Source organism: Prionailurus bengalensis, chromosome X (genome assembly GCF_016509475.1).
Source record: "Prionailurus bengalensis isolate Pbe53 chromosome X, Fcat_Pben_1.1_paternal_pri, whole genome shotgun sequence".
In the NCBI taxonomy this organism is placed as follows: Eukaryota; Metazoa; Chordata; class Mammalia; order Carnivora; family Felidae; genus Prionailurus; species Prionailurus bengalensis.
In genome coordinates this window covers 47,181,032-47,716,122 of record NC_057361.1, presented here as the reverse complement: position 1 = coordinate 47,716,122, position 535,091 = coordinate 47,181,032, and the positions used below count along the sequence as shown (strand labels likewise).

At 38.6% G+C, this 535,091-nt stretch overlaps 3 protein-coding genes, 1 long non-coding RNA gene, 1 other non-coding gene and 2 pseudogenes across 9 annotated transcripts; 4 read left to right on the top strand and 3 right to left on the bottom strand.

Annotated features, from left to right (window-relative positions):
• Positions 1-783: 783 nt before the first annotated feature.
• Positions 784-1,416, bottom strand: LOC122477063 (annotated as a pseudogene).
• A 113,478-nt stretch (positions 1,417-114,894) lies between these two features.
• Positions 114,895-278,785, top strand: WNK3 (WNK lysine deficient protein kinase 3). The gene is made up of 22 exons (XM_043569773.1): positions 114,895-115,552; positions 134,971-135,143; positions 135,932-136,152; positions 137,077-137,234; positions 140,654-140,742; positions 144,646-144,865; positions 151,989-152,283; positions 153,114-153,307; positions 153,404-153,553; positions 207,119-207,183; positions 222,556-222,703; positions 236,532-236,648; positions 237,888-238,043; positions 238,125-238,176; positions 239,414-239,545; positions 239,903-240,846; positions 246,360-246,450; positions 246,989-247,119; positions 247,657-248,279; positions 251,880-252,091; positions 268,881-269,083; positions 273,226-278,785. The coding sequence occupies exons 1-22, from the start codon at positions 115,016-115,018 to the stop codon at positions 273,553-273,555; spliced, it is 5,241 nt and encodes a 1,746-aa protein (XP_043425708.1). The 5' UTR covers positions 114,895-115,015; the 3' UTR covers positions 273,556-278,785.
• Positions 278,786-282,563: 3,778 nt separating this feature from the next.
• Positions 282,564-286,574, bottom strand: LOC122476888. The gene is made up of 2 exons (XR_006295623.1): positions 286,411-286,574; positions 282,564-282,782 (listed from the first exon to the last, which is right to left on the bottom strand). It is a non-coding gene; the product is annotated as an uncharacterized LOC122476888 (long non-coding RNA).
• A 98-nt stretch (positions 286,575-286,672) lies between these two features.
• FAM120C (family with sequence similarity 120C) lies at positions 286,673-400,639 on the top strand. Of its 2 annotated transcripts, XM_043569771.1 has the most exons (16): positions 286,673-287,450; positions 317,195-317,441; positions 318,772-318,854; positions 326,749-326,877; positions 337,696-337,798; positions 338,365-338,441; positions 338,873-339,153; positions 340,085-340,358; positions 341,007-341,178; positions 357,366-357,615; positions 388,080-388,194; positions 390,020-390,229; positions 391,386-391,587; positions 393,720-393,858; positions 394,064-394,121; positions 395,784-400,639. In XM_043569771.1, the coding sequence occupies exons 1-16, from the start codon at positions 286,770-286,772 to the stop codon at positions 396,036-396,038; spliced, it is 3,276 nt and encodes a 1,091-aa protein (XP_043425706.1). In that variant the 5' UTR covers positions 286,673-286,769; the 3' UTR covers positions 396,039-400,639. The 2 variants fall into 2 exon arrangements, with proteins under 2 accessions (XP_043425706.1, XP_043425707.1); XM_043569772.1 differs by lacking the exons at positions 317,195-317,441; positions 318,772-318,854; positions 326,749-326,877; ... (10 more) ...; positions 394,064-394,121; positions 395,784-400,639 and adding an exon at positions 295,706-296,004 and having other exon boundaries at positions 286,705-287,450.
• On the top strand, positions 374,350-379,127 carry LOC122476887 (annotated as a pseudogene).
• Positions 400,640-432,539: 31,900 nt separating the features above from the next.
• Positions 432,540-432,648, bottom strand: LOC122478089. Its single transcript, XR_006295853.1, has one exon. It is a non-coding gene; the product is annotated as a U6 spliceosomal RNA (small nuclear RNA).
• A 2,550-nt stretch (positions 432,649-435,198) lies between these two features.
• PHF8 (PHD finger protein 8) lies at positions 435,199-528,370 on the top strand. Of its 4 annotated transcripts, none has more exons than XM_043569768.1 (22): positions 435,199-435,310; positions 436,363-436,552; positions 456,843-456,928; positions 457,304-457,412; positions 463,112-463,272; positions 464,129-464,270; positions 465,686-465,872; positions 468,377-468,539; positions 476,363-476,450; positions 476,818-476,924; positions 478,045-478,136; positions 480,598-480,687; positions 482,525-482,827; positions 483,583-483,686; positions 488,221-488,399; positions 488,688-488,773; positions 489,473-489,606; positions 490,208-490,521; positions 513,727-513,822; positions 519,990-520,099; positions 524,479-524,815; positions 525,745-528,370. In XM_043569768.1, the coding sequence occupies exons 2-22, from the start codon at positions 436,455-436,457 to the stop codon at positions 525,831-525,833; spliced, it is 3,075 nt and encodes a 1,024-aa protein (XP_043425703.1). In that variant the 5' UTR covers positions 435,199-435,310; positions 436,363-436,454; the 3' UTR covers positions 525,834-528,370. The 4 variants fall into 4 exon arrangements, with proteins under 4 accessions (XP_043425703.1, XP_043425705.1, XP_043425701.1 ...); XM_043569766.1 differs by having other exon boundaries at positions 435,266-435,432; XM_043569770.1 differs by lacking the exon at positions 482,525-482,827.
• The last annotated feature ends 6,721 nt before the right edge of the window (positions 528,371-535,091 follow it).

Genomic DNA, 535,091 nt, shown 5'->3' with positions numbered 1-535,091 from the left:
TGAGCTCAAGCCCCACTTCAAGTGAACGCGAGCCCCACTTCAAGATTCTCTCTCCCTCTCTCTCCTTCTCTCTCTACCCCTCGTGGAATTTTCTCTCTCTCTCTGCCCCTTGTTCACTCACGCACGCTCTCTCTCTCTCTTTCTCTCTCTCAAAAATAATAAAATAGGGGAGCCTGGGTGGCTCAGTCAGTTGATCATCCAACTTCAGCTCAGGTCATGATCTCACGGTTTGTGAGTTCCAGCCCCACATTGGGTTCTGTGCTGACAGCTCAGACCCTGGAGCCTGCTTTGGATTCTGTGTCTCCCGATCTCTCTGTCCCTCCCCCGCTCTCTGCTCTCCCAAAAATAAATAAATATTTTTAAAAATAATAATAATAAAATAAAATAATAAAATAAAATATTTTTTTAAGTTTAGATTATCAGTTTGTTATAAAAGGATATAATTCAGGAACAGCCAGATGGAAGAGTTGCATAGTGCAAGGTGTGTGGGAAGGAGCAAGGAGCTTCTATGCTCTCTGTGAATCTCCATGTGATCATCAACCCAGAAGCTCTCCAACAGGATTTTTAATGGAGGCTTCATTACATAAGCATGATTGATTAGATCATTGGAAATTGGTGATTTTTTGTTGTTTAGTTTTTATTTCATAATCATAAACTTAACTCTGCAATCCAGCTAGACTTGGAGGGGAGCAAGGCGAATATGGAACCCATAGAGCACAAAGGTTATAGGATATTTCGAGCAGATGGGCGTGAAAGTGTGCTCTCCTGAGCTATAAAAGGAATGTTTTGGTAGTTAAGATAAAACACAGGTCAAATTTATTAGATTTGTCCACAGTCAGCAATGGTGATCTTCTTGCTGGTCTTGCCATTCCTGGACCCCAAGTGCTCCATGGCTCTAGAATATTCATGCCCTCTTTCACCTTGCCAAAGACCACATGCTTGCCATCCAGCCAGTCAGTCTTGGCCATGCAGATGAAAACTAGGAACCGTTCATGTTGGGTCCAACATTTGCCATGGACAAGGTGCCAGGACCTGTATGATTCAGGATGAAATTCTCATCATCAAATTTCTCCCCATAGATAGACTTGCCACCAGTGTCATTATGGTGTGTGAAGTTGCTACCCTGGCACATAAATCCTGGAATAATCCTGTAAAAGCAGGAAGCTTTATAACCAAATATTTTCTCCCCAGTGCTCAGAGCATGAAAGTGTTCTGCTGTCTTTGGAAATTTGTCTACAAACAGCTCCCATCTGTTAAAACAGCTTTATGTCACGTCTTGGTTTCCAGGTCCCTTACCCTGAAGGAGACAGGGCCCAAGGGCACACCATCCATGACAATGTCAAAGAACATGGTGGGGTTGACAATGGATGGGTGGTGTAGGTATCTCTGGGGAAGCAGCAGCGTCTGCAATACCATTGGTGATTGAACACAACCTCCAGCCCCTCTCCCCTCCCAGGAGGTCAAGGGGTGGATTGAAAGTCAGAACCTTCCAATCGCAGGTTTGGCTCTACAGACAACCAGCCCCCATCCTTTGTTACCTAGGGGCTTTTCAAAAGTCACCTCACTAACATAGCAAAAGATACCTTTTACCATTCTAATCACTTAGGAAATTACAAAGATTTTAGGAGTTCTGTGCCAGGAACAGGGTCAAGGACCAAATATATATTTCTTATAAAAAATGACAATATCACAGTAGGTCTTCTAGAAATCCCCACATTTGGAACCCCAGTCTGGAGTCCAACAAACCAAGACCTCTAAATGAACCCTGAGATTTAGCCTTGAGACTGAAGTCCAAAATTGAGTATAATAAGTGACAGATCACTTTTTCTGTGCCTGGAGCCCATCTGACAATCTGGTGAAGTCAATATATCCTTTCCCAGATTAATGTTTTTAAGTGCATAAAATAAAATCTAGGATTATAAAGGAAACCAATTATATTAAAATATAGTTATCAAAACATTAAAAAAACGAATTGTAATATACATATTTCTTTATTAATACATTAAATACTATCCTCTACTAGCAGGTTAGCAGATTGAATGACTACTGTGATTTCAAATTAATGATGATTGTAAACAATATTTTAAGAGATCTGCCATGAAAAATATCTGTCTATTGGTGACAAAGTTGCAGGTACTGCTAATACCACTGTGCTTGGGTGCCTACATTTATTATTTTTTTAATTTAAATTCAAATAGTTAACATCCAGTGTAGTATTGGTTTCAGAAGTAGAACCCAGTGATTCATAGCTTACATATAACACTCAGTGCTCATCCTAACAAGTGTCCTCCTTAATCCCAACATCCCCCCAGCAACCCTCCATTTGTTCTCTGTATTTAAGATTCTCTTATGGTTTGCCTCTCTCTCTGTTTTTCTTATTTTTCCTTCCTTTCCCCTATGTCATCTGTTGTGTTTCTTAAATTCCACATATGAGTGAAATCATGATATTTGTCTTTCTCTGACTTATTTCGCTTAGCATAACACACTCTAGTTCCATCCACACTGCTGCAAATGGCAAGATTTCATTCCTTTTGATCGCTGAGTAATATTCCATTGTGTATGTATGTGTATATATATATGTATATATATTGCATTTTCTTTGTCCATTCATCAGTTGATGGACATTTGGGCTCTTTCCCAATAATTTGACTATTTTCAATAGTGCTGCTGTAAACATTGGGGTGAATGTGCCCTTTTGAATCGGCATTTTTGCATCTTTTGGATAAATACCTAGTAGTGCAATTCCAGAGTCATAGGATAGTTCTAGTTTTAATTTTTTGAGGAAACTCCATACTGTTTTCCAGAGTGGCTGCACCAGTATGCATTCCACCAACAGTGCAAAAGGGTTCCCCTTTCTCTGCATTCTTGACAACATCTGTTTCCTGAGCTGTTAATTTTAGCCATTCTGACAGACTCATGAAAAGATGCTCAACATCACTCGTCATCAGAGAAATACAAATCAAATCAAAACCACAATACCTTACATTTATTATTGAAATAAATGCCTAATTTCATTGGAAGTTACTGAAAATAAGATGTATTTTTTCACATCTAAATACACACTCAATGGCCAAAATGAACAAATCAGGAGACTATAGATGCTGGAGAGGATGTGGAGAAACGGGAACCCTCTTGCACTGTTGGGAATGCAAATTGGTGCAGCCGCTCTGGAAAACAGTGTGGAGGTTCCTCAGAAAATTAAAAATAGACCTACCCTATGACCCAGCAATAGCACTGCTAGGAATTTACCCAAGGGATACAGGAGTACTGATGCATAGGAGCACTTGTATCCCAATGTTTATAGCAGCACTCTCAACAATAGCCAAATTATGGAAAGAGCCGAAATGTCCATCAACTGATGAATGGATAAAGAAATTGTGGTTTATATACACAATGGAATACTACGTGGCAATGAGAAAGAATGAAATATGGCCCTTTGTAGCAACATGGATGGAACTGGAGAGTGTTATGCTAAGTGAAATAAGCCATACAGAGAAAGACAGATACCATATGGTTTCACCCTTATGTGGATCCTGAGAAACTTAACAGAAACCCATGGGGGAGGGGAAGGAAAAAAAAAAGAGGTTAGAGTGGAAGAGAGCCAAAGCATAAGAGACTCTTAAAAACTGAGAACAAACTGAGGGTTGATGGGGGGTGGGAGGGAGGAGAGGGTGGGTGATGGGTATTGAGGAGGGCACCTTTTGGGATGAGCACTGAGGGTTGTATGGAAACCAATTTGACAATAAACTTCATATATTGAAAAAAATTGCCCAATTAAAAAATAAATAAATAAATACACACTCAAATTCTATGCATGACACTTGGCCTACTCCTAGTCTAGACCCTATTCTAGAGCGAACATTTCAGACTAGTTTAAGCTTTCAGATGAAGAGGACCAGATTGACATGTTGAAGACTGAACTCCCAAAACCTAAGCCTAAACTCAATCCCCAACATGAGACCTCAAACTGAACTCCAAGATTAAAACACAGATTGATCCACCAAACTGAACATCTAGTGTCTAAATGCAGCAGGTACTTCCAGATGGAAATTTTCAGACTAGAATCCAGCCTGGAATTCCAAGAGAGAGCCCACTGGGCAGAGATTCCCAGGTGAGGTCATCACATTGAAATCCTCTAGGCTTGACTCCTCAGGTTAAAATATCTCAGACTAAATTCCCAAAATGTCATCCTTCCAGAGCAAGCCAGGCCCAGCTACCCAGACTGAACCTTGAGCCAGGCAATTACTTGGTGAGAGGCTCGGTCATACATTAGACCAAAAATCAGGGTTTCATATTGAATCCTGAAGTGTTTCAAGAGTGAACTGTCAATGCTGAAACCCTCAAAAGTCATGTCCCCATAGTGAACCTCTAGGCAGAGTCATGGGACCAAGACTCCAAATTTAACTCCTTAAAGGAGGATAGGGACAATATCTTGGAAGTAGTCCAAAGCTGAGTTCTTTGAAGGATCCCTCACATGCTGAGGCCACAAATACATCTCCTCAACTGTAAGTACAAACTGAGCCCATATTCTGAAACAGGTTCCTTCAGAATGAAAACCTGAATGTCTGAGCTCCCAATTAACATGCCCAAAATGAGCCCTAGAGGGAATCCCCAGAGAGAACCACCAGTATGCATCTTATAGGCTTTTTAGACTTCCAGGAGGATAACCAAGCAAGTGCCCCAGCTGCTGTGTTCTAAAGTCTATTACTATGTTTCTGCAAAGACCATGCTTCCCACAAGCTACTCCCAGCCTGAGTATGGCAGAGATACTTTGATGACTTTGGTTCAGGAATCCTAGACAGCCTTGCCAAACCTTCCTTGCATTGCACAGCAGTCTAGAACACTTCTGCTCAACCTTCCCTCCTTCTATCCTTATTTGGATCAGACTACATTGTGTTCTGATGGCTCTGTCAACCTTCCATGGTACCTACCCCATTTTCTCTCATGGGTGTCTCCCCTGATAAAATCTTGCTCACTTAATTCCATCTTGGTGTCTGCCTCTCAGGACTAACACAGGCTCCTGGGCATGAGACTATGTGGTCCAGACTGAGCTGCCAACACCTGAGATCCTCAACTTCCATTTTCAGAATGAGCCTACAGATTGAGATCAGGAGCCATGGTGTTCGCAGATGAGCTAACAAGGTCTCAGCCTCAAACTAATACACTGAGAAGAAACGCTAGTAAAAATAAGATAAAGGGGGCCAGTCAGATGCCCAAGGCTGGATATTCCCCTTGCATACTTTTGCTTCTGTAATCTTGTTTGCCTCCTGTGTCCACCAACTGCCCTGATAGCACCACTGATAAGGGCCTCCTCCCCTTTTCTTTTGTCTCTCAACCCCCTACCATCCCAGCCATAAAAGGAGGGTGATGCCAAGGTTTGGGGCTCAGCCTTTGGAGGTGACTACACTGGGTTAGCACCAGTGCACAATAAACAGTCTTTTCTGATTCACCAAGTGCATGTGGCTTGTCTCTTCTTGGACGCCGAGTATTTGCTATAACACCCAAGTCTGAATCCTCAGACTTGTATGGAAGAGGCAGCAATCCAGGTGGACTCCAGAGGCTACCAGATTGAACTTCCACTCTCAAAACCGTAGGTTTATGTTTGCAGAATTAGCTTCTAAGACTGAGCCCCTAGCCTAAGTGCCACAGAATGAACTCCTAGATTATCCATTTAATTGACTCCACTGAGGAAGTTCCCACACTGAGCCCTCAGACTAAGCTCCCAATGTCTGAGCTCCTAAGACATATGCCAAAAATGAATCTCCAGACAGGGATCCAGAGTCAGGGTATCCCTGACAATTCAGACTGAGGACCCCACACTGAATCCCAAAAGTGATTAGTAAAGGGTAATCCCCCAAATTGAGCTAGTTCCCTTAGACTGAGCCTCCAAAAGCCAGGCTTACAAACCCAAGACCCAGAATGAAGCACCAGACTAGCAATTCAGAGATTCAGACAGACGCTGCACTGAGCCCATAGGTAGAATACCAGGAATCAGGCTCCCAGACTGAACACTCACATTGAAATACTAGAATGATCCTCTAGTCTGAGCACCCCAGACTGAACCTTCTATAAATGGAAGACCAAGAATGGGCACCTGTAGACTGACTCTACCAGGCTGGTCACAGACTCAGAAATTGAACTGAATCCCTTAGAATAAGCCTCTATACCAAGGTCCCCAACTTCCATCATGAAACTGATTCCCCAGAATCTCTCAGACCCTAAATTCTTACCCCCAGAATGAATACTCAAAATGGTATTCACAGACTCAGGGGCTCAGACTGAGAATCTCAGGTTGAGACACTTGTGCAGCAAGGCTTCTAGCTTCACATTCCAATTTACATTTTCTTTTTTCTACTTTGGAATGGAACCCATATTTTTAGCTGGGTGGACATAAATCCAGATAAAAGACTGCATTTCCCAGTATCCCTTGCAACTGATGGCCATGTGATATAAGCTTTGGCTAATAAGATTTAAATAAAAGAGAGGGGAAGTTCCTTGGGACTGTTTTTACATGAGAGAAATAAAGGCTTCTATCTTGCTTAAACCATGATTATTTGTTGGTTTTCTGTTATATGCAATCACATCTGATGTCAGTTGAGCCTTCTTGGTTAGGCTAAACTCTGATCTACAATGACTCAGAACTCTAAGCCCAAATCCTGATGCATATCCAACAGTGAGTGATCCAAACAGAGCTCCTGACTGACCAGTACAGTGAGACTGATCCCCAGTACTAACCTAGAAGTGCCTTAGCCCTTAGACAGGCAACCATAAGGTAGGTGGTCCAGTTTCTAGACCAAACCCCCAAAATGATGTCTCCAGAACGAATATCCTGCCTGAGCTCCCTGAAGAATTTTCCCAGATTGTGTACAAGAGATAGTTTGCAGAACAAAGTTTCAGATCCCCATACTGGGGCCACACTCTGAGTCCCCCGCCAAATGAAACTCCTTACCAACCTCAGAATGAAACACTGGATTGAATATAGCCTGTTACATCCAGAGTGAGCCCCTTCACTGAGCCTCGTAGACCGAATTCCCTAATTGGAGCCTCCAAACTGAGTTCACCAGAGTAGAATTCCCAGATAAATCTCCCTGAAGCTGATCTGCCAAACTGAGATCCCAAGATTGAGACCCTCGGGCTAAGACTCCAGAATCACTTACTTCCAATGATGGCCCTAGGTGGTCCACTCAAGTTGTTCAGGTTGAACCCAAATATAGGCCTTCAGAGTGAGTGCCTAGGGTAAGCTGCATTTGATTCCACAGACTGAAATAGATCAAGCTCCTGTACTAAACCTGAGATAACCAGTGACAACGTTGAAACTTATCTGAGTCTTGTGTTCCTGGAAAGTAGCCATGGTTAAAAAATCCCCCACACTTTTGTGCTCTGAGAAATGGCTAATTACCAAGGTCTTCCCTGCTCCCATATATTCTGTGATAAGACTCATCTCCAGTGGGTGCCTGGGTGGTTCAGTCGCTAAGCATCTGGCTTCAGCTCAGGTCTTGATCTCACAGTTGGTGAGTTAAAGCCCCACATCAGGCGAGCACAAGCACCGCTTCAGGTGAGCCCTGCTTCTCTCTCTCTCTCTCTCTCTCTCTCTCTCTGCCCCTCACTCACTTGTGCCCTCTTTCTCTCAAAACAAACAAACCTCAGCTCCCCCTTTCCTCAATGACTCAAAGGCCTGTCCCTATTCTTCCTCATTACCTCATAAGACTCCTAAACTATCCACCCTTGTCCACTTGCCTCCATATCCATAATCTCAGTCTCCCTTCCTCTCCTTTAAGACATTTTCCATTAGTGTACAGTCTTTCTATTGCAATAACTTAATTGTGCAGTATATTTTGTCTTTCATGCTAATCTCAGTCCTCACATTGAAGTACATTGCACTTAAGTCCTCAGGGAAACTGCCTCATTCATCCATTCATTCATTCACCAAATATTCATTGAGTGCTGAATATGTGCCATGCACTGCACTAAGCCCCGAGCTAACAAGACAAAGGAGCTCTGCTCTCACAGAGCTTACATTTGAGTAGGATAACAGGGGAAGGAGAAACAGTTTTTAATACAGTGGTCAGGAAAAACACTTCTGAGGATGTAACTTTTTGTTTTGAGAGAGGGAGAGGGTGCAAGTGAGTGAGGGGGGGGGGGGTAGAAAGAGATAATTGGGGCTCACCCAAAGCAGGGCTCAAGCTCACCTGATTCAGGGCTCAAGCTCACTGGATGTAAGACTCCAACTCTTAAACCATGAGGTTACGACCTGAGCCAAAGTCAGATGCTTAACAACTGAGCCACCCAGGCATCCTGAGGATGTAACATTTAAATTATAAGGAGGAGATAGAAGGCCAGAAGAAGACAGTGCCAAAAAAAGAGGGAAGGATAATGGAACTTAGTATGAGAGGAAAAGAGGTACAGGAGGTAAAGTGTGTGATACTAGCAAGGGCCTTGTTAATCCATGGCAAGAAGTTTAACTTTTATTTGAAACACAATGGAAAATTTTCCACGCAGGAGGATGAAATGATATGATTTACTTTTTTTGGAAGACTACTCTGGCTACTGTGTGGAGAATGAATTATAGAGGCAGAAGTAGAAGCAGAGAGACCACAAGGAAGCTATTACAATAGTTCAGACAAGAGACAATGGTGGTTTGGTGTAGGTTAGTGATAGTGGAGACAGATGTGGACAAATTCAAGGCAAGTTTTAGAGATAAAACCAATAGTACTCCATAAGTACTATTGAGCATGGAGGAGGTGAGGGAAAGGCATGATTCACAGTTTTCTAATTTATTTATTTCTTTTTTAAGTAGGCTTTGTGTCCAGCATGGGGCCCAATACGGGGCTTGAACTCATGACCCTGAGGTCAAGTCCTGAGCTGAGATTAAGAGTGGGACATTCAACCAACTGAGCAACCTAGGCACACCTCCATTTTCTAATTTAGTAACTGGTAGTTGTACTGAGATAAGGGAAGGTGGTGGGTGGAACAGACTTGGGGGAAATATCAAGATTTATGTTTTAGACATGTTAATTCGAGGTGTCTAGTAGATATTCAAGTGGAGATAGCAAGGAGGCAATGGGTCTACAATCCTAGAATGTCAACATTTAGAAGCCAGCAAAGAAGGATGAGAAGAAATAAACATGTTTCAAGAAGGAAGAACTGGTTGACCATGTCAGATGCTACTGAGAGGACAATTAAGATGAGCAAAGACAAGTACTCGTCTGTTGGATTTGATAACATGAAGACTTTGGTGGCTTTGACCAGAGCAGGTTTCATGGAGTGCTACCAAACTAGACTGGAGTTAGTTGAAAAGTGAATGGAACATGAAGTGGGGACAGCAATGTGTAACCCATGTCTTGAGAAGTTTTGCTGCCGAAGAGAGAAATAGGCAGTAGCAGGAGGCACTCATGGAATTGAAGGGGGACTCTTAAAGATGGTAGACAGCAGAGCATATGCATGTGCTGATGGGAATGGCCTCAAAGAGGAGAAACCGGTGATACAGGAGAGATGGGAGTAACTGAAGAAGTAAAGACCTTGAGTAGGTGAGAGAAGTGTAAAGCAGATGTGGAGGGATTGGTCTTTTATAAGAAGAGGAATAGTTCCTCCGAGTGACAAGTCTGAAGAAAAAGACGTTGGGTACAGAGAGGATTATAGATCTAGTGGTGAGATAAGGGAATTTCCATTTGAATGCATTTAAATTTATTCTTCAGAGAGAGAGAGAGAGAGAGAGAGAGCGGGTGCATACACAAACATAGGTGGAGCAGAAAGAGAGAGAGAATCCCAAGCAGGTTCTGCACAGAGTGAAACCCGATGGAGGGCTTGAACTCAAACTGTGAGATCATGACCTGGGTTGATATCAAGAGTTGGACTATCCAGGCACCCCGAGTGCAGCTATGTTCTTTAAAAAAAAAACAAACAAACAAACAGGGGCGCCTGGGTGGCTCAGTCGGTTGAGCGTCCGACTTTGGCTCTGGTCATGATCTCACGGTTCGTGAGTTTGAGCCCCGCGTTGGGCTCTGTGCTGACAGCATAGAGCCTGGAGCCTGCTTTGAATTCTGTGTCTCCCTCTCTCTCTGCTCCTCCTCTGCTCACGCTCTGTCTCTCTCTCTCCTTCAAAAATAAATTAAAAAAATTTTAGGGGCGCCTGGGTGGCGCAGTCGGTTGAGCGTCCGACTTCAGCCAGGTCACGATCTCGCGGTCCGTGAGTTCGAGCCCCGCGTCAGGCTCTGGGCTCATGGCTCGGAGCCTGGAGCCTGTTTCTGATTCTGTGTCTCCCTCTCTCTCTGCCCTTCCCCCGTTCATGCTCTGTCTCTCTCTGTCCCAAAAATAAATAAAAACGTTAAAAAAAAAATTTAAAAAAACCAAACATTTTTTAACGTTTATTTACTTTTGAGAGAAGAGAGAGAGAGAGAGAGAGAGACAGCACAAGCAGGGGAGGGGCAGAGAGAGAGGGAGACACAGAAACCAAAGCAGGCTCCAGGCTCTGAGCTGTCAGCACAGAGCCCCACGCGGGGTTCCAACTTACGGACGGCAGGATCATGACCTGAGTCGAAGTCGGACTCTTAAACGACTGAGCCACCCAGGCGCCCCTGCTCCTTCTTTTTTTTTTTTTAACATTTATTTATTTTTGAGAGAGAGAGACAGAGTGTGAGTGAGGGAGGGGCAGAGAGAGAGGGAGACATCGAATCCGAAGCAGGCTCCAGGCTCTGAGCTGTCAGCACAGAACCTGATGAAGGGCTTGAACTCATGAACTGTGAGATCATGACCTGAGCCAAGCCGGACGCTTCACCAATTGAGCCACCCAGAGGCGCCTCAAATAGTTACATTTTAAAATAAAACGCAAAATGGGATAATTTCCTGAGGTTTTAATTGTGAGGACTCTGGACCATTTCCCCAAATCCAGACTCAGGCACAGGACCTTGCACTTAACCGACTGAGCCACCCAGGCTCCCCGTAGCTATCTTCTTAATGGAGGGTGATGTGAAGCTAACAGCTGAAGGTGAGGAGACTGGGACGTGGGAGGTTTGGGAGGAGCTGAGAAGGTATGAAATAGTAATCTCTGAGAATGGAGAAGTGAGCATAGCAAGATTGCTATGCTATCAATGCCCATTTGAGGTCTGAAATCAATGACTTAGACTGAAATCAAGTGACTTGTGTGTTTTTTGGTTTTCTCTAATAACATTCAGCTGCTCAGATACAGATGTAGAGTAGGTGGGGCATTGTGATTAACCTGGGTTGTGTTTGGCCAGGTCAGTATAAATATGGGAGGGAGGGGCTGTATGAGTTTTCTATGCTACAGAACAAATCACCACAAAGTCAAAGGCTTAAAACAAAATGCATTTATTATCTCACAATTTCTATGTATCAGAAATCTGGGAACAAATTAGCTGGGTCTTCTCCTTTAGGGTTTCATCAGGCTGCAATACAGATGTCAACTAGATATGCAGTCTCATCAGAGGCTTGACTAGGGAAAATATCTGCTTCCAGGCCACCTCAGGCTATTGGAAGAATTTATCTTCTTGAAGCTATAAGACTGAGGTTCTCATTTTCTTGCTAGCTTTCAGGCAGGGATAGTTCTCAGCTGCTAGAAGCCAAGTTCCTTGCCACATGATCCTCCTTATAGGCCCTTTCACAACAAGGCAGCTTACTTCTTCAAAGCTAATAAGAGTATCTCTTATTCTAATCTGGTCAGATGCAGTCTTATGGGAGTGACATCCCATCACTTTTGTCGTATTCTATTGGCTAGAAGCAAGTCACAGATTCTGCTTACACTCAAAGAGAGGAAACTACACAGGGCATGAAAACCAGGTAGTGGGAATTACTGGGAGTTGCTTTAGGGTCTGTTGGCCATAAGGGCTAAAAGAGTAAGGCTGTTTGCAAGGGAGTGATAATAATGATGGACAATTAACTCTAAACTGAGTGTATAAGTTTTCTATTGCTACATAACAAATTACCACAAACTTTGCAACTTAAAACAACACAATTATTATGTCACAGTTTCCATGTGTGAGAAGTCTAGGCATAGCTTATCTGGGTTCTCTCTGTTCAGGGTCTCACAGGCTGCAATCAAGATGTTGGCCAGGTCTCATATGAAGCTACATATTATTTCATATTCTCTTCCAATCATACGTAGTTGTTGGCAGAACTCAGTTCTTTGTGGTTATAGAAGCAAGGTCCTCAGATCCTAGGGTCTTCCCCAAGTTCCCTGCCATATTGCCTTCTCCATAGGCAGTTCACAACATAGCAGCTTGCCTCTTCAAGGCCAGGAGCTAGCAAGATGAACCTAGATAGATAGATAGATAGAGATATCTCTCATCACCTTTGCCATAATCTATTGGTTAGAAGTAAGTCATGAGTTCTGCTCATACTCCAGGGAAGGAGATTATAAAAGGCATAATACCAGGAGCTAGAGATCATGAGGAAGAATGCTTATGTGGGATAGGTATGAAATTAAATCAGCTAGAGGACCAAGAAATTATGATTAGAGGGTGGTATGTTTGAACTTGAAATTTGGGGAGAAGTTTCCATTTTTGTTGAGGATAGGGGCTAGGCTATGACCATGAAAGTGGGAGGCCAAGGTGGCTGGAGAAGAATGTTGGAAATGAGGAGGTCAGAGAAGTGATTGGTCAGTATGGTGGATGGGTCATCTATATCTAGTACCGAGTCATCCAGGAGAGCCTCATAAACTGAGACCCCCAAAATGAAGCCCTCAAACTGAGATCCTATGACAGAGCCCCATAGATCTATCCTCCCTAAATCAAGCCCCTAGATTCAACCAACAAGCTCACATAGGCCTGAGTAAATTCCTAGGGAGAGGATATGCCCCTAACTTGTCCTTTTCCGTATAAAATCTTTTCCGTATATATCTTCCGTATATAATCTCTCCTGAGTACCTACTGCAAGGTTTAATTTTGTTTCCCTCAGCCTCTCTCAAGCTAACAGCCTCTTATCCTATGTTGTCTCATCCTTCCCAGCTACCCCTGCCCATCCTCTCCACAACCCACCTCAGGGAGATGTAGCAGGTAAGGCTGCTGCTAGCCCATACAGTGCCATTCTCTGAATGTAGTGAAAAACACATTCCCCTGGCTGGACAAATTAGGAAAATGAGCCCCTTCAACTGGATAGGCATGGATTCACAAAGGGGTAGCTGCCTTGTTGAATGGATCACAAGTTAGATTTGAGCCCAGCCCCCACTTATCCTCTAGATTGGGTACTCGTATAAGTGCATAAACTACACAATCATATACAGCATCCAAGGCAGCATGTGTAGGGGAAATGACCCTATGAGGCAGCCTTTTCTTCCACCTCCTGGCTAGACAGCCTAAAGCCAGCCACCTCCCTTCTCTGAGCCTCAGTTTCCTCGTTAGACAAATAAGACATAATTATACTTATATTAAGGGCTGTTGTGATGATTAAAAGGACTACTCTATGCAAAGCATTAGATGGGGAGCCCTGAAAGGGGAGTGGAATCTGAGCCTTGCCCTAGGGAGCACACAGACTGAAAGCGTATGTGACCCTCTGTAGGCAGGGACCACCTCTGGTCATCTAGTGTCTCTCACAATCTACTCTCACACTCATTCTTGTACCATATTTCCTTTTCTGTGAATGGTCTGTTCATATCCCTTGCTTATTGTTGTATTGGGATGACAGAGCTTTGTATCCGGCAATGCAAAGATGGAAAAAATGATTGGCGTTCATTCATTTCTTCCAGGAGTGGTACCTAGGAGAACCTGTTAATAATTTCTGCTATTATCAAGTTCCCTTGCTAGCTGAAGGGCTTCTGTTTGTCTAGCCTTCTTTTCAATCCTCTAAATTTCTCTTACTTTCTGCTACTTTCAGCCAAAGAATCCTCATCAAAACCCACATTTATAAGTGGGGAGATGAAGTTGAGCTGGCCTTCTGCCAACCTTACAAGAATGATTTTGAGGGGAGACCCTCAAAGAGCATTCTGAATACTAATGAACGAATTCCTACAGATTCAAGTTTTGCTCTTTATGGGTCAACTCTAATAAATTACTATGTTATATGGAATAATAAGCCTACTGTAAACCAAAATTTGAGTAAACATAATACTTAATACCATTGACTGTCAGAAAATTCCTGGAGCCTTCGAAACAAAGTCATTTGGGCAAAATATCAGGCAAGCTGGAACCATGGATTGTGAGAACAGTGCAGAGAAGCAAAACTCACCCATATTTTTGCTTCCTCCACTATGGAATCTGCTCTGTACCAAATATGGCCCCAGATGGAAAGCACATAAGAGTGTCTTATTACCTTGCCATGGAGAAACCAGAGCTAAACAGTTCCTAGAATTCCCAGCTGCTGGGCCTCATCCACAATAATGCCTATGTCCTTAGGTATTCATTCCATCTCGGGGAACCAGGGCTTCATTTGAATGTTTTATTTAAAGATTAACCCTAATGGAGAAGTGAAGTCTGTCTTTATTTTTATTTATTTTTTTAAGGAGGAACTTACTGAATTGTCCTTATCAGCTGGTAGCACTCTCTTGGGTACACACTGAAAAACTTGTACTTTATCTTGTAGTTGTGTATCTGAATTGTGAGAACAGTGAGTTGGGACATCAAGCTCAGATCTCTCCTAACCATATCTCCCTCCTGTCACATACCCTTCCTTTAATAAGCACTACATTTTGTAATGCCAAATCTTTGGAACATGGCCTTCCAGCAACGTAATGAACCAGAATACTTATTAATGGAGACTTTGACATCAATGCAAAGAATCTTAATGATGTGCACCAAAGCAGCAAAACTAGATGAACAGTCAAGTATCTATGCACATAGTTTCCCAAGTTTTTTTCCAGTTGTTGCTGGACAAAGAAACTTCCTACCACCTTGAAGATGCCTAAGAGTCTTTGTAGTCTTACAAAAGGGCTCACAAAATAGAATGTCTTCGATGACATCAGCAGCACATAAAGGCTGAAAACTAGGTGCTGGCTATTAGGTAGAGACAATGGTACTTTGACCCAGTCGCTTGTTGAAAGGAAATTGCTCTCACTCTCTCTCCCTACTTCCCTCCTTCCCACTCTCCTTCTCCCTCTCCTTCTTTCCTCTGGAAAGAAGAGCTCTATACTGATAGTCTTTTAAGGTTTGCTGCATCTGGATGAAGGTACTCCAGCTGTTTGTCCGCTCTGTTTAGAGTGATCTCAGAGTGATATGTTGGCATAATCTGGGAGTTTTTTAGAAATGCAGGATTTCAGACCCCACTGACTCAGAATTTGCACTGTAACAAGATTCCTAAGTAATTTACATGCATATTAGAGTTGAGAGAAGCCATCCCCATTCAAGATCCAGCTGGTCTAGTTTGGGTCATCTGCCCATCTCTTGACCAGAGGAGGTCATATACTATGGTTGACATTCCTGCCAGACTATATCCAGTGGGGGAAGTAATAATTTAAGTTTCCCAAATCAATGTGCTATTACCAGAAGAATGGGTAACAAATACTGGGAAGCCAAGAACCAAATAAATATCCACTTCACCCTTGGTCTTCTTTGGGAGGGGGAGGTTTGGAAGGTATTTTCCCCCAGGAAAGGTTAACAAAGCTTTGTGTGTTCATTAGATCTTGTTTCTTCTTGGAGGCAATGGAGTTATTTTTCCCAAGAAAGAGAATTTCAGGGGTTTGAAAAGGAAAGCCTCACAACTCCCGGGATAAATCCCTAGGAAATGGAAAGAAGAGTCTGATGGGTAAATACCTGTTTCAGTCTGAACCCAGTGCCTCTGAGGCAGTGAGGTCTCTGAGAAGAGTTAAGTGTATGCCTGGAAACACTAATCACTTAAGAGTTGCAATTTGTGGAATATTTGAAGGACTATGCTCACCTGTGCTGGAAGGTGGAATCAGCAAAGCTTTGCTCTGGAGTAGACCAGCAGTGCCAGATGGAAACAGACTGGTGTTCAGTAGTGATACATTGTGGCAATGAGGCACAATACATGCATGGCAGTGGAGGTTTTTCTCTCCTGAGGCATAGACATCAGGCCAACATCTTTTGTGCACTATGGTCTAGTCCTTTGTTGACTTACCCTCCTGGATTAAAATAGAGGAAGAAAAGAGCCAAAGAGGGTGGTATTAAACTTTTTGCTAATCTGGCCCATGAAGGCTCAAGCCTGTTTTCATTTATTTTGGAGAAATACAAAAGATATGACTCTCCTTATACCTCAAGAGTTGTAAAGCTGGTGGGTGGGGGGATGGGCTAAATGGGTGATGGCCATTAAGGAGGGAACTTGTTGGGATGAGCACTGGGTGTTATATGTAACTGATGAATCACTGGGTCCTACTCCTGAAACCAATACTACACTGTATATTAACCAACTTGAATTTAAATAAATAAATTTAACATTAAAAAAGAGTTGTAAAGCTATTCATACAGTCCACATATGTTTTTATGAATTATTAGTTCAGTGTCTCTCTTCTCAGTTAGAAAACACTGAGAAGGGCAGAGATTTTGCCTGTCTTATTTATCCCCGCATCCCCAGAACCTAGCATATGGTAGGTGCTCAACAACATTTGTTGAATGAATTAATGTGATGGGCTTTCAGTGTTGTGGGGCTTCAAGACAAGGCATTGATATTGGTCAAATACGAAAGTCATCTAAATGCCTTCTGCCTAGATGTACTCAAAAAGTATACCCTGATATGGTCTAGTTCTCATAAAATGGCTGAAATCCTAGACACTTGGAAATTCCAGCATCTCATCTGATATCTCTGAAGATTCTTGGAAGAATCTCATTTATCCTGGCCAGATTTCCTACTTATTCTGGGCCCTTCTGATACTTTGCACACCCTGCTAAGTGCCATAGTCACTCCTGTTGCTACATACACCAGGAGCAATGCTTTTCTCTAGGGCTTCCCATAGCTGCCACCAACAGTTCTTGGCACTGTTTTCACCTTGTGCCTGCTTCTCTTCATGGTCCCTCCCCCATTCAATCCTTTCTTCTTAGGGCTCTTAACCTCCTCTAAGGTCACTGCCACTACTCTTTTCTCCCCCATACCAGATTAAGTGACTCTCAAGTAGTACTTGGTATCTGGTTGGAAGAGAGCACCACCACAAGATGGCCTCTATTTTCCTCTCTTCTTTCCAATCTTTATTATAATATGTTCTGCTCTAATCAAGGATTTCTTTTTTGCACAGAGTCTAAGTGCATTAACTTTGCACAAAAGTTTAATTTAGGAGCAAAACAAAACAAAAAACTGAGCATTATCTACTTATTTTTCTCTATGTTTCTTCTCTAACAATTCTAATTCCAAATTCTCTTATAGGTGATAATGTACTGCATTGAATGGTATCCTCCCCACAAAATTATGTCCCCTCAGAACCTACGAATATGACCTTATTTGGAATATTGTCTTTGTAGATGTAATCAAGTTAAGATGTGGTCATACTGAATTAATGTGGGCCCTAAATCCAATGATTGGTGGCCTTGTTAGAAAAGGGAATTTTGGGCACAGAGACCCAGAAGACAGAAATACAGAAAGAAGACTGTAGATAGGGACAGAGATTGGAGTGATGGATCTATGAACCAAGGAATACCAAGCAATGCCAGCAACCACCAGACACTAGGAGAGAGACATGGATCAGATTCTCCCTCAGAGCCTCCTGAAGGAGCTAACACTGCCAATACACTGATTTTGAACTTCAGGCCTCCTGAGCTGTAAGGATAAATATTTGTTGTTTTAAGCCATTCAGTATATTTTATTTTGTTATGATAGACCTAGGAAATCAATATAAACATGGATGCTCTTGTCTCCTGGTAGAAAAGTTAGGAAATGTTAGGTAAAAAAAGAAAAGCACAAAGATTAAGATTTCAGGATTGTTTCCTGAGATTTTTAGTATGGGCTACAACCTTGCTAGTCAAAGTGGGTCCAAAGAGAAGCAGAATTACAGTTTGAGAAGGGCTGACCCAAGGAAATTCTGGTACATGCTACAACATGGATGAACCTTGGGGACATTATGCTAAGTGAAATAAAGCAGTTGCAAAAAGACATATGCTGTATGATTCCTCTTCTATGAGGTGCTGAGAAGAGGCAAATTCATAGAGACAAAAAGTAGAATGGTGGTTGCTCAGGACTGGAGAGAGGAGGAAAATGAGAAGTTACTGTTTAATGAGTACAGACTTCCAGTTTTGCAAGAGGAAAAGAATTGTAGAGATGGATGATGGTGTTGGTTGCACAACAATGTGAATGTATTTAATGCCACTTAATACACTTTAATACACTTGAAAATGGTTAAAATGGGGGGGCACCTGAGGGCTCAGCTGGGCGTCCGACTTTAGCCTAGGTCATGATCTTACCTAAATTCCTGAATTCAAGCCCCGCATTGGGCTCTGTGGTGACAGCTCTGAGCCTGGAGCCTGTTTCAGATTCTGCGTCTCCCTCTCTCTCTGCCCCTCCCCTGCCCGTGCTCTGTCTCTCTCTCTCTCTCTCAAAAATACTAAACATTAAAAAAAAATTTTTAAAGGGGTGCCTGGGCGGCTCAGTCAGTTAAGCATCAGACTCTTGATTCCAGCTCAGGTCATGATCGCAGCGTCGTGGGATGAAGCTCTGTGTTAGGCTCCAGGCTGACAGTGCAGAGCCTGCTTAGGATTCTCTCTCTCCCTCTGCCCCTCTTTCCCACTTGTGTTCTCTCTCTCTCTCTCCCTCTCTCTAAAGAAGAAGAAGAAGAAGAAGAAGAAGAAGAAGGAGGAGGAGGAAGGGGGGGCTGGCCTACAAAGTCACTTTTGGCTTCTGCCGCTCATTTGGCCTCTTTGTCCCCCTCACTTTGTGCCCCAAGCAAGCAGGAGTTTCTTTCTGTTCCCATAATATACCGCCTATGGACTTTGACAAGATGTGGTTCTCTCTGCCTGGAGCACTTCCCCTACTCTTTTGCCTAAGGTCAAATGTCCCTTTCTCAAGGCAAATGTTTCCTGACACTACAGACCAGCTTGACCCCAAACTGCACATTCTTAAGGCACCCTGTACTTTCCCTTCCTTATGTTGATTGCAGTTAAATATTTATACAATTGTTTGTTTAATGTCTGTGTCCCCAACTAGAATAGCAGCTCCACAATAACAAGGAGTGTGTCTATTTTGTTTACTGCTGTATCCCACTCCAAGAACAGTTACATATTCAGTAAACATTTGCTGACTGAATGAATGACCTACTCATTGCTGGTTCAAACTCAGCTTGTATAATCCAGGGCCTATGAACCTAAGCTATGTGGGTCTAGAAATCTGACTTTGAAGGAACACACAGAGCTGATCCAACTCAGAGCTGAGTGACACAAGCAAACAATACACTCAATAACTCCACAAAATAGATGCCATTTAATTAATTTATGGAGTGGCTGCCTGATTGAGTAGAGAACCAGCACTAAGAGAGATGAAGAGTCTTGAGTGATATTTGCCTGATTAAACAAAATGAAACACGGAGTACCTCTTAGTGATTGGTATATTTCTGTCTCTGACCCTGCATCTCTGTTGAGGTTGTTGGTTGTGAACAATAGAAACCATGTCTGTACTTGTAGAATCTATGCTTTACTGGAAGACCAGGCTGAGAAGTGGAGCGGGAGCTGCAAGAATGCTATGGGGAATGAACAACTTCATACTCTTCCCTCCATCCTTGTATTCTTTGCTCATGATTCAGATAGCATTTGGTTGGCTATGCTTAGTTTATAAGCCCACTCCCCTCAACACACTAGGGATAAAAGAGGTAATGTATTATTTCACAAAACAAGAAGTCCTAAGGTGAGTGAGGGAGTCTTCTGGGTTGGTTAATTCAGTACCTCAAGGACCCAATCCTTTCCACTTCACCATTATGTGAAACTCAGTATGTTGACTTTGTTCTTAGAGGCTACATTGCCTTGCTGGCTGCTGAGTGTCAGCATCACTTCCAGACAGGACAGTATTAAAAGACAAACCATGAAATGATTGCTTCTTCATGTGTTTCCTTTCCAGATCAAGGAAACCTTTCCTATAATACCACCCCACAGAGGAACTCCCTTTATGTCCTATGAGTCAGGACAGTATCACATTCTCCTTTTTTTATGATTTTATTTTAAACTTTTTTAAAAAAGTTTATTTATTTATTTTGAGAGATACAGAGAGAGCACAAACAAGGGAGGGGGCAGAAAGAGACACACACACAGAATCCCAAACAGGCTCTGCATGGTCAGCATGCAGAGCCCAATGCAGGGCTTGAACTCAAAAAACCACAAGATCATGACCTGAGCCAAAATCAAGAGCTGGATGCTTAACTGACAGAGCCATCCAGTTGCCCTGTTTTAAGATTTTATTTTTTAATTTTTGAGAGACAGAGAGAGACAGAGCACAAGCAGGGGAGGGGCTCTGAGCTGTCAGCACAGAGCCTGACGCAGGGCTCGAATTTGTGAACCACAAATTCGAGATTATGACCTGAGCCAAAGTTGGACGCTTAACCAACTGAGCCACCCAGGTGCTCCAGGATTTTATTTTTAAGTAATCTCTACACCCAACATGGGGCTTGAACCCATGACCCTGAGACCAACAGTTGTATGCTCCACTGACTGAGACAGCAAGGCACCCCACATTCTTCTTCTTTAACCAATTTCTGGAAAGAGGAATTGGAACCTTATGATTGGCATAAACCAACAGTTCTCTAGGTTCTTGGCTTCAGAGCATCTTTACACCTTAAAAATTATTGAGGACCTCAAAAAATTTTTGAGGGCACCAGGGGTACCTGGGTGGTTCAGTCAATTTAGCCTCTGAGTCTTGATTTTGGCTCAGGTCATGATCTCACAGTTGTGAGATCGAGCTCTATGTCAGGCTCCCCACTGAACAAGGAGCCTGCTTGAGATTCTCTCTCTCTCTCTCTCTCTCTCTCTCTCTCTCTTCCTCTGCCCCCTCTCTCTCCCTCTGCCCCTCTCTCTCTAAAATAAAATTTAAAAAACTTTTGTTTATATGAGCAGTAGTTGCCAATTTTTATAATATTAAAGATTAAGACTGAGAAACTTAAAACATTGATTACAAACCAAAACAACAAAATGTACTAACTTCTTGTGTGTTTCCATATAGATGCAAAAAAGACTTTGAGATTTAAAAGAAATGAGGGGTGCCTGGCTGGCTCAGTCAGAAAAACATGTGACTCTTGATATTGGGGTCATGAATTTGAGCCCCACACTGGGTGTAGAGATTACTAAAAACAATAAATAAACTCAAATAAGAAAAAAAAAGCATATGCTAAAAAATTTTAAAAATAAAAGTAATGGTGTATTGGATGATAGTAAGGTTGCAGAGATTATAGCAGGTACAACTGAAGATAGCTAGTAACAACACAGTAGAAGTACTGAGAATAAATGGAGTTAATCTGTAAAAGCACATATATTTGTGTTAAACCATAGAAAATTCTAGAAAATATAAGAATACACAAAGACACATTCTATTCACTGTCAGAATGATGATACCATGATATGTCACATAACCTCTAGAAAACTCCATCATATACTTGTAAAGTAATGAGAGTGAAAAAGGAAAAGAACATCATGGAAAGAGTTTGGCCTTGCAGTATGAGAAGATCTTGAGGATCCCCCCAGGATTCCCAGACCACACTTTCAGAACCACTGGCTTAAATCAATCTGGATTTAGTCCTGAGTCACACAGGGGAAAAGTAGGCCCTGGAACCAAAACAGGACCCTGACAGACTGGAAGAAGGGGGTAACTGACAGGGCCTGCTACAGTTGGTCAGAGAGAATTTCCCAAAGACAGCAAAGGAAGGAGAATAAGTGCATCTGGGCAGTCACAAATCAACAAGCAATATCCCAACATCTGTCTTCCCTAGACAGGACTACTGTCCATTGGACACTCTTCCAATTTCTGCATCTCTTCTTTTCAAGACCAGGTGTGGTTGTCCATGGAACCATTTTTCCTTCAGATGTGTTCATATGATGAATTTGCATAGGGAGTTGGCTGCCTCCCGTTATATATTGATTTCATTAGATTGGTGTTCCCTAAACAGCAGCCACTGGAGAGGCACCTTAAAATGTTTGCCAAGATCAAGCACCACCTTGGCTATTGTTTACTTAATCTTCATCTTTAATTCAACTCGATTTATTTCAAAAAGGACATTTTATTCACTATCCACACCATTGATTGAAAGTCTCTTTAAACTTCTCCAAGGAGTCGCAGGAAAAATGATCCACTAGACTATTGATTCTTCCTTAGAATTACATTTGTGTGTGGGTTAAATTGGTCCTAAAAGCCTTTTCTGTTTTCATTGCTTTATCAGATGCTGTGGTCCAGGCAAACCTAGGGTTTCAATGATGTGGTTTCTTACAGGATTATTTTTTCCTGGAAAGTCAAACCAAACTCTGACCATCATTAAGTGCATCTGAGGCAAGACAAAAGAGAGTTTAAATTCCACATTTGTTTCACATTTCCCCTCCAAAATGAATGGCAAAAAAAGACAAGTTATAAGTTACAAGTGTAACAACAGCCCCTTTTTCCTGCTAGTCCTCCCCATCTACCCTCCTGAGGGTCAGTCTGAATAATCAGGACTGGGAGGTGGGAGGCCCTGGTGGCTTAGAACAGCTGTGGAAGCTCCAAAGCCTTGAAGTTTGACCATCCTTAAACCTGGGAGGAGGAAGGAGGGTAGAGAGGGGGTGGGGCATCACATAAGAGAAATTGCTGAGGGGTGGGTGGAGACTTAGATTGACCCAAAGACCAACCTATTGAAGGGAAGGAGAAGAGAGCGACAAAGAAACAGGAAAACAGAAATTTGAATCACAGAGAAGAGGAAGAGCAACACGGTGGGGGGGGGGGTGGATTCAAGAAGGAAAAAAAGTCAAAGAAAGACAATGGGAAGGAGAGACAGAAATAAAGGCAGCCAAGAAGGAATAAAGAAAAGTGGCTGGAACTAGCTCCTCTAACCTCTCTGAGGGAATGATCACCATTTTTTTTATGAGTATCACTCCACTAAATTTTCTTAGGGTAATCTCATGTCTGCCACATCTGAGTCCTTGCAGGGCACCTAGCTGTCACCTCTCTGTATAAATCTTGTGTACTTTAGGGATCCAATGCAGGTTTTGGAACAAGGGCAGACATACCTAGTGCTGAGATACAGGAAAACTAGATCAGGCAGCAAGGAGACCAAAGGTGAAGTAACTAGCTGAAGGCTTTTTCAGAAGTTCTGGCGAAGGGATGAGGACTGGACAAGTGGGACAGTGAGGAGAGAAAGAAAGGCTACAATATCATGATGTCACCAGTTACCTCATCACCACCTTTCTAAGAGCTTTCCTCACATCCAGAGTTTCATTCTATCTGCTCCATCAACTTTTTCTGTACAGGAAATATTACATCCATTGTACATATAAAGAAACTGAGTCTCAAAAAGGGGTTGGGATTGGTCTAAGATACCTCCGTGTGTCTGTGGAGGAACTAGGACTAGGGCCCGGGTCTTCTGAGTGCCTACTAAGTACCAGACCCAGTCTTGCTGCTATGAACACACATGTGATCCTTACAACAACTTTATAACATTAAGTAGGGATTAATATCCTCATTTCTCACAATTTGCACAAATGTACAACTGCTCCTGAACTCCTTTGGGAGGGCAGCCTGTTGGCTGTTATTCTTCTGGGGGGCTGTTATTCTTCTTTCCATGGGGAGAGAACTCTCCCAGTAACCACCCCTAACCTTCCCTTGGGGTAGTTATTCAGGGCTGGAATGAGCCTGGGCACATATGTTTGGTAGACCTTAGAGCTGCTCTTAGAATAACAATAACACTTCATTCTTCCAAGGGCTAAGGCTGGGACCCAGGGCTAAGGATTTCCTCAGCATATCCTTGTGTATTTTCCCCCATCTACCCAGCTTCCACCCTGAACCATGCCTTCACCATCTCTCACTGGATTGCTGCAACAACCTCCTACCAGTCTCTTTGATGAGGGTTGTAAGCAATTGTACAGTTTGTGCACTGCACAAGGGCATCTGGTTGAGGGGCCCAGTAGGAGCTGATATCCAGCCTATATTTTGGTGCTAAATCATGCACCCTGCTGTGGAGCTGCACCTGCAAGAAGAAGGGGCACATTTCTCTTTAGACAAAGGCCCTTTTTTCCAAGGCAAGTACCATAAGGCTATGTCCACCTGGAGGTGACACCTTTTACAAAGTCACACATTGATAGGCAAATAGCACCTAAACAGCAACCTTGTTATTGCTTTCATCCTTGCTTCCTTCAACCTATTCTCACAGCAGCCAAAGGGGTCCTGTGAAAACCCAAATTAATCACATCCCTCCTCTGTTCAGAATCCTCCCACGGCTTTTACATCACTCTGAGTCAAAACCTAAGTCCTTGCAGTGATCTACAAGCCCCTAAATAATCTCACCTCCCAATATCTTTATAGTTTTAACTCTCTTAAGTTTTTAATTTTTAAATTTTTAAAAATTTTTTAATGTTTGTTTATTTTTAAGAGAGAGACAGAGTGTGAGCAGGGGAGGGGCAGAGAGAGAGGAAGACATAGAATCTGAAGCAGGCTCCAGGCTCTGAGCTGTCAGCACAGAGCCCAATGAGGGGCTTGAACTCACAGACTGGGAGGTCATGACCTGAGCCAAAGTCGGCCACTTAACCACCTGAGCCACCCTGGCACCCCTGTAGTCTTAACTCTTACCTCTCTCCCCCTCTTCACTCTATCCCAACCACACTGGACTTCTATTTTTTTAAACACATGAAGCCCATCTCATATCAGAATCTTTGTACTTTCTTTTCTCTCTGCCTGGAATCCTTTTCCTCCAGCTATCCACATCACTGACTCCTCATCACAGACAGCATATCCTCAGTTCTATAGGATCCAAATTAGTACCCAGAGCATATGTTTCTTTGATTATTGATCCTGAGGAGTGGGAACAAAAAAAGGCTTGTGACAGGGGCGCCCGGCTGGCTCAGTTGGAAGAATATGCGACTCTTGATCTTGGGATCATGAGTTTGAGCCCCATGTTGGTTGTAGAGATTACATACATACATACATACATACACCATTAAAAAAAAGATTTGTGACATCATTGGAATTGCAGCAAATGCTCTCACTTTCAAAGTTTCCTCCATCATTGCATCACTCACTCAAAATTCCAAATCTTAAAAGACAGCCACATTTGGGTCAAGTGCCCACCTGGTGTCTATACCAGAGGGAGGCAAAAAAAGGATCTGGCCCCATTGACTTTTGTAATGGGAGCCAGTAGTAAGGAGCAGGTGTTGGGAATTCCCCTCCTGCCAAGACTACACACAGTGGAAAGTATGAAACTGGATAGCCCAAAAAACAACAACTGTCATGTTTTTAGGCAATGAAGTAGGAGGCTCAGTCTAAAGCAATCGCTGGACAATTGCCATGAGGAAGTGGAAGGAGGTGGTGAAGTCCTTAATGGTACTGACTACTATGGCCATCTTGGCAGGAAATGTAAAGCCATGCCAGAGCAAGTGTCAAAACTGGTCAAGGAAGCAAGAGGTCTACAGAATCTTTCTGCCACCAAGACGAAGATGAATATCTTATGGGGAATTTTTCTTTTCTTTCAAAAAATTGTGAAGGTCTTTTAAAATTGTTTTAAATGCTGTCTTTCTGAGTCCCAGAATTAGATTGATTTACTCAATCATGTAGCAGATAGATCCTAGAATGAGCCCAAAGATTCCCACCTCCTGATGTTCATGCATTTGTACAGGCAGAACTTGTAACTTGCTTCTAACCAATAGAACATGGCAAAAGGAATGGGGTTGTCACTCCCATGATAACATTATGTTATACATGACTCCGTCTAAGAAGACTGGAGTCAGAGAGACTCTCCCTTGCTGGTTCTGAAGAAACTAGTACCTGTAGTGCAGACTGGTGAGACTCTGATGCAGAGAACTCAGCTTAACTATGCAGAGACCCTTGACTCACAGAAACTGGGAGATAATAAGCGTTTGCGTTGTTTTAAGCCACTAGACTTATGGTAATTTGTTACACAGCAATAGAAAACCAATGTGGTCATACTCCACAGTTAGTGACCTCATCATCAATCCAGACATGGTACCACGTGGAGATAATAATAGCTTCATCTGCATAAGATTTTTATAAGGATACCTGAGTTTAATTTAGTAAAGGGCTTAGAAGTGTTTCTGGCACATATGTGAGTGTTTTTAGGTTTTTTTTGTTTGTTTTTTAAAGTGGGGAAGGGTTGTCCTATCTTCATCCCAATATCTCCCATATTTACATTATTGAGACTTGCTTATGTTATCAACTTACCATCTCTGCAGATCTCACAGGTTTCTGGACAATTCCTTACCCTATTTGGTATATCCCAGTGCATCTTGTATTGTAGCTTAGAGGACAATAATATTTAATTTAGCTGTTTTGGCAAGATCTCTTTCTTGTTTTCTTTCTTTTCTTCATTTTGTATAGTGGTAAAGTACCCATAACATAAAATTTACCATTTTGACAATTTTAAATATTTCTTAATTTTATTTTTATTTTTAAAGTTTACTTATTTTGAGAGACGGAGAGAGATTTGATAGACAGAGATTTATATTGTGAGAGAGAGCAAGGGATGACAAGCAGGAGAGGGGCAGAGAGAGAGGGAAAGAGAATCCCAAGTAGGTTCTACACTCAGTGCAGAGCCCAATGCAGGGCTCAAACCCACGAACCGTGAGATCATGACCTGAGCAGAAACCAAGAGTCAGACAATCAACCGACTAAACCACCCAGCTTCCCCTATTTTGACCATTTTATTTTATTATTTATTTGTTTATTTTGAAAGAGGGGACAGGAGTGGCAGAGAGAGGCTGCTGTCAGCTTGGAGCCCGACACAGGACATGATCCCACAAACAATGAGATCATGAATGAGACCCTAAACCAACTTAGCCACGTAGATGCCCCTGGACCATTTTAAAGTGCACAATTCAGTGGCATTAAGTACAACCATCACCAGTATCTATTTCCAGAACATTTTCATTACCCCAAACAGAAACCCCATGTCCATTAATCAGCCACTCTTTATCTCCCCTTCTCCTAGCCATTGAAACCACAAATATACTTTCTGTCTCTATGAATTCACCTATTCTTTAATATTTCATATAAATGGAATTGTTATCGAAAACCAACCTCTGTTCTCTGGAGCCAAAATATAACACGAAGACAGAGTTTGGGGGTAAAGAGGAACAAGAGTTTTAGTACTTTGCCAGGCAAAGGAGGCTACAGGAATCTAATGCCTTCAAAACTGCAGAACCACCAGAGGTAAAAGGCTGAGGAGTTTTATAGGAAAATACCGGACCTGGACAGTTTCAGTAGGAATCTGGTATGTGCTGCCAGCTGGTTTTGTCATGTCTTCAATGTGGTGTCATGATTAGTGCTGTCCGTCAGCCATCAAGAGTCTCTTTACTAAAATATACATGGAGGTCAGCAAGATATCAATATTGATACTGATCTCCTGGAACAAAGGATTCAACAGAAAAAAAGTGAAGGGGAGAAGGAAGCTTCAATAATGAGGAAGAGAAAAATTTATTCAGTTTAAAGTCAAACCTTTCTGAACCATTAGTGTGTCCATCTTAATGTCCATCCTTGTTTCCCTTTCTATAGAAGTTTCAGAATCATGCAATAGGTGGCCTTTTGCATCTGGCTTCTTTCACTGAGGGTAATGTTTTCAAGGTTCATTCATGCTATGGCATGTATCAGTACTTCACTTCTTTTTAGTGGCTGAATAACTTTCCATTGTATGGATGTACTACTTTTTGTTTATCTACTCATCATTTGGGGTGTTTCCACCTTTTGGCACTTGTGAATAGTGTCTAAATATTCATGTATGAGGATTTGTTTGAAAACCAATTTTCATTTCTTTTGGGTATATATCTAGGACTAAAGTTTCTGGCTTATGTGGTAATTCTTTTTTTTTTAATTTACATCCAAGTTAGTTAGCATATAGTGCAAAAATGATTTCAGGAGTAGAATCCAGTGATTCATCACCTACATATAATATCCAGTGATCATCCCAACGAGTGTCCTCCCTAATGTCCCTTGCCCATTTAGCCCATCCCCCCCCCCACCCATAACCCCTCCAGCAACTCTCAGGTTGCTCTCTATATTTAAGAGTCTCTTACGTTTTGTCCCACTCCTTGTTTTTATATTATTTTTGCTTTCTTTCCCTTATGTACATTGTTTTGTATCTTGCATTCCACATATGAGTGAAGTCATATGATATTTGTTTTCCTCTGACTAATTTCACTTAGCGTAATGCACTCTAGTTCCCTCCACATTGTTGCAAATGGCAAGATTTCATTCTTTCTGATAATTGAGTAATACTTCATTATATATATATATATATATATATATATATATATATATATACCACATCTTCTTAATAAATTCAGTTGATGGACATTTGGGCTCTTTTCATACTTTCCAATACTATGCTGAATAACAGTGGCAAGAGTGGACATCCTTGTCTTCTTCCTGACTTTAGGGGGAAAGTTCTCAGTTTTTCCCCATTGAGGATGATATTAGCAGTGGGTCTTTCATATATGACTTTTATGATCTTGAGGTATGATCTGTCTATCCTTTCTTGAGGTTTTTATCAAGAAAGGATGTTGTATTTTGTCAAATGCTTTCTCTGCCTCTTTTGAGAGGATCATGTGGTTCTTGTCCTTTCTTTTATTAATGTGATGTATCACATTGATTTGCAGATATTGAACCAGTCCTGTATCCCAGGTGTAAATCCCACTTGGTTGTGGTGAATACTTTTTTTAATGTATTGTTGGATCCAGTTGGCTAGTATCTTGTTGAGGATTTTTGCATCCATGTTCTTCAGGAAAATTGGTCTGTATTTCTTTTTAGTGGGGTCTTTGTCCAGTTTTGGAATCAAGGTAACACAGGCCTCATAGAATGAGTTTGGAAGTTTTCCTTCTATTTCTGTGTTCTGGAACAGCTTCAAAATAATAGGTGTTAACTCTTCTTTAAATGTTTGATAGAATTCCCCTGGAAAGCCATCCTGGCCCTGGACTCTTGTTTTCTTGGGAGATATTTGATTACTAACTTTGATTACTTACTGGTTATGGGGATGTTCAAATTTTCTATTTTTTCCTGGTTCAGTTTTGGTAGTTTATATGTTTCTAGGAATTTGTCCATTTCTTCCAGATTGCCCAATTTATTGGTATATAATTGCTCATAATATTCTGTTATTATTGTTTTTATTTCTGCAGTGTTGGTTGTAATCTCTTCTTGATTTTTTTATTTGGGTCCTTTCCTTTTTCTTTTTGATCAAACTGGCTAAAGGTTTACCAATTTTGATAATTCTCTCAAAGAACCAGCTCCTGGTTTCATTGATCTGTTCTATTGTTTGTTTGTTTGTTTTATTTCTATAGTGTTGATTTATTCTGTAATCTTTATTATTTCCTGTCTTCTGCTGGTTTTGGGTTTATTTGCTATTCTTTTACCAGCTCTTTAAGGTGTAAGGATAAGTTGTGTATGTGAGACCTTTCTTCTTTCATTAGGAAGGCCTGGATTGCTATATACTTCTCTCTCATGACTGCCTTTCCTGTGTCCCAGAAATTTTGGGCTGTCATATTATCATTTTCATTAGCTTCCATGTACCATTTAATTTTGTCTTTAACTTCTTGGTTAACCCATTCATTCTTTAGTAGGATGTTCTTTTTTTATTTAATTTTTTTTTGAGAGAGGAAGAGAGAGGGGAAGGGGCAGAGAGAGAGGGAGACACAGAATCCAAAGCAGGCTGCAGGCTCAGAACTGTCAGCACAGAGCCCGACACGAGGCTCGAACCCATGAACTGCAAGACCATGACCCGAGCCAAAGTCAGATGTTCAACTGACTGAGCCACCCAGGCACCCCAGTAGGATGTTCTTTAATCTCCAAGTATTCGTTGTGTTTTCAATTTTTTTCTTGTGGTTAATTTCAAGTTTCATAGTGTTGTGGTCTGAAAATATGCACGGTACGATCTTGATCATTTTGTACTTGTTGAGGGCTGATTTGTGTCCCAGTATGTGATCTGCTCTAGAGAATGTTCCATGTGAACTGGAGAAGAATGTACATTCTGCTGCTTTAGGATGAAATGTTCTGAATATATCTGTTAAGTCTTTCTGGTCCAGTGTGTCATTCAAAACCATCGTTTCCTTGCTGATTTTCTGCTTAGGTGATCCGCCCATTGTTGTAAGTGGGGTGTTGAAGTCCCCTACTATTATGGTATTAGTATCAATGGGTTTCTTTATGTTTGTGACTAATTGATTTATATATCTTGGTGTTTTCACGTGGGGGCAAAAATGCTTACAATCGTTAGAGCTGGGTGGATAGACCCCTTAATTATGATATGATGCCCTTCTTCATCTCTTATTACTGTCTTTCTTTTTAAATTTAGATTTAAATCTGATATAAGTATGGCTACTCCAGCTTTCTTTTGATGACCATTAGCATAATGGATGGTTATCCATCCTGTTACTTTCAATATGAAAGTGTCTTTAGGTCTAAAATGGGTCTATCGTAAACAGCGTATAGATGGGTCTTGTTTTCTTATCCATTTTGTTACCCTAAATCTTTTGATTGAAGCATTTAGTCCACTGACATTTAAAATTTTTTAATGTTTATTTATTTTTGAGAGAGAGAGACAGAGACAGAGCACGAGTGGTGAAGGAGCAGAGACAGAGAGGGAGACAGAGTCTGAAACAGGCTCCAAGCTCTTAGTTGCCAGCACAGAGCCCAACACGGGGCTTGAACTCAAGAACAGTGAGATCATGACCTGAGCCAAAGTTGGGTGCTCAACTGACTGAGCCACCCAGGTGCCCCAGTCCTTTTACATTTAGAGTGAGTACTGAAAGATATGGATTTATTGTCATTGTGTTGCCTGTAAAGTTTCTTGTGGTGTCCTCTGGTCCTTTTTGTCTTTGTTGCTTTTGGTCTTTTTTTATTTTGTTTCATCTTTTCTCCCTCCAGAGTCTCCTTTAACATTTTTTTCAGGTCTGGTTTAGTGGTCACAAACTCCTTTAGTTTTTGTTTGTCTGGGAAACTATTTACTTCTCCTTCTATTTTGAATGACAGTCTTGCTGGACAAAGAATTCTTGGCTGCATATTTTTCTGATACAGCACATTGAATATATCCTGCCACTCCTTTCTGGCCTGCCAAGTTTCTGTGGATAGGTCTCCTATGAACCTGATCTGTCTCCCCTTGTAGGTAAAGGAGTTTTTTTCCCTTGCTACTTTCATAATTCTTTCCTTGTGAATTTCCTTGTGAATTTGACTATGATGTGCCTTGTTGATGGTCGGTTTTTGTTGAATCTAAGTTCTCTGTGCTTCTTGGATTTTGATGTCCGTGTCTTTCCCTGGGTTAGGAAAGTTTACCACTATGATTTGCTCACATAAACCTTCTACCCCTTTTTCTCTCTCTTCATCTTTTGGGACTCCTATTATTTGGATGTTATTCCTTTTTAATGAGTCACTGAGTTATCTAATTCTTATATCATGGTCTTTTGCCTTAGTTTCCCACTTTTTCCCTGATTCATTATTCTCCATAATTTTGTCTTCTATATCACTGATTCACTGCTCTGCTTTATCCATCCTTGCTGTCATGGCATCCATTCTAGATTGCATCTCAGTTATAGCATTTTTAATATCAACCTGACTATATTTTACTTCTTTTATCTCTGTAGAAAGGGATTCTATGTTTTTTTTTCAACCCCAGCTAGTATTTTTATTATTGTGATTCTAAATTCTATTTCAGACATCTTGTTTATATCTGTATTGACTAAGTCCCTGGCTGTCATTTCTTCCTGTTCTTTCTTTTGGGGTGAATTTCTTTGCTTTGTCATTTAGGAGGAAGCAAAAGAAGTAATAAAATTAAAACATTAAAATTAAAAAATAACACAAAAAGTCAAATACAGAAAGCTATATCCTTGGTATTTTTTGATCTGGTTGTTGAAGGAAGCTTGATAGAACAGAGAAAAAAGGGGGAAAAAAGAAAAAAGTAAGAAAAAGTTTAAAAATTAAGAAAAATGTATATAGTAAAATAGAATAAAATGAAATGAAGAAAGGAAAATAGAATAAAAATTTACAAAAAAAATAAAAAATATAGTAAAAGATTTTTAAAAGTTTTTTTAAATACTAAAAATAAAAATAAATTTCTCTTTCTGTATACAAGAATAAGAAAAGAAAAGAAAAAAAGAAAAAAATGAATAGATGGGTAAGTGAGCAGAATGAAATCCAAATGAAATTACATCTAGTTTCCCCTATAAGTCTAACTATGAAGCACTTTACATTCCATACACTAAGCAGTCGTAGAGATTTGTGGTGGTCCTCTAGGGACTGAACTTGGTTGGTGCAGTTGGGCAGGGCTTGGTATAACAGCTCCATTCTCCACCAGGTGGCCCTGCTTAGCTTACTGGGGTGGATAGGTGTGGCACGCTTGCACATGTATGCACATAAGTGGGAGAGGTGAAAATGGCTTCACGCAGCTTCCCAGTTTCTGGCAATGGAACTCTGCACTTTCACCAAACAATAATCAAGTACTCCTCCTTTGTTTCCAGCTTCTGTCCACTCTTTGCTTCTACACTGTCCCTGTCTAAGCTGTCAACCTGCCAGGCGGCACCTCCCTCCTGAATTATATCTCGTATGAGGCTGTGTTTCCAAACCCCTCACTTCTGAGATCCCTGTGGCTTCGACCCTCTCCAACCCTCTGGGGAAGGGTCTCACCCAGCAATGGCCAGGTGTCAACTTGCCCCCACCCCCCAGAACGTTCTTGTGGTCACAGTGTTGCAGAGATTCAGAGATTGTGGCAGGGTGCCCGCTTGCCCCAGAAAAGGTGCCTGTGATCCCATAGCAGCACAGGCTCAGAGATTACGGCAAAACACAACACAGATAGTGCTAGGTTGCACCACACCCTGGTGTCTTTGTTCCAATACCAGCAAACCTGGCTGGTTTCCAGGGTCCACTAGGACCTTTGCTTGTGGGGAGGACATATGGCCTCTACCAAATGCCCTCCTAGCAGGGGAACCGCTTCACCCCATGTGGCCTTCAGACCCCTCAGACCTCACTGCCTGCTCCTGGGGATTCACTCTTCCCACCCAGAGCACTGCTAGGTATTGAGTTGCAGAATTTCCAACTCTGCTCTCCCCTGTTTATAGAGTCCTAATGGTATTGAAACCCTCTCCTTTCTCCTTTCTCCATTTCTTGTTCCGTCACCTGTAGGTGTTTCCACTCTTTCCCTCTCCAGCCACTTTTGGGGGGACTGATTTTCCTGTACTCTTCCTCCTTCCTCTGTCCACTGTCTGCAAAAACAGCTCCCTACCCTCCGTGGCTTCTCTCTCCCCCAGTTCGCCTCTCTGCACTGTGTACCTGCCTAGTTCTATGGCTCAAGTTATGAAGAGTGTTGTGTTAATCCTCAGATCAGTTTTCTAGGTGTACAAAATGGTTTGGTGCTGATCTAGCTGCATTTCAGGGATGGGAGAATCTGAGAACTTCCATGCAGCTCCACCATTTTGGTCTCTCCCCACTTATGTGGTAATTTTATATTTAACTTGTTGAGGAACCTCCAAACTGTCCACAGTGGCTGCGTCATTCTACATTGCCACCAGAAATGTATGGGAGTTCTAATTTCTCCATTTCCTCACCAACACTTATTAATTTGTGTATTATTATTATTATTATAGCCATCCTGGGAGGTGTGAAGTAGAGTAGTATCTTACTGTGGTTTTGATTTGCATTGGTATATCTTTGGATAAATGTCTATTTAAGTCCTTTGCCCATTTTTAGTTATTTGTCTTTTTGTTGTTGAGCTACAGGAATTTGTTACATATTCTGAATACTAGTCCATTTTCAGATATATAAAATGCAAATATATTCTCCCATTCTGGGAGTTTTATTTTCACCTTTTTGATAATGTCCTTTGATGCACATAAATTCTAAATTTTGATTAAATCTAATTTATCAATTTTTTCTTTAGTTTCTTGTGACTTTGGTATTATATTTAAGAAACCATTGCCATATCCAAGATTATGAAGATTTACACCTATGTTTTCTTCACAGAGTTTCATAGTTTGACTTCTTATATTCATTTTTATATGTCTTTGATCCATTTTCAGTTCATTTTTGTATATGGTGTGAAGTAATGGTGCAACTTCATTCTTTTTGCGTAGAAATATCCAGTTCTCCCAGCACCATCTGTTAAAACAAAAACAAAAACAAAAACAAAAACAAAAACAAAAACAAAAACTGTTCTTACCCTATTGAATGGTCTTGGTAACTGTTGAAAATCAGTTGAATTTACACCTATGAGTTTATTTATGGACTCTAAATTCTATTTCATTGATCTGTATATGTCTATCCTTATGCCATTACCACATTGTTTTAGTTATTAACGTTTTGAAATCAAGAAGTGTGAGTCTTCCAAATTTGTTCTTCTTTTTCAAATTACTTTGACCTATTAAGAAGACCCTTTTAATTTTTAATATCTACTACCTACATCACTTTTTGAAGTCTACAGTTAGTTTGGGCTTTCAAGAAGAACCAGGTCACTTCCTTAGTCTTAGAACAGTCTTGTATATATTAGATATGTAATCCCTCTAACTTTCTAGTGCTGATGAGTACTTATAGGCTAGAGTTGAGAGTAACAATGTCCTGTTGACTTCTGAATACAAAAGTCTGCAGTTAACTGGTAGTGTTGCCTAAGTATTTTTAAAAAGGACTTTTTTCCAGATAGCTTTAACAATTAAAACATTGAGTTGCAGTCATTTTGTTGCTGATGTAAAAAGGATCAGTTGTCCAGACTTCATTTACCTGAAAAACACAGGAGGTGATGCAACCCAAATTTAACCAAAAGGGCTTAGAGAAGTTTCTTTTTCTTCATATAGCATTCTCAAATGGCAAGGTGAGCTGTGGAAGCCCTAAACTGTGTGTTACATATGTAGCTAGGCTTATGTTTTTTCTTCTTGGTTTTACAAAAAAACAGAATTGATTGCTATAATGACTCCATAATTCTTGACACATAGCAGCAGCATTCTTAATAAATTTCCTTTAAACTTTTATTTAACTGGAAAATGTTTTTATATAATTGTGGATTCACATGAAGTTGTAAGAAATAATACAGAGAGATCCCTCTTACACTTTACCTAGTTTCTCCCAATGGTAACATTTTGCAAAACTATAGTATAACGTCATACCCATAATGTTGAGATCAATATTATCCACTGATTTCATTCAGATTTTCTCAGTTTTGCTGATAGTTGTGTGTGTGTATGTGTATTAAATTCTCTACAATCTTATTACTTGTATAGGTTCCTGTGTCTACCACCACAGTCAAGATACAAAACAGTTCCATTACCTCATGTTGTTTTATAGCCACCTCCACCTCCCAACTCTTCCCCTCTCCAACCCCACCTTGGCAACAACTAATCTGTCGTCCAATTATAAAATGTCATCACTTCAAAAATGTTAAGTTGATCAAATCATACAGTATGTAGCCTTTGTGGATTGACTTTTTTACTCACTGTAATCCCTACAGATTAATCCAAATTGTTGTATGTATAAATACTTCAACCTTTTTCTTTTTAAGAAATTTCTTATTTGAATATAGTTGACTCACAATGTTACATTAGTTTCAGGTGTACAACAGAATGATTCAACTTCTTTGTATGTTACACTATGCTCAAGTGTAGCCACCATCTGTCACCATACAATGCTATTACAATATTGTTGAGTAGATTCCCTATGCTATGCCTTTTATTCCCGTGACTTATTTAGTCCATAATTGGAAGCCTGTATCTCCCATACCCCTTCAAACATTTTGCCCATCATTCACCCTTTCCCCTCTGGGAACCATCAGTTTGTTCTCTGTATTTATAGGTCTGATTCTACTTTTTGTTTATTTATTCATTTGTTTTCTTTTTCAGATTTCACATATGAGTGAAATCATATGGTATTTGTCTTTTTCAATCTGACTTATTTCACTTAGCGTCATACCCTCTATCTAGGTCCATCCATGTCTCTAATGGCACAATCTCATCATTTTTTATGTTTTTTATGGCTGCATAATATTCCATCATATCTATCTCTCTATCTGATACACACACACACACACACACACACACACTGTACCACATCTTCTTTATCCATTCCTCTATTGATAGACACTTAGGTTGCTTCTATATCTTGGCTATTGCAAATAATGCTGCTATAAACATAGGAGTGCACATATAATTTGCATTAGTGTTTTCATTTTCTTTCAGTAAATATCCAGGAGTGGAAATATTGGATCATTTGGTATTTCTATTTTTAAATTTTTGAGGAAATTCCATACTGTTTTCCACGATGGCTGTACCAATTTGCATTCCCACCAACATTGTATGAAAGTTCCTTTTTCTCCACATCCTTTGATTTTTAGCCATTCTGACAGGTGTGAAAGGATATCTCACTGTGAGTTTGATTTACATTTCCCTGATGATTAGTGATGAGCATCTTTTCATGTGTCTTTTGACCATCTGTATGTCTTCTTTTAAAAAAAAAGTTTAATCAAGTCTTCTGTCCATTTTTTAACCAGATTGTTTCACTTTTTGAGCTGTGTAAATTCTTTATATATTTTGGATATTAATCCCTTATCAGATATATCATTTGCAAATATCTTCTCCCATTAGGTAGGTCGACTTTTCCTTTTATTGACAGTTTCTTTTGCTGTGCAAAAGCTTTTTATTTTGGTGTAGTCCATAGTTTATTTTCGCTTCTGTTTTCCTTGCCTTAGGAGACATATCCAGAAAAATGATGCCACAGCTGATGTCAAGGAAATTACTGCCTATGTTCTCTTATGGATTTTTATGGTTTCAGGTCTCACATTGAGGTCTTTACTCCATTTTGAGCTTACATTTGTGTATAGTGTAAGAAAGTAGTCCAGTTTCATTCTTTTGCATGTAGCTATCCAGTTTTCATATCATCATTTTCAGAGATGCCAAAGAATCATTAGGCAAAAATCAATACCCATTGTTTTTTTAAAGTGTTTATTTATTTTTTAGAGAGAGAGAGAGCTAGCAGGGGAAGGTCAGAGAGAGAGGGAGACACAGAATCCGAAGGGGATCCAGGCTCTAAGCTGTCAGCACAAAGCCCAATGCAGGGCTCAAACTTATGAACTGTGAGATCATGGCCTGAGCCGAAGTTGGATGCTTAACCAACTGAGCCACCCAGGTGCCCCACATCGCACTCCACCATTTATTGAAGAGACTATCTTTTGCCCATTGTGTATTCTTGCATCCTTTGTTGTAGTTTAGTTAACCATATAGGCATGAGTTCATTTCTGGGTTCTCTATTCTGTTCTATTGATCTATGTGTCTACTTTTGTGCCAGTACAATACTTTTTTGATTAGTACAGCTTTGTAGTAGTATATCTTGAAATATGGAATTGTTATACCTTCCACCTTTGCTTTTCTTTGTCAAGATTGCTTTGGCAATTCGGGATCTTTTGTGATTCTTTACAAATTTTAGTATTATTTGTTCTAGATTTGTGAAAAATGCTGTTGGTATTTTGATAATTAGGATTGCATTGAAACTGCAGATTTCTTTGGGTAGTATGGAAATTAATAATATTTGTTCTTCAAATCCATGAGCATGGGATATCTTTCCATTTGTGTCATCTTCAATTTCTTTCATCAATGTTTTATAGTTTTCAGAATATGAGTCTTTCACCTCCTTGGTTGAGTTTATTCCTAGGTATCTTATTCTTTTTGATGCAATTGTAAATAGAATCATTTTCTTAATCTCTCTTTCTGATTCTTCATTATTAGTGTATAGAAACAGTACCGATATCTGAGTATCAATTTTGTATCCTGAAACTTTACTGAATTCATTTATCAGTTCTAGTAGTTTTTTGGTGGAGTTTTTAAGGTTTTCTATGTATAATATTATGTCTTCTGCAAATAGTAACAGTTTGACTTCTTTACAAATCTGGATGTGTCTTATTACTTTTTCTTGTCTGATTGCTATGACTAGAGTTTATAGTAATAGTTCATTCCTTTTCATTGCTGAATAATATTTAGCAATATGGATATCCCACAGTGAACGTAATCACTGACATGGTGAAGGACATCTGGGTTGATTCTACTTTTTGACTATTACAAATAAGATTGATCTGAACATTCAGGTACATGTGTGAACATAAGTTTTCATTCCTCTGGGATAAAGGCCCAGAAGTGCAATTAATGGGTCATATGGTAACTGCATATTTAGTTTCTTTGAAAAAACTACAAACTCTTTTCCAGGGTGGTTATACCATTTCACATTTGCACCAGGAGTATGAGTGGTCCAGCTTCTCTGATCCTCACCAGCATTTGGTATTATCACTGTTTTAATTCTAAACATTCTAATGGGTATGCAGTGAAATCTCATTGTGGTTTTAATTTGTATTCCCCTAATGCCTACTGATGTTGAGCATCTTTTCACATGCTTCTTTGCCATCTCTATATGCTCTTAAGTGAAATGCCTCCCCATTTCAGTTTGGAGAGTTCCTTATTGTATTCTACATAACAGTCCTTTGCTAAATATGTAGATGACAAGTATTTTCTTCCAGTCTCTGTATTTTCTTTTCATATTATTTTTAAATTTGTTTGTTTGTTTAAGTAATCTCTACACCCAATGTGAAGCTTGAACTTACTACCCCGAGATCAAGAATCACATACTTTTCTGGCTGAGCCATCCAGGCACCCCTGTCTTTTCATATTCTTAACAGATAGTTTCGCAGAGCAAAAAAATTTTAATTCTGGTGGTTCTAATTTATCAAATTATTCTTTTGTGGATTGTGCTTTTGGTCTCAAGTCTAAGAACTCTGGTTAACTGTAGAAGCCAAAGATTTTCTCCTATTTTTACAAAAACTGCTATAGTTTAATGTTTTATGCTTAAATCTGTGATCTATCTTCAGCTCATTATCAAATAAGATGTGATGTTTAAGTCAAGGTTCATATTTTTGAATATGGATGTCTATTTGCTCCAACACTATTTGTTGAAAGACAATCATTCCTCCATTGAATTTATTTTTTTCCTTTGTCAAAAATCAGTTGGGCATATTTGTGTGGCTCTATTTCTGGGTTCTCTACTTTGTTCCATTGATCTATATATATATCCCTCTGTCAATACCACACAGTGTTGGTTACTGTAGCTATATAATTTCCTTCTTCTTTTATAGACCCCTTTCCCCAAGAACTGACCCTTATTTTTTTGCTTGATAAATGAAAGTAAGAAACAATTATTTGCAAAGATTAATTTTATTTGCTATTCTGAATGCAATTAAATACATTAACAATATGGTTGATGTGCATTTTCCTTAGGTCCAGAGATGGTGTGAGGTTTTTTTAAGTTTACATATTTTGAGGGGGGGGAGGGAGTGGGGCAGAGAGAGAGAGGGAGAGAGAAAGAATCCAAAGCAGGCTCTGCATTCTCATTCCAGAGCCCAATGCGGGGCTCCATCTTATGAGCTGTTAGATCATGACCTGAGCTAAAACCAAAATTTGGATGCTTAACTGACTGAGCCATCCAGGTGCCCCCGTGTGAGATTCTTACATAATTTAGTGAACTAAACAAAGGTCATGGGTCTTGAAATCTTTGGAATGTCTGTAAGTGGTATTGTATTTTTAATCTTCATTTCTGCATGATTATCTTTAGTACATAGAAATGTGACTATTTTCGTGTGTTGATCTTATATCTTGCAACCTTGCTGAACTCACTTATTAGTTATAGTTTGGAGGGGTTTTTGTAGATATTTTGTGGTTTTCTAAATAGGAAATTATGTCATCTGTAAAATAGAGGGTTTTTTTTTGTAGGTGCTCTTTTAAATATTTTTTTAATTTTAAGTATAATCTATTCCCTAATGTGGGGTTCAAACTCATGACCCTAAGATCAAGAGTCACATGCAATGCTGACTGAGCCAGCCAAATGCCCCTGTAGGTACTTTTTATCAAGTTGAGAATTCTGATTTAGTCCTAATTTAGTTAGGATTTTCTCATAAGTGGGCATTGGATATTGTCAAATGCTTTTTCTATGCCAATTGATATGATCATATGACTTTTGTCTTTACTTGTTTATACAATAAAATATACTAATTGATTTTCTAATGTTGAACCAGACTTGCATAGCTGGAATAAATTCCACTGGGTAATGATTATCATTATTTTTTATGTTTATTTATTTATTTTAAGATGGAGAAAGAGTACAAGCAGTGGAGGGGCAGAGAGAGAAAGAGAGAGAGAACTCCAAGCAGGCTTCACACTGTCAGCACAGAGCCCAGTGCAGGGCTTTATCTCACAAACTGGGAGATTGTGACCTGAGCCAAAATCAAGAGTTGGATCCTTAACTGACTGAGCCACCCAGATTCCCCTATAATTATTTTCACATATCATGGGTTTAAATTACTTTGAGTAGAATTAGAAGATTTTTAATACTTGTTTTAAATTTATTTATTTTTTTTTATTTTAGAGTGAAAGGCACACAAGCAGGTGAGAGGGGCAGGAGGGGAGAGAGAGAATTTCAAGCAAGCTCTATGCCCAGCACGGAGCCCACAACACTGGTATCATGACTTGGGCTGAAATCAAGTTGGCCACTCAACCAAGCCACCCAGGCAACCCTTTATTTGTTTTAATTTCACAATTTTGATTTATTTTCTTTTTCTTTTCCTCCACCTACCACCAAGAACTGGCCTTATTTTTTGCATAACAAATGAAAGATATAATTATTTGAAAATAGTAATTATTTTAAGTTTTAATTTAAATTCCAGTTAGCATACAGCGTAATATTAGTTTCAGGTGTACAGTATAGTGATTCAACAATTCCATACAATATCCAGTGTTCATCACAACAAGTGCACTCCTTAATCCCCATCACTTATTTCACCCATGCCCTCACCCACCTCCATTCTAGTGACCATCAGTTTGTGCTCTGTAGTTAAGGGTCTTTTTCTCCATTTGCCTCTCTCTTTTTTGTCCCTTTGCTCATTTGTTTTGTTTCTTAAATTCCATATATGAGTGAAATCATATGGTATTTGTCTATGACTGATATATTTCACTTATCATAATACACACTGACTCCATTCATGTCATTGCAAGTGGCAAGATTTCATTCTGTTTTGTGGCTGAGTTATATTCCATTGTATATATACCACATCTTCTTTATCCATTCATCAATCGATGGACACTTAGGCTATTTCAGTAATGTGGCTATTGAAGATAATGCTGCTATAAACATTGGGGTGCATGTATCCCTTTGAATTAGTATTTTTGTTTTATTTGGGTAAATACCTAGTAGTGTAATCACTGGATTGTAGGGCAGTTCTATTTTCAATGAAGTACCCCTATACTGTTTTCCAGAGGGCCGCATCAGTTTGCATTCCCACCAACAGTGCAAGAGGGTTCACCTTTCTCCACATCATTGCTAACACTTGCTGTTTCTTCTTTTTAATGTTTATTTAATTTTTGAGAGATAGTGTGAGTAGGGGGAGGGGTAGAGATAAAGGGGACAGAAAATATGAAGCGGGCTCTGCACCGACAGCAGTGAGCCCAATGTGGGGCTCAACTTATGAACCACAAGATCATGACCTGAGCTGAAGTCAGATGCTCAACCGAGGGAACCACCCAAGCTCCCCACATTCTATCTTGTATTGTTGATTTTAGCCATTCTGACAGTGATACCTGCGAAGTGATATCTCATTGTAATTTTGATTTGCATTGCCCTGATGATAAGTGATGTTGAGCATCTTTTCATGTGTCTGTTGGCCATTGTATTTCTTCTTTGGAAAACTGTCTATTCATGTCCTCTCCCTTTTTTAAATTGGATTATTAGTTTTTTGGACGTTGAGTTTTATAAGCTCTTTATATATATTGGATATTACTCCTTTATTAGATGTCATTTGCAAATATCTTCTCCCATTCCATAGGTTGCCTTTCAGTTTTGTTGACTGTTTCTTTTGTGATGAAGAAGATTTTTACTCGCATGTAGTCCCAATAGTTTATTTTTGCTTTTGTTTCCCTTGTCTCAGGAGGTGTATCTAGAAAGAAGTTGCTAGGGCCTATGTCAAAGAAATTACTGCTTGTGTTCTTTTCTAGGATGTTTATGGTTTCATGTTTCCCATTTAGGTCATTAATACATTTTTTAGTTTGTTTGTTTATTTATTTATTTGTTTGTTTGTTTGTTTGTTTTGGGGGGAGGGACACAGAGGGGGAGAGAGAGAGAATCCCAAGCAGGCCCCACAGTCAGCACAGAACCCGATGTGGGGCTCAAACTCACAAGCCATGAGATCATGACCTGAGCTGAAGTCAGATGCTCAACTGACCAAGCCACCCAAGCACCCCAATCATGAATCCATTTTGAATTTATTTTTGCATATGGTGTAAAAGAGTAGTCCAGTTTCCTTCTTTTGCATGTTGCTGTCCAGTTTTCCCAGCACCATTTGCTGAAGAGGCTATATTTTTCCCATTGGATATTCTTCCCCACTTTGTTGAAGATTAATTGACCATATAGTTGTGGGTTCATTTCTGGGTTTTCTATTCTGTTTCATTGATCTCTGTGTCTACTTTTGTGCCAGTGCCATATTCTTTCGATTACTACAGCTTTCTAATAATAATATGAAGTTTGAAATTGTGATGCTTCCAACTTTGCTTTTCTTTTTTAAGATGGCTTTGGCTATTCGAGGTCTTTTGTGGTTCCACACAAACTCTAAGATTGTATATTCTGATTCTGTGAAAAGTGCTGTTAGTATTCTTTTTCAATGTTTGCTTATTTATCTTGAGAGAAAGAGTGTGCACTCTCATGAGCACAAGTAGAGGAGGAGCAGAGACAGAGAGGGGGAGAGAATCTCAAGAAATCTATGCTGTCAGCAAAGAGCCTGACATGGGTCTTGGTCACAAAGTGTGAGATCATGACCTGAGCCAAAATCAAGAGTCAGATGCTTAACCGACTGAGCCACCCAGGCGCCCCTGTGCTGTTGGTATTCTGATAGGTATTGCATGAAATGTATAGAGTGCTTTGGGTAGTATAGACATTTTAACAATATTTGTTCTTCCAATCTATCCAATTTATGAGCATTGAACGTCTTTCCATTTCTTTGTTTCCTATTAAATTTCTTTCATCACTGGTTTATAGTTTTCAGAGTACAGATATTTTACCTGTTTGGGTAGGTTTATTCCTAAGGATCTTGTTTTTGGTGCAATTGTACGTGGGATTGATTACTGAATTTCTCTTCCTGCTGCTTCATTATTGGTGTATAGAAATGCAACAGGTTTCTGTACTTTGATACTGTATCCTATGAATTTACTGAATTCATTTATCAGTTTTAGCAGGTTTTTGGTGGAGTCTTTAGTGTTTTCTGCATATAGTATCATGTCATCTTCAAATAGTTAAAGGTTTACTTATTCCTTATCAATTTGGATGTTTTTATTTCTTTGTGTTGTCTGATTGCTGAGGCTAGAACTTCTAGTACTATATTAAATAAAAGTGGTGAGAGTGGACATCCCTGTCTTTTTCCTGACTGTAAAGGAAAAGCTCTCAGTGTTTCTGCATTGAGTAAGATGTTCCCTGGGGATTTTTAATATATAGCCTTTATTATATTGAAATATGTTTCCTCTAAACCTACTTTGTTAAGGGGTTTTATCATGAATGAATGTTGTACTTTGTCAAATGATTTTTCTGTATCTATCAAAATGATCATATGGTACGTGTCCTTTCTTTTATTAATGTGACATATTGTGTTGATTTATTTGCAAATATTGAGCCACTCTTGCAACCCAGGAATAAATCCCACTTTATGGTGGTGAATAATTTTTAAATATATTGTTGGATTCAGTTTTCTAGTATTTTGTTGAGAATTTTTTCATCCGTCCTCATCAGGGATGTTGGCCTATACTTCTTTTTAATGGTGTCTTTATCTGGTTTTGGTATCAGGGTAATGCTGGCCTTTTGGAATGAATCTGGAACTTTCCCTTCATTTTATATTTTTTTGGAATCGTTTGAGAACAATAGGTATTAACTCTTTAAATGTTTGGTTGAATTCATCTGTGAAGCTATCAGGCCCTGGACTTCTGTTTGTTGGGAATTTCTTGACTACTGATTCAATTTTTTTGCTGGTTAGGTATGTTCAGGTTTTTTATTTCTCCCTCTTTCAGTTTTGGTAATTTATATGTTTCTAGGAATGTATCCATTTCTTCCAGGTTGTCCAATTTGTTGGTATATAGTTTTTCATAATATTCTCTTCTAATTGTTTGCATTTCTATGGTGTTGTTTGTTATTTCTCCTCTCTCATTTGTGATTTTATTTATGTGGATTCTTTCTCTTTTCTTTTTGATAATTCTGGGTAGAGGGTTATCAATTTTGTTAAAATTTTTAATGAACCAGCTTCTCATTTCATAGATCTGTTCTACTGTTTTTTCAGTTTCTGGATCATTAATTTCTGCTCTAATATTTATTATTCACTTCCTTATGCTGGCTTCATTTGTTGTTCTTTTTCTAGCTCCTTTAGGTGTAAGGTTAGGTTGGCTTTATTGAGATTTTTCTTGCTTCTTAAATTTTTTTAACGTTTATTTATTATTGAGAGACAGAGAGACACAGAACGTGAGCAGGGGAGGGGTAGAGAGAGGTAGAATCCGAAGCAGGCTCCAACTCTGAGGTGTCAGCACAGAGCCCGACGCAGGGCTCAAACTCAAAAACTGCGAGATCATGATCTGAGCCGAAATCAGTCACCCAACTGAGCCACCCGGGTGCCCCAATTTTTCTTGCTTGTTGTGATAGGTCTAAATTGCTATATATTCCCCTCTTAGGACCACTTTTCCTTTATTCCAAAAGTCTTGGACTATTGCATTTTCTTTTTCATTTGTTTCTATGTACTTTTTTATTTTTATTTTTTAATATGAAATTTATTGTCAGATTGGTTTCCATACAACACCCAGTGCTCATCCCCACAGGCGCCCTCCTTAATACCCATCACCTATCCCCCCCCATCCACCATCAACCCTCAGTTTGTTCTCAGTCTTTAAGAGTCTCTTATGTTTTGGCTCCCTCCCTCTCTAATATCGTTTTTCCTTCCCCTTTCCACAAGAGTGAAACCATATGGTATCTGCATTTCTCTGTATGACTTATTTCACTTAGCATCACACTGTCCAGTTCCATCCAGGTTGGTACATAGGCCATATTTCATTCTTTCTCATTGCCACGTAGTACTCCATTGTGTATATAAACCACAATTTCTTTATCCATTCATCAGTTGATGGACATTTAGGCTCTTTCCATAATTTGGCTATTGTTGAGAGTGCTGCTATAAACATTGGGGTACAAGTGCCCCTATGCATCAGTACTCCTGTATCCCTTGGGTAAATTCTTAGCAGTGCTATTGCTGGGTCATAGGGTTGGTCTATATTTAATTTTTTGAGGAACTTCCACACTGTTTTCCAGAGTGGCTGCACCAGTTTGCATTCCCACAAACAATGCAAGAGGTTTCCCATTTCTCTACATCCTCGCCAGCATCTAGAGTCTCCTGATTTGTTCATTTTAGCCACTGTGACTGGCCAGAGGTGGTATCTGAGTGTGGTTTTGATTTGTATTTCCCTGATGAGGAGCGACGTTGAGCATCTTTTCATGTGCCTGTTGGCCATCCGGATGTCTTCTTTAGAGAAGTGTCTATTCATGTTTTCTGCCCATTTCTTCACTGGGTTATTTGTTTTTCAGGTGTGGAGTTTGGTGAGCTCTTTATAGATTTTGGATACTAGCCCTTTGTCCGATATGTCATTTGCAAATATCTTTTCCCATTCCCTTGCTTGCCTTTTAGTTTTGTCGATTGTTTCCTTTGCAGTGCAGAAGCTTTTTATCTTCATGAGGTCCCAAAAGTTCATTTTTGCTTTTAATTCCCTTGCCTTTGGGGATGTGTCAAGGAAGAAATTGCTGTGGCTGAGGTCAGAGAGGTTTTTTTTCCTGCTTTCTCCTCTAGGGTTTTGATGGTTTCCTGTCTCACATTCAGGTCCTTTATCCATTTTGAGTTTGTTTTTGTGAATGGTGTAAGAGAGTGGTCTAGTTTCATCCTTCTGCATGTTGCTGTCCAGTTCTCCCAGCACCATTTGTTAAAGAGACTGTCTTTTTTCCATTGGATCTTCTTTCCTGCTTTGTCAAAGAGTAGTTGGCCATACTTTTGTGGGTCTAATTCTGGGGTTTCTATTCTATTCCATTGGTCTATGTGTCTGTTTTTGTGCCAATCCCATGCTGTCTTGATGATTACAGCTTTGTAGTAGAGGCTAAAGTCTGGGATTGTGATGCCTCCTGCTTTGGTCTTCTTCAAAATTACTTTGGCTATTCAGTGCCTTTTGTGGTTCCATACAAATTTTAGGATTGCTTGTTCTAGCTTCGAGAACAATGCTGGTACAATTTTGATTGGGATTGCATTGAATGTGTAGATTGCTTTAGGTAGTATTGACATTTTAACAATATTTATTCTTCCAATCCATGAGCATGGAATGTTTTTCCATTTCTTTGTATCTTCTTCAATTACCTTCATAAGCTTTCTATAGTTTTCAGCATACAGATCTTTTACATCTTTGGTTAGGTTTATTCCTAGGTATTTTATGCTTCTTGGTGCAATTGTGAATGGGATCAGTTTCTTTATTTGTCTTCCTGTTGCTTCATTGTTAGTGTATAAGAATGCAACTGATTTCTGTACATTGATTTTGTATCCTGTGACTTTGCTGAATTCATGTATCAGTTCTAGCAGACTTTTGGTGGAGTCTATCGGATTTTCCATGTATAATATCATGTCATCTGCAAAAAGTGAAAGCTTGACTTCACCTTTGCCAATTTAGATGTCTTTGATTTCCTTTTGTTGTCTGATTGCTGATGCTAGAACTTCCAACACTATGTTAAACAATAGTGGTGAGAGTGGGCATCCCTGTCGTGTTCCTGATCTCAAGGGGAAAGCTCTCAATTTTTCCCCATTGAGGATGATATTAGCTGTGCATTTTTCATAAATGACTTTTTGATGTTTAAGTATGTTCCTTCTATCCCGACTTTCTCGAGGGTTTTTATTAAGAAAGGATGCTGAATTTTGTCAAATGCTTTTTCTGCATCGATTGACAGGATCATATGGCTCTTATCTTTTCTTTTATTAATGTGATGTATCACATTGATTTATTTGTGAATGTTGAACCAGCCCTGCATCCCAGGAATGAATCCCACTTGATCATGGTGAATAATTCTTTTTGTATGCTGTTGGATTCGATTTCCTAGTATCTTATTGAGAATTTTTGTATCCACATTCATCAGCGATATTGGCTTGTAGTTCTCTTTTTTTACTGAGTCTCTGTCTGCTTTAGGAATCAAAGTAATACTGGCTTCATAGAATGAGTCTGGAAGTTTTCCTTCCCTTCCTATGTTTTGGAACAGCTTGAGAAGGATAGGTATTATCTCTGCTTTAAATGTCTGGTAGAAATACCCAGGGAAGCCATCTGGTCCCGGACTCTCATTTGTTGGGAGTTTTTTGATAACAGATTCAATTTCTTCACTGGTTAAGGGTATGTTTAAGTTTTCTATTTCTTCCTGTTTGAGTTTTGGAAGTGTGTGGGTGCTTAGGAATTTGTTCATTTCTTCCAGGTTGTCCAGTTTGTTGGCATATAATTTTTCATTGTATTCTCTGTGTGCAGGTGTCACTGATGTCTTATATTCTTTTCTCAAGCCCAGTGTGTATCCTTATGACAGTCACTTTAAATTATTCATTACGAATGTTGTTTATATTTGTTTTGCTTATATTTCTTTTTTTTAATTTTTTTTCAACGTTTATTTATTTTTGGGACAGACAGAGACAGAGCATGAACGGGGGAGGGGCAGAGAGAGAGGGAGACACAGAATTGGAAACAGGCTCCAGGCTCGGAGCCATCAGCCCAGAGCCTGACGCGGGGCTCGAACTCACGGACCGCGAGATTGTGACCTGGCTGAAGTCGGACGCTTAACCGACTGCGCCACCCAGGCGCCCCTGTTTTGCTTATATTTCTGACTGTGGCCTTATCTTGTTCTTTTTTTTGGAATAAATTCCTCTGTCTTGGCATTTTGTCTAAGTCTGTGCCATCTTCTCTGTGTTAGAAAAGCCATTTATGTTTCCTGCTCCTGAAAGTAATGGCATTATGAAGAAAAGATTATGTAGTGCCCAGGTCCTAGCACTTCAGTGAGTGTCTTCAGTGTGTGCAGCATGCGCTCTGCTGTCGTGTTTTGTCTGCTCTGTCCTTCAGGCCAGTCATCTGCAGAGGCTGTCCCTGCGTGCTGTGGGCAGTGTTTGATCCCTGTCCTGAATGTTGTGAGTTTTAACTAGGTGTGCTCTGGTCTGCTTGTGAAAGAAGACCTGTCACCACCTCCAGTAGAACAGAGAACCTGTAAAACTCTCCTTTTTGGAGACATGGGGACAGGGGTTTGTGCTGGTCTTCTGGAGGAAGTGTCCAACTCACCGGGACTGAGGCAAGTGTGATTGAGAAGGGCAGTCTCCTCAGAGGGCAGAGGGATAGGGTTTGTTGTAAGCAAGTTAGGTAGCCATTGTCTGCACTAAGCTGCTTGACCCTGGTGACTCTGTGTTTATGCTGAGGCGTGTAGGAGGGAAATGGTGACAGGCACCTTCTTTGTTCCTGGAGAAGTGTCTCCTTGAACACTGCTTTCCAGGGATGGGTTCTGAGAAGAGCAAATAGTCTCCCCACTATGTGCCCCAGGTGCTTTTCAGATTGCTGTTTCCTTACTGTCTGCCCCTGGGATGTTTGCCTGCCTTCTTTCCAGGAATAATTCAGTGCCCTCTAGGCTCTATCCCTGCCAAGCCCACTTTTAAAACTGCAGGCTTTGGGGCACCTGGGTGGCTCAGTTGATTAAGCATCTAATTCTTGATTTTGGCTGTTATGATCTCACAGTTCATGACATCGAGCCCTGCACTGGGCTCGGCACTGACAGCACAGAGACTGCTTGATTTTCATCTCCATCTTTCTGCCCCTCCTCTTCTCTCTCTCTCTCTTTTTTTCTCTCTCTCTTTCTCTCTCCCTCTCCCTCTGCCCCTCTCCTCCACTTGTGCTTGCTCCCTCTCACTCTCTCTCTCTAAAATTAAAAAAAAAAAAAGTAGGCGGGGCGCCTGTGTGGCTTAGTCAGTTAAGAGTCTGACTTCGGCTCAGGTCATGATCTCGCGGTCCGTGAGTTCGAGCCCCACGTCGGGCTCTGTGCTGACAGCTCAGAGCCTGGAGCCTGTTTCAGATTCTGTGTCTCCCTCTCTCTCTGACCCTCCTCCGTTCATGCTCTGTCTCTCCCTGTCTCAAAAATAAATAAACGTTAAAAATTTTTTAAAAAAAGGAGGCAACGTGTGTGATGCTCTTGAGGAGTTTTTAAAATCTTCCTCTGAATAAGTAAATAAAGAAGCAAATAGTGAGCCTATCACACTGTGGACTTCAATTCTGATTAATGGCAGTAGTCACTATGATGCTTTTCACTCCCCACCACTGACTCATTTGCCATGGGTGCAAAAAAAAATGTGCTGTCCTCAAAAAAACAAAACAAAACAAAAAATGTGCTGTCCTCTGATTAGGGAAAATACAAATGCTCCTTCTTTTCCTATTTTTCTTATCAGTGATTCCTAAGATTTCTCACTGTGGATGGTGAGGAGTGGACAGATTTAGGATACATTTTAGAGATGGGGCTGAGAGGACTTGATGATGGATTTCATGTAGACTGAGAGGAAAAAGGAGATATCAAGAATTACTTCTAGGGTTTTAGTCTAAGCACATGAAAAGATGAAGTCATCATTAACCAGGATGAGGAAGACTGCAGGAGGAGCAGGTTTGTGGTGGTGAGAAGATCAAGATTTTATTTTGGGCATGCTAAATTAGAGAAGCCTATGAGACACCCTAGTGGAAAGTTCAAGTAGGCAGTTGAATATACAATAATGGAGCTCAGGATACAGTTGTTTATTTGGGAGTAATTAGTATATAAGTGGATGGTGGTTAAAGTGCAGGAACTGGATGAGATTGGGGAAATATCTGAAGACTGAATGCTAAATACTCCAAAGTTTGGAGTCTGAGGGAAAAACACTGAACTCAGCCAGCATAAGACAATGTGAAGGAGCAGCCAGTGAGATAAAAGGAACACTATGAGGTTTCAGTGTTATTAAGCCTAAGAGAAAAAAAGTATTTTAAGAATGAAATTACTAACTCTGTTGAATGTTGGTGTCATAGTCAGTTTGGGCTGCTAAAATAGAATACCATAGACTGCATGGTTTATAAACAATAGAAATTTATTTCTCAGTTTTGGGGATAGAAATCCACGATCAGGGTGCCAACATGGTTGGGTTCTGGTGAGAACCCTCTTCCAGGTTGCACATGGCCATTTTCTCCACTTATCCTTACATGGTGGAGGGGGCAAGAAAGTTCTCTGGGGCCTCTTTTATGAGGGCACCAATCTCATTCATGAGGGCTTCACCCTCATGACTTAATCATCTTCCGAAAATCCCACATCCTAATGTCATAATATTGGGGGTTAGGATTTCAACATATGAATTTTGAGGGAACACAAACATTCAGTTCATAACATTTGGAAGTTTTTTGAATAAAATGAGGATAAAGAAGTACTGAATGCAGTTGGCAACCTAGAGTTCACTTGTAACCTTGCCAAGGACAATTTCACTAAAGGAGTAGGGACCACCACCCACTTACAATGAGTTGAGAAGAGAAAAGCATATAACAAAAGCTCTACAGTCTCACCTGGCACCATCTGAGGTCAGTGAACATTAATCAAGATCTTTGTTTCTTCTTGGGAGACAAAGTGTATAATGCCATACAGATTAAGATAGACTTTAGGGTTAGACTTCCTGGTTCTAGTTCTGTTTTAGCCATCTGCTGGTAGTGTGACCTTGGGCAAATAACTTCCCTTCTCTGTGCCTCAGTTTCCTCATTTGTAAAGTGAAGATAGGTTGTTGTGAGATATATAAAAATTAATCTGTGTGACATAGATTAGGCTGGCTCCTAATAAGTGCTAAAGAAATGGTAGACCTGATTTTAGCTTTCAGAGAGATCTCTGGATTGGGATCCTGGAATACAGGCTATATCCAGTCCTATTTCTGCCACAGATGAGGGACCATGAATAATTTACTTAAAAATAAACAAATTAAAACAAAATATTTCTAGAAATTCAGGGACCTAGAATAAGTTCCAACCTATCTGAATGGCAACTTAATCAAATTCAAAATGGGTGAAATCATGGTATTTTATACACACACATTCATACGCACAGAAACCACTAGAATTTGAAGGGCCAAAAATGAGGTCACATTAGATGCTGAGTTTAATGTTATATCAAGGAGAAGGCAGCAGGGTCCAATGAAAGGAGGACCGAGCTGTAATACAGAAAGAAAACAATCAGAATGAACATGATTTCAAGTGCCTACACAGACTAACCAGGCATTTCACAGCAACCAATCATGGTTAAGTATGATTCTCATTTCACAGGTGAGAAAATTGAGGCTCAGAGAGGGTAAGTAATTAGACCAGAGTGACATAACTATGGAGTAGAAGAATCAGAATTTGAACTCTGTTATTTTGACTCAAAAGTGCTGCTTTTTCTATCATTATGGTAGCCACAATGCTCTGTGATTAAGAGTATAGGCTTTGGAGGGAAACCACCTAGATTTGATTCTAGCTCCTGCCAGTTACCAGCTGTGTGACCTTGGGCAAGCACTCCATCTCTCTGAGCCTCTCTTTGTTGATTAGTAAAACAATGATGATAATAAGACTATTTAATTTTCACAAGGCCTGTGAATCCTCCCCTATGAGGATTAACCACAGTACTATAAGTGAAGCACTAAGCACATAGTAAGTGATCCATAAATGGTAGACCACAATAATACAATATTATACTACTCAAGGTTTAGATTCAGGTTTAGCAAATAATGCACCTAAGTTACTATACTTCTCTGGGCCCCAGTTTTTACCTCATTTCTAAGGTCCCTTTATATTTGTTAAAAACAACAACCAGCTTGTATTGAGCTATTGGCTTTAAAGGATTTTAATAGGATTTCAATTCAATTCTATTTTTTTTAGTAAGCTTTAGGCCCAGTGTGGGGCTTGAACTTATGACCCAATCAAGAGTTGCATGCTCTACCAACTAAGCCAACCAGGTGGCCCTCAATCCTAATTTTAAGCATCTTGAGAGAACGCTGAATACTGCCAATGAGCCGATTGGGGTCACAAAGGTTTTCCTTATATTTGACCTATAACTGTCTAAAACTATTCTTTAAAAAAACCTATTTTTATTATAACCCCTTCTGTGATGTTCTGTCCCTATTTAGCCCTTCATTAGTGAAAAGTACCATGTTAACATCTATTATGGAACCAAATATCTAAGTGATTCGATCATTCTCTTGTTGCTTGCATTTCTCCTTTTTAAACACATTCCAGTTAACTAACCTCAGTAGTAGGTCTTGGCGATTATTTCTTCCAGAGATCCTCTTTGAAATCAACTCAAAGGCACATGGAGTTTATATCAATAGAGGTCCTCAAAGAATCAAATAAAACATTTCCTGCACTGAAAAAGAACACATGAACTCCCCCCAAGTTTGTTTAAAAAGAAAGAGAAAAAGTAAATACACATCACACTGAATATATCAGTACGATATACTCTCAAGTGTTAGTAAAACAATTTATAAAAACATTTACTAAAGCTCTCAAACAGGGAGCTAAAGACCAGAGATTTGGCAATAAATGATAATAAAACAATTGGTTATGCATAAGAAAAAACTGAACTTGGAGGCTAATACTATACCATTATCCAACCCAGCCTTATTAGACACTTAAAAATAAAGGCAAAATTTTGAGAAAGAAAAAAAGAGCAGCCATAGACATTCAGAAGCTGGTTTGGCACTCACAGCTATGTCATGTTATTCTCCTATTTAGACATAAACACAGAATACCAACCTCAGACAAGGTTACTCTGAGACCATAATAAATTGAGACAAAACAAGGTCATTTCATAATTTTGTCTAAACACTGTGCCACTCACAAAGTACCAAGTACCCCACCTCTTGGCCAAAATGAGTGACTTCTACTTCTTTACCAAATATAACTTTAGCCTTAGGCTATTTTCCCCTCCCTATAGATAAAATTTATTGAGATACCTAATCATAGAATTGCCCCCTTCCACATTCTGTTGGCATCCTATTTAGAACAAACTCCCACTTTCTTAGGCCCTCCTGGAAATCACTCAACCAAAGTTCAATTCCAATAAAAGGGTTTTTTTCTAATCCTATCTTACTGAGACACCCCTGGATTCCTCATGGTGTGTGGTCTTCCTCGCTGCAATGAGTAATTCAGCTTGTTAAATTTTAGGTGGTTTTTGGCTAGAGGGCATTGACAACTTCAAAACCTTTAGAAAAAAATATTGGAGGATGTATTTTTTTTTTAATTTTTTTTTTCAACATTTATTTATTTTTGGGACAGAGAGAGACAGAGCATGAACGGGGGAGGGGCAGAGAGAGAGGGAGACACAGAATTAGAAACAGGCTCCAGGCTCTGAGCCATCAGCCCAGAGCCCGACGCGGGGCTCGAACTCACAGACCGTGAGATCGTGACCTGGCTGAAGTCGGACGCTTAACCGACTGCGCCACCCAGGTGCCCCGAGGATGTATTTTTACTTTGGGGTATTGAAGTATTTCTTATATAATACACAAAAACATTAACAATATAGAATAAAATTGATACATTTTGAGTGTGTGGTAGGCAGCCTCTGACATGGTCCCAGTGATCTCCTCCTCCTGGTTTTCACACTCTTGTGTAATTCCTATTTTGGGGAGTGGACCAGGCATACTAAATTGCTCACTTCTGAGATTAGATCATAACGACTGTGGTTTCTATCTTGGGTAGTCCCTCTCTCACTCACTCTACCTTTTGGATTGCTCACCATGAGAGAAGCCAGTTGCCATGTCATGAGAAAGTTCTATGGAGAGGCACCTATAACCTTGGTTGAGACACCAAGGTTCATTAACAACCACATAAGTGAGTTTGGGAGTGGGTCCACCATCAGTGAAGCCTTCAATACCATACTGTCTTGATGACTACAGCTTTGTAATATAGCTTGAAATCCTGAATCTTGATGCCTCATTTTGTTTTCTTTTTTAAGATTGCTTTGCCTATTCAGAGTCTTATGTGGTTCCATGCAAATTTTAGGGTTGTTTGTTCTAGTTCTAAAAAAAATGTTGGTGGTATTTTGATAGGGATTGCATTAAATATGTAGATTGTTTTTGGGTAGTATAAATATTTTAACAATGTTTGTTCTTCCAGTCCATGAGCATGGAATGCTTTTCCATTTATTTGCGTCCTCTTCAATTCCTTTCATAAGTGTTTTATAGTTTTCAGAGTATAGATCTTTTGCCTCTTTAGTTAAGTTTATTCCTAGGTATCTTATTGTTTTTGGTGAAATTGAAAATGGGATCAATTCCTAGATTTATTTTTCTGTTGTTTCATTATTGGTGTATAGAGATGCCACAGATTTCTGCACATTGATTTTATACCCTATGACTTGGTTAATTCATGTATTAGTTCTAGCAATTTTTTGGTGGAATATTTTGGGTTTTCCAAGTAGAGTATCATGTTGTCTGCAAACAGTAAAAGTTTGAATTCTTTCTTACTGATTTGGATGCCTTTTATTTCTTTTTGTTGTCTGATTGCTGGGGCTAAGACTTACAGTACTATGTTAAATAGTAATGGAGAAGTGGACATCCTTGTCTTGTTTCTGACCATAGGGGAAAGGTTTTCTGTTCTTCCCCACTGAGGATGATATTAGCTATGGGTCTTTTGTATATGGCCTTTATGATATTGAGGTATGTTCCATCTATCCCTACTTTGTTGAGGGTTTTTTATCAAGAATGGATGCTGTATTTTGTCAAATGCTTTTTCTGCATCTATTGAGAGGATCATATGTTTCTTATCCTTTCTTTTATTAATGTGGTGTATCATGTTGACTGATGTGCAAATATTGAACCAGCCCTGCAGCCCAGGAATAAATCCCACTTGATCATGGTGAATAATTCTTTTAATGTAATGTTGAATGTGATTTGCTAATATCTTATTGAGAATTTTTGCATCCATGTTAATCAGGGATATTGCCCTGTAATTTTCCATTTTAGTGGGGTCTTTGTCTGGTTTTGGAATCAAGGTAATGCTGGCTTTTTAGAATGAGTATGAAAGTTTTCCTTCTATTTCTATTTTTTGGAACAGTTTGAAAAGAATACATATTAGCTCTTCTTTAAATGTCTGGTAGAATTCCCCTAGGAAGCCATCTGGCTCGGGACTCTGGTTTGTTGGGAGACTTTTGATAACTGATTCAATTCCTTTGCTGGTTATGGATCTGTTCAAAGTTTCTATTTCCTCCTGTTTCAATTTTGGTAATGTGTGAGTTTCTAGGAATTTGTACATTTCTTCCAGATTGCCCAGTTTGTTGCTATACAATTTTTCATAGTCTCTTATAATTGTGTTTCTGTGGTGTTGGTTGTGATCTGTCCTCTTTCATTCATGATTTTATCTATATGGGTCCTCTCTCTTCTTTTTGAGAAGTCTGCCTAAGGGTTTATCAATTTTGCTAATTCTTTCAAAGAACCAGTTCTTAATTTTGTTGATATATTTTATTGGGTTTTTTGTTGTTGTTCTTATTGCTATAACATTTCTTTCTGCTCTAATCTTTATTATTTCCCTTCTTCTGCTAGTTTTAAGCTTTATTTGCTGTTCCTTTTCTAGCTTCTTTAGCTCTAAGGGTAGATTGTATATTTGGGATCTCCTTTGCTTCCTGAGATAGGCTTCAATTGCAATATACTTCTCTCTTAGGGCTGCCTTTGCTGCATCCCAAATGTCATGTTTTCATTTTCATTTGCTTCTATATATTTTTTATTTCTTCCTTAACTTGTTAACCTATTCATTCATTAGTAGGATGTTCTTTAACCTCCATGTATTTGAGGGCTTTCCAAATGTTTTCTTGTGGTTGACTTCAAGTTTCATAGCATTGTGATCTGAAAATATACATCGCATGATCTCAATCTTTGTGTACTTGTTGAGGGCTGATTTGTGACCCAGTAAGTGATCGATTCTGCAGAATGTTCCATGTGTGCTCGAGAAGAATGTGTATTCTGCTGCTTTAGAATGAATGTTCTGAATATTTCTGCTAAGTCCATCCGATCCAGTGTATCATTCAAAGTCGTTGTTTCCTTGTTGATTTTCTGCTTACATGATCTGTCCATTGTTGTAAGTGGGGTATGAAGTCCCCTACTTTTATTGTATTATTATCAATGAGTTTATTTTTGTTTGTGATTAATTGATTTATATATTTGGGTTTTTTCAAATTTGGGGCATAAATATTTACAATTGTTAGATCTTCTTGGTGGGTAGACCCCTTAATTATGATATAATGCCCTTCTTCATCTCTTGTTATGGTCTTTGTTTTAAAATCTAGTTTGATATAAGTATGGCTACCCTGACTATCCATTAGCATGATAGATGGTTCTCCATCCCCTCACTTTCAATTTGCATGTGTCTTTAGGTCTAAAATGAGCCCCTTGTAGGCAGTATATAGATGGATCTTGGGTTTTTTTTATCCATTCTGATACCTGTCTTTTGATTGGAGCATTTAGTCCATTTACATTCAGAGTGATTATTGAAAGATATGAATTTAGTGTCATTGTGTTGATGTTTATGGTGATACTCTGTGGTCATTTCTAGTCTTTGTTGCTTTTGGTCTTTTTTTTCCATTCAAAGGGCACCCCTCAAAATTTCTCATAGGTATGTTTTAGTGGTCACAAACTCCTTTAGTTTTTGTTCATCTGGAAAACTCTTTATCCCTCCTTCTATTTTGAATGACAGCCATGCTGGATAGAGTATTCTTGGCTGCATATTTTTCCAATTCAGCATGTTGAATATATCTTGCAACTCATTTATGGCCTGCCAAGTTTCTGTGGACAGATCTGTGAACCTGATCTGTCTTCCCTTGTAGACTAAGGATGTTTTTCCCTTTCTGCTTTCATAATTCTTTCCTTGTTGAATTTAATGGGGGTTTTCTGAGCTTCTTGGATTTTGATGTTTGTGCCCTTCCCCAGATTAAGGAAGGTTTCATTTATAATTTGCTCACATAAGCCTTCTGGCCCTTTTTTCTTTCTTCAATTTCTGGGACTCCTGTGATATGAAAGTTATGTTTTAATAAATTATTGAGTTCCCTAAATCTGTCTTCATGATCACTGACCTTTGTTTCCCTCTTCTTTTCAGCTTCATTGTTTTCCATAATTTTATCTTCTATATCACCAATTCACTCCTCTGCCTCTCTTAATCCATCCTCGTTTTTATGATCTCCATTTGGGTTTGCATCTTGGTTATAGCATTTTAAATTTCGGCATGACTAGATTTTACTTCTTTTAGTTCTGCAGAAAGGGATTCCTTGGTGTCTTCTATGCTTTTTTCAAGCTCAGATAGTATCCTTATAAACATTGTTTTAAATTCTAGTTTAGACATCTTACTGATGTCTGCCTTGATTAAATCCTGGCCATCATTTTTTCTATTCCTTATTTTGAGGTGAATTTCTCTATCTTGTCATTTTGCAGGAAGCAAAAACAACAATAATAATAGAATGAAATAAAAATTAAAAATTTCTAAAAATTGAATAAAGGAACCTAGGTCCTAGGTGTATTTTGGACTGCTTGTTAAGAGAAGCTGTGCCATTCTCTCCCTCAAATTATGCAGATTGTTCTATTAATCCTCAGATCAATTTCCTAGTTGTTGAAAATGGTTTGATGTTGATCTGTGTTCGGGGGACAAGACAAGCCCAGGGTCCCCTTACTACTCTGCCATCTTAACTCCTTCCCCTTCAAGCCTTCAATTGAGACCAAAACTCAACCAACAGCTTGACTGCAACTTCAGGATACACCTTGAGCTAGAGGTTAAACCATGTTCAAATTCCTGACCCACAGAAAATATGAAATGCAGGTTTGTTGTTTTAAGCTGCTAAGTTTTGAGGTAATTTATTACATATTGATAAGTAGCTAAGATATACCACATTAAAATTAAAAATTTTGTTTCATCAAAAAACATGCTATTAAAGTGAGAAACTACAAGACTATAACTTTGTACTACAAAGAATTGTGGAGAGAATATTTGAAATACACATGCTTGACTGATAACCAGAATATAAATCAATAACTTTCACAGATCAAAATAGAAAAAAATGACTCAATAGACAAGTGGGCAAAAGACAAAGATAGGTAATTCACAGAGTGAGAAATAGGAATGTCAACTAAGCATATGAAAGGACACTCAACCTCATTAATAATCAGAACAAGGCAAATTAAGACCTCAGTAAGGTATCATTCTCATTAGATTGCCAAAGTTAAGAAGTCTGTCAATGTGGGACACCTGGGTGGCTCAATCTGTTAAGATTTCGACTCGGTTTCAGCTCAGGTCATAATCACACAGTTCATGGGTTTGGGAATTGCCTCTATGCTGGGATTCTCTCTCCCTCCCTCTCTCTGCCTCCCCACTCTCACTGTCTCTGTCTCAAAATAAATAAATAAATAAACATTAATAAAAAAGAAGTCTGCCAATGTAAACTAATAGGGGACTACTGGTTGGAACATAAACTGGGACAACCACTTCAGTAACATTTTGGTATTACCTAATAAAGCTGAGCATACCCATATTCTACAATCTAGATATTTAAAATTTTTAATGTTTGTTTAGTTTTGAGACAATGCAAGAGACAGAGTGCAAGCGGCCAAGGGGCCGAGGGGCAGACAGAGGGAGACACAGAATCTAAAGCAGGCTCCAGGCTCTGAGCTGTCAGCACAGAGCCTGACGCGGGGCTCAAACTCACGAACTATGAGATCATGACCTGAGCTGAAGTCAGACGCTTAACCGACTGAACCATTCAGGTACCCCAAAATCTAGATATTTAAATCTTAGGTATATCCCTGGAAAAAGTCTTTCATGATTGCCCCATGAAACATGTTGACAGCAACACTATTGGCAATAGTGAAAACATGGAAACAATTCAAATACCCATTGAGAAAAAAATAAATTGTGATACATGTATATAATGGAATTGTATATATTTTGGGAAATGAATGAACTACATCTATATATAACAAAATGAATGAATCTTAGAAACATAATATTGAGTGAAAAGAGCAAGATGCAGAAGAACATGGAGAGCATGATATGTTTATAGAGTTAAAAATAAGAAAAAATTAAGCAATATATTGATTATGAATATATACATAGGTAATAGAACTTTTTAAAAGGTAAATATAACATTCACAGTAGTGGTTAGTTATGCAGAGAGAAGGGTGTGGGATAGAGCAAAACATTCAGATAAATGCAAGTTATTGGTTATTTCTAGTTTTTAGGTTGGGTGGTAGATTCATGGGTGTTTATTTTATTATTAACCTTTATAACTTAGACATAAGTTACAAATATTCTTTTAAATGCATCAAATATTACTTCATTTAAAACATTTTAAAAAACAAATTAGTAGTATTTTTATTTTTTATTATTGAAAATTAAGAGCATATTTTTATATCTAAAGAAAGCAACACAGTTCATTTTTCAAATGGAAAGGAAAAATACAGAAAGAAAAGTTTGGTGGGCTCCTAAGAGGATCAAGAAAAGGAATACAATTCAGGGAAAGAGAAAAAAAATCTTCCATTTTAAATCATGTTATTATTTTAATCCTAGATCATTTAGGAAGCTATGCTGGCTAAAACAGGAATTTATTAAGAAGATTATACTTTCACCTGCAGTTCACATCAAGTAACTTCCATCCATGTTCTGTCTACCTCTTTAAATAGTTTTAATGCTCTCCCTTCTCAAATCAATCTCAAACTTCAGAAACTGTCACATAAGTAGATAGAGCTATTTCTATTGGTGCTAGAGGGGAGCGAGTCTCAGTTACATTCTTGGGGTTTTCCTAACTGGTTCTGGGGTCTTATCCAATAGCAAATCTTGAGTAGGTTTTGAGGAGGATCATTTGTCCTCACAAGGTTATTACTGAGGGACATTGTCCACTTGCCATCTTCAGATTGGCAGTCTCTCTGTGGCTTCTGTGCTTGCCTTAGGACACAGAAATCATTATAATATTTGTAACACCAGGCCTTGCATTCCTGTCCCTCAAGTTTATTAAAGCAGACATTCCTTTCTGGGGCCTCACCAGGAGGCCATGGAAAGTAAGGTCCAGGTGCCAGCTGACTTCTCCCACCTTCCTGCCCCACAGCCCAAGGGACATTTCTTTTTAATCTGATGGAAGTCCCATTCTCCCTCAAACCCAATTTTCCTATTTGTTTTGGCTTTTCAAAAAGAAAGCTCAAATATCTTGCAAGCTAACCTGCTTTTAGTTCAGCTATACACTTCCTAGAAGGTAAAGAAGCACAGAGTCTGCTATTCACCAGAAAGGTAGAGAAGGAATGGGTGAAATACAGGAAGAAAAAGACCTCTAACACTTCAAAATATTATCTGGAGATAAGCAAAAGTTTTAAAAATAGGACTCAAAAAGCGCTAACTATAGAGGGAAAAAATTGGACTCCTTAAAATTGTACTCTTAACCAAAATACACTGTTAAGAGAGTGAAAAGGAAAGGAAAAAAAAGGAAGAAGATATCTGAAATACATATATCAAACAAAGGATTTCTGTTAAGAATATGTAACAAAGTCCTATGAATCAGTAAGAAAAGTGCAGACAATCCACGTGAAAAATTACTTAAATCCAGTACTTCACAAGAGAAGATATCCTAATGGCCAATAAATATGAAAAATTGTTGGGGTGCCTAGATGGCTCAGTAGGATAAGTATCCAACTTCGGCTCAAGTCATGATCTCATGGTTCATGAGTTCAAACACCATTTCGGGCTCTCTGCTGTCAGCACAGACCTGCTTTGGATCCTCTATCCCCCTCTCTCCCTACACCTCTTCCCCTCAAAAATAAACATTTAAAAAAATTGTTCAACTTCCTAAATAATCATGAAAATGTAAATTAGAATCATGTTGCAATTCCACTCCATATCTACCGGTATGGCTAAAGTGGGAATGTCTGATAATACCAAATGTTAGCAAAGACTTGGAATATCTTGATGGGAAACATAAAATGGTACAACCACTTTGGAAAATTGGCAGTAACTACTAAAGCTAAACAATTGTATCAATTCCACTTAGACATACACCCAAAAGAAATAAATACATATGTTTATCAATAGACATATCTAAGAATGTTTTATGGAGGCACTGCTTATGATAGCCCCAAATGGAAACTACCCAAATACTCATCAACAGTAATATGGATAAAGTGTAGTATATTCATACAAGGGAATAACATACAGAAATGAAAATGAATAAACTATTTCTACATGAAATATGGAAGAATCTCACCAACCCAATATTAAGTATAAAAAATTGACATAAGAGTACATGTTGGATGATTCAATTTATATAAATTTTTAAATGAGGCAAAATTAATCCTTGGTGTTACAAATCAGAAGAGTGGTTATCTTTGAGAGGAATAGTGACTGGGAGGGCATATGAAGAGGGCTTCTGGGGGGCTGGCCAGGTAGTATTCTGAGATCTGCATGCTAGTTACACAGCTGTGTTCTCTTTATGAGAATTCATTAAACTCTACCCCTAAGATTTGTGCATTTTTCTATATACATGCAAAGCTCAATAAAAATTTACCTAAAAAAACTTTCACCTAAAATTTATCCAGCCACATTGCACCTGCAAGTCTGAGGACCAGACTCTGAAGTGTGGTTCACCAAAATAACCAATGTCACTTTAAACCTTTTTAAGCACTGCCCTTCCACTTTTCCTGGCTATATCCCTATGCAGCCTTACCTGGAACAGAGAAGACTTACCAAAATTTCTTCTATAGGTCCTTTTACTGGAACTGAATGAAGTAATCTGAGAACATATGTAGCTTTTCATTAAATATGGTAGGTTGTCATACATTGGGAAACTTACTCCATACCTACCTCAGCTGGAAGTGAGGGACAGCGATTCATTGGAACCTACTTGCCCAACTTCACTTGATGCCCAAACTCACCCATCCTCCAAGCAAATTGCAGTCATATTCTTTTCTTTTTTTTCTTCTCCAGATTCTCAATTCACACCTTCAACTAACAGGTGATGCCAAACTTTATTGCTTTTACAAAAAAATCATGTATGCCTTTTATAGAAAAATTCAGCAACAGAAAAAAGAACAAAGAAACCATCAACAGGTACCCCCAAATCCTACCACCCAGGTATAACCAGAGTTAGTAATTGGTGAGGTCTCTTTGTAAGATGTATTCAAACACCAAGAAGTATATATAGAAGATGGATGGATCATGGATGAATAGAGAGATAATTATATGAAAATTTAAGCCACAAATTGGGAGAAGACAAATTGCCATAAATATAGCAGCAAAAGATTAATATCCATTATATGTAAATAACTTCTATAAATAAAAAAGATAAATAACTCAGTTAAAAAGTAAGAAAATCATATGAAGACAATTTATGCAGAATGAACCACAAAAGAACCAATACATATATGAAAACATGGTAAATCTTACATGTAATCATAAAATGAAAAGTAGAGTCATGCAGAGCGAAAGGAATGGGACATATTCCCACATCTATGCAATCATACTGCTAATATTTCACAACCATCACACTCACAAAACTTAATTAAATTTTGAGAAGTTAATTAGGTCTGGTAATGTCAAATATTGGTAAAAATGTGAAGAAAAAGGAACTCAGAAATTAATGGTTGCAGTATTAATCAGTGCAACCATTAATTCAGAAATACCTAGTAAAATTAAACATCAATGTCCAAGAGAAATCAAGAACATGTTCACAAAAAGACTTACAAAAATGTTCATAGCCACTGTATTATCTATTGCTACGTGACAAATTACCTCAAAATTTGGTGGCTTAAAACAACAAATATTATCTAATAGTCTCTGTAGTTTCAGGCGTGGCTTAGTTGAATACCTCTGCCTCAAGGTCTCAGGGGTGCAATCAACGCATCATCTGGGGCTGTGCTATCATCTGAAAGCTCAATTAAAGAGAACAGATTACAAAAGGTCAGGCAAAGCAGGAGGCAGGGATCATTTGGGGCCATTTTATTTTTTAGTTTTATTATTTTTCATTATTAAACTTTGAAAATTTTAACCCCAGTATAATTAATATGCAGTGTTATATTAGTTTCAGGTGTACAATATAGTGATTCAACAATTCTATATATTACTCAGTGTTCATCATAAGTGTACTTCTTAATCTCTTCCACATATTTCACCCATCCCCATCCCCTCCCCTCTGGTAACCATCAGCTTGTTCTCTACAGTTAAGAGTGTTTCTGGGGCACCTGAGTGGCTCAATGAGTTGAGTTTTCCACTTTGGCTCAGGTCATGATCTCAAGGTTTGTGAGTATGAACCCTGCATCAGGCTCGCTGCTGTCAACGCAGAGCCTGCTTCGGATACTCTGTTCCCCCCACCCCTCTCTCTGCCCCTCTCCTGTTTGTGCTCTCCCTCTCTCTCTCTCAAAAATAAATAAATATTTTAAGAAATTTTTCAAAGAGTCTTTTTCTTGGTTTGTCTCTTTTTTCCCCTTTGTTTCTTAAATTCCATATTTGAGTGAAATTATATAGTTTCTCCTTTCTCTGACTGACTTATTTTGCTTAGTTTTACCCTCTAGATCCATCCGTGTTGCTGAAAATAGCAAGATTTCATTCATTTTTATGGCTGAATACTGTTCCATTGTGTATATATACCACTTCTTGTTTATCTGTTTATCTGTAGACGGACTGCTTCCATAATTTTGTCTATTGTAAATGATGCTGCAATAAACATAGGTGTGTGTGTGTATCTTTTCCAATTACTCTTTTCATACTCTTTGGGTAAATGCCCAGTAGGGAAATTACTGGATCATATGGTATTTCTATTTTTAATTTTTCTGAGGAAACTCCAAACTGTTTTCCACAGTGATTGCACCAATTTGTGTTGCCACCAAAAGTATACAAAGTTTCATTTTTCTCCACATTCTTGGCCACGTTTGTTTCTTGTGTTTTTGGCGTTAGCCATTCTGACAGGTGTGAGGTGACATCTCACTGTGGTTTTGATTTGCATTTCCCTGATAATAAGTGATGTTGATCATCTTTTCATGTGTCTGTTGGCCATCTGCATGTCTTCTCTGGAGAAATGTCTGTTCAAGTGTTCCACCCATTTTTTAATTGGATTATTTAGTTGGGGGGGTGAGTTGTATAAGTTTTTTACATATTTTGGATATTAACTCTTTATCAGATATATCATTTGGAAATATCTTCTCCCATTCAGTCGGTTGTCTTTTAGTTTTGTTGACAGCTTCCTTTGCTGTGCAGAAGGCTTTTATTTGGGTGTAGTACCAATAGTTTATTTTTTAATGTTTATGTATTTATTTTTGAGAGAGAGAGAGAGAGAGAGAGAGAGAACAAGTGGGGAGAGAGGCAGAGAGAGAGGAGAGAGAATCCAAGCAGGTTCCATGCTGTCAGTGTGGAGCCCGACACAGGGCTTGATCCCATGAACTGCCAGATCATGACTTGAGGCAAAATCAAGAGTCAGATGCTTAACTGACTATTGGCACAAATTTTTGCTTTTGTTTCCTTTGCATTAGGAGACATATCTAGAAAAAGTTTTGTATGGCAGATGTCAGAGAAATTATTGTCTGTGCTCTGTTCTAAGATTTATATGGTTTCAGATCTGACATTGAGTTTATTTTTGCGTATGGTGTAAGAAAGTGGTCCAGATTCATTCTTTAGCATGTCGCTTTCCAGTTTTCCCAGTATGATTTGTTGCAGAGACTGTCTTTTTCCCACTTCATATTCTTGCCTCCTTTGTTGAAGATTAATTGGCCATATAATCATGGGTTTATTTCTGGGATCTATTGTCTTTGATTAATTTATGTGTCTATTTTTGTGCCAGTATCATACTCTTTTGATTACTACAGCTTTATAGTGTATCTTGAAATCTGAAGTTGTGATACCTCCAGCTTTGCTTTTCTCAAGATTGTTTTGGCTATGTGGGGTCTTTTGTGGTTTCATACAAATTTTAGGGTTGTTTGCTCTAGTTCTATGAAAAATGCTGTTATTATTTTGATAAGGATTGCATTGAATGTGTAGATTTCTTTGGGTAGTATCAACATTTCAACAATATTTGTTCTTCCAATCCATGAGCATAGAATGTTTTCCCATTTCTTTGTGACTTCTTCAATTTCTTTCATAAGCTTTCTATACTTTTCACTATCATGTAGTCCACAAAGAGTGAAAGTTTGACTTCTTCCTTGCCAATTTATATGACTTTTATTTCTTTTTGTTGTCTGATTTCTGAGGCTAGGACTTCCAGTACTATGTTAAGAAAAGTGGTCCCATAACCAGTAAAGAAATCAAATTAGTACTCAAAATCTCCCAAAAAACGAGAGTCCAGGGCCAGATGGTTTTCCAGGGGAATTCTACCAAACATTTAAGAAAGAGTTAACACCTATTCTCTTGAAAGCTGTTCCAAAAAATAGAAATGGAAGGAAAACTTCCAAACTCTTTCTATGAAGCCAACATTACCTTGATTCCAAAACCAGACAAAGACTGCACTAAAAAGGAGAATTATAGACCAATTTCCTTGATGAACATGGATGCAAAAATCTTCAATAAGATATTATCCAACTGGATCCAACAATACATTAAAAAATTATTCACCACGACCAAGTGGGATTTATACCTAGGAGGCAGATCTGGTTCAATATCTGCAAAAACAATTAACATGATTCATCACATCAATAAAGGAAAGGACAAGAACCACATGATCCTCTCAATAGATTCAGAGAAAGCATTTGACAAAATACAGCATCCTCTCTTGATAAAAACCCTCAAGAATGTAGGGATAGAAGGGTCATACCTTGAGATCATAAAAGCCATATATGAAAAGACCCAACACTAATATCATCCTCAATGGGGAAAAACTGAGAGCTTTCCCCCTAAGGTCAGAAACAAGACAGGGGTGTCCACTGTCACCACTGTTATTCAACATAGTATTGGAAGTCTTAGCCTCAGCAATCAGACAACACAAATAAATGAAAGCCATCCAAATCAGCCAGGAGGATGTCAAACTTTCACTCTTCACAGGTGACATGATACTTTATATGGAAAACTCACAAGATTCCACCAAAAAACTGCTAGAACTGATCCATGAATTCAGCAAAGTTGCAGGATATAAAATCAATGTACAGAAATTGGTTGCATTCCTAACACCAACAATGAAGCAACAGAAAGAGAAATCAAGGCATCAGTCCCATTTACAATTGCACCAAAACCCATAAAATACCTAGGAATAAATCTAACCAAGGAGGTGAAAATCTGAATACACTGAAATACTGAAATACACTGAATACACTGAATACACTTAAATACTGAATACACTGAATACACTGAAAACTATAGAACGCTTATGAAAGAAATTAAAGAAGACACAAAAAATGGAAAAAAATTCCATGCTCCTGGATAGGAAGAACAAATATTGTTAAAATGTCGATACTACCCAAAGAAATCTACATATTCAATGCAATCCCTATCAAAGTAACACCAGCATTTTCACAGAGCTAGAACAAACAATCCTAAAATTTGTGTGGAACCAGAAAAGATCCCGAATAGCCAAAGCAATCTTGATAAAGAAAACCAAAGCAGGAGGCATCACAATTCCAGAGTTCAAGCTATACTACAAAGCTGTAACCATCAAGACAGTATGGTACTGGCACAAGAACAGGCACTCAGATCAATGGAACAGAATAGAGAACCCAGAAATGGACCCAGAAACATATGGCCAACTAATCTTTGACAAAGCAGGAAAGAATATCCAATGGAATAAAGACAGTCTCTTCAGCAAGTTGTGCTGGGAAAACTGGACAGCGACATGCAGAAGAATGAACCTGGACCACTTTCTTACACCATACACAAAAATATACTCAAAACAGATGAAAGACCTAAATGTAAGACATGAAGTCACCAAAATCCTCAAGGAGAAAGCAGGCAAAACCTCTTTGATCTTGGCCACAGCAACTTCTTACGCAACACGTCTCTGGAGGCTAGGGAAACAAAAGCAAAAGTGAACTACTGGGACCTCATCAAAATAAAAAACTTCTGCACAGCAAAGGATATAATAGGCAAAACTAAAAGGCAACCGAAAGAATGGGAGAATATATTTGCAAACAACATATCAGATAAAGGGTTAGTATCCAAAATCTATAAAGAACTTATCAAACTAACACCCAAAAAACAAATAATCCAGGGAAGAAATGGGCAACAGATATGAATAGACACTTCTCCAAAGAAGACATCTAGATGGCCAACCAACACATGACAAAATGCTCAACATCACTCCTCATCAGGGAAATACAAATCAAAGCCACAATGAGATAACACCTCAAATCTGTCAGAATGGCTAACATTAACAACTCAGGCAACAACAGATGTTGGAGAGGATGGGGAGAAAGAGGATCTCTTTTGCATTGCTGGTGGGAATGCAAACTTGTGCAGCCACTCTGGAGAACAGTATGGAGGCTTCTCAAGAAATTGAAAATAGAACTACCCTATGACCCAGCAATTGCACTGAGGTATTTATCCAAGGGATGCAGGTATGCTGTTTCAAAGCTGCACATGCACCCCCATGTTTATAGCAGCACTATCAACAATAGCCAAAGTATGGAAAGAGCCCAAATGTTCATCGATGGATGAATGGATAAAGAAGTTGTGGTATATATACAGTGGAGTATTACTCAGCAATCAAAAAGAATGAAATCTTGCCATTTACAACTATGTGGATGGAACTAGGGGGTATTGTGCTAAGCGAAATTAGTCAGAGAAAGACAAATATCTTACGACTTCACTCATGTTAAGACTTTAAGACACAGAACAGATGAACACAGGGAAGGGAAGCAAAAATAATATAAAAACAGGGAAGGGGACAAAACAGAAGAGACTCTTAAATATGGAAAACAAACAGAGGGTTACTGGAGGGGTTGTGGGAGTGGGGATGGGCTAAATGGATAAGGGGCATTAAGGAATCTACCCCTGAAATCATTGTTGCACTATAAGCTAACTAACTTGGATGTAAATTAAATAAATAAATATATAGAAAATAAAATAAAATAAATAAGAAAATGAATGAAGAGAAACAGAAAAGAAAAGAAAAGAAAAGAAAAGAAAAGAAAAGAAAAGAAAAGAAAAGAAAAAAGAAAAGAAAAGAAAAATTTGGTGAGAGTGGACATCCCTGTCTTGTTCCTCACTGTAGAGGAAAAGCTCTCAGTGTTTCCCCATTAAGTATGATGTTCTCTGTGGGTTTTCCATATATGGCCTTTATTATATTGAGGTATGTTTCCTCCAAACCTACTTTGTTGAGGGTTTTTTTTTTTATCATGAACGGATACTGTACTTAGTCAAATTCTTTATCTGCATCTATTAAATTGATCATATGGTTTTTATCTTTTGTCTTATTGATGTGATGTGTCATGTTGATGGATTTGCAAATATTGAACCAACTCCTGCATCCCAGTAATAAATTCCACTTTATTGTGGTGAATGATTTTTAAAATATTGTTGGATTTGGTTTGCTAGTATTTTGTTGAGAATTTTTCTATCTGTGTTCATTAGGGATGTTGGCCCGTAGTTCTTTTTTCTTGAGGTGTCTTTATCTGGTTTTTCTGGACTCATAGAACAAATTTAGAAGTTTTCCTTCTTCTATTTTTTGGAATAATTTAAGAAGAATAGGTATTAACTCTTTTTTAAATGTTTGATTTAAACACTCAGGGGTGCCTTAGTGGCTTAGTCGGTTGAGAGTCTGACTTCTGTTCAGGTCAAGATCTCCTGTCTCAGGTCTTGATCTCGTGGTTCATGAATTTGAGCCCCGCATTGGGCTTTCTGCTGTCAGCTTGGAGCACACTTCGGATCCTCTGTCCCTTTCTCTCTGCACCTTCCCTGCTCATACTCTCTCTCTCTCTCAAAAACAAATAAACATTAAAAATAAATTAATGTTTGGGATGAGCACTGGGTGTTGTATGGAAACCAATTTGACAATAAATTTCATATATTAATAAAAAATAAAAATAAGTAAGTAAGTAAATAAATAAATAAATAAATTTTGAGAGAATTTCCCTGCGAAGCCATCTGGCCCTGCAATTTTGTTTGTTGGGAGTTTTTTGATCACTGATTCAGTTTTATTGCTGCTAATAGGTCTATTCAAATTTTCTAATTCTTCTTGATTCAGTTTGGGAGGTTATATGTTTTTAGGAATATATCTATTTCTTCTAGGTTGTCCAATTTGTTGGCATATAATTTTTATAATATTCTCTTATGATCCTTTGTATTTCTGTAGTTTTCATTGTTATTTCTACTATTTCATTTCTTATTTTGTTTATTTGAGTCCCCCCTCCCCTCTCTTTTGATGAGTCTGGCTAAAGGCAAATCAATTTTGTTGATCTTTTCAAAGCGTCAGCTCCTAGTTTCATTGATCTGTGCTATTGCTTTTTTAGGCTATATTTTATTTCTGCTCTAATCTTTATTATTTCCTTCCTTCTCCTGGTTTTGGGTTTTGTTTGTTCTTCTTTTTCTAGTTCCTTTACATGTAAAGTTAGGTTGTTTATTTGGGATTTTTCTTGCTTCTTGAGTTAGGACTATATTGCTATAAACTTCTCTCTTAGAACAACTTTACTGCATCCATTTGGGACCATTTAGAAGTTGTCTACCACAGCATCTTTGTTCATAACAGCCCCACACTGAAAACAGCTTAGGCGTCTGTTGATAAGAGAATGGATAAACAAACTATGATGCATTCTTACAATAGTATACACTCAGTAGTAAAAAGGCTGAGTAAAGGAAAGTTTAGACAAAAGAATTCATAGTGCATCATTTAAATTATATAAAATTCTATAATAAGCAAAACTGCAAATCTATGGTGGAAAAAAGCAGAACAGTGGTTACCTGTGGTGGGAGTAATTGTTTGGGAAGAGGTGTGAAGGAACTTTCCTGGTTGATGCTAATGTTGTGTGCCTTGTTAGGGGTTTCAACAATGCAAGTATGTTCATTTGTCAAAATTAGCTATATTATCACTTAAAATTGTATTTAATTACATGTGCATTTTATTAAAAGTCAATTTTTATGTCAAAAGAAACAAAACAAAACCAAATATTCAACTGTATTTAATGATGTGTGTGCTGAAATATTTAGGAATGAATTGTTCTGATATCATGTCTGTAACTTTGAAATGCATCCAAAAAATAAGATAGATTGATAGATTATTAGAGGAATGGGTATATGGATAGTTAATGTATGATAAATATAGTAAAATATTAATTGTAGAATTTAGGTGGTGGGTACATGTAAATTCACTGTACAATTTTTCAACTTTTCTGTATATTTAGAAATTTTCATAGTAAAATTTTGGAGAAAAATCAAAGATGAATATCCTATATTACCCAGCAATCCAATTCTAGGTATTTACCTTACAGAAAAATCTCAAATATGAATATAGGTAGACATGTGCAAGGATGTTCACTGCAGCACTGGATGTAATAGCAAAAAAGTGGAACCAACTCACCTGTCCCTCAGTAAAGGAATGGATGGATCAACTGTGATTTATTCATACAATGGAATATAACATACAATGGAACTAGATCTACATGAATCAACTTGAATAAATCTGAAAAACAATGTTGGTTTTAACATACAAGCTGCAAAATCATACATATACCATGAGGCACATTGCCCACTCAGTGGAGCAATGGGAAGGCTATGTAAGAAGTAAATATGGGGAATAAGGCAACTGAAAACAATGAACCTCCTGGTGCTCCTGGGTCGTTCAGTTGGTTGGGTATGGGACTCTTAATTTTGGCTCAGGTCATGATCTCAGTTTGTGAGTTCAAGCCCCGCACTGGGCTCTCCACTCACCTCAGAGCCTGCTTCAGATCCTCAGTTTCCCTCTCTCTCTGCCCCTCCCCCCTCTCAAAAATAAATGAACATTAAAAAAAAGAAAATAGTGAATCTCCTATCCAACCTAGCTTTACATATTGGATTTCACAATATGTATCAAGTAACTACAATAACCTATACAATGCCCCATATAATTTAATAATATCTAGTCCTTTCAATAAGCAAATGATACTTTCTTCCCAAAGAGAAATTAAAGCCCCAAATATATCCAAAGCATCTTATCTCTCTAATTTTTTTCAGTCAGAGGAATTTCACACTGGTGTCTGCTGGGGGCCCAAATTCCTAATTCTGTTGCCGTATCCTGGCCTGTCTTGCATTGCTGTTTTGTTTTGTTTGGCTTTGGGAAGAAATTCTCAAGTAGAGGAGAGGTTTAGCTCTTGCTGAGATGAAGCTTAGGGCTTCCCTGGTCTTCCCTACTCTGTGCCAGATGCCAAGATCTACAAAGTGGCCAATGAGTGATCATTAGGCCCCTTTCCATAATCTCTCCCCAACCTCCAAACCTCCACAGGTTATTGAGAGGCATCTACTTCCATTCCTCAGATAGTAAGCAGAGATATTGGCATCATCACATCACGTGTGTCTATATCAATCAACCACAGGTGACTGAGCCACGTTATATGTTAATTGCGCTCTATGAGAAGAAACTAGCAATATAGGATCAGGAAGATTCCCAGGCCTTACCCCAATAAGAGGAACTAGAGCATGTATGAGTCATAAGAAATCTAAAAGGGATGAGTCTTTCCAGTTTAAGGTCTAAACTACACACTGGCCAATTAACCTCCTTGGTCCCTTTCCCTCTGGGCTCATACTCTTGGTTCTGTTCCTCTTATTCTTACTACCAAGACTATGGGCAGTAGAAGACATAGAAACCTTTTTTTAAAAAGTAATCTCTACACCCACTGTGGGGTTTGAACTCACGACCCCAAGATCAACAGTCACATGCTCTACTGACTAAGCCAGCCAGACGCCCCTAGAAAACCTTTTCATAAGACTTGAAGTAGTGATTCTCAACCAGGGGTAGCTTTGTACCCTCCCCCCAACATGCCCAGAGGACATTTGGCAATGCCTGGAAACATTTTTTTTGGTGGTCACAAGTGTGTCAGGGGGAGGTACTACTGACATATACTTGGTAATGGCCAAAGATGCTACTAAACATTCTACAATGTACAGAACAGCTCCCCCAAAAGAGGAATGTCAATACTACTGAAGCTTAGAAACCTTGGCTTAGAGGGCTTAGAGCAGAACATGCCTACTCCTACCAGGCCTTCAATCTTTTAGACTCTATTGAAGTTTCCTCTTAGCCTGCTCAGTAAAGAATAATGGTCTAGGGATGAACATTTCTATTCCACCACCTGCACAGGAAAAAAGGCACAATCCAACAGGTTAACTAGAGAGAGAAAGATGTCCAAACAAAGTGAACGTCAAGATAGAGATATGCCAAAGTAGAGATACCATAGCAACAGCTTTTAATCTCTCAGTTCTTATCACATTAAGCTACACCCCTAGAATAATGATTCAATTATGTGTACTTGAACCTTATTGCAAGATCTCCATTTTGGAATAGGTGGGAATAAGGAAAACTTGAACACTTCCCATGAACCCAAGAAAGTTTCAAACTCCCAATATCCAAGCCTTTGCTTCCAGCTAGAATGTCCTTTTCCACCATCCTGGCCTGTCTAAATCTTACTAATTTCCCTTTTTTTAAATGGTTATTTATTTTGAGGGGGGAGGGGCAGAGAGAAGGAGGGAGACAGGATTGAAGCAGGCTCTGCACTGCTAGAAGCATGAGATCATGACCTGAGTTGTACACTCAACCAACTGAGTCACCCAGGTGCCCCAAAATGTTACTAACCTTTTAAGGCCCACATCAGTGTTTCCTCTACCTGATCCCCATAATTCCCCAGCAATTCTAAGTTGGATATATTTTTATAGCACACATTACTGTCTGCTTTGTATTAACGTTATTTGATTTCACAGGTTTTCAGTTTTTACATTTGACTTTTGTAACATCTACACAGTCATATATATCAACATACTCAAACCATCTTCTTTGACTGAATTTGAACTAGGATCAATCGGACAACAAACATTTCAAGCTATTTCCTGCCATCCAACCCTCCAGTTCTTACAATGAAGACATCTTGGTAGAGCAGATTTTGCACAGTGATCAAATATTTTATTATATTTTATCTTATTATTTTATAAAAATACAAATGGAAAGCCAAAAAGTGAAAGGTCTAATACTACAATATAGACAAAGGCTAATAACATTAAACACGTCAAAAGCAATGACTTGAGACAAACACATTAGAGCAGCTGGTCAAAGGGCGTTCAGTTGTGAAGGAAAAGAACAAGATAAAAGAATATGTACAGATGACGGGAAATGCGTCATTGGAAGTTGAGTCAAAAAGGTACAGTGTAATGATGAAGGAAATGGAGAATTTTTTTTTAGATTTTAGAGTGATAATCAGTATAGATTACTGATATATATGGACTTCTAGAATCACAGAAATTCACAGCTACACAGACCTATGGATTATGGCACAATTTACCATGTGCAGTGCTTTCATTTTTTTTTTTATGAAATTTATTGACAAATTGGTTTCCATACAACACCCAGTGCTCATCCCAAAAGGTGCCCTCCTCAATACCCATCACCCACCCTCTCCTCCCTCCCACCCCCCATCAACCCTCAGTTTGTTCTCAGTTTTTAACAGTCTCTTATGCTTTGGTTGTCTCCCATTCTAACCTCTCTCTTTTTTTTTTTCCTTCCCCTCCCCCATGGGTTCCTGTTAAGTTTCTCAGGATCCACATAAGAGTGAAACCATATGGTATCTGTCTTTCTCTGTATGGCTTATTTCACTTAGCATCACACTCTCCAGTTCCATCCACGTTGCTACAAAAGGCCATATTTCATTTTTTCTCATTGCCACGTAGTACTCCATTGTGTATATAAACCACAATTTCTTTATCCATTCATCAGTTGATGGACATTTAGGCTCTTTCCATAATTTGGCTATTGTTGAGAGTGCTGCTATGAACATTGGGGTACAAGTGGCCCTATGCATCAGTACTCCTGTATCCCTTGGATAAATTCCTAGCAGTGCTATTGCTGGGTCATAGGGTAGGTCTATTTTTAATTTTCTGAGGAACCTCCACACTGCTTTCCAGAGCAGCTGCACCAATTTGCATTCCCAACAGTGCAAGAGGGTTCCCGTTTCTCCACATCCTCTCCAGCATCTATAGTCTCCTGATTTGTTCATTTTGGCCACTCTGACTGGCATGAGGTGATACCTGAGTGTGGTTTTGATTTGTATTTCCCTGATAAGGAGCGACGCTGAACATCTTTTCATGTGCCTGTTGGCCATCCGGATGTCTTCTTTAGAGAAGTGTCTATTCATGTTTTCTGCCCATTTCTTCACTGGGTTATTTGTTTTTCGGGTGTGGAGTTTGGTGAGCTCTTTATAGATTTTGGAGACTAGCCCTTTGTCCGATATGTCATTTGCGAATATCTTTTCCCATTCCGTTGGTTGCCTTTTAGTTTTGTTGGTTGTTTCCTTGGCTGTGCAGAAGCTTTTTATCTTCATAAGGTCCCAGTAATTCACTTTTGCTTTTAATTCCCTTGCCTTTGGGGATGTGTCGAGTAAGAGATTGCTGAGGTCAGAGAGGTCTTTTCCTGCTTTCTCCTCTAAGGTTTTGATGGTTTCCTGTCTCACATTTAGGTCCTTTATCCATTTTGAGTTTATTTTTGTGAATGGTATGAGAAAGTGGTCTAGTTTCAACCTTCTGCATGTTGCTGTCCAGTTCTCCCAGCACCATTTGTTAAAGAGACTGTCTTTTTTCCATTGGATGTTCTTTCCTGCTTTGTCAAAGATTAGTTGGCCATACGTTTGTGGGTCTAGTTCTGGGGTTTCTATTCTATTCCATTGGTCTATGTGTCTGTTTTTGTGCCATGTGCAGTGCTTTCAAATGGAAAAAGAAGACTGGTGTTCAACGTCCTTTGAACAAAATTGGTAAAAGAGTTGAAGATACCTCAAAATCAACCTGAAAATTCCCTGATTACTGCTTAATCCTTTGAAAGTCATTATCAACAAGTCCTTCTTCCCAACATTAAAGCCAAAAATGTTTGAAGAACCAATGGCCAAATTTTTTCAAAATTTGTTGAAAAAGATTATAAAACCACACAACTATTTTTGGGGGGCTGCTGAATGAATTGTAAACTCAAGTGCCGGGACTTGGCCTATTTTGTTCTGGGTTCTTACATAAGTTGAGCACAGAATATTAAAGTAATGAATGTAGGGGCGCCTGGGTGGTGCAGTCGGTTAAGCGTCCGACTTCAGCCAGGTCATGATCTCGCGGTCCGTGAGTTCGAGCCCCGCGTCAGGCTCTGGGCTGACGGCTCGGAGCCTGGAGCCTGTTTCCGACTCTGTGCCTCCCTCTCTCTCTGCCCCTCCCCCATTCATGCTCTGTCTCTCTCTGTCCCAAAAATAAATAAAAAACGTTGAAAAAAAATTTAAAGTAATGAATGTAATAAATAAATGAATTCATTATTTTTCAACAAATATTTGCTGAGGTCCATAGAAGAGATAATACAATTCTTTAACATAGAATGCTTTCAAGTGTAAGGCTTACTTGTGAAAGGAGCTTCTGTTCCAAGAGATTATAGTGTTTCCACCAAGAAGTCTGCTATGAACCTTATCACTGTTCTGTACATAAAGTATCTTTTCTTAAAGCAAGATGCTTTAAGATTTTCTCTTCATCATTGGTTTTAACAAATTTCATTATTGACATGCCTTACTGCAGTTTTCTGCATGTTTCTTCTGCTGGGTTTTTTATTTTTGTTTTTGTTTTTAGTTTCTTGGATCTGTGGTTTTCTAATTTTCAACAAATTAGGAAAATATTAGCCAATGGCTCTTGAAATATTTTTTCTGTCACTCCCCCCTTTCTGAGACTCCAATTACATGTATATTAAGCCCTCTTGAAGTTGTCTCACAGCTTGCTAATGCTTTGTTCATTTTCTTCAATCTTTTTTCTATGTGTTTTTAACTTTAGTTTCTAATATGTTTTCAGGTTCATTGATCTTTTCTTCTGCAATGTCCAATGTCAAAGAAAATCTTAAAGCAACTTGTTTTTAAAAAGATACTTTATCAAGCTATTCCAAAAAAATAGAAAGGGAAGGAAAACTTCCAGACTCATTCTATGAAGCAGTATTACTTTGATTCCTAAATCAGACAGAGACCCAGTAAAAAAAGAGAACTACAGGCCAATATCCCTGATGAATATGGATGCAAAAATTCTCAATAGGATACTAGCAAATAGAATTCAACAGCATATAAAAAGAATTATTCACCATGATCAAGTGGGATTCATTCCTGGGATGCAGGGCTGGTTCAACATTCACAAATCAATCAACGTGATACATCACATTAATAAAAGAAAATATAAGAACCATATGATCCTGTCAATCGATGCAGAAAAGGCCCTTGACAAAATTCAGCATCCTTTCTTAATAAAAACCCTTGAGAAAGTCGGGATAGAAGGAACATACTTAAACATCATAAAAGCCATTTATGAAAAGCCCACAGATAATATCATCATCAATGGGGAAAAACTGAGAGCTTTTTCCCTGAGATCAGGAACATGATAGAGATGTCCATCTCAGCTCTGTTGTTTAACATTGTGTTCGAAGTGCTAGCATCAACAATCAGACAACAAAAGGAAATCAAAGGCATCAAAATTGGCAAAGATGAAGTCAAGCTTTCACTTTTTGCAGATGACATGATATTATACATGGAAAATCCGATAGACTCCACCAGAAGTCTGCTAGAACTGATACATGAATTCAGCAAAGTCGCAGGATACAAAATCAATGTACAGAAATCAGTTGCATTCTTATACACTAACAATGAAGCAACAGAAAGACAAATAAAGAAACTGATCCCATTCACAATTGCACCAAGAAGCATAAAATACCTAGGAATAAATCTAACCAAAGATGTAAAGGTTCTGTATGCTGGAATCTATAGAAAGCTTATGAAGGAAATTGAAGAAGATTTAAAGAAATGGAAAGACATTCCCTGCTCATGGATTGGAAGAATACATATTGTCAAAATGTCAATACTACCCAAAGCTATCTACACATTCAATGCAATCCCAATCAAAATTGCACCAGCATTCTTCTCGAAACTAGAACAAGCAATCCTAAAATTTGTATGGAACCACAAAAGGCCCTGAATAGCCAAAGTAATTTTGAAGAAGAAGACCAAAGCAGGAGGCATCACAATCCCAGACTTTAGCCTCTACTACAAAGCTGTCATCATCAAGACAGCATGGGATTGGCACAAAAACAGACACATAGACCAATGGAATAGAATAGAAACCCCAGAACTAGACCCACAAACGTATGGCCAACTAATCTTTGACAAAGCGGGAAAGAATATCCAATGGAAAAAAGACAGTCTCTTTAACAAATGGTGCTGGGAAAACTGGACAGCAGCATGCAGAAGATTGAAACTAGACCACTTTCTCACACCATTCACAAAAATAAACTCAAAATGGATAAAGGACCTGAATGTGAGACAGGAAACCATCAAAACTCTAGAAGAGAAAGCAGGAAAAGACCTCTCTGACCTCAACCGTAGCAATCTCTTGCTCAACACATCCCCAAAGGCAAGGGAATTAAAAGCAAAAATAAACTACTGGGACCTTATGAAGATAAAAAGCTTCTGCACAGCAAAGGAAACAACCAACAAAGCTAAAAGGCAACCAACGGAATGGGAAAAGATATTTGCAAATGACATATCGGACAAAGGGCTCGTATCCAAAATCTATCAAGAGCTCACCAAACTCCACACCCGAAAAACAAATAATCCAGTGAAGAAATGGGCAGAAAACATGAATAGACACTTCTCTAAAGAAGACATCCAGATGGCCAACAGGCGCATGAAAAGATGCTCAATGTCGCTCCTTATCAGGGAAATACAAATAAAACCACACTCAGATATCACCTCACGCCAGTCAGAGTGGCCAAAATGAACACATCAGGAGACTATAGATGCTGGAGAGGATGTGGAGAAACGGGAACCCTCTTGCACTGTTGGTGGGAATGCAAATTGGTGCAGCCACTCTGGAAAGCAGTGTGGAGGTTCCTCAGAAAATTAAAAATAGACCTACCCTATGACCCAGCAATAGCACTGCTAGGAATTTATCCAAGGGATACAGGAGTACTGATGCATAGGAGCACTTGTATCCCAATGTTTATAGCAGCACTCTCAACAATAGCCAAATTATGGAAAGAGCCGAAATGTCCATCAACTGATGAATGGATAAAGAAATGTTGGTTTATATACACAATGGAGTACTACGTGGCAATGAGAAAGAATGAAATATGGCCCTTTGTAGCAACATGGATGGAACTGGAGAGTGTTATGCTAAGTGAAATAAGCCATACAGAGAAAGACAGATACCATATGGTTTCACTCTTATATGGATCCTGAGAAACTTAACAGAAACCCATGGGGTAGGGAAAGGAAAAAAAAAAAAGAGGTTAGAGTGGAAGAGAGCCAAAGCATGAGAGACTCTTAAAAACTGAGAACAAACTGAGGGCTGATGGGGGCGGGAGGGAGGGGAGGGTGGGTGATGGGTATTGAGGAGGGCACCTTTTGGGATGAGCACTGGGTGTTGTATGGAAACCAACTTGACAATAAACTTCATATATTGAAAAAAAAGATACTTTATGTACATAGCAATGATAAGGATGATAGCAGACTTCTTGTTGGAAACAATATAATCTTTGAGAACAGAAGCTTCCTTCACAAGTAAGCCTTATACTTGAAAGCATTCTACTTTCAAGATCTTTTTTATGGACCTCAGCAAATATTTGTTGGAAAATAAAAAGGTTATTAATCCCATCCACTGTATTTTTCATCTCAGACAATGTACTTTTCATCTCTAGAAGTTGAATTTGGGTCCTTAAAAATATATCTTCCATTTTCTACTTAACATGCCCACTCTTTACCTTCTTCAACATATAGAATATATTTATAATAGGTGCCTTAATGTCATTTTATAATAAAGATTTTATTTTAAATAATCTCTACACCCAACATGAGATCAAGAGTCACATGCTCTACTGACTGAGCCAGCCAGATGCCTCAATGTCATTTTTAATTAATTTTATCATTTGTGTTATTTCTGGGTCTCTTTATATTGATTTTTATCCTTATTTGTTGCATTTTTCTGTGATTGTATATGCATGATTTTTTTCAGGCATGATACTTTTTCATTGGACCCCAGACACTGTGAATTTTACCATGTTGTGCTCTGGATTTTATTTTTTATTCCTTTAAATGATTTTGACCTTTATTATAGGACATAGATAAATTACTTGGAAATGATTTTATCCTTTTGAGGCTTACTTTCAAGCACAGTTTATGAAACCGGAGTAGTCTTTAGTATAGGGCTAATCTTGCCTTACTACTGAAGCAATATGCCCTTGAGTACTTTTCCTGATGTTCCATATGTTTTACGTTTTCTCCATTCTGACCATTGGAAATATGAATGATCCTAGCTCTACATGAGCTCCAGGAATTTTTCTCCCTGCTCCTTGCAGGTGATTTTTTCCACAGCCTTGGATAATTTCTTCACATACTTGTGCTAACCAGTATTCAGCTGAAGATTCTAGAGGAACTTTCTATGGGTCTCTAGAGTTCTTCCTCTGTGTAGCTCTCTACTCTCCATGCAGCTCTTCCCTCTCTGGCATTTTGCTGTATGAATTCCAGCCATCCTGGCTTCCCTGAATCCTCAGGTCTACTGCCTCAACTTAGGGAAAACACCAACCTCCAATTGAATCCCCTCTCCCTGAACTGTGGCCTGAAAACTCTCTTCAGGGGTCAGGCGGGGCAGTTGTAGAACTTACCTCATTTGTTTTCCATCTCTCAGGGTTTACTTCTCTGTACTGCTTGATGTCCAATGTCCGAAGACATTTTTTCCCCATATATTTGTCTGTGGTTTTTTTTAGTTGTTTTAAACAGAGGGTAAATCTGGTCCCTGTTATTTTGTCATGGTTGGAAACCCATTGAAGGGTTTTAAGCAGGTAAATGATATGGATGGACCTGTGGGTTAGAAAGATGGCTGATGGGAGAGATAGATTGGTGGTGCTGGATCATAGGCTGAGAGATTGGCAAGGAGGCTGGTGCAATTCAGATCCATGTAAGTAGCATAGTGGAAATCAGGCAGCAAGAGGCACAAACTTAGCCATTCCCAGGACAGGTATCAGGACCAGTCTCTGGGAAGGAGGGGCACAGGGGAGAGCAAGGCTAGGCCCCAGGCCCAATGCACAGGGCAGATTATGTAGATGATAATAAGGCAGGAGATCAGTCACCAAAAATAGGAAACCAAATGAGAAATAAGTTTCAGACAACAATTCTGAGAAAGGGGGAATGCAGAGACAGCTACCTAGGCAAGGTCTGACATCTTAGCTTATGCACTAAAACCCTATGAATGAATAAATGAATGAATGAATGTTTGACTGCATATAGCACTTATTATAAAAATATGCACGTTAATTTGTTCTTCAGTACCCTGTAGCAATTATTGTTTTCATTTTCACTTGTTTATGCCTTATCTCTTCCTCTGTATTCTCTGTCCATAATTGGGGACTCTATTTGTGTGCTTCACTTTTTCCCAAGTAGCAGCATTATTATAATTATTTTGCTCAGGTTTCCTGACCCTCAGTCCAATACTCTTTCTTAATTATACCATTAACCAGCATTCTTAACAGAAATAGCTTACCAAGGTAATTATAAGGACTCTTTGGCATATGCGAGGAGGCATATGCCTTCTTGAAAAAGCATGCATGGTGTAAAATTGTACAAATCAAAAACAATTTTCTGTCAAGAAATTATGGTAAAAGACTTTATTATGCCATTTACAATTCAGCTAGGTAAAACTTTTGCTATAGAAGTAACATATGCTAACCACCCCTAAATGTACAAACTCCCAAAATAATTAATTGTTATTAAAACTATGGTGTGAATTCTTTCACAATTTTCTCCAGGTCAACAGGAATAAGTATAACTCATGGTTTTTAATAGCTTTAGTGTGGATATAACACAATTTATTTAACCATTCTTCTATTGACAGGCATGCAGTTTTCTTGGTGCTTTTATTTCTGTAGGATAGACTCTGAACAGTTTGATCAAGGAGTTAAGTGTATGGAGCAGACACAATTAGCTGGTATTTTCCCATTTCTTTTCTGCTAACAGAATGCTAATTTTGTTAAGGTATTAGGCAGAGAACCCTGATCTCAAGGAAGGTGGTCCTACTCCCTGGTCTATATGTGACACGTAATTCAGTTATGGCAAAGGAAATGTATGGGTAAGCTTGCTGGGGGATGTCTGGGAAAAACTGCCTTCCTTCAAAAAAGGAGAGTGGCATGTCCCTTGTTTCCCTGGCCACCATCATTTTCCTTTTCTACCTTTGAATGCAGTTGTGATATCTAGATTCAGCAGCCCATCTTACAAGTATGAAGTAGCAAGCCTAGGGATAAAAAGTCAACATGTCAAACATGGTGGATTAGAAGGGCAGGAAAAAATGCCTAGATTCTTGAGACCTTGTTGAGTAGTTGATCCAGTGTTAGCATCTGTGTCCCTCCACATTTCTTGATATGTGATAAAAACAAACCTCTATTTGTTTAACCCATTATCAGTCAGATTTCCTGTCACTTGCAGCCCAAACCATTCTGAACTGATACTGTACATTTTTAATTTTATTAGATTCTTCAGATAACTTTCAAAAAAGATAGTAATGAGTCCCACTTTTATCAGTGATGGATGGAAGCAAGAAAATTACATTCATCTGGGATTTATTTTTGTATATGGCATAAGGTAGGGACTTTTGGTTTTTTCTAGTTGGATGACCAATTTTGAAAGCACTGTTTATTACATAAACTATCCCTTTTGCACAGAAATGAACCAGATACCTTATTTTTATTTTTAAAATTTTTTAAGTTTTTATTTTAATTCCAGTTAATGTACAGTGTTATATTAGTTTCAAGTGTACAACATAGTGATTCAACACTATTCAACACTACATCACTCAGTGCTTATCATGACTATTGCACTCTTTAATCCCCATCACCTATTTAACCTATCTCCCCACCCCCCATCCCCTATGGTAACCATCAGTTTGTTCCCTATAATTAAGAATCTGTTTCTTGATTTGTCTCTCTCTCTCTTTTTTCCTCTTTGCTCATTTGTTTTGTTTCTTAAATTCCACATTTGAGTGAAATAATAAGGTACTTGTCTTTCTCTGACTTATTTCACTTAGCATAATACACTCTAGCTCCATCCACGTCATTGCAAATGGCAAGATTTCATTCTTTTTGATGGCTGAGTAATATTCCATTGTATATATACACCACATCTTCTTTATCCATTAATCAGTCGATGGACACTTGGGCTCTCTCCTATTGTTGACAGGGCTGCTATAAACATCAGGGTGCATGTGCCCCTCCAAATCTGTATTTTTTTTGTATACTTTGGGTAAATACCTAGTAGTGCAATTGCTGGGTCATAGGGTAGTTCTATTTTTAACTTTTTGAGGAACCTCCACATTGTTTTCCATAGTGGCTGCACCAGTTTGCATTCCCAGCAACAGTATAAGAGGGTTCCCCTTTATCCACATACTCACCAACATCTGTTGTTTCCTGTGTTGTTGATTTTAGCCATTCTGACAGGTGTGAGGTGATATCTCATTGTAGTTTTGATTTGTATTTTCCTGATGGCACATGATGATGAACATCTTTTCATGTGTCTGTTGACCACCTGGATGTCTTCTTTGGAGAAATGTCTGTTCATGTCTTCTGCCCAGTTTTTCTTTTGAGAGACAGAAAAAGACAAAGCATGAGCAGGGGAGGAACAGAGAGAGAGGGAGACACAGAATCCTAAGCAGGCTCAGGCTCTGAGCTGTCAGCACAGAGCCTGATGCAGGGCTTGAACCCACGAATCATGAGATCATGACCTGAGCTAAAGTCAGATGCTTAACTGACTGAGCCACCCAGGTGCCCCAACCTCTGAGCATTTGTTATTGGATTATTTGGTTTTGGGTGTTGAGTTTTATAAATTCTTTATATATTTTGGATACTAACCCATTTACAATTGTCCCCCAAAATAATAAGATACCTAGGAATAAACCTAACTAAAGAGGTGAAAGACCTGTACTGTGAAAACTATAAAACAATGATGAAAGGAATTGAAGAGGACATTAAAAAATGGAAAAACTTTCCATGTGCATGGATTGGAAGAACAAATATTGTTAAAATGTCTATACTACCCAAAGTAATCTACACATTTAATGCAATCCCTATCAAAATATCAAAAGCATTTTTCACAGAATTAGAATAATACTAAAATTTGTATGGAACCATGAACGACCTTGAATAGCCATAGTAATCTTGAAGAAAAACAAAACTGGAGGCATCACAATTCCAGACTTCAAGTTATATTACAAAGCGGTAGTAATGAAAACAGTATGGTACTGGCACAAAAATAGATGCATAGATCAATGGAACAGAATAGAAAACCCAGAAATAAACCCACAGCTATGTGGTCAGCTAATCTTCAACAAAAGCAGGAAAAAATCCAATGGGAAAAAATACAGCCTCTTCAACAAATGGTGTTTGGAAAACTGGACAGCAACATGTAAAAGAAGGAAACTGGATTAATTTCTTACACCATACACGAAAATGAATTCAAAATGGATTAAAGACTTAAATGTGAGACCTGAAACCATAAAAATCCTAGAAGAGAACACAGGCAGTAATGTCTTTGACACTGGTTCTAGCAACTACTTTCTAGATATGCCTCCTGAGGCAAGGGAAACAAAAGCAAAAATGAACTATTGGGACCCTATGAAAATAAAAAGCTTCTGCACATTGATGGAAACAATCAAGAAAACTAAAATTCAACCTAGTGAATGGAGAAGATATATGCAAATGACATACCTGAAATAGGTATTTTGATGTTTTCTGTAGTTACTGCTTTTAATTTCTGTATCTTCCTCTCCCACCCCTTTACCCCCCTACCCAGGTTTTATTGCCTCAAGAGAAGGGAATGCAGCAGGATAAAAAGCATGTTTCACTTGCCAATCTTTTTGTTTTTGTGTTTCAAGAGCCCAAGTCCTTAGGGGAAGAGGATTAGGGGCAAATGCAAAGTGTCTTAGCCAGAAAATATGAAGGAAGAAGGATTTTACCCAGCTTAGAGAGAGATTCTAGCATTCCCTGTACCCTAGGCCTGGGGATAATGTAATGCTATCAGGGAGACCCATGGGTCTTTGGTAGAGGGGACCTATGTCCGGAATCCTGGCACCATCTCTGGATAGACAGAAATACCTGAGAAAACGAGGGGTGTTCTAGGCAGCCTTAACAAAAATTCCCAAGCCACTGGCAGGATCCTAATGCAACAAGGACCTGCTGGACCATAAAGGAACACTGGGTAGGGCCAATGGACCTCTGACTGTTAAGCTGTGTTGCTTGATGGCCAAGGACTTAATGGACTTCTGCTTCCAGGCCTTAGCACCGTGTAATAGCCCAGAATTGTGGCATGAGCCTAGGGTGGAGGAATGTTAAGAAGAATTGAGGTTGGGGCACCTGGGTGGCTCAGTCGGTTAAGCAGCCGACTTCGGCTCAGGTCATGATCTCACGGTCCGTGAGTTCGAGCCCCGCGTCGGGCTCTGTGCTGACAGCTCAGAGCCTGTTTTGGATTCTGTGTCTCCCTCTCTCTGACCCTCCCCCATTCATGCTCTGTCTCTCTCTGTCTCAAAAGTAAATAAACGTTAAAAAAATTTTAAAAAAAGAATTGAGGTTAAGTTGTATAGCGAAGGAAACAATCAACAAAACTAAAAGCCAATGTACTGAATGGGAGAAAATATTTGTAAATGACATATCTGATAAAGGGTTAGTACCCAAAATATATAAAGAACTGATACAACTCAATACCTAAAAAACAAATAACCTAATTTAAAATGGGCAGAAGATATGAACAGACATTTCTCCAAAGAAGACATACTTTGTCTTCAGACAAATGGCCAACAGACACATGAAAAGATGATCAACATCACTCATCATCAGAGAAATGCAAATCAAAACTACAACGAGATATTACCTCACACCTGTCAGAATGGCAAAAATCAAAAACACAAGAAACAACAAGTGCTGGCAAGGACATGGAGGAAAAGTAACTTGTACTGGAAATGCAAATTGGTGCAGCCACTGTGGAAAAAAACAGTATGGAAGACCCTCAAAATATTAAAAATTGAACTATCCTATGATCCAGGAATCACACTACTGGCTATACAGTAAAATACAAAATACAAAATATTAATTCAAATACAAAAACACAAAATACAAATCAAAAATACTAATTCAAAGGGATACATGCATCCCTATGTTTATTGCAGCATTATTTACAATAGCCAAACTATGGAAGCAGCCCAAGTGGTGTCCATCAATTGATAAATGGATAAAGATGTGGTGTGTGTGTGTGTGTGCGTGTGTGTGTGTGTGTGTGTGTGTGTGTGTGTGTGTGTGATGGAATATTACTCAGCCACGAAAAAGAATAAAATCTTGCGTGCCATTTGCAACAACATGGATAGAGCTAGAGAGTATAATGCTAAGCGAAGTAAGTCAGTCAGAGAAAGACAAATACCATATGATCTCATTTGTATGTGGAATTTAAGAAACAAAAGAAATGAGCAAAGAAAAAAAGAGAGAGACAAGCTAAGATACAGACTCTTAACTATAGAGAAGAAACTGATGGTTACCAGAGGGGAGGTGGATGGACGGGTGGGGGAAGTAGGAGATGGGGATTAAAAAGTACACTTATCATGATGAAAAATAAATAAATGAAATGAAAATAAAAAAGAATTGAGGTGGGGTGCCTGGGTGGCTCAGTGGGTTGAGCATCCAACTCTTGATTTCAGCTCTGGTCATGATCACAAAGTTGTGGAATCAAGCCCTGTGTCAGGCTCCATGCTGAGTGGAGCTTGGGATTCTCTCTCTCCCTTTGCCCCTTTTCCCCACTCATGTGTGTGCTCTATCACACACACACACAAAAAAATTGAGGTTATTTTACCAGCCTCATAGAAAAGGGAGCTTGGAGACTAAAGTTAAATGGAATCATAGAAAGGTACAACAAAGGTACAACAAAAAGATTGAGAGCAACGGACTTTGAACTAAACTAACTGGGTTCAAATCTTGGTGTGTTACCCTGGCAAGGTATTTAACCTCTTTGTGATTTGGATTAACAATTAAAAAAAATCGTTTTAATAATGGCGCTTACCCCATAGGATTTAATGGGTTTGTATAAAGCACATAGTAAAGGTTATTTAGTAGTAGCAGTAGTAGTAGTAGTAGTAACCTTAGTGATAGACTCTGATTCATTCCTGATACATGAAGGATTTGTAACAAGACTGTTTTGAAAGACTTACAGAATGTTGGAACAGATACAGAGGGGTCAGTGGAAGGGAAGTTGAAGGGAGAGGAGAGAGGAAGGAAAGAAAGGCAGGCAGGCAAATGCAGCCTTGTTAGTTAGCTCAGGAGACTGAATTCTCTGATTCCCAGAAGCATATACTATGTTAGACTGTACATTTCTAAAATAATTGATCTACTTCTGGAGAGGGAAAGAGTTGTTCCAACACCTCCAACTCAGGCTCTGTATCCTGTCCACATGGAGACTTTGCAGAAGAATTAAGATTCCAGATACTTAGCAAGTTTTAGGAGAAGTGATGCAGGCTTACTCTTTTTTAGGCTAAGTTGTCAAGGCAGAGGCATTTACCTTACCCTCTACCAGCTATATGACATGGAGAAAAAGACTGTGTCCAGGAAGAGGAGATCAGACTCCATAGTAAGGCTCTAGAAATTGTACTATCTAATCTGAAAGGTGGAGTATTTCTAAGTCAGTTACTAAACTGAAGGTAGCTGCTCATTTCTTGGCTAGGTAATGTTTATTCTTACTCAGGGGACACTCAACTTTTGCTTGAAGGAAGGAGAACCTCCTGGGAGGACATTAACAGATCCTAGATGATTCAGGTAAGAAATTCCCTAGTACCAAAGAAAAGATCACCCAGGTATCCAAGTCCTGGGAATTACTATCTTGATCAGGGGGCATCTGGATGAGAAGTAAATTTTCTTTGCTCTAGTTGCTAAGATTTAATGTGAGAAAGAATGTGGCTGCAATATTTTTGAGATATTAATGGATGTTTTCTTTCCTGTATTTTCCCCCATTTACTCTATCCTTCCCCCACCAAAAAAGTAGTCAGTTTTATGGCATATCTCAGGGGAGGGAGGTGGCAAGGCAGGAAAACAAATACTCTGCCAGTCTCTCTAGCTTCTGTGTTCCAAAAGTGGAAGCCCTAGGGAAGGGGGATTAATGTGCAGGGACAAAGACAAAGTATCTGGGCTAGAAAACTAGAAGGAAGAAAGATTTGCATAAGCCTAAAAAAAGATTCTTCTCTTCCTCACTCCCCTCTCCTTGGTGCTTGGGGGTGGGGTAGGAGGTGAGCAAAGAGAGCTCTGTGGGAGGTCAACCAGCATGTACTGCCAGGAGCAACATTTGGTTGGCTAGAAGACTCAAGAGAGGAAGGGCTTTGTAGAATGTCTAGGTAGATGGACCAACAGACAACTTTGGCAATGAGTTCTATGCCCCAAGTATGGCAGAGACATTGGAGAAAACTATAGCACCTGAAAGGACCCATGTGGGCAGAGGGCTGAGCAGTAATTGACAGGATATAAGGACCTGGAAGCATATGACTTTATCCCACTCCCACTCTCTACCCCCATGCCTGAGTACTACATAAAATCCCTAAACTATGACAACGCCTGGGATGAGAGAAAAGAAAATCAAGAATGACTTCTATTGCTTTCCCAATAACCCGGTAAAAGGAGGGCTCCAGGTCAGAAACTGAGTTTCAGAAACAGTCACAACTTTACCTATAGTTGTAGCAGTCAGCTAACTGTTAACTTTGAGGTTCATCTCAGTTCCATTTTGTTAACTGAAGGAGTTAACTTCTTTGTTATAGGGAGGAGAGCAACAGCTAGTAGGGTCATGTAACTAACCTCCCACCCCCACCCCTGCAGGATGCCAGGGTCTAAAAATGGTCCCAGTGAAACCTTTTGTAATTTCACAGCACCAGAGCCTTTACATAAGATGAACTACATCACTGGAAGAATTTTTTCCTGGAATAATGTAAAGCCAAATTACAAGTGGTTAATATTTTTTTTAATTACTTAACTAATTCAATATTTATTGCCTGCCTAGAATGTATAAGGAATTTAATAGCATTACAAAACACATTAAGTTTATAATTTCATGGAATTTACATTCCAGTAAAAGAGAGACATATAATAAGCAAATTATCAAATCATATACATATAATATTTTGGGGGAGTCATAAATGCTGTAAAAAAATGAAACTGGTGGGGCACCTCTGTGGCTCAGTCAGCCAAGTGTCTGATTCTTAATTTCAGCTCAGGTCATGATCCCACAGTTCATGACTTCGAGCTCCACCCTGGGCTCTGCACTGACAGCGAGGAGCCTGCTTGGGATTCTCCCTGTCCCTATCTCTCTCCCCCTCCCCCACTTGCACTCTTTCTCTCTCTCTCAAAATAAATAAACATTTTTAAAAAACTGAGTGAAGGGATAGAGGCGGGAGGCTAATGACAAGTAGTTAATATTTTTAAGTTAAATTTTCTATTTGATGAGTAGAAACATCACAAATGCTATTTGAGAGTCAGTGGAAACCAGTGGGTTAAATAGGAATGTTCCCTGTCATACATTGTTGACTAGCTATAATTTCCCATTCTTCTTTATGCCTATAGTGGCATTTGTTCTGAGTTATGGACAGGTTGCTTCAAATAGAAGAGCATGAGTGTCAATAAAAGGTCTAAATTGAGAAGAGCCTTGCTTGAATGGGGAACAGACTGATTTTCTAATTTCTCAGGTTCGTAAAAGTCACACTATTTTATAGTTATTTAGCAAATCTTTGCTGTCAAAGAGGGACTTCTCAGAAGGATTCATATCTGAGCAAGTTGAAGGGCTAACATTTCCAGGTATTGTTCTGTACTGATTACATCATTGGGCTCAGAGACAAAAGAATAGATGCAGATCACAACTGAGGAAGGTACCTGTTGATTTTCCTAAAGGTGGATGTGTGTAGTGGTGGTGGGAGTAGGGTGACATTGAGAAATAAAAATTGTGGTTCAATTAAAAAAAATGGTGCCACAAGTTTTCTAGTTAGCATCTCAGGGGAAGTCAGGAGATACAAAGACTTGTAATAGCTTGGTAACCTTTGAAACAGCCCTTTGGTGGTTACTTGGCTATGTTTCCTGTTTTCCCCACAGTACTCAACAATTCCAACAGGGAAAAGAGACTATCTTCAGGGACCGTGAGGAAAGGAGTTTACAAGACTCCATCCATTCTATTGCTAATTTGGAATGCAGAGGTCTTTAAGGTAGAGTGGTGGCACTATTTGAAGAAATTACACCTTGCTCTTCCAAATTTAGCCAGGAAGATCTCCACAGGTGGAATAGTTGGACCTCCTAGCACTGAATTTCATTCCTTTAAAGTCTCTTTCTATTGTCAAAAGTGAATATGGGGATTTGAATTTATTAAGGGCATAGTCTGGTTTCCTTACACGTTCTGGCAATCCTGGCATTAATAAGTGACCTTCAAGAGCAAAGATGTAGAGACAACAAACAGGGCTGCATGGCCTCCCACCATTCCACTCCATTTGGACTCTGGAAACCTCATAAATTTATTGATGGTTTTTTAAAGAGCTGAAAAGGCTGAGGTTCTGAGACCTATAGTAGGAAAAGAAAAAAAAAAAAACGTGGAAAGAGGAAATTGATATAACTCAGTGATAGGGTCCTGAGGCTGGGAAGTTGATAATATTAGACTGGCATTTTCCACACAGCCTCCTACCCTCAAGGCATCTTTCTAAGACTTGAGGGGCATTTGAAAGAAATCCTGCCCTTTAGGAGCTTTCATTCAGTGGCTCAGATACCAGATGCAGCCTGGGGGATTGAAAAATGCATGGGCTTTGGAGGAAGAACACCTGGGTTCAAGTTCTGGCTCCCCCATACATAGTTGTGTGAATTTGAGCAAGTCATATCCACTTTCCCCTCTTGGGCCTCAGTTTCCTCCTCTGTGGAGCCAGGATTATTCATGCAAGAATGACAGAAACAATTCTGTACAGTGCCTGATACAATGCAGGAAACAGTTGTTAAATAAAGCCGCTGCGCCAAAGTTAACGTGTAGTGAAAGCTTGAAGGAGGTAGCATTCACCACCAACTAGAGGATCTAGGAAGTGAACGGTAGGAGACGGTGAGAGCCAGCTTTAGGGGAGGTGGCCTTTTCGCATGCGTGCAGTCTAGGAGCCCGCAGGACAGAGAGGGGGCGGGGCTGGCTTCTGAAGGGGTTGCTATGGCACCGAGGGGCCAGGGGAGGGTAACCGAACCCTTAAAACATTGCTCCCTCCCCCACCCGCTACAGCCTAGGCCGAAGGCCATTGTTCCCAGCAAAATGGCGTCGGTAATTTCCCTCCAGGCCAGAGGCCTAAGTAAGGCGGAGGGTGCGAATGGGACTGGAGATGGAAACAAAAACTACAATTCCCAGGGTACACCGCACCTGCCTGCGAGGCGCAAGGCACGTGCCCAGGCCTAGCGGTTACATGCCGTCAAAAATCCGTTTCATAGCTTCCCTTTCCCATCCCCACTTTCGTTGTTGCCCAGCCCCCGCGCGCGCGCACTGCGGTCCTGAGGGGTGGGGGTGGGGATGGGGGGGGGGGGAAATGCCGTGGCCGTTGCCCTCGCAACGTAACCGGGAGACCAGTATTTGTAAATCTGTGCTTCGATTTCTAATCCCGAAGCCGGCAGGTATGGGTCTCGCGAGAAAAGCTGGGAGTTGAAAAAAGGGAGTAAGGGGTGGTGGGTGAAAAGGTGCCGGTGGGTATCACATCTCCGCAGAGCTGCTGCATTTAGAGGCTTGTGGATAAGAGTGGATGGTGGGTGGCTGGGAAGTAGTGTGTGCTTGGACTTTTCTTTTTTGGAGGGGAGGTGGGTAAAGAAGCCATGGAGAGAGATCTTTTGAACACACAGGGGGTGTCACGCGTGTCTCCTCACTGAGATTTTCTTTTTGGAAAGGAGAGAAGCCTTTCTCCTGCTCGACGCGCATCCCTCTCTCCCGCTGCGTTGAAGAGGGCGGGGAAGGAGTGCGCACGCTCTAGTTGGCTAGCCACTGGGCACCTCGCTGCGATGGGGGCTGTTCGGAGTTGGGGCTGCTCCGTCGTCTTTCTCCGCCCCTCCCCCCCTCTCCTCCCCTCCCCTCCCTTCCCCGCCCCCCACTACCCGTCTCTTCTCTCCAGAATTCCCTGGGTGGAGTACGCGTGCGCCTGCTCTGCTCCCGGGCGAGCGCGAGCTTGGGCTCGTACCCCGCTCCCCTAACCCCGCCCGCTCTTTACCTACCGGCAGTAGCTGGCCCGGTGGGCTCGCGGGAGACTGTCGCGCGCGCACGCGCACACAACGCGGAGCGGAGCTCGAGACATCGAGGAGGGGAGTAAGAAGCATCGGAGGAGGCGATAGAGGAGGAGGCGGTGTGTGTATATGTGTGTGTTCTATGGTGTGGCTCGTCGAGGGGCGAGCGGAGGCTTGAAAGAGGGCGAGGGAGCAGCGAAAAGAGTCAGAGTCTCTGTCCGTGAGAGCTTCTAATCTGGTGAGGGTCCCGGGCCGGCCAAGGCTCTAGGAGAGAGGGAGGAGGCCGGGGGGCGTGTCTGGGATTGGGTTGAGAGATGAATGGGCTAGGGATGAATGGAGGGAGGCAGCGGCGGCCAGGAGTCTGTTAGGAGTAAGCGCCCTAGTGGGGGGCGGCTTGACTGAGGTAGGGTTAATGCCGTCGCCAAAAGGTATGGGACGAGGCCGGGCTTGGGTCTTCGGGGTTCTCGGAGCTGTAGTCCGTGTGAGCGAACAGGCGGAGAGGAAAAATAAGGGGGAAAGTGGAGAAGGGCAGGTTTGGGGTTAAGGTGCGCTTTTGTCTTTTTTTCTGTTTTTGTTGGGGGGTGGCAACTTTGGGAGTTGGTGGAAGACTAGGGGATCGGGAAGGTGAGGAGGATACGTGAGGGGGCCCTGGGAGATGGTTGACAAAGGACTGAGTGATCATTTAGGTGAGATTGAGGCTGCTGAAAGAGAAGATCGCTTCGGGTGTGGGAAGTTGAGTTTCAGTGGGCATTGGGGTGGGAGATCGTGGAGAGGGATATTGTTGTCTGATTGTGTAAGTGGGTTAGGTTCAAGAGATTGAGAGGTGTTATTTGGGAATGGGTGACTGACGGTTGCGAATGGGGAGGAGATGGTATGATGGCTTTCGGGTAAAAGTGGTGAGGTGGCTTCAGTGTACTGGAAAGAGGTTTTGTTTGACTAGTTAAGAGTGGTGAAACATTTATGGAGTGGGCTGTGGGTGGAAATCCAGCACGTGTGTATCTCCCTATCTTGGGAGTTGATAGACCCTGTTAAAATGAAATTGAACCCTCAAAACAGATGCGAGTGGTATAGCTATTCTTAAGCGTTACCTTTGATTGAAGCAATTACATGAAGAAATAGCCTTAAAGTTGTGAAAAGGCTTACTCACTTACTATACACTTCTGTATAGTAGTGATTGCATCCAATCTGGGGAGGCATTGTTACCTGTTTTTCATTTATAATAAGTTGTACTACCAAGGTAACTTTTGAAGAGGTCGCAGTATATGACACAGAGCAGCAGGTGTCTTCTAGACAATCTTTAACCTTTAGACTGATGAATTTAAAAATCGTTTGAAGTCAGCAGCCTAAAGGAGGGATACCTTGCATTCAAGGATAGCTAAGATGCACTAAAACTGGTTTTGAATGCTAAAATATATATGTGATTTTTTTTGTCATTCAGAATTTATTTTGTTTGAAAATTGGCACTTGCTTATTGGTGTGCGTTTAAATTATAGCAGATTACTAAGGACATTTTGTTCTCGGAATGCATTACTTATCTTCTGGTAGGGATGCTTTGTGATGGACTCATTCTATTCTGGGTCAAGATTAATAGTTTATGGATTTTTAACTTTTCATGGTTACTTTTTACAAACTGCTGACATATATTTATTATCTTGGAAAAGTTGCAAATTTGAGAACATTCTCATGACTTTTTTCTTTTATTCTGCTTTGATGTTGGAAGGAGTGTAATCCTTGTTTTGGCTACCCAGAGTTTAAATACAAAAGTTAATACTATGTTCGTATTCTCTTAGATTAAGATGAATACTTAGTGTAGGAAGCAGTAGAATAGAAGTATAAAAGCACCATGAGAGCCTGGGAATGTTACACCAACTTTGGCAGGCAAGGTAGCCTCCCAGTTTTGAACTAGATGTTCCTGGAGTGGAAGATCTTTCAAGTATTGAGGCTGAGGAGTGGAATGCGATAAGGTTGGAATCTTAGATTGAGGCTAGGATGAAGGATTACCCTGCAGAATTAGGAGCCCTTGACTATTTAAGAAGGAAAATAACATAAACAGATTTTTGGTGTTCATCTCTCTGCCTTCGCTTCTGATGCCCCTGCCCCAAACCCCCTCCCCAACCTGGAATGCTCTCTCTCCCCTTCCCTTTGAATTTTGAACTCATTCTTTTTAGACTAGCTTCAGTCATTAGCTATTTCTGAAAGCCTTTCATGCTCCCCCCCGCTTCTTTTCTTTTCCCAGCATCCTCCACCAAACTGCATTCGGTGCCCTTCTTTAGTGGTCCCATCACACCTTGTACATATTTTTATTACTGTACTTCTGTTGGTAGGCAAGCAGGAACATTATTTGCCTTTTTATACATAAGAGAGAAATCACAGAAAGATAAGACCTGTCCTGGTAAGTAAGTGGTGGAACCTGGAGTTCTGACTTCTAGACCAGCGTTGATCTTCATATCACAAGTCTACATTTGTTGATATAATTATTTTATAGGAGTTAAATTTCTGTAATTTGGACTTTAACTTTCTTCCATAAAGTACACGAATTTTTCATTAAGGTGTCCATTGACTTAGCCAGTAAATGATAAAGCCAGTGGTTGCGTAGAACCAGAGTAGTCAGCAATAAAGAAATGAGAATTGTTATATTACTAAAAGATTTCTAGTCAGATAATTTACTTAAAATTAATAGAAGGCCTAAATTTTTGTGTATATGTCTGTGGGGTGGGGATTGTGTGTAAGAAAAAAACCCTTCCTTTCTCAGCATCCCATCTTAGTATAAGTAGACCAGTTCTATTTGCAGATATACTTGTTTATGTCTCTTGCCTAAAATCCAGAATACTTTCAGAGAGGTGGGTCTTTTCCATTTTTTTGTTTGAGATCATAAAATTTATGGTACTGTTAGGAGATATTTGATGATTGTAAAGGACATCTATAAAAGCATTTATTCAGAAATACCCAAAACTTCAAAAGGAGAATTTGATGCCATTTTAAATTGTTTAGGTAGAGCTTATCATAAGATATTCAGTTTAGAAAATGTTGAGGTTAACTTACTGCAGTAGTGAGCATTTAATGCTCCTTTCTTCAGGGATATATCATTTTTTTCATTAACAGAAATGAAGTAACATTGTTTTCTGTGTTTTAACCTGGTAACTTTGTATTGTGATAAAATTCACATAACATAAAATGTGCTATTTTAGAATGTACAATTCAATGTCAAGTACCTTCATGATGTTGCATATCTTGTTCCAAAACATTTTCATCACCCCAAAAGGAAACTCTGTACCCATTAAACAGTCACTTCCCATTCCCCTTTCCTCCCAGCCCCTGGCAACCACGAATCTGCCCTCTCTATGGATTTGCTATTCTGGGTATTTCATATAAATGAAGTTATGCAATATATGACCTTTTGTGTCTGGCTTCTTTCACTTTGCATGTTTTTGAGGTTCACTAATGTTGTGGCATGTATCAGTCTTTCATTCCTTTTTTTAAATTTTTTTTTAGTAGTCTCTACACCCATCGTGCATCTTGAACTCACAGCCCCAAGTTCAAGAGTTGCATGCTCTTCCAACTGAGCCAGCCAGGTGCCCCTATATTTCATTCCGTTTTATGGTTGAATTATTCCATTGTATGAATATACTACATTTTGTTAATCTATTCATCGGTTCGTAGACATTTGGTATCTTTCTACCTTTTGGCTTTTGTGAATAATGCTGGTATGAATATTTGTGTATAAGTACCTGAACAACTGTTTTCAATTCTTTGGGGTATGTACCTAGAAGTAGAATTATTGGGTCATGTAGTAATTCTGTTTAACTTGTTGAGGAACCACCAAACTTTTCCACAGTGGCTGCACTATTTTACATTTCCACCAGTAATGTATAAGGGTTCTAATCTCTTCACATCCTCACCAACATTTGTTACTTTCTGGATTTTTTTCTTTGTGTGCTTTATGGCCATCCTAAGTGGGTGTGAAATGGGATCTCATTGTGGTTTTAATTTGCCTTTCTCTAATGACTAATGATAGCATCTTTTTTTTTCAATATATGAAGTTTATTGTCAAATTGGTTTCCATACAACACCCAGTGCTCATCCCAAAAGGTGCCCTCCTCAATACCTATCACCCACCCTCCCCTCCTTCCCACCCCCCATCAACCCTCAGTTTGTTCTCAGTTTTTAACAGTCTCTTATGCTTTGGCTCTCTTCACTCTAACCTCTTTTTTTTTTTCCTTCCCCTCCCCCATGGGTTTCTGTTAAGTTTCTCAGGATCCACATAAGAGTGAAACCATATGGTATCTGTCTTCCTCTGTATGGCTTATTTCACTTAGCATAACACTCTCCAGTTCCATCCATGTTGCTATAAAGGGCCATATTTCATTCTTTCTCATTGCCATGTAGTACTCCATTGTGTATATAAACCACAATTTTTTTATCCATTCATCAGTTGATGGACATTTCGGCTCTTTCCATAATTTGGCTATTGTTGAGAGTGCTGCTATAAACATTGGGGTACAAGTGCCCCTATGCAATGATAGCATCTTTTAATGTGCTCATTGGCTATTTGAATTTCATCTTTGGAGAAATATCTATTTGCCCATTTTATAATTTTTTTATTGTTGACTTGTAAGAGTTTTTTAAAAATATATTCTAGGGGCACCTGGGTGGCTCAGTCGGTTGAGCATCTGACTTCAGCTCAGGTCATGACCTCACGGTTTGTGAGTTGGAGCTCTGCATCGGGCCTTGTGCTGACAGCTCAGAGCCTGGAGCCTGCTTCTGATTCTGTGTCTCCCTCTCTCTCTCTGTCCCTCTCCCACTCTGTCTGTCTCAGAAATAAACATTAAAAAAAATTAAATATATATATGTATATATATTCTAGTTACTAGACCCTGATCAGATATATGATTTGCAAATATTTTCTTCCATTCTCAGTTGTCTTTTTACTTTGTTGATAGTGTCTTTTGATGCACAAAAGTTTTGAAATTTGACGAAATCCAGTTTTTTTTGTTTCTTATGATTTCAGTGTTATATTTAAGAAACCATTGCCGAATCCACGATGATGAAGATTTTTAACCCCTATTTTTTCTTTGAAGAGTTTTATTGGTTTAGCTTTAATATTGAGGCCTTTGATCCATTTTGAGTTAATTTTTGTATATGGTATAAGGTAAGGGGCCAGCTCTATTCTTTTGCATATGGATTATCTTGAAGTTTTTTTAAATTATAAAATAGATAAGGGGGTGGGAGGTACAGGCTTCCAGTTATGGAAGGAATAAGTCATAGGGATAAAAGGTACACCATAGGGAATATAATTAATGGTATTATAATATTGTTGTATGGTGACAGATGGTAGCTACACTTGTGGGAGCATAGCATAATGTATAGACTTGTTGAGTCACTATGTTGTATGCCTGAAACTAATGTAACATTGTGTGTCAACTATACTTCAATAAAAAATACATAATATACAATACTGTACATGTATTTAAATGAAGCTATTTTTTGGCGATATCTGATTACTTTTTGAGCATTTGTGGAGGAGAAATGTTACTAAATGCATTTTTGAAGGTCATGCCTTATATTTGAAGAGTGGGAATATTCTAAAGCTCTTTATGAGGCAATGAGACTTGCATGATCAGGAAACTTCAATATGGCTAACTAGACACTCTTATGTTAAAGTGTTGTTTTCCTTTTTTATAAAGAGTAGTATTTTTGTTTTCAGATTGTTTGTATAGGGTGAAATCTTAAAAGTAGGAAAAAAGCAGATTTGGTTTATAATTAACCAGAAATTGGCATGGGATTTATCCCCAAAGCAGTCATATCTATGTGTTACATAGATTCTGATTGTGGGCCAGTTTCTTGACCAAAGCACATATCAATCAGTGCTTTTTGGAGACTTTTTATTTGTAGCTTAGGCTATCATCACCTGTACTTGTCCTTTTCATTTAGGAATAACGCAAGATTATTTTAGTTTAGTTGCTTGTAAAAATGAGAATTAAAATTTAGCATAGCACGTTTGGTTGGTAAATCTCAGCCTCAAGTCAAGTATAATTAAAATAGGGATGTTATTTTGAATTGTTTTAAACACTAGGGGATGTGTTTTAATACGAATGGGGAATTGGTTTGATCAACTCCAAGACTAGTTCAGTTCTTTTATTTCCAATGCTGCCGGAGAATAATTTTTATCCTGATGGGCGACTGTCGCATTTCCATTCAGAGCTATCATTTGAAGGTTTCTAGCAAGAGACAAAACCCTTGAAGATACGCAGTTCATTTGCTAAGGAACCTTTCAGATGCACTTTTAACTCACTCTGAAGCTGTTAGCCCAAACGAATTTTGTAGTATGACTTACCCAGCATGTTTGTAAAGTTCTACCATTCATTCAACAAATATTTATTGTGTTCCTCCAGTGTGCAGGGTTGATATGTTGGGGGAATAGATGAAAAGGAAGTAAATCAGGCAATGACCCTGTCCTCTTTGAAGTTACATTACAGTGGAAGACAACAGATGGTCAACAGATCTATCAGAAAATAAATGCTGAGAAGAACTTTTTAAAAAGGGTTTTATTTTTAAATAATCTCTACCCCAATGTGGGGCTCAAATCCCCAACCCTGAGATCAAGAGTTGCATGTTCTACTGACTGAGCCAGCCAAGTACCTCAAGAAAAAAAATTTTAAAGGGTGCTGGGATGTTAGAGAGGAGCCTCTTTAGCTCAGGTGGTTAGTTTGGAAGTCTTCTTTGAGGAGGTGACTTTGAACAGAGATCTGAATGTTAAGAGACCAGCAATTCTGAGTATCTCTTTTGTTAATTGTTATTTTGTTGAATTGTTTATTTATCCCTTTTAAACACTATAGGTTTCTTAATATTTTAAATGTCTGAGCTACTGCTTTTGTTTCTAAGGGCGGGGAGAAAACCCAAATATGTTCCTTACGAGAAGAAACAGTGTTCCCAAGTGAAAATGTCACTGGAGTAGGAGTCAGCTTGGGTTCTGGTCTTGCCCTCAGTATGATCTTGTGTAAGTCTAAGCATCGATTACTTCATGTGTTACTAAACAAAACAAAAGCCCTACCTATTTTGCAGAGGTTTTTTGGCTCATTAAATGAGAAAATATGCTTTGTAAATTATATGACATACGTATACATATGAAATGCATTGTAGTCTATTAAAATATTTTTGGAGTCAGAGTTTCTCAACTGAGAAATGATTTCCTACCAAATTAAAGCTTTTATGTCTCTAACCACCTGGTAAATTTTAGCGCCAAAGATCTAAACTCATTGATTAATCAGGAGGGATTGGGTTCTTAGAAAGTGGTATTGTGGTAAACAGTATATTGGATTTGGAGTTAGAAAACTGGGTTTCCAGAATTCTCCCCTTCACCTACTAGCTTTCTGACTTGGGAAAGATGCTAAAACTTTTCTGAGCCTTCCTAATTTTCAGAATTCAGGGTAATACCAAATAGCTCTCAGACTTGTTGTTAGGAGTAATTCAGTAAAGTAGATAACTTTCTTATGAAAACTATAAAGCAAGGTTTGATAACTTTTTCTGTAAAGGACCAGACTAAATATTTTAAGCTTTGCGGGCCATGAAGTCTGTTGCAACATCTCAACTCTGCTGTTGTAGCAGCCATAGGCAATATATAAATGAATGAGTGTGACTATGTTCCAATAAAACTATTTATGAACACTGAAATATGAATTTTAAATAATTTTTGTGTCATGAAATACTATTCTTTTGATTTTTTTCCCAACCATTTAAAAATATAAAAATCTTTCTTAGCTTACCTGCTGCACAAAATATGGCAGTGAAGTGAGATGGGTTTGGCTTGAGGGCTGCATGTAGTTTTTTATTTTATTTATTTTTTTTAATGTTTATTTATTTTTGAGAGAGGAAGATAGAGTGTGAGCTGGTGGTGGGGGGTGGGCAGAGAGAAAGGGAGACACAGAATCCGAAGCAGGTTCCAGGCTGTAAGCTGTCAGCATGTCAGCACAGAGCCCAACGCGGGGCTCGAACCACAAACCGTGAGATCATGACCTGAGCCGAAATGGGATGCTTAACTGACTGAGCCACCCAGGTGCCCCTGTATGTAGTTTTGCCACCATTGTTATAAAGGGTTAGACAGAATAAAGTTTTAATTAGGATAGGTGATTGATAAAGTCAGGCACCCCAATAAAGATAAATTGTTTATTTTTGATAATGAAAGAAGATGGAGATGATTTCAACCGCTTGTCTAATTTGGACCCAGAAAGTTTTTCACACAAAATGGGCATCTTTAATTGAGGAAATGATCTTTCTAAAGCAAAACTGGATGATGGAAGTGAGTAAGAAGATAGTTTTAGTGTTATAAACTCCTGAGGACTATAATGTGGTTATGCATTGTATGTATCTGTGTAATTCAGGGATATAGTGTTACACATGTGGCTCTAAGTCATATGTGGCATCATGTTATGAGTAAAGAATGGACTTAGGCATTCAATGCCTGGATTGAATTCTAGCCCTGATTTTCGCTAGCTGTGTGATTTTAGTCAAGTTAATTTTTAAAGCCTAGTTTCTTCATTTGTAAAATGGGAATAAAGATATTATCTGCCTCAAGATTCTGGTGATGATTACATGAGAAAATGCATGAAGGGGCTTACAGTGCTTGGCACAAAGCATTCAATAAGTATTGATTGATGAATTTATTTGGATTTATATAGTACATACCTTATTTGTTTTCTCCTTCCTTCAGTTATTTTGACAAGTGATAATATCCTTAACTGGTTCTTTTGTATAGACAATTCTGATAGACAATAGACAATTCTGCCTTAAAGGATTAAAATAACATAGAGGTCCACTAAAGCCTTAAGGTCCACTTTTTTGCAATTTCCTGCCCCCCAGTGGGTATCCATTGTTAAAAGTTGACTGGGGGGGGGGGCACCTGGCTGGCTCAGTTGGTGGAGCTTGCAACTCTTGATCTTGGAGTTGTAAGTTCAAGCCCCACATTGGGCGTAGAGATTACTTAAAAATAATAAAAACAAAATCTTTGGAAAAAAGGAGTTGACTGTGAACTTGTACAGTCCTTTTTCATATGTGCATATACAAATAAAAAAATATATTTTATGATTTGCTCTTTTCCCAAAGAATATGACTTAGGGTTCTTTTCATGTCAGTATTTACACGTCACTTCATTCTTTTTAATGAATACATAGTGTTTAATACTACTTGCTTCTTTAACCTGTAGGGTAAGTTAAGAGCATATCTTTCCCGTCTTTTTTATAGGCATTTAAACATACATGAGTACATTTAGAAACAAAAGGTTTTGTGGATTTTTTTCACATAAATGATATAAAGATGTATATGTTGTACTATAACTTGTTTTTTTCACCTAATAGTATGTATATGTAGGAGATTTTTATATATCAGTATGTATCCATCTCTCATTTAAACAGATGTGTATTATTACACATGTACCGCTGCTATTTCACCATTCTCTTATAGGTGTATATTTAAGTTCTTTTCAGTATTTTTTGCTATTCCAAACAATGCTTCAGTAAAAGTCCTAGTGCATACATATTTGTATGCGTACAAGAATATTTCTCAGGTAGATACTAAAAAGTGGAATTGCTAATGACAAGTATGCATTAAGATACGTGGAATTTGTTGGGGTGCCTGGCTCGCTCAGTTGGTAGAGGTTGCGACTCTTGATCTCAGGGTCATGAGTTCGAGTTCCATGCTGGGCATGGAGCCTACTTAAAGATTTATAAATAGATACTTGGAATTAGTCAAATGAAAAAGCTATTCCAGTTTATCTGCCAAGAGTTTATGAAGTGCTGAATGTCTCATACACTTCTCAAATGTAATATTAACACATTTTGGGGGGGCTCATCTGATGGACAAAAAAATGATATTAAATTATTTGAATTTGCATGTCCCTGCTTACTAAAGAGTTTGAACCATCCTACCATCCATGTATTGGCCATTTGTATTTCTTACTGATTTTTTTTAGTTCTTTATATATTCTGGATAGTAATGCTTTGCTATATGTGTTGCAAATGTTTGCTCCCAATCTGTTGCTTATCTTTTAACCTTGTTCATGGTCAAATGGCCAAATGTGTTAGCTTTTTTATTAATGGTCTTTGCATCTAGTTTTTTTTTTTTTAATGAAAGCCTTTTTTCAAGTTAGAAATATCTTCAACCATATTTTTCTTTTAATAGTTACATAGTTTTGCTTTTACATTTAGCTCTTTAACCTACCTGGAATTTATTTTTGTGACTGGTTTTTAAGTAGGGCTGTAACATCTCTCCCTCCCCTCCCCCATATAGATAGCCAGTTGTTTTGACAACATTTTTTTATGCTATCACTGCTGAAACTACATTATTTAGCTGACCATAGCTGTATTGTATTAGTTTTCTTTATATAGTATTGCAAATTTCTTCTTGAGCTTATTCCTAGATGAATATGTTATAGCTTTGTTGCTGTTATGTACAGGATTGTGTGTGTGTGTGTGTGTGTGTGTGTGTGTGTGTGTGTAAAATCTCAGTGAGCTGCCCTTCTTCAAGGCACCCAGCCCTTCCCTCCCCTTCCTAGTGCTGCCCACCTCCAGAATAGTTGTTTTTTAAATTACATTTTCTATCTGATTATTGCTGATATATAGCAAAGCTATTGATTTCTGCTTATTGATTTCATCTTTGGTCTTTCTGTTGTGCTGTCTTGTTAGTTCCTATTATAGTTTTTTAATTGATTTGCTTGGATTTTCTGGATAATCATATAGCCTGCAAGTTTTGGTTTTGTCTCCTGCTTTCCAATATTCATATGTCTTATTTTATTTCCTTAAAGGTAACAGTGATAATAAGAATTCTTGGCTTATTCATGACTTTAATTATTGTTTATGTGAAAGATGCTTAACCTCACTTATAAGATAAATGCTAATTAAAACCACACTGGGGTTCCTTTTTTAAATCTATAGGAGTGTTAAAAAATCAAAACATTTGATAACACCTTTTTGTTGTCAAGGCTATGGGGTAAAGGACACTTTCACACATTGCAAGTGGGAGTTTAAATTGGTACAATGCCCATGGATGGTAGTTTGGCAGCATTATGTGAAGATACACATTTATTATTCTGGATATATTAGCATATTTCAATAAAAGTTAAGTATGTAAATTTATTTTGATCCAACAATCTCATTTCAGGGAATACATAAATATACACACCCCCCACATACATATATAGATAGATAGATGCAAAATATGCAACGTTATCTGTCATAACACATAACAGCAAATAATTGAATACTATATACCACATAGGTTTTAAAAAATAAGAATGAGGAACCTCTAAGTGGTGACAGGGAAAAAATATCAAGTTATTGTGACTCTAAACAAAAGTTTGGTATATATTATGCTACTTTTTTTAAATGTTCATTTATTTATTGTGAGAATGAGAGAGAGAGAGAATGAGCATGAGCAGGGAACAGGCAGAGAGAGAGGGAGAGAGAATCCCAGGCAGGCTCTGTGCTGTCAGCGCAGAGCCTGACTTGAGTCTTGATCCCATGACCACGAGATCATGACCTGAGCCAAAAGCAGGAGTTGGTTGTTCAACCAACTGAGCCACCCAGGTGCTCCTTATTTATACTTGATTATTTGCCTAAAGAAACTCTGGAGGGCTACATAAGAATCTAATGAATGGGTTACCTGTTAGGGCAATGGTGGGAGCTAAATGGGTTGGGAGGGAATCTGTTGATTATATACATCTTTGATTTTTTGAATCTTAGGACTATATTTTTAAAAATTAAAAATGGTTTCTTGAATTATTTCAACTCCTCAAAGAACATTTTTGTTTTTCTTGATCTTTCTTTTCTGTGTTACAGGTTTTCTCCAAATGGCTGTCTCCTGATTCTGTTCGTATTTAAGAATGAGCTAGGGGCGCCTGGGTGGCGCAGTCGGTTAAGCGTCCGACTTCAGCCAGGTCACGATCTCGCGGTCCTTGAGTTCGAGCCCCGCGTCGGGCTCTGGGCTGATGGCTCAGAGCCTGGAGCCTGTTTCCGATTCTGTGTCTCCCTCTCGCTCTGCCCCTCGCCCATTCATGCTCTGTCTCTCTCTGTCCCAAAAATAAATAAACGTTGAAAAAAAATTAAAAAAAAAAAAAAGAATGAGCTAGTAGAAGGGCCGACTGGGAGTTCTGTTGTACTGAGTCAGGGTTGTCAACTGGTAGGCTTTATTTTGGGGTGAGTGGGTGGACAGCTGGCTATTATACTTGGAGAGCCCAGATGCAGGAGGGCAAAGGGCTTTGCTCTGGGGTTCTCTTGTTCATCCTGGTTTGTTGAATTTGATATTCTGCATGCAAGGATTTTTGTCTTTGGTGGAATGGGGAGGAGAGCTCATCAATTGTGTCATAATTCAGACCTTCAGCTAATCCCTGTTTTCAGCCTTTTTTCTTTCTTTCTTTCTTTCTTTCTTTCTTTCTTTCTTTCTTTCTTTCTTTCTTTTTTAACTATGGTGCTTTATGGGATCGCTTATCTCTGGGGTTTGGTCTTGCAAGCCTTCTCCCTCCTGGGTTGGAACACTTTCTCTTATGTATTTTAGGTTGTAGCATCCTTTGATTTATGTTACTCGCAAGCCAGTTCTTTCCTATCTGTTCTCTGTCAGAAATTGTTGAAATCTTGTATTTGCTATGCCATTTTCCATTTGTGTTCTTGACTTATGACTTATACTTTTGTACTTTTATACTATCACTTTCCCAGGGTCTTGGAAAGTACAAGAGATAGAAGTGTTCAGTTCACCTTGGTGAACCAGAAGTCCACAGTAGTATATCTTAAACTTGACTAAACTGTAGGTCCCTTGAGGACAAGGACTGACTTTTTTTCTTTTATCCCCAGACCTTGACAGTGCTTGGCACTTGGTAAATGTTTATTGACATGAATGTACATAGAGAGAGAGGACTGTTAATGGGAAATTTATAATTTTGACTATTTATTTAAAGATTTTTATTGAAGTATACATGGCATACAACATTGTATTCGTTTTAGGTGTACTACATAGTAATTTGACAATTCTATGCATTATTCAGTGCTCACCGCAATAAGTACAGTTACCGTATGTCACCATACAAAGTTATTATAATATAACTGACTATATTCCCTATGCTGTACTTTTCATCTATTTGGCTTCCTTATTTTATAACTGGAAGTTTGTAGCTCTTAATTGCTTTCCCTATGTTGCCTATCCCCTCACCCCCCACCCCCTTGTGGCCACCACAAGTTTGTTCTCTGTATTTATGAGTCTGTTTACCTTTGCTGTTTATTTACTCATTAGTTTTGTTTTTTAGATTCCATACATGAGTGAAATCATATGCTATTTGTCTTTCTCTGTCTGACTTATTTCATCTAGCAGAATACCCTCTTGGTCCATTCATGTTATCATGAATGGCATGATCTCATTCTTTCTTATGGCTAATATTTCATTGTGTGTATATACATACCACGTCTTCTTTATCCGTTCTTCTATTGATGGACATTTAGGTTGCTTCTGCATCTGGGCTTTTATAAATAATGCAGTAAACCTAGGTTAGCATGTATCTTTGTGATTTAGTGTTTTTATTTTCTTTAGGTAAATACCCAGTAGTGGAAGCACTGGATCGTGTGATACTTCTACTTTTAGTTTTGTGAGGAACCTCCATACTGTTTTCCAGACTTGCTGCACCAGTTTACATTCTGTGCTAGTGTTGCCTTTGCTCCACATCCTTATCGACACTTCTCATTTCTTCTCTTTTTGATACTAGCCATTCTGACAGGTGTGAGGTGATACTGTGGTTTTCATTTGCATTTCCCTGATCACTAGTAATATTGAGTTCCTTTTTTTAAAATGGATTTATTTATTTATTTTTAAATATGAAATGTATTGTCAAATTGGTTTCCATACAACACTCAGTGCTCATCCCAAAAAGTGCCCTCCTCAATACCCATCACCCCCCCTCCCCTCCCTCCCACCCCCCATCAACCCTCAGTTTGTTCTCAGTTTTTAAGAGTCTCTTATGATTTGGCTCCCTCCCTCTCTAACCTCTTTTTTTTTCTTCCCCTCTGTTTTGACTCTTATGTGGATCCTGAGAAACTTAACAGAAGTCCATGGGGGAGGGGAAGAGTTTCTTTTTTTAAAAAAAATAAACTCTACACCCAGTGTGGGGCTCAAATTCATGACCCTGAGATCAAGAGTTGCATGCTCTACTGACTGAGCCAGCCAGGCACCCCCATGTTGAGCATCTTTTCATGTGTCTGCTGGCCATCTCTTTGTCTTCTTTGGAAAAATGTCTATTCAGGTCCTCTGCCAATTTTTAATTGGATTGTTTTTTGTGTGATGAATTGTAAGAGTTATTTATATATTTTGGATACCAACCCTTATCAGATATGGCATTTGCAAATATTTTCTCCCATTCAGTAGGTTGACTTTATATGCATTCTTTCAATTGCTGGTTCCAAAAATTGAAATTCTTGAGCCATTGATTGACAAAGTACTGATTTTATGCTGAATTTCTCATGGATAGAACTACAGTAAGCTGTGGTAGAAAATTATTTCAAACTTTTAACTCAAATGCTCCAGGATTATATATCAAGCAGGTTAAAGGAGTAGATGTAAGGTAAACTTTGTGAGACTTTCCCTATAGTTTCAATCTCTATAGAGGTGCTTTTGCAGTTATCTTTATACATATTCCTAATTTATTACTATTTTATGAAGGAAAAAATGGTCACGTAAAGACTATGATATGTAGCTGTTAAATTCAGCAAGAGACTTTTGGTTTGAGGTCTGATTTTTGTGGAGTATTTCACTGAGGTGTGTTTCTGCATTGCTGAATGTAGAAGAGATATTATCCTGGTCACTGAATCAATGCTAACAAGTCTTATTACTGGAAAGCTTTAAAAGAATGTATCATTATCAGCTTTACTAAGTGAGTCTACTGAAAATCATTTAATGTTTTTTAGAGTATTGTTGAATAGTGGTTTATTATAGTGCTGCCCCTAGAGGTTTTTAAGATATAGAAAATAAAAGCTTCTATTTATTGATTATTATATTGTGCCAGGCACTGTGCTAAGTAGTTTATGTGTATATTTTCATTTTATTTTCATATCAGTCCTATGAGATTTCACAAATGAAATCAAGAATGAATGAGCTGGGGGCGCCTGGGTGGCACAGTCGGTTAAGCCTCCGACTTCAGCCAGGTCACGATCTCGCGGTCCGTGAGTTTGAGCCCCGCGTCGGGCTCTGGGCTGATGGCTCAGAGCCTGGAGCCTGTTTCCGATTCTGTGTCTCCCTCTCTCTCTGCCCCTCCCCCGTTCATGCTCTGTCTCTCTCTGTCCCAAAAATAAATAAACGTTGAAAAAAAAATTAAAAAAAAAAAAAAAAGAATGAATGAGTTGAAGTAATTGGCCCCATATCTCCTTTGAGGAATTAGAGGCAAAACCAAGGTTTGATTCCAGGTTTCTTCTTCTCCAAAGCCTGTGCTCTGAAACTGTTTTATGGTCAAGAAGGTAGTGGATCCATAATGATCCATTAATGATCCATAATGAAAAGGCCTTAGATATTCTATGCTTAGTGAAGTTCTTGGCCTAGTTTTAAAGATTTATTTTCCTTATTTACTGTGTTTATATAAATAATTTAAAAAAATTTTAATGTTTATTATTTTTGAGAGAGAGAGAGACAGAGAGAAAGCAGGGAAGGGGCAGAGAGAGAGGGAGACAGAATCGGAAGCAGGCTCCAGGCTCTGAGTTGTCAGCACAGAGCCCAGTGCAAGTCTCAAACTCACAGACCATGAGATCATGACCTGAGCTGTAGTCAGCCACCCAACCGACTGAGCCACCCAGGCACCCCTATATAAATAATTTTTTTATGTTTATTTATTTTGAGAGAGGGGAGGTGTAGAAAGAGAAGAAGAGAGAATCTCAAGCTGACAGCTTGGAGCCTGACTTGGGGCTTGATCCTATGAACTGTGAGATCATGACCTGAGCTGAAACCAAGAGTCAGACACTCAATTGACTGAGCCACCCAGGCACCCCGTGTTTGTGTTTCTTATTTGTTGTTTATTATTTATCGATGTCAGGTCTTTTCACTTCAGAACAGTGATTCTCAGCCCTGGAGACCAGGATGAAATAAGGAGAATAGACAGAATGGAGGGGGATGAAGGGAAGGTAGAAAGTATAATTTTACAAAGGCATATTTGATCTTACAATGGCTTTGATTTTAGTCAAAATATTTTAAGATTCTTAAGGGAGACATCATATTTTATGGAGATATAATTAACATACCATAAAATTCACCAATATATATGTAAATTATTTTTAGTAAATTTATAGAATTATGTAACCTTGATTACAATCTAATTTTAGAACATTAACATCACGCCCTAAAGATCCCTTGTGCCAGTTTGCAGTCAGTCCTGTGCCTATATACCTCAGCCCCAAGTGAAAACTAATCTATTTCCTGTCTCTATAGATTTGCGTATTTTAGACTCTTCGTATAAATGAAAGCATACAGTGTGTGGTCTTTTCCTCTGGCTTCTTTCATTTAGCATAATGTTTTCAAGGTTTATCCTTATTATAGCATGTATCCATAGCTCATTACTTTGCATTGCCAAATAATATTCCATTGCATGGATATAGCACATTTTGTTTATCCATCAGTTGACAGACATTTGTATTGTTTCCACCTTTGGCTAATGTGAATAGTGCTGCTATGGACACTTGTGTAGAAGTTTTGTGTGGACATATGTTTTCATTTCTCTGGGGAAGATGGTATCATCTAGTTATTCTATACTTAATTTGAGGAACTGCTAGACTGTGTTCTGAAGCAGCTGCATCATTTTACATTCCCACCAGCAATATATGAGTCTATTTTCTCTACATCCTTACTAACACTTGTTACTCTTTTTTTTTTTTTAGAGAGAGAGCACATGTGTAAGCAGGGGAGGGGCAGAGAGAGAGAGAGAGAGAGAGAGAGAGAGAATCGTAAGCAGGCTCCATGCCCAGCACGCAGCCTAACTCGGGGCTTGATCTCATGATACTGAGATCATGACCTGAGTCGAAATCAAGAGTTGGACACTTAACTGACTGAGCCACCCAGGCGCCCTGTCTTCTTTTTTATTGTAGCCATCTTCACAGATATAAAGTAGTATTTCATTGTGGTTTTGAGTTGCATTTCTCTAATGAATCATGATGTGGAACATCTTTTCATGTGTTTATTGGCTATTTGTATATCTTATTTAGAGAAATGTCTATTCAGATCTCAAGCCCGTTGGATTATTTATCTTTTCATTATTGAGTTGTAAGAATTTATTATATATTCTATCAGTCCCTTATCAGATTTGTACATATTTTCTGTTAGTCTCTTTGCTTTTCACCTTCTTGGTGGCATCTTTTGAAGCATAAAAGTTTTAAATTTTGATGAGATCCATCTTCTCAGTTTTCTCTTTTAGCACTTGTATTTTTTTCAATATATGAAATTTATTGTCAAATTGGTTTCCATACAACACCCAGTGCTCATCCCAAAAGGTGCCCTCCTCAATACCCATCACCCACCCTCCCCTCCCTCCCACCCCCCATCAACCCTCAGTTTGTTCTCAGTTTTTAACAGTCTCTTATGCTTTGGCTCTCTCCCACTCTAACCTCTTTTTTTTTTTCCTTCCCCTCCCCCATGGGTTTCTGTTAAGTTTCTCAAGATCCACATAAGAGTGAAACCATATGGTATCTGTCTTTCTCTGTATGGCTTATTTCACTTAGCATCACACTCTCCAGTTCCATCCACGTTGCTACAAAAGGCCATATTTCATTCTTTCTCATTGCCATGTAGTACTCCATTGTGTATATAAACCACAATTTCTTTATCCATTCATCAGTGGATGGACATTTAGGCTCTTTCCACAATTTGGCTATTGTTGAGAGTATCACTTGTATTTTTGTTGTTGTATTTGGGAAATCATTGCTTAACCCAGAATCAATAAAAATCACTCCAGTATTTTTTTTCCTAAGAACTTACTGTTTTAGCTCTTACATTTAGTCTCTGATCCACTTTGAGTTCATTTTTTTGTATGGTATGAGGTAGGGGCCCAACTTTACTCTTTTGTGTGTAGATATATCCAGTTGCCCCTGCCCCTTTTGTTGAAAGGTTTGTTGAAAGTAACCTTTGTTTCTTTTTTGTTAACCTTTGTTACTTTTGTTACTTTTGGTTGGTCACTTTTTTGAAAATCAGTTGACCATAAATGTTAAGGTTTACTTCTAGACTCTCAAATCTATTACATTGACCTACAGTTGACCCTTGAGCAATGTGGGGGTTAGGGGCACCAACCCCTGTGCAGTTGAAAATCTGCATATCTTTTGACTCTCTAGAAACTTACTAGTAACAGTATACCAAAGCTTTACCAATAACAAACAGTTGCTTAACACATATTGTGTATGTTATATGTATCATATACTGTATTCTTACAATAAAATAAGCTACAGAAAAAATGTTAAGAAAATCATAAAGAAGAGAAAGCAAATTCACAGTACTGTACTGTAAAATATTCATGTATAAGTGAACCTGCACAGTTCAAACCCATGTGTTTCAAGGATCAATTATATAGAGCTATCCTTATTCTGTTGTTCATTCCTTTTTTTGTTGTTTATTTATTTATTTTGAGAGAGAAAGAGAGCGAGCACAAGCTGGGGAGGGACAGAGAGAGAGAGAGAGAGAGAGAGAGAGAGAGAGAGAAGGAAAGAGAATCCCAAGCAGGCTCTTCACTGTCAGCACAGAGCCCGAAGTGGGTTTCAAAGTCATGAACTGTGAGACCATGACCCAAGCCGAAATAAAGGGTTGGATACTTAATCGACTGAGCCATTCAGGTGCCCCTCTGTTCATTTCTAATTGAATTCTTTTGTGGTAGGAGAGCATACTTTGTTTGATTTCAGTTCCTTTAAATTTACTGAGATTTATTGTTTAGTATATTTTTTGCTCTGGAGACTTTTCCATGTGTACTTTAAAAGAATGTATATTTTGCTCTTACTGGGAGTGTTCTGTAGATGGCAGTTAGGTCAAGTTGGTTGGTAGTATTGGCCAAGTTTTCCAGCTTCTTTTTGGTTTTCCATCTGCTTGTTTTCTCCATCACTGAGAATGGGGTATTAAAATCTACTATTATTGAATTCTTTCCTTCTAGTTTTGTGAGTGTATTTTATTTTGGAGCTCTGCTGTTAGATGTGTATATGTTCATAATTGTTATAGTATCCTGATGAATTAATCTTTTTATATTTACAAATGTCCCTGTTTATCTCTAGGAACAATTTTGTCTTAGGTTGGTTTTTAGAATTTAGAAGACTGGGGGAACACTCATTTCCCCATTCCTCTTATTTGTTGCTTCTTAACCTTATAATTTGGGAAACCAGGTGGCCAAACATGTTAGAATTATCATGCCAGAGCAGCACTACTTGTCCCTCTATTTTTATATTAGGGTTCTGAGTAATATTTATTTGTTTTCAAGAGAGCACATGAGCAAGGGAGGGGTGGAGGGAGGGAGCGAGGGGGGGGAGAGAGAGAGAGAGAGAGAGAAACAAAGAGAGAGAATCTTAAGCAGGCTCTACGTTTAGCATGGAGTCTAACGTGGGGCTTGATCTCACAACCGTAAGATCATGACCGAAGCCAAAATGAAGAGTCAGACACTTAACTGACTGAGCCACCCAGGTACCCGTAATTTTTAAAAAGAGGTTATGGAGTTAAAAATTTTGGAAGGCTTTTTCTAACTTAAATTATCTAATTTTGCCTATTTTTGTCTGTTTGGAAGTCCTTTTATCTTACTTATGGATCTCTGCTCTTGAGGTTTCTGGATAAGTGACCTTTAAGTTAAGTGAAGTGAATAATATTATTATTACTTAAGAATATCCCACCTAAAATGTTAACATTTGGGGAATGTGAGTGAAGGGTATACTGGATTCTTTGTATATGATTGCAGGTTTTTTTCCAAGTCTAAAATTATGTCAGAATAAGTTAAAGAAAAAAAATCTCTACTTAAGTGAGTCATTGTTAGTTACTTTTTCTCACTTGCAGGTAATGCTAGTCTTATTAGATGATTTTCAAAGTATATTGATTTGGAAGTGTAACCTCACAGATCACTCCTTAGCTCTGGTATTACCAGTTATGTCCTAGTACTGTCACCTGACAGGCAAGTTTCTGGGAGTTTTTATAGACTCTTCTTTTGCCTCACAATCATGTTCATTTAGATGGTAAATCTTGTATTTAGCATTTCCTTAATGTATCTTGAATCTGTTCCTCTTGTCACTGTTTTCATTCAAACCTCAGCATCTCTTTCCTGGATTATTGCAGTAGCTCTCTAACTGGTCTCCGTGTTTTACATTGTATGGCATAGAAATCCTTGGTGACTGTCTGCCTTTCTGTCCTCATCTGCCCACTTCTAATATGTGAGTAAACTATTCATGGTACCACTCATGTACACTTACTCCATACTGTTTCTTGACTTTGCTTGTGATCTTACCTCTGCTTGGATAAGCTAATTTTCTCTCTTCAAGACTCAGTTTGGGTACCTTTTCCAGGAAACCTTATTTAGATTGTCTGACTTCCGGTTTTTGCATGTAGATATCTAGTAGTCCCAGCATCATTTGTTGAAAAGACTGTTCTTTCTCTTTTGAATTTTCTTGGCACCCTTGTTGAAAATCAATTGACTATGAATATATTTTTTTTCTGCTGTTTATTTTTACTCCATTTATCTATACATCTATCCTTATGCCAGTACCACACTGTCTTAATACTATAGCTTTGTAGTAGGTTTTATAATTGGTAAGGGTGTGTCCTCCAACTTTGTCCTTTTTTCAAGATTATTTTGGTTTTGGCTATTCTGGGTCCCTTGAAGTTCTATGTGAATTTTACGATAAGCTGGTTAATTTCTGCAAAGAAACCATCTGGGATTTTGATAGGAATTGTGTTAAATGTGTAGAACAATTTAGGGTGTTTCTCCTCATTTTGTTTTAGTTCAGGTTTGTTTTTCTTCAGTTTTTCACATTTGATATTTCTGTGTATTTTTGGTTTGACCTGACAAATTGTGCCTTCTAAGGCACGCAATGTAATAGGCATATAGGCTTAACTTCGTGATACGTGTTTGTGGTGAGAAGAGAAGAATTTTCTTTTATTATTATTTTTTATTTTTTTTAATGTTTATTCATTTTTGAGAGTCAGAGAGAGATAGAGCACAAGTGGGGCATGGGCAGAGAGAGAGGGAGACACAGAATTCCAAGCAGGCTCCACACTCAGCACATAGCCCCACGCGGGGGGCCGAACTCACAAACTGTGAGATCATGACCCAAGATCAGACACTTACTTAACCGACTGAGCCACCCAGGTGCCCCAGGAAGAATTTTCTTATTGGCGGTTTGACCATTCATTTGAAACACTTTTTTTCCTTATGTGTTCCACATATTTCCACATGTTCCTTATGGAAAGTTTTAGAAAATACAAGAAAGCAGAAAGAAAATTCATTATTCCACCAGAGTTATGTATGTGTGTATGGAAGCTTGTTGTATATATTTTGTCATTTAACCATATAACATATAGAGAATGTCTTTTTTATTTTATTTTTTTTGAGAGAGAGCATGCACACGTGCGAGCAGGAGAGAGGCAGAGGAAGAGCAAGAGGGGGAATCTTAAGCAGGCTCTATGCCCAGCATGGAGACCGACACAGCTCTCAGTCTCACGACTGTGACGTTATGACCTGAGCCAAAATTAAGAGTTCACGCTTAGTTGACTGAGCCACCCAGGCGCCCAGGAATGGTTTTTCATCTCACTAAAAGCTACAGCGTTTTTAATGCTGTGTCATATCTCATTTTGATATTTAACTAAACCTCTGTTAGGCTTGTGTTTAGGAGAGTTTTTCCAAATTTTAAGTGTTATAATGAATGTTAAACCTTTGCCCAGATTCTTGACTATTTGCTAAGGCAAGTTCCCATAAGTGGTTCAGAGGATGCATATTTTTAAGTCTTTCATGCCATTTTTTTGGTATAGCACGTTAATATTTGACAGCAGTTTCTTTCTGTTTATATCTGAATGTAAGCTCATAAACAAGTATTTACATTTTTCAGGACTACTGTTAGATGTTCTTAACAGCATGATTGACAACAGTCAAAAGGTAGAACAACCCAATCCATTGGCCAGATAAACGGAGAAGCAAAATGTGGTATATAAAAACAACGGAATATTGTTGAGTCTTAAAAAGGGATGAAATTATTGGGTGCCTGGGGGGCTCAGTCGGCTAAGCGGCCAACTTTGGCTCGGATCATGATCTCACAGTTAGTGAGTTTGAGCCCCACATTGGGCTCTGTGCTGACAGCTTGGAGCCTGGAGCCTGCTTCCGATTCTGTCTCTCCCTCTCCCTCTGCTCCTTCCCTGCTTGCACTCTGTCTCACTCTCTCTCTCTCTAAAAATAAATAAACACTAAAAAAAAAGGAATGGAGGGGCGCCTGGGTGGCGCAGTCGGTTAAGCGTCCGACTTCAGCCAGGTCACGATGTCACGGTCCATGAGTTCGAGCCCTGCGTCAGGCTCTGGGCTGATGGCTCAGAGCCTGGAGCCTGTTTCCGATTCTGTGTCTCCCTCTCTCTCTGCCCCTCCCCCGTTCATGCTCTGTCTCTCTCTGTCCCAAAAATAAATAAATGTTGAAAAAAAATTTAAAAAATTAAAAAATATTAAAAAAAAGGAATGGAATTCTGATACATGCTACAACATGAATGAACCTTAAACATTATACAAAGTAAAATAAGCCAGACACAAAAGGACAAATATTGTATAATTCCACTTATATGAAATACCTAGAATAAGCAAGTTCATAGGGACATAAAGGAGAATAGAGATTACCAGAGGCTGGGAGGATGAGCAGTTTTAATGGATATAGAATTTCAGTTTGCAATGATGAAAAAGTTCTAGAAATAGATACTGGTAATGGTTGTACAGTGTTGTGAATGTACTTAATGCCACTGAATTGTACACTTAAAAATGGCTAAATGGTAAATTTGATATTAACCATATTTTACCACAATAAAAAATACTACTATTGGATTAATTTCAGAATTTTAGATAAAAACCACTTACTGAGAAATTATGTGCTTATTTTACTTATTGTGTGTTACCTTGTAGCTAAAGGTTTGGATACTTGTTTTAAATATGATTGATTGATAGATGGTGCTGAGAACTAAGTTCCTAACCAACATTCATGCAGTATGAAGACTTATTGAGCTATATGCCAAGTAGTCTGCTAGGCATTGAGGACTACAGTGGTAAACAAGATAAGACACAGTCCCTGGAGTGTGCTGGTTGCTAAGATTGGACAGAAAAAGAACAAACTTCTTATTAAGAAAAAAAGGATTAAACAATCAGGTGACTTGTTTTCTCCTTAATGATTTCCTTTGTGGGGTGATTTTAAAATATCCTTCCCCCCCTTCAGGTTGCTATGGAAACATAATGACCACATAAGCGGAAGTCCTTTCTGATAATCCTGATACCTGAGATGTAACTGGACTAAAGAGTGGAACAGGAAAAATTTTAGTGCTAACCTCAATTACAATGGCTACTGATTCAGGAGAACCAGCTAGCACAGAAGATTCTGAGAAACCTGATGGAGTTTCATTGGAAGACAGAGCTCCTCAGGTTGCAGCAACTTTGACAGTGGAAGCTAGACTAAAAGAAAAAAACAGTACTTTCTCTGCTACTGGGGAAACTACAGAAAGGAAGAGGTTCTTCCGAAAGAGTGTTGAGATGATGGAAGATGATAAAGTTGCTGAATCTTCCTCCAAAGATGAGAGAATGAAGACTGCAACAAATATTCCAAGAGTAGAAAAGCTTCCTACAAATGTGCTGGGAGGTGGACAAGAAGTTAAATATGAACAGTGTTCAAAGGCAACTTCAGAGTCCTCAAAAGATTGTTTGAAGGAGAAAAATGAAAAGGAAATGGAAGAAGAAGCAGAAATGAAGGCTGTAGCTACTTCTCCTAGTGGCAGGTTCCTGAAATTTGACATTGAGCTGGGAAGAGGAGCATTTAAAACAGTATATAAAGGATTGGACACTGAAACATGGGTTGAGGTTGCTTGGTGTGAGCTGCAGGTGGGTATATAATCTTTTTGGTTTTAATAAATTCCAGTTTTAGCAGTCCTGGCCTTCTGAATGATCCAGGATTAATATGTATCATGGATTTAAAAAAAAATTGAAAGGCTTGTTCCCCACCTCCCTGAAATGATGCTCTTTCCCTAGATCCTCTTAGGAGCTCCTGGAAGCCTTTTTTCCTCTTGGTCTTTTCCCTTCTCTTGTTTTCCCTTCTGTTTTAAAGGGGGGAAAAGCCTATCAATGCCTTCTTTGGGAAAATGTTCTTAATTTATTAACCTTGGGAAATTTCCCCCAAACTCTTGAGGTCTCATTTTGAAAACTTTTAGTAAATGTATGCCTTATAAGTTAGTTGATTGTTATACTAAATATTTAGGAGTGTGATATGTCAGGGATATATTTAATGCAATTCCTGCCTTTTCTCTTTTTATTTCAACAAATTTTTAGGGGTTCATATGGTGTTTTTCAGAACAATGTTATGCTTGATTCTTTGAGGGCTTCTATTAATATAAACTTGCTCAATACCTTTAAATTTACCTCAAAAAGGATCTCTGGAAGGAATAATAACCAGAACCTACTGAGGTTAGTCAACTGGAATGTATTTAGAAAGGAGAAATGAGAACAACAGAATAGTCGAATTACCTAGATATTTGGTTCCATAATAAATGTTTGTGAGGTACTTTTAACTAATGAAGTGCTAGAAGGGGTTATAATAAGAATAGTTTCAGAGAGATGTAGTTCAAATATAAGGAAAACCTTTGTGACCTCAGTCAGCCCATGGGAAATGTCAGTGTTCACATGAGATGCTTAAAATTAAGATTGAATAAAGCAAGTTGCTAAGTACAGGTTTTTGTTTTTTAAATTCCAGTGGTTTCTGTGCATGTGGATGTGTACATATCTGTTGTGATCTCACCCATTCTGAATTTGCTGTAGGTTACCATTTCCTAACTTTACTGTCTGTCAGAATTAGTGTTTGCTTCATATGCAGATTCCAGAGCATGGTGTCAGAGATTCAGATTCAGTAAGTCTGGGATGGGATGCAAGACTTCAATTTTAACAAGCTTACAAAGTGTTTTGAATGTAGGAAGTCCCTTGACTCTAGGGTGTAAGTTACCTAGCAGTCAAGCCATTCTAGTAGTTCTTCAAAGGTGGGTGCATGTGTGGGTTTGCTTGGCTTTCTTCTCACCCCCTTGTACCCCTTTCAGAATTTTATAAGGTCTGTGACACAGTGGAAATATTAAGTAATATGAGAAAATAAATATCAAAAGCACCTGAAATTCCAGTATTTTGAGGATGCTTTACACATTTTAGTATAGATATTTCTGGACTCTTTTTTTTTATTTTTTGCAAAAATGTATAATATATGACTTTTTTCCCCAAACAGTAGGATCTTTAAGGTTTTACAAAACCTTTTCTTTTTACTTATGATGAACATCTTTTCATTACCAGCAATTGTGGGTTTACATCATTATTTTTTAAAAAGTTTTATTTGTCAGAGAAAGAATGCACATGCATAGGGGGGAGGGGCAGAGAGAGAGGGACAAAGAGAGAATCCCAAGCGTGTTCCAGTGCTGTCAGCGTGGAGCCTGATGCGGGACTTGAACCCACGAACCATGAGATCATGACCTGAGCCTAAATCAAGAGTCGGACGCTCAACTGGAAAAGCCACCCAGGTGCCCCATACATCATTATTTTTAATAGTCACCCTTTATAAGTTATTTAATCAGTCATCTGTTGTTGGACCTCTAGAATTTTCTCCAGTTTTTCACTATTATAACCACAGTTGTGATCAACATACTTGTATATATAATGAAAATATGTACATTTTAATTTAATTTCTGCATTGTGACATTGGTAACATTGATCTTTGAGTGATACTCTATAAATGGAGGAAATAATTTCCATTCACTTGTTAGTAGAATACATAGTAAAGATATGTTAAGTATTTTGCAAATTGTATATTCTAGCTATGTTAAAGGATGTTTAGGTAAAACTTAAAATACTCTAGTGACAGGGACTGCTTAGGGGAGTGCCTTCTATCATTCACCTGTGGAAAGACTAAGAGAGTCCATAAGGTCTTACTACTCAAAACGTGGTCCCTGGAGCAGCAGCGTGGACATCATCTGGGAGTTTGTTTGAACTGCAGGTTCCTAGGTCTCAGACCTACTGAATCAGAATCTGCTTCTTAGTGGCATCTGCAAGGTGATTGGTATGTATAGTAGTGTTTGAAAAGCACTGAAATAAGGGACCAGTCCAAGAGCTAGCTGAATCAGAGGAGGAATTCCTTTAATACACCAACTTGAGCTTTGTATTGTATCATACATACTGATTCCTGATATTTGCTGCAGACTTTCAAAATCAAAATCTCTAAGAGATGGGCCTGTGAGACTTATTTTTTGAAAGTTCCCCAGTTGATTGGATACATAGCCAGATTTGGGAATCTCTCCTGTGGAGCAAATGTAAATATATAAAATACATTTTTTAATGATTATTTTTGAGAGAGAGAGAGAGAGAGAGAAAGCATGTGTGCACATGTGTATGTGAGTTGGGGGAGGGGCAGAGAGAGGCAGGGACAGAGGATCTAAAGCACGCTCTGTGTTGATAGCAGAGAGCCCAATGCGGGGCTTGAACCCACAAACTGCAAGATCATGACCTGAGCCAAACAAAGTCAGATGATTAACCAACTGAGCTACACAAGCGCCCCTAAAATACATTTTAATTTACACCAAGAACAATTGCAATTTTGTATTCTGAAAGGAATGTCAGAATTAGTGGACTTAATTGGTACAGTTTTTAGACATCACTTCATTTTCTGCTTATTTGGAATTAAGAAAAACTAATTTATGAGTACTATGCAGTTTTTAATGTAGAATTTCTCATTTTTTTCCAGTTTTCTTTATATTATAATTAAACAGTTTTGTAGAAAAACACCCCATTGAATAGTTTAAGTGTTTAAAGTATTCCAAATTCTTTTCCAACCTTTGTTTATATATATGTGTGTGTGTAGTATATAAAGTATTTCCATACTTTTGTTATCAATTTGATATGTATTTTTTGCTAACATCATTAAAATATTTATATTTTATTGCATTCATACCACCTGTTGCTTAAATCTTCTTCCCTGAAATTAGGCAGTTCTTTTTTTGTTTGTTTAATTTTTTGCATGTTTGATTTGAAAATCACAGCTTAACAAAATCTTTTTATACCTTTTTCTCTTGATGGCATTTCCCCCACTGTGGATATTTGAGCCTTATGTAATAGTTGCTAAAAGCACCAAATCCATTTGTTTAGAATACATTGACCTTATGGCAGTGCAAAGAACCAGAAAAGATAGATTTTACTGCTGATATTTGACTTTGAGGATGTTAAAAATAAACAAACCCTTTGAAGACATAGGTCAGATTTAGGATTTGGCCATAAACATCTGCATTTTAACAGTTTTTCATAGTTTATGGTTTTGGTAACTTGATTTATACATCAGTGGAAAGGCTGACCTATTGTTCTTTGTAAAGAACTTGGTAAATTCTGATAAATTGGTAATTTACTGTGAGTGAGGCTATCAGTCATAAGTGCTGTTGGGAAGACTGTTTATTTTAGTTCATGATGTTGAAAGACCTGGTCAGATGTTACTGAAAGGCCTGTTTAGTTACTCTTAGAAGGAGTCAGTCACAAGAATTTGTAGTATTTTCCTCTTCTAACAACTTGACAATCAACAGCACTCCCCTTTTACACATGGAAACATAACCAGCTTTTTCTTTACATAATTTGGAAAAACACATCCACTAGTGTATTTGTCATTTGTTTTATTGATGGAACTGAGTTTGCACATAATGGGGCTATTTTCCAAATGGAGGGACATTTTTTTATTTGACTTTCTAAAATGTATTTGACTGTTCTTGTAATAAGCTTCACTGTAGGGTCACATATGTGATTATGTGCTTCTCAGGGTAATTAAATGGGCCTCCTTTTCTATTTTAACGTAAAAAAATTTTAAATTTTAATCCCAATATGGTTAACATACAGTGTTATGTTAGTTTCAGGTATATAATTCCATACATCACCCAGTGCTCATCAGGACAAGTGCACTCCTAAATCCCTCTCATCTATTTAACTCATCCCCCTACCCACCTCCCATCTGGTAATAACCATCAGTTTGTTTTGTATAGTTAGTGTCTGTTTCTTGATTTTCCTCTCACCACTCTCTTCTTTTTTTCCCTTTGCTTGTTTGTTTTGTTTTCTTAAATCTGACACTATGAGTGAAATCATATAGTATTTGTCTTTCTCGGAGTTATTTCACTTAGCGTTATACTCTCTATCTCCTAATGGCCTCTTTTAAGTAGCATCTAACAAATAGAGCACTAACAAGTCTACCTATAGTCTCTGAGCAGAGCCAAAAATGGCACTGAAAAGAAAGATTTTTTTAAATATGAAATTTGTTGTCAAATTGGTTTAAGATAGATTTTTTAAAAAAGACACAGTTGACTGTAGCAAGTTGACCTGTTGAGTGAGCATTCTAATGCTCTTTCATTATAGTAGTGAATGTATTCAGAGCAGTGCAATGGAAGTAGCAGTTTAAAAATCCATATTTCTACACCCATCAAAATTGTGGGGAAACTTGTTTCCATTTTATTTTCATTTATCATCTAAAAGCACTTTGGGGAAAAGTGTATTTTTCAATACCAGCCCGACATTTAATTGTAAAATTAGAATTAGATAATAATATGAAAACAGCTGAACTTCCAAAAAAATAAAGAATAAAAAAATAAATGGTATAATTTCTTTTTTCTTTTTTTTTTAAATTTTTTTTTAACGTTTATTTATTTTTGAGACAGAGAGAGACAGAGCATGAACGGGGGAGGGTCAGAGAGAGGGAGACACAGAATCGGAAACAGGCTCCAGGCTCCGAGCTGTCAGCACAGAGCCCGACGCGGGGCTCAAACTCACGGACCGTGAGATCGTGACCTGAGCCAAAGTTGGCCGCTCAACCAACTGAGCCACCCAGGCGCCCCTATAATTTCTATTTTTGAATAAATATTGCAGTCCCAAAGTATTCACTCTGGGATACTTTTTCTCTCAAAATATTTTGTTTTGGCTCTCTTGGAAATGTTTCCAGATTCTGTTGAGCCACACACAAAAATGCTCCATTACATATATAACATACCCAAAATAGTGTTACTCAGTTTGATTCCCTCATTCTCTTCTGACCTAGCTCTCAAAGTGTAATATTCTCATGGATAAAGAAGATTACATTGAAGGGAGGAAGGATAAAGCTTGTTGCTTAAATATATATGTGCTTGTCTTTTTGTTTAAAAACTAGTCATGTAACTTTATCAAGTATAAACCAGAGGCAGGTATTTTCATAAAATGACAAAGTGTGAGAGTAGAAGGAGACAGACTTTGTTTGGGAAATAACATTTATTTTCCCAGTTCAGAGTTAGTTTTGAGCTAACTATCTGTTTGATAGATAAAATAAATTGATGCATCTAGTAGTCTGAATAATTGCACTACAAAGATGTCCATGTCCTAATCCCTGGAATTTATGAATATTTTACCTTAAATTTCAAACAGGAGTTTATAGATGCAATTAAAGATTTTGTGGTGGGTAGATCATCCTACATTATCTGGGTGGGCCAAAGGTAATCACAAAGATCCTTAGAGGGGAAGGATTGTCATAGTCCAAAGGAGCTCTGACAATGGAAGCAGAGGTTGGAGTGAGGCGATTGATGGCAGTGGGCAATGAACCAAGGAATGTGGGCAACCTTTAAAAGCTAGAAAAGACAAGGAAACATTCTTCCTTAGAGCATGCAGAAGGAACACAACCTTGCCAATTACCTTGATTTCAGTCCAGTGAGACTCATTTTGGACATCTGATCTCGGTAAGTGGAAGGTAATAAATTTGTGTTGTTTTAAACCACTAAATTTGTGGCAATTTATTAAAACCAAAATAAGAAATGAATACAATACACACAGCTGCCATTCATTCATTTGTTCATTCATTCAACAGATATTCAGTTCTACAATGTGTCAGAACTGTGCTAAGTGCTAGGGTCATACTGGGGAGAAAAAGCAGACACAGGCCCTATTTTCATAAAACTTACAGTAGACGGAATTTATACTTAGTAATAAGAAATCTTGGAAATTGGAATTAGTGAAAAGATCAAAGGTCTGTTAAATATAGGTTTGTTTGAAGGAAATAGTAGGGTTGGGAGTATCGGGCAACAGGGAATACCATTCCTTTACTACTTAGTTTTCTTTTTTTAACTTTTTATTTTGAGATAATTTGCTACTAACTGAAGAATTTGAAAGATAGCATAGAAAGTTCTTGTATGCCCTTCACTCACTTTCCCCTTATGTTAATATCTTAACCAGAGAAAATTGATCAAAACTTAAGAAATTAAAATTAGTATAGTACTATTGACTGAAGTACAGAATTTATTTGGATTTTGCCAGTTGTCCCACTGATGTGCTTTATCAATGTGGTGATCGATTTAGGGTCCCACATTGCATTTAGGTGCTACATCCTCTTAGTCTCTTCCAGTCTGTGACAGTTCTTCAGTCATGTTTTTTATGATCTTAAACTTAAAAAAATTTTTAATGTTTATTTATTTTTGAGAGAGAGAGAGAGAGAGGGGGCCAGAAAGAGGGAGATAGAGGATCTAAGCAGGCTTTACAATGTGAGCACAGAGCCCAACACGGGGCTTGAACTAATTGTGAGATCATGACCTGAGCTGAAGTTAAGAGTCAGTTGCTTAACCCGCTGAGCCACCCAGGTGCCCCTGATCTTGAACTTTTAGAGTATGGCTCAGTTTTTTTATAGAATGTCTCTTCATTGGGGTTTGTCATGTTTTCTCATTATTAGAATTAGGTTATGAATTTTGAGAAGATACCAGAGAGGTGATACAACCTTCTCAGTGCATCATAGCAGAGGGTACATGATGTTGGTGTGGATTACTGGTAATGATAACCTGATCACTTGGTTAAGGTGGTTTCTAATAGATTTTCTGTACTGTAAAATTAATAAATTTCCCTTTGTAGATTAATACATACCTTGGGAGGAGATACTTTGAGACTATGCAAGTATCTGTTTCTCCTTAAACTTTGTCCAATTGTTTTGGCAACAATTGGTGTATATCTTGCCTGTAATAAGTATTACTGTGGTATTCTAATGGTGATTTTCTACTTGCCACATTCCTTCCACGGTTATTAATTGGAATTAACTCTTAGTTTTATGTGGTTTCTTCCTAAGTATGACCGTTAAGTTTCTAAAAGCCCAACAATTGGGGAATTTGTCATTGAGGAACTTTAATATATTTTAAATTATTAATAATGACATCATACACTTTCCATTTTTCAAAATTAATGTTAATTGTGCACTGTATAAGTACCTGGATAGGTACTTAATTTGAATATTTTATTTAGTCTTTGCAATAGTTCTATGCGATAGAGATGATTAGTTTTCAGATGGTAGAACTGAGGTTTAGATACATTCAGTAACTTGCCCAAAGGGGTAGAGCAGTGATTTGTATTCATCAGTGGTATATAAGAAACATTTATATAGATGATTTCCCTCTCATCTTTTGTTTTAATCATTTTAGAACAATTTCTTAAATGGACCCTGTTTAAGGTTCTTCAAATTAAACTACTAAGGCTCAATGGATACTTAATAGTGTCATTTAAGGACACACCCTGGCTTGGGGCCTCTGAGGAACAGTTTAATGGCTGGGTTGCCTTGGTTCAGTGTCTGGCCCTCGTCTTTTGTCTGTGTTCAGAGATGGTTAGACATGTTGGGGAGACTAACTTGCACTAATTCAAAAGCCTAAATCTAGGACACAAGTTTATTAATTTAGAATGAAGAATACAGTTGGTAGGTCAAATGTTCTGTTTGGTCTGTGGGCTAGATACAGGGGACACTAAATTATAATGAGAAAGTGGCTTGGCAACAATAGAGTCAGAACAAAGGAACTAGATGTTCCTGTGTGTGTTCTTCTGCCACGACCATAGACCAAGTAAATGAACTGTATGCTCAGGTCCTGTCTGAATGAGGACATCCTCTTTGTTCAACAGTACTGGTAGACAAGTGAACCTGGTTCTGTATTTGGTTCATTCACCTTCCCATGCGCTATCTTGACTACCATGGATGAGCACTATTTTTAAAGGAATTGATACTGTTGCTAAGAGCTTTAACATGCTAATTAATGGCCAGACTCTGACTGTTACATGCTGATTTTTTTATTAGTACTTTGATGTTACCATTTACAGATTATTGTTATCTTTTAGTTCTGAGACTCTATACCATCTCTCCAAGGAAAGTGGTTTGTGAATGAGGTATCTGCAATCGTTGCTGTGAATACTGTTGATGACAGGCAAAGCAATGAACTAGAAAGTGCTCAGGATTCAGAATATGGCAGACCTGGGTTCCATTGTTGCCTGTGCCAGTTGGGTACCTTGGGCAAGATAAACAACTTAACAGTTTGGAAACTTAGCTTTTTACTTTTCAAAAAAGAATTAGAATTAATATCTCTGATATGCAAAGGACGATAAAGAATAACATGATGGAAACTGGGTATCTACTGCTCAGCTTGAGAAAAAAAATGTTGAGGATCAGGGATAATTATTATAAAACATGTGGTACGTGTTTGAGTGTTCAGTAAATGATAGTGATAAAATACTGAGCGACCTCATATTTATCCAGAATATTTATTGATAGACTGCTTTATAAGTTAAACACCATTTTGAAGCCTTCATTGAACTTGTTATAATACTTGAACAAGTTATAATACAGCTTTTATAACATTGTTGATGATTTCTTCCTTCACATTTGCAGAAACAGAGCCACATAGCCTCTGACCTGGTTATGTAGTTCATTGTTGATGTTTGCATTAAGAGACATAGCTGATAAGGCCATAGTTGACCTTTTGGAAATGAAATACTTCTTTGTTTTGTTGTTTTTATTTTTTAATAGTTTTTATTTAAATTCCAGTTAGTTAACATACAAAAAGAAGAAGAAAAACCAGTATTGCACTGTATGTTAACTAACTAAAGTTTAAGTAAAACAAAGAGGGGCGCCTGTGTGGCTCAGTTGGTTAAACATTCGACTCTTGGTTTCGGCTCAGGTCATGATCTTATGGTTGTTGGAATAGAGCCCCACACAGCATGGAGCCTGTTTGAGGTTCTCTCTCTCTCTCTCTCTCTCTCTCTCTCTCTCTCTCGATGCTCCCCCTGCTTCCCTGCTCATGCATGCTCTCTCTCTCAAATAAAAAAAAGAAAAGAAAAAGAAAAATCAGTTAACATACAGTGTAATATTAGTTTCAGGTGTACAGTATAGTGATTCATCAATTCCATACAACGTCTGGTGCTCATCATAAGTGCACTCCTTAATTCCCATCATCTACTTCAGCCATTCCCCACATACCTTCCCTCTGGTAGCTATCAGTTCTCCATAGTCAGGAGTCTGTTTCTTGATTTGCCTTTCTCTCTCTTCTTTTCCCTTTGCTTGTTTGTTTTGTATCTTAAATTCCACATATGAGTGAAATCATATAGTATTTGTCTTTCGCTGGCCGACTTATTTCACTTAGCATTATACTCTCTAGCTCCATCCACGTCATTGCAAATGGCAAAATACCATTCTTTTTAATGGCTGAGTTATATTCCATTATATGTAGTGTGTGTGTGTGTGTGTGTGTGTGTGTACAGCCCACATTGACGAATCGATAAAGAAGATGCCATGTATATATATATATATGTGTGTGTGTGTGTGTGTGTGTGTGTGTGTGTGTGTGTATACATATCCATTAGTTGATGGACACTTGGGCTGTTTTCATAACTTGGCTACTGTAGATAATGCCACTGTAAACATCAGGGTGCATGTATCCCTTTGAATTAGTATATTTGTATCCTTTGGGTAAATACCTAGTAGTGCAATTACTGGGTCGTAGGATAGTTCTATTTTTAACTTTTTGAGGAACCTCCACACTGTTTTCTGCAGTGGCTGCAGCAGTTTGCATTCCCACCAACAGTGCAAGAGAGTTCTCCTTTCTGCACATCCTCACCAACACCTGTTATTGACTGTGTTGTTGATTTTAGCCATTCTGACAAGTGGGAGGTGATATCTCATTGTAGTTTTGATTTGAATTTCCCTGACCATCAGTGATGTTGAACATCTTTTCACATGTCTGTTGGCCATCTGTATGTCTTCTTTAGAATGAAATGCTTCTTATCTTGAATAAATACATATGCATGTTAGTCATGTTGGTACTATGCCTTATCTCAGGAAAGATTTTGTATATGTTGTTAGCATTCCATATATTATGATAGATTAAGTGCTTAGTTAACATTCACAAAAAGATAGTATTTCTTTTTTTTAAAATTTTTTTAAAGTTTATTTTGAGAGAGAGTACAAATTGGAGAGGGGCAGAGAGAAATGGAGAGAGAGAGAGAGAGTCCCAAGCAGGCTCTTCACTGCCATTGCAGAGCCTGATGGCGGGGCTCGAACCCACGAAACTGTGATGTCATGACCTGAGCTGAAATGAAGAGCTGGACACTCAACTGACTGAGCCACACAGGCACCCCCAAGACAGTATTTCTTTTTAAAGTAGTGTGGAGTAGTTGAAGTCAATTTGGTAAATTTGTATTTGACTTCTTTTATTATTATTTTTTAATGTTTATCTTTGAGAGAGAGACAGAGAGCAAGCAGGGGAGGGGCAGAGAAAGAGGGAGACACAGAATCTGAAGCGGGCTCCAGGCTCTGAGCTGTCAGCCCAGACCCCGACATGGGGCTCAAACTTACAAACTGTGAGATCATGACCTGAGCTGAAGTTGGACGCTTAACTGGCTGAGCCACCCAGGTGCTCCATGTATTTGACTTCTATTATATCCAGTTATATAATTTAATAATATTGAAAAATTGGTACTTGATACTTTTTTGGTCACCTTACCTAGAGACAGTAAGATTTAGGGATCATTTTTATATAATTTTCCTGACTTCTGTATCAACTCCATTAGCTATCACTGCTTTCTGATTTGCCTTTTGTGTTTCATCATTTCTTTTTTTTGTATAAGAACTCTCGTTGGTGATGTGTGAAAGTTACCATATTAAAGTGGTTATCATAATACAGTATTGTGTGTGTGTGTCAGTGTGTGTTTAAAGGAAGATTACTGTAGTAGCTGAAAGCTGTTCTCTGGATTTTGGTGCTAGTTTGGCAGGTTTACTTTCCACTCACTGAATTATAAGTGGACCTTGGAAGATCTTGGCTATACCTTTTCAGTGGACTTTACCTCCAGCAATACATCTGGGACAGTAGTTGTAATTTTGTAAAGTTCTTTACTGTTAATGCTGACTACTTTTGATTCCTAGGATCAGAGGATAAGATGGAGTAGTTTAGTGTGGAACATGAATGACTTGTATTCTACTAATTTAATCAAGGCATCAAATTTTATTCATTATTCTTCAGAATAGATTTGCTGATCTATCACAAGTGGATGACTTCCAGCTAATTACAGGGACATTTAGGACTTAATTAGTCATCTTAAGTTAGAAAAGCATAAACATTTATGTCCAGGTCTTCTTTTTTAAAAATGTTTATTTTTGAGAGAGAGAGAAAGAGTGTGCAAGCAGGGGAGGGGCAGAGAGAGAGGGAGACCCAGAATCTGAAGCAGGCTCCAGGCTCTGAGCTGCAGCATGAAACCCAATGGGGGTGGGGCTTGAACTCATGAACTTTGAGATCGTGACCTGAGCTGAAGTCAGACGCTTAACTGACTGAGCCACCCAGGTGCTCCTTCCAGGTCTCTTCTAAGTGTAGTATCTTTTGTTCTTGTTCTTTGAGTTCCGTAACTCTTTTAGCATTTTCTTTATATAACATTGCATAAGTTTAAAGTGTATACTGTGTTGGCTTGATACATTTATATATTGCAATGTGATTGCTACAGTAGCATTAGCTAACACTTTTTGTCATGTCACATATTTATCATTTCTTTTTTGTGTTGAAAGCAGTTAAGATTTAGTCTGTTAGCAACTTTGAAGTTTATAATATTGTTGGCTATAATCACAATACCGTATATTAGATCTTCACAACTTACTTATTTACTAGTTGTACATTTATATCCTTAGACAACATATCCCAAATTCCCTCTGTACCACCCACCCCCTGGTAACTGCTATTCTACTCTGTTTTTACAAATTCATTTTTTAGATTCCACATATAAGTGATATGACACACTGTGTCTCAGATATCTACACACCCATTTTCATTGCAGCATTGTTCATAATAGCCAAGATATGGAAACATCTTAAGTGTCTGTCAGCAGATGAATGCATAAAGAAGATGTGATGCATATATACACACAATGGAATATTATTTAGATATATGCAATGGAATATTATTTAGCCACAAGAAAGAAGGAAATCCTGCCTTTGTGACAACATGGATGGATCTGGAAGGCATTATGCTAAGTGAGATCAGTCAGATAGAGAAAGACAAATAACATACTAATTCCTTACCTCTTTTTTAAAATATTTTTTTGTTGTGGCACAATGTACATAACATTAAAATTTACCATTTTAGGGGCGCCTGGGTGGCGCAGTCGGTTAAGCGTCCGACTTTAGCCAGGTCACGATCTCGCGGTCCGGGAGTTCAAGCCCCGCGTCAGGCTCTGGGCTGATGGCTCAGAGCCTAGAGCCTGTTTCCAATTCTGTGTCTCCCTCTCTCTCTGTCCCTCCCCCGTTCATGCTCTGTCTCTCTCTGTCCCAAAAATAAATAAACGTTGAAAAAAAAATAAAAATAAATAAAAATTTAAAAAAACAATAAAATTTACCATTTTACCCATTTTAAGTGCACAATTCAGTGGCATTAAGTATATTCACATTGTTTTACAACCATTACCACCTCCCATCTCCAGAACTTTTAAACGTCCCAAACTGAAGCTCTATACCCATTAATCAATAATTCCCCTTTCCCCACTCTCCTAGCCCCTGGTAACCACTATTGTACTTTCTGTCTCTATGAATTTGCCTATTCTAGGTACCTTCTAAAAGTGGAATCCTACCATATTTGCCTTTTTGTGTCTGGGTTATTCCACTTAGCATAACCTTTTCAAGTTTCATCCATGTTGTAGCATGTATTAAAGTTTTATTCCTTTTTAAGGCATTTAAGGTATACATTCCATTGTATGTATATACCACATTTGTTTTATCCGTTTGTCCATTGATGTACATTTCTGTTGTTTCTTCTGACTATGATGAATAATGCTGTCATAAACATTAGTGTGTAAATATCTGTTTAAGTCCTTGCTTTTAATTCTTTTTGGTATATATCTAGAAGTGGATTTGCTGGATCATATGGTAATTCTATGTTTAATTTTTCAGAAACTGCCATACTATTTTCACACTGGCTGTAGCATTTTACATTCCTGCTAGCAATGTACAAGGGTTCCAGTTTTTCTACATCTTTGCCAACTCTTTGTTATTTTCTGTTTTTTGTTTTGTTTGGTTTGTTTTTTTAAAATAGCATCGTGTTGGTCTCAGTGCTGACAGCGCAGTGCCTGCTAGGGATTCTCTCCTTTTCTCTGCCCCTCCTCTCTCTCTCTCTTTCTCTCTCTCTCTCTCTCTGTCAAAATAAATACATGAAACATAGCCATCCTAATAGATGTGAAGTGCTATCTCATTCTGGTTTTGATTTCCATTTCCCTAGTGACTAGTGGCGTTGAGCCTCTTTTCAAGTGCTTACTATCAATTTATATTTCATTCTTTGGAGAAATAACTATTCAAGTCCTTTACCAATTTTTAAATTGGGTTGTTTGTTTTTTTGGTTGTTGTGTTTATGGTTGTTGAGTTGTCAGAGTTCTTTATATGATCTGAATATTAATCCCTCATCAGATATATGAATTGCAAATGTTTTCTCCTATACTGTGGATTGTCTTTTCATTCTTTTAATAGTACTTTTATGTACAAAAGTTTTAAATTTTGACTAAGTCCAATTTATCTAATTTTTCTTATCTCTATCCTTTTGGTGTCATATCCAAAAATTTATTGTTGCACCCAATATCATGAAGCTTTCCTCTATTTTTTCTTCTAGAAGTTTTTTTTTTTAATTTTTAGCTCTTATGTTTAGGTCTTTGATACATTTTGAGTTAATTTTTGTATATGGTGTAAGCTAAGAGTCCAACTTTACGTTTTTTGCATGTGGATACCCAGTTTGCCCAACCATTTGTTGAAGAGACTGTCCTTTTCCCATTGATTGATCTTGGCATCATTGTTGAAAATCATTTATTTGACCATATATGCAAGGGATTATTCCTGGCTCTGTAGTCTCATTGATCTTTTTGTCTGCCTTTATGCCAGTATCACACTGTTTTGATTACTGTAGTTTTATAGTAAGTTTTTTAAATCAGGAACTCCAACTTTGTTCGTTTTCAAGATTATTTTGGGAATTTGAGGTCTTTGAGATTCCACATGAATTTTAGGATTTTTTAAAATTTATGCAGATAATGTCATTGGGATTTTGATAGGGACTGCATTGTATATCATGCATTATGAACATATTTGATTTAGCACATGATATACTTAATTTTACTACTTCCATTTTATTTTAGGTTCTTTATATATTTTACTTTTTGTTTCCTTTATTCCTGTTGACTTAGATCACATTTTTTTCATTTTTACAACTTGTTAGCTTCTTTTTCATAGCACTGAAAATCAAACACTAATAAACTAATTCAGCAAAGTTGTAGGATACAAAACCAACACTCAAAAATCAGTTGTGTTTCTGTACTGAAATTAATAACCCAAAAAGGAAATTAAGAAAACAATTCCATTTATAATAGCATCAAAAAGAACAAAATATGTAGGAAGAAATTTAATTAAAGGGGTGAAAGACTTGTAACACTGAAAACTACAAAACATTGCTAAATTTATTTTTTAATTTTTTTAATGTTTTTATTTATTTTTGAGAGACAGAGACCATGAGTGAGGGAAGAGAGAGAGGGAGACACAGGATTTGAAGCAGGCTCCAGGCTCTGAGCTGGCAGCACAGAGCCTGACCCAGGGCTGGAACTCACGAACCATGAGATCATGACCTGAGCTGAAGTCGAACTCTTAACCGACTGAGCCAGCCAGGTGCCCCAAAACATTGCTAAATTCATTCATTCATTTATTTATTTATTTATTTATTTTTAATTTTTTTAAATTTATTTTTGAGACAGAGACAGAGCATGAACAGGGGGAGGGTCAGAGAGAGAGGGAGACACAGAATCCAAGCAGGCTCCAGGCTCCGAGCTGTCAGCACAGAGCCCGATGCGGGGCTCGAACTCACAAACTGTGAGATCATGACCTGAGCCGAAGTCAGACGCTTAACCGACTGAGCCACCCAGGCGCCCCCAAAACATTGCTAAATTTAAAGAAGACATAAATAAATGGAATTTAATGGCTAGAAGGCTTAATATCGTTAAGTGTCAATGCCAAAGGAGATTGGCAAATACAATGCAGTCCCTATCAAAATCAAAAAGTACTATATATCCATCAAATGAAGTCTGTGGACTCAGCCTCCCAGATGGGGTTAAAAGACAAAACCCACATGTGTTGTTTGCTAAAAATATACTTGAAACAGTGATAAAGGTTAAGATAAACATATGCACAAGAAAGAGAAAAGAGGAGTGGCAATATTAATGTATCACAGAAGGAAGAAAGTAAAGTTAAAACATTTGAACAGGATTTTATGAAATTATTTACTTCACAGTTTAAGAAGATATATCAAAGACCTGTAGGCACCAAAAATAATTTTGCTAGTAATTTAAACTAAGAATCTGTAATAGATTCAAGGAAAATGGGTAAACATATGGTTATAGTAGGAAATTCCAGGTCCTATTATTTCAAAATAGGACAGATCGAGTAGACAAAAAGTGAATAAATATAGAGGAGCTAGATAGTATAATCCACAGACTTCATTTGATGGATATATAGTACTTTATATCCTTCAAAGAGAGAATATACATTAATACAGTCTGAAGCCTCTAAAAAAGTTGGTCAAATATGTGGCCCATAGAAAATATTAAGTTAAAGAAAATATGTTTTATATTCTTCATTACTCAGTAAAATTAGAAATAATGAAACAAATAACTAAAAGATTCCTAATTGGAAATCAGAAATCACATTTCTAGACAAATTTTGGATTGAGGAGAAAATCAAAACTGAAATTATAAACTACCTAGAACGCTATAAAATAGAGGACGTTACAGTGAAACGTGTGGATCATTGCAAAAGCTATTCCCAGAAGAAAATTTATCACCTAAAATGTCTTCATTATTAATGAATAATAACTAGAAGGGATGTAGTACTTTTGAGACATTAGGGAAATAATAGCAAAGGAAAAGCAAAATAAAAGAAGAGGGAATTAATAAAGATTACTGAAATTAATAAAAACTTGCAAACATAAAAATACGATAAATAAATTCTACTCATTTTGGCTTTCTGAAAAAAATGATTAATGAACCTGATGAAGAAAAATAAAGAGTGCAAAAATACATGTGAGAAGAAGTGACATGCTCTGGAAAAGAGTCAAAGAAGTAGAAGAGAACATGATGTACAACTTTGTCAACAAAATTATCCCAACATTTTAGTGTGAAACATTTCAAATATAGGCAAAGAGTTCTTGGATGTAACAATGAACACATGATCCATGAAAGTAGAAAAATCAATAAATTGGACTTCAACAAAATTAAAATATTTTGCTCTTATGAAAGACACTATTAAGAGAATGAGAAGGTAATCCAGAGAGTGGCAGAGAGTATTTTCAAATCACATATGTGATAAAGGACTTGTATGCAGAATCTATAAAGAACTTGTGGGGGGCACCTGGGTGTCTCAGTTGGTTAAGCATCCAACTTTGGTTCAGATCATGATCTCACAGTTCTGAGTTCGAGCCCTGAATCAGGCCCTCTGCTGTCAGTATAGAGCCCACTTGAGATCCTCTTGTCTCCTTCTCTCTCTGCTCTGTTTGTTCTCTATGGTTAGGAGTCTGTTTCTTGGTTTGCCTCTCTCTTTTCCCATTTGTTCATTTGTTTTTAACTTCCACATATGAGTGAAATCATATGGTGTTTGTCTTTCTCTGACTGACTTATTTCACTTAGCATAATACTCTTTAGGTCCATCCTTGTCTTTGCAAGGATGCAAAGACACATCTTCTTTATCCATTCATCAGTTGATGGACACTTGGGCTGTTTCCATAATTTGACTACTATATATAATGCTACTATAAACATCGGGGTGCATGTATCCCTTTGAATTAGTATTTTTGTATTTTTTGTGTAAATACCTAGTAGTGCAATTGCTGGATCATAGGGTAGTTCTATTTTTAACTTTTTGAAGAACCTCTATACTGTTTTCCAGAGTGCCTATACCAGTTTGCGTTTCCACCAACAGTATAAGAAGGTTCCCCTTTCTCCACATCCTTGCCAGCACCTGTGGTTTCCTGTGTTGATGTTAGCCATTCTGACAGGTGTGAGGTTATATATCATTAGTTTTGTATTTCCCTGATGATCAGTGATGTTGAGCATCTATTCATGTGTCTGTTAGCCATCTGTATGTCTTCTTCAGAAGAATGCCTATTCATATCTTCTGCCCATTTTCTTAACTGGATTATTTGTTTTTGAGGGGTGTTAAGTTGTATACATTATTTATATTTTTCGGATAGTAACCCTTTCTCAGATATGTCATTTGCAGACTTCTTCTCCCATTCTGTAGGTTGCCTTTTAGTTGTGTTGATTGTTTCCTTTGCTGTGAAGAAGCTTTTTATATTCAGGAAGTCCCAGTAGTTTATTTTTGCTAAACAAAAGAAACCTCTCTAATGATACTCTTTCATGTTTATCAAGTTAATATTTCTTCTACTCTTTTTCCTTTTTTTCCTACTCTGTTGAGTTTCATAAAAATATAGTCTATCAATGTATGTATTTTATCTTTAAAAAAATCTTTGGTTTGAACCCTCCTCTTATTTCCAATGCTATTATGGATTTGTTTATATATTTCTTTTGCCATTTTGGTGGAATTTAGGAAGAGAAGGGATTTAATTTAATTTAATATGTTGTCAATCATCTTGAAATGGAAATCATACCTAAATTTTTAACGAGGATACTTGATTATTTCTCTGTTAAAATCAAAACTTAAAATAGTTCTGCCACTCCTTCCTCTCCTGCTCCCTCTTGCAGAAGACAAAAATTGCCTTTATTCTTCCTTTTTTTTGTTAGAATTTTTTAAATTAAATTAAAATTTTTGTAGTCTCACATTTTTATTTAAATTCCAGCTAACATACAGTGTAAATTAGTTTCAGGTGTAGAATTTACTGATTCCTCACTTATTACATACAAAATTTAGTGATCATCTGGAGTTTTAATTCCAGGCTTTCTTTTTGCATTATATATCTTCTATTTTAATTATTGTTTAGAAAATTCATTCCATTTTACCAACCACATGAACCACTATTACTTAGCCTTTACCCTAAGTAAGCATTATTGGCAATTTATTACTATTTATTGTATGCCACACACTCCTTTTCTAATGATTTTATTTGGCCATATTTTTTTTGAAATTCTTTGAATAATATTTTCAGAAGGGGTGTATGGAATGATGTACTTTGGGTCCTTATTTTCTTAAAAATGTGTCTGTTTTTCCCTTATAAATTTGATTGGTTATTTTTCTGGGTTCAGAGTTTTAGGGTTACAGTCCTCCCTCAGAATTCTATAAACATTGCTCCTTTGACTTTTAGCATTTAATATAGCAGATTAGAGGTCTAATTCCTGTTTGAAGGTATTTTACTGGTTGGTAACCTTGTATTTCTTTCTAGAAATATGTTGGCAGTTCAGATATTTAACCAGAATAGATGTCTACATGTCTAACATTTTGATTATTCCTGTCCTGACATTATATAGATCCTATAGATGTGGAAATTCAGGGATTTCTTAGGGAAAGTTCCTGTTTGTTTTATTACTTTTTTTCATTTTGATATATTATTTTTCTTTTCCAGCAAAGGTGATTTTATTTTTTATTTATTTTTCCAGTTTTATTGAGATATAATTGATATATAACAAGTAGATATTTAAAATGTACAACATAATGATTTGATATATGTGTATATTGTGAAATGATCACGGAAAGTTTAGTTATCATATGAGGTATTGTTTTTCAGCATATTGATTTATTTTGCAGGTAGGTTTATAGCATAGTTATGAAATATAACAGCTGCTGCATTGTTGAATGGGAGGAATGAAAGTAACTACCTAATAAAATTTATCAATGATTATAAAGTCCTGAGAAAAAAATTGACAGATAAAAATACATATATAAATGAAAACAACAGAACAAAGCACACATTTGAGTGGTGTTAGAAATGTCCATGAGAATTTCTAGACTCTATTTGGAACTTGCTACTCCATTTCAGGACCGGAAATTAACCAAAGCTGAGCAGCAAAGGTTCAAGGAAGAAGCAGAGATGTTAAAAGGTCTCCAACATCCCAATATAGTTCGATTTTATGATTCCTGGGAGTCTATATTAAAGGGAAAGAAATGTATTGTATTGGTGACTGAACTTATGACATCAGGAACCTTAAAAACGTAAGTTGACCCTGATAGTGCTAATGAAGTTTTATTTGGAAATAATTTTCAAGAGTCATAAAAATTGTTTGTAAAATTGCAGTACTTGATTAAAGAATATGTAGTGTTTGACTGGCAACTATGTGTCAGGGCAGGTTGAAAAATTTAGGATGTTAAGTTTGTTAGAATATACAGTATTGAGAAATGAATATTTGTGGGATAGCATAGAGTTTAAGAATTACAAATAATGTCATTTTGTAAAAATAATGAAAGATTGGGGGGGTGTGGCCAGGTTCACATATCTAGTGAACAGTACTATATAATTATAATTTATTGTTTTATTTCTGACTCCAGTTTTTCATTTGATGGTACAATCACTTATTTATAATTATTAAATATGGGATATACTTTTTCTGTTTCCTAGCATCTTTGCACTAAAATTTTACATAGTTAACCCCCCTGGTGACTTTATAGAAATAGTTATTGGAAAGTAGAGAAGGATTTTCTTTTTAAAATTTTGCTGCCCTTCCACAAGAGGTCACTCTGATTAGAATGATTCTTGTTTTGAATTTAAAAAGCTAAAAAATGATAGACTTGGTAGGATGTCTTCTCTAAGAATGAAGCCTAGATTTAATTTTTTTTCTATAACAGACAATAGAGGACAATTCAGTGCTGACAATCATAGTACATATGTACATAGTACATAGTACAATACAATACCAGCTAACTTACATGATTTACCCTAATAGTGCTCATATAATAAGCTAGATATGTTTGTTTATATGTGGTCTTTTTTTTCCTTTGTGTAGGTACTTAAAACGATTTAAAGTCATGAAACCAAAGGTCTTAAGGAGTTGGTGCAGGCAAATTTTAAAGGGATTGCAGTTCTTGCACACTAGGACTCCTCCCATTATTCACCGGGATCTGAAGTGTGACAATATTTTCATCACGGGACCCACTGGATCTGTGAAGATTGGTGATCTAGGACTAGCCACCTTAATGCGAACATCATTTGCTAAGAGTGTCATTGGTGATTAACATTTTATAGTTTATTGTTAGGATAAAGAGAGATTTTTTAATTGTGTATGTCTAGAATTGGGATCAGCAAACTATGGCCCATGAACCAAATCTGGCTCCATTGCTTATTTTTATAAATAAAAGTTTTATTGGAACACAACTACACTCCCTCATTTATGTATTGTCTATAGCTGCTTTTGCACTACAGTGACTGAGTTGAGTAGTTGTGACACAGACCATATAGACTGCAAAGCCTGAAATCTTTACTGTCTGGTCCTTCACAGAGAAGTTTGCTGACCCCTGGCCTAGAATGTGAATTTGGTTTTACTTTATTTATTTATTTATAAATGTTTATTTATTTTGAGAGAAAGAGCATGGTGGGGGGGAGAGCAGAGAGAGAGGGGGAGAGAGAGAATCCCAAGTAGGCTCTGTGCTATTAGTACAGAGCTTGACATATGGGGCTCAATCTCAAGAACTGTGAAATCATGACCTGAGCCAAAATCAGGAGTAGGACACTTAAGACTGAGCCACCCAGGTGTCCCAAATTTGCTTTTAAATATCTATTATATATTGACTTATTTCAGACACATCCTAGTGTATTTCTTTTGTGGGACATATTAAAAGGTTCCAAAGACTTAAGAAAGAAGATTTACTAATTTAATTCAGAAAAATTTGTAAATAAAGGATTAGAAATAAAAACACATTTTAGTAATCATTATCTTGAGCATTACAAGTTGTACTTTACCAGTATGGAAAGTTATGGAAATTCTTGACATACTTTGTATAGATATAGCAAGTATTCCTGCAAATGTTTTATTTATAAATTTGGTTTAGGGAGCAGAAATTAACCCAGGTAATCCATATGGAAAAGGGAATGTGATCTTGGTGGATAAATTTTTCTTTTTAATAAAAATGTGGATGTGGTGTTATTTTGTAGGGACTCCTGAGTTTATGGCCCCAGAAATGTATGAAGAGCACTACGATGAATCTGTAGATGTCTATGCTTTTGGAATGTGTATGCTGGAAATGGCTACTTCTGAATACCCTTATTCTGAGTGCCAGAATGCAGCTCAAATATACCGTAAAGTAACTAGCGTAGGTATAACTTTATTCTTTTTTACTTCTTAGATTGTCATGTTTTATGTTGAAGTTGGTAAAGTCAGCTTAAAACTAATTTTGGTTTTAGTTTAGTGCTGTATAACAGTGCTAAATTTAACATAATTGTAATGAAACAAGCTTTATATTTATGCTGTATGCCTGTACTTTATTGGGGTCACATAAAATGCTCTGTATTAGTACCTTTGGGTAAATGTATAGATATATCTATATCCATTTGTTTGTAAATAATTTTTAGATTTATTGGGTGGATAATATTTTTTCAAAGCTGATAATGAAGTTTGACTAAATGGTTTTGAAGGTTTCTAGTTCTAAAAGCCTAATTATTAAAGAGCATTCAAAATATTGTTCAACAGCTACAGCATTTGATTCCCTGTTATAGGTAATTTTTTGCATTAGAAATTTCAAGGAATGTAAAGATGAATAAGAAGTATTTGCTACCCATAAAGAGCTTGCATTTTTAAATTCACAAATAGCTATAAAAATAAGAGTATAGTAAGGGATGTAAGGTAGAAGCAAAGTCTTAGGGTTCAAAATAGGTCTATTTCATATCTACTTGGGTGGCTGTAGAATAGGCTGTGAAAGAGATTGTTAGTGTTTCAAGTAACTAATACTAATAGGTACCATTTTTAAATGCATGCTGTATACTACATACCTTCATATTATAACCCTACAAGATGGTGCTATCTTCAGTTGATGAATGATAAGGCTGAGAATCAGAGATTGTGACTTGCCCAAGTTCACACAGCTACTAATAGTGGTGGATTTTTTTTTTTATTTAAAAAAAATTTTTTTTTCAACGTTTATTTATTTTTGGGACAGAGAGAGACAGAGCATGAACGGGGGAGGGGCAGAGAGAGAGGGAGACACAGAATCAGAAACAGGCTCCAGGCTCTGAGCCATCAGCCCAGAGCCCGACGCGGGGCTCGAACTCCCAGACCGCGAGATCATGACCTGGCTGAAGTCGGACGCTTAACCGACTGCGCCACCCAGGCGCCCCAATAGTGGTGGATTTTGACGTCAAATCTGTCTGACTCTAGAGATACATGTGTAGGGAGACAAGAAATAAAGCCAGTATCTAGGATGTGGGCCATTCCATAGGACAAATGACCTAGTTTCTCCAACAAATCAATTTCATGAAAGTAAAAAGGGGAGGGACTGTTAAAGAGTACAAGAGACTTAAAGTAGTGGTGAGCTACTTTAAGTGAACTAAATGTTTAACAACCGATTCTCTGAAAAAGAAAAAGCACTGATTTCTAGCATTCTCTGATTTCCTTGGTGTTAAATATTCTCACCATGACTGATTTCAAGTCACCACTGTGACCTCACTGAATGCAGGGTCGGGAACAGTATACACAGTGGCACTCATCATATGGTATTTCTACCATACAGATATGATAAACAACCTCAAGAGCATAAATTATAGTAAAATGTAGTAAAATAATTACGAGTAGTGTTATCAGTATTTATTTCCTTGGCTGTTGATATAATTTATGTAATTGTAAGATTATATAAGTTTTGTAAATGACTATGTTTAATAATCAACTTACAGATTTCTTGACAATGTAATAGCTGCGTCTTGTGAGATGGTATGAGCCAGGTCTAATGCACCATACATGTACTGTGAGGACCTTGTTTGGATCCTGATTTGAACAAACCAACTATAAGAAGACATCATTTAGACAATTTGGAAAATTTGAGTGTGGACTGGGTTTTAGCTAATGTTAAGGAATTATTGGTAATTATTTTAGGTGGGATGGTGACATGATATCTGTTAGAGGTATAAACTGGAGACTTTCTGAGTGAAATGACATGATGCCTAGGATTTGCTTTAAAATATTTTAGGATAAAAAAGGTATGGGGGTAGATAGCTGAAACAAGGTTGACAAAATGTTGCTTGTTGAAGCTGGTGGTGGTTACATGGGGCTTCTTATACTATTCTACCTTTGAGTATGTTTGAAGATTTCTGCAACAAAGAGCTGAGAGAAGAGATAAGGCTAGAATGTCTTTTTAGTCTGAGTCCATACATTGTATGGCCACAAATAGAAAAGAATTTGTACTTGGTTTTGTAAGTTGCAGCTTCCCAATTAATTTCACCTAGGAGCAGAGAAAGGCAATAATTACCCAGGACTGCGGAAGAGGTAAGAGATCAGTGGAAAGGTCAAAGAGGAGTTTTTGTATAAGTAGAATGATGTAACACCATTTTCTGAATGGTGATTTTATTATTTCATATTAAAATCACAAAAATGCCATATCACAATTCACATTTCCATCTGTATTAAAGTTTCTTGAGTTTGAGATCCAAATTAACTCCTAATCTCACCAGGTTTATCTAGTATATGATACTGGGCTTTCTGATTCTGCATCCTGTGAAGTAGTGTGACAGACCCAGAACTAGGTTTTAGATTGCCTTATTCCATGACAATTATTCTATCATATCTTTCTCCTTCTAGATTAATTTGGAGTTTTCTATTAAATGACTGTAATGATTATTTTCTGAAATCTAAAACTCATAATTTAAGAGTAATAGAATGTAAAATAAGCATATTCAGGCAGCTAACATTGTTACAGAAACATTTTGAATTGTCTAGACCTTACTAATTTTTTAATGCATTCCTAGAACCTGTTGATTAGCTTGAGGTTCTCTCAATATTTTAGTATTGCTTAATGATAAAAATAATACAGATTTCTCAAAAGTTTATATATGTGTGTATATATATTTTGCATAATACATATATTTTTTTTAATGTTTATTTTTGAGAGAGACGCACAGAGCATGAGTTGGGGAGGGGCAGAGAGAGAGAGGGAGACACAGAATGTGAAGTAGGCTCCAAGCTCTGAGCTGTCAGCACAGAGCCCGGTGCGGGGCTCAAACCCACAAATTATGAGATCATGACCTGAGCCAAAGTCAGATGCTTAACCGACTGAGCAACCCAGGCGCCCCTATACATACATAATATATTGTCCATTGCTTCTAGCTCTTCTGGAAGACTCGTTTATTATAGTTTGTTAATTGGGGTTATACTTGTATGTACATTTTGAGATCCAATTTTTTCCATACTTAATGTTTCAATATGAGAATTTTCTGTTATTAAATACTTTGAGAACATTTTTAGTTTTTGGATAACATGAGCATATATATATCACATAATTTATGTAACATCACCTCTGTTGTTGGAAATTTAGATTGTTTACAAGTCTCCACTGTTATTTGTAGACTATTAGAACTATGACAAAATCTTTGTCAAAAAATTGTTAAACTGTATGTATATATTTACCTTACTTAAAGCTTGAATATTTTAGTTTAGTGGTCAAAATTTATTATTTTAATAAGCATCCTGTTGACTTAGGCTTTCCATTGCTTATTTTGTGACTAGAAACCATTTTTCATTTCTCAGGGCATAAAGCCAGCCAGTTTCAATAAAGTCACTGATCCTGAAGTGAAAGAAATCATTGAAGGGTGTATTCGTCAAAACAAATCAGAAAGGTGGGTACAAATGTAGCAAAATGACATAACTGATAGATACATTAAACTCTTATCTTGGACTGGGTCATTTTCTAACTTTTGAATAATACTGAGTATTACTTTTGAGTAGAACACAAACTGTACTGTATTGAGTGAAGTATATCAGTGCATGTTGCTTGCCATTTTGGACTTTGATATCATGTGCTCAATTTTTCTTGAACTGAAATTTGGGTTTTGTTTGTGTGTGTTGTGGCAAATTTTCATCACCTTCAGCCATCAGTTTAACAGTCATTTGAGCCCCCCAGTTTAATTTGTTTCTAACAGTTGATAGTAGAGAGTTTCTGCAGTGTCACCTTCAGGTAAGTACTCAAATGGTTGGGCCCCCAGGTTAATTTGTTTCTAACAGTTGATGGTAGAGAGCTGTGTTACCTTCAGGTAAGAACTTAAATGATTTTTTATGATAGCTTAAAAAAATTGACCATCAACTCACTGGATGTTTTTTATTTATAGACCATATATCCTTGGGTCATGATAATGGTAAAGTGGATAGGGCTATTTTTTTCAAGAAGTAGTATTCTAGATGGGCGCCTGGGTGGCTCAGTTGGTTAAGCATCTGACTGTGGCTCAGGTCATGATTTCACAGTTTGTGGGTTTGAGCCCCACATTGGGCTCTGTGCTGACAGCTCGGAGCCTGGAGCCTGCTTCGGATTCTGTGTCTCCCGCTCTCTGCTCCTTCCCTGCTAATGTTCCATCTCTCAAAAAAAAAAAAAAAAAATTAAAGAAGTAGTATTCTAGATTTATTTGTATCAATTTTTTTTATGGACGCATCCCTTTAGTTTTAGCTTATATTTCCCATTAATTTGAGCTTAGGACAGTTGCCGAGTTAAATCAGTAGGTTAAATTTTTTATTTTTTACCTCCTTATTGGTTATGATTAATGAAGGTGATAGGTCTTTTATAGAAGTTATTTTCACCCACATTTTATTGACTGTCCCCCGTTTTTATTAGTTTTCTAAGTTCAGTGTTGTATATCTGAGAATATATAAAGCCACTAAGGTAAAACCTGTTTAATTATAGCTTTATTATAAAACATTGGTGTTTGTACCAACAGGCTATATCTAGGTAGTTATATATTTTAATTATGATAAAATATGCATAACTTAAGATTGACCATTTTAATCATTTTTAGGTATACAATTCAGTGGCATTAAGTATATTCACATTGTTGTATACAACCACACAGCTTTGTATTTACAGAACCTTTTCATCACCCAAACAGAAACTCTGTACCTATTACATAGTACCTCTCCATTCCTTTTCCCCTCAACACCTAGTAACATTTATTCTACTTTTGTCTCTATGAATTTGTTTATTCTAGGTACCTCATATAAGTGAAATCATACAATAATTTGTCTTTTTGTGGCTGGTTATTTAACCTAGCATAGTGTTTTCAAGGTTGATCCATGTTGCAGCCTGTATCAGAATGTCCTTTTTAAGGAAGAAACACATACATGCCCATTTTGTGTATCCATTAGTCTGTTGATGGACACTTGGGTTATTTCTACCTTTTGGTTATGATGAATAGTGTTGCATGGATATTGGTGAATAAGTATTTGCTTGAATCCCTGTTTTCAGTTCTCTTCATTATATACCTAGGAGTGGAATTACTGGATTGTATGGTAATACTGTTTAATTCTTTGGATAACCACCAGTTTTTTTTCACAGTGACTGCACCATTTTGTATTCCTTCCACTAACATATGAAGGTTCCGGTTTTTCAACATCCTCACCAATACTCGTTATTTTCCATTTTTTAATGGTTACGAATTGGTATCTCATTGTGGTTTGGATTTGCATTTTCCTAATGACTAATGATGTTGAGTATCTTTTCACGTGGTTATTTTCATGTGGTTATTGGCCATTTGTATATCTTCTTTGGAGGAGTGTCTGTTCAAGTCCTTTTCCCTTTTTAAAGTTAGGTTGATGGGGTGCCTGGGTGGCACAGTCAGTTAAGCGTCCGACTTCAGCCAGGTCACGATCTCGCGGTCCATGAGTTCGAGCCCCGCGTCGGGCTCTGGGCTGATGGCTCGGAGCCTGGAGCCTGTTAATGATTCTGTGTCTCCCTCTCTCTCTGCCCCTCCCCCGTTCATGCTCTGTCTCTCTCTGTCCCAAAAATAAATAAACGTTGAAAAAAAAAATAAAAAAAAAATAAAGTTAGGTTGTTAATGTTTTTGTTGTGGCCATTTTTAAGTTGTAAGAGTTTAGGCATACTTTTTAAAAAATGAGACTGAAAATACAGTTGACCCTTGAACAACAAACAGTACAGTACTGTAAATGTATTTTCTCTTCCTTATGGTTTTCTTAATAATGTTTTCTTTAGTTTATTGTAAAAATACAGTATATAATACATATGCAAAATACGTGTTAATCAACTGTATGTTATTGGTAAGGCTTCTGATCAATAGAACTATTAATAGTTAACTATTAATAGTTAAGTTTTGGGGGAGTTAAGAGTTAGACACAGATTTTCAACTGAGGTTCGCACCCTAACCCCCCATAGTGTTCAAGGGTCAGTTGTATGATGTTGAAGTAGCCATTTTAGTTTGGATTCTGATTATTGCTTTTACAGCATTTTCATTGTGAACTGTTATCAGAGAACATTGGAATATTCAGAAGGATTCATAGCATATTAGTGTATTAGAGCATAAGCTTCTACATCAGACCAAGATTCAAATGTGGATTCATACTTAGCCAGTGTGATCTTGAGTAAGTTACTTAACTGTTCCTCAAAACAGGTCTTACTTTGGTGATTAAAAAGATAATGCATATAAAATACCTAACAGAGTAATAAGTATTTAATGGTGTCTTTTGGTGCTATTGCTGTAATTATTCCTTAGTAAAAATACCTAGGGAAATTTTTCATTGAGAGGCAGAGGGCTTTAACTTGGTTGTGCCTTCTTAAACACATCTTACCTTAGCCTTAAAACTAATTAGTATGAGGAAGCTTACTCTTTTTATAATACTCTCTTAGTTATGTATTTGTCTCAATCAGTAAAATGATCAGAAGGGTTGAAAATCCTCAAGTTACAGGATACCATGCTATTAATGTACTTTATCTGTTTTAAGTAGTGTGAGAGGTTTTCTACATAGACATTGGTTTTGGTTCTCTCTGACCTGTAATATAGATACATTAGATATTATATATCGGTTTTAGAAATTGGTGAAAGCAAAGGAAATTAACTGTCCTGAGCTTGTAAAAGAATCTTTTGAACCCCTGTCCTTTTTTTCCTCTTCAGAGATGGTTAATTCCTAATACTAGGTTAGAGGCACATCCACTGCATGTATACTTTGGCCTAAAATACTAGACCTACATATTTTAAGAAAACTATGGGACTTTGCAGAACTAAATTAGTATCATTCATGGCATTCTCTAAAGAGTAAAGTACACTAACTTGACTATTGTTAATGGAGTCAACGACTTCTATTTATAACATTTGTAAAATAGTTTGAATTTATGGTTTACTTTAGAGTTTATATATCTGGAAGTTTTTAGTTGCTTTTGCTGACAGTCTATTGTTTGAGTTTTAGTAACTTAAGCCAGTGGCTTAGGGAAACTAGTCACTCTACCCAACATATACTATAGCACTGCTTCAGTTCTCTAGGCATACAGTATCTAGATGTGTTGTTGATAACAATCTTTAATTAAGGTGACTTTAAGTGTATGTTAGGTGGGATTTCTTTGCATTCTTGGTAATAATGAGTTGGATATAAGATTTGGTTTTTAACAAAGCAGGGTAATGGTTTAATTAATAGAAGTTTTAAAATAAGATTGTTATTTTGATGTAATTAATATTTACTAATTAAGGGTTCTATATCTTGTTTGTGATTGGAAAAATTGATAATGAGATATGTATTTTGTTTATTAGGTTGTCTATCAGGGACCTATTAAACCACGCATTTTTTGCTGAGGATACAGGACTGAGGGTGGAGTTAGCAGAGGAAGATGACTGCTCTAATTCGTCCCTGGCTTTAAGACTCTGGGTTGAAGACCCTAAAAAATTGAAAGGCAAACACAAAGACAATGAAGCTATTGAATTCAGTTTCAATTTAGAAACGGATACATCTGAGGAAGTAGCATATGAAATGGTAAGTGAATCCTACCACTATTCTCCACACCCCCCAACCAATGCTGCCCTTTATAGTATCAGGGTTGATTGATTCCTTTCTCCTTATTGCTTTCTTTCCTCTCGTTTTCTCCTTTTCTTTATTTAAGTTATTTTATTGTGAAATGTGTCTTTACAGAAGAGTATATTAAATTTGTATGTAGAGTATAAAGAATAATAAAATGCTACTTTTATTAAGAAATAGAACACAACTGATACCTTTGAAGCCACCTGTATGCCCCTCCCAGTTGTATTCCCTTCCCTAATCACTACAGGTAATATCTACCCTGGCTTTTGTGTTACTTATTCCTTCCTTTGTTTTTCATTATAGTTTATCTAAGTAATATATTGTTTTGTTTTAGAAACCTGAGTGGCAAGCCCACACCTAGGTGATTACTGAAGTTACTATTAGGTGAAGATGGCCAGGATAGCCAACTGAATAGTCTCTCAGTCATAGTCTGCCTTCAGTTTCCCTAAGCATTTACAAGAGGGGAAGTCAATAGGTGAGGTCATGATTAAATTTAGGGAAATACACACATGGCTCACTAGTCAGGTCACCAGTGGGCTGTTGTATGGACCAGAAATTAGTTGTGTGGTTACAATATGGTTTGATGGGGCGTGGGCCTCTCTGACTTCTCTACTTCTAATCTCCTCATGATCCCTCTCCCCACAGAGCAGATGACAACAGAGAACTTCTGTGGGGTTGAATGTGCGTCCACACCAGATCCAGGCTGCTACAGTGCTTGGAGGGAAGGCATACAGGAGCTTTGACAGCACATGGTCAGATTAGCCAAGTACAGATAGTCTGAGCCAGGTTAATCTGGACATCCTGTCCTTGGGTTAAAAAGAGGGATGGAACATTGACAGTGGGGATCTTGGAGATGATAGCCTTTAACGTGTCTATTTTTATAGTCATACTGTTTTGATCTGGAATGATTGCCTTGGACATCTGGTGCACAACTATTATTCTGATATTTCTCTTTACTATCTTTATAGACTCCTCTTCCTCTCTGTTGGGTTTCATGTTTCCTAAATCTCATGTCTTTCTCTTTCTTGGCTTACCCTATTGTTTTAGTGGCACACTTCCTCTGCCTGCTTCTTAAAGAAAGGGTATGAGAGGTAAATTCTTTGAGATTTGCATGTATGAAAATATTTTTATTCTATATTCATATTTAATTGATTGGCTGGCTATGGCATTTTAGGTTGCATTTAGAAAAATTTTAGACTCATTGTTCCATGCTTTTCTAGCTTTCAATATTAATATTGAGAAGTATAAAGTTGTTCTGTTTTCAGAATCTTTTGCATGTGATCCATTTTTTGCTCTCTGGAAGTTTGTAATAGTTTCTATTTCTTTTTTCAGTATTCTAAAATTTCAGTGATGTGTCTTTTTTTAATTTAATTTTTATTTTTTAAAAATTTACATCCAAATTAGTTAGCATATAGTGAAACAATAATTTCAGAAGTAGATTCCTTAATTGCCCTTACCCATTTAGCCCATCCCCCTTCCCACAACCCCTCTAGTAACCCTCAGTTTGTTCTCCATATTTATGAGTCTCTTCTGTTTTGTCCCGCTCCCTGGTTTTATATTATTTTTGTTTCCCTTCCCTTATGTTCATCTGTTTTGTCTCTTATAGTCCTCATATGAGTGAAGTCATATGATTTTTGTCTTTCTCTGACTGACTAATTTCACTTAGCAGAATACCCTCCAGTTCCATCCACGTTGCAAATGGCAAGATTTCATTCTTTTTGATTGCCGAGTAATACTCCATTGTATATATATACCACATCTTCTTTATCCATTCATCCATCGATGGACATTTGGGCTCTTTCCATACTTTGGCTATTATTGATATTGCTGCTATAAACATGGGGGTGCATGTGTCCCTTCGAAACAGCACACCTGTATCCCTTGGTTAAATGCCTCGTAGTGCAATTGCTGGGTTGTAGGGTAGTTCTATTTTTAGTTTTTTGAGGAATCTCTATGCTGTTTTCCAGAGTGGCTGCACCAGTTTGCATTCCCACCAACAATGCAAAAGAGATCCTCTTTCTCCACATCCTTGCCAACATCTGTTGTTGCCTGAATTGTTAATGTTAGCCATTCTGACAGGTGTAAGGTGGTATCTCATTGTGGTTTTGATTTGTATTTCCCTGATGAGTAATGTTGAGCATTTTTTCATGTGTCGGTTGGCCATATGGATGTTTTCTGTGGAGAAGTGTCTATTCATGTCTTTTGCCCATTTGTTCCCTGGATTATTTGTTTTTTGGGTGTTGAGTTTGATAAGTTCTTTATAGATTTTGTATACTAACCCTTTATCTGATACGTCATTTGCAAATATCTTCTTCCATTCTTTCAGTTGCCTTTTAGTTTTGCTGATTGTTTCCTTCGCTGTGCAGAAGATTTTTATGTTGATGAGGTCCCAGTAGTTCATTTTTGCTTTTGTTTCCCTTGCCTCCGGAGACGTGTTGAGTAAGAAGTTGCTGCGAGCAAGATCAAAGAGGTTTTTGCCTGCTTTCTTCTCGAGGATTTGGATGGCTTCCTGTCTTAATTGAGGTCTTTCATCCATTTTGAGTTTATTTTTGTGTATGGTGTAAGAAAGTGGTCCAGGTTCATTCTTCTGCATGTCGCTGTCCAGTTTTCCCAGCACCACTTGCTGAAGAGACTGTCTTTATTCCATTGGATATTCTTTCCTGCTTTGTCAAAGATTGGTTGGCCATATGTTTGTGGGTCCATTTCTGGGTTCTCTATTCTGTTCCATTGATCTGAGTGCCTGTTCTTGTGCCAGTACCATATTGTCTTGATGGTTACAGCTTTGTAGTATAGCTTGAACTCTGGGATTGTGATGCCTCCTGCTTTGGTTTTCTTTTTCAAGATTGCTTTGGCTATTCGGGGTCTTTTCTGGCTCCATACAAATTTTAGGATTATTTGTTCTAGCTCTGTGAAGAATTCTGGTGTTATTTTGATAGGGATTGCATTGAATATGTAGGTTTCTTTGGGTAGTATCGACATTTTAACAATATTTGTTCTTCCTATCCAGGAGCATGGAATCTTTTTCCATTTATTTGTGTCTTCTTCAATTTCTTTCATAAGCTTTCTATAGTTTTCAGTGTATAGATTTTTCACCTCTTTGGTTGATTTATTCCTAGGTATCTTATGGTTTTTGGTGCAACTGTAAATGGGATCGATTCCTTGATTTCTCTTTCTGTCAGTTCATTGTTGGCGTATAGGAATGCAACCGATTACTGTGCATTGATTTTATATCTTGCAGCTATCCTGAATTCATGAATCAGTTCTAGCAGTTTTTTGGTGGAATCTTTTGGCTTTTCCGTATAGAGTATCATGTCATCTGTGAAGAGTGAGAGTTTGACCTCCTCCTGGCTGATTTGGATGCCTTTTATTTCTTTGTGTTGTCTGATTGCAGAGGCTAAGACTTCCAATACTGTGTTGAATAACAGTGGCGAGAGTTAGACATCCCTGTCTTGTTCCTGATCTTAGGGGGAAAGCTCCCAGTTTTTCCGCATTGAGGATGATATTAGTATTGGGTCGTTCATATATGGCTTTTGTGATCTCGAGGGGATCGAAAGCCATCTATCATGCTAATGGTCAACAAAAGAAAACTGGAGTAGCCATACTTATATCAGACAATCTAGACTTTAAAATAAAGTGATGTGTCTTGATTTGAGTCTATTTTCATCTACTTTGTTGGTTCTCAGTGGACCTTTCCAATCTGTCAACTCATATCCTTTAGTTTCTGGGAAGTTTCTTGAAGTATTTTATTGATCATTTCTCCCCATTTTTTTCTTTCTGGAACTATTAGCATTTGGATATTGGACCTTTTGGACTAATTCTCCACTGTTCTTTCTTTTCTATTTTCCACCTTTATTGTCCTTTTATTCTCCTTTCTGGCAGATATTATCAACTTTATTTTCTAACCCATCGAGTTTTTCATTTCTGTTATCATGGTTTTAATTTTAAGAGTTCCTATTCATTTTTTGGTCTGTTCCTTCCTTAGAGTAAACATCTTGTTCTTTGTTTTGTTGAGGCAATATTATCGCACCTCTCTGTAACATTTGTAAAAAAAGTGTTTCTGACGTTTTTCTACCTGTGTAGTCTCTTTTCTCCAAATTGCTGTTTTACCTTTGTTGGTTTTATACGGTCTTCTTGTTAGAGGCTTTTCTCATATTTCTGGTAATTCTTGACTCGCTGCTCATGATTAATAGACTATAGGAGACTATATATGTTTTCTGTTGCTGTGTAACAAATTACCACAAATTTAGTGACTTAAAGTAACACCCATTTATTAATTCAGTTCTGGAGGTCAAAAGTCCTAGTGGGCTTCACTGTAGTCTCTGCTTAGGATCTCACAGGCTGAAATTAAGGTGTTAGCAGCCAGGGTTCTTATCTGGAGGTACTGTGGGCATATCTGCTTATGAGTTTTTGGCAGAATTCAATTCTATATAGTTGTAAGACAGAGGCCCCCGTTTCCTTGCTGGCTGTTAGGTGGTAGTCACTTTCCACTCCTAGAGGCTGCTTTTCAGTCCCTTCCTGTGTCCTCACTCCATCTTCAAAGGCAGCAATGACATGTTGAATCCCTAGTCACCAGCTGGTAAAAGGCTCACCCAGATAATGTCCCTATTTTAAGGTCACCTGTTCATAGCAAAATAATGGGACTGATCTCTCCTCATATTCATAGGTTTGAGGATTACGATGGGACATCTTTGAGGGGCCATAATTTGTGTTCTACAGAAACTTAGAAGCCCATTGGATGATGTGATTGCTTGTATCAGACTTGTTAATGTTCACCTCTACGGTGGGCCTTTAATTAAGGAATCTCTGACATCAATATTTGTAGGTCTGTATTCTTGAATTGGTCAGATTCCCCCAGAGAATCATCTTTCAGTGTCCTTCCTGAAGGGTAGGGGCTGGTTACTGGTATTTTGGTAGCCAAGTGGGGGAAACGGCTGAGGGTTTCTGCATATGGCATTCAGTGTGCATATTGTCATTTAATCTTACTTTCTACATGGTAGCTTTACCGTCAACTGTGCCTGGTGTTCTATAGTCCAGAGATCCTCTCTTTTACCCTCTCTAGAGAACAAAACTCCAGGCTTCTTGGGGAGGGGAGAATCAATCACCCAAAGGTGTGGAATGGAGGAAGGGGCACAGGGATCCAAATATTTAAGTGCTTCTCACACCAGTGCCAGAACAGGTATTGCCAGTTCCTGTGCCTTGTGAATATTTTTCAGTATAAATGATAATGATTCTCCGCTTTCCCTAGTTCACCATTTTCAGGTCTTCTAGGTCACTTAATCTGTTTTAGTTCACCATTTTCAGGTCTTCTAGGTCACTTAATCTGTTTTCCACATTCTGGAGTGTCCAAAATGTTGTTGCTGTTGTTTTACTCTTATTCTCCCTGTTCTTGTGGGTTTATAACTTAAAAATCCATTTAGTATGGGGATTTTTTTAGCGCTTTTGGAGGGAGTGAAATTAAATATATGGATTCCATCTAACATTTTAATCATCTTTCAACTACCACGAAATTTTCCTGAGTCTTCAGACCCACAAGGCATACTTTAAAAAACAGATTGTAGGACTGAGAATGATATGCCATGCCACCTCCTCAAGTCATCTTTCTGCTCCTCAGCCCCGCTCTTCTCAGACAGCAAGCCTTTAACTTCTCTCACACTTCTAACAGCTGGTAAGATGTAGTACTTTGCTGTGAGCAGATTTACCTTTGCCTGGAGTGTGGATCTCTAAACTTCATCTCCACCTCCCTTAATAGCCAGCAAGTTCCTTTTTTGTTTGTTTGTTTTAATTCAAGTCAGAGTTTACCTTCCTCTGTGATGCTTTCTTATCTTTTCCCTTTAGGGCTTTTATAGCAGCTTAAAGCTTTCTACCTTACTTTAAGTTAAATATGTACCATCTTACCACCAGATTTTGTGCTCATACAGGACAAACGACCAGTGTAATAACTTCAATGTCTCTGGAGTCCAGTACTGGGCACATTGTAGGCACTTAATGTTGTTGAATAAGAAACCTTTTAATCTTTCACAAACCTTAATGACAGTCATAAATTAACTGTAATAAGACTGCATGTACTGAAACATCAAGTTATTTGTTTGTTTTGGTTAAAGCCACAATTCTTTTAACAATACTTGGTAGTGGTATTTTTCTTATGCTTATTAAAGGCTCTACATTTATGTATGTCTAAGAAAGAAAATAGAAGGTGGGCCTGGGTAGCTCATTCGGTTGGGTGTCTGACTTCGGCTCAGGTCATGATCTCACAGTTTGTGAGTTCAAGCCCCGTGTCGGGCTCTATGCTGACAGCCTGGAGCCTGCTTCTGATTCTGTGTCTTCCTCAGTCTCTCTCCCACTCTCCTGCTCACGCTCCGTGTTTCTCTCTCTCTCTCTCTCTCTCTCTCTCTCTCTCTCTCTCAAAAATAAATAAACATTAAAAAGAAAGAACCTAGATGTACATTGAAAATATTGAGGGGCGCCTGGGTGGCTCAGTTAGTGAAGTGTTCCACTCTTGGTTTCGGCTCAGTTCATGATCTCACAGGTTCATGAGTTTGAGCCTTATGTCAGGCTCTGCACTGACAGTGTGGAGCCTGCTTGGGATTCTCCCTCTCTCTCTGCCCTTCCCCTGCTCACATGCACTCTGTCTCCCTGTCTACCTCTCAACATAAAGTTGTATAAAAAATTATTTAAAATTTTTTTAATGTTTATTCATTTTTGAGGGGGGGGTGTGGAGGGGCAGAGAGAGAGTGAGACACAAAATCTGAAGCAGGCTCCAGGCTCTGAGCTGTCAGCACAGAGCCTGATGTAGGGCTCGAACCCACGAAACTGTGAGATCGTGACCTGAGCCAAGTCAGATGCTCAACTGACTAATCCACCCAGGCACCCCTGTATAAAAAATTATTTAATTACTATGATATACACCTGAAACTATGTCAATTATATTGAATTGAAACAAAAAGAATATGTAAACAAATTAGCTGTTATTTAATGGCATTTGCAATTTGGGAGTGCAAAATAACTCTGCTGGTAAAAAAAAAAAGTTAAAAATCTTAAATGTTAAAGATGTAGTTTGCTTATTATGTTTTGTTTGTAGGTCAAGTCAGGATTCTTCCATGAAAGTGATTCCAAAGCTGTTGCTAAGTCCATTAGAGACCGGGTCACCCTGATAAAGAAGACAAGGGAGAAGAAACCAGCTGGCTGTTTGGAAGAACGCAGGGATTCCCAGTGCAAGTCTGTGGGGAATGTACTCCCTCAGCACCAGAATACAACTTTGTCCCCTGCTCCTGCTCAGCACACAGGGGCTGAATGTGAAGAAACTGAAGTTGATCAGCATGTTCGACAACAGTTTCTACAAAGAAAACCACAGCAGCACTGCTCCTCTGTTACAGGTAGTAGTCCTAATTTATAAAAGTAAACAAACGTGTGATTGTGTTCTCTTATCTTGAAATAGTACTTTTGTGCTTTTCAAAGAATTCTATTATCCATCATTTCATCAGTCCTTTTACAAACTCCCTGAAATAGACAAGCCAGCCTAGTTATCTTATTTTAAAATTAAGAAACTGTTTTGTTACATGACTTGTCCAAAGTGCTAATTGAATAAGAGCTATAATATTTTTACCATTTTTAAAGGTCTAATGTAAATCCTTAAATAAAGAATATTTGGAACTAAAGGGAAAATTTATTTTTTAAGGAGGAATTTTCTAGACTTTAAGATCCTTTGTTTTTAGACTCAAGTATAAAATTATTGTAGTTCCTTTAATTTTTCTGCTATAATACATTCTCTTCTCTAGAAGGACATAGTATTTTCTTTTCTTTTTTTAGTTTTTTCATAGTAATAACCAATTGTTCTGTAAAGATAGTATTTTCTAGCCAGGGTCTAAGAGAATGAGTATATGACCCTTAGATTTTACTGAAATCCTAATGGTAAGTATAGATTAGTTAGGGATTTACATGAAATGGCCAGCAAATGGAGTTGATTTTTATGTGAGTCTTTGTTTTTAGGTTTGCTTTACTAAGAAAATTTTAGTTCTACTACAATGTCAGCATGGAGAGTTTACATGATGGTTTTTGGTTAATTGTATAGTGTGCATATTTTATTTCAAGTTGTCTTGGGTTGTCAGAGTAAAAGAAAATATAAAACACTTATTATTTCCCATGTCATTTAGACCTTGTGCTTCAAGTTTTTCCTTCTACCTGTTGCTTCTTTTCTTTGTCATAGGTGACAATTTGTCTGAGGCAGGAGCTGGATCTGCTATACACTCAGATACTTCAAGTCATCCCAGTGTGGCCTATTCCTCAGACCAGAAGATGGGTTCTCAAGTGGTTTCCAACATCCCACAGGCTGAAATAAATGTTCCAGGGATGATTTATCCATCCCAGCAGCGAGTAGGACATTACCAGCAGATTTCAGGGGTAAAGTGAACTGTTACATTTTTAAATATATAATCCATATATTTACTGTAAATGGGAGAGTTTATCTTTAACATATTTTTTTTTCTTATTTAACAGCTGCAACAGCAGCCAGAGCTGTCTCAGCCCCACATTTTGCCTTTGGTTCAAGGTCAGTCCACTGTTTTGCCTGTACATGTCCTTGGACCTCCAGTTGTCTCACAACCCCAGGTTTCCCCATTAACTGTCCAGACGGTCTCACAGGTAAAGGTAAGGTGTATTTTAGAGGTTCTGTATTCTGTTAAATGTATTTAACACTGCCTAGATTTCCTCCCTTTCAAAGGCTCTCTTTAATAAATTCAATATAGTTAAATAAAACTCACTGAAAGTTAAAAGTTGTTTATGCCTGAGGATGTGCCTAACATTGTGAAACTAGAATCTTGAGACACTGATTATATTATTGGCAAAGACACTGAGGACACCATATATCGATAAACAAATTTATTTATAAATCAGATCTCTTTCTCTTGGTGATGATGGTTTGTTCTTTGTATTGGACTTTTCTAGCCTGGTTTGAATGTGGAGGGATGTCTTTTGTAGTTAATTAGAAATGATATTTTATAGACAAAATCTTTGGCGCTTTATCTAAATTCTTGGCTTTTTGAAAAATTTTAATTCCAGTATAGTTAAACATACAGTGTGATATTAATTTCAGGCATACAATATAGTGATCCCACACTTCCATGCATCACCCTGTGCTCATCACGACAAGTGAACTCTTTAATACCCTTCATCTATTTCACCCATCCCCCCCTACCCCCACCTGCCTTCTGGTAACCAGAAAGGTTTGTTCTCTGTAATTAAGAGTCTGTTTTCTTAGTTTGTCTCTTTTTTCCTTTGTTTGTTTATGTCATTTCTTTAATTCCACAAATGAGTGAAATCATACGGTATTTGTCTATCTCTGACTGACTTGTATCACTTAGTATTATACCCTCTAGATCCATCCATGTTGTTGTAAACAGCAAGATTTCGTTCTTTATTATGGCCAAATAATATTCCATTGTGTTTATACACACACACACACACACACACACACACACACACTACATCTTTATCCATTCATCTATTGATGGACACTTGGGTTGCTTCCATAATTTTGCTGTTGTAATTAGTTTTGCTATAAACATCAGAGTGCATATATCTTTTTGAATTAGTGTTTTTTGTAATCTTTAGTGGGGAAATACCCAGTAGTGGAATTGCTGGATCATATGATAGTCCTATTTTTAATTTTTTGAGGAAGCTCCATATTGTTTTCCAGAATGGCTGCACCAATTTGTATCCTCATCAACAGTGCAAGGGTGTTCCTTTTTCTCCACATCCTTGCCAACACTTGTTTCATGTGTTTTTGGTTTTAGCCATTCTGACAGGTATGAGGTGATATCTCATTGTAGTTTTGATTTGCATTTCCCTGATGATGAGTGATGTTAATCATCTTTTCATGTGTCTGTTGGCCATCCGTATGTCTTCTTTGGAGAAATGTCTGTTCATGTCTTCCCCCCATTTTCAATTGGATTATTTGTGTGTTTTGGTGTTGAGTTGTATAAGATGTTTATGTATTTTGGATACTGACAGTTTATTAGATCTTGGCTTTTTTTGATTCATGTTTATTTCTGTAGGAGAAATAAGTGTGTCTTTTTGACTCTCAAACTTAGCATTATTCATTTCTGACAAGGAGTAAACAGTGTTTGTAAGAGTTCATATATTGACTATTCTGGTTCCCTAGGTTATGAACTCTGGACACATGGTTCAGCTTTTTTTTTTTTGTTTGCCATCACTGCATTTTCTTTTCTCAACCTCACCAACTCCTACGTGTGCCTTTTGTCTTTGGGAATGAGATGGTCTGAGCTCCTAGGCATTCTCTGTATATGATTCAGTTAGCAGCTGGTGCATCTGTTTCTTTTAAGAGATTGATATATAGTAAGTCACAGTTCATCAAACAGTTTTTAATGACTACCATTTCTATGTATGTAAGATAAAATAAAATATGGTCCATACCCTCAAGGAGTTCACAGTCTTGTAGGAGAAAGCATACACATACTTGACAAATGCCTGATGTATTTAAAACCTGCTGGGGTAAATTTAATCTGATAGAGTTGACAGTGCATTGTATTTGGCTAGTGTTTGGTGATAACATGGTACATATTCATAATTGAGCTCTTGTGGTTTGATATGCCTCTTTCTTAGACTTTCATGCCAAGTGTGTTGAAAGGATGCTTAAATTATCTTAGGTTCAACGACATAAGTATGCAGATATGTGTATTTTAAAATGTGCTCCAAAATTTTTTTAAGTTTCAAAAATTAGTGTAAGAGTATTATTTACTATTTAAAAATAAAGCCTATGAAGTTATAAAGAAGACCATGAAAATCACCTGTTATTTCTCCAGCTAGAGACAACTTTTTGTTTATATTTGTCGATAGAGCCTCTAGATTTGTCTTTTTTCCTATTATACATATATAATTTTGTTTATATACATCTGTATATCACATACATGCTATTTTTTAGACTCACCCCCATATATAGAAGCCACATAAGCAAACATTTTGTTGGTGTCTTTTTATGAATGTGGTGGTTCAAGTTCTAGGAATTATTGCATCCAACCTATATTTATTCAGCCAACTCTCTCTCCTCTTTGGAGATCTTTTATGTTCATTTTAGCTATGATATTGAAATCCTTTTGAGCTTTTTCTTGGAACTTCCAGTGTCTAGTGTGTGAAGGTGTTAGATTCAGTTACTCTGAATCTCTGCCAGGGCTTGAATGAGTTATATAACAAGTGCAGTAAATGAGAAGCCACGAGCAGTATATTATTAGGACTGGTCTCAATCCCTTAGTGTATTCAACTAGTATTTACTCGTGGTATTAAAGATTTTTATAGGACTAATACCAGTACCTTTTTGATAGCTTACTGAACTTTTTAGAACATAGCATTATTTTATCTATCATTTTGTCTGGGAGAGTCCCATTAAAATGGGCATGGCATATGCATTTATAATTTGAATTTTCCTTGCACCACAACCAGGAACTGCAGCTGAACTTTGAAACAGATGGACAAACTTCAGCCCAACATATGACTTTAGACTTGTCAGTTACTGGAGTTCCACAACCAGTCTTTTCTGCAGTTTCTCCTCAGACATTGTCTGCTTCACGAATGATTTCCCAGTATCCAAAATTGGTCTTCAACTTGAGCCTGGCCCTAGAAATGGAAATCAGGAATTAACCAAATCACCAGATTCTAATGACTTCTAACTTCTTTTCTTTCTTTCTTTGTTTTTTTTTTTTTTTTTTTTGAGAGAGATAGAGAGCACATGCATGTGGCCGGGGCGGGGGGGGGGGGGGGCAGAGGGAGAGAGAAAGAAAGGGTGGGGGAGAGAGAGAATCCCAAGCAGGTTCCATGCCCAGTATGGAGCCCGATGTGGGGCTCAATCTCACAACTCTGAGATCATGACCTGAGCTGAAATCAAGAGTCGGATGCTTAACCAACTGAATCACCCAGGCACCCCCAGAATTCTAGTTTATTATTGGTTAATTGTTCTCAAGCTTTGTCAAATAATTCTGCACAATACATGAGCAGTGCACAGAAGGCTGCTGGTACAGTTCAGCTCCCTTCTAATTCCACTGGGGGGTATTCAGGGGCCAATTAGCCTTCACAAAAGATATATTTAGTACCCCACCCATACCCCATAGTACATCAGGAGTCTAGGAGACTCTAGGTTCTTCAGTGCCACAAAGCCAGACTGTGTATTTGAAGAAACCTTGTTTCCAAGCCTCTAGTCAGCAGCAGCCATTAATTTTACAACCTAATATTATGGCATCACTATAAAAAATTGTGCAGTGGGATTGTATTCTGAGAGTGTCTGAAGCTCATGCAAGTCAGCAGCAGTGAAAAGGTGATATTAAAAGTGTGATTCAGTCCCTGCAATGACCCTCTTACTCCATTCAACACACTTTTCCAGGGCCACCTGCAGAACTGCCATCCTTCGCATTGAAGGCTCCTGGGCAGCTGCCATTTGTGATACATCCCCAGAACAAGCTTTTTAGCCATCATAGCCAATTTACCCAATCCAGGCTACAGCACAGTGTGTTTATTCACTGCCAGCCCCAGAATATCTTCTTTGTACTGTACAACCACCAGGCTCACAGTCAACTCATTCTGTGCAGACTTCTTATCCATTCCTGCCTGTGGTACAGGCCTCTTATTTGGCTCCAGCCTAAGGGCATCCTGCTTTTCCAGTGCAACCTCAGGTTTTGTCAGCTTTTCCAGACCAGCCAGCATATATGATCCAAGCAGCTTACTCTGTGCAATCTATAGAACAGTATGCTTACTGGGCACTGCCACTTGAGCATGCCCATTATTCAGCACAAACTGCTTACACCATCTAGACAACTGAACAGGCAACCTACATAACTCAGCAAGTATGCACAGTAAACCCTACCGATAACAAGCACATACATATTGCAAACGCTGCAGATCAGAAGTTACACTCCGTACCACCTTATGTAGTACAGACTTCTGATGAACAAATCTATTTAACACAACCCTAAGGTGGTAATTCTTCAAAGTTGGAGCAAAAGACATTTTTAACATTAATCTTAATCTCCAGTACTCAGCAGCTGCATCACAAGCAGATGTTGGTTTTAGACACCAGCAGCTAAAAACCCACTCAATTAGCATTACATGTCAGAGGGCCATGGAAGGACAACTTCAGCATCCTGCGCAGATGTCCTTCATTCAACAGGCCTCCTCACATGCCCAGATCCAGCCCCCCCCCACTTTATCTACACAGTTTTCACGATCATATCTAACACCAAGCCAGGTTTCTCATTCAGTTTTCATTCAGCATCTGCATATGACTCATTCATCTTATAGAGAAGCACAGAAAAGCCATCAGTTGTCTACTAAAGAAGGTCTTGTAAATCAACAGCAGTCTTTGGGTAGCCACCACGCTGCTTTCCAGCAGCGTTTACCTCATTCACAGGCACCTAACCAAGTTCAGACATTACCAGGTATGTTGAAGGTATGGATAGGGTACGGATTATACCTCCTTTGCAAGAAAACTTGCAACCAGTGGCAATGGAAAAATACATAATGCAGCCCTTAAAGCAGACTCAAGTGCTTCAGCATTAGCAAACATTTCCCCTGAAGAAAACCCTAGTGTAGCACCAGCCAGCATGCATTCAGCAGCAGTCTGCTGTCCAGCCACAGTGGCAACATCTTCTGGCTCAACACTTGTTTTTCGGTCAGCAGAAACACAATTACAACAGCAGACCCTCTGTCAAAGCTCTGGGGTATTTCTTTCAAATCAGCCACCTTCTTCTGCTCATGAACACTTAGTATTCCAGTGCAGGCTTCCACTGTCTTTTAGAGCATTTCTATGTTATAGACACAGTAGCATTTGCAAAGCCAAGAAATTCCAAAGGTAAATCCTCCTGGAGGAAAAATATAGATGATTGTGATTTTTCTGTGATGTTCAAGGGTCAGGGAGATAGTGAGCTAGGTAGAAATGGCATTGTACGGGGAGTCACAGTCCCCATTCCTGGATCTTTTCCTTATTCAGTGCGTGGGCTTGACTCAAGTCTCTGGGGTTTCCTCATCTCTAAAGTTGGAGGGGTTAAACCAGATGATGATAACAAAAAAAAAATATTTGAGCACCTACTTGGGATGTATCAGTGAATAAAACACAAAAATCCCTTCTGGCATTGACTTTTGTTTCCTAATGCAGAGAGACTCTGTTAATAACCTTAATAAAAGGTAAATTTATAATATGGTCCCAGGAGACTGGGGGAAATGTGGAGCAGGGTAAGGAGGAAAGTGGGTTGTAATTTTAAATAAGGTAGTGATCAGGGTAGGCCTCATTGACATTTGAGCAAACATTTGAAGGAGGTGATGTAGCCCACAGTGCACATTCGAGGCAGAGGGAATAAGCAGTGAAAGGCCCTGGAGAAGGAGAGTGTCTGGCATGTTTGAAGAACAGCAAGGAGGCCAGTTAATTCTAAAATGTTAGGAGCCAGTGATTATCTTATTACTCTACATTTATAACACAGCATTTGCCTTTATGAGATGATAGTAATGGACACTATTAAGTGATTCCCAGGTGCCAAATACTGTCTTAATGATTTTACAAGTACTATTCTCACAACTGTATGAATTGTAGCTATCATTACTCCTGTTTTATAGGTAAGGAAACTGAGGTTCACAGAGATTACAGGAAGGTCAGGATTTGAACCCAAACTATTTGGCTGCAAAGGCTGTGCCCTTAATCATTACACCCACCAGCCAGCCTCTTTGTAAGATAGTATCCTCCCTGCCAGAATTGGAGAAGACGGACATGATGACTTCATTGAGATTTAGTTAACTCAGGGGATTGATTGAATTATTTATAGAAAGAAATTGACAATCTAGTATTTTCTTGTTTTTGTGTGTGTATGTGTGTGTGTGGCTGTTTTGTTCTGCTTTAGATAACTCTGAAGACTCTGAATTTATTGAGTTTGGCTAATAAAATGCCTTGAGGTCCTTAGATAAAAGGTGTACTGTCCTGTAGGAATTTTCTATTGATGATATATTAGTATTCCAAACAGCTATTATCTCAAGTACTGTGTATTTTTATAAAATTCCCTCTTCCTCAAGGGTATAAATTATAGTGAATTCCAGTGTGTGCAAGCTGACTCCTAACAGAAACAATCAAGGATTAATAAAGATCTTTGCAGTTGATGGTTCTTCAGACAAAGCATGCTATTCTGGGGTTATTTCTTTAAAAAAATTCTTTTAATGTTTATTTATTTTGAGAGAGAAAGAGAGCGTGAACAGGGTAGGAGCAGAGAGAGAGGGAAACACAGAATCCAAAGCAGGCTCCAGGCTCTGAACTGTCAGCACAGAGCCCGATGCGAGACTCGAACCCACAAACTACGAGATCATGACCTGAGCCGAAGTCAGACGCTTAACCGACTGAGCCACCCAGGAGCCCCTGGGGTTATTTCTTTAGAATAAAGTTCTTCATGAAGTATTTTGGAATGGAATATTCGTTTCTGTAGGTGTGTGCTGTATACTTTCCTTACCTAATTAAAAAAAAATTCCTCAACATTTTATTAAGAAAAATTTCAAAGATAACATAAAAGTTGAAAAATCATAAAGTGAACATCCATATAACCTACCAACTAGATTCTATAGCTAACTTCTGTTGTATTTGCTCAATTACATATCCATCCCTTTATTCACTTATCAATCCATCTCGTTTTTCTGGCACATTTCAAAATTAAAGTTGTTGACATCAGTATACTTCATAAATACTTCAGCATTCATATCATTGGCTAGAACTGAGCATTAATTTTTTTAGTTTATATTTGTATGCAGTAAAATGCATAGATTATAATTCAGTCAGATTTGACAAATGCTTACACTTGTGTTACGCAACCAATTATCAAAATATAGACCAGGTGTTGGCAAACATTTTCTGTAAAGGTATAGGTAGTAACTATTTTAGTTGTTGTGGGCTATAGAGTCTCTGTTACAGCGACTCAACTCTGCTATTACATGCATGAAAATGGCCATAGACAATATATAAAAAAAATGGACATGGCTGTGTTTCAATATAACTGTTCACAAATAGATGGTGTGCCAGCTTTGGCCTGCAGGCTGTAGCTTGTCCACCCAATACAGAATACTGCCATTACTTCAGAAAGCTCCCTCATGACTCTTCCCAGTCAATACTCCCCACACCCCACCAGAGTTGACTGTTGTTGAGTTTTTTCACCTTAGTTTATCCTGTTCTAGATCTTCAGATAATTGGAATCATACAGTGTGTACTCTTGTAGAAGGCTTCTCTCAGTAGATTTTTGAGATTGATCCATATTGTGTGTATCAATAATTTTACTGCAGAGTAATATTCTATTGTATGAATATACCAAATCTGTCCATTTTACTATTCATGAGTACTTGAGTGGTTTCTAGTTTGGGGTTATTAATAATAAAACTGCTGTGAATATTCTTGTATAAGTCTTTTTGTTAACATATGCTTTTATTTCTCCTGAATAATACCTAGGAGTAGAATTGCTGGGCCATGGGATAGGTATTTGTTTACCTTTTTTCCAGATTGGCACTATTTTACAGTAACATCAGCAATATATGAGTGTCACACCCTCACTGACACTAATTTTAGCTATTCTGGTGGGTGTGTAGTGGTATCTTGTAGTTTTAATTTGCATTTCCCTGATGACTGTGTTGTTGAGCACCTTTTCATGTATTTATTGGCCTTTGTGTATTTTTCTTTGTGAAGTGTCTGTTCAAGGCATTTGCCCATTTTACTTTGCCCATTGTAGTTTGCCTTACATTGTTGGCTTGTACAAGTTCTTATATATTCTGGATAATACTAGTCTTTTAGCAAGTATATGTTTTACAGATCTATTCTCCAATCGGTGGATTGCTCATTAATTTTTGTAATGATTTCATTTGACGAAACAGAGTATTTAGTCTTGATGAAGTTGACGAAACAGAGTATTTAATCTTGATGAAGTCTAATTCATCAGAATTTTCTGTTGTGGTTACTTTTTTCTGTGGCCTCAGAAACCTTTGCCTACACCCAAGTTACAAAAATACTCCCTGTTTTATGGTTTTAGGTTTTATGTTGAGGTCTGTAGTCCATCCTACATTAATTTTATGAGTGGTGTGAAGTAGGAGGTCAAAGTTCTTTCTTTTCCCCATATGAATAACCCACTGTTTAAGCTGTTGAAAAGATTTTGTTTTCCCACTGGATTGTTTAGCATCTTGTCCAAAGTAAAATAAACTTATAAATATGAATCTGTTTCTGGGCAATGTATCCTGTTGCATTGATCTAGTTGTCCATCCATTTGCCAGCACCACACTGTCTTGATTAGTGTTGATTTATAATATATCTTGAAGTTAGATAATACAATTCTTTCTACTTTGTTTGCATTTTCAAGATTTCTTTGGATATTCCAGGTCCTTTGCATTTCCATATAAATCTTAGAATTAGATGGACAATTTCTACCAAAAAATGGTGGAATTTTAGTAGGGATTGTTTCAGATCTGTAGATCAATTTGAGGAGATATGACATAACAATATTGAATCTTCCAACCCAGGAAAATGGCATATTTCTTCATTTATTTATATCTTCTATCATTTCTCGGCAATGTTTTGTAGTATGGGGGTTGTGGCACATCATTTGTATGTGTGTGGTGGTAGTGGGAACTCACCTTTGGATAAGCTTATTCCTAATTTATGTTTTGATGAGACTAAAAATGGAATTACTTTTTAAATTACATTTTCCAATTGTTTGCCATTTTTATATAAAGTAAAATTGTTTTTTTCACCTTTTGGGATGAGCACTGGGTGTTGTATGGAAACCAATTTGACAATAAATTTCATATTTAAAAAAACTGTTTTTTTGTCCTTGTACTCTGTGTCTTTATGAAGTTCAATTTATTAGTTCTTGTTCTTTCATTGATTCCTTGAGATTTTCAATGTAAATAATCAAATGCAGACAGTTTTATGTCTTCCCTTATAATCTTTATGTTTTTTATTTCTGTTTTTGCCTTATTGCACTGGCCTCAACCTCTAGTACAATGTTAAATAGCAAAAAAGATACTGGACATTTTTCCTTGTTCCCTGATGTAAGGGAGAAAGTGCTTGATATTTCACCACTAAGTATGCTGTTAGATGTAGGGTTTTCTAGATGACCTTTATCAGATGAAGAATTTCTCTATATTCTCAATTCACTAAAAATATTTTATCCTGAGTGGATGTTGAATTTTGTCAAATGCTTTTTTTCTGCATCTGTTGAAATGGTGACATGACATATGACTAATATGGCTAAATTTACATATACCATTTTACTATTTTTTCTCTTTACCCCTCTGGTTTTTTTTTATTTCTCCTGGCCAAACTTCTTTGGGTAAAAAAAATTTTTTTTAGAATCCAGTTTTAATTATACTATTTTTTTAGCTAAATACTCTTCCTATGTTTTAGCAATTTCTATCAACTTTATTTATCTAGGCATTCTTTTATTGAGATATAATTCATACACCATAAAATTCACCCTTTTAAAGTGTACAATTCTATGATTTTTAGTGTATTCACAAGGTTGTGCAACCATCACCGCTAACTAATTCCAGGATATTCTTGTCACCCTAAAAGAAACGCCCTATCTATTAGCAGTCATTATTCTTTACCCCCACCTCCCCTGCCCCTGCCATTCACTTATCCAATATCTATTTAGTTGCTTATTCTAGACATTTCATATAAATGGAACCATGCTATATATGCCTTTATGGGTCTGGCTTCTTTCACTTATGATAATGTTTTCAGGGTTTATCCATGGGGTAGCATGCATCAGTATTTCATTCCTTCTTACAGCCAAATAATATTCCATTGTATAGACATATTTTGTTTATGCCTCCATCAGATGTTGGACTTTTGGGTTGTTTTTACTTTTTTGTTGTGAATAATGCTAGTATGAGCATTTGTGTACAAGTTTTTGTGTGAACATTCATTTCTCTGGTAATATACTCAGGAGTGAAATTGCTGAGCCATATGGTAACTCCATGTTTAACTTATTGGGGAACTGCCAAATTTTCCAAAGCATGTGTACCATTTTACATTCCTACCAGCAAGGTATAAGGATTTCAATTTCTTCACATCCTTCCCAACACTTGTTATTTGTCTTTTTGATTGTAGCATCTTAATGGATGTGAAGTGGTTTGCATTTCCTTAAAGGCTAATGATGTTGAGAATCTTTTCAAATGCTTGTGGACTCTTTGTGTATCTTCTTTTTTTCTTCTTTGGAGAAATATCTATTCAAGTCCTTTGCCCATTTAAAAAAATGTTTTTTAATGTTTATTTATTTTTGAGACAATGCGAGAGACAGAGTACAAGTGGTGGACGGGCAGACAGAGGGAGACACAGAATCTGAAGCAGCCTCCAGGCTCTGAGCTGTCAGCACAGAGCCCAACGCAGGGCTCGAACTCACGAACCATGAGATCATGACCTGAGCCAAAGTTGGACGCTCAACCAACTGAGCCACTCAGGCGCTCCAGTCCTTTGCCCATTTTTAAATTAAGGTTCTTTTTGTCTTTTAGTTGTTGAGTTTTAAGTGTTCTTTATATATTCTGGATGCTGGACCCTTATCAGATTTGCAACTTGCCAGTATTTTCTCCCATTCGGTGTGTTCTCTTTTCACTTTCTTGATACTGTGCTTTGCAGCTTAAAACTTTTTAATTTGATAAATCCAATTTATGTTTTCTTTGGTTGCTTTGTGCTTTTGTAATTTTTCCTTTTTTAATTTGAAAGCCTTTTATTTCTTTTTCTTCCTGATTGCTCTTTCTAGAACTTCCAGTGCCATGTGGAATAGAAGTAGTGAGAGAGGACATCCTTGTGTGATTCCTGATCTTAGTGGGAAAGATTTGAATCTTTCACCATTAAGTGTAATGTTAGCTATGGATGTTTCCACTTTTAAACAACTTTATTCAGGTATAATTTATGAACAATAAACTGCATATATTTATAGCATACAATTCAATGACTTGATAGATATATGCCACAATCAATATGCTTAACATTTCACCAAACCCCAAAAGTTTCTTGTGTCCCTTTTCAGTGTTTTTTTTTTTTTTGTGGTTTCTCAAGTGATTTTAATTTACATTCTTAATTCTTCAGTTTCTACATGGCTTTAATATTTTATTTAATAGTGTATTATATAAAATATAAGAACCATGTAACCATTTATTCCCTCTAGGCTTTAAGCTATCATTGATATACATATATATTATACCTACGTGTATCATAAGCCATACAATGCAATCTTATAACTTTTGCCTTATATAAACAAACATTTTTCAAGAAATTAAGAGAACAAATTTAAACTTCGATGAGGTCCAATTTTTCAATTTATTTATTTATTTTTTGTATTGATTGTGTCTTTGGTGTTAAATCTAACTTTTTGCCTAGTCTTAGACCCTGGAGTTATTCTCTTGTTTTTGTTTGTTTGTTTGTTTAAGTTTATTCATTTATTTTGAGAGAGAAGAAAGGGACAGGTAGAGATAGAGGAAGAGAGAGAGAATCCCAAGCAGGCTCCACGCTGTCAGTGTAGAGCCTAACACGGGGCTTGATCTCATAAACTGTGAGATCATGACCTGAGCCAGAATCAAGTTTGGACACTTAACTGAGCCACCCAGGTGCCCCTATTTGTTTTTTAATTTATGGTTTTCACTTATGATCTAGGTGATCTATGTTATTTTGTTAATTTTTGTATAAGGTGTGAGGTTAAGTTCTGGATTTTTCTTTTTCTTTCTTTTCTTCTACCTATAGATGTACAATTGCTCTAGTGTGATTTGTTGAGAAGACTACCCTTCTTCCATTGAATTACTTTTTATACCTTTGTCTAAAATCAGTTGGGCATATTTGTGTGGGTCTTTTTCTGGGTTCTCTATTTTGTTAAATCCATTTATGTCTCTGTCTCCCTGTTAATTACACAGGTCTTGATTCTGTTGCTATACAGAAAGACTAACATTGAGTAAAGTGTTTTCTCCCCCTGCCTTCTTTTTTTAAAGATTATTTTAGTCATTATCTAGCTATTATAGGACTTCTAACTTTCCATATAAAGTTTAGAATAATCTTGTCTATATCTATAGCAAATCTTGTCAGGATTTTGATAGTAATTGCATTAATCCTATATATAAATGTGGGGAGAATTGACATGTCTACCGTATTGAGTCTTCCACTACTCATGAATGCAGTGTCTCTCCGTATATTTAGGTCTTCTTTGATTGTTTTCATTAGCACTTTGTAATTTTCAGCATACATATACTGAACATCTTTTATTAAATTTAAGTATTAAGTAATTTTCTTTGAAGAGATTACAAATGGTATTGTTTTTCATTTCAGTTTCACATGTTCATTGTACATAGAAATGCAATTGGTGTGTGTGGGAGGGGGTGTGTGTGTCTTGTATCCTATGACTTTGCTGAACTTAATTATTTTTAGAAGAGTTTTTTGGGTAGAATACTTGTGATTTTTTTTTATGTAGACAATCATGTAATCTCCAAAATGTAGACCATTTAATCTCTTTCTACTCTATATGCCATTCTCTTTCTACTCTGTATGCCATTTAGTTCTTATTTTCCTTTTGTTGTGCTGGTTAGCATTTCAAATACTGTGTTGAATAAGAGTGATGAGAATGAACATACCTTCTTTCCAAGCTTAGAGGAAAACATTAAGTCTTTCATGATTAGGTATGATGTAAGCTATAGATTTTTCCTATATGCTCTTTATCAAGTTGAGGTAGTACCTAGCAGCTATTTCTGAGTCACTGAGAAAAATTCCTTTTCTGTGTTAATATAATTTTATGATTTTTTTTTACCTATTGGTGTTGTGGATTACATTGATTTCAAATGTTGAAACAGCATTGCATCCTTGGAATAAACCCATTTGGTCATAATGTATAATTCTTTGTGTGTATTGTTGGATTTAATTTACTAATATTTCATGCAGGATTTTTGAATCTTAAGTTCACGAGAGATATTAGTCTGCCATTTTTCTATATCTTTGTAATTTTCTGTCTGGAGATTGTATCAATTGCTGAGAGAGGATGCTGAAGGTTATAATCGTAGATTTATATATTTCTCTTTTTAGCTGATTTTTTCCCATTTGTTTTGAAGGTCTCTTGTTCCATTTAATCACATTTAGGATGGCTAGGCCTGCTTGTTGGATTGATCTTTTTATCATTATATTATGTCCCTCTTCATCCCTACTAATTTTCTTTTCTCTGAAGTACACTTTATCTGATACTACATATCCACTCCTGCTTTCTTTTGATTAATGTTAGCATGGTATATCTTTCTCCTTCGTTCTACTTTCAACCTACTTGTCTTATTGTGTTTAAAGTGAATTTCTAGTAGAAAGCATCCAGCTGGGTTGGGGGTTTTTTTGTTGTTGTTTCTTTACCCACTCTGCCCATGTTTTCCTTTCATTTGGTATATTTAGACCATTTACACTCAAAATAATTATTGATATCTTAGGACTTAAGTTTGACATTTTAGTATTTGCTTTTTGTTTCTTTCCCATGTTTCTCCTTCCTCTGTTTCTCTGTTCTTGTCTTCCTGTAAGTTACTTGCAGATTTTTTCAGGATTCCTTGTTTTATTTATACTGTTTGCATGTATTGTGCTGTATAGTTTTTTAGTGGTTGCTCTAGGTATTACTCTCTGTATATGTAACTAATACACTCTTCTAGTATGGACATTTTACCACTTCAGGTTGAGTATTGAAACCTTACTTCCATTTAGGTCTCCTTACCCTTCCTACTTTTAAAATATAATTGTCTCAGGGCGCTTGGGTGGCTCAGTTGGTTAGGCGTCCAACTTTGGCTCAGGTCATTATCTCACAGCTTGGCTCATTAGTCTGAGCCCCACATTGGGTTCTATGCTGACAGTTCAGGGCCTGGAGCCTGCTTCGGATTCTGTGTCTCCCTCTCTCTCTGCCCCTCCCCTGCTCGCACTCTGTCTCTCTCTCTCTCTATCAAAAGTAAATAAACACTAAAAACATTTTATTTTATTTTATTTATTTATTTATTTATTTTATGAAATTTATTGACAAATTGGTTTCCATACAACACCCAGTGCTCATCCCAAAAGGTGCCCTCCTCAATACCCATCACCCACCCTCTCCTCCCTCCCACCCCCCATCAACCCTCAGTTTGTTCTCAGTTTTTAACAGTCTCTTATGCTTTGGCTCTCTCCCATTCTAACCTCTTTTTTTTTTTCCTTCCCCTCCCCCATGGGTTCCTGTTAAGTTTCTCAGGATCCACGTAAGAGTGAAACCATATGGTATCTGTCTTTCTCTGTATGGCTTATTTCACTTAACATCACACTCTCCAGTTCCATCCACGTTGCTACAAAAGGCCATATTTCATTTTTTCTCATTGCCACGTAATATTCCATTGTGTATATAAACCACAATTTCTTTATCCATTCATCAGTCGATGGACATTTAGGCTCTTTCCATAATTTGGCTATTGTTGAGAGTGCTGCTATGAACATTGGGGTACAAGTGGCCCTATGCATCAGTACTCCTGTATCCCTTGGATAAATTCCTAGCAGTGCTATTGCTGGGTCATAGGGTAGGTCTATTTTTAATTTTCTGAGGAACCTCCACACTGCTTTCCAGAGTGGCTGCACCAATTTGCATTCCCACCAACAGTGCAAGAGGGTTCCCGTTTCTCCACATCCTCTCCAGCATCTATAGTCTCCTGATGTGTTCATTTTGGCCACTCTGACTGGCGTGAGGTGATACCTGAGTGTGGTTTTGATTTGTATTTCCCTGATAAGGAGCGACGCTGCACATCTTTTCATGTGCTTGTTGGCCATCCGGATGTCTTCTTTAGAGAAGTGTCTATTCATGTTTTCTGCCCATTTCTTCACTGGGTTATTTGTTTTTCGGGTGTGGAGTTTGGTGAGCTCTTTATAGATTTTGGATACTAGCCCTTTGTCCGATATGTCATTTGCGAATATCTTTTCCCATTCCGTTGGTTGCCTTTTAGTTTTGTTGGTTGTTTCCTTTGCTGTGCAGAAGCTTTTTATCTTCATAAGATCCCAGTAATTCACTTTTGCTTTTAATTCCCTTGCCTTTGGGGACGTGTCGAGTAAGAGATTGCTACGGCTGAGGTCAGAGAGGCCTTTTCCTGCTTTCTCCTCTAAGGTTTTGATGGTTTCCTGTCTCACATTTAGGTCCTTTATCCATTTTGAGTTTATTTTTGTGAATGGTGTGAGAAAGTGGTCTAGTTTCAACCTTCTGCATGTTGCTGTCCAGTTCTCCCAGCACCATTTGTTAAAGAGGCTGTCTTTTTTCCATTGGATGTTCTTTCCTGCTTTGTCAAAGATGAGTTGGCCATACGTTTGTGGGTCTAGTTCTGGGGTTTCTATTCTATTCCATTGGTCTATGTGTCTGTTTTTGTGCCAATCCCATGCTGTCTTGATGATGACAGCTTTGTAGTAGAGGCTAAAGTCTGGGATTGTGATGCCTCCTGCTTTGGTCTTCTTCAAAATTCCTTTGGCTATTCGGGGCCTTTTGTGGTTCCATATGAATTTTAGGATTGCTTGTTCTAGTTTCCAGAAGAATGCTGGTGCAATTTTGATTGGGATTGCATTGAATGTGTAGATAGCTTTGGGTAGTATTGACATTTTGACAATATTTATTTTTCCAATCCATGAGCAGGGAATGTCTTTCCATTTCTTTAAATCTTCTTCAATTTCCTTCATAAGCTTTCTATAGTTTTCAGCATACAGATCCTTTACATCTTTGGTTAGATTTATTCCTAGGTATTTTATGCTTCTTGGTGCAATTGTGAATGGGATCAGTTTCTTTATTTGTCTTTCTGTTGCTTCATTGTTAGTGTATAAGAATGCAACTGATTTCTGTACATTGATTTTGTATCCTGCAACTTTGCTGAATTCCTGTATCAGTTCTAGCAGACTTCTGGTGGAGTCTATCGGATTTTCCATGTATAGTATCATGTCATCTGCAAAAAGCGAAAGCTTGACTTCATCTTTGCCAATTTTGATGCCTTTGATTTCCTTTTGTTGTCTGATTGCTGATGCTAGAACTTCCAGCACTATGTTAAACAGCAGCGGTGAGAGTGGGCATCCTTGTCGTGTTCCTGATCTCAGGGAAAAAGCTCTCAGTTTTTCCCCGTTGAGGATGATGTTAGCTGTGGGCTTTTCATAAATTGGCTTTTATGATCTTTAAGTATGTTCCTTCTATACCGACTTTCTCAAGGGTTTTTATTAATTAACGGTGCTGGATTTTGTCAAAGGCCTTTTCTGCATCGATTGACAGGATCATATGGTTCTTCTCTTTTTTTTTGTTAATGTGATGTATCACGTTGATTGATTTGCGAATGTTGAACCAGCCCTGTATCCCAGGAATGAATCCCACTTGATCATGGTGTATAATTCTTTTTATATGCCGTTGAATTCGATTTGCTACTATCTTACTGAGATTTTTTGCATCCATATTCATCAGGGATATTGGCCTGTAGTTCTCTTTTTTTACTGGGTCTCTGTATGGTTTAGGAATCAAAGTAATACTGGCTTCATAGAATGAGTCTGGAAGTTTTCCTTCCCTTTCTATTTCTTGGAATAGCTTGAGAAGGATAGGTATTATCTCTGCTTTAAACGTCTGGTAGAACTCCCCTGGGAAGCCATCTGGTCCTGGACTCTTATTTGTTGGGAGATTTTTGATAACCGATTCAATTTCTTCGCTGGTTATGGATCTGTTCAAGCTTTCTATTTCCTCCTGATTGAGTTTTGGAAGAGTGTGGGTGTTCAGGAATTTGTCCATTTCTTCCAGGTTGTCCAATTTGTTGGCATATAATTTTTCATAGTATTCCCTGATAATTGTTTGTATCTCTGAGGGATTGGTTGTAATAATTCCACTTTCATTCATGATTTTATCTATTTGGGTCATCTCCCTTTTCTTTTTGAGAAGCCTGGCTAGAGGTTTGTCAATTTTGTTTATTTTTTCAAAAAACCAACTCTTGGTTTCGTTGATCTGCTCTACAGTTTTTTTAGATTCTATATTGTTTATTTCTGCTCTGATCTTTATTATTTCTCTTCTTCTGCTGGGTTTAGGCTGCCTTTGCTGTTCTGCTTCTAGTTCCTTTAGGTGTGCTGTTAGATTTTGTATTTGGGATTTTTCTTGTATCTTGAGATAGGCCTGGATTGCAATGTATTTTCCTCTCAGGACTGCCTTTGCTGCGTCCCAAAGCGTTTGGATTGTTGTATTTTCATTTTCGTTTGTTTCCATATATTTTTTAATTTCTTCTCTAGTTGCCTGGTTGACCCACTCATTCGTTAGTAGGGTGTTCTTTAATCTCCATGCTTTTGGAGGTTTTCCAGACTTTTTCCTGTAGTTGATTTCAAGCTTCATAGCATTGTGGTCTGAAAGTAAGCATGGTATAATTTCAATTCTTGTAAACTTATGAAGGGCTGTTTTGTGACCCAGTATATGATCTATCTTGGAGAATGTTCCATGTGCACTCGAGAAGAAAGTATATTTTGTTGCTTTGCGATGCAGAGTTCTAAATAGATCTGTCAAGTCCATCTGATCCAATGTCTCATTCAGGGCCCTTGTTTCTTTATTGACCATGTGTCTAGATGATCTATCCATTTCTGTAAGTGGGGTGTTAAAGTCCCCTGCAATTACCACATTCTTATCAATAAGGTTGCTTATGTTTATGAGTAATTGTTTTATATATTTGGGGGCTTCGGTATTCGGCGCATAGACATTTATAATTGTTAGCTCTTCCTGATGGATAGACCCTGTAACTATTATATAATGTCCTTCTTCATCTCTTGTTACAGCCTTTAATTTAAAGTCTAGTTTGTCTGATATAAGTATGGCTACTCCAGCTTTCTTTTGGCTTCCAGTCGCATGATAAATAGTTCTCCATCCCCTCACTCTCAATCTAAAGGTGTCCTCAGGTCTAAAATGAGTCTCTTGTAGACAGCAAATAGATGGGTCTTGTTTTTTTATCCATTCTGATACCCTATGTCTTTTGGTTGGCGCATTTAATCCATTTACATTCAGTGTTATTATAGAAAGATATGGGTTTAGAGTCATTGTGATGTCTGTATGTTTTATGCTTGTAGTGATGTCTCTGGGACTTTGTCTCACAGGGTCCCCCTTAGGATCTCTTGTAGGGCTGGTTTAGTGGTGACAAATTCCTTCAGTTTTTGTTTGTTTGGGAAGACCTTTATCTCTCCTTCTATTCTAAATGACAGACTTGCCGGATAAAGGATTCTTGGCTGCATATTTTTTCTGTCTAGTACCCTGAAAATCTCGTGCCAATTCTTTCTGGCCTGCCAAGTTTCAAAAGAGAGATCAGTCACGAGTCTTATAGGTCTCCCTTTATATGTGAGGGCACGTTTACCCCTTGCTGGTTTCAGAATTTTCTCTTTATCCTTGTATTTTGCCAGTTTCACTATGATATGTTGTGCAGAAGATCGATTCAATTCTAGCAGAACTGATACAGGAATTCAGCAAAGTTGCAGGATACAAAATCAATGTACAGAAATCAGTTGCATTCTTATACACTAACAATGAAGCAACAGAAAGACAAATAAAGAAACTGATCCCATTCACAGTTGCACCAAGAAGCATAAAATACCTAGGAATAAATCTAACCAAAGATGTAAAGGATCTGTATGCTGAAAACTATAGAAAGCTTCTGAAGGAAATTGAAGAAGATTTAAAGAAATGGAAAGACATTCCCTGCTCATGGATTGGAAAAATAAATATTGTCAAAATGTCAATACTACCCAAAGCTATCTACACATTCAATGCAATCCCAATCAAAATTGCACCAGCATTCTTCTGGAAACTAGAACAAGCAATCCTAAAATTCATATGGAACCACAAAAGGCCCCGAATAGCCAAAGGAATTTTGAAGAAGAAGACCAAAGCAGGAGGCATCACAATCCCAGACTTTAGCCTCTACTACAAAGCTGTCATCATCAAGACAGCATGGGATTGGCACAAAAACAGACACATAGACCAATGGAATAGAATAGAAACCCCAGAACTAGACCCACAAACGTATGGCCAACTCATCTTTGACAAAGCAGGAAAGAACATCCAATGGAAAAAAGACAGCCTCTTTAACAAATGGTGCTGGGAGAACTGGACAGCAACATGCAGAAGGTTGAAACTAGACCACTTTCTCACACCATTCACAAAAATAAACTCAAAATGGATAAAGGACCTAAATGTGAGACAGGAAACCATAAAACCTTAGAGGAGAAAGCAGGAAAAGACCTCTCTGACCTCAGCCGTAGCAATCTCTTACTCGACACATCCCCAAAGGCAAGGGAATTAAAAGCAAAAGTGGATTACTGGGACATTATGAAGATAAAAAGCTTCTGCACAGCCAAGGAAACAACCAACAAAACTAAAAGGCAACCAACGGAATGGGAAAAGATATTCGCAAATGACATATCGGACAAAGGGCTAGTCTCCAAAATCTATAAAGAGCTCACCAAACTCCACACCCAAAAAACAAATAACCCAGTGAAGAAATGGGCAGAAAACATGAATAGACACTTCTCTAAAGAAGACATCCGGATGGCCAACAGGCACATGAAAAGATGTTCAGCGTCGCTCCTTATCAGGGAAATACAAATCAAAACCACACTCAGGTATCACCTCACGCCAGTCAGAGTGGCCAAAATGAACAAATCAGGAGACTATAGATGCTGGAGAGGATGTGGAGAAACGGGAACCCTCTTGCACTGTTGGTGGGAATGCAAATTGGTGCAGCCGCTCTGGAAAGCAGTGTGGAGGTTCCTCAGAAAATTAAAAATAGACCTACCCTATGACCCAGCAATAGCACTGCTAGGAATTTATCCAAGGGATACAGGAGCACTGATGCATAGGGCCACTTGTACCCCAATGTTCATAGCAGCACTCTCAACAATAGCCAAATTATGGAAAGAGCCTAAATGTCCATCAACTGATGAATGGATAAAGAAATTGTGGTTTATATACACAATGGAATATTACATGGCAATGAGAAAAAATGAAATATGGCCTTTTGTAGCAACGTGGATGGAACTGGAGAGTGTGATGCTAAGTGAAATAAGCCATACAGAGAAAGACAGATACCATATGGTCTCACTCTTATGTGGATCCTGAGAAACTTAACAGGAACCCATGGGGGAGGGGAAGGAAAAAAAAAAAAAAGAGGTTAGAATGGGAGAGAGCCAAAGCATAAGAGACTGTTAAAAACTGAGAACAAACTGAGGGTTGATGGGGGGTGGGAGGGAGGAGAGGGTGGGTGATGGGTATTGAGGAGGGCACCTTTTGGGATGAGCACTGGGTGTTGTATGGAAACCAATTTGTCAATAAATTTCAGAAAAAAAAAATAAATTAAATAAATAAATAAATAAATAAATAAATAAATAAAAATAAATAAAAATAAAAAAAAATAAAAAAAAAAAAAGAAGATCGATTCAAGTTACGTCTGAAGGGAGTTCTCTGTGCCTCTTGGATTTCAATGCCTTTTTCCTTCCCCAGTTCAGGGAAGTTCTCAGCTATGATTTCAAGTACCCCTTCAGCACCTTTCCCTCTCTCTTCCTCCTCTGGGATACCAATTATGCGTATATTATTTCTTTTTAGTGTATCACTTAGTTCTCTAATTTTCCCCTCATACTCCTGGATTTTTTTATCTCTCTTTTTCTCAGCTTCCTCTTTTTCCATAACTTTATCTTCTAGTTCACCTATTCTCTCCTCTGCCTCTTCAAGCTGAGCTGTGGTGGTTTCCATTTTGTTATGCATTTCGTTTAAAGCGTTTTTCAGCTCCTCGTGACTGTTCCTTAGTCCCTTGATCTCTGTAGGAAGAGATTCTCTGCTGTCCTGTATACTGTTTTCAAGCCCAGTGATTAATTTTATGACTATTATTCTAAATTCACTTTCTGTTATATTATTTAAATCCTTTTTGATCAGCTCATTAGCTGTTGTTATTTCCTGGAGATTCTTCTGAGGGGAATTCTTCCGCTTGGTCATTTTGGATAGTCCCTGGCGTGGTGAGGACCTGCAGGGCACTTCTCCTGTGCTGTGGTGTATAGCTGGAGTTGGAGGGCGGGGCCGCAGTCAGACCTGATGTCTGCCCCCAGCCCACCGCTGGGGCCACAGTCGGACTGGTGTGTGCCTTCTCTTCCCCTCTCCTAGGGGCGGGATTCACTGTGGGCGGTGTGGCTCGTCTGGGCTACTTGTACCCTGCCAGGCTTGTGATGCTGGGGATCTGGCGTATTAGCTGGGGTGGGTAGGCAAGGTGCTCGGGGGCAGGAGGGGCAGGCTTAGATCGCTTCTCCTTAGGTGATCCACTTCAGGAGGGGCCCTGTGGCAGCGGGAGGGAGTCAGATCCGCTGCCGGAGGTTTGGCTCCGCAGAAGCTCTGAGTTGGGTGTTTGCTGGGAGCAAGCAAGTTCCCTGGCAGGAACCGGTTCTCTTTGGGATTTTGGCTGGGGGATGGGCGGGGGAGATGGCGCTGGCGAGCGCCTTTGTTCCCCACCAAACTGAGCTCTGTTGTCAGGGGCTCAGCAGCTCTCCCTCCCTTTGTCCTCCAGCCTTCCCGCTTCCCAAGCAGAGCTGTTAACTTATGACCTCCCAGACGCTAAGTCGCGCTTGTTGTGGGAACACAGTCCGTCAGGCCCCTCCGCTCTTGCAAGCCAGACTCGGGGGCTCTGCTTGGCCGGCGAGCCGCCCCTCCGCCCCGGCTCCCTCTCGCCAGTCCGTGGAGCGTGCACCGCCTCGCCGCCCTTCCTACCCTCTTCCGTGGGCCTCTCATCTGTGTTTGGCTCCGGCGACTCCGTTCTGCTAATCCTCTGGCGGTTTTCTGGGTTATTTAGGCAGGTGTAGATGGAATCTAAGTGATCAGCAGGACGTGCGGTGAGCCCAGCGTCCTCCTAAGCCGCCATCTTGCCGGGAATTCCTGCTTATTCAGTTTAGTTGTGGCCATGTACCCAGTTTTGTAGGGAGTGAACTGCTGTTATGCCCATCCAGTTGTATGATTGGTGAATCAGATAACACCAGTTCATGACGAGTAGTAGTTCGATCATTCACATAGTCACTTGATGTCCCATGGTCAGGAGTTCCATCTCTATCAGGTACCAGCAGCAAACCAGGAGCTGTTTTGAAAGGCACTTTCCAGTTACAAAGCACTCTCACATGCTTTACCTCATCGCACACAGTATCCTTTCTCCTGGCCTCCACCGTCTATAGATGTGAAGGGCCCAGCGTGTACGCAGGCCCTCTTCAAAACCGTGTTTCCACGGAGGGCGGCCCTACTCATCCATTCCCGCGGCTCGGCACCTCGCGGCCGCGCGCCAAAAACATTTTAAATATAATTGTTTCAGAGCGCCTGGGGGGCTCAGTTGGTTGAACGTCCAACTTCAGCTAAGGTCATAATCTCACAGTTCATGAGTTCAAGCCACGTGTCTGGCTTTGCACTAAGAGCTCAGAGCCTGAGCCTGCTTCAGATTCTGTCTCTCTCTCTCTCTCTCTCTCTCTCTCTCTCTCTTTCCCCCTCTCTCCCTCCCTCCCTCCCCTCGTCATGCTCTGTCTCTCAAAAATAAATAAATATTAAAAAATTAAAAATATGCTGTCTACAAGAGACTCATTTTAGACCTGAGGACACCTTTAGATTGAGAGTGAGGGGATGGAGAACTATTTATCATGCTACTGGAAGCCAAAAGAAAGCTGGAGTAGCCATACTTATATCAGACAAACTAGACTTTAAATTAAAGGCTGTAACAAGAGATGAAGAAGGACATCATATAATAGTTACAGGGTCTATCCATCAGGAAGAGCTAACAATTATAAATGTCTATGTGCCGAATACCGGAACCGCCAAATATATAAAACAATTACTCATAAACATAAGCAACCTTATTGATAAGAATGTGGTAATTGCAGGGGCTTTAACACCCCACTTACAGAAATGGATAGATCATCTAGACACATGGTCAATAAAGAAACAAGGGCCCTGAATGAGACATTGGATCAGATGGACTTGACAGATCTATTTAGAACTCTGCATCCCAAAGCAACAGAATATACTTTCTTCTCGAGTGCACATGGAACATTCTCCAAGATAGATCATATACTGTGTCACAAAACAGCCCTTCATAAGTTTACAAGAATTAAAATTATACCATGCATACTTTCAGACCACAATGCTATGAAGCTTGAAATCAACTACAGGAAAAAGTCTGGAAAACCTCCAAAAGCATGGAGATTAAAGAACACCCTACTAACGAATGAGTGGGTCAACCAGGCAACTAGAGAAGAAATTAAAAAATATATGGAAACAAACGAAAATGAAAATACAACAATCCAAACGCTTTGGGACGCAGCAAAGGCAGTCCTGAGAGGAAAATACATTGCAATCCAGGCCTATCTCAAGATACAAGAAAAATCCCAAATACAAAATCTAACAGCACACCTAAAGGAACTAGAAGCAGAACAGCAAAGGCAGCCTAAACCCAGCAGAAGAAGAGAAATAATAAAGATCAGAGCAGAAATAAACAATATAGAATCTAAAAAAACTGTAGAGCAGATCAACGAAACCAAGAGTTGGTTTTTTGAAAAAATAAACAAAATTGACAAACCTCTAGCCAGGCTTCTCAAAAAGAAAAGGGAGATGACCCAAATAGATAAAATCATGAATGAAAGTGGAATTATTACAACCAATCCCTCAGAGATACAAACAATTATCAGGGAATACTATGAAAAATTATATGCCAACAAATTGGACAACCTGGAAGAAATGGACAAATTCCTGAACACCCACACTCTTCCAAAACTCAATCAGGAGGAAATAGAAAGCTTGAACAGACCCATAACCAGTGAAGAAATTGAATCGGTTATCAAAAATCTCCCAACAAATAAGAGTCCAGGACCAGATGGCTTCCCAGGGGAGTTCTACCAGACGTTTAAAGCAGAGATAATACCTATCCTTCTCAAGCTATTCCAAGAAATAGAAAGGGAAGGAAAACTTCCAGACTCATTCTATGAAGCCAGTATTACTTTGATTCCTAAACCATACAGAGACCCAGTAAAAAAAGAGAACAACAGGCCAATATCCCTGATGAATATGGATGCAAAAATTCTCAATAAGATACTAGCAAATCGAATTCAACGGCATATAAAAAGAATTATTCACCATGATCAAGTGGGATTCATTCCTGGGATGCAGGGCTGGTTCAACATTCGCAAAACAATCAACGTGATACATCACATTAACAAAAAAAAAAGAGAAGAACCATATGATCCTGTCAATCGATGCAGAAAAGGCCTTTGACAAAATCCAGCACCCTTTCTTAATAAAAACCCTTGAGAAAGTCGGTATAGAAGGAACATACTTAAAGATCATAAAATCCATTTATGAAAAGCCCACAGCTAACATCATCCTCAATGGGGAAAAACTGAGAGCTTTTTCCCTGAGATCAGGAACACGACAAGGATGCCCACTCTCACCGCTGCTGTTTAACATAGTGCTGGAAGTTCTAGCATCAGCAATCAGACAACAAAAGGAAATCAAAGGCATCAAAATTGGCAAAGATGAAGTCAAGCTTTCGCTTTTTGCAGATGACATGATACTATACATGGAAAATCCGATAGACTCCACCAAAGTCTGCTAGAACTGATACAGGAATTCAGCAAAGTTGCAGGATACAAAATCAATGTACAGAAATCAGTTGCATTCTTATACACTAACAATGAAGCAACAGGAAGACAAATAAAGAAACTGATCCCATTCACAATTGCACCAAGAAGCATAAAATACCTAGGAATAAATCTAACCAAAGATGTAAAGGATCTGTATGCTGAAAACTATAGAAAGCTTATGAAGGAAATTGAAGAAGATTTAAAGAAATGGGAAGACATTCCCTGCTCATGGATTGGAAGAATAAATATTGTCAAAATGTCAATACTACCCAAAGCTATCTACACATTCAATGCAATCCCAATCAAAATTGCACCAGCATTCTTCTGGAAACTAGAACAAGCAATCCTAAAATTCATATGGAACCACAAAAGGCCCCGAATAGCCAAAGTAATTTTGAAGAAGAAGACCAAAGCAGGAGGCATCACAATCCCAGACTTTAGCCTCTACTACAAAGCTGTCATCATCAAGACAGCATGGGATTGGCACAAAAACAGACACAGAGACCAATGGAATAGAATAGAAACCCCAGAACTAGACCCACAAACGTATGGCCAACTCATCTTTGACAAAGCAGGAAAGAAGATCCAATGGAAAAAAGACAGCCTCTTTAACAAATGGTGCTGGGAGAACTGGACAGCAACATGCAGAAGGTTGAAACTAGACCACTTTCTCACACCATTCACAAAAATAAACTCAAAATGGATAAAGGACCTGAATGTGAGACAGGAAACCATCAAAACCTTAGAGGAGAAAGCAGGAAAAGACCTCTCTGACCTCAGCCGTAGCAATCTCTTACTCGACACATCCCCAAAGGCAAGGGAATTAAAAGCAAAAGTGAATTACTGGGACCTTATGAAGATAAAAAGCTTCTGCACAGCAAAGGAAACAACCAACAAAACTAAAAGGCAACCAACGGAATGGGAAAAGATATTTGCAAATGACATATCAGACAAAGGGCTAGTATCCAAAATCTATAAAGAGCTCACCAAACTCCACACCCAAAAAACAAATAACCCAGTGAAGAAATGGGCAGAAAACATGAATCAACACTTCTCTAAAGAAGACATCCGGATGGGCAATAGGCACAGGAAAAGATGTTCAGCGTCGCTCCTCATCAGGGAAATACAAATCAAAACCACACTCAGGTATCACCTCACGCCAGTCAGAGTGGCCAAAATGAACAAATCAGGAGACTATAGATGCTGGAGAGGATGTGGAGAAACGGGAACCCTCTTGCACTGTTGGTGGGAATGCAAATTGGTGCAGCCGCTCTGGAAAGCAGTGTGGAGGTTCCTCAGAAAATTAAAAATAGACCTACCCTATGCCCCAGCAATAGCACTGCTAGGAATTTATCCAAGGGATACAGGAGTACTGATGCATAGGGCCACTTGTACCCCAATGTTCATAGCAGCACTCTCAACAATAGCCAAATTATGGAAAGAGCCTAAATGTCCATCCACTGATGAATGGATAAAGAAATTGTGGTTTATATACACAATGGAGTACTACGTGGCAATAAGAAAAAATGAAATCTGGCCTTTTGTAGCAACGTGGATGGAACTGGAGAGTGTGATGCTAAGTGAAATAAGCCATACAGAGAAAGACAGATATCATATGGTTTCACTCTTATGTGGATCCTGAGAAACTTAACAGGAACCCATGGGGGAGGGGAAGGGGAAAAAAAAAAAGAGGTTAGAGTGGGAGACAGCCAAAGCATAAGAGACTGTTAAAAACTGAGAACAAACTGAGGGTTGATGGGGGGTGGGAGGGAAGGGGGGGTGGGTGATGGGAATTGAGGAGGGCATCTTTTGGGATGAGCACTGGGTGTTGTATGGAAACCAATTTGACAATAAATTTCATATATAAAAAAAAATAAAAAAAAACAAAAAAAGGAAACAAAAAAAATTAAAAATAAATAAAAATAAAACATAATTGTCTCAAGTGTATCCTCATATGTTAAGTACCACAATAGATGTTATATGTTTACAGACCTACTAGCGAAAAGTTCTAGTTTTGTTTTAGTCTGTGAATATCTTTTTTTCTCTTTCATTTCTGAAGGTATATTTTGCTGGATGTAGAATTCACGGTTAACAATTATTTTCTTCCAGCATTTGAAAAATGTTATGCCCCTCCTTTTGGCTTCCATATGTTTAGGTGAGAAATATGCTGTCATTCAAGTTGATGTTCCACTAATGTAATGTGTCATTACTTCCTAGTTGCTGTTAAAATTTAGTTTTTACAAGTTTAATTATGATGTATCTTGGCATGGATTTCTTTGGGTTTATCCTCTTTGAAATTCACTCAGCTTCATGCATTTGTTTTATGTCTTTGGCCAAATATGGGAGGTTTTCAACTGTTATATCTTTGAATATTATTTTCTGCTACATGTTCTTTCTTGTTTCCTGCCAAGGCTCCAATTACATGAATTTTCAGTCTTTTTTTTTTTATTTTGTTCCATAGGTTTAGAGGCCCTGTTAATTTCTTTCAGTTTCTTATCTCTTTTATTCAAACTGAGTAAATTCTAATTAATCTGTGTTCAAGTTCACTTATTCTGTTTTCTGTCATTTGCATGCTGTTAGCCCATTCAGTTAGTTTTTTTATTTACATTATTTTTTATTTCTATAATTTCTATATAGTTCATATAAGTTCTATTTTTTTCCTCAGGTTTTCTATTTTTTCATTTGTTTCCAGAGAAATTGTAATTACTTACTGAGGATTTTTTTCTGACAGCTGCTGTAAAATCCTTGTAAGATAATTCCAGCATCTGATTCATCTTGGTATTGATGTGAGTTGATTGCATTTTCCCATTTGAGTTGTGATTTTTCTTTTCATGTGACAAGTGATTTTTTTTTGTTGTATATTGGATATTTTTAGTATTATGATTGGAGACTCTTGGTCATATTTAAATCTTCTATTTTAGCAGGCACTTGGACTATTGAGTTTAGCCTGTAGACTCTATCCTTCTTTTGTGGGCCATAGTTCCAAAAATAATTTAGTTTCTTGAGCTCTTGTAATACTGTTCTGGTCTGCTTGGTCTTCTGGCTCTTGTTGAGCCCTCACTGGGCCCCTATTGGTGCTACCTGCAGTAGTAGAAAGGGTTTTTCTGGGCTGCCAAGTGTAGATTTCAGGAGTGGTAGATGCTGGGCCGAAGGATGGAAAGCATATCCCCTGGCCTCTTATCTGGCCACCTGATGCTGGTACCCTTCATACTCGATCTTGCCTAATGCCACTAGAATATGGAAGCATTTACCTGGTTACTGTTTATTGCTGGTCAGGAGTTAAGGGGTCATCATGGCTCTCTGCCACTGGACACAGGTGAGGACATAATGATGTGGGTTGCCTTCTGCCTTTAGGTGAAGTGTCAGGAGACACCTAGTCTGGAACTTTTCCTGTTGTGTGGTGGAGCACAGGAGCTTCTGGGTCTGGAAGGCTCTGTACTACCTGACTCTTTCCTCTGTTTCTTCAATCTTGTAAGAATGTTGGTGTTTTCTTCTGATTTTTATCTGCTATAGGGATTACTCTCAGATGAAAAGCCATAAAAATGGCAAACTCATCCACTATTCTTCCTTTTTTCCTACTGTCACCTTCCTACCAGTTTCTACCTGCTTTTGCTTGGTCTCAAGCAGTGTTTTGTTTTAAATTTGTCCAGCACTTTCATTGGTAACTTCCCAGGGTGGGGGAGGGTATTAGAAGTAGAACCTTACTTTCCAAATTTTTGTCATTGCAAAATAGCACTTACGTGAGGTAATCACTGTAGTCCTGTCAGTAAACCCTAGAAAGTTGAAGGGATGGTATGAATTTCTGGTATTTGGGTTATTTTACTGCCAAGGTAGAGGAAAGAGAGATCTTGAGTCTGGTCAAATAGCAAGCTATGCTTACATTTTGTGTCTGTCTCTCCAATAAAACTGAAGATTTTTTGCATAGAGATCTGTACACTATTTACCTCTGTATTCCTAGCACCTAGCATAATTATTGATAAAAATAGTTGCTTGTTGCATGTCTGTTGAATAAATTAATAAATAACAATGTCTATAGATATCTCTATCATCCTGTTCTCAGTGACAGAAGTGTTCTTTGTTAATATTTATCATTCTTGTTGCCTAATCAGGACTTTCAAATTGATAATGAACTTGTGTTTGGTGAGTGACCTAATATCTGTTCTTATTTGTCCATTTTATTTTCCCATTTAGAAATGGACTAGGGACATAAGAGACAGGAAGTGAATCATGGATTCAGATGTGCCAATTGTGGTTTTGATCATATTATCAAATAATATGGAAAACCACTTATTCTGATAATTATTTATTGCTAAGGTCAGCATTTCTTACTTCCTCTAGTGTGATGTGTAGTAGTAGTGAACTAGTACTTCCAGTGGTTAAGATTGATTTCATTTGACATTGTGGTCTAATCAAGTATCCATTTAGATGGTTTCATTTTCAAGCTCTTGAAGAAAAATATTAAACCTCAGCATTTTATATGCAGTTGCATCCCTGCTCAGTATGTTTCGATATCACTTTGCTTTTCTACCACAATATTTGCATTATTTTTTCTTTTTTAAAAATCTTTTTCCAGTTACTTTAATTATATGAGTAATATGCCAATATATACTTTTGGTAAAAATTTAAAACAATACAGAGAAGCCTCATTTGATCCACCCATATCCTTGTTCCTTCCGTTGTCAGATTGGTGTATATTCTTTCAGATCTTTTTCAGTGTAGTTACATATATAGATATGTACATTTAGACCGTACACAACATTGTTTTCTGGTTTGGTCTTTAAGCACATAAAAGAGATCCTACTGTATATGTCACTTTGTACTTTTTTAACTTAATTATGTGTCTTATTATTACATATAGGTATGCTGGATTTCATTTAATTTTTATTTAATTGCTCCATAGTATTCATTAGTAAGACTACACTGAAGTTTGTTTAGCTGTTCCTCCTGCTGATGAACATTTTGGCTCTTTCCAGTTTTTCACTATGTTTTAAAAATTTATTTTTATTTTATATTTATTTGTTTATTTTTAATATTTATTTATTTTTGAGAGAGAGAGACAGAGCCAGGGGAGGGGCAGAGAGAGAGGGATACACAGAATCTGAAGCAGGCTCCAGGCTCTAAGCTGTCAGCACAGAGCCCAATGCAGGGCTCAAACCCATGAACCATGAGATCATGACCTGAGCCAAAGTCAGACACTTAACCAGCTGAGCCACCCAGGCACCCTTATTTATTTATTTAGAGAGAAGGGAAGGGGCAGAGGTGGAGAGAGAATCTTTTTTTAAAGTTTATTTATTTTGAGAGAGAGAGAAAGAGAGAGATCGCGCCTATGTGTGAGAAGGAGGGAGGGGCAGAGAGAAAGGTTAAAGAGAATCCCAGCATGAGGCTTGAACTCATGAACTGTGAGATCATGACCTGAGACAAAATCAAGAGTCAGATGCCCAACTGACTGAGCCACCCAGGTACCCTGAGAGAGAAAGTGTGACAATGAGAGAGAGAGAGGGAAGGAGGGAGGGAGGGAGGGAGAGAGAGAATCTTAAGCAGGCTCCATACCCAGCATGGAGCCCAACGTGGGCCCAATGTGGGGCCCAATGTGGGGCTTGATCTCACAACTGTGAGATCATGACCTGAGCTGAAGTCAAGAGATGGACGCTTAACCGATTGAGCCACTGAGGCGCCCCCAGTTTTTCACTATTTTAACTAATATTATAGTGAACAAAGTAGATCATACTAGAATAGACACTGGGACAGAATTACTAGACTATAGGTCCTATACATTTTTCATATTAATACATATTGCCAAATTGCTTTTCCAAGGGACTAGACCAATTTAAATTCTCAGCAGCCAGTGGTACAATCTGTCAATATTTGATAATATCAGATTTTTTTTTGCTAGACTGATGAGTAAAAAGAACATATTGTTTTAATTTATATTTCCTTGATTACTAGAGATGATGAGCATGTCTTCATAAGTTTATTTTTAACTTTTTATTTTGAAATGATTTTAGATTCACATAGTGTTTGCCAAAATAGTACAGAGAGTTCCTGTGTCCCCCTTCACTCAGCTTTCCCCAATATTAACATCTTATATAACCATAGTACAATCATCAAAACCAGGAAATTGACAGTGTATGATACTATTAATTAAACAAAAAACCTTATTTGGATTTTGACAGTTATCACATGACTCATTTATTTTGTGTGTTATCTGTAGTTCTGTAAATTTATTTCATGTATAGATTTGTGTAGCAATCTCCAAAATCAGAATGTAGAACAGTTCCTTCACTCAGAAAAACTCCTTTGAGCTATCCATTTATAATCATACCCTCTTCCACCTCTAACCCCTGGCAATCACTAATCTGTTCCCCATCAAGATCATTTTCTCCTTTGGAGACTATCGTATCAATGAAACTATACAATGTGTAACCTTTTGAAAGTGACTTGAGATCCATTCCAGTTGTTATGTGAATCACTAGTTGGTTACTTTTTATTGTTGAATACTATTCCCTTATATAGCTACACCATAGTTTGTTTACTTCTTCATTTGTTTATTGAATATTCATTTTTTTGCTTGCAAATGTTATTTGCCTATTTGAGAACTTTCTCTTTTTCTCTTTGATTTCTTTATATGTTCTAATGCTAATTCTTTGTTAAATATATTGCAATTACTTTCTTTCAGTGTGTCCTAATTTGCTTATAGTGTCCTTTGTCACCCAGAAGCTTTTATTTTTTATAAGATCAAATCTATTCATGACTTTTTTTTCCTTTTGGATTTTGCAGCTTGCTTAGGAAGGCTCAGCGTAAAATATTCTTCTATATTTTCTTCTAATACTCTAAAATTTTTTCTTTGTTTAGCTCTATGTTCCATTTTGAATTTTTTAAATGTTTTTATTTACTTTTGAGAGAGAGAAAGGGAGGAATACAGAGAGAGAGAGAGAGAACGAACGAACAAACATGAGCAGAGGAGAGGCAGAGAGAGAGGGAGACACAGAATCTGAAGCAGGCTCTGGGCTCTGAGCTGTCAGCACAGAGCCCAATGCAAGGCTTGAACTCACAAACCGCGAGATCATGACCTGAGCTGAAGTCAGACACTTAACCGACTGGGCCACCCAGGTGCCCTTCTATATTCCATTTTGATTTTGAGTTTTTTTGTGGACTATCTGTGTTTTTTCATTATCCCAACTGTTTGTCATTTCCACACTGATCTGAAATGGTATCTTTATCATATCTGAAATTACTATACATTCTTGATTCATTTCTCAATTCTCTTTTGTTCCTTTGACTTTTATCTATTCTTATACCAATACTCTAGTGTTTTTAACAACTTTATTTGTAAGAAATTAAAGATTTTTCTTTGATTTACTCTTAGATAAAACTTGTTTTAAATGATTGTTAATTTTGAATTGGATACATTTTTATTGTTAATATATGTATTTATGTCATTGTAGTCAGACCACACTGTCTACTTATTGGAATTTGATATTTCTTTTTTTTTTCTCTGTGTGCTAAAGATTTATATTTTCCATTCCGGGATGTGTATTCCAAGTTTTGTCTATATTTATTACATTATGCTTCTTAATTATAATATTAAAATTCTCTATATCCTTTATTTTTTGTCCAATTCTTTCACTTTCTGAGAAAAAGCGTTGAAGTATCCAACTATAATTGTGGATTTCTCCATTTCTTCTTTTTTTTAAAAAAATTGTTTATTTAAATTTGTTTATATAAATTTGTTTATTAGTTAACATACAGTGTAGTATTGGTTTCAGTAGAAGAACCCAGTGATTCATCACTTATATACAACACGCAGCGCTCATATCAACAAGTGCCCTCCTTAATGCCCGTCGCCTGTTTAGCCCATTCCACCACCCACCTCCCCTCCAGGAACCCCTAGTTTGTTCTCTGTATTTAAGAGTCTCTTATGGTTTGCCTCCCTTTCTATGTTTCTCTTATTTTTCCTTCCCTTCCTCTATGTTCATCTGTTGTGTTTCTTAAATTTCACACGAGTTAAATCATATATTTGTCTTTCTCTGACTGACTTATTTTGCTTAGCATAATACATTCCAGTTCCATCCATGTTGTTGCAAATTGCAAGATTTCATTCTTTTTGATCACCGAGTAATATGCCTCTGCAATTATACACAACACATCTTCTTTATCCATTTATCAGGTGATGGACATTTGGGCTCTTTCCATAATTTGGCTACTGTTGATAGTGCTGCTATAAAGAGTGGGGTGCATGTGCCCCTTCAAATCAGCATTTTTGTATCTTTTGGATAAATAGTAGTGCAATTGCTGGGTCACAGCGGAGCTCTATTTTTAATTTTTTGAGGAACTTCCATACTGTTCCAGAGTGGCTGCACCAGTTTGCATTCCCACCAGCAGTAGAAGAGGGTTCCCCTTTCTCCTCATCCTCACCAACATCTGTTGTTTCCTGAATTGTTATTTTTAGCCATTCTACACAGATGTGAAATGGTATCTCATTGTGGTTTTCATTTGTATTTCTCTGATGGTGAGTGACATTGAGCATCTTTTCATGTGTCTGCTCTGGAAAAATGTCTATTCATGTCTTCTGCAAATTTCTTCAGTGGATTATTTGTTTTTTGGGTGTTGAGTTTGGTAAGTTCTTTATAGATTTTGGGTACTGACCTTTTATCCAATGTCATCTGTAAATATCTTCTTCCATTCTGTCGGTTGCCTTTTAGTTTTGCTGATTGGTTCCTTTGATGGGCAGATGCTTTGTATCTTGCTGAGGTTCCAATAGTTCATTTTTACTTTTATCTCCTTTGCCTTCGAGACATGTCTAGAAAGAAGTTGCTCCTGCCGAGATCAAAGAGGTTCCTGCCTCTTTTCTCCTATAGGATTTTGATGGTTTCCTGTCTCATATTTAGATCTTTCATACATTTTGAATTTATTTTTGTGCATGATGTAAGAAAGTGGTATAGTTTCATTCTTCTGCATGTCACTGTTGAGTTTTCCCAGCACCATTAGAAACTGAAGAAACTGTCCATTTTTCCATTGGATACTCTTTCTTGCTTTGTCAAAGATAAGTTGGCCACATATTTGTGGGTCTATTTCTGGGTTCTGTATTCTGTTCCATTGATCTATTTCTGGTTTTGTGCCAGTACTGTACTGTTTGTACTGTACAGCTTTGTAATACAGCTTGATGATTATAGCTTTGTAATATAGCTGCGTTTTTTCTTTGGCATGCTGCTGGGATTCAAAACCCAAAGTTATGGGAATGCAAGCTGGTGCAGCCACTCTGGAAAACAGTATGGAGGTTCCTCAAAAAACTACAAATAGAACTACCCTACAACCCAGCAATTGCACTACTAGGCATTTATCCAAGGGATACAGGTGTGCTGTTTCAAAGGGACACATGCACCCCCATGTTTATAACAGCACTATCAACAATAGCCAAAGTATGGAAAGAGCCCAAATGTCTGTTGATGGATGAATGGATAAAGAAAATGTGGTGTATTTGTATATATATAAATATTATATGTATAAATATTATAATATATATTATTTATATATAATTTATATATTAATTATATATAAATATTATATATTATATATACACAAATATTATATATATATATATACACACACGCACACACACGCACACAATGGAGTATTACTTGGCAATCAAAAAGAATGAAATCTTGCCATTTGCAATGACATGGATGGAACTGGAGGGTATTATGCTAAGTGAAATTAGTAAGTCAGAGAAAGACAAAAATCATATGACTTCACTCATGAGGACTTTAAGAGACAAAACAGATAAACATAAGGGAAGGGAAACAATAGTATAAAAACAGCAAGGGGGACAAAACAGAAGAGACTCATAAATATGGAGAACAAACTGAGGGTTATAGGAGGGGTTATGGGGAGGGGTATGGGCTAAATGGGTAAGGGGCACTAAGGAATCTACTCCTGAAATCATTGTTGCACTGTATGCTAACTAATTTGGATATAAATTTTAAAAAATAAAAAATAAAACAAATTAAAAAAAAACCCAAAGTTTTTAAGGATGGCATGGTGCGGATCTACTCCCCTCGTCTGGATTAGAGCCCTCTGCCCTGCTGATGAAAGGCCTTGGCTGGCACCTACAAAGTCATTTATCCTTGGGGAGACAATAAACCCTCTTCAAAAAGTACTCCAAGAATGGGACTTTTCTCTCCCAGTACACCCCAGAGATCTCTACACCTTGCTATGTACTCTGGGACCAGCTCCCTCCTCCCCAGGAGCATGTCACAGCTCCACTCGGAGAAAGTCTTCACAACCTCAGAGTTTGAGCTCTAAAAGCTGTTTGCAAAAAAGAACTGGGACACTCAATACTTTCTGCTTCCCATTCTGTGGTCTAGAGTGGTTTTTCTCTTGTGCTAACTCGATGCCACACTTTCTCAACCCCTCTCTATTTCTCTCCCTTTTGTCTCCATCGAAAGGTTTCCCTCCCCTCTGTGGCTCTCCCTCCCCTCTGTTTTTCTCTCCCCCAGTTCACATCCACACACCTAGCACCTGCCAAGCTGTCTCTCTACAACTGTGGAGATCCTTGTGCCAGTCCGCAGATCGATTTCCTGGGTGTTCCCAGTAATCTGACCTCAATACAGCTGTGTTTGAGGGACAAGGATAGCCCAGTGTCCCCCTCCTTCTCCACCATCTTAACTTCTCCATTTCTTCTTATTGTGAGTCCTAATTCCTTAATCCTAAAAGTTTCTGGATACTGAAAGGATTTTCCTATATTTGTTGCCAAAATTCATTTGGTGGCAAACTTGACCTGAACCGATGAGACTACTGATAGTGTTTCTGTTTTTAAAAGCAGACACATTCTGGGGCGCCTGGGTGGCTCAGTCGGTTGAGCGTCTGACTTCAGCTCAGGTCATGATCTCACAGTTTGTGGGTTCAAGCCCCGCGTTGGGCTCTGTGCTGACTGCTTGCTCAGAGCCTGGAGCCTGCTTCAGATTCTGTGTCTCCTTCTGTCTCTGCCCCTCCCCTGCTCACGCTTTGTCTCACTCTGTTTCTCAAAAGAAATAAATGTAAAAAAAAATTTTTTTTAAATAAAATAAAAGCATACACATTCATTTATATTAAGGATTACATAATTGGTATGTGTAAGAACCCCTTGTAGAACAGGATTGAATGCTGCTAAATTTTTTATTAGTTAACGTGTATTCTTGAGTTAAAATATTTACAATGAAATCTTTATGATATATGCAAGGATATTAAGAACACCTGTATAACAAATACTCTAGAAATGAAAAAATTACCATATTTACCATCCTCTGGATATACCTGTATTTTTTTGCAAGATTTAAAACTTCATTTAAATAGTACCCTAGCATATGTATTCTTCTGTATTTTTTAAAATTCAATATGGATTATGAGATTATTATGAGATTTACTCATGTTCACATATGTAGCTCTACTTTCTTCATTTTCCTTTTCTCCCATTGATGTGCATGTGAGTTTTTCCCATTAATTTGCTTATTTCCATGTTCCTGACTCATTCCTTTGGGATAGAATATATGTTATTAATTTTATGGTTGCTAAATCTCCTCCCATGTTTAGTCTTTTTTTTTTTTTGGCTTTTGCTTTATATTTAAAATGAAGGTCTAGTTGATCGGCATTGGTAGCTGATTTAGGCTTCTTCAATTAAAGTGTGTAAACTTTGTGACTTCTAGGTTAACAATGCCTCATCCCACATCTAATGAATGCCTGCACTATTAGTGAGATCTTTTGTAGTTAGCTGGACATGAGTGGGATATATAATGGATGTTCCAGAAGTTTCTCAGATTCTTCATTTTTAACTGTTCTCCAAAGAAGATTTCTTCTAAATATATGACTCCTCTTAATAACAGCAGAGGAGAAAACATTCTGGTTTTCTAGAATACAATCTAGAATAATTGTTTGTATTTTATTGTCACTCTACTTTAATAGTTTCTTCTAATTTGGAACAATTGTTTGTCTTTCTTGGTCTTTTATGACCTTGATGATTTTGATGAGTGTAGACCAGCTATTTTATAGATTAGTATTCAAAATGGGTTGGTCTTATGTTTCCACATGATTAGATTCAGGTTATGCATTTGTGGCAGGAATAATATAAAGGCGATTTTTGAGTCCTTTTTAGTGTATTATATCAGGAGGCACATGGTGTCCGTTGTTTTATTACTGGTGAAATTAATTTTGATTAGTAGGTTAAGGTTCTGTCTACCAGATTTTACCACTGAAAAGTTATTATTTTTTAATTTATAATTAAGTAATATGTGAGGAGTTACTTTGAGTCTATGTTTATCATAAAACCTTTACCCACAGTTTTGGCAGCCATTATTGCCTATGATGATTATTACTATGATGATTGCCAGATAATGGTTTTCAAATTCTGTATTTATTATTTGGATTAAAGCTTTCCGTTTTCCCCATTTATTGATTGATTGATTTAAATATATAAAAGTATTTTTATTTTGTTCTATGGTTTATAACTCACGAGTATCATTATTTATTTTGATGCACCACCTATCTCAGATTAGGCTAGTGGGTTCCTCTTCAAACTTGTTTCTTTAAACTTTTGACATGTCCCCATCATTCTTTGAACTTACCTTTTCACAACAAGCATATTCTATTCTTCTTTGCCCCAACTTCACAATTGGTCATATCTCAATGAGTTCTGGTTGAGAGGGTTTGTTTTAATGGGGATACAATCTCATAAGAGGAACAGTTTCAAAGTGAGGGAAAAATTGGTGATAATAGGAAAGAGAATGGAGAATTACTGGAGTGATGTTCTGGAGAAGGTGAGAGGAGATGAAGTTTAATTTCTAAATAGAAGAGTTGGCCTTAGCATAGGATCCCAGACAGGTTGTCCATAATAATATGCGTGAAGGTAGAGAGTGTGGGCACAAATGATATTAGGTCAGTAGATGTGGTAGTAGGAGTTTACAGTAATTCTTTTCTTGTTTCTGTTTAATTTTCTCAGTAAAATAGAAGTATGGTCATCATCCGAGCATGAGTTTGGGAGAGAGAGAGTGTGTATTAAAAGTTTGAGGAGAGAGGAGAAGGTATAAATAAGTTTTCTAAGAGAATGGTAAAATGAGTGGTAGTAACACTTCCAGGCAGCATTAAGTATCTACCTGAAGTTAATTGTTCTAAAGATTTTTTTTTTATTTTGGTGCTTCTCTTTTTCTACCTTTGGTGTTTCTGAGAGGTTTGGTGATCCTGATTTTCTAACCCAGTTCCCTCTTGAATTTTTAGCCAATCCCCATTGCTACTTACCTCTTAGCACAACAGGGATTTGGAGGTGGATAGGAGTGCCCAGTTGCTCCTTCTTTACCTTCCCATTGAATCTCTCAGATAAATTCCCCAAGGCCACTTCATGCTTCTGGTATCTACTGTGAGTAGGTTTGGTGCTTCCCAAATCACTCCTAACTTTGTAGTAGTTTTCTCCATATATGTTCCATATATGTTTGAAGCTTTGGTTTCCAATGATTTTGTTTCCCTGTGGATGTGAACTATTGTTTTCTATTCATTTGGAGATTCTCCACCATTTATGGTCTGTGGATGGCACTCGTTTTTAATTTTTCTAGGATGTTATAACTTTATTCCAGTTTTTTAAACCATCATCTTGCTTTCTAGAGTAATAGAATGAATGTATATGATCACTGTTACCATATTGATTCAGTCTCCTAGAATTTTTTTTCTGTATGAATAATGTGGATTAACATAAGGAAAGGTAACTTAGTGATTTTTGTTGTTGCAAACGTTTAGCATTGACTACTAGGATGAGGAGTGTCTTTCAGGTTTTTGTTGGTATTGTTAGAAGCAGTGACAGGATTGGCCAGATTTTAGATTTTGAATGCATCAGGAGTCAATAAAATGTTTTTATATATAATTTTTTCACAGATAAATCTACATATTAGCATATCTGATGTGTACATTTGTAAGATTACTCTGGAAATTGTGGTTCTGACTGACATTTCCTATTTTACTACTGCTTCATAGCTGATCTCAGTGAAATCATAATTTTCAGCTCCAGTTTCTTAAATCAGGAAAGTAATGTCTTTACACTTTATTCTTGGTGATTTTAATTCTAACTATAGTATGTTTAAGACCCAAAAAGATAGTTACTGAAGATATTAGTGCCTTTGAGATGTTTACTTTGTCTCTGGTTACATTTCTGTTTTTCTAGTCCTTTCAAGACAGTACAGAAACTATCTGAAGAATGGACTGATGGGTATAATGCTGTTGTTAATTGGCAAAACACTCACCATGTTCACTTTGTTCAGAAATATCCATGTGTGTGTGAATATGATTAAAACAGTAGGTTTATGGGGCGCCTGGGTGGCTTAGTCGGTTAAACATCCGACTTCAGCTCAGGTCATGATCTCATGGCTCATGAGTTCAAGTCCTTCATTGGCTGTACTGACAGCTCAGAGTATAGAGCCTGCTTCATATTCTGTGTCTCCCTCTCTGTCTGCCCCTCCCCCGCTTGTGCTCTGTGTGTTCCTGTGCGTGTGTGTGTGTCTAAGTCTGTCTGTCAAAAATAAACAAACATTAAAAAAACAGTAAGTTTATTCTGATAAAGACAGTTTTTTAAAAAATATAATTTATTGTCAAATTGGCTAAAGTACAGTGTGTAAAGTGTGCTCTTGGTTTTTGGAGTAGACTCCTGTGGTTCATCGCGTTACATACAACACCCAGTGCTCATCCCAACAAATGCCCTCTGCAATGCGCATCACCCATTTTACCCTCTCACCCACCCCCCCCCATCAATCCTCAGTTTGTTCTCTGTATTTAAGAGTCTCTTATGGTTTGCCTCCCTCCCTCTCTGTTTGTAGCTATTTTTCCCTTTCCCTTCCCCCATGGTCTTACGTTAAGTTTCTCAAGATCCACATATGAGTGAAAATATAAGATATCTGTTGGTAAAGACAGTTTTAATATATTGAGACCAGTTTCCAAGGCATTCGAAAGGAAGGCATATCTTACAGTTAGGGAACTGACATTGAGGACCTACAATGTATCAAGCAGTGTCATCTCATTTATTCTTCATTCTAACTTCCTCTATAAAGTAGTTAATTCCATTAAATGAAAATGTATAAAAATTGAGAAGTAATGTTAGTCTGGTTTCTCTAGAGAGAGAGATTCTGGATCTAGGATATTAGACCATTTATGTAAAAATGCTAGTTAGCGCAATATTTTATTTATGTGAAATTACTTTATTCTAACTGAAGGAAAATTGGTCTAAACGGTGCATTTACTGAATGTTGTCAAAAAATGTTCTCAAAAGACACATATTGCTTAGGATGTCTTCGGAATGTAGAAGCTGGTAATGATAAGGACATTAGTCATTTGGATTGATTTACAGGGACATTATTTGGCCTTCTCCGTTTTGCAGTATAAATTAGTTGGAATATTGAGGATATTGACAGGATGGGAACCTTTCAGGTAGCTCTCATTCTCCAGGAAGGAGCCAATCTCTAAAATAGAAGCACAGTTGAAATCTGCAATTTGGGAAGTTGGTGGAATGAGCTAAAAGACTGATTATCTGTGGATTACTAATAAAGTTATGTGAGGGAAAGGCAAACTGTTCTTTAGTGGGGATAACAATGATGAAGTATATTTATTTTATCATAGTATACATGTTAGCATTCTCAGTTTTTTAACTGTGCATTCAGTTTTGAAACATAGTTTTAACAATTTGGACTTAATACTGATACTGGTTTTGGTATGCAACACCAGTTTTTTTTTCAAGTTTTTATTTAAATTCCAGTTAGTTAACATAGAGCAATATTAGTTTCAGATGTAGGATTTAGTGATTCATCACTTACATACAACACTCAGTGCTTATCACAAGAAGCACCTTCCTTAATGCCCATCACCCATTTAACCCATCTCCCCACCTATCTCCTTTCTGGTAAACCATCAGTTTTTTTCTCTATAGTTAAGAGTCTGTTTCTTTTTTTCTTAGTGTTTATTTTGAGAGAGAGATCATGCTCACAAGTGGGGAAGAGGCAGAGAGAGGCAGAGAGAGAATCCCAAGCAGGCTCTACACCATTAGCACAGAGTCAGATATGGGGCTTTTGAACTCCTGAACCATGAGATCATGACCCAAGCCAAAATCAAGAGTCAGATGCTTTACCAACTGTAAAGCTTTACCACACAGGTGCCCCAAGAGTCTATTTCTTGATTTGTCTTCTTTCCTTTGCTCATTTGTTTTGTCTGTCAGATTCTACATATGAGAGAAATCTTATGGTATTTGTCTATCTCTGACTTAATTGTTTCACTTAGCATTATACTTTCAGATGTCAAGATTTCATTCATTTTTCTGGCTGAATAATATTCTGCTGCATATATATACCGTATATTCTTTGTCCGTTCATTAGTTGACAGACACTTGGGCTGTTTCCATGATTTAGCTATTGTAAATAATGCTGCTATAAACATAGAGGTGCATGTATCCCTTTGAATTAGTGTTTTTGTATATTTTGGATCAGTACCCAGTAGTGTGATTACTGGGTTATGGGTAGTGCTATTTTTAGCTTTTTGAAGAATCTCCATACTGTTTTCCACAGTGGCTACACCAGTTTGCATTACCACCAACAGTGAAAGTGAGTTTCTTTTTCTCCACCTCCTCACCAATACTTGTTGTTTCTTGCATTTTTTATTTTAGCCATTGTGACAGGTGTGAGGTGATACTGTAATTTTGATTTGTATTTCCCTTATGATAAGTGATGTTGAGCATTTTTTCTTGTGTCTGTTGGTTATCTGGGATGTCTTCTTTGGAGAAATACCTGTTTATTTCTTATGCCCATTTTTAGTTATTTTATTTATTTATTTATTTATTTATTTATTTATTTATTTATTTTTATTTTGGCAAGTTTTATTTATTTTTATTTTTTTAATATGAAATTTATTGTCAAATTGGTTTCCACACAACACCCAGTGCTCATCCCAACAGGTGCCCTCCTCAATACCTATCACCCACCCTCCCCTCCCTCCCACCCCCCCCATCAACCCTCAGTTTGTTCTCAGTTTTTAAGAGTCTCTTATGTTTTGGCTCCCTCCCTCTCTAACCTTTTTTTTTCTTCCCCTCCCCCATGGTCTTCTGTTAAGTTTCTCAGGATCCACATAAGAGTGAAAACATTTGTAGCAACATGGATGGAACTGGAGAGTGTTATGCTAAGTGAAATAAGTCATACAGAGAAAGATAGATACCATATGTTTTCACTCTTATGTGGATCCTGAGAATCTTATTCCCATTTTTAAATTGGATTATTTGTTTTCTGGGTGTTGAGTTGTATAAGTTCTTTATATATTTTGGATATTGACCCTTTATTGGATACATCATTTGCAAATATCTTCTCCTATTACATAGGTTGCCTTCCAGTTTTGTTGATTGTTTCCTTTGCTGTACAGAAGCTTTTTATTTTGATGAAGTCCCAATAATTTATTTCTGCTTTTGTTTCCCTTGCCTCAGGAGACATATCTAGAAAAAGGTTGCTAGAGCCAATGTTGGAGACATTACTGCCTGTGCTCTTTTCTAGGATATTTATGGTTTCAGGTCTCATATATAGGTCTTTAATCTATTTCAAGCTTATTTTTATGCATGGTGAAAGAAAGTGGTCCAGTTTCATTCTTTTGCATGTAGCTGTCCAGTTTTTCCAACACCATTTGTTGAAGAGGCTGTCTTTTTCCCATTGGATTCTTTACTGCTATTGTTGAAGATTAACTGATCATATAGCTGTGGGTTTATTTCTGGGTTTTCTATTCTGTTCCATTGATCTATGTGTCTGTTTTTGTGCCAGTACCATACTGTTTTCATTACTACAGCTTTGTAATATAACTTGAAGTCTAGAATTGTGATACCTCCAGCTTTGCTTTCCTTTTTCAAAATTACTTTGGCTATTTGTGGTCTTTTGTGATTCCATATAAATTTTAGGGTATTTTGTTCTAGTTCTGTGAAAAATGCTAGTGGTATTTCGATAGAGATTGCATTAAATACATAGATTGCTTTGGGTAGTTTAGGAATTTTAATAATATTTTTCTTCCAATCCATGACCATGGGATATCTCCATTTCTTTCTGTCCTCTTCAATTTCTGTCATCAGTGTTTTACAGTTTTCAGAGTACAGGTCTTTACTTCTGATTAGGTTTATTCCTAGGTATCATTATTTTTGGTGCAGTTGTAAATGTGGTTGTTTTCTTGATTTCTCTTTTTGCTGCTTCATTATTAGTGTATACAAATGCAACAGATTTCTGCACATTGATTTTGTATCCTGTGACTTTACTGAATTTATTTATCAGTTCTAGCAATTTTGGTAGAGTTTTAGGGTTTTCTGTGTATAATATGTCATTTGTCAATAGTGAAATTTTTACTTCTGAAAATAGCTTTTTGAAAATAACTTTTCTTCTTATACTTTTTAGAAATTACAGCAAAGTATAAAGTTAAAATTACTGGTTAACTCACCTCTCAGAAATGAACCTTTGTAGTTTTCTAGACATTTTTCCATACAAACACATATACAAAAAATTTTTTAGTATTTTATCAGAATTGGATCATACCAGCTTTTAAAAAGATTTCTTCTTTTTTTAACTATTTTTTTAATGTTTATTTATTTTTGAGAGAGAGAGATAGCAGGGGAAGGGCAGAGAGAGAAGGAGACACAGAATCTGAAGCAGGCTCTAGGCTCTGAGCTGTCAGCACGGAGCCTGACATGGGGCCCAAACCCACGAACCGCGAGATCATGACCTAAGCTGAAGTCAGATGCTTAACTGACTGAGCCACCTAGGTCCCCCAAAGATTTCTTATTTTTATTAAAGTATATTAAGCATATATACATTAAAGTACCCTAATCTAAATCTAACGTACCCTAATTGAAGAATTTTCACGTATCTATTCCCCCACTAAATGCAAATGAAGATTGAGTACATTTTCAGCCCCCTAGAAGATTCACTAAGATCCACCCACGTTGTTGCATGTATCATTAGTTTGTTTTTTGTGCTTTGAGTTGTACTATTATAGATTATGCCACAGTTCAGTTATCAATTCTTCTGTTGATGTACATTAAGATTGGTTCTCCTTTTTGACTCTTAAAAATAAACAGCTGTGAATGTTCCTGTATGTTTTATTGTTGGACACATGCACTCATTTCTCTTGTATATGTAGGTGTGGGATTGCTGGGTCACAGGATAAAAGTATATTTAACTATACTAAATAATGCTACACAGTTTTCCAAGTAGTTGTGTCAAAATACATTCCTACCCGGGTGCCTAGGTGGTTCAGTCAGTTAAGCATCCAGCTTCGGCTCAGGTCATGATCTCATGGTTCATGAGTTTGAGCCCTGCATTGGGCTCTCTGCTGTCAGCGCAGAGCCTGCTTCAGATCCTCTGTCCCCTCTCTCTCTGCCCCTCCCCTGGTAGTTCTCTCTCTCTGTCTTTCAAAAATAAATAAACATTAAAAAATATATTCCTAGCAGCACAACTATGAATGTTCCAGTTATTTTACATCCTTATCACCACTTAGCATTACCTGTATGTTAAATTTTAGCCATTCTGGTAGATGTGATGTAGTATATATTGTGCTTTTAACTTGCATTTCTCTGATAAGTAACAATGTTGTGCACTTTCTCATGTAATTCTTAGACATTCAAATATCTTTTGTGAAGTGCCTAGTCAAATTTTGGTGGGGAGGGTAGTTGTCTTTTTCTTTAGTCTGGTTTAATATTGAACATTTCTTTAGCCTTTCTTTGTTTTTCTTGACAGTGTTGAAAAGCACAGGCCAGTTTTTTGTAGAATATCCTTCAGTTTATGTTTATTTGAAGTTTTCTCATGATTAGATTCAAATCATAGATTTTTGGCAGGAATACCATGTAAGTGACATCTCTATATTAGGAGCCATGCCAGTTTGTCCCAGAATTCGTGATATTAACTTTTATTACATGGTTCAAGCAGGGCCTGCCAGGCTTCTCCACTATAAAGTTGCCATTTTCCCCTTTATAATTTATGAGTTATTTATAGGGAGCTGTTTTGAGACTATGTAAGTATCCCTTTCATCATCAAAACTTTCACCCACTAGTTTATGTATCTATTGATATTCTAATTTCATCATTCCTCTTTATGTTTATTAGTTGTCCCTTCTCATTTATTTATTTATTTGTGTCAGTGTGTACTTATGGGGCCTTATATTATTTACTAAGTTGTGATATAATATTATCATTATTTATTTTGATGGTTAAAGTACCCCAGATTTGGTTAATAGGCACCCATTCAAGGTAGATGTGGTGTCCTTTTGACATGTCCTTGTTACTCTTTTTTAAAAAAAAATTTAATGTTTATTTTTGAGGGTGGGGAGGAGGGGCAGAGAGACACACACACACACACACACACACAGAATCCAAAGCAAGCTCCCGGCTGTCTGCTAACAGCAGAGAGCCAGATGCGGGGCTCGAACTCACGAACTGTGTATTCATGACCTGAGCCAAAGTCGATCACCTAACCAACTGAGCCACCCAGGTGCCCCAACATGTTCTTGTTATTCTTTTGAGTACTTCTTTATTTTCTGGCATGGCATGGTATTTCAGGCTCATTTTGTACTTTCCCTGCCCCTCCTCTGGAATCAGTCATTTTTCCATGGAGCCCTAATTCCTTTCAGTGGGCAATATAATTTAGAAACCAAAATATGGATGTTGGCTGTGTTTTGTGTTACTTGGGGGTTATAGTTTCCAGGGTTCTCAGCAGACAGACCAGAATATGTGTGTGTGTGTGTGTGTGTGTGTGTGTGTGTGTGTGTGTGTTTCGTATGGATACTTCCAGCCCACTTTACTTTTGACTTTGTGTTCTAGGAAAGAATTTTTTGTTTTTGTTTGTTTTTGCCATGCTTCTTTCAGTATACATCCAACATCTCTCTTTGATTATACAATGGACATTTCAAATTCAATGTGTCCAAAGTCAAACACTTTTTTTATACTCCCCTCTGACTACTGCCCTAAGGCTGTTCTTTCCACAGTTGTCCCCATCTCAGCAAATGGAAACTCTTTCTTGTTACTCAAGCCATATATTTGTGGTTATCTTTTACTCTTCTCTTTTTCTCATATGTCACTTGAAATCATCAGAAAGTCTTTTGGCTTTTCCTTTAAAATATATCTACAACCTGACTACTTCTCACTTCCATCATTATCATGATGGTCTAATCTCTCTTACTTGAATGATTACAGTAGCCTAATTGTTGTCCTTCCTTCTGCCTTTGCTCCTTTATAACCCTTTTCTCATTCTAAGAAGCAGAATGATCCTTTTATTTATTTATTTTTTTAAATATGAAATTTATTGTCAAATTGGTTTCCATACAACACCCAGTACTCATCCCAACAGGTGCCCTCCTCAATGCCCATCACTCACCCTCCCCTCCCTCCCACCCCCCATCAACCTTCAGTTTATTCTCAGTTTTTAAGAGTGTCTTATGGTTTGTCTCCCTCCCTCTCTAACTTTTTTTTTCCTTCCCCTCCCCCATGGTCCTTTGTTAAGTTTCTCAAAATGCAAGTCGTATCATGTCTCAAAACCCTCCCCAAAACCTTCTATTGCCCATATCACTCATAGTAAAAATACCAATACTTAATGGCATGAAAGCCCTATAGGATCTGGCCTCCCCTGCCCAACTCTCTGACTTCATGTAGATTTTCTTTGACTTCTGTTGTCTTTTCGAATGGTGATTAAGTCATTTCACAGATCTACAGTTTAAGGACAAGGGTATGTACACTGTTTATTAACAGGCATTGATCTATAGTTCGCTAATAAGGTATGGTTTACTTTTACCCCCATAGTGTGTTTTCTAATGCTTGTAATAATCAAATATGGTAAAGACTGCAGTCTTCAACATGTATACCTACCAAAATTTTTCCTTTCTGCATCCTTGCTGATTTGGTTTTACTTGTAGGGACTCTACCTCCCAGAATGCTAAATGGTTCAGTTAGTCCTCTCCTTTTTATCTCCAATATGCATTCTCACTCCTTTCAGTTTTGTTTTTTTTTAAACAGGGTTAGTTTCTGTCTCCAAATAGCTGTAGAAACTTGGAGGGCTGCAACAAGAGCAGTGCCTGATCAATTTACTGGTTGGTACAGACCCTTGATAACTCAACTGAACAGCACATAATACAGGGAAAGTATGAAGTATAAGTCTACTTTCAGTTAGTTTCCCTTTCATGAGGTGCTCTCTAGGGAGGCCCTGGAGTGAAGCCTAGGTAAATTTTTTTCTTTAGTCTAGTTCTACCTGCCTTATAATTAATAAAACTTCCTCCTAATTTCTATCACTCTTGTTTGTCAGTTTTTGTGGTGCCGGTATGTTTTCATCTTTTTTTCCTTGCCTGTTTAATAGCCTGTGTGTCTTGATGTGAGTTTGTCCATGGAAATATCCTATGGACCATTTCTTTCTTTTTTTCATGTTTGTTTATTTTTGAGAGAGAGAGATTGAGAGAGAGAGAGAGAGAGAGACCACAAGTGGGGAGGGGCAGAGAGAGAGGGAGACACAGAATCTGAAGCAGGCTCTAGGCTCTGAGCTCCCAGCACAGAGCCCGACACAGGGCTCGAACTCATGAACCCTGAGATCATGACCTGAGCCAAAGTCTGATGTTTAACCGACTGAGCCACCCAGGTGCCCTGGATCATTTATTTTTTTATGGTAAATTTCATTACTTGGAATCTTGGCTTGGCCAGGAATTCGGCTTGGATAAACAATGACTTTATAGATGAAGCATTCTTTTTAAGTATAAAAATATGGAAGTGGACATACACAGTGATAATTTTTTAATTAGACAAAAATTTCACTGTTAAACAGGTATATGCATCATAAATATAGGCTTGAACCAGTTTGTATCTTGAGTTAGGCCTGAGTTTGAACAGTGTCTCTGAATTATTTACTGTATGATTTGAGGAAAGGTATTTATTTTAGCTCTGATTGTTTTCATTTGTAAAATGACATTTTAAAATGCTTGTCTTGATTTGCAACTTTGAAATGTAAAAAATAAGATGGATTGATGGATTTACATGTGATATGCAATTATACTAAAATGCTATAGACTGTGAGTGGTAGATACATGGGTTTTCACTGAACAGTTATTCAACTTCTCTGTATGATGTAAAATTTTCGTCACATCAGAAAAAATGCCTATCTTGCAGGCTCATTAGGTTTAGATGAGATATATGTAAGAAGTGCCTGGCATGTAGTAAGTACTTAGTAAATAGCAGTTATTAAAAAATAAAAAGCACTTCATAGGAGATATATGTTTTGTAGCATTGATAATACAACAATATAGTTTATGAAATTCTGAGATGTTTCTTTTCTTGTTTTTTGTTTTCTTTTTCTTTTTCTGTCTCCCCTCCTCCCTTTGTCTCCTCTTCTCCTTTCCTTGAGATTATAAACTGCATCCAGGGCTGAGAATCACTGGTGGGAGGAGGGCAAATAATGACAAAGTAAGTTAAGGAGAAAGGATTAGGAACTAACGAAATTTAACAGAAAAGCCTCTGTGGTATGCACAAGGGGTCTCTGCTCCTCAGTACTGTCTGGAGTTATTTATCTATTCATTAATTTCCTTTTACTGACTCAATTTTTGCTTCTATCACTTACAGCCTCAGCTTGCTCATTTGTAAAATGAAGATAGCAATACTTACTACTCAGAGGTGTCATAAGGGTTTAAGTAAGTTTAAATAATGTATATTAAGTGCTTAGCACTTAATAAATGCTTAATATTGATTGGTTTGTTGCTATAATAAAAATAAAAGCAATGAGAATATTATAATAGTGAAAGACAATTACTGAGTGAGCATCTATTCCTATTTCAGGTGTTGGTTAGGTGCTGGGAATATTGTGATAAATTTTAGAGATATGGTCTTTCCCTCAATTAGCTCACAGCATCCCAGGTGAGAAAGACCTAGAAACAAGTGTAAGAAAGTGTTCTAAATGTCAAAGTAGAGAGGAGAGCATGGTATGGCTCATGGAATCCACGCCTAGCTTTGCTTTTCATTTTGGCCTTGTCCTCATTCTGCATGTGTCCAGATGTACTTCAGTATTATTGAATCTTGCTAGCAAATTATCAAGGTCTCAGACATCAAAATTATCAAAGTCTCATTAGGAAAGGGGATTGGTGCCTGTCTTTCATTGGATTTTAAGGTGGGCGTTAGTTGAGAAATAAGCACAAAGTACCATTTCTTGACTTCCTTTTCCTCCTCCAACCTAGTCAGTCAACCCATACTGAGGTTTTTTCCTGGACAAATTAGATTAGCTTCTAATTATAGGTTAGATATTTAGCTCTTTAACATAATTACTGTTTAAAAACACTAAAAGCAAATACTTTGGCAATGAGAATTCTTTTTTGTACACACAAGATCCGACAAAATGTATCCAACTTAAATGGTTGTATTAAAGAAATTTTAAAAGAATTATATTGAGACCCAGCAAGATGGAACACTGACATGGTGCCTTGATGCATAAATCTAGAGGCAAAGAGTATGGATTAAGTAAAGAGAAACAAGACATAGTTACTGTGACAGCAATCTTGGATGATATTTTATAACCACATGTTAATTATGAACAGGATTATTAATGCTACTTTGTGTCCTCAGAATCATGGCTAATAGTCGGTTCATCTGTCTTTTCATATGATAGCTTCAAATCAAGTTCTCTCATAATATTTTGAGGAGTTTCAAAACTAATATATACAAATAGATGCTGGGCTATTTTTTTTAGATGTCTTTCAGATTTAATTAAATGTTCCATTTTTACTTTTGTCTAAAATGACCATAATGTTGTGCATTGAAGTAATGGGAACCTGCCCTGTGTTTACCAGATTTGAGGGTTGATAAATCTGTAAAAAGTTGAATTTATTTTTTTCTTATTACCAAAGCAAAATGAATATAGATAAGCTTAACACCTTGTCATATATTCTTCCAGACTATTTTATATGCTTAAACATACATGTAATTTTAATGTAACTATAGTATACATACTTTTATAATTTTTTCTCACTTATAAGATAACCCATATATCTGTCACTGATAAGATAGCATGTAAAATACAATTATTTATTTAATGGAGCAAATAAAGGAAACAAGTGTCAAAATTTTTTGCTCTTTGCAATTATATTCTGTGTTGTGAGGAACATTCTTTTTTTTTTTTTTTAATTTTTTTTTTTCAACGTTTTTTTTTTATTTATTTTGGGGACAGAGAGAGACAGAGTATGAACGGGGGAGGGGCAGAGAGAGAGGGAGACACAGAATCGGAAACAGGCTCCAGGCTCCGAGCCATCAGCCCAGAGCCTGACGCGGGGCTCGAACTCATGGACCGTGAGATCGTGACCTGGCTGAAGTCGGACGCTTAACCAACTGCGCCACCCAGGCGCCCCGTGAGGAACATTCTTATAGCTAAATCATGCTGTCTACTCTTAATTATTTCCTTTGTATACATTTTTAATTATTGGGCAAATTTCTAGAAATGTAATTGCTACATGTTTGTAAGACTTATGCATTGATTGTCAAATTACTTTTCAAAAAGGACTAACCAGTTTACAGTCCCACCAGTGGTTTATGAAAATACCTATTTTCCTGTACGCTTAGTATTTGATATCCTTTGAAAGTTGTAAATTATAAAATGTATGTAGTAACATCATAAAAAGTAGTAAGATTGGGAGAAATCACTAGAATGCTATTTCCTTGACATGGCAGTGATTATATTTCTTACAGTATTCCCGGCTTTTGACACATGTGTAAGTGGTTGTATTTACATATACAGTTTTGTTTTCTACTTTTTTTCATTCATTAGTAAGTGATTTTCCCTGCCTTTACTTGGCTTTCACAATTCTAGTATTTATTGGCCACACAATAGTACAATAAATATTCATATTTACCTAACTCTTCCCCTATTCCTGAACAACTAATTTGCTGCCAATTTTTATTATGTATAATAGCACAATAAAAACACAGGGTTATCTATCATTTATTGAATATTTACTATGAAACAAACTTTATACTATGTACTTTTTTCTTCCTTTGTATTATTTCCTTAGGATTTGTGTCCAGGATTCGTAATAATGGATCATGAACATTTTTATGGCACAGCCTTTCTTCTTATGTCAGTGTTTTCTTTCTTATTTCTTTCTGCCTTAAAACATTATTCGAAGCCTAAAATGTGCCAGACACTGTGGTAAGTGGTAAGAGGAACTGAGAATACAAAGATAGCAGAGTCCTTGGAGTCAGACATTAAACATATATGATAAAGAGGGACATGATAAAAGGCATTGCTGGATGACGGTCCATCGATATATTATTTGGTTGGTCATTCTGTCCATCCATTCGTCCATCCATCTATCCATTTATGCACACATGATTTTCCCTGTGAAGCATGGGAGGACTAGTTGCAGCTATAATGCCCTTTTACTCCTAAATATTTCAGTATAAGAATAAGGACATTTTTTTAACCACAATACAATGACAAAATTCAAGGAATTTAATATAAATATATTATTATTACTTAAACCATTGTCCACATTAAAATTTCACCAATTGTCCAATTAATGTCCATGTAGGCAATTTTGCTCCCTTGATTTAAAATCTAATTGAAGATCATGCATTGCCTTTAGTTGTGTTGTCTCTCTTGTCTCCTTTAATCTAGAACAGTTCCTCAGCTTTTCTTTGTCTTTTATAACATTGATATTGTTTTGAAGACTAAAGATTGGTTATTTTGTAGAATGTCCTTCAATTTGAGTTTGTTTGAAATTTCCTCTTGTTCAGATTCAGATGATGCATTTTTGTCAGGAATACTATATAAGCAATGTGTTCTTTGCACATCATATCATATTAGGAGGTATGTGATGCTGAGGTTAAATCTGATTCCTTATTTAAGATGGGGCCTGCTATATACTGTATAGTTTTCTAGTATAAAGTGACGCTTGCTATATGCTGTATGGTTTTCTAGTATAAAGTGACCCTTTTTGTTGCTTTTATAATTAATCAGTAATCTGTGGGGAGATACTCTGAATCTATGTAACTTTTACCCACCTGTTTTATCATCCATTGATGATTTTATGATTTCATCATTCCTTGTGTTTATTAGTTGCCTTGTGCTACAAAGACTTTGTATCAGTATGAACTCGTGTATTTTTATTTTATTGAATGGGTTATATTCTGGTTACTATCATTATTTATTTTGATGTCCAAATCGTCCCATATTTGGACAGTGGGAACCCCTTCAAGCTGACTCCTATATATTTTTGATATGTTCCCATCATTCTTTGAGCAGTTCTTTATTTTTTGGCCTAACAAGATGATCCAGCTTCATCTTGTACTTTCTTTGCCCCAATGTTGGAATCGGTCATTTCTCTAGGAAACCTTCATCCCTTATTGTTTAGAAAACAAGATATGAGATAAGGTATATGTTGTTTATTTTTAAAATATTTCTTAATGTTTATTTTTGAGAGAAAGGGAGAGTGATCAAGGGAGGGGCAGAGAGAGAAGGAGACAGAGGATCCAAAGCAGGCTCTGTGCTGACAGTAGAGAACCCAATGTGGGGCTTGAACTCACGAATCGTGAGATCATTACCTGAGCCGAAGTCTGACGCTTAACTGACTGAGCCATCCAGGCACATGTTTTTTAAAGAGTACCCAAAGCGATTTTGCTGGACTATCTGGAACCTACTGTGATAGAAGCTTCTTATATAAAGGAGTTCCATCCATAGAATGGTCAGGACTGAGGAGGAGTTGAAATAGACTAGGAAGATGAAGGAACATGAGTAGAGTCACAGCATATGGAAGAGCCCAACTCATTCAAAGGAGCTACAGTTCAGTGTGGCTTCAAGTAGAGGAGTCTAGAGAATGTGGCAGGGACCAGTTCACTGAGGACTTTGCCGTCCAAAGGAACTTAACCTTATTTATAGGGAACCATCATAGAGGGTTTAAACTTGGTAGGGCAGACATCAGTTTTGGTAGATTTGCGTTTTAAGGTCACTGGGCTATCACCAGTGGCAGTACATAGGATGGATTAGATAAATGTTTAAAATTTTTTTTCCAACATGGTTGGCATTTTCCTTCTTAGAGGGCTTAAGCTTTTCTCCTAGAAGCCAGTATTGCAGCTGCTGATACTAACACCTCAAAGGGATAGTTGTCAGCAGTTTAGTGTAAAGAGAGTGAGAAAGAGCCAGAACATGCAATAAGTGAAAGTTTGATTCATTTATTCATCTATTTGTGAAATGGCAGCAACTCTCCCTTTTAGTACTGGTTTTCCCATCAGGCCTGGAAGCTGAGTGTTGATGTTCTCCATTGAAAAATAACACAAACAAAGGTATATAAAAGAATGCTATCTTTTTTAATGGAAAATCTTAATGAATATGAATACTGCTACATTTTATTTTTCTTTGTCTTTGGTAATAACATCAAACATTCCATAATGTGGACATTCTACCTAGTTTGTGAGTTAACTAAAATATGAAATGTAAAAACCATGTTTTTTGAAATAATAGCAGATTGCATTTTTAGCTTGAAGCCTGCTGTTATAACAAGTTTTATTTCTGTACTATTTACAGCCTATATCCCAGGCAGTTGGAGTTGAACAACAAGCAACTCTTCTAAAACCAGATTTAGTTAGAAGGTGAGTATCTTCAAATTAATACCATGAAAACAATGAGTATTTTGAAGTATTTGCACTCAATAGGTGTGTAGAGTATCTTGATTCAAGAAGCTTCTGTGTTCTTATATTTGTATGTTTAATAAAAATAGTAGGTATTGTTTTTACTTTTTTATGTTAATGATCATATGGATTGTTAATTTAGTGACTGTGTTTTCTTGTTCTCATTATTATAATATTCTGTTCTTAAGAAAAGCTTATAAGGGTTAAAAAAAAAGAAAAATGGAATAGTATAATATAGAGTAAAATTCCAGCTAATCTAAAGAAATAAATTACAACCAGGTATATAATTGTGTTATTATTTGGTAGTTGTAAATTAATATTTTCTCTATATTGTTCAGATTAGATAATTTTTATTGATCTCGCTTCAGGTTCACTGATTTTTTTCCTTTGTCCTATTCATTCTGCTATCGTGCTAATTCAATGAAGTTTTTATTTCTATGATTGTACTTTTGTTCCAGTTTTATGGAGAAATAGTGGGCATACCTGACTGTATAAGTTTAAGGGATACACCATGCTGGTTTAATTTACATTTACGTTATGAAATGGTTACCGTAGTAGGTTCAAATACATCCATCTCATATAAATACAATAAAAAGAAAAAAAAGAAGGGAAAAAATTTTCTCATTGTGGTGAGAACTCACAGGATTTCCTTTCTTAACAGCTTTTCTATATATCACACAACAGTGTTAACGATAGTCATCATGTTGTACATTACACCCCCAGTACTTATTTATTTTATAACTGGACATTTGTACCTTTTGACTACCAACTTCCAATTTCCCCTCCCCTCACCCTCTGCCTCTGGAAACCTCTGATCTCTTTTTCTGTGAATTTATGTGGATTTTTTTTGTTGTATTTTGGTTTTTGGTTATTTTTAGATTCCACTTATGAGATTATATAGCATTTATCTCTCTCTCTGACTTATTTCACTTAGCTTAATGCCTTCAGAGTCCATTGATGTTGTTGCAAATGGTAGGATTTCCCCTTTTTATGGCTGAATAATATTCTTGTGTGTGTGTGTGTGTGTGTGTGTGTGTGTGTACGTGTGTACACCACAATTTCTTTATATATTCATCCATCTGGACAGTTAGGTTGTTTCCATGTTCTGTGTCTTGGCTATTGTAAATAATGCTATGAACACAGGGGTGCAGATTATCTTTTGGAGTTAGTGTTTTTGTTTTTGGGGGATATATTCCCCAAAGTCAAATTGCTGAATCATATACTAGTTCCGTTTTTTAAAATTTTTTGATGATCTTCCATACTGTTTTTCATAGTGGCTGTACCAGTTTACAACCCCACTAACTGCACAACAGTTCTCTTTTCTCCACATCCTTGCCAGCATTTTTTATCTTGTCTTTTTGATGATGGCTGTTCTAACAGGGGTAAGGCAATATTTCTAGAGCTCACTTTGCCCACACCCAGGCAAGTAGCTGAATCACAGCACCACCCATTGTGGAAAGTGTTTTCCAGCCCCATTGGAACAGAAGGTCTAGCAACAACTTCTGGAAGCTGTGGGGCCCTGTGGCACTTGAGCCAAGAGGCGAGTGGGAAAAGTTGATTGCCCCCAGAATAAAGCCAGTACTGAGTGTAAAACATTCCTGTGCTATGCATGGGAAAGGGGATTGATTCATAGCCAAGGCTGAGGGTAGTTCCCAGTCCCTCCCAACCAGAGAATCTGTTTGGGAAGTTGATAGTAGCCTGGAGGGGCCTCTCTTCCTCCCACCCAGGCAAGGGAACTAAAACATAGCCTCACCATCTGTGGAAAGTCTTCTGGCCCCATCTGACCAGAAGGGTGGCAACAACTACGAGGAACTATATGGTCCAGCAGCAGTTGAGCCAAGAGGCAGGCAAATAGAGCCAATAGTTTGCAGAACACGGCCAAGAGCTCTGTTTGTTAAGGGAACTTGGGGTGTGGGTAGGCTTGTGAGTTAGAACAGAGTTTTATCAACTTTAGAGCTGCTTCTTCCCCTGTGTCCAGGCAGAGAATCTGATCTGTACCCCTACTCATTGTTGAATAAAGTCTTCAGCCTGTCCCACCAGAGAACCTAACTAGAGCACATCAGTAGCTGCATAGGCCATTCAACAGCCCTATGGCATTTGAACAGGGAACATAGCCTCTGGCTTCCCCTCTCTGCAGAGCAAAATTGGTGGCCTTGCCTGACCAGGGAATTCAGTGCACACTCTGGCTGGATTTGAGTCCCTAAACAATGAGCTACACAGACCACAGTTCCCATCCTGCTGCCCTGCCAGGTCAGGCATGCTAATTCAGATCTGCAGTCCTGACCATCTAGTAAACCTGACCATAGAATCCAGGAAACTATGGAGCCCATCCTGCAACCTCACTTGGATAGGGAACCAAGCCAAAAGTCTGATCCAGCTGTTCTCAGCCATTGGCATACCTCCCTTCCCTGTCCTCAGAACTCGAACAATTGCCTTCCCCAAAATGGACCATAATAGCAGGCCCCCTGCACAAAGACATTACTAGCAGACATATCCAAACAGAGCTGACTGGTGAAGAACTGCCTCTGCCAAAGGAAACCTGTGAACTCTGGAAGAGGAGCCCAATTACTCAATTGTGTAGATACCAATGTAAGGAATTAAGGATTACAAAAATCAGGTAAATATGAAACAACTAAGGAAAACTAATAAACCTTCAATAACTGACACTAAGTAAATGGAGATCATTTAAAAAAAATTTTTTAAACGTTTATTCATTTTTGAGATACAGAGAGAACAGAGCTTAAATGAGGGAGGGGCAGAGACAGAGGGAGACAGAATCCAAAGCAGGTTCCAGGCTCTGAGCTGTCAGCACAGAGCCTGACACGGGGCTTGAACTCACTGACCGTGAGATTATGACCTGAGCCGAAGTTGGACACTCAACTGACTGGGCCACCCAAGCACCCCAGGAAATGGAGATCTTTAAACTGACAAAGAATTCACAATTTAAGGAAATTTCAGAAACTGTAAGAAAACATGGACCAGACAACTAAATAAAATTAGGGGGAAAAAATCCATGAACAGAGTGAGAAGTTTGACAAGGAAATAGTAACCATCAAAAAAAAAATACAGGGGTGCCTGGGTGGCTCAGTTGGTTGAGTGACTGACTTCAGCTCACAGTTTGTGAGTTTGAGCCCTGCATCGGGCTCTGTGCTGACAGCTCAGACCCTGGAGCCTGCTTCGGATTCTGTGTCTCCATCTCTCTCGGCCCCCCCCCCCCGCTCTCTCTCTTTCTCTCTCTCTCTCAAAAATAAATAAACATTAAAAATTTTTTTAAAAAAAATCCAGAAATCCTAGTGGTGAAAAATACAATGTAACTGAAGAATTCCACAGAGAGTTTCTAAACTAAACCACGCAGAAGAAAGAATTAGTGACTTGTAAATAAGACATTAGAAATTAAGCAGAGTAGCAAAAATTAAAAAAGAGTGAAGCAGAGTGAAGAAAGCTGATGGAAGTTAGAGGACAAAAAGAAAAACAATATTTGCATTAAGGGGGTTGCCTGGATGTCTCGGTAGATTTAGCATCAGACTCTTGATTTCGGCACAGGTCATGATCTTGTGGTTCGTGAGTTCAAGCCCCACTGGCATTATCCAGATACCCAAACCAGAAAAGGATACTACTATAAATTAAAATGATAAGCCTATTCCCTGATTAATATAGATGTAAAAACTCTCAGTAATATACTAGCATACTGAGTTCAACAGCACATTAAAAGGATCATATACTATAATCAAGTGAGATGTATCTCTGGGATGCAAGGATGGTTCAACAAATGCAAATCAATCAATGATTGGATTGAAAGAAATTAATCATATGATCATATTAATAGAATGAAAGAGAAGAATCATATGATCATCTCAGTAGATACAGAAAACTCATCTGACATAAATAATCATAGTAAAAACTCTTAAGAAATTAGACCTAGAAGGAACACATCTCAATATACTAAAGGCCATGTAAGACAAATCCACAGCTAACATCTTACTTAGTGATGAAAGGTTGAAAGCTTTTATTCTAATATTAGGAACAAGACAAGGGTACCCATTCTCACCACTCTTATTCAACAATACACTAAAAGTCCTAGCGAGAGAAATCAGGCAAAGAAAGAGATAAAAGGTATCAATCCCATTTACAGTAGCATCCAAAACAACAAAGTACTTAAGTGTTAAATTTAAAGAGGGGGGAGATTTCTACTCTGAAAACTACAAGACATGGGTGAAAGAAATCAAAGAAATCACAAGTAAATAAAAAGGTCTTCTGTGTTTATGGCTTAGCAGAGTGAGTATTGTTAAAATGTCAGTACTACTGAAAGCCATTTATAGATTCAATGCAATCCCTGTAAAGATTCCAGTGGCATTTATCATAGAGGAAGAAAAATCACTCCTAAAATATATATGGAAGCAGAAAAGACCCTAAATAGCCAAATAAATCCTAAGAAAGAAAAAACAAAGCAGGAGGCATCACACTTCGTGATTTCAAGCTATACTATAAAGTTATAGTCATCAAAACAGTATCATACTGGCATAAAAGCAGACAAATAGACCAATGGAGCACAATCAGGAGCCCAGAAATAAACCCAAGCATATACAGGTCAACTATTATGTCACAAGGGAGCCAAGAATACTCAATGGAGAAAAGAAATGGGGCTGGGGTAATTGGATATACACAGGTAAAAGGATGAAACTGGATCCATATCTTATACCACTCACAAAAGTTAACTTGAAATGGATTAAAGACTTAAATGTAAGACGTGAAGCCATGAAACTCCTAGAAGAAAACACAGGAATAAAGCTCCTAGACATGGGTCTTGGTAGTGATTTTCTGGATATGACACCTAAAACATGAGCAACAAAATAAAAAATAAACAAGTGGGACTACATAAACTAAAAGACTTCACAACAAAAGAAACCATCAACAAAGTTAAAAGAATACCTATGGAATGGGAAAAATATTTGTAAACTATATATCTGATAATGGGTTAATATCCAGAATATATAAAGAACTCCTACAACTCACTAACAATAAAATCAATAACCCAATTAAAAAGTGGACAAAGGACCTGAATAGACATTTCTCTAAACAAGATATACAACAGGCCAACAAGTATATGAAAAGATGTTCAACATCACTAGTCACTAGGGTAATGCACATAAAACCACAATGATATCTTACTAGTCAGAATATATCCCCGACTTGGTTCTACAGATGAGCAAAACCATTGTTTGGGATTACTGCTTGAGCACTGCAAGTATGAATTTGGTCTGCCAAGATCCGTGTGCTGGCCTTTGAAAGCCCCTCCCTCTTTCCCTGTCACACTCGGATTCCCAGTGGTGGAGCCCTGCAGATTCCCCTGCAATACCTGTGGTGCGAGATCAAAATAGGGGCTCTGATAAAGCAACCCACAATGCTGAGGGAGGGCTTGTTTTCCCCCCAGGTTCTGTTTTCCCACTGGATGTACTGGAGGCTCAGGAGAGAACTCTTCACATGTGCTAGTCTCAGGGAGGTGCAACATGACCAATGTATAGCCACTTCTCTTACCCTTTTAATCCAGTCTGATGTGGTCTCTGTGGTGCAGAAGGTTGCCTCAGCTTCACCCCCTTGTTCTAGGATTCTTTCAGTGGTATATTGTTCTTGAATAGTTATTAGTTGCTTTTGTGAGCCAAGTCGGAAACAACCTATGTTGCCATCTAGGTGATGTCACTTCCTTTGTGCTTTATTTTTAGGAATTCCACTTAACTCTTTTAATATCTTCTATTTTTCTATTAAAAACATTTTTTTAATGTTTGTTTATTTTTGGGAGAGAGAGAGAGAATGAGCAGGGGAGGGGCAGAGAGAGAAGGGGACAGAGGATCCAAAGCGGGCTCTGCGCTGACAGCCTGATGCGGGGCTCTAACTCACAAACTGTGAGATCATGACCTGAGCAGAAGATGGACACTTAACCGACTGAGCCACCCAGGCGCCCCAATATCTTCTTTTTTTCTGTGAGATTTTCTGTTTCTGCATTTGCTTCAAGGTTATTTGTAATTGTTCATTGAAGCATTTTGGTGATGGCTGCTTTAAAATCCCTGGCAGATAATTCCAATATCTAATTCAGCCTGTTGTTGGCATCTCTTGATTGTATTTTTACATTCAGATTATGATTTTCCTGGCTTTTGGTATGACAAGGAATTTTCATTTGTCTTCTGGACATTTTGGATATATTTTGGGAGACTCTGGATCCTATTTAAATACATTATTCTATTTTAGCAGGCAATTACCCTATTTAGATGCATTGGTCCTGGTCTACTTTTGTGGGCTGTGGTTCTAATGACAATTTAGTTTTCAGAGTCCTTGTAGTACTAGTTAGGTCTGCTTGGTTCATCTGACAGCACTGGGCCCCACTGCTGCTGACCTGGGCCAGAACTCCAGGCCACATGCTACTAGTGGAACTCCCACCAGTGTTACCAGGGGAGGAAAAAGCCCACCTGAACTGCCTTCTGCTTGGTTGGGGGTCAGGACGTTACTGGGCTTGTGCTGCCTTTGCCTTTGAGTCGGGAGATGCTGAGCCTGGACTGTCTTGTCACTGGACTGTCTTGCCACTGGGTGGGGAATTGGGAGATGCCAAACTGATTTGTTTTTCCACAAGTCCTGGGAGTCCCTAGTTAGTCCACCTTCAAATTTTCATCCTTCAGTACCCAACTGACTGTGCACTCTATTATTTCCACATTATTTAGTTATACTTAAGAGGAACAGAGAGAATTTAATTTCTGCCATCTTGTCCCAAAACCTCACCTGGTGTTTTAAGATTACTTTGAAATATGAATGATATAGCCCCATTGACTAGAATTATGTCCCTTTTATCTTTTTTTTAAATTAATGTTTATTTTTGAGAGAGAGAGAGAGAGAGAGAGAGAGTGACAGAGTGCAAGTGGAGGAGGGGCAGAGAGAGAGGGAGACACAGAATCCGAAGCAAGCTCCAGGCTCTGAGCTGTCAGCACAGAGCCTGACACGGGGCTTGAACTCATAAACTGTGAGATTGTGACCTGATCCAAAGTCTGACACTCAACTGACTGAGCCACCCAGGCACCCCTCCCTTTTATCCTTTGAAGGTGTAATTTGTTACTGTTATTTCTTTGTATATTAAAAAACTAAGAGCAGTATTAATGTATCTTCCTCTACCACTCGTGTTTATGCAAATGGTTTTCACGTGGACATAGGAAAAATTTTAGGAGTTTTATATTTTCTTTTGTATCTTTATATGAATATATCATAAGTAGCTTCTAAGAGAAAGTACCTAAAAATTAATTCAAAAGATATGTTTTTGCTGCTAACAGATCTTCTCATTTAATTGTCAAACGTCTTTATTGGAATTTTTCTATTTATTGAAATATCTTCAAACTTATTAAAGAAAATGCTGAAACATGCCCTGACACAAATAAACTGAAAGCTGCCCTTTCATATTGATGTGAACCTGCAAAATATAACTGGTTAGAATTAATCACATTGAACCATTTTGACATCATTCATTTTTATTTTTTTTACTAGAATTGTAGTGTTTTATTATGTACTTGTTTTATTGAGGTATAACTGACATACAAACTTATATTAGTTTCAAGTATACAACATAATGATTTGATATTTGTATATATTGCAAAATGATCACCACAGTAAGTGTAGTGAACATCTATCACCATACAGAGTAACAGAATTTCTTTTCTTATGATGAGAACTTTAATCTGTTAGCAACTTTGAAATATATAATACAATATTAATAACTGTAGTCACCATGATGTACATGACATCCCAGGAATTACTTATTTTATAACTGGAAGTTTATATCTTTTGACTGCCTTCACCCATTCTGCCCAACCCAATTTCGCATGTCTGAAAACCTCTGGCAATGATTAATCATTAATCTGTTCTGTATATATGAGTCTGCTTGGTTTTTTTTCTTTTAATTCCACATATAACTAAGATCATATGATATTTGTCTTTCTCTTTCTGACTTATTTCACTTAGCATGAGAAATATAGTGAGGAAAATAGTGTCCTCAGGGTCCATTTATGTTGTTACAAATAGCAAGACTCCATACATTTTTATGGCCAAATAGTATTCCTGTGTGTGTGTGTGTGTGTGTGTGTGTGTGTGTGTGTGTGTACACACATGGGTATGTGTAAACATGTATATACCATATTTCCCTTTTTCCTTTAAATATGTGTTTTTTTCATTTTTTTAACATTCAACGTTTTATTAGTTTCAGTTGTACAACATAGTGATTCAACAACTTCAAACGATTCACAGTGCTCATTATGACAAGTGTACTCCTTAATCCCCATTACCTATTTAACCCATTCCCCTCACCCTCTTCCACTCTGGTGATACTCACTTTGTTCTTTATAATGAGGAGTCTGTTTCTTCATTTGTCTCTCTCTCCTCTCTAAATTTTTTTCCCTTTGCTCATTTGTTTTTCTTCAGTTCCACATATGAGTGGAATTATATGGTATTTGTCTTTCTCTAACTTATTTTGCATAACATTATACTCTCTGGCTCCACCATGTCATTGCAAATAGCATGATTTCATCCATTTTTATGGCTGAATAGTACTCCATTGTATATATATACACACCACTTCTTTTTTATCCTTTCATCAATCAATGGACACTTGTACTGCTTCCATAATTTGGCTATTATAAATGATACTGCAATAAACATTAGTATGCATGTATCCCTTTGAATTAGTGTTTTTGTATTCCTTGGGTAAATCCCCATTTAATGTAATTGCTGGATCATAGGGTAGTTCTATTTTTAACTTTTTGAGGAACCTCCATAATGTTTTCCACAGTGGCTGCAACAGTTTTTATTCTCACCAAAAGTGCAGTAGGGTTCCTTTTTCTCCACATCCTCACCAACACTTGTTGATTCTTCTGTTGTTGATTTTAAGCATTCTGGCAGGTGTGAGATATCTTATTGTAGCTTTGGTAACATTTCTCTGATGGTAAGTGATATTGAACATCTCTTCATATGTCTGTCGTCCATCTGAATGTCTTCTTTGGAGAAATGTTTGGTCATTCCTTCTGCCCATTTTTAAATTGGGATTATTTGTCTTTGTGGTGTAGAGTTTTGTAAGTTCTTTATATATTTTTAGTACTAACCCTTTATTGAATATGTCATTTGCAAATGCCTTATCCCATTCAGTAGGTTGTCTATCGGTTTTGTTGACTATTTCCTTGGCTATGCAGAAGCTTTTCATTTTGATGTAGTTCTAATAGTTCATTTTTACTTTTGTTTCTGTTGCCTCAGGAGACATCCTAGAAAGAAGTCGCTACAGCCTGTGTCAAAGAACATACTGCCTGTGATCTTTTCTAGGATTTTTATGGTTTCATGTCTCATGTTTAGGTCTTTAATTCATTTTGAATTTATTCTTACATATGGTGTAAGAAAGTGATCCAGTTTCATTGTTTTGCATGTTGTCCAGTTTTCCCAACACCATTTGTTGAAGAGACATTCTTTTCCCATTGGACATTCTTCCCTGCTTTGTCGAAGATTCATTGACCTATAGTTGTGGGTTGTTTCTGGAATTCTGTTCTGTCCTATTGATCTATGTGTCTATTTTTGTACTGTTTTGATTACTACAGGTTTGTAATATAACTTGAAGTCTGGAATTGTGATGCCTCCAGCTTTACTTTTCTTTTTCAACATTGCTTTGGCTTTTCAGGGTCTTTTGTGGTTTCATACAAATGTTAGGATCATTTATTCTGGTTCTGTGAAAAAACATGTTGGTATTTTGTTAGGTATTGCAATGAATATGTAGATTACTTTGGGCAGTATAGACATTTTAACAATATTTATTCTTCTAATTCCTCAGCATGGAATGTCTTTCCATTTCATTGTGTCATCTTGGATTTCTTTCATCAGTGTTTTATACTTTTCAGAGTACAGATCTTTCACCTTTTTGGTTAGGTTTATTCCTAAGTATTTTATTATTTTTGGTACAATTGTAAATGGGATTGCTTTCTTAATTTCTCTTTCTGCTGTTACATTATTGATGTACAGAAATGCAACAGATTTCTGTATATTGATTTTGTATCCTGTGACCTTACTGCATTTCTTCATCAGTTACAGTAGCTTTGTGGTGGAGTCTTTTGGGTTTTCTATATTTTGTATCATGTCATCTGCAATAGTGAAAGTTTTACTTCTTCCTATCAATTTGGATGTCTTTTTATTTTGTTGTTGTTGTTGTCTGATTTCTGTGGCTAAGACTTCCAGTACTATGTTGAATAAAAGTGGTAAGAGTATACATCTTTGTCTTGTTTCTGACCTTAGAGGAAAATCTCAGTTCTTCCCCATTAAGTATGACGTTGCCTGTGGGATTTATGTAGATGGCCTCTATTATGTTGAGATATGTTTCCTCTAAACCTATTTTGTTGAGGGTTTTTGTCAAGAATTGATGTTGTACTTTGTCAAATGCTTTTTTTCTGCATCTATTGAAATGATCATATGGTTCTTATCTTTTCTCTTATTGATATGATATAGTACATTGAGTGATTTGCCAATATTGAGTCACTCTTGAAACCCTGGAATAAGTCCCACTTGATTGTGGTGGATGATGTTTTTAATGTATTGTTGGATTCAGTGTGCTAGTATTTTGTTGAGGACTTTTGCATGTATATTTAGCAGGAATAAGGGATATTGGCCTGTGGTTCTCTTTTCTATGGTGTCTTTATCTGGTTTTGGTATCAGGGTAATGCTGGCTTCATAGAATGAATTTGGAAGTTTTATTTCCTTTGCTATTTTTTGGCATAGTTTGAGAAGAGTAAGTATTAACTCTTCGTTAAATGTTTGGTAGAATTTGCCTGTGAAGCCATCTGGTCCTGGACATTTGTTTGTTGGGAGTTTTTTGATTACTGATTCCATTCCTTTGCTGGTTATCCATCTGCTAAGATTTTCTATTTCTTCATGTTTCAATTTGGAGAGTTTATATGTTTCTATGAATTTATCCATGTTTTCTAGATTGTCCAGTTTGATGGCATATAGATTTTCATAATACACTCTTATAATTGTTCATATTTCTATAGTGTTGGCTTTTATTTATCCTCCCTTATTTGTGATTTTGTCTATTTGGGTCCTTTCTCCTTTTTTTTGTTAAGTCTAACTAGAGGTCTACCAATTTTATTAATTTTTTTCAAAGAACCAGTTCCTGATTTCATTGATTTGTTCTATTGTTTCTTTAGTTTCTATATCACTTATTTCTGCTCTAATATTTATTATTTCATTCCTTCTGCTGGTTTTAGGTTTTGTTTGTTGTACTTTTTCTGTCAGAGAAACTGAGTGTAAGGTTAGGTGATTTATTTGAGTTTTTTTTTTTTGTTTTTTTTTTTTTTTTTTTTGCTTCTTGAGGTAGGCCTGAATTGCCTTGAACTTCCCTCTTAGAACTGCTTTTGCTCCATCCCAGAGGTTTTGGAACCTTGTGTTTTCATTTTCATTTGTTTCCATGTGCTATTATTTCTTCCTTGATTTCCTGGTTGAGCCATTCATTGTTTAGTAGCATGTTATTTAACCTGCATGTATTTGTGATCTTTACAGATTTTTTTCCTGTGGTTGACTTGTAGTTTTGTAGCATTGTGGCCTGAAAATATGCATGGTATGACTTAAATCTTCTTCAATTTCGTGAGACTTGTTTTGAGATCTAATATGTGATCTATTCTGGAGAATGTTTCATGTGCACTTTAAAAGAACATGTATTCTGCTGTTTGGGATAGAATGTTCTGAATGTATCTGTTAAATCCAGCTGTTCCAGTGTGGCATTCAAAGCCATTGTTTTCTTGTTGATGTTTTGTTTAAATGATATGTCCACTGATGTAAGTTGGGTGTTAAAGTACCCAACTATTATTGTATTATTATTGACTTTTATGTTTGTTATTAACTGTTTTATGTCTTTTGTTGCTTGTAAGATGGGTGTCCTAGTTATTAAGAATTGTTACAACTTCTTGTTGGATATCCCCTTTATGATTATATAGTGTCCTTCTTTGTTTCTTGTTACTGTCTTTGTTTTAAAGTCTATTTTCTCTGATATAAGTATTGCTCCTCATCTTTCTGTTGACATCCATTTTTATGATAGACATTTCTCCACCCCCTCATTTTCATTCTGCTTGTGTCTTTAGGTCTAAAATGGGTCTCTTATAAGCCACATATAGATTTGTCTTGCTTTCTTTCCATTCTATCCTCCTATGTCTTTTAGTATATGTGCTGCCGATGTCTTTTGATTGGAGCATTTAGTCCATTTATATTCAAAGTAATTATTGATAATGTATTCTCATTTTATTATTTGTTTTGTAGTTTCTGAAGATTTTCTCTGATCATTTTCTCTGATCATTGATGATTTTCCTTATTGATATATTTGGATTTTTTCTGTTTGTTCTTTACATACTTATTAATGATTTTTGATACATGGTTAACATTAGGTTTGTATATAACCTCTTAAGCATATAGCTGTCTATATTAATTTTATCATCATTTAAAATTAGAACCATTCTTTACTTCTCTCCTGCCCACATTTTAGGTATATTTTATCATATTTCCCGTATTTACATATTTGACACATTTTCCTTTTATTTTGTGAATGCCTTGTCTGATTTTTGACAGAAATATTATTTTTTACTCCTTTTGTTTCCTACTTTTATACTGTCACTTTTGGTCTCTCCTTTCCACTCAAAGAGTCCCCTTAAATATTTCTTACAGGGTTGGTTTTTTGGTCATGAACTCCTTTAGTTTTTATTTGCCTAGGAAGCTCTTTATCTCTCCTTCTATTCTGATTGATAGCCTTGCTGAATAGCGTATTCTTAGCTACAGATTTTTCCCATTCAGCAGTTTGAATATATAAGGCCACTCACTTTTGGCTTGCAAAGTTTCTGCTGAAAAATCCCCTGCTAGCCTTTTTGGGTTTCTAGCCTTTTGGGTATCTTCTTTTGCCTTGCTGCTTTAAACTTTTTTTCTTTATCACTAAATTTTGCCAGTTTAATTACAATATATCTTGGTGTTGACCTCCTTTTGTTAATTTTGATGGGAGTTTCCTGTGCCTCCTGGATCTGGATGTCTGTTACCTTCCCCAGATCAGGGAAGTTTTCAGCTATTATTTTTTCAAGTAAATTTTGTACCCTCTTTTGTCTTCCTTCTTCTAGGGCTCCTATAATATGAATATTATTACATTTGGTGGAGTCACTGTGTTCCCTAAGTCTGTTTTCATTTTTCATAGTTCTTTTCTCTCTTGTTCAACTTGATTACTTTCCATTATTCTGTCTTCTAGGTCACTGAGTTGTTCCTCTGCTTCTTCCATCCTGCTGTTCATTCCATCTAGCATGCTTCTCATTTGGTTTATTGAGCCCTTTATCAATGCTATTTTATTCCTTATCTCTGTGTTAAGGGTCTCACTGATGTCTTCCACTCTTTTCTCAAGTCCAGTGAGTATCTTTGTGATCATTACTTTAAATTCTCTATTGGGCATGTTACTTATTTCTGTTTTGCTTAGATCTCTGGCCATGGCCTTGTACTGTTCTTTAATTTGGGATAAATTTCTCTGTCTTTTCATTTTACCTACATTTCTGTGTCCATTTGTCTGTGTTAGGAAATAAGCTACATCTTCTGTTCCTCAGGGTAATTATCTTATGATGAAGAGATCCTGTAGTGCCCTGCCATGTAGTGTCCCCTGTTTCCCTAGGCCTGGTGCTTCCTGGAGTGTCTCCAGTGTGTTCTGCATGTGCTCTTATGTTTTGTCTTTGCTGCTGTATCCTTTAGGTCAGTCGTCTATAGAGGCTTTGTTTGCCTATTACAAGGAATGTCTGGTCCCTGGACTGAATGTGGCACGTTTTAACTTAGGTGTGCTCTGGTCTGTTTGTGAAATGAGACCTGTTGCCACTGCTGCTGTAACTGAGGCTCCTCAAAACTCCTGAGTGGGAAGGTATGGTGTGAGCAGGGTTTGGGGCCAGTTTTCTAGAGGAGGGGACTGCTAAGGCATCAGTGGAAAATGAGAAGAGTGGTTCCACTGGAATATGGGGGACAGGGCTTGGTGTAAGCGAGTGTTGGTGTTGTGTTGGTTCCTATAGGTGTCCCTGTGCTTATGCTTAGGGTCAGTGGAGAGAAATGGCACTGTCTTGTTATTTTCTTCCTGAAGATTTCTCTCCGTGAACACTGCCTCTCTTGGATGTGGTCCAAAATAAACAAATAACCCTCTCCACTGTATGTGCCAGGTACTTTTCATATCACTGTTTCTGTGCTGTGTGCCCACAGGTTGTTTGCCTGCCTTCTCTGCTAGAGCAACATAATGCCCTCCATGCTGTATCCTAGCCAAGCCCAGTGACCTTTAAAACTCCAGACTTTATGCCCCTCTAGTTGCCAGCAGTCATGAAATTTGGCCCCTCTTGCTTTACAAGCCAATTGCTATGGAATTTGTTTCCCCCAAGCACTCCCCTGCATGTTAGTCTGTCTCACCCTTCTCTACAACCAGTGCATTCTCTCCACTCCCATGGTCATGGTCCATTTCACTCCCCAACCACATCTCTACACTTTTTACCTTCTTCCATGTGGCCTCTTTTCTACCTTTAGTTGTGTAGTATGCTCTGCCAGTCTTCAGGTCATTTTCTGGTGTATTTAGGAATATTTGATAGTTATCTGATTGTATTTGTGGGACAAGGTGAGCTTAGAGTACTCCTACTCCACTGCTATCTTGCAACAACCCACCAGTACATTTTCTTCATTGGATTTTCATTTTTTGTTCTTTCTCTTGCCCTATTCCTTTCTTCCTCACTTGGTCTATCTATATATACCCTATTGATTTTTTTCACATAAACAGGTATATTTTGAGTGAAAATTGGTTTTTAGAAGTTTTATTTGAACAAATTAATAATATACCCAAAAAACAAACAAGATAAAGCTGATCAAGAGAATCCTCTGATAAAAGGTTCCACAGAGGTCCATCACTGACAGTGTTTTTCTTTCATTCCCACTAGTGTCAGGTGATTGCCAAATAAATACATATTATCTCAGTGTTTCATAATTTTTAAAAACATCTTTGTTGAGATATAAATCACACACTATTAAATTCACCCTTAAATGGGTGTACAATTTGCTATTTGTATATTCTCACATATTATATTTCTTATTTATTTTCCTTAAATTCATAATGTATTATTTTATAATTGGAAGTTGTCTAGAATTTTGCCATGAGAATGGAATTATTCTAGCTATCATAGAATTTCTGATGATAATTCTGATTTGGGTTAAATATTGGGCTTTGAGAATTATGGCATAGTGTTTGCTCTGAGAAATTGAATAGGAGTTGCTTTTTTTTTTTTAAATAACTAGTCTGAATCAAGATGTGGCAGCTGTGAAGGAAAACATCAATACTCCTGATAACCTATATGGAAATGGCAAACAAGATCGGAGCAAACAAAGAAGAGCTTCCTGTCCTCGACCAGAGAAGGGGACTAAATTCCAACTTACTGTGCTTCAGGTCAGTGTGTAAATATTATTTGCTTAAGAGTGTGTGTATAGGTCTGTGTTGACAGAGAGGAGCCATGTTTCTTAAGAGGTGAGTATAAAGCATGTGAAGCGCTAATGTTTCTCTCATTAAAATTTTTTCTGATAACAATATTATGTATTAGGAAGTATAGGCCAAATACAAGGAAGAAAATGAAATTCACTTTTTTCATCTTTTTCTATATGTATGTATAGTATTTTACATTATTAAGGTTGTAATAGTACTAGTAATGGTAGCAAATGTTTTCTTTTTTGGTAGACACCTTAAATGTTATGCCTTTGTTTTATCATTTAATCCTTCAGTAAACCTGTATGATAGGTGTTAGCATACTCATGTTTACAAATGAAGATATTGAAGATTAGAGGGGTAAAGCAATTTGCCTATGGTCATTGAACTAGCAATTGATAGTCTGATTGGAATCCAAACTTTAAAGCTGATATTTCTAACTAATTGGTATATACATCTTGGATGGATGCTTAAACCATTGTATAATTTCATATTCTTCCTTTTTTTTGCTGAACACACACACACATATATTTTAATTTCATTAAGTTTTTAATTTTAATTCTAGTATAGTTAACATACAATGTTATATTAGTTTCAGTTGTACAATATAGTTACTCAAAAATCATATATATCACTTAGTGCTCATCATAAGTGTACTCTTTAATACCCATCACTTATTTTATCCATCCCCCATGCACATGCCCTCTGGTGATCATCAGTTTGTTCTCTATAGTTAGGAGTCTGTTTCTTGAGTGTCTCTCTCTCCTTCTCTCTTTTATTTTAATCTTCCGCTTATTTGTTTTGTTTCTTAAATCCTGTATATGAGTAAAATCTTATGGTATTTGTCTTTCTCTGACTGACTTATTGCACTTAGCATTATATTGTTGAACTACATCCATTTTGTTGCAAATGACAAGATTTCATTCTTTTTTATGTCTGAGTAACCTACTTTGTATGTATATACCATATCTTTCAGTTTTTTTTAATGTTTATTTATTTGTGAGACAAAGAGACAGAGACAGCATGAGAGGGAGGAGGGGCAGCGAGAGGGGGAGACACAGAATCTGAAGCAGGCTCCAGGGTCTGAGCTGTTAGCACAGAGCCCAATGCGGGGCTCGAACCCACAGACTGCAAGATCATGACCTGAGCTGAAGTCGGACACTCAACTGACTGAGCCACCCAGGCACCCAACCATATCTTTTTAAAAATTTTTTTTAATGTTTTTTTTTTTTTTTTTTTTTTTTTTTTTTTTTCAACGTTTTTTCTTTATTTTTGGGACAGAGATAGACAGAGCATGAACGGGGGAGGGGCAGAGAGAGAGGGAGACACAGAATCGGAAACAGGCTCCAGGCTCTGAGCCATCAGCCCAGAGCCTGATGCGGGGCTCGAACTCACGGACCGCGAGATCGTGACCTGGCTGAAGTCGGACGCTTAACCGACTGCGCCACCCAGGCGCCCCTTAATGTTTATTTTTAAGAGAGAGAGTACATGTACATGATTGGGGGAGGGGTGGAGAGACAGGGACAGAGGATCCAAAGTGGGCTCTCTGCTGTCAGCACAGAGGTTCAAACTCATGAACTGTGAGATCATGACCTAAGCCAAAGTCAGACGCTTAACCAACTGAGCCACCCAGGCACCCCATATCTTCTTTATCCATTCATCAATTGATGGACATTTGTACTGCTTCCATATCTTGGCTACTGTAAATGCTGCTATTAACATAGGGGTGCATGTATCCCTTTGAATTAGTGTTTATTTATCCTTAATGTAAACACCTAGTAGTGTGATTACTGAATCATAGGGTAGTTTTGTTTTTAACATTTTGAGGAACCTCCATACTGTCTTCCACAGTGGCTATACCAGTTTGCATTTTCAGCAACAGTGCATGAGGGTTCCCTTTTCTACACATCCTCATAAACACCTGTTGTTACTTGTGTTGTTGATTTTAGTCATTGTGACAGGTGTGAGGTGATATCTCATTATAGTTTTGATTGCAATGCCATGATGATAAGTGATGATGAGCATTTTCATGTGTCTTTTGGCCTGAGTATCTTCTTTGGAGAAATGTCTGTTTAAGTCTTCTGACAACTTTTTAATTCGATTATTTGTTTTTGTATGTTGAGTTTTATAAATTCTTTATATATTTTGCATACTAGCCCTTTATTGGATATGTAATTTGCAAGTATCTTCTCCCATTCCATAGGTTGCCTTTTAGTTTGTTTTTTTAAAAATTTTTTTTAAATGTTTATTTACTTTTGAGATAGAGAGAGACAGAGCATGAACAGGGGAGGGGCAGAGAGAGAGGGAGACACAGAATCCGAAACAGGCTCCAGGCTCCAAGCTGCCAGCACAGAGCCCGACGCGGGGCTCGAACTCACGGACTGTGAGATCATGACCTGAGCCAAAGTCGGACGCTTAACCAACCAAGCCACCCAGGCGCCCTGCCTTTTAGTTTTTTTAGTTGTTTCCTTTGATGTGCAGAAGCTTTTTATTTTGATGTCATCCCAGTAGATCATTTTTGCTTTTGTTTCCTTTTCCTCAGGAGATATAAATAGAAAGAATTTGCTACTGCTGATTTCAAAGAAGTTAATGCCTGTGTTCTCTTCTAGGAATTTTACAGTTTCAGGTCTCACATTCAGATCTTTAATCCATTTTGAACTTATTTATGTGTATGGTATAAGAAAGAGGTGGAATTTCATTCTTTTGCATGTTGCTGTCCAGTTTTTCCAACACCATTTGTTGAATGGACTGTCCCTTTACCATTGCATATTGTTTCCTGCTTTGTCAAAGATTAATTAACCCTGAAGTTGTGGGTTTATTCTGCATCTTCTATTTCTTTTCATTGGTTTTTGTGTCTCTTTGTGCCCGTACCATACTGTTTGATTACTATAGCTTGGGAGTATAACTTGAAATCCAGAATTGTGATGTCTTCAACTTTGCTTTTCCTTTTCAAAATTGATTATTTGCATCTATGTTCATCAGGGATATTGGCCTGTAGTTCTCTTTTTGAGTGGTGTCTTTATCTGGATTTTGTATCAGAGTAATGCTGGCCTCATAGAGTGGATTTGGAAGTTTTGCTTCCTTTTCTATTTTTTTGGAATAGTTTAAGAAGAATAGGTATTAACTCTTCTTTAAATTTTGTTAAAATTCACCTGTGAAGCCATCTGGTCCCTAACTTTTGTTTGTTGGGAATTTTTTGATTACTGACTCAACTTCTTTGCTGGTTGTCTCTGTTCAAATTTTCTATTTCCTTCTGTTTCAGTTTTCGTAGTTTATATGTTTCTAGGAATTTATCCATTTCTTCTAGATTATCCAATTTGTTGGCATATAGTTTTTCATAGTATTCTCTTATGATTATATGTTTGATGTTGGTTGTTATTTCTCTTTTCTCATTTGTGATTTTATTTATTTGAGCCCTTTCTCTTTTTTCTTGACAAGTCTGACTAGAGGTTTAACAATTTTATAATTTTTTTCAAAGAACCAGCTCCTGGTGTAATTGATCTGTTCTATTGTTTGTTTTGTTTTGTTTTGCTTTGCTATGTTTTGTTTTTAGTTTCTATATCTTTTATTTCTAATCCCATCTTTGTTATTTCCATTTTTCTTCTGGTTTTAGGTTTTGACTGGTGTACTTTTTCTACCTCCTTTAGGTGCATGGTCAGGTTGTTTATTTGAGATATTCCTTCCTTCTTGAGGTAGACCTGTATTGTTGTAAATTCCCTCTTAGAACCACTTTTGCTACATCCCAGAGGTTTTGGATCATTGTGTTTTCATTTTCATTTGTTTCCCCGTACTTTTTTTTTTAATTTTTATTTTTTTAACTTTATTTTTTATTTTTTAAAATTTACATCCCAACTAGTTAGTATATAGTGAAGCAATGATTTCACTAGATTCCTTAATGCCCCTTACCCATTTAGCCCGTCCCCACTCCCACAACCCCTGGGGACTATGTGCCATCGAGGCCAGGCCATGAGTTTGGGCTCAATGTGCGATGGTGGCTGGGGATCGCAGTTGGGCAAGATACACGAGGGTGGTGGGTGTGCATAGCTGGATATGGTGCTGCTGACATGCCTGTTGCCTGAGTCATAGGGTAGGTCTATTTTTAATTTTCTGAGGAACCTCCACACTGCTTTCCAGAGCGACTGCACCAATTTGCATTCCCACCAACAGTGCAAGAGGGTTCCCGTTTCTCCACATCCTCTCCAGCATCTATAGTCTCCTGATTTGTTCATTTTGGCCACTCTGACTAGTGTGAGGTGATATCTGAGTGTGGTTTTGATTTGTATTTCCCTGATAAGGAGCGACGTTGAACATCTTTTCATGTGCCTGTTGGCCATCTGGATGTCTTCTTTAGAGAAGTGTTGATTCATGTTTTCTGCCCATTTCTTCACTGGGTTATTTGTTTTTCGGGTGTGGAGTTTGGTGAGCTCTTTATAGATTTTGGATACTAGCCCTTTGTCCAATATGCCATTTGCAAATATCTTTTCCCATTCCGTGGGTTGCCTTTTAGTTTTGTTGGTTGTTTCCTTGGCTGTGCAGAAGCTTTTTATCTTCATAAGGTCCCAGTAATTCACTTTTGCTTTTAATTCCCTTGCCTTTGGGGATGTGTTGAGTAAGAGATTGCTACGGCTGAGGTCAGAGAGGTTTTTTCCTGCTTTCTCCTCTAAGGTTTTGATGGTTTCCTGTCTCACATTCAGGTCCTTTATCCATTTTGAGTTTATTTTTGTGAATGGTGTGAGAAAGTGGTCTAGTTTCAACCTTCTGCATGTTGCTGTCCAGTTCTCCCAGCACCATTTGTTAAAGAGACTGTCTTTTTTCCATTGGATGTTCTTTCCTGCTTTGTCAAAGATGAGTTGGCCATACGTTTGTGGGTCTAGTTCTGGGGTTTCTATTCTATTCCATTGGTCTCTGTGTCTGTTTTTGTGCCAATACCATGCTGTCTTGATAATTACAGCTTTGTAGTAGAGGCTAAAGTCTGGGATTGTGATGCCCCCTGCTTTGGTCTTCTTCTTCAACATTACTTTGGCTATTCGGGGCCTTTTGTGGTTCCATATGAATTTTAGGATTGCTTGTTCTAGCTTGGAGAAGAATGCTGGTGCAATTTTGATTGGGATTGCATTGAATGTGTAGATAGCTTTGGGTAGTATTGACATTTTGACAATATGTATTTTTCCAATCCATGAGCAGGGAATGTCTTTCCATTTCTTTATATCTTCTTCAACTACCTTCATAAGCTTTCTATAGTTTTCAGCATACAGATCTTTTACATCTTTGGTTAGATTTATTCCTAGGTATTTTATGCTTCTTGGTGCAATTGTGAATGGGATCAGTTTCTTTATTTGTCTTCCTGTTGCTTCATTATTAGTGTATAAGAATGCAACTGATTTCTGTACATTGATTTTGTATCCTGCAACTTTGCTGAATTCCCGTATCAGTTCTAGCAGACTTCTGGTGGAGTCTATCGGATTTTCCATGTATAATATCATGTCATCTGCAAAAAGCGAAAGGTTGACTTCATCTTTGCCAATTTTGATGCCTTTGATTTCCTTTTGTTGTCTGATTGCTGATGCTAGAACTTCCAACACTATGTTAAACAACAGCGGTGAGAGTGGGCATCCCTGTCGTGTTCCTGATCTCAGGGAAAAAGCTCTCAGTTTTTCCCCATTGAGGATGATGTTAGCTGTGGGCTTTTCATAAATGGCTTTTATGATATGTAAGTATGTTTCTTCTATCCCGACTTTCTCAAGGGTTTTTATTAAGAAAAGGTGCTGGATTTTGTCAAAGGCCTTTCCTGCATCGATTGACAGGATCATATGGTTCTTCTCTTTTTTTTTGTTAATGTGATGTATCATGTTGATTGATTTGCGAATGTTGAACCAGCCCTGCATCCCAGGAATGCATCCCACTTGATCATGGTGAATAATTCTTTTTATATGCTGTTGAATTCTATTTGCTAGTATCTTATTGAGAATTTTTGCATCCATATTCATCAGGGATATTGGCCTGTAGTTCTCTTTTTTTACTGGGCCCAAGAGACTCATTTTAGACCTGAGGACACCTTTAGATTGAAAGTGAGGGGATGGAGAACTATCTATCATGCAACGGGAAATCAAAAGAAAGTTGGAGTAGCCATACTTATATCAGGCAAACTAGACTTTAAATTAAAGGTTGTAACAGGAGATGAAGAAGGGCATTATATCATAATTACAGGGTCTATCCATCAGGAAGAGCTAAGAATAATAAATGTCTATGCACCGAATACGAGAGCCCCCAAATATGTATAACAGTTAATCACAAACATAAGCAAACTTATTGATAAGAATGTGGTAATTTCAGGGGACTTTAACTCCACTTACAGCAATGGATAGAACATCTAGACAGAGAATAAATAAATAAACAAGGGCCCTGAATGATACATTGGATCAGATGGACTTGACACATATATTTAGAACTCTGCATCCCAAAGCAACAGAATATACTTTCTTCTCGAGTGCACATGGAACATTCTCCAAGATAGGTCACAAACTGGGTCACAAACCAGCCCTTTGTAAGTATACAAGAATTGAGATCATACCATGCATACTTTCAGACCACAATGCTATGAAGCTTGAAATCAAGCACAGGAAAACGTCTGGGAAACCTCCAAAAGCATGGAGGTTAAAGAATACCCTACTAAAGAATGAATGGATCAACCAGGCAATTCGAGAAGAAATTAAAGAATTATGGAAACAAATGAAAATGAAAATACAACAATCCACACGTTTTGGGATGCAGCGAAAGCAGTCCTGAGAGGAAACTACATTGCAATGCAGGCCTATCTCAAGAAACAAGAAAAATCCCAAATATAAAAGCTAACAGGACACCTAAAGGAAATAGAAGCAGATCAGCAAAGACACCCCAAAGTCAGCAGAAGATAAAAGTAAAGATCAGACCAGAAATAAGCAGTATTTATTTAGTATAGAATCTAAAAAAAGATTAGAGCAGATCAATGAATCCAAGAGTTGGTTTTTTGGAAAAATAAACAAAATTGATAAACCGCTAGCCAGGCTTCTCAAAAAGAAAAGGGAGATGGCCCAAATAGATAAAATCATAAATGAAAATGGAATTATTACAATCAATCCGTCAGAAATACAAGCAGTTTTCAGGGAATACCATGAAAAATTATATGCCAACAAACTAGACAACCTGGAAGACATGGACAAATTCCTAAGCACCCACACTCTTCCAAAACTCAAACAGGACAAAATAGAAAATTTGAACAGACCCATAACCAGTGAGGAAATTGAATCAGTTATCAAAAATCTCCCAGCAAATAGGAGTCCAGGACCAGATGGCTTCCCTGGGGAATTCTACCAGACATTTAAAGCAGAGATAATACCTTTCTTTCTCAAGTTGTTCCAAAAAATAGAAAGGGAAGGAAAACTTCCAGACTCATTCTGTGAAGCCAGCATTACTTTGATTCCTAAACCAGACAGAGACCCAGCAAAAAAAAAGAGAACTACAGGCCAATGCAAAAATTCTCAATAAGGTACTAGCAATTCAAATCCAACAGCATATAAAAAGAATTATTCACCATGATCAAGTGGGATTCATTCCTGGGCTTCAGGGCTGGTTCAATATTCACAAATCAATCAATGTGATACATCACATTAACAAAAGAAAAGAACCATATGATCCTGTCAATAGATGCAGAAAAAGCATGGACAAAATTCAGCATCCTTTCTTAATCTGTCAAGAAACTCGGGATAGAAGGAACATACTTAAACATCATAAAAGCTATTTATGAAAAGACCACATCTAATATCATCCTCAGTGGGGAAAAACTGAGAGCTTTCCCCCTGAGATCAGGAGCACGACAGGATGTCCACTCTCACCGCTGTTGTTTAACATAGTGTTGGAAGTTCTAGCATCAGCAATCAGACAACAAAAGGAAATCAAAGGCATCAAAATGGGCAAAGATGAAATCAAGCTTTCACTCTTTGCAGATGAAATGATAGTATACTAGGAAAACCTGATAGACTCCACCAAAAGTCTGCTAGAACTGATACATGAATTTTGCAAAGTCACAGGATACAAAATTAATGTACAGAAGTCAGCTGCATTCTTATACACTAATAACGAAGCAACAGAAAGACAAAGAAACTGATCCCATTCACAATTGCACCAAGAAGCATAAAATACCTAGGAATAAACCTAACCAAAGATGTAAAAGATCTGTATGCTGAAAACTATTGAAAGCTTAGGAAGGAAATTGAAGAAGATATATAGAAATGGAAAAACATTCTGTGCTCATGGATTGGAAGAATAAATATTGTTAAAATGTCAATACTAACCAAAGCTATCCACACGTTCAATGCAATCCCAATCAAAATTGCACCAGCATTGCTCTCAAAGCTAGAACAAGCAATCCTAAAATTTGTATGGAACCACAAAAGGCCCCGAATAGCCAGAGTAATATTGAAGAAGACCAAAGCAGGGGGCATCACAATCCCAGACTTTAGCCTCTACTACAAAGCTGTAATTATCAAGACAGCATGGTATTGGCACAAAAACAGACACAGAGACCAATGTAGTAGAATAGAGACTCCAGAATTGGGCCCACTAAAGTATGGCCAACTAATCTTTGACAAAGCAGGAAACAATATCCGATGGAAAAAAGTCGCTTTAACCAATGGTGTTGGGAGAACTGGACAGCAACATCCAGAAGGATGAAACTAGACCACTTTCTCACACCATGCACAAAAATAAATTCAAAATGGATAAAGGGCCTGAATGTGAGACAGGAAACCATCAAAACCCTAGAGGAGAAAGCAGGAAAAAACCTCTCTGACCTCAGCCACAGCAATTTCATACTTGACACATCCCCAAAGGCAAGGGAATTAAAAGCAAAAATGAACTATTGGGACCTCATGAAGATAAAATGCTTGTTCACTGCAAAGGAAACAGTCAACAAAACTAAAAAGCAACCAACAGAATGGGAAAAAATATTTGCAAATGACATATCACATACAGAGCTAGTATCCAAAATCTGTAAAGAGCTCACCAAACTCCACACCCAAAAATCAAATAACCCAGTGAAGAAATGGGCAGAAAACATGAATAGACACTTCTCTAAAGAAGACATCCAGATGGCCAACAGGCACATAAAAAGATGCTCAACATCACTCCTCGTCAGGGAAATACAAATCAAAACCACACTCAGATATCACCTCACGCCAACCTGAGTGGCTAAAATGAACAAATCAGGAGACTATAGATGCTGGAGAGGATGTGGAGAAACAGGAACCCTCTTGCCCTGTTGGTGGGAATGCAAACTGGTGCAGCCACTCTGGAAAACAATGTGGAGGCTCCTCAAGAAATTAAAAATAGAACTACCCTACCACCCAGCAGTTGCACTACTAGGTTTTTATCCAAGAGATATAGGAGTGCTGATGCATAGGAGCACTTGTACCCCGAGGTTTATAGCAGCAGTTTCAACAATAGCCAAATTATGGAAAGAACCTAAATGTCCATCAACTGATGAATGGGTAAAGAAGTTGTGGTTTATATATACAATGGAATACTACTTGGCAATGAGAAAGAATGAAATATGGCCTTTTTTAGCAGCATGGATGGAACTGGAGAGTGTCATGCTAAGTGAAATAAGTCATGCAGTGAAAGACAGATACCAAATGTTTTCACACTTATGTGGATCCTGAGAAACTTAACAGAAGACCATGGGGCAGGGGAAGGGGGAAGAAAAAGTTACAGTGAGGGAAGGAGGCAAACCATAAGAGACTTAAAAACTGAGAATAAACTGAGGGTTGATGGGGGGTGGGAGGGAGGGGAGGGTGGGTGATGGGCATTGAGGAGGGCACCTGTTGGGATGAGCACTGGGTGTTGTAGGGAAACCAATTTGACAATAAATTTCATATTAAAATAAAAACAGTGATCACAAGTGCCCTCCTTAGTACTCATCACCCATCTAGCTCATCTCCCACTCCCCTCCCTTCATCAACCCATAGTCTGTTTTCTAGAATTAAGAGTCTCTTGTGGTTTTTTTCCCTCTCTTCTCTTTCCCCCCTTGCCATATGTTCATCCTTTTTGTTTCTTAAATCTCACATATAAATGAAATTGTATGGTATTTGTCTTTCTCTGAGTGACTTATTTCGCTTAGCATTATACATTCTAGCTCCATCCACATTGTTGCATATGGCAAGATTTCATTCTTTTTGACTCATGAGTAATATTCCAGTGTGTGTGTGTGTATGTGCGCGCGCGTGTGCGCCCATGCATGTATACACCATATGTTCTTTATGCATTCATTATCCATTCAGTAGTCGATGGACATTTGTGCTCTGTCCATAGTTTGGCTATTGTTGATTCTTTATATATTTTGGATACTAACCTTTTATTGGATAGGTCATTTGTAAATATCTTCTCCCATTCAGTACATTGTTTTTTAGTTTTGTTGATCGTTTCCTTTGTTGTACAGAAACATTTTAGTTTGATGTAGTCCCAATAGTTCATTTCTGCTTATATTTCCCTTGCTTTGGCAGACTTATCTAGAACAATATTGGTATATCCAATGTCAGAGAAATTACTGCCTGTGTTCCCTTGTGGGACTTTAATGGTTTCAAGTCTCACATTTAGTTCTTTCATCCATTTTGCATTTATTTTTGTGTATAGTGTACAAAAGTGGTCTAGTTCCATTCTTTTGCATGTAGTTCTCCAGTTTTACCAACACTAATTTTCAAGGAGCCTTTTCCAATTGTGTGTTCTTGTCTCTTTTGTTGAAGATTAAATTACCATGTAATTGTGGGTTTATTTCTGGGCTTTAGTCCTGTTCTGTTGATCTGTGTGTCTGTTTTTGTGCCAGTACCATACTCTTTTGATTATGATAGCTTTGTGGTATAACTTTAAGTCTGGAATTGACATACATATAGCTTTATTTTTCTTTTTGAAGATTGTTTTGGCAAATCTGGGTCCTTTGTGGTTGCATACAAATTTTAGGATATTTTTTTCTAGTTCGGTAAAAAATAATGTTTTGGTGAGGTTTACATTAAATCTGTAGATTGCTTTCGGTTATATGGTCATTTTAACAATATATGTTCTTCAAATTCTTGAGCATGAAATATCTTTCCATTTGTTTGTATTGTCTTCAATTTCTTTGAGAGAGAGAGACAGAGACAGAGCACGAGTGGGGAAAGGCAGAGAGAGAGAGGGAGACACAGAATTCAAATCAGGCTCCAGGCTCTGAGCTGCCAGCACAGAGCCCAACGGGGGCCTCAAACTCACAAGCCATGAGATCATGACTTGAGCTGAAGTCAGATGCTTAAACATTTGAGCCACCCAGGCGCCCCGAAATGCAACTGATTTCTATACATTGATTTTGTATCCTGAAACCTTTGTAAATTCATTTATTAATTTTAGTAGTTTTTTGGTGGTTTTTCACATAGAGTGTCATGTCATTTTCAAATTGCAAAAGGTTACTTGTTTCTTGCCAATTTGGATCCCTTTTATTTCTTTTTGTGTCTAATGGCTGAGGCTAGGATTTCCAGTACTATGTTGAATAAAAGTGGTGAGAGTAGACATCCTTGACTTTTTCCTGACCTTAAGGGGGAATGTTTTCAGTTTTCACCATTGAACATTACGTTATCTGTGGATTTTTCATATATGGCCTTTATTATGTTGAGGTACGTTCCCTCTCAACCTAGTTTCTTGATGATTTATATCATGAAAGGATGTTGTGCTTTGTCATATGCTTTTTTGCATCTATTGAAATGATCATATGGTTCTTATCGTTTCTCATGTTGATGTATGTATCACAGTGATATATTTGCAAATATTGAGCCACCCTTGCATCCCAGGAAAAATTCCACTTGATCGTGGTGAATGATTTTTTTAATGTGTTATTGGATTCAGTTTGGTGGTATTTTGTTGAGTACTTTTGCATCTATGTTCATCAGTGATTTTGGCTTATAGTTCTTTTTTTGTATGTCTTTATCTGGTTTTGTAATGCTGGTTTCACAGAATGAATTTGGAAGTTTTCCTTCCTTTTCTATTTTTTGCAATAGTTTGAGAAGTCATATTCTTATTTATTTATTTATTTATTTATTTATGGGAGAGAGAGAGAGAGAGAGAGAGAGACAAGTTGAGAGAGAGACTCCCAAGCAGACTCAGGGCTGTCAGTGCAAAACCCATTGCAGGGCTCAGTCCCACAAACCAGGAGATCATGATCTGAGCCAAAATCAAGAGTTGGATGCTTAACTGACTGAGCCACCCAGGTGCCCCGTATTCTCCATTTTTAAAAACTTAATATATCATGCGCATTTTCCTGTGTCGCTTTGTAATTTTTCAGTAGCATAATATTTAAAATATTTTTCTTATTTTACAGTGAGAGAGAGAGAGAGAGAGAGCGAGCAAGTGAGCAGGGGAGAGGGGCAGAGGGAAAGAGAGAATTTTAAATTGGCTCTTGCTCAGCTTGGAGCCTAATGCAGGGCTTGATCCATTGACCCTGGGATTATGACCTGACCTGATATCAAGAGTTGGATGCTCAACTCACTGAGCCACTCAGGTGCCCTGGTAACATAATATTTCCAATTGTTGCCTTAGATAGTCCCTTGTATAGAGATATAATATTTTAATAATCACTTCTGTTATTCTTCATTTAAATTGTTTCTATCAGTCTATCTCTGTCTGCCAGTCTGTTTCTTCTCTTTTTGTCTTTCTCTCTCCTTTTGTCTGTATGTCTGTGCATGTCTCTTTCTCTGTAGCAAACACTCTTGAACACAGATCTATATAAAGATCCCTGTTTTTTTTAAGATCCCTGTTTTTTTTTAATGATTCATTGCTAGAAGTAGAATTAATAGGTAAAAAAGTGACAAGCAGAAAACTGAACTCTTAAACTGAGAGAACAGGGGAGCCTGGGTGGCTCAGTGGGTTAAGCATCTGATGTTGGCTCAGGTCATGATCTTGCAGTTCGTGAGTTCAAGCCCCGCATCGGGCTCTGCACTGGTGGTGTGGAGCCTGCTTGGGATTCTCTCTCTCTCCCTGTCTCTCTCTGCCCCTTCCCCCTTTCCATATGCTCTCTCTCTCTCTCTTTCTCTCTCAAAATAAATAAATAAACTTAAAAAAATTCAGAGAACAAAAATGGTTGGCAGAGGAGAGGTTGTTGTAAGGGATAATGTACAGCAAAGGGACTAAAGTCAATGAGAGTGTAATAACGTTGTCTTGTGACAGATGGTAACTACATTTACCATGGTAAGCACTGAGTAATGCGTGGAATTGTTAAACCAGTATGTTGTACACCTGAATCCAATATAACTGTTAATTTTACTTCAATTTAAATTAAGTCAATAAAAGTAGTGAAAATATATGAAGATTTAACAATTTTTAAAATTCACGTTGCTAGATTGCCATCCAAAAAGGTTGGACCAGTATACATTTCCATTAGCAGTGTGTTTTCTATTGCTTAACGTGCTAATTTGTGTGATTAAGAGAATTTTGGAAATGAAGGACTAAATAAACTGCATTTCAGCAAAATACAGTGACTCTTCAGACTTTGTGTTTTCATAAAAGTTAAATTTTTCTTTTCCACAGGATCACAGTTCTAATATTTTGCTAATTTAAGTCTTTTATTTGTCATAGAATGGGTGTTAAGGCAGTGTTTCAACAGGGAAAAAAAACCTTCTTAGAATCTCAACAATTTAAACTATTTTTCCATATATTGTGTGTTAACTCATCTAGACGTTCCTTTGTCCATTTGCAAATAGAAGATAATAACTGACTCTTAAATTGGTGAAATGTTTGTGCCCAGGTGTCAACATCTGGAGACAACATGGTGGAGTGTCAGTTGGAGACACACAACAACAAGATGGTCACCTTCAAGTTTGATGCTGATGGTGACGCACCAGAAGACATTGCAGATTATATGGTAAGTACAATGAAACCAGATTACCTTCCATCTGGCATTCCACCTCTTTTTTCCTCTCATTCTTTCCCCTCATTTATTCAGAGCAATCTTTTTTTAGGGTACCATTAGTTTTTAAAATTTGCACAAAGATAAACTGCTTATGATCAAGAGTAAGTCACTGTACCTTCTTTCATTTTATTATACTTATTTCTAAAATATGAGAGTGTTTTATTAAGACATTATCTAGGTCAGTGGTTCTTACCACCTTAAGAGCTTTTAAAAAAAAATCCATTGCCTCGGTCCCTAATTAAATCAGAATCTTTGGAGTTAAGGCCTAAGCATCAGTAGTTTATGAAATGCTCCAGGTAATTCTAATGTAGTAGCTACTGATATACCATCTTACATATAGATGTCAAGTAATGTTCATCATTTCATTTAGTTTTCGTAGTTTTTTTGAATTGTTAGGCTTAAGTTAATAGTTTTGCCCTATTTTCATGGGGATAGGTAAGGGTGGCGGGAAGAGTACATAATGCTTTTGTTTCTGCCAATTTTCTTCAGATATGTATTCTTGTAGAAACAGAATTAAACTTTTTGTTTAAATTCTTTTGACGTTTATTTATTTTTTTGAGAGAGAGAATGTGAGCAGGGAACAGGCAGAGAGAGAGAGAGACACAGAATCTGAGGCAGGTTACAGGCTCTGAGCTGTCAGCACAGAGCCCAATGCTGGGCTTGAACCCACAAACTGTGAGATCATGACCTAAGCCGAAGTTGGATGCTTAACCAACTGAGCCACCCAGGCACCCCCATAATTAAACATATTAAAAGTTAACGTCATTTCTGCCTCTTGTTTAACATCATATTTTATGAACTGTCTCCAGGCCATGCTTTATCATCATTAGAGATGTTTCATTTTGTGATTTGTGATTTAAAAACTTATGGGTTTGGACATCCTAGTTTCAAACATAAACATTGCCTCAGTTGTGTTCCTCAAATGATAATTTATAGAATGCAAGATATTTTTTTAAATGCTGTGTTCTTCTCTGGTAGGTAGTATCAATCTGACAAACATCAGTGGTCTCCAAATAGAATAATTTAATGTACTGTGTGGTCCTTTAGTGCTGGTTGTTTTTTAATTCTGTTGTGGCATTTGTATCTAAATAGTTAATTTTAATTCATTTTTCTTTAAGATAGTCACTGTGGATACAATACTATAATTTTGAAGAAACTAAATTTAATAGATTTATTTTTACTTTTGGACAGGTTGAAGATAACTTTGTTCTGGAAAGCGAGAAAGAAAAATTTGTAGAAGAATTGAGGGCTATTGTAGGTCAGGCCCAGGAGATCCTTCATGCCCACTCTGCTATAGATAGAGCCATTGGAACTGACTCTATAATTGTGGAATCCAACAGTAGCCAAGTAAGAACAATTATTTAGCAAATAGGTCTTCTCAGATATGTATCAGGAACTTCTTTATTTATCTATTCATTTTTAATTCAGACAGGATCATCTGAACAAGTACAGATAAATTCTGCATCCACTCAGACCAGCAGTAAGTATATTTAATAAAATTTACCATGTGGCTTTTAAAGCAAGACATTTGGAAAGTTTATGCAACTTCGTTGGGAAAGATGTTTGCCAATAAAGGAAATTAATAAATTGTTAATGTAGGTTTTACCACACTTTAAAAGGACTTTTTAGCCCAGATGTAAGAAGTAAAACCATTCTGTAGGTTTCCTTCAAGTGTTGGTTCTTTATCAAATTAGTTTATTTCCGAGTTGCTGCATGGTATGTTACCAGAAAAGCAGTCGCAGTACTGATGACCTTTAACAGCTTTACTGTTTGAAGTCAACTGGTAAGTTTTTTTTTTTTAACCACTGATGTGAGATGGACAGAACCTTTCTTAACTGATATCCCTATGTTCTAAGTTTGCCTCATTTTTTAATATAGTCATTTATATCTTGATTTCCTTCCACTAATATTATGCTTCTACCTGCTCTGATCACTGATAAGTTTTTGTAAATCAGATACTAGATCAACTTCCAGGAACTAAAAATGGGGTCTTCTGTTTTCTTTTCTGATGACTTTATCTCTCCATTCTTTTCAGCTCTGGTCATGGTTATATTTAGAGTATCTGGGAGGGGGCGAAGAGCCATAGACAAATGAGGACCTGTGAAGGAATTATAACAACATGAAGAAGCAACAGGTGGTGTGGGAGTCATGAAATCAGATACCATTACCCTGAAATTTACTTTGTGTTAGGATGCCAGGGTCCTCCTCTATGTTCTTTTCCTTGTTAGGAGGAATTTGAGCAGATTTCTAACTGATAAAGTAGATTAAAGTTTAAAAAAGAATTACTTATTTAAATAAGTTTACAAAGTAGGAGTAAAGGTGTAGGGACTTTGTTTTTAAGTCATCATACAGTAAAATTGATTTTTTTTCTTTTGGGGTATAGTTCTGTAAATGTTAATGCTTGTAGATTTGCATAAGCATCATCATAATCAGGATCAGAACAGCTGGAGAAAATGTTTTCCATTTTCTCCCCAAAATTGTGCCCTGCTTTTATTGCTATTGATACAGTGTTTGTTTCATAGATTCTAAAATCCTTCCCTAAAGATATCTTGTGCTCAGTTGTTTAGAGTATTTGCCAGCATTGTACTGGCAAATCCTAGTGCTATTGGAAATGGAGATACAAGACAAATTGGTGTTTTAACCTGGTTTCCTTAATCAATAGGGTAAACATGTTGACAATTGCTTAGCCTATTAATTTTTGCAAATTCTTTCTACAGATGAATCTGCTCCTCAGTCATCTCCAGTTGGTCGGTGGCGATTCTGTATCAATCAAACAATAAGAAACCGTGAGGCTCAGTCTCCTCTTCAGCAGTCCATGTCTACAGTTCCTGGGTTACCTCTACTTTCTGGTAAGTGTTATCTGTCAACTTCATCCAGACTTGGAAGATGGGGATACAAAATTTATACCATATCTTTAACTTGTTTTCATGGGTATTTCATTCTTCTGAGAATTTTCATAAGCATTTTTGAAGATGCTATTGTTAAGGTGTAACTTAAGCCATTTTAAAATATAATATTTATGAAAAAATAAAGATTTTTTTTTCGCTTGGCAGATTGAATTCTGTGTATTTTGAATCTTATTTATAACACTTATTCACACAGGTTCTTGTTTGTCCCTTGCTCCTCTTGTCCCCTTTGAGTTTGAGTACTAGTCCATGCTTTTTATTTATTAATATGTGCCTAGCTATTCTTTGTTATTGTTCTAGGTCCAAGAACCACAAGTAATAAGGAAATATCACAGGATACACTGCTCACTCTAGAAAATAATCCCTGCCAGCGTGTACTTTTTGCCTCCAAATCAGAACTCAAGGATGTAGTTGATGGTAAGATTTCTGAATATGCCAGTGTAGACACTAAGCAGCAAGCTGTATTTTATCAAGTGGAAGATGACAGGCAGATAATGGCATCAGTTGCTAGTAGTTCAACTCATACTGCTACTTCAGTTCGTGCAGTTCCAGTTGAATGTGAGGGATTCACCAACCAAGCAGGCATATTTCTACCTGCATATCCATGTCACCAAGCTGCCAGTCAGGCTGATGTACTTATGGTCCCTCCTGGCGAGTCAACTCAGATTGCTGGTAACTCTCTTACAACTCTGGCATTTATGTCTGATCAAAAGCCTCAATCCTTAGCAGTGCAGCAACCAACTATGGATGCAGAGTTGATTTCCCAAGAAGGAGAAACCACAGTGAACACTGAAGCAAGTTCTCCTAAGATGGTCATTCCCACTCAGACCCCTGGCCTTGAACTGACTACCCTTCTACCCTCTACTGTCCTGGAATCAGATGGGGAAAGACCTCCAAAAATGGAGTTTGCAGACAACCGAATTAAAACTCTGGATGAAAAATTAAGAAACTTGCTCTATCAGGAGCATAGCATATCTAGCATCTATCCTGAGAGTCAGAAGGATACCCAAAGCATAGACTCTCCATTTTCTTCCTCTGCTGAAGATACGCTCTCATGTCCAGTGCCAGAAGTCATAGGCATCAGTCACAGTGGAATTCAAGATAGTCCTGCACAGTCCCCTAATTTTCAGCAGACAGGCTCTAAGATTCTGTCCAATGTGGCTGTGAGTCAGCCTGCTAACATATCAGTGTTCAAAAGGGACCTGAATGTGATAACTTCTATACCCAGCGAAATATGTTTACATGTAAGTATTATTCTTTCTAATCAATTTCTTATCCTTATTCTTTTAAATAAATTCCTTCTTTTCTAAAGTTCTGTCCTTTGAAATTAATCTATCTATGTCACAAGATTCTGAGGTCACAGGTATTTAGGAAGGCCATGACTTAGGCTACAGGTGCCAAGAATGTCTCCATAGAGACGGCGGAAGTATCTTTGGTGAGAGAGCCCTCTGGTGAATTAGCTAGGAACTTGCAAGCAGTGACTTTTTTTGTATTGGTGACAGAACAGGACTGATTTATAGATTGTTTTAGTGTGTAGGAAGAGCTGACTTTTATTTATTTTTTTAAGTTTTTATTTAAATTTCAGTTAGTTAAAATACAGTGTAACATTAGTTCAGGTGTACAGTATAGTGATTCAACACTCCCATACAACACCCAGTGCTCATCATGACAAGTGCACTCTTTAATTCCCACCACCTATTTTACCATCCCCCCTTCCCCCGCACTGACCTCCCTTCTGGTAACCATCAGTTCTCTGTAGTTAAGAGTCTTTCTTTTTTTTCTTCCTCTTTTTTCCCCTCTATGTTTGTTTGTTTTGTTTCTTAAATTCCACATATAAATGAAATCATATGGTATTTTTTAAAGTTATGTAACATAGGAAGAATCACATCACAGAGGTAGTGACTATCTGGTATTTATCCACTATTTGATACTTAACCTTCTTGACTTAAGCTTACACAGATTAGTTACATACCTATAACTTTTCATTCACAAAAATAGGATTGTGCTATATGCATATTTGTCTGCAAATTTATCTTTTCATTTTACAGTATATCATAAATATATTTCTAAATCTTTACCACTGTATCTCTTTATTATTATTATATAAGTAGTATATGTGTGTATATAAAGTAAAATCCATCCCACTTCCAAACCTATAGACATAGCTGTTAATGAATCTTTACAGACATGGTTTTAATTAACTTGCAAATATTTATATAATTTTACTCCTCTGTTTTATATTTACAAAGATATAGATATATGTTATATGTTTATATTCATGTGATGTTCAGAATTATTTTTCAGTTATGAACATTTATCTGTGTTGGCACACAGAGTTCCATCTCACGTTTTTTTAAACAATAGCATAATATTCCATTGAATAGATATAACAAATGTTCATATTTTTGTAAATTAGTAATTTTAAAATATGCAATTAATATATAAATAAGAAATAAGTTCAGAAGGAGGGAAAATTAAAAGTAATTTATGTTAACACCTCCTTATACTCCATTTCCTTCCCCAAACACTGTTAAGGTCCTGGTTTTATTTATTTTTTTTTTTAATTTTTTTTTTCAACCTTTATTTATTTTTTTGGGGACAGAGAGAGACAGAGCATGAACGGGGGAGGGGCAGAGAGAGAGGGAGACACAGAATCGGAAACAGGCCCCAGGCTCCGAGCCATCAGCCCAGAGCCTGACGCGGGGCTCGAACTCACGGACCGCGAGATCGTGACCTGGCTGAAGTCGGACGCTTAACCGACTGTGCCACCCAGGGGCCCCTAAGGTCCTGGTTTTAATTCTTGAGGTCATTGCCATTAATAACGTGTAAATAATATACTTATCTATTTTTTTATTTAATAATTTTCAACAATACCTGTTAACTCACTGCTATGAAGGGTGAGGAAATTACAATATTTTCCCTTTCCTCTTCTTTCCCATACACTTCCCGATTTTTATTTACTTGTATTTTTAACATGAGCAAAGTTTATAACATGTACATTTTTTTTCTGTAACACTTGGTTGTGCTTTGCCTGTAGGTTGATTCGAAGAATTGAAGATCAATAAACAGCATTTATGTTATGATTATATGTGTTAGCCTATGATCATGTAATATGATTAGAACCATAAAAAATGAAATATAATTTAATAATTTTAAACTTTGATCCTCAAAAGATACTGAAGTGTTAAAGTCAAATGAAATCTTTTGTTTTAAGTGTCCATTGCTACATCTGGATCAAATTTACCTGCTACTGTTTCTGGTGTCCTAGAATTCCTTTTTTTTCCCCTTTGAAATGCTTCTATGAGTAATATCTTTAAATATGTTGCATGGATGACTAATTTGTTTTTTTGTTTTTTAGTGTCCAAAAATGACTTTATTTTGCTTCACCCTTGATTAATTAAGTATACGTGGTAGGATCATTTTGAGTTAATTTTTGTATATGGTGTAGAATAGGGGTTCAACTTCATTCTTTTGCATGTGACTATCCAGTTGTTCCAGCACCAGTTATTCTCTTTGTTGTTATTTCTAAATGGAATTGTTTTCTTAATTTCCTTTTCAGATTTTTCATTGCTAGTGTATAGAAATACTAATTTTTAATTAATTTATTTACTTATGTTGAGAGAGAGAGAGAGAGAGAGAGAGCGAGTGGGGGAGTGGCAGAGAGAAAGGGAGAGGGAGAATCATACACAGGTTCTGCAGCTGTCAGTGTGCAGAGTCTGATGCAGAGCTCGAACTCACAAACCATGAGATCATGACCTGAGTCGAAACCAAGAGTCAGACGTTTAACTGACTGAGCCCCCAGGTGCCCCAGAAATACAACTAATTTTTAAGTGTTGATGTTGTACCTTCAATTTCGCTGAATGTGTATATTATTTAGGATTTTCTGTATAATATATAAGATCATATCATCTGTGAAAAAATAGTTTTATTTCTTCATTTCCTGTTTTTCTTATCCATTAACTTTTCATTGCATGTTTTCCATCTCTTTGTCCTTTTGTTTTTTGTACTTGGAGAATTTCTCAATTTTTATGCTGTTTCCAGACTTTTATTCAGGTATTTTTTTATGTCAAGGATTATATTTTAATTTCCAATAACTGTAGTTCATTCTTTTTCTTATGGTTGTAGTATATTCACACATCTTTCTGGAGGTATTACAGTCTTATTCTATGTTATTAATGCTATTTCCTTGGCTATTCTTCTGTTTATTGAATTTAGTGGGTTTTTAAACTTTTTTTTTAAATTTTTTTATGTGTATTTATTTTTGAGAGAGAGGGAGAGGCAGAGCATGAGCAGGGGAGGGGCAGAGAGAGAGGGAGACACAGAATCCAAAACAGGCACCAGCCTCTGAGCTGTCAGCACAGAGCCCGATGTGGGGCTCAAACTCGTGGGATCATGACCTGAGCCGAAGTTGGATGCCCAGCTGACTGAGCCACCCATGCGCCCCTGTTTTTTAACTTTTTATTTATTTTTTTAAGTAGTCTCCACACCCATTGTGGGGCCTAAACTCACAACCCCAAGATCAAGAGTCACACATTCTAACCAACTGAGCCAGCCAGGCACCCCCTAGTGTTTTCTTATAGTATTGATTTCCTGTAAGTGTTTGGTGATTCTTAGTTGTGTACTCATATTTTCTTTTCCCTATGTAAGATTCCTTGTTTGTCTCTCTAAATGCTATATATAATTGCTGTAGCCTTCCTCCAGTAATTGTGAGAAAGGCATGAGACAGGCTTCTTGGCTCTGGATATTACAACTTTTCTCTAAATGCTGCCTGGAAGGTGGCCTAATAGTCTTCACAGGTAGAAGGGCTTCCCCTTCCTCTTGGATGTTGTCTCCTTTCTCCATTGCTGATCTTTCTCGTGGCCACAAACATTTGCCTCTCACCACTCTTATTTGGGAGCAGATGCCTCTCCCTTTTGCTTGCTTTGGAGGTCAGGAGGGAAAGAGAACTTCCTGGCTGTTCTTTCTTTAGTACCCCAACCAGTTTTCTCCCATTCAGTAAGTCAAGATCTCTTTTTTGTGGACCTCAAATTCTAGTAGTGGAAGACAAACCCTAAACAAATAAAAGGTTATAATAGAACAAGTAGGGGATTACTTTATTACAAGGTGGTCAGGGAAGAACTTGTGTGTGATGGTGACATTCACAGGTGGAGACCTCTTCAAGGAACCAAAAGAAGTCCAGTAAGTAGGAGAGTGTTATGAGATGATGTTTAGGAGGCATAAAGGAGACAGATTGGGTATAGCTTTGCAAGCATTCTAGTCAACCACTCTTCCTTTAGGTTGGCCAGTGCTCTCTCTTACTGTCTGTATCTGCCATCCAAGTTTGCAGCATTTTGTAACAGTTCCTGCATGTGTCATGGGCTGCTTTTCCTCCTTTAGTCATATATGTATGTGTCTGTATCTTTTTTTTCTGTTGTATCTATGAATTTGGATTTGTAATGTAGGCTAGAACTTGTATTTAACTTACCATCTTGATTCAGTTATTACTTATTAAAATTTTTCTGTAATTGAAGTGGGACCAGTGCAACATTTTCTAAATTATAATATTATTGAGAGGTTTTTTTTCTTTTCTCTTCAAGAAAGTAGCATTATTACTAGTCCAAAATGGGACTTTGGAAAATAAGAACTGATTGATCAGAATTTTAATAACTGTTGACATGCCCTAAGTGTCAATAATGCTGATTTAAGACTCCAGTGTACTTAGTGCCACTTAGGCCATCCTTCTTGCAAACAAATGCTGAATCCCATTATTTGAACTTTTTAAATACTCATTTGATTTTCTAGATTAGTAGAGACCATTTCCATATTTTCCAAAGTATTTGTGGTTGTGCATTTTTTATATTAATTATTATAGAGGATTTATTTTTAAAGTACTCATTTAGAATACAACAGTTAATTCTGGCATTTTGTTGGGAGGGATGGGAGGACAAGAGGAGACTGATTTTATAGCCAGCTATGGCCTGATATTAATAATATTTCTATCAAGAATTTGAAATACTTTTGAGGCCTATTGTAAGATTCTGTGTGCTTACATAAAGTTAAGAAATTTGACTTGGTAATATTTCTCTATAAATATAAATGCCTAGATATCTTGTTTTTCTATGTTTTCATGCGTATTAGGCATCTTTAACTCTGTTGAATAATATGAGCATAAATGAAAAGTTTCCTTTTAAAAGCATAGGGTTTCGGTAACCTTTTTTAGTAAATGAAGCATGTGAAGGAAACAATTTTAATTTTCAGTTTTCAAAGTTGTTATAATAAAAAATATCCGAGGCTGGAAGATTTATATTCTGCTCTTTTACTTATCTTAAGTCTAATATATTTTTTTTTAATTTTTTTTTCAACGTTTATTTATTTTTGGGACAGAGAGAGACAGAGCATGAACGGGGGAGGGGCAGAGAGAGAGGGAGACACAGAATCGGAAACAGGCTCCAGGCTCTGAGCCATCAGCCCAGAGCCTGACGCGGTGCTCGAACTCACGGACCGCGAGATCGTGACCTGGCTGAAGTCGGACGCTTAACCGACTGCGCCACCCAGGCGCCCCTTAAGTCTAATATTTTTAAAGAAAGGGGAGGATTAATTCCTATAAGTTGAATACTTCAGATTCATTGTGATGAATAAATGCTATTAATGCAAGTATACATAGCATTCTATTTTTGATTACTGATTAGTCAGTGCAAGAAACTCTAATGGTATAAGCAACTGATTCACCATGTCTAAATTATTACCATTTTGGTTTTTCTCTTTTTGTCTCCATTAGGAGATGTCTCCAGATGCTTCACTTCCAGGGGATCCAGAGACCTATCCTGCTGCTGTGTCAAGTGGTGGAGCCATTCATCTGCAGACAGGAGGTGGATATTTTGGCCTAAGCTTTACTTGTCCTAGTCTCAAAAATCCTATTAGCAAGAAATCCTGGACTCGCAAATTAAAAAGCTGGGCATACAGGCTACGGCAGTCAACCAGCTTTTTCAAGAGATCAAAAGTCCGTCAAGGTAGTGTGCTTACAGTCAGGGACATAGACTAGGTAACATCACTTTTCATTTACTTCTGTTTTTTTTTGTTTCTTTGTTCATATACAGATCTTACCACTTTTTCCACGTAGCCCATGTATGTGACATGTCCCATTAATGTCATTGCCATTTTATTTTTACTTTTGTAACTAATTTGGTTTTACAGTTATTCATTTCATGTAGATACTAAGTCTCGGGATAAATCATACGTCTGATTTTGAGTTAGAGACTTCTACAATGTTGCTTATTACATTAACACTTTTTAATTATCTAGCAGGGTTTAAGCTTTTCTACTTTTCTTCATTTTTGGTAATGTAAACAAATTTAGTCTTAATAAACAATTTTCTCTTTTCTGCTTACAATTTTGCAAAACTTACAGTGGAAACAGAAGATATGAGATCAGCAGTTGCTCCTGACCCCATTCCTCTGACAGGAGAGTCCACAGCTGATACTAGGGCTTTGAGTAGATGCAAAGTGATGAGTGGATCATTTCAGCGGGGTCGGTTCCAGGTTTGTGTTCTTTGGTTGAATCTTTATCTACAAGGGCATTGTAAAAGGTAATAGTATTGAAGGTCTTGGTATGTAGATGATACTTATTTTCAGTGTAGATTAATGTCATATTTAATACACATCCCCTTACCTTTTGTAGCCTTCCAATAAAGGTGAGTCTAAAGAAATGGGGATTTTTGTAGCTGGAAAAGAGCACAGAAATGAGTCATCATTTTGGTGGGGGGTGATTGGGTCATCTTTTTAATAAATCTAATTTCTTATCCTTTAGAATCTCAGCAACTTGAATTATGTAATTTTTTTAAATTGTGGAATTTTGTTTGAGCAATATGAAGCCAATTTTCTTTACCCAAGGGGCCCACTTGAAAGACTTTGAATATGGAAATTCTAAAAGTGGCTTTTAAATTTGTGTATTATTGATAGGTATACATCACAGCACACCATCCACTTGTCTGTACCATATTTTGATATTGAATTTCTTTGTGGGTTTACTCTTTGGTTAGATAGAACCAGCCATTTTTGCCTTTTTTTGTATCTCAGGTGATTACAGTTCCTCAGCAGCAGTCAGTGAAAGTGACATCTTTTGGAATAGAACACATACCAGCATTCAATAAAATGACAACCTATTCTAATGAAGAAGTTCTAGCCTTTACTGAAATAGCCAAGTCTCAGTTAGTGAAAATGGAAACTTCCATGTGCAATCCACAAACTTCACTTTCTTCTCAGAAGTTACGAGCTCATCGTGAAACCTTTAAAGAAGATAAAAGAAATGCCAAACAAGGTGACAACTACTCATCTTTCAACACAGCTTGTGAGACTGATGTATCTTTGATGACCTCAGAAAAGGAACTGGAAGAAAACTCAGCCATGGGAAGTAGTATGCATTCTGGACTTGAACTATTGCTTAAAGAGAGAGAGACATTTACTGCTGGGAAACATCCTAGCTCTGATAGTGAATTTTCAGCCACTCTTGCTGGCAGAGGGAGGTCAGTGGCAAAGACTGCTCCAGTGAGTGATCAGTGCTTACCACTCCGTGAAGAAAAAGCCTTTGCTCAAACACAGAGCTCACTCTTCTATTCACCATCTTCTCCAATGAGCAGTGATGATGACTCAGAAATAGAGGATGAGGATTTGAAGGTGGAGCTTCAAAGATTACGAGAAAAGTAAGGATTGTTTCTCTTTTTAAAAAAAAATTTTTTTGACGTTTATTTTTGAGAGAAACAGAGCATGAATGGGGGAGGAGCAGAGAGAGAGGGAGACACAGAATCCAAAGCAGGCTCCAGGCTCTGAGCTGTTAGCACAGGGCCCGACGTAGGGGTCAAACTCAGGAGCTGTGATATCATGACCTGAGCCGAAGTCGGACACCCAACCTATTGAGCCACCCAGGCACCCCAGGATTGTTGCTCGTTTGTCACAAATCTGAGTGCCCCAAGTTTTATAGAACAAAGTGTTTGACAGATAGCTAATTTACAATTGGTGACATTTTAATGACTGAAAATTGTTGATGATTGAGAACTGCAAAGATACCATCAGATCTCCCAGGTTAAGGTCTCAGTCCCACAGATGCCAATCATAAGTCCAGGCGGTGTTACCTATGCTTCTGACCAACCTGTTTGTTATAAATCAAAGGCTCCCAGAAACCCTTCGTTGGGTTCAGTTAATTTACTAGAGTGGCTTACAGAACTCAGGAGAACAGTTTACTTCCTAGATTATCAATTTATTATAAAAGGACACCACTGAGGAATAGTCAGATGGCAAGGTGTAGGGGAAGGGGCATGGAGCTTCCATACCCTCTTGGGAGTGACACTCTCCTAGCACCTTCATGTGTTTACCAACCTAGAAACTCTCCAAACCCTATAGTTCAGGGATTTTTCTGGAAGCTTCATTATGGTAGGCACAATTGATGAAATCATTGGCCGCTGGCGACTAATAAGTTCAGTCTGTAGCTTCTGTCCACTCCCCGGAGGTGGAGTGGGGGGAGCTGAAAGTCCCACTGTAATCATTGAGTTGGTTCTCCTGGCAAGCAGTCTCCATCCTTAGGGGCTTTTTAAAAGTAAGGTCATTAATATAAACTCAGGTGTGATTCCAAGGGGCTTGTGATAAATAAGATTCCTTTCACCTTTATCACTCTGGAGCTATTTTAGGAACTGGAGCTATTTGAGGAAAACAGACCAAATATTAAAACGAAAGATTCTCCCACTGCTCTTTGTAGCTTAGGAAATTACAAGAGTTTTCAGAAATAGGTGCCAGGAACAGGGATAAAGATGTTAATATAAATCATAATATCACAACAGTAATAAAGCACACAAAACAGTCTCGTACTTCTCATGCCCTGATCTCATTTCTCAGAGGCAACCACTGTGAACTGTTTGGTATGCCTGACCTGTAATTTTTCTATGCATTTACAAATACATACTTTTTTCTTTTTATAAAAGTGGGGTAATATATGTTATTCTAAATTTTTTTACTTAACATTGTGCACGTGTGTGTGTGTGTTTGTATACACACGTTTGCACAAGTAGTCTTTGTTCCATACATTAGAATAGCCAAAGTTTATTTAATCCCTCATTAATGGACATTTCCGTTTTATTCCATGTGTTTTTTTTTAAATTTTTTTTTCAACGTTTATTTATTTTTGGGACAGAGAGAGACAGAGCATGAACGGGGGAGGGGCAGAGAGAGAGGGAGACACAGAATCGGAAACAGGCTCCAGGCTCTGAGCCATCAGCCCAGAGCCCGACGCGGGGCTCGAATTCCCGGACCGCGAGATTGTGACCTGGCTGAAGTCGGACGCTTAACCGACTGCGCCACCCAGGCGCCCCTCCATGTTTTTCTTATGTAAACAATTTAAATAAAAACTTGAAATGTTAAAAAATGAAAAATAATGTTGAAGTACACAAAGTAAACATCCTTACATTTTTACATAATTATGTGAGTATTTTTTGTAGGATAGATACCCAAAAATAGAATTTCTGGGTTAAAAGGTATGTGCACATGAAATTGATAGATACTGCTAAAATTGTTGTCCAAGGTAGCTGTATCATTTTTTTTTAATTTTTTTTAACGTTTATTTATTTTTGAGACAGAGACAGCATGAACAGGGGAGGAGCAGAGAGAGAGGGAGACACAGAATCTGAAACAGGCTCTAGGCTCTGAGCTGTCAGCACAGAGCCCGACGCGGGGCTCGAACTCACGGACCGTGAGATCGTGACCTGAGCCGAAGTCGGACGCTCAACCGACCGAGCCACCCAGGCGCCCCCCATTTTATACACCAAACAAAAATATATGAAAGTGGGGCGCCTTGCTAGCTCAGTCATGATCATGAGTTCAAGTCCCAAGGTTGGGTGTAGAGATTACTTTAAAAAATATATGAGAGCCTGTCTTCCCACTTCTTAACCAACTGAGCCACCCAAGTGCCCCATCTGTCTTCCCATTTCTTAGCAACATTGGACTGGATATTTTTTTGAATGTTTATTTATTTTTGAGAGAGAGACAGAGAGAGACAGATAGACAGACAGACAGAGCATGAGTGCAGGAGAGGCAGAGAGAGAGGGAGACACAGAATCCAAAGCAGGCTCCATCCAGGCTCCGAGCTGTCAGCACAGAACCCAACACAGGGTTCAAACTCCTGAACCGTGAGAACATTACCTGAGCCAAAGTTGGACACTCAGCCACCTGAGCCACCCAGGTGCCCCAACATTGGACTGGATATTATTGATCCTTTTTCTTTTATTCCAATCAGATGAATTTAAAAATTTTTCTTAAAAAATAATTTTATTCTCCTAGTTAAAAGTGAAGTTGTACATCATCTCATATTTATTGGCTACTTGTATTTCCTCTTCCTTGGAGTCACCTTCTCATATTCTTTCCCCTTTTTTCTATTACGTTTCTTTTTTTTTCTCTTATTGAGTTTTAGGAACTATTTGTGTATTCTGTGAATCTTTTACTATATGTTGAAAATATTTTCTTGTTTATATTTGCAACATATAATAAAGAAAAGGTTAATATTACTAATACTGTGTGACTTTAAATTTTGTTTTATTGTCTTTCACTATATTGAAGTTTTAGAAATTTTTTCTTTTTTTTTTTTTTAATTTTTTTTTCAACGTTTATTTATTTTTGGGACAGAGAGACAGAGCATGAACGGGGGAGGGGCAGAGAGAGAGGGAGACGCAGAATCGGAAACAGGCTCCAGGCTCCGAGCCATCAGCCCAGAGCCTGACACGGGGCTCGAACTCACGGACCGCGAGATCGTGACCTGGCTGTAGTCAGATGCTTAACCGACTGCGCCACCCAGGCGCCCCTAGAAATTTTTTCTTGTCATTTTGTTTACTTTTTTAATTTTATTAAAATCATTTCACAGATTTTTAAATTTATTTTAAGAGAGAGAGAGAGAGCACCCAAGAGAGTAGGGGAATGACAGAGAGGGAGGGAGAGAGAGAATCCCAAGCAGTCCCTACCCCCATCAGCACAGAGACAGAGACAGGGCTGGATCTCATGAACCATGAGATGACCTGAGCCAAAATCAAGAGTCAGACGCTTAACCAAGTGAGCCACGTAGACACTCCAGTTTGTTTAATTTTTTCTTAATGTCTGATTAATGTTGTGCTTAGGAAAGCGTATCCCATCCTAAAACTGTGAATATTCTTTATTTTTACATTCTTAATCTAAATTCCTTGTTAAACTTGTATTGCATAGAGTTTTTTGGCTTATCTGTATGGTGTCAGTGCTATTAAAATGCTTTCTGCATTATTTTCATTTAGACACATTCAGGAGGTGGTAAATCTTCAAACCCAGCAGAATAAGGAGCTGCAAGAGCTCTATGAACGCCTTCGGGCAATTAAAGATAGCAAAATCCAATCATCAGAGGCTCCTCTGCCACCATCATCACCACGTAGACCAAGATCTTTCAAAAGCAAACTTCGCAGCCGCCCCCAGTCCTGGACACATGTGGACAATGTCGCAGTTGCCACAGGTAAAGCGGTCCTGAAAGTGGTTTTAAAAAACTGGTGAAAGATCAGCAAAATTAGAAATATAATGATATAAAGTTTATTTCTTATTAAGCTAATATGCTCTAAAGAAGTGCACATTATCCTGAGATTCTTTTCTACCTTTTTGGTATTAAGTATTCTTTTATGAAATAATGGTGAGGATAGATGATAGATTCTGGAGAGCATGTGAGTGTGTTTTATGTTTTTATTTGGGAAACAAACACCTGGAAGTCCAATTTCTTTTCTTGTTTTTTTACATATGAAATTTATTGTTAAATTGGTTTCCATACAACACCCAGTGCTCATCCCAACAGGTGCCCTCTTCCATACCCATCACCCACCCCCCACTCCCTCCCACTCCCAATCAACCCTCAGTTCTCAGTTTTTAAGAGTCTCTTATGTTCTGGCTCCCTCCCTCTCTAACCTCTTTTTTTTTCTTCCCCTCCCCCATGGTCTTCTGTTAAGTTTCTCAGGATCCACATAAGAGTGAAAACATATGGTATCTGTCTTTCTCTGTATACTTATTTCACTTAGCAGAACACTCTCCAGTTCCATCCACGTTGCTACAAAAGGCCATATTTCATTCTTTCTCGTTGCCATGTAGTATTCCACTGTGTATATAAACCACAACTTTTGCCTGCTGCTCATTTTGTGTCTACCTCTTCATTCTTCGAAGAAGCAGGGAGACGACGAACTCCAGGTAGTGAGGTAAAAAAAATCCTGCAACATTATTTTATTTTACTCTTTTTTTCCTTCTTTTCTCCAGAGTGGATTTCTCCATTAATTGATCTTCTTGTTGGCTGATTCTTTATTTTGCCCTCCCATATCTGTTGTTGAGCCACTCTAGTGAATTTTTTATTTCACTTATTGTACTTTTAAACTCCAGAATTTGTTTTTTGAAATAATTTCTATCTCTATTGATATTCTCTATTTGATTTGAGACATTGTTATCATACTTTCCTTTAAATTTTTAGGCATAGTTTCTTTAAATTTGAATACAGGCTTTGTCTACTAAGACCAAAATCTAGGCCCCCTTCAGGATGTTTTTGTTGACTTTTTTTGTCTGTATATGTGGCATATGTTACTATTTCTTTGCATGTCTCTTAATTTTGTGATAAAAACTGGACACTATAGGTAATATATTGTAACAGCTCTAGTATAAGATTCTTCCACCCTCTTCCCCACCAAGGTCTGTTGTATTTTGTTTATTATTGTTCTGATATTTTCTTGGTATTGGTATTCGTTTAGTGATTTTCCAACACTACTCTATATTCCCTGCAGTGTAGGCCATTGAGTTCTTTGCAACTTAAAAAAAAATTTGTTTTGGGGGGCACCTGGGTGCCTCAGTCAGTTAAGCATCCAACTGAGGTCACAATCTCACATTTGCAAGTTTGAGCCCCACATCAGGCTCTGTGCTGACAGCTCAGAGCCTGGAGCCTGCTTCAGATTCTGTGTCTCCCTCTCTCTCTGCCCTTCCCCCGCTCACACTCTGTCTCTCTCTCAAAAATAAATAAACATTAAAAATTTTTTTTTAATTTTGTTTTGGGGTGCCTGGGTGGCTCAGTTGGTTAAGCATCTGACTCTTGATTTCGGTTTAGTTCATGATCTCAGGGTTTGTGAGGTTGAGCCCCACATCTGACTCTGTGCTGATTGCTCAGAGCCTGCTTGGGATTTTCTACCTCCTCCTCTCTCTGCCCCTCCCCTGCTTCTGTGTGCTCTCTTCTCAGAATAAATAAGTAAACTTAAAAATAAATAAAATGAATTTAAAAACTTTGTTTTTATTTTTAAGCCTGGCATGCTAAGGTTCATACCTGGGTCAGTACATTTAGTGGTGAGCCAATGATTGGCCAGAAGATTTCATTAAATGACTCATCTGGATATTTTTGCCAAGGGAATCTCTGTGGGAAGGCGCACTTTCTAGCTTTACTTTACAAGAAAACTTTTGAATTTCTTTCCTGCTTGTCCAGGAACTGAAGTGCAGCCAGAATTGAGTGATTGGTACTTTTTCCTTTCTTAGGTCTTTCCTGGCTTGCCAGACATTTATATTCCCAGGAATATGCCAGAGGTTTTAAAAGTTTCCTATGGTCATCTAATTGCCCTAGAATTCTTTTTTAATTCTAGGCCAGATTCTTGTTTGCCCCAACTGAATCACTGCATCTGAGTTGTTGCCAGTGCTTTCCTATTGTTTCAGTAATGCCCTGGAGGTAGCTTCTTACCCTCCCCACTCCCCAGACCCAGCCTGCCTGGGCTGACCTGAGCTCTAAGTGAAACCAAATATCTACCACACTCTAAGAATAGAGATTTTTCTGGGTTGTTGCAAGTTCAGATGACTGTGCTCTGGGGATGGTACTTTTAAGGGAACTCAAAAAGAGGTCTGATCTCTATTGTCTGCAATGCTGCTGGCCTTTAGCTATCCCAACACTGAGCTGGGAGGGAAGCCAGGAGGGGAATTACCACAAGTTAAAATGTCACAGATCTCATTAGTTTGTCTTGAATAAATGATTTTTATTTCATTCTGTGTCTCTGGATAATTGTCAGAGTTCTGAAATAGTTGGTTTGAGTTGTTTTGCCCATATTTTTATTGTTGTAAGAGCAAGTTCACCTAGGCCCTTATTCTGCATTTTTGAAGTCTGTCTCCTCCCTCTTTTTCTATTATCTGAAAGAACTTGTGTTGAATTAGTACTATTTCTTCTTTAACTGTCTGGAAGAATTTTTCAATGAAACCACTTGGGTTCAGAGATTTCTATTTTGGGAACTTTTTCACTACAAATTCAAATTGTTTAATAGTAGTTACAAGATTTATTCACGTTATACATTTCCTGTTGAGTAAGTTTTGGTAGTTTGTGGTTTTTGAGGCTTGGTCCATTTCATCTGAGTTGTTGAATCTTTGTGTTTATTGTTATGCCCAGAATTCGTGATCCCCAAAGACCACCAGGGAGCCGAGTCCAATGCAAAAGCAAAAGAGCCTTTATTCGAGCCAGCTCGAGCTCAATCCCCTACCTGCACCGATGCAGCGGTGAGATACCTGGGAGAGAGAGCGAGTTTCAAAAGCACAAAGGTTTTATTGGGGTCTAGGGGCAGTTGGTGAGGTAATGGCTGTGGCCTCAGCCGATTGGCTGGAGAAGGGTCTTGGCCTCGGCTGATTGGCTAGGGAAGGGTCGAAGTCCTGTTACGCAGGTCGCCGGGCGTGTTTTGATCGGGAAGTTTGACCGGGTGAGCGGGAGGTTACTCAAGGGGAGGAGGCGTGGTCAAGGTGGAGGACACAGAGCAAGAAGCAGTCGGCCAGCGTAGGTTCGCTGTTTCATTTATAATTGTTTATTATTATCTTTTTAATGTCTTGGGAACCTGTAGTGACATCACCTATTTCTGGTATTTGTAATTTGTATCTTCCCTTTTTTTTCTTTGTCAGTCTTGACAGAGGTTTATCAATTTTATTGATCTTTTCAAAGATACCCAGTGTTTGCTTTTATTGTTTTTTTCTATTGTTTTCCTGTTTTAAATTTCATTGATTTCTGCTCTTCATTATTTTCTTCCTTTTACACATGCTTTGTTTTTATTTTGCCCTTTCTCTAGTTTCTTTAAATGGAAGCTAAGATCATTGATGTGTGAGACCTCTTTCATTTTTTTAATACAAGCATTTAATGCTATAAACTTACCTAAAAGTACCACTTTGGCTACATCTACTATGATTTTTTAAAATTAAGCTTTATTCGTGGGGGGAAGTTTTAGATTTGCAGAAAAATTATTAAGATAGTACAGAGAGTAGTTTCCTAAGATAGTACTGAGAGTACCCCACACCCAGTTTCCCCAATTACTAACATCTTACATTAGTATGGTACACTTGTCAACTAATAATCCAATCTTGATACATTATCATTAACTATAGTCCATATTTTACTCTGATCTCCTTAATTTTGACCTTATCTTTCTTCTGTCCCAAGATCCCATCCAGGATATTATGTTATATTTAATGTTCATGCCCCCTTAGGCTTTTCTTGGTTCTAACAGGTTCTCAGAACTTCCTTGTTTTTGATGACTCTGAAAGTTTTGAGGAGTACTAGTCAGTTATTTTGTAGAATTTTGTTTTTGAAGGCTTCTTTGTTTACTGGCACCAGAAGAGGCTAATTTTGTATATTTCCTGCGCCAGTCTTAAAAGCCACCATTTCCAAAAGGAATTGTAATTCCTTTTATTGGAGAATAGACTAGAAACCAAGATCTGGGTGCCTGGTATGCATTATAATTGCTACTGTGGTATCATTGCTTTTAAGTTTTCTTTGCTGACAGATAAGGAAATACATGTATGCATACTAACTGACATATATCCATATCTATGAATATTTCCATATGTAAACATCTGTATCCATAGTAAGGTAAACATGCATTCATATTGCTATCTCTAAGTTGAATCCATTACCACATGGATCATTATAGCCTTCTCTCCTTGTTTGTCTGTAACCTCCCACTCCAAAAGTGAGAAACCTGGCTCCCACCATCCTCCATCCATTTACTTAATTCTCCAATTCCAGTATAAGGTATCGTGGTTTCAGAATTGCAAACTTATACCCCAGTGGGAAACACATGTATCAACTACAATACAGTGCTGGTGTGCAGTTTCGTTTGCCTTTGACATTGTAGGTGTCACTCATTTCCAAAGTTATGTAGGTCAGCACTTATTTCTCTACTCCATTATGGTAGGTTCCTTTATACATTATAATGATTAGAGTCTTTTGTCACATTCTGCAATCCTCTGACCTCCTAAATGATTTTTTAATAATTTGCACACAGTGAGGTTTACTCTTTGTTCTCTAGCATTCCCTAGGTTTCAATGTTGTATTTTGGGTTATTTTTTTCAGTTCCAAATGTTTTTGATTTGCCTTGAGAGTTCCTTTTTGTTCCATAGTTTATTTTGGTAATATGATGTTTAGTTTCCAAGTGTTTTGAGATTTTATTGTTATCCCTTTGTTACTCATTTGTACTTTACTTTCATTATGACCAGAAAATATATTTCCAATCATTTTGATTCCTCTTAATTTCTTAAGGTTGGTTTTATGACCCAGGATATGGTCTATTTTGGTGAATGTTTTATGTGCAATTGAAAATAATGTATAACCCTGTTTTTGAGTAGAGTGTTCTCTAAATGTCAGATCTAGATGTTTGAATTAGGTATTGTTCGATTATTCTGTATCCTTGCTCATTTGCTGTCCACTACTTCTATTGTTTACTGAGAGAAGAGTGTAAGAGACTCCAACTGTAATTGTGGATTTGTCCAAAGGAATGTAGAAACCTTATATCCATAAAGGTCTCTTCCTTCTTTATAATTGTCTTATGTACTACATCTACATATATGGTAAACTCCATCACACAGTGTTATAATTCAGTTTTGCTTGAGTTTCAGAATTCTAAAGAAGAATGTACTTATTCTCTTATCTACCATTTTGTTGGTCTCCCTTCATTCCTACTCTTTCATGTTTCCCACTACTATAATCTCCCTCTGTTCGAAGAATTTCCTTTAGTTAGAACAGGTCTGCTGGTGACTAATACTCTTAATTTTTTTTTTATCTGAGAATGTCTTTTTTCACCTTAATTCCTGAAGGATATTTTTATTGCATATAGAATTCTGAGTTGACAGTTCTGTCTTTTAGCATTTAAAAAATACTGTGCCACTTACTTTTGGCTTCCATGATTTATGATGAGAAATCTATAGATATTTGGATCATTGTTTTCCTGTATGAAATGTATTGTGTTGCTCTGGTTGCTTTAAGAATTTTTCCCTTCTTATTTTTCAGCACTTTTTCAGTTTCAGTTTTAGCAATTATAATGTGTTTAGACAGGAGTTTCTTTGTGTTTTATCCTGTTTGGGGTTCACTGAGCTTTTTGAATATGTTGTAGGTTTATGTCTTTTGCCAAAATTAACAAATTTCAGTTTATATGTCTTCAAATATCTTTTTTCTTATCACCTCTTTTTTTCACTTTGCTCCTGGGACTCTGATGATATAAATTTTTGATGTTTTGCTGTTGTCCCATAGGTCCCTTAGTTTCTGTTATGCTTGTTTTTCAATCTTATTTCTCTCTTAAAATTGAAATGTCTTGTCATCTTCCTTTTGCTATTGCCATCCAAGGAGAGTTTTTGTTTTTTGATTATTTTATTTTTTGGTTCTAAAATTTCCTGTATGTTCTCCTCTTTATCTATTTCTTTACTGAGGCTTTCTACTTTGCTTAGTTTCAACAGTTTTTGTGATTTGAGCTATTTGAGCATTTTTATCATTGCAGCTTTAAAAAGTCTGTTAGAGGGGCGCCTGGGTGGCTCAGTCTGTTGACCATCCAACTTCTGTTCAGGTCCTGATCTCATGGTTTGTGAGTTCAAGCCTCGCATTGGGTTTGCTCACTGCTGTCAGCACAGAGCCTGCTTTAGGATTCTCTGTCCCCCTCCTCCTCTCTCTCTCTCTCTCTCTCTCTCTCTCTCTCTCTCTCTCTTTCTCTCTCTCTCTCTGGCCTTCCCCTGCTTGCTCTCTCTCTCGTCCCAAAATAAACAAATAGAAAAAAATTAAAAGCCTCCAACATCTGTATCATCCTGAATAGTATCTTTTGATTATCTTTTCCCATGTGAGTTGGAATTGTCCTGGTTCTGTGTATGCCAAATCATGTTTGATTTTATTTTGGACATTTTGAGTATTCTGTTATGAGACTCTAGTGTCTTTTAAATATCCTATCTAGAATGTAGATTTTTTTTATATGAAGTGATTGACCCAGTTATTTTTTTCCTTGAGTTCTAGCCTATCTTCTGTGGTCTCTTGTTCCAATGTCAGTTCAGTTGCATTGCCTCTGTGGCACACATGTAGGTCTCACAGTGGTCCGTCTCAGTCTTTGGCAGTTGTCTGTTATTTCAGTTCTCATGTCTTTGGCATGCTGTATTTTTCATTGCTAAGAGAAAAAAAGCATGCTCAAGTGTGCCCCCTTATAATAGGAAGAGAGCATAAGGAAGTCTGTGCAGTAATTTCTCTACATTCCTGTGTCTTTTCCCTTGTTGATTCTGTCATGCATCTTTTCACTGTAATAAACTTAGCTGTGAATACAACTATATGCTGAGTCCTGTGAGACCTTCGACTGAATCATTGAATCTGTGAGTAGTCTTGGGAACCCTGAAACATAATTGCATTATATAATCTCAATCCTCAAAACAACTGTAAGGTAGGTAGAAATTAATGTCTGTCTCTTTTGGCAAGAAGAAAAGTTCGTAAGATTAAACAACTTTCCTAAAACCTCAGTTCATAACAGAGGGAATCTAAATCTGTTTGACCCCAAAACCTTGGTTCTTCACTGTTATTCTGCATTGCCTGCCAATACTAGAAAGCGTGTCGGCAGTGGGTTGAGGAGAGGCAATGGAAGATCATAGAGGGTGATAGTGGTCTGACACTGCTACATGTGGGATATAGTATTTGAGTTGGTCTTGAAGGATAAATGGACAAGATTAAAATTGGTCAAGTGTAGTGGGAAGAGAATTGTCAATAGGTAGAATTGCATGATATAAAGACATGCAAGTGATAAAATGCAAGATTTATTTGCAAGAAAGAGAATATAACAGTTGGGTGAAATGGAGGGTTTACATTAGAAGGTTTTCTTACATACTTTAAAAAAACAACTTTTGGCAACTGCCATACCTTGTCTGTGTTACACTTTGATAGCATATATCTGATCTAACACATAATTATATATTTAAGCTTAATAAATGAGATGTTATATTTGTTTAAGGATAATGAAAAACATAATATATTTGTTCTGCAGAGACAACCATGACTACCACCAAAAATTTCACCACCTAAACAAGTTAAATACCCACTGTTGTTAGTATTAAGAGGCCATTAAAGTAGGAGGGGCTGGGTTTTTTGAGCAGAGGAGTGAAATGCTGAAAACAGCATTTAACTGATACTAATCTGGTGGCAATGTGAAGAGTATATTGGCTAGAGCTAGGGAGCAAGTCCATTTAGATCACTGTAATCATAGCATTCCATGTATGAGGTGATTAAGAGCTTAGAGAACTGTGGAAGTGAAAATAGACAAAAGATCTTGTATAGGATGAATTACCATGATGTGGTGATAAACTGGATATATATATATGTTTAGGGGGAGATCCAAAGGTTCTGAGTCTGAGTGGTTCAGAGAAAATGTAATACCTTTCACAGAAATTTACATGAACTGTTATGCCAAGGCCATGATAGGTTTGATTCTAGGTGTATTGAATTGAATAACTTGACATCCATTTGGAAAAGCACATTTGGGAGTTAGTTTTTAAATTAGATTGAAGAGGGGTCAAGGTTTGAGATAAGAGATGGAAACATTTACAGTTGGGTGATCACTAAAACTATGTGAATGGAAGCATCACCTTGGGAAAATACAAAACAAGAGCACCAAGGACCATACTCTGGTTTTATTCATTTTATCAGTAGGAAATGAATATTAAAGATCAGCTTTGAAGTTATTAAGTAATGTTAATAAGTAATGTTAATATTTTTTTTATAAATGCTAAAACATTTATTTGTACAGAACTTCTTTTCATGTAGGTATTTTCTAGTTTGTGAAATTTAAATTCAATGGTCTTTTAGGGACACCTGGGTGGCTCAGTTGGTTAAGCGTCCAACTTCAGCTTAGGTCGTGATCTCACGGTTCATGAATCTGAGCCCCGCATTGGGCTCTGTGCTAGTAGCTCAGAGCCTGGAGCCTGTTTCAGATTCTGTCTCCCTCTCTCTATCTTCCCCTCCCCCACTCATACTCTCTTCTCTTCTCTTCTCTCTCTCTCAAGAATAAATATTTTAAAAATTAATGTGGTCTTTTATAGCATGATATGATACACTGAAATGAAATCAATAAATGTCCTTTTGTGTGTAAAGCATAGTTAGGCATTGGATAACATTCAAATAACATTTTTTTATTCTTGATAATTTTTGGAATGTATGTGTGTGTATATCTTTATGTTGCCTATTTAGGAGTCTTGCCCTTACTTCCTATTTCATTTAAAAACCTGTTTGGGGGCACCTGGATGGGTCAGTCAGTTAAGTGTCCAGTTTTGGCTCAGGTCATGATCTTATGGTTCGTGGGTTATAGCTCCACATTGGGCTCTGTGCTGACAGCTCAGAGCCTGGAGCCTGCTTCGGGTTCTGTGTCTCCCTCTCTCTCTGCCCCTCCCCTGCTCACATTCTCTCTCTCTCTCTCTCTCTCTCTCTCTCTCTCTCTCTCTCTCTCAAAAATGAATAAACATTTAAAATAAATAAATAAATACCTGTTTGGTTTGTTAATCATTTTTTACTTGTTGGCTGTTGTGCCACTAGTGCAGCAGCCATCATTACCACTAATTGAGTGTTCAAGATCAGAGTTGTACACAATAATCCTGACATTGGGCTTTCCCTTAGTACAGAAATGTTCTTAAATGAATGACATTCAAACTTAGCTCTATGCAACAAATTTTTTTCAGAAACAGAAGGGCACAAAAATACTCCTTAAGAGAAGCTGGGAGGGCAAAAATACAGGCACTAATGTGTATATGTTTCTGGCAGTCTTCTCCATTTTACTCCTATCTGCTTCCATTTTTCCAGGGTAAGAAGACAATCTAAAAAGGCTTCAGCTCCAAAGTCTTCCCCAGTATTGTTGTGCTATTTATTCCGTCACTGGAATTGACAGAGAATCAAATGAATGTGCAGAGGGATAACAGGGAAAAATATCTTTATTATAGGCTGACTTGTTGTCTTTGGGTTTGAAGTCTTAGAAAAGGAGGTAATTCCAGAAAATTGGTATGTCATTTTGCTACTTCATGGTTGCCCAAAATTTAGTATACCTGATTTTTTAAAACTCTTTTGTATATGTAAATATGGTCCAATTCATTAAACTCTTCTTAAGCAGTTTTCATTAATATGTTTTCATTTAATATTTAATCTCCTTGAATTTAAGCTTTCAGTAGTGCAGAGTTCATAGAGAATCACAGATTATGTATAAGAAATCATTGAGATTATCATGTTCTTCCTTACTAAGCAATTTCCCCATTCATTTCTCAGTGTATTCTATGGGTTGTATGGTGCAATGGAAGGCACACTGCCCTGTCAGGATACCTGATTTCTAGCCCCAGCATATAGCCTCAACTTATGGATCCCATTCTTCTCATCCAAAAAATAGAATGATACTTGCTGATCCTATATCATAGGACTGTTATAAGTTTCAAAAATGATAAAGAAAATTACTTTGAAAGTGTTAATATGGAGGCTTCTTGCATTATCTTCTGCCATTTCCATATTTTTTCATGATTAAAGTACTATAGCAAATGTACAAGAAATTTTCATATGCTTATTTAATAAAATCCCTGAACATGTTATTGTGCCTAAATTTCACACTTCTATTTCCTAAAATTCATTTTAAACCCACTCTGTAAGTTTTGGCTTGTAAATCACAGGAATTGGTACTTTATGAATTATTCCTATGAAAATGATTTAGCAAATGTGTACAATAGTACTAAATAATTTAAAGACATAGTGTGATGTTCATATTAGGAAGCTTTTCACTGACAGAGGTATCTGTAATTGATTTGTTTCATTTATTTGGACATCTTATGCTCCAGAATTGATGAGGCTCACATACCATTTCCATTCTTGTTTCTGCCATTTGTTTATCATTAACAAACAAAAATATTGGTAAAAAAAATTAAATGAGATTCTAGTTTTCTGATGCTTGTTGAAAGTCAGTATGCTATATTGACAACAGAGAGCATCCTTGTCTATGCTTAAAGTGTTCCAGGCCTGATTCAGCTGGTTATAAATTGCAAGATCACTGTGCTTTGTCTGGGCTTCATTTGCCCATTATAAAACAAGTGGTTTGGATTAGGCTTCTAAGGTCATTTTCCCTTTTAACGTTCTATGTTTTTTTTAAAATATGAAATTTATTGTCAAATTGGTTTCCGTACAACACCCAGTGCTCATCCCAAAAGGTGCCCTCCTCAATACCCATCACCCACCCTCCCCTCCCTCCCACCCCCCATCAACCCTCAGTTTGTTCTGTTTTTAAGAGTCTCTTATGCTTTGGCTCTCTTCCTCTCTAACCTCTTTTTTTTTTCCTTTCTTCCCCATTGTCTTCTGTTAAGTTTCTCAGGATCCACATAAGAGTGAAAACATATGGTATCTGTCTTTCTCTGTATGACTTATTTCACTTAGCAGAACACTCTCCAGTTCCATCCGCCTTGCTACAAAAGGCCATATTTCATTCTTTCTCATTGCCACGTAGTATTCCATTGTATATATAAACCACAATTTCTTTATCCATTTGTCAGTTGATGGACATTGAGGCTCTTTCCATAATTCGGGTATTGTTGAGAGTGCTGCTATAAACATTGGGGTACAAGTGCCCCTATGCATCAGCACTCCTGTATCCCTTGGGTAAATTCCTAGCAGTGCTATTGCTGGGTCATAGGGTAGATCTATTTTTACTTTTTTGAGGAACCTCCACATTGTTTTACAGAGCGGCTACACCAGTTTGCATTCCCACCAACAGTGCAAGAGGATTCCCATTTCTCCACATCCTCTCCAGCATCTATAGTCTCCTGATTCATTCATTTTAGCCACTCTGACTGGCGTGAGGTGATATCTGAGTGTGGTTTTGATTTATATTTCCCTGATGAGGAGCAACGTTGAGCATCTTTTCATGTGCCTGTTGGCCATCCGGATGTCTTCTTTAGAGAAGTGTCTATTCATGTTTTCTGCCCATTTCTTCACTGGATTATTTGTTTTTCAGGTGTGGAGTTTGGTGAGCTCTTTATAGATTTTGGATACTAGCCCTTTGTCCGATATGTCATTTGCAAATATCTTTTCCCATTCCGTTGGTTGCCTTTTAGTTTTGTTGGTTGTTTCCTTTGCTGTGCAGAAGCTTTTTATCTTCATAAGGTCCCAGGAATTCATTTTTTCTTTTAATTCCCTTGCCTTTGGGGATGTGTCGAGTAAGAGATTGCTACGGCTGAGGTCAGAGAGGTCTTTTCCTGCTTTCTCCTCTAGGGTTTTGATGGTTTCCTGTCTCACATTCAGGTCCTTTATCCATTTTGAGTTTATTTTTGTGAATGGTGTGAGAAAGTGGTCTAGTTTCATCCTTCTACATGTGGCTGTCCATTTCTCCCAGCACCATATGTTAAAGAGACTGTCTTTTTTCCATTGGATACTCTTTCCTGCTTTGTCAAAGATTAGTTGGCCATACTTTTGTGGGTCTAGTTCTCGGGTTTCTGTTCTGTTCCATTGGTCTCTGGGTCTGCTTTTTTTGCAATACCATGCTGTCTTGATAATTACAGCTTTGTAGTAGAGGCTAAAGTCTGGGATTGTGATGCCTCCTGCTTTGGTCTTCTTCTTCAAAATTCCTTTGGCTATTCAGGGCCTTTTGTGGTTCCATACAAATTTTAGGATTGCTTGTTCTAGCTTTGAGAAGAATGCTGGTGCAATTTTGATTGGGATTGCATTGAATGTGTAGATAGCTTTGGGTAATATTGACATTTTAACAATATTTATTCTTCCAATCCATGAGCACAGAATGTTTTTCCATTTCTTTATATTTTCTTCAATTTCCTTCATAAGCTTTCTCTAGTTTTCAACATACAGATCTTTTGCATCTTTGGTTAGGTTTATTGCTAGGTATTTTGTGCTTCTTGGTGCAATTGTGAATGGGATCAGTTTCTTTATTTGTCTTCCTGTTGCTTCATTATTAGTGTATAAGAATGCAACTGATTTCTGTACATTGATTTTGTATCCTGCGACTTTGCTGAATTCATGGATCAGTTCTAGCAGACTTTTGGTGGAGTCTATCGGATTTTCCATGTATAATATCATGTCATCTGCAAAAAGCGAAAGCTTGACTTCATCTTTGCCAATTTTGATGCCTTTGATTTCCTTTTGTTGTCTGATTGCTGATGCTAGAACTTCCAGTAGTATGTTAAACAACAGCGGTGAGAGTGGGCATCCCTGTCGTGCTCCTGATCTCAGGGAAAAAGCTCTCGGTTTTTCCCCATTGAGGATGATGTTAGCTGTGGGCTTTTCATAAATGGCTTTTATGATGTTTAAGTATGTTCCTTCTATCCCAACTTTCTCAAGGGTTTTTATTAAGAAAGGGTGCTGGATTTTGTCAAAGGCCTTTCCTGCATCGATTGACAGGATCATATGGTTCTTCTCTTTTTTTTTGTTAATGTGATGTATCACGTTGATTGATTTGCGAATGTTAAACCAGCCCTGCATCCCAGGAATGAATCCCACTTGATCATGGTGAATAATTCTTTTTATAAGCTGTTGAATTCGATTTGCTAGTATCTTATTGAGAATTTTTGCATCCATATTCATCAGGGATATTGGCCTGTCGTTCTCTTTTTTTACTGGGTCTCTGTCTGGTTTAGGAATCAAAGTAATGCTGGCTTCATAGAATAAGTCTGGAAGTTTTCCTTCCCTTTCTATTTTTTGGAATAGCTTGAGAAAGATAGGTATTATCTCTGCTTTAAATGTCTGGTAGCACTCCCCTGGGAAGCCATCTGGTCCTGGACTCTTATTTGTTGGGAGATTTTTGATGACTGATTCAATTTCTTTGCTGGTTATGGGTCTGTTCAAGCTTTCTATTTCTTCCTGTTTGAGTTTTGGAAGTGTGTGGGTGTTTAGGAATTTGTCCATTTCTTCCAGGTTGTCCAATTTGTTGGCATATAATTTTTCATAGTATTCCCTGATAATTGCTTGTATTTCTGATGGATTGATTATAATAATTCCATTTTCATTCATGATTTTGTGTCCTCTCCCTTTTCTTTTTGAGAAGCCTGGCTAGTGGTTTAATATATTTGTTTATTTTTTCAAAAAACCAACTTTTGGCTTTATTGATCTACTCTACAGTTGTTTTTTAGATTCTACATTGTTTATTTCTGCTCTGATCTTTATTATTTGTCTTCTTCTGCTGGGTTTGGGGTGTCTTTGCTGTTCTGCTTCTATTTCCTTTAGGTGTGCTGTTAGCTTTTGTATTTGGAATTTTTCTTGTTTCTTGAGATAGGCCTGCATTGCAATGTAGTTTCCTCTCAGGACTGCTTTCGCTGCATCTCAAAACGTGTGGATTGTTGTATTTTCATTTTCATTTGTTTCCATAATTCTTTAATTTCTTCTTGAATTGCCTGGTTGATCCATTCATTCTTTAGTAGGGTGTTCTTTAACCTCCATGCTTTTGGAGGTTTTCCAGACTTTTTCCTGTAGTTGATTTCAAGCTTCATAGCATTGTGGTCTGAACGTATGCATGGTATGATCTCAATTGTTGTATACTTATGAAGGGCTGGTTTGTGACCCAGTATGTGACCTATCTTGGAGAATGTTCCATGTGCACTTGAGATGAAAGTATATTCTGTTGCTTTGGGATGCAGAGTTCTAAATATATGTGTCAAGTCCATCTGATCCAATGTATCATTCAGGGCCCCTTTTTCTTTATTGATCCTGTGTCTAGATGATCCATCCATTGTTGTAAGTGGAGTATTAAAGTCCCCTGCAATTACTACAGTCTTATCAGTAAGGTTGTTTATGTTTGTGACTAATTGTTTTATATATTTGGGGGCTCCCATATTTGGCTCATAGACATTTATAATTGTTAGCTCTTCCTGATGCATAGACCCTGTAATTATGATATAATGCCCTTCTTCATCTCTTGTTACAGCCTTCAATTTAAAGTCTAGTTTGTCTGATATAAGTATGGCTACTCCAGCTTTCTTTTGACTTCCAGTAACATATTAGATAGTTCTCCATCCCCTCCCTTTCAATCTGAAGGTGTCCTCAGGTCTAAAATGAGTCTCTTGTAGACAGCAAATAGGTGGGTCTTGTTTGTTTGTTTGTTTTTTTATCAATTCTGATACCCTGTGTCTTTTGCTTGGAGAATTTTGTCCATTTACATTCAATGTTATTATTGAAAGATACAGGTTTAGAGTCATTGTGATGTCTGTAGGTTTCATGCTTGTAGTGATGTCTCTGGTACTTTGTGGTCCTTGCAACATTTCACGCACAGAATCCCCGTTTGGATCTCTTGTAGTGCTGGTTTAGTGGTGATGAATTCCTTCAGTTTTTGTTTGTTTGGGAAGACCTTTATCTCTCCTTCTATTCTAAATGACAGACATGCCGGGTAAAGGATTCTCGGCTGCATATTTTTTCTGTTCGTCACATTGAAGATTTCCTGCCATTCCTTTCTGGCCTGCCAAGTTTCAGTAGATAGATCCATCACTAGTCTTATCGGTCTCCCTTTATATGTTAGAGCATGTTTATCCTTAGCTGCTTTCAGAATTCTCTTTATCCTTGTATTTTGCCAGTTTCACTATGATATGTCATGCAGAAGATCGATTCAAGTTTCATCTGAAGGGAGTTCTCTGTGCCTCTTGGATTTCAATGCCTTTTTCCTTCCCCAGTTCAGGGAAGTTCTTAGCTATGATTTTTTCAAGTACACCTTCAGCCCCTTTCTCTCTTCCTCCTCTGGAATCCCTATTATACATATATTATTACATTTCATTGCGTCATTTAATTCTCTAGTTCTCCCCTCATACTCCTGGATTTTTTTTATCTCTTTTTCTCAGCTTCCTCTTTTTCCATAATTTTATCTTCTAAATCACCTATTCTCTTCTCTGCCTCTTCAATCTGGGCTGTGTTCACCTCCATTTTATTTTGCACCTAATTTATAGCATTTTTTAGCTTCTCATGAATGTTTCTTAGTCCCTTGATCTCTGTAGCAATAGATTCTCTGCTGTCCTCTATAGTTTTTTCAAGCCCAGCGATTAATTTTATGACTTATTTTAAATTCATGCTCTGTTATATTGCTTAAATTGGTTTTGATCAATTCGTTAGCTTTCGCTACTTACTGGAGTTTCTTTTGAGGAGAAAATTTGTTTGGATAGTCCCTGGAGTGGCAGGGAACTGCAGGGCTCTTCCCCTGTGCTGTCTGAAGTAACTTGTGTTGGTGGATGGGGCCGCAGTCAGACCTGATGTCTGCCCCCAGCCCACCGCTGGGGCCACAGTCAGACTGGTGTGTAGCTTATCTTCCCCTCTCCCAGGGGCAGGACTCCCTGTGGAGTGGTGTGGCCCCTGTCTGGGCTACTGGTACATTGCCAGGCTTGTGGTGCTGCTTCGATGGGATCTGGTATATTAGCCAGGGTGGATCCGCAAGGTGCACAGGGGCAGGAGCGGCAGGCTCAGCTCACTTTGCCTTTGATGGTCCGCTACAGCAGGGGCCCTGCAGCACCCAGAGGGAGGCAGACCCGTCCTCTTCCGTGGGCCTCTTGTCTATGCTTGGCTCCAGAGAGTCCGTTCTGCTAGTCTTCTGGCGGTTTTCTGGGTTATTTCGGCAGATGTGGGTGGAATCTAAGTGATCAGTAGGACACAGTGAGCCCAGCGTCCTCCTACGCCGCCATCTTCAAGCCTCTCTCCTCCATGTTTATTTTTTATCTCTTTTAAGTATCTATCCGAGGAAAACTGATGTAAAGATTATAATTGATACTAATGTTTTTATATTTGATTTATAACTTGTAGCTTATTTGACTTTATACCAAGGTGACCATATAATTTCCCATCCAACAAGAGGAAACTTTCGAGAGTGAAAGGCATACATACTGTTAATAATTACTCCAGGACTGTCCCAGATAAACTTGAATGTCTGGTTACCTTATCTGTAGCCCATATGTGAGGTTCTACCAACTGCATTATTACTCAAAGAAAAGTATTTATCAGTTTTAATTATTTTTTATGGTTTTCCTGTTATTTCTTCTAGATCCGCTCTGTGTGGAGAGTAATGTAGCATCATGCCAGCAATCTCCAGCTAGTAAAAAAGGCATGTTCACAGATGACTTACATAAACTGGTGGATGACTGGACAAAGGAAACAGTTGGAAATTCTCTTATTAAGCCAAGTTTAAACCAACTCAAACAGAGTCAACACAAACTAGAGACAGAAAACTGGAACCAAGTATATGAAGTAAGTGGTTTTGGCACGTTCCTCTTTATTTCTAAGAACTAAAATCATAAAAATTGATTTCCTTAGGTCTATTTTTAAAGTCACTATTAGAGAATGGTGTGACTTGACAACATAGCAACTTTTATCCTAGTCTAGATTCATTTTGTCTTTGAGAAAATTATCTTTTAGACCAGGGGTCAGCACATTTTTTTCTGGGAAGGAGCCAGTTAGTAAGTACTTTCAAGCCATGTGGTTGCAACTAGTCAACTCTGTCATTGGGCAAAAGCAACCATAGATAAAATATAAATGAATGCACAGGGCTTTGTTCCAATAAAACTTGATTTACAAAAAGAAGTGGTAGGCTGTAGCTTGCTGACCCATGCTTTAGACTCTTATACCTGAAAATATAACCATCAAGTATCAAAAAAGAAAGCATCTGGAATGAGGGTGAATTCAGTCCTGTGGTACAAGAAGAGTTTGAGTTTTGAGGGAAAGCTATCATATGTTGTATATCAATATTCTCAGAACTATTAAGTGATCTTATTTGTTCAGTTTGAAAAAATAATTTTAAAGCTCTTTAAGCTAGAATATTATAAAAGGCATCTTAAGTTTATGGATGAGATTCCTAGTAATTGCATATGGCCTTAGTCAGATGTACATGCAGTTGAGATATAGAAGGATGTCCACAATGCATTCTGGAGTGGGAAGAAGGCAGGCTTATAGAACAGTATATATAGTATTTGTTTAAAATTATGTGCATTAGATATTTATATATATACACAGAACTAGGTGGAATTTGAGCCTCATTTTACATTTTACTTCTCTGTTTGAACTTTTAAAGTATCACTTTTTCAAAATGAGTAAATCTATCAAAATGTGAATCAAGGCTTAGAATCTGAACCCTCATAATTGCAAGATGTATATTTGTGTATGTGTGTGTGTGTGTGTTGTGTTTGTGTACATGTATGTGTGTGTATGTAGTCATTGCATATAATTTGGTAAAGAAAGTCTGAAAATACATTTAGTGTTAATGTTGAATAAAAATTTCAAAAGCCTAGATTTCCCAAACTAGTAAGCAGTATTTCTGCGTGGGGACTCTGTGTACTTATCTTACTCCTGGCACCGATTTATATACAGATAGTATCACCATTGTAAAAATTGGAAGCCTTTAGAGGCAAACTTCAAGGCGTAAATGCATTTGTGCTGCCAGTGAGAGAGTCTCTGAGTACTGTGTGAATGGAGGCCTTTGTTGACTAGTAGGAGGGTGGTTTATTGCAGTATAATGGAAGATTTTTGGAGGGAGAGTGAGTAGAAAATGGCAGTATGAACAAAAGTGGTAGAGGTCTCTAAGCAGACAGAATTGGGTTCCAGTGTCAGCTCAGTCACTTACTAGTTATATGACTATAGGCAAGTCATCTGTGCCTCAGTTTTCATGTCTTCAAAACAGAGATAATACCTACCTGCCTTACAACATCACTGTGAGAATTAAATGAGGTAACACCTCTAAGATGCCTAGATAACTATTTTTGTATTTTAAGTTCAGTTGATTACATGTTTGTGTGGAAAGCACATCTCATTATCTAATGTTCTTGCTTGTTACTGGTCTGTGGCCTTATTAGAAAATTTTGTCACAATTATGTCAGGCCCTTTACTTTGTGCCAAGCCCTCTACTAGGCACTGGGTTTGATGAGCAAAAACAAGTATGTGCCCTATCTCATGGAACTTACACTCTAGTGGGACAGTTAGACATGAACAGACTTATATAATATAGGATATCATATAATAAGAGAGTTGGTCTAGTAAAGGGAAGTCAAGGAAAGATTCCCTGAGAAGGTGATGATTGAACAGAGATCTGAAGGATGAGTAGGTGTTAACTAGGTGAAAAAAAGGGAGGTAATCTGATTCCAAGTGGAAAGAACAGCATATGCAAAAGCCCTGTATTGGTAAAGGGATCATGAGGCCACTGAAAGTAGGCCAATTTTGCTGAAGTGAAGAGAGCAGACAAGAATTGGTGCACAGTGAATCTAAGGAGGTTGGGAGGGTCTTAAAAGTGGTGATGATAAAGACCTTTGTCTTTATTTTAAGAAAGATGGATAGCCATTGAAGCCCTGGGGTTCACGTCAGATTTGCTTTTTGAAAAGATCACTCTGACTTGAAGCCAGAAGAAAGGATTATTGGAGGTAAGGGTAGAAATTGATAGAACAATTAAGAGTTAGTCACAGTAGTACAGTTAAAGAGAAATTGAGATGAAGAAAAATGAACAGATTCCAAGAAATGTTTAAGAGATAAAATGGATGAGATTTAGTGATGGAATGGATGTATGGCAGAGGGAACGTATCAAGACTAGGTTTCTGGCTGGCATTACTGGCTATCATTCCAGGCTACCAATCACCAAGATGCAGAACATGAGTAGGCAGTGTGTTTTGGTAGAGGAAAGACCATAGGTCATTTGAATCTCAGATGCCTTTGAAATATGCAAGAGAAGGTTAGGTCCTCTCCACTGGTCTTTTTTAAAAATAAAAATCACACTACTGTTTGTAAAATAATGTTCATTATAGAATTTAATCAATGCAGGAAAGTATGAATTCTAAAATACCACCTTCAAATCCCAATACCTAGAAGTAATTGTCACTAACTTTAGATAAACACCATTTCAGATTTCTTTCTATGTCGGTATATGGATACATGGAAATGACTTTATAAAAATGAAGTCATATTATTTTTTTTATATATGAAATTTATTGACAAATTGGTTTCCATACAACACCCAGTGCTCATCCCAAAAGGTGCCCTCCTCAATACCCATCACCCACCCTCCCCTCCCTCCCACCCCCCATCAACCCTCAGTTTGTTCTCAGTTTTTAACAGTCTCTTATGCTTTGGCTCTCTCCCACTCTAACCTCTTTTTTTTTTTTTCCTTCCCCTCCCCCATGGGTTCCTGTTAAGTTTCTCAGGATCCACATAAGAGTGAAACCATATGGTATCTGTCTTTCTCTGTATGGCTTATTTCACTTAGCATCACACTCTCCAGTTCCATCCACGTTGCTACAAAAGGCCATATTTCAAAAAAATGAAGTCATATTATATATGCTCTTTTGTGTTTTAAATATTTATATATTTATATAATTTATATATATTTATATATATTTATATAATTTAAATCCAAGTTAACATATATTATAATAATGATATCAGGAGTAGAATTTATGTGCTCTTTTGACTCAGAAGTATTACATTTAATTTTACTTTAACAGGACAAAAACACTGATATGAAGAAGGGATTACTGAACTTTAAATAAATGTATTTTTACCTCAGGAGATACGGTCATTCATTCTTGAGTCGGGCAAAGCCTTTATTCCAACTTTAGTTTGAAAGTTTATTTAAAAGGGTTTAGGCTTGACTTTTCGATTTAGAGGAACTTAGCATTAGCGACTGATACCAAACTCTCCTTTAAGTGAGAATTACTTACTTCCATTAGACTTATTATTACCATGTGTATAAGATTTCAGTAATCTCTATACACATGCATAATCGTAGTAGGACATGATAAGGGCAGGCAGGAATATATTTTCAGAATACTGCCAAAAACTTCCCAAAATGCAACAGAAATGTTAGACTTTAACGCAATGAGTAGGAGTGGGTAGGGAGGTGACATTTATTGAGCATCTACTCTGTGTGCCAGGTTCTTTCTCCTGGGCCACACATAATCATGCTCCTCTGTCTCCAAAGAATTCTGTAGTAAGTTGGGCTATGGTCTGTGGTTCTGCATGAGAGAATTCATGGGGCTGGCAGAAAGAAGCAAAATTATAAAGAGTAGTGCTAGCATAAAGAAAGGAGACGACACTAAATAGTAAACAGAGTGCTAACTCTATTCATTGGAGTTAATCCTCACCTCACTGTTAAGTTACTTAGTGATATTTGGTGTTACCAATTTTTAGCTTCGGTTTCCATATCTGAAAATGCCTACCTTGCAGGTCAGTAATGAAGAGGAAATGAAATAAGGTATGCAACTATGCTTGGCACACAGAAAGGTGCTCCAAAAATGGTAGCCGCTCATAGTAATAATGGGAGTAGTAAGCCAAAAAGAATAGGAAAGAATATAGATGGGTAAAAGCATCTACAAAATAAACTGATCTTTTGTTTTTATTTTTGTTTTCATTAGAATACTCCATCTACTATGGGCTACACATCAACATGGATTTCTTCTCTGTCCCAAATCCGTGGAGCTGTCCCAACCTCCTTGCCACAAGGACTCTCACTCCCTTCATTTCCTGGGACATTATCATCATATGGAATGCCCCATGTCTGTCAGTATAATGCTGTGGGGGGGCCAGGATACCCAGTACAATGGGTAGGAATTTCAGGAACACCACAACAGTCTGTAGTAATTCCGACTCAATCTGGGGGACCATTCCAGCCGGGAATGAATTTACAGGCATTTCCAGCTTCATCAGTGCAGAATCCATCTGCCATCCCGCCTGGTCCCAAATGAATCAGAGTAGATGATGAAGAAAAGGGAGAATTTTTTCAGAATTATTTTCATGATACCTAAGATACTAAACATTCTTCTTCTTGGGTTCTGCCATATTTTCCCTCGTTTGAGTTTACCTTCCACTGTATTTTTTTGTTTGTTTCATTGTGGTATTTTATATAGCTCATCATTCTATAGAACTGTGCAGTTTGTACATAGAGCACTGCACACAGAAATGTTTTTTCACTTCAAATCCTATCCTCTTTGATACTTGATTTTTTAAAAATACCGTTCAGAATGCTTTAATAAGCTCAGCTTGAGCATTAACATTTCCAGGACACGTTCCATGAATTGCTGAGAAGCCCCCATTTTTTACTGCTGCTATCTGCAGCTGGATGATACTTTAAAATGTATAAAAACTATTTAAATTGAAACTCCCCAAATGTGGACGAAGTGAGACCCTCCAACAGCTGGAGTCTTATGGGATTCTTCACATGTTTATCTTAGGTTTACCTTTCACAGAAGGCAGGGTAACTTGCTGCAGGAAATGTTTTGGTATATAAAATTAGAATAACTTTGTCAACCAGTATAGACCATGAGCCCTTTTTAATGTGATTTTCTTCCCGTCGTCACAGCAGTAGGAGTAAAGCCTTGTTTTAAGTGAGGCGGAGAGAAAGGAAAAAACAGAACTGTAACAGTTCCTTGATTCTGCAGATACTGTAGCTACTTTAGGATTTCAATAGTAATTCAAAGTAGCTATCTCCTTGTTTCTCATGTGCACACTACATTGTTTTTGAGCATCTGAGAGGCATTGATTTGGCTTGCATTCTTTTGCAAGGGATATATTGCAGCTGATACGAATCTCATTTGGGGGAATCTTTGTATTCCTAACAAAGAGAATTCAAGTTACACCTCTATTGATCCATTCTTCTGAAGTAAAATGTACTTGACACAGCAGGTTGTACGTTTTGAGACTTACACATGAAACACTGGCTTTACAGGGTTCTAAGATGTGGGGTATACACTGTCCTGCAGTGAGATAGTAGACCCTCAAAGGACACTATTTAAGTTGCCCTTAGCTTTTTTTTTTTATTACCATTTTTTTAGTTGCTATAATTTCTTATTAGTATATATAGCATCCTAAATGATTTTAGATCTTAGATGATTTGGCAGCCTCTTTAGAATCTGAGAGAGATCACTGTCAAGTTGCACTTTACTGGGTTTTATCCAGTTTTAGGAGGAGGTGAGGCAATGTCAAAATAGACACTTTTGGATTTCAGGAAGGTTAACTATAATAATCTTAAAAGGCTGGTCACAGAGTTACCTAATGTTCAGTCTGTGAAACCCAAACAGAATTCTTAAATGGTATTTATCAACTACTACATATACACATTTAAAATACTTACTTTCCACTCTGAAAATTTCAAGGTCATTTCTAGTACACATTTACCTGATAATGAGTTCTGTCTACTGGTAAACATTCCAAATTATCACCCAACATTTCTGTTAAAAGATTTTCCTCCAAGTTCCTCTAAAATTTTTACCCCATGAGCTTGGCAGGTAAGGAAAACTTAATAGGTGTAGTTTCTTGTTTTGTTTGCTTGTTTGTTTGTTTTTTGCATAGTCTACTTTATGACATTCAGTACCGTTTTCAAAAAATGTGTCTGATATTGCTTACCTGAGGATCACACTAACCATCATGAAGGTTCTGTCACTATCATTTGGGGTGTCTAAAGCAGCATTTTCAGAATTGCTGTTGATAAGAGCCACAGTTTCTTTTCATAAATGAAAACATACTCTGGTTTGGGTGAGTCTTTCTAAATCTTATGTACAGATTCTTCAGATTTCTTCTACAGTATTGGTTTGCAAGTTGCAGTGATTTTAGGACATTAGTGTAATGCAAATGCTTGCATTGCAGTGTTTTCCATGTGTACAAAAACAATGCACCTAAAATCCATAATTCTTTAAAACTGCTCGTGTTTCATTATAAGAGTTGGCTTGTGTAATCACATTGAGACTTACAACCTATAAAGTGAAAATCCTGCAGGTTTTAAGATCCCTTCTTCTCCAGTTGTAATCCTTTTAAACAGTGTACCCCAGGATGAAAAAACCTCCATGGATGACATGCACAATTACATTTATTAATGGCTGCTCTGCATCAGATGTCCCACATTTTGCCACCACCTCTGTTTTATGTATAATTCATCACTCATTTGCCTGCAGACTTTTGCAGTGCCTTGTAATATTTAGAATCTTTTCAGATTTTTTGCTGGAAAGAAAAGTAGTCTTCTAAAGTTTGAAGATGGTGAATAGTGTACTGCTGTCTCCATGCTGACTGCAGTAGTTGGGTTAACATATGTTATGTATACATTATGTATACGTAACATGTATAAGTTTAAAAATACAGAAAAAAGTGAGTTTGTGCGGAAATGAAGAAAACAGTGTTATTCATACCACTGTGGGTTTTTTCCCCATTACTTAAATGTTTGATTCAGATGATAGTCACTTTGACTGTAAATATTGGCTAGTTTTTTACCTAGGGGTTTTGCATTATTTCATAATTTTGCTAACTCATATAATAGTGCTGTTTTCATCCTTGCTGAGGTAATTTTCCTCCCCAGAAATAATTAACTCTTGAGGTGAAGCTCAGAAATTCCCTTCTTACTTAACAAAATGCCTACTATATAACAAGGGCCTTCTACCCATTTTCAAAAAACCACACAAACCTATCCTTTTCATTTTCCTTTTTGTAGAAGAGAAAAAGGTTGTACTAAACAATCCTGCTTGTAAAGTTTATTTGGGGGATAGTCTGTATGTCCAACCACCATGTTTACTTCTCCAAGTACAAGTCTGATGAATAGTACTGTATCTCCATATGTGGCAATGTGAGCATTTCATCATGAAGTACATGCTGCTATGTTTGTGAAGTTGTGTGTTAACATCATAAGAATATGAAACCAGTATTGGTGTAAATCTAATGAAAATAACCGTATGTATATTTGTAGCAGTCTTGAATCTCTATTTAAGGTAATTTGCTGTAATATAACAAATATCCATTTTGTTTTTCATCCTTTTCTTGCCAATTTTATATCAAGCATGAATTCTAATGGTTTGACAGCAAAATTATCTGTGAAAGTTTAAAAGGCACTTTTCTGCTGTGATTTTTGGATTGAGTGTGGTGTGTTATGTGCAGTATGATGGGATGTATCATTTTAGAACTCCAGATTTAATTACAGTCCAATTACTTTTGTTTATCTACCTCGTTTTCAGTGCTGTTTGGGGGTGTACAAGTAAACACTGCCTCTGAAACTTGCTTTTTTGCCTTGATTCTCAGTATTCTTTCAGGTTCCAAATCTGGCCTGCCTCCTTGTCCCAGTGCTAACCATGAGTTTGAGATGAGTGGGACCATCACTCTGCCACCAATCTGTGTTTAAGTGATGAGAGCCATGTGCCTCTGCAGAATAAGCTTTGGGGATTTGGGGATGGAGAGCAGAGAAGTACACCCAGCTGGTGGCAATGTAGGACTTAGTTGTAGGAGTCCATTGTAAAATAAATAGTAAGAAAGTACTAAATTAGACAGTCCAGTGCCTGTAACTTAGCATCTTTTATTAAAGATGCATTTCTTGTCTTGTGTGCCTAAAGGGCTATGGGTTGAAATTGCTTTAACTGCCGCAGTGAAATAGTTGATAAATCCTACAGCAGTGGCCTGTCATTCAGCATATTAGCATATTGCTAGGTATTTGCAGTGGCATTTTGTTAAAATGGCTGTATGCTTTTAGTTGAATTGTAGTTGGTGGTAACTGTTTATCTGATCTCTAAAGTTTATTGGAGGCATTGACTTTCTTTGTGGTCTTTTCTGAATGATGCATTTTTTGTTTTTCCAGAAACTCAGCTAATGTTTGTAAGCCACATGTTCCTTGTTTCACATGTTTACGGTGTGTAACACTACAGCATATTTAATCTTAGCAAATGCTGTATTTCAGGCTATATATATTCCTGAAGTATATTTGGCATCAGTTTGGGATTGTTATTTAATCTTCTGTTTGGTTCAGAAAAACTTGAGATTTGAGGTGGTGTGCAGGCCATTTTTTTAAGAATAGGTTGTTCATTTTTTCATCCTGTTGTTTATTGTAGACTTTTTTTATCCCCCCCCCCACACTTTGAAGATGAACCAGAAAAGGGGGTGGGTTGTAGAAAAGGCCATTGATTTGATAAATGTAATTTCTGGGATTCAGATTTTGTTTTAATCCAATCCAGTTGGTAAAATTGTTAACACTCAAACTTGGTAAAATCCTTTGAAGTTACTATGACATTTTTATGCAGCCAAATGCTTTCAGATCACCATGGAAATAGTCTTTGTATGTGAAGGATGAACACAAACATTGGTCGGGGTCCCTGATAGCCAAGATAGGCAGGGGCCTGGGGTAGTGGCTAGGTTACACTCAAGTTATTTTCAACTGAGATAGTTGGAGGAGTGTACAAACTAACAGCTTCCATCATGGAAGGTTTTCTTTTAGTTAAAAACCACCTCAAAAAGGCTAAAAGTCAAGCAAGAAGGGAAGAGAGAAACTGGGCTTTTGAGAAAAAAATGTGCCAGTGTAAAATAAACCCCTAAATGCGTGCTTGTCATCCTTCCAGGTTTTTTTTAAGTTACATTTCTTTTCACTATAAATTAAGATTTCAGATTGAGGTTTGTGGTCCAGAACGTACCCTCAGCAGAAAATAGTGACTGATCGGAAAGTGCAGTTGTTCAAGGTCTGTCATGCTCAATCACTTAAAGCTGTAATTTGTTTGATATGAATATTAAGCATGTAGACCTAGTGCAGCATGGGAGCCACTCAGGAAGTTTATGCAATTAATAAACTTTCATGCATAATTTACTATGAAGTATGCAGAATTTCAGCCACTTCTCTACACTTAACATTTAGTTGTATATGTGAACTCTCCTTTCTTAACTGGGGAATGTAGCATTATATAGTATGTTGTTAAACTTAATTTTAATTTTAATCCTTCTTGACATTAACTTTTTGTTTTGTTTTGCTTTTGGGGGGGATTGTTTTTGGTAAACCAAGTGATCTGCCTTTAAGCAGTTGTCTGATTTTGGTTCTTTGAAACTGTGATTTTTATTTCATTTGTACCCAGCCATTGTAAGTATTTTGTTTCTTGGAAATTTTGTTTTGAAACAGAAAATAAAGGCTGTGTTATAAAATGAATATGTTATCTTATTAAAATGCTTTCATAGTCATTGCAATCACCTGGCTTAAACTGGTTCTTCATTTATCCAGTGTAATTTAGCAGATTTAAAAAATTTAGTCCTATAGATTATGCTGACTGAACAAATTAACCAAGCCGTGTATTACCTCTTGATTTATAGCCCCAGGAAATTTTGAGCTGCACCTCTTCTCCACCCTTCTCAACGAGCCATAATTGTAACAGTCACTATGACTTTCTTAGTACTTGTTGTGTTATCTAGGCCTTTACCTGTGGTATTTTTATTTCACAAAACAATCCTATAAACTAAGTCTGTTATTATCTCCACTTTACAGAGAAAATTTATGGATCAGAGAGATTAAAGAATTTTCCATGGTAACATAGCTAGGAAATGGTGAAGCCTGTACCCAAACCCAGGTCTGTCTGACTCCCAAGCTCATGGGAAAAACTCCAAGCCATACAACTCTCAGATATACTGTATGAAAAATAATGCAAATACATTTGCAATAAGTTTTCATCTATTATCAGGATTAGTATGTACTCTTTTCTTATATATCTTTCATGAGGTTACATCCAGTGCTTGTTTCTTTTAATTTTTTAACGTTATTTATTATTGAGAGACAGACACAGAGTGTGAGCAGGGGAGGGGCAGAGACAGAGGGGGAGACACAGAATCTGAAGCAGGCTCCAGGCTCTGAGCCGTCAGCACAAGCCCGGCATGGGGCTCGAACCACGAACTGAGATCATGACCTGAGCCGAAGTCGGTAGCGCAACCAACTAAGCCACCCAGGCACCCCTCCAGTGCTTGTTTCATAAAGGATTCAAAATGTGCCCTTTGCACAAACTTGAGTTTTCCTTTCATATTGACATTGTTTCAACAAAACACCTTTAGCAAAAAGTACGTTTTGAAATTTCCCTCCCACATCTCTCATTTATCACACTACAGTGACTTGGGAAACTGCCCAATGAGATCAGATCACTTGTTCACTTGATAACTTAGAAGAAACATGCATATGTTTATGCAAACAGCCCTGGAGGAAGAGTTAGAGGCTTATCAAAATTATCCAAAATTAGGGGCGCCTGGGTGGCGCAGTCGGTTAAGCGTCCGACTTCAGCCAGGTCACGATCTCGCGGTCCGGGAGTTCGAGCCCCGCGTCGGGCTCTGGGCTGATGGCTCAGAGCCTGGAGCCTGTTTCCGATTCTGTGTCTCCCTCTCTCTCTGCCCCTCCCCCGTTCAAGCTCTGTCTCTCTCTGTCCCAAAAATAAATAAACGTTGAAAAAAATTAAAAAAAAAATTATCCAAAATTAGATGAGGATTTTAAAAAATCTATTACCTTTACTTATTGACCCGGTAACTCTGAGGCATTCTATGTTAGGTGATTGCTAAAGGAAGGACCTAAGGTACATAGTGGAACAAGCATGGGTTTTGATTTGCAGACCTCTCAAACTTCTACTTTCTCATTTATAAAATGAAGTGGTTGTGAATATTAAATAGGATATATAAAAGCAGCGACCCCTGTCCCTAAATTTTTTAATTGTATTCACTGTGACATACCTCTGGTGACTTCCACAGTAAAATTGTACTGGGGAAACCAGGCTGGTTTGGAAATGGGCCCTGATTCTTATTACAGTTAATACAGTTACTTTTTAGAGCCCAGCAGACCTGGGTTTTTATTCTAGCTTTGTGAACTTGGGAAAACTGCTTAACTTTTCTGCTTCAATTTTCTTATCTGTAAAAAGGATAGCTGTCTCAGTTGGGGTTGTTTCCAGACTAAATGAAAAAGCATATAAAGAGCTTAGCATTATATCCGGTACACAGTAGGCTTCTTCAAATGATAGTAACAACTACTCAAGGGATGTTACATATTCGCTATGTTAAGAGAAGAGTAAACAGGTGACAAAATTGGACCCAACTTGTGAGTCAATGTGAGGTCTGTTGGTGGAGGAGATTAGGTATTGGCCTAAAAGGTGTTGGATGATGTGACAGAGTGAGGTTCAGAGTGAAAGTGTTTCAGTTGGGGCATAAGACAATATAAAACCCATTTAAAATGTACACCACTAGATACATGAAATGGTAGAGAGCCACCTGGGTGGCTCAGTTGGTTAAGTGTCCAATTCTTGATTTCAGCTCAGGTCATGATCTTTGTGGGTTTGGGCCCCACATCAGGCTCTGTGCTGGCAGCACAGAGCCTGCTTGGGATTCTTTCTCTCCCTCCCTAGCTGCCCTTGCCCCAGTGTACTGTCTCTGTCTCTCTCAAAATAGATAAATAAACTTTAAAAAAAGTTTTAAAAAAAGAATGAGATGGTAGAATTTTCTGTGACTAAAGAGTTTAGAAAGAGCTGAACTAGTAGTAGTTGGGGAAAAGAAGGTGGGGTCTTACAAAGGAAGCTCAAGACAGAAATGAAGATGTACAGCATAAGTAATGGTCCAAATAGGAGCAGGACCTTGTGATAAAGAAATGGAAAGGACTAGCTCACATGCACGTTACAAATAAGGAAACAGCCTCAAGAATTTAAGCAGTATTGGGGCGCCTGGGTGGCTCGGTCGGTTAAGCTTCCGACTTCGGCTCAGGTCATGATCTTGCGGTCCACGAGTTCGAGCCCCGCCTCGGGCTCTGTGCTGACAGCTCAGAGCCTGGAGCCTGTTTCAGATTCTGTGTCTCTCTCTCTCTGACCCTCCCCCGTTCATGCTCTGTCTCTCTGTGTCTCAAAAATAAATAAACGTTAAAAAAAATTAAAAAAAAGAATTTAAGCAGTATTTGTAAGGGTTCTACATTCCAGCTCAGAGGTTCTCAACCCTGACTGCATATTAAAATCACCTGGGAAGCTATTTAGAGCTATGTAAAGCACAACAATGTGAATATACTTAACACTACTGAACTGCACACTTGAAAATGGTTAAGATGGTAAATTCTGTTGTATGTATTTTACCACAAGTGAAAATAAAAAATGTGTCTGTGTCCCATCCCTATAACCAGTATCATTACATACACACAGTAATGTAATTAAGGTTGAGGACCACTGTCATCATCTCCTTTATTAATCAAATGACTTCCCTACTTGCTATTAGCCAGTTATTGGTTCAAGAAAAGCAAGAAATATGGCAGCTTCATTAGACCTTCTAATGAACTACTTTCTATAACCATATGAACCTATAGCCTCTCAAACAGGCCCCAAGGATTTGGGCAGTAGAGAAAGCTAAGTGGGCCCCTTGCAGAAACTGAACAGCTAGTTGCTACTTAAGTGGAACATGTCAGAAGATTGAGTCCACTGTCTCTCCGTGCAACCTCTTTATGTTTCTCTCCACCCTTCATGACACGAGTGAACATTTATTAGGAACTTACTGTGCCAGTTATTGTGCTAAGCACTTTACATCATTTAATCTTCACATTTAATCTTCACAATCCTCACAAGCTTCTGAGGTAAGTATCGTTACCATCTCACTTCTAAGCTCCCTGTCGAAAACTGCTTTTTCCCCAGTGCCCAGCTTTATTCCAGGCATGTAGTAGGTGCCAAATCTGTTGAATAAATTAACGAATCCCTATTTCACAGATACAGTAAGGGATCAAGAGGCTAAGTAACTTGCTAAAGTCAGATAGCTAATAAGGAGTTGAACTGGTATTGGAACCCAGATCTTGGCTCCAAAGCACGCACTTCAACTACTATTCCGTGACATCTATTGTCCCCTCTCAGGGCTTCAACTTTCAGGGCTTTGGCCTATGTTATCTCTACCCTCTTTGGCCAATCCAGCATAAAGTTTCAACTGTATTATGTTAAGACTCTTGTGTACAAGTAATAGAAATCTGATGTGAACAAGCTTAAGCAAAAAGAGGAATTTATTATAAAGATGGTAGTGTCTCACAAAACCCAGGGATAATGCAGATGGGCCTTAGGAACAAATACATCAGATGCTTGAATGCAGCCAGGATTTTTCATCTCTCCTCCAGCTCAATCCCAAATTCTCTATGAAGGTACATGAAGGATGGCTCCTGCTGCATCCCTGAGGATAAGGCAGAGAAGGTGGTAGAAAAGGGGTGCTGGGAAGACAAAACAACAGATGTTTACTTATACTTCTCTTCTTCATGGTCCATCAACACATATGCCATCTTCCCCATATCTACAATTCCCAAATGCCCATACCTAACATAATCCACAGACAACTGCAAGTCAGATGCAACTTCTGCATCCGGAAGCAATAGCATGGCATAGACCTGCCCCTTCCTCGTCTACTTCAGCGACAAGCTAAACGTAACTCCTCTTGATCCTGCAACCTTTAATAAACTTAACTACTAACAATAAATCTAACATGAGAAATAGAGAAACAGATTAACCACAATCAAAATTCCCCTTTAGGAAAGAAGGGCACACCATTATCAGCCACCAGGACCAAGTATGCACCGAAGTGCACCTGGATAGGAATAAAGGAATAAATTACAGGCATAGAAAAATTTATGGGAGTCAATTTACCTTCTCACTTAACCAGTCTGTACTTGGGCCTAGGGCATACTCTAGAAGAGCAGCGATTCTCAAACTTGAGAGTGCATTAGTCACCTGGAGTGAGACCGGCAAAAACTTTCCTGACATGAACTCTCCCTTCAAACACCTGCACCAAGAGACTTGACCAAACTTTAGTATGGCTTCTAGCAGCCTAAGGCTAGTCTCTGAGATGACCCATTTCCCATCTGGAAAGCTTAGGGCTATCAAAAGAATTTATAGTTTGTTCTAGCCAACACTTAAAGATAGGCCCCTGACCTCCCTTTTAGAGCCTTGTGAGTTCTTCCCCTGTCCCCTTGAGATGTATATGTATCTCCTACAACTCAGATCTTTCTTAAGTACCTGAGAGCCACTCCTTTGAAATGTAATCATCAGGAAGGCTAGGGCCTTTACCTACCCCCCAGTCTGTAGGAGGATGGCATCCTAAGTTCAACAACTGCCAGCTAGCAGACCGAGCTGGCCTACTCCCTTTTACACTATCACCCACTTTTTGTAATTTTTCACTTCCCTCACTCTACTTGAGTCCTTGTGCCCTCCTTCTCTTTCTTCCCTCATCCTCTCTTTAAAACACCTAGTCACCTCTGTGCAAGTGGGAACAGAGCTCAGTTTTTTTCCCCTACTGGCAGTAGTTACTGAATAAAATGTTTTCACTGCTTTAACTAATGTCGAGTTTTGTTTATCTTTGACATTACTTAAAATGAGTATTGCTGGCCCCACTCACGGTTTCTGATTCTGGAGGTCTGAGGTGAGGCCTGAGAATTTCTAACGCTTTGTAGGTGAAGCTGATGCGCCAGTCCAGGGACCAAACTTTGAAAATCGCTGTTCTGACTCTGGTCCCTATTCACTAGATACGATTTTCTCGTGATAAAACTTCCTCAGAACCTAATTTGACTGCCTGTGGATTTCATTTGAGGGGACTCTGAATGCTTAATCAGTCCAAGAATCTTGTCAAATTATGCTCTTTGAATCTTCAGATCTACTAAAGGGAATAATCTGGCTCATCCTGTTGCAGTTTCTATTTCTTAGCACTCTACCTAACGACTTGGCTCATTCTCCCTAGCATTCCACTCAAGATCTTCAGTTCAGAGCTTAGGTAGGAAATAATAGGCTGTGTTCAAGGCTGTAAAGCCTCTCTTTTCTGATCTGCTCTGGGAATGTTATGCCTACCCTCTCTTTGATTCCAGCTAAATCCATTTACAGAAGGAGACCTCATCACATTTGGGGGATTTGGAGAACAAGGAATCTATAGAGGCTTACACAGATAACCTCATTCCAATTACCTAAGTGCCAATTTCCTAACCACTTGAACCACTGAAACATTTGACATGAGACAGAGTTCTACCACTGTTAATTCAGCAAAGCCCATGCTCTGTTTTGAGCCCCGAGAGCAGTAAGCAACTGCTTTGCTGCCAGATAACACAGAATGCCAACTTCCATTAACTGATGTGGGATATCTCCAATCTCTGCCAATTTCATATTTTAGGGTCTGTAAATTGCCATACTCTATTTCTCATATCAGGTCTTGAACTTGTTTTTGGTCATAAGTAGTTTCTAACTACTTTGTAAAAGTAGTAATAAGTATATGGGGTTGCCTCACAGAAACCAAGGACTAGAAATGTTTCAGGAATGATAACCTGGAACTTAAACACAGTGAAGACTATGTCTCATCTCTGTGCTGAGAATCTGCATTTTTCTTCTCTTTCTGTAGATCAGTATCTTATACCTCTGTCCCTGTGGTGGGAAAATTGCTGACAGCTTCCAAGTTTTATGCTTAGGAAAAACTGATCTCTGTGGTTCAATTCCAGCTTTCTAGGGAATGAGAAATGAGCTGATGGACCCAGCTTGGATTATTTGTCCACCTGTGACCCACTGAGCTACGGTTATAAGAACATGACAGTTTTTTCTGTAACTCTGTCAATGGGAGGAGAGTCATTTCCCAGAAAAGGAGGGCTAAGCAGACAATCCAACAGGTGTTCACTGTACTAGAAAACCTCTATTCTTTCCATCTTTCATCCATTCAAGCTACTGTTCTCTATTTTCACTGGTCATTTTCAAGAGTTCCCTATATGCACCGCTTCACCATTTATTTATTCTTTGCAAATCTGTCTTGTTCTATCTCCACTATTCTTTTATGATAAATTCCTTTATGGAGCTTGAAACTTTTACAGCTTTTGCATCCTAATAGACTGTTCTCCAACTTCATTCATCTTTACTACTCTTGGGCTCTGCACTTTTGCATTCTAACTCGGCCTGCCATGATCTCCCATCTCTCATGTTCCAAGCCAGATCTGGCTACTATTACAAAACATGTTTTCTGCCCTCCTCCTGCTAAGACAGTGGGCCCTAGAGGCCAGCCAGAAGACTGGTGCTACATCAAAAATCAACTGAAAATCTATTTTTTTCAAAAGATTATGATTCTGTCCGTCTGGAATTGTAGCCCTTGCAGTTATTTTGCAAAAGCTTCCTGACAGATTGATTCACAATGAGGTTTAGAAACAAAGGTCCTAACTATACAACACTGTAGCTCAGTGAGTACTGGAAAGATACAACTTGAAGTTTAATTTGTATTGGTACTTATTTCCCACACCAAAGAGATTTTGAAGAAAAGGGATACTCAATTTCATTTTGTTTCTGCACTGCGTCCGGCAAATAATGTCAATTTCACCACTCATAAATTGGGGCCAACAATGCTTTGAAGAATTATGGTAGTTAAAAGTTAAGTGGATTACTACAGAAATGTCGGTTATCGCTTTGAAATTTCATGTGTCCCATCTCATTCATTAAAAGCTACGCATATTATTCCCCCACCACGCCCCAGCAAAAAAAAAAAAAAAAAATTCTCCCTCCTGGAGAATTTTAACATACTTCAGCTGAATTCAATTAATCCATTCTACTTCCTTTCCCATGATGCATCACTTCTCCCCAAACTCCTTTTCCTGGAAAAGGCGGTAAATAGCCTGAAGCAACTAGGCGGACGCCAGGAGTTGTAGTGCAAATCCTAAACACATATCACACCCCACCACTTCGGATCCTGTGAGCTCAAGGGCAGAAAGGGGTGGTAAATCTTGTTCCTAGACTGCATCCTGAGGCCGTAGAGAAGACTACAACTCCCAGGATGCCCCTCCGCCCCGCCCCGCCCTGCTCCCCCTCCCCCGTCTAGAAAGCGAGTACCATAGAGAAGACGAGGCAACATGGCTCCCGGCGGTGGAAAGGAGAGCCTTCACCCCTTTTGAAGCGGTGAAGCGCGGCCGGGGGGGGGGGGGGGAGTGACTAGAGTTCATCATCGCTTTTATCCTCTCAGCCTTTCCTAAATCCGGCCGGCCTCACTCCTCCTCCTCACCCAAATCCAATCTGTTGGTCTCCTCCCCACCCCGCCCTCATCCCCTCGCCCGCTCACCCCTCCCCTCGGGAATCCTTTTCCCGCCCCCTGGCCCCCCGCGGAGTGCGCACGCGTCCGTCCCCAGCTTCGCGCCCAGATCGCCACCTAACCTGCTCGCGCAGCCGCCGTCTCGTCTGCCCACCGACGAAGCATGGGCGTCCAGGGCTTCCAAGAGTTCCTGGAGAAGCGCTGTCCCGGGGCCGTGGTGCCCGTGGACCTCCTCAAACTCGCGCGCACGGTCTCGCGCCAGCAGCAACAGCACCAGCATCGCCAGCTGCCGCCTCCGGCAGCGCTAGCTCCCGGGGCTCCACGCACCGCCAGGGGCTCTGCGCCTCTGCAACCGCCACTCCCGCCCGCTGCCTTGGGTGCCTACTCCGGGGGCGCGGGTCCGACTCGGCACCATCACCCCGCTCACCACTTCCACCACCACGGCCAGGCGCACCCTGGGCTGCACCCGCCGCCCCCTCCGCTGCCCGGGGCCCGGGTGCTTGTGGACGCGGGCTCGGCGCTTCCGCGGCTTTATGGTGGCTACCAGACGGATTGGGTGTGTGGTGGCCAATGGAACGCCATGCTGGGCTACTTGTCAGCGCTATGCCAGGCTTGTGCCTATCCCGGCGGCGACGGCCTGGAGCTGGTGGTCATGTTTCCCGGGGGCCTGGGAAAGGACCGGCTGGCCGAGTGGGGCCGTCGGTGCCAGGCCGAGCGGCAGACAGCGCAACTGATCGTGGGACACGTGGGCAACAAGGGCACCCCTCCTCCACGGGCCTGGTTCCTGCCACCGGCCTGCCTGAGCCACTGCGTGAGGCTAGCACTCATCCGCTTCCGGGTCAAGGTGAGGGAGGGGCCGGATCTTAAATAATATGCCCTACACCTATACCCTCCCAGCTAAACACCTAACCACCCACTAACCTGCCACCCATCTACCCACTCACCGCCTAATCAGCTAATCCACTTGCCTAATTATCCACTGTCATTTTATCCATCCACCTTCCCCTTCATACCACCCCCTACCGATTCGCTGACCAACAGAAGTACATCTCTATCTGTGTCACCTCAATAACTCTCTTTACTTTCACTTATTCAGTGACCGGTCTCTGGGCTTTAGCCGAATTTCTTTTGTAGTCCCATCTTTCTCCTACTGTCTTCTGCCTCAAGCTGAAATGCCCTTTCCAGTTGGCATCTCTCTTTCGTATGTCTCTTTTCCAACCTCGCAGCAAATCAGTTAAACAAATGTTACTTGAATACCTTTCGTCTACAACTTTCCCCGCATTTGACCCATTGAGATTTTTTTTTTACCCATGTGTCCATTCAGTCTTTTTCATTTGCATATGCTTCTGTTTCCTCCTGCTTTAGCCTAAACAAAAAATTTAAAAACCCACTGACTCAGTCACTGTTCAACAATTATTAGACCACTGAGAGTAAGGGGTTTAAGGGACATGTGAGACATGGGGGTCCTACCCTTGGAAAATCAAATATGTAAGCATAGAAGATTTATTTAATGGTATAAGTGTGTATGTGATTATGCTTCATGGTACAGATTGTAAGTACAGTATCTGTTGTGTGTGTGTTGGGGGATATCTGTGGGCTACTATTGTAAGGGGAGGCTTCCTCAAAAAAGTTGGATCTCATTTAGTTCTTCAGGGATGGGTTGGATTTGAATGGGTTATGGGTTTGGGAGGAGGCTGCTTTAAGTAGGAGAAAGAATGAGGAGCAAAAGGAATATCAAGCATGTTAGGCCCCATGGGCAGTTAAGTCCAATCTCTGCATGTAGTTGGTTACTGTTTATGGGGCCTGGGGAACAGCTTGGCAGCCTCCCCAGTTCTTGGCACCACTCCTGCTGCTCTGATACTTTCCCATACTCTTAGGTTTCAAGTTCTTACGTGTAGGGAATAGCAAGGTTTGGGAAGTAAAGGAGGTGGGCAGGAAGAAGAAAAAGTACAGGGTTGGGTAGGACAAAATCTCAAACCCTATTCCCATCCGAGGCTCTTGGGTATGTGCTCACAGTTAAAAGACAGGACAGTGAATTTTGAGAATGATAAAGAAATGGTCCTGGGTGGAGTAATGAGGAGGAAAAAAAATCTCATTGAGAGACTGAAAGCTTGCAGTGGTCATAGAGTTTGTGGCCATAGTTCAGTCATGCTAGAACGCCTTGTGCACATCAAATCTGTGCCTGGGCTGGATAGATTATAGCTGTTTTTAATAATAAGAAAATCCAGTCATGAGCTATCTTAAACATATATAGTAGAAAAAAATAATAGACATTCATTTGCTTGCCTTCCTGACCATATTTCAGTAAATTCTTCATTCATGATGATTCTTTCCACTTTGTTTTCATTGCTGCCACCCAAGCTTTAAGGACTTTTTACCTCATTGTCATTAACCTGGTTGCTGGCAACAATGACTAATGGAATGCTTAGTAGGTGTCAGGTGCTAATCTATGTGCTTTAACAACAAAATTATTTTATTTGATCCTCACAATAACCTGTGAAGCAGTATCATCCCTGTTTTCCAAATGAGGAAACTGAGGCACAGGAGGTTTAGAAACCTGCCCAAAGTCACCCAGCTATTAATGGCAGAGCTGAGGTTCTGGGATCCATGCCCAGGCAGTCTGGCTCCAGAGCCCATGCTCTTAACAACGGTGCTCTAAGATGAATCTTTCTAGAGTGCCAATGTGATTAGATCATTCCCATACTCAAAATGTTCCCTGGCTCCTTGGTAAAGACAGGTCTGGGTCATTCGTTTATATTCATTTATTGAGTGCTTGCTGTAGGCTAGGTACTATGCCTGTTGCTGAGGATTCAGAGGTAAAAAAAAAAAAAAGAAAAAAAGAAAATCCCTGTACTTAAGGAGGTCAGTTTAGTGAAAGACAAAACCGAGTTGCAGATACTGTTAGCCAATTGCAAATGATGAAAAATATGGCCCCTACAGGGGGCATAGTTAATTCTGGGTGAGGGTTTGAAAGTTGGGGGAGGCTTCACAGATTGGTGCTGAGCCTTGGAGAGGGCTGGAAAGGATAAGCAAGGTGGTGGACAAGGGTGTGGAAACCTAAAATGGCTAGCCATGAGATCTGAATGGATTTGGATTAGAGGTTGGCAGGAGAATTAAACACGGAGTATGGATTTGTGGTTTCCAAACTTTTTTTGTTCATGCACCCCCAGCAGTCAAAAGTTTTGAGAAGCAAACTTAATATGGCTTACCAAAATTCTCCATCACACATAGTCTCATTTTTAAAATCCCAGCAGTTTATCACAATAAGATGGATTGATATGTGATACAGCAAGTGTGGAGAAAATGGTAGAATCTCAGCGGTGGGTATTTACTCACTGTAAAATTTCAACTTTGCCAAATGTTTGAAGTTTTTCATAATAAAATATTGGGGAAAAAATTCCCAGCAGTCCTCTTCAGTCCTGAGAACTACCATTTGGGGAATATATAAATCTTATTCCCTATGCTACATTGTAAACACTCTTTGATCTTTTCATATTCTCCATAATATCTTGTATATTTTGGGTTTAGGACACATTTTTTTCCTGAATGAATAGGTAGGTCAGTAATTCTAAGAGAGTGGATTGTATGAGTAACCTAAAAAGTGTGTAGTGTGGCTCTTAATATAGTGAATTTAAGACTGACTGCAAAATCACATACGTAAAGAAATTATTTTCGTTACCAGTGAACGAAGTTCTCTTTCCTGATTTTGGTTGGTGATCTTTGTTGTTGGAGTGATGGAGAGCTTCCTGGTTTATAGTACACACTTAAAAGATACTGGTTAATAGCTGAGGTAAACAGCTGTGATTTGCTTTTATAGAGGAGTGTTCCACTATTTTGAAGATAGCAGATTTTCACTCGGATGATCTGCATGCTTACCACTTCTTTTGACTGAAATGCTAGTGCTTCAGAACAAAACCCACTACTGTATTTCTCTTCTTAGTTTTGTTCTTCAGACTAAGCTACAAAATGAGTCTTTATTCCTAATCTTATTTCCGTTTGTGCAGGTATTAAATAAAAGATAAATTGCTGGGTTGTCTGGTTAACGTTAGGTAACTTAAGACTGCCCATGAAAAGATTATTGGCATGAATTTTGTCATTTGGTTGGTTTCATTACTATGTCCTGAAAACCTTTGTAAGTGTAATCGTCAATAGCATTAAAATGAAGTAAACTGACCAATTGCTAGCCTGGGTCTCAAAAGTAGAGCAGCCAAAAGCAGTTTTAGAATGTGGTTTGGGAAATGATGTGGGGTGGTTATGGGGATGAATACTTTAACGGTTAAAAAAAGATAACACATAAAACCCACCACTTCACAGCTATAATTCTTTAGAATGGGACCAATTAAAGAAAAATGAGTTGATTTAAAGAAAAGTATTAAGTTACAATACTTGGATGTGGCAGAAATCATGTTGGTAGTACATGAGCGATCAAAGTTTTGAGAAGTCTGACCAAGAGCTGATACCATTTTATGCTTTCATTCTCTAAAATGCAGTATAGCAATGACTGCTATGCTTCCGGGTTATTTACTTATACCCTCAGTGCCACTCCTAGGTGCTCTAGTGGTAGGAAAAATTATTATAATAATTATTATTACTTCCTGAGCACCAAGTTGTACATAAAGTACTTTTTAAATACCTCATTTATTCTTCACAAGCTTGCAAGAATGCCCAGTATTCTTCCTATTTCTTTGGTCTGGACACTATTAGGTGCTGGATAAAAATCCTTGTTCTGGGTCTGTATTGCTCAAAGTCCCTTTCCACAGTTCCACTACACTATTTCCTTCTTTTTAAAAAGAATTTTTTTTAATGTGTATTTTTGAGAGAGAGAGAGAGAGAGAGAGCAAGCGAGAGTGAGCAAGGGAGGGGCAGAGAGAGAGGGAGACACAGAATCTGAAGCAGGCTCCAGCTCTGAACTGACAGCACAGAGCCCGACATGGGGCTCGAACTCCCCAACTATGAGATCATGACCTGAGCTGAAGTCAGACGCTTAACCAACTGAGCCACCCAGCCGCCCCTATCCGCTTCTTTTTGTATCTTCTTGTGTAAGATTGTGTACTTTTATTGGCCAGATAATATGAATAAATACATGAATACAAATAATAAATCAATTTGTTAAGCACTCTATGCCAGCATTGCTAAATGCACAAATACTACCAATATAAAGCACATGTGTAAGCTAAGTGTGAAGTGAGTGAGTCCTAGAAATCTTTCTTTTCTGCCTTTTCAGTCTCTCTCTCTCTCTCTCCCTCCCTCTCTCTCTCTCTCTCTCTCTCTCTCTCTCTGTGTGTGTGTGTGTGTGTGTGTGTGTGTCTCTCTCTCTCTCTCTGGTTTCTTTCACTTACAGCATAAACAAATAATCTTCAAACAACAAAAACCTTGCCTTTACTTTGTAATTCCCTTAAGCCATTATCTTTATCCCTGTTCTTCCCTTTTAACCATTATTCATGAACAAAGAAGACTGTATTAATTCCCATTCCCTAGCCTATTGCCACTTGATATCTAATGTCACCATTCTGAAGCTGCCGCATCCATTTCCACTGTTACCCTTTCTTGGTCCTTTTTGAGGTAATTTTCACTATTGAGCTATCCTTTCTTTAAATTTCCTTCCTTGGGGGCGCCTGGGTGGCGCAGTCGGTTAAGCGTCCGACTTCAGCCAGGTCACGATCTCGCGGTCCGTGAGTTCGAGCCCCGCGTCAGGCTCTGGGCTGATGGCTCAAAGCCTGAAGCCTGTTTCCGATTCTGTCTCCCTCTCTCTCTGCCCCTCCCCCGTTCATGCTCTGTCTCTGTCCCAAAAATAAATAAACGTTGAAAAAAAATTTAAAAAAAAAAAAAAAAAAATTTCCTTCCTTGAATTTCATAATGCTGCTCACTTCTGATTCTCTTTATATGTCTCTAGTTCTTTCTCCTTTCCTAAGTTATTCCTCCTCCTCTGCCAGCTTCCTTAAGCTTCAGTGTTCTCAAGACTTCTGTCCTAGTCATATTCTCCTATATTCACTTCCTGAGCAATCTTCTCCATTATCATGGCTTTAAATATTAACTATATTCTCATGATTCTTATAGCTCTTTCTCTACCCCCAACCTCTCTCATGAGCTTTCAAAGTATCTTTTCAGCTCTGCTACTCAATGTCTTACAGGTCACTTAAATTAAAAAAATATTCAAGATGGAGCTCATTATTTTCCCCCAAAACTTGTTCTATTTTCAGTGTTCTCTTTTCCTTTGAACCTTGTCTTTTATCTATTTCAAGCCAGAAAAGATGGAGTCCTTAATTCTTCACTCTCCTGTCACCTCCCATATCCACTTGGTTACCCAGTCCTGTCACCTCTATACCTCAAAAATGTCTCCTGAGTCCAGCCACTTCCACCCCCATTGCCTTAGTTTAGGCTGCCATCATTTCTTATCTGAACCATGAAAATAGCCTTAACTTTTTCCTTTACCACTTTCTGGACAAGAGCCCGTCTTCTACATTACTGTCAGGGATATCATCCTGAAAACCAAAGCCGACTTCATTGTGTGCCCAAAGATAAACACTAGCTACTTTTTACCTACTCTTCCAAGTCCAGACTTCTCAGCCTGGCGGACAATGCCTTTCACAGTCTGATCCCAAACTCTCTCCAGCCTTACTTGGTGTTTACCCACACCTGGTCCAACCATTCGGAATGTCCCAACCATTCTGAACTTTTTAGTTTCCTGGGTATACAGTGTGTTCTTACATAGTGCTTTTCTTATGTTGCTCTCACCCTTGCATAGCATATTCCTACATATTGATCAAAAATAATATGACTCTTTCCCAGCCAAGGTTGATGATGTGCTACCCAAATGCTCTTGAATTACCTCTCATTTTTTCTCTTTCATAGTATTTTTATATCACATTTAATTCTCTTTTTTCCCATGCTGTACATTACATCCCCAGAGCGTATTTATTTTATAACTAGAAGTTTGTATATAATTCTCTTTTAATTGAATTCCAAGAGGGCAGGGATTTGCTTTTAGGGCTGGACACATTGTATACAATAATGGTTGTTGTGAGAGAGAGATTGGTTGGTTGATTGACTATAGAGAGCTTTAAGGGTCAGATGAGGAAGAATTTAGAACCAGTGTTTTATAATGTTACATATTAATTCCCTGTAAATCAACTTAAATTCCAAGTGGAATTGAAAAACTCTGTTAAGTAAAAGTAAGTTTGGTAGCTACTTAGCAATACATTTATAGAATACATTCCTTCTTGGTGGTAGTAACAATAGCTACCACATGGGCTGGGTACCTTACATAGATTCATTATGTCATTTCATCCTCACAACCACCTCTCAGGATATATATTAATGTCCTTTTTTTTTAATGGCTAAAATAAAAACAGAATCAGCATAAGTTTGCACTGCTAGAAAACGGTTGAGCCAAGATACAAACCTAAATATATTTGAGACCAAAATCCTTCATCTTTAACATATTGCAAAATAGCATAGTTGCATTTCAAACTAAACCTTTTCCAGAATATTTTTCTTATATTTAGCTTGTGGAGCATAATGGCTAAGACAACAGACCTTGGAACAAGACTGCCTGGGTTTAAATCCTTGTTTTTCTCCCTACTAGATAGGTAAACTTAGGCAAGTTAACCTCTCTGTGCCTCCGTTTCCTCATCTGGAAAATGAGGGGTAGTAATAATACCTGTATCACACATTTTGTGGTGAGTCTTAAATGATTTAATGCAAGTAAGGTGCTTATAACATTACATGGCACATAGTAAATCCTATATAAATGCCAGCTACTATTACTTTGAACAGAATATCTTTGGTGCCATGTATGTTGGACCTAGATCATTTCACTCTCATGCTTTAAGCTTAGGATGGTGGCCTGCAGAGTCCTTCGTGTTCTGCCTGCCATTCTCTGGCCTCATTTCATCCTATTTGTCTTCTCAGGACAGTGAATGGTTTTTAGTTCAAGTAACATTTTTTGAGCATCTTCTTTGTGCCAGACCCCATGCTAAGTACTATGAATAATGGAATTCATTCATTCAATAAATATTTATTGCACGAGTCCTGTGTGCCAGGCACAGTTCAAGATTATGAAGATAAAGTAGTGAACAAGACAGTTTTCTGATCTTATGAAGTTTACATTCTAGTGGGGAGGACAGACAATAAGATAAAAAGACAAAATATATATAATATTTTAGGTGGTATAGTAAGTGCTGTGGAGGAAAATGAAGTAGGGATGTGAGTTAAGGGAGTGTTGAGGTCAGGAGGATACTCTGTCTCTCCAGGACCTTGTTAGGTGAGACAAGTATGAAAATACTAACAATATGAGCCCAGAGGATCATTTCTCTGGCCCTTGTCATAGGCCCAAGGACATAGTCAATGGAAGTGGCAGAACCACAATTTGCATACCAGACACCAAAACCCTTACTCTTTTACCATAAAGGAAATTACAAAGATTATGGCAAGGATGGCAAACTGGCAGCCAGTAGGCCCGTACATTTTTTTAAAGAACTCCATTGATCTTTATTGATCAGCAGTGTTTTGATCAGTAGTGTTTACCAGAATCTGAAATCAAATAGCGGGTTTGGACTGAATATTAAGGCATCATCTAGTTGAATGATGTTTCATTTCCCTCTATCATTTAACTTGCATTATATGAACACATTTCTTTTTTGAAAAATATGGATTTCTTGCCAGTATTTAAAAAATTGTGAAATGTTACAAAAAATTCTGACTTTCCAACCACTCTTGAACTATCAGACCCTTTGGCAACACCGATTGCCCCCTTTTGCTGAGCCACATGGTCTTCATTTATTGGAATCTCTATGATTCCATGGTATCTTCCTGACACAGTGACCAAGTACCTCTTGCCATTCATGATAGCCATCTTATATCAATGGCTCCCAATGATTCCCACCTGCTGGTATTCACACTCTTGTGTAATCTCCCCCCATCCCTTGTTTATGGGCTGGACCTAGTGACTTGTTTCTAATGAACAGACTACAACAAAGTGATGAGATGTCACTTTCAAGATTAGGTTATTAAAAAACTATGACTTCCATCTTGTTTGCGCTCTCTCTCTCTCTCTCTCTCTCTCTCTCTGGCTCTTCTTGCTTGATCACTCTGATGAAGCAAGCTGCCATACTGTGAGCTGCCCTATGGAGAGGCCCACATGACAAGAAACTGAGGGCAACCTCCAACTAACAGCCAGTGAGGAACTGAGGCCCTCAATCCAACAACCCACAAGGAACTGAATCCTGTCAACAGCCAAGTGAGTGAGCTTGGAAATGGATCCTTCCCAGTTGAGCCTTGAGATGACTGCAGCCTTGGCTAATACTCTGATTGCAGCCTGTGAGAGACCCTGAGCCAGAGGACCCAGTTAAGCCATGCCCACAAATACTATGAGATAATAAATGTTTTTTTTTAAGCCACTAAGTTTTTGGGGTAATTTGTTACACAGAAATAGGTAATGAAAACATCATTGATTGTTGTACTTTTTAATAGTAGTTTTGATAAGCATGAAATATTTCTTGCACCCACATCTATGAAAAGTGACAAAATCACACAAGAAGGTCATATATTTAAAGATAATTTTTTTAATTCAGTGACAAGAGATTGTTGTGCTATAGTGAAAAGACCAAATGAATTGAAGTCCAAAGACTTGCATTCAAGTCACTAGTGGGATCTTGGGTAATTTATTATTTCATTTTGAGAATCTTCGTTTATGAAGTGGATAAGAAAGTGATACCATGTTTCCCAGGACAGTCGAGAGAATTACCAGGTATAATATATGTGAAACCTACTACATACGTGTTAGTTCATATTAATTTCAGTCTCTCCTGTGTTTCCATAGTACTCTATATATTTCCATTGGCTTGTACCATAATATATTGTGATTATCTGTTATATGTAGGCGACTTGATCTTTGCATCTACTCACACAGTATTTGGGCACATGGCAAGTGTGCAGAAAGCACTGGTTGGAAGAATGAACAGTTGTTACATAACTAATGAAAATTTAAAAACACTAAAATATGCTTAAAATTCTTAACCGAGGTATCTTTTGTCTTTGGGAAACTTCCTTTTGCCAATTTGCTGATAGGCATATCTGTAAAGAGGTCAGTTTCAGCAGAAAGGTCTTCATATCAGGTCACTATGTAAGGCTTAAATTTGGTCTATTGAACAATTCTTAGCACAGCCAAAGCACCTGAACCAGAACTGTACGAGGAGGCTAGTCCATCTTCTGGGCACTGTTATGGCACAAAGAATACACTGAAGTACTTAAGTCTCCATACATTTTATGCCCTAAGGCAAAAAGCAGTCATGGAGCTTGAGGTGTTGTCTACCATTTGTAAGGCTTCCATTTGTATCTCAAATACCAGTTTTAGATATTCACTCTCTCTCTTAAAAAGCTGGCAATAATCATCTGAAGAAGATCACATATTTAAAGGAAAATCAGAGAGAACCTATTTCTTGGTGAAAGTGATGAGTATTCCTCTATATCTAAATAAAATATGTCTGTTGAAATACTGCAATTTAAGGCACCATTTTAAAATAAACCATTGTAGGAAATATGACCAGTGTATAAAAATGAAGAGTGCTGAAACAAAACTTTTAATAGGGCTTGGAATTTCAATAGGCTGTGTTTTGGAATACAGACAGAGTAGGTGATACTGTTATGAAATGCATTTATATAGTAAATGAAAGCATTGCCAGGGCTTGAAAACCTTGTCGGTGGTAGTTTAAGAAAATGTCTGTTGGGGCGCCTGGGTAGCGCAGTCGGTTAAGCGTCCGACTTCAGCCAGGTCACGATCTCGCAGTCCGGCAGTTCGAGCCCTGCGTCAGGCTCTGGGGCTGATGGCTCAGAGCCTGGAGCCTGTTTCCGATTCTGTGTCTCCCTGTCTCTCTGCCCCTCCCCCGTTCATGCTCTGTCTCTCTCTGTCCCAAAAATAAATAAACGTTGAAAAAAAAATTAAAAAAAAAAAAAAAAAAGAAAATGTCTGTTGAATACAGCAGAAATTACATAATGAACAAGCATTTGTAAAAGTACGAAATACTGTTGCTCAGGATGTTAAACACTGGTGGCTGAACATTTTGCGGACAGTAAGTTATTTGTGAAGTTTTAGATTTCAGTTGGCTACATAGATATAAGCACTCCCCATATAGCTGTACACTTCACTGTGCCTAGCCAGTAGTTCTCACAGTATGGTTCCTGACCAACAGTACTGTATCACCTGGAAACTTGTTAGAAATGCAGATTCGCAGACCCTAGTCCAGACCTACCATATCAGAAGCTGGAGGTGGGGTTTGTCAATCTGTTTTAACGAGTCTTCTAGCTGATTCTGATGTACCCTAAAGTCTGAGAAAAATTGCACCTAGATATAATTCATGTGTTAAGAATTTTGATGGAATCTAATTCTTTGGGACTTGGAGCCTATGACAGGTACATTCACAAATACCTGGATTTTGTGTGTTAAGGAAAGTCATGAAATTTTTGGTATAGGTTGGTCAAAATTATGACTACAGAAGGTGCTTCTGCCATAGTGTTACTCTTGGACTCAGAATATTTCAATTTGAAGCAGAAACACTTTATAAGGACTTAAAGATTTTAATTATGTCACTCCTTAGGATTCAGTTATTATGCAAAAATGTTCAAAATGAATCATGTTAGGAACTAGTGATTAATAATGTGGCTTACACCAAACAAAGCTGAATACTTTGAATTATTAGATGCACGTTATGGAAATCTGCCCTATTATATGTAGACTGATTGCCTTGGCTGAGGCGTGGTACTGAAGATACTAAAAAAAGGGACTTCTGGCATCCAAAGAGCATTCAGTGCACCAGCAAAGATTGAAATAGAATACTTGACCTGTTTGGTTGACATTGCAACTCATCTAGAGAGGCACTCTGAATAAAAGCAGGTTTATTCAAAAATACCTTCACAAATGTATGGTTGTATTTGCTCGTTTCTAGCAAAATTACACCTTTGGGAAACTCATTTGCCAGGTGATAAACTGGCTGACTTTGCTGAAATTGGTTTCCAAGAAATGAAAGTGATGGCCTGAACTACATTCCCAAAATTGTGAAGTTGTCTGTTGCATTCCAGGAAAGGTTCTCTGGCATTATATTTTCAGAAAAGGAACTAATATTGTCCAGTTAGCCTTCCTCAATGTTTATGGTGTAAAAGAAGAGCTACAATGGAGATAACGAATTACTGTTTTATGGTATTGAAAATGAAGCATGGTGTCATTGGAATACCAGAATTCTACAAATATCTTGGGGGTCGTTACCCTAAATATAAAAAACAGTGTGCAAAATGTCTGTGTTTGGAAACTCCTACCTTTCTAAACAGCTGTTTTCTATTACAAGATGGGATAAAATTAATCATTCCCAAGGACCCAAAGCTAAATTCTTTACTGCACACCCCAACACAAAAATACAAAACCTAACATTGACCTCCTGGCACACTTGGCATCAGATCTCCTGTTCTAAGTTAAAGGAGAAAAATCACACACACAGATGTAATGATTAACTTTTTTCTATTTTTAACTTGTGTTATTAACTTTGAATTTTAAGATGTAAACTCCAGTATCTTGTATGTTTATATCATTAACACTGACAGTGTGGTGTAGTTTAAAAGAAATTAGGGGCACCTGGGTGGCTCAGTCAGTTGAGTGTCCGGCTTCGGCTCAGGTCATGATCTCGTGGTTCATGAGTTCGAGCCCCGCGTCGGGCTCTGTGCTGACAGCTCAGTTAGACTTTGAGGCACAGAGGCCTTGCAGCTGAAATATAAACTGTCCATATTTCTATTGCTAAAGCAGACTTATACATAATCCACCCCTCCCATTGGCTTTTCTTATGCTTCCTCGTCATCTCTGATTTCTTTTCGCTTTGGAATTGAGAACAGAGGGAAAGGTGGACTACAGAGCTCAGCCTGAGTCAGATACCAGTTTGGATTTAACACTATGTGGGGAATGAGGCTAGCAATTCAAGAGAATTTGGGATGAATTGGAGGAAGTCAGTATCACAGAGGTCAGAAAGTGGTGTTGCTTCTGTATTAAGCTCTTTCTGTGGTCCAGGCAGGCTTCTAGACAGCCAGATGGATATAATAAAATCACAGCAACTAACAAGCTCACAATCTATTTATTCTTTATGGCCCTGTGATTATTGTATTACTTTATGAATTGATCTGAAGTTAGTGAATACTCAGTTTTCCAGTAGCCTTTATTTGATAAACATGTTCGATGGAAAGAGCATTATTTTGCAGATAGACCTAACTAGGTTCAAGTCCAAGTTCTGCCATGTGGCTGGCTGTATGATTTGGGGCAAGTTATTTAAATTTTTCTATTGAGAAAGAGGGGGGTCACCTGGGTGGCTTGGTTGAGCATCCATCTTCAGCTCAGGTCATGATCTCGTGGTTTGTAAGTTTAAGCCTTGCATCAGGTTCTCTGCTGTCAGCGTGGAGCCCACTTCAGATTCTCTGCCCCCCTCTCTCTGTACCTCCCGCACTCATGCTCTCTCTCAAAAATAAATAAAACATTCGAAAAAAGGAGGGAGGGGGATTAAAGATACTCATTTCACAGATTTAGAAAGATAAGTGAAATACATCTTAAATTATTTAGCCTGGTGCCTATCATGAAATAGTAATCACTAGAATGTCACCTCCATGAGGACAGGAATTTGGGCCTCTTCGTCACTATGGTATTTCCACACCTAGATGAATGTCTGGCATGTATCCGTGCCTGGTCCAGTAAACACTGGTTGAAAGTCAAAATGTACCAAGAAATCATGGCCTTCATGGCGCTCACATTCTAGTGATAAATACTTCTAGTTGTTTCTAATAGCAAGTGTTTTTCAGTAAATTATTTCTGGAAGAACCAAAGTATGAGAGATAAAATGGAGGGGCGCCTGAGTGGCTCAGTTGGTTAAGCATCTGACTTTGGCTCAGTTCATGATCTTACGGTCTCGCAGTCCGTGGTTTTGAGCCTCATGTTGGGCTCTGTGCTGACAGCTGGGAACCTGGAGCCTGCTTCAGATTCTGTGTCTCCCTCGCTCTCTGCCCCTCCCCCACTTGTGCTCTATCTCTCTGTGTCTCAAAAATAAATAAACCTTAAAAATTTTTTTAAAGATAAAATGGAGAATATGAGCTCAGGTTGAAGAAAAAGCAGGAGTACGTTTCCTGTCTGGTGGTTTTGTCCAATTCTCCATCTACCCAAATACTGGTTTGGTAAGCACAATTTGAAAGCCACTTCTTTAGACTACTTGCTATTGGAAATGAGACATTAAACTTTTTTCAGAGAGCTGTTTCCCCCTGAGTTTTATAAATAAGTGTTGCTTCCTCTAGAAATCATTGCCCCATTGACTGGTCAGGTGCCTTTGGTCTATGTTTCCATGGCACCCTATGATTATAACTTCTTAATGTATTAAGTGTCTTACTCTGTGCTTTCTGCCTCCTGGCACTTAGAAGGCCCCAATTCATATTTGTTGTATTGAACAGTGAGCTACCAATTAAAAGCTAGAGGCAGTTGTTGAGAATCTCAACTCTTACTTTCTTTAAAGGTCAAATGTGCTTCTTTCTTGATTAGTTACTTGGGTATGTTATTGTTTAAAGCTCACCTAAATCATTTCAGTCTCCTGAAAAATTACAAACTTAACAACTGAACTGGATCCGTTTGAGCCAGGAACTGAAAGTCCTTCTGCTTACAGATGGTAGCATTCATCATACATGTGGAAATGGAGCCAGGGTACTCAGCTATTCTGAAGGGTGTTGTGGCTAGAAGGCTTCTTCCTTGCCCTGATCAGGATTTAATTGCCATCAGTCACTCTAGATGATATTTTGCTAAAAAATAACAATCTGACTAGAGAGCACTGTTTCTTAAACTTACCTCATCATGACAATCATCTGGGGTTCTTGAAAGCAACCTCAGTGTCTATTGTTGGATGAAAGAGTAAAGAAAATATGGCATATACATACAATAGAGTATTATTCAGCCTTAAAAAAGAAGGAAATCCTGCCATTTGGGACAACATAGATGAATCAGAGGACATTATGCTGAATGAAATAAGCCAGACACAAAAAGACAAATACCATTTAATAAGGAGTCTAAAATTGTCACTAATAGAAGCAGAGAGTAGAATGGTGGTGGCCAGGGACTGTCAGGAGGGGATATTGGGGAAGTATTAGTCAAAGGGTACAAAGTTTTGGTTATACAAGACAAATGGGTCCTAGAGATCTGAACAGCATAGTGCCTATAATTAACAATACTGATTTGTGTACATAAAACTTTGCTTAACTTATGTTAAGTGCTTTTATCACAAAAAATAAAGAGGGCAGGAGGAAACTTTTGGAGGTTATGGACATGTTTATGGCATAGACTGATGCCAGTGATGATTCTTATCTCTGACCTCAAGGTGTATACATTAATTATGTACAGCTTTTTGTGTGTCAGTCGTACCTCAAAAAAATATATATATATATTTCTAGGCTAGCGCTAGACCTACTTCATCATACTCCTCAGAGTCGAGAGGCCTGGAATGGGAATTACCTTCAGGGAATGGAGGTAAAAGGTCTGCAGGCATAACCTCATTTTATTGTGTTTTGCTTTATTGCATTTCACAGATACTGCATTCTTTACAAATTGGAGATTTATGACAACCCTGCATCAAGCAAATCTATCGGTACCATTTTTCCAACCGTATTTGCTCACTTCCTGTTTCTCTATCACATTTTGGTAATTACCACAATATTTCAAACTTTACTATATTTGTTACAATGATATGTGATCAGAGATCTTTGGGATGTTACTCTTTTTCATTGTTTTGGGGCACCACAAACATCATCAATACAAGATGGTGAACTTAATAAATGTGTGTGTTCTGACTGTTCTACTGACCAACAGTTCAGGTTTCCCTATTACCCGAGACATAAGAGTATTAAAATTAGGCCAATTAATAACCCTACAATGGCCTCAGGTGTTCAAGTGGAAGGAAGAGGTGCACATCTCTCACTTTATTTTTTAAAAAAAAATTTTAATGTTTATTTTTGAGAGAGAGCAGGTGAGTGCATGAGCAGGGGAGGTGCAGAGAGAGAGGAAGAGACAGAATCTCAAGAAGGCTCCATGCTCTCAACCCAGAGCCCGATGCAGAGCTCAAACCCACAAACCGTGAGATCATGACCTGAGCCGAGGTTGGTCACTCAACCAACAGCCACCCAGGCGCCCCACATGTCTGTCACTTTAAATCAGAGGCTAGAAATGATTAAGCTTAGTGAGGAAGGCATATCGAAAGCTGAGACAGGCCAAAAGCTAAGCCTCTCATGCCAAAAAGGTAGGTTGTGAAAGCAAAGGAAAAGTTTTTGAAGGAAATTAAAAATGCTACTCTAGTGGGGCACCTAGGTGGCTCAGTTGGTTAAGCCTCTATTGATTTCGGCTCAGGTCATGATCTCAGGGTTCTGAGTTGGAGCCCCATGTCGGGCCCTTCACTGACAGGGGGGAGCCTGCTTGGTATTCTCTCTCTCCCTCTCTCTCTCTCTCTCTGCCCCTCCCTTGCTCACCCTCTCTCTCAAAAATAAATAAGCTTGTTTAAAAACGGTACTCTAGTGAACACATGAATGATAAGTGAAACAGCCTTATTGCTGTTATGAAGTAAATTTGAGTGGTCTGGATCAAACCAGCTACAACATCCCCTTAAGCCAAAGCCTAATCCAGAGCAAGGCCCTAACTCTCTTTAGTTCCAGGAAGCTGCAGAAGAAAAGTTTGAAGCTAGCAGAGGCTGGTTTGTGAGGTTTAAGGAAAGAATCCATCTCCAGAACATAAAAGTGCATGGTAAAGCAACAAGTGCTGATGTAGAAGCTGCAGCAAGTCATCCAAAAGATAAAATAGTTCATGAAGGTGGCTACACTAAACAGATTTTCCATGTAGGTGAAATAGCCTTCTATTGGAAGAAGATGTCCTGGGGTGTCTGGGTGGCTCAGTCGGTTAAGCATCCGACTTTGGATCAGGTCATGATCTCATGGTTTGTGAGTTTGAGCCCTACGTCAGGCTCTGTGCTGACAGCTTAGAGTCTGGAGCCTGCTTCAGATTCTGTGTCTCCCTCTCTCTTTCTCTCTCTCTGCCCCTTCCCCAACTCACACTCCTGTCTCTCTCTCTCTCTCTCTCTCTCTCTCTCTCTCTCTCTCTCTCTTTCAAAAATAAATAAACATTAAAAAAATAAATAATAAAAATTTTAAAAAAGGAAGAAGATGCCCTCTAGGACTTTCATAGATAGGAGAAGTCAATGCCTGGCTTCAAATATTCAAAGGACAGGCTGACTTGCTAGGGGCAGAGGCAGCTAGTGACTTTAAGGTGAAGCCAGTGCTCATTTATCATTCTGAAAATCTGTGGACCCTTAAAAATTATGCTAAATATACTCTGCCTATGATCTATAAATAAAAAAACAAAGCCTGGATGACAGCACATGTATTCACAACAAGGTTTACTGAGTATTTTAAGCCCATAGTTGAGACCTACTGCTCATAAAAAGAAACCTTTCAAAATATGACTGTTGACAGTGCACCTGGTTACCCAAGAGCTCTGATGGAGATGTACACAAGATTAATGTTATTTTCATGCTTTCTAACACAGCATCCATTCTGTAGCCCATGAATCAAGAAGTATGATTTCAATTTTCAAGTCTTGTAACTTAAGAAATTTTATAGGGCTATAGCTGACATAGTGTTTTCTCTGATGGATCTGGGCAGAATACACTGAAAACCTCTGGAAAGAATTCAGTATTCTAGATGTCATTAAGAGCATTCATGATTAATGGGAAGAAGTCAAAATATCAACATTAACGAGAGTTTAGAAGAAATTGATTCTGGTCCACATGGGTGACTGAGGTGTTCAAGACCAACAGAGGAAATACTTGCAGATATGGTAGAAATAGCAAAAGAACTAGAATTTGAAGTGGAGCCTGAAGATGTGACTGAATTGCTGCTATCTTATGCTAAAATTAATGGGTGAGGAGTTCACTTTTATGGATGAACAAAGAAAGTAGTTTCACAAGATGGAATCTACTGGTGAAGATGCTATGAAGATTGTTGCAATGACAACAAAGAGTTTAGAATGTTGCATAAACTTAGTTGATATGCAGTGGTAGGGTTTGAGGGATTGATTTCACTTTTTAAAAAAATTTTAATTTTTTTTTTTTGAGAGAGAGAGAGGGAGACAGAATCTGAAGCAGGCTCCGTGCTGTCAACACAGCCTGCTGCAGGGCTCAAGCACACGAGCCTTGAAATCATGAACTAAGCTGAAGTTGGACGCTCAACCCACTGAGCCACCCAGGCGCCCCAATTGACTCCACTTTTGAAAGAAGTTTTGCTGTGGGTAAAATGCTATTGAATGGCACCACATGCCACATGCCACATGCCTTCCTGAAAGGAAGAATCGATGAGACAAACTTCATTGTTGCCTTATTTTAAGAGATTGCCACGGCCACCCCAGCCTTCAGCATCTACCACCCTGATCAGCCAGCAGCCATCAACAATGAGGCAAAACCCTCTACCACCAAAAAGACTATGACTTACTGAAAGCTCAGATGATTGTTAGCATTTTTGAGCAATAAAGTATTTTTAAATTAAGGTATGTACTTTTTTAGACATAATGCTATTTCACACTTAATAGAGTACAGTAGGGTATAAACATAACCTTTATATGCACTGGGAAACAAAAAAAAACCCCTCATTTTATTTACCTTATTGAGATACTTTATCGCAGTGTTCTAGAACTGAACCTGCAATATCTGAGGCATGCCTGTATTACTTTTCACCATATACCTTCCTGTATTCCTGATTTTATTTTTACCTGGAGTATGTTCTGCTTTTATTCAGTTGTAATTTACCTTTTGAATTAAATGTTGCAATTCATGATATAAAAATTCAAAAGGTACAAAAGGATATATGATAAAAGAAAAATCTCCCACCTCTGTCCCTAGCCACTAGATTCTTTTCTCCAGAGTTGACCAATATTATCAGTTGTGTATTCTTCCAAAGTTATTATGCATATAAAAGCAAATACTTATAACCACTTAGTGCACACACACCACAAACAGACCTTTAATTTAATTTAATTTTTATTTATTTTGAGAGAGTTAGAGAGCAAGTGGGACAGAGGCAGAGAGAGAGAGGGAGATAGAATCCCAAGCAGGCTCTGTTCTGTCAGCACAGCCTGATACATGGCTCAAACCCAGGAACTGGGTGAAATCAAAAGGATGCTTAACTGACTGAGCAACCCAGGCACCCCACAAATATACCTTTTAAAATGTGGGAGCATACTGGGACACCTAGATTGCTCAGTTGGTTAAGCATCCGACTAGACTTCAGTTCATGTCATGATCTCAGGGTTGTGAAATGGAGCCCTGCATTGAGTTCCTCGCTGGGTGTGGAACCTGCTTAACACTCTCTCTCCAGGCACCCCGTGGCTCAGTTAGTTGAGCTTCCAACTTCGGCTCAGGGCATGATCTCACAGTTTGTGAGTCCGAGCCCCACATCAGGCACACTGCTGTCAGCAGAGCCCACTTCTCTGTCCCCCTCTCTCTCTGCCCTTCCCCTGCTCACATTCGCTCTCTCTCAAAAAACATTTTTTAAAAATATTCTCTCTCTCTCTCTCTCTTTCTGTGTGTGTGTGTGTGTGTGTGTGTGTGTGTGTGTGTGTGCGCGCGCGTGCCTGGGTGGCTCAGTTAGTTTGGCGTCCGACTCTTGATTTCAGCTCAGGTCGTGATCTCACAATTTGTGACATTGATCCCCACCTCGGGCTGTGTGTTGAGAGTGCGGAGCCTGCTTGGGATTCTCTCTCTCCCTCTCTCTGCTCCTCCCCTGCTTGCATGCACTCTCTCTCAAAATAAATAAACATTTTTTTTAATGGTTGCATACTAAATTTGTACTTTGCTTTTTTAATTTATTGTATCATGCTGAGTTTTCCATGTGAGTACATAGAGTTAATTTTTTATGGTCCCACCGTGTTCCATTTTACACATATGTTATAATATATGGATAGTCCCTTATTGATGGGCAATTAGATTTTTCCAGTTTTTAGCTATTATAATAATGCTACAATGAATACTTGTACAGTTGCAATGCTCTTGCTTATACAAGCACTTGCAGTGTTGTTCCAAGTGCTTTACATATCTAAAAGATGAATGTGTAGAAACAAAATTACCAGGTCAAAAGGTATGTTCATTTGTAGTTTTGACAGATCTTGCCAGATTTTTCTCCAAAGACATTGTATCATTTATACACCTACCTTCAATATTTGCGAGTGCCTGTTTCCCTTACCAGTGTAGTATTTGGTAATCTTCTAGGTGAAAAACCCTCTTTCAGCATTGTTTTAATTTTTACTTATCACAAATGAGTTTTATCATCTTTTTATATGCTTACAATCTACTTGTGGTTCCTTTTTTGTGAACTGTTTTCTTGTGTTGTTGGGCTTTTTAAAAATTTTCTGTTAGAGGAATTAGCCCTCTATACTATGAGTTGCAATTTTTTGTGGTTTGTGTTTTTTTTTTTTTTGCAATTTGTCATTTGTCCTTTGAGTTTACTTACATTGGCTTTTCCTAAACATAAATGTTTTATTTTTATTTAGTCAAGAAGGTTGATCTTCCTCTTTACTGTTACTAGTTTTTCTCTTATATGTAAACTTCGAAATTATTATATGTAAACTCTGAAATTATTTTTAAAAATTCTACATGGAGTCTTCTATTATTTTTATAGTTATCCCAGTTAAAGTATGAGGAATGGATCTAATTGTTCTCGAATAAATGTCCAGTTATTCCAACACCATCTGTTGACTAATCCATATTAACTGTGTAATTTAAAAAGTGAGTTATGGATTTTGTAACAATTAAATGGCATTTAATAAAGTCAAGGGCAACTGTTACAAGATATGTAGAAGCTGTATCATCCAAATGCAGCATGTGGACCCTTTTTGGATCCTTATTTGAACAAACCAAATGTCAAAAAACATTTTTAAGACAATCTTGGAAAATAGAGTAGCTACTGGATATTATGGTATTAAGAAACTTGTTAACTTTGGTGAAATACTAGTATTATTTTAAAAGTATTTATCTGTCACATATAAGGAATGAAGTATTTATTGGTGATTTGATATCTGCAATTTGCTTGAAAGTATGCCAGAAATGACCAATAATCATATGTAAAGATGCTCAACATAACTATCAGAGAATGCAAATGAAAACCACAATGAGATATCACCTCATACCCATTAGGATGGCTACTATAAAAGGAAACAAAAGAAAAGAACCAGGAGTTGGTGAGGTTGTGGAGAAGTTAGAACCCTTGTACACTGTTGGTGGGAATATAAAATGGCACAACCTCTATGGAAAACAGTATGGAGTTTCTTTCAAAAAATTAAAAATAAAACTACCATATGATTAAGCAATTGTACTTCTGAGTATTTATCCAAAAGAACTGAAAACAGGATCTTAAAGAGAGATTTGCACATCTATGTTTATAGCAGCACTATTCACAATAGCCAAGAAGTGGAAGCAACCCATATGTCCATTCAGTGATGAACAGATGAAGAAAATGTAGTATGTACATACAATGGAATATTATTTTAGCCTTAAAAAGGAAGGAAATCCTGTCACATGCTACAAAGTGAATGAACCTTGAGAACATTGTTAAATGAAATGTCAGTCATAAAAAGATAAATACTGTATAGTTCCACTTATATGAGGTATCTAGTCAAATTAATTGAAACAGAAAGTAGGATGGTGGTTGCCAGAAGCTGGGGGAGAGGCGGAAACAGACAGTTGTTGTTTAATGAGTATAGAGTTTCAGATTTGCAGGAATAAAAAGTCCTGGAGATCTCTTTCACAACAATGTGAGTAAACAACACTACTGAACTATACACGTAAAAATTGTTAAGTTGGTAAATTTTATGTTATGTGGTTTTTTAGTCACAATTTAAAAAGTGTATGTAAAATTGGCAGAACAAAAGCAGGGCACAGTAGATGAAACAAGAATGACTTAACATGGATAGTAGCTTAAACAGGATAATGGTATCATAGGGGTTTATTATGGTATTTTCTTTACCTTTGTATGTTTAAATTTTTCCATAATAAAAGTTTTAAAAGGGAGAGTTTGGAAGCATGGGCATTGTGGACAGAGCTGAATTTGTTTTTTTTTTTTTCTTCAGTATATGAAGTTTATTGCCAAATTGGTTTCCATACAACACCCAGTGCTCATCCCAAAGGCTGCCCTCCTCAATACCCATCACCCACCCTCCCCTCCCTCCCACTCCCCATCAACCCTCAGTTTGTTCTCAGTTTTTAAAGGCCTCTTGTGCTTTGGCTCTCTTCCACTCTAACCTCTTTTTTTTCTTCCCCTCCCCCATGGGTTTCTGTTAAGTTTCTCACGATCCACGTAAGAGTGAAACCATATGGTTTCTGTCTTTCTCTATATGGCTTATTTCACTTAGCATAACACTCTCCAGTTCCATCCATGTTGCTACAAAGGGCCATATTTCATTCTTTCTCATTGCCACATAGTACTCCATTGTGTATATAAACCACAATTTCTTTATCCATTCATCAGTTGATGGACATTTAGGCTCTTTCCATAATTTGGCTATTGTTGAGAGTGCTGCTATAAACATTGGGGTACAAGTGCCCCTATGCATCAGTACTCCTGTATCCCTTGGGTAAATTCCTAGCAGTACTACTGCTGGGTCATAGGGTAGGTCTATTTTTAATTTTTTGAGGAACCTCCACACTGCTTTCCAGAGTGGCTGCACCAATTTGCATTCCCACCAACAGTGCAAGAGGGTTCCCGTTTCTCCACATCCTCGTCAGCATCTATAGTCTCCTGATTTGTTCATTTTGGCCACCCTTACTGGCGTGAGGTGATATCTGAGTGTGGTTTTGATTTGTATTTCCCTGATGAGGAGCGACGTTGAGCATCTTTTCATGTGCCTGTTGGCCATCCGGATGTCTTCTTTAGAGAAGTGTCTATTCATGTTTTCTGCCCATTTCTTCACTGGATTATTTGTTTTTCAGGTGTGGAGTTTGGTGAGCTCTTTATAGATTTTGGATACTAGCCCTTTGTCTGATATGTCATTAGCAAATATCTTCCCATTCTGTTGGTTGCCTTTTAGTTTTGTTGGTTGTTTCCTTTGCTGTGCAGAAGCTTTTTATCTTCATAAGGTCCCAGTAATTCATTTTTGCTTTTAATTCCCTTGCCTTTGGGGATGTGTCAAGTAAGAGGTTGCTACGGCTGAGGTCAGAGAGGTCTTTTCCTGCTTTCTCCTCTAGAGTTTTGATGTTTTCCTGTCTCACATTCAGCTCCGTTATCCATTTTGAGTTTATTTTTGTGAATGGTGTGAGAAAGTGGTCTAGTTTCAATCTTCTGCATGTTGCTGTCCAGTTCTCCCAGCACCATTTGTTAAAGAGACTGTCTTTTTTCCATTGGATATTCTTTCCTGCTTTGTCAAAGATGAGTTGGCCATACGTTTGTGGGTCTAGTTCTGGGGGTTCTATTCTATTCCATTGGTCTATGTGTCTGTTTTTGTGCCAATATCATGCTGTCTTGATAACTACAGCTTTGTAGTAGAGGCTAAAGTCTGAGATTGTGATGCCTCCTGCTTTGGTCTTCTTCTTCACAATTTCTTTGGCTATTCAGGGCCTTTTGTGGTTCCATACAAATTTTGGGATTGCTTGTTCTAGCTTTGAGAAGAATGCTGGTGCAATTTTGATTGGGATTGCATTGAATGTGTAGATAGCTTTGGGTAGTATTGACATTTTGACAATATTTATTCTTCCAATCCATGAGCACGGAATGTTTTTCCATTTCTTTATATCTTCTTCAATTTCTTTCATAAGCTTTCTCTAGTTTCCAGCATACAGATCTTTTGCATCTTTGGTTAGGTTTATTGCTAGGTATTTTGTGCTCCTTGGTGCAATTGTGAATGGGATCAGTGTCTTTGTCTTTCTGTTGCTTCGTTATTAGTGTATAAGAATGCAACTGATTTCTGTACATTGATTTTGTATCCTGCAACTTTGCTAAATTCATGGATCAGTTCTAGCAGACTTCTGGAGGAGTCTATCAGATTTTCCATGTATAATATCATGTCATCTGCAAAAAGTGAAAGCTTAACTTCATCTTTGCCAATTTTGATGCCTTTGATTTCCTTTTGTTGTCTGATTGCTGATGCTATAACTTCCAACACTATGTTAAACAACAGAGGTGAGAGTGGACATCCCTGTCGTGTTCCTGATCTCAGGGAAAAAGCTCTCAGTTTTTCCCCATTGAGGATGATGTTAGCTGTGGGCTTTTCATAAATGGATTTTATGATCTTTAAGTATGTTCCTTCTATCCCGACTTTCTCGAGGGTTTTTATTAATAAAGTTGCTGAATTTTGTCAAATGCCTTTTCTGCATCAATTGACAGGATCATATGATTCTTATCTTTTCTTTTATTAATGTGATGTATCACATTGATTGATTTGCAAATGTTGAACCAGCCCTGCATCCCAGGAATGAATCCCACTTGATCATGGTGAATAATTCTTTTTATATGCTGTTGAATTCGATTTGCTAGTATCTTATAGAGAATTTTTGCATCCATATTCATCAGGGATATTGGCCTGTAGTTCTCTTTTTTTACTGGGTCTCTGTCTGGTTTAGGAATCAAAGTAATACTGGCTTCATAGAATGAGTCTGGAAGTTTTCCTTCCCTTTCTATTTTTTGGAATAGCTTGAGAAGGATAGGTATTATCTCTGCTTTAAATGTCTGGTAGCACTCCCCTGGGAAGCCATCTGGTCCTGGACTCTTATTTGTTGGGAGATTTTTGCTGACTGATTCAATTTCTTTGCTGGTTATGGGTCTCTTCAAGCTTTCTATTTCCTCCTGATTGAGTTTTGGAAGCGTGTGGGAGTTTAGGAATTTGTCCATTTCTTCCAAATTGTCCAGTTTGTTGGCATATAATTTTTCATAGTATTCCCTGATAATTGCTTGTATTTCTGAGCGATTGGTTGTACTAATTCCATTTTCATTCATGATTTTATCTATTTGGGTCATCTCCCTTTTCTTTTTGAGAGCCTGGCTAGAGGTTTATCAATTTTGTTTATTTTTTCAAAAAACCAACTCTTGGTTTCGTTGATCTGCTCTACCGTTTTTTTAGATTCTATATTGTTTATTTCTGCTCTGATCTTTATTATTTGTCTTCTTCTGCTGGATTTAGGCTGTCTTTGCTGTTCTGCTTCTATTTCCTTTAGGTGTGCTGTTAGATTTTGTATTTGGGATTTTTCTTGTTTCTTGAGATAGGCCTGGATTGCAATGTATTTTCCTCTCAGGACTGCCTTCGCTGCATCCCAAAGCATTTGGATTGTTGTATTTTCATTTTCATTTGTTTCCATATATTTTTTAATTTCTTCTCTAATTGCCTGGTTGACCCATTCATTCTTTAGTAGGGTCTTCTTTAACCTCGATGCCTTTGGAGGTTTTCCAGACTTTTTCCTGTGGTTGATTTCAAGCTTCATAGCATTGTGGTCTGAAAGTATGCATGGTATGATCTTAATTCTTGTATACTTATGAAGGGCTGTTTTGTGACCCAGTATGTGATCTATCTTGGAGAAGGTTCCATGTGCACTCGAGAAGAAAGTATATTCTGTTGCTTTGGGATGCAGAGTTCTAAATATATCTGTCAAGTCCATCTGATCCAATGTACCAGTCAGGGCCCTTGTTTCTTTATTGACCGTGTGTCCAGATGATCTATCCACTGTTGTAAGTGGGATGTTAAAGTCCACTGCAATTACCACATTCTTATCAATAAGATTGCTTATGTTTGTGAGTAATTCTTTTATATATTTGGGGGCTCCTGTATTTGGCGCATAGACATTTATAATTGTTAGCTCTTCCTGATGGATAGACCCTGTGATTATTATATAATGCCCTTCTTCATCTCTTGTTACAGCCTTTAATTTAAAGTCTAGTTTGTCTGATATAAGTATGGCTACTCCAGCTTTCTTTTGACTTCCAGTGGCATGATAAATAGTTCTCCATCCCCTCACTCTCAATCTGAAGGTGTCCTCAGGTCTAAAATGAGTCTCTTGTAGACAGCAAATAGATGGGTCTTGTTTTTTTATCCATTCTGACACCCTATGTCTTTTGGTTGGCGCATTTAGTCCATTTACATTCAGTGTTATTATAGAAAGATATGTGTTTAGAGTCATTGTGATGTCCATAGGTTTCATGCTTGTAGCGATGTCTCTGGTACTTTGTCTCACAGGATTCCCCTTAGGATCTCTTGTAGGGCTGGTTTAGTGGCGACGAATTCCTTCAGTTTGTGTGTGTTTGGGAAGACCTTTATCTCTCCTTCTACTCTAAATGACAGACTTGCTGGATAAAGGATTCTTGGCTGCATATTTTTTTCTGTTCATCACATTAAAGATTTCCTGCCATTCCTTTCTGGCCTGCCATGTTTCAGTAGAGAGATCGGTCACGAGTCTTATAGGTCTTCCTTTATATGTTAGAGCACGTTTATCTCTAGCCGCTTTCAGAATTTTCTCTTTATCCTTGTATTTTGCCAGTTTCACTATGATATGTCGTGCAGAAGATCGATTCAAGTTACATCTGAAGGGAGTTGTGTGTGTGTCTTGGATTTCAATGCCTTTTTCCTTCCCCAGATCCGGGAAGTTCTCAGCTATTATTTCTTCAAGTACCCCTTCAGCACCTTTCCCTCTCTCTTCCTCCTCTGGAATACCAATTATGCATATATTATTTCTCTTTAGTGCATCACTTAGTTCTCTAATTTTCCCCTCGTACTCCTGGATTTTTTTATCTCTCTTTTTCTCTGTTTCTTCTTTTTCCATAATTTTATCTTCTGGTTCACCTATTCTCTCCTCTGCCTCTTCAATCCGAGCCATAGTTGTCTCCATTTTATTTTGCAGCTCATTGATAGCATTTTTTAGCTCCTCCTGGCTGTTCCTTAGTCCCTTGATCTCTGTAGCAAGAGATTCTCTGCTGTCCTTTATACTGTTTTCAAGCCCAGCAATTAATTTTATGACTAGTATTCTAAATTCACTTTTTGTTATATTGTTTAAATCCTTTTTGATCAGTTCGTTAGCTGTTGTTATTTCCTGGACGTTTTTCTGAGGGGAATTCTTCTGTTTCGTCATTTTGGATAGTCCCTGGAGTGGTCCGGGACTTCGGGGCACTTCCCCTGTGCTGTCTTGAATAACTTGCGTTGGTGGGCGGGGCAGCGTCAGACCCCATGTCTGCCCCCAGCCCACCAATGGGGCCACAGTCAGACTGGTGTGTGCCTTCTCTTCCCCTCTCCTAGGGGCGGAATTCACTGTGGGGTGGCATGGCCCATCTGAGCTACTTGCACACTGACAGGCTTGTGGTGCTGGGGATCTGGTGTATTAGCTGGGGTGGATTGGCCAGGTGCACAGGGGTTGGAGGGGCAGCCTCAGCTTGCTTTTCCTTCAGAGATCCGCTTCGGGAGGGGCCCTGTGGCACCGGGAGGGAGTCAGACCCACCGGAGGGATGGATCCGCAGAAGCACAGCGTTAGATGTTTGCACGGTGCAAGCAAGTTCCCTGGCAGGAACTGGTTCCCTTTGGCATTTTGGCTGGGGGATGGCCGAGGGAGATGGCGCTGGCGAGCACCTTTGTTCCCCACCAAGCTGAGCTCTGTCATCCGGGGCTCAACAACTCTCCCTCCCATTGTCCTCCAACCCTCCCGTTCTCCGAGCAGAGCTGTTAGCTCATAACCTTCCAGATGTCAAGTCCCGCTTGCTGTCGGAACACACTCCATCCGGCCCCTCCACCTTGGCAGCCATACTCAGGGGCTCTGGCCGGTGGGACGCCCCTCTGCACTGGCTCCCTCCCGCCAGTCCGTGGAGCGCGCACGGCCTCGCCACCCTTCCTACCCTCTTCCGTGGGCCTCTCGTCTGCGCTTGGCTCTGGAGACTCCGTTCTGCTAATTCTCTGGCGGTTTTCTGGGTTATTTAGGCAGGTGTAGGTGGAATCTAAGTGATCAGCAGGACGCGTGGTGTGCCCAGCGTCCTCCTACGCTGCCATTTTTCCAGGATTCCCAGAGCTGAATTTGAATTCTAGTTCCATTTTTTTTAATTGGGATAAAAAAATTGGGAAATAATTCACATAATGGCATAAAATTTACAATTTTTTATGTACAATTCAGTTGTATTCACAGTTGTGTACAACTGTGACCACTAATTCCAGAACATTTTTATCATCCCAAAAGTGAACCCAGTACCCTCTAGCACTGATTCTTCATTTCCCTTTTCCCCCACTCCCTGGCAACCACTAATCTATTTTTCCATCTCTATGGATTTTCCTGTTATGGAATATTAATATAAAAAGGAATCATATAATATCTGGCCTTTGTGTCTGGCTTCTTGCACTCTATAGTGGTTTTAAGGTTCATTTATGTTGTAGAATGAATCAGTACTTCATTCCTTTTTATAGCTAAATAATATTCCCTTGTGTGGATATATCACATTTTGCTTAACCATTTTTCTGATGATGGACATTTGTTTTTGTTTTTTAATGTTTCTTTATTTTTGAGAGAGAGACCGAGACAGAGAATCCCACGCAGGCTCTGCGTTGTCAGCACAGAGCCAGACGTGAGACTCAAACCCACGAACTGTGAGATCATGACCTGAGACGGAATCAAGAGTTGGACATTCAACCTGAGCCACTCAGACACCTCTGTTGATGGACATTTGGAATGCTCTGTGGCCCTGAGCATGGCATCTCCTTTCTCTGAGCCTCAGTTTCCTCATCTGTAAGATGGGGCTTATAACGCTCACATTGTCTGATTGTGATGATGAGAGGGAAGGTTTCACACTTATACCCAGTACAGACAAATACTCAATAAGTGACTTGTATAAGAGATATGCTGAAAAAAACTATCACCAGGGGGACAGCATAAAACTGTACTCCTATCCTGACCCAATTGGAGTTTATCATAACTCTAGGTGTAAATATGTTGCAGTACAAAGTAAGGATTTTGGGTTCCTTTGTTTGGATATCAAACATATGCAGACATTACTTTGCTATCTGCTTATCAATGTCCCTCCCCCTGTGGACTTAATGTGTGACATAACTATCTACTGTGACTAGACTCTCCATATCCTGGGAGAAACTTAATGCACTAAAATTCCTGTCAGACTCCAGAAAACTACCTTTCTTTTATAATTTAAATGAAAAAAAAAACTAGGTCAGTTGAGTTCAACAAAAATATATAGGTCCACAGGCTCTAAAGCCAAAATCCAAGCTTTGTTCCTTCCAGCTATGTGGCCTTGGGAATAGCAATGTAAAAATGGGAATGATAACAACAGTTATAGCCTTATAAGATTATTAAATGAATTAATGTGTGCAGAGTACTTGCAACATTGCTTAGCACATAGTACGTGTTCAGTATCTGTTAGCTACTTTTATTCATATCATGCTCCAAGCATTATCTTGGAGCCCAAAATCAAGAGATAAATAAAGTCTCTGCAGTCAAGGAAGTTAGTGTGGTAGAACCAGTATGCAGATTATTTCAGTATGCTCTAAGTGCAGTGATAGAGGCATGCACAGGAAGACCACTTAACAGTCTATTATATAAAAAATAGTGCTTTCCAGGAAGAAGCCTGGTACAACGGAAAGTATGTATTCTCGAGTCAGAACAGCTTGGGTTTGAATCCTGTGTACACTTATTCATTATGCAGCTTTGAGGGGAGAGAATCTCTCATAGTTTTAGTGTTCTCATTTCTAAAATGGGGTGAAGATTCTGACCTCTACCTGCTGGAAATGCCCTGTTTGGGTGCTCTGTGGTTTAAGGTGGTTCTAAAAAAAAGCAAGCAAGAAATTTTTTTAAAAGGAGTTAGATGAACTTAGAATCAGATTCTTACTATATGTTATTTAACCTCTCTGTATCTATTTCCACATGTAAGTTTTTTTATCCATATCTACCTTGCTCAGAACAACCATGGTTGTTCTGACAATGAGATAATGTATGTAAAGTATATGTGGCATTTCAAAGGTGCTGAGCAATACATAATAGTTTTATTTCTAACAAAGATATCTTCTGTTATTGTTTAAGGTGAAAACTTAAGTAATATATACCATGTTAATTTCAGTATTCTTTTTTTTCAATTTATTTATTTTGAGAGGGAGAGAGAGAGAGCACATGCTGGTGGGGCAGAGAGAGAGAGGGAGACAGAGAATCCCAAGCAGGCTCCACACTGTCAGCACAGAGCCCGATGTAGGGCTCGAACTCATGAACCTGTCAGACCATGACCTGTGCCAAAACCAAGAGTCAAACACTTAACCTACGGAGCCACCCAGGCTCCCTAATTTCAGTATTCTTTTGAAGAGCCTCACACGACAGTTTCATGAAAGGACTGGGCATTTAAATGGATACATGGATGGTGATGTCTTTGTTTATAGTACGAATAATCAAGTTCAAAGATGAGAAAGACTTTTTTTGAAGAGTATTGTGTTCAACCATTTGTGATCTTAAATTTCAACAAACTATAAAATATAGTTGCTAACCTGGACTTCTAACCAAATATATCGGTTTCTGTTGCATGATATGTTCTTCTCTCCTTCCCTCCTAGGTCTTTCAGAGCCTTGAAGACCACCATTTGGAAGTGGTGGCTTTTTTCAGGGAAAATGGCTTCCATGGCCTTCTTGCCCATGATTCCGAGTATGCCCTCTACAATATTCCCTCTTACTACAGTTCCCATGCTCTGAAGCTGAGCTGGAATGGGAAGAATCTCACTACCAATCAGTTCCTGATGCAGGAAGTAGCCAAGCAGCTGGGCTTGAAACGGATGAATTTTCCTATATTTGCTGCACTGCTAGGTAGGTATCCAAAGAAAAGACTCCAGTGATTGGTAAAGTTTCCTCTTCCAATGCTAAGACATGAAGACCAGAGCAATTTAGCCTGTCACTATTGAATTTATCTTTTTTAAAGTCCGCATGACAAAACACTATGCTGGGGAAAACCCAGCAGTCTTTTGGGCTTCTTACTAGAAACTCAGCATCTTTGTCTTACGAATTTAATACAGGATATTCCAGAAAATATTTCAATTTTTCTAAAAACTTTTTTGTTATATTCCATTATTATTTTATGCAGAGCACTGTCTTAGGCCAAATGTTTTATTAGTCTTAGATAGCTTTGGTTCCCCATTCAGAGCATGAGCATTTCTTTCCCTCTACCTCAATTTACTTTTTTTTTTTTTTTGGCTCTAGCACCTTTACCCTCTGAATCTGTGTCTCAATTTAGATCAAGAACATAAACTGCTGTATATGTTTTTCTTTTTCTGTTGTGCTAACATTTTATTATGAAAATTTCCAAACATACACCAAAATTGAAAGAATTTGGTAGTGAAAATCCTATATCTGCCACCAGTATTCCTGCCATTAACATTTTCCTATATTTGCTTTATCATATATATCAGTCCAGTCTAGTCATCCATCAATTTATCTTTCAAAAATGCATTTAAAAGTAAATTACAGACAGGTGATTATGTTTTGAGTTGGTTTTCCATGTACTGACAGCATGATGGTTAATATGTTGTCTCAGGTGTAACCTCTGCTTATGATCCCAGTGGATTTGAGTTTGGTTCATATAACAGAGCCACCACAATTTTTAGAATTAGGCCTATGGCAAATTACTGAAGTTACACCTGCCTGGTTTCAATTTCCTTATATGTGAAATAGAATAGTATATTTCATTGTGTTACTGACAATATTAAGTGAAATGAGATATATAAAACACCCAGCACTTACTAGGCAGTCAGTAATTGTAGCTGCTATTATAAAAAGTAGAATGATTAGGTAATAGATAATAGCATGTGCTTTGAAGTCCTCTTCTTATCCTGGTGTGGGCATTTATTAAGTCACCAAACATAATGCTACTTTGTGCTAAGTCACCAAACTTGTCTGAACCTCAGTTACCTTATCTGTAAAATAGGGATAATAATACTACTGGCATGGTTATTATAAGGATGATACATATAATGCATGAGATACATAGTGGGTAATCAAAACATAGCTACTATAGACATTACATTGAAAATCTACAACTATGTGAATTATTTTATTATTTTCTTACCCAGAGGCCCTTTCATAGCCTGGAAGTTCTATGAATACATTTGTACTGTCAGTAAATGACAAATGTACTTTATAGGTAACCACATTCTCCCAGATGAGGACCTGGCTGCTTTTCACTGGAGCCTCTTGGGACCAGAACATCCCCTTGCATCACTTAAGGTAAAGTGCCCCCTTTCTTACCTATACATTCATGCCTAGGGGACATTAGGTTTTTTTCATCGGAGTTTTGATAGAATAATTGCCTTTCATTAGGCTTAAAATATTTCAAATACTTACAAAAAATTATAATTATGATCAAATCCTTAAAATCTTTTTTATTAACTTTTTATCTTAATTCCAGTGTAGTTAATATACAGTGTTAGATTATTCTCAGGTATACCATATAATGATTCAACAATTCCATTCATCACCCAGTACTCTTCACAACAAGTGCATTCCTTAAACCCCATCACTTATTTCACTTATCAACCCCACCACCACCCACTTACAGAGTTTGTCCTCTATATAGTTACGAATCTGTTTCTTGGCTTATCTTTATCTTTTTTTCCCCTTTGATCATTTGTTTTCTTTTTCAAATTCCACACATGAGTGAAATTATATGCTGTTTGTCTTTCTCTGACTGAATTATTTCAATTAGCATTATATTCTCTAGATCCACCATGTTGTTGCAAATGGCAAGATTTTGTTCTTTTTATGGGTGAATAACATGTATACACACACACACGCACACACACACACACTAATTCTTCTTTTTTTAAATTTATTTATTTAAATTCAAGTTAGTTAACACACAGTGTAGTATTGGTTTCAGGAGTAGAACCCAGTGATGCATAACTTACATATGACACCCAGTGCTCATCCCAACAAGTGCCCTCCTTAATGCTCACCACCCATTTAGCCCATCCTACCCCCTACCTCCCCTCCAGCAACCCTCAGTTTGTTTTCTGTATTTAAGAGTCTCTTATGGTTTGCTACCTTCTCTGTATCTTATTTTTCCTTCCTTCCTCTCTCCCTGAGAAAAAATCCCACACCTGCACAGTGTGTAGAATCTATGGTGTAGCACTGCTAAAACCAGCAAAGGTTGTATTCCCTCTGGGTGTGCCTCTGTCCCATGATGATGAAAAAGGCCTTTTGCTGGCACCTGCATGGTGTTTTGTCCTTGGGGAGGCAATAAACCCTTTTCCAAAAGTACTCCAGGAAGGGGACTGTTCTCTCCCAGTGTGCCCCAGAGATTCCTACACTAGGCTATGCACTCCAGAGCTAGCTCCCTCCTCCCCAGGAATGTGTGCCATAGCTCTGCTCCAGAGAAAGTCACGCACTTCCAAAACCTGAGTTTGAGCTCCAAATGCTGTTTAAGAAAAAACTGGGACACTCAGTACTTCTCGCCCCCGAGACCATGATCCAGAGAGGTTTTCCTCTTGTTGTAACTTGATCCTACACTTTCTCAACCCATGTGTCTTTCTCTCCCTTTTGTCTCTCCATGGAAAGGGTTTCCTCCCCTCCGCAGCACCACATTTTTTCTCTTCCCCAGTTCACTTCCACATACTTCACACCTGCCATGCTGTCTCCCTCCAACTGTGGAGTTCCTTCGGTCAGTCCACAGATCAATTTCCTGGGTATTCCAAGTAATGTAACCTCAGTACAGCTCTGTTTGAGGGAGGAGGAAAGCCCAGGGTCCCCCTATTTGGCTGCCATCTTAACTCCTCTTATGCTATTTCTTCTTTATCCATTCATCTGTCAGTGGACCCTTAGGCTACTTCCATATCTTTTTTTTTATTAACAACATTTTTAATGTTTATTTATTTTTGGAAGAGAGAGAGAAACAAAGCGTGAGTGGGGAGGGGCAGAGAGAGGGAGACACAGAATCTGAAGCAGGCTCCAGGCTCCCAGCACAGAACCCAACATGGGGCTTGAACCCATGAACCACGAGATCATGATCTGAGCTGAAGTCAGATGCTCAACCGAGACACCCAGGTGCCCCAGGCCACTTCCATATCTTGACTATTGTAAATAATGCTGCCATAAACATGGGGGTGCATGTATCCCTTTGAATTAGTGTTTTTGTATTTGTGTAAATACCCAGTAGTGCAATTACTGGATTATGAGGTTGTTCTATTTTTAACTTTCTGAGGAAACTCCATACTGTTTTCCACAGTGGCTGCACCACTTTGCATTCCCACGAACAGTTCATGAACGTTCCTTTTTCTCCACATCCTCGCCAACACTTGTTGTTTCTTGTGTTTTCGATTTTAGCCATCCTGACAGGTGTGAGGTGATATCTCATTGTTAGTTTTGATTTGCAATTCCCTGATGATAAGTGATGTTGAACATGTTTTCATGTGTCTGTTGGCAATGTGTATGTCTTCTTTGGAGAAATATCTGTTCATGTCTTTTGCCTACTTTTTAATTGGATTATTTGTTTTTTGGGGTGTTGAGTTATTTAAGTTCTTTATATATTTGGATACTAACCCTTTTTCATATGTGTCATTTGCAAATATCTTCTCCTATTCAGTAGGTTATCTTTTAGTTTTGTGGATTATTTCCTTTTCTGTGCAGAAGCTTTTTATTTTGATGTAGTCCCAATAATTTATTTTTGCTTTTATTTCCCTTGCCTCATGAGACATGTCTAGAAAAATGTTGGTATGGCTGATGTCAGAGAAATTACTGCTTATACTCTCTTCAAGGATTTTTAGGGCTTCAGGTCTCACATTTAAGCCTTTAATCCATTTTGAATTTATTTTTGTGTATGGTGTAAAAAAGTGGACTATTTTCATTCTTTTTCATGTAATTGTCCAGTTTTCTCAACATCATTTGTTGAAGAGAATACCTTTAATATTTTCAGGATTCATACAGATCTATGAAGTCAAATACTAATACCCCAGTAAATGAAATAATGAGCAAAAGACTGAAGCAGACAATTCACAAAAGAAGAAATACAGTGGCCAGTACTATGACTAGATAGATGTTAAATCTCACTAGTGATCAGTCATGCAAATGAAATTATTTTTTTAACCTAATAGTTTGGCAAATATTGAAAAATTAGTGTACCTACTCCTTTTGAGGCTATGTTGAGAGTAATACTCTTATACACTTCTGGTAGTAGTTTAAGTTGCTGAATATATTACTTTTCTCTAGTTCTTTCACTCTGCTAGTTCATACCTTTTCCTCTCTCCTAATGCCTCTAATACTCCCTCCTCCTTGCTCCCTCAGCTTATGAGCTGGCTACGTATTTCACTGACAAAATGTAAGCATTTGGAACAGAATTTCCACCAGCTCCTACCCTTTCATCTTCTCACCCACGTGCATCTGTGTGCCCACTTGTTCTGCCTGCCTTGTGTTAACCGTGGATGACCTGTCCTTGTTCCCATCTAAGGCCAACCTCTCTACATACATGCCAAATCGCATCCCCTCTTACTAACTTAAGGTCATCCCTTTTGCAAGTCTTCCCCCTTTCTCCTGCATCAGTTTTTCTGTCTTCATTGAATTTTTCCCATCCCATATATAAGCATGCATCCATCTTAAAAAATAAAGCAAATTCTGCTCTTGACCTTACTTCCTCCACTCAAGCTACTATTCCATATTTCTTCTTCTCCTCTAGCCCATATTTCTTCTTCCCTTATCACAAAGCCTCCTATAGAGTCGTCTATACTTGAGGTGTTTATTATTCCTTTTCCCTACTCTCTCCCAATCTGCTTTGCAGAAATGGTTCTTGATGAGCTCAAGGTGTTAATAAACCTCGATGTTAATAATCTAATGGCCAGCTTTCAGTGTTCATCATATTTGACCAATCAGCAGCATTTGACCCATTTGCTCGCTTCCTCTTCCTTAGAACGTGTTCTTCACTTAGCTTTAAGGACACCACTCTCTTCTAGTTTCCTTCCTATTTCACTGGCTGCTTCTGTTTCCTTTGCTACTTCTTTTTCTTCTTTTCTTATCTTTGGAGTGACCCAGAATTCTATCCTTGGTCCCTTCTCTTAGTTCTACCTATACTTTCTGCCTTAATGGTTGATCTCATACAATATCATGACTTTAAGTATCATCTGTCCATTGATGACTCTTAAATATATGTCTCTAGTTTTTTAAATTTTTTTTTGAGAGAGAGATGGAGGGAGAGCACGTGCATGAGTGGGAGAGAGGCAGAAGGAGAGGGAGAGACTATCCTAAGTAGGTTCCATGCTGAGCATGGATTCAGGATGATGCAGGGCTCCATCCCACAACCCTGAAATCATGACCTGAATCGAAATCAAGAGTCAGATGCTTAACCAACTGAGCCACCCGGGCACCCCTCTATGTCTCTAGTTTTAACATGCCTCTTGAACTCCAAATTGTAATATCTAACAGCCTACTAAACACCTCAGGGTCATATATCCAAGTGGAAACTCATGATCTTTCCCCTAAATCTGTTCCTCCGAGAACCTTCCACATTTTCATTAATCACAATCTCATCCTTCTAGTTGCTCAGGCTAAAAACCATAGAGTCATATCAGATTTCTTTCTCTCTTTCTTACACCCTGCATTTCCTCTGTAAGCAAATACCATCAGTTCTCCCTTCTATATATGTCCACTTCTCACCATTTTCATTGCTACTACCCTGGTCAATTCACCATTATTTCTTGCCTGGATTTTTATAACAGCTTATTAACTGTTGGTTTTCTGTTTACACTCTCCCCTCTCCCAAATCTATTCTCAATATAACAGCCAGAGTGATCCTTTTAAAACCTTATTCAGATCAGTCACTTCTCTAATTCAAAATCCTCCAGTGGCTCTCCACGACACTCACTCAATCTTTACCATGGCCTACAAAGTCTTGTACTGACTGGCCTCTGTTACAGCTCTGATGTAATCTTCTCTTTTCTTTTGCTTGTAGAACCTTTGTATTTATTATTTTCTCCACTTGGAATTCTTTTTCCTCCCACATAACTATGTCCTCACCGTTACAGGTTTTCTCAAATGGCATTTTCTCAGTGAGGCCTTTCCTGACCATCTTATTTAACATTGCATGGTTGTACACGCACACACACAGACACACTTGCATTCCCATGCCCATCTTCTGCTTAGATTTTCTCCAGCACTTACCTACATATAACATAGTATGCATTTTACTTATTTATTCTGTAAGATATTCTGACACACTTACCCTAGAATTTAATCTTCCATAAGGGCAGCAATATTTATCTTATTCACTGCTGTGTTCTTGGTGCCTATGACAGTGCCTAGTTAGTACACAGTAGGCAGTAAATATTTGTTGAAGGAATGAATGGTACAGCTTTTTGCCCAAACAATTTTATATAAAAAGCCTTTAAAAAGTTTATACCCTTTGACTGAGTAACTACCATTTTAGGAAACTTGTAATTTAATAATTGGAATGTGAACAACAAATCATACCTACATTTTATCACATTAAAGAAAACCTGTATTTAAAATTTTTTCAAGCATCACAAAAGTAGATAAAATAATAACGTAGTGAATCATTATAGTAACATGTGTCCGAAGGCAAGGGAAACAAAAGTAAAAATGAATAGTGGGACCTCATCAAGGTAAAATGGTTCTGCACAGCAAAGGAGACAATCAACAAAACTAAAAAGCAGCCAACAGAATGGGAGAAGATATTTGCAAATGACATATCAGATAAGGGTCATTATCCAAAATCTATAAAGAACTTACCAAACTCAACACCCAAAAAACAAATAATCCAGTGAAGAAATGGGTAGAAGGTATGAATAGACACTTTTCCAAAGAAGACATCTGGATGGCCAACAGACACATGAAAAGATGCTCAACATCACTCATCATCAAAGAAATACAAATCAAAACCACATTGAGATACCACCTCACACAGGTCAGAGTGGCTAAAATTAACAACTCAGGAAGCAACAGATATTGAAAAGGATGTGGAGAAAAGGGAACCCTCTTGCATTGTTGATGGGAATGCAAACTGGTGCAGCTGCTCTGGAAAACAGTGTGGAGGTTCCTCAAAAAATTAAAAATAGAATTACCCTACAACTGAGCAATAGCACTACTAGGAATTTATCCAAAGGATACAGGAGTGCTGATTCGAAGGGGCACATGCACCTCAATGTTTATAGCAGCACTATTGACAATAGTCAAATTATGGAAAGAGCCCAAATGTCCATCAACTGATGAATGGATAAAGAAGATGTGGTATATATACACAATGGAATACTACTTGGCAGTGAAAAGAATGAAATCTGGCCATTTGCAACAACGTGGATGGAACTGGAGGGTATTATGCTAAGCGAAATAAGTCAGTCAGAGAAAGACGGATATCATATTGTAGAATTTGAGAAACTTAACAGATGACCTTAGAGGAAAGGAAGGAAAAATAAGTTACAAACAGAGGGAGACAAACCATAAAAGTCTCTTAAATACAGAGAACAAACTGAGGGTTGCTGGGGGTAGGGGTTTAGGGGGTGGAGTATGGGAGATGGGCATTGAGGAGGGCACTTGTTGGGATGAGCACTGGATGTTGTATGTTAAGTGATGAATCACGGGAATCTACTCCTGAAGCCAAGACTACACTGCATGCGAGCTAACTTGACAATAAAAAAAAAGTTTATACCCTTTGACGAATTACCAGTTTAGGAAGCTTATAATTAAATAATTAGAATGTGAACAAAAATCATACCTACATTTTATCATAGCATTAAAGAAAACCTGTATTTAAATTTTTTCAAGCATCACAAATGTAGATAAAATAATAATATAGTGAGTCACTATTGAACATCTTCTAGCTCCTACAGTTATGAAGATGTAGCCACACTTGCTGGAGTATTATTATTATTATTATTATTGCTGTTGCTAATGTAGTTTAAAATAAATTCTGGGGGCTCCTGGGTGGCACAGTCGGTTAAGCGTCCAACTTCAGCCAGGTCACGATCTCGCAGTCTGTGAGTTCAAGCCCCGCATCTGGCTCTGGGCTGATGGCTCAGAGCCTGGAGCCTGTTTCCGATTCTGTGTCTCCCTCTCTCTCTGCCCCTCCCCCGTTCATGCTCTGTCTCTCTCTGTCCCAAAAATAAATAAAAACGTTGAAAAAAAATTTTTAAATAAATTCTTGACCTCAAGTCATTTTACTCCCAAATTCTTCTATATGCATCTCGAAAACATTTTCATACATAAGCACAATGCCATTATTACTTTTAACAAAATTAATGATAAGTTAACATCCAGTCCATTTTAGGATCATCTTGATCGTTTCAAAAAGGCTTTTTTTGTAGTTAGTTCAAATCGGGATCCAAATATGGCCCACAAATTAAAACCTTACCTATACTTGCAAAGAATTTGAAGCAGTCAGGGGCGCCTGGGTGGCTCAGTCCATTAAGTGTCTGACTTCGGCTCCTGACCACATCTGACTGTGATCTAACCATTCACGCATTCGAGCCCCGCCTCAAGCTCTGTGCTGACAGCTCAGAGCCTAGAGCCTGATTTGGATTCTGTGTCTCCCTGTCTCTCTGCCCTTTTCCATTCATGTGTGCTCTCTCTCTCTCTTTCTCTCAAAAATAAATAAACGTTAAAAATTATTTAAAAAACTGAAAGCTGCCAAATGGTATTATGAAAGAAAACTGATTATGGCAGTGTCCTCAACTAGTGGTTATCTCTGTAGTAGGATTATAAATGATATGACGTTATCTTTCTTTATACTTTTTTGGGTTTTTTCCCCCAAGTGTTCTATGCTGAGAATTGTGAGGAAAACTATTTTTTAATGTTTATTTACTTATTTTTGAGGGAGAGAGAGAGGAGCGGAGAGAGGGGGAGACAGAGAATCCCAAGCAGGCTCTGCACTGCCACGCAGAGCCCCACGCGGGGCTCAAACTCATGAACCGTGAGATCATGACCTGAGTTGAAACCAAGAGTTGGCCGTTCAACTGACTGAGCCACCCAGGCGCCCCTGGAGGAAACTATTTTTAAGGAAAAGATTTTAACTATCTCTAAGTGGATTTGCTGAATTTGAATTTTCTGGCTTACCCCTACATCACTCTTTCTGTTAATGATCATCATCAACCTCAATGTACCTTGCTTATCTTATCTCTTCTAGGTCCGAGCTCATCAGCTGGTTCTTCCTCCCTGTGATGTGGTGATCAAGGCTGTTTCTGAGTATGTTAGCTCCATTAAAGACCCTTCAAATCTGGATGTGGTTGGGAAGGATGTTTTCAAACAGTCTCAGGTGAGCTAGACTTCTTCCTAAGAGTTGCCGGTTTTCTTACCTTCACTAGTACCACCAGCAGATTTGATTTTTTTTCTGTGCTACCTACCTTCTCTCCACCTAGCTGCTTGTTTTCTCCATGCTTACAGACTGGAACCCCAAAGTTTCCTTTGAAAACATTACTAGGTCTGGAATGAAAGAGTTCTTTGCCTTTTTCCCCACTATCAAGATAAAAAAGCTTACTCTGGAAAATCTAGAAAATAAAAACACTTAAAATCTCATTACCCAGAAACAATTTGATATAGTTATCACTCTAGAATATGTGCTTCTACCCTTTTTGTGTTTCAATGTATACCTTGATATAAAGAAGGTCTTGTTTAGTTGAGGTTAATGGGTCATGAAAAAGACTACTTAAAGTAGGTCCACATAAAACAAAAATCAGTATTTCATTGTTAATAGTGAGAAAAAGACTCTACTGGGGAATTTGTCTTGTGAAATGAAGCTAAAAGTTAGGAAAATAAGTCAGTTTTGTTTTCAATAATTTAATTTAGACTTGCACAATGGGTTTTTCAGTTTATTTTTAAAGTTAACATAAAGTGGGCACCTGTGTGGCTCAGTCAGTTAAGTGTTCAACTCTTGATTTTGGCTCAGGTCATGATCTCATGGTTCATGAGTTCGAGCTCCACATCAGGCTCTGTGCTGACAGTGCGGAGTCTGCTTGGGATTCTCTCTCTCTCCCTCTCTCTCTGCCCCTCCCCCATTTGTGTTTGTGTACACTCCGTCTCAAAAAATAAATAAACTTTTAAAAATTAACATAAAGTAAAACTGACTTTTATATGTGTGTGTATATAGTTCTCTGAATTTTTAGTACATGATTTATGTAACCACCATCACAATTAGGATCAGAACAGTTGAGCCACCCCCAAAAATCTCTCATGCTGTCACTTTGTAATCACACCCAAACTTATCCCTAACTCCTGGCAACTACCAGTCTATTGTTTGTCACTACAGTTATATCTTTTAGAGGATAACATATTAATGGAATCACATAGTATTTAATCCTTTGAGAATAGTATTTTTCATTCAACATAATGCCTTGAGATTCTTCTACATTGTTTCATGTTGCATCTATCAATAATTCTTGCTTTTTATTGCTAAGTGGTATACATTGTATGGGTATGCCACAGTGTATTTATTCATTCACCTCTAAAAGATATTTGAGTTATTTCCAATTTTTGGTAGTTCGAATACAGTTGCTATAAACATTTATGTACAGATTTTTCTCTAATGAACATAAGTTTTATCTCCCTGGTGTAAATACCAAGGAGTGGGATTTCTGGGTCATATGGTAAGTGTATGTTTAACTTTGGCTTTATAAGACCCCGCCAAACCATTTTCCAGTGTGGCTGTTCCATTCCTCACTAGCACTTGTTACTAATCAGTATTTTTTATAAGCATTCTAATAGGTGTGTAGTGGCAGCTCTTCATAATTTTAATTTGCATTCCTCAAATGACTAATGATAAACATTTTTTTCTTGTGCTTACTTGCCATCCATATGTCTTCTTTGGTGAATAGTCTGTTCATGAACAGTCTTTTGCCCATTTTTACTTGAATTGTTTATTTACTCACTGTTGATTTCTGCGAGTTCTTTATATATTCTTGCTTAAAGTCCTTGTCAGATATCTGGTTTGCAAATATTTTCTCCTAGTCTGTAGTTTATCTTTACCTCCCTTTAACAGTGTCTTTTGCAAAGCAAAAGTTTTTAATTTTTATCTTTTATGGATCATGCTTTTGGTATCATGTCTAAAAATTCATTGCCTAACTTCAGGCATGACAATATTATCCTTTTTTCTTATAAAAATTATATAGTTTAAAATTTTACATTTAGAACAAATCATTATTTACAATTCATTTTTGTATAAAAAGTGAGGTGTTTTGGTTTGTTTTTGCATATGGATATCCAGTTGTTTCAACACAGTTTGTTGAAAAGACTGGCTTTTCTCCATTGAATTGCTATTTGTGTGGGTCTATTTCTAGACTCTGTTCTGTTCACTTGACCCATGTGTCTATCTCTTTGCAAACAGCACTCTGTCTTGAATACTATAGCTTTGTGTAAAACAAAATTAGGTAGTGATCCTTCCAATTTTATTGTTTTTCAAAATTATTTTGTCTATTCTAGTTCCTTTTGTCTGCCCAAATTAATTTTAGAATAATCTTTTCTATATCTACAAACAATAATACTGCTGGGATTTTAATGGGAATTCCTTATATTAAATATACAGTTGACTCTTTAACAACATGTGGGTTAAGGGTACCGACCCCCCCCATGCAGTAAAAAATCCATGTATAACTTTTGATTCCCCATAAACTTAACTACTAATAGCCTGCTTTTGACTGGATGCATTACTGATAACATAAACAGTTGATTAACACATATTTTGTATGTTATATGTATTATATACTATATTCTTATAATAAAGTAAGATAGAAAAAAGAAAATGTTAAGAAAATTATAAGGAAGAGAAAATACATTTAAAATACTGTATTGTATTTATCAAAAATATTCACATATAAGGGCACCTGGGTGGCTCAGTCGGTTGAGCATCTGACTCTTGATTTCAGGTCAAGCCATAATCCCAGGGTCATGGGATTGACCCACATGGACTCTGCACTGAGCATGGAGGCTGCTTAAGATTCTCTCTCTTCCTCTGCCCCTCACCCCCACTTGTGCTCTCTCTCTCTAAAATAAAAAAAAAATTCACATATAAGTGGACTCACCCAGCTCAAATCTGTGTTGTTCAAAGGTCAACCATATAGATGAATTTGTGAGTTTTGAAATCCAGTAATATGATATCTCTCTCCTTTTATTTAGTTCATCTTTGATTTATCAACATTTTATACCTTTCAGTATACAAGTCCCATACATTTTTTAAAATATTTATTTATTTTATATTTGAGGCACCTATTATAAAGGATATTATTTTGTTCATTGCTAGCATATAGAAATATGATTGATTTTTGGGTGTTAACCCTGTATTCTGCAACCTTTCTAAACTCACGAGGAATTTTTTTGGTAGTTTTTTGGTATTTTCTGTGTAGGTGATCATATTGTCTCTAAATAAGGACAGTTCTATTTCTTTTGTAGTCTGTGTCTTTTTTTCTTGACTTAATACACTGTCTAGGATTTCCAAACGATGTTGAATTGTAGTGATAATAGAGGATATATCCTATTCCCGATCTTTGGGAAAAACAGTCAGCATTAAGTATTAAATTAGCTATAGGTTTTGTAGATGCACATTATCAGGAAGTTCTCTTCTCCTCCTAGTTTACTGGGAGTTTTTATCATTAAAGGATGGTATATTTTGTCAAATGTAATTTTTTGCATCTGCTGATAAGATCATGAGCTTTTTGAATATTGAACCATCCTTGCATTCCCAGGATGTGGTCAAGGTATATTATATATTTTTTTATATTATTGGATCTGAATTAGTAGTATTTCAATGAAAAGTTTTACATTTATTTTCATGAGGAATATTGGCCTGTAGTTTTTTGTGCTGTCTTTCTCTGGTTTTGATATCAGGGTACTACTGGACTCAAAATGAGTTAGCAAGTGTTCTTTTTTTTTTTTCTTGGAAGAGATTGTGTAGAATTGTTTTTTCTTTTTTTTAAGTTTATTCATTTATTATTTCTGAGAGAGGGAGGGAGAGAGAGAGAGAGAGAAAACGCACAAATGGGGAACGGGCAGTGAGAGAGAGACAGAGAATCTGAAGCAGTCTCTAGGCCCTGAGCTGCCAGCACAGAGCCTGATGTGGAGCTTGAACTTCACTGAGCTGAAGTAGGATGCTTAACCAACTGAGCCACCCAGGCACCCCTGGTTTTTCTTCTTTAATTATTTGGTAGAATTTGCCAGTGATGTGTACTTTGAATTCTGGTCTTCTTCCCCAACCCCCCTGCTAGTGTTTACTTTTCAGAGTCTTCAAATAGCTGCTCCTAGGTTTTATAACTACCTTCAGTGGAAATACGGTAGAGGGTGCTTACTCTGTCTTATCCAGAATGGAAATCTCCCTGTAGATTTTTTTTAGGTGGACAAAGCATGAAATCATTGCTTCATTTTGGGGAGCATAAATTTTCCTAACCAATTATATGATAGCACAATCTAGCATCCATTACTTTGCATCTAACTTTCTAGCATAATATAAAAAGGGCTGGTTTTCATTAAAAAATATACTTGGGATTTATTTTCCCTAAGGGTCTAGTTTCTTTTGATATTCAAATCATTGTTTTTTCAAGTGCCTTTCCTGCCATCATCTTTCATAATTCGTTCTTCCACCATTATTGAACACTAACTGTAGTGATACTTATTTGTCCATGACTTCTAGCATGATGTGTGCAGTCCTCCATCATTTTCTTTGACTTAAGGAAATCCTGACCTTTATGACAGATTTTTTTCATTCACTTTGTTGATTTGCATTGTACTTTCAGCTGCTGGCATCAGACAATTAGGAAGAGACTGACCCACAAAGAAAGAAATTGACATAGTGGGGTAGGGAGAGAGGCTAGTATTAAGTAGGGGATACTGTTTAGATGGAGAATAAATTAAAATTCCTTTTTTTATTGCGGTAAAATATACATAACATGAAATTTACCATCTTAATCATTTTAAGTGTACAGGCCATTTGTATTAAATACATTCATAATGTTGTATAACCATCACTATCATCCATCTCCATAACTCTTCTCATCATGTAAAACTGAAACTCTTTACCCATTTTTTAAAGAAATAATGGCCATAATTTTTTTAAGTTTATTTATTTATTTTGAGAGAGAGAACCAGAAGGGGAGGGGCAGAGAGAGTGGGGGACAGAGGATCTAAATCAGGCTCTTCACTGACAGCAGAGAGCCCGGTGTGGGGCTCCAACTCACAAACTGTGGGATCATGACCCGAATCAAGGTCAGACACTTAACCGACTGAGCCACCCAGTCGCCCCAAAACTCTATACCCATTAAATGATAACTTCTCATTTTCCCCTCCCCTCCAGCCCTTGGCAACCACAATTCTACTTTTTTTCTCTATGATTTTGACCACTTTAGGTACTTCATCTAAATGGAATTATACAGTATTTGTCTTTTTGTGACTGACTTATTTTACTTAGCATAATGTCCTCAAGATTCATCCATGTTGTAGCATGTTCCAGAATTTTTTTCCTTTTTAAAACCAAATAATATTCCATTGTATGTTGACAGAGGAAAAATTTTATAAGTTTTCAGTTGAGTGGTGAATATTTTTAATGTGATAACTTTTACTTCCCTTTATAGCTTCATGATGTTTGGAACCTGGATAATGACTATTCAAGGATCCACTTTTTCACTAAACAATAAGAACAAAAAATTTTTAGAGGTTTTGCTATTAATTCCACCCTAAATGTTTTATAGTGTTTACTATAAACATTCCTTTTGTATGTATGTTTTGATGTGGTAGTCATCTCAGTGTAAAAAGTGTCTGCTTTTTTCACTTAACATTATGTCTTAAACCGATTTTCATTGTTGTTATATAATTTTCATAAAATTTCATATAATCATTTTTAGCAATTGTAGAATTATGAGAGCTCTTCTAAACAAACATACAGAAACTGCTAGGTAATAGCATCAAAGGGATGGGATTCTACTCTGCTACCTATGGCCTCTGGGGATCTATAAAAGAAAAGGATAGGACTTTATTAAATATGATCATGTAGTAAATACTGAATGAACTTCCACAGGCAAGGTCCCATGCTAGGCACTAAGATATAAATGTAAATAAACCATTCTCTGTTCTCACAGAACTTTAGGTTAAATGGGAGCAGAAGCAAATAAATAAGTATAACAAAGACAAACCACAATAAATGTGTCATAGAAAGAGAGTTTTCATAGAAGTGGTGCCCTTTCAAGAAAGAATAAATGTTTGTCAGGGCACAGAGCAGTGGTACACTGAGGGAAGTATATGTAATTTGGTATTTCAGGGGATTAGGTCATAAGATCTATACTCATTGATGTTGAATAGTTTGCAAGTTAAATGCAGAAAGTGAGTTGAAAGTATAATATGATTCTGTATGTATGAAAAAAACAAAACCATATTGGTGTACATACATGTGTCTGTATAAACACAGCAAAAGTTATGATAGGATATATACCAAACTGATAACACTGGTCACTTCTGGGGAGGGAAGTGAGTATAGAGCTATAGATATTAAGGAAGACTGTGTATGGCTTGTATCTTTTTAGGAGATTGTTATGTGTGTAATTAAATATAATATTGAAATAATAGTGAATACATAACTAATGGAACCTTGATAAAGCAGAACACTATTCAACCAAATATATTTCATTCTATAAGTCAGTAATTTGCAGATATTGTTTAGATTTGGAACCCTTTTTCAAACAATTGTACTAAGTCTACAGTTTTTGAGAAAGCCAAACGATTTTATTTCTAAGCAAGGCTGGAGGACCTGGAGATAGATAGATAGATAGATAGATAGATATTTTGAGAGAGAGAGAGAGAGAGAGAGAGAGAGAACGAGCAAGTGGGAGAAGAGCAGAGGGAGGGAGGGAGAGAGACACAGAGAGAGAGACAGAGAATCTTAAGCAGGCTCCACGCTCACTGCAAAGCCCAACGCTGGGCTTGATCCCGGGATCATGACCTGAGCCAAAACCAAGAGTCAGACACTCAACTGACTGAGCCACCCAGGCTCCCCTAAAGATCTTGATTTCTGTGTTTGTGTGCCTACATACATGCAAGTAAAGAGATCTGGAATGCTATATAGATCCTAGAATGTTAACAATTACAAATTCTGAGAGAGAAGATTATAAATGTTTTCAATTTTCCTTTTTTGGATTGTATGTTTTAATATATATTCTCTATGTGTTTCTATAAGAAATGTTTGTTGCAATTAGGAGACGATTTTTCTGTAGAGAATGTAAAACCCTGGAGCTATGTGGTGACTTGGGCAATCTCATGCATTGATGATGAGAGTATAACGTGAGACATCTGTTTTGGAAAGAGATTTAGTATCATGTGTCAAGAGTCTATGAAAATGACCATATCCTTCGACCTAGTAATTCCACTTCTAAGAATATGCCCTATGAGCATTGAGGAGGGCACTTGTTGAGATGAGCACTGGGTGTTGTATGTAAGCGATGAACCATGGGAGTCTACCCTGAAAATCAAGCACACACTGTACACACTGTATGTTAGCCAATTTGACAAAAAATTATATTTTAAAAAATAATAATGAATAAGATAAAAAATAAAAACAAAAGAATATGCCCTGTGAAATAACCCAAGAAACTTATGTAAAAATATGCTTATCAAAGAATTATTTATAATGATAAGTTAGAAATGGCTTTAATAGTTTATATTCCATTTGATGAAACATGAAGGTCACAAAATTAAATTCAAGAGGACTTTAAAAGTTTGTTGGAAAAGGTTTGATAAAGAAAAGTTCGGGACACCTGGGTGGCTCAGTAGGCTAAGCGTCCAACTTCACCTCAGGTCATGATCTTACAGTCTGTGGGTTTGAGCCCCGTGTCAGTCTCTGTGCTGACACCTCAGAGCCTGGAGCCTGCTTCGGATTCCGTGTCTCCCTCTCTCTCTGTCCCTCCCCTGCTTGCGCTCTCTCTCTCTCTCTCTCTCTCTCTCTCTCTCTCTCAATAAATAAACGTTAAAAATTAAAAAACAGGGGCGCCTGGGTGGCTCAGTCGCTTAAGCGGCCGACCTCAGCTCAGGTCATGATCTCGCAGTCCGTGAGTTTGAGCCCCACGTCGGGCTCTGTGCTGACAGCTCGGAGCCTGGAGCCTGTTTCGGATTCTGTGTCTCCCTCTCTCTGACCCTCCCCCGTTCATGCTCTGTCTCTCTCTGTCTCAAAAAATAAATAAAGGTAGGGGCGCCTGGGTGGCGCAGTCGGTTAAGCGTCCGACTTCAGCCAGGTCACGATCTTGCGGTCCGTGAGTTCGAGCCCCGCGTCAGGCTCTGGGCTGATAGCTTGGAGCCTGGAGCCTGTTTCCAATTCTGTGTCTCCCTCTCTCTCTGCCCCTCCCCGTTCATGCTCTGTCTCTCTCTGTCCCAAAAATAAATAAACGTTAAAAAAAATTTTTTTTTTAAATTAAAAAACAGAAAAGCTCCTTCTCAGTCAGCCTCAACCCTTCAGAGATAAATAGTATGTTTACTTCTATTGCCATAGATTAGTTTTGCTTCTACTTGAACTTTATATATTCTCCTTTTTGTCTCTCTTCTTTCACTCAGCATAAAGTGTTTGAGATTTATCTATACTGTTGCATGTATCAGTACTTTGTTCTTTTTGTCAGTGGATAGTTTTCCATTGTATGAATATATCCATTTATCCATTCTTCTGTTGGTATACATTTGAGTTAATTGAGTTTGGGGATCTTTTTTAAAAAATACTTTTGTTTATTATTATTAATTTTGAGAGAGAGAGAGAACACAAGCACGGGAGAGGCAGAGAGAGAAAGAGGGAGAGAGAGAGAATCCCAAGCAGGCTCCACACTGCCAGCACAGAGCCCTATGCAGGACTCGAGCTCACAAACCATAAAATCATGACCTGAGCCAAAATCAAGAGTTGGAAGCTTAGCCAACTGAACCACCCAGGCACCCTGAGTTTGGGGCTTTTATAAATAAAGCTGTTGTTAGCATTCTTGTTCATATCTTTTGGTGGACATATGTACTCATTTCTCCTGGGTAAATACTTGGGAGTAGGATAGCTGTGCCATATGGTAAATATATGTTTAACTTAATAAGAAATTGCCAAACTGTTTTCCAGACTGTACCAATATACACTCCCACCAGCAATGTACTGGAATTCAAGTTATTCCATATCTTTGCCAGTGCTTGATGTTTATAATCTTTAATTTTAACCATTCTGGTGGATATATAGTGATGACACATTGTGGTTTTTGTATATGTTTAAGTGCTTTTTACATTAGTGTTCATACCTTTTGAACAATAATTCTACTTTGGGGACATTTTCTGAAGGACATAATCAGAAATCCAGAAAAAATTGATCTGTACATGTATGTTCTTTGCTGCATAACTTATAAAAGCCAAATGTGAGAGGGGCGCCTGGGTGGCTTGGTCGGTTAAGCGTCTGACTTCGGCTCAGGTCATGATCTCACGGTCCGTGAGTTCAAGCCCCGCGTCGGGCTCTGTGCTGACAGCTCAGAGCCTGGAGCCTGTTTCAGATTCTGTGTCTCCCTCTCTCTCTGACCCTCCCCCGTTCATGCTCTGTCTCTCTCTGTCTCAAAAATAAATAAACATTAAAAAAAAATTTTTTTTTAATTAAAAAAAAAAAGCCAAATGTGAGAAATAACCTAAATGTCAGGTATTAGGGAAGTAGTTACATAATTTATGACACATTTATAATGATAAAATATACAGTCATTCAAAATTATAAAAGAACAATATGAAATTGTATATTATCAACTATATAAAATTGGGTATTAAAATAGACCAATAATATGTTAACAAAAAGTTTATTTTAAAATACTGGAAGAAGCCTTATCAACAATAGCCAAACTATGGAGAGAGCCCAAATTTCCATCGACTGATAATATTACTCAGCCATCAAAAAGAATGAAGTCTTGCCATTTACAAACACATGAATGGAGCTAGAATGTGTTATGCTAAGTGAAATAAGTCAATCAAAGAAAGACAAATACTGTATGATTTCACTCATATGTCGAATTTAAGAAACAAAACAGATGAACATATGAGAAGGGGAGGAAAAAAAGAGAAGAGAGGGAAGCAAACCACAAGAGACTCTTAATGATAGAGAACAAACTATGGGTTGACAGTGGGAGGGGGGTAGGAGGTGGGCTATATGGGTGATGGTTACTAAGGACAACACTTGTTGCAATGCGTACTGGGTGTTGTATGTAATTGAGAAATCACTGAATTCTATTCCTGAAACAAGTATTGTACTGTGTGTTAACTAACTAAAATTTAAATTATAAAAAAAATCTTTAAGATAAAATGAAATAAAATAATCAAAATAAAATAAAATACTGGAAGAAAACAGAGCAAAATGTCTTTGGGTGGCAGTACTATGTAATTTTTTCCCCATCCTCACCTATTTTTTTCTAATGGTCATGTGACCATTTTAGAATAGCACAAAATGTATTTGTTTTTAAGCTTAATTTTTTTAAGTATTCGAGATGTTGCATTCTTTTTTAAAATTTTTTTTAATGTTCATTTTTTGAGAGAGAGAAACAGAACGCAGAGTGGGGGAGGGGCAGAGAGAGATGGAGACACAGAATCTGAAGCAGGCTTCAGGCTCTGAGCTGTCAGCACAGAGCTCCATGTGGGGCTTGAACTCACCAACCACAAGATCATGACCTGAGTTGAAGTCGGACATTCAACTGATTGAGCCACCCAGGCACCCCGCAGATTTTGCATTCTATAATGCTCTCTCCCTACCTAATCTTTTCTGCAACATGAAAAATTGCTCTCTTGGTTTTCTCTTATTTTTTAATGTTCATTTATTTATTTTTGAAAGAGAATGAGCAGGGGAGGGGCGAGAGAGAGAGAGAGAGAGAGAGAGAGAGAGAGAGAGAATCCCAAGCAGGCTCCATGCTGAGCAACCCCAACACAGGGCTCCATCCTACAACTGTGAAATCAAGATATCAAGAATCGACGCTTAACTGACTAAGCCACCCAGGCACCCCTGCTCTCTTGGGTTTCTTAAAACATTTTATTTCTGCTACTGTTTTGACTTTCTGATTATAAATTGCATGAAAAAGACACTCTCATGTTCTTTCTTTTCCTGAACATCCAATGTTCTAACATCCAGTCTAGGACAGAAGATAAAATAGAGAGATTCAAGAAAGCAGTTGAGTACTATTCAGTCACAACCAAACTCTCTTCACTGCCAGTGGGTCCCTCCTCCTTTCTAGGTAAGGCTTCTATCTGATGCTAGCTGCTGTATCCAAAGGGGAAACTGAGTCCCTCCTGGGAATTCCAAAGCCAGAGTGGAATGACTTGTTTGTATTACACTCTTATAGAAGTCATTCTTGTTTGGTGGGCACTCTCCTTTTGACTTCCATGTAATAAGAGTGGTGACATGAGGCAGGGCACTGATTCCTCAAATTTGTAGATGGGGTCTAACGCTATTTCCTTAGCTTGGGCTTCTTCCAGCACTAACCTCCAGTATGGCCTGGTGTATATAAAATAGCCCTGTCTTTGGTTTCAGCCTGAGTTTGAATTCTACCTCTGCTGCTTAATAGCTGTGTGATCTTAACTAGTCACATTTGCATGTATGAAATACAGCTCATGATACCTATTTTATGGGGGGGGTTTTAGATGAAATAATTTCTTTAAGTTTCTTGGCATGGCACATAGCTGCTGTTCAATAAATTATAACTTATTAATAATAATTTTTCAAGCAATATGGGGTTAGCGGAATATAATATCGTAGAATTATTAGGATTGATTAAAGTATGGCCCTTTCTCTTGGCTTCAGGTTTTCGGAATAATCGGCTTGGAAATCCTCCCCTTCCACGAAATCAGATGGGCACTATCTCTGCTGGAAAGCCAATGGTAATATCTTTCAAGAGGCCCAAGACCATTTGTTATCATTAGACTCAGGTTGCTTCCTGATTTTTATACTCTGAGTTAAGGAGTTAAGGTAATTCAGTGTTATCAGAATATCAAGGCTGTATATACCTATGTCATGTTCTCAACAGACTATGCAAAGAAAACATCCAAATCACTAACCAATAGGATGATGTGAAGGTAGATTAGCTAATGTCAGAGAATGGTTCTAGGAGACATGGTTGGGCCATTGTCCTGCCTCTGGAGTATTCTGTCCATATATCACTGTTAGAATAATTTCTTATTATTCTCAGTAGTTTCTTTGTATCCCAATAATTCCCACTTCTGGCATTATCCACTGTGTCACAACTTCTGAGGGAGCTATTTTGGAGCCAGTTCAAATGTTAAATAGCTTTTCTATCTGTTTTATTCTTTAGTTTTCTCACCATGTGCCCCAGAAAATGAAATATCCACCACCATTCCCAACGGGGCCCAACTCCTCTCTTCTCTTCTCTTCCCATGCTTTGGGGGAATCCCATCCTTTTTCTGAGGATCCCATGCTGCAGGACAGCCCCTTTGCCAATTGGGCTGTCTCTTATGACTCCTCTGCATCCCAGTTTCCCAATTACCTGACTTCCAAAGCTTCACCTCCTTTGGGACCAGACTCTTCTCACTCCTCTTCCTCTGATGGTGATGAACCAAATGGAGCCAGCTCTGAGTAAGTGTCTGAATAGGTACCCAAGGGAACAGACTTCTGAAGCATCTGTATTTCTCTTTTTGCTGGTAACCTGGGTTGGAGTGTGGAGGAGTATATGTTCCTTGATTTTCTCTGTGGCTCTTTGCTCTTTTTTTTTAATGTTTATTTATTTTTTGAGAGAGAGAGAGAGAGAGAGACAGAGCGTGAGCAGTGGAGGGCAGAGAGAAAGGGAGACACAGAATCCAAAGCAGGCTCCAGGCTCTGAGCTTTCATCACAGAGCCCAATGCGGGGCTCGAACTCTCAAACCATGAGATCATGACCTGAGCTGAAGTTAGACACTTAACCGACTGAGCCACCCAGGCGCCCCTGTGGCTGTTTCCTCTTAAGTGAAGTAGAAAAACTCTATGCTTGGCTACTTCATACTCATTTTGACTCTGTACAGGTGGTAATTTTCAGATACCCAAGAGACTGAAGTAAAAGGAAGCATAGCAGCTGGTTAGGGAAGCCCTAGGTATGAGTGTGCTACATTTCATGGCTGTCATTTCTCAATTTTTGAGGGCTGTGGATCAAATGTAAAAAATAAGTGAAAAGAATTTATAGAGTTGAAGTATTAGAATAGTTGAGTAGGCAGTTATATTAAGACAGGGTTCTGAGGATTAAAACAGTGGTATTTTGTACTAGCTTATTTGTTCTTAGATTATTTCTCCAAGCAGATTATTCTGGGGAAAATAGAGCTGCTCTGAGATTTCAGTTGTAATTAGTTTCTTAGAACGTAAGCTGCCTCAAGGCATGGCATCTTATAAGGTGTAGCTGAAAGGTATCAGGTCCAATACTAACCCAGTGTCTTGACTTCCAGAGGGTTTGTAAGATTCCTTGGGATCAGACAGACATCTTGAATTGGAATATCTTTATCAACCTCCTTTCTTCTACACGGTCTTCCTAAATTTTTAGTCGTATCACGGAAACACTTCAGCAGCAGCCTGGATGGGATGATCCAAATGGTGACAGAGGGTCCTGGGTACAGCCCATCGATGCTGGAGTTTCAGATGCCAGCCTGGGTGATGGAGAGCCCCACATCCCATCCCTGCTGTCTATGTCTACAAGGAACCACATGGACATCACCATTCCACCCTTACCTCCAGTAGCTCCAGAAGTCTTGCGGGTTGCTGAACACAGACATCGAAGGGGTCTTATGTATCCATATATCTACCATGTTCTCACTAAGGTAATAAAGCACATCAGCACCTACCTCCCTGCTTTTACCACTGTACTTCACACTTCCTAGAGCCATAAGTTACCAGAGAACATTCTAATTGGTATCTGAAGGGAGATAAAAGGAGACCAAATATGCTGGGGCTCCTCTTTACATTACGGGCCCCAGATGAGGTGAGACCAGCAGTAGATGGGACTTTCCAATAAATGAGGCCCCAAGAAGATAACTATAATTGTAAAATAATATAATCTGCTCTAGCCAAACACTGCAGAAAGAAGATAATGCACCATGTTGGTCTAGGGCTGGGCACAATCTAAGAAGAGTCTTTATGCCCTTGTTCTTTACCTCTTCCTCTATTTCTTCAGAGCTTTGTTCCCTTCCTCCAGTCTTACTATACAAGTCCATCCCCCAACAAAATGTCCAAGATGGACTTAACCCATTTATTCAGCTATAGTCAGTCATAGCACAGACTCTAAAAACCGTAGCTTTTATGCTGGCTATGGTTATCTAGGCCTTTTAGTCTGAAACTCTGTTAAATACAAGTAGCAAATTTAGTAGCTAGGCTATAGAGGCTGTAGTTCATAACTGATTCTTCTCAGCTCAATTCCAAACCTTGAGGTAACTCATTATGTTCTTTCCCCTGGACCATTTTCTTATTAGGGTGAGATTAAGATCCCCGTATGTATTGAAGATGAGTGTAACATGGAGCTGCCTCCAGCTGCTCTCCTGTTCCGGTCAGCTCGTCAGTACATATATGGGGTCCTTTTCAGTCTGGCAGAAACACAACGGAAAATGGAACGCCTAGCTATACGGCGGCGGCTACCTGTGGAAGGTAAGTATTGTTTTAACTTCAACAGTTCTCTCAAAGTTTGGTGTGGAACAAAAACATCTGTGCAAGCACATCATACCTGTGACAATGGAGCAGTCTTTGAGAAAATGCATAATTTGCCAGAATACATATTAGTATGGCAAATGCATTAACTTAAGCCTCAGTTCTTTAATCATTAAGCATTCAGAGTAGCTACTACTTATTAAAACCATGCTGGACTTTGGGAATGTAGAGGTGTATCTGACATGGTTTCTCCTCCTTGGTAAGGTTTTGTTTTGGATTTGATCCTGTAGAGTTGGAGCCATTGAGGTGTTTTAAGCTGCAGAGTGACATGGTCAAATTAGTGTGTTCAAAAGAACCCTCTAGATTTCTGCTTCTGGGAAGATAGAGTACATATACTGTCCTTATTCCTTCTGCTAAATACACCTAAAAGCCCAGGATATTATATATATAACAAGTACAAGACATTCTAGAAGGTACAGAGAAGAAGTCAGACTGGCTAAGGACTTCGGGATCCAAGGAATAATGCAGTGGTGAGTTCCCTGGGTTTTCTTATTGCTGCATATATCTTAGACTAGGTGTGGGACCAGCTGGCAGCCCAGAAACACCAACAGGTACAGACCAGTAAAAGCCCCAAGAAATGCCTTCTCTCTCTAGTCAAAGGACCCAAAAGAAACAACCTAGCAAACAGAAAATTTTTAGGTAATAACTAATCTGCTCTAGCCAAACACCACAGAAAAACTGCAGCCAACCATCACTCCTAGTAGCAAAGACTGGATGAAGAGCCTAGACGTCTACTCTTGTCAGACCGCAACAAGCAAGAGGAGGAGCTGAATGTGGAGCCAGGACTTTCACTCCCACTTGGCAGTGATGAGAAAGCATCCCCCTTCACTCAACAGAGTGATGTCAGAAAAGACCTGCTAAAACACAAAATTAAAATAAGACCCAGAGTCTTTTAATATAATACCCCAAATGTCCAGGTTTCAATGGAAAATCCCTCTTCATACTAAGAAACAGAAAGATTTCAAACTGCGATCTCAAAATAACCAAAGAAAGAAAATCAATAGATGCCTACATTGAGATAACACAGATGTTTCAGTTACCTAGCAGGGATTTCAAAGCAGCCATTGTAAAAATGCTTTGACAAACAATTCTGAATATGTTTGATACAAATTAAAATCAGAAAGTCTTAGCAAAGAAATAGGAGATATAAAGAAGAAATGGAAATTAAGAACTAAAAAATACAATAACAAAATACTTAATAGTTGAGTTAAACAGCAAATTGGAGACAATAGAAGAAATAGTGAATTTGGAGATAGAACAATAGAAATTACCCAATCTGAATAATAGAAAATACACTGAAAAAAAATGAACAGCGACCAGTAAAACTAGAACAAAAGGTCTAATATTTGTATCATCAGAGTTCCCGAAAGACAGAAGAAAGAGGGTGGGGCTGCAGGAGGATTCAAATAAATAATGGCTGAAATATTATCAAATTTGGGAAAAACAGAATCAGCCCACAGAGTCAGGAAGCTGAGTGAATTATCCACAGTATAAACCCAAAGAAATCCTTGCTAAGATCTATCATGGTGAAACCTTTGAAAGCTAAAGACAAAAATTATTGAAAGCAGACTGCTTTACCTATAGGGGCAAAATAATATGACAGCTGATCTCTCATCAGAACCCAGATTCCAGGAGGAAGTAGCACAACACTTTCTAGGGCTGAAAGAAAAGAAATGTCAGTTCAGAATTCTATATCAAACAAAAACATCCTCCAGGAATGTAGGGGACATCAACACATTCTCAGATGAAGGAAAACTAGGATAATTTTTCACAAGTAGCGCTACTGTAAAAGGATGGCTAACGGTATCCATCTGCACAAAAAGGCAATGATAAAAGGAGAAATATTGGGAGGAGCTTGGGAACATGGCAGAATAGGAGGACCCAGAGCTCACTCCATCCCACGTTTCAACTAGATACCATCCGCATCCAAGTTAATAAATTGGAGAGTGATCTAAAGACCAGCAAAACAAACTCCACAACTAAATATAGAGAAGAAGCTGCATTTGAAAGATTAGGAAGGTCAGAAAGGTGGAGTGAGGCTGCCCACCGAAGGGAGGGAGCTGCATGCACAGAGAGGACAGAGGACCTTCACACCAGGGAATTTCCACAGGAAAAAACTAATCCCCATTGCTTTTGGCTTTAAGAAACAGAGGAGCAGAATTCCGTGAGTTTGTAAAATCTGTGGGACTTGGAAGCTGGAGCTTCAAAAATCTGTTTACTGGGGCATCTGGGTGGCTCAGTCCATTGAGCCTCCAATTCTTGATTTCAGCTCAGGTCATGATCTTGCAGTTCCTGAGTTTGAGCCCTGCATTGGGCTCTTCACTGACAGTGCAGAGCCTGCTTGGGATTCTCTCTCTCCCCCTCTCTCTGCCCCTCCCCTGCTCTCGCTCTCTCTCTCTCTCTCAAAATAAATAAATAAACTTTAAAAAAGTACTAAAAGTCTCCTGAGTCAACACTGAGCCAACTGAGAGGGTGAGTGACAGTCGGGTTGCTGCCCTTAAGGAAACAGCAGGCTGGGTGAAGAGGCAACATAAAAACAGCAGTTTACACAGCTCTAGAGGCAAATAGGAGACAGATATGTTCATATTTATTTCTGAGCATGTTGGGAGACTTCAGAAATGAGGGAGCTGGCAGGTGCCACTTTCCTCCCCTACCTCCCAGCATAAGCACAGAGACACCTGCTGGAGGCAGGACTGCACAGACATTTGGTACCTAACCCACTAGCAGTGCAAGGACTTGCCCACTCCAGGCCTGCTGGCCTCAGCCCTGGGCTCAGGGCAGATTTTGTTAAAGCTGAGTAGGTGCCCCACCCAGCCACCAGGTGCACAGCTGTCACCGAGCACCAGGCATGTCTGCCATGCAGTGCTTAGCTGCATGTCCCCAGGCACACTTGTGTGTTCCTAAGCCACGTGCCCCCAGTCACCTTTGTGTGTCTGCCCAGCCAAGCGCCCATAGGCACCATATTGCACCATGTCCACCATGCACCCCTGGCTGCTATTGTATGTGTGGTTGCCCAGGGCACAACCCCTAGCCACTGCAGCACTTAAAGAGATCTGACCCAGCACACATTTTGCTAATACTGTCGCCCTGCTCCCATTCTCTGGTGGGCATGCCCCCCCCCACTCCAGGCTGGCCTGCTTGGGTCCCACTAACACCACAGGGAGCAAGTACAGCCCACAACAGGCAGAGAGTCAGTGCAGACGACTACATGGAAAGGAAAAGTGACTCAGACACAACAGCAGGGCATAAGCAACATACCTAGGATACTGTCCTAAAGTGCCAGATTCTGGTGAACAGGGGACCTCCACCACAGGGCACTCCAGGACTGAATCTTCATAAATTCACTATTTTCAAGAACAGAAGACGCAACTGACTTTCTTAACACAGAGAAATTGATACAGAGAGGCAGACAAAATGAAGAAACAAATTTATCCCAAATGAAAGAAATGATAAGTCCACAGCCATAGATCTAAGCAAAACAGATATAAGTAACATGCCAGATAAAGAAATTAAAGCAATGATCATAAGGATACTCACTGGACTTGAGAAAAGAGTGGAAGACATGAGTGTGACACTTCACACAGAGATAAGGAATGACATAACAACGATAAAGGGCACAATAAATGAGATGAGAAACACACTTGATGGAATGAACAGCAGGATGGGAGAAGCAGAGGAACAAATTAGTAACCTAGAAGACAGAGTAATGGAAAGTAATCAAGCTGAACAAAGGAGAGAGAAAAGAATTATGCAAAATGAGAATAGACTTGGGGAACTCATTGACTCCATTAAATGTACTAACATTTGTATTATAGGAGTCTTAGAAGAAGAAGAAAGAGAAAGGTGGTCAGAAAATTTATTTGAATAATAGCTGAAAACTTCCCTAATCTGCAGAAAGAGATATTCAGATTGAGGAGGCATAGAGAACCTCCAACAAAATCAAGAAAACCACACCAATACCAAGACATATTGTAATTAAATTTATAAAATATAGTGATAAAAAATCTAAAAGTAGCAAGACCAAAGAAGTCATTAACTTACAAGGGAAAACCCATAATTTCTCAATAAAAATTTAGAAAGCCAAAAGGGAGTGGCATGATATATTCAAAGTGCTGACTGGGAAAAATCAGTAGCCAAGAATACTCTATCTGGCAAGGTTTGCATTCAGAATACAAGGAGAAATAGAGTTTTACAGACACACAAAACTAAAGGAATTTGTGACCACTAAACCAACTCTACAAGAAATATGAAAAGGCATATTATGAGTAAAAAGAAGATACCAAAAGTGACAGTATAGAGGTAGGAAACACAAAAGCAGTAAAAATGAATTTTTCTGTAAAAAATAAGGAACTCACAAAAAAATGATATGCAATATAATAACATATACATAAAATGTGAGGAGGGAGAAAATGGTTCAAACATAAATGACCATCAACTTAATATAGACTGCTATATGCAGAAGAGGTTATATACAAACCTAATGGTAACCATATATGAAAAACCACTAATAAATATACAAAGAATAAAGAGAAAGAAATCCAAATACAGCACTAAATCAGCAAAACGTGAAAGAGACAAAGACAGGAAAGGATCAGAGAACATCTTCAGAAACAACCAGAAAACGTAATAAAATGGCAATAAATACATATCTATCAATAATTACTTTGAATGTAAATGGATGAAGTGCTCCAATCAAAAGACATAGGGTGGTAGGGAGGTGGGTGGGAGAGTGGGCTAACACGGAGAGCAGTTGTTGTGATGAGCACTGGATGTTATATATAAGTCATGAATCACTAAATTCTACACCTGAAACCAATTTTACCATATATTTTAACTAGTATTTAAATAAAAACTTGAAAAGAAAAAGACATAGGTTAGCAGAGTGGATAAAAAACAAAACCCATCTATATGCTTCCTACAAGAGACCCATTTAAAAATTTTTTTACATTTATTCATTTTTGAGAGACAGAGACAGAGCACAAGTGGGGGAGGGGTAGAGAGAGGGAGACACAGAATCTGAAGCAGGCTCCAGGCTCTGAGCTATCAGCACAGAGCCCGACGTGGGGCTCGAACCCACAGACTGGGGGATCATGACCTGAGCCGAAGTTGGATGCTTAACCGACTGAGCCATCCAGGCAACCCTCAAAGAAACCCATTTTAGACCTAAAGACACCCACATATAGAAAGTGAGAGAGGGTGGAGAAACATCTATCATGCAAATAGATGTCAAAACAAAGCCAGGGTAACAATACTTCTACCGGACAAAACAGACTTTAAAAGAAAGACTGTAACAAGGGAAAAAGGAAGACACTATATAATAATAAAGAGGACAATCCAACAAAAAGATATAACAATTGTAAATATTAGTGCAACCAAAGACAGGAGCACCTAAATACATAAAGGAACTAATTCGGAATAATACAATGATAGTATGGGACTTTAACATCCCAATTATGCCAGTGGAGAAATGATCTAAACAGAACATCACCAAGGAAACAATGATTTTGAATTACACTAGAACAGATGAAATTAAAAGATCCATTCAAAACATTCCATACTAAAATAGCAGAATACACTTTCTTTTCAAGTATGCAAGGAACATTCTCCATAATAGATCACATATTAGGCCACAATACAAATCTCAAAAAATTCAAGATCAAAGTCATACCTTGCATACTTTCTGACCACAATGCTATGAAAGTAGAAGTCAACCACAAGAAAACATCTGGAAAGACCACAAATACATGGAGGTTAAATAACATGCTACTAAACAATGAATAGGTCAGCCAGGAGATAAAAGAAGAATTTAAAAAGTACATGGAAACAAGTGAGAATGAAAGCACGATAATCCAAAAGTTCGGGATGCAGCAAAAGTGGTACTTAAGAGGGAAGTTTATAGCAATACAGGCCTACATCAAGAAACAAGAAAAATCTCAGATAAACAACCTAACCTTACACCTAAAGGATCTAGAAAAAGAAGAACAAACAAAACCTAAAACTAGCAGAAAGAAAGAAATAATAAAGATTAGAGCAGTAGTAAATGATATAGAAACCAGAAAAATAATACTAGAGCAGGTCAGTGAAGCCAGGAGCTGGTTCTTTGAAAAGATCAGTAAAATTGATAAACCTCTAGCCAGACTTACCCAGAAAAAAGAGAAAGGTCTTAAATAAATAAAATTACAAATGAGAGAGGAGAAATAACAACCAAAAACACAGAAATATGAACAATTATGAGAGAATATTATGAAAAACTATATGCCAACAAATTGGACAACTAGAAGAAATGGATAAATTCTCAGAAACATATAAACTACCAAAACAAAAACAGGAAGAAATAGAAAATTTGAATAGATCGATAACCAGCAAGAAAATTGAGTCAGTAATCAAAAATTCCCCCAACAAACAAAAGTCCAGGACCATATGGGTTCACAGGCAAATTCTACCAAACATTTAAAGAATAGTTAGGAGCACCTGGGTGGCTCAGTCCATTAAGTGTCTGACTCTTGATTTCAGCTCAGGTCATGATCTCACAGTTGTGAGATCAAGCCCCACATTGGGCTCTGTGCTGGGATTCTCCCTCTTCCTCTCCCTTTGCCCCTGCCCCACTCATGTGCTCACTCTCAAAAGAAAGAAAGAAAGAAAGAAAGAAAGAAAGAAAGAAAGAAAGAAAGAAAGAAAGAAAGAAAGAAAAAGATAGAATAGTTAATGCCTACACTTCTTGAACTATTCCAGAAAATAGAAAAGGAAACCTTCAAATACATTCTATGAGCCCAGTATTACCCTGATACCAAAACCAGTTAAAGACACCACTAGAAAAGAGAACTACAGGCCAATATCTCTTATGAATATAGACATAAAAATCCTCAACAAATACTAGCATACCAAATCTAACAACACACTCAAAGAAATCATTCACCATGATCAATGGGATTTATATCTGTGTTGCAAGGAGTGGTTTAATATTCACAAATCAATCAATGTGATACATCATTAAAAGGATAACCATATGATCATTTCAATAGATGCAGAGAAAGCATTTGACAGGGTACAGGATCCATTTATGATAAAAACCCTCAACAAAATAGAGTTAGAGAAAACATACCTGAACATGATAAAGGCCATCTATGAAAAACCTACAGTTAACATCATCCTTAATGGGGAAGAACTAAGAGCTTTTCCTCTAAGGTCAGCAACAAGACAAAGGATGTCCACTCTTACCACTTTTATTCAACATAGTACTGGATGGTCTAGCCACAGCAATCAGACAACAAAAAGAAATAAAAAGAATCCACATCAGTAAGGAAGATGTAAAACTCTCACTGTTTGCAGAGGACATGATACTATATATAGAAAACCCTAAAGGCTCCACCAAAAACTGCTAGAACTAATAAAGAAATTCAGTAAAATCACAGGAATCAAAATCAATGTACAGACATCTGTTGCATTTCTATACACCAATAATGAAGCAGCAAAAAGAGAAATTAAGAAAACAATCTTATTTACAATTGTACCCAAAATAATAAGATTTGGTTAGGAATAAGCCTAACCAAAGAGGTGAAAGAACTGTCCTCTGAAAACTATAAAATACTGATGAAAGAAATTGAAAATGTCATACAGAAATGGAAAGACATTCCATGCTCCTGGATTAGAGGAACAAATATTATTAAAATGTCTTTACTACCTAAAGCAATCTACACATTTAATGCAATCCCTATCAAAATACCAACAGCATTTTTCACATAGCTAGAATAAACAATCCTAAAATCTGTATGGAACCACCAAAGACCCTGAATAGCCAAAGCAACCTTCAATAAGAAAAGCAAAGCTGGAGGCATCACAATTCCAAACTTCAAGTTATATTACAAAGCTGTAGTAAATCAAAAAGCATAGTACTGACACAAAAATAGACACATAGATCAATGGAATAGAATAAAAAATTCAGAAATAAACCCACAATTATATGGTCAATTAATCTTCACCAAAGCAGAAACAATATACAGTGGAAAAAGTCTCTTCAACAAATGCTATTGGGAAAATTGGGCAGCACCATTCAAAAGAATGAAACTGGACCACTTACTTATACACAAAAATAAGTTCGAAATAGATTAAAGACCTAAATGTGAGACCCAAAATCATAAAAATCTTAGAAGAGTACACATGCAGTAACTTCTTTCACACTAGTCATAGCAACTTTTTTCTAGATATGTCACCTGAGGCAAGGGAAACAAAAACAAAAACTATTAGGATTACATCTACATAAAAAGCTTCTGCACAGCAAAGGAAACAATCAAGAAAACTAAAAGGCAACCTCCAGAATGGGAGAAGATATTTGCAAATGATATATTTCATAAAGGGCTAGTATCTAAAGTATATGAAGAACTTACAAAACTCAACACCCAAAAAACAAATAACCCAGTTATTAAATGGGCAGAAGACATGAACAGACATTTCTCCAAAGAAGACATCCACATGGCCAATAGACACATGAAAAGATGCTCATCAGGGGAATGCAAATCAAAATTACAATGAGATGTTACTTCACACCTGTCAGAATGGCCAAAATCAACAACACAGGAAACAATAGGTATTGTCAAGAATGTGGAGAAAGATGAGCCCTCTTGCACCATTGATGGGAATGCAAACTCATGCAGCCACTGTGGCAGGCAGTGTGGAGGAGGTTCCTCAGAAATTTAAGACTAGAACTCCTTTACAATCCAGCAATCTCATTAATGGACATTTACCCAAATGATACAGAAACACTAATTCAAAGGGATACATGTACCCTTTTGTTTATAGCAGCATTATTTATTATAGCCATTTTATGGAAGCAGCCCAAGTGTCCAACAATCGGTGAATGGATGAAGATGTGGTGTGTATGTGTGTGTGTGTGTGTGTGTGTGTGTGTGTGTGTGTGTGGTTAATATTGCATTGGATTATATATTGGAATATTATTCAGCCCTAAAAAGTAATGAAATATTGCCATTTACAATGATACCAATGAAGCTAGAGAGTATAATGCTAAGCAAAATAAGTCAGAGAACGACAAATACCATATGGTTTCACTCATGTGGAATTTAAAGAACAAAACAAACAAGGGAAAAAATTGAAAGAGAGACATAGTCCAAGCAAGAAACAGACTTTTCACTACAGGGAATAAATAAACTCATGGTTACCAGAGGGGAGGAAGTTGGGGAGATGGGGATGGAAATTAAAGAGTGCACTTGTGATGAGCACAGGGTGATGTATGGAAGTGTTGAATCATTATATTGTACACCTGAAACTAAAATAACACTGTATGTTAAGTAACTGGAATTAAAATAGACAGTTAGAAATAGAAGGATTCTTGTAACATCAGGAAGGAAATACAATGGAAAGAACAAAAATGTAGATAAATACAGTCGTCTTTGCTTTTCTTGAGTTTTCACAGTTAAAGCAAGACTATCACTGCTTAATGTGGTTCTCAATGTCTGTAGAGAAAATATTTAAGACAATTGTAAGTGGGGAAGGTTAAAGGGACATAACAGGTCAGGTTTTTATACTTCACTTGAACCAATAAAATGTCAACACCAGTAGACTTTGGTGAGTTGGGTGTAAATAATGCAGTGCCTAGAAAATGCACTGGAAAAGCTATACACAGAGAAACACTCAAAAACACTATAGATAAATCAACATGAAATTCTAAAATAAGGACATGTAACCTATAGAAAAGGGAGAAAAAGAAAGCAGAGATAGGAAAATGGAGAGAACAAACAAAACAAATGATAGACTTAAGCTCTAACATATCAATAATTACATTAAATTTAAGTGTTCTAATTACACAAATTAAAATACAGACATTGACACATTGGATAAAAATCATTACCCAATTATATGTTGTCTACAAAAAAATTCACTTCAAATATAAATGATAGAGGGGCGCCTGGGTGGCGCAGTCGGTTAAGCGTCCGACTTCAGCCAGGTCACGATCTCGCGGCCCGTGAGTTCGAGCCCCGCGTCGGGCTCTGGGCTGATGGCTCAGAGCCTGGAGCCTGTTTCCGATTCTGTGTCTCCCTCTCTCTCTGCCCCTCCCCCGTTCATGCTCTGTCTCTCTCTGTCCCAAAAATAAATAAACGTTGAAAAAAAAATTAAAAATATATATATATATATAAATGATAGAGGTATGTTGAAAGTAGAAGGATGGAAAATTATATATCATGAAAACATTAATGAAAAGAAATCAGGAAGGACTGTATTAATACCACATAAAATGGACTTCAGAGCAAAGCAAATTGCCAGGGAAAGAGAGGCACATGATATACTGGTAAGAGGGTCAATATACCAAGAAGACTAGCAATCCTAAATGTGTGTCACCAAACAGAGCCACAAAATATGTGATGCAACAACTGAGAAAACTTAAATGAAAAAAAGGCAAATCCCCAATTATAATTAGAGACTTCAACTCCCCTTTCAATAATGAATAGAACAACTAGACAGAAAATCATCAGTAATATAGAACTCAACAGCCATCAATTGATTCTTAATATAACATGCAGCAAGAGCAAAATGCATGTTCTTTTCCATGCCCACAGAATATATACCAAGATGGATCATATCCTGGGCCATAAAACAAACCTGAATAAATTTAAAAGAATTAAAACTATACAGGGTATATTCTCAGACCACTATGAAATCAAATTAGAAATCAACAACAGAAAGATAACAGGAAAATCTAGAAATACTTGGAAGATAACAAAGCACTTTTATCCAAACCTTGGGTCAAATAGCAAAACTTTTTTTAAAATCTTTTTTTAGTGTTTTATTTATTCTTGAGAGAGAGAGAGAGAGAGAGCGCACGCGCGCGCACAAGCAGGGGAGGGGCAGAGAGAGAGGGAGACACAGAATCCGAAGCAGGCTCCAGGCTCCAAGGAAAGCCCAATGCAGGGCTCGAACTCACAAACCGTGAGGCCATGACCTGAGCTGAAGTTGGACGCTTAACCAACTGAGCCACCCAGGTGCTCCCAAATAGCCAGTCTTAAGGGAAAGAAGGAAATACATGGAACTAAAGGAAAATAAAAATACAGCATATTAAAATCTGTGGTATGGAGCTAAATTTCTGAAAAGGAAATTTATAGTCCTAAATGCTCAAATTAGAAAAAGGGATAAATTTCTAATCTGTCCTCTGAATTTTCACCTCAAGAAACAAGAAGAGGAGAAAGCTAAACCTACAGCAAACTAAAATGAAGAAATAATAAAGAGCAAAGGTCAGTGGAATTGGAAACAGAAAAATAACAGAAAAATCAGTGAAACAAAAACTTGATTCTTTGAAAAAAACAATGAAATTGATGAAATTCTAGCAAGACCACAATAAGGAAAATAGAGAATACACAAATTACTAATATCAAGAATGAGGCAGGAGATAACACCACAGTGCCTACAGACATCAAAAGGATTATATGGGAATACTGTAAACAACTCTACACCTAAGTTTGACAACTTAAACAAAATGGATCAATTCTCAAAATTACAAACTACCAAAACACACCTGATATGAAATAGATAATTTGAATAGCCCTGTAAATATTAATAGAATTTAATTTAAAATTTCCCAAAAAAGAAATCTGACTGAATTAGTTTCACTAGAGAATTCTACCATATTTTTAACAAATACTTAATTGTCAAATCACTATGTTGTATACTTGAAACTAATAGAACATTGTATGTCAATTATATTTCAATAATAAAATTTTATATTATTTTTTAATTTTTATTTATTTTTGAGAGAGACAGACAGACAGAGCATGAGCATGGGAAGGGCAGAGAGAGGGAAACACAGAATCTGAAGCAAGCTCCAGGCTGTGAGCTGTCAGTGCAGAGCCCAACGACAGGCTTGAACTCATGAACTGTGAGATCATGACCTGAGCCGAAGTCAGACTCTCAACATATTGAGCCACCCGGGCACCCCTAATTTTGTTAATGTAATCTCTACAGCCAACATGGGGCTTGAACTCATGACCCCAAGATCGAGAGTTGGATGCTGTACCAACTGAGCCATCCAGGCACCCCTCGATAATTAATTTTTTTAAAAAAGAGTAGATAGAGACTGTCTCATAAATCTTTTTATTTCCAGCAGTGCTTTGCACAATCAGGCACTTATTGTGGACAATAAATATTTAAATTAAATTAAAAAGAATTACCATCAATTCTACACCATCTTTTTCAGAAAATAGGAGAGAACACTTCCCAAATCATTCTACAAAGCCAGTATTACCATGATACTACAATCAGATAAAGACAGTACATAAAAATAATACTTCACACCAATATCCTTTGTCAATATAGATGTAAAAGTTCTTAACAAGGTATTAGTCAATAGAATTCAGCAATATATAAAAAGAATTACACACCATAGTAATTTGGTAGGGTATGTTCTATTTTGCAAAACTAGTTCAATATTTGAAAAATCAGTCTATGTAATCCACCATACAAACAGGATAAAGAAGAAAAATAATATGGTCATCTCAATGGATGCAGAAAAATAATTAACAAAATTCAACAACCATTCATGAAAAAAAACTCCCCAAAAAACTAGGAGTAGAGGTGAATGCCTATAACTTGATAAAAAAACATCTACAAAAACCCTTCAGCCAACATTACACTTAATGGTGAAAGACTAAATGTTTTTCTCCTAAAATTAGGAGCAAGTCTAGTTATGCCCTACTGCAGCTCTTCAGCATAGTACTGGAAGTTCTAGCCAGCACAAGAAGGCAAGAAAACGAAATAGAAGGCATACAGATCAGAAAGGAAAAAATAAAACTGTCCCTAATTGTAGATGACGTAGCTTATGTAGAAAATCCTAATTGACAACAAAACTGCTAGAACTAATGAGTGAATTCATCAAGGTTGTAGGATATACAATAAACATACTAAAATGAATTCTATTTCTATACACTAACAATGAATATGGGGCACTGAAATAAATACAATACCATTTATAACTCCTCCAACAAATGGAGTACTTAGGTATAAATTTAACAAAAGATGTTCAAGATCTGTATGCTGAAAATTATAAAATGCTGATGAACGAAATTGGTGAAGACCTACATAAATGGAGAGACATAGATCTCCTTGAATTGGAAGATTCAACATAGTAAAATGTCAATTCTCTCCAAATTGATATACAGGTTTAACACAATTCCTATCCAAATCCCAGCAGGATTCTCTGTAGATATATATAAGATTATTTTTTTAAGTTTATTTATTTTGAGAGAGGGACAGTGCAAGCAGGGGAGAGGCAGACAGAGGAAGAGAGAGAGAATCCCAAGCAGGCTCAGCACTGTCCACACAGAGCCCAGTGTGGGGCTCAAACCCACAAACTGTGAGATCATGACCTGACCCGACATCAAGAGTTGGATGCTTAACATTTATATGGAAAGACTTAGGAATTAGAATATCTAAAACATTTTTTGAAAAGAAATAAGTTGGGAGGAATCACTCTACCTTGATTACAAAACTTACCATGTAGCTACAATAATTAAGACTGTGTGGTGTTGGTAGTGGTATAGACACATAGATTAGTGGAACAGAATAGGGAACCCAGAAATAGTCCCATACAAGTACAGCCAACTGATTTTTGACAAAGCTGCAGAAGTACTTCATTAGAGGAAGGATAGTCTTTTTAACAAATGGTACTAGATCAATTGGACATCAGTAGGTGAACAAATACCACATATCTAGACTACTATCTAAAATATACAAAGAACTCTCAAAACTGAGCATTATGAAAACTGCCCAATTGAGCATTATGAAAATTGTCCAATTAGAAGATCAGCAAAAGAATGCTGACATTTCACTGAAGAAGATATAGATGGCAAATAAAGACATGAAAGGATGTTCAACATCATTAGCCATTAAAGAATTACAAATTAAGGGGGTGCCTGGGTGGCTCCGTGGTTTAAGCATCTGACTTTGGCTCAGGTTATGATCTCACGGCTTGTGGGTTCAAGTCCCACGTTGGGATCTATGCTGCTGACAGCTCAGAGCCTGGAGCCTGCTTCGGATTCTGCATCTCCCTTTCTCTCTTTCTGTCTGCCCTTCCCCCACTCACGTTCTGTCTCTGTCTCTGTCTCTGTCTCTGTCTCTCTCAAAAATAAATAAACACTAATAAAATTTTTTTAAAAAGAATTGCAAATTAAAGCCACAATTATATATAACTACATACTTATCACAATGGCTAAAATTAATAATTTTATTCATTTGGATTGGATGTGGAGAAACTGGATCACCCATAAACTGTTGGTAGGAATATAAGATGGTACCACCACTCTAGAAAGTAATTTGGCCATTTCCTTTCAAAACTTAAAATAGACTTACAGTGCAACCTAGCACTTATACTTTTGGGCATTTATCTCAGAGAAAGGAAGATTTATTTTCATGCAGGAACTTATACACAAATATTCATAGCAGCTTCATTCATAATAGCCACAAACTGGAAGAACCCAGATGTCCTTCAAAAGGTGAATGGTGAAACTGTGGTACATCCATACCATGAAATACTACTTGGTAAAAAAACAAAAAACAAAAAACGTATTGATACATGCAACAACATGGATGGATCCCAAAAGCATTATGCCAAGTGGAAATGCCAATCTCAAAAGGTTGCATACTATAGGAGTCCATTTATTTAACATTCTCAAATTGACAAAATTGTAGGGATGGAGAACAGATTAGTAGTTGCCAGGGATTAGAGATGGTGCTGGAGGGTGTTGGGTGTGACCATAAAAAGGGTAGCATAAGGGAGATCTTTGTGGTAATTGGATAGTTCTGTATCTTAACCTACTGAGCCACTCAGGCGCCCTGAATACTTCTGCATCTTGATTGCAGTGGTGGTTGCACAAAACTACATGTGACCTAGAACTATCCACACAATTATACCAGTGTCAGCTTCTTAGCTTTGATATTATAATTGTTTTAGATACAATCTTTGGGGGAAACTGGGTAAAGGGTACATAGGACCTCTCTCTACTATCTTTGCAACTCCCTGTGAATCTATATTTCAAATTAAAAAGTTTTTTAAGGGGCGCCTGGGTGGCGCAGTCGGTTAAGCGTCCGACTTCAGCCAGGTCACGATCTCGCGGTCCGTGAGTTCGAGCCCCGCGTCGGGCTCTGGGCTGATGGCTCAGAGCCTGGAGCCTGTTTCCGATTCTGTGTCTCCCTCTCTCTCTGCCCCTCCCCCGTTCATGCTCTGTCTCTCTCTGTCCCAAAAATAAATAAACGTTGAAAAAAAAATTTTTTTAAGTTTTTTAAGAAGAGCACTCTCATGGTGGTGGAGCATGCGTATGAGGTAGACTAGACAGAATGAAGGCAGGGACAAGTCTCCAGAATTGTTGTCAGGTGAAAGATGATGAGATCTGAACCTCTGTACTATTTGTTGTGATGAAGACAAGGGGACAGATAAAAAAGGATGCTAAGATAATAGAATCAGCAGGACCTTGGCAATATCCAGATGTGAAGCAGGTAAAGGATAGTGTGGACTCTGGGATGACTTCCAGGTTTCTAGCTTGGGTAATTGAGTAAATGCTGGATGTCTTCAGTAAAACAGGCCATAGCTTAAGAGCCTGAAGTATACTAGAAGTAGACAGAAGCCATGTTTTCCTTGTCTGTTAAACCTTCAAAAATCTAAAAGATATTTTTTTGAGAATTTTTTGAAATTCTTTAAAGTCCTTTAGAGTATCCCACAATCTGTTATGAAGCCAGATATTTATGTAATTCCTCCTTGGACTTCTTTCCTTGCCTAGCCTAGTACATTTACTTAAATGGGTTTCAACATAATTAACTGTGTGACTTTGAGCCTTTATTTTTTCAATGAAAAAAGAGCACTGTGTTTTATGATAATGTAATTACAATACTTCTCTCTCGGGATTAGAGTTCTGAGTTTTGAGAAGTAAATGACATTTACATTCATATGTAAAGTACCTAACACATATCAAACATCTATTAAGTGCTGTTCCTACTGCTAACAATAAAAATTCTAATGACAAAAAATAAAAAGATGTTGAAATGGGACAGATCCTGTCACTTGCGGCCAGAAATTTTACAGAAATGCTCAGGAATTTTCTAGAGCCTGTTTTTCCTCAATTTCTGTTTTCCAGTTCCTTCAGTGATCCTCAAAGAGTGGTCTGCCTATAAAGGGAAGTCACCTCAAACCCCCGAGCTGGTGTCTGCACTGACGTTTCGGGAATGGACTTGCCCAAATCTCAAGAAGCTCTGGCTCGGCAAAGCAGTGGAGGACAAGAACAGAAGGATGCGGGCCTTCCTGGCCTGTATGAAGTCAGATACCCCCAGTATGCTCAATCCAGCTAACGTCCCAACCCATCTGTTGCTCATGTGCTGCGTACTCCGGTAAGCCATGGGACAGGGAAGTGACCGGTTTAGTTCTCTTTTACTTTTGTCACATTTTCTTTAAGCATATGTTTTTATGGTGTTTGGGGATGGGGAGGTTATCATTTGAAGTTCAGCTTAGAATTCAGAAACGCTGAAATTGATTGCCATGATAGTTTCTTCAGTTCATGATCCTCTGTCATCATCAGTTCATTCATGACCTGCATGAACTTTTATATTTGGTTTTATATTTGGCTTTTGTCTCCTTCAGTCTTTATTCATGATCTTATTCACTTCTCTTCTCTTCCCACATTCACCCACTCTTGGGTATTTGGTGTGTGTCCTTCCATGCCATTTGCCATGTATTTATTTAGACATATGTGTATCCATGCATAGTCTATAGTGTTGTTTGTATATGTAGATTTTTTCTTTTTGTTAAAAGTTTATTTTTATTTTTATTTATTTTGGGAGAGAGAGAGAGAGAGCAAGCAGGGGAGGGGCAGAGAGAGAGGGAGACAGAATCCCAGGGAGGTTCCGTGTTGTCAGTGCAAAGCCCGATGCGGTGCTCGAACTCACAAACCAGGAGATCATAACCTGAGCTGAAATCAAAAGTTGGGCACTTAACCGACTGAGCCACCCAGGTGCCCCGATTTTTTTTCCCTTTTTTTCAACATGAAAGATATTGTGCTGTACATATCATTCTATTTCTTTTTTTTCTACTCAGTGTTATTTTTGATATCCATCCATACTCCTACATGGTTCATTCCTCATAACTGCTGGATTACATTCCTTCATATAGTAAGGTCACAGTATTTTATTTATTGATTTCCAGTTCTTGGGTATTATAAACAGTGCTACAGGAAATCTCTTCATAGAAGTCTTTGTTTCTTTATGTTCCTGTACCAGTTTATCTGAAGTATATACTCAGGAGTAGAATTCCTGGATCCTACAAAATATGCATATAGGTTTTTCACCCAATATTGCCATGTTGCTCTAGATCGTATTCATACTAATCTAGTCCTGTGAACAACACATAAGGGCTTCTATTCTTCATAGTATTGCCAGTACTGATATCATATAACTTCTTAACTTTTGCTAGTCCAGTGGGCTTCAAGTAGTATCTTTGATTTTAATTTGCATTTATTTGACTACAGATGAGGTGAGCTTCTATTTTATACAGATTAACTACTTGTTTTCTCATTCTCTGAAGTGCCTATTTATTTACCTTGCAAATTTTCTTTTAGGTTACTTGTCTTTTTCTTGCCAATTACAGAAGTTTCTTGTCAAATGTGTGTGTGTATACATATACATATATAGCAAATATCATTTCTATATCTGTGTGTATATCAAATATATTTTCCAGTCACAGTTTTTCAAAACTATATACAATGTCTTTGTTGAACAAAAGTATTTCCTTTTCACCAATATTTTTATTGCTATAACTTCACACACACAGAACAGTTGGAAGAATAGTATGATGAACACTCATAAGCCCACCACTCAGATTCTATAATTAATATTTTACTAAACTTGCTTTATCCTATATAACCGGCCATCTGTCCTTCTCTAGTCATCCATTTATCCAGCGTTTTCAGTGCATTTTCAAGTAAATTGCAGATATCATGTACTTCATCCCTCACCAAGAAATATTTAATTTTGGTTTTGTCAGACACTTTTCAAATTGTACCCTTGTGGTGTATGCTTTTGGGATCTTATTTAATAAATTCTTCACTACCCCTGGGTCATAAAGATAGTTTTCTACATTTTTTAATGTTTGTTTATTTTTGAAAGAGACACAGAGTGTGAGTGGGGGGGGGGGTCAGAGAGAGAGGGAGACACAGAATCTAAAGGCAGGCTCCAGGGTCTGAGCTGTCAGCACAGAGCCCAATGCAAAACTCGAACTCATGAACAGTGAGATCAGACCTGAGCTGAAGTCAGATGGTTAACCAACTGAGCCACCCAGGCACCCCAATACTTTTCTACATTTTTAATAGTTTTATAACGTTGCCTTCCATGTCAGGTCTTTAATTATAGTAGGTATCTATTCTATATATGCTGTAGGAAAGGATCTGATTTTATTTTCTTTACATAATAAGCTAGTTTTCCCAACTCCATTTATTAAATGATCTTTTCTTTCCCCACTGATGTATATTACCACCTTTCTTGTGTACCATGTTTCTATATATGCATTAGTCCATTCCTGAACTCATTTTTTTCCATTGTCTATTTGAACTCTGGCCAGGATCACATTGTTTCAATTATGATAGGTTTTTAATTTGCCTTAATATCAGATAGGACAAATCTCTACTCTGTGCTTTCTTGTTTCAGACATGTACTAATTATTTCTGAATCACGTGATCTTTATTCTAATACATGTAATTTAGAATAAGTCCAGTTTCCACACTATCTGGTTGGGTTTTTTGGTGTATATTTTTGTCAATAAATTCAATTTATAGATTAATTTGGGGACAGTTGACATCTTTATCATGTTAAGGGTTCCCATCCAAAGATCATAGTGTACCCATCCCTTTATTTAGGTCTCTTCCTTTATGTCTTAGTAGAGTTAATTTGTTTCCATAGAGGTCTTCTGTGTTTTAAAGTTCTGTACTTGATATATATTGTTGTGATTATGGATGACAATTCTGTTTTCTGTTACACTTTCTGATTGTTTATTTGTTGATATATAGGAAGTAAATTTATGTACAGAGAAGTCAGTCTCTACAAGGCATCAGAGGATTATAGAGCATTGAGGTTTGAAATTGGACAGACCTTAGTTTGAATTCTGGCTCTGCAGCTTTTCAGTTTGGATAAGTCACTTTAACCTTTAGAACATCCATTCCCTCAACATAAATGGGTATAATAATCCTTATTTCTCAAAGCTGTTTGAGGATTGAGGTAATAAATGTGGAGGCCCTATCACATAATAGATGCTTCATATTTGTTAATTTTCTAACTGCCTTGAGATTAAAATTGGTGATGTAAGTCTTACCAATAGGAATAATGACAGGATTCATTCCTCCTAACTTCTAAAATGTTCTTGGGCCACAGCCCTGCATTGTCCATATTAACTCTGGAATTACATGTTTTGTTTATTTTTATTCTCAGAAGTACAGTACTAGCTCATTTTTCCATTTATTTGATTCTCTAGGTTTTTTTTGGAACACCTCCAGAGACATGAAAATAACAATGGCTTATGAATAGCTATCACAAGACAAGGCTGTAATGGTCTAAAAGGTTCCATATGCTTTCCCTGAAGAGAACCCCCTAGCTTCCTGCTCAACATATTTATTCTTAATATATACACATTTCTGACAATTTGGCTATCTGATTTCCTAGTGTACGGCAGATCAGAAGTGGCAAATTATAAGGGACGTGAGACAAGGAGTAGGACCTATTCTTAGAACCGGCCTCAATGACAGTAATGAAAAGTAATAGCTTAAAAGCTGCCTAAAAGCAGGGGAAAAGATATAAAGATTACTTTTAAAAAGACCTAAGAACCCATTTAGTGTAGGGGGAAACTGCCCTGTATAAATCAGTAACCCATATAAGATCATTAGTAAAGCACAAGGCAATAATCAGTGTTCATAAAATCATCAAGAACAGGTTCTATAATATTACATGTTATGTACCTGGCAGTGTGCTAAGTCAGCCCTTTCTGTTCAGTGCTACTAATCTTCATAATAGTGCTAAAAACTAAATATTATTTACCTCCATTTATAGTTGAGGGAACAAAGGCTCAAAGAGAAGTGACTTGTGCAAAGGTTACATAGCTAGTAATGGGTAGTGCAAGAGTTGGAACCCAAGTCTCTCCAACTCCCGATTCCTATGCTCTTTAAAAGACAAAATGGCAGGAAAATAGTCTTAAAGATTAACATAAAATCTAAACTTCTCAGTTTAGCTGAGAAATAGAACAGAAGTAGAACCTGAAATTTGACAAGGTCATCCTTCTAGACCTTGTGTAACGTTGAGGAATCTTTTCTGAGAAATAATTTAATTCTATTAGGAAGCAGTGGGTTTGTTATCAGCTCTAATAGGGCATTGGAGTTAACCAAGTTCCATCCTGATATGTAAAGAGTAAAGACAGATAAGAACTTGTTTTTGTTCGCTTGACAGAATAATTCCGAAGTTTATTCGGAAAAGCAAATGAATAAGAATAGCTTGGGATTGAAAAACAAGAGCAATCTTGGCTCAAACAAAGAAAAATGTTTTATAAACTTACACTAAAATGAATTGTGTAACAGGTTATTGTTACACAAAACAGGTTATTGTTTTAGAGCAGATAATACTGATTAAGATCCTAGACACGTGATAACTTAACATGATAACTTAAAATATGGTAAAGGAAGCTTCACAAATCAATGAGGAATAGATGAAGTTTTAAATAATTGTTGAGAAAATTGTATTGGTATTTGGAGAGAAAACATCAAGTTAGGGCCTCGCCTCTACTAAATTCCAGATGGATTTATTATAGAGATAAATGTAAAGGAAAAAAGATAAAACATAGAATAAAAACTAAGCAATGATTTAACTGATCTTGAGACAAGAAAGGAATTTTTTTAATGAAAAATAAATAAAGAAGCCTCAAGTCCAGGGCAGTATCAAAAACAATAGCAATATCAGGGAAGGCCAGCACCTCTGTTTCCAGTGACTGCTATACACCATGCTAAAAATTTGGGAGATGTGGGCAACAAGACAATCATAAAGGGCTTTGATAAACTGCTTTATATTCCTGGAGATCTGAGATGTACATGCATAGGGCTGTATACACACTCAAAAGAAACTGGGAGAAAGTCCCAATTATATATGCCTCCTAGGCTGAACATGAGACTTGCACAAGGTAAAAATCAAAGCCCAACTTATAACTGCCTAAAATTTTAATGCATGCCGCAATCTACACTTAGATCCCCTTGGCAAAAATGGAAGCTTTATTGGCTCAAGATGTTTCTGCACAACCTTTGACTAATCGTTGGCTGATCAATAAGCTATGCTGATCCAAGAGAGATGCCTAGGAAATTAGGCTTAAAAATGAAATAAAGAGTTAAAAATAAAAACAAAAATCTAAGCAGGGATATCAAGCCACCCACTGAAGGAGGGACAGGCTCTCCAAAATTAGTCTAGACATGTCACTAAACAAACAAAGCACCAGCAACAACAATTCTTGGAGAGAGTTGCTACAATATATTATTGAAACCGTCCACTGTCCAAAAAAATTGTAAGATTTGCAACAAAATAATAATGTGTGGCTAATACACAAGCAAAAAGCACTCAATAGAAATGGTCTTGAAGGGAATATGGCTGTAGGACATAGTAAGTAAGGACTTTTAATCACCTATAATAAATACATTCAAAGAACTAAAGAAAACCATATTTAAAGAATTAAAGGGTTCTACTCCTGAAACCAGTACTACACGGTATGTTAACTAACTTGAATTTGAATTTAAATAAATAAAAATTTTTGATAACAGTGACTATCAAATTGAGAATATCAATGAAGAGATAGAAATTCAAAAAGAAACCAAATAGATATTCTGGAACTGAAAAATACAATAGTTGAAATGAAAAATTAACTTGAAGGAAAGGGCTGAATAGCAGTTTTGAACTGAGAGAAGAAAAAGATCAGTGAATTCGAAGGCAGATAAATAGAGATTACCCAATCTGAAGAACAGAATGTAAAAATGAAAAGAGACCTATAGGATATCAGACATAGCAACATATGCCTAATAGGTGACCCAAGAGAAAGGGGGATGGTTAAAAAAATATGTGAGGAAATAAGAATTGAAAACTTCCCAAATTTGATGAAAAACATAAACCTACACATCCAAGTTCAAAAACCCAAATGTCAACTCAATGATCCACACTTAGGGGCGCCTGGGTGGCTCCGTTGGTTAAGCGTCCGACTTGGGCTCAGGTCATGACCTCACGGTCCGTGAGTTCGAGCCCCGCGTCGGGCTCTGTGCTGACAGCTCAGAGCCTGGAGCCTGCTTCAGATTCTGTGTCTCCCTCTCTCTCTGACCCTACCCCGTTCATGCTCTGTCTCTGTCTCTGTCTCAAAAAGAAAATAAACATTAAAAAAAAAAAGATCCACACTTAGACACTGTTAAAAGACAAACACAGTCTTGAAAGAAGCATGAGAAACACAATGTATCACAAAGGAATCAGAAGAAGATTAACAATAATCAAAAGGTAGAAGCAACCCATTTACACTGATGGATGCATTGATAAAATGTCATATATACATAAAATGGAATATTATTCAGCCTTAAAAAAGAAGGAAATTCTGACACATGCTACAACATGGCTGAACCTTGAAGACATTATACTTAAGTGAACTAAACCAGTCAATAAAAACAAATATGGTGTGATTCAACTTATATGAGGTACTTAGAGTAGTCAGATTCAGAAATAGAAAGTAAAATGGTGATTTCCAGGGGTCTGCAGTTGGGGGAATAGGGTGTGTTTAGTGGATATGAGTTTCAAGTTGGGAAGAATAAAAAGTTATGCATATGGATGGTGGTAATGGTGTAAATGTCCTTAATGTGCTTAATGCCACTGCAAATGTACACTGAAAAATTATTAAAGTGGTAAATATTATGTGTATTTTATCTCAAGGAAAAATAAAAAAGGAACACAAATGGTGGGACTTCCAGAAGGACAGAGTAAGGAGGTAGACAAACCCTCTTTCTGGCAAAATTACAACTTGTGAAAACTATTTTTTTTAATCATTTAACCCTTAAGCATATATAGCCAAGAAGAAAAGGGCTCCTTCTCCTCCCAGCTCTTCTTCTTGGGTTATGGTTTCACCTGGAAAGATAATATTACCATTTCTCATCAACTCCAGCCCTATGTCCAGGTAGGCATGGTAAAGAGGATCACCCACCAACCCCCCACTCAGGGTAGCCAGAAGAATCTAGGCATAAGAATGAGGAGCTCCACACCTACCCAAAGGGACTGTTTTTATTTGGAGCAGAGCATGGAAAATTCCATGCCTAACAGCATGTCAAGAACATAGGTATCTTGATGATGAGTAGTTTAGAGGAGGCTGGTAGTTGCATGATATGAGCAGAACACCAGGCATCCAGAAGTTTTATAGAGAAAACAAGAGAAAGAAACCCTAAGAGGTTTTTTTTCCCTCTTGGAGAAAGCCAAGAAGAACCCTCCTAGGATTACAGTAAACTCTGGAGATCAGGAAAGGTGTGTGCATATCCTAGATGGCACCCACTCAGGAGGAACCAGAACAGGACATGGGACAGACTTCAGAGCATTCCCCAAACCACCCAGAGACCATCAATACAGGACAGATGCCTCACTGGCACAAGCAATAGAAATACCACCTCTGACCAAGCATCAGCTGAACAATAAGCTTCTCTGACCCAGAGGCAACTCCTAGGAAGCCAGATTTAAAACTAAAATAAAACTCATCATTCCAGACTGGAAGATTGTGAATACCCAAAGCTATGCTTTCTCAGCAATACCCTAAGAAGGAACCTCCAGACTAATTATCCCTCACTGAATGTGGGGCAAAAATGTGTAAATTTCCTGAACTATGATAGCAGCCTTATTCCACACACATATATTCAACAGTAAAAGGTAAAAATCTAACTGGCTAAGAAGACTTAAGCATAACCTTTGACCAATTAGTGGCTTAAGCTGACCCAGGAGTAACATCTAGGTTGCCAAGCTAAAAGAAAAACAAGGGGAAAACTCTCAGTAGAGACATCAGAGGCTGCATCCTACATATTTCAGAAATAGAACTCACAGAATTAATGCAGGCAAGTCACTAAAAAAATAAAAACAAGAGAACAACCAGGCAAACATCAAAACCTGGGCTGAAGGGTAGGGTCAGTATCTAGCATTGTTACAATTTATTATCTAAAATATCCAATTTCCAACAAAAATTTTATTAAAAATTTTTTTTAAATGTTCAAAGAACTAAGTGAAACCATGCATAAAGAATGAAAACAATCACGCGCCTGGTTAAGCGTCCGACTTTGGCTCAGGTAATGATCTTGCGGTTTGTGGGTTCAAGCCCCACATCGGGCTCTGTGCTGACAGCTCAGAGCCTGGAGCCTGCTTCCAATTCTGTGTCTCCCTCTCTCTCTGCGCCCCCCCCGGCCCCCGCCCCGTTCACGCTGTGTCTCTCAATAATAAATAAACGTTTAAAAAAAAAGAATTAAAACAAGACATGATGACAGTGTCTCCTCAGATAGAGAATATCAATAAAGAGTAAGTATCAAAAAGAACCATATGGATATCCTGAAGTTGAAAAGTAAAATAAGCCAAAATGAAAAGTTTACTAAAGAGGATTAACAGTACACTTGAGTTGGCAGAAGAAAGAAGCAGCCAAGTTGAAAACAGATTAATACAGATTATGTGGTCTGAAGAACAGAGAGATAAAAGAATGAAGCAAACTGAACAGAGCCTCAGAGAAATGAGTGACACCATTAAATGCACCAACATTCACATAATGGGAGTACTAGTAGGAGGGGGGAATAAAAATATTTGAAAAAAATGGCTGAAATTTCTCCAAATTTGACAAAAACATTATTGTATACATCTGAGATGAACCCAAAAAAGAACCACACTAGATCATAATCAAAATGGTGAAAATCAAAGACAACAAGAGCATCTTGAATACTGTAAGGAAAAAATGACCAATCACAGGCAAAGGAACCACAAACAACCATTGTCAGAAACAATGGAGACCAGAAAGCAGTGAGACAACATAATTCAAAGTGCTTAAATATAAAACTCTCAGCTGTCAACTTTATATCCAGTAAAACTATGTTTCAAACATGAAACTGAAATAAAAACATTCAAAAATAAACTGAGAGAATGTGTTGCTAGCAGACTTCCCTTATAGGAGATACTAAAAGAAGCTCTACAGGCTGAAAACAAATAACAACAGGCAGTATTCAGATATTGAAAAAAACAATACTGATGAAGATAATTATGTAGGTAAATACAAAAGACAGAATAATTTCATTGTTCTTTTTTTTTTTCCTCTTATTTAAAAAGTAGGGGCACTTGGGTGGCTCAGTCAGTTAAGCATCCAACTTCGGCTCAGGTCATGATCTCACAGCTCATGAGTTTGAGCCCCACATCAGGCTCTGTGCTGACAGCTCAGAGCCTGCTTCAGATTCTGTGTCTCTCTCTCTCTCTCTTTCTGCCCCTCCCCAACTCACACTCTGTCTCTCTCTCTCAAAAATAAATAAACATTTAAAAAATAAGTAATTGCATCAGGGGCACCTGGATGGCTCAGTTGGTTAAGCGTCCAACTCTGGATTTACACTCAGATCATGATCTCGTGATTTGTGAGTTCGAGCCCCATATTGGGCTCTGCACTGACAATGCAGAGCCTGTTTAGGGTTCTCTCTCTCCCTCTCTCTGCCCCTCCCCAGCTTGCTCTTTCTCTGTCTCTCAAAGTAAATAAATAATCTTAAAGTAATTGCATCAAACAATATGTATATAATTGTATGTTGAGCCTATAACAGAAATATATTTGACGATATCAGCAAAAAGAAAGTGTATGGAAACAAAGATGCATTGGAGCAAAAAATGACACCAGATGGTAAATCCACAAGAGAACTAGAAATAATTAGGTTAATACGGCAAAACTATAAATATGTACTCCTTTTTTCTTTCAATGCTTTTATTTACTTTTATTTATTTATTTATTTATTTATTTATTTATTTTTAGTGTTTATTTTTGAGAGAGAGTAAACACAGTGGGGGAGGGGCAGAGAGAGAGGGAGACACAGATCCTGAAGCAGGCTCCAGGCTCTGAGCTGTTAGTGCAGAGCTGGACTTGGGACTCAAACCCACAAACTGAGATCATGACCTGAGCTGAAGTCGGATGCTTAACCAACTGAGCCACCCAGATACCCCTCTTCTTTCAACTCTTTTAAAAGAAATAAGATTATATAAAGTAATAATTATGACAGTGTATTCTTGAGTTTGTATAGATGTAACATGTAGAGCAATAATACCACAAAAAAAGAGGGGAGGGAATGGACCTAGATTATAAGATTAAAGTTTTGATAATTATACTGGAATGAAGTTATTGTATGTCTGAAGCAGATACTGTTAAGATGTATATTAGAAGCCCTAGAGAAAAGAACTCAAAAATGTAATTTAAAAATTATTAAATTAAAATTTTACACTAGAAAGTATCCACTTAAAAGAAAGAAGACAGTAAAGAAGGAATAAAGTATCAAATAACACATGAGACATATACAAAGCAAAATGGCAAATACAAATCTAAACATTAAGTTAATAACATTAAGTTTGAGTGAATTAAATCCAATTGGATTAAAATCCAATCAAAGGGCAGAGATTATCAGATTAAATAAGAAACAAAAGCCAGCTGTATGCTGTCCACAGGAAACAAGCTTTAGATTCAAACATACAAATAGATGGAAAGTAAAAGGATGGGAAAATATATACATACAAACAACAACCATAAGATTGCTGGAGTGGCTGTAATAACACCAGACAAAATACATATTAAGACAATAAAGTGTTACTGGAAAAAGAAGAACATTTTATAATCATAAAATGGTCAGTTCATCAGGGAGCTATAACAATTATAAATATATGCACTTAACAAAAGGGCCCAAAAATATATGAAGTGAGAATTAATAGAAATGAAGGGAAAAACAGACAATTCAACAGTAATAATAAGAGATTTCAATACTCAACTTTCAAAAGAGGATACAACTATACAGAAGATAACAAGGATATACAATATATGATCTTGTATGTATAAAGGCCTAAACACTCCACAAAATTGCTATTAGAACTAATAAATGAATTCAGCAAAGTATCAGGGATACAAAGTCAACACACAAAAATCAGTTGCTTTTCCTTTTTTTAAAATGTTTATTTATTTTGGAGAGTGAGAGAGAAAGATAGAGTGTGAGCAGGAAAGGGGCAGAGAGAGAGGGAGACACAGAATCCAAAGCAGGGTCCAGGCTCAGAACTGTCAGCACTGGACCATGAGATCATGACCTGAGCCAAAGTCGGACACTTAACTGGCTGAGCCACCCAGGCGTCCCAGTTGCTTTTCTATTACATGAACATTGAACAGTCTGAAAAGGAAATTACAAAACCGATTCCATTTATAATAACATCAAAAAGAAGAAAATACTTAGGGATTAACTTCAACAGGTTGGTGAAAGACTTGTACAATGAATACAAAGTGTTGCTAAAGAAATTGAAGAAGACATAAATAAATGGAAGCACATCTCGTGTACATGGATGGGAAGACTTAATATAGTTAAAATGTCGATACTACCCAAAATTATCTATAGATTGAATGCAATCCCTTCCAAAATCCCAATGACATTTTTGGCAGAAATAGAAAAACCCATCCTGAACTTCATATGGAATCTCGAAGGACCCCAAATAGCCAAAACAATCTTGAAAAAGAAAAAACTGAAGGACTCACACTTCCTAATTTCAAAACTTGCTACAAAACTACAGTAATCAAAACATTATGGTATTGGCATAAAGATAGATGTACAGACCAATGGAATAGAATAGAGAACCTAGAAATAAATTCTCACATATATATGGTCAAATGATTTTTGACAAGGGTGCCAAGATCATTCAATGAGGACAGGACAGACTTTTCAATAAATGATGCCAGGAAAACTGGATATCCACAAGCAAAAGACTGAAGTTGGACACTCACCTAACACCACATACACGAATTAACTCAAAGTGGATAAGACCCAAAACAATGAAACTCTTAGAAGAAAATAGGACAAAAGCTTCACAACATTGGATTTGGCAAGGATTTCATGGGTAGGACACCAAAGATAAAACAAAAGAAAAAAATAAATAAATTGGACTTCATGAAAAATTTTTAAATGTATGTGTCAAAATACACTGTTTACATAGTAAAAAGGCAACCCACAGAATGGAAAAAAATATTTGCAAATCATGTATCTGATAAGTGATTAACATCCAGACTATATAGAAAAGTTCTAAAACTCAACAGGAGAAAAACAACTTGATTCCAAAATGGTCAAAGGATTTGAATAGACATTTTTTCCCCAGAGGTGTACAAATGGCAAATAAGTACATGAAAAGATGCTCAACATCACTAATCATTTGGGAAATGTAAAGCAAAACTACAATGAGATACTAACCCATGCCCATTAGGATAGTTAGTGTCAAAAAAAATCCAGAAAATAACAGGTATTGCCAAGGATGTGGAGAAATTGGAATCCTCGTGCATTGTTTGTAGGAATATAAAATGGTATAGCCACTTTGGAAAACAATATGACAGTTCCTAAACAAAATAAAAATATAAATGCCATATGATACAGCAATTTCACTTCTGGGTATATACCCAAAAGAATTTAAAGCAGGGACCTCCCTGCTCCCCCATGTTCATAGCATTATTCACAATGCTCAAAGGTGGAAGCAACCCAAGTGTCCATCACCTGATGAATGGATATGCAAATTATGATATATACATACAATGAAATATTACTCAACCTTCAAAAAGAAGGATATCTGGGTGGCGCAGTCGGTTAAGCGTCCGACTTCAGCCAGGTCACGATCTTGCGGTCCGTGAGTTCGAGCCCCGCGTCAGGCTCTGGGCTGATGGCTCGGAGCCTGGAGCCTGTTTCCGATTCTGTGTCTCCCTCTCTCTCTGCCTCTCCCCCGTTCATGTTCTGTCTCTCTCTGTCCCAAAAATAAATAAACGTTGGAAAAAAAAATTAAAAAAAAAAAAAGAAGGATATCTTGGAATATGCTACCACACAGGTGAACCTTGAGGACATTATCCTAAGTGAAATAAGCCAGTCACAAAAAGATAAATATTGTATGATTCCACTGTATGAGGTACTTAGGTAGTCAAAATCATAAAGACAAAAAATAAAATGGTAGCTGCCAGGGGTGGGGGGTGGATAATGAGGGAGTTATTGTTTACCAGGTATAGCATTTCAGTTTTACGAGATGAAAAGAGTTATGGGGATGAACGATGGTGATGGTTATACAACAATTTGAATGTATTTAATATTACCAAACTGTATGCTTAGACATGCTTAAGATGGTAACTTTTGTGTTATGTGTATTTTACCACAACTTTTGAAAAGTGCAAAGAAAGAACTAATAAATGAGTTCAGCAAAGTCACAGGATATAAGATCAATATAAAAATATTAATTGTATACTAATACACTACTAATCAATATTCAAAATATAAAAGAAAACAACTACTTTTATAATAACATCAAAAGGAATAAAGTGCTTAGGTATAAATTTAACAAAAGAAGTACAAGAATTATACACTGAAAACTACAGTTAAAGAAGAATTAAACAAGTGGAAAGATATCCCTCATTCATGTTTATGAAGACAAAAGATTCTTAAGATGACAATACTCCCCAAATTGGTCTACATATTCAACATAATCCAAAATCCCAGATCTCTTCTTTGCAGAAATTAACAAGTTGACACTAAAAAAATGTAAATTCAAGGAACTCACAGTAACCAAAACAATTTTGAAAAAAAGAACAAAGTTGTAGATTTATGCTTCCCTATCTCAAAATTTATTACAAAACTACAGTAATCAAGACAGTGGTTTACTGGCATAAGGATAGACATATAAATTAATGGAGTACAGTTGAATGTCCATAAATAAACTTTTCCACTTGTGGTAGATTTAATTTTGACAACAGTACCAGGACAATTCAATGGGGAGAGATAGGCTTTTCAGCAAAGAGTTCTGTGACACTGGATATCCACATGCAAAATTATGAATTAGGATCTCTACCTCACATCATATATAAAAATTAACTCAAAATGTATTATCACAGACCTAAATATAAGAGCTCAAATTGTAAAACCCTTAAAGATAACAGGTATAAATATTCATGACCTCAGGTTAGGCAATGGTTTCTTAGATATGATGCCAAAAGTGTTAAGTGCCAAAAAGATTAACTGGACTAGATCAAAACTTCAAGCTGGTGTTCTGGAGACAATGCTGTGAAGAAAGTGAAAATACCATCCACAGAATATTTGCAAATCATATATCCAATAAGGATATATTATCCAGAATATATAAAGAATTCTTACAGCTAAACAATAAAAGAAAAATACTTTAATTTATTAAATGAGCAGAAGATTTGAACAGACATTTCTCCAAAGAAGATATGCAATTAAGCAGAAAGCACATAAAAGATGCCCACCATCACGGATCATTAGGAAAATGCAAATCAAAAATACAATGACATGGATGGAGCTAGAGAGCATAATGCCAAACAAAAGATGTCCGTCAGAGAAAGACAAATACCAAGTGATTTCACTCATGTAGAATTTGAGAAACAAATAAAAAGAAACATACCCCCAAACAGACTCATAGCTATAGAGAACAGATGGTTACCAGAGGGGAGGTGGGTGGGGGGGGGGGGTGAAATAGGTGAAGGGGATTAAAAGTACACTTATCTTGATGAGCAGTGATAGCAAATACTAAATAGAATTGTTAAATCACTATGTTGTACACCTGAAACTAACTTCTTTTTGTAATTTTTTTTATGTTTACTTATTTTTGAGAGAGAGGGAGACAGAGAATACAAAGCAGGCTTCAGGCTCTGAGCTGTCATCACAGAGCCCAATGCGGGGCTGTAACCCACGAACTGTGAGATCACCACCTGAGCCAAAGTCTGATACTTAACTGACTGAGCCACCCAGGTGCCACCACCTGAAACATAATTTAACACTGTATATTAACTATGCTGGAATTAAAATTTAGAGCAATACATAAATATATATCATAAAAAAATTAAAAAATGAAAGATGTCCTTCAGATTGAAAGGAAATGACACCAAATAGATAAATTAATGACCACCTGTAAAGGTAATTACATAGGTAATATAAAAAGTGGCATAAGTATATTTTTTCTCATTTCTTCCTTTAACTGATTTATTTTTTTTAAGATTTTATTTTTAACTAATTGCTGTACCCAACATGGGGCTTGAACTCACAACCCCAAGATTAAGAATCACATGCTCCATGGACTGAGCCAGCTAGGCACCCCTCACTTAACTGATTTAAAAGACCACTGCGTAAAGCAAAAATTATGAAATTGTGTGTTGGTGTTAGAATGAAGGTATAATATATGTGACAATATTACAATGGAGGGAGGAAAGAAGAGAAATATATTGGAGCAATCTCTCTATATTCTACTGGAATTATTTAGTATTAATTTGAAGTAGTGTGTCGATTAAGATGTACATTGCAATCCACAGAGCAACCACTATGAAAATTACCAAAAATATAGTTAAAAAAATTAAAATGCTACATTGGAGAACATCTGTTTAACACAATAGAAGAGTAAAAGAGGAAAAAGCAAAAAATAAAAAAGGTATGAAACATCTAAACATAACTACATCAAATGTAAATGAATTGAACAATCAAAAGGCAGAGATTGTCAGATTGGGTAAAAAGCATGAATTGTGTACCAGAGATATGCTTTAGATTCAAAGACTCAAATAGATCCAAAAGAAAAGAATAGAAAAAATCTACAATGCAAACAGTAGCCATATGAGAATTGTAATGGCTATAATAATATCAGACAAAATAGACTTTAAGACAAGTAATGTTATTAGATAAAAAAGAATGTTTTGTAGTGTTAAAGGGTCAATTCATTGTGAAGATATGCCAATTATAGACATATGTACTCCTAACAATGCCCTAACAAATTATAAACATATGTACTCCTAACAAAGTGCATGAAGCATAAAACGATAAAACTTAAGAACAAAATATACTTCAACAGTAACAGTTGAAGTTTTCAATACCCTATTCTCAATAATGGCCAGAACAGCTAGACAGAAAATCAGCAAAAATATGGAAGACTTGAGCAACACTGTCAACCAATTTGACCTGACCTGATAAAAATGATGAATTTAAATCCTTTATACACAAAAATTACTCAAAATGGATAATAGATAAAAATGTAATGTTTAAAATTATAAAACTTACAAAAGGAAACATGAGAAAATTTTTATGAATTGGGGTTAGGTGAAGATTTTAAATTTTTTTTTAACGTTTATTTATTTTTGAGACAGAGAGAGACAGAGCATGAACAGGGGAGGGGCAGAGAGAGAGGGAGACACAGAATCAGAAGCAGGCCCCAGGCTCTGAGCCATCAGCCCAGAGCCTGACGCGGGGCTCGAACTCACGGACCGTGAGATCGTGACCTGAGCCGAAGTCGGACACCCAACCGACTGAGCCACCCAGGCGCCCCAGGTGAAGATTTTATAGATACAACAGCTAAAGCACAATGCACTTAAAAAAATGGATTTCATCAAAATACCAAATTTGCACTTCAAAAGCCACCATTAAGAAACTGAAAGACAAGCCACAGGAAATATTTATAAATCATATATCTGATAAAGGACTTGTATCCAGAATATATAAAGAACTCTTGCAACTTGTAACAAAACCAACAACCAATTTAAAAATGAGTGAAAGAGGGACACCTGGCTGGTTCAGTTGGTAGAACATCCAACTCTTTTTTTTTTTAATATTTATTTATTTTGAGAGAGAGAGCGAGTAGGGGAGGGGCAGGGAGAGAGGGAGAGAGATCATCTCAAGCAGGCCCTGTGCTGTCAGCACAGAGCCCAATGAGAGGCTTGATCCCATGAACCATGAGGTCACAACCCCTGCCAAGATCAAGAGCCAGATGTTCAACTGACTGAGCCACCCAGGTGTCCCAAACATGCAACTCTTGATCTCAGGGTCGTGAGTTCAAGCCCACATTGGGTGTGGAACCTACTTAAAAAAAATCACTCTCTAAAAATGACTAAAAGATGTGAATAGACATTTTGCCATAGAAGATATAAGATTGGAACATAAGCACATGAAAAGATTTTCAAGTTGAGTAATCATTAGGGAAATGCAAATTTAAACCACGATGAAATATCACTCCACTCAGAATGATTGAAAAAAGGTAGACAATAACATATGTAGGTCAAGCTGTGGAGAAATTGGAATTCCCTCCTAAACTGCTGGTGGGAACTAAAATGGTTAGTTACTTTGGAGATTAGTTTGGCATTTTCTTAAAATGTTAAACATAAATGTATCATTAAGACTCATTTATTTCACTGCTACATACCTACCCAAAAGCATCAAAAACATATATCCACACAAAGACTTGGACATGAATGTTCATAGAAGCATTATTCATAATAGTTAAAAAGTGGAAATAACTCAAATATCTGTCAACTGGTAGATGGATAAACTAGAGGTATATCCATCAGTGAAATATCACTCAGCAGTAAAATCCAACAAATTACCGATACATGCCAGAGCATGTAAAATCATTATGCTATGTGGTAGTGAAAGAAATCAAAGAAGGAAAGTTCATGGACTGGAAGACTTACCATAGTAAAGCTGTCGTTTCTCCTCACATTGACCTATAGGTTTAATGTAATTTCTGTAGGAAGAAAGATTTTTTTTAATGCAAGATTTTTTTTTGTGGACATAGATGAACTTATTCTAAAATTTATATTGAAAGGCACAGGTCTTACAGTAGCTAAAACAATCTTGATAAAGAAGAAAAAAGTGTAGGAATCACTCTACCCAATATTGAGGCATAGTATATAGCTAAAGTAATCAAGACAGTGGCGGTATTTGCTAAGGTATAAACACATTGGTTAATGGAAGAAAATAAATAACCCAGAAACGGAGCCACACAAATACAGTCAACTGGTTGTTGACAGAGGAGCAGAAACAATTCAGTTGACAAAGGATAGCCTTTCAACAAATGGTAGTGGAGCAATGGGACACCCGTAAGCCAAAAACAAAACAAAAGCAAAACCTCCTTGATCTAAACCTCACACCTTATACAAAAATTAACTCAAAATAGATCATAGACTTAAAATATAAACATAAAATTATATAAGTTTTAGAAAAAATACAAAGTCTTCAGGAACTAGAGTTAGGCAGACTTTTTAGACTTATAACCAAAAGCACAGTTCATAGAAGGAAAAATTAATAAATTGGACCTCCTTAGAACTAAAAACTTTTGCCAGTTGAGGCTCTCTTCTTCCCTCCTTCACTGTCCCATCCACCCCTCAGCCCCAATCCCCCACTCCTCCCCAGTAGACCTTCCTGCCAGGACTCAGTGCCTGGCACCAGGCTTCCAGTTGCTAGGCTCCCCTGTGGCCACAGGGCACGGAGTTGGCCAGCACCTGCGGGAGGGGAGTTGGGAGATAGGGCCAGCTCAGGAAGCCACCTGGTGCTAATAACAGGGAGCAGCTGCAGCCTGGGTGGTCGAGCGCTCAGCAAGCAGGGTAGAGTCGATTGTACAGCGTTCCACAGTGAACAGCCCAGGGAGAAACAGTAAAGTCATGGAGCCTAGCTGAAATGAACTGGCCTCCTTGAGCATGCCCAAGCCCTGGTGTCAGGCCTGTGTCCCAGCACTGAGGGCTTCCTCATCCATGAAGGCTTTGATCCCAGGCTGGATGTAGGCCCCTACTCCTGGGCTATGGAGCACCTTCTTTGTAAGAAGACAATGTTTGCTTATTTGGCACATGAAGCTGAGCTACAGGCACTGACCTTGACCCTGGAAACTTCAAGATATTTTTTGATCATGCTGAGAAAAATGAGCCTTGGCCTCCAGGCCCGATAAGGCAAACATTCCTCCTATGTAGAATAGTGCCGGTTCCGGAGGACTTGAATGCCTGCAACCCCAGGGGGATTAGCGAAAAGCAGTCTTGTTTTCCTGCTCAGAACAGAGTGGCTGCCTTGAACGCCTCTCATTATGATTCACACCAACTTGAAGAAATAGTTCAGCTGCTGTGTGCTGGCCTTTCTCCTATTTGTGGTCATCTGTGTGTGGCAGGAGAAGAAAGAGAGTAACTATGATTCCCTTAAATTGCAAACCAAAGGATTCCAGATGTTGAGAAGTCTGGAGAAACAGTCTGTGACTTCAAGCAGCAACCAGGCTCTCAGCAGTCCCCAGGACCCAGCTAAGGCCAAGCCAGAGGCCTCCTTCCAAGTGTGGAACAAGAACAGCTCTTCCAAAAACCTTATCACCAGGCTTCAGAAAATCTGGAGAAATTATCTGAACTTTAAGAAGTACAAAGTATCTTATAAGAGGCCAAGGCAGGGGGGCCAAGTTCAGTGCAGAGGCCCTGTGCTGCCACCTCTGGGACCATGTGAATGTATCCATAGTAGAGGCCACAGATTTTCCCTTTAGCCTCTCCAAATGGGAGGGTTTTCTGCCCAAGGAGAACATTGGAACCAAGGCTGGGCTGTGGGGCAGGTATGCTGTTGTCTCATCAGCAGGATCTCTGAAGTCCTCCCAGATGGGCCAAGAAATAGAGATCATGATGCAGTCCTGGGGTTTAGTGGGGTGCCCACAGCCCATTTCCAACAAGATGTGGGCATGAAAACCACCATTTGCCTGATGAACTCTCAGTTGGTCACCACTGAAGGCACTTCCTCACAGACAGTTTATACAGTGAGGGAATCCGAATTGTGTGAGACCCATCTGTTTACCATTCAGATATACCACAGTGGTACCAGAGCCCTAACTACAGCTTCTTTGGGAACTGTAAGAGCTGTTGGCAAGCTGCATCCTGATCAGTCCTTTTACAACCTCTAGCCCGAGATGCTTTGGGAGCTGTGGGACGTCATTCAGAAATCTCTCCAGCAGAGATTCAGCCAAATCCCCCATCCTCTGGGATGCTTGGCATCATCATCATCATGATATTGTGTGACCAGGTGGTTATTTACAAGGTCTTCTTGTCCAAGCACAGACCGACCTGTGCTACTACTACCAGAAGTTTTTTGGCAGCATCTGCACAATGAGCACCTACCACCTGCTCCTCTTTGAGAAGAATTTGGTGAAGTACCTCAACCAGGGCACAGACGAGGACATTAACCTGCTTGGGAAAGCTACAGTGCCTGGCTTCTGGACAATTTGCTACTGAGCATTAGCTCCCTGGTCAGGTCCCCTTGCTCTTCTCCACCAAGCCTGGGCAGACCACATTCCTGAATGATCCCAGCCTGCACTATGGGACTTCTGTCAGCAAAAGCCCCAGGATGCAGGAGCCCAGTGGCAAGAAGCCAGGTCCAGCCTGCCATGTAGCTGCAGAGGCGTGTGAGCCCAAATCCTCCTACCACACACATGTACACATATCTAGCATTCTTTTCCACACACTGGTGAATGCAAGATCCACCTTTCCCACCAGGGCATCCCAATAGCACTGGAATGGTGCTATTCTCACAAACCAGCTCTCTCTATTGCTTGAAATCTGTAACTAGACATTGATTTCATGTGTTAGAGAAATTCTCCCAAATTATGATTGTGCCCTGGTATAGGGTGGCTCTGGGGGGCCAGCAAGTAGCCTGGGACATAGGAAACATGCTCGATTCCTCCAGAGCAAAGTTGCCCCCAAGGTCCATGTCCCTGGGAGAGGTGGTGTGCCTATCACTCTAGCAGGTTTGGTGTGTTCTTAGCCTGGGTGCTTATAGGCAAAGGATGTTGATGAACCCACAGCCATTTCCATATAGAGATTAGAAGGACACAAAGGCAAAGTCTCAATCCTCCAGTTCCTCACAGTTCAGTGGGAGAGAGACAGGGGGATTCGGTCTGCTCAGTGTATGGGGGATGTATGGAAAGGCTGACTTGCCATTCTATCTGCCTGCACACTTGGGAGGGGCCACATACTTGCTGTGTCTGTGGGTCGGAGAGGGCATCACAGAGCTGGGGCTGTGGAGGAGATTTTAGAGGAAGAGGAGAAACATGTCAGGCAGATTTTGAGTCACTTGAATTATGTTTTTCTTTCTGCCTTTATTGCCTGTATTTATTCTCTAAGGTCTGCCTGAACTTAAAGGCTCAGATTATTTTTTGAGGAAACCACTACCCCTGTGTGAGGCAGCAAGTGCAGCCCCATGGCAGACACTAGGCAAGACAGATGCCAAAAGCCTAATTTGTCCAGGCTCAGCCTAGCCTGACCCTACCCTGCAGCTGGGTTTGCACACCATGTCCACTGCTTCCTTGTTAATGCCCATCCCATGCCCTCCTGACTGCCATCTTGTTTTTCCCCTTTAAAGTAGTAGTTTTTTTTCCCCTTTCTCTAATTACTTTCAGGTGTTTTCTACTTTAAAAGTATCCTGACCCGACAGTTTGTTTGACGTTCATGGGCCTGTTGTGGAATGTCCCTCTGGAGTGGGGATGTGGTTCCTCAGAATTTAAAATCACTCTCAGAAGTCAGACCCTTAGAGATCATAACTCCTTATCAGACCACCATGCCCTGCACCCCTCCAGCAAGGGAGCAACGTCAGTCTCCAGACAATTCTTACTACCATGGTCTGCAAACATGCTTCTGGGTAGTTTTGCTACCCCCTCCCTGAGTGGAGCACCACATTGGACTGGTCTGGCCCCCAATGCAAAGAACGTAAAGGACTGACTCGTGGTCACAAAGTAATGCTGTAGACAATGGAGTACTACGTGGCAATGAGAAAGAAAGAAATACGGCCCTTTGTAGCAACGTAGATGGAACTGGAGAGTGTGATGCTAAGTGAAATAAGCCATACAGAGAAAGACAGATACCATATGTGTTCACTGTTATGTGGATCCTGAGAAACTTAACAGGAACCCATAGGGGAGAGGAAGGAAAAAAAAAAAAGAGGTTAGCGTGGGAGAGAGCCAAAGCATAAGAGACTCTTAAAAACTGAGAACAAACTGAGGGTTGATGGGGGGTGGGAGGAAGGGGAGGGTGGGTGATGGGCATTGAGGAGGGCATCTTTTGTGATAAGCACTGAGTGTTGTATGGAAACCAATTTGACAATAAATTTCATATATTAAAAAATAAACAAAATAAAATAAAATAAATTAAATTAAAAAAAAATAATGCTGTAGAGCCAGGGCTCCTAGACCCAGGATTCTGGACTCCTGGCCTCATGTGCTTAAGGGCCTCTTAAACATGAGCTCTAGACCAGCCATCTGGGAGCTGGAGTGCTCACTTGCTGCCAAATCCTTGGCTTATATAAGCAGTAGAAAGAGCTCTGAAGGGAGAAGCCCTGGGTTTTCAAATCGATGATCCCCTGTTTACTAGCTGTGGCACCATGGACATATTCTCCTGAGACTGTTTCCACATCTGTAAAACAGAGGTGATGAGCCTACCTCAGGACTGTTGTGAGGGTTACATGAAACAGTTTTCCTGGTTCTGTACTTGGCACATAGCAGGTGCTCTGTACATTGTGGTTTCCTTCCTTCCTTCCTTCCTTCCTTCCTTCCTTCCTTCCTTCCTTCCTTCCTTCCTTCCTTCACTAAGGATCTGCTCTGTGCTCATACCTGGGGAGGAAATTGCTTTGAGGGAGGCCAGAGAGGAGGTCCTGTCCTCAAGGAATTAACCATCCTATTGGGAGACAACAACTCCCCTGCCTGGAACACCCGGGAAAACATCTGAGGTAGTAGAGGGTGAAGAACATGCCTCTCCTCTACTACCTCCTCCCTGCATGGAGCTCCTGCCTGATTCTGCTTGGGAACTGGTGGAGCACTTGGGCCACTTACTGCTATGTGGAGCGAATCTTTTCCACCTCTCTGGGACCATGAATTCCTGGCTTGCTTTTTATAAAAAGTAATCTCTACACTCAATATGGGGCTTAAACTCATAACCCTGAGATCAAGAGTTGCGTGCTCTACTGACTGAGCCAGCCAGGCACCTCTCCGGCTTGTTTTATGCTCTGATTGATGCACTCACTGCAATCTTTGAATCACAAACAGTGAGTGAGAGGAAGGTGGCATTCCATCAGCAAGAGATAGGCATTCGTGTGGACACTGAGATGCTAGCTTTTAATTATTAATATAAGGGATCAGATTAGTGTGATTCTAGGTCTACAGAACTTTTAATTCCATGTTCTCTCTATACGGAAACTAATAAATTGCAAATACGATAGGGGTATTATTGTTGGTCTGGTGAGATGTTTAATATTTGTGACAGATAACTTAAAAATGATGACTGAGTGCTACAGGAAAGTCCCTGTCCATAAGGGATTCTGTCTTCATCGGTAGCCATCTATGCATCCTATATCATGAGGTTCCCCAATCCTTCCACCAATCACATAAGCTATTCACATTGGTTTGGAGACCTCAATCTCAGAAGCTTCTGAAACATGCCTAATCTAATTCTGAATTACCCAAAGATTATGTAAAAATTTTCAATAAATGGCATTTAAAAAAATACTTTTATCAGTTGAAAGAAAGCCCATGTGAAGAGGATGAAATTAGAATGTGGGCAAAATACATGAATAGACATTTCTCCAAAGAGGATATACCATAGCAAATAAAATAAACACATGAAAATATGTTCAGTATCATTAGCCATTAGGGAAATGCAAATTAAAACCACAGTGAGATATCATTACACAGCTATCAGAATGGCTAATATAAGAAGTAATGATAATACCACATGCTGGGGGTATGTGGAGAAACTGGATCATTCAAATGGTGGTTTTGGAAATGTAAAATGCTGCATCCACTTTGGAAAACAATTTGTCAGGTTTTTTTTTAAGAAGGTCCAATGCAGGGCTTGAACTCAAAACCCTGAGATCAAGACCTGAGCTGAGATCAAGAGTCAGATGCTTAATTGACTGAGCCGCCCAGACATCCCCAATTCGTCAGTTTCTTTAAAAATAACTATACAACCCAGAAATTGCACTCTTGGGCATTTATCGCAAAGAAATGAAATTTTATATACCCACAGAAACCTGTACATTAATGTTTATAGCATCTTTATCCTTAATACTCCCAAATTAGAAACAACCCTGATGTCTTTCAACAGATGAATTGTTCAAGTATTGCACATACATACCATGGAATTCTACTGACCAATAAAAAGCAACAAACTTTAGATAACACACAATAAGTTGGATGAATCTTAAGGGAATTATGCTAAGTTAAAAAAGCCAGTCCCAAAATATTACATGCTATGTGACATTGTTGAAATGACAGAATTATGGAAATGGAGAACAGATTAGTGACTTCCAGGAGTTAGGAACATGGATTGGGAAGAGGGTGGGTGTGGTTATAAAAGACAATATGAGGGATCCTTGTGGTGATGGAACTGTTTTTTATCTTGACTCGGTCAGTGTCAGTATCCTGGCTGTGATGTTGTATTATATTTTGCAAGATAATACCATTAGGAGAACTAGGTAAAATGTTCGAGGGATCCCTCTGTTTTACTCCTTACAACTGCATGTGAATCTACAACAATATCAATCTTAAAAGTTGAATTAAAATAAAAACTATGCTAAGGAAAGAAGCAAATTACAAAAGACCACTAAATTCCATTTGTATGAAATGTCCAGCAAGGCAAATCTATGGAGATAGAAGTAGATAAGTGGTTGCCTTCAGGGTGGGAATGAGGAGTGACTACATGTGAGCACAAGGGATCTTTCTGGGGCAATGAAAATATTCTAAAACTCAATTGTGATGATAGTTGCACAACTCTGTAAATGTACTAAATATTAAATTCTATACTTAACAATGGATGAATTTTATGGTATGTAAATTATACCTCAACAAAAAAAAATAGAATAAGTTTCTGTATATGTAAAATTTTTGCAAAATAAAGTATTTATTTTAAAAATTGAGTACTGTCGGGGCGCCTGGGTGGCTCAGTTGTTTAAGGATCCGACTTCAGCTCAGGTCATGATCTCACAGTTTGTGAGTTCAAGCCCCATGTTGGGCTCTGTGCTGACAGCTCAGAGCCTGGAGCTTGCTTCAGATTCTGTGTCTCCCTCTCTTTCTGCCCCACCCCCTGCTCACACTCTGTCTCTCAAAAGTAAATAAACGTTAAAAAAATTGAGTAGTGTTGGAGCACCTGGGTGGGTCAGTCAGTTAAGCATCCAACTTCAGCTCAGGTCATGATCTCACAGTTCATGAGTTCTGTGCTGACAACTCAGAGCCTGGAGCCTGCTTCAGATTCTCTCTCTCTCTCTCTCTCTCTCTCTCTCAAATAAACATTAAAACATAGCTTTGTATGATGGCAGATGTTAGCTACACTTGTGAGCAGAACGTAATGTATAAACTTAAGTCACTGAGTTGTAGACCTGAAACTAATGTAACATTGTGTCAACTATACTCAAATGAAAAAAAAAATTTTAAGAAAATGAAACAAAAATGTTTTTGAAAAGTATTTAATGAATGAGGCATTCTCATAGTATAATGAGTGAAAAAAGTATATATATTATATATTTATAATATATAAAAGTATATATATTATATAAATAATATATACAATTAGTGATATTATTAGATATATTATTAGATGTATATACTAATATATTATACTGTACTATACTATTATTAGGTATATTATTAGATATATACATTATATACAATATATAATACATATATAATGTAATAGAGAAAATTGAGATTTGAGAGGTTAGGAAGAAAAAAGCCAAAATCATAACAAACATAACAGTGGTAATATCTGAATGGTAAGAGTAAAAATCACTTCAGTTTTTATCTTTTGTTTTCTTTATACTTTTCTGTTGCATTTTTTACATTTTCTTAATGATAATGAACTTGAGCTTTTGAAGTAAGAATGAAATCATAAATTTTATTTTAAAATTAAAAGAAGTGGAGGGGCGCCTGGGTGGCGCAGTCGGTTAAGCGTCCGACTTCAGCCAGGTCACGATCTCGCGGTCCGTGAGTTCGAGCCCCGCATTGGGCTCTGGGCTGATGGCTCAGAGCCTGGAGCCTTTTTCCGATGCTGTGTCTCCCTCTCTCTCTGCCCCTCCCCCGTTCATGCTCTGTTTCTCTCTGTCCCAAAAATAAATAAAAAACGTTGAAAAAAAATTAAAAAAAAATTAAAAGAAGTGGATAAAAGCAGAGACTACCATATTTTAAAACATATTTAAGTTAGAGTGGGAGAGAGCCAAAGCATAAGAGACTCTTAAAAACTGAGAACAAACTGAGGGTTGATGGGGGGTGGGAAGGAGGGCAGGGTGGGTGATGGGTGTTGAAGAGGGCATCTTTTGGGATGAGCACTGGGTGTTGTATGGAAACCAATTTGACAATAAATTTCATATATTAAAAAAAAAGAAAATTAAACTCAACCAAAAAAAAAACATATTTAAAACGTAGAATAGCATTGTACTGGCATGAGAAATAAATATAGAATAAATAAGTAGAAACAGATCTTTGTACATATGAGAATTTAATATATGATATGGGGGCTTCACCAAATAGTAAAGGAAGAATTCGACCATAATTGTCTCAGTTACAATCGTAACCAAGAGTGCTACTATGACAGGCACTAGGTTAGGTGTTTTTACATGCATTTTCTCTTTTACCTATTATAACCTTTTGAGAGGTAGGTAAAATTAGCCCCATTTTAGAGATGAGGGAGGGAACTAAAGCCCCTAGACACTAAAGTGTTTGCCCAGAGTCACATAGAAAAATAGTAGAAGGGAACCTGGGTGGCTCAGTCTGTTGAGTGTCCAACTCTTGGTTTCAGCTCAGGTCATGATCTCATGGTTCACGAGATCAAGCCTTACATTGGCCTCTACACTGGCCGTGGGAAGTCTACTTGGAATTCTCTATCTCCCTCTCTTTGCCCCTTCCCCACTCATTCTCTCTCTCTCTCTTTCTCTCAATAAATACATAAACATTAAAAAAAAAAAAAAAGAAAAGAAGTAGTAGGACCTAGATTGGAACCCAGTATGTCAGGCTCCCAAGTCTGTATTCTTTGCTACCGTGTTCTATGTATATAAAGTTTATGTCAGGGTGTCTAGAATACAAGAGGCATTTAGTAAATGTTGTTCCTATGAGTAACTTATAGTTTGCTGCATATACTATAATATATATATATATATATATATATATACACACACACACACACACATATATACATGTATATATATATAATGCTTGTGTGTAGTATATATAATAATGTAAATACTACTAATAGTAATAAAGCTGTCTTGTAATTGAGATTGAGGAACTTCCATGGGAAATTAGTACTCCTGTGGTTGTACAAAATTAATCCCCAATGGAATCATATAATTTAAAAAATAACACATGATGAGCATTACTAAATATTGGTTGATTTAATAATTACTATTTCCTGCTATCTCATTAATGAGCCTCTGACTCTTTGGACACTGTCCTCTCTTTCACGTAATTCATTCGAGGCTGGTTGAATAACAGTGTTGGCCAAAGATGGAGCTAGCATTTCCTTTGGAATATCCTGCCATAGCCTCATTTGTTCACCAAACATTTTTTGAGCATCCATTCTGCCATGCACCACACTAAGGTTAGAGAAACATGAAAAATTGCAAGTTAACATTAATGAGAATAATCCAAACCAACAAAAAATCTCACATCCCTAGGAAATTAAATGTTCTCCCCTCTGTGAGGCCTTCTCTGAGTCTCCCAGGTGAATTTAGTCACTGTTTCCTTAGAGCACCCAAAACAACCTATTCAACTTGTAAAGTTACATCCTTCTCATTTTATTAGTCTTTCAGTGATCCTGCCTGTCTTCCACACTTGACTCCTTTAGGAGCTCCTTTAAGTCAGTTTTTCTCTCATAGTAATCAGGATGTGACTGGTACAATTCAGCTTTGGAAGATTTTTGTTGAGTTTTTTTCTTGGTTTGGGGGATTTTTTCCATGACCTGGTTGATGCATTCAGTCAGTCCCCTAATAAATGTTTACTGATATGTCCTCTAGGCCATGTACTATGCTAGATAGTTTATAATAAATATTAATAAGAAACAAGACAATAGATGAGGCCAAACAAGGTCCTAGATCTCATTGGAACTCACATGGGTTCTTGAATATGTTTTCAGTCAAGCATTTGAACCTTATTTATTGTATTTTTCAAATCTTCTGTGATTTTAAATGTATCTAAGGCACATTTTACATGTCATAGCTTAATGGTAGTATGCTAAATTCTTCTACTATAATTGCATTTCAGTTCATTTTTGTCTATTTTTGCTTCATATTTTGCCAACAAAATAAGATGGAAAGATTAAAAATAAAAGAATGGGCAAAGGTAAATCAATCAAGGAAGTATACATCACAAGAAAGAAGCATTATTAATAAATAATATAGTCCCCAAGGCAAAAAAACATTGAGGGCAAAGGAAAATATTTTATATGGATAGAAGATATAAACTCTGAATTGTGCACTTTATAATACAGCATCAAAAAGTATAAAATAGATTATAAAGTATGAATAAATTTTCCACATGGAGAATGTATGGGCAGGGAGGAGGGTATAAACTGTTCTTTCTGTGTGGCCCAGAAAGATACCTCCTGGAAAGGTCAGTCATTTAGAACTTTGTTTGTTTGTTTGTTTGTTTGTTTTAAGTGTTTTTTGTTTTTGTTTTTGTTTTTTGAGGGAGAGAGTGCACATGCACACAAGAGGCAAAAGGGGGGGTGGTCGGTGCGGGACAGATGATCTGAAGCGGGCTCTGCCCACAGACAGCAGAGAGCCCAATGTGGGGCTTGAACTCATGAGCCTGAGATCACGACCTGAGCCACCCAGGCACCCCTAGAACTTAGTTTGTAAAGAAGCAACAGGGCTTGTTGGCATGTTCTGCAGGCCCAGAAACATCCTGGAGTTGAGAGAAATGACAGCTGGGCTTGAAGAAAGAGTAATGGCAGTAGGGCTGCCTGTGCTGTTGTGATCTTTCCAGGTGAGGAAACAGCAGGTTAGAGATTCAAAGCCAGGTTCTTTCCAGGGCATCATACAGCCTCCTGGTAGTAGTAACTGGATCAGAGTCCCTACAGATTCATTCCACGTGCCACTCAGAAAAGACCATCCCTTGCTTTAAGGGCCAGCTTTCTGAAGTCTCACACAGCTCCAATAATTATGAATGATCATTGTCTTGTGGGTCTTTCAGGGAGCTAAGGACATAGACTTTGTACTGATGTATTTTTTTCATATTTCTTCCTCTTTCTGCATCTTGGTGCCTAGAATGGTAAGACATATTCAGTTCATGAAATTCAAGTCAAATACTCATCAATGAGTACTTATTTATTTTAATTAATGGATTTCTTATCTTGAGGAATGGCCCTATCACCTAGCCATCTGCTCAAGTCAGAATTCTAGGAATCTTAGGCTCTTCCTTTTTCTTTACCCCCTTCCCATAACATGCATGACCAAATCCTATGGATATATCTACTCAGTAGCTCTTGTCTTTGTCCCCTGGCCCTCTCCAACCCCTGAGCCAGTGCCTTTGTTCATACCTCTTCAGGCACAGATTGCTGCAGTTGCCTCCCAACTGGCATACATGCCTCTTCTCTCTTACCCTATGAGCCAGTCAATATCACTGTCCTGCTGATAATCCCTAAGTATCTTCTTGTATTTTCAGAATGAAAGTCCAAATTCCTTAATACTGTTTTTGAGACACTTAATAATCTGACCTTTTTTTTTTAGTTTTATTGAGAAAAATTGATATACATCACTGTATAAGTTTAAGGCATACAACATGATGGTTTCATTTACATGTATTGTGAAATGATTGCCACAATGTTTAGTTAACATCCATCATTTCATACAGGTATAAAGAAAAAGAAAAACTTTCTCCTTATGATGAGAATTCTTAGAATCTACTCTCTTAACTTTTCTATAGACCACATAGCAGTGCTAACTACAGTCATGTACATTATCTCCAGTACTCATTTATCTTATAACTGGAAGTTTATACCTTTTGACTACCTTCCTCAAATTCCCCCTCCCCTTCTGCCACCCTCCCACCTCTGGTAACTACAACTCTGATCTCTTTTTCTATGAGTTGTTTTTTTTAAGATTCTACTTATAAGTGAGATCACGCAGTATTTGTCTTTCTCTGTCTGACTTATTTCACTTAGCATGATGTCTCCACGTTCCTCCATATTACTGCAAATGATAGGACTTCCTCATTTTTTATGGTTGAATAATATTCGTTGTATTTGTATGTATACCACAACTGCTTTATCCACTCATCCATCAGTGGACACTTAGGTAGTTTCCATGTCTTAACTATTGTAAATGCTGCTGTAGTGAACATGAGGGTGCAAATATCTTTTTGAGTTATGGAACCTACTATATCATACTGAACTCCACACCTCTATGCCTTCACATATACTGTTCCCTCAACTAGAACATCCTTCCCCGCTTTTTTTTTTTTTTTTTACTAATTTCTACAGGCCCTTTGAAACCCAGCTCCTGCTATTTTTTCAGGATACCCTCCCTCACTCCTTTAGCCTAGCCCTCTCCTGTGCTCTTGTAGCACCCTGTACATTCTTCTATCTTGGTACTTATCACACTCTCCTGTCACTGTTGAGGCACATGCCTGTCTCCTCTACCACCTAGACCGCAATAACCAAAGGCGAAGATGCTTTAACTTTATTCTACTGAAATTGTCAAAACCTGGCCCGTGATAGGTTCTTAGCTTAATAAGTGTTTGTGAAAGGAATAAATGAGCTTTTTTACCTTAATAATTATGCTTTTATTTTCTAGATACATGGTTCAGTGGCCTGGTGGCCGAATCCTGCATCGCCATGAGCTAGACACTTTCCTTGCACAGGCAGTATCTACCCAGCTTTATGAGCCAGATCAACTTCAAGAACTCAAGGTGATTTGATTTAACCTAACTTAAAATCTTTCTTTTATGAGCTCAATGCTTTCCTTTTGGTCTTTTTTTCCCCCCTGGTGCTGAGGAGAAGAGTAAGTTCTACAGACAAATGTTTGATTTACTTTAGCCAATCATGTATGTTTATTAATAAAACCAAGAGGTACCTGCACCACTGCTCCCATACTGATAGGTGAGAATGGACAGAAAAGATGGATATTATACATTACAAATAAGTTGTGGCCACAAACTATGGTAAGGTTTCTGACTCTTGCAAGATACACTACAGGGGATTCTTCCTTGTGTCCTGAGTTTGTCTCTGAGTAAATGCCTGCCTTTTTAGTAATATTTATTGGATGTTAGAGAGAAGTCTAGAAGAACATAAGGAAGAAGAAAGCAAATCCACCATCTAACTGAACGCAGTAGAACATAGTAGTTTAATTTTTTTTCAAGTTTATTTATTTTTGAGACAGAGACAGAGCTCGAGCAGGGGAGGGGCAGAGAGAGAGGGAGACACAGATTCCGAAGCAGGCTCCAGGCTCTGAGCTATCAGCACAGAGCCCGACACAGGGCTCGAACAACAAACTAACTGTGAGATCATGACCTGAGCCGAAGTCGGACGTTTATCCAACTGAGCCACCCAGGGGCCCCAGAACACGGTAGTTTAAAAGGTAGGCTCTGAAGCCAGTCTGCCTTGGGTTTGAATCTCGGCTTCATTGCATCCTAGCTGTGTGATCTGAGGCAGGTTGCTTAACCTCTCTTGCTTCAGTTTCCTTACTTGTAGGGATATTAAATAAAGTAAATAATCCATGCAAAACACCTAGAACAGTGTCTTGCATATCTTAAGTACACAGAATCCAATAATACTAGCTATTAATGCAGAACACCCCTCTCCTGACTTCAGTGGCCATGGTTTTTTGAGGCCCTAGGATAAACGTGGAAAAGATCTGGCCCAATAAAGCTAACAGAATGTTCCTTTAAGTGAGGTTAACTAAGGGAAAGACAAAAACAGTCTAAGAAAAACAGTGTTGGTTCCTCCTTACTGTAAGTATAATATTGCTTGGCCCTAGGGCAGTTACTGTCTCCAGATCACATGTAGGAGGGGACTTGCAAGTATTTCTCCTTTTCCTGTTGAAGCCATCTACCATGCCAACTTGAGATAATAAATATAAACATTTTCTACACAGTTGAGGTATTGTGTATGTGATTACATATTGTGTTTTTAAACTTAACATAGCACATATTTTCTATGTCTTAAAAAAGTTTAAGAAATTTATTATATGCATGTATCAGCTAATTATTATAATGTTGGCCATTTGGTTTCTAGTTTTCCCCTATTAGATGTAACATTACAATTAAAATCTTTATGCATAGAGTTTTATTCATAGCTCTACTTCCTTAGAATAGATTCATGAAAGTAGGATTACTGAGTCAAGAAATGTGAATATTTTTCAGGGTTATTCACATACTGCTTAATTGTAATGTACATTTTTCATCAGCTTTATATGAATGTGCCCATTTATTTCATCCTTATCAGCACTGGGTGTTCTTTTTCTCTTTGGATTTTTAAATTTTTTCTAACTTGACAGGTAAAAACAAAATGGTTGGTGCCTTTTTGAAGTTTTAAAGCTGATGTCTTTTTTTTGTAATGAATATCTTTCAAACTGTGTCAGGGAGTGACATGGATAGAAGCTGCTTGTGCACTCAAATGTCTATATTAAGAGGCAACACGCTCAAGTTTAATTTGAATAATCAGAATAACAGGAACAAGAGTAGATGTAACCAGTAACAGTTTTTAATAGTAGTTTTTCCTCTGTGGTGGTTTCAGATTGAGAAACTGGATGCCCGAGGGATCCAGCTTGCTGCCCTCTTCATGAGTGGGGTCGACACAGCTCTGTTTGCCAATGATGCCTGTGGCCAGCCAGTCCCGTGGGAGCACTGCTGCCCCTGGATTTACTTTGATGGCAAGCTGTTCCAGAGCAAGTTGATTAAAGCAGGCCGAGAGCGAGTATCCCTGGTTGAGCTCTGTGATGGCCAGGTACCTTTATGTTGGGCAGCTGCTAAGAGCCATCTCTGATCCACTGTGGGGATGAATGGGCAGAGGGTGGAAAGGAACAGAGACATTGGAGAGGGAGGTAGCAGAAGTAGGGGAATGTGTGACATTAACCTAACTGGGTCAAGGATAATCCCAAAGCCCCAGAGTCTGATATGTCCATGTTATAAAACCATACGTTGGAAAGTGTTTTTTATGAACACCAAATTTTCCTATTGTTTTCTTATCTGAGTATTTCCTTCCCATGGAATAGGGCTTTCCTGCAATTCTTAGGATTTCATTTCCCTTATTTGCAAAAACTGTAAGTCACTTCTGCAAATGGTGATAACCTTTGTAAAGGAACTATGTTTGGAACTAGAAGAGAATAGTAAAGTAGATGACAGAGTAGAAGCAGGGGATTCTTTACAATGAAACCTTAGGAAAGACAGGGAAAGGAACCCTTACTTACTCCTTTATCCACTTGGGGGGAATGAGCTGAGGGACTAGAGCAGGGGGTGGCAAAATACCTCAAAACTGAAAACCTTGAAATTTTTATTCCAATAAGGTTTTATTGGAACACAGCCACATCCATTCATTTACATATTGCTTATGACTGCTTTCCCACCACAACAGCAGAGTTGTATAGTTGTGACAGAGACCATATGGCCTACAAATCCTGGCCCTTTTCAGAACAGGTTTGCTGATCTCTGGACTAGAGGCATGGGCTTCTCCTGGACAGAGGTCATAGTCTCTGATCTTGGGTATGGGGGAGAAGGTTAAAAAACTTTGTGCATGTCAGGTTTTATTCTTTCACCTAACTCTGTTCTATCCACCTTAAAAAATAACCTAACCTATTTCTGGTCGTGTGACAGACCATCAGTAAATACTTATTGTTATATTTGTCTCCCTTGACCTAGTCAATGTGCCTCACAAGGCCTCGGTCAGAGCTAGTGTGGTAGTTTGGTGTCATGCAAAAAGTGGGTCTTTGGTGCCAGACAGGTTTCCCTGAGTATGACTCCTTGAGCCATTTAACTCCAGACCTCAGTTTTCTTAATGGGAATAGATTTGTGAGACTGTCCCTAGAGTGCCCAATACTGTGCCTGAAACAAAGACGTTAAAAAAAATGGCAGCTGCTGTTATTAATTCTGTTCTTCATTTGAAGGCTGATCTGGCAACCAAAGTGGAAAAGATGAGACAGAGTATCCTTGAAGGAGTCAACATGAACCATCCACCACCTTCCGCTCTACTTCCGTCACCTACTTTTGTGCCTCCCATGGTGCCCCCTCTCTACCCTGTTTCACTTTATTCCCGAGCCATGGGCTCAATGCCACCTCCCCATCAAGGAAGGAGCCGGGGATTCACAGGTCAGTACCTATGAGTGATGTATTTGTCATCCTCAATCTATTTCATAATAACCCATCTGGTAGTTAGTACCAGTCACAGAATCAGCAGTTTCATATATATCAGGCCCAATACTGTGCCTGAAACAAAGATACTGATCCTAATAACTCAACCTTGGTGAAACAGGATTTTTTAATAGGGACATTTTGACATGAAGTATCAAGGTTCTGTGATCAGGTGGGAATGTCATGGCTATGGTTCAAGGTATTTGTTGTCCATTGTTCATCATTTTAAAAATAATAAAGCTGGGGAGGTTCTTGGGGGGCTCAATCTGTTAAGTGTCTGATTCTTAGCTCAGGTCTTGATCTCAGGGTCGTGAGTTCAAGCCCTGTGTTGGGCTCCACCCTGGGCGTGAAACCTACTTAAAAAAATAAAGCTGGAAGTTTATCTAGGGTCATAAAATTCAGTATGCATATTTAGTTCAAGGCTCTACTTGGACGAGCAATGTGGATGTTTTCTCTGTTCAGTCAGGTAATGATCAAGTTTTACAAACCAGGGAGCCAGCCATTCAGTCCATTCCTTGAAGCTGACTTTACAGATCTTTGTTCCCATTCTTTGCATGTGATTTTATTGTGTCTCAGAAGACAGCTTTAATTAAGGCTAAGTTCTCAGGAGATCCTTGCCATTGTCCCAGCTCCCAGTGATGCCTAGTCTCCAGTTACTGGTGGTTCATGAAGAGCCTTCTGCCTCCTCAAAGGCCACAGTAAGATCCCCAAAGGCAAATCTTTCTAGCCCTCTTAGAACTGGCTAGTACCCTGGTACCTTAGACACTTGTTATATGAATGAAGGGCTCTTTACTGACAACTGGCTAAATGAGTAGAGGGTTATTAACATTTGCTTTTTTTCCATAAACTAAAATTAAATGTTTACTAGAACTGTGGATTCTATGAAGGCTTCCTTTTATGCCAAATTACAAAGCTCTACTGTGCTTGTGAGCTCATACAGACTGAGTTGGAATTTCCTGTTTTAAAGAGATATGCTATCTTGTCTTGAATTGGTTCTGGTTTTCAACTGTTGCTATTCTTGCTTATTAATTATAGATTACTTTCAGTTTAGTTTCATTATTTTCAGTTCAGTTTGCTGGTTTGGCTGATCCTCCATTGTGTAGTGATACATATTTGAATCAAAAATGGTTTAGGCCCACTTTAATATTAACTAACTGAAATTTGAATAAAAGCTTAAAAAGAAAAAGAAAAGTGGTTTTGGTCCAAATGAATAAACAAAAAGCAGAATCCAGATCCATAAACAGAGAAGGAACTTATGGTTGCCTTAGGGGAGGAACGTTGAGGGGATGGGCAAAATGGGTGAAGGAGAGTGGAATGAGTTATGGAATGAGTAAGTCACAGGAATGAAAGGCACGGCATAGGGAATAAGGTCAATGGTATTGTAATAGCATTGAATGGTGACAGATGGTAGCTGTACTGTGGTGAGCACAGCATAACTACAGAGTTGTCGAAGCACTAGGTTGTACACCTGAAACTAATGTAACATTATGTGTCAACTAAACTTTAATGCAAAGAAAAAAGAAAGGAAAATAGAAGTGGCATTTGGCTTATAATTTTCTAATAACTAGATTTTAGGACATTCATTCTTTCAGCAACTATTGAATAGCTACTATGTGCCAGGCCCTGTAGCAAAAAAATGAATTGTCCATACCCCACTTGCTAAAGTAGATGTGTACACAGGGCACCTGGGTGGCTCAACCTGTTAAGCATCCTACTCTTGATTTCGGCTCAGGCCATGATCTCACAGTTCATGAGCTCAAGCCCTACATTGGACTCTGCGCTGACAGTGCAGAGCCTGCTTGGGATTCTGTCTCTCCCTCTCTCTCTGCCCCTTCCCCATTTGTGCACGCACTTGCTCTATAAACAAACAAACAAACAAACAAACATTTAAAAAAATAAAGTGGATGTGTACAGAGCTTCAACCCCCTGTCCCTAAATTTGTTTCCACCATGAACCTTTGTTGTTATGACAGAGTGTTTATCATAGAGAAATGGAAATAAGCAGAGTAGGTGGGCTGTAGGATCTTTGTTTCCACTTCTTATCCTACCTTGCACTTAGCATTCATTACTTCCTTCTTCCTATCTCTCCAGGTCTCCATCCAATCCCTCCTCAAGGAGGAAAACTGGAGATTGCTGGGATGGTTGTGGGCCAGTGGGCTGGCAGCAGGTCCTCCAGGGGCCGAGGCTCTTTTGGCATGCAAGTGGTCTCGGTTGGTGGGCCAGGAAAAGGGTATGTATTCCAATAGGTTGGTATGAGCTAGTGTTAATCAAGGTGCTATTGGGAAAATATCCACCTATTGAATACTTCCATTAAGGTAAGAGGCATTGACTAACTTTCCATAAGAGGGTCAAACTTCCTAGAGGAGGTGATTAATTAAGTGAAAATGTGGGCTTTATATATTCCTCAGGATCACTTTTCCCCTCACTTTCTACAGGCATGGAAAAGAACAGACTGGTAGAGGATCCAAAGGACACAAAAAAGGAAATAAACAAGTAAGCACGGTTCTGAGATTATCTACCTTCTGTTTGATACATCTTGTCTTTTCAGCTAACTTGCAAATGATCAGATCAGGCCAGAAAACTGTGAGTTTTCCTAGCTACTCCCAGCATTTGATTTCATTCCCTCGCTCTCCAGCTGTGAGTTAGTGAGTGTTAACTGCCCACACTGTTCCCACAGTGCTGCAGAGTGTCATCTTTCTCCCTGAGTGAAGCCACAGGATAGAAACCAGGTACTGTGTCCTGAACACCTGTACCTAGCATAGTATGTGCTACATGCAGCCAGAAAAGGGGCCAAAGTGAAGTTAACAGTGGGATTGCCAGCTTCTCAGGGTTTTCTGAGGGCTTTCTACCAGAGATGCTTAGAAAATTGGACTTTGGCCTTTGCTGAATATGAGAAAGAAGGAGTTGTTGCCATTTTGCTTATTCCTGATGGCTCAAAATGGTCTTAAACTGTCCTCTAATGTACACCGTGAACTATAACAGTTTCCACTGATGTTCATTAGACATACCCCTCTCCCCAAATATCATGACCTGAGCCCATATCAAGAGTTGGACAGTTAACCAGCTGAGCAACCCAGGCACCACAGGATTCTCCATTTTAAACAGAGGAAACTGAGGTTCAGAGGGATGAAACATCTTACCCAAAATTATCCATCAAGTCAACATCCAAGTTGCTATTCCAGCCTGAGCTGACGATTCCAAAATCCTGTCCTGTCCTGATTGTCCTGATTCTACTACAGTACAACTCTTATTGTTAGAGACAAGACTCAGACTTAGGTCTGGCTGACTCTAATGCATATGCTCTTAACCATTTCTACCAGAGCTTTCTTCATGTAAGTGTAAGCTGTAAGGGAAGCCATGATATCAGAAGTTTGCTTGGGGACATGGAATCAAAACAATAATATTAGCTAGCATTTATTGAGTTCTTACAGGGTGCCAGGCACATCACATTCTAAGTGCTTCACATGGAGTGTCTCATTGAATCCTTATAGGAATGTAAAAAATAGGTACTGTTATTATTATTTTTTTTACACATGAAGAAACTAAGGGAAAAGAAGGGATTGTGGATGATCATAAGTTTCTCATTGCTAAGATTACTGGGGATACTGTTATCTACTCCAGAGGTAGCCTGTCCAAGGAAGTTCTCATGTTGACTTTGTTTTTAGCTAAAGCATCATCCCTGGACAGTGGTGCTGTCCATCTCACGAACCGTGAGATCATGACCTGAGTCCAAATCAAGGGTTGGACACTTAACCAACTGAGCCACCCAGGCGCCCCCTACTTCATTCTATCTGAGTGTCCTTGAGCAATGTACTTTAATCTTTCTGAGCCTCAGCTCCCTCATCTGTAAATGGTGCATAATATCTACCATTTAGGGTTCTGACTAGTATTAGAAAAATACATTGTAAAGCTTTATAAATGATGTCTATGTCATTATGTTGTTGTCTCAGCCATTGAGTTTCAGTCAAATCCATCTGTGGTCACCCTAAGTTCTCAGGACAGTTATCAGAGCACACTTTACTAGGTGTTTACAGGCTTTGGGCTTTCTGATGTTTTTGAAGAACTGAAGCAGCTTCTGCAAGCTAGCTTACGAACATGCTTGGGAACTGTCAGTCTGGGATTACCATTTCAACTGAATATATCTGTTTTTGACAGAGCACTTCAGATGGAGTTTCTAAATCCCTAGAGCCTCATCAGGGTCGGTCCCACTCACAGGTAAATGGAAACAATGGCACATTGATCAAGGAAGAGAAGAGTGATCATCATCTTCCAGCTCCATCACAGTGTGCCTTATCCAGAGACAGCAACGTGTGTACTAATGGTAACCGCTACTTCCCCGTGAAGAATGGGGAGAAGAGCCGCTTACGAGAGCAAAAGCTAGGAACTGTGGCACAACAGAAGGAGGAATAATGAGCAGAAGATGGCTTCAGCAGATCAGGAAGAGAGGAAAACCTTTACCTTTCTGATTGTAGGCCCAAGTTAGAGGAAGACATAAATGCTTACCCTAGATTTATCCAAGATTTTGTTGGGACATCCTATTGTATTCATCTTTTCCCTTTCCCTGTCTTTTTCTGACCTCCAGACTTCGTGGTCTGCTTCTGGGGAAGCTCTGGTAAAAGATGAATGGCAACAGGACTAGGTCCTATTCTCAAGTAGAATATGTAATGCCAGTATTCTCTTTGCCTCCCCTGGGAGTGTAGTAAGGCAGTGTCTGTCAGAAATCTGGTGTCATCATGTAAGGCCCTATAGAAAAGCTCCAGCTTTGGTTTTCTGAGTCTTCATCATGTTACTCTTTACAAAACTTGTGGGATGGCAGGGACTGCTGTCTGTGGCTTCCTACCTTGCTTTTTTCTCTATGAATTCGTGAGACCTTGGTATATAATCAGTATCTGCCTTCCTCTCGTTCTTTCCCCCCATTCACCTAACCCAGGATTTTATACAACCGCCTCTAACTCTGGCCTGACAATCAGATAGGTAAATGTTTTCAGGGAAGTGAAATAGTATTGGTTATTTTATTTTATTTTATTTTTTATTTTATACACTTTAAAAAAAAACTACCAATGGCCTTTGTACTGGGGGATTCAAGTGAGTCAGAAAAGTACGGGCAGATTTTTCCTGCCTCTGAACTAATGCATTGTTTGTAAAATAGAAGATGTGGTGCAGTTCACCCACTCCCTGCTGCCCACACCCTGAAAGGGTGGGAATCAATGTAATGAAACTGAGTACGAAAAGGAACTCAAAAGATGGTGTGTGCGTGTGTGTGCGTGTGTGTGTTTGGGTATGGGCGTGTGGGTGTATGTATATATGAATGTGTGTATCTATATGCATACACATACCCTTTATATAAAGAGACAGATCTATTTATCTATACATATTTTATATATATAAATATATGTGTGTGTGTGTATGTGTGTGCGTGCACACGTACCTACATACATGGTGATGTCCCAGAAGATTTGCTGAATTTCCCAGAAATGCTTCCACTGCTATGGAGTGGTGGGTTTCAAAAGACCACACTTTAAAATCCTTACTGAGTTACAGCCCATCGGTTATGAGAAGATGGGCTTCTCTAAAGCAGACAAAAAAGTACTTTCCAGAGATTGCCCATTCAGAACAACAAACAGTTGGGTTGTCACAAGTTTAATCTTGAACGGAGTCCTCACATCCCATATAGTGAACAAGAAGGTTGGAATGGGGTGGGGAATATTTGGGCATTTCCTTCTGCTAGAGCAGCCTAGTTCAGAGAGAGAAGGGGGATGGGAGGTGATTACCAGGGCTTGCAGTTAATTTGGAGGAAATCTCATCTGGAGCTTCTGGGTCAAACCGACCTCAGGCTAGAATTGATTGCCATGAATCCCTGAAGGAGAGAGAACTAGCATTGGAAAGATGGGGTAGGGAAGTGTGAGGAAATCGACAATTTGGTTTTACATGCCTAGATTGTTTTATTTGTTCATTGACATTTTGACTACTGGATCTTTTCATTTGCTTTGCAAGGAAGACTTCAGAGGACTCTGGCCCAGGCCTTTGGGGGTACTCTGTAAAGGTTCCCAGCCCCTGATGAGGCCAGAATCTGCCCAGGACAAAAAAGCTGTTCTTCCCTGCCAGAGATACTCTTGAGGCAACCTTGCATTTCCAGTTTCCCTCCTCAGCAGCTTAAGTATGAGGGATGGGAACATGGCTTACAACAGATTAGCATTGTGTCTTCATTCAGGAATTGAGGCTTTCAGCCTCACACATCTCCTTTTGGGCTTTGTGATACTCTTGCCCAAGAAGTACCATGTCTACAGGAATTCAACTGACTAGACTTCTAGCAGGATTTCTCTCTCTTTTTGAAAAACCCCATGCACCTTAACCCACAGTAAGTCCTTGGTGATTATTTTCCAGACAACCAAAAGTCTCTTTGCTTACTGCCCACTTACAATGAGCGCATCATGAGAGATTGAAAACAGTCTCAGACTGTTTAATCCTAGTCTAGCCCAGTTTAAGAGAACCTACAACTTGTAGGGGGAGGGAGCCCTTAGAATGTCTCTCCCCCTGCCCAGACACTTCTTACATAAACCAAAGCAAGATGACAAAAGTGAACACCTAGCAAGATATAACCAGAAACAAAGTGTATAAAAGCCTCCTCTTTGGAATTTGCTCCTTTAATTTGGTCCCCCCCCCCTTCTCTTGGGCCTGCTCAGACTTTCACAAAAATCTTGAAGGTTAGGATTTCTATGTCCAGCAAGAGAGGGATTCGGTACTGAACTTAGACAGCTTGGAAATTTCTTTCTGGAGCCAAAGAGGGAGGGATCCTTTGAATCTCTAAAAATAACCAGAATTACTGAGCTGAGTTAAATTAAATATATAGACACCATTTTCTAATAGGAAGTACTTGGAGTTATATGGAAAGGTATTTTCTTCAGTTGCCATTTCTATGCATCTTGAATCTATTCGACACAATCAAATGACAGTATTGTTAACTCTCACAGCCTTAAGAAAATTTATTTTGTAGGCATTCACTGTGAGAAGTAAAATTGCTGCTTTGACAGGGGTGATTCCAGTTTGCCAAAAGGCTTGCTTTTCTCCCTTTCACACCCCTCTGCTTTCTCCTAACCTGGCCAAGAGTGAAATAAGTGGCTCACTTCCAACCTTGATTTTTATTTGGATTCAGCATTTTGGGTTTGGAAGGTCATAATAAAGAACCATAAAGGGCCATATTCCTGTATTTTAATTCATCTACCAAAATCTACAGTTTTGAAGCCAGAAAGGCTAAGGTTCATTACTGGAAGATGAACTTTTTCTTACCTGAGGACAAATTGGGGAAGGTGGGTCTGATCTTTGCTGCTAGTACCATTTGAAGAGACTGTCATCCTTTACTTGAGGCTCCATTTATGACTATGATGTGTGTGCCTCTCTTGAACAAAGTCATATAGGAACCCCCAGAAACAACCCCTTGACCTTGTAGGGCCACAAGCAAAAGCAACCCTGGTCGTATATAGCCACTGACTCCCAAGGACTTGGCATCTTGATTTCTGCTGGCCTGTCTTGGGGTCAGCCTAAAATTCCCACCCTTATTCAGTGGCCAGTCTGGCCTGAACCAGGCCTGACAAACTTTTGCTTACTTGCATCATTTTCATTCTGAGCCAGGAGGACTTCAGGTAGACTTTAAAGCCCAAAAATAGCACTTGGTTTGGCCAGTGACATTTGATTTTTGTCTCCATCTTGATTTTCTGGCATCATTGGCCAAGTCACATGAACTTTTTTTGATCACTGAGAAAAACAGCCAGACAAGGCATTAGGGAGGGTGGTTAAGGTGGGGGTGGGGGGTGGGGGGAGGAATGCTTATGTAGGGTAGGAAGAATGTGGAAGTAACTGTTTGGTTATAGTGATCCAGTCCGTTGGAACCTTAGAAGGCTTGTGTGGGCATGTCAGTGCTACCCTTTCAGTCTCTAAGACCCCCACTTCCTTTGAAATGACAACACAAGTAGACCACAGTTTAAAGTAGCTAGTGTAATTCTACTAAGGTTTAATCATTGTTACTTGTTCACTTCCTAATGCGTATTTCCTAAATATGCTTGGGTTTTGAGGGCAGGGGGTAAGTTTTCACTGTTCCATTGTATGTCACTCTCTATTATTCTCCCTCTTGTGACTTTGGCATCTTTAATTTGACTTTCCACTTTCTTTCCCTTGGCTTACTGCAGTAGTCTGCTGGGGCAGGTAGAGCTCAGTGCACTTATTCCCTTATTACTGCTAATTACCCTCAATATTGTCAGAGGTCATTTTGATGTTCTAAGAAGATAAATTCATTTTTTTTTTTTACAAAATCATCTTTTCCAAGTTAAAAGCCAAGTAAAATACCCCCTGTGCTAGGGTGCCCATTTCAGCTTTTGACATTGCCCTTGTACTTTTTAGATGCTCTTTTGTCCGTGTTGGTAGTAACTAATGACTAGTGAATTTTCATGTAAATGAAGCAAATTAAATATTTCAGATTCTATTAATCTTTCATAACCCTGCCAAATCTGATGACTTCATTTTAGTTACTTCCCAGAAGACACCTCCCCTCCTTTTATTTTATTCTATTCTATTCTATTTTTAGAATAACATACTAGGTTAAAGAAACTTTAACTGCAAGGAGTCAATGATTTTTAGTGCTCCCTGATAAATGATGTTATTAACAAAAGTAAATTCTTCCATTGTTTTTTCCTGTGTTAATATCTCTTCTCCTGTGCTCTTGACAGTGTATTTAGTGGATGGATAATATGTATTTCTCTTTCCCATTCCCAGATTCCAAATTCCCTGCCATTTTGGCCCACCTCACCACAAAAGCTCCATAGTTTATTAATGTAAGTTTGAATGGATGCTTCTTAGGGGAACCTGCAGGAGTTTCTGGAAGTGTTTCAGAAAGGAATGAAAATGTCTCAGGAGTTCTTCTGTGATGGAAATTGGTCTGTTGTTCTGTTAATGCTGATGGAAAGAAACTTACAGTGCTTAATAAAAGTCTATTCTTTTAGTAAAAAAACTGAAATAATTTTGGGTGTGTGCAGTTTACTTTCTTCCCCTATCTGGATCCCTTTCTGCAAGAGGGGGATATGCTTGTCTCAATTCAGAAGTGTTACACAGAGAGTTGGGAGCCTACTTGTAATTAAAGAGAGCACGCAATGGAGCCAGTATAAGAATCACAAAAGGAAGGGCATATATAGCTTCCAGCTGAACTTCTTTATTTGGATGTTCTAAAGGCACTTTTGACTTTTCCCAAACTGAACACATCCTCTCTTCTGAAGCCTGCTCCTCTCCATGAGTGATGCTACCTTCTACTCAATTGTCTAAATCACAAACCAACCTGGGAGTTATCCTAGCCTCATTTCTAAAAGCCAACTCATGATAAGATCTGTTGGTAACACTCAACCATTGTTCTGTTTCTCACATCTATCTGTCTCTCTTTTGTCCCAGTTGCTGTGATTCAGTTCAGGCTTCTTCATGTCTCACCTGAATTGTTATATCTGCTCCCCGGCCTTACTCCTAACCAGGCAATTTTTAAGCAACATTTTGTGTTTAAGTGTATGTGCCTTTCCCCGGTGAGAGGGCCTATACTTTTTTTTCGGGTTCTTAAAGAAGGCTATGACTCAAGAGACGAAGAACCACCGATTTGATCCACCATGTGTACAGCTTCCAGAGTAATCTGTCCTTCTAACATGCTGTACCCCCACCTCCATGGTCCCTTCATGATCTTGCCTGACCACTTCTCTAGCCTCATTTCCTACAACACCCAACCCACTTCAGCAACATTAAAGTGCATCCTGTGCAGCTATTAATATCCATTTCTTCTCATTTGCTTGTACCATTGCCTAGAATGCCTCTCTCCCCTCGTCTCTGGTGCATTCTCAACTTTACCCCCCCCCCCCGCCAAGATTCAGCTCATATCCTTGTGATTATTTTCCTGATCCCTGATTAGGGATCCCTGTACAGATTCATCACACCCAGTCCCTATATCTGTCTCACCTGAAGACAGACCATGGGGCACATCTATGCCCCTTGATTAAACTTGACCATCTCTGTCTTCTTGGCACCAACCACCCAGCATGCACTTAGTAAATGTTTGATGACTAAACCAAGGGCAGCTAAAACACCTTTGAACATATTCCCTGGTATAAAGCAGATTGTAGACTTCTAAGGCAGGATATGTTGATGGCAAAAACACACAAAAAAGTTTGAGTATGAAGGTTCAGCACTGAATGGTATTCATTTAAATGTGTTGTGGGGCTATGAAAAAAAAAAACCCTGAGCTCTGAGTCACCTTTGAGCAATAGAGGGATGCTTGCAGCAGAGTCTGAAGCCAGGACTCGTGGGCATTCTTGTTACCTTACTGCTTCCACAGAGTGACACTAGCTGGGCTTGGCCTCCCTCACTGCTCTGTGCCTTGTGTGTACAGATTACAAAAGGAAATAGCTGAGTCTAAAGGTGAGCATTAAAAGCTTACTGAAACTTGTAAACACGTTACCCTTAAATGAAAACTCTATTATTTGTAACATACTTTGTTTCATATTGGATTCATTATGGCTACAGATTCCTTTTCCTAGCCTTTGATCTTTGGGTGTTGGGACTCAAAAAATTAAAAGTAAGAAATCTTTACCATTTGGCTTTTAAAAGTTACCATTTATTGGGGCACCTGGGTGGCTCAGTCAGTTAAGTGCCCAACTTCAGCTAAGGTCATGACCTCATGGTTCATGGGTTTGAGCCCCGCATCAGTCTCTGTGCTGACAGCTCAGAGCCTGGAGCCTGCTTCAGATTCTGTGCCTCCCTCTCTCTCTGCCCCTCCCCCACTCACATTCTGTCTCTCTATCTCTCAAAATAATAAAAAAAAAATTAAGTTACCATTTATTGAGGACCTATTGGGTACCAGGTGTAGTACTAGACTCTTGTACATTATTTATAGTCCTCAAGCCAGTCTGCAAAGTACTATCCCCACTTTATATGTGGGCAAACAGATTCAATGGTGTCCAGGTTTGTTCATACACAGCTAATGAGCAGTAAAACCAGGGTTCTAAATCTAAGTTTGTTTTGACTAAGTAGATAACTTTGTTTCAGCCTGCCCAGCATTCCTTCTTTCTGGCAGTTAAACCCAGGTCTTCCCTTTGGGGTAGTGCTCCTCCCTGTCTTGGGGTAGAGGTGGGTTGATGGTCAGTCACGTGGCTTCCCCTTCCCCAGTGGGATGGGTGTATGATCTGAGCAGGGCCAGTTGTGCTTTTTCATGGATTGGAGGGAGAAGTGACAAAATATATCTTCTAAAATCACAAGTATTAGGAATAATGTGAGCCTAGAATGTTGCCCTCTACATCTTCTACAACTAGTCTTTTGTGTGTGAGAAATATGAGAATTCTGTGGTCATTTATTAGGAACAGATTACAGAAAGTGACCTATGCCTGAGAGAGGTCTGGGCAGTTTGTTTTACACATATGTATACATTCTCATTTCATTATTCGGTCCTTCTACATTAATAATCTCTAACTCTAGAAAAGGGGAGTGTATCAGTCAGGATAAGCTAGGTTTTTCTGCAATAACCCCAAAATCTCAATAACATAACAGAGGTATACTTCTTGCTCATATATTTCCAGCATGCATTGGCAGGGGAACTCTTCATCTATAGCCACTTGGGAACTCAGACTCACAAGTCCCATTACTGGGTCAGGGCTTCCCCTGTGACCATGTGACCAAAATGCATACTGACTCTTAGAGCTTAAGGTGGCACACATCTCTTCTCTCTTTTCAATGCCCAAAGCAAGTCACATGTTTTCACCTACTTTCATAGAAGTGGAAAAGTACAATTCTATGTGCCTGGAACAAGGGAGAGGTAAGTTTGGTGAGTTGCAATAAAAGCACCACAGAGACAAATGACCCATTTCTGGGCAGAACTGATTCATCACATTTTGGCTGGTTGCCATTATCTAACCACTTGAGTCATTATATCTAAAATTTGGAATGAACTAGTGAAGCATTCGTTCCCATTCGTGTCCTGGGTATTCTCTGCATGCGGCTGTAGTGAATATAATCTGTTGGTAACACAAGCATTTGAGCTTTGCTCCCCTAGCCCACCTTGTGGGAGTGGTTGTGAGGATTAAGTGACATAGCGTATGTAAAGTGCCTGGCATATAATATAGCCTTGATAAATGTTAGCTATCATTGTGGGTTTGCTGGGAGATGGTAATAGATGAAGACTTTATGCTTCCAATTCCTGACTTCCTCATAATACATTCCTTCCTAGCCTGTAATTGGGTGCCAGTCCTTCCCATTTGAATGTGGCTGCTTCCAGAGGTGACCATTGTGCTCCCAGTCACCAAGCCCAGGGTGTTCATACAGGCCTCATCTCATTGAGAACTTCCATAGTAATTGACACTGGAACCGAACCTATTTTCTAAAACTCTCTGGCTTCCCTTAACATCTCTCTCTTTCTTTTGTGACTACTTTGAAAAAAAAAACATGTAATATTTGATAAATACAAAAGGCTATATGTAACATACATTATGAGATTAGATAATAAAATGAACACTCATGAGCCCACTGCCCAACCTAAGGAATATTCCATCTCCCTATCTTCCCCCAAAGGTAACTGGTATCTCGAGTTTTGTTTTCATTCCCTTGTTTTTTTCTTTTTTAAGTTTATTTATTTCTTTCCAGAGAGACAGAGACAGCATGAGTGGGAGACGGGCAGGGAGAGAGGAAGAGAGAGAGAGAGAGAGAGAGAGAATCCCAAGCAGACCCTGCACTGCCAGTGCAGAGAGCAACGTGGAGCTCGAACTTAGGAAACCTCAAGATCATGAGCTGAGCCAAAACCAAGAGTCGTATGCTTCACCAACTGAGCCACCCAGGTGCTCCCTTTTTCTTTTTAAATATGTTTATTGCATAAGTAATTATCTCTGAACAACATATTGTTAGGTTTTACTTGCTTTTTAATTTTATAAAAATGTAGGGGCGCCTGGGTGGCTCAGTCGGTTATCTGACTCTTGGTTCCGGCTCAGGTCATAATCTTGAGGTCCGTGAGTTTGAGCCCCACATCAGGCTCTGCACTGCCAGTGCAGAGCCTGCTTGGGAATCTCTCTCTCTCTCTCCCTGCCACTTCCCCACTCGCATTCTCTCTCTCTCTGTCCCTCAATAAATAAACTTAAAAAAATAAACATGTAATTATTATGTAGTCTTCTACAACTTCCTTTGCTCACTCAACTTGATTTCTCTGACTCAAATGTGTTGCATTAGTTGTAGTGTACTTTTTTCACTTCTATATAGTATTCCACTTTATGGATACACCACAATTTATCTAGTTATTCTCTGTCCAGTGGAAATATGGGTTTCCATTAATGTTGCTGTGAATACTTTTGCACATGGCTCCTGCTGGGACCTAAGGTTTACAAATGTTCACCTTTATAAGATAATGAAAAAGATATTATTTTGTGGAAAAAATTATTTTAAAAAGTAGTATTAAGTGGGAATAATACCTGCCTTGCCTCCCTTACAGATAGTTGTGAGAATAAAACAAGCCAGTGGATGTGAAAACAGTACATTAAGAAGACATACTGGTTTTGAGTCCAAGCTCAAACTCCTAAAAGTTGACACATATGCATACTAGTCTAGGACCAGAAAGACCAAGACTATTCATTGTCAATTTAAAGTATTTCTATAATTTTCTGAGAAAAAAGGCTAGATTCTTGGATACCTAGCACCCTTTCCTTGTTTAATCCAGTAATAATTCCTCAGTTTTCCAAGGATATACCTCTGTTCCATTTTTGGAAGTTTCCTCAAGTGCCCTGCTCTCCCCAGCCAGATTACTGGGGTTTGTTAACTTTGTTGTCATAGATTTGTTTGTTTGCTTGTTCTTTAAAGACTCCTTTTACTTCTAGTAAGTCCAGCATGATAAATTGCAAAAATAGCCACAATTGTTCACAACTTCTTGTATCTACACCTTCTACAGCTCCTCCCATTAACAGATGGCATCTGTTTCTCCACCCTTCAAATCTGGATTAGTATTTTGTTTCAGTCAATAGACTGTTGCAGAAGTGATAATTGTGCCAGTTCCAAGCCTAGGCCTCAAGAAGGCTTGCATGCTTCTGCTCACTCTCTTGAACCCCTGGAACTACCATGTGAACAAGCCTGGGCTAGCCTTCTGGAGGGTGAGACCCAGTTGTCCAGCTATACCAGACAAGACCACCCTAGACCTGTCAACCCCCAGCCAACCCACCAAAAGACCACAGGCACATGAGCCCAGCCAATATCAGCCAAGCCTGGTCCCAAACAGCAGAGCTATATAGCCAATGCATAAATGGTTTGGTTTCAAGCCCCTTAGTTTTGGGATGGTTTATTATGCAGCAGTTGCTAACTCACATATCCAGCAATACAATAAAAATTATGTTTTATGCAGGATCAAATTGTTCTGGTAGTAGGAGGGCCCTTCAGAATATTTAGTCTTCTGTACTGCTGTACTGCCTCTCTACTTCATTTCCTTCCTTAGCCTGTCTTAAGATCAGCAATTCTCAGAGGCACCTGGGTGGCTCAGTCAGTTAAGTGGCTGACTTTGGCTCAGATCATGATCTCACAATTCGTGTGTTTGATCCCCGCACTGGGCTCTGTGCTAACACCTCAGAGCCTGGAACCTGCTTTGGATTCTGTGTTTCAGTCTCTTTCTGCCTAATCCCACTTGCACTCATTCTCTCTCTCTTCCAAAAATAAACATAAAAATTTTTTTTAAAAAAAAGATCAGCATTTCTCAGAGTTTCTGTTCTCAGCCATCTTCTCACTATTCTTTCTCCTTGGTGAGATTTATCCCATCCCATGGCCTCAACTCTTACCTTTAGCTGACTTCCAAATCTACCTGTAACTGAACTCTGCTGAGGAGATGCAGAGTTCAAATGGTCTGATGGACAAGTCCATATAATACTCTCCCAGAAAAAGTATAACTCAATATGTTTAAATGTGAAGTCTTGCTACCACTCCTCCATTGTTTCCTATACCTCCTCCTATCTCCAGCTTGATTCCTCTATCTCTGGTTAATGTCATCCAGGCCAAAAACATGATCCCAAACTCTCCTCATCCAATATGTCCATTCTACTGTAGTATCTTATATCTGTCCCTTCCTTTCCATCTTAATCGCCCCCTCCCACACTTCCTACTTCTTCTTCCTCTTCACTTTTTTTCTTGCTATCAAAGTTTGATCAGTGGTCCAGCAATATTAACGCCACTTGGGACCTACTAGAACTGCAGAATAGGGGGACCTCGGTGGCTCAGTCAGTTAAGTGTCCAACTTCAGCTCAAGTCACGATCTTGCCATTCATGAGTTCAAGCCCTGTGTTGGGCATCGGGCTCTGTGCTGATAGCTCAGAGCCTGGAGCTTGTTTTGGATTCTGTGTCTCCCTCTCTCTCTCAGCCCCTCCTCCACTCACGGTCACTCTCTCTCTCTCTCACTCAAAAATAAGCGAACATTTTTTTAAAGGGGGGGGGGCACCTGGGTAGTTCAGTCAGTTAAGCATCCAACTTCGGCTCAGGTCATGATCTCACAGTTTGTGAGTTAGAGCCCCACATCCAGCTCTGCACTGACAGCTCAGGTCTGCAGCCTGCTTCAGATTCCATGTCTCCCTGTCTCTCTGCCCCTCCTTCGCTCACACTCTTTCTCTCTCTCTCAAAAATAAACATTTAAAAATTAAAAAAAAAAAAAGAACTGCAGAATATTGGACCCCACCTTAGATCTACTCAATTAGAATCTGCATTTTAGGGGCACCTGGGTGGCTTAAGTCGGTTGAGCATTCAACTTCAGCTTGGGTCATGATCTCACAGTTTGTGAGTTTGAGCCCTGTGTCAGGCTCTGTGCTGACAGCTTGGAGCCTGGAGCCTGCTTCAGATTCTCTGTCTCCCACTCTCTCTGCCCACCCCCCGGCTCGTGCTCTCTCTCTGTCTCAAAAATAAATGTGTTAAAAAAATTAGAATCTGCATTTTAACAAGATCCCTAGGTGATTCATAAGCATATTAGGGTATAATAAACAACTCTCTAGTTGAGTCTCAATTTGGATAGGTATAGGTCCTCCCCAGTTTATAACCTATGCACCATGTTAGTGGCACTCAAGCCTGGCTGAATACCTAAGAAGTCTTCAATTTTCCATTTATCTTTTCATGATTGAATCTTTTAAAGAAGAATATAACATTTTTTAGTTGTTTTTTCAATACAGAATTACATAGAAACTAAAATTGACCTGTGCTCTGCCCAGATAACTCCAAATGGCATTTCCTTTTGCAAAAAAGGAAAATTTACCTCAAGTTAATTAAAACAATACAAACGTGCAAAGTGAAGACTGAAAAACCTCTAGCACCACCTCAATCACAACCCCTCTCCTCAAATATAGCCATTCTTAATCAGAATTAACTTTCCAGGAAGTAATTAATCATATACCTGCAAATAAATGTTTATTCTTTTGTTTAAAAAGTATAAATTACTCTTAGTCATCATGATTTTTTTATTTAATATATCTTAGAGATATTTCTTTATGAGCATATATTTTCATAATTTTTAATACCATATAGTATTCCATTAGAAGGATGATTCTATCAGATAGATTAGTTCCCTATTAATATGTGCTTTGATTGCTTCCAGTTAGCTATTACAAGCAATGTTGCAATGATCATCTATGGACATATATTTTGGTTAACTTCAGCAAGGATATCCATAGGGTAAATTTTTAGTGGCAAGATTACTAGGTATATTGATTAGGATGCTTTTGATTACAACTAAAAAAAAAAACACACACACACAACTCAGCAGTAGGGTGAAACAGAGCTACCCAGTTTCTTTCAGTCTCTATGTTCTGCAGTTCTCCTTTACGCAAGTGGATTTTTAAGTGCAGTCGCTGGACCAGCAGCATCAGCAGCATCTAGAAACTTCTTACAAAAGGAAATTCTTGGTCCCTACCTCAGATCTACAGAATTTGAAACTCTGGGGGTAGAGATCAACAATCTGTGTTGTAACAAACTAGGTGATTCTGATGCACACTAAAGGCTGAGAACCTTTGCTGTAGGCAAGGCCAACCATGAGATGGCTATCAGTGGCAATGGAGGCTGAGTCTCAACTTTTAAGTTTGGCAAAAACTTCTGATCCAGCCTTTCAAGTGAACAGGACTCCCAAGATGCACCCTAATTGGCTTGCTTATGTCACAAACCTTCCCCTGAACTAATAATGTCTGTGGCTAGAATAACTAGTAGAATCAGTTTACCCCAAAATACATGGACTATGAGTGGGAAGAATAGATACACAAATAAAAACCTATGCATTGGTAAGAAGGAAAAAGTGGGGAATGATTACTGGGAATGCTCTAGCAAAGTCCACCACATTCAAAGAATATGTGCGTATTCTATTTTGATAAATATTGCCAAATCGTACCTGCAAAAAGTTGCACCAATTTATGGTCTCACCAGCAGTGTATATCTATTTCCTCATATCTTCTCTTGCTCTGCATATAATCAAACTTTAAACACTTCAATATGATAGGTGAAGATGGAGTTTTATTGTGTTTTATTTATATATCTTATATAATACATAAATATATTTCCTATACATCTGATGGATGAGATTGAACATCTTTTAAAAGAAAATTTTAACATTTTTTTATTATTGAGAGAGAGAGAGACAGAGCATGAGCATGGGAGGGGCAGAGAGAGGGGGAGATGCAGGATATGAAGCAGGCTCCAGGCTCTGAGCTGTCAGCACAGAGCCCAGTGTGGGGCTTGAACTCACAAACTGCGAGGTCGTGACCTGAGCCGAAGTCGGACACTTAACTAAGCCACCCAGGCACCCCTGAAGATCTTTTCGAATCTTCACTGATGTGTATGTCTTTCTCTATAAATTATTTTCTTATTCATTAGCTCATTTTACTATTGGGTTTTGCCTTTTTCATATTTTTTTCTGAATTCATTGTAAAGAAACTAGCCCTGTGTCATATGTGTTGCAAACAACTTCTCCCTTTTTGATCTTTTGAATTTGTTTATGGTATTTTTTTTGTCTCACAAAGCTTTTAACCTTTATGCACACAAATTCATCAGTATTTTCCTTTATTAGCACCTGCGTTTGGGATTCTGCTTTAAAAGGGCATTCCCTATTCCTAAGTACATATAAGTACATTCATCTTTTCTTCTGGAATTATGTTTTGACTTTTTTTCCTTTTCCATTTCTTACCCATCTAAAATTGTATTTTGGTACAAGGAATAAGTAAGGATACTCCCTCCCTCACCCCAACACCAAATAACCAGTTATCTGAACACCATTTATGGAATAAGCCCTTTTTTTCCCCACTGACTTCAATTGTCACATTTATCATAAACTAAATTCCTTTAGATATTTGGGTCTACTTATGGAATCTGTTTGTTCCATTGATCTAATTCATTTATTGTGCTAAACTGTATTAATCATTTTATTTTTTAGTATTTTTAATATCTTACAGAACTAGTTTTCTAGCACTTCCTTTTTTATTTTTTTAAGAAACGTTCTAGTTGATCTCTCACGTTTGCCTTTCCAGGTGAACACTGACATTTGTCAAGTCTGTGAAGCTTTTAAAAATTAAAGATATTGGACCTCCAGTCTAGACTTAATGAAGCAGATTTTTAAAATGTGACACTCTGTAATGGGTTGAATAGTATGCCCCCAAGATTCACATCCACCCAGAACCTGTGATTGTAACCTTATTTGGAAATACAGTCTTTGTGGATGTAATCATGTTAAAATGAGGTCCTACTGTAGTAGGGTGGTTCTTAATCCAATGATTGGTGTCTGTATAAGAAGGGAAATTCAGACACACAGGGAGAACACTATGTGATGATGGAGGCAGTTTGATACATCTACAAGCCAAGGAATGTCAAGGATTGCAACCACCAGAAGCTAGAAAGACAGGAAAGATGCTCTGCTAGGGCTTTCAGAGAAAGCATGGCCTGCCAATACCTTAATTCTGGACTTCTCACCTCTAGAACTGTGACACAATAAATTTCTGTTTTTTTAAGATACCCAGTTTGTGATACTTTGTTATGGTAGCCCTAGAAAACTAATACACACTCTATACCTAAATTTTAAAAAATATTTAAGTGTGATTCTAATATACCACCAGGGTTGAGAACCACTGGACTAATAATCATAACTATTCTTGACTCACTCAGTATTTAGTAGGAGTATAAAAACAGGATGACTGAAATAATACTCCTTTTAAAAGGGGACTTTTAGTGTTGAAACAATCAGCTATCTTTTTGGGAAAAAATTTTAGTTATCCCTATAGCATATCAAATTCACTAGAATAAACTCTAAAAGTATTCTAGAAGCTGGGAACAAGACAAAAATCCCTACTCTCATCAAGTTTACAATCTAAGGAAATACAACAAATAAACAAATCAGATAACTTCAGAGAGAGGTGACCTATAAAGAAAATAAATCAAGGTAATGAACTATAGAACACCTTAATGGAGAGTGGGTGGTCAGTTTAGTTAAGGTAGTCAGGGAAGGCCTTTTGGAAGAAGCAATATTTGAATGAAGTGCTGAAGGTGTCAGCCATAGGAAGATCTGGGGGAAGAGAGTTCTAGACAGCAAAAGTGCAAAGGTTTTGAGAAGGAAATGAGTTTAAGGTAGATTAAAGACCTAAATGGAAAGCACTATAACAGAATGAGAAAAAGAGAAGATGGCTGTTGCCTTGGATAAGAAAGGCCTTCTAACAATAAACACAACAGAAAAGCCATAGAAGAGAAAGGTTGATATAAATATATCAAATCACTATACAAACACTTAAAACTTCTGTATGATAACATAAACCATAAGCATGTTACATACTATGGGAGAATATCAGCAACATGCATAATAGACAACGGGTTAATATCCAGAACTAGAAATGACTCCTACAACTCAATATATATAGAAAAAGGACAACCCTGTAAGAAAAACTAGACAAAGCTTATAAACAATTCACAAAGGATGGGCCAATAAACATATGAAAGATGTTCAACTTCATTAGTGATGAGATAATAAGAATTTAAAACAAACAGGGGCGCCTGGGTGGCTCAGTCGGTTAGGCAGCCGACTTCGGCTCAGGTCATGATCTTGCGGTCCGTGAGTTCTAGCCCCACGTTAGGCTCTGTGCTGATGGCTCAGAGCCTGGAGCCTGCTTCATATTCTGTGCCTGCCTCTCTCTGACCCTCCCCTGTTCATGCTCTGTCTCTCCCTGTCTCAAAAATAAATAAACGTTAAAAAAAAAATTTAACAAACAAACATGAGTTACCATTTTTTTCATCCATCGGATTGGTAAACAATTTAAAGGTCAGAGTCTTAGGAAATATGAAGATATACTCCTGGTGAGAATGAAAATTGGCATAATGCAACATGACAGTATGTATTAAAATTGAAAATACCCATACCCCACGTCCCAGCAACCTACTTTTGAGTGACCACCTAAAGAAACATGCCTGAGCACAGGAGGCCCCTACTGGTATGTTTGCTGCAGCTCTGTATTAGTGAAAAATGAAACCACTTAAAATATCCATCAGAGGAATAGAGAAATAAATCAAGACCCAGCTGAGTTATGGAATTCCCTGAGTAAGAATTCCAGAAAGAAAACAAGGTTGATTTTGGTTTTGGTAGAAAGATTTCCAAGATATATCGCCAAGTGAAGAAAGCAACTGACCAAATAATATGGACAGTATGATCCTATTCATGTGAAAATGATAAATATCCACACTAACCTCCATGTATCTGTATTGTTATTCTGTCTCTACCCACTGCCACCACAACCCCCAGTGGAAAGGAGTTTGGTTAGAGCAGTAAGACTATTTGAGTGGCTACAATACCCTCAATTCACCTTATAATTACCATTCAACCAGGCTGCTACATGGTTTGTGGGGCTCAATGCAAAATGAAAATGGAGGGCTCCTTGTTTAAAAATCCGGGGAGAGGTGGGAAGTGCAGTTAAAGATACTAAAAGTTTGTTTCTTTAAAAATATTTTACTTACAGGGGTGCCTGGGTAGCTTAGTTGGTTGAGCATCCAACTTTGGCTCAGATCATGCAGTCCATGAGTTTGAGCCCTGCATCGGGTTCTGTGTTGACAGCTCAGAGCCTGGAGCTTGCTTCAGATTCTGTGTCTCCCTCTCACTATGTCCCTCCCCATCTCACACTCTGTCTCTGTCTCTGTCTCTGTCTCTGTCTCTCTCTCAAAAATAAATAAATATTAAAAAATATTTTAGTTAAGTGGCTGACTTCAGCTCAGGGCATGAAGGGTTTGTGACTTCGAGCCCCACGTCGGGCTCTGTGCTGAGACCTCAGAGCCTGGAGCCTGCTTCAGATTCTGTGCCTCCCTCTCTCTCTGCCCCTTCCCTGCTCATACTCTGTCTCTCTATATATATCTCTGAAAAATAAATAAACACTAAAAAATATTTTACTTATAAAACATAATAGGAATGTAGTTGGAAGATGGCAGCAGAGTAGGAGGACCCTAGGCTCTACTTGTCCCATTTACAACTACAAAACTATCAAATCATCCTAAGTACACCAGAAATTAACCTGATGATTGGCAGAACAAACTCCACAACTAAAGGGAGAGAAGAGGTCATATCAAAGAAGGTAGGACATGTGGAGACCCAGTTTGGGAGAGTAACAAATTGTGGCTACCAGGTTGGGGAGGGAGCCATGGTCATGGAGAAGTGCGAGATACATTGCAGAGAAGGGTGAGAGACATGTAGGAGCACACAGGGAAAACGAACCCCCATAGCAATTGGCCTGGAAAGCAAGAGGGGCCTAATTTCATGAGTTCTGGCAACCAGTGGGGCTTAAAGCCTGGAGTTTTAAATGTCAGCAGTCTTGGCTGGAATACAGCCTGGAGGGCATTACCCTGCTTGTTGGTAGAAGGCAGGCAAACAATCTGTAGACATACAGCATGGAAAGAGATCTGAAGAGCACCTGGGGCACATAGTGGGGAGGTTATCTATTCACCTCAGATCACATCCCATACAGACAGCATTTACGAAGAGATCCTTTCAGGAACAAAGGAACTGGCCAGCACCATTCCCCTCCCTTACCCCTCAGTATAAGCACAGAGCCTCTTCAGGAACCATTGCAGTGCTAACACTTACTACATAACTTGCTTACACTAAGCCCCACCACCCCACACTCCAGTGGAATTGCCCTTCTCAGGCACACTTGCCTCAGTCCCAGCATGGTGGGCCTCCTCCATGAGAAGACAGGCCCAACCCTTGCTCACACCATGTCTTCTAACATAGGAGTCTACTGGAGCCTCAGTTCCTACAGTGGTGGCAACAAGTCTCATTTCACAAATAGACCAAAGTACACCTGGTTAAAAGGCACAACATTCAGGCCAGGGACCAAACACTGCCCACAACAGGCAAACAGAACTTCTGCAGAGGACTTGTCTGAAGGATAAAGTGACTAGGACACAACAGCAGAGTACATGCAGCATAGATTGGAGATGCTCCTGGAAGTGCCAGGTCCTGGGGAACAGGGTACACCACAGGGCAGGGCACTACAGGGCCTCTTATTCATAAGGCCATTACTCTGAAGAACAAGAGATGTAGATGACTTTCCTAACACACAGAAACAGGCGCATAGACTTAAACAAAATGAAAAGACAGAAAAATTTATCCCAAATGAAAGAACAGGACAAAGCCAAGGTCAGAGATCTAAGTCAAACAGGTATAAGTAACATGCCTGATAGAGAATTTAAAGTAATGGTCACGAGGACTCAGTGGACTTGAGAAAAGAGTAGAAGACATCAGTAAGACCCTTAACACAGAGATAAGGAATAAAATAGCAGTGATAGAGGGCTCAATAAACCAAATGAGAAGCATGCTAGATGGAATGAACAGCAGGATGGAAGAAGCAGAGGAACGAATTACTGATGCTGAAGACAGAATAATGGAAACCAAGTTGAACAAAAGAGAAAAATGCATTGTGCAGCATGAGAATAGACTTAAGGAACTCAGTGACTCTATCAAATGCAATAACATTTGTATTCTAGGAATCCCCAGAGAAGAGAGAGAAAGGGGGGCAGAAAATTTATTTGAGGAAATAATAGCTGAAAATTTCCCTAATTTGGGGAAGGAAACAGACATCCAGATCCAGGAGGCACAGAGAGAACCCCCATCAAAGTCAACGAAAGCAGATCCATACCAAGACATATTGTAATTAAATTTGTAAAATATAGTTATAAAGAAAAAAAATTAAAAGCAGCAAGACAAAAGAAGACCATTACATATAAGGAAAATCCCATAAGGCTAGCAGGGGATTTTTCAGCAGAAATTTTGCAAGTCAGAAGGGAGTGGCATGCTAGGTACAAGGTGCTGAATGGGAAAAATCTGCAGCCAAGAATACTCTATGCAGCAATGCTATTATTCAGAATAGAAGGAGAGATAAAGAGTTTCCCAGACAAATAAAAACTAAAAGAGTTCATGACCAAAAAACCAGTCCTGCAAAAAATAATAAAGGGGGCTCTTTGAGCGGAAAAGAGATACCAAAAGTGACACTTCAAAGTAGGAAACAAAAGGAGTAAAAATTAATAATCCTATAAAAAATTAGCCCAGAAATTCACAAAATAAAAGGATGTGAAATATAAAACATGCAGAGGAGAGGAGTAACAATGGGTTCAAACCTAAATGATCATCAACTTAATACAGACTGGTATACACAGAAGAGGCTATATACAAACCTAATGGGAACCACATGTCAAAAACCACTAATAAATATGCAAAGAATAAAGATAAATAAATCCAAATATATAAATAAAATCAGCAAACCATGAAAGAGAGAAATACAAGAAAGGATCAGAGAAAATCTTCAGAAACAATCACAAAACAAATAATAAAATGACAATAAATACATATCTGTCAATAATTACAGTGAATGTAAATGGGCTAAATATTCTAATCAAAAGACACAGGGGACATAATGGATTTTAAAAAACAAGACCTGGGGCATCTGAGTGGCTTGGTTAAGCATCTGACTCTTGATTTCAGCTCAGGTCATGATCTCATGGTTCATGCATTCGAGCCCTGCACTAGACTTTGCACTGACAGTTCAGAGCCTGTCTGGGATTCTCTGTCTCCCGTTCTCTGCTCCTCCCTCACTGGCACACTCTCTCTTTCTCTCAAAACAAATAAACATTAAAAAAAAATAAAATAAAGGGGCACCTTGGTGGCTCAGTAGGTTAAGTGTCCAACTCTTGATTTCAGCTCAGGTCATGATCTCACAGTCATGAGACTGAGCCCCACATCAGGCTCTGCACTGACAGTATGGAGCCTGCTTGGAATTCTCTCTCTCCTCTCTGCCCCTCCCCTGCTTGTGTCAGCGTGCACACTCTCTCTCACTCTCTCTCAAAATAAATACATAAACATTTAAAAATAAAATAAAATAAAATAATTAAAAAAACATAAACACGTAAAAACACATAAAATAATTTTTAAAATACATAAACATTTAAAAATAAAATAAAATAATTTAAAAAAACAAGGCCCATCTATATGTGCCTTCAAAAGATTTATTTTAGACCTAAAGACACCTACAGATTGAAAGTGAAGGGATGGAGAAAAATCTATCATGCAAACATCAAAAGAAAGCTGGGGTAGCAATATTTATATGGGACAAAATAGACTTTAAAACAAAGACTATAACAAGAGACAAAGAAGGACACACATAAAGATAAAGGGGTCAGGGGCACCTGGATGGCTCAGTCTGTTGAGTGTCCAACTTCAGCTCAGGTCATGATCTCATGGTTCATAGGTTCGAGCCCCAGGTCAGGCTTTGTGCTGACAGCGCAGAGCCTGCTTCAGATTCTCTGTCTCCCTCTCTCTCTGCCCCTCCCCCCTCAAAAATGACTAAACATTAAAAAATTATTTTAAAAAAATAAAGGGGACAATCCAACAAGAAGATATAACAATTATAAATATTTATGCAACCAACATAGAAGCACCCAAATACATAAAACAGCTAATAACAAACATAAAAGAACTCATCAATAATAATACAATAATACTAGGGGACCTTAATATTCCCACTTACATCAATGGATAGATCATCTCAACAGAAAGTCAACAAGGAAACAGTAGCTTTGAATGACACACAGGAACAGATGGATTTAACAGATGTATTCAGCACATTCCATCCTAAAACAGCAGAATACACATTCTTTTCTAGTACCTATGGAACATTCAACAGATTACATATTAGCCCACAAAACAAGCCTTAACAAATTCAATAAGATCAAAGTCATACCATGCATCTTTTTCGACCACAATGCTATGAAATTAGAAGTCAACCACAAGAAAAAATCTGGAAAGACCACAAATAATGGAGGTTAAATAACATGCTACTACACAATGAATCACTCAACTAGGAAATCAAAGAGGAAATTTTAAAACATGGAAACAAATGAAAAAGAAAACACAACGGTCTAAAACCTTTGGAATCCAGGAAGGAGGTTCTAAGACAGAAGTTTAGAGCAATATAGGCCTACCTCAGGAAGTACAAAAAATCCCAAATAAACAACCTAACCTTACACCTAAATGAGCTAGAAATAGTACAAGAAACAAACCCTAAAACCAGGAGAAGTAAGGCAATAATAAAGATCAAATCAGAAATAAATGATGTAGAAAGTAAAAAACAATAGAACTGATCAATGAAACCAGGAGCTGGTTCTTTGAAAATATCAATAAAATTAATAAACCTCTAGCCAGATTTATCAAGAAAAAAATAGAAGGGAATCAAATAAAATCACAAATGAGAGAGGAAAAATAACAACCAACAGCACAGACATACAAACAATTATAAGAGAATATTATGAAAAACTATATGCCAACATATTGGACAACCTAGAAGAAATGGACAACTTCCTAAAAGCATATAAATCACCAAAACTGGAACAAGAATAGAAAACTTGAACAGATCTATAACCAGCAAAGAAATTGAATGAGTAATTTTAAAATGCTCTAAACAAATAAAATCCCAGGACCAGATGCCTTCAAAGGCGAATTCTACCAACCACTTAAAGAAGAGTTAATACTGGGGCGCCTGGGTGGCGCAGTCGGTTAAGCGTCCGACTTCAGCCAGGTCACGATCTCGCGGTCCGTGAGTTCGAGCCCCGCGTCGGGCTCTGGGCTGATGGCTCGGAGCCTGGAGCCTGTTTCCGATTCTGTGTCTCCCTCTCTCTCTGACCCTCCCCCGTTCATGCTCTGTCTCTCTCTGTCCCAAAAATAAATAAACGTTGAAAAAAATTAAAAAAAAAAGAGTTAATACTATTCTTCTTAAACTATTTCCCCCCAAAAAAATAGAAAAGGAAGGAAAACTTCCAAATTCATTCTTTGAGGCCAGCATTACCCTGATACCAAAACCAGATAAAGACACCAATAGAAAAGAGAACTATAGGCCAGTATTTCTGATGAACGTAGATGCAAAAATCCTCAACAAAAAACTAACAAGCCAAATCCATCAATACATTAAAAAATCATTTACCACAATCACCTTGATTTATTCCTAGGTTGCAAGGGTGGTTCCATATTTTTTAAGTTTATTTATTTATTTTGAGAAAGAGAGAGCAAGCACAAGTGGGGGAGGGACTGAGAGAGGGAGAGAGAGAAAATTCCAAGCAGGCTCTGCACTCAGAATGTCGCCTGACATTGGGCTCAAATTCACAAACCATGAGATCATGACCTGAGCCGAAATCAAGAGTTGGACGCTTAACTGACTGAGTCACCCAGGCGCCCCTGTCTTGACATTCTTAATTATTTTATCTTTGAACTAGTGTCTTGTAATTGTAGTACAATGTGACAATGGACTGTACACATGAGCAGTAGAGATACAGTGGATGGCAATGTGCATAGCACGTGGGCCTGGTAGGTTGTGTGCATGCTGAGCAGTTGGTCACACTGCCTGCCATGCACAAGCACATCTAGGGCAGTCTGGGGCACCAGCCCAGAGGGGAGACATTGGGCCATTGACAATGGTGGCAGCAGTAGCAGGAGCAGTGGTGGTGGAGGGGCCATATGCCTGAGGATGGCTTCTGCATAGAGGCAGTGATGGGACCCATGGTGGGAGGCAATCTTGCCCTTCTGTCAGCAGAGCCTGTCGCTGCAGCATCTACACAGATATTAACTCTGGTTTGAGCACTGGGACAGGAACTGCTGGTGCCCGGGCTGTAAACTTGTTCAGTAAATTATTACAAAATAAAAGTGTACCCATTCATATTGCAGTAAAGTACATCGGGGGGGGGGACGGTTAGAATTCTTTGAAGAGTTTAGAATCTCTGCTTTTGAAAACTGCTGCAACATTGCAAAGCAAATAACCACAGGCATAAAAATGGAAAGGAAATTTAAAGATCATCACATTAGACACATTTGATGAAAGCTTCCGATGAGCCAATTATTAATGACAATTATTAACACTTTTAAAGTATTTTCGTTGTAATTGAAGATACAGTGGTAGAATACATAAACAGGCATTTTGAATTATAAATAAATTGTCAAACCATTTTCCATTTGTATGACCCTGTCTTAGTCTGTTTAGGCTGCTATAGCAAAACTTTATTTCTGGAGGCTAGGAATTCCAAGATAAAGGGTTTGGCAGATTCAGTGTCTGGTGAGAGCCCACTTTCTGGTTCATTTGATGGCCATCTTATTGCTGTGTAGTGGAAGGGGTGAAGGAGCTCTTTGGGGTCTCTTTTATAAGAACACTAATCTTATTCATGAGGGCTCTTCCCTCAAGACCTAATCACTCATTAAAGACACCACCTCCTAATACTATCACACTGGGGGTTAGGATTTTAACATATTACTCTGATGTAAGCATTCAGTCTATAGCAGACCTCCACAAGTTACAGGAAATGTCAAAGGAAACATCAAATGCCATTGTACAAATTTGTATTTAAAATTAGATTCAGACTAACACAAAAGTGTTTTGTGTGAAGAGATCATTTTTTAGAAAAATTGTTCCACAAGAATCATCAGCTCTAGGTGCATTAACATTTGTATTTTGAAATAACTTATCAGAAATCCATCCCAATGCTGTCACAGCCTACAAAAAAGTCCCAGTAACAGTTGCACCAACACAAAGCCCCCTTTCAAAATGAAAAGTTATCAAATACTATTTGCAATATTGTGAATGATGGTGCTTTCCATCATATTGGTTGAAAATAAAATTTCTAATTCTAAAAAACAAAATGAATGAATAAACAACAACAACAAAAAACATAATCAAACATATAACTACAGGGAACAAATTGATGGTTTCCAGAGGGGAGGCAGATGAAGGGATAGGCAAAATGGGTATAGAGGAATGGAAGGTACAGGCTTCCAGTTATAGAATGAATAAGTCATGGTAATAAAGGCACAGCATAGTGAATATAGCCAATGATTCTGTAATAGTGTTGTATGGCAACAGATGGTAGATCCACTGGTGGTAAGCATAGCATAATGTATGGAGAAGCTGAATCACTATGTTGTACACCTGAAACTAATGTAACATTGTGTGTAAACTATCCTAAAATTAAAAAAATTTTTAAAAAGAAAATGAAGTTCCTAAAAATATAAATTTTGATGACTAAATAATTGAATTTGCAGAAAAGCAAGGCAGAAAATAATTAATTCATAAGATTAGAGCAGAAATTAATGCTATTGAAACCAAAAAAAACAGTAGAACAGATGAATGAAACCAGAAGCTGGTTCTTTGAAAGAATTAACATAATTGATAAACCACTAGCCAGTTTGATCAAAAAGAAAAAGGAAAGGACCCAAATAAATAAAATCAAGAATAAAAGAGGAGAGATCACAACCAACATAGCAGAAATAAAAACAATAATAAGAGAATATTATGAGCAATTATATGCCAATAAAATGGGCAATCTGGAAGAAATGGACAAATTCCTAGAAACATATGCACTACCAAAACTGAAAGAGGAAGAAATAGAAAATTTGAACAGACCCATAAGCAGTAAGGAAATCAAATTAATAATCAAAAATCTCCCAAAAAACAAAAGTCCAAAGCCAAATGGCTTTCCAGGAAAAATCTCCCAAAAAACAAGAGTCCAGGGCCAGATGGCTTTCCAGGGGAATTCTACCAAACATTTAAAGAAGAGTTAACACCTATTCTCTTGAAACTGTTCCAAAAAATAGAAATGGAAGGAAAACCTCCAAACTGTTTCTATGAAGCCAGCATTACCTTGATTCCAAAACCAGACATAGACCCCACTAAAAAGGAGAACTATAGACCAATTCCCTGATGAACATGGATGCAAAAATACTCAACAAGATATTAGCCAACCAGATCCAACAATACATTAAAAAAATTATTCACCCTGACCAACTGGGATTTATACCTGGGATGCAGGGCTGGTTCAATATCTGCAAAACAATTAACGTGATTCATCACATCAATCAAAGAAAGGACAAGAACCATATGATCCTCTCAAGAGATGCAGAGAAAGCATTTGAAAAAATACAGCATCCTTTCTTGATAAAAACCCTCAAGAAAGTAGGGAGAGAAGGAGCATACCTCGAGATCATAAAAGCCACATATGAACAACCCAACGCTAATATCATCCTCAATGGGGAAAAACTGACAGCTTTCCCCCTAAGGTCAGGAACAAGACAGGGATGTCCACTCTTACCACTGTTAATCAACATAGTATTGGAAGTCTTAGCCTCTGCAATCCGACAACACAAAGAAATAAAAGGCATCCAAATTGGCCAGCAGGAGGTCAAACTTTCACTCTTCACAGATGACATGATACTCTATACGGAAAACCCAAAAGATTCCACCAAAAAACTGCTAGAATTGATTCATGAATTCAGCAAAGTTGCAGGATATAAAATCAATGCACAGAAATCAGTTGCATTCCTATACACCAACAATGAAGCCACAGAAAATCAAGGAATTGATCCCATTTACAGTCGCACCAAAAACCATAAAATACCTAGGAATAAATCTAACCAAAGAGGTGAAAAATCTATACACTGAAAACTATAGAAAGCTTACAAAAGAAATTAAAGAAGACACAAAAAAATGGAAAAAGATTCCATGCTCCTGGATACGAAGAACAAATATTGTTAAAATGTTGATACTACCCAAAGCAATCTACATATTCAATGCAATCCCTATCAAAATAACACCTGCATCCTTCACAGAGCTAGAACAAATAATCCTAAAATTTGTATGGAACCAGAAAAGACCCCGAATAGCCAATGCAATCTTGAAAAAGAAAACCAAAGCAGGAGGCATCACAATCCCGGAATTCAAGCTGTATTACAAACTGTAATCACCAAGACAGTATGATACTGGCACAAGAACAGACACTCAGATCAATGAATAGAGAATAGAGAACCCAGAAACGGACCCACAAACGTATGGCCAACTAATCTTTGACAAAGCAGGAAAGACTATCCAATGGAGTAAAGACAGTCTCTTCAGCAAGTGGTGCTGGGAAAAGTGGACAGCGACATGCAAAAGAATGAACCTGGACCACTTTCTTACACCATACACAAAAATAAACTCAAAATGGATGAAAGACCTCAATGTAAGACAGGAAGCCATCAAAATCCTCGAGGAGAAAGCAGGCAAAACCCTCTTTCATCTTGGCTGCAGCAACTTCTTACTCAACACGTCTCCAGAGGCAATGGAAACAAAAGCAAAAATGAACTGGGACCTCATCAAAATAAAAAGCTCCTGCACAGCAAAGGAAACAATCAGCAAAACTAAAAGGCAACCGACAGAATGGGAGAAGATATTTGCAAACGACATATCAGATAAAGGGTAGTATCCAAAATCTATAAAGAACTTATCAAACTCAAGACCCAAAAAAACCAAATAATCCAGTGAAGAAATGGGAAAAAGACATGAATGACCAAATAATCCAGTGAAGAAATGGGCAAATGACAGAAAAGCCTTCTCCAAAGAAGACATCTAGATGTCCAACTGACACATGAAAAAATGCTCAACATCACTCATCATCAGGGAAATACAAATCAAAACCACAATGAGATACCACCTCACACATGTCAGAATGGCTAACATTAACAACTCAAGCAACAACAGATGTTGGTGAGGATGCGGAGAAAGAGGATCTCTTTTGCATTGTTGGTGGGAATGCAAACTGGTGCAGCCACTCTGGAAAATAGTATGGAGGTTCCTCAAAAAACTAAAAATAGAACTACCCTATGACCCAGCAATTGCACTACGAGGCATTTAACCAAGGGATACAGGTGTGCTGTTTCGAAGGGACACATGCACCCCCATGTTTATAGCAGCACTATCAATAATAGTCAAAGTATGGAAAGGGCCCAAATGTCCATCAATGGATAAATGGATAAAGAAGATGTGGTATATTTATACAATGGAGTATTACTCGGCAATCAAAAAGAATGAAATCTTGCCATTTGCAACTACACGGATGGAACTGGAGGGTATTATGCTAAGTGAAATGAGTCAGCCAGAGGAAGACAAAAATCATATGACTTCACTCATATGAGGACTTTAAGAGACAAAACAGATGAACATAAGGGAAGGGAAATAAAAATAATATAAAAACAGGGAGGGGGACAAAACAGAAGAGACTCATAAATATGGAGAACAAACTGAGGGTTACGGGAGGGGTTGTTGGAGGGGGCATGGGCTAAATGGGTAAGGGGCACTAAGGAATCTACTCCTGAAATCATTGTTGCACTATATGATAACTAATTTGGATGTAAATTAAAAAAATAATAATAAAAGTTAAAAAATAATTGAATTTGCAGAAAAGCAAGACAGAAAAAAAATTCTTTTTTTAAAGTTTTAATTTAAATTACAGTTAGTTAACATACAATGTAATATTAGTTTCAGGTGTTCAACAATTCCGTGCATCACTGGTGCTCATCCCAACAAGTGCACTCCTTAATGCCCATCACCTACTTCAGCCATCCCTCTACCCACCTCCCTCTGGTAACCATCAGTTTATTTTCTATAGTTAAGAGTCTGTTTCTTGGTTTGCTCTCTCTCTCTCTTTTTACTCTTTGCTCATTTGTTTTGTTTGTTTTTTAAATTCCACATATGAGTGAAATCATATGATATTTGTCTTTCTCTAACTTACTTATTTCACTTAGTATAATACTCTCCAGCTGCATCCATGTCATTGCAAAAGGCAAGATTTCATTCATTTTTGTGGCTGAGTAATAATCTAGTGTGTGTGTGTGTTGTGTGTGTGTATACCCATTTACATATATATATATATATACACCCATTTTCAGTCAATAGACATTTTGGCTATTTCCATACTTTGGGTACTGTAGAGAATGTTGCTATAAACATCAGGGTTCATCTATCCCTTCAGATTCATATTTTTGTAATCTTTGAGTAAATACCTAATAGTGCAATTGCTGAATTGCTGAATTGTTCTATTTTTAACATTTTGAGGAACCTCCATACTGTTTTCAGAGTGGCTGCACCCACTAACAGTGCAAGAGAGTTACTCTTTCTCCACATCTTGGCCAACACTTGTTTCTTGTGTTGCTGATTCTGACAGCTATTCTGACAGGTATGAAGTTTTATCTTGTAGTTTTCATTTGCATTTCCCTGATGGTGAGTGATGTTGATCATCTTTTCATGTCTCTGTTGGCCATCTGTATATCTTGTTTGGAAAAATAGATATTCATGTCTTTTGCCTATTTCTTAATTATTCATTTTTGGAGTGTTGAGTTTTATAAATTCTTTATATATTTTGGATACTAACCCTTTATCAGATATGTCATTGGCAAATATGTTCTCCCATTCTGTAGGTTGCTTTTTACTTTTGTTAATTGTTTCCTTCACTGTGCAGAAGTTTTTTGTTTTGAGGTAGTCCCAATAGTTTATTTTGCTTTTATTTCCCTTACCTGGAGGGACATATCTAGGAAGAATTTGCTACAGCCAATATCAAAGAAGTTACTGCCTGTGTTCTCTTCTATGATTTTTCTGGTTTCAGATCTCACAAACAGGTCTTTAATCCATTTTGAATTTATTTTTGTGTATGGTGTAAGAAAGTGGTCCAGTTTTCCCAACACCTTTTGTTGAAGAGACATTCTTTTCCCCTTTGGATATTCTTTCCTGCTTTGTTGAAGATTAATTGACCATATAGGTGTGGGTTCATTGCTGAGTTTTCTAGTCTATTCCATTGATCTATGTGTTATTTTTGTGCCAGTACCATACTGTTTTGATTACTATAGCTTTTAATATAACTTGGAGTCCAGAAATACGATGCCTCCAGCTTTGCTTTTCTTTTTCAAGATTGCTTTGGCTATTCAGGGTCTTTAGTGGTTCCCTGCAAATTTTTAGGTTTGTTCTAGTTCTCTGAAAAAGGCTATTGGTATTTTGATTGCATTATATGTGTAGATTGCTTTGGTTGGTATAGACATGTTAACAATGTTTGTTCTTCCAATCTATGATCATGGAATGTCTTTCCATTTGTGTCATCTTCAATTTCTTTCATCAGTGTTCTATCGTTTTCAGAATACAGGTCTTGCACGTCTTTGGTTATTATTATTATTGGTGCAATTGTAAATGGAATTGTTTTCTTAATTTCTCTTTCTGCTTCTTCATTATTGGTGTGTAGAAATCCAATATGTTTATGTACATTGATTTTGTATCTTACAACTTTACTGAATTTGTTCCCTCTAAACCTGCTTTGTTGAGGGCTTTTAATGTTAATGGATGTTGTACTTTGTCAAATGCTTTATTTGCATCTATTGAAATATCATATGGTTCTTATCCTTTGTCTTATGTGAAGAATGTCAAGAGGGTGACAGTAGAGCATTAAACCAAGCCTGAAGCCCTTTCTGGGAGCAGAGTGCCACACAGGTAGCACATTGTTTTGTCTTGTTTTGTTTTTTTTAATAGGCACATTCTTAAAGTAAGCCCTGGAGAAATGGGTTGGTATTCTTAGCTATCCAGTTTGGCACCAGAGGGACCATCCTGCTAGTTTTTATTCCAAGTGAGTGTAAACCCTATTTTTGCTTCTGTGATTCAATATGCAAAGAATGGTTGATTACCTTCCCCCCTTACATTGATTCTAATTTAGAAACACCAGTTGCTGTTAAATCTATACTAGTGGAGGGGCACCTAACTGGCTCAGTCGGTTGAGTGTCTGACCTCGGCTCAGGTCATGATCTCACGGTTTGTGAGTTTGAGCCCCGTGTCAGGCTCTGTGCTGACAGCTCAGAGCCTGTTTCAGATTCTGTGTCTCTCTCTCTCTGTCCCTCCCCCACTTGTGCTCTGTCTCTCTCAAAAAAAATAAATAAAATGTAAAAAAAAAAAATCTATACTAGTGGAATAATGGAGTGGTGAAGAACCTAGGCTCTGGACTTGTATTACCAGGAACCCCAGCTTGGATACATACCAGCTATATGACCTTGAGCAAGTGATTTAAAGTCTCGGTGCAGGCATACTTCTTTTTATTGTGTTTTGCAGATAGTAGGGTTTTGTTTTGTTTACTTGTTTTTTCCTTTTTTTTCACAAATTGAAAGTTTGTAGCAACCTGCATCAAGCAAATCTATTTGCACCTTTTTTTCCAACATCATTTACTCACTTTGTGTCTCTGTGTCATATTTTGGTAATTTTTACAATACTTCAAACTTTTTCATTATTATTATATTTGTTATGGTGATTTCTTATTAGTGATCTTTGATGTTACTGTTGTTAGTGTTTTGGGGCACCATGAACTGTGCCCATATAAGACAGAAAATTTAATTGATAAATATTGTGTGCTCTATTTGCTCCACCCTCTAGCCATTCCCCATCTCTCTCACTCTTGCACATACCTTCCTATCCCCTGAGACACAACAATACTGATATTAGGTTAGTTAATAACCTACAATGTCCTCTAGGTGTTCAAGTGAAAGGAAGAGTTACATATCTTTCACTTCAAATCAAAGACTAAAAAGGATTCAGTGTAGTGAGGAAGACAGGTTAAAAGCTGAGAGAGGCCAAAAGCTAGGCCTCTAGCACCAAACAGTCAAGTTGTAAATGCAAAGGAAAAGTTTTTGAAGTAAATTATAAGTGCTACTGGAAGGACGGACCTACACCGGCCGACTCCATCTTGTTCTGTGTCCTCCACCTTGACCACGCCTCATCCCCTTGAGTAACCTCCCACTCACCCATTCAAACTTCCCGATCAAAACATGCCCGGCGACCTGCGTAACAGGACTCCGACCCTTCCCCAGCCAATCGGCCGAGGCCACGACCCTTCCCCAGCCAATTGGCTGAGGCCACAGCCATTACCTCACCAACTGCCCCTAGACCCCAATAAAACCTTTGTGCTTTTGAAACTCTCTCTCCCCGGTATCTCACCGCTGCGTTGGTGCAGGTAGGGGATTGAGCTTGAGCTAGCTCGAATAAGGGCTCTTTTGCTTTTGCATCAGACTCGGCTCCCTGGTGGTCTTTGGGGATCAGGAATTCTGGGCATAACACTACTCCAGTGGACACACAAATGATAAGAAAGCAAAACAGCCTTATTGCTGATATGGAGGAAGTTTAGTGGTCTGGATAGAAGATCAAACCAGCTACAACATTCCCTTAAGCCAAAGCCTAATCCAGAGCAAGGCCTTACCTCTCCTCAATTGTGTGAAGGCTAAGAAAGGTGAGAAAGCTGCAGAAGAAAAGTTGGAAGCTAGCAGATATTGGCTCATGATGTTTAAGGAAAGAAGACATCTCAATAACATAAAAGTGCAAGGTGAAGCAGCAGGTGCTGATGTAGAAGCTGCAGCAAGTTATCCAGAAGATCTAGCTAAGATAGTTCATGAAGGAGGCTACACTAAACAACAGATTCACAATGTAGACAAGATGGCCTTCTAGTGGAAGAAGATGCCCTCTAGGACTTTCATAGCTAGAGAGGAGAAATCAATACCTGGCTTCAAAGCTTCAAAGGACAAACTGACTCTTGCTAGGGGCAAATGCAGCTGGTGACTCTAAGCTGAAGCCAATGCTCATCTACCATTCTTAAAATCCTAGGGCCCTTAATGGGGTGCCTGGCTGGTGCATTTGGTAAAGCATGTGACTCTTGATCTCAGGTTCATGAGTTTTAGCCCCACATTGGGCATAGGTTTTACTTAAAAAAAAAAGTAATTATGCTAAATCTACTCTGCCTGTGCTCTATAAATGGAACAAAGTCTGCATGACAATACATCTGTATGCATGGTTTACTGAATATTTTAAGCCCACTATGGAAACCTACTGCTCAGAAAAAAGATTTCTTTCAAATACGACTGCTCACTGACAATGCACCTGGTCACCCAAGATTTCTGATAGAGATGTACAAGATTAATGTTGTTTTCATGCTTGCTACACAAGATCCATTCTGTAGCCCATGAATCAAGGACTAATTTCAACTTTCATATCATTATTTAAGAAATACATTTCCTAACAGTATAACTGTAAGTGTGATTCCTTTGACAGATCTGGGAAAAGTAAATAAAAAACCTTCCAGGGGCACCTGGGTGGCTCAGTCAGTTGAGTGTCGGACTTTGACTCAGCTCATAGTCTTACTGTTCGTGGGTTTGGGCCCTGCGTTGGGCTCTGTGATGACAGCTCAGAGCCTGGAGCCTGCTTCTGATTTTGTGTTCCCCTCTTTGTCCCTCCCCACTCATGCTCTCTGTGTCTGTCTCTCTCTCAAAAATAAACATTAAAAAAAAATTAAAAAACCTTCCAGAAAGGATTCACTATTCTAAATGCCATTAAGAACATTCATGGGGGCACCTGGGTGGCTCAGTTGGTTAAGTGTCTGACTTCAGCTCAGTGTCTGACTTCACTGATACTGCAGTTTGTGACTCTAAGCCCTGCATCAGGCTCACTGCTGTCAGCCCAGTGCCTGCTTTGGATCCTCTGTCCCCCCTCTCAAAAATAAATGTTAAAAAAAAAGAACATTCATGATTCATGGGAAGAAGTCAACATATCAACATTAACAAGAGTCTAGAAGAAGTTGATTCCAAGAAAAGAATTTTCCCTCTCAGAATCTTGATTCCTCTATAGCCAAAGAAAAGGTGACTGCTTCATGGGCTTGTGCCTGCAAGTAGAACCCTGCAATGGCCATCAAATCCTCTGTGGGGATTTTAGAGACACTGAAGGAGAAAGGAGGACTCATCTGGTCTGCACAGCTCCAGATGGTTCTCCACCCCTTCCCCTCCATTCACTGCCACTAAGGAGTTGCTGATCAGGGTCCACTTCAGTGGCCCAGGAGGAGTGCAGAGCAGGCAACCAGAGCTGCACACCATGGCCCCTTCCCTTCACAAGCTCAGAGACGGGCAGGGTGCCTGCCACCTGAGCCCTGTCCACCAGGGGTCTCATTCTTCCTCTAAGGCTCTAGTGGAGGTGGGTGTCCTCTGCCAGGCCCAGCACATGATGTGAAGAATGAATTAAATGCCTAGTTCTTACTGTTAAGGTTTGATGTGGAATCACAGCTGCAGTGATATATTTTTATTAATGCTTGGTTGGTTTTAAATAAAATGCACACTATTTAAAAACAAACATCATGGATGACTTTTGATTTTGAGGTGTTTAAGACTTCAGCAGAGGAAGTACTTACAGATGTGGTAGAAACAGCAAGAGAATTAGAATTGGGAGTGGAGCCTGAAGATGTGACTGAATTGCTGTGATCTCATGATAAAATTAACGGGCGAGGAGTTCCCTCTTATGGATGAGCAAAGAAAGTAGTTTCCTGAGATGGAATCTACTCCTGGTGAAGATACTGTGAAGATTGTTGCAATGACAACAAAGAGTTTAGAATATTACATAAACATAGTTGATATGCAACGGCAGGGTTTGAGGGATTGACTCCACTTTATTTATTTAGAGTGTGGGAGGGGTGGGGGGGAGAAAGGGGGAGAGAGAGAGAGAAAGCGGGAGAGAAAGAGAGAGAGTGAGAGAGAAAGAGAATCCCAAACAGGCTCCACGCTGTCAGCACAAAGCCTGACGTGGGGCTTGAACTCATGAACCATGATCATGACCTGAGCTGAAACCAAGAGTTGGACAGAACAACCCAGGTGCCCTGGGATTGACTCCACTTTTGAAAGAAGTTTTACTGTGAGTAAAATGCTAATTGAATGGCACCATATGCTACAGAGAAATCATTCCCGAAAGGAAGAGTCAATGTGACAAACTTCATTGTTGCCTTATTTTAAGATATTGCTACCACCACCCCAGCCTTCAGCATCTACCACCCTGATCAGCCAGCAGCCATCAACATTGAAGCAAAACTTTCCACCATCAAAAATATTATAATTTGTTGAAAGCTCAGACGATTGTTAGCAATTTTTAGCAACAAAGTAATTTTTTTAATTCAGCTCTACGCCCAATGTGGGGCTTGAACTCATGACCCCAAGATCAAGAGTCTCATGATCTACCAATTGAGGCAGTCAGAGGCCCCAACAATAAAGTATTTTTATTTATTCTTAAAATTTTTTTAATGTTTTTATTTATTTTTGAGACAGAGAGAGACAGAGCATGAGCAGGGGAGGGGCAGAGAGAGACGGAGACCCAGAATCCAAAGCAGGCTCCAGGCTCCCAGCTGGCAGCACAGAGCCCGACACAAACTCATGGACTGTGAGATCATGACCTGAGCTGAAGTCGGGAGCTTAACCAGCTGAGCCACAGAGGCATCCCTAAAGTATTTTTAAATTGAGGTATCTCTGTTGTTTTTTTTATACATAATGCTATTGCAAATGTAATAGACTATAATATAGTGTAAACATAACTTTTATATGCACTGGGAAACCAAAAATTTCAGTTGTGATATTCACTTTATTGCAGTGTTCTGGAACTTAACCTGCAATATTTTCAAGGTATGCCTGTACTCCTTACACTGAAAATGGGGATAGTACTAGTACTCCCCTCATAATGTTGCTTTAAGGACTGAGTTAATGCATGCATGTAAAGAGCCTAGAATAGTGCTTAACACATAGTAAATCCTCAGATAATGTTATGTGTTATTATTTTTCTTTTGTTTTCACTGTCCTTGTACTTCCCAATCTGTTTTGGAGCAAACCTGTTCTTCCTCATGCAATTTTTTCCCCCACTTCCCTCCTTCTTTCTCATTTATAGTTCACTTTAGCCCTCATCACTTTTCATCTCATATGTACATATTATATGCAGAGAGATAAATTGGAAAAGAGGCCATTGAGGTTCCCCTTAAGGAAGTAAACAGAGATTGAGTGGTGGTATCTTCAGCCTGTTTGCATGTTTACAATGGGAATTCATTTACTATTGTTTCTGTAATTAAAAGGAAATGTTTATAACCATTAAGTGGAGGTGGGGGTAGGGGAGGAAAGTTTCCAGAGCAGCCTCCTTCTATGGTAGCCAGTTCACATCTTGCACTGATGCTATGATGGACATAACCAGAGCACACATCTCTAGGGCAGCAGCCAGCTTCCTCCTATCCATAGCAGTGCCAAGAGCTCCTTTGTCAGCAAAATATGCGTCAGATTCACCTCCATCAGCTTTGCCTTTCCCATTATCTTTAGCATCTCTATCCCACCTCCCAAGAACACTAGGGAAGAACTTTCAGGGATGAGTACTACTATACATGGGTCAAATGCCACCTCCTGTGAAGGCTTTTGCAACATACCAAATGAAAATGTTTGAATTCATTATAGCTCTTTGTTCCCACACATGTTGCTGATACCTGTAGGCAGCACTTAGGGTTTGACTTTTTTCAGCCTTGTGTTGTTCATTGAAACCTGACTCCCTCATTAGACTGTACACTCCTTAAGGGTAAACACAGGGTCTCTTTTATTTATGACTGGAGACCCTACCCCAATCACCACCTATATCCAGTCCAGTCCATAATAAATATTTAGGAAGTGTTTTTGACGGAATGCCCTGAACTGCCCCCTACCCCACCACATTAGGACTTTTGCACTTTTTAAAACAATTTTTATTTAATGTTTATTTATTTTTGAAGGAGAGAGAGAGAGACAGAGTGTGAGTGGGGGAGGGGCAGAGAGAGAGGGAGACACAGAATCCAAAGCAGGCTGTCAGCAGAGAGCCTGTGCGGAGCTCAAGCTCACGAACCACGAGATCATGACCTGAGCCAAAGTTGAACGCTTAACCAACTGAGCCACCCAGGTGCCCCAGGACTTTTGCACGGTTTATTCTTTCTGCCCTGTCCCTGGTTACTTCATATTATTCAGGTCTCAGATTAAACACCACCTTCTACAAGAGGCCTTAACTATTTAAAACAGACTAACTTCTATCCAGATCTTTCTCTATCTCATAACTTGTTTTATTTTTCTCATAGCACTCACTGCAACTCATAGCACTCACTGAGATTCTCTTATTTGACTCATTTTGTTGCTTGTTTCCCTAGCTGGAATGTGAATCACAGGAAGGCAGGGAACTTGTCTGTTTTGTTTGCCCTGAGTCCCCAATGCTTAGAACACTGCCTGGTAAATATAAATACATGAATGAAACTGTATTTGTTTGATTATTGACTGATCCCCCCAGTAGAATGGCAGCTCCATGAAGGTCAGGATCTTACCTGGGTTACCACCACATCCTCAGCACCTACTATGGTGCCTGGAGCATACTAGATGCTCAAGAAAGAATTTCTGGGTGAGTGAATTAATGTTCCAAACACACTTTAACTCAATGTGCTCCAAACTGAACTTAGTCTCTTCTTCCCCACCAAACCTGCTTTTCCTTCCGTGCACTCCAGTTCAGTCAATGGCACCATCATCCACTCTTGACACCCAACCCAGCAATGAACTCACACTCCCTTCACTCATTCACCTATTTTCAATGAGTTCCCAAGCCTTGCCTATTCAACATCCAAAATATCCCACTTATTTAATCCTTTTCTACCTATGTTGCAGCTATCCTGATTCAGACCTCATCTTTGTTTCATTACTAATGCAACAGCCTCCTCCCGTCTTCCCTTTTTTTCCTTTTTATTATGTAAGGCTTCACAACACTGTATGTCATCTTTGTGCAGGGGTCATGTTAATCTTATCTGTGTCTTTCCAATTTTATTATATGTGTGGCCAAAGTCAGCCCCCCCCCCAAGCTAAGAAAGCTTTAGCTGCAGGGCATGTCACTTGTCATATGGTCACATGGTCATATGTTTTTATAAAGTTTGCATAATATATTTAAAACACAATTCATTAAAACCACTGTCCCCTTCCACTAGTTTCCCTAGTCACATTTTCTCTTGTATTAGGTGGTGTTGGAGCTGCTTCAGACATTTTTGAGATCCAGCTGAGTGGAAGTTGATTGAAGGGGGATACATTTAGTTTCATTTTAGTGAGACATTTATATATGGTTTGTATCTCTTCTTTATAGTTATTACCCAGGTGTAGGAATAGCTTCTAGTAATACTCTACCTTTGAGCCTAATTTTGTATTCACAAGCCCATATTCTTTTCTTAAAAAAATTTTTTTTACATTTATTTATCTTTGAGAGACAGAGAGAGACTGAGCACAAATGGGGGAGGGGAGAGAGAGAATGAGACACAGAATCCGAAGCAGGTTCCAGGCTCTGAGATGTCAGCATAGAGCCCTATGCGGGGCTCAAACTCACAAATGGTGAGATCATGATCTGAGCCAAAGTCGGACGCCCAACTGACCAAGCCACTCAGGCACCCCTCTATTCTTTTCTTAAAGACCTACCTCACAAACTGTATAAGCTTCAGGTCCCACTAATCCTGAATTTTCCCCTGGCTCAGATGCAAATGTGACTTTTGAGTTGCTTTTGCTCAAAAACCTTTAGTGGTTTGTTATTGTTTACAGGATAAAATATAACATTTAACTTCTTTTTGTAAATGTTTTTCTGTGTGCCTCCATGCATTTTTACATGTTGATCCTTCAGTAAACTCTTATATAGCCTTCAGGTCTCCCTGAAACCTTCCTTGACCGCACCAAGTTGCTTCTGAGGCACTTTCATGACTTTATTTTGCACTTTGCAAGAGGTAGATATATGCTTACTGGACCTTGCAATCCCAATTGTTGGTTTGCATGTTTGTCTCCTGCACTGGCTGGCAATTTCCCCACTGGAGTCCCTCTTCATCATGGTATCCCCATGGTCTAAGCCACCATCACTTAGGAAATTGATGTGCATACACACATTTTCTTGTTTAAAGTGGTGGTGCCCTTTAAAAAATGAAATAGTAAGAGGATTCCTAGAGAATATTCTAGAATGTCAGAGAACACCAGCGCCACCTTCTATGTCTGTGGAGTTCCATTCATTCAACCTCTTCTCCCACCCACCCTCAGGCTAGTCAGAAAACACTGGGACTTGTGCATAAAAATCATGGCACAGTATCTGAACCAAACTGAACTGAAATAGTGGAGTCAAAGAAGAGAGAGTTCAGAGGGAGCTGGGAAGTACACAAAAGCTTTACGGAGGGACTAGGACCAAGGGACCGACTGAGGGACCGACAAGACACAACTCGGGGCGGGGAGAGGGGGTAGTAGAGGGTGCAAAGTTCAACTTCCCAGCTCTGAAACTGAAGCCACTTGGCTTCCCTAAACCCATGTCTTCACTTGAACAGAGCTTTCCTTGCAGGGTGAAGAATAAACGATTCGGAGACCGTGCAAAAGAGACCAGCCACAGAATGTGCTCGGCAAACGGGAGCTACTGTGAGTACTCCATCTCTATCCTGGCCGAAGCCCGCCCCCGCCGCGATCCATTAGCTTTGCAGTTTGCAGTCACTGAGTTCACCTCCTCTCATAGGACGAGAAGGCTGCGGAGGAGGAGGAGGAAGTAGGAGAGGAGGGGTGGAGGGACAGTGATTGTGTGTGGGGGGGGGGGGGGTGGGGTGGAGGGGAGGGGGTGGGTGTGTGACGGGAGGGGGCGGGGGGAGGAGGAAGGAGGGTGCTTAACTCCCTGTTGGCCCGGAGGAGGAGGAAGGCTTGGAAGGCTCTGGCACCACTCAAAATGGAGCCAAGCGACTGCCTCGCCTAAGATGGTGGCTTAAGGTCCTCAGCCTTGATTGGGTACCTAGAAGAAACGAGCGAGTCCAAAGGTAGCCGAATCCCGTCACCCTTTCTCAAGGTGGCGTCCCGCCTCTGCTGACGTCACGCGGGAGCCGCTGGCCTCCCTTCCCCGCCTCTGCCGCGGTTACCTCGCGTGCCCAGCCCTCATAAGATGGCGGTCTGGTAGCCTCCCCGCGGCGGCGCCGCCACTCTCAACATGGTAGCTGTTTACCCCATATTTCTCCTCCCCTCTCCGCTTCAACTTCCTCCTTGTTTTGAATAAACTTTATTGACTACTTCGAATTGCCTACCATCGCCACCGGGTTTCTCCCGGCGACTTTTCCGGCAGTTTTTCCTCCGACCCGGCCGCCGGTTATTCTCATTTCTCTTGCTTTGCTCGCAGCGATCTCCAGCCGGCTCAGGGACGACGCCGTTTGCCCGCTCCTCGGGCGGCCGCCGGACTAGGCCCGAGCTGCGGGCTCCAGTAGGCCCTAACGACCGGGCCCGGGGCAAAACCGTGGAGAAAGCCGCTCTGAAGCACCGCCGGGCGCCCAGGGCCGCGCAAACCCAGCGGGTGGTTCTGGGGGAAGGCTAGCAAGATTCGCAGCGTTGCCGTGACGATCCCAGAATTCGGCGCGCGCCGCCGGTGGGGCCGGAACTGCTTGCAGATCCTCCGCTGAGCTAGGTGCTGAGGCGCTTCGGAGCAAGCCCGGCAGCTGGCGCGTCGGTGGAACAGAACTCCGCTAGTGTGAGCGATCCCTGTAGCTTTGCAGATGAGGAGGTCCCTGTAGGGTTCAGGGCAAAAGCCATTCTTGTCAGGTTTGGGGCGTGAGGAGGTTCCTGTCATTTTGGGCGGCGTGAAGAGATCTCGTAAGTTTCGGGGGCTGCAAGAATATTCCTGTCAGTCTTGAGATCTGTGATGAGCTCTCTGTCAGTTTGGGGGGACACGGGAGTCCTCGTCACTCTGAGGGGGCTGTGAGGAGATGCCTGTCCGTTCCCGAGCCGGAGGGGGGGGGGTGAGATCCTTGCTTAGTTGCGGGAGTGTGAAGAAATTCTAGTCAGTTTCAGGGGTTTAGAGGAGATCCTTTTTAGTTTTGGGGGTGCAACTCGGAGCCCTGTCGTCTTCGAAGTAGAGGACGATCTGATCTTTTCTAGAATTGAGATTTATTTAATTTGTTGGGGTGATGAGACTACTGACTGGTTGGGGATGGAATGATTTTGAAAGTGAAGGAGAAGACCATTTCAACTCTCAGCACGACCCCAGAACTGTGGTTTGAGTTGGGCGCCTAGTCTTGTCTGCCTTGTTCCTGAAGGCATCGAGGTGATTCTCGAGTAATCTGAGGCGACTTCCAGGGATCCCTCATCTCTCTCTAGTTGCCCCTATTTGGGGAGTGAGAGAAAGGGCTTTTTCTAAGGTACCCCAGCCTATTTATTTTGGCTCTGGTTTGCGTCATAATAAAGAGAGCCCTGGGAAGCAAGGTTGCTAGCAAGGAGAGGGTTCAGTAAGGGATTAAAGAAGCTTCCTGAAAAGGCGTCAGATATTTCCCTGAAACCCGGAAAGAAGTTATCACTGACTCAGGGGGCCGATGGAGCTGGGGGGCGGGGGAGAATCCTCGACGGCCAAATGCCGTCCTTTATTTGTTAAAAACATTCTGGTGGCCGGTGGACTTTTCTCCGATTGCCCCCTACAGCCACACCAGCTGTGTTGCATCCCGGCAACACTAACTGCCCATTTGTGAACTGAGGGTTGGTACCCTGGGGGACCTGATTCATTCGGTAAAAAGTGTTGTTTGTGCCCAGCTATCGTCCAGAAAGGACGCGTGCTGCTGCCTCCTGCTTCTCTTGACGCTACGAACCTGGCCCGCCGCAGAGCGCTCCAAGGCCGGGCGAAGATGGCCTCAGTACCAGTGTATTGCCTCTGCCGGCTGCCTTACGATGTGACCCGCTTCATGATCGAGTGTGACATGTGCCAGGACTGGTTTCATGGCAGGTAAGGAGGGCAGTCCAGACTGGACAGGTGCTCACTTGCACGCTCCTTTCTCAGTCCTGTTTTAGGTTCCTGCTCAGAAACTTTTCCCCCTTCTCTGGCCAAGAATTAGCTCCAACCCACCTCCCAGACCCATGTTTTTTCATCCTTCCTTTCAAGACCAAGGCGTAGCTCACAATGACCTCTGGTGTCTCCTCTTTTTTTCTATCCCATGTGTGTTTCCTCTTTGCTCCCTTTTTTATTTTAGGAAGTGTTCTCTTTCCAGCCACAAAGAATGTATCATTTTTGTATGCTGGCAATTGTGTTTTGCCTCAGATTCTGGCTTCTTGGGAGACAGTGCTGTATTTTTGAAATAATTGAAACAAACATGGATTTCAATTGTGCCTTTCAACTTACTATCAGAGTGTCCTTTGGCAAGTTGCTTTGCCTCTCTGAACCTCATGGTCTTCGCCTATAAAATATATCTAATACATCTGTCCTGATGATTTAAAGCGTTTTGCATGCATGCAGCAGGTGGAGGCAGAAATGCAATAGTACTTTATTTCTTCAGTATTTATCTGCAGAACCATCCAACTAAATTGAATTAAGCAGAAGAGGTATTGGGTAAAACAGCAGGAGCGAAACCACTAATGAATTTCCTCCAGTTAACCATGTGTGCACAGAAGCATCTGTCACCCAGGATTCCAGAGAAGTTAGTGTGTGGGAAGAAACTGATGTTCTCTCATTGTTGGGACTTAAGGCCCAGTTATGGAAAGAAAACCATGAGAGGAATTTTTGCACTGGAGTACAGTATGTTAGATTCTACAATTTTCAGTTGTCACTAGTCCCTTCTGAATGAGCTCCTATTGTCCCAGCCAAACTGAAGGTGCTGGTACTGCTATGCTAAAATTCTGCTCTCAGCAGGGATGGCCCCTTGCAGCGCCTTCAAATTCATGTTCAGCTGATCTTTATTATTTATTGTGTGCCAGGTGCAGAGGTCTTTTTACTGCTTCATGTGATTTCACTTAAGAGAGGACAGACCTAGAGGGTGGGGCCTTTTTCTTTCCTCTGGAAATAAGCGGGATTAAGATGATTTTCAGGATTCCTGGTATCTTTGCTAGTGCTGATCAAGTCACTCCTCTGTTTAAAATTCTTTTGGTGGTTCCCCTACAGAATAAAATTCAGTCTCCTTTGTGTGACAGACAAGACCTTTTGTGATCTACTTGTTCAGTCTCATTTCCCGCCACTCCTCCTCCTGGTTCTTTATGTCCCAGCAAGACTGAACTACTTAAAGTTCTGGGAAAATTTTATACTCCTTTATCCCTCTTTTTCTTTGTGCATGCAATTCCTACTAATGTCCTCCCTTTTATAGGTTATGGCATACCTCCTCTGTAAAAGGCCTCCTTCCTCCTGGTTCCCATTGTACTTTGTATACATCCTTATTGAAAGTAATTATTTCATCATATCATAGTTGTTAATAAACCTGTGTCACTCATTAGCCAGAGTTATTTGAGGGCAGAGATGTCATCTTTTCATTTTTAGTATCCCCAGAACCTAGTTTAGTGCTGAACATGTAATAGATATACTGAGTGAATTTTTGAATGAATGAATGAATGAATGAATGGGCCTTCTTAAAATAAGCTATTGCCTGTGGCCTTTGCTTTGGATTATGTGAGAAGTGTGTAGATTCAAACCTGGAAAGTGAACTGCCCACAGTATAGAGACTCTAACTCCATACATAGTCTAGGAACAGAAAACTGGAACAAATGCTTTCTGAGTGCTTACTATATGCCAGGCCCCATGACAGGGACTTTGAATAAATTATTTCAATCCACACCCAATTAAAAGTTAGGTTTTTCTTTTTTAAATAATGTTTTAAGTTTTTTCCTGATTATATGTGTGAGACATGCTCATTGTAGAAAAGACAAAAATAATAAGGAAATAAAAATCATCTATGAATCTGCTGTCCAGCATAATCCACTGTTAAATGTTTTGTTGCATTATCTCCTGTCTTTTGACTTAGGATATAAACCTATATTTTTATAACATGGGATTGTATTATAAATACCATTTGTAGCCTGACTTTTATTCCTATTTAACATTCTGTGAATATTTTACCAGGTTGTCAAATACTCATGTAAATCTCATTTCTGATATCCCACCATATATCTATGTGTCATCAATTACTTGGTCATTTCTTCTGTGGTTGGATACTTAACATCATTTCTACTTTTTTATAATATTATGTTATGAGGGAAACTTTGGGAGTTCTGGAAATGTTTTTCATTTTGATACAAGTTGCTGGTCAAAACAAAAAGAGAAATATGGTGCACATTGTTGCACAGTGTTCTTGTTGACATTTATAAAGAACACCACTGAGGCCATTATGAATTGCAAATTTACAAATGTAGAAATGGGTTTATGGGATAGGCTCCTCCTTAATTACATTTCTGTGGTGAATCATGGGTTTCTACGAAGACCCTGACACAGGTTAATTGCCTTATTTTTTTTCTATGAAAGAGACCACGTTTTTATCTCTTCTCATTCCTCTCTCTATGGGCTAGCAGAAAACAAGGAAGTCATCTAAGAATCAGGTCCTGGTGGGCTGCTCTTGCTTAACCCATGCATTGTGTGCACATGCACACACACCAGGCTCACAGTGCTCCATATAAGATTGTACTTAAGCACAATTGAAAATTAAATATTGTGGACTTTTCATGGTTGCTCACAACATTTAAGCCCACAGATGCCTTATAGGTGATATAAATCTGTTCACATCTCTGATGATTTCCATAGGCTAGACTGCTTCAAGTCCAGTTAGGGATTAATAATGCCAAGTTACTTCCTGGAAGATGACTATTCCATTTTGCTGCTGAGAATCTAGAATTCATGGAATTACTTTCTAAGTCTGGATTTGAACTTAGAATTATCTGGTTCCAGAGTCCAAGTTCTCAAAAGTGGAAAAAAAGTTGGTATTAACTTTTTTTCTCCTGTGAAGGGCTGGGTTTTTGCAAATCACTTTGATTTGTAGAACAATGGTTCTCAAACTTTAGCATGCATCAGAATCACTTGAAAGACCTATTAAAAGACAAGATAGGTAGGCCCCACTTGCAGGGTTTCTGATTTAGTAGGTGAGTGGGGGGCCACCCTCAGAACCACTGATTTAGAGCATTATTCTGTCTCAATTCCTTCCCTATCTGTGGAGTGTGACAGCTTCTGGTTTGGGGGATGGGTGTGCTAACATTTTGTTCTCAAAGTATGGTTCATTAACTGGGAATTTTTTAAAAATGTGAATTCTTGGGCTGGGACCCAGCAATCTCTATTTAACAAAATGAAAGATTCTGATGCACCCTAATTTTTGAGAATAATTGTACACTGGTGAAGAATTAGTTTGTGAGCATTTATTGACTTCTGGGGCTTTGGCAAAACCTCACTGCTTTGCAGTTTTCCTATCTATAAAGGAAGTGCTGGTTGGCACATCTCCAAGGGGGGGGCGTGGCTGAGGTGTGGACTCAAAACTCTAGAGGAAATGGCACTGGCTTCAGAATTGGGTTCAAATTCTGACTCTTTAGCAAAGGATTTCAACTCTGTGAAGCTTCAGTTTCCCCAGGAGTGGTTGTAATGATTTAAATAAAATGATAATGGCCTTTGTTTATTGAGTACTAGCTAATGTGCCTGTCACTATACTAAATACTTTGCTTAATTATCTTTAATCTTTTTTTGTTTTTAAAATTATGGATTAAATTTATTTAATAGTTTTAGGACAATGAAAGTTATCTATTTAATACCAGATGTATTGTGGTAGTTTATGCTTTCCAAGGAATTGATACATTTCATCCAGGTTGTCAAATTTAAGTGTGTAGAATTGTTCAAAATATTATTACCCTTTTGATATCTGTAGGCTGGCTCTGTGATGATATTTCATCCCTGATACTGAAAAATTCTCTTTATTTCTCAAACTTGATAGACGTTGGTCAGTTTTATCGATCTTTTCAAAGAACAAACTTTTTGTTTCATTGACTTTCTCTATTGTCTTTCTGTTTTCAATCTGGATTTCTGCCTTTATTATTTCCTTCCTCCTGTTTTGGGTTTATTTTTTTACCTAATTTCTTGAGGTGGGAGCTTAGGTTATTGATTTAAGTCTTTACCTGTTTTCTAATGTAAGCATTTAGTATTATCAATTTAGCTATGTCCAACAAATTTTGATATGTTTTCCTTTTCATGTAGTTCAATGTAATTTTTAATTTCCTTAGAGACTTCATGTTTGACCTAAGAATTGCATAGCAGTGTGTTGTTTAGTTTCCAAGTGTTTGTAGATTTTCCTGTTACCATTCAGCTACTAATTTCTTATTGGTTCCATAGTGGTCAGAGAATATACTCTGTATGATTGCAATTTCTTTAAATATATTGAGGTTTGTTTTATGGCCAAGGATATGGTCTGTCTTGATAAATGTTCCATGGTCACATGAAAATAATCCTGCTATTGTTGGGTTGAGTTATTTTTTTATTTTTTTTAATTTTTTTTTATTTTTAAAACTTTTTTTTTAACGTTTATTTATTTTTGAGGCAGAGAGAGACAGAGCATGAATGGGGGAGGGTCAGAGAGAGGGAGACACAGAATCTGAAACAGGGTCCAGGCTCTGAGCTGTCAGCCCAGAGCCCGACGCGGGGCTCGAACTCACAGACCGCAAGATCATGACCTGAGCTGAAGTCGGCCACTTAACCGACTGAGCCACCCAGGCACCCCGAGTTATTTTTTTATATAAAAGTTGCTTTACTTCTGTTGGTTGATGGTGTTTCCTGAATTTTTCTCTGTCCTTGGCTGATTTTCTAACTAGTTCAGTCAGTTGTTGAGAAGGACATATTGAAGTGTCCAGCTACAAGTGTTGATTTGCCTGTTTCCTTTCAGTTCTATCATTTATTGCTTCACATTTTGCAGCTTTGTTGTTTGATGCATATGCATTTAGGATTGCTACATCTCAGTGGATTGACCTTTTATCATGTGATGTGCTTCTCTGTCTCTGATAATTTTTTTGCATGCAAGTCTACTTTATGTCATATCAATGTAGCCACTCTACTTTCTTTGGATTAAACTTGCACGGTATATCCTTTTCATCCCTTTACTTTCAGCTTCTATCATTGTATATAAGGTGAGTTTCTTGTAGACAGCGTATAGTTCGGTGTTATATTTATCTCCTTTTGGTATATTTAGACCATTTCTGCTTAATGTAGTTATTGATAGCTTAAGGGCTTAAGTCTGTCATTTTTGTTTTGTTTTATTTTATTTTCTGTTTGTTTCCTCTGTTCTTTGTTTTCTTTATCCTACCCCCCTGTGGGTTACTTATACCTTTTCTAGAATTCCACTTTGGCTTATACATTGTGTTTTTGAATATAGATATATATAGCTTTGTACAGCTTTTTTAATGCTTGCTCTAAGTATTAACATAATACTTACATAACTTATTACCATCAACCAGTATTGACATTTTACCAGTTTGAGTGAAGAGTAGAAGAAACCTTACTTCCCTTTAAATTCCTTTATGCTACCCTGTTTATAACATAATTATCTTAAATTATTTTGTCTATATACATTGAGAAATACATCAGACAGTGTTATAATTTTTGTTTCAACTGTCAAACATGATTTAGAAAACTCAAGAGGAGAAGGAAAGCATATTGTAGTTACCCAGGTATTTACTCCTTCCCTTGTTCTGTCTTCCTGATCTTCCCAAAGATTCCTTTTATCATTTCCTTTCTTTTTAAATTTTTATTTTACTTTTTTAATGTTTATTTTTGAGAGAGAGAGAGAGAGTGAGAGCAGGGAAGGGGCAGAGAGAGGGAGACACAGAATCTGAAGCAGGCTCAGGTTCTGAGCTGTCAGCACAGAGCCTGAAATGGGGCCGGAACTCCCAAACCATGAGATCATGACCTGAGCCTAAGTTGGAGGTTTAACCAACTGAGCCACCCAGGTGCCCCATTTCCTTTCTTTTTAGAGAGCTTCATTTAGCCATTTTTCTAGGATAGTTCTACTGGCAACAAATACGGCTAGTTTTCCTTCATATGAGAATGTCTTGATTTCTCTTGGATTCCTGAAGGTCTTTTCATTAGATATTAGATCCTGGGTTTTTAGTTCTTTTCCTTCAGCACTTGAAAACTATTGTGCTACTTCCCCTGTGGCCTCCATTGTTTCTGATGAGAGATCCTTGGTCATTTGAATTGGTGTTCTCCTTTAGGTAATGTGCCATTTCTTTATCACTGCTTTAAAGATTTTTCCTTTGTCTTTTGTGTTCAGGAATTTGATTATGCTGTTTTTCAGTGTAGAAATATTTCAGATTGTCTTTGGTTTTAGTTGTCTTTATTTAAAATTTTTTTTTTGTGTGTGTCACTTTTTATTTTTTTATTTTATTTTTTTTTTTCTGAAATTTATTGACAAATTGGTTTCCATATTTATTTAAAATTTTTTAAAGCATTTATTCATTTTGGAGAGAGAGAAACAGCATGAGTGGGGGAGGGGCAGGGAGAGTGGGAGACAGAATCTGAAGCAGGCTCCAGGCTCTGAGCTGTCCTGACACGGGGCTCAAACTCCCAGACCACGAGAACTTGACCTGAGCTGAAGTCAGGACATGTAACTGACTGAGCCACTCTGGCACCCCTGTCTTTGGTTTTGGTCTTAATAGGTTGTTTAAGCTCTGTTCATAATTTTTAAATCTATTTTTCTTTCAATTTTATTGAGGTATAATTGACATACAGTACTATATGATTTTTAACGTGTAGAGTATAATTACTTGACTTATATATATTGTGAAATGATTACCACGGTAAGTTTAGTTAATATCCATCACTTCATATAAATACCTCCCAGAAGAAAGGAAAGAGGTTTTTTTTCCTTGTGATGAGAACTTTTAGGATTTACTCTCTAAGCAACTTTAATAAGATTTACAATACAGCAGTGTTAACTATAGTCATCATATTGTACATTATATCCCTAGTACTTAGTTATCTGATAACTGGAAGTTTGTACCTTTTGACAACTTTCTCCAATTCACTCATCCCCAGTCCCCCCCGCTTCTGGTAACCACAAATCTTATCTCTTTTACTATGAGTTTGTGGTTTATTTTGTTTTGTTTAGATTCCACATAAAAGCATATGTTATCTTTTTCTGACTGACTTATATAATGTAATGCCCTCAGGGTTTGACCATGTTGTTGCAAATGGTAGGATTTCCTTTTTTTATGGCTTAATGAAATAGTGTTCCAGTGTGTGTGTGTGTGTGTGTGTGTGTGTGTGTGTGTGTGTGTGACATTTTCTTTGTCCATTCATCTTTTGGTAGACACTTAGGTTTGTTCCATGACTTGGTTATTGTAAATCATGATGCACTGAACATGGGGGTGCAAATATTTCTGCAACATAGTGATTTTGTTTTCCTTTGATATTTACCTAGAAGTGGAATTGTTACATCATATGGTAGTTCATTTAAATTTTTGAAGAACCTCCATTTTTTTCCACAGTGGCTGTACCAATTTAAAATCCCACCAGCAGTGTACAAGGATTCCTTGTATGGACTTTTTAAATGATATTTTTCCAGTCTATGAACACAGGTTATCTTTCCATTTATTTGTGTCTTCACTTTCTTTCATTGATATAGTTCTCAGTGTAGAGATTTTTCACCTTCTTGGTTATTTTTATTCCTAAGTACTTTATAGTTTTTGATGCTATTGTAAGTGGGCTGATTTTTTTTGTTTCTTTTTTAGATAATTTGTTTTAGTATGTAGAAATGCTACGGATTTTTGTATATTTTGTATCCTGCAACTTTACCTAATTCATTAATTAGATCTGAGTTTCTTGGTGGAGTCTTTACAATTTTCTATATCATGTCATCTGCAGAGAGAGACAATTTTACATCTTCCTTTGTAATTTTTATGCCTTTTATTTCTTTTTCTTGCCTGATTGCCCTGGCTGGGATTTCTAGTACTGTGTTGAATAGGAGTGGTGACAATGGGCACCCTTGTCTTGTTCCCGATCTTAGAGGAAAAGTTTTAAACCTTTCACCATTGAATATGATGTCAACTGTGGGCTTGACATATATGGCCTTTATTATGTTAAGGCACATTTTCTTCTATAACCCATTTTTGGCATGTTTTCTTCTATAACCCATTTTTTGAGAGTTTTTTTTTTTTTCAACGTTTATTTATTTTTGGGACAGAGAGAGACAGAGCATGAACGGGGGAGGGGCAGAGAGAGAGGGAGACACAGAATCGGAAACAGGCTCCAGGCTCTGAGCCATCAGCCCAGAGCCTGACGCGGGGCTCGAACTCACGGACCGCGAGATCGTGACCCGGCTGAAGTCGGACGCTTAACCGACTGCGCCACCCAGGCGCCCCTTTTTTGAGAGTTTTTATCATGAACAAATGTTGAATTTTATCAGATACTTTTTCTGTGCTTTTTGAGATGATCACATGGTTTTTTTCTTCCATTCTATTAATGTGATGTATCACCTTTATTGATTTGCTTGTACTGAAACATTCTTGCATCCTAAGGATAAATCCCACTTGATCATGGTAAATGCTTATTTTAATATATTGCTGAATTCATTTTGCTAGTGTTTTATTGAGATTTTTGCATCTATATTCATTAGGGATATTAGCCTGTAGTTTTCTTTTCTTGTAGTATCTTTTAGTGTCTTCGTCTGGTTTTGGTATCAGGATAATGCTGGCCTCATAAAATGAGTTTGAGAGTCTTCCCTCTTCTTTGATATTTTTGGAGAGTTTGAGAAGAATTGAAATTAATTCTCCTTTAAATATTTGGGTACAACTCACTAGTGAAGCCCTCTAGTCCTGGGCTTTTCTTAACTGGGAATTTTGTTATTGTTGATTCAGTCTCCTTACTAGTAATTTGTTCAGACTTTCTATTTTTTCCCAATTCAGTCTTGGTAGATTGGATATTTTTAAGAATTTATCCATTTCTTGTAGATTGTCCGATTTATTGGTGTAGAGTTGTTCATAGTTCAGTCTATTTTCTTTCTGTTCAAAATTGGATAATTTCTATTCTGTCTTCAGGTTTACTGTTTTTTTTCCTCTTGTCTCCATTTTGCTGTTGAGCCCATCCAATGAATTTTCATTAAACTTATCGTAGCGTTCCATTCTAAAAGTGCCATTGATTCTTTTCTGTATCTTCTACTTTGCGGAAGTTCTTTATTTTTTGCTGACGTTTTCTGTCTATTCATTTGTTTCAGGCATGTTTGTAATTGTTCCTTGAAGCATTTTTATGATTACTTCTTTAAAAATCCTTGTCAGGTAATTCCAACATCTGTGTCATCTCAGTGTTGAGATTATTGATTTCCTTTGCTCATTCAAGTTGTGATTTTCCTTGTTCTTGATATAGTAAGTGATTATTTTCATTATATCCTGGATATTTTGGGTATGATGTTAGGAGATTCGGGTATTATTACATCTTCTGTTTTTGCAGACCTCTTTTTTTTTTAATTTTTTTTTTAACGTTTATTTATTTTTGAGACAGAGAGAGCATGAACAGGGGAGGGGCAGAGAGAGAGGGAGACACAGAACCCGAAGCAGGCTCCAGGCCCTGAGCCATCAGCCCAGAGCCCAACGTGGGGCTCAAACTCACAGACCGCGAGATCGTGACCTAAGCTGAAGTTGGACACTTAACCGACTGAGCCACCCAGGCGCCCCTTGCAGGCCTCTTTAGACACTGCAATTTTAGTGGCAGGGGAAGAGGGTACCCCTTAGTTACTGACAGGTAGGAGTGGAAGTCCAGGTCTCTTAGTCTCTGTTGACAACCACTACTTCAGGTCCTATTGTCCCTAGTCAGGTTGCTTTCTTCTCTAAGTTCACACATCCAGTAAGTGGCAGAGGTGATTCAAACCCAGGCAGTTTGGCTCCCAAGGCTGTACTTTTACCTCTGTGCTATACTGCCTGTGAATACTGTACAGAATGCCCTGCTTAGTTGTGGAGAATAAATGTGATAATATACATATAACTCATAGCTCAGTTTTCTCCTCAGTTCCTTTTATGCAGGCTTCAAATTTGGTTGTTTTCTCCTCATCCCCTTAACCTGATCTATTTACTTTTTACCACTTATGAAACCCCTGGCACCACTTGTCCATCTCTCCCTCTAGAATGTCTACTCCATGAGGGCAGTGGCTGTTCTCAATCAATATTTATTAAGTTTATGCATTTACTTTATTAACAAATATTGGTTGAGTGTCTACCATGTACCAGGCTCTGTGGTACATGTTGGGGACAATTCATCTTAATCTTGAGACCTGGTGCTGTGATAATTTGCCTCTTCACTAAGGAAGCAAATTAGCATCTAGGACCCTTGGTCTCAGTGATAATTATTGAGACAGTGCAGCCACAAGTCTGATTTTCATCCGTCTGTCTTCCTGATGTGAGGAATTATCTAGCCCAATGAATGTTTGTTGAATTGAGTTGAAGAATAAATAAAACAAGACTGGGAGATGGATAAGGTAAGGACTTCTGGTGAATGAGATCGATGCTGTCAAATGTAGTGGGGCAGGTAGCAAGTGAATGAGCAGTTGTAAATCCATGTGACGAGTGCCAAAATAGGGATAGTGTTTCGGGGGGAGTGCCATGGCAGCAGGGAAGAGGAAGAGCAGGAATGTTTTAGGCACAGGGAGCCATGTGTGATGAGACCCATAGAACTGAAAGAGCATGGCATTGAGAGTCCAGCTGGCTTTTCAATTTTTTTTTCATGTTTGTTTATTTTTGAGAGGGGGGAGGGGCAGAGAGAGAGGGAGACACAGAATCAAAAGCAGGTTCCAGGCTCTGAGCTGTCAGCACAGAGCCTGACATGGCTCCAGGTTCGAACTCACAACTCGTGATATCGTGACCTGAGGCAAAGTCAGACCCAGCTGGCTTTTAAGAGCAGGGCTGACGTCATGGGTGTGTGACCAGTCACACAGAGCCTCATATTTGGAAGGGGACACCATGCTTGAGGTTTAATGTTTTGTGGTTGTTTTGAAATTCTTAATAATTTTACCTGTTTGTATGTGAAATTTATGTTTTGCATGTGAAATCCAGTGGGACAATGGATTGTTTCTTAGGGACTTAGAGCTTTAGCTCACATGTGGTCCTACCTCCTACTGCCTCCCTACTCCCTGAACAGGTTCTCAGTTGGTTGCCTGGGGCACCAGGTCTGGATGCAGGTGCAAGAGAGTCAGTTGAGTGCATGCATCCTGTGCACTGAGTCACAGGGTGTGGCCTGTACTTCCCCTTTGAGTATCCTCATGCCCAGGGAGCATGACAATAAATAACAAATAAAAAGGCCTATGACAAGTTGAGAGACTGTGGAAGAAAGGAAAATAGATTTTTTTCCTCTGTTATGAACAAGAGGCTCCTGATTTTCATTTGCACCAGGCCTTATAAATTATGTAGCTGACGCTGCACGTGAGAAGCCAGAGTTGAGGCCAGAGAGGCAAGGCTTGTAGACCATGGTAAGTTTATACTTTAAACGTAAGAAAAATAGGAAGGCTGTGAGTGGTTTTGAGCAAGGGTTGACAAGATCAAATGGGTGGGTTTTTAAAAAGATTATTTATTTGTTTATTTATTTATTTTGAGAGAGAGCACACGTGCATGTGCTCACACACATACGCACGCACGCACAAGCAGGGGGAGGGGCAGAGAGAAAGGGAGAGAGAATCCCAAGCAGGCTCTGCGCTGTCAGCGGGGCTTGAACTCACGAACCGTGAGATCATGACCTGAGCTGAAATCAAGAGTCAGATGCTTAACCTACTGAGCCACTCCAGGCGCCCCTCAAATTGGTGTTTTTAAAAGTGGTCCCTTTGACTGTAGTGTGGAGGGCCAGTTGGGTGAAGACAGAGTAGAGGCCAGGAGCCCAGTTGGAGGGCAGGACAGTAATCCTAGCTGGAGATAACAGGGGCCTGGATTAGGGCAGGGGCAATAAGGATGACAGAAGGGCACAACTGATAGCTAATCAAGAGATAGAATTGCTAGGACATGATAGCTTGAATGATACAGAGCACTTTCTACGTAAGAAGCAGTGTTATAAACACCTTCTATGGATTAACTCATTTATTTTTGATAACAACTTTGTGATGTACATACAATTTTTATCCCCACCTTAGGGATGAGGAAACTGAGGCACAGAGGTAACATGCTCAAGTTCCCATACTAATAAGTGGCAGTTACAGCTAGGATATAAACTCAGGCAGTCTGAGGTTATGGTGCCACTTGCCAAGAGAGGGAGTATGTTGGGGGGCAGGCCGAGGGAGAAATTGAATTTGGACATGTGAAATTTGAAACATGTAAAGAGTCTATCCAGTAGAAGAACCAGGAAGCATTTCTAGGGAGGGGTCTGAAACTCAGCAGAGAGATCTAGCTTGCCGTCATAGGTGCATAAGGGGCACATTGAGCCCTAGGAGTGAGATCGACAAGGGAAAGTGAAGAGAGAAGAAGGCCTAGGAAGCATCAACATTTAAGGAGTGGACAGGACAAAAAGGGTGCATTGGGAGACAGAAGGAGCAGCCAGAGACATAATTAAGATCACATCACATCCCTGCTTACAATTCTCCTATGGATTTCACCCAGTTCTTCACTCAGGAAAAGCCAACATCCTTTACGATGGCCTATGAGACCCTACTATGTGAGCCCATTACCTTTCTGACCTATTACTGTCCCCCTTACTCTCTATTCCAGAATACTGTCCTCCTCTGTTGCTTCGGTAATCTGGGCACACTACTACCACAGAGCTTTTGTACTTGCTATTCTCTCTACTTGGGATGCTCTTCCCTCATATCCATATGGCTTGCTTCCTTACTCCCTTCAGGTCCTTATTCAAAAGTCATTTTGTCAGTGAGTTCGTATGTAAGATTTCAGTACCTATTGGCTTCCTTAACTAAAATTTCAATACCATTGCTATCCCCTTACCCCACTGTGTGTGTGTGTGTGTGTGTGTACACACATGCACATATATTCCCCTTCCTGCTTTATTTTTCTACTTGGTTCTTCTCACTATTATACAATGTATCTCACTGATTACGTGGATTTATTTTGTTTCTTTAAAAAAATTTTTTTTACGTTTATTTATTATTGAGAGAGAGACACAAAGCGTGAGCAGGGGAGGGGCCAAGCGATGGAGAGACACAGAATCTGAAGCAGGCTCCAGGCTCTGAGCTGTCAGCACAGAGCCCAACGTGGGGCTCGAACCCACAAACCATGAGATCATGACCTGAGCCAAAGTCGGACGCTTAACCTACTGAGCCACCCAGGCACCCTGGATTTATTTTGTTTCTTGTTTGCTTCTGCCACTACAATGGTATCAGCTCCAGGAGGGCAGGGATTTCTGTATGCTTTGCTCTATGTCCTTACCTCCCTAGCAGTTGGACCAGGGCCTGGAAGATGCTCAGTAATGGGTTTTAAAAAAATTTTTTTTTTAATTTTTTTTTTTCAACGTTTATTTATTTTTGGGACAGAGAGAAACAGAGCATGAACAGGGGAGGGGCAGAGAGAGAGGGAGACACAGAATCGGAAACAGGCTCCAGGCTCTGAGCCATCAGCCCAGAGCCCGACGCGGGGCTCGAACTCGCGGACCGCGAGATCGTGACCTGGCTGAAGTCGGACGCTTAACCGACTGCGCCACCCAGGCGCCCCTAAAAAATTTTTAATGTGTATTTATTTTTGAGAGAGACAGAGTATGAGTGGGGGAGGGGCAGAGGAAGGGAGACAATCTGAAGCAGGCTTCAGGCTCTGAGCTATCAGCACAGAGCCCAAGGCAGGGCTTGAACTCACAAACTGCGAGGTCATGACCTGAGCTGAAGTTGGACGTTTAACTGACTGAGCCATCCAGGCTCCCCTCAATAATGTTAACTGAAGAAATGGACATCAGGCAAATGGAGTGTTATAGAAGTCAAGGGTAGAGAACTTGTCAAGTGGGGAGAGAGCAGAGGGTCAGCACTGTGTGCTAATACGGCTAAGAGATCAAGTGAGATAAAGGAGAGGAGTATTTATTGCATGTATCAATAAGGAAGTCAGAACATTGATGAGCTCTGTTTTAAAGAAGGTGGGGACTAAAATCAGACTGCAGCAGGGTAAGAAAGTATACATAACAACTCTAGAAAATTCCTCTTATAAGTTTGGCTCTGATAGAACATCTCTGAATAATACCAGGTGGCAAGAAGTAGGTAGACTTTTTAGTGTATACAGTTTTGTACCTTTTGAGTTTTGTGCCATTACTAACTGATAACTATTCAAATAAGTCAGTATCAACCTGCATACAAAGAAGATATTTGGCTGTGAAGTGGCAGAGGGGCAGACAGGAGGGAGGGTCTTATCTTTTATAATTGTTTAAATGCTATTGTGAAGGAGATGGAAGGGAGGGAGGAAGAGGTTGAAGATATTGAAGAAAGAAGGGATAATTGAGAAGATTAAAAAAAGATGGGAACCTGGGTGGAAAAGCCAACTTTGGAAAGATTGAAGGATATTTCTTTCATTGTAACCAGAGGAAAGGATGGGTACAGAAGGAGGTAGATTTGGTGTGGAAAGTTGAGATAGTTCCCATCTGATTACTTCATCTTGTCTAAGAAGTAGGCAGGGTCATTTTCTGAAAGAGGAGGGAGGTAATGGGACCATGGATTTGATATAACCACTGTGAATGATGGGAGAGAGAATTGAGCAGGGAAATATAGGAGGATTCTGAGGAAACATGACCCAGATATTTTTTCAGTAGACTTTATTTTTTAGAGTAGTTTAAAGTTCACAGTCAAATTGAGAGGAAGATACAGATATTTCCCATATTCCTCCTGCCCCCACATGTGTAGCCTCTCCCATTATCAGCATTCCTCACCAGAGTGGTACATTACCATTGACAAACCTACACTGACACATGATTATCACCCAAAGTCCATAGTTTACAACAGTGTTTACTGTTGGTGTTGTACATTCTCTGGGTTTGGACAAATGTATAATGACATGCATTCACCATTATAGCATTTTAGTATCATGAAGAATAGTTTCACTGCCTTTAAAAATTCTCTGTGCTCTACCGATTCATCTCTCTCTCCCCTATAACCTCTGGCAATCAGTTTTTACTGTCCCCATGGTTTTGCCCTTCCCATAATGTCATATAGTTGGAATCTATAATGCATAGCCTTTTCAGATTGGCTTCTTTCACTTCATAATATGTGTTCAGGTTTCCTCTATGCCTTTTCCTGGCTTGATAGCTCCTTTCTTTTTAGTGCTGAATAAACATTTCATTGTTTGGATATACCACAGTTTATCCATTCACCTATTGAAGGACATCATAATTGCTTCCAAATTTTGGCATTTATGAAAAAAGATGCTATAAACATCCATGTGTAGGTTTTTGTTCAGTTCCTTTGAGTAAATGCCAAGGAGCATGATTGATGGATTGTATGTTAAGAATATGTTCAGTTTTTTAAGAAATTGCCAAACTGTCTTCCAAAATGGCTGTACCATTTTGTATTCCCACCAGCAGTGAATGAGAGTTCCTTTTGCTCTACCTCCTCATTAGCATTTAGTGTTGTCAGTGTTCTGAATTTTGGCTATTCTGATAGATGATGTATAGTGGTATCTCATAGTTTTGATTTTCCTAACATATGATGTGGAGCACCTTTTTATATGCTTATTTTCCATCTGCATATATTCTTCGGTGAGGTTTCTGTAGAGATCTTTTGCCCATTTTTAAATCAGGTTTGTTTTATTGCTAATTTTTAAGAGTTCTTTGTATATTTTAGATAGCATCCTTTATCAAATATGTATTTATGCAGTTGTTTACTCCCAGTCTTTGGCTTGTCTTGTTTTTCTCTTGACAGTATCTTTCAAAGATCATATTTTTAATTTTAATGAAGTCTATTTTATCAATTCCTTTTTTCATGGATCATGCCTTTGGTATTACATCTAAAAATAATTATTGCTATGCCCAAGCTCATTTAGATTTTTATCCTGTGTTATATTCTAGGAGTGTTGTACTTTTGCATTTTACATTTAGGTCTGTGATCCATTTTGAGTTCCATTTTTGTGAAGTGTACAAGTTCTGTGTCAGGATTCATTCACTTGCATGTGGATGTCCAGTTTCAGTACCATTTGTTGAAAAGACTATCTTTTTGCCCCATTGTACTACCTTTGCTCTTTGTCAAAGATTAGTTGACCATACTTATGTAGGTCTACTTCTGGGCTCTCTATTCTGTTTTATTGATCTGTTTGTCTATCTTTCATCTATACCACACTGTCTTGATTACTGTAGCTTTATAGTGAGTCCTGAAATCAGGTAGCATCAGTCTTCCAACTTTGTTCTTTTCATTCGATATTGTGTTGACTATGCTGTGACTCAGATATTTTGGACAGTGTGAATTTATTGTGGTGCTGATCCAGTGGGTGATTTTTCTCCAGCCATGTCCAATGGTCCAGTGTTAACATAGTTGGATTGAGCCAGGGTTGGAATGTGCACGTGGGAGTGATGGAAAGGCAGTGGGGCAAGGGAGTTGAGGATATCTGTTGGAGAATGGCTGAAGGGAGGAATGCTGGAATCTAAGCTAGATGGGGAAGAAGGGTGAAGTTAAGAATAGATGAAGAGGTGAAAAGTAGGCTCAAGGGATTTTGAGAGCAAAGAACAAGTGTAATGAATAAGAGCTGGATGATTATATTTGTGGTCACAAGTATGCTGTATGAATTTCATATTCTAGATGTGGAGTTATTGCAAGTATTGACAAGGGCTGGATGATGACCATGAGATTTGATAGCTGAAAGGGAAGTGGAGACACCAGCCTCTGAAGATAAGGAGGTCAAAGAGCTAAGAGGCCAGTGTGTTGGGCCTCTGCATCAGTACTAACATCATGTAGGATGTTGGCAGGACTTGGGATGGAGAAGAATCTGTGAACAGGTTCTTAAATGAGTGAAAGGGGTATGTTGGGGAGCTGAGGAGCTGACAGTGAAGAGGAGTGGAAAGAGGCATGTCTAGATGATATGAAGCTCAAAGGAGTAAGAGATCTGGGGCACCCGGGTGGCTCAGCTGGTTAAGCATCTGACTCTTGATTTCAGCTCAGGTCATGATCTCGTGGTTCATGGGTTTTAGCCCCTCATCAGGCTCTGTGCTGACAGTGCAGAGCCTGCTTGGGATCCTCTCTCTCCTTCTCTGCTCCTCCCCCACTCGCTCATGCTCTCTCTCTCAAACATTTTTTTAAAAAGGAGTAAGAGATCATACACAGGGGTAGAGGAGAGATGATCTCTCACTGGAGAGTGAGGGGAATGTCTGCTTCCAACACAGCCCTGAGTTACATAAGGGTCTGGTAGAATGCATAACTTCTGCCTGATTGGGGTTCTAGCACAGTGCTTCTTAGATGTTCTGTGGCGAAGGACCGGGTTTGTCTGTTTTTTAAAATTTCCAAACAATAATGGACACAATTATTTGGTACAATAAAAAATGAATTACTAGAAAAATGGATGAACCAAAAAAGCTATACAAAATATAAGCCCCAATTTCTTATTGTTAGATTCAACAGACATAAAATTACTCAGCCAAATTGTCATAAAAGTTTGTGGATGCTCATGCTGACTTTTTGTACTTATTACAGACCTGTGGTGAACAGTTCACGTATGAGCATTAGTCTGTGGACCACACCGAGTAGCACTTGTATAGAGAAGATGGCTTCTCCTAGGAGAAGCTGTGGTCAGTAAGCCAGGAAGGTGAAGAAGGGGTTTGTTGAAGGGGTTATGAATTAGATGGGTTTGTTTACCAAGAAATGGGGTTGCTTGGGGATACAAGAGAAAAGTTAGGAATGTTGATGACCAGTGGATGTTTGGGGGTGGAGAAAGTACACAGCTATATGGGATGAAAGTTCAGGAGAGAGGGATGACTAGTGGTTCCTTCTTGAGCAGTGACCAAGGCTAACGGGTGTGAGACAGAGAAAGCATGTGGTCTGACAAAGTGAGTTAATGCTACAAGGTCTGGGGAATATATTTAAAGAAAGTTTAGGCAGGTGAAGGGTGAGATGTGCTTCTCTGTGCTCACTGTGCTAAGCACTTTATTATTTTATTTATTTATTATTTTTTATTCTCAAGTTAGTTAAGATACAGTGTAGTCTTGGCTTCAGGAGTAAAACCCAGTGATTCATCACATATGTGTAATATGTGCTCATCCCAACAAGTGCCCTCCTTAATGCCCATTATCCATTTAACCCATACCCCCACCCCTCTACCCCATCAACCCTCAGTTCTCTGTATTTAAGAGTCTCTTATGGTTTGCTTCCCTCATTATTTTTCCTTCCCTTCCCCTATGTTCACCTGTTAAGCTTCTCAAATTCCACATATGAGTGAAATCATATGATATCTGTCTTTCTCTGGCTATTTCACTTAGTGGCAAGATTTTATTCTTTTTGATCATTGAGTAGTAGTTCATTGTATATATATACCACATCTTCTTAATCCATTCATCAGTTGATGGACATTTGGGCTCTTTCCATAGTTTGGGTATTGTTGATAATGCGGCTATAGCCATTGGGGTGCATGCACCCTTTCTATCAGCATGTTTGTATCCTTTGGATAAATTCCTAGTAGTGCAATTACTGGGTCATAGGGTAGTTCTATTTTTAATAAAAAAATTTTTTTCAATGTGTATTCATTTTTGAGAGACAGAGACAGAACGTGAGTGGGAGAAGGGCAGAGAGAGAAGGAGACACAGAATCCAAAGCAGGCTCCAGGCTCTGAGCTATTAGCACAGAGTCCGACGGGGGACCTGAACTCACGAGCCATGAGATCATGACCTGAGCTCAAGACTTTACCAACTGAGCCACCCAGCCGTCCCTCTGGTTTTAATTTTTTGAGGAACCTCCATACTGTTTTCCAGAGTGTGTGCCAACTACTTTAAATACATTATCTGAGCCCTTAGAAAAACTCCACCAAGTTGATGTGATATCCCCAATTTATTGATATGCAGCAGATTTACAGACACAGGATTAGCAGTTAGCAGTTGGGACAGGGGTGGGGTCCTGATCCCAAGAAGTCAGTTTGTGAGCATGATCTTGGAGGAAAAAGTTGGAGTTCTGCCCTATTTTTATGCTCCCTGCTGTGTGTGGCTGACCAAGGATTTTAGGAGTTTAATCTTAGCCAGAAGTTATTAGGAGGGCTGCTAATGACTGGTGAGGAAGGATTTACTTTTGTGAGATGAACATCTCACATAAACTTAAACTCAAATTTTCAAAATTAAATGAACTTTTTTATACATTACATTATGAAATAAGTAACATATGTTCATTGTAGAGCATTAGAAAATACAAATAAGAGAAAAATGACCTGTAATCCTTCACTCAGAACCACTGTTGATTATAAAATACTCTTTTCAGTCCTTTTCATTTAATCAAGTAAAATAGTTCAGTAAAGTTTAAAGTTTTGATTATATGTTGAAGTCAGAATATTTTAGATATATTGGTTAAATTAAATTTTAAAATTAATTTCACCTGTTTCTTTTTACTTTTTTTTTAATTTTAGAGAGAATGAGTGTGCACAAGCAGGGGAGAAGGGCAGAAGGAGGGAGAGAGATAGAATCGTAAGCAGGCTCCATATTCAGTGTGGAGCCCGACATGGGGCTTCATCCCATGACTCTGGGATCATGACCTGAGCCGAAATTAAGAGTTGGGACACTCAACTGACTGAGCCACCCAGGCACCCCTCTTTTTACCTTTTTAATGTGATTATTAGAACATTTAAACTTATATATCTGGCTTACATTATATTTCTGTTGAACAGCACTGTTTTAGAATCTCTTCTAGCTTTTACCATTCTAAGTCTTTTTTAAAAATGTTTTAAATGTTTATTTATTTTTGAGAGAGAGACAGTGTGAGCCAAAGAGGGGCAGAGAGAGGAGATACAGAATCTGGAGCAGGCTCCAGTCTCTGAGCTGTCAGCACAGAACCCGATGTGGAGCTCAGACTCACGAACCGTGAGATCATGACCTGAGCTGATGTTGGATGCTTAACCGACTGAGCCACCCAGGTGCACCCCCATTCTGAGTCTTAATGAAGCTTTGCTGTCTGTACATTTTTAGCTCTGTCATAATTGTTGTAGACCAGTGTGGTCCAATATAACTTTTTGCATTGGTGAAAGTGTTTGATAATCTGCCAAGTACGGTAACCTCTAGCCACATGTGGCTACTGAGCATTTGAAATGTAGCTAGATGATGCAGGGACAGCATTTAAAATTTTATTGAATTAATTTAAATGTAAATAGCTATGTATACTGGACAGCACAGTTCTAGACCTTACGAAAAATAAAATTTAAACGTTGGCTGTTTTTCTCTTTTCTAGTTGTGTTGGCGTTGAAGAAGAGAAAGCTGCTGACATTGACCTCTACCACTGCCCCAACTGTGAAGTCTTACATGGGCCCTCCATTAGTAAGTACATCTTGGAGTTTTCAAGAGAAAGTGGTCCAGAGGTGAGACAAAACGAAGGAAGCTTAAAAGGAAGATTGCCTTTGTCTGAGCGCTTGGGAAATAGCAAAAGCCTGTGTAGGCCCAGCAGGTTAGCAGCTGCCCCAGTGAGAGGGCAGAATTGCAGAGCTTTACCTCCCTCTCTTCCTAGGGAATTCCCAGAGGAAGCACCAACCTCACCAGGAACTTTTCCTGAGTATGTGAGGGCCTCGTTGACTTTAGGTGCTCCAAGGGGTTGTTAGACTGGAAGGGAAGCAGGATCTGCTGAGGCCTTTGCTCTTGGAACCCTACATAGCTCATGGCCATTCTGACTCAGTCTTGTGTCTTTCTCTGGCTTAGTGAAAAAACGCCGTGTATCTTCGAAAGGGCATGATACACACAAGGGGAAGCCAGTGAAGACCGGAAGTCCTACATTCATTAGAGAGCTCCGGAGTAGGACCTTTGACAGGTGAGGGTTGGTGAATGCCAGGGCTCTGGGAGGCTAGGATTCGTTTCTTCCCAACTTTGCCACTGGCTGTCTCATTAGATGCCTCCCCCATTTAGGAATGTTCCCTCTGGGAGGAATCTTCTCTTTTAGTCATTTTTCTAAGAAACATTGTTAGAGTTTCATCCTACATGCAGAGTACATTAAGGTCCACTTGTAAAAACTTTTGTTAGATTGGGAGTCAGTTTTCACCTGTTAGAGGATATTTGCATGCACCCAAGGAATGCTTCAACTAGGAGTCTAAAGATCAAAAAGTTTAATTCTCTCATTGTAGACAAGAGGAAACTCTTTAAAAATAAAAAAAAAATATGTTCGGTCATGTATTTCTTTTAAATAAAAAAAGTTTTCTCCCTTTTAATGTGTTTTTTAAAATTGTTTAATTTTTATTTTAAAATTAAACTCTGTGCCCAACTTGGGGCTTGAACTCACAACCCTGAGATTAAGAGTCACATGCTCTACTGACTAAGCCAGCCAGGTGGTTTATTTTTACCTTTTAAAAATAGTAAAATGAGCTTATTAAAAAGAAGTTCCTTACACAAAAATAATGAATTAGAAAAAGTAATGAATAAAGCACTCACTTTTGCTTGGTTTTTAATTCATGCAACCATTTTCAGCTTTCTTGTAATTGAAATGTTACTTAGAATTATGTGTTTCTTCACCTTAATATCTTTTGATTTGTTTGTTCAGAGGCAGTGAGTCTCCTTTCTGTCCCAGACCCCTCAGATCCCTTCTTTAGTCAACAAGTTTCTTGTACATTCTTCCAGAAATAGGTTTTACTTATGTAAATGTGTGTGTGTGTGTGTATCCTACTTTTCTAAAAAAAGCATAAATACACTCAGTGTTCTTCATCTTGCTTTTTTTTAAACCTAAATTATATATCTTGGAGCTCAGTCCATACCAGCACATACTGGTGGTTTTCATTCTTTTTCATGGATGTTTAGTATTCCATTGTATGGATATTTATTTATTTATTTAACCAATCCTCTATTGATGTACACTTAAATTGATTCTAGTATTTTGCTGTTAGAAAAAAATGATGCAGTGAATGTCTTTGTACTTTTTTGCATATGTGGATTAAGTATATGTGTAGATTTACTAACTAAAAGTGAAATTGTAAGACTAATGATTATCTGCTTTAAAAATGTTTATAAATGTTGCCAACTTGTTTCCAAAGTGACTGTACCATTTCTTATTCCCACTAGATAGTGTGTGAGGATGGCTGTTTCCCTATATCCTGGCCAACACTGTTTATTATCAAGCTCTTTGCCTTTCCGATAAGATAAAATATGAAATGTTTCCACTTGCATCTAGTTATGAAGAAGGCACATATTTTTGTGCCTTTGTAAGTCATCTTTATTTCTCTGTTTATTTCCTGCTTATTTGACAATTAAAAAAAATTTTTTTTTCAACGTTTATTTATTTTTGGGACAGAGAGAGACAGAGCATGAACGGGGGAGGGTCAGAGAGAGAGGGAGACAGAGAATTGGAAACAGGCTCCAGGCTCTGAGCCATCAGCCCAGAGCCCGACGCGGGGCTCGAACTTACGGACCGCGAGATCGTGACCTGGCTGAAGCCGGACGCTTAACCGACTGCGCCACCCAGGCGCCCCGACAATTTTTCTATTGGGTTACTGCCCATTTTTTACTGATTTATAATAGATTTTCTTACAGAAAATTTTATTTAAGCATTTATTTGTTGAAGTATAATTAACATACAGTATTATATTAGTTTCAGCTATATAATATAATGATTTAGCAATTCTATCCATTACTTAGTTCTCATGATCCACATATGAGTAAAATCATATGATATTTGTCTTTTTATATCTGACTTATTTCACTTAGTATTATACTCTCTAGGACCATCCATGTTGTTGCATATGGCAAGATCTGATTCTTTTTATGGCCAAGAAATATTCCATTGTATATATATACCACATCTTCTGTATCCATTCAGTAATATTCCATCATATATATACATATACATATATATATATATATATATATATACCACATCTTTTGTATCCGTTCATCTATGCAGGGATATTTGGGTTGCTTCTGTATATTAGATATTGTAAATAAGGCTACATTAAATAATGAGATTATCACCTTATAACTGTCAGAATGGTGAGAATAAGAAAGACAAGAAATGACAGGTGTTACAGAGGATGTAGAGAAAAAGGAACCCTTGTACACTGTTGGTGGGAATGCAAACTTGTGTAGCTACTGTGGAAAATCCACATATGCAAAAAAGTACAAAGTATGGAGGTTCCTCAAATAATTAAAGATAGAAATTTTTTATGATCCAGTAATTCTACTACTGGGTATTTACCCAAAGAACATGAAAACATGAATTCAAAAAGGTATATTCACCCCTATATTTCCTTGTAGGAAATTTTAATTTTTATGTAGTTAAATTTATTTATTGCTATTTTTAATGACTAGTGGGCCTTGTCTCTCCCATATTTTTTCTACTATATGGCTTCATTTTTTCAAGTTTTTATTTAAATTCTAGTTAGTTAACATATGGTAAAATTGGTTTAAGGTGTAAAATTTAGTGATTTATCACTTATATATAACACTCAGTGCTCATCACAAGTGCCCCTCCTTAATATCCATCACCCATTTACCCCACCCCCCACCCACATCCCACATGCACCTCTCTCCTTCAACCCTCAGTTTTCTATAGTTAAGGGTCTCTTATGGATTGCTTCCCTCTCTTTTTTTCCCCCTTCCTTTCCATATGTTCATCTGTTTACTTTCTTAAATTCCACATATAAATGGAATCATATGTTATTTATCTTTCTCTGACTACTTTGCTTAGCATAATACACTCTAGCTTCATCCGCATCATTGCAAATGACAAGATTTCATTCCTTTTTTTTTTAAATTTTTGTTTTTACATTTATTTATTTTTGAGAAACAGTGAGACAAAGCATGAGCGGGGGAGGGGCAGAGAGAGAAGGAGACACAGAATCCAAAGCAGGCTCCAGACTCTGAGTAAGTGGTCAGCACAGAGCCTGATGTGGGGCTGGAACCCACGAACTGTGAGATCATGACCTGAGCTGAAGTTTGGCCCTCAACCGACTGAGCCACCCAGGCGCCCCTTCTTTTTTTTTTAATTTTATATATTTTGAGAAAGAAAGAGATCACTCGTGTGTGAGCAAGGGAGGAGGAAGAAGAGAAGGAGGGAGGAAGGGAGAGAGAGAGAGAGATTGAGAGAGAGAGAATCTCAAGCAGGCTCTGCACTGTCAACACAGAGTCCAGTGTGGTGCTCAGTCTTGCGATCTGTGAGATCATGACCTGAGCCAAAATCAAGAGTAGGATGCTTAACTGACTGAGCCACCTAGGCACCCCAAGATTTCTTTTTTTTTTTGATGGCCGAGTAATATTTCATTGTATATATACACCATTGTATATATGCACTACATCCTCTTTATCGATTCATCAGTCGATAGACTTGAGCTTTTTCCATAGTTTGGCTATTGGTGATAATGCTGCTATAAACATCGGGGTGCATATACCCCTTCGAATCAATATTTTTGTGTATTTTGGGTAAATAGCTAGTAGTGCAATTGCTGGGTCATAGGGTAGTTCTATTTTTTATTTTTTTAAGGAACCTCCATACTGTTTTCCAGAGTAGCTGCACCAGTTTGCATTCCCCCCCAACAGTGTAAGACGGTTCCCCTTTCTCTAAATCCTCACCAACATCTGTTGTTTCCTGTTTATATTTAGCCATTCTGACAGGTGTGAGGTGGTATCTCATTTGGTTTTGATTTGTATCTCCCTGATGATGAGTTATGTTGAGCATCTTTTCATGTGTCTATTAGCCACCTATATGTCTTCTTTGGAAAAATGAACAAAACTAAAAGGCAGCCTGTGGAATGGGAGAAGATATTTGCAAATGATGTATCTGATAAAGGATTAGCATCCAAAATCTATAAAGAACTTATCAAACTCAACACCACCAAAATAAATAATCCAGTTAAGAAATGGACAGAAGACATGAACATTTTTCCAAAGAAGACATACAGATGGCTTCATTTTTTTTCAATTTAAATGTTGATCTATCTAGAATTATGTAAAGAGAAAGATAGACATTGAGCTTAATATTTTTCCAGTTGCTTGTTCCAACACAACTTGGTCAAATAGTCCATCTTCCTCCAACATGATTTAAAAAAATAAAAACTCCTGTTTTCTAGTTAATTACATACATGTGTTGAGAAATTGGTTGTAAAAATTGTTTTTTAATCAGTCTTTCATTTTTTATTTTTTATTTATGTTAATTCCAGTATAGTTAACATACAGTGTTCTGTTAGTTTCAGGTGTACAGTATAGTGATTCACCAATTGTATACATTACTCAGTGGTCTTCAAGATAAGTGTACTCTTAAACCCCCTTCACCTATTTCCCCCATTCCCCCCACTTACTTCCCCTCTGATAACCATGTTTATTCTCTGTAGTTAAGAATCTGTTTTTTGATTTGTCTCTTTATTTTTCCTTTGTTTGGTTTCTTAAATTCCACATATAAGTAAAATCATCTGGTATTTGTCTTTTTCTGACTAACTTACTTCACTTAGCATTATACTCTGTAGCTCTGTCCATGTTGTTGCAAATGGTAAGATTTCATTCTTTTTTATAGCTGAATAGTATTCCAATGTATATATATGCCATTATATGTATGTGTGTGTGTGTGTGTGTGTGTGTGTGTGTGTGTACACACACACACACACACACACATCTTCTTTATCCATTCATCAATTGATGGACATTTAGGTTGCTTCCATAATTTGACTATTGTAAATAATGCTGCAATAAAATAGGGGTACATATTATCCTTTCAAATTAGTGTTTTCATATTCTTTGGGTAAGTACCCAGTAGTGTGATTACTAGATCATATGGTAGTTCTGTTTTTATTTTTTTGAGGAACCTCCATACCGTTTTTCACAGTGGCTGCACCACTTTGCATTCCCGCCAACAGTACATGAGGGTTCCAGTTTGCCCACATCCTCGCCAACACTTGTTGTTTCTTGTGTTTTTGATTTCAGCCATTCTGACGGGTATGAGGTGATATCTCATTGTAGTTTGGATTTGCATTTCCCTGGTGATGAGTGACGTTGAACATCTTTTCATGTGTCTATTGGCCGTGTGTATGCCCTCTTTGGAGAAGTGTCTGTTCATGTCTTCTGCCCATTTTTAAATTGGATTACTTGCATTTTTTGTGTGTGTGTTGAGTGTGTAAGTTCTTTATGTATTTTGGATACTAACTCTTTATTGGATATGTCATTTGCAAATCAGTCTTTTTTTATTTGCCAGTGTTTTAAATGGGTGACCCTGCTCTGGGTTAGAGTAAATTAACTAAAATTGCAGATACATCTTTTCTTTCTGGGCAGGTTATTGACTGATTTCTTCTTTTGCCATTCAGAGAAGAGTATGCTATTAACAAGATATCCTTGGGTTAGCTCCCCACCTCTGCCAGTGACCTGGTTTCTTACCTTGCATAAGTCATTTCTTCCCTGGCACATGAGGTATATGTCATTAGTTTACAGTCCACATTAAGGTCTGCTCAGGAAGGCCCCACCCCTTGGGTGAATGGCAGCATCAAGTGAAGCCTTTAGTGTCAGTGCCTCTGGGGCTCAGGCTTTCTCTCATGTGGCCCACAGCTCAGATGAAGTGATTCTGAAGCCCACTGGAAGTCAGCTGACTGTGGAATTCTTGGAGGAGAATAGCTTCAGTGTGCCCATCCTAGTCTTGAAGAAGGATGGATTGGGGATGACGCTGCCTTCACCATCATTCACTGTGAGGGACGTGGAACACTATGTTGGTAAGAAAGATGAACTATCCTAACTGTGACATCATTCACTCCCATCAAGACCAGTGACCCTTTGCTTCCAGTCTACCTTTGTATTTCTTTTCTAGCCATCTTGGGAATATGAGGTAAAGTGCTTTGCCCGGAGTCAGTCTTTGGCAAAACTAGAACCAAAATCCTGGTTTTCTTTTCCTCCTTAATAGGCCCCGAGCCCCCAGGCTGAGCCCCACTTTTTTTTTTTACCAGGGAAATTCCAGGGATCATGGGAGTCTCCCTTCTTTTTTTTTTTTTTTAATTTTTTTAACCTTTTTATTTATTTTTGAGACAGAGAGAGACAGAGCATGAATGGGGAGGGGCAGAGAGAGAGGGAGACACAGAATCGGAAGCATGCTCCAGGCTCCGAGCCATCAGCCCAGAGCCCGACGCGGGGCTCGAACTCACTGACTGCGAGATCGTGACCTGAGCTGAAGTCGGACGCTTAACCGACTGAGCCACCCAGGTGCCCCAGGAGTCTCCCTTCTTTTGAGATAAGAAAGCCTCTGATTTTTGCCCTCATGTGCCATTTGTCTTCTGGGCATTAAATTTCGGGGATAGGAAGAGAAGTGAGGGAATAGGCCCAGGCATGTGGATTGTATCATGAGTGAGACTGTATGTCAGGCAGTTGTGTTACTCTAATAGGCCTGGACCCAGCACATTGGTGTAAGGAGAGCGTGAGGGATTCCTACATACATACATACATACATGCATACAAATACAGTGTGTGCGGTGAGAAGTTTTGAGTGTCAGTCCATTCTAGGTACAGGTGAAGGGGGGAGGGAGGCTTCCCCGGTCCCTGAGACCACTTGGTGCAGAATCTATCTTTTTATTCTAGGTTCTGACAAAGAGATTGATGTGATTGATGTGACCCGCCAGGCTGACTGCAAGATGAAGCTTGGTGATTTTGTGAAATACTATTATAGTGGGAAGAGGGAGAAAGTCCTCAATGTCATTAGTTTGGAATTCTCTGATACCAGGTAGGAGGAGCAGGGGTAAGTAAAAAAACCTAACAGAGTCCCTGGAACTTGTGATATACTGAGTATAAGTGTTCCTTTTTCCCTTCCTCTTGGTAGTTTCTTCCTTTGGGATGATGAGCTGGTTTATACTTTCTAGGGTAGCTGTTCCCATTATAACAACCAAATTATATTTCTCTTCTACAGTTTCTAACATTGGATAGATTATACAGTAGCTATTTTAATTAATTTTTGTCTCCAAGACTCAGGACAGCTTTCTTAGACTTTTTTTTTTTTTTTTTTTTTTTTGGTATTTAGATTTTGGTGTGGCCCAGTATAGGTCCTCTGTCCCTGGAAATAGATTTACTGAATATCCCCCAAGTAGTTTCTCTAAGGGTAAGGTTACTTAGATATAAAAGAAAAAAGAGCTTTTTATAACCTTTTAACCTTCTATCTGGACTCATGCACTCAGTAGATACATGTAGCCTTCTCTGTGCTCAGAAATGCGGGAAATTTCCCAAATTGTAACATATCTTTTTGCACTTAGAAAACTTATTGTCTGATTATGTACTTTTTTAACTTTTAATTTTGACATAATTATAGATTTACAGGAAGTTGCAAAAATCTGTACAGAGTGTCCTGTGTATTCTTCAACCAGTTTCCATCAATGGCAACATTTTAAATAACTATACAGTATTAAAATCCTTGCTGTTGGTATTAACATCAGAGTTAACAACATGAGGGTTTTTTTTTTAAAGCTGTGTTTGTTTGTATCTCACTTCATCTTGAAAGGCTATTTTTGAGGTAGCTTACAGAGATACAGAGAGGAAAGAACAGACAAAACTGGCACAAAAGGAAAATAAAAGTGGAGAAATAGGATGCATCTGGTGGGTAATCTGCACACAAAATGCGTGTATGAGTGTCTGGATAGTTGTTAGAGAAAGACTGTAGCGTTTTCAGTCAATTTCCTGAAAGTAAGGACAAGGAAGGAGTGCAATATCATAAGGTTTGTGGTTTTAGGTAAGATAAAAACAACCAGATGTTGGGGAGAAACACTACCTGAAACTGAGCCCTTGAAAGGTTTCTCTAATGGTTCCTCATAAAGAAGACATTAAGACATGGGGACAGTACAATAACTGTTATTGACTCTGTGCCAAGTGAGTGGACCTGGGTGAAGGGAGTTATGAGCATTTTGTGGAGGAAATGACCTCCTTTGACTGGGGAATGCTGTGGAGCTGGGACTTGGGACTTCTAGAGCTGAGTGGAATGAGGATGCTGACCAGACTTATAGAAATAAGTATCCTATGTGCCCTTGGGGATCCTGTGGAAAGGACTTCTTTGTCTTATTTGACTCTCACTGGGATGGGGAGCATTTTATTCAGGCTTTAATCTTTAATTCCCAATCAGCTGACATCTGTTCTCCACCCCTTCCTTGCTAGGCTTTCTAACCTTGTGGAGACTCCCAAGATTGTTCGGAAGCTCTCGTGGGTGGAGAACTTGTGGCCAGAGGAGTGTATATTTGAGAGGCCCAATGTGCAAAAGTACTGCCTCATGAGTGTGCGGGATAGCTATACAGACTTTCACATTGACTTTGGTGGCACCTCGGTCTGGTACCATGTGCTCAAGGTAGGAATGAATGTGGCTTCTAGAGGCAGCCTGGCCTTGGGCCGCCCTCTTTGTTTCACGTGGCAGCACAGAAGAGGCTGCTGAGGTCTACCTGCCTCCCAGATTCTGTTTGGGTAACATTTCCATATAACTACTCTATCAGGGTTGGGCACTAAGTGGATATGCCATATAAACTGTCTCTACAGTTTTGATGCTTAACATTTTTTTGAATAACAGCAGATGCCTAAGGTTTTCTGGCTGTTAATTGAACCAATCTATACTCCTATGACTATGTATGGAAATGTTCATATTTACTGCAGATTCTTGGTAACATGAGAAACTTCCCATCCCCCATCCTTATTGAGGTATAATTTATACACCATAAAATTAATCTGTTCTAAATGTATAGTTTGATGAGTTTTGACATTGTATGTAGTTGCATAACTGCCACCACCAAGATAGAGCATATATATAACAAGTTTTTTTTAATGTGTATTTATTTATTTTGAGAGAGAGACCATGTGCAACAAGTAGGGGAGGGTCAGAGAGATAGAGAGAGAATCCCAAGCAGGCTTTGCACTGTCAGCACAGAGCCCGATGTGGGGCTTGATCTCACGAACAGTGAGATCATGACCTGAGCTGAAACTAAGAGTTGGATACTTAACCAATTGAGCCACCCAGGTGCCCATGACAGGTTTTTTTTTTTTTTTAATGTTAGCCTTCCTATGGGTAGTTTCCCTTTTAGTGATTGTTTCAATTTTGTAATTAGCGTATTGATTATCAGTGACTATGAAGGATTTTTAAAGTCTGGAAAACAATTTTTTTTTAATCTTTATTTATTTTTGGGAGAGAGAGAGAGACAGAGACAGAGACAGACAAGAGAGCAAGTGGGAGACGAACAGAGAGAGAGGGAGACACAGTATCCGAAGTAGGCTCCAGGCTGTCAGCACGGAGCCCAACCCAGGGCTTAAACTCATGAACCGTGAGTTCACGACCTGAGCTGAAGTCAGATGCTTAACTGACTGAGCCACCCAGGCGCCCCTGGAAAACAAATTTCTTAAGTAATTTTGATTCTTTTCCAGCATCATACTATTTATTTTTCTTATCAGAAATGCCAAGGAAAGAGCAGAAGACTTGGATATGGCTCTTGTCCAAATGATCACAAATCCTAAACTAGTTGTTTCCACTGGTTTATCATGAAATTGGAGCATGTAAATCACTGCTATGCAAATGTTAGATTTAACTTTTTCATTTTAAAATAATTCCTTTTTGTTTTTTAATTTTTTTAACGTTTATTTATTTTTGAGACAGAGAGAGACAGAGCATGAACGGGGGAGGGTCAGAGAGAGAGGGAGACACAGAATCTGAAACAGGCTCCAGGCTCTGAGCGGTCAGCACAGAGCCTGACGCGGGGCTCGAACTCACAGACCGCAAGATCATGACCTGAGCCGAAGTCGTCGGATGCTTAACCGACTGAGCCACCCAGGTGCCCCAATAATTCCTTTTTTATAGAAAAATTGCAAAAATGGTAGGAAGAATGCCTGTGTGCCCTTCACTTAGATTCCCCAAATGTTACATTTTATTATATTCATTCTATAAAGCAAACATGATAAAATAGTTGTATATATATATATATATTTTTTTTTTCTGAAACATTTGAGAGTAGTTGCAGACATGTGTCCCTTTATCTTATAATTCAGTGCATATTTCTTGAAAATAAGGGCATTCTCGTATATAACTGCAGTATAGTTATCAAAATCAGAAAATCAATATTGATAGGATACTGTTATCTAATCTACAGATCTGAATGAAATTTCTCCAATTGTGCAATAGATAATTTCTAGTGTTATTGCTCTTCTACATTGAAATTTATTATCAGGAAATATTGGTTAAACTAATCAGCTGTAGGTTGAGGATATTTTTGTGCTGGTGGGCTTTTATTTCTTTTTAACCAAATAATCTGGTGATTGTCTAGGCAAAACATAATTAGGAAATAAAATGTTTTTCCAACAGATAATCGCCTAACATATAATCTTTTAGAAGTCCTTGGGCAATTACTGAACTTTTAAACTTTTATTAGCTTTGATTGCAGGTGTGAGAAGGAACACTCTCTGTAAATGGCATTTAAAGGCAAATTCAATTTTCTCATCAGTAATGTGGCCTTAAATTCTCCTACGGCTAGTAGTATTGATCTACTCATCTATAGAGGCCATTTTTCATTTGACTTTGTATCTAAAGTAGAAGCTTTTGGTGTATATTTGTCCTAAGTTGAACAATTTTGTTTTGAATGCCCTTTCCAAATCATTTTTTGTCAATCTTACAGAGGCCCAAAAGCACAAAGTACAAAAGGAGCTTTTGAAGTTTTCCAAATCCACATAAAAATGATTACTGGATGGGTTTGGGGGAGAATCTGTCATATTATGTGGTCTTGGAGCATGGGAGAGAAAATATCCTTTTGGAGACCCTCTGGAGGATTTTTATGGAAATTGTTGATATTTTTGGCACCTAAACCTGTTTTGTTTCAGGGTGAGAAGATCTTCTACCTGATCCGCCCAACAAATGCCAATCTGACTCTCTTTGAGTGCTGGAGCAGCTCCTCTAACCAGAATGAGATGTTTTTTGGGGACCAGGTGGACAAGTGCTATAAATGTTCCGTGAAGCAAGGACAGACACTTTTCATTCCTACAGGTCTTCCCTGGGCCCCCTCTGGGAGGGTTTCAGGAGGGCTGGAAGAGGAAGGGAGGTTGTGGTACCAGAGGTAGATCCTTCCTATAATATATTGATCCGATTATGTGGGAAAACCCTCTCATATCAGCTGATGACTCAGAATTGGACCTTAAGAAAATGCATGTGATGGCTAGTAGGCAGCATAGTTCCTTGGGGAGATTGCAGGTGGGAAGGTACAGGAAGAGGTTGATGGACCTCTTGCACTGGGCTATGCCAACTTGGTGGACAGGTAGAGAATAGGTCTCTCAGCCCCATGGCTCTAGGAATAGTGACTGGGAGGCTGGCATTGCAGTCTATAAATCAGAATTACCTGGGGTGGGGGTGGGGCTTCCCCCCCCCCCCCCCAAACAATACATGCCTAGGCTTTACCCCTAGCATTATGGATTTTTAGGTCTGGGGTGGGATCTGAGTGTATGTTTTGAAAAAGTGCCCCCAGTTGTCTCAATTTGGGGAAGGTGACATCTTTACCATGTTGAGTCTTTGATGAACCCAGTATGTCTTTCCATTTATTTAGATCCTCCTTGATTTCTTTTCTTTTAGTTTTTTAATGTTTATTTCTTTTTGAGAGAGACAGAATGCAAGCAGGGGAGGGGCAGAAAGAGAGGGAGACACAGAATCCAAAGCAGGCTCCGGGCTCTGAGCTGTCAGCACAGAGCCTGACACAGGGCTCAAACTCACTAACTGTGAGATTAAGACCTGAGCCAAAGTCAGACGCATAACCGACTGAGCCACTTCAGGTGCTCCTTCCTTGATTTCTTAAACTTCATTCTTTGATTTTAGAATTAATGTTAAGTTTTCTCAAACCTTTGGTAGAATTCTCTAGTGCAGTCACATGGACCTGGAGATTTCTTTTATGGGGAAGTTTTTAATTAACATTCAATTTCCTTAAACTTTAGTAGGTTATTCAAATTATCTGTTTCATATTGGGTGAGCTATGGTAGTTTGTGCTTTTCAAGGAATTGGTCCATTTTCTCTAAGTTGTCAAATTTATGTATGCAGAGTTGTTGATTGTATTTTCTTATTATCCTTTTGATGTCTTCCAAGTCTCTAGTGATATCCTCTGTTTCTTTTTTTTTAAATTTTTTATGTTTATTTATTCATTTTGAGAGAGAGAGCAGGGAGAGGGAAGAGAGAGAGAGAGAGAGAGAGAGAGAGAGAGAATATCCCAAGCAGGCTCTGAGCTGCCAGCACAGAGTCCACCTTGGGGCTTGATCCCACTACTGTGAAATTATGACCTGAGCTGAAACCAAGAGTAAGATGCTCAACTGACTGAGCCACCCAGGCACCCTGATATCCTTGGTTTCATTCCTGGTATTAGTTTTTTGGGCCTTTTCTTATTCTGTGTCAATCTGATGGAGGTTTGTCAATTTTTCAAACTTTTTAAAGAAACACTTTCTGTCTCAATTGATTTTTTTCTGTTTATGTTTTCAGCTTCATTGATTTCTGCTTTTATCTTTGTTTTCCTTCCTTCTGCTTGCTGTGGGTTTATTTTGCTCCTTCCAGTCTTGAGACAAGAGCTTAGATTATTGATTTCAGACTTTACCTCTTTTGTAATGTAAGCATTTGGTGCTGTAAGTTTCCCCTTCAGCACTGATTTAGCTGTGTCATATATTTTGATATGTTCAGTTTTCATTTTCATTTAGTTAAGTGTACTTTTCAAAAAAATTGGTACTGGGGCGCCTGGGTGGCGCAGTTGGTTAAGCATCCGACTTCAGCCAGGTCACGATCTCGCGGTCCGGGAGTTCGAGCCCCGCGTCGGGCTCTGGCCTGATGGCTCAGAGCCTGGAGCCTGTTTCCGATTCTGTGTCTCCCTCTCTCTCTGCCCCTCCCCCGTTCATGCACTGTCTCTCTCTGTCCCAAAAATAAATTAACGTTGAAAAAAAAAATTTAAAAAAAAAAAAAAAAAAAAAAAGAAAAAAAAAAAAAACAAAAAAATTGGTATATAACACACACCATACAACTTACCATGTTAAAGAGTGCAGTTAAGTTTAAAAAATATATCCACAATGTCGTGCAGCCATCACCACTATGTAATACCAGAAAATTTTCATCACTTCAAAAAGAAATCCTGTACTCATTAACAGTTACTCCCCATTCCTTCCACTCCTCCTCTCACCCCTGTCAACCCACTTTTGTCCGTTCTTTGTATATGGATTTGCCTCTTCTATTTCATACAAATGGAACTGTTCAATATGTGGTCCTTTGTGTCTGGCTTTTTCACTCTGCAAAATATTTTCAGGGTTCATCCAAGTTATAGCATTTGTCAGTACTTAGTCTTTAAATGGCTGAACAATATTCTACTGCATGGATATACCACATATTGTTTATCCTTTCATCATCTTATAGGCGTTTGTGTTGTTTTAAGTGTTTTTTTTTAATTTATGTTTATTTTTTGAGAGAGAGCAAGAGAGAGTGCAAGCTGGGGAGAGTCAGAGAGAGAGGGAAAGATAAATCCCAAGCACGCTCCATGCTTTCAGCACAGGACCCGATGTGGGGCTCACTCCCACAAACTATAAGATAATGACCTGAGCCGAAACCAAGAGTTGGACGCTTAACTGACTGAGCTACCCAGGCGCCCCCACTTTTTGACTATAATGAATAATGCTGCTATGAATGATCATGTGCAAAGTTTTGTGTTAATGTATATTTTCAGTTCTCTTGGGTGCATACCTAAGAAAGGAATTGCTGAGTCATATGTTAGCTCTGTTTTAACTTCTTGAGGAATTACCAAACTGTTCTCTAAAGTACCTAACACCATTTTACATTCCCACTAGCAATTTATAAGGGTCTCAATTTTTCCACATCCTCCTCAACACTTGTTCTTGTCTGTCTTTGCGATTATAGCCATCCTAGTGCATGTGAAGTGGTATCTCGTTGAGATTTTATTTTATTTTTTATTTTTTTAATGTTTATTTTTGAGAAAGACAGAGCGTGAGCAGGGGAGGGGCAGAGAGACAGGGAGACACAGAATCTGAAGCAGGCTCCAGACTCAGCTGTCAGCACAGACCCCGATGCAGGGCTTGAACCCACAAACTGTAAGATCATGACCTGAGCCAAAGTCGGATGCTTAACCGACAGAGCCACCCAGGCACCCCTCACTGAGATTTTAATTTGTATTTCCCTAATGATTGTTGATGTCAAACATTTTTTCATGTGCTTATTAGACATTTGTGTATCTTTTTATGGAGTAGAATCTATTCAGAACTTTTGCTCAATTTTTGATTAGGTAATTTGTCTTTTTATTGTTGTGTTGTAAGAGTTTTTTTAATATATATTTTGGATATTGTACCTTATCTTATATGTAATTTAAAAATATTTTCTCTCTGGGGGTTGTCTTTTCAGTTTCATTATAGTGTCCTAGAAAGAACAAAAGTCCAGTTTATCTACTTTTTTCTTTATTTGCTTGTGTTTTCGGTGTTGTATCTAAGAGACCATTGCCTAATTCATAGTTTAAGGTCATGAAGATTTACACCTGTGTTCTAAGAGCTTTATAGTTTTAGTTATTACATTTAGGTCTTTTATCCATTTCAAGTCAACTTCTGTATATGATGTGAGGTAAGGGTCCAATATCATTCTTTTTCATGTGGCTGTTCAGTTGTCCCAGAACCATTTGAAAAGACCATTCTTTCCCTAATGAATTGTCTTGACACCTTTGTCGAAAATCAATTAACCACAGATGTATTTGTTTATTTTTGCACTTTGAATTCTATTCCATTGGTCTATAGGTCTGTCCTTATAATAGTATCACACTATTTCAATTACCATATATTTCTAGTAAGTTTTAAAATCAGAAAGTGTCAGTCTTCCAACTTTGTTTTTCTTTTTCAAGATTATTATGGCTATTCAGGGCCCTTGTATTTCCATATGAATTTTTAGCCTGTGGTTTGTATAGGTTTTTAGTAGTTGCTCTTGTTTAATTTATATGTATAATAGATATATACATCATATCACAGTCTGGTATTGACATTTTAATTAACATTTTACCAGTTTGAGGGGAAGGTTGAAACCTTACCTCTATTCACATCCCTTTACCCTTCCCATTTATAATGTATTTGTCTTAAATATTTCTTCATACATTGAGAACCATATCATACAGTGTTTCAATTTTTGTTTCACTGTCAAACATAACTTCTAACACCCAAGAGAAGGAAAGTCTATTTTATTTACCTGTATTTTTTTTAATGTTTATTTATTTTTGAGAGAGAGAGAGCAAGCAGGGGAGGGGCAGAGAGAGAGGGAGACACAGAATTTGAAGCAGGCTCCAGGCTCTGAGCTGTCAGCACAAAGAACTCAATGCAGGGCTCAAACCCACGAACCACAAGATCATGACCTGAGCCGAAGTCGGACGCTTAACCGACTGAACCACCCAGGCGCACCTGTTTGCCTGTATTTTTACTCTTTGGTTGTTCTTTCTTCCTTCCTGGTGTTTCAAGATTCTTCTTTTATCATTTCTTCTCTGTTTAGAGTTTTAGGGTAGGCCTGCTGTCAGTAGATTTTCTTAGTTCTCCTTCATCTGTAAATGTCTTGATTTCCCTTTTATTCCTAATGGATATTTTTGCTGGATTGATAGTTCTTTCAGCACTTGGAAGAATGTTGTGCTGCTTCCTTCTTGCCTCCATAGCTTCTGATGAAATTTTGGCTCTCATTCAAATTGTTTTTTCCCTTACATGTGTCATTTCTTGCTACTTGTAATTTCTTTTTTCTTTAGTTTTCAGCAGTTTGACTATAATGTGTCTTGGCATGTATTTCTTTGGGTTTATACTGTTTGTGTTGACTGAGCTTCCTGAATGTGTAGGTCTATGTTTCTGTCATATTAGTGAAGAAATTTTTAGTTGTTATTTCTTTGAATGATTTTTCATCCCCACACTCTCACTTCTTTTCTTTGGGTCTCTGATTATCTGAATGCTGTATATATTTTGCTGTAGTCCACAGATCCCTAAGTTTATTTTTTTCAGTCTATTTCCTCTTTTGTTAATATTGAGTACTTTCTATTTCTCCATTGTTTTTATTCTTCTGTTGAGTCCATCTGTTTTCATTATTTCAGATACAGTATTTTTCAGTTCTGAAATTTACATTTGTTTCTTATATCTTCTCTTTCTGTTTTTTTTGTTTCAAGCATGTTTATAATTGTTCATTGAAACATTCTTATGATCACTGCTTTAAAATTGTCATACAGCTCTAATATCTTTGTCTAATGTTATGTATTGTATAATTCTGGATTTTTTGTTGCACAGATTTGTCTATTCATATGTCAATATCATATTGATTTGATTACATTGGTTTTATAGAATGTTTCACAGATGGTGAGGCAAAATTACCTCCCCTCATACCCATCTGTTTTTCTCTTTTATAGGTTTCTGAGCCCAGGCACTTATTTATCCATTTATTCATCTTTGAATCCTTTGCCTAATAGGGTCTCACATAATACCTTTTCTATGCTGGGCACTTAATAACTATTTGATGAATTGAATTTGTCTACCAGAGATTTGAGTTGGATTAATTGCTTATTGGTATAAAGTCACACAAACTGGGTGTAATCTACTTAGTTCCATAAGCATTGCAGGTCTACTGAATGCCCCTGCATTGGTCTAGGTGCTAGGGACAAAAGATTGATAGATCATTTCAGTATAATGTTCTAGATTTTTTTTTAAGTTTATTTATTTTGGGAGAGAGAGAAAGCATGAGCAGGGGAAGGGCAGAGAGAGGGAGAGAGAAAGGATCCCAAGCAGACTCTACTCTGACAGCATGGAGCCCAACACAGGGCTCAGTCTCATAAACCGTGAGATCATGACCTGAGCCAAAATCAAGAGTTGGATGCTTAACCGACTGAGCTACCCAGGCTCATTTCAGTATAATGTTCTAATAGCCACAATGGAGTCATTCACCAAAAGTTTTGGGAGCGGAAAAGAACACTTAGTCTAGCTGGAGGTTTGTGAAAATATTCTCAGAAGAGTAACACCTGGCAGATAAATGTAGGAGTGACCAAGAGGAGAAAGGCAGAAAAGGCCTCTCAGACATAGGGAAAGGCATAAGCAAAGCAAGGCTATGTGAAGTAGTTTGTAGATACTGGAGCCTAAAGATCAAAGGCTGGAAACAGGTGAAGCTGAGAAGGTAGGCGGGCTGAACTTACCCAAGAGGTGCTGGGGGATCACAGTAAGTTTATTTGTTTATGTAGCAAAAGATATAAAGAATAATGTAATAAACATTTATGTGTTTGTAACCCAACTAAAAACATAAAACGTTGCAATTATATTTGAAGCCCCCTGTATACCTCTCCTCACTTCATTCCCATTTTTCCCTCTCTGAGCTAGCCATTGTTCTGAAGTTGGTGATTATTTCTATTCCTTTATTGTATAGGTATAGCTCACCAAACCAATATCTAGTATTGTTTTACATGTTTTTGGATGTTATGTAGATGGAATCATATTAGACAGTTCTTCCCAACTTTTTCCTATGGACATTATGATTATGAGATTCATGCTGATACATGTAGTTGTTCACTCAACTTACTTTTCAATATTCTATTGTATTAGTATATGGCAATTTATCTATTCTCCTGTGGATGTACATTTTATTGAAGAGTTTTGAGCAGGGGATGACATGAGCAGATTTGTATTTTAGATATATCACTTAGGGTTGAGATGTGGAGGATAGACTTCAGAGATTGAGATTAGCACAGAGCAGTGGTTTACAAACACTTTGCACTTAGGACCCCTTTATACTCTTTAGTATTACTGAGAACCCCAAAGGGCTTTTATTTATGTGGATTATAGTCATCAATATTTACCATATTATAAATTAAAACTGAGAAAATTTAAAAATATTTGTTTATTAATTCATTGAGAAATAAACTCATTACATGTTAGCATGATTAATAATTTTTATGAAAAATAGCTATTTTCAAACCAAAAATGCAGTGAGAAGAGTGACATCTACCTTTTTAAAAATCTTTTTGATGTTTAGATTAATAGAAAATGACTGATACTTAAATCTGCTTCTCGGTGTTGTGATGTCATGTCATTTACCCTCTGGAAAACTCCACTCTACACCTGTGAGGGAATGAGGGTGAAAAAGACAACATCTTAGTATTATGAGCATAGTTTTGACCTTGCATATGCTCTGAAGGAGTATCAGGGAGCTTCAGGATTCCCTGGACCATACCATGAGAACTGCTGGTGTAGAGGAGCCAGTTTAGAGGCTGTTGCAAATAGCCTAGGTGACAGGTAATAAGGGATCTGAACCAAGGCTTTGATAGGATGGATGGACCGGGAAAGGAAGATGAATATGAGAGATATTTAAGAGTAGAATTAGAACTTCCCAGAAGGCAGTGTAGGGTTAAGGGCAAGGAGAATAATTGAGTTCCATCTAGGTGCACACTGTACACAACCACCTTGTGAAATAGATATTTAGCTAGAAGATGGCAGACTTTGAACCCAGGTTTGTTCAACACAAAAGCTCTTTGTTTTACCTGGAGTAGAGTTAGAAGGGATAGACTTGGCAAGGAGGTAATGCCCTTCTAAGATATGGGAGAGAAGATGGGTGAGGCATCAAAGAGACTTGGGGTTGAGAGGAGGAAAGTCGAAAGAGTTTATTAACCCCAAAAGGTGGTCCAGTTTAGGGTTATAATGGTGGCAGAATGGGTGTTGGAAGAGTGGAGGAACTAGAACTTTCTGAGTCACTGCTGGCTGGCTGCTCTAAGGAGTTCTGTTTGAGCTGAGTAGGCAGTGATGTCCAGAGGAAGTAAGGTCCTCTGCCAGCTATGATTTTGCCATGTTACACTGCAGGATGGATCCATGCTGTGCTGACTCCCGTGGACTGCCTTGCCTTTGGAGGGAACTTCTTACACAGCCTTAACATCGAAATGCAGCTCAAGTGAGTACTGAAGCTATTGTGATCCTGAGTTGGCCATTCCCACCTGCTAGAGTCCTTGAGTTCTCCCCTATAGTGAGAAGTGCAGCATAGAAGGAGGCGAGATGATGAGAAGGGAATAGATACTGGTTCCTGATAATGATCAGTGTGAGAATGAATACCCCTTCCTTACTTAGTAGTTTTGTGACTTTGGGTAAGTCACATAACATTTGAGCTCAAGTTTCCTAACCCACAAAGTTGGATCTTACAGGGTAGTTGTGAGGATTAGAGATAATGGATACAAAACATTCAGAACAATACCTGATACACAGTAGGTACTCAGTAACAGGATCCTTATTATCATTGCTATTATTGTGCCTGCTTCCTCTAGAGCCTATGAGATTGAGAAGCGGCTGAGCACAGCAGACCTCTTCAAGTTTCCTAACTTTGAGACCATCTGTTGGTACGTGGGAAAGCACATCCTGGACATCTTTCGAGGTATGGATCCCTTTCCCAGCTGTCCCTTTTGCCCTGCTTCCCCAAGTGTAAGTGTGTGTGTGTGTAAACATGGAATCATATAGTGTGTGATCTTTTGAGATTGACTTTTTTTTTATTAAGTATAATGTATGGTAGAGCATGTATTTTAACTTTATTTAGCAAAGGTGGCTGAGAAAATTGAATTATAGTGAAATTATCCGTATCCCCTGCTAATTAAAGTAAGAAACTCAAACTGGACAGTCTCAGAGTTTCCTGAATGTGCTTCCCATGAGATGAGGACAAGGCCAGTCCTGACCATGCTGGCATCATTGTGTTGGTATCAGACCAGGTGGTAAGCCAAACTGCTGGGTTTCTTCTTTTCTGCTTTGAAATGGAGCAGCAACCTTGCTCAGACCTGAGATTCTTCAAGGTAACTTGGCCATGAGCAATCAGTATTTTAGATTTACAAAGAATCTCAAAGGCCAATGAATACAGTCTTCTACCTACTACTTCAGGCCCTTAATCTGCCACCTAGACAGACTGCACTTAAGTGTTCAATCAGAGGCTCAATGATTAGCCAGTTGTTACCTGTTCTGAATAGCTCAGTTCAGTAGAAAATTCTGTATTGACCGTAAAGCTGGCTATTTGTCATAACCTCCTCTTGGAGTGACTCAGGGATAAGGGCATTTATTAATGGCCCTTCATGTCTGTGTAGGTTGCAATCATGGTTCTCCTGAGTGTTTGCATTTTGAAACCCAAGAGGCAGAGCACACTTCCAGTGTGGTAGAAGGAACATAGGCCTCAGATTCAGATAGACATGGCTTCAGTCTTAGCTTTGGCAGTTACTAGGTATGTGCCCTTGGTTAAGTCTCTTTGCTTCTCTGAGCCTCAGTTTCCTGGATAGTAAAGTGAAGATAATGATGCTTGGGTAGTAGGTGGGTATAAAGATTAAATGAGATAGTAGATGTTAAATGCCCAGCATGTAGTAGGTACTCATTAAATGAACACTATTGTAAGAACTGAGATCTGGAGTCATGCCTAGAACCCTGAGTATTTTCTCTGATTGCCTGAAAAAAGAAACAGTTCCTTTGCTTCCCCACATGGCTTTATTGACCCTCTGCCTTCCTCCTTCGCCCTTTAGGTTTGCGAGAGAATAGGAGGCACCCAGCATCCTACCTGGTCCATGGTGGCAAAGCTCTGAACTTGGCCTTTAGAGCCTGGACAAAGAAAGAAGTAAATATACTTATTTCTCTACCTCCTTTATAGTTGTGGCCTCCACAGAGACTGGCTTTGGGTAGATGCTTTGGGGTGGTGGATGAGACCAGGGAGGCTTGTGGCCTTCTGGGGTTAGAATGGAGGACTGGGTTAGGACTTTTTGGATTACATTTTTAAACCTTTCTTTCTGATTATAAAAAGTGATACAGGCTTACTCTAGAGAATTAGAAAAAATACAGAAGAGTGTAAGGAAGGAAAAACATCACCTGTAATTTTAGCACTCAGAGGGAATTAACATTAATCTGTGGGTGTATTTTCTTCTGGTCTTTTTTATATGCATTTAAGAAACATGATTGCTATCACTATACATACAATTTTGTATCTGAATTTGTTAGCTTATGTTAATTTCCTGTGTCCTCAAAGTTCTCCACGAACATTTAATAGTTACATGATATTCTTTTGCAGGGATATACCATCCTTACCTAACTGCTTGTTTATTGTTGCTTTATTTGGGGGGTAGTTATTGAAAAATCATGCAGTGACTATCTGTTTGCATCAGCCTTTTTCCCTCATCTCTTGATTGTTGCTTCAGGATAGATTCCAAGAAGAGCAATTTTGGGCTCAAAGTATATGAAAAAAACGTAAGGCTCTTACTGCATACTGCCAAAATGGCTTTGTAGAAATATACCAATGTCCATCTATCCAATTGAATACTAAACAGCTATAAAAGAGAATAAGGAAGTTTTCTCTGTACTGATCTGGAAAGATCTCCAGAATTTGTCAAGTAAAGATGTAGAATCATGTATATAATGTGCTTCTTTATGTGTTAAAAGTGGGGAGGGGGGACAAGAATTACATTTATATGTGCTTGTATTTGCCTGAAGACACAATCTGGAGGGATGTAGAAGAAAAGTGGTTACCTGTGGGTGCGGGCTAATGGGACTGATGGCATGGACAAATGTATGTTGAGACTTTTCAGTATATCTCTTTATATTATTTGATTTTTGAACTCTGTAAATGGATTACCTACTCAAAATGTTGACTTAAAAAAACAATTTTAAGAAATACAAAGAAAGAGAAATATCAATATTGTTCTCATGCTTTTGATATTCTTTATAGACTTTTCCCCCTGCATATGGAGATCTTCAGCCATTAGGGGCTTAACTTGTACAATGTCTCCATTTCCTGTTGCCAACCTTCCCCTCAGATATCCTTGGACTTCATGTCTTGGGCCTTCTCTTCGTCCCTGGACTCACCTACACCTGGGCCTTAGCCTACTGTTATGTTTCTCCACATCCCTCAGGTGTGGCTGCCTTGGGTTTCATTTCGGACCTTCCCCTCCCCCCCTCCATGAGGTGAACTTTGGAGTGACTCTGTCCCAGGAATAACAAAAGGGAGGGAGGGCGGGAAGAGTCTTAAGCACTCAGGCCCTGAGCCAGGTTGGCTCCAAATAGCACAGCCAAAGGGAGCTGGAGGAGAGTAGGACACAGATCTGAGGAGCCCATTCTTATGGAATAAGTCTTTTGTGAAGTGAAGATGACTTCCATGGGAGGTACTCACTCCCTGACCTTTCCAGAGCCCTTGGGCTGGGTGGAGGGAGCTATTAAATTTATCCAGCTGGATCACATGGGTTCTCGGACCCCACCCCTGCCCAGCCACCAAAATAAAGATGGATTAAAAGAGTCAAGGAAAAAAGAAGATTCAAACCATGGGAAGTAAGAAGGTAATGCTGAGGAGTTTTTATCAGTCCTCTGGATACAGAAGTGAAGTGAAAACTGGTAGAAGAAATCACAAGGGAGAAACTTGGGAGATCTGTCTACATAAAGATGTAAATCTTGAGGATTCAAAAAGATTACAAACAAATTAAAAGAGAGACAACCAAGAGGTCTTAGCCTTGGTTGCTGTTGAGCTAGCCATGAGCCTAGCACTGAGCTCTGTCCTCACAAGTAAAGAGGCCACGTTCTCCCCAGGGATTCTGGACTTTTTGAGGGCTATGGCCCAAGCCCACCATTGAGTTCCTCACACCTCTTGACACTGCCCTTTATCAGATACAGGTTTTGCAAATACTGCCTCACAGTCTCTGGTTTGTCTTAATAGTGGTTTTGGAAGAGAAGATTTTATTTTTTATGAAGTCCAATTTATCAGTTGTTTTTCTTTTATGGTTCATGCTTTTTGTGTCCTCAGAAATCTTCGTTTAACCCAAGGTCACAAAGATTTTCTCCTCTGTTTTCTTCTAAAGGGGTTATAGTTTTAGATTTTACATTTCAGTCTATGATCCAATTTAAGTTTGTGTGCCTGTGTGTGAGTGTGTGGTGCAAGATGTGGATTGAGGTTCTTTTTTTTTGCATATGGGTATCCAGTTGGTCCAGTACCATTTGTTAGAGTAACTACCCTATCCATTGAATTACCTTGGTACCTTTGTCAAAAATCAGTTGTCCGTTTATGTGTGGGTCTATTCCTTATGCCTTTTGTTTGACAGGCTCTGCCAGACCACGAGGATGAGATTCCGGAGACAGTACGGACCGTACAGCTCATTAAAGATCTGGCTAGGGAGATCCGCCTGGTGGAAGTAAGAAGCAGGGGAGCAGGGGAGGCGTTTGGGAAGGGCTCAAGGCTCAAGTGGCAGGTCAGGCTTCTTCAGTTGGCTTGAGAGCTCAGGGGAAGGGTTGGAAAAACCCCACCAAAGATTCTGTTTATTCATTCATTTAAATAATAATAATTATGTGCCTTGAGTGTCTCTCACATTAGGCTAGGTGCTTAAAATACGTAATTCAGTGTCTTCCCACAAAGAACTTGGAATCCTGTAGAGGACTCTGGGCGAAGTTTACTGCCTGAGCCTCAGTTTCCTTGTTTCTAAAGTGGGGATAATTATACCTACTCAGGAGTTTGTTAAAAGGGTTACATAAGGTAATAGATGTTGAGCATTAAGTATAGTACTTGGCACATAATAGGTATTCAATAAATTCTGATGGTGGGTCACAGTAGTAGTGGGTGGTGGAGTTCATAGTAGTAGTTGTTGTTACTAATATTTTGACTCAGTCTCTGCATTCTACAAAATGACAGCTGTTCCATGTTAAACATGATTACAAAGCCATGTTTCAACAGGTGCTTATACCACAAGGCAGTAAGGTGTAGATGGTAAGAGACTCAGAGAAACTTGGGTTCTGGTTCCTGCTCTGTCACTTGGAAGCCTTTCAGAGCCTTAGTATCCTTATCTGTAAAGGAGAATAACACCACCTTTTCAGAGTTTTGTTAGGATTAAGAGCTAATGTATGTAGAGCCCCTCGAACAGTGCCTGGCAGAGTAAGTACTCAATAAATGTGAGCCATTGTTATTAATAGACTTTGCAGCAAAGAGAGAACTCAGTGTGGGCTGGTGAAGTAGCAGAGGCACCAGAGGAGAATTGGACTTAGGGAAGATTAAACTTTCCTTTAGCTCAGAAGCTGTCAACTTTCCATTTAGCACTCAGGATATAGGCACTCAAATCCATGCTAAAGGGTGGTCAGCGTGAGCTACTGGGAAGTTGGGCTTTCTAGCCTCACTGCTTACAGCATGTTTCACTGCCTACACCATAGCTTACATTGTCCACCTCCTACCCCATTTTCCTGTATTCCCATCTGTCACAGTCCTTCAGAGTTTAGTTACAAGGCCTACCTTTTCTCCAGCTCTTTGCACTTAAACCAATTTTGTATATACAAAATTTTGAGCTTGTTAGAAAAGGACTTAGAGATGGATCATGTTTGGTCCATTGGCTTTCAAATGTTTTAAAGCAGTGGAACCTTTTTTTTTCAAATGAGATCCTACATGGAAGCTGAATCAAAGCATAGCTGCAGTGAATAAGATAAAAACAAGAGGCTTAGAATTACACATGTTCCTCTTGTTTGCCTTCTACCTACTTCCAGTCTTCAGGGCTCCTCCCAAGAAGTTCAAAGGAGCCACAGATCATCTTTTAAAACCACCTTTCCAGTCTGATCCTTTAATTTTACAGCCAAGCAAACAGCCTCAGAGTGTTCAGATCACTTACCTGTGGTCACAGAGCTAGCTAGTAGCAGAATCAGGACTAGAACCTCCTGCAGTCCTTAGAGTTGGAACCATAGTTTAGTACTCAAGTATTTTCTGTCTCATGCCAGCTGCATTTGGAGTCTTTTCTCTCCAATTTTGACAGTAGTGCTGGGCTTTTTCTCTGCTCGTCTTCTCCTTACTTGTCAATGGCTGGGTAAAGATATGCCACCCCGTAAATTCTTGATGACACATTGTGAAAAAAACTAGGGTGTGCATCTAGATGTGGAGCATCCGTAAGCCACTTCCATGGCAGTAGTGCCGGTGCCATGAACAGTCCTCTGCTCTTAGCATAGAGAGAACTCTTGAGTAAGCTCTAACCCCCTCGTGTACTAACACTCTTGTAGGATATCTTCCAACAGAACGTTGGGAAGACGAGCAATATCTTTGGGCTGCAGAGGATCTTCCCAGCTGGCTCCATTCCCTTAACCAGGCCAGTCCATTCCACTTCAGTATCCATGTCCAGGCTGTCACTGCCCTCCAAAAGTGGTTCAAAGAAGAAAGGCCTGAAGCCCAAGGAACTCTTCAAGAAGGCAGAGCGAAAGGGCAAGGAGAGCTCAGCCTTGGGGCCTGCTGGCCAATTGAGCTATAATCTCATGGATACATACAATCATCAGGCACTGAAGACAGGCTCTTCCCAGAAAGCAAAGGTGGGTGCTGGCCCATGGGTTCAGCCCAGCCCTTTTGGGTCCCTTGGAAGAGCAGGGTATCAAAAGGATTGTCTTCCCACCTCCCTTAGGGCCCCTGGTGTTTGGCTACCAGTCCCACTCATATAACAGGCATTTATTGAGACCTTGTCTGTGCTGGGCACTGTGATAGGTGCTGTGAATGTAACCTTCAAGAGGCTGACAGGCTAGTGAGAACAGCAGGCATAAAAACGAATGAGTGCAATGAGGTATTGTGGATGCCATAATCAAGGGTGTGTGGGGGACCCTGAGACACAGAGGGGTGGATGATTTTATGTGGGCATAAGCTATGATCAGGAGCTCTTCTCTCAAAAAATGACACTTGAGCTGAATCTTGAAATGCTGGTTGGGAACGACATTTAAGAACATGGTATATGAGTGTCATGTTGGAGTCTTGAACAGGTCCTTAAGAAAAGCCCTTCTCTGGGGCTCTACCTTGCTTCAAGATTGTGGTGTTCTCCATGGGCATGTGAAGATCCTCTCCCCTCTTTTTAGAGAACACGGTTTACAAGATTGATAGGTTTCCCCTGGGGTAGCCATTCATTGTCAACCTCCTGTTCCTGGAATCATTTGGGGTGGGGGTGGGAGACAGTGTAGCAGAAGGCCTTGGTTCAGGTGATTTTAACAGTGAACTCAACCAGTGAAACCGGAAGGAACTGGTCATCGTGATTCACATGGGAGTCCCAGACAGGTGACAACTGAGCCTCCTCCTTCTGCAGTTCAACATCACTGGTACCTGCCTGAATGACTCAGATGATGACTCGCCAGACTTGGACCTTGATGGGAATGAGGGCCCGCTGGCCCTGTTGATGTCTAATGGCAGGTGAGGTGGGAAGAAGGAACACAGAGATACTGGGGCTGTCAGTTGCAACATGTCACTGAGACAAGGCATGGAATTAGGACCTGGGGCTGGAATATGGGTGGGGGGTGCTTACTGTACTTGGGGAAGGACCCAGATATTATGAGATATCATTGCTTAGTTCAGAGAACTATGGTTGTGTTAGGGGAGAGGCCTGGAATCTAATTGGCAGTTTGAGAAAAATCTTGTATACAAGTTCTAAAAATTTCAGCAAGTCAGTGGGTCAGAACCACTGGCAGGAATAAGAAAGTATAGCATACTGGTTAAGAACATTCGTTTTTTTATATACCTTTTGCAATTAGATTTTTAGGAATTTTGCAGAAATATTTGCACAGGTACGTAAAGAGAAATGTTCAGTGTTCACTGCATCATTGTTTGTAGTAGTAATTAGGAACATGTTCATCAGTAAGCATTGGTTAAATGAATTATGGCACATCTATAGAGTGGAATAGCATGTAGCTATTAAAAAGAATTGAATTAAAAAAGAGTTAAATATCTATTGACATGGGAAAATATCCAAGATATATTCTTAAGCGAAAAAATCAGGTTGCAAAATAATATATAGTAATAGTTCCATTTTAATTTTTAAAAATGGTGTGTGTGTGCGTGTGTATATGCTTGTGTAGAAAAGTGGCATACATATTTCTTTATTTTTATTAAGTGTTTGTTTATTTTTGAGAGGAGGACAGAGGATCTGAAGTGGGCTCCGTGCTGACACAAACAAGCCCAATGTGGGGCTTGAACTTACAAACCATGAGATCATTACCTGAGCTGAAGTCAGATACTCAACCGACTGAATCACCCAGTGCCCCTTCCTTCATTTTTAATTTTTTTTTGAAGAGGTTTAAAATTTAATTTATGCAGTTTAAAATTGAAAAAGTACAGAAGAATACTTAGTGAAAAATTTTGTTCCTGCCCCTCCCTGTTCCCCAGTTCCCTTCCCTGTGGACAACCAGTGTCAATGATTTTCTTCTAGAGATAATTGTACACATTCATGCAAATAAGTATATTAATCGTATATTTTATACTTGTCACATCAAACTTGTAATAGTAGTTCTCTCTGGAAAGTAGGAGAAGGGAGCCAGGAGAGTAAATTTTTACTTCAGTAGCATTTGAATTGCGTACAATGAGCATGTATTACTTTTCCTAAAATAATTTTTAACAGAGCATTTTCTAAAAGAATAAAATAAAAGCATTCACAGCAAAAAGCACGGGCTTGGGAATCAGGCAGGTCCAAGTTTGAATCCCAGCTCTGACACAAATTCACTGTGTGATTTTAACAAGTTAATTAACCCTGCACCTTAGTGTCCTCATTATATCTCTTCTATAGATAAACTTCCCCTCAGGTTGTTGGAGGACTAAATGAGATTATGTATGTAAAGTGCCTATCACAGGGCCTGACACATAGTAAATGCTTAATAAATGGTAGCTCTTATAAATAAAATGATGAAGATTAAAGGTGATGGTGGTGGTGATAGTGATGATGGTGTGGGTATAGCCAGAAGCTAAGTAGATCATCAGAAACCCTGAAACACATAGGCAGAGGCAGAAGACCGTAAGAGTGATCGTCTGGACACTCAGAACACCAGACAGGAAGAGTCAAGAGCCAAAGTATGAACAGTAGAGGAATACAAGCATCAAGGATACCTTCATAGCCTTTTTGTAGGAAAAGGCCTTCAGATCCCACTTAGCTGAGAAATCAGTGAAAAGGGAATGTGAGAGCAGGGCAGATTCTGAAAGCAGCAGAGCTGTTCTTGGGGTTTGAGAATCTAGTTACTAAATAATAATAGACTGTTGAGCATTGTCTTTGTCCATGGTCGATCTCCTGGGTAGTAAAAAATTGAGAATCCTAAGGATCCAACCTATAATGGCTGTTGAGAATACAATGAGACATTTTCCCCTTCCCCACCAGTCTCTTTTTATGTTGCTTCTGTCACCTCCTGCAGCTGCCAGAGACTGCTGTTAAGTCAACCTAAAGAGACAAGGTACAGAAATATTTGCAGACAATATGATATTATGGCTGGGCTTTTCTCCAGAATAATCCAAGGTATAGACGAAACAAGACTGGTTATTGATAATTGCTGAAACTTAGCTGAATGTAAGGTACATGAGAGTTTTTTATACTTTTATATTTTTGTATATGTTACACATTTTTCACAATTAAAAGTTAATAAAAGATCCAGGGTATAAATAGCTGCCATTTATTGAGCTTCTGCTTTGCGTCAGATTTTATTTTAGCTGTTTAGTACATTATTTAGTCCTCACAACAACCTTGAAGTGTTGTTATCCCCATTTTATTAATATGGAAACTGAGGCCCAGAGAACTTAATTATAAGATTAACTACCATTGGGCACTTGCCTTGTGTTGGGCTCTTCATTAGCTCATTTAATCCTCCTAAAACCCTGTGGGGTAGGAAACAGATCAATTTAATGTCAGCCAATTTACTGAAAGAAAGCCAGTTCACCAAATGGCTGCTGAATGTATCAAATATACAGATTTACCAAAAACTGGTTTCTTTTTAACTATACGGTTTATTTCAACAGTTTTTACTGGTTAATATTGTTTGCCATATGTAACAGGATTATTTAAGCCATTTTTAAATTTTTAATTTTTTCCATTTCCTATATATATATATATATATACACATACATATACATGCATACATCTATATATACACATATATAGGAAGTATATATATATACACACATATATGTATATAGGAAGTATGTATATATATACATATAAAGTTTGTTTGTTTTGAGAGAGACAGAGCGCAAGTGTAAGCAGGGGAGGGGCAGAGAGAGAGGGAGAGAGAGCATCCCAAGCAGGGTCTTCACCGTCAGCACAGACCCAAGTGTACGGCTCGAACTCACAAAGCATGAGATCACGACCTGAGTCGAAATAAAGTCCTATGCTCAACTGACTGAGCCACCCAGGTGCCCCTTTATGTATTTTTAATAGCTTTTTTTGAGGTATAATTTATATACCATACCTGCTTTAAGTATACAATTAAATGACTTTTAGTAAATTTAAAGAATGTGCAACTATCACCACAGTCCAATTTTAGAACATTTCTATCACCCCGAAAAGATGCCTCATGCTCACTCATACTTAGTCCTTTGGTTCTCTTCTCCAAGCCCAAGCAACCACTAATCTACTTTCTGTCTCTGTAGATTTGTCTTTTCTAGACATTTCATATAAATGGAAAAATATAATATGTGGTCTTCTATGTCTGGCTTCTTTCACTTGTTTTTGAGGTTCATCCATGATGTAGTATGTATCATTAATTGGTTCCTTTCTACTGCTGAATAGTATACCATTCTATGGATATACCATATTTTGTTTATCCATTAACTAGCTGACAGTCATTTGGAGTGATTCCACTTTTTGACTATTATGAATAATGGTGTGATGAGCATTTGCATACAAGTTTTTGTATGGGCATATGTTTTCATTTCTCACTTAGTAAAATTTTGGGTCATATGGTAACGTTATGTTTAACTCTTTAAGAAACTGCCAAAATTTATTCTGAAGTGTGTGTACTACTTTATGTTCCCACCAGAAGTATACTGGCTAACATTGTTATTGTCTGTCTTTTTTATTATAGCCATTCTAATGGATATTAAGTGGTATCTCATTGTGGTTTTGATTTGCGTTTTCCCAATAACTACTGATACTAAGCATCTTTTTGTGTGATTATTGGGCATTTGTATATCATCTTTAGAGAAATGTCTATTCAGATCTTTTGCTCATTATTAAATTGGCTTGTCTTATTATTGAGTTCTAAAAGTTATTTAAATATTCTGGATACAAATCCTTTCCCAAATAAATGACTTGTAAATATTTCCTCCCAGTCTATGGCTTATCTTTTCACTTTCTTAATGGTATCTTTTGAAGCACAAATGTGTTGATTTTTACCTAATCCCAGGTCATAAAGATATTTTCCTATATTTATTTTTAGAAGTTTTATAGTTTTAGCTTTACATTTATCTCCAGGATCCATTTTGAGTTAATTTTTGTATATGATGTGAGGTAAGAATCCACATTCATTTATTTGCATGTGATACCCAGTTATCTTAGCACCATTTGTTGAAAAGACCATCCCTTCTCCCACTGAATTGCCTTGGCACCTTTGGCAGAATGCAACTGACCATAAATTTAAGGGTTAGTTTTAGACTCACAGCTCTGTTCCACTGTTGTATATGTCTGTCCTTATGCTCATATCACACTATCTTGATTATTGTTGTTGTATAGTAAATTTTGAAACCAAGTAGTAAAAGTCCTCCAACTTTGTTCTTTTTCAAAATTCATTTGCCCATGTTAAGTCCTTTGTATGCCTATATACATTTTAGTATCAGCTTATTAATTTATGCAAAAGAAATTAGCTGGATTTTAATAGAGATTGCATTGAATCTGTAGACCAGTTTGGGGGGTGGGGCTTGCCTTCTTAAGAATATTGAATGTGACTTTTTATGCTCTCCTTCTCTTTCTTTTTAGTGCCAAGAGGGTAAAGAGCTTATCTAAGTCTCGGCGAGCCAAGCTCACAAAGAAAGCAGATAAGGCTAGGCTGGTGGTGGAACAGGTGATGGAGGATGAATTTGACTTGGATTCAGATGATGAACTGCAAATTGACGAGAGATTGGGAAAGGAGAAGGCAACCTTGATAATAAGACCAAGTGTGTACCTATTCTTTCTTGTTCCTTCCCTGCCCATTTCACATTTGTTTCTGGTACTCTTGATAGACCAGAGGCCTTAGGCCTGAGCTTTTTGACATTCTGATTTACAAGCTCTTTAGGCCTCCATGTATTCTCTGCTCTAGAGATTTATATATAAACCAGTCCAAACCTCCCTCAATTAGTTTTCTGTGGTCATTACTTTTAGGAAAATTACAGTCTTTTCCCCCTGGGTGTTTGGCTTAGATGCTTATCTTAGCTTCATGATAAATGCATTTCATTATTTTCTAGAATTTCCTCGAAAGTTGCCCCGTGCAAAGCCTTGCTCTGACCCCAACCGAGTTCGGGAACCAGGAGAAGTTGAGTTTGACATTGAGGTAGGAGCCTGCTCTGTGTCTAGTCTTCTGCCATTCTGGTTACAGAGACAGAAGACAGATTGTCATTCTAGTCGGAGGTAAAAAGATATCCTATGCATTCAATTCCTAAAATATTTATTAAGTGAAAGATTGTGTGCTAAGTACAGCTAAGCATATAACTGGGAGATCATAATTTAGTTGACATATTTTAAAAATCCTTTAATGCAGTGGAGTGCCTAGCTGGCTCACTCGGTTAGGCTTCCAACTCTTGATTTTGGCTCAGGTCATGATCTCACCATTTGTGAGATAGAGCCCTACGTCAGGCTCTGCACTGACAGCATGGAGCCTGCTTGGGATTTCTCCCTCTCCATCTCTCTCTGCCCCTCTCCCACTCACACTTTCTGTGTTTCCAAACAAACAAACAAACAAACATTAACAAAATCCTTTAATGCCGGGTAGAAGAAAAGGCACTGCAATGTAGCAGAAAGAGTATCTGATTTGGAATATCTGATTATGACGTTACACAAATTATTTACTGAGCCTTAGCTTCCTTATCTGTAAAATGGGAGTTAACAATACCTACCTCACCAAGATGCTGTGAAGATTAAAATACTTGGTGCTTAGAAGATACTAGTATCCGGAGTGAAAATGTCAACACTGTATTGGGGCCTAACTAGACCAACCCTCAGCAGCTGAGGTGATATCCTCTTTCCCCAACAGGAGGACTATACAACAGATGAGGACATGGTAGAAGGGGTCGAAGGCAAGCTTGGGAATGGGAGTGGTGCTGGTGGAATTCTTGATCTGCTCAAGGCCAGCAGGCAGGTGGGGGGACCTGACTATGCTGCCCTCACGTGAGTACTGTCTTTGATCTCCCCTTTCCAGGTGATCAGATGCCACACCCTCCCACCCCCACCCAAAAGACTAGATCAGCCAATCAGCAGATATTTATCAAGATATTTAAAGGGACAAAGAATTAGCAAAGGCATTCAGGCTGAGAGACTAAAACAGACATGAAATCTGTCCTGGAGAACTTAAGATCTGACAGAAAGTGGATGTATATATAGACTTCAAAAGGGATCAATTTGGGGTTTTTTGGGACTTGGAAGAGGGACTGGAAGGGGCATGGAAGGAAAACTGGGCCTTTTCCGGGCCTTGTTTAAAAAATGAAAGAATTCAGCATGGGTGAACAGTGAGGGAGGTGCACCCCTCTTTTTGCCACCTTCCTGCTGTCTGCGGAAAGACTTGAGGCAAGAAGGACTGGCCTTGATGTGAAGACAGTCTTTGATATACTGTCTTGGTCCATTGGCTTGATTTCTGGTTTCTCATCTGGAATTGTTCTCTCCTTCCTCCCACCCTAAGCCCCACTATTGTCCCTTCTCCCTGACTGTTCTGATGACTATTTTCCTCTGACAACTACAGAAACTCCCTCAGCATTTCTCCTGTCCCTTGCAGCGAGGCCCCTGCCTCTCCCAGCACTCAGGAGGCCATCCAAGGCATGCTGTGCATGGCCAACCTGCAGTCCTCATCGTCCTCACCAGCTACCTCCAGCCTGCAGGCCTGGTGGACTGGGGGCCAGGACCGAAGCAGTGGGAGCTCCAGCAGTGGGCTGGGCACAGTGTCTAGCAGTCCTGCTTCCCAGCGCACCCCAGGGAAGCGGCCCATCAAGCGTCCAGCATACTGGAGAACCGAGAGCGAGGAGGAGGAAGAGAATGCCAGTCTGGATGAACAGGACAGCTTGGGAGCATGCTTCAAGGATGCAGAGTATAGTAAGGGTCCAGGCCAGAAGCGCTCCCCCTAGTCCCAGTCTCAAACCCAGTCCCAATCCAGGATAACCTGGGACAGTAGTGAGCAAAGACCTTGCCTTAAGCCTGATGCTTGCCTTCTTTGAGCCATGTTTTCTTAATGTGTAAAATGGAAATACCTACAGGTTGATTCAAGAATTAGAGATGGTGTTTGTCCAGAGCACCTGGCACATTGTCTTGCTCATGGAAGACCCTCAAAAAATGGTAGCCATTATAATTAGCTATCATCCATTTTTAAAATTGTCTAGCCTCCTTTGCTGGTAATTCTTTTTTCCCTTCTTGCCTGTTTTACCTCCATCACTTCCACTTCTCTGTTTGGTTCATCCCTTGCAAAGGTATATAATGACCTTTCAGCGGGCTTTTTACATTTAAGAGATGACCTTTTTTTAAGTTAAGATTTATTAAGTACTACAGTATATAAAGCACTTTTTTTATATAGTGCAGTTGACTTTAATGTGGGTTTTAATGTTGGTTTTTTTAAATTCTCATTGATCAAAATTCAAACAAGACTGAGAAAGCAAAAGAGCCCTTTGACTAATACTCTTCCTCCTCTGAGGAAGGTTACTTGAAGGTAACCTGTGCTATTAGTTGATGTATACCTTTCATTTTCTTGTACTTACAACCACATGTGGACATAAATAGATAGGGTTTTGTGTAGTATACATGGTTCTACAACTTGCTTGGATATCTTTCGATATCACTGATATCACATGGAGATCTATCTGCTTGATCAATAACATTGAGATCTACCTGTTGCATAGTAGCCTATAGCATAGATGTGCCACCATCTGTTTAACCATTGCCTTCTGATTAACATTTAGGTTGTTTCTGATTTTTTAGTTTGACTAACAATGCTGCATTGAAAATGCTTGTAAATAACTCTTGGTGTGCATGTGCCAGCTAACATTTCTATAGGGTAGCTAGACCTGCTGGATTGAAAGGTATGTATAAAATAAATGTTAATAGTGCCAAATTTCCCCTCCAAAAGGGCCAGTATATGAGCAGTGTATGAGACATACATGTTTCCCCACAGCCTTACCAGCTGTGGATATCATCAGTCTTCTTAATTTTTTGCAAATCTGATAGCAAAAGAAATGGTGTTTCAGTTTGTTTTATATGCTTATTGGCTCTTTTTAAATTTATTTTCTGTGAATTGATTCATTCTTTCCCCCATTTTTCTATTAGGATGTTGATTTTTTTATTGCTATGTAGGAGTTCTTTATATATTCTAGATTTGTTAGAGTGTTTTTTTAAAATATTTTTTTTAATGTTTATTTATTTTGGGAGACAGAGTACGGGGGGTGGGGGGCAGAGAGAGAGGGAGGCACAGAATCTGAAGCAAGCTTCAGGCTCTGAGCTGTCAGCACAGAGCCCATTGTGGGGCTCGAACCCACGAAGCGTGGGATCATGACCTGGGCCGAAGTCGGACGCTCAACCGACTGAGCCACCCAGGCCACCCCTAGAGTGGTTTTTTTTAAATTTATATTCTGGAAATGTTGCAAAATGTTTTCTTTTAGTCTGTTGCTTGTATTTTATTTATGGTATCTTTTAGCATGTCGAAGATTTCAGTTTTTACATAGTCATCTTTATCGATTTTTTTTTTTGTATTTTATGTCTCGTATAAGAAAACTTTCTTATATTTTTACCTAAAGCGTGTGTAGAAGTCAAAATTGTATCTCTTTCTCTGGAATTAAGTTTTATGAATTGTGGGAGGTAAGAATGTAAATGTAATTTTTTCCCATATGGATAGTTATTTGCTCTGACACCATTTATTGACTGGTTCATCATTATCCCCCTGGTTTGAAGTTCCGCTTTTGTCATAAACTAAATTCCCATGTGTATGTGGATTTGTTTTTCTACTCTATTTCCAGTTCTGACCTTTAATAGCTATATGACATTGGACAAACTAGTTAACCTCTCTGTGCTTCTCTAATAGTACCTACCTCATAGATTGTTGTGAGGATTAAATGAATTAATCTACATAAAGCACTCAGAACATTGCCCAGCACATGATAAGTGTTAGATATTATTAATATTTTCTGTTCTGTAAAATTTGTCCATTCCTTTTGTAATACCACATAGGTTAGTTACAATGGGCCTTGTGTCTGGTAGGACAGATCCCCTCTGCAGAACTTGCTTTAGACCTAAAGAGAGCACAAATGCTCAGCAAGCCCATCATCTCTGAGTGGAGCTGTGATTGGTCTTAGGGGCCTTCCAAGTTCCCCTGGCCACCCACCATACCTTCAGCAGACAGTCGAATCAGCCTACAGCTAAGACATCTGCCCCTGGCCTAACTACTTCCTTTTGTTCCCTGCTTTACCCAGCAACACGAGAAAGGCAGTTTAATAAGGAGATACTGATCTACTTGTTCTTATTTTTCCTGAATTTCCAGGCCATTACTGAGTTTTTTCTATTCCAGATGGATTTTAGAATCGGCTTGTCAAATTACATGGAAAATTATATTAGGATTTTTTAAATTAGGATCTCATGCATTTGTAGATAAATTTATGGAGACTGACATCTTCCATCAGAGAGGCCTTTCTGCTCTAATGGGATGTATGTATTCTTGAAAAACTTCTTGTCCTGAAAATGTGTACACTAAAAATAATAGGGCTTACAAGAAAAAGAGGGTTAAGAGCACACCCCTCAAAGTCTCTGTGGCTTTGAAGGCAAAACACCCAAATAATGACAGTCCTAATAATAATCCTTGCCCAGTTAGCAAGGCATTGGCATTTGCACCTAGCATCAGAATCAGTGGTTTCTTTGTAGCCTTAAACCCTGGGCTCAGGCTTTTTCCTTCCAGATGTGGGTTCTTGAGGGCATTTGCTTAAGATAGATACCAGCTTCATCAAATTAAAATCTGATTCAGGGCCTAGTCTTCAGCAGTCTTTTTGTCTTTTTTAAACATAGGGCAAATGTCTTCACAACTTCCTCATCTGCTTTCTTAGCTATCCTCCTCCCACCGGAGCTTCGTTTTGTAGGAAACAAAGGCACCATTTTCTCTTCCTCTAGTGGGAGGCACTATTGCAGGATTTTCAGCTTCTGTCTGTAGGTATTCATCTATTGCTAGGGCTTTCTCTGTAATTGTGAGAAAATTCATCCCTGATTGGTTAAAAATAACATGCCAAATAAAATTGCTTTGGAACCAGTGTAATTTCTGGATGACTTTGACGTCATTTGGACATGAGCAGTCACAAAACAGGCCATCTCGTCCTTCTGTCTTCAAACATGGTCTATCTCTCTATTCATGTGGGTTTTCTTGTATATCTGTTCAGTTTATTTACTAGGTGTTTTAAAGTTTGGTTCCTATTGAAAGTGGCATCTTTTCATCTATTACATTTTCCATTTGGCTGTTGCTAGTATGCAGGAAAATAATTGATTTTTCTATTTTGATCCTGTATTGGATTACCTTACTATGCTCTTATTAGTTGTTTCAGTTAATGGTCTTGGGCTCTTGAGGTAGATAATCTGTGTCCCCTATCTTAGTCTGCTAGAGCTGCTATAACAAAATGCCACAGACTATATGGCTTAAACAACAGACATTTATTTTCTCACGGTTCTGGAGGCTGGAAGTCCAAAATCAAAGTACTAGCAGTGTTAGGTTCCCCTGAGGCCTCTCCTTGGCTTGCAGATGATCTCCCTCTTACTGCTTCCTCACCTGATCTTCCCTTTGTGAACATAGGCCCCTGATGTCTCTATGTATATCCTAATCTCTTCTTAAAAGGACACATATTGGATCAGGGCCCACCCTAGTGGCCTCATTTTAACTGAATTATCTCTTTGAAAGCCTTATCTCCAAATATAGACATATTCTGAGGTACTAGGGGTTAGGAATTCAACATATGAAATTGGGGGGGCAGGACACAATTTAGCTCATAATATCCCTTTTCTTTCTAGTGTTCGATAGCTCTAGATTTTTCTAGTTTTATCACACTGTTGAATAGTAACAGTGATAGGGGGCGTCCTTGTATTGTTTCTGACTTTAAAGGTAATGCTGCCAGTATTTCTCCACTCGATACATAGGGCTCTCTGTAGGTCTCTGATAGGCGGTGTTCATGAAGTTCAGGGGGGAGTATCGATCTCTAGTTTGAGAGGTTTTTGTTTGTTTGTTTTAATCAGAAACAGAATTAGGTTTTGGCAAATGTTTTTTTTTTGGCATCTTTTGATTATAAGTGCATAGTTTTTCTCTGTTAATTTGTTAATTATAATATATGTTAATAGAATTACTGATTTTGAGTTGACATTTCCTTCTTGGGATTGGCTGTACTTGATCATGGTGTTTAACAGTAGTTTGTTTATTTAGTTCATTTGACTACTAATCATCTTGTTTGTTTACTATTAATTTCTGGTTTTATTTTAGTCCTTTTTCTTAATGCTCTTTGCACAACACCTCAAGTTGAAAGCTCTGTTCCTTTCTTTTCAGTCTCTTTTCCCTTTTGATAAAGGGTTTTTTAAATTTTATTTTTCAAATCAGCATGAAGTAAAATTGGCTTTGCTGCTATAACATGTTTAGATTCTTGTAACCACCACCATAATGAGCATACAGAACCTCCTCACACTCCCTTATGTTGTCCCTTGGTAACCGTGCTCTCCCTCTACCCTAACGCCTAGCAACCACCGATTTCATCTCCATCCCTGTGGTTTTGGCCTTTGCCAGAATGTCATGTAAATGGAGTTACGCAGTATATAATATTTTCAGATTAGCATCTATTATTCAGTATAGATGTTCTTATGTATCAATAGATGTTTCTTTTTTACTGCTCTCATCCATTGTAAACCACAGTTTCTTTATCCATTCACCCGTTGAAGGACATTTGGGTTGTTTATAGCTTTGGATGAGCTGCTGTGAACATTCATGTGCAGGCTTTTGTGTGAACATGAGTCTTCATTTCTCTAGGGTAAATGCCTTAGAATGGGATTCCTGGACTGTATGGGCAGTGGATAAGAAATGGCCAAGGTGTTTCCCAGAGTGGTTGTGCCACTTTACATTCCTGCCAATAATATATGAGAGTTCCAATTGCTCCACATACTTTTCAGCACTTGGTATTGTCATTGTATTTATTTTAGCCATCCTAATAAGTGTATAGTGATATGTCATTTAATGGGTTTTCTAATGTCTAATGATGTATCTATTGACCATTCATGCATCTCTCTTTTGAGATGTCTTTAAATAGACGCTTTGAATTACTTGCCTATATTTTTTTAGAGGTATAATTAACATAGAGTGTTATATTAATTCCAGGTATACAATATAAAGATTCAACAGTTCTGTATGTGACTCACTGCTCATCAAGATAGGTGTTCTCTTAATCCCCTTTATCTATTTCACCCATTCCCCATAACCACCTGCCCTGGCAACCACCAGTTTGTTCTCTATAAAGATTCTAGTTTTTTGTTTGTCTCCTTTTCTGTTTGTTCCTTCATTTTGTTTCTTAAATTCCACATATGAGTGAAATCATGTTGTATTTGTCTTTCTCTGACTTATTTCACTTAGCATTATACTCTGTAGGTCCCTCCACACTGTTGTAAATGGCAGGATCTCATTCTTTTCTATGGCTGAGTAATAGTTCAGTGTGTGTGTGTGTGTGTGTGTGTGTGTGTGTGTGTGTGTAATACCACATTTTCTTTATTCATTGATCTGTGGATGGGCTTATCTGTGGTTGACTTGCTTTTATATCATGGCTATTATAAATAATGCTGCAATAAACATAGAGGTGCATATATCTTTTCAAATTAGTGTTTTTATTTTCTTTGCGTAAATACCCAGTAGTGACATTGTGACATTACTGGATCATATGGTAATTCTATTTTTAATTTTTTTGAAGAACCTTCATATTGTTTTCCACAGTGGCCACATCAATATGCATTCCCACCAACAGTACACAAGAGTTCTGTTTTCTCCACATCCTGCCCAACGGTTGTTATTTCTTGTCTTTGATTTTTAGCCATTCTGACAGATATAAAGTGATATCTCATTGTGGTTTTGATTTGCATTTCCATGATGATTATTGATGTTGAGCATTTTTTCCATGTTTGGCCATCTGTAGGTTGTCTTTGGAAAAACGTCTGTACAGGTTCTCTGCCCATGTTTAAATCAGAGTATTTATTTGCTTTTTTTGGTGTTGAGTTGTTTAAGTTTTTGTATTTTTTGGAGATTAATCCCTTATTGAATATATCATTTGCAAATATTTTCTCCTATTCTGTAGGCTGCCTTTTTGTTTTGTGGATGGCTTCCTTTGCTCTGCAAAAGCATTGTGTTTTGGTGTAGTCCAAATACTTTAATTTTGCTTTTGTTTTCCTTGCCCAAGGACACATAGCTAGAAAAATGTTTCTATGTCCATTGTCAAGATTATTGCATATGTTTACTTTCTAGGAGTTTTATGATTTCAGGTCACACATTTAGGTCCTTAATCCATTTTGAGTATATTTTTATGTATGGTCTAAGAAAGTGGTCCAGTTTCATTATTTTGCATGTAGCTGTCCTGTTTTCCTGTCACCATTTAATGAAGAGACTGTCTTTTCTCCATTGTATCTTCTTGCCTCCTTTGTTGTGGATTAATTGACCATATAGGTATGGGCTTATTTCTGGCCTCTCTATTCTGTTTGATTGATCTATGTGTCTGTTTTTGTGCCGGTACCATACTGTTTTGATTACTACTGCAGCTTTGTAGCATATTTTGAAATTTGGGATTGTGATAACTTCCAGCTTTGTTCTTCTTTCTTAAGATTGCTTTGACTATTCAGGGTCTTTTGTGGGTCGATACAAATTTTAGTGTTATTTGTTCTAGTGCTGTGAAAAAATGTTGGCATTTTGAAAGGGATTGCATTAAATCTGTAGATTGCTTTGGGTGGTATGGACATTTTAACAATATTTGTTCTTCCAATCCATGAGCATAGAATATCTTTCTATTTGTTTGTGTTCTCTTCAGTTTCTCTCATCAGCATTTTATAGTTTTTCAAAGTACAGGTCTTTCACTTTCTTAAATAAGTTCATTCCTATGTATTTTGTTATTTTTGGTGGAGTTGTAACTGGAATTATTTCCTTAGTTTTTCTTTCTGCTACTTCATTTTTAGTATATAGAAATGCAACAGGTTTCTATATATAATTTTGTATCCTACAACTTTACTGAATTTATTTATCAGTTCTAGTGAATTTTTGGTGATATCTTTAGGGTTTTATTATGTCATCTGCAAATAGTGAGAGTTTTACTTTTCCTGACCAATTTGGATACCCTTTATTTCTTTTTCTTGTCTGACTGCTGTGGCTAGGACTTCCAGTACTATGTTGAACAAAAGTGGTGAGAGTAGACATCCTTGTCTTGTTCCTGATCTTAGGGGAAAAGCTCTCAGTTTTCTCCATCAAGTAGGATGTTCTCTGTGGGTTTTTCATATATGACCTTTATTATGTTGAAGTATATGTTCCCTCTAAACCTACTTTGTTAAGAATTTATATCATGAATAGATGTTGTACCTGGTCAAGTGCTTTTTCTACATCTATTGAAATGGTTTTTAATCTTTCTCTTATTGATATGATGTATCACATTGATTGATTTGTGAATATTGAACCACCCTTGCATTTTGGGAATAAATCCCACTTGAGCGTGGTGAATAATTTTTTAAATGTATTGTTGGCTTTAGTTTGCTACTATTTTGTTGAGGATTTTTGCATCTGTGTTCATCAGAGATACTGGCCTGTAGTTTTCTTTTTTTAGTGTGTTTATCTGGTTTCGGTATCAGAGTGATGGTGGCCTTGCAGGATGAATTTGGAAGCTTTCCTTCCTCTTCTGTTTTTTTTTTTTTTTGGAATAATTTGAGAAGAATAGGTGGGTATTAATACTTCTGTAAGTGTTTGGTAAAATTCACCTGTGAAGCCTAGAATTCACCTGTGAAGGTCTTGGAGTTTTGTTTGCTGCAAGTTTTTTGATTGTTGATTCAATTTCATTGCTGGTAATTGGTCAGTTCATATTTTTGTATTCCTTCATGATTCGGTTGTGTAAGGTTATATGTTTCTAGGAATTTATCTATTTTTTCTCAGTTGTCCAATTTGTTGGCATATAAGTGTTTAGAGTATTCTCTTATAATCTTTTGTATTCCTGTGGTGTGGTTGTTATTTCTCCTCCTTCATTCTGATTTTGAGTTCTCTCTTTTTCTTGATGAGTCTGGCTAAAGGTTTATCCATTTTGTTTATATTTTCAAAGAACCAGTTCTTTGTTTCATTGATGTGTTCTATTGTTTGGTCTCCATTTTATTTATTTCTGCTCTACTCATTATTATGTCTTTCCTTCTACTCAGCTTAGCTTTGTTCTTTTTCTATCTCCTTCAGGTGTAGGGTTAGGATGTATATTTGATATTTTTCTTGTTTGTTTAAGTAGGCCTGTATTGCTGTAATCTTCCCTTTTAGAACACCTTTTGCTGCATTCCAGTTATTTTGGACAATTGTGTTTTCATTTTCACTTGTTTCCATGTGTTTTTAAAATTTCCTCTTTGATTTCTTGGTTGATCCATTCACTGTTGAGTAGCATGGTATTTAGCCTCCATGTATTTGTGCTTTTTCCAGAGTTAGTCTTGTGGTTGACTTCTAGTTTCATACTGTTGTAGTCAGAAAAGATACATCGTACGATTTCAGTCTTTTTAAATTTATTGAGACTTGTTTCATGGCTTTACAGGTGTTCTATTCTGAAGAAGGCTCCATGTGCACTTAAAAAGAATGAGTATTCTCTTTTTAGTTGAAATATTCTGAATATACCTATTAGGACCATCTGGTCCAATGTGTCATTCAAAGCCATTGTTTCCTTGTTGATTTTCTTTCTGAATGATCCTTGCATTGATCCTTACTGCAGATCCTTACTTTGTTAATAGTTGTTTTATGTATTTAGGTGATTCCATGTTGGGCGCTTAAATATTTATAATTGTTCTATCCTTTTGTTGGATTGTTCACTTTATCATTAGGTGGTGTCCTTCGTTGTCTCTTGTTGCAGTCTTTGTTTTAAAGTTTATTTTGTTTGATATCAGGGGTGCTTGAGTGGCTCAGTCAGTTAAGTGTCCAACTCTTGATCTCAGCTCAGGTCATGATCTCATAGTTCATGGGATCAAGCCCTGCATCGGGCTCTGCGCTGACATCACGGAGCCTGCTTGGGATCCTCTCTCCCTCTCTCTCTGCCCCTCCCCTGCTCATACTCTTGCACTCTCTCACTCTCAAAATAAATAAGTAAACTTATAAAAATGAAGTCTATTTTGTTTGACATCAGTATTGCTACCCAGTTTTCTTTTCGCTTCCATCTGCATGGTAAATGTTTTTCCATCCTTTCACTTTCAGTCTGCATATATCTTAGGTCTGAAGTTAGCCTCTTATAGATGGGTCTTGCTCTTTTCTCCATTCAACCACCCTGTGTCTTTTGATTGGATCATTTAGTCCATTTACATTTAAAGTAATTATTGGAAGGTATGTACTTATTGCCATTGTTATTTGTTTTTCAGTTATTTCTGTAGTTCTTTTGCTCTCTTCCCTTGTAGTTTAATTGCATTTTTGCGTGATATGCTTAGATTCCTTTCTCTTTATTTTTTGTGTATGTATTACAAGTTTTTGATTTGTGGTTACCATTAGGTTCATAATAACATCTTATGCCTATAGCAGTCTATATTAAGTTGATGGTCGCTTAAGTTGGTACCCACTTAAAACATTAAATTTTTACCACTCCCCGTGTTTTATGTATATAACATCATACTTTACATCCTTTTCTTTTGTGAATCCCTTGACTGATTTTTTTTTAATTTTTTTTAACGTTTATTTATTTTTGAGACAGAGAGAGACAGAACATGAACGGGGGAGGGTCAGAGAGAGGGAGACACAGAATCCGAAACAGGCTCCAGGCTCTGAGCTGTCAGCACAGACCCCGACGCGGGGCTCGAACTCACGGACCGCGAGATCATGACCTGAGCTGAAGTCGGCCACTTAACCGACTGAGCCACCCAGGCGCCCCTCTTGACTGATTTTATAGATATAATTGATTTTACTGTCTTTGTGCTTTAACCTTCATACTGATTTGATAAGTGATTTATGTACTACTTTTATTATGTGTTTGCATTTACCTGTGAAATTTTTTCCCATTATTTTCTTGTGATTAAGGCCTTCTCTTTCCACTCAAATAATTCCCTTTAACATTTCTTGCAGGGCTGGTTTATTGGTGATGAACTCCTTTAACTTTTTTTTTTGTCTGGGAAATTCTTTATCTGTCTTTCTGTTCTGAATGATGTCCTTGGTGGGTTTGCATATTCTTGGTTGCAGGTTTTTTCCTTTCAGCACTTTGAATATATGATGCCACTCCCTTCTGGCCTGACAAGTTTCTGCAGAGAAATTAGCTGATAACCTTACGGGGTTTCTCTTGTATGTAATGGTTTCATTTTCTCTTGCTACTTTTAAAATTCTCTCTTTATCACTGCTTTTTGCCATTTTAATTATCATGTGTTTTGCTGTGGTCCTCCTTGGGATAATTTTGTTGGGTACTCTCTGTGCTTCCAGGATCAGGATATCTGTTTCCTACCTCAGATTAGGAAAGTTTTCAGCTATTATTTCTTCAAGTAAATTTTCTGCTCCCTTCTCTCTCTCTTTTCTTCTGATTCTGTGATCCTTATAATGTGAATGTTATTATACTTGATAATGTTATTGAGTTCCTTAACCAATTCTCATTTTTTTCTTTTTGCTGCCCAGCTTGGTTGCTTTCCATTACCGTCTTCCAGATTGCTGATCCATTATTCTTCCTCCTCTAATCTGCTATTGATTCCTTCTAGTATATTTTTATTTCAGTTATTGAGTTATTGGCATCTGACTGGGTCTTTTTTATATTTTCTGGCTCTTTGTTAAAGGTCTCACTGAGATCCTTCATTCTTTTCTCAAGTCCAGTGAGTATTTTTATGACCATTACTTTGAATTCTCTTAACAGGCATATTACTTCATTTAATTCAGCTGTTTTGTTGTGGTTTTGTCCTGTTCTTTGATTTCATACATATTCCTCTGTCTCCTCATTTTGTCTGACTCTGTCTTTGTTTCTGTCTATTAGGAAATTAGGCTACAATTCCTGATCTTGAAAGTAGTGACCTTATGAAGAAGTGGTCCTGTGGTGCCCTTTAGCACAATGTCCCCTGTTCACCAGAACCAGACAAGTTAGAGGTGTCTCTTTTGTGGGTGGGTGTGCCTCTACTATTGTAACTGAGCCACGTATACCTTCAGTCCACTTGGTTGCAATGACCTACTCTGCCTACTTTGGGCACACAGGGCAGGATTTGGTCCCTGTGCTGTTAAAGGGCCTGTCTGGGTTTGCCATGGGCTTATAAGTTGGGTAGTGTCAGTAGTTACACACTTGCCTGCCCTCAGCTCATCTCCTGGGGCTGTAGTCACATTGACCTACAGGGCAGTCTCTATATTGTACTCCCAGAGGCTTTCATTGATCGGTGGACCTGACAGTTGGACAAGATGCCTGCCCCCAGTCTAGGACTGATGGGCAGGGCACTATCTCTGTGCTGCCAGTTATAAGGTTCAGGCACTGGGACTGAGGGCATACTGGTGTGTATGGTTATCTTCCCTTCTCTCCCAGACAGTAGTCACTTTGGACTGGTGCTTTTCTCTGCTGGGGTTCCTTGCAGAGCATATTGGGACAGGAGTAGCTTTGGAGGGAGACCTCTCTCTTCAGTGGGGTAGGTTGGATGGACCGATTGGCAGGAGAGGAAGGGGGAAGGGCACATGGTGCTAGCAAGATAGGTAGACAGTGTTTACACTGGTTCCCACAAGTGACCTGCTATCCACACTGGGGACAGGGAAAGAGAAATGGTGCCTACCAACAGTTTTGTTCTTGGAGAGGTCTAAAAATTCCTGCTCCTCTAGTGCAAGTTCTGAGATTAGTAAATAAATCTTCAGTATATCCCAGGTGGTTTTCAAACTGCTGCTTCTGTGCTGTATCTTGGCCAAGTTATTTGTTTTACTGGCCCTTGAAGGGCTGGGTCCCAGTTTCCTATTGCCCCCCAATTCTCCAGAATATAATATAGCTCTTCCCAGGATCTAAGCCCACTGGTTTTTAAAGTACCTGGAGGTAAGCCCTGCTGAGTGTAAAAACTCTCAAAGTGAAGCCCCACTTCTTTTTCAAAGCCAAATGTTACAGAAACTCGTCTTTCCAGTGTGGGTCCTCTGTGCCTGGGGTGGGGTCTGATCTTCTCACTTCTTTGTGCTTGTAGTGTCCCTTCTGTTTGTGATTAGTCTCATCTCCATCCCTCCTACCCTTTTGATGTGGCCTCCTGTTTACAATTAACTGTGTAATGTCTGTTCTACCAGCCTTTGGTCATTTTCAGTGTCAGTTGCACTGATGTGGCTGTTACCTTGGTAAGTCTGTAGGACAAGCAAGATCAGGATCCTCCTACTCCTCCATCTTCCAACATTTGCTCCTTTTTTTAGTTGTGCTTTTTATTTCTTAAGTGTTGAGCTTTGAAATTTCTTTATAGTCTGAGTTCAAGTCTCTTATCAGATATATTTTCTCCTAGTCTATACCTTGTCTTTCATTCTTAACACTTTCTTTCTTAAAGTAAGCACTTACATTTTCTAGAAAAGTCCAGTGTCTTCAATTTTATTTATTTATTTTTTAGAGACTACAAGTGAAGGAGAGGGGCAGAGGGAGGGAGGGAGGGAGGGAGGGAGGGAGAGAGAGAGAGAGAGAGAGAGAATCTTAGGCAGGCTCCATGCTAAGCATGGAGCCTGACACGGGACTCGATCCCACAACCCTGGGATCATGACCTAAGCTGAAATCAAGAGTCAGACACTCAACCAACTGAACCACCCAGGTGCCCTTCAATTTTATCTTTTAATGATTATGCTTTTGATGTCTCCTTTAGCAATTCTTTATGTAAACTCAGGTCATAACAGTTGTCTCTTTTCATCTAAAAATTTTATGGTTTTACATTTCTATCCATGATCTATTCTGACTGAAGTTTTACATAAGGCATGTTTAGGTTGAGGTTCCCGCCCCTTTTTTGGCATATGGATGTCCAGTTGTCACAATACCACCATTTGTTTAATAGACTTTTTTCACCATTGACTTGGCGTTTACACCTTTGTAAAACGTCAAATGGCCAAATTTGTGTGGGTCTGTTTCTGAATTGTTTCATTCTTTTGCACTGATCTATGTATCTGTGCCTTTGCCAGTACTTTAGTGTCTTGATTACTATAGCCCTATAGCAATTCTTAAGATCAAGTACTATGAGTTCAATTTTGCCTTTCCATGTAAATTTTAGAATTAGTTTATCTGAAGCCACAAACATTTCTTCTGGAATTTTGATTGGAATTGTATTTAAATGTATAGATCAGTTTGGTGAAAATTAGCATCTTTATTTTTCATTGAGGTAAAATTCACAAAACATGTAATTTAACCATTTTAAATTGTACAATTCAGTGGCATTTAGTGCATTTACAGTGTTATGAAACCAGTGCCTCTCTCTGTTTCCAAAACATTTTCATCACCTCAGAAAAACTCCCCATATCCATTAAGTGATTGTTACCCTGCTGGTAACACTCATCTCCTGGTAATCACTAATCTGCTTTCTGTCTGATTTCTTTCTTGCCCATTATAGATATTTCATATAAAGTAATAATGTAATATTTGACCTTTTGTGTCTGGCTTATTTTATTTAGCATAATGTTTTCAAGGTTCATCTAAGTTGTAGAATATATCAGTATTTTGTTCCTTTTTATGGATGAACAGTATTTCATTGTATGGATATGCCACAATTTGTTTATCTGTTCATCTGCTAATGGGCATTTGGGTTATTTCCATCTTTTGGCTATTATGAATAATGCTGCTATAGACATTTGTGTCTATGTTTCTGTGTGGATATGTTATGTTTTCATTTGTCCTGAGCATATACCTAGGAGTAGAATTGCTAGGTCATATGCTAATTCTATGTTTAAGTCTTTGAGAAATCACCAAACTATTTCTACAATGACTGTGAGACAATTGGCATCTTAGATATATTGAATCTTCTAATCTATGTATATGGTATATTCCTCTGTATTTAATCTTTTTAAAATATCTTTCATCGGTGTTTTATAGATTTTACATACAGATCCTGTACATGTTTTGTTAGATTTATCCCAAAGTTCTGTATTTTTGGAGATATTATGAATGGTACCTTTTTTAACTTTTGGTTTCCAATTGTTAAATGCTAGTGTGCATAAATATGATTTTGGTGTATTGACCTTGTATCCTGCAATATTGGTATATTAATTTATTCTAGGAGTTTCAAAAATATATTCTTGGGATTTTTTGTATAGATGATTATGTCATGTGCAAATATAGACAGTCTTATTCATTTCGTTCTAATCTGTAAGCCTTTTATTTCTTCTTGCCTTTTTGTTTTGGCTAGAACTTGAAGCACTGTATGGTGAGTGAACAACCTTACCTTGTTTCCAATGTAAGGGGGAAAACACTCAGTCTTTTCACTATTATAATATTAGCCATAGGTTGTCAGGTTAAGGAAGTTCATTTCTATTCCTATTTTTCTGAGAGTTTGTTTATGAGTGGGTATTGAATTTTGCCCAGTGTTTTTGTTCTGTCAATGGATATGATCATGTGGTTTTTCTTCTTTTGTCTATTAATATGGTAGGTTACATTGATTGATTTTCAAATATTGAACCAGACTTAAAATTACAGTATAGACCTTACTTGATCATGGTATATTAATCTTTTTATATATTACCTGATTCAATTACTAGAATTTCACTGAGGATTTTTGTGTCTATGTTTATGATTGATACTGGTCTGTAAGTTTTTTTTTACTCTCTGACTTTAGTTTTGGTATAAGGGCAATGCTGGCCTCAAACAATGAGCTGGGAAATATTCCCTTCTCTTCTATTTTGTGGAACTGGTTGTGTAGAATTAGTGGTTTTTTTTTCTTTTTTCAAGTGTTTAGTTGAATTTATAAATGAAACCATCTGTGCCTAGAGACTTCTTTTTCAAGTTTTAACTATGGTTTTATTTTCCTTAGTAGGTATTATTACTAGTAGTAATAGTATTAATACTACAAACAGAATTGTTTGTAGTATTCTCCTAGTATCCTTTTAATGTCTGTGATGTCTTTAGTATCTCCCTTTTTATTCTTGATATTAGTAATTTGTGTCTTGTCCTTTTTCCTTTGTCATTCTTGCTGGCATTTTATCAGTTAATGGATCTTTTCAAAAGACCTACTTTTGGTTTTATTTAATATTTACTATGATTTTTTTTATTACTCAGGATTTAGTCTATGTTGATAATTTTGCACTGTGAACTTGATAAGAATGTATATTCAACTATTGTTGGGTTGAGTGTTCTAAAAGTTTCAATTAGATCAAGCTGATTGATGATAATGTTCTATATCTTTGCTGATTTTCTGTGTACTTGTATCAATTACTGAGAGAGAAGTGTTGAAGTCTCCCAATTATAATTAAGGATTTGTCTATATCCCTTTTTAGTTCCATAAGTTTCTACTTCATGTACTTGGAAGCTCTGCTGTTAGGTGCATCTACATTTAAGATTGTTATGCCTTCTTATTGAGTTCAACCTCTTGTCATTATGTTAGTTCCCTTTATGTTCCAGGTAATTTTTCTTGATCTGAAGTTACTTTGATAATATAGTTAATCCAGCTTTCTTTAATTAATGGTATGTTATATCATTTTCTTCCTTTCTTCCTTTTTATTTATGTATTCATTCATTTATTCATTGATTCATTTATTTTTACCATGACCCAGAACTCAGCCTGTATCCTTTATCTTTGGTTCCCAAGTGATATTTGATTCACATCCATACAGAATTAAGAGAAAAAAAACTTGAATCTGTTCTCACTGCTATTCACTGAAATAATTTAGAATAAGATGAGGCCTCATTTCTCTAAACTGAACCAAGAGGAAACCTGTATTCACTGTTTGAAAAAAAGAAAGGAAAATAAGCTTCTAAGATTGAACTGACTCATTCATTGGAGGTCAGGAAACCGCTGTACACCTCACTTATCTGCAGAAAAATGCAAATGGATGCAACCACATAATCACTTAGTGTAATTTAGAATTCTGACTTCAGTGCTTACAGGGATGTGGCAGGACCATACTGGTGCAGTCTGGTGGCAAGAATATTAATCATGAAATCTTACTGTGGAACATGTAGCCCAGAGAATGTCTCCCACAAATCCATCAGGAGACAGGTATGCTAATATTCCTATAGGGGGCCTTGATGCCATCCTTCGGGGAAAGGAGAAGTCATGGGTGGTAAATGTTAGCACAGTCAGAAATAATGGGTTAGATTTACACACAGAAACATACAGATTTCAGATGTAGTACTGAATAAACTAAGAAACAATGGCATTTCAACAAATTAAAAATGTACACAATGGTATTTTTCAGGGGAAATTTAAGTTACTCTTCTATTTTATTTCTTACCTATATGATTTCATTTAAAGTGAGTTTTTTTGTAACCATTTACTTGAGTTCTATGGTGTTTTAAAAAATCCTTATTGATTATCTATTTTTAGACCATTTATGTTTAATGTAACTAATGATATGTTCAGATGAAGGCTTACCATTTTATTGTGTCATTTATATTTGTTTTCTCTTTTTGTTTTTCTTTCTCATTTCCTCCCCTCATTTGGATTATTTGAATAATTTTTAATATTTGATTTTAATTTATCAATGAGTTTTTTACTATGTTTCTTTGTATAACACTCTTATTTTATTTTATTTTTTTAATTTTTTTTTCAACGTTTATTTATTTTTGGGACAGAGAGAGACAGAGCATGAACAGGGGAGGGGCAGAGAGAGAGGGAGACACAGAATCGGAAACAGGCTCCAGGCTCTGAGCCATCAGCCCAGAGCCCGACGCGGGGCTCGAACTCACAGACTGCGAGATCGTGACCTGGCTGAAGTCGGACGCTTAACCGACTGTGCCACCCAGGTGCCCCAACACTCACTTTTAAAGAGACTGTCTTGTCCCCATAGAATGTTCTTGGAACCCTTGTCAGAAATTCAATTGACTATAGATGTTGGGATTTCTTTCTGGACTCTCAATTTTATTCCATCATTCTATTCTTTTTCAAGATTGTTTTGGCAATTCCAGGTACCTTGCAATTCCACTGGAATTTTAGGATCAACTTTTCCATTTCTGCAAAAAAATGCCATCGGTATTTTGATAGGAATTGCATTGAATTTGTAGAATGCTTTGGATATTATTGCCATCTTAACAATATTAAGAACTCCAATCTATGAACGTAGGCTGGTTTTCCATTTATTTAGGTCTTCTTTAATTTCTTTCAGTAATGTTTTATAGTTTTCAGTATATAAGTCTCATACCTCCTTGATTAAAATTTATTCTTATTTGCTTTATTCTTTTTGATGCTATTGTACATGGAATTGTTCTCTTAATTTTCTTTACATATGGTTCTAGAAACACAACTGATTTTTACATTGATCTCATAATCCTTAAACTTTACTGATTTCTGTTATTAGCTCTCATGATCCTTAAACTTTACTGATTTCTACTATTAGCTCGAATAGATTTTTGAAGATTCTTTAGGATTTTTCTGTACATAGCATAAAGTCATCTGCAAATAGAGTTTTATTTCTTCCTTTCTAATTTGATGCCTTCTATTTCTTTTTCTTGCCTAATTGTTCTGGATAGAACTTCTAGTACAATGTTGAATAATAGTGGTGAAAGTGGGCATAATTGTCTCATTCTTCATCTTCAGGGAAAAGTTTTAGCCTTTCACTTTTGAGTATGATGTTAGTTGTGGGTTTTCTTTTTTTTTTTAATATATGAAATTTATTGTCAAATTGGTTTCCATACAACACCCAGTGCTCATCCCAAAAGGTGCCCTCCTCAATACCCATCACCCACCCTCCCCTCCGTCGCACCCACCATGAACCCTCAGTTTGTTCTCAGTTTTTAACAGTCTCTTATGCTTTGGCTCTCTCCCACTCTAACCTCTTTTTTTTTTCCCTTCCCCTCCCCCATGGGTTTCTGTTAAGTTTCTCAGGATCCACATAAGAGTGAAAACATATGTTATCTGTCTTTCTCTGTATGGCTTATTTCACTCAGCATCACACTCTCCAGTTCCATCCACGTTGCTACAAAAGGCCATATTTCATTTTTTCTCATTGCCATGTAGTATTCCATTGTGTATATAAACCACAATTTCTTTATCCATTCATCAGTTGATGGACATTTAGGCTCTTTCCATAATTTGGCTATTGTTGAGAGTGCTGCTATAAACATTGGGGTACAAGTGCCCCTATGTATCAGTACTCCTGTATCCCTTGGATAAATTCCTAGCAGTGCTATTGCTGGATCATAGGGTAGGCCTATTTTTAATTTTCTGAGGAACCTCCACACTGTTTTCCAGAGTGGCTGCACCAAGTTGCATTCCCACCAACAGTGCAAGAGGGTTCCCGTTTCTCCACATCCTCTCCAGCATCTATAGTCTCCTGATTTGTTCATTTTAGCCACTCTGACTGGCGTGAGGTGATATCTGAGTGTGGTTTTGATTTGTATTTCCCTGATAAGGAGCGACGTTGAACATCTTTTCATGTGCCTGTTGGCCATCCGGATGTCTTCTTTAGAGAAGTGTCTATTCATGTTTTCTGCCCATTTCTTCACTGGATTATTTGTTTTTCGGGTGTGGAGTTTGGTGAGCTCTTTATAGATTTTGGATACTAGCCCTTTGTCTGATATGTCATTTGCGAATATCTTTTCCCATTCCGTTGGTTGCCTTTTAGTTTTGTTGGTTGTTTCCTTTGCTGTGCAGAAGCTTTTTATCTTCATAAGGTCCCAGTAATTCACTTTTGCTTTTAATTCCCTTGCTTTTGGGGATGTGTCGAGTAAGAGATTGCTATGGCTGAGGTCAGAGAGGTCTTTTCCTGCTTTCTCCTCTAAGGTTTTGATGGTTTCCTGTCTCACATTCGGGTCCTTTGTCCATTTTGAGTTTATTTTTGTGAATGGTGTGAGAAAGTGGTCTAGTTTCATCCTTCTGCATGTTGCTGTCCAGTTCTCCCAGCACCATTTGTTAAAGAGACTGTCTTTTTTCCATTGGATGTTCTTTCCTGCTTTGTCAAAGATGAGTTGGCCATACGTTTGTGGGTCTAGTTCTGGGGTTTCTATCTATTCCATTGGTCTATGTGTCTGTTTTTGTGCCAATACCATGCTGTCTTGATGATGACAGCTTTGTAGTAGAGGCTAAAGTCTGGGATTGTGATGTCTCCTGCTTTGGTCTTCTTCTTCAAAGTTACTTTGACTAACCGGGGCCTTTTGTGGTTCCATATGAATTTTAGGATTGCTTGTTCTAGTTTCGAGAAGAATGCTGGTGCAATTTTGATTGGGATTGCATTGAATGTGTAGATAGCTTTGGGTAGTATTGACATTTTGACAATATTTATTCTTCCAATCCATGAGCAGGGAATGTCTTTCCATTTCTTTAAATCTTCTTCAATTACCTTCGTAAGTTTTCTATACTTTTCAACATACAGATCTTTTACATCTTTGGTTAGATTTATTCCTAGGTATTTTATGCTTCTTGGTGCAATTGTGAATGGGATCAGGTTCTTTATTTGTCTTTCTGTTGCTTCTTTGTTAGTGTATAAGAATGCAGCTGATTTCTGTACATTGATTTTGTATCCTGCAACTTTGCTGAATTCATGTATCAGTTCTAGCAGACTTTTGGTGGAGTCTATCGGATTTTCCATGTATAATATCATATCATCTGCAAAAAGCGAAAGCTTGACTTCATCTTTGCCAATTTTGATGCCTTTGATTTCCTTTTGTTGTCTGATTGCTGATGCTAGAACTTCCAACACTATGTTAAACAACAGCGGTGAGAGTGGGCATCCCTGTCGTGTTCCTGATCTCAGGGAAAAAACTCTCAGTTTTTCCCCGTTGAGGATGATGTTAGCTGTGGGCTTTTCATAAATGGCTTTTATGATCTTTTAAGTATGTTCCTTCTATCCCGACTTTCTCAAGGGTTTTTATTAAGAAACGGTGCTGGATTTTGTCAAAGGCCTTTTCTGCATCGATTGACAGAATCATATGGTTCTTATCTTTTTTTTTGTTAATGTGATGTATACATTGATTGATTTGCAAATGTTGAACCAGCCCTGCATCCCAGGAATGAATCCCACTTGGTCATGGTGAATAATTCTTTTTATATGCCGTTGAATTCGATTTGCTAGTATCTTATTGAGAATTTTTGCATCCATATTCATCAGGGATATTGGCCTGTCGTTCTCTTTTTTACTGGGTCTCTGTCTGGTTTAGGAATCAAAGTAATACTGGCTTCATAGAATGAGTCTGGAAGTTTTCCTTCCCCTTCTATTTCTTGGAATAGCTTGAGAAGGATAGGTATTATCTCTGCTTTAAACGTCTGGTAGAACTCCCCTGGGAAGGCATCTGGTCCTGGACTCTTATTTGTTGGGAGATTTTTGATAACCAATTCAATTTCTTCGCTGGTTATGGGTCTGTTCAAGCTTTCTATTTCCTCCTGATTGAGTTTTGGAAGAGTGTGGGTGTTTAGGAATTTGTCCATTTCTTCCAGGTTGTCCAGTTTGTTGGCATATAATTTTTCATAGTATTCCCTGATAATTGTTTGTATCTCTGAGGGATTGGTTGTACTAATTCCATTTTCATTCATGATTTTATCTATTTGGGTCATCTCCCTTTTCTTTTTGAGAAGCCTGGCTAGAGGTTTGTCAATTTTGTTTATTTTTTCAAAAAACCAACTCTTGGTTTCGTTGATCTGCTCTACAGCTTTTTTAGATTCTATATTTATTTCTGCTCTGATCTTTATGATTTGTCTTCTTCTGCTGGGTTTAGGCTGCCTTTGCTGTTCTGCTTCTATTTCCTTTAGGTGTGCTGTTAGATTTTGTATTTGGGATTTTTCTTGTTTCTTTCTTGAGATAGGCCTGCATTGCAATGTATTTTCCTCTCAGGAGACTCCATTCTGCTAATCCTCTGGCAGTTTTCTGGGTTATTTAGGCAGGTGTAGGTGGAATCTAAGTGATCGGCAGGACGCGCGGTGAGCCCAGCGTCCTCCTACACCGCCATCTTCCCTCTCTCCTGGCCAAAATAATTTCTAAAAGAAAATACATTGAAACGAGGATTATTTTCAGTTCCCCACATAGGACGATCTGGAGAGGAGAGCTTGATCCAGCGAGACCAGATAGAATGTTCTAACAAAACCTCCAGAGTAAATTAACAGACGTTATCTACCCAAGGAATGGAACATATAGGAAGTTCAGGTTCTAAGGAGCTGCCTTGTTTGTGCCAGTGGCCCCACGCTAGCTCTTTATTAATTGCACCACCTGGGATGCTGATAGCGAACTGAGCTTTGGAACATTTCAGGCCTGGCATGGAATGAGGTTTTTTTTTTTTTTAACGTTTATTTATTTTTGGGACAGAGAGAGACAGAGCATGAACGAGGGAGGGGCAGAGAGAGAGGGAGACACAGAATCGGAAACAGGCTCCAGGCTGCGAGCCATCAGCCCAGAGCCCGACGCGGGGCTCAAACTCACAGTCCGCGAGATCGTGACCTGGCTGAAGTCGGACGCTTAACCGACTGCGCCACCCAGGCGCCCCTGGAATGCAGTTTTTACACAAGTGTCTTGTGGTTCAGAAATCCGATTTCACAGCTTATCTTCCGTTAGATGAAAGTGTTTACGGTGTGTCTGGAACTGGAGTAAGTTCCTGCGGGTGCCCAAGAGCAGGGGCCTCCTCTCTCCTCTCATTAATTTGCTGATGCCCAACTGCACTGACGCAGCGGTGAGATACCGGGGAGAGAGCAGTTGTGGGTTTTCATAAATGTCTGTTACTGTATTGAGGAAGTGCCCTTTTATCTGAGTGTTTTTTATCTTGAATGGGTGTTGGGTTTTGTCACATTCTTTTCCTGCATCAACTGAGATGATCATGTCTTTTCATTTTATTAATGTGTGTATTATATCAACTTTCCTTTTTTAGGAACTAGAAAATATATTTTTGTCATTAAGTCTCAAATGAATTTAATTTTCTCTTTCACACAATTTTTTAAAAAATCGTTTTTTTCTTTTTTCAAGTTTTATTAAGAAATAATTGACATACAGAATTGTATAAAGTATACCATATACAGTATACAGACTTGGCTTACATATATTGTGAAATAATTACCATAGTATACTTAGTTAACATCCATGATCTCATGTAGTTACAAAAAAAAGAGGTCCCACTAGAAGGAAGTACAAGACTGGATTCCTCTGATGAAGTAGAATTCCAGAGAAATTTGAAGCTGGTCATTAGAAGAAGTGGGAGTAGGATCATTAGGAAGAAGTTTCATTCTCACTTTGCTTCTCTTTTAGGTTTAGCAGCAGTAGTAACAGAGTTTACTTCAGTACATCTATCTAGACCATTTTCCCATTAAATCCTATAGGTGTCACATGTGGTTTATGAGGAGAGTATGATAAAACTGGATGTTTGTATGTATGTGTATAGGATGAGATACTTGTATATGTGTGTTTTGTCATTCAGATAATTCATTTCCAGTAATCTTGTTGCCAGTTCAGTTGCCACTCAGCCCAGATGGTCTTTTTATTCCCTTTCTGTAAGTAATGTGCATAGCATTTCTTTTTCCATTTCAGCCAACACTTATTGATTGCCCACTCTGCATTGTTAGGCTCCCTTAGTTTGAAATCAAATAATACATATCCCTGTCCTCAGGGTAAATCAGGGGTGACCTATTTACTTATCAACTCTTAAATGCTGTATAACAAGTAACTCCAGTAGAGGTATACCCAGGATGCTCTGGAGAGTTGAGGAAGCATTTCAATCAGACTGGGAGAACAAGGAAGGCTTCTTTAGGTAGTGAATCTGGAGCTGAATTTTGCAGGGTCAGTAAAGTAACTCATGAGGTTGCTCACTAAATGGATGTTGAGAGTGAATCAGAATTAGGTGATGCTTGGAGAAGGACATTTGCAGCAAAAGTACAAAGGTAGAAAGACATGAAAAATATGTGGCACATTCAGGGGTTCCTGCCTTTGTATATGAATTAAGTAAAGGGTCTACTGGTAGGAGTGGGAGGAGCTGAAATGTAGGTATCCATCTGTCTTACCCTTCTGGACGAAATCTCAGTTTACCCTGCTTTTCCCTTTCACTGCAGTTTATCCTTCCCTGGAGTCTGACGATGATGACCCTGCTTTGAAATCTCGACCCAAGAAAAAGAAAAATTCAGATGATGCTCCATGGAGTCCTAAAGGTGATCCAGTATTCTGTCCTTAAACTCTGTAGGTATGGTTTGGGGAAAATAGGATGGGGGTAGTTGGGATATGTAACATAAGGAGACATGATTCAGTCATTCATTTGTTTATTCAGTAAACATTTGTTGATTACCACCTGTGTGCCAGGTACCGTGTTAGGGGCTGGAGTAAAAATGATCGATAAGACACATTTCATGCACTCAGCTCAGCATAGCCAGAGGTAACGAACCATGTTGCTTCTGATATTATATGGCTTGAAGTGAAAAGAATACCTTGAGGGACACCTGGATGGCTCAGTTGGTTAAGCATTCAACTTTGACTTTGGCACAGGTCACAATCTCGAGGTTTGTGAGTTCCAGACCCACATAGGGTTCTGTGCTGACAGTGCAGAGCCTGCTTGGGATTCTCTCTCTCTCCCTCTCTCTGCCCCTCCCCCACTCATGCTCTTGTGCACACTTTCTCTTTCATTATAAATAAATAAACTTCCAAAAAAAGATCTTGAGCGTATTCCAACAAGCAGTCTCAGACTTCTGAGAACATTCAGCTACTGTCATCCCAGACCTTTGGTAATAAATAATGTCGTCAAATGAAGGAAATTCTGCTGACTGCCTAACTCCACAAGGCCCAAGACTCCTTAGACTGTCACCTATACTGGCTGAGAGGCCAGCTCTGAGGAAGGAAAAAAGAATGGTCATTGAGTTGAACATGGAATTTAGAGGGTAATTTTATTCATCTCATTGGTTCAGTGGTTTTCACAGTGGAGGTTGTGTCAGTTAGCTTTTGCTGCTTATTAAACTACCCAAAACTTAGCGGCTCAGAACAATAATGGCTGATCATTTCTCATGATTCTGTAGGTTTGCTAAGCTATTGTCCTAGTCTGGACTGGCTTGGCTGGGGCTGGATGGTCTAAAAAGATCTTCCTTAGGGGTCTTGACCTAATTTGGGGTGGCTAGGGCCTCTCTCCATGTGGTCTCTCCTGGTCTACCAGGAAGCCAGCCTGAGCTTTTTCACAGGATAGCAGAAGCATGTCCAGTAGTAAGAGAAGGAAAGCCCCAGCTTACCAGCACTTTTCAAGCCTCAGCCTGTGTCATGTTTTCAATTGTCCCACTGGCCAAAGCAAGTTACATAGTCAAGCCTCAATTCCAGGGTTGGAGAAATACATTACATCTCAAGAGAGAGGAGAGAGAGAGAGAGAGAGAGAGCTACAGAATCCTCCTATGCTAAAGGGAGATGAGAGCAAATTGAAAGCCATTACTACAGCAGTCTTTCACAGAGGGTGCTGGCATCTAGTTACCCATGGTTCCCCAGGAAATAAAGATTCTGCTGGCCCCACCCATCCTTATTTGGCCTTTCTGCTGTTGGCTTGGGGTTGGGGGACAAGGATGGCAGAGTAATCCTAGGAAGTGTTCTCTTAGTGAGCCAGTCAGCAAATGTTACTTTTTTCTTTTTTAAGTCCTATTTTCTGATTGTATTTTTTCATATAGTTTCTGGCTGATTAGCAAAATAGAAAAGTGGGAAAATACGGAAAATAGAGGAAAGTGTAAAGAAGAAACCACCCATGATCCAGTTACCCGGAAGCAACCACTGTGTTAGTGTTTTGACACGTTTCTTTCAAGTCTGTTTTTCCTATGTATTTCTTTTTATGGTTAAAATTACACTGTGTAGAGACAAGCCTATATCCTGCTTTAAGCTTTTTTTTGCCTTTTAATCAAATTAATGTGTATATTTGGTAGCAAATAGTACAGAGGAGTTTAGGATGAAATGCAGTAGTCTTTGCCCCTGCTTTCCCCACTTCCAATCCTGTGCCTGAGAAGCAGCCTCATAGTTTTTTTTTTCTGGTTGTTACCTCCAAAATTCAAGATAATAGGGTTTATTTATACCACCATTTCTTGAAGTACCAACTTAGTCTCTATTTCTCTGTCTCTCAGCTTCTGTCAGTCTGTCTTGATTATCCACTTTCTAAGATAGACATTAGTACTCCTTCCTGCTTCCCACTTCTCATGAACTACACATTTTTGTTTACATTGTCAAGGTTGTTAGCATTTACATTTTCTTGTGATAAATACTCTATAGTAACTAGCGGTTGACTGTAAAAGTTGAAAACCAGTAAATATACCTGGCCTTTTAAATCAATATTATTTCATACACATGTCCTTACTCCATTCTTTGTAAGTATTTTAATGGCTACAAAATATTCTATTCTGTGGATATACCTTGTTTACCTAACTTCTCTTTAACGTGAGGCATTTAGCCTATTGCCACATTTTCACAATTAGTAATATTTGAGGTGAACATCTGTATATGTGTTGGTGTCTCTGATTATTTACCGACGATGGATCTCCGACGATGCCCAAAAGGGCAGGCATTTGGGTGGCTCAGTCCGTTAAGTGTCTGACTTCGGCTCAGGTCATGATCTCAACGGTTCATGAGTTCAAGCCCTGCATCGGGCTGTCTTCTATCAGCACAGAGCCTGCTTCAGATCATCTGTCTCCCCCACACTCTGCCCCTTCCCCACTTGTGTGCTCTCTCAAAAATAAATAAATAAACATTAAAATATAATAATAATTGTATAAACTCCAGGAGGGCAAAAAGTACATGTGGATATACAATAAAAAGTGTCCTTCTCACCCGTTTCACAGTCTTCACTTCCCTACTAGAATTCACTAGAGGGTTGCTGTAAGCCTTTAGCTAATTATCCAGAGTTCTGAAAAAGTTTTTTTCTGACAATTTTTACCAGTTTTTCATTGTCTTAATTCAGGAGTGTGTTTTTGGAAGTCCTTAACTTTGTCATTCTTGCTATTGCCATCCATCATGACATACCAAATAGTTCAGTGTGCTTTGCTATGAAAATGACATTTTCTTCTATAACCATGGTACCATTTTATGACATCTAAGTCAAATAACATTTATTTTCTAACGTCATTTAATACCAAATCCTTATTCAAATATTCCCCCCCCCCGTTGTACCAAAAGTATCTTATAATTTGTGTATTCAAATCAGGATGTTTTCAAGGACTAAACATTTCATTGGGTTGTTATAATCTCTTAGTCTCAGTCATTTAAAATTTTTTATGATGACAGATTTCAAACATACATAAATGTAGAAAGATAGTACACAAACACCTATATTCTCAGTATATTTTGCTGTATTTGCTTTATTCATTTATATTCTAGCTTTTGCTGAGCCACTTCAAAGTAGTGTGCAGCCATAACATGATATTTTACCCCTTAATACTTCAATATCGCCTAAGGACACCCTCCTATGTAACCATACTACCTTTGTTTTACTTAACAGTTAATAATTCCTTAAGATCGTCTAATACCCAGTCCATCATTAAATTTTCTCCACTGTGCCCCACAAAATGTCTTTTATAGTATTTTTTCCTCAAAATCCAGGTTCACTGAAGGAGGGGTTTTTTTTTCCAGCTTAAAACAAGAACTTTCTCATGTATTATACAGGTCAGGCATTTGGAAAGGGTACAGTAAGGGTAGCTTGTCTCTACTCCATATAGTATGGGGCCTTATCTGGGAAAATTAGAAAGCTGAGGGGGTTTCTTGATGGCCAAGAGTTTGAATCATCTGAGGTGTCACTAACTTACATATCTGGTGCCTAGGCTGGGAAGACTCAAGGACTAGAACTGCCAAGCATAGTGCCAACATGTGGCCTCTCCATGTGACTAGCTTCCTCATTGCCTGATGGCCTCAAGGCAATGGAACTTCTTCCATGCCTGCTCAGGGCTCAAAGTGTGTGTTCTAGCAAGCAATGCAGAAACTGAAATTGCCTTTTCTGACCTAGCCTGGGAAGTCAGGCAGTGTTACCTTCACCACATTCTATAGGCTACAAATAAGCCTGCTGAAATTCAATGGGAGGGAACATAAGGCCTCACCTATCAATAGGAACAATGTCAAAGAATTTGAGGCCTTGTTTTAAAACCACCACACATAACAAAACTATAGAGAACAATATAAAATATATCCAAGAATCTATAACCAAAATTGCACATTAACATTTTTGCTACATTTGCTTCACATCATTTTTAAACAAATGTCACCTTTATAAAGAGAGGACTTCAGCCTTTTGAATTGCTTATTCTGTAATCTGCATATGCTTATACGGAAAGTTTTTTATAATAATAATAATAGCTAACCAAGGAATCTTTAAATCTAAGTCAATAACCACCACCACCTCTTTTTTTTCCTTTGGCACTGACTTTTTTCTTTAATTAAAAATAGAATAGTACAATAAATTCCCATACACCCACCACTAAGAATCAACAGTTACCAAAATTTTGCTATGTTTGATTCATCTATTTTCTTTTTATCAAAATTGTCAATGCTTTAAAGCAGATCCTAAATATTGTGTCATTCCTCACCTCCAATGTACTTTAATAAGCATCTGTAAAAAAATACATTTTCTCATATAACCATAATCCTATTATCATACATAACAAAATTAATAATGTGATAATTCCTATCCATGATCTAATACTAAGTCCATAATCAATTTTCCTCAATTGTCTAACCAAAAAAGGTATTTTTACAGTGGATTTGTTTAAATCAGGATCTAACAGAGTTCACAAAGTATTTGGCTGTCATACCTTTTGAGTCTTTCTTAACCTAGAGCATTCCCCCTTTTTTGTTTTATGCTGTTGATTATTGTAAAAGCTAGTGTAATTGTAACACATCCCACCTTCTAGATTTGTTTGTTTCCTTGTGACATTGTCTTTTTAATGAAACAGGCCAGTTATCTTGTAGAATGTCTGATTGTTTTCTCATGTTGTCATTTAACTTGTTGTCTTATCTCTTCATTTCCTAAAAACTGGAAGTAATATGAACCACTTACTTGATTTTAGGTCTTTGGCAAAACTACTTCCCAGGTGATGCTGTGAATTTCATATTGCACTGTATCAGGAGGCACATGAAGTCAGCTGTCTCACTATTAGTAACAATCAGGTTAATACTTACCTAAGGGGGGGGGGCGCCTGGGTGGCTCAGTCAGTTAAGCGTCCATCTTCAGCTCAGGTCATGATCTTGCGGTTTGTGGGTTCGAGCCCTGCATCAGGCGCTGTGCTGACAGGTTGGAGCCTGGAGCCCTCTTCGGATTCTGTGTCTCCCTCTCTCTCTGACCCTCCCCTGCTCATATTCTCTCTCTCTCTCTCCCTCAAAATAAATAAACATTAAAAAAGATTTTTTTTACTAAAAAAATATGTTTAGTTAAGGGGGTGATAGGATCTTACTGTCATAAAGCTAGTTTTTTTCCTTCTTGAGACTATAAGTAGTATGTGAGGTAATACTTAGGTACTGTGTGAATATCCAGTGCCCTAGAATCAATTGTTTTATTAGGCCTTGCAAACCTGTGATTTTCTAATTCTGTCATTCCATTTATTAGCTGGCATTCTTCTATAAAGAAGAGTTTGCCTTCATCATCTGGGCCCATTTGGTTATCCTGAAGTATACTTCCTATGTAAAATGTGGGATAAGTAACTATTTTTTGATTCAAGATTCTTATGGAACTATAAAAAGGTTATACAAAAAGACAGTCTTCTTCAGGAATTCATAGCCTGTTTGGTTGACCACATAACACACACAGCAGCACATCAATGTTAGGGAATGAGACAAGATGGTACATAATATATATTGAGTGACTTGTATGTATTGTAAGTTCAGGAGAGGGAGAAGTCGGTGTGAGCCAGAGAGGTCCTAGAGGTTTTGTATAGAAAGTTGATTTCAGCTTGCCTTTGAAGGATAGGCAGGTTTTGAAGTGGGGGACAAAGGGAAGAGGGTACTCTAGGCAGTATGGATGGTGAGGATGAAGGCACAGGGAGAGAGGATGAGCTGTACTTATTCTGGAAGTATAATAAGCCATTCTGTTTAGAGAAGCTGAGAATATGGATGTAGAAATAAGGTTGAGGAGGTAAGTAGGCCAGGAGCAGACCATGGACAACCTTAAATGCCAATTCAGGGAAGTTAACTTTTACCCTGTAATCAGTGTGTGCATTGTGTTCTTTGAGCATTTGTAAATTAGCTTCTTCCCTGATGGGAAACAAAATCTAACTTTCTAAAAAGCTATAAGCAGGGGGACCAGTGAGACCACCTTTGGGGAGGCTCAGAGGTAGGGAATATGGTTGACATTCAGATAAATGTTTTCATCCTGTTTCCTCTGCAGCCCGTGTGACCCCAACTCTACCAAAGCAGGACCGTCCTGTGCGTGAGGGGACCCGGGTAGCTTCCATTGAGACGGGCTTGGCTGCAGCAGCTGCAAAACTAGCCCAGCAGGTAGGTGCTGACATCTAGGCAGTGGCCTTGCTACTGACCCCAGTTTCCTTAGAGCCTTAAAACTGAGACCTCAGGCTGATAGGTTCCCACTGTTGTCTCATCGGGGAGTGGGTGGGTAGCCTTTGATCTTTATATATGGCATTATCCTAGGCTCCTCCTATATCCTTCACAGCCCAACTCAATGACAAGCTAGTTCCACAGATCACACAGTTGACATGATTTAGGATGAAAGGAAATAGGGGGCCAGAGAAAAGCTCTTGTTGATATCACTTGCCTTTCTAGGTGTGTAAAATCCTGTTAGGTGGGAAGGACCAGGGCTGTCCTTGAATGAGAGCATTTGCCATCAGATGGAACCCCGAGGAGGTTACTAGCTGAGTGTACTCAAGTTCTCTGCCACCCAACCAGTATTGGATTTTGATTTTGGGGGAGAGGCTTTCCTTGTCCTCTGTGCCAAATATTATTGCCTTAATCTTCAGCCCCTGCTGCCCAAGAAAACTTCACCCACTAGTTTTTGTCCTAAAGGGTCACTTCACTAGAATTAAATTGACCTCCTAGCAGGTTACAGTTTACAAAGTTCTCTAATGTGTATACTGCGCTCAGCAACCCTGGGAACAGTTGGAGTTGAATTTTCTGGTTCTCTCCTTATCAACATCTTCTTGGCTCTTCATGCCACACACTATTGCTTAGAGCATTTGTTGGGTATCTGCTTTTATGTTAGGGGCTTCCATGTACAACGTGTCATGTAATCTGCCCAGTAGCTCTGTTCAATAGGTGATATTTTCATCATTTTACAGGTGAAGAAAATGAGGCTCTCTTTAAGTGACTAGTCCAGGATAATACAGCCAGTAAATGGAGGAGACAAGATTCAAACTCATATCCTCTAACTTCAAATTTCATGTTACTTGCTATTTCAATAAAATAGTTAAATGTTTATGAATTTAATAATCATATCCTATCTCAATAAAATTTAATAGAACGATGTTTTAAATATGCTGTTATATGGAGCGCTCGAGTTGCTTAGAAATGTCTCAGAGGCTGTTGTTGGGAGTTAGCAGAGACCAAGCAGGGCAGGTAGGCCATCTCTGACCAGAACTTCCCTCTGTTATATATATCCTAGTGCCATGTTGGATGTAATCTGGAAAAAAAGTGGGGGAGGGGAGTGTTCTACTGCTTTAAATAAACAGATACATTAATTAAAGCTGTGAAAACTATTTTTAGTGCCTTCTAAGGAGCTCACTTCTGTTTCGGTTGATGAGGGATGACTTGAAAGAAGAGGATTTGAATCTGGGAGGCGTTTTGTAGGCTGAGCTTTTGGAAGGAACAGAAAGGCATTCCAGGAGAAGGGAAATCCTTAGCAAAGCACACAAGGCCCTCTTAATTTGTTCTCTGGTGACCTCTCCTCCCTAACCTCCTACCAGCCCCTCATACATGCCCTTCACACCAGCTATACTATTGTACCATGATACTTGAAGTTCACTTAGCGTGTATCACAGTGTCTCATGCCTCTGCCTTTGCACAGGTTGTTCCTCTGCCCACTGGGAATTATCCCTTTCGGATGCCTTACCTAACACACCTTCATACCACCTACCACCAATTTATTACAGTAGTCTTCTGTGCTTCTGTAGCATTCTCTCTTAACAGTCATAAGTGTGCTTTTCTGTGTTCCTTATTAAACTGTAAGTGCCTGAAGGGTGGGGATATATCTAATTTAATTTGGTATCCCCACTATACTAAACATGTGTTTAGTCAGTGTTGGGTGAATGAATGAAGGAATGGATGGATGAATAAATAAATGAGTAGATCTTTTCTGGATTGGAGGCTTCATAGGGAATAGGGTAAGATAAATTCAGATTAAAAAATGGATTGTAGAACTAGCCTGCCTGACTTTGAATCTTCACTCTACCACTTTAGCAAGTTACTTAATTTCTCTATGCCTCAGTTTCCTCATAAACTTTGAGGATTAGATGAGGTAATATATGGAAAAGCTCAGAGCATGGCACTTGTCACAGAGTAAGTACTATATACATGTTAGCTTCTCGGTGTAATCATTATGGGTTGGATAGGGATGAATGGCCAGACTGTAGAAGACCATGAATGTCAGACTGGGAAGTTTGAACTTGGGTGAAGACCTGCTAACAGGCTTCTGAGCAAGGAAATTGGAAAGTGTAAGTGATCCTGTCATAAAACAGTCTAGTCTTCTGTAATTCATCTGGATGAATTACATGAGGAGATTGGCAGCAAAGGTAGAAAAATTTCAGCTACTTGATCTAGGTGTGAATAGATAATCTCTGGATTCAGATGAGAGAAATGGGGGCAGAAATGCAGTTTCTGGTATGGGTAGAATAGCAGTATGGCTGAGAAAAGTGATTCTGAAGCCCAGTGGCTTAGGTCTGAATCCCAGCTTGGTCACATATTGGTCCTATAACCTTGGGGAAATGACTTAATCTCTCTGTGCCACAGTTTCTTCTCAAAATGTGATTTTAATTCTTTCTTCTCATACTTCTTCTGAGTATTAAATGAGTTAAATTGTAGAACAGTACCTGGCCTGTATTACTAATATTATTATTCTTATCCCCCAGAAATTCCTATTGTAGCCACAGCCTGGCAGGAGTAGGCCCGTGCTGCCAAGGCAAAGAAATGTAATCACTGAGTTGGTCTGTGAGGCTGTGTAGCATTTCAGAAGGTGAAGTCGTTCACATGCTCTTAGCACCACCTTTCCAGGTTCTCAGGGCTCCAGATGCCCACTCTACAGGTACCCACTACACAGTGGATAGTAGCTCCATAGAGCAATGGATGGATGAAATCCAAGATGTTGGGAGAAGTGCCATAACTTCTTATTCATCTCTCCCATCCAGAATTGAGGTTTTAAGACCTAGTGGCCTGGAGGATTGCCAAGTCCTCTATTAAAAGACCAGCAAAAATAAGAGAAACCTTGTAAGATATGAAGATAGAGCAATAGTTCACCACTTGCTGAGTACCTACTATGTGCTAAGTGTTTTTACATCATTATTTTATTTAATCTCTCTGACAACCCTGAAAAACAGATTTATTTGGCCCATTTTACAGATGAGGCGATTGAGATTCACAAAGGTTAGTAACTTGATGAGGTCATCCCACTCAGGGAGCACAAGCCTATATTTGAGCCCCAGTTTTTGTTTGTTTGTTTGGGTTTTTTTTTGTTTTTGTTTTTCTTTGTTTTTTTTAAAAATTTATTTTATTCCAAAGCTACTCCTCTTTCACTCTCAGAGTTCCTTTTTGAGAAGTGTACAGGGTGGGTATTCAGATAGACCTGGCTGAATCCTGGACCTAGCGGTTCTTCACCTGTGAGGCTTTGGGCTCAAACTACTTAATATCCCTGCACCTCAGTTTTCTCTTCTATAAACTGAGGGATTTTCCTTCTCAGGGCTACTCTGAGGATTAAATGAAGTTAAGCAGACTGTTGGCCCTTGCACAACACAGGTTTGAACTGCACAGGTCCACTTATACGTAGATTTTTTTTTTTTTTAGTGTAGTACTGTAAATGTATTTTCTCTTCCTTAGGATTTTCCTGATATTTTCTTTTCTCTGCCTTTATTGTAAGTCAGTCAGAGAAAGACAGCATATGTTTTCACTCCTATGTGGATCTTGAGAAACTTAACAGAAGACCATGGGGGAGGGGAAGGGGAAAAAAAGTTACAAACAGAGAGGGAGGGAGGCAAACCATAAGAGACTCTTACATACAGAGAACAAACTGAGGGTGGATAGGGGAGAGGGGAAGGTGGGTGATGGGCATTGAGGAGGGCACTTGTTGGGATGAGCACTGGGTGTTGTATGGAAACCAATTTGACAATAAATTATATTAAAAAACAAAAGATACAGTATATAATATGTATAACATACAAAATATATGTTTATCGACTATTTATGTTATCAGTAAGGCTTCCAGTCAACAGTAGGCTATTAGTAGTTAAGTTTTTGGGGAGTCAAAATGTGGATTTTCGCCTGCATGGGAGGTTAGTACTACCCTAACCCTTACGTTGTTCAAGGGTCAACTGTATAAAGGGCCTTAGGTGCCGACATAAATGTAGCTATTCTTATTAGAAGTATCCATAGTCCACCTCATAAATGGCAATGCTAGGACCAAAACCCAAGTCTCTGAACTCATTTACCCTTCTGTTACCACTGTACTGGTTAGTGGCAGTGATAACTTAAGGGTGGATGGTACCAAAGAGATGACCTCAGGTGATGGAAGGTCTGTGTGTTTTGTATACATAACATCCAGACTAGACTTGGGGTGGGGAGAGTTGTAGAACCACATCTACCAATGTCTAGTTTCCTTTTTGGGCAATTCTCTCTTCTCCACTCCTGAATTTTCCCCTCCCACTTGGCTTATATTTCAGGAGCTGCAGAAGGCCCAGAAGAAGAAATACATCAAGAAGAAGCCTTTGTTGAAGGAGGTAGAACAGCCTCAACCTCAAGAGTCCAATCTCAGCATGGCAGCACCAGCCCCAACTCTGGCGACTACACCCCAGCTTCTCACCTCCTCCTCGCCCCTGCCTCCTCCTGAGCCTAAACAAGAGGCCCTCTCAGGAAGTCTTGCTGACCACGAATATACTGCTCGTCCCAATGCCTTTGGTATGGCCCAGGCAAACCGCAGCACCACACCCATGGCCCCTGGCGTCTTCTTGACCCAGCGGCGCCCTTCAGTTGGCTCCCAGAGCAATCAAGCAGGACAAGGTACAGCTGCCATATGGTTGCAGAACTGAGTAGGATCTTAGGGTCACCAGCTCCAAACCCTAAGTACCCTGGTAGATGAGAATACCTGGGAGGGATACTGATGGTCAACCTAAGGCGCTTGTATTTGATCTCTTAGGCAATGAAGGGACGTTAACTGATGTTAAACAGGGGCATTTCAGATGTGGGTTTAGAAAGAGCCTTCTGATGACCAGAGTGGAGGGTGGGCAGTGGGTGAGAAGTCTAGGGAGGAGACATATACACAGGTTTCAGGCTGCAGTGAAGAGAAGCTGGGGCTATAGCAGAGGGAATGAAGAGGGAGAAGATAAATTGATCAAATATGGAGGAGGTCACAGTGGACATGGGAAGTGATTTGATGTGGGGAGAGAGAGGAAGAGGCAATGGGGGGGCATGACTCAAGCTCTCTTTTTCCTCACTTTGGCCTTCAAAGCCCAGTCCCTAGAGTATGCAGCTCAAGGGTGGTGAAGTCAGTGTGGCATTGGATGATGAAGATGAGGGTTGCTAATGAAACAAGGCCGTGGGAATGCCACCTTCCAGGACACTGAGCTATAATCACTAACCAGGCACTTGTCCAGTCTCCATGGTCAGGATAAGAGGACAGGGAGGCATTACCACATCCCTGCAGAATTTAGGAAGGAAAATGATTGGGACCAAATAAATCAATGAGGAAAAGGAATCAGGCTAATCAGGGAGTAGATAGCTGCTGCAGGAGGTCATAGGAGGAAGCGCCAAGGCATGATGGAAGTAGTTAAGAAGGGCCTCTTGCCCAAGATGTGCCTGGAGCCAGTATAAGAATGGGGACACTCTGTGGGCAAAGGAACAGAGGAGGGGGGTAGAACAAATATAGATGGTGCTGGAGTTCTTGCTGAAGCCCTTGCCATAGCCGTTACTTACCTCTCTTTTCCCCACAGGAAAGCGTCCTAAAAAGGGCCTGGCCACAGCAAAGCAGAGACTTGGCCGTATCCTGAAAATCCACAGAAATGGCAAACTACTTCTGTGAGCCCCCTAGTGTCCTGCCCCTCTCCCCTTCACCCCCATTGCCTTCTCCATCGTCAACTCTCGGGGCACTCCTGGATCCTATCTGCCCCGGACAAGGTGCTGAGGCGCATTGTCCTGCTTTCTTGGAACTGACCAAAGGCACGGACTCCCCAAAGGGCCCCTTCACCAACTCCCCTAACTCCCTTTTCTACTTCCACTAGAGCATCCTGCCTTCCTTCTCCATACCTCTGACTAGCAGGTAAATGGGAGAGGTTTCTGGCTGACCAGAACCTTCTTCTGCTGCTTCAACCTGTTTCTTTTTTACCAGCCTTATCTGCCCTATACTCGCATCTCCACTTAGAGCTAGGAGGCAGGATGAAGAGAAACAAAGTGAGCCTGGGCCCCTTGCTATTTCCCTGATTATGGAGTTCCCAGTGCTCAACACTTCCCACAACTCCAGCCCTGTCTGCAGAAGCCTGTCCACCTTTGCCCATATGTTCTTCCCCTTCTGCCCCCCAGCCAAGTGGACATATCCCATTCCAGATTCGTTCCTGGGAGAAGGGTCTAGCCTCTTTCCCCTCTTGCCAAATGCATCATGAAAATAAAGAAGAGGGCCTGGAGTCTCCTTATTGCCCCAGTAGGGGCCATTTCCAGAGGTGGACTAGAAAGGCTATGGGCTGACTTCATTCATCTTTGAGAAGAAGAGAGATTTCTGTCATGTCTAAAGGTGGGGAGAGGACCAACACCCAAGCCTTTGACCATGACTTTGTAGCCCATTGGAGGAAGCTACTTTTGGGTGGCTACCGATGAGGTCCCCTGTCCCAGGGTGAGCTTCAGGGATTTGCCTGGATTTTGAGGTCCTGCAGAACATTATCCATGTGGCTATAGCTGGGCCCCAACAGGTGATCTTCCAACAGTCTGAAAGTTCCTACCACTGAAGCAGATAACTCTGGCCCTACGTACAGCCTGCTCTCTTCACCTGTACCACAGAGCACAGCCTGGACCTTCTGGAAAGGATGTGACAGGACAGCTCACCTCTGGGTTCTCCATCAGGAGCCTCCCTCCTTTCCCCACCTAAGGTCTTGGTCTAAAGAAGATCTCAGAACTCACATCTTTGCTTCTGGGCCTTTGTGCTCCCAGACATCAGGTCAATGCTCAAGCAGAGTACAGATGGGCTATTCGAGAGCCTGAACGTGGGAGAGGAGATGCCCATCTGTAAAGGAGCAGATCATCTGATCCTCCCCTCCCTGTCTTCCCTTTGTGGATGTCTCTATTGTCCAGACAGTGCCCAACCCCTCCTCCTCCACTGTCTCCCTCCACCTCAGTTTGTCCCGCCTCTCTGGCAACCTGGACTGGATGGATAATGCCCCACTCCCTCCATTTTGGTACTGCCCAAGTGGAGTGCATCCTTGTCCTCTACTCCCCACTTTGACCTCACCCCAGTTTGCCCAGTGCTTCTGGGGAATTTAATAGCTACCATTGCAGGCTATGGGAGTATGTGAGGCTGCCCTTGTTGTCTTTGTGTCTCCAGTTTCTTTCTTTTCTCTACAGCCCCACATCTACTCTCCTCATTTGGAATCAGGGGCCCCTTAACCCCATTCCTTTTTTTTGTTTTGGGGACCCCAGGGGCCATGCAGTCCTCCATCTAGTCACACCAAAGGCAAAAAGCCTGGCTACCTCTCCCCCCCCCAACAGAACGTGAGGTCCCCACTCCCCTCCCCTCTATTTCCACCCAGCTTTGCTCTTCTTGGGGATTTCAAGGCAGCAGAGGGTAGTGAGGGGAGGGAAGGAGGAACAGTTTGTGTCCCTGTGTAGGCAACTGCCTGACTAGGCCCTGCCTGACTGCTGTAACAAAGACCAGGACCCCAGACCTTCTGCCCATTAACACCCTCCCCCCTTGATATTTCAAAGGCAGCTAATTGCTAGCAAATCCCCCTGGTTCCAGGCCTCTTTCCCCTCTGTTTCTTTGTTAGAAGTTTCTGTGGAGCTGAAACCCAACTTCCATTTGACTGGGTTTCCATTTAGTTTAGTTGGGCTCTCAGAGTCTCCTGTATGTTGTTTTGTGTTTTAAATGAAAAGCAAGTTTACCCTCAGAGTTATGCTTTTCCAAAGAGGCTAGTGTGCTTTTTCTTTTTCTTTTTTTTTAATGTTTCAGGTTCTAAGTGAAGTGAGTTGGGGAGGGGTTGGAGTGGTAGTAACTAAGGTGTAGAACATGGTGAGAGTTAACCTCTGGTATCCAGTCCCTAGCACAGAGCTGGGGGTTGGATAGGGGGCAGGGAGAGAGGATTTCTATTCACCTTTAATATATTTTTACAGAAAAGCAAACAATTTAAAAACAAGCCCACCGCTTCTGTACATGTCTAAATATATTTTTAGAAGTGGGTAGGATTGTGAATTTCTGATGCAGGGCCTTTTTATAAACAGGTTAGAATAGCATCATACAGACTTCTCTGTTGTTTTTTTCCCCTGTTTTTTTCTTATGTTGTGTTACTAATGTAATTTATATTTTTTTTAGATCCTCCCTTTCCTATATAGATAAAAGTGATTTATCTTGGCAAATGCTTTGCTTGGCATTCTTTTGTGGTGGTAGTGGTGGTGGTGGGTGGTGGGGTGGGTCCAGGAGTGCCGCCTTCTCTTTACATTTTCTCTTTCTTTCCCTTTTGTGAACTCAGCACTTCCTTGGTGCCCAACCTTACACCTGAGGTGGGGAGGGGACAGAATCCCAGCTTTCATGAGAGACACAATTGACACATTAGAAACATAACTAGAAGTACAGTGAGCAGAAAAGAAAGAGGCAACAATTCAAAGTGGCCTGACAAGTTTGTTGGGAAGGCTTTCCATATCTTCCATGGGCTGTTCTTAGTGGCTGCACCTGTATTGTCTTTGAATATGGAATTTTGGTGTTTTGTTTTTCTTCCCTCTCTCTTTATCTGACATGCTCCTCCAGGCTGAACTTGATTACTGTGTTTAGGTCCAGTGCAAGGGATAAGACAGAATTATTAGAGCTAACACATCATGATCATTTCCCTGTGCTAGACACTTCTCTTAGTGTTCTATGTATATTGATTCATTTAATCCTCACTGATGTCCTCATTCTACTGATCAGAAAACAGAGGTGAAGAAACCTTCTAGCATCAAACATCTTAAGTTGTGGGGCCAGCCTGGTTCCAGAGTCTGTGTTCTTATCACAGTACCACCTCTCACTGATAACCACTACAATTTATTACAATTTATTAAGTGCCTTTTCTGTGCCAGGCATTGGGCTAGGGGTTTTACTTAGGATATCTCATTTAATGCTCACTGACAACGTTGGGAGATAGTTGTTAGTGCTGTTTACAGTGAAGGAGATTGAAATTTGCCAGTGGTCTTCCACAGCAGGATCTGCCTAACTCCAAAACTCATGTTCTTTCCCCTCACCATGTTAGAAAATCTTTTGCACATCAATGACCCAACAGATGTTTATTGAGCACCTGTTGTGTGCAAAATGCAGCATTGGGAATTGTGTCTTGAAGAGAACCCAAGGGATAATGTCAGGAGCATCAGTTCCAAATCTACTACCACCCTGACTCTGTGACCCAGGGCAGGCTGCTTCCTGTCTGAGAGTCATTGTAAAAGGACTTTGGACCCAATGAGAATTTCTTTCTTTTTAATGTTTATTTTTGAGAGAGACAGAGACAGACTGCAAGCAGGGGAGGGGCAGAGAGAAATGGAGACACAGAATTTGAAGCAGGCTCTAGGTTCTGAGCTGACAGCACACAACCTGATGCGGGGCTCGAACCCATGAGTCGAGGGATCATAACCTGAGCTGAAGTTGGATGCTTAACCAACTGAGCCACCCAGGTGCCCCAGAGAATTTCTTCGTCCTAGAGATTCTGCTACTGTGTGTCTGGGGTGACTCTGTGTTTGGCATCTACTGGCTGGATAGCCTCCTCTAGCTCTTTCAATCTGAATGTTGGTATTAGGATCTAGGGAGGAAAGGTTCTTGTCTGGGGCATGGGGAACTGTGTCTTGTGGTAGAAATGCAATAGGAAAGAGGGGAGGGATTTCAGAGCCTTTGCAGGAATGGTGGATTGGGTTCTCTTTGTCATCAGCTTAAGGATAAGCTAGAGTCTTGGTTACCTTACCTCTCATCCAGACAGGAGGTGCCAGAAGATGAGAGGATCCTGTCGAAAAATTAGGAGGAAAACAAGCACCCAACTTCAGTTTTTCCTCTATGGAGTGGAAAAGTAAACAGGACTTGTCACTAAGAACCTGCCTTCTCAATGACCAAATAATTTGGGGGAGATTGCTTGTCTGGATCTCAGTTTCTACATTGTCTAGATGGAATTATTTCAACTATGAAGCCCTCTAGAAGTATGGTCACCCCCAAACTTTCTGGATGCTGTTGATTCCCAAACCGAATCTTCTTAGACCTGACCTGTCCTGAGTACAGATCCCCAATTCTGCTTGTTCATGTTGTGTTCCCTGCCTCAGGTACACAGGCCCTTCCCTTTCCATCAGGACCCTGTTCATGTCAAGTTGACTGAAATGGCACTTGCCCTCCACTAAACTGAGTAGATCAGAAGGGCACCAGAGATGAGCACAAGATGCTAGTTAGGGAATCTGTCCTGGGGAAGCAGGGTGTTCAGAAAGCAGGTAAATCTTGTCAGGGGTGATTCCTGAACTTAAGGATGAAAAGTAGCCAGTCAGGTGGAGAAGAGTAGGAAGAGTTGTCCAAGCCAAGGCAACAGCATGAATAAAGTCAGAGGGGAGCACCCATGTGCATATAGGGGACAAGCAATTTGGTATAACTACAGCTGTGACTTTCACCTGGGGAATCATGAATAATCTCCAAGAGGGCATGTCTAGTTCGAGAAGACATGATCAAAGTTGATTAGTTTTAGGTGTGATGTTTATCTTTAAACCTCAGATAGTGGAGGATATGTAATTTTGATGTTAGTCAAAAGACTTAACTGTATCCCATGAATGATAGAGAACCATTAAAATGATAGGGTTTAAGCAGAAAATGGCATGATCTAACTTGCTTTTAAAAAACATCCCTTGGGGTGCCTGGGTGGCGTAGTCGGTTAAGCGTCCGACTTCAGCCAGGTCACGATCTCGCGGTCCGTGAGTTTGAGCCCCACGTCAGGCTCTGGGCTGATGGCTCAGTGCCTGGAGCCTGTTTCCGTTTCTGTGTCTCCCTCTCTCTCTCTGCCCCTCGCCCGTTCATGCTCTGTTTCTCTCTGTCCCAAAAATAAATAAACGTTGAAAAAAAAATTAAAAAACATCCCTTAGGAGTGGATTAGGAGGAAGTGAGATGAAGTCAGACCAGTGAGGATGTTACTGAAGGAGGGATGGAGAGGGCACCATCTCATCTTCTAGTGCCCCCATTGAAAGCTGCTTCCCTAAGGTAACCTTCATTCAACTGTCCAGTCAATTCTGGCCTTTTCCTGGACTTCTACATCTCATAAAGGGCAGAAATCCTAGGCTATTTCCAGGAGGCAGACACCTGGAGTTGTCCAGTCATACAACCCACAAGAAAAATTGCACTCCTTTATCCCCCTTTTAGCTTTTTAACTCAAAATAGCTTACCTCTTGAGGCCCTCTCCTTCCCCATAGGACAACACAATGCCAGCAGTCACCAATGAATGTGGTAAGAGATACACAATATCCATTTTACATTTTCCTTGTCCGAGCCCAGCAAGCCTCCCTTACATTCCATTCTATTATACACAACTTTTCAATGTTACCTCCCCAAAGGCCTCTTTTCATCATCCCCTCCTGCACAAGAATATTTGAGACTTCCTGCTGCTTATTACACCTTCTGGGTTTCAAGGCTTTTCAGAACCTGGCCCAGCCTGGAGATAATGGGCTGTAGTAGAAAGAGGATGTTCCTGAAAGTTGAAAAGACCAATGATTGAATTACATCTTTACCACCTATGTGATCTTGAGCTGGCTACTTTATATTTCCTAGACTTAGTTTCATCATCTGTAAAATGAAGATATAATCCCTACCTCATTGAATTGTTGGGAGGAATTACAGTAGCTTTAAAGAACTTACTTCAATATCTGACACTCCAGTGATCAGTAAATTTACCCACTTAAGATTTTCCCAGCAAATCCTATAATCTTACAGAGATTACAGAAATAGTAAGCCTTTAAAGGAATTGGAGAGAATATTCCAAACTGGGGCAGGAAATCAAGTTGGTTCCATGATGAAAGTGTTTGAAAGACCTAGAAAAATGGCTGAGTCAATAGGTGTGATACGCCTTAAAGTCCTGTAGAGGAGGTACAACTAAGTCTATGACGAAGTTGCTGGAAGGTGCCAGATTATCATCCATGCTAATTCAATATTGGTTCAGTTTTACAGTGGTTTATCAAAACTTCCTTTGTATTAGGCCCTGTGCATGCTATCAGAGGGCTTGATCCTCAAGGAGCATGTGGTTTAATACACAGACTTGGAAACCCAAGTACAACATACTGGATAAATATTATGTTACAAATAAATGTGGGGTGCTATGAGAGCATGAAGGAGACTGAATCCAGTCAGAGGAACAGGAAAGACTTTGAGAAGTCTGATTTGAATGTTTAAGGGCATTCACTAGGCAAGGGAAGGCAGAATAATGTGTTGGAATAGAGCATTCCAAGCAAAAGGACTAGCATAAGTAGAAGTGGAAAGTGGAGGAAGCCTGGTGTATGGGTGGAACTATAAGCCCTTGAGTTGGGCTGGTGTAAAGGCTAGAGTAAGGTATGGCAAGTGCTGGGGAATGAAGCCTAAAGAGGTTGGCAGGGACTGTGGAGGTCCAATTTATGTTTCAGAATATTTTCTTTGGTAATCATCCTTGGGGTGGCAGAGATAGAAGCAGGTTAGTATGGAGGCTAGTGTGAAAGGGGTAAGTTGCAAGGCAGTGGCTGTGAAGATACCAGAGATGTTAACCCATAGCCCTTTTTCTCCTGACATTTTACTATGAACATTTTCAAACATTTCAGAAAGTCAAAGTAATTCTACGAACACCCATATATCCACCATCTAGGTTTTACAGTTAGTGTGTTACTATACTTAATTCTCACACACATCTATTCATCCCTTTATCCATCAGCCCATATTATTTTTTATGTATTTCAAATTAGACATCTGTATATTTCCCCTTAAGCATATCTGCATGCATGCCATTAACTAGAGTTTAGTATACATTTGTGATTCTTTTTTAAGCTAAAATTTCCATATAATAAATGTGTCCCTGGTCAATCACAGCCCTTCCCCCTTCTGGAGCAGGCCTTGAGTTTGAAAGCATAGAATTTGGAATGTGTGAAAATAGAAAGATGATCCAGAGCCTGAGTGGCTTACTCCCCAGCGAAGTCATAAAAGCAGGTAACCATAAGGGGTACACAAACATTAGTAAATAAGCTTGAATGGATGCCTTTCAGCCTCCTATCCCACTACAGAGCCTCATCTTTATGGATCAATGCATGTAACAGTGGAGCAGAGAAGAGTGGAGTCAAGGGACTGCCAAGCCCTCAGGAGCTAACAATCTTGCAGGGAGAGACAAACACTGACAGTCACAATTCAGTGTTAACAAATGTTGAATGTTGCATTGCACCAGGGTTAGTGCCATAACAGTAAAGAGTAAAAACTGAGGTAAAACACAAAAGTGCCACAAGGGTTTGCAGTGTGTGTGTGTGTGTGTGTGTGTGTGTGTGTGTGTGTATGGAGAGGAGAGGAAAGTGGGGAACAGGGAGAGATAAGATGAATGACTCAGACTCTTGAGACTGGAGGAACTCAAAAAGGGGGAAAGTATTTAGCAGCCATGAAAAATTTCCTGCAGGTGAGAGGAATTAAGTCTTGAAGATTATTTACTTTGATAATAAGTGTGGCAGACATAAAGATATTTTAAGTTACAAATAACAGAAAACCCAAGTAAAGCATGGGCTATTAGCTCATGTACTTACAAAGTCTAGATGTATGTGGATTTCAGGCACAGTTTAATCAGATCTTTGGTTCTGATTATCTCAGTTCTGCCCTCATGTGTGTTAGCTTTATCTTTGGATACTTCTTCATGGTTACAAGATGGGTGTACACAATTCTTCCACTTGTGCTTATTTGCCATCTATACATCCTCTTTGGTAAAAAGTGCCTGTTTAAGTTTTTTCATATTTTTAGTTGGCCTATGGTTTTCTTACAATTGAACTTTGAGAACTTTTCATATATTTAGGATATAAGTTATTTGTTGCATATGTAATTTGCAAATATTTTCTCCCAGTCTGCAGTTTGTCCTTTTATTCTCTTATCAGTGTCTTTTGTAGAGGAACCCTTTTTAATTTTGACAATTTCTTTATCAATTTTACCTATTTTTTAAATTGTCCTGTTTAAGAGTTCTTTGACTAACCCTAGGTCATGAAAAATTTCTCCTATGTTCTAAAAGTTTTATAGTTTTATGTTGTACATTTATATTTATGATCAATTTTATTTATTTGTATTTTGTATTAAATCTTTTTTAATGCTTACTTTTGAGAGAGAGACAGAGTGTGAGCAGGGGAGGGACAGAGAAAGAGGGAGACACAGAATCCGAAGCAGGCTCCAGGCTCTGAGCTGCCAGCACAGACCCTGACGCAGGGCTTGAACTCATGAACTGCAAGATCATGACCTGAGCCGAAGTCGGATGCTCAATTGACTGAGCTGCCCAGGTGCCCCTCTATGATCCACTTTAAGATAATTTTTGTATACTGTAAGATGGTTAGGTCAAAGGTTTTTTGTTTTTTGGTTTTTTTTTTGGCTTAAAATGTCCAATTATATCAATATTACTTGCTAAGAAAATTGTGCTTTCTTTATTGAATTCCTTTTCCCCCTTTATCAAAAATCAGGTAGCTGTACTTGTGTGGTTCTATTTCTGGAATCTCTATTCTGTTGATCTTATGTTTCTATAATTCCACCAGTACCACACTATTTTGATTACTGTAGCTATATAGAAAGCCTTAATATCAAGTGGGGTAATTCCTCCCACTCTATTCTTTTTCAGCATTGTTTAGCTATCCCAGGGCCTATGCCTTTTCATAAATACATTTTAGAATAAGCTTTTCTGTGCCTACAGATATCTTGCTGGTATTTTGAAGGGAGTTGCATTAAATCTATAGATCAATTTGGAGAGAATTAACATGTTGCAAGTTTTAAATACTTCTAGATTTTATATAATTTTTAATTGAAATGAAAAGACTTTGTGCCCAAGAAGTGCCCTTCTCTGTAGGGCACAAAGTCTAAATGTACAGACTGAGGAATTGTCACAAAGTGTACATCTGTGTAATC

Bases quoted from the DNA above. Each gene is read 5' to 3' on its own strand.
- WNK3 (XM_043569773.1), top strand. From the start codon at position 115,016: ATGGCTACTGATTCAGGAGAACCAGCTAGCACAGAAGATTCTGAGAAA. The intron at 144,866-151,988 runs GTAAGTGAATCC...TTTTGTTTGTAG, and splicing joins AGGAAGTAGCATATGAAATG to GTCAAGTCAGGATTCTTCCA. The intron at 247,120-247,656 runs GTTTGTGTTCTT...TTTGTATCTCAG, and splicing joins TTCAGCGGGGTCGGTTCCAG to GTGATTACAGTTCCTCAGCA.
- FAM120C (XM_043569771.1), top strand. From the start codon at position 286,770: ATGGGCGTCCAGGGCTTCCAAGAGTTCCTGGAGAAGCGCTGTCCCGGG. The intron at 339,154-340,084 runs GTAAGTGTCTGA...CTAAATTTTTAG, and splicing joins CCAAATGGAGCCAGCTCTGA to TCGTATCACGGAAACACTTC. The intron at 388,195-390,019 runs GTGATTTGATTT...TGGTGGTTTCAG, and splicing joins ATCAACTTCAAGAACTCAAG to ATTGAGAAACTGGATGCCCG.
- PHF8 (XM_043569768.1), top strand. From the start codon at position 436,455: ATGGCCTCAGTACCAGTGTATTGCCTCTGCCGGCTGCCTTACGATGTG. The intron at 436,553-456,842 runs GTAAGGAGGGCA...TCTCTTTTCTAG, and splicing joins CAGGACTGGTTTCATGGCAG to TTGTGTTGGCGTTGAAGAAG. The intron at 476,925-478,044 runs GTATGGATCCCT...TTCGCCCTTTAG, and splicing joins CATCCTGGACATCTTTCGAG to GTTTGCGAGAGAATAGGAGG.